The 535,644-nt window shown below is 48.9% G+C and overlaps 156 protein-coding genes across 168 annotated transcripts; 71 read left to right on the forward strand and 85 right to left on the reverse strand.

Annotated features, from left to right (window-relative positions):
* Positions 1-15,795: 15,795 nt before the first annotated feature.
* On the reverse strand, positions 15,796-16,440 carry J3458_022060 (uncharacterized protein; the record flags this gene model as incomplete). Its single annotated transcript, XM_066122903.1, has 1 exon — positions 15,796-16,440. One exon carries the CDS (start codon positions 16,438-16,440, stop codon positions 15,796-15,798), a length of 645 nt encoding a protein of 214 aa, XP_065972124.1.
* A 101-nt stretch (positions 16,441-16,541) lies between these two features.
* J3458_022061 (uncharacterized protein) lies at positions 16,542-17,758 on the reverse strand (the record flags this gene model as incomplete). The annotated part of the gene is made up of 1 exon (XM_007811438.2): positions 16,542-17,758. The coding sequence occupies one exon, from the start codon at positions 17,756-17,758 to the stop codon at positions 16,628-16,630; it is 1,131 nt and encodes a 376-aa protein (XP_007809629.2). The 3' UTR covers positions 16,542-16,627.
* Positions 17,759-18,443: 685 nt separating this feature from the next.
* J3458_022062 (uncharacterized protein) lies at positions 18,444-19,599 on the forward strand (the record flags this gene model as incomplete). The annotated part of the gene is made up of 2 exons (XM_066122904.1): positions 18,444-19,395; positions 19,442-19,599. The coding sequence occupies 2 exons, from the start codon at positions 18,444-18,446 to the stop codon at positions 19,597-19,599; spliced, it is 1,110 nt and encodes a 369-aa protein (XP_065972125.1).
* Positions 19,600-20,461: 862 nt separating this feature from the next.
* J3458_022063 (uncharacterized protein) lies at positions 20,462-21,130 on the reverse strand (the record flags this gene model as incomplete). The annotated part of the gene is made up of 1 exon (XM_007817643.2): positions 20,462-21,130. The coding sequence occupies one exon, from the start codon at positions 21,128-21,130 to the stop codon at positions 20,462-20,464; it is 669 nt and encodes a 222-aa protein (XP_007815834.2).
* Positions 21,131-23,887: 2,757 nt separating this feature from the next.
* J3458_022064 (uncharacterized protein) lies at positions 23,888-25,252 on the forward strand (the record flags this gene model as incomplete). The annotated part of the gene is made up of 1 exon (XM_007811436.2): positions 23,888-25,252. One exon carries the CDS (start codon positions 23,888-23,890, stop codon positions 25,250-25,252), a length of 1,365 nt encoding a protein of 454 aa, XP_007809627.2.
* Positions 25,253-27,684: 2,432 nt separating this feature from the next.
* Positions 27,685-35,957, reverse strand: J3458_022065 (Type I Iterative PKS; the record flags this gene model as incomplete). Its single annotated transcript, XM_066122905.1, has 11 exons — positions 27,685-28,476; positions 28,538-28,711; positions 28,765-33,725; positions 33,785-33,891; positions 33,964-34,333; positions 34,391-34,454; positions 34,522-34,651; positions 34,722-34,817; positions 34,882-34,907; positions 34,970-35,240; positions 35,302-35,957. The coding sequence occupies 11 exons, from the start codon at positions 35,955-35,957 to the stop codon at positions 27,844-27,846; spliced, it is 7,488 nt and encodes a 2,495-aa protein (XP_065972126.1). The 3' UTR covers positions 27,685-27,843.
* Positions 35,958-37,886: 1,929 nt separating this feature from the next.
* On the forward strand, positions 37,887-43,286 carry J3458_022066 (Nonribosomal peptide synthetase; the record flags this gene model as incomplete). The annotated part of the gene is made up of 1 exon (XM_007817647.2): positions 37,887-43,286. The coding sequence occupies one exon, from the start codon at positions 37,887-37,889 to the stop codon at positions 42,735-42,737; it is 4,851 nt and encodes a 1,616-aa protein (XP_007815838.2). The 3' UTR covers positions 42,738-43,286.
* Positions 43,287-45,098: 1,812 nt separating this feature from the next.
* J3458_022067 (uncharacterized protein) lies at positions 45,099-46,526 on the forward strand (the record flags this gene model as incomplete). Its single annotated transcript, XM_007817648.2, has 2 exons — positions 45,099-45,215; positions 45,294-46,526. The coding sequence occupies 2 exons, from the start codon at positions 45,099-45,101 to the stop codon at positions 46,524-46,526; spliced, it is 1,350 nt and encodes a 449-aa protein (XP_007815839.2).
* Positions 46,527-48,895: 2,369 nt separating this feature from the next.
* Positions 48,896-50,383, forward strand: J3458_022068 (uncharacterized protein). The gene is made up of 6 exons (XM_066122906.1): positions 48,896-48,937; positions 49,027-49,148; positions 49,203-49,351; positions 49,404-49,460; positions 49,515-49,658; positions 49,717-50,383. The coding sequence occupies exons 1-6, from the start codon at positions 48,925-48,927 to the stop codon at positions 50,144-50,146; spliced, it is 915 nt and encodes a 304-aa protein (XP_065972127.1). The 5' UTR covers positions 48,896-48,924; the 3' UTR covers positions 50,147-50,383.
* A 9,152-nt stretch (positions 50,384-59,535) lies between these two features.
* J3458_022069 (uncharacterized protein) lies at positions 59,536-60,530 on the forward strand (the record flags this gene model as incomplete). Its single annotated transcript, XM_066122907.1, has 2 exons — positions 59,536-59,802; positions 59,853-60,530. 2 exons carry the CDS (start codon positions 59,536-59,538, stop codon positions 60,528-60,530), a joined length of 945 nt encoding a protein of 314 aa, XP_065972128.1.
* A 1,399-nt stretch (positions 60,531-61,929) lies between these two features.
* J3458_022070 (uncharacterized protein) lies at positions 61,930-62,499 on the reverse strand (the record flags this gene model as incomplete). The annotated part of the gene is made up of 1 exon (XM_066122908.1): positions 61,930-62,499. One exon carries the CDS (start codon positions 62,497-62,499, stop codon positions 61,930-61,932), a length of 570 nt encoding a protein of 189 aa, XP_065972129.1.
* A 56-nt stretch (positions 62,500-62,555) lies between these two features.
* Positions 62,556-64,994, reverse strand: J3458_022071 (uncharacterized protein; the record flags this gene model as incomplete). The annotated part of the gene is made up of 1 exon (XM_007811122.2): positions 62,556-64,994. The coding sequence occupies one exon, from the start codon at positions 64,992-64,994 to the stop codon at positions 62,556-62,558; it is 2,439 nt and encodes an 812-aa protein (XP_007809313.2).
* Positions 64,995-66,385: 1,391 nt separating this feature from the next.
* J3458_022072 (uncharacterized protein) lies at positions 66,386-69,651 on the forward strand. Its single transcript, XM_066122909.1, has 2 exons — positions 66,386-67,324; positions 67,392-69,651. The coding sequence occupies exon 1, from the start codon at positions 66,422-66,424 to the stop codon at positions 66,794-66,796; it is 375 nt and encodes a 124-aa protein (XP_065972130.1). The 5' UTR covers positions 66,386-66,421; the 3' UTR covers positions 66,797-67,324; positions 67,392-69,651.
* On the reverse strand, positions 66,920-69,573 carry J3458_022586 (uncharacterized protein). Its single transcript, XM_066123083.1, has one exon. It carries the CDS (start codon positions 69,290-69,292, stop codon positions 67,322-67,324), a length of 1,971 nt encoding a protein of 656 aa, XP_065972131.1. The 5' UTR covers positions 69,293-69,573; the 3' UTR covers positions 66,920-67,321.
* Positions 69,652-79,216: 9,565 nt separating the features above from the next.
* Positions 79,217-80,787, forward strand: J3458_022073 (uncharacterized protein). 2 transcript variants are annotated; one of them, XM_066122910.1, is made up of 3 exons: positions 79,217-79,592; positions 79,680-80,647; positions 80,722-80,787. In XM_066122910.1, exons 1-3 carry the CDS (start codon positions 79,460-79,462, stop codon positions 80,725-80,727), a joined length of 1,107 nt encoding a protein of 368 aa, XP_065972132.1. In that variant the 5' UTR covers positions 79,217-79,459; the 3' UTR covers positions 80,728-80,787. The 2 variants fall into 2 exon arrangements, with proteins under 2 accessions (XP_065972132.1, XP_007809309.2); XM_007811118.2 differs by having other exon boundaries at positions 79,680-80,787.
* A 110-nt stretch (positions 80,788-80,897) lies between these two features.
* J3458_022074 (uncharacterized protein) lies at positions 80,898-82,433 on the reverse strand (the record flags this gene model as incomplete). The annotated part of the gene is made up of 1 exon (XM_007811117.1): positions 80,898-82,433. One exon carries the CDS (start codon positions 82,431-82,433, stop codon positions 80,898-80,900), a length of 1,536 nt encoding a protein of 511 aa, XP_007809308.1.
* Positions 82,434-83,529: 1,096 nt separating this feature from the next.
* J3458_022075 (uncharacterized protein) lies at positions 83,530-85,949 on the forward strand (the record flags this gene model as incomplete). Its single annotated transcript, XM_066122911.1, has 3 exons — positions 83,530-84,115; positions 84,172-85,277; positions 85,350-85,949. 3 exons carry the CDS (start codon positions 83,530-83,532, stop codon positions 85,524-85,526), a joined length of 1,869 nt encoding a protein of 622 aa, XP_065972133.1. The 3' UTR covers positions 85,527-85,949.
* Positions 85,950-87,782: 1,833 nt separating this feature from the next.
* J3458_022076 (uncharacterized protein) lies at positions 87,783-88,442 on the forward strand. Its single transcript, XM_066122912.1, has 2 exons — positions 87,783-87,931; positions 87,984-88,442. Exon 2 carries the CDS (start codon positions 87,992-87,994, stop codon positions 88,298-88,300), a length of 309 nt encoding a protein of 102 aa, XP_065972134.1. The 5' UTR covers positions 87,783-87,931; positions 87,984-87,991; the 3' UTR covers positions 88,301-88,442.
* A 468-nt stretch (positions 88,443-88,910) lies between these two features.
* Positions 88,911-89,753, forward strand: J3458_022077 (uncharacterized protein; the record flags this gene model as incomplete). Its single annotated transcript, XM_066122913.1, has 1 exon — positions 88,911-89,753. One exon carries the CDS (start codon positions 88,911-88,913, stop codon positions 89,751-89,753), a length of 843 nt encoding a protein of 280 aa, XP_065972135.1.
* A 70-nt stretch (positions 89,754-89,823) lies between these two features.
* On the forward strand, positions 89,824-90,888 carry J3458_022078 (uncharacterized protein; the record flags this gene model as incomplete). Its single annotated transcript, XM_066122914.1, is given in 4 exon segments — positions 89,824-89,829; positions 89,890-90,424; positions 90,438-90,652; positions 90,766-90,888. The coding sequence occupies 4 exon segments, from the start codon at positions 89,824-89,826 to the stop codon at positions 90,886-90,888; spliced, it is 879 nt and encodes a 292-aa protein (XP_065972136.1).
* A 168-nt stretch (positions 90,889-91,056) lies between these two features.
* On the reverse strand, positions 91,057-92,040 carry J3458_022079 (uncharacterized protein; the record flags this gene model as incomplete). The annotated part of the gene is made up of 2 exons (XM_066122915.1): positions 91,057-91,490; positions 91,545-92,040. 2 exons carry the CDS (start codon positions 92,038-92,040, stop codon positions 91,057-91,059), a joined length of 930 nt encoding a protein of 309 aa, XP_065972137.1.
* A 2,941-nt stretch (positions 92,041-94,981) lies between these two features.
* ARP1_9 (centractin- actin- protein of the dynactin complex) lies at positions 94,982-95,274 on the forward strand (the record flags this gene model as incomplete). The annotated part of the gene is made up of 2 exons (XM_066122916.1): positions 94,982-95,015; positions 95,105-95,274. 2 exons carry the CDS (start codon positions 94,982-94,984, stop codon positions 95,272-95,274), a joined length of 204 nt encoding a protein of 67 aa, XP_065972138.1.
* A 1,379-nt stretch (positions 95,275-96,653) lies between these two features.
* Positions 96,654-97,326, forward strand: J3458_022081 (uncharacterized protein; the record flags this gene model as incomplete). Its single annotated transcript, XM_066122917.1, has 2 exons — positions 96,654-96,818; positions 96,886-97,326. The coding sequence occupies 2 exons, from the start codon at positions 96,654-96,656 to the stop codon at positions 97,324-97,326; spliced, it is 606 nt and encodes a 201-aa protein (XP_065972139.1).
* A 12-nt stretch (positions 97,327-97,338) lies between these two features.
* Positions 97,339-97,665, forward strand: J3458_022082 (uncharacterized protein; the record flags this gene model as incomplete). Its single annotated transcript, XM_066122918.1, has 1 exon — positions 97,339-97,665. One exon carries the CDS (start codon positions 97,339-97,341, stop codon positions 97,663-97,665), a length of 327 nt encoding a protein of 108 aa, XP_065972140.1.
* A 1,489-nt stretch (positions 97,666-99,154) lies between these two features.
* Positions 99,155-99,933, forward strand: J3458_022083 (uncharacterized protein; the record flags this gene model as incomplete). The annotated part of the gene is made up of 2 exons (XM_066122919.1): positions 99,155-99,509; positions 99,644-99,933. The coding sequence occupies 2 exons, from the start codon at positions 99,155-99,157 to the stop codon at positions 99,931-99,933; spliced, it is 645 nt and encodes a 214-aa protein (XP_065972141.1).
* A 22-nt stretch (positions 99,934-99,955) lies between these two features.
* J3458_022084 (uncharacterized protein) lies at positions 99,956-100,615 on the forward strand (the record flags this gene model as incomplete). The annotated part of the gene is made up of 1 exon (XM_066122920.1): positions 99,956-100,615. One exon carries the CDS (start codon positions 99,956-99,958, stop codon positions 100,613-100,615), a length of 660 nt encoding a protein of 219 aa, XP_065972142.1.
* A 1,512-nt stretch (positions 100,616-102,127) lies between these two features.
* Positions 102,128-104,206, forward strand: CPY1_8 (carboxypeptidase C). The gene is made up of 3 exons (XM_066122921.1): positions 102,128-102,227; positions 102,299-102,776; positions 102,833-104,206. Exons 2-3 carry the CDS (start codon positions 102,461-102,463, stop codon positions 104,020-104,022), a joined length of 1,506 nt encoding a protein of 501 aa, XP_065972143.1. The 5' UTR covers positions 102,128-102,227; positions 102,299-102,460; the 3' UTR covers positions 104,023-104,206.
* Positions 104,207-105,606: 1,400 nt separating this feature from the next.
* Positions 105,607-106,725, reverse strand: J3458_022086 (uncharacterized protein). The gene has a single exon (XM_007811114.2). It carries the CDS (start codon positions 106,688-106,690, stop codon positions 105,734-105,736), a length of 957 nt encoding a protein of 318 aa, XP_007809305.2. The 5' UTR covers positions 106,691-106,725; the 3' UTR covers positions 105,607-105,733.
* A 1,844-nt stretch (positions 106,726-108,569) lies between these two features.
* On the reverse strand, positions 108,570-108,806 carry J3458_022087 (uncharacterized protein; the record flags this gene model as incomplete). Its single annotated transcript, XM_066122922.1, has 1 exon — positions 108,570-108,806. One exon carries the CDS (start codon positions 108,804-108,806, stop codon positions 108,570-108,572), a length of 237 nt encoding a protein of 78 aa, XP_065972144.1.
* A 940-nt stretch (positions 108,807-109,746) lies between these two features.
* Positions 109,747-111,165, reverse strand: J3458_022088 (uncharacterized protein; the record flags this gene model as incomplete). The annotated part of the gene is made up of 1 exon (XM_066122923.1): positions 109,747-111,165. The coding sequence occupies one exon, from the start codon at positions 111,163-111,165 to the stop codon at positions 109,747-109,749; it is 1,419 nt and encodes a 472-aa protein (XP_065972145.1).
* Positions 111,166-112,154: 989 nt separating this feature from the next.
* Positions 112,155-113,210, reverse strand: J3458_022089 (uncharacterized protein). Its single transcript, XM_007811112.2, has one exon. The coding sequence runs from the start codon at positions 113,160-113,162 to the stop codon at positions 112,284-112,286; it is 879 nt and encodes a 292-aa protein (XP_007809303.2). The 5' UTR covers positions 113,163-113,210; the 3' UTR covers positions 112,155-112,283.
* A 6,716-nt stretch (positions 113,211-119,926) lies between these two features.
* Positions 119,927-120,544, forward strand: J3458_022090 (uncharacterized protein; the record flags this gene model as incomplete). The annotated part of the gene is made up of 2 exons (XM_007811110.2): positions 119,927-120,068; positions 120,144-120,544. 2 exons carry the CDS (start codon positions 119,927-119,929, stop codon positions 120,542-120,544), a joined length of 543 nt encoding a protein of 180 aa, XP_007809301.2.
* A 1,433-nt stretch (positions 120,545-121,977) lies between these two features.
* J3458_022091 (uncharacterized protein) lies at positions 121,978-123,534 on the forward strand (the record flags this gene model as incomplete). Its single annotated transcript, XM_066122924.1, has 1 exon — positions 121,978-123,534. The coding sequence occupies one exon, from the start codon at positions 121,978-121,980 to the stop codon at positions 122,830-122,832; it is 855 nt and encodes a 284-aa protein (XP_065972146.1). The 3' UTR covers positions 122,833-123,534.
* Positions 122,764-124,234, reverse strand: J3458_022092 (uncharacterized protein; the record flags this gene model as incomplete). Its single annotated transcript, XM_066122925.1, has 2 exons — positions 122,764-123,629; positions 123,732-124,234. The coding sequence occupies 2 exons, from the start codon at positions 124,232-124,234 to the stop codon at positions 123,074-123,076; spliced, it is 1,059 nt and encodes a 352-aa protein (XP_065972147.1). The 3' UTR covers positions 122,764-123,073.
* Positions 124,235-126,159: 1,925 nt separating this feature from the next.
* On the reverse strand, positions 126,160-126,550 carry J3458_022093 (uncharacterized protein; the record flags this gene model as incomplete). Its single annotated transcript, XM_007811108.2, has 3 exons — positions 126,160-126,207; positions 126,260-126,406; positions 126,470-126,550. The coding sequence occupies 3 exons, from the start codon at positions 126,548-126,550 to the stop codon at positions 126,160-126,162; spliced, it is 276 nt and encodes a 91-aa protein (XP_007809299.1).
* Positions 126,551-129,038: 2,488 nt separating this feature from the next.
* Positions 129,039-130,310, reverse strand: J3458_022094 (uncharacterized protein; the record flags this gene model as incomplete). The annotated part of the gene is made up of 1 exon (XM_007811107.2): positions 129,039-130,310. One exon carries the CDS (start codon positions 130,308-130,310, stop codon positions 129,039-129,041), a length of 1,272 nt encoding a protein of 423 aa, XP_007809298.2.
* A 1,031-nt stretch (positions 130,311-131,341) lies between these two features.
* Positions 131,342-132,848, forward strand: J3458_022095 (uncharacterized protein; the record flags this gene model as incomplete). The annotated part of the gene is made up of 2 exons (XM_066122926.1): positions 131,342-132,043; positions 132,129-132,848. The coding sequence occupies 2 exons, from the start codon at positions 131,342-131,344 to the stop codon at positions 132,846-132,848; spliced, it is 1,422 nt and encodes a 473-aa protein (XP_065972148.1).
* A 3,073-nt stretch (positions 132,849-135,921) lies between these two features.
* J3458_022096 (uncharacterized protein) lies at positions 135,922-138,415 on the forward strand. The gene is made up of 3 exons (XM_007811106.2): positions 135,922-136,698; positions 136,751-137,305; positions 137,372-138,415. The coding sequence occupies exons 1-3, from the start codon at positions 136,330-136,332 to the stop codon at positions 137,519-137,521; spliced, it is 1,074 nt and encodes a 357-aa protein (XP_007809297.2). The 5' UTR covers positions 135,922-136,329; the 3' UTR covers positions 137,522-138,415.
* Positions 138,416-138,796: 381 nt separating this feature from the next.
* J3458_022097 (uncharacterized protein) lies at positions 138,797-141,226 on the forward strand (the record flags this gene model as incomplete). Its single annotated transcript, XM_066122927.1, has 8 exons — positions 138,797-138,995; positions 139,053-139,168; positions 139,226-139,549; positions 139,604-139,891; positions 139,952-140,082; positions 140,138-140,488; positions 140,546-140,843; positions 140,903-141,226. 8 exons carry the CDS (start codon positions 138,797-138,799, stop codon positions 141,074-141,076), a joined length of 1,881 nt encoding a protein of 626 aa, XP_065972149.1. The 3' UTR covers positions 141,077-141,226.
* A 6,834-nt stretch (positions 141,227-148,060) lies between these two features.
* On the forward strand, positions 148,061-148,546 carry J3458_022098 (uncharacterized protein; the record flags this gene model as incomplete). The annotated part of the gene is made up of 1 exon (XM_007811104.2): positions 148,061-148,546. One exon carries the CDS (start codon positions 148,061-148,063, stop codon positions 148,544-148,546), a length of 486 nt encoding a protein of 161 aa, XP_007809295.2.
* Positions 148,547-148,664: 118 nt separating this feature from the next.
* On the reverse strand, positions 148,665-152,756 carry J3458_022099 (uncharacterized protein). Of its 2 annotated transcripts, XM_066122928.1 has the most exons (3): positions 151,803-152,756; positions 151,311-151,555; positions 148,665-151,252 (listed from the first exon to the last, which is right to left on the reverse strand). In XM_066122928.1, the coding sequence occupies exons 1-3, from the start codon at positions 152,033-152,035 to the stop codon at positions 149,055-149,057; spliced, it is 2,676 nt and encodes an 891-aa protein (XP_065972150.1). In that variant the 5' UTR covers positions 152,036-152,756; the 3' UTR covers positions 148,665-149,054. The 2 variants fall into 2 exon arrangements, with proteins under 2 accessions (XP_065972150.1, XP_065972151.1); XM_066122929.1 differs by having other exon boundaries at positions 151,311-152,682.
* A 3,155-nt stretch (positions 152,757-155,911) lies between these two features.
* Positions 155,912-158,350, reverse strand: J3458_022101 (uncharacterized protein; the record flags this gene model as incomplete). Its single annotated transcript, XM_007811102.2, has 2 exons — positions 155,912-158,019; positions 158,080-158,350. The coding sequence occupies 2 exons, from the start codon at positions 158,348-158,350 to the stop codon at positions 156,530-156,532; spliced, it is 1,761 nt and encodes a 586-aa protein (XP_007809293.2). The 3' UTR covers positions 155,912-156,529.
* A 246-nt stretch (positions 158,351-158,596) lies between these two features.
* Positions 158,597-162,062, reverse strand: J3458_022102 (uncharacterized protein). 2 transcript variants are annotated; one of them, XM_066122931.1, is made up of 3 exons: positions 161,304-162,062; positions 160,254-161,242; positions 158,597-160,135 (listed from the first exon to the last, which is right to left on the reverse strand). In XM_066122931.1, exons 1-3 carry the CDS (start codon positions 161,505-161,507, stop codon positions 159,703-159,705), a joined length of 1,626 nt encoding a protein of 541 aa, XP_065972153.1. In that variant the 5' UTR covers positions 161,508-162,062; the 3' UTR covers positions 158,597-159,702. The 2 variants fall into 2 exon arrangements, with proteins under 2 accessions (XP_065972153.1, XP_065972152.1); XM_066122930.1 differs by having other exon boundaries at positions 160,254-162,062.
* A 2,534-nt stretch (positions 162,063-164,596) lies between these two features.
* On the forward strand, positions 164,597-165,122 carry J3458_022103 (uncharacterized protein; the record flags this gene model as incomplete). The annotated part of the gene is made up of 2 exons (XM_066122932.1): positions 164,597-164,637; positions 164,717-165,122. 2 exons carry the CDS (start codon positions 164,597-164,599, stop codon positions 165,120-165,122), a joined length of 447 nt encoding a protein of 148 aa, XP_065972154.1.
* Positions 165,123-165,288: 166 nt separating this feature from the next.
* On the forward strand, positions 165,289-167,097 carry J3458_022104 (uncharacterized protein; the record flags this gene model as incomplete). The annotated part of the gene is made up of 7 exons (XM_066122933.1): positions 165,289-165,314; positions 165,395-165,529; positions 165,585-165,706; positions 165,785-166,177; positions 166,262-166,456; positions 166,518-166,622; positions 166,694-167,097. 7 exons carry the CDS (start codon positions 165,289-165,291, stop codon positions 167,095-167,097), a joined length of 1,380 nt encoding a protein of 459 aa, XP_065972155.1.
* A 599-nt stretch (positions 167,098-167,696) lies between these two features.
* On the reverse strand, positions 167,697-168,191 carry J3458_022105 (uncharacterized protein; the record flags this gene model as incomplete). Its single annotated transcript, XM_066122934.1, has 1 exon — positions 167,697-168,191. One exon carries the CDS (start codon positions 168,189-168,191, stop codon positions 167,697-167,699), a length of 495 nt encoding a protein of 164 aa, XP_065972156.1.
* A 355-nt stretch (positions 168,192-168,546) lies between these two features.
* Positions 168,547-170,289, forward strand: J3458_022106 (uncharacterized protein; the record flags this gene model as incomplete). Its single annotated transcript, XM_066122935.1, has 1 exon — positions 168,547-170,289. The coding sequence occupies one exon, from the start codon at positions 168,547-168,549 to the stop codon at positions 170,287-170,289; it is 1,743 nt and encodes a 580-aa protein (XP_065972157.1).
* Positions 169,807-171,916, reverse strand: J3458_022107 (uncharacterized protein). The gene is made up of 2 exons (XM_007811098.2): positions 170,591-171,916; positions 169,807-170,514 (listed from the first exon to the last, which is right to left on the reverse strand). The coding sequence occupies exons 1-2, from the start codon at positions 171,836-171,838 to the stop codon at positions 170,458-170,460; spliced, it is 1,305 nt and encodes a 434-aa protein (XP_007809289.2). The 5' UTR covers positions 171,839-171,916; the 3' UTR covers positions 169,807-170,457.
* Positions 171,917-173,109: 1,193 nt separating this feature from the next.
* J3458_022108 (uncharacterized protein) lies at positions 173,110-173,451 on the reverse strand (the record flags this gene model as incomplete). Its single annotated transcript, XM_066122936.1, has 1 exon — positions 173,110-173,451. One exon carries the CDS (start codon positions 173,449-173,451, stop codon positions 173,110-173,112), a length of 342 nt encoding a protein of 113 aa, XP_065972158.1.
* Positions 173,452-174,240: 789 nt separating this feature from the next.
* CSR1_8 (phosphatidylinositol transfer protein csr1) lies at positions 174,241-175,774 on the reverse strand (the record flags this gene model as incomplete). The annotated part of the gene is made up of 2 exons (XM_007811097.2): positions 174,241-174,773; positions 174,889-175,774. 2 exons carry the CDS (start codon positions 175,772-175,774, stop codon positions 174,241-174,243), a joined length of 1,419 nt encoding a protein of 472 aa, XP_007809288.2.
* Positions 175,775-177,555: 1,781 nt separating this feature from the next.
* Positions 177,556-178,740, reverse strand: J3458_022110 (uncharacterized protein; the record flags this gene model as incomplete). Its single annotated transcript, XM_007811096.2, has 1 exon — positions 177,556-178,740. The coding sequence occupies one exon, from the start codon at positions 178,738-178,740 to the stop codon at positions 177,556-177,558; it is 1,185 nt and encodes a 394-aa protein (XP_007809287.2).
* Positions 178,741-179,527: 787 nt separating this feature from the next.
* Positions 179,528-180,619, reverse strand: J3458_022111 (uncharacterized protein; the record flags this gene model as incomplete). The annotated part of the gene is made up of 1 exon (XM_007811095.2): positions 179,528-180,619. One exon carries the CDS (start codon positions 180,617-180,619, stop codon positions 179,528-179,530), a length of 1,092 nt encoding a protein of 363 aa, XP_007809286.1.
* Positions 180,620-181,782: 1,163 nt separating this feature from the next.
* Positions 181,783-182,235, reverse strand: J3458_022112 (uncharacterized protein; the record flags this gene model as incomplete). Its single annotated transcript, XM_066122937.1, has 2 exons — positions 181,783-181,979; positions 182,031-182,235. 2 exons carry the CDS (start codon positions 182,233-182,235, stop codon positions 181,783-181,785), a joined length of 402 nt encoding a protein of 133 aa, XP_065972159.1.
* A 1,068-nt stretch (positions 182,236-183,303) lies between these two features.
* Positions 183,304-184,551, forward strand: J3458_022113 (uncharacterized protein; the record flags this gene model as incomplete). Its single annotated transcript, XM_007811094.2, has 1 exon — positions 183,304-184,551. One exon carries the CDS (start codon positions 183,304-183,306, stop codon positions 184,549-184,551), a length of 1,248 nt encoding a protein of 415 aa, XP_007809285.1.
* Positions 184,552-185,956: 1,405 nt separating this feature from the next.
* J3458_022114 (uncharacterized protein) lies at positions 185,957-187,285 on the forward strand (the record flags this gene model as incomplete). Its single annotated transcript, XM_007811093.2, has 4 exons — positions 185,957-186,192; positions 186,255-186,400; positions 186,503-187,086; positions 187,148-187,285. 4 exons carry the CDS (start codon positions 185,957-185,959, stop codon positions 187,283-187,285), a joined length of 1,104 nt encoding a protein of 367 aa, XP_007809284.2.
* Positions 187,091-189,460, reverse strand: MT1_2 (Sphingolipid C9-methyltransferase 1). The gene is made up of 4 exons (XM_007811092.2): positions 189,259-189,460; positions 188,060-189,183; positions 187,881-187,989; positions 187,091-187,821 (listed from the first exon to the last, which is right to left on the reverse strand). The coding sequence occupies exons 1-4, from the start codon at positions 189,361-189,363 to the stop codon at positions 187,636-187,638; spliced, it is 1,524 nt and encodes a 507-aa protein (XP_007809283.1). The 5' UTR covers positions 189,364-189,460; the 3' UTR covers positions 187,091-187,635.
* Positions 189,461-189,760: 300 nt separating this feature from the next.
* J3458_022116 (uncharacterized protein) lies at positions 189,761-192,287 on the reverse strand (the record flags this gene model as incomplete). The annotated part of the gene is made up of 2 exons (XM_007811091.2): positions 189,761-191,927; positions 192,003-192,287. 2 exons carry the CDS (start codon positions 192,285-192,287, stop codon positions 190,731-190,733), a joined length of 1,482 nt encoding a protein of 493 aa, XP_007809282.1. The 3' UTR covers positions 189,761-190,730.
* Positions 192,288-193,568: 1,281 nt separating this feature from the next.
* J3458_022117 (uncharacterized protein) lies at positions 193,569-198,382 on the forward strand (the record flags this gene model as incomplete). Its single annotated transcript, XM_007811090.2, has 3 exons — positions 193,569-193,779; positions 193,851-194,204; positions 194,274-198,382. The coding sequence occupies 3 exons, from the start codon at positions 193,569-193,571 to the stop codon at positions 198,380-198,382; spliced, it is 4,674 nt and encodes a 1,557-aa protein (XP_007809281.2).
* Positions 198,383-199,317: 935 nt separating this feature from the next.
* J3458_022118 (uncharacterized protein) lies at positions 199,318-201,531 on the reverse strand (the record flags this gene model as incomplete). The annotated part of the gene is made up of 2 exons (XM_007811089.2): positions 199,318-201,358; positions 201,473-201,531. The coding sequence occupies 2 exons, from the start codon at positions 201,529-201,531 to the stop codon at positions 199,318-199,320; spliced, it is 2,100 nt and encodes a 699-aa protein (XP_007809280.2).
* Positions 201,532-202,011: 480 nt separating this feature from the next.
* Positions 202,012-204,217, reverse strand: J3458_022119 (uncharacterized protein; the record flags this gene model as incomplete). The annotated part of the gene is made up of 4 exons (XM_007811088.2): positions 202,012-202,664; positions 202,726-202,962; positions 203,018-203,058; positions 203,118-204,217. The coding sequence occupies 4 exons, from the start codon at positions 204,215-204,217 to the stop codon at positions 202,012-202,014; spliced, it is 2,031 nt and encodes a 676-aa protein (XP_007809279.2).
* Positions 204,218-204,409: 192 nt separating this feature from the next.
* On the reverse strand, positions 204,410-204,742 carry J3458_022120 (uncharacterized protein; the record flags this gene model as incomplete). Its single annotated transcript, XM_066122938.1, has 1 exon — positions 204,410-204,742. The coding sequence occupies one exon, from the start codon at positions 204,740-204,742 to the stop codon at positions 204,410-204,412; it is 333 nt and encodes a 110-aa protein (XP_065972160.1).
* A 710-nt stretch (positions 204,743-205,452) lies between these two features.
* Positions 205,453-205,884, reverse strand: J3458_022121 (uncharacterized protein; the record flags this gene model as incomplete). The annotated part of the gene is made up of 1 exon (XM_066122939.1): positions 205,453-205,884. The coding sequence occupies one exon, from the start codon at positions 205,882-205,884 to the stop codon at positions 205,453-205,455; it is 432 nt and encodes a 143-aa protein (XP_065972161.1).
* Positions 205,885-206,483: 599 nt separating this feature from the next.
* J3458_022122 (uncharacterized protein) lies at positions 206,484-207,122 on the reverse strand (the record flags this gene model as incomplete). Its single annotated transcript, XM_066122940.1, has 1 exon — positions 206,484-207,122. One exon carries the CDS (start codon positions 207,120-207,122, stop codon positions 206,484-206,486), a length of 639 nt encoding a protein of 212 aa, XP_065972162.1.
* Positions 207,123-207,356: 234 nt separating this feature from the next.
* On the reverse strand, positions 207,357-207,911 carry J3458_022123 (uncharacterized protein; the record flags this gene model as incomplete). Its single annotated transcript, XM_066122941.1, has 1 exon — positions 207,357-207,911. The coding sequence occupies one exon, from the start codon at positions 207,909-207,911 to the stop codon at positions 207,357-207,359; it is 555 nt and encodes a 184-aa protein (XP_065972163.1).
* A 699-nt stretch (positions 207,912-208,610) lies between these two features.
* On the forward strand, positions 208,611-208,955 carry J3458_022124 (uncharacterized protein; the record flags this gene model as incomplete). Its single annotated transcript, XM_066122942.1, has 1 exon — positions 208,611-208,955. The coding sequence occupies one exon, from the start codon at positions 208,611-208,613 to the stop codon at positions 208,953-208,955; it is 345 nt and encodes a 114-aa protein (XP_065972164.1).
* Positions 208,956-208,975: 20 nt separating this feature from the next.
* J3458_022125 (uncharacterized protein) lies at positions 208,976-209,371 on the forward strand (the record flags this gene model as incomplete). Its single annotated transcript, XM_007811087.2, has 1 exon — positions 208,976-209,371. The coding sequence occupies one exon, from the start codon at positions 208,976-208,978 to the stop codon at positions 209,369-209,371; it is 396 nt and encodes a 131-aa protein (XP_007809278.2).
* Positions 209,372-210,209: 838 nt separating this feature from the next.
* Positions 210,210-212,334, forward strand: J3458_022126 (uncharacterized protein; the record flags this gene model as incomplete). The annotated part of the gene is made up of 1 exon (XM_007811086.2): positions 210,210-212,334. One exon carries the CDS (start codon positions 210,210-210,212, stop codon positions 212,148-212,150), a length of 1,941 nt encoding a protein of 646 aa, XP_007809277.2. The 3' UTR covers positions 212,151-212,334.
* Positions 212,335-212,560: 226 nt separating this feature from the next.
* Positions 212,561-214,334, reverse strand: J3458_022127 (uncharacterized protein). Its single transcript, XM_066122943.1, has one exon. It carries the CDS (start codon positions 214,106-214,108, stop codon positions 213,134-213,136), a length of 975 nt encoding a protein of 324 aa, XP_065972165.1. The 5' UTR covers positions 214,109-214,334; the 3' UTR covers positions 212,561-213,133.
* An 837-nt stretch (positions 214,335-215,171) lies between these two features.
* On the forward strand, positions 215,172-215,440 carry J3458_022128 (uncharacterized protein; the record flags this gene model as incomplete). The annotated part of the gene is made up of 2 exons (XM_066122944.1): positions 215,172-215,189; positions 215,243-215,440. 2 exons carry the CDS (start codon positions 215,172-215,174, stop codon positions 215,438-215,440), a joined length of 216 nt encoding a protein of 71 aa, XP_065972166.1.
* Positions 215,441-218,107: 2,667 nt separating this feature from the next.
* J3458_022129 (uncharacterized protein) lies at positions 218,108-218,941 on the reverse strand (the record flags this gene model as incomplete). Its single annotated transcript, XM_066122945.1, has 1 exon — positions 218,108-218,941. The coding sequence occupies one exon, from the start codon at positions 218,939-218,941 to the stop codon at positions 218,108-218,110; it is 834 nt and encodes a 277-aa protein (XP_065972167.1).
* Positions 218,942-219,174: 233 nt separating this feature from the next.
* J3458_022130 (uncharacterized protein) lies at positions 219,175-219,546 on the reverse strand (the record flags this gene model as incomplete). Its single annotated transcript, XM_066122946.1, has 1 exon — positions 219,175-219,546. The coding sequence occupies one exon, from the start codon at positions 219,544-219,546 to the stop codon at positions 219,175-219,177; it is 372 nt and encodes a 123-aa protein (XP_065972168.1).
* Positions 219,547-220,163: 617 nt separating this feature from the next.
* Positions 220,164-221,054, forward strand: J3458_022131 (uncharacterized protein; the record flags this gene model as incomplete). The annotated part of the gene is made up of 1 exon (XM_007811085.2): positions 220,164-221,054. The coding sequence occupies one exon, from the start codon at positions 220,164-220,166 to the stop codon at positions 221,052-221,054; it is 891 nt and encodes a 296-aa protein (XP_007809276.2).
* Positions 221,055-221,719: 665 nt separating this feature from the next.
* On the reverse strand, positions 221,720-223,255 carry J3458_022132 (uncharacterized protein; the record flags this gene model as incomplete). Its single annotated transcript, XM_066122947.1, has 1 exon — positions 221,720-223,255. The coding sequence occupies one exon, from the start codon at positions 223,253-223,255 to the stop codon at positions 221,720-221,722; it is 1,536 nt and encodes a 511-aa protein (XP_065972169.1).
* Positions 223,256-223,850: 595 nt separating this feature from the next.
* On the forward strand, positions 223,851-224,111 carry J3458_022133 (uncharacterized protein; the record flags this gene model as incomplete). The annotated part of the gene is made up of 1 exon (XM_066122948.1): positions 223,851-224,111. One exon carries the CDS (start codon positions 223,851-223,853, stop codon positions 224,109-224,111), a length of 261 nt encoding a protein of 86 aa, XP_065972170.1.
* A 1,343-nt stretch (positions 224,112-225,454) lies between these two features.
* On the forward strand, positions 225,455-226,615 carry J3458_022134 (uncharacterized protein; the record flags this gene model as incomplete). Its single annotated transcript, XM_007811084.2, has 1 exon — positions 225,455-226,615. One exon carries the CDS (start codon positions 225,455-225,457, stop codon positions 226,613-226,615), a length of 1,161 nt encoding a protein of 386 aa, XP_007809275.2.
* A 502-nt stretch (positions 226,616-227,117) lies between these two features.
* Positions 227,118-229,375, forward strand: J3458_022135 (uncharacterized protein). The gene has a single exon (XM_066122949.1). It carries the CDS (start codon positions 227,260-227,262, stop codon positions 229,252-229,254), a length of 1,995 nt encoding a protein of 664 aa, XP_065972171.1. The 5' UTR covers positions 227,118-227,259; the 3' UTR covers positions 229,255-229,375.
* Positions 229,376-229,800: 425 nt separating this feature from the next.
* Positions 229,801-231,543, reverse strand: J3458_022136 (uncharacterized protein; the record flags this gene model as incomplete). Its single annotated transcript, XM_007811083.2, has 1 exon — positions 229,801-231,543. The coding sequence occupies one exon, from the start codon at positions 231,541-231,543 to the stop codon at positions 229,801-229,803; it is 1,743 nt and encodes a 580-aa protein (XP_007809274.2).
* A 773-nt stretch (positions 231,544-232,316) lies between these two features.
* On the reverse strand, positions 232,317-234,035 carry J3458_022137 (uncharacterized protein). The gene is made up of 4 exons (XM_066122950.1): positions 233,851-234,035; positions 233,427-233,783; positions 233,239-233,364; positions 232,317-233,181 (listed from the first exon to the last, which is right to left on the reverse strand). Exons 2-4 carry the CDS (start codon positions 233,607-233,609, stop codon positions 232,756-232,758), a joined length of 735 nt encoding a protein of 244 aa, XP_065972172.1. The 5' UTR covers positions 233,610-233,783; positions 233,851-234,035; the 3' UTR covers positions 232,317-232,755.
* A 267-nt stretch (positions 234,036-234,302) lies between these two features.
* On the forward strand, positions 234,303-239,693 carry SEY1_2 (Dynamin-like GTPase that mediates homotypic ER fusion). 3 transcript variants are annotated; one of them, XM_007811081.2, is made up of 4 exons: positions 234,303-234,580; positions 234,648-235,091; positions 235,153-236,888; positions 236,953-239,693. In XM_007811081.2, exons 1-4 carry the CDS (start codon positions 234,489-234,491, stop codon positions 237,246-237,248), a joined length of 2,568 nt encoding a protein of 855 aa, XP_007809272.2. In that variant the 5' UTR covers positions 234,303-234,488; the 3' UTR covers positions 237,249-239,693. The 3 variants fall into 3 exon arrangements, with proteins under 3 accessions (XP_007809272.2, XP_065972174.1, XP_065972173.1); XM_066122952.1 differs by having other exon boundaries at positions 234,303-235,091; XM_066122951.1 differs by having other exon boundaries at positions 235,153-239,308.
* On the reverse strand, positions 237,518-238,532 carry J3458_022139 (uncharacterized protein; the record flags this gene model as incomplete). Its single annotated transcript, XM_066122953.1, has 2 exons — positions 237,518-238,081; positions 238,170-238,532. 2 exons carry the CDS (start codon positions 238,530-238,532, stop codon positions 237,518-237,520), a joined length of 927 nt encoding a protein of 308 aa, XP_065972175.1.
* Positions 238,942-239,349, reverse strand: J3458_022140 (uncharacterized protein; the record flags this gene model as incomplete). The annotated part of the gene is made up of 1 exon (XM_066122954.1): positions 238,942-239,349. One exon carries the CDS (start codon positions 239,347-239,349, stop codon positions 238,942-238,944), a length of 408 nt encoding a protein of 135 aa, XP_065972176.1.
* Positions 239,694-239,884: 191 nt separating the features above from the next.
* On the reverse strand, positions 239,885-242,264 carry J3458_022141 (uncharacterized protein; the record flags this gene model as incomplete). Its single annotated transcript, XM_066122955.1, has 1 exon — positions 239,885-242,264. One exon carries the CDS (start codon positions 242,262-242,264, stop codon positions 240,945-240,947), a length of 1,320 nt encoding a protein of 439 aa, XP_065972177.1. The 3' UTR covers positions 239,885-240,944.
* A 61-nt stretch (positions 242,265-242,325) lies between these two features.
* Positions 242,326-242,618, reverse strand: J3458_022142 (uncharacterized protein; the record flags this gene model as incomplete). Its single annotated transcript, XM_007811079.2, has 2 exons — positions 242,326-242,520; positions 242,583-242,618. The coding sequence occupies 2 exons, from the start codon at positions 242,616-242,618 to the stop codon at positions 242,326-242,328; spliced, it is 231 nt and encodes a 76-aa protein (XP_007809270.2).
* Positions 242,619-245,643: 3,025 nt separating this feature from the next.
* On the forward strand, positions 245,644-248,057 carry J3458_022143 (uncharacterized protein; the record flags this gene model as incomplete). Its single annotated transcript, XM_066122956.1, has 3 exons — positions 245,644-247,595; positions 247,656-247,887; positions 247,946-248,057. Exons 1-3 carry the CDS (start codon positions 246,860-246,862, stop codon positions 248,055-248,057), a joined length of 1,080 nt encoding a protein of 359 aa, XP_065972178.1. The 5' UTR covers positions 245,644-246,859.
* A 192-nt stretch (positions 248,058-248,249) lies between these two features.
* J3458_022144 (uncharacterized protein) lies at positions 248,250-250,871 on the reverse strand (the record flags this gene model as incomplete). Its single annotated transcript, XM_066122957.1, has 4 exons — positions 250,527-250,871; positions 250,276-250,429; positions 249,485-250,208; positions 248,250-249,407 (listed from the first exon to the last, which is right to left on the reverse strand). The coding sequence occupies exons 1-4, from the start codon at positions 250,807-250,809 to the stop codon at positions 248,250-248,252; spliced, it is 2,319 nt and encodes a 772-aa protein (XP_065972179.1). The 5' UTR covers positions 250,810-250,871.
* Positions 250,872-252,260: 1,389 nt separating this feature from the next.
* Positions 252,261-254,667, reverse strand: SSA2 (Hsp70 chaperone). The gene is made up of 2 exons (XM_007811076.2): positions 253,744-254,667; positions 252,261-253,671 (listed from the first exon to the last, which is right to left on the reverse strand). Exons 1-2 carry the CDS (start codon positions 254,198-254,200, stop codon positions 252,470-252,472), a joined length of 1,659 nt encoding a protein of 552 aa, XP_007809267.2. The 5' UTR covers positions 254,201-254,667; the 3' UTR covers positions 252,261-252,469.
* Positions 254,668-256,308: 1,641 nt separating this feature from the next.
* J3458_022146 (uncharacterized protein) lies at positions 256,309-256,685 on the reverse strand (the record flags this gene model as incomplete). Its single annotated transcript, XM_066122958.1, has 2 exons — positions 256,309-256,440; positions 256,509-256,685. The coding sequence occupies 2 exons, from the start codon at positions 256,683-256,685 to the stop codon at positions 256,309-256,311; spliced, it is 309 nt and encodes a 102-aa protein (XP_065972180.1).
* A 1,662-nt stretch (positions 256,686-258,347) lies between these two features.
* On the forward strand, positions 258,348-259,953 carry J3458_022147 (uncharacterized protein). Its single transcript, XM_007811075.2, has one exon. The coding sequence runs from the start codon at positions 258,714-258,716 to the stop codon at positions 259,401-259,403; it is 690 nt and encodes a 229-aa protein (XP_007809266.1). The 5' UTR covers positions 258,348-258,713; the 3' UTR covers positions 259,404-259,953.
* Positions 259,954-260,281: 328 nt separating this feature from the next.
* YME2 (mitochondrial escape protein 2) lies at positions 260,282-263,032 on the forward strand (the record flags this gene model as incomplete). Its single annotated transcript, XM_007811074.1, has 3 exons — positions 260,282-260,582; positions 260,640-260,894; positions 260,952-263,032. The coding sequence occupies 3 exons, from the start codon at positions 260,282-260,284 to the stop codon at positions 263,030-263,032; spliced, it is 2,637 nt and encodes an 878-aa protein (XP_007809265.1).
* Positions 263,033-263,414: 382 nt separating this feature from the next.
* On the reverse strand, positions 263,415-265,511 carry MIF2_3 (mitotic fidelity of chromosome transmission- protein; the record flags this gene model as incomplete). Its single annotated transcript, XM_007811073.1, has 4 exons — positions 263,415-263,506; positions 263,577-265,160; positions 265,221-265,372; positions 265,444-265,511. The coding sequence occupies 4 exons, from the start codon at positions 265,509-265,511 to the stop codon at positions 263,415-263,417; spliced, it is 1,896 nt and encodes a 631-aa protein (XP_007809264.1).
* A 3,395-nt stretch (positions 265,512-268,906) lies between these two features.
* On the forward strand, positions 268,907-273,690 carry J3458_022150 (uncharacterized protein; the record flags this gene model as incomplete). Its single annotated transcript, XM_007811072.2, has 3 exons — positions 268,907-269,133; positions 269,187-269,756; positions 269,854-273,690. The coding sequence occupies 3 exons, from the start codon at positions 268,907-268,909 to the stop codon at positions 270,695-270,697; spliced, it is 1,641 nt and encodes a 546-aa protein (XP_007809263.1). The 3' UTR covers positions 270,698-273,690.
* Positions 270,499-273,720, reverse strand: J3458_022151 (uncharacterized protein). Its single transcript, XM_066122959.1, has 2 exons — positions 270,999-273,720; positions 270,499-270,941 (listed from the first exon to the last, which is right to left on the reverse strand). The coding sequence occupies exon 1, from the start codon at positions 272,550-272,552 to the stop codon at positions 271,617-271,619; it is 936 nt and encodes a 311-aa protein (XP_065972181.1). The 5' UTR covers positions 272,553-273,720; the 3' UTR covers positions 270,499-270,941; positions 270,999-271,616.
* Positions 273,721-273,953: 233 nt separating this feature from the next.
* On the reverse strand, positions 273,954-277,938 carry J3458_022152 (uncharacterized protein). Its single transcript, XM_066122960.1, has 3 exons — positions 275,487-277,938; positions 275,147-275,388; positions 273,954-275,078 (listed from the first exon to the last, which is right to left on the reverse strand). The coding sequence occupies exons 1-3, from the start codon at positions 276,943-276,945 to the stop codon at positions 274,140-274,142; spliced, it is 2,640 nt and encodes an 879-aa protein (XP_065972182.1). The 5' UTR covers positions 276,946-277,938; the 3' UTR covers positions 273,954-274,139.
* A 2,416-nt stretch (positions 277,939-280,354) lies between these two features.
* On the reverse strand, positions 280,355-282,688 carry J3458_022153 (uncharacterized protein; the record flags this gene model as incomplete). Its single annotated transcript, XM_066122961.1, has 4 exons — positions 280,355-281,640; positions 281,711-282,294; positions 282,358-282,453; positions 282,648-282,688. 4 exons carry the CDS (start codon positions 282,686-282,688, stop codon positions 280,355-280,357), a joined length of 2,007 nt encoding a protein of 668 aa, XP_065972183.1.
* Positions 282,689-282,700: 12 nt separating this feature from the next.
* Positions 282,701-283,000, reverse strand: J3458_022154 (uncharacterized protein; the record flags this gene model as incomplete). The annotated part of the gene is made up of 1 exon (XM_066122962.1): positions 282,701-283,000. The coding sequence occupies one exon, from the start codon at positions 282,998-283,000 to the stop codon at positions 282,701-282,703; it is 300 nt and encodes a 99-aa protein (XP_065972184.1).
* A 2,803-nt stretch (positions 283,001-285,803) lies between these two features.
* On the reverse strand, positions 285,804-288,858 carry J3458_022155 (uncharacterized protein). Of its 2 annotated transcripts, XM_007811069.2 has the most exons (2): positions 288,046-288,858; positions 285,804-287,991 (listed from the first exon to the last, which is right to left on the reverse strand). In XM_007811069.2, exons 1-2 carry the CDS (start codon positions 288,427-288,429, stop codon positions 286,240-286,242), a joined length of 2,136 nt encoding a protein of 711 aa, XP_007809260.2. In that variant the 5' UTR covers positions 288,430-288,858; the 3' UTR covers positions 285,804-286,239. The 2 variants fall into 2 exon arrangements, with proteins under 2 accessions (XP_007809260.2, XP_065972185.1); XM_066122963.1 differs by having other exon boundaries at positions 285,804-288,858.
* A 940-nt stretch (positions 288,859-289,798) lies between these two features.
* J3458_022157 (uncharacterized protein) lies at positions 289,799-293,601 on the reverse strand. The gene is made up of 2 exons (XM_007811067.2): positions 292,817-293,601; positions 289,799-292,706 (listed from the first exon to the last, which is right to left on the reverse strand). Exons 1-2 carry the CDS (start codon positions 293,222-293,224, stop codon positions 291,483-291,485), a joined length of 1,632 nt encoding a protein of 543 aa, XP_007809258.2. The 5' UTR covers positions 293,225-293,601; the 3' UTR covers positions 289,799-291,482.
* J3458_022156 (uncharacterized protein) lies at positions 289,821-290,939 on the forward strand (the record flags this gene model as incomplete). Its single annotated transcript, XM_007811068.2, has 1 exon — positions 289,821-290,939. The coding sequence occupies exon 1, from the start codon at positions 290,082-290,084 to the stop codon at positions 290,937-290,939; it is 858 nt and encodes a 285-aa protein (XP_007809259.1). The 5' UTR covers positions 289,821-290,081.
* Positions 293,602-294,268: 667 nt separating the features above from the next.
* On the reverse strand, positions 294,269-295,420 carry J3458_022158 (uncharacterized protein; the record flags this gene model as incomplete). The annotated part of the gene is made up of 1 exon (XM_007811066.2): positions 294,269-295,420. One exon carries the CDS (start codon positions 295,418-295,420, stop codon positions 294,269-294,271), a length of 1,152 nt encoding a protein of 383 aa, XP_007809257.2.
* Positions 295,421-295,719: 299 nt separating this feature from the next.
* Positions 295,720-296,638, forward strand: J3458_022159 (uncharacterized protein; the record flags this gene model as incomplete). The annotated part of the gene is made up of 2 exons (XM_007811065.1): positions 295,720-296,074; positions 296,130-296,638. 2 exons carry the CDS (start codon positions 295,720-295,722, stop codon positions 296,636-296,638), a joined length of 864 nt encoding a protein of 287 aa, XP_007809256.1.
* A 154-nt stretch (positions 296,639-296,792) lies between these two features.
* Positions 296,793-300,504, reverse strand: J3458_022160 (uncharacterized protein). 2 transcript variants are annotated; one of them, XM_007811064.2, is made up of 4 exons: positions 299,611-300,504; positions 299,218-299,552; positions 297,208-299,156; positions 296,793-297,147 (listed from the first exon to the last, which is right to left on the reverse strand). In XM_007811064.2, the coding sequence occupies exons 1-4, from the start codon at positions 300,105-300,107 to the stop codon at positions 296,983-296,985; spliced, it is 2,946 nt and encodes a 981-aa protein (XP_007809255.1). In that variant the 5' UTR covers positions 300,108-300,504; the 3' UTR covers positions 296,793-296,982. The 2 variants fall into 2 exon arrangements, with proteins under 2 accessions (XP_007809255.1, XP_065972186.1); XM_066122964.1 differs by having other exon boundaries at positions 299,218-300,486.
* A 307-nt stretch (positions 300,505-300,811) lies between these two features.
* On the forward strand, positions 300,812-302,150 carry J3458_022161 (uncharacterized protein). The gene is made up of 2 exons (XM_007811063.2): positions 300,812-301,170; positions 301,267-302,150. Exons 1-2 carry the CDS (start codon positions 300,889-300,891, stop codon positions 302,089-302,091), a joined length of 1,107 nt encoding a protein of 368 aa, XP_007809254.2. The 5' UTR covers positions 300,812-300,888; the 3' UTR covers positions 302,092-302,150.
* On the reverse strand, positions 302,151-303,155 carry J3458_022162 (uncharacterized protein). Its single transcript, XM_066122965.1, has 2 exons — positions 302,548-303,155; positions 302,151-302,479 (listed from the first exon to the last, which is right to left on the reverse strand). Exons 1-2 carry the CDS (start codon positions 303,048-303,050, stop codon positions 302,275-302,277), a joined length of 708 nt encoding a protein of 235 aa, XP_065972187.1. The 5' UTR covers positions 303,051-303,155; the 3' UTR covers positions 302,151-302,274.
* Positions 303,156-313,215: 10,060 nt separating this feature from the next.
* J3458_022163 (uncharacterized protein) lies at positions 313,216-313,533 on the reverse strand (the record flags this gene model as incomplete). The annotated part of the gene is made up of 1 exon (XM_066122966.1): positions 313,216-313,533. The coding sequence occupies one exon, from the start codon at positions 313,531-313,533 to the stop codon at positions 313,216-313,218; it is 318 nt and encodes a 105-aa protein (XP_065972188.1).
* A 1,314-nt stretch (positions 313,534-314,847) lies between these two features.
* Positions 314,848-315,737, reverse strand: J3458_022164 (uncharacterized protein; the record flags this gene model as incomplete). Its single annotated transcript, XM_007811061.2, has 2 exons — positions 314,848-314,872; positions 314,929-315,737. 2 exons carry the CDS (start codon positions 315,735-315,737, stop codon positions 314,848-314,850), a joined length of 834 nt encoding a protein of 277 aa, XP_007809252.2.
* Positions 315,738-316,566: 829 nt separating this feature from the next.
* Positions 316,567-318,551, reverse strand: J3458_022165 (uncharacterized protein; the record flags this gene model as incomplete). Its single annotated transcript, XM_007811060.2, has 2 exons — positions 316,567-317,237; positions 317,303-318,551. 2 exons carry the CDS (start codon positions 318,549-318,551, stop codon positions 316,567-316,569), a joined length of 1,920 nt encoding a protein of 639 aa, XP_007809251.2.
* A 465-nt stretch (positions 318,552-319,016) lies between these two features.
* On the forward strand, positions 319,017-322,671 carry YSH1_3 (endoribonuclease ysh1). Of its 2 annotated transcripts, XM_007811059.2 has the most exons (4): positions 319,017-319,357; positions 319,425-319,522; positions 319,829-320,960; positions 321,050-322,671. In XM_007811059.2, the coding sequence occupies exons 1-4, from the start codon at positions 319,199-319,201 to the stop codon at positions 322,148-322,150; spliced, it is 2,490 nt and encodes an 829-aa protein (XP_007809250.2). In that variant the 5' UTR covers positions 319,017-319,198; the 3' UTR covers positions 322,151-322,671. The 2 variants fall into 2 exon arrangements, with proteins under 2 accessions (XP_007809250.2, XP_065972189.1); XM_066122967.1 differs by having other exon boundaries at positions 319,425-320,960.
* Positions 322,641-325,412, reverse strand: VPH1_2 (H(+)-transporting V0 sector ATPase subunit a). The gene is made up of 3 exons (XM_066122968.1): positions 325,234-325,412; positions 325,054-325,132; positions 322,641-324,995 (listed from the first exon to the last, which is right to left on the reverse strand). The coding sequence occupies exons 1-3, from the start codon at positions 325,360-325,362 to the stop codon at positions 322,918-322,920; spliced, it is 2,286 nt and encodes a 761-aa protein (XP_065972190.1). The 5' UTR covers positions 325,363-325,412; the 3' UTR covers positions 322,641-322,917.
* Positions 325,413-325,605: 193 nt separating this feature from the next.
* On the reverse strand, positions 325,606-328,380 carry J3458_022168 (uncharacterized protein). The gene has a single exon (XM_007811057.2). The coding sequence runs from the start codon at positions 328,002-328,004 to the stop codon at positions 326,172-326,174; it is 1,833 nt and encodes a 610-aa protein (XP_007809248.2). The 5' UTR covers positions 328,005-328,380; the 3' UTR covers positions 325,606-326,171.
* A 676-nt stretch (positions 328,381-329,056) lies between these two features.
* J3458_022169 (uncharacterized protein) lies at positions 329,057-332,564 on the reverse strand. Its single transcript, XM_066122969.1, has 3 exons — positions 332,085-332,564; positions 331,577-332,007; positions 329,057-331,522 (listed from the first exon to the last, which is right to left on the reverse strand). The coding sequence occupies exons 1-2, from the start codon at positions 332,352-332,354 to the stop codon at positions 331,720-331,722; spliced, it is 558 nt and encodes a 185-aa protein (XP_065972191.1). The 5' UTR covers positions 332,355-332,564; the 3' UTR covers positions 329,057-331,522; positions 331,577-331,719.
* J3458_022170 (uncharacterized protein) lies at positions 332,560-335,859 on the forward strand. Its single transcript, XM_066122970.1, has 2 exons — positions 332,560-335,251; positions 335,329-335,859. Exon 1 carries the CDS (start codon positions 333,171-333,173, stop codon positions 334,845-334,847), a length of 1,677 nt encoding a protein of 558 aa, XP_065972192.1. The 5' UTR covers positions 332,560-333,170; the 3' UTR covers positions 334,848-335,251; positions 335,329-335,859.
* RER2_2 (cis-prenyltransferase) lies at positions 335,598-337,478 on the reverse strand. The gene is made up of 2 exons (XM_066122971.1): positions 336,994-337,478; positions 335,598-336,891 (listed from the first exon to the last, which is right to left on the reverse strand). Exons 1-2 carry the CDS (start codon positions 337,210-337,212, stop codon positions 335,947-335,949), a joined length of 1,164 nt encoding a protein of 387 aa, XP_065972193.1. The 5' UTR covers positions 337,213-337,478; the 3' UTR covers positions 335,598-335,946.
* Positions 337,479-337,730: 252 nt separating this feature from the next.
* Positions 337,731-338,621, reverse strand: J3458_022172 (uncharacterized protein). Its single transcript, XM_066122972.1, has one exon. The coding sequence runs from the start codon at positions 338,309-338,311 to the stop codon at positions 337,868-337,870; it is 444 nt and encodes a 147-aa protein (XP_065972194.1). The 5' UTR covers positions 338,312-338,621; the 3' UTR covers positions 337,731-337,867.
* Positions 338,622-339,976: 1,355 nt separating this feature from the next.
* On the forward strand, positions 339,977-343,942 carry J3458_022173 (uncharacterized protein). The gene is made up of 10 exons (XM_066122973.1): positions 339,977-340,418; positions 340,478-340,516; positions 340,586-340,703; positions 340,761-340,857; positions 340,959-340,961; positions 341,010-341,281; positions 341,358-341,638; positions 341,705-342,164; positions 342,224-343,468; positions 343,542-343,942. Exons 1-10 carry the CDS (start codon positions 340,295-340,297, stop codon positions 343,903-343,905), a joined length of 3,003 nt encoding a protein of 1,000 aa, XP_065972195.1. The 5' UTR covers positions 339,977-340,294; the 3' UTR covers positions 343,906-343,942.
* On the reverse strand, positions 343,943-345,403 carry ATP5_2 (ATP synthase F0 subcomplex subunit OSCP atp5). The gene is made up of 3 exons (XM_007811053.2): positions 345,148-345,403; positions 344,673-344,984; positions 343,943-344,601 (listed from the first exon to the last, which is right to left on the reverse strand). The coding sequence occupies exons 1-3, from the start codon at positions 345,307-345,309 to the stop codon at positions 344,395-344,397; spliced, it is 681 nt and encodes a 226-aa protein (XP_007809244.1). The 5' UTR covers positions 345,310-345,403; the 3' UTR covers positions 343,943-344,394.
* A 160-nt stretch (positions 345,404-345,563) lies between these two features.
* On the reverse strand, positions 345,564-347,107 carry DBR1_5 (lariat debranching enzyme). Of its 3 annotated transcripts, none has more exons than XM_066122974.1 (5): positions 347,028-347,107; positions 346,468-346,914; positions 346,317-346,410; positions 346,131-346,264; positions 345,564-346,073 (listed from the first exon to the last, which is right to left on the reverse strand). In XM_066122974.1, the coding sequence occupies exons 2-5, from the start codon at positions 346,793-346,795 to the stop codon at positions 345,832-345,834; spliced, it is 798 nt and encodes a 265-aa protein (XP_065972196.1). In that variant the 5' UTR covers positions 346,796-346,914; positions 347,028-347,107; the 3' UTR covers positions 345,564-345,831. The 3 variants fall into 3 exon arrangements, with proteins under 3 accessions (XP_065972196.1, XP_065972197.1, XP_007809243.2); XM_066122975.1 differs by having other exon boundaries at positions 346,468-346,631; positions 346,838-347,107; XM_007811052.2 differs by having other exon boundaries at positions 346,468-347,107.
* Positions 347,108-347,566: 459 nt separating this feature from the next.
* On the reverse strand, positions 347,567-350,301 carry DBR1_6 (lariat debranching enzyme). Of its 2 annotated transcripts, XM_007811051.2 has the most exons (3): positions 349,315-350,301; positions 349,163-349,264; positions 347,567-349,107 (listed from the first exon to the last, which is right to left on the reverse strand). In XM_007811051.2, the coding sequence occupies exons 1-3, from the start codon at positions 349,447-349,449 to the stop codon at positions 347,638-347,640; spliced, it is 1,707 nt and encodes a 568-aa protein (XP_007809242.2). In that variant the 5' UTR covers positions 349,450-350,301; the 3' UTR covers positions 347,567-347,637. The 2 variants fall into 2 exon arrangements, with proteins under 2 accessions (XP_007809242.2, XP_065972198.1); XM_066122976.1 differs by having other exon boundaries at positions 347,567-349,500.
* DBR1_8 (lariat debranching enzyme) lies at positions 349,583-350,959 on the reverse strand (the record flags this gene model as incomplete). Its single annotated transcript, XM_066122977.1, has 4 exons — positions 349,583-349,810; positions 349,871-350,442; positions 350,490-350,731; positions 350,775-350,959. 3 exons carry the CDS (start codon positions 350,957-350,959, stop codon positions 350,027-350,029), a joined length of 843 nt encoding a protein of 280 aa, XP_065972199.1. The 3' UTR covers positions 349,583-349,810; positions 349,871-350,026.
* A 312-nt stretch (positions 350,960-351,271) lies between these two features.
* Positions 351,272-351,641, forward strand: J3458_022179 (uncharacterized protein; the record flags this gene model as incomplete). Its single annotated transcript, XM_066122978.1, has 2 exons — positions 351,272-351,381; positions 351,437-351,641. The coding sequence occupies 2 exons, from the start codon at positions 351,272-351,274 to the stop codon at positions 351,639-351,641; spliced, it is 315 nt and encodes a 104-aa protein (XP_065972200.1).
* A 612-nt stretch (positions 351,642-352,253) lies between these two features.
* J3458_022180 (uncharacterized protein) lies at positions 352,254-354,350 on the forward strand. The gene is made up of 4 exons (XM_066122979.1): positions 352,254-352,839; positions 352,899-353,750; positions 353,815-353,931; positions 354,000-354,350. The coding sequence occupies exons 1-4, from the start codon at positions 352,696-352,698 to the stop codon at positions 354,027-354,029; spliced, it is 1,143 nt and encodes a 380-aa protein (XP_065972201.1). The 5' UTR covers positions 352,254-352,695; the 3' UTR covers positions 354,030-354,350.
* Positions 354,351-356,697: 2,347 nt separating this feature from the next.
* Positions 356,698-357,054, forward strand: J3458_022181 (uncharacterized protein; the record flags this gene model as incomplete). Its single annotated transcript, XM_066122980.1, has 1 exon — positions 356,698-357,054. One exon carries the CDS (start codon positions 356,698-356,700, stop codon positions 357,052-357,054), a length of 357 nt encoding a protein of 118 aa, XP_065972202.1.
* A 2,322-nt stretch (positions 357,055-359,376) lies between these two features.
* On the forward strand, positions 359,377-360,013 carry J3458_022182 (uncharacterized protein). The gene has a single exon (XM_066122981.1). The coding sequence runs from the start codon at positions 359,455-359,457 to the stop codon at positions 359,992-359,994; it is 540 nt and encodes a 179-aa protein (XP_065972203.1). The 5' UTR covers positions 359,377-359,454; the 3' UTR covers positions 359,995-360,013.
* Positions 360,014-361,482: 1,469 nt separating this feature from the next.
* Positions 361,483-362,124, forward strand: J3458_022183 (uncharacterized protein; the record flags this gene model as incomplete). Its single annotated transcript, XM_066122982.1, has 1 exon — positions 361,483-362,124. One exon carries the CDS (start codon positions 361,483-361,485, stop codon positions 362,122-362,124), a length of 642 nt encoding a protein of 213 aa, XP_065972204.1.
* A 1,042-nt stretch (positions 362,125-363,166) lies between these two features.
* Positions 363,167-363,502, forward strand: J3458_022184 (uncharacterized protein; the record flags this gene model as incomplete). The annotated part of the gene is made up of 1 exon (XM_066122983.1): positions 363,167-363,502. One exon carries the CDS (start codon positions 363,167-363,169, stop codon positions 363,500-363,502), a length of 336 nt encoding a protein of 111 aa, XP_065972205.1.
* Positions 363,503-364,326: 824 nt separating this feature from the next.
* Positions 364,327-365,571, forward strand: J3458_022185 (uncharacterized protein). The gene has a single exon (XM_066122984.1). The coding sequence runs from the start codon at positions 364,554-364,556 to the stop codon at positions 365,109-365,111; it is 558 nt and encodes a 185-aa protein (XP_065972206.1). The 5' UTR covers positions 364,327-364,553; the 3' UTR covers positions 365,112-365,571.
* Positions 365,572-365,800: 229 nt separating this feature from the next.
* Positions 365,801-366,226, reverse strand: J3458_022186 (uncharacterized protein; the record flags this gene model as incomplete). The annotated part of the gene is made up of 1 exon (XM_066122985.1): positions 365,801-366,226. One exon carries the CDS (start codon positions 366,224-366,226, stop codon positions 365,801-365,803), a length of 426 nt encoding a protein of 141 aa, XP_065972207.1.
* A 56-nt stretch (positions 366,227-366,282) lies between these two features.
* On the reverse strand, positions 366,283-367,844 carry J3458_022187 (uncharacterized protein; the record flags this gene model as incomplete). Its single annotated transcript, XM_066122986.1, has 2 exons — positions 367,532-367,844; positions 366,283-367,464 (listed from the first exon to the last, which is right to left on the reverse strand). Exon 2 carries the CDS (start codon positions 366,619-366,621, stop codon positions 366,283-366,285), a length of 339 nt encoding a protein of 112 aa, XP_065972208.1. The 5' UTR covers positions 366,622-367,464; positions 367,532-367,844.
* A 1,469-nt stretch (positions 367,845-369,313) lies between these two features.
* Positions 369,314-369,643, reverse strand: J3458_022188 (uncharacterized protein; the record flags this gene model as incomplete). Its single annotated transcript, XM_066122987.1, has 2 exons — positions 369,314-369,531; positions 369,613-369,643. 2 exons carry the CDS (start codon positions 369,641-369,643, stop codon positions 369,314-369,316), a joined length of 249 nt encoding a protein of 82 aa, XP_065972209.1.
* Positions 369,644-370,330: 687 nt separating this feature from the next.
* J3458_022189 (uncharacterized protein) lies at positions 370,331-371,221 on the reverse strand (the record flags this gene model as incomplete). Its single annotated transcript, XM_066122988.1, has 2 exons — positions 370,331-370,967; positions 371,025-371,221. The coding sequence occupies 2 exons, from the start codon at positions 371,219-371,221 to the stop codon at positions 370,331-370,333; spliced, it is 834 nt and encodes a 277-aa protein (XP_065972210.1).
* Positions 371,222-372,729: 1,508 nt separating this feature from the next.
* J3458_022190 (uncharacterized protein) lies at positions 372,730-374,988 on the forward strand (the record flags this gene model as incomplete). The annotated part of the gene is made up of 2 exons (XM_066122989.1): positions 372,730-374,300; positions 374,367-374,988. The coding sequence occupies 2 exons, from the start codon at positions 372,730-372,732 to the stop codon at positions 374,986-374,988; spliced, it is 2,193 nt and encodes a 730-aa protein (XP_065972211.1).
* A 793-nt stretch (positions 374,989-375,781) lies between these two features.
* J3458_022191 (uncharacterized protein) lies at positions 375,782-376,776 on the reverse strand (the record flags this gene model as incomplete). Its single annotated transcript, XM_066122990.1, has 3 exons — positions 375,782-376,073; positions 376,150-376,364; positions 376,522-376,776. The coding sequence occupies 3 exons, from the start codon at positions 376,774-376,776 to the stop codon at positions 375,782-375,784; spliced, it is 762 nt and encodes a 253-aa protein (XP_065972212.1).
* A 1,387-nt stretch (positions 376,777-378,163) lies between these two features.
* J3458_022192 (uncharacterized protein) lies at positions 378,164-378,895 on the forward strand (the record flags this gene model as incomplete). The annotated part of the gene is made up of 1 exon (XM_066122991.1): positions 378,164-378,895. One exon carries the CDS (start codon positions 378,164-378,166, stop codon positions 378,893-378,895), a length of 732 nt encoding a protein of 243 aa, XP_065972213.1.
* A 2,411-nt stretch (positions 378,896-381,306) lies between these two features.
* J3458_022193 (uncharacterized protein) lies at positions 381,307-382,051 on the reverse strand (the record flags this gene model as incomplete). Its single annotated transcript, XM_066122992.1, has 2 exons — positions 381,307-381,894; positions 382,010-382,051. 2 exons carry the CDS (start codon positions 382,049-382,051, stop codon positions 381,307-381,309), a joined length of 630 nt encoding a protein of 209 aa, XP_065972214.1.
* Positions 382,052-384,059: 2,008 nt separating this feature from the next.
* Positions 384,060-387,004, reverse strand: J3458_022194 (uncharacterized protein; the record flags this gene model as incomplete). Its single annotated transcript, XM_066122993.1, has 5 exons — positions 384,060-384,311; positions 384,371-384,703; positions 384,795-385,737; positions 385,789-386,598; positions 386,688-387,004. The coding sequence occupies 5 exons, from the start codon at positions 387,002-387,004 to the stop codon at positions 384,060-384,062; spliced, it is 2,655 nt and encodes an 884-aa protein (XP_065972215.1).
* Positions 387,005-387,686: 682 nt separating this feature from the next.
* On the forward strand, positions 387,687-388,811 carry J3458_022195 (uncharacterized protein; the record flags this gene model as incomplete). The annotated part of the gene is made up of 2 exons (XM_007811045.2): positions 387,687-388,080; positions 388,137-388,811. The coding sequence occupies exons 1-2, from the start codon at positions 387,913-387,915 to the stop codon at positions 388,809-388,811; spliced, it is 843 nt and encodes a 280-aa protein (XP_007809236.2). The 5' UTR covers positions 387,687-387,912.
* A 964-nt stretch (positions 388,812-389,775) lies between these two features.
* fur4_7 (uracil permease) lies at positions 389,776-391,712 on the forward strand (the record flags this gene model as incomplete). The annotated part of the gene is made up of 3 exons (XM_007811044.2): positions 389,776-389,859; positions 389,965-390,274; positions 390,340-391,712. 3 exons carry the CDS (start codon positions 389,776-389,778, stop codon positions 391,596-391,598), a joined length of 1,653 nt encoding a protein of 550 aa, XP_007809235.2. The 3' UTR covers positions 391,599-391,712.
* Positions 391,713-392,611: 899 nt separating this feature from the next.
* Positions 392,612-392,827, forward strand: J3458_022197 (uncharacterized protein; the record flags this gene model as incomplete). The annotated part of the gene is made up of 1 exon (XM_066122994.1): positions 392,612-392,827. One exon carries the CDS (start codon positions 392,612-392,614, stop codon positions 392,825-392,827), a length of 216 nt encoding a protein of 71 aa, XP_065972216.1.
* Positions 392,828-396,735: 3,908 nt separating this feature from the next.
* J3458_022198 (uncharacterized protein) lies at positions 396,736-399,163 on the reverse strand. 2 transcript variants are annotated; one of them, XM_007811043.2, is made up of 3 exons: positions 398,989-399,163; positions 398,567-398,931; positions 396,736-398,502 (listed from the first exon to the last, which is right to left on the reverse strand). In XM_007811043.2, the coding sequence occupies exons 1-3, from the start codon at positions 399,101-399,103 to the stop codon at positions 397,111-397,113; spliced, it is 1,872 nt and encodes a 623-aa protein (XP_007809234.2). In that variant the 5' UTR covers positions 399,104-399,163; the 3' UTR covers positions 396,736-397,110. The 2 variants fall into 2 exon arrangements, with proteins under 2 accessions (XP_007809234.2, XP_065972217.1); XM_066122995.1 differs by having other exon boundaries at positions 396,803-398,502; positions 398,567-399,149.
* Positions 399,164-407,718: 8,555 nt separating this feature from the next.
* Positions 407,719-409,961, forward strand: J3458_022199 (uncharacterized protein). The gene has a single exon (XM_007811042.2). The coding sequence runs from the start codon at positions 407,814-407,816 to the stop codon at positions 409,731-409,733; it is 1,920 nt and encodes a 639-aa protein (XP_007809233.2). The 5' UTR covers positions 407,719-407,813; the 3' UTR covers positions 409,734-409,961.
* A 3,723-nt stretch (positions 409,962-413,684) lies between these two features.
* On the forward strand, positions 413,685-415,171 carry J3458_022200 (uncharacterized protein; the record flags this gene model as incomplete). The annotated part of the gene is made up of 3 exons (XM_066122996.1): positions 413,685-413,941; positions 413,995-414,261; positions 414,322-415,171. 3 exons carry the CDS (start codon positions 413,685-413,687, stop codon positions 415,169-415,171), a joined length of 1,374 nt encoding a protein of 457 aa, XP_065972218.1.
* Positions 415,172-417,343: 2,172 nt separating this feature from the next.
* On the forward strand, positions 417,344-417,742 carry J3458_022201 (uncharacterized protein; the record flags this gene model as incomplete). The annotated part of the gene is made up of 1 exon (XM_007811040.2): positions 417,344-417,742. The coding sequence occupies one exon, from the start codon at positions 417,344-417,346 to the stop codon at positions 417,740-417,742; it is 399 nt and encodes a 132-aa protein (XP_007809231.2).
* A 469-nt stretch (positions 417,743-418,211) lies between these two features.
* On the forward strand, positions 418,212-418,810 carry J3458_022202 (uncharacterized protein; the record flags this gene model as incomplete). The annotated part of the gene is made up of 3 exons (XM_066122997.1): positions 418,212-418,223; positions 418,283-418,290; positions 418,351-418,810. 3 exons carry the CDS (start codon positions 418,212-418,214, stop codon positions 418,808-418,810), a joined length of 480 nt encoding a protein of 159 aa, XP_065972219.1.
* A 9,344-nt stretch (positions 418,811-428,154) lies between these two features.
* On the reverse strand, positions 428,155-428,676 carry J3458_022203 (uncharacterized protein; the record flags this gene model as incomplete). Its single annotated transcript, XM_007811039.2, has 1 exon — positions 428,155-428,676. One exon carries the CDS (start codon positions 428,674-428,676, stop codon positions 428,155-428,157), a length of 522 nt encoding a protein of 173 aa, XP_007809230.2.
* A 2,829-nt stretch (positions 428,677-431,505) lies between these two features.
* Positions 431,506-432,132, reverse strand: J3458_022204 (uncharacterized protein; the record flags this gene model as incomplete). The annotated part of the gene is made up of 2 exons (XM_007811038.2): positions 431,506-431,968; positions 432,059-432,132. 2 exons carry the CDS (start codon positions 432,130-432,132, stop codon positions 431,506-431,508), a joined length of 537 nt encoding a protein of 178 aa, XP_007809229.2.
* A 1,241-nt stretch (positions 432,133-433,373) lies between these two features.
* On the forward strand, positions 433,374-434,018 carry J3458_022205 (uncharacterized protein; the record flags this gene model as incomplete). The annotated part of the gene is made up of 1 exon (XM_066122998.1): positions 433,374-434,018. One exon carries the CDS (start codon positions 433,374-433,376, stop codon positions 434,016-434,018), a length of 645 nt encoding a protein of 214 aa, XP_065972220.1.
* A 66-nt stretch (positions 434,019-434,084) lies between these two features.
* J3458_022206 (uncharacterized protein) lies at positions 434,085-434,688 on the forward strand (the record flags this gene model as incomplete). The annotated part of the gene is made up of 2 exons (XM_066122999.1): positions 434,085-434,102; positions 434,164-434,688. The coding sequence occupies 2 exons, from the start codon at positions 434,085-434,087 to the stop codon at positions 434,686-434,688; spliced, it is 543 nt and encodes a 180-aa protein (XP_065972221.1).
* Positions 434,689-434,741: 53 nt separating this feature from the next.
* J3458_022207 (uncharacterized protein) lies at positions 434,742-436,211 on the reverse strand. The gene is made up of 2 exons (XM_007811036.2): positions 435,286-436,211; positions 434,742-435,220 (listed from the first exon to the last, which is right to left on the reverse strand). Exons 1-2 carry the CDS (start codon positions 436,190-436,192, stop codon positions 435,042-435,044), a joined length of 1,086 nt encoding a protein of 361 aa, XP_007809227.2. The 5' UTR covers positions 436,193-436,211; the 3' UTR covers positions 434,742-435,041.
* Positions 436,212-439,788: 3,577 nt separating this feature from the next.
* Positions 439,789-441,159, reverse strand: RSB1_2 (phospholipid-translocating ATPase rsb1). Its single transcript, XM_007811035.2, has 3 exons — positions 440,737-441,159; positions 440,292-440,674; positions 439,789-440,240 (listed from the first exon to the last, which is right to left on the reverse strand). Exons 1-3 carry the CDS (start codon positions 441,051-441,053, stop codon positions 440,038-440,040), a joined length of 903 nt encoding a protein of 300 aa, XP_007809226.2. The 5' UTR covers positions 441,054-441,159; the 3' UTR covers positions 439,789-440,037.
* A 936-nt stretch (positions 441,160-442,095) lies between these two features.
* J3458_022209 (uncharacterized protein) lies at positions 442,096-444,096 on the reverse strand (the record flags this gene model as incomplete). The annotated part of the gene is made up of 4 exons (XM_007811034.2): positions 442,096-442,366; positions 442,448-443,768; positions 443,824-443,974; positions 444,028-444,096. 4 exons carry the CDS (start codon positions 444,094-444,096, stop codon positions 442,330-442,332), a joined length of 1,578 nt encoding a protein of 525 aa, XP_007809225.2. The 3' UTR covers positions 442,096-442,329.
* Positions 444,097-444,841: 745 nt separating this feature from the next.
* On the forward strand, positions 444,842-449,925 carry J3458_022210 (putative PKS/NRPS-like protein biosynthetic cluster; the record flags this gene model as incomplete). The annotated part of the gene is made up of 1 exon (XM_007811033.2): positions 444,842-449,925. One exon carries the CDS (start codon positions 444,842-444,844, stop codon positions 449,636-449,638), a length of 4,797 nt encoding a protein of 1,598 aa, XP_007809224.2. The 3' UTR covers positions 449,639-449,925.
* A 901-nt stretch (positions 449,926-450,826) lies between these two features.
* J3458_022211 (uncharacterized protein) lies at positions 450,827-451,159 on the reverse strand (the record flags this gene model as incomplete). The annotated part of the gene is made up of 1 exon (XM_066123000.1): positions 450,827-451,159. The coding sequence occupies one exon, from the start codon at positions 451,157-451,159 to the stop codon at positions 450,827-450,829; it is 333 nt and encodes a 110-aa protein (XP_065972222.1).
* Positions 451,160-451,633: 474 nt separating this feature from the next.
* On the reverse strand, positions 451,634-453,053 carry J3458_022212 (uncharacterized protein; the record flags this gene model as incomplete). The annotated part of the gene is made up of 3 exons (XM_066123001.1): positions 452,863-453,053; positions 452,294-452,811; positions 451,634-452,233 (listed from the first exon to the last, which is right to left on the reverse strand). Exons 1-3 carry the CDS (start codon positions 452,969-452,971, stop codon positions 451,634-451,636), a joined length of 1,227 nt encoding a protein of 408 aa, XP_065972223.1. The 5' UTR covers positions 452,972-453,053.
* Positions 453,054-455,386: 2,333 nt separating this feature from the next.
* Positions 455,387-458,563, forward strand: J3458_022213 (uncharacterized protein; the record flags this gene model as incomplete). The annotated part of the gene is made up of 6 exons (XM_066123002.1): positions 455,387-456,003; positions 456,060-456,296; positions 456,371-457,135; positions 457,191-457,647; positions 457,712-458,153; positions 458,274-458,563. The coding sequence occupies 6 exons, from the start codon at positions 455,387-455,389 to the stop codon at positions 458,561-458,563; spliced, it is 2,808 nt and encodes a 935-aa protein (XP_065972224.1).
* Positions 458,564-458,864: 301 nt separating this feature from the next.
* On the reverse strand, positions 458,865-475,750 carry J3458_022214 (Nonribosomal peptide synthetase; the record flags this gene model as incomplete). Its single annotated transcript, XM_007811030.2, has 5 exons — positions 458,865-459,322; positions 459,377-467,831; positions 467,939-469,068; positions 469,133-475,180; positions 475,250-475,750. The coding sequence occupies 5 exons, from the start codon at positions 475,748-475,750 to the stop codon at positions 459,149-459,151; spliced, it is 16,308 nt and encodes a 5,435-aa protein (XP_007809221.2). The 3' UTR covers positions 458,865-459,148.
* Positions 475,751-477,060: 1,310 nt separating this feature from the next.
* J3458_022215 (uncharacterized protein) lies at positions 477,061-478,314 on the forward strand (the record flags this gene model as incomplete). The annotated part of the gene is made up of 3 exons (XM_066123003.1): positions 477,061-477,366; positions 477,412-478,148; positions 478,266-478,314. 3 exons carry the CDS (start codon positions 477,061-477,063, stop codon positions 478,312-478,314), a joined length of 1,092 nt encoding a protein of 363 aa, XP_065972225.1.
* Positions 478,315-499,527: 21,213 nt separating this feature from the next.
* Positions 499,528-500,648, forward strand: J3458_022216 (uncharacterized protein). Its single transcript, XM_066123004.1, has 6 exons — positions 499,528-499,720; positions 499,793-499,891; positions 499,956-499,976; positions 500,049-500,090; positions 500,153-500,197; positions 500,263-500,648. The coding sequence occupies exons 1-6, from the start codon at positions 499,610-499,612 to the stop codon at positions 500,425-500,427; spliced, it is 483 nt and encodes a 160-aa protein (XP_065972226.1). The 5' UTR covers positions 499,528-499,609; the 3' UTR covers positions 500,428-500,648.
* The last annotated feature ends 34,996 nt before the right edge of the window (positions 500,649-535,644 follow it).

Genomic DNA, 535,644 nt, shown 5'->3' on the forward strand with positions numbered 1-535,644 from the left:
CGGCCATGGTCTCCACATAGATGAGTGTTTGTCCTTAGACTGGGTGTAGTACATGTGGCCCGCGCACCATCCACTGATGAAGCACTGCACATGGCTGGCGTAAAAGTCTTTAATAAAGCTCATGCAGCTGTTGATGCCTGAATAAGAAGAGCCAATAATTAGTTCGACGACCTGAGACCCTGAGCTGGTTTGTATGTATCCTTGAAGAACATTGAGTGCTTCTCTCGCGCTGCTTGTGTCCTGACTAGGCGGAAAAGCTGACTCTTCTGAAGCAATGCCCAAGGTCGGCTTTTCCAGCTCAGATAAATGGCAGGCGTCCGATTTGAGCCTGTTGCCGCAGTTCATCTCCTTGTATGTCTTTAATCTGCCGTAGAGCTCTGTTCCGAGTAAATTTTGCGCTACAGCTGGATCAAGGGATTCTGCCCGTGAGTTGAGACACTCGAGATCCGCACTTGAGATGGAGGCCGTTCCAAGTGGGAGAAGCGACCTTGCCACTTCAGCTGCATCAAGCTGCCACGAGACCCCGCAAATTTCCAACACATTAACCATGTCTAAAACTGATTCCTTGTATCCGGGAACGAAGAAAGTCCATACGGAGTCTTCACTTGTTAACGACGGGAGAAAGAACCCCAAAGCGCGCGGACCAGTGATAACACAGCCCGAATCAAACATGGCGGACAATAATGTCAATGGGTACCGGAACGTTCGCGACAAATACCCAACGGGATCAGCTCGCGACTCGTAGCACTGTTTAAGTATCGAGCTGTAGGTAAAGGCTTTTCTCAAGACACAGGCATCTCCTATGTCGAGATTTTTCATGACGTTTTGAAGGGCTGTGGATTTTTCTGCGAAAGACATCTTCAGGGAAGGTGGAAAAGAATTTGGCAGTGTTCTAGATGTGTGGGGTTGGTACAGAAGATGGTCGAGGCGCTGAAAAAAAATAGCCTTCTCACTTGAGCCTTAGCACCTTTAAATAGTTACATGCTCTGATATGTCTAATAAAAAGAGCAGGTTTAGCATTCGACTTGATCTCACGTTTGTACGTGTTTCGCAGCTGAATGCCTTGATGCCTCTCTTGTTCAACAGTCTGGTACTAAATCTAGTTCTGGTCATAATAGGCTGGGCCATCTCCGTTTGGCACTAAGCGCTAGCTGAGGGCGCCAGGGCACCACTATCTTTAGTCACAGCGGCTGTCTTCAACCGACCACATTTCTTATTCCTCATAATTTGGCAAACAGCCTTGAGTAGTTAGTTTTTTGAGCGCTTAGCACGCCTGCAGGCTTCCGGCATTGGAAGATTGCTAATATTTCGGTCTCGCAATGGCTGTGAGAAACCCCTGCTTAGATTAGTAAAATTGCAATTTCGTAATAAGATAGAAATTCTCTCTAAGAATTAGGAATTGCATGGAGAGGCAATTTGATCTCGTCCTGGCGGTGAGCGTGGGCGCAACTTGACACCGATTGACCGTTATGGGTGGAACAGCGGACATGTATGGTAATCCTAGGTGTAATGGGCGCTACTCTTTCGGGGGCTTATCCCCTAAGTTTTCACATGGGCTTTAAACAATTAGGGAAGTTGCTGGTATGATCCAGGAGGTGGTGCCGGTAGCCTCGCTTGCAAGGTTGCCACCACTCAAATGGTGCTGGTAGCTTGCTTCAGAATGCTACTGGTATCAGCGAGTTATCGGTAACATTCATCGGTCGGCTGGCAGTAGCAGTGGTTTGCTAACTAAAAGTTACTAATAACACGGCTCTTGAAAGCCATCGGGTGCTGGTAAACGATACGCAATGAGGACCTGGTACTAGAAGATGTGGCCAGCGTTACTGTCAGCACCGATTTTCTCAAACGCGTTGGTGACTGGCAGCTGGCTTCACCAATGAGCCGCGAGTCGGCGGCCGGTTACAAGGATATTGGGGTTTGCGCAGATGCAGGCAAATTGATATGTCATTATTTTTTCTATAACACTAGCTGAGAATGGTCTTATGTGTATCTAGTAAATAGACTAGCTAGACGACAAGATGCCCTGCAGTAGCCATACGGCGACCGAGACCTAGGCTTAGGGTGTGATCTTCTGTGAGTCCGCCCCCGCCTTCCCCGGCGACTCTTGGTTCGAAAGTCGTTACTTTGGCGTGAAGACCGACGGTTGCGAGATGATTTAATCCGACCTAGTCCATTTTATGGCTTTAGTAAATGTAATATTAACAAGAGACTTACTGGTTACCTTACAGTTTAGTAACGGCATAAGCGCACGCAAAGACAACTAAAAGCTTAACGAGAGTTATAATTACAATGTATCCTGGGTGGCATCTAGGTTGCCATTGTACAATGGGGCATTATGCCTCTTTATAGAGTAACTCTAGTTAATTAAAGAGAGCTTGCGATAATCTAGGCAATTTTTCCACATTACGTTAGGACTAGTGTTAGTAACTGGCAGATTTAAGCGCTTTCAGCCCACCTTAGTTTTTCTCGGCTAGCATTACCACTATATTATGCGTGTACCCTAATCCTAGCTGCATAAAAAGCACCGCGTCCCTTTACTTTTATTTCAAGCGAAGCACCTTAAAATTAACTTTCACCCTTTACGATGCCCCTTACGTTACCCACTCTTCGCCAGCTCCTTACTTAGCTCGGGTATAGTAACCTCGGTTAACCTCAGATAACGATCTTCGTCTATAATATACTGGTTTTTTTAAATGCTATTAACCCTATAAATTGCACTTATTATCCATCTTACAATTCTACGCTTAAGGTTTATCACGGGCTTGCATGGTATTTTTTAGACCTACTCGAACGCGGCGATATTTATTAGCTAGGAACTAAAGACACTAGCCTTATCTATACTACCGATCTCTAAAAGTAAGCTCTTTATTGTATCCTATTAATTATAACTTTAGTTAACATATTAAGTAGAACCTAGGCACTTATTAGGTATCTTTTTTTTCGCTTTGCTAAGGAAATTCGGCGCTAGAGGCGGACGCCTTCTTACTAAAGTCGCGATATTAGAGACGGCTTTAGTCTTAAAAGACTCTTAATAAACTATAATGCTAATATTATAATCTAATAAAATATTATTACTAACTATATAATAAATACCTACTATATTAGCAGTTTCTAGTTTAAATATAGCCTAGAAGAAGACTTTAATAGGTATATAAGCTATAAAACGTGGGAGCCTCTATACAAGTTTAAAGTCACGTTACTCTTAGAGCTTATAAGCGAATTACCTGGAGCGGGTAACGCATTTAGTGTAAGAATTTCATTTACTAGACCTGGTTTTTATATTAGGGGAGTTACTTTTAATAAGAGTAACTTTAAGAGACTAAAGGTTAAGCTAAATAACTAAGTCTACTAACTCTTAATCAACCGTAAAATAGTTTAAGATAACTTTAATATACATGTTTAAATAATAATTCTTAGAGAGGTTTAACCTATAAGTTACTAGATCTTCTCGAAATAAATAAAGAATGCTAAATACTAAGCTATATAGATAATATTTAGGCTGCCCTTCGCTTAGTAGTTAATATCACTATTTTGTGATTATAATAGCCCGTGTAGCCTACTAGCTAGGGTAAATCGCACAGGTTAGGCGGAAGGTGGGACGTGCATCTAGCTATAGAGGAAAGACGTGGGGCAGCCAACTCCACATCCTAAAGCACCTGAAGCATAAGCGGTAGGGTTAGCGTCTGCTATTGTAAGGCTTACTAGCGTAGGCCTTATTGTTAGTTATTAGGGCCCACATAGTGCGGATCGTACCGTCGGTAACCAACTAAAAGCGATAGTCACACCTACGCTAGCCGTCGTCTTCATTTAGTTAACAGGCTTTCTTCACAAAACTAGGCTATATCACATGTACACATCTCTTAAAAGCCCTAGTTTTTATTACTTAAGTGCTATATACATCCCGTGCCCTAGTATTAAACTATCGCAGAATCTATAATTTACTTTCGTAATGTCTCTAATAAGAAGGCGAAGTTCTCTTTATAAACCCCCCCGTCTTACCTCCACCACCCGAATTAGCGCCTCTTATTTAGTAATTACGGATAGTCTTCCGCTTTCCGTTTCTAACCCTAACTCCCATTGTAGCAGTGCATACCATTTAGAAGCATCAGCGATAGTCGGCCGTTCTAGCTAACTAGTGGAGGCAGCAGTAATGGGGAAGAGGTTAACAGGTCTTACTGCGGCTCTTACGTGCTCACAGCTACGGTAGCGAACTTATTAAGCGGGCTAGCTACCGGGATAAGGGAGTGCTCTAGTTGTGGATAAGGGTTAAGGTACAGGGTAATTTCGTAGCACTTATTCCCCTAGAGGTACAAGTCCGTGTGAATAGATAAGAACGGGCTTAGGCATGTTAACGACACGGTATAAGGGAAGAAAGTTAAAGAGACTCTAGGAATATTACTACTGTTAATAATCTGTGGCTTTACATCGTCTGTTCGCCCGGGTGATAGTGTTGGGAACCACAGACTAATTCCGCTATCTTTATCAGTCAGTGATTCCAGCGTCGCGATGCTACGGTGCAGTTAATCTTTGCACTCCAGAACCACATAGACTCCAGGCCGTCCACGGTTATTGGCGTCGACAACTTTGCAGGTAATTGGTGCCATATTGTCGTTTATGGTAGTTTCCGTTTATGATTCTTTGCACTGATATATATATATCTCGACTCAACGAACTTCGGCGGCTAACGATCTTCAAGATCTACGGAGTATCTTTACTTTAAATCTGTCATTTTAGCCTTCATCAAGTGCGGGACGAAATTTAGGACCTAATCTGATCGTCCCACTCTCGTCCGCCTTCTCGATCTACCAGCTTGCAAGGCCCCGGGCCGTCTCCACTCTTTTTTCGGCTTACCGCCGTGATGTCGGCCGGTTCTCTTGCGCTAATGTTACATCCTTCACTCGAGATTTTGGGGGTGTGGGCGGCGGGTTGGGGATATGGGCAGTGCTGGTTTCTCGGGCGTGCACGTCCAGTCGCATTCGGCACCTGGGCGCTTGCGCGTGTCCGGGATCAATAGGATAAGGACAACGTCGTGTATTTTTTTTAAACTGGAGAAATAATCATCCCTAGACTATCTAAAATTGCTGCGGAGACCGACCCCCTGCGCCTCTCATCTCGCTTTGCACGGCGTCTTCCGCTGCAGTTGCGTCCCAGGTGGCCTCCACCATAGTCTCTCGATAACCCTAGAACGCAGAGCAAATAGTATTTAATAACGTGGGCTAGCCCATTATCCTGCTTTTTTATGTATTGCCTATATGCAGAAAGTTGTTATTGTAGCGTGATATTCTAGCTGTCTGCCTCATAAAGAGATCTATACAGGCCGGCGTTTTATTTCTAAAGCTAAGATACTTATCGTCTTAGTATATTAGTAGTATCTTAGCTCTTAGCAGATTAGCTAGGTAAGACTAGACAACGATTAGTAATGGGGTAGTGTATGCCTCTTTCGCTTAAGTCAGCTTACTTAAGTAGGGGTAGGAGCTTTTTAAACGTGTAGTTAGTTATAGTAAATTAGCGGCGATTCGTTTACACTTAAATAGCTACGTATATAGGCAAGATAAACATTAAAGTAGTATAATAGCTTAAATTAATTTCTCACATAAAAAACTAAAATTATACACGAATTACCTTCTAACGTTTATATAGCCTCTATTACTTACCCTACTTAACCCCCACCCGTGTATTCGTTAGTTGCGTATTAGCTCTATTTCTTAAGATCTTTCTTAAGATTTACGCTAAGAATATATGGTACTAATCCCCTAGTAAAGTCTTAAAGACTTTACTTTAAGTTCTTAACTACCTTAATTATACCTTTAATAACTATTAGGCGACTAAGCATATTAGAAATATAATTACCTATTTAATCTATAGTTCTATTTCTAATAATTATAGTTTACTTTAAGTTAGCTATACGTTCGTTTATCCTAATTAACATTCTAAGTAATAACTAGGTTAGTATACGAGTTCGTTATTCTTAATATTATTAGAAAGAACCTACTATCTTAAATTATTATTAGTGGTAAGTGCGGCATGTAATGTAGATTAATCGTAGAATAGTAAGGTACTCCTACTAAATACCCTATTAACTTAAAGTAAACTACTATTAAATTCAGATTATTATGCCTTTAAATTTAGTATAGTTTACCTAGAAACGGTTAGCTCGTAAAGCATTATTACTAATAAGTTTATAGGGAGAGTAGACGAGTTATAATCCAATTATAGAATAGTAGAATTAAATAAGCTATTACGCTATGGATTTTTAGGCGTTAATAGCCCTTATATACTCGCTAATATATTAAAGGTAAAGTAAAATATAATACTATTATATAAGAGAAGTTAGATAAATAGAAGTTAACTAACGTTTACGCTATCTCTAAGTAAGGCTATAATTAAATAAACATATATTACATAAATTTCCTTGTAAGCGCCTATTAAAGTTAGGCAATTCTAGAGATTACACTAGAATACAATTAAATATAAACGAACTTAAAAATAAGTACGTCTCTTAGGTTATAAAATAGCCCGATTAACTGCTCTTACTTTCAAGCTAATAGTATTACTAGAAATAATTAATAGCAAAGAAATGTATTATAATAATATCTTTTCGATTCTAGTATACCTACTATAGCCGGCTATTATAATTTATAGCATGTGCTTAACCTCCCTAATTATCTCCCTTAAGGCTAGGTAATTAGTCCTATTTACCGTATAAGTTTCTTAGTAGGACTAGGCATTACTAATACTTGCTAACCACTTTACATAGTATTAACGCTCTCTAGTCTACGAGATATTACGCTACTATAAATTTCGGCGATTTCTCTTTCCTCCCTCTACGCTTTAACTTTTCTACTATATAATATAACGGTTAAATAATTGCTACTTTTACCACCTCTATAGAGATTCTTAATAGTAAAGCAGATATTCTTTAGTAAATATAATAGCACGAACGTTTATAGAGACTAGGTTAACTAACTATAGTAGGTAATACACCGAATTCTCTTCGTATTACTATTAGGCTAACATAACTAACGGCACATTTAACCTATTTATGTAGCTTAATAGGGAAGTACGAGTTAGATGTATTACTAAGCTACTTAAAACGAGTAATATTATAATTACTAAAGTAATGCTAACTCGTATAGCAACTAATACTATAGTATTCGTTTTCACCTTTATAATAACACTTTTTATTAAGTTATAAACACTAATTATAACATTAATTTCGGCCTAATTACAGTTTACCTTCGGGGTATTAACGCTACCCTTTACAATAACGGATAAGGATCTAACGCGAATAGATATAATAGCCGCTTAGGCTCCGAGTGTTAACTTCGTTTAAGCGGAGATACCTTCTTCTAGCATATTCGGAAAAAACGTTATAATTACACCCCCCTTAGCTTTAACAACTAATAAAGTGTTTAATAATGCCGCGATTAGAGTTACTACTCCCGTTACTAGTTCTATAATAGTTACATTATTAACCACTACACTATTACGAACTGTAACGGTTAGTTGCGTAATAGGGAAGGGATAACTGGAGTGATTAGACTGGAACTTATGTATATAATATTTCTCTGCGACCTATTGCTAAGCTAGTCTAGTTGTTTAGATACACTTATAGTAATTAACTTTATTTATATTACACTTTAATACTTCCGTTATAAGCTCTTAATTATATCTAACCCGCGTCTCCCTCCACTTTAGCCGACAGAAACAAAGCAGAATATTCTAAGGGGATTAAGCGATCCTTAATAAGGCCCTTTAACTTCCCTTAAGCTTAGCCTTAAGCAAGCGAATAAACGCTTAATAAATACATGTTAAGCTATTTATATACTATAAAACTAGGATATAAAAGAAGCTACTATACGAATATATCGTGTTAAGTTAAGCCTACACGCGTCTTAGAAAGAAGTGATAAGGCGTAACGCCTAATAGGAAGAGAATATACTTAACCTTTAGGCTAAAGTGTATATACTAAAGGAAAAAGTTCACATATTACGGGACGAATACTAGACTTAGCGATATAAGTATTATAATCTTAGCTAGAACCTAGGTGTAAAGTTACATTACACTTAAAAGCTTATCTATTAAATAATAGAAGATATTTAGTTACTAAAAGAAAATCAAGTGCGTATTTATATGTCTTCTTTCTTATATTACATTAACTAATTACATATAAAGAGTCTAGTAGAAATTAAAGTTCTAAATAACTTAAAGGGGTTTAACTTTACCTTTAACCTAGTAACCTTAAAAGCAATAGACACTTAAAGCCTTAAGGCGTTAAATAGTTTCTCTAGAAAGTAATTACCTTAAGGTTTGTCTATAGTAGATCCCTTCTTCGTAAAGTCTTCTAGCCCTAGAATAACCGGTAAAGGATATATACTAGCTTAGGGTAAGTTAAATGTAAATTATACGCGTGTTATTTTATATATTATACTATCTCCCGTTATAAAGGCGAAGTAAAGTTACTAGAGTATTACTAGATTTTATTACTTCTCTTACTACGCACGTATAAATAAACGTTTACTTTATAATTAATATGTAAATCGTATACCTTTTTTAGGAAATTTCACCTCTACTTAAAGAAACGGCTAGATCTATTCTTTTATACGCGTTATATATTACTAATATTTATAGGTTAATAATCCTTTAAGTTATTATATATTATATAATCGCTATATATTTACGTAAGTTTATTACCTATAAATAGTAAGAATCTTACGAAACATTTAAAGAAGGTAAGTAGAATATCACTTTATTTAATGTAAAAAACCTACTAGTTGTAAGTTATATTAGTTTACTTAGTGCCCTATTACATGCTTAGGCTTTATCCTAACCGTTATAGCCTCTTTATCTACTACTAGTTTTAACTTTAATACTCTATTATTAGTAGTGCATATTCTATAGAGGCTTTAGCGCTTAAAAATAGGTCTACCAGCATAGCTCTTACCGCGCGGTTAGCTTGTAAGGGAGTTTATAGTAACCCGACTCCCACACATCTATCACGCTATAGCTCGCGAATTTAATCTAAGTTTAGTAATAGGATTTCTAGTATTATTCTTATTTAAAGTTATAAACTAATGCGATTACCGTAGAAGAGAACTCGCATATTACAGCGTAAAAATCACTAATTCACAGATCACGCCTTAATTGAATATAATAGTAGAGCTTATCTTCGTAACTACTCTTATTGCATTTATTGTGAGACGACCGCTACGATAGTAGGTACTATTACTAGTATAGTATTAAAGAGGTCTAGCTTATAAGCTAATAAATCTTCTTAAAATAAAGCAAGGTTACTAAATACTAAGCTACATTTACTTTTATAGACTTTATAGTAAATCCCTAGTAAAGATTAGCCTTAATAAGAATATAATAGTCTTCTTTTAAGGACTAAGCTACTAATTTAATAGTTATAAGGGTTTATTTGCCTTATTTAATAAGGTAAAACACTTAGGTTAAGCGTAAAAAGGGGAATAAAAATCTATATTAAGAGTGGTAAATAATTAATACCCGCCTTATTATATTATATAACGTTAATTTTTAAGCCTAGTTTAGGGTTTACTACTTATTATTAAAGCCTATAATATACGAATTATACTATTAGTAACTAACTAAAAGTAATAATTACCTAACTTATTTATATGTTAGTAAAATGCTTTTTTATTAAGAATTAGTTGTATTACATGTATATATCTCTTTAAAAGCTAGTTTTTACTGTTTAACTACTAGATACACCTAGCTCTTTAGCTATAATAGCGGGAATTTATAGACTTAGTAGTTTTCCTTCCCTACGTCTCCTCTTTAAAGTAAAAATACTAGCTTATAAAAGCCCCACACGCTCTCCTACTACCCCTACTTTCCACCATTTCTAGCTATAGTTACCTAAGCTAATAGCGCCTTTAATTCGGTTCTTATAGCTCTCCTTTTACCTTTCGTTTTTAACCTCTTTTCTCGTTAAGGTAGTTTATATCATATAAAAGTATTAGCGATTACCTATTTAAGCTAACTAGTAGGGGTAGTATTAGCGGGGATAAGATTAGTAATTCTTACTATAATAGCACTTGCGTAAGCGGGCTAGCTATTAGGAAAGGGTAGTGCTTAAGTCGCGGATTAGGGTTAAGATATAGGATAATTTCGTAGTATTCTTCCCTATTAAGGTATAAGTTTATTTAAACTAATAAGAACGGGGATAGGTATATTAATAGTAGCGCGTAAAGAAAGAAAGTTAAAGAGACCCTAGAAATAACGCGACTATTAATAATTTATAGCTCCACTTTATTTATTTAACCTTATAATAGTATTAGAAACTATAAATTAACTCTATTATCTTTATTAGTTATTAATTTTAGTATTATAATAACGTAATACTATTAATCTTTACACTCTAAGACCACGTAAACTTCGGGTTATTCGCGGTTAGTAGTATTAATAACTTTACAAGTAATTAGTACTATTCTATCTTATCGTATCTACTCGCTATTATTATTTATAATTCCATGTAACGCGTATTTATTATAGCTTATATACTACAGTAACTATTACACTTATAAGGCTATCTTATTTTTAGTTTCGCGACTTATTCTTATTCAAGTACTATAACGAAAGTTAGAACCTAGCCGGTACTATCCCTGCTACCACCCTTTAATTATCGGCAACTTCCCTCTACTAGCCTTTAAAGTCTAGAGCGTCTCCACTTCTCCACTTTATTATAGCTTACCGCCGTATTATTATGCCTCTTTCCTACTATTATTGCCTATTTCACCGGACTATACTATAGGTAGTACCTAGTTTAGGGGTAAGGTGTATAGGTAATACCTTAATTAAGCGTGTAAACTAAAAAAATTCAATGCGTTACATTTAATACCTAGCGCTTATACGTGTTAGGGATTAATAGAAAGAAACGACGTTATATTATTTTTAAGTAAAAGTAATTATTCTAAGACCATTTATAATTAGGGAGAGAATAGCCTTTTTACGCCTTTTATCTTACACTACGTAATCTTCTCGCTTATAGTTGCCTATTTAGTAACCTCTATTATTATCTTTTAATAGCTTTAAAACGCGAAGTAAATTACCTTAATAACCTTTACTAGCCTATTATCCTGCTTTTTAATGTATTACTTATAGGTGGTAATTTGTTTTCGTAGTATAATATTCTCCTTATTACTCGCACGTAAAGATTAATAAAGCGTCTTATTTTATTCCTAAAGCTAACGCAGTTATCGTCTTATTTTATTAATAGTAGCTTAGTACTTAAAAGACTATCTTGGTAAGACTAAAGGCCGAGTAATAGGGGAGTAATCTTTGCCTTTACCGCTTAAATTAGCTTACTTAAATAAGAGCGGGAGTTCTTTCGCTATGTAATTAACTATAAGGGTTAGGAATATTTCGTTTACACTTAGAAGTTATAGTACGCATTAAGATAAAGTGGATTAAAGTACTAAGGTTTTATATCCTAAGCAAAATTTATTAAAAGCTAGTTAAGGTAATTACGTGGATTATCTTTAAACGTTCATGCAGCCTTCTATTACACTATCCGCCGTCTACTACCGCCCGGGAGGCCTAATTGATAATGCATAGCATTATAGGGATGCGCATTAACCGTGCCTCTTAAGATCTTCCTCTAGATTTACGCGAAGAATATACGGTATTAGTCCCCTTATAAAGTCTCTAAGGTTCTACTTAAGGTCCTTTATAACCTTAAGTATACCTTTAATTACTATAAGGCAACTAAGTATATTATAAACGTTCTTAGCTAACTAATCTACTATTTAATTTCTAGTAGCTATAGCCTACTCTAATATAGTAATGCGATCGTTTATTCCAATTAATATTCTAAGTAATAGGTTAAAATATAAGTCTAGCGTTCTTAATCTTAAGGTATAACTTACTATCTTAAATTATTATTAGTTATAAGTCTAAGGTAAAACGAGAATTAGTCGTAGAATAATAAGGCACCGCTATTAATAGGCCTATTAATAAGAAAGCTACTATTAAACCTAATCTAAGGTACCCCCAAATTAAGTGTAGGTTACCTATAAAGGGCGGGCTTATAAAGTGTGGTTACTAGCGAGTTTATTAGGAGAGTAAACGACTTATAATCTAACTATAGCACTATAAGTTCGGATAAACTACTAGTACACTACTCTTTTTTAGCCTTTAGTGGCTCTTATATGCTCGCGGACAAGTTAAAGGTGAAGTACGACATTATATTTAATAAGAAGAGGTTAGACAAGCAAGAAATCGTTGGTCTATGTTTCCGCTAAGCATAGACGCAATTAAATATAAGTATCTCGCTTAAATATTACTAATAAGCGCCCATTAAATTTAACACTAAAAATCGCACTAGGACGCAATTAAATATAAACGCGCTTAAAGTAGGTAACCACGAATTATAGGTATAAAATAGTCTTAATTTATAATTCCCTATTAGCTAATAGTATTACTAGGAAAGTAATTAAGACTTTAAGAAATAAAATGCATCTTAATAAGCTCTTCTTAATTCTAATATACCTACTATAGCTAGCTGCTACTATTCACAGCGTGTACCTTACCTCCCCGGTCGTCTCCCTTAAGGCTAGACAATCGGTCTTATCGGCTTAGTCAGTTGCATCCCAAGGACTATAACGCGGACACTTGCTAACCCGCCTACACAGCATTAACGCTCCTTAATTCACAAGATATTAAGCCACTATAAGTTTTAGCGATTCCTCTTTCCTCTCTCTGCGCTTTAACTTCTCCACTACACCATGTAAAGGCCAATTGATCGTAAAATTTACCACCCCTACGGAGGTCCCTAATAGGGAAGCAGATATCCTTTAGTGAGCATAATAACCATTCCATTGCAAACAGGTCGACTAATTGTGGTAGGCAATGCGCCGGACTGGCTCCATACTGCTATTAGGCGAATATAACGAATAGCACATCTGATCCTACCATGCAGCTTGATAGGGAGGCATAAGTTGGATGCATTAACGAGGTACTCAGAACAACCAGTATCCTTGTTGTTAAAACCATGTCCACTCGTATAATAACCGAAACTGCAGTGTTAGTCTTTACCTGGACAACAACTAGTTTCCCTAGATCACAGGAGACATTACCCACAGTCACACTCCCGTCCCAGTCATGGGTCACTTCTGGGGTAGCAACACCATCATCTACAGTGATAAACAAGGATCTAACGGGGACGGACACAACAGCCGCCCGGGCTCCGACTGCTGACTCCGTTCGAGTGGAGATCCCCCGGTCCGATATAATCGGAAGAACCGTTAGAACTACGTCCCCCTTGCCTGTGACAACAGACACAGTCTTTGACAGTGGCGCTTCCAAGGTCACCACCCCTCTTGTCAGCTCTGCGGTGACTACATTTTTGACGACGACACTATTGCGGACCGTAACGGTTAGTTGCGCAGCAGGGAGCGCAACAGGGAAGGCATAAATGGATCTTAGCTTGTGCATATTAGACTCTGGTCGGACGTGTTGTTGAGCTAGTTTAGGTACTGAAATACATACTTTATCGGTTTCCTCTCCGCCTGGTTTGCTTTTACGCATACTTGCAAATTTCTTTTGAAAGTATTTGATAATGCCTGACAGCCGTCTCCTTCCACTGCGACCTGCCTAAACAAAGCAGGATGTGATTATAGGCTCAAGTGATCCTCGGCAAAGCCCGTCGTCTTCTCTCAAGCTAGTCCTAGAGCAAGCAAACGCAGGATCGTCCAATACGTGCCGGGCCATTCATGCTCTATAAAACCAGGATGTGAAAGAAGTTACCTCGAGAATGTATCTGGTTAAGGCAAGCCTAAGTGCGTCTCAGGATGAAATGGTAAGGTGCGATGAGCAGCACGAAGAGGACATACACAAACTTCGAACCAAGGTGTATGTTCTGAAGGAGAAGGTTCATGTCCTACAAGAAGACATGCTAAATTCCCGACAAGAGCACTATAATTTCAGCTAGGAATTACGTGCCGAGTTACATCGGACTCGAGAGCTTTTGCATTAAATAATAGGAGATATCTAAGTACTAAAAGATAATAAGGTTCGCATTTATGTATCTTCTTTCTTATGGCACATTAGCTAATTACACGTAAAGAGTCTAGGCTTAGTCGAAGTTGCGAATAGCTTAGAGGGATCCGACTCTGCCACCAGCCCAGCAACACCGGAAGCGATAGATGCCTGGGGCACCAAATAGCCAGATGGCTTCTCCATGCAATATTCCTTCTTGGTGAAGTCATCTGGACCGAGTACAACCGGCAGAGGGTACATATTAGCCCAGAGCAGGTTAGAAATATGTCACACACATATTGCCTCGTACGCTATACCATCTCATCTTGTAAAGGTGGAGTGAAGTCGCTGGAGTATTGCCAGATTTTGTTATCCTTTCTGCTGTATACGCACAGGTAAATATCTACTTCGCAGTCCTTCTGTTAATCGTGTACCTTCTTTAGAAAATTCCGTCTCCGCTTAGAGAAACAGCTGGATTAGTTCTTTTATACCCGTTACAGGTAACTGATTTTAACCGGTCGGTAATCCTTTAATGGATTACACATTATATAATCGCTATATATCCGTGCAAGTTCATTCCCTATAAACGGTGAGAATCTTGCGAAACATTTAAAAGACGTGAGCTAGATAATCACTTTACCTGGTGTGGAAAACCTACTAATTGCAAGTCATGTTGGTTCACTCGTGCCTTGTTGCAGGCTGAGGCCTGATCCCTAACTACTCGTAACCTCTATACTAGTTGCCAATTTTAACTTTAGTACACCTGCTACTGCCAGGGTATATGCCATAGAGGTTCGGGGCTTCTTAAAAATAGGTCACCTAGCATTGCAGTTTGCCGCGCGCTTGGCATGTGAGGAAGTTTTGGTGTCCCGACCACCACACATCTGGCACGCTATAGCTCGCGGATTATGGTCTAAGTTTAGTGACAGAACTCCTGGTATTATTCCTGTCTGAAGTTGTAAACCAATACGATTACCATGGAAAAGAATCCACATATTGCAGCGCCAAAAATCACCCAGCCATAGATCACGCCTTGGCCTATTACGGCGGTGAACCCCATACTCGTGATTGCTCTCGTCGCATTTGTTAGTGAGACGACCGCCACGGTAACAGGTGCTATCACTAGCATGATACAAAACAAGACGCCAACTCTAACCCAAATTGTAGGTTTTCTTGCAAGGAGCAGTGCACAACATATTACCGCTGCTGACACCGCGAGCAACATCTCAATTTCGGACAAGCACTCCAAGTGAATTGTAGATATCTGTTGGATAATGCGATTCGTAGAGTTCGTTGGCATTGCTAGAACTGCTTCGTCGTAGCGAACACACCGGATTGCATTGGTCAAGCTAACACAGGAGCCCCGAATTCCAATGGTTAAGTTTGTTGAGACATGAGCATCTTGTTTGGGTATCTACGGAGCATATCAGTTTTAGCTGACATTGTTCGTAACACGATACACACCTGAAAAACTATGAGGCCGCGGTCAGAAAATGCAGAACTGTGTCGAATAATGGCGGTAATTACTGTATTTGTGATAAAGGCTGCCAATGAGGCGCACACAAATGCATTCCTCTTCATGGTGAGAGAAGAGTTGGCTTAACGCGTTAGCTGGTGTGTCTCGTGGGGCTTGCGTTTTATTATCTGGTGAATTAAGCCTGCGGCAATCGAGTAACTAGCTAACTACATTTAAATTAATTCAGCCCGGAGGGCGTTTATACAATAAAGACAGCACTTGAGCCCTAAGTCGATTCTAGCTAGGGAGATGATAGATCAATGTACCCGCTCTACTCTCAATTAGTCCCCGATAGCAAAAAGCTCAGCCTCCTGTTCTAGGTGAGGAGGAGAGAAGGCCTCATCGTAGTTAATTTCAGGAATTTGCGGGTTATTTTCGGGATGGACATGCTGAGCAGGTTTCGAAAGTGGTTCGGGACCTCGCTGAACTACTGGTGTTGAATTCTGGGAATTCATAGAGGGCGGTAGCGCAGGCGTTGCAACGGGTGCTTCCAAGGGTCCCTTCATCTCCCAGCGCACATCCTGTGACGTGCTAGCTAGATCATCCACTACTGCTCGTCCTAGCTCCTCGGCCGGCTGTATTTGGGTGACCTGCTCTGCCCCAGCATGCTCTCCCACGGCTTGAATCCCCCCGACCTGGCCCTTCTTCCTATTCCTCTTTTCTGGCACTTCTGCTGCTTCATATACTTCATCATGCTTGCGTTTCTTTTCTTTGGCCCGATTTGGATTCTTAGTCGGGGGTGTCAAGTGCGCCAGCGCTTGAGTCGGGATACCCGCTGGATCTACTGGTGGGCCAACGTAGAGATCAGACGCCCGAGTCGCTGGGATGTCTGGGACATTCTGCTGCCTGAATGTGAACTTAGGCCCTTTGCCCCGAACGCGCGGCTTGTCGCGACTTGTTGCAGACCGAGCAAAACCTCGAGGCATTTTGTCCTTTCCTTTCTTTTTGGGGCGCGTTTCATTATTGCCCCTTGGCCATAACTTTAATACTTCACCTAGCCTTGTGTCTTCGTTTATCTCTGCCTCACTCCTCCATGCCTCATTTGGCTCTGTTGTATCCACGTCCATTTCAGCACGAAGAGATGCAGCTGATGCCAGCGATGGAACCTTCGGTTTACCTCCAAAAAAAAGCTTGCAAAATATCGCTTTGCACACGTAGCTCTGGTGGCACCTTGTCATCTAAGGGTTCCGCGAATAGTTGTGGGAAAAAAGACGATTGCAGTAGGATGTGGTACCCCGCGAGGCAAGGTTTTCCACTGCGCCAGTCCCTCCTCCTCTTCGGCTGGGTGTACGATATGTGCCGGTTCTCAATCGGGTGAAGACGCCCTTTCTCAATATTCGCGTTAGAGAAACCTAAATCTTTAAGAGTGACACAGAGACGGCTTAGAACGCTATTATCAAAATTGCCCGCCATCCACACTCTCTTGTCAAAGTCCCTTAGAGGCGCCTCGGGTGACAAGTAAGGGAAGTAGCGCAATGCGGCTAGAAATGCTTGAATGACTGCAGCGTCGGCAGTTGGCTCATTCACCTGGATCATGCGACCGTGGCCGACTTCCATCGAAGCCCCACGACTGTTCCAGTCCTTTTTTAAATTCTCAATAAGACTGGAACACATGGGCTCGATTGTATCAGCCCGGCTCTCTGACGGCCTGTTCTCAATGTGTTTCTCAAGGATTTTAGCTCCAATCGTCAAATATCTCATGTTTTCATGAAAGGTCTGGATGCTAGGTATTGAATCCGGGAGCTCAAGAATGTTGTCTTTAATTCTGTCTCGAGCACTCTTTGATAAAATGCCAGGAAACAGTGTTCCGTCCTCAAAAAGATCGCAGATCTGTGCTCGGTCTTGCGAATTCCACGACGGCGCCCGATATTGAAGAATTGCAACTGTATTTGCATCAAATAGATGCAGCTTGTCTTCATGTCCAGCCATTATTTTCAAAGCGACGTTCTTAATATGCACCCAATAGTTGATGATGAGCGGATTGATGCGGGCGGCCAGATGTTTTGCCCAGTTACCAAGCTGAAGTCCATCCCAATAACCAGGAAAACAAAGCATGCTATCCATAGCTGCTATTATATCCGGATGTTTCAATAGACTACCCAGTATCTTCCTCTTGGACCCCGACAGCTTGTCCATCCAGGCTTGGGCAACAGACACACGATTCTTTTTCCAAGACCCGGCCATGTAATACCGCACGTTCTGGAAGACGGCACCATCGCAAATCTTGCGAGGTTGTACTAGCATATTGATAAGAACGTGACCAAACGCTTCGATGGTAATATTCAATTATGACATACCTGGAATGCAGTACAAGCGTACGTTGCAAATATGATCCCTTCCGAGGACAGCCTTCGCTCTGTCCAGATCCAAGTCCTTGGCAGCGTAGAAAACTTGGTGATCATTGATCAAAGGACTAGATTCCAATTCAAGTGTCGCATACAATTGCTCGGGTGAGTAGCTCAAGCCCCGTAGAATGTCATCTCGGGTCCTTGGAGTAATCCGAACTGAGATGGCATGTCCTGGATCACGAAGATGCTCAATGATGTTGATCGGGAATGACGATGAATGAACATCCAAATCCTCGCTCTTCAGACTCGACAAAGGGACTCGAACTTTTCCTTCTAGATACTTAGACTCCATCTTCTGTGGTTACTGGCAACTTCTTGGCGGCGTTGATGGTTTAGCCAAGCCAGAGTAATTATACAAATGGGTACTACTATTTGTCCTGCTGAATTAAATCTAGTACAGTCCAAGAAATATATAATACAAGTGTATCGTTTAAAGCCCACAACAACCAGTCCCCCGGTTCGGGGCGTCAGTGCCTCATCGGACAAGGCAAATTTAAAAATAATACTTAACGCCCAGGCTCCAGTGGACACCATCTCCCGCACGCCAACACACACAATCTTGCTGTCGCAATCCCCTAATCATGCAGCGCAACGACCTCCTCCATATTCGGTCTAGTGCAGCTGGTCTTCCTGGGCCATATCTGCAAGAAAACATGGCGCCGTACGAAATTCTCGACAAAATAGGCGAAGCAAAACCACGGACCATTCTTCTTATACAGGGGCATACTGAGCAAGGCGATGGTCTCAAGGGCGCCATGAGATTCCCATATAGAAAATTCGCCATAGCCCTTCAGCGTCAAGGGTCTAACTTAGTGGTGATGTGCGACATGCACAAGCAACCAGGCAACGCCATACCTCGCATCATAGCGGGGCCCGTTCCAGGCAACTACTGTTACCACCTGGTGCAACAGCCGCCCGCAACCATGACAGATTTGGCTTACAGAGTTTATTGCGATGTCTTTGCTTTATTCAGCGACATAGTGTTAATCTCTGTAGCGGATTTCGGTGGACTTGAACGGGTCCTGTCGTTTGTATGCTCTTGGGTCCTGCGCCGACAGTTGCAAAAACCCAAGCTTCGGACTCACTTTGTTGTCGCAACTGACAAATACTGCTTAAAGGACATTCAGTTTGAACTTCTAGCTACTATGATGGCAGACCAGTGGACACAATCAGTGGCGAGTGTAAAAAGAACAATAAGTGATTATACAGAGCTCAGCGTTATTAACGAAGCTTCTGCCAGCCCTGGCCTGGTAGTAAAGCTATTTGGTCTCGGGAACCATCGACAAGCTGAAGGGCTTCACTTCACTGGGTCCGATACTAAAATACTCCTTCGCGCCGCTATTGCACATTATACTGCCAAACCCATGGAGACATTCAATTTGGTCGCCGCATCCCGCCCGTCATGGCCAGTCCCTGAAGAACTGGGCCACCACATTGGAGAATTTTTGGCGGCTTGCCCTCCAGAGCCTGTGGACCATTACCCCATCATTGCGTCCGCACTTGTAATGAACGCATTTCACCCAGGATTACACTGTGAGTAATCTGCCACTATAACCGAATCTTTTCTAACGCAAATTAGCGTTTGCTCCGAACCTGACGTTTGAATCTTTATATGTCAAGCATTTGGCCGCATTTGAACAACAGGCAGGTTACAAGGGCTTAACGGACCGGGTCCGCAGCGCGTTTATTGACATCGCCAAATACACGATCGGACCCGCGGTTAAACCTAGGGTATAATATCTCGCCAGACTGTAAGGCTGGAGACCCATTTTAAGCGTGAAACTCCGAGCGACTTGCTCAATCTGTCTTATTAGGGCCGGTGTTTTCATGATAGATTGCAGCCACTTACTATGCGACTATTATGTTGCCACTTATTGCTTACCTGTATAACCTTACCACTACTAGTCCTCACTATGCTTTTTATACCAGCAACCAAATCGTATTACGTTTATGCTAAACCCGCCTACGGCCGAACTCCGTAAATTAGAGCTGGGCTACCTAGCACCACGGCTATATAACACGGCGGAGAGGTTATTTTATTTACTTTTTTACATTAAATTAAGCTATAAACTAAACTTCTATGCCTCTTTAGATAACTGCGTGGTTAAAATTCTTTGCCGGACGCATTCGAGTTCGGCTCTCACGAGAACTCTAGCCTAGCTTCATGTAAACCGAATCCACATTAAGTATAAAGGCTATTAGTCTAGTACGTTAAAAGCAGTGCTTTACACTGCTAAGGCCTTACAGAAATGCTGGGAAGGGCAGCCGTTTTGCAGAACGGTGGTTATTGCTGCACATTCGCTGGATACCATAATCCAAATGCAGTTAGGCCCCATTGAAGGAAGGTTTCATCATGTCAGTAACTCTCCGTATAAGCTGGGTCATCTTCTTCAGCATCAAGAACAAGGCTGGCTCTTCAATAGCCAAGGACATCCGCAGAATTGGGAGCGGAGCTGTAATAGTGCACTTCAACTAGAACTAGACCGACTTATAGAGGTAATAAGATTGACATTGTAAATAGCTTAATTGTACACAACTGAAAAAAGATGATTCTAATGATATAAGACAAAACATGCAAAGTGGCCAAAGGCTGTTGAGATCATTCAAACTTCTTGATGAGTGCTAGGATTTCCTCTCTCTTGATCCTAGACAAAGGAGTTGGTTGGCGAATGTCCTCCTTTGTCTTGTGACTAGACTGCTTGGCCGGTTTTGTGATGCGAATGGGACAAATGGTTTCTGGGGAGGCACAGCGCTGGGCATTTGGGATGCTGTGAACCTCAGCCCATGGATGCAAGGGCTCTTCCATGAACCCCTCCCCCTCCTCACAGTGAGGAGTACGTACAATATTCAGAAGCGCGACACCAGGCTCTGCTTCCTCCATGATGCCGGGTGATGTTTCGCTTCCTATCGAGTCAACACATGATGACGACGATCTCGACGAGCGATTTTCTGTCGAGTCGAGACATGACGAGGATCTCGACGAGCTCATAGCTCTTAGGACCGCGACCCCCTTGCTTGGTTTGGACATATAGGGATCCACCTCATAAGGCCCAAGCAGATCCTGCTCGTTGATCTGTAGGAAGTCCCGAGCTAGACCAGGACGCGATTGATAGCCTCCTATACCACCATCGGGTCTCCTTGCAATGACCACTACATCGACATCGTATTGTCGGAATAAGGCGTTGGCTTTGGAAAACATTCCCCAGCTGCAGTTCAAAGTGCCGATTTCTGGTCTCTTGTTGACCTTTGAGCGCTGTCTCCGGGGCATTTTGGACGCTATGTTGATATGCACAATGAGACTCGTTATGTATTAAGTGAGGGTGGCGAAATCTAAGGTTGTACTTTGGGTGGGCAGCGTCTTCCTTTATCAAGACTTCTGTCCGTCTCCTATCTCTCGATTGAATCCGGACGGCTCAGCATCCGGCGGCAAAGCACCCTTCAATGAGATTGATGGCTCCGACTCCGAAGCGCCGTGCCGGAGATGGTGGGCCAGGCCGGCAGTCGGGACCCCGATGTTTAAGTGGTCATGAGAACCGCCTCCTAGACGGCGAGGCGCCTATTAAATATAGCCATTCTATTATTAGTATGGCAACTTGCAGGCATCAATCTCTATCGGCATTTGTAGCAGTTCCTCTGCACTACACTCGGCCCGTTCTATCCTTAACCACGCCTTGATCTTCTTCTCCCATCAACAATCCAACATTGTGCGGTAACACTTCATTTCCCTTGCAATCATAACAGAAACCATGGACGACTGGAATATATGGTACATGGTAGCACTCTTCAGTTTCATTTGCTTAGCTGTACTCGTGTGGACTTTCAAGAAAACCGTCACAAACCCGAAACTCTTCCTCATTCGCCATTTCCGATACCCACTGGTATTTCCCAAAGGCTGGTTCAGCATCACGCGAGTACAAGCATTAACTGTGGTTCTCTTTATGCTATCAAATTGCGCGATAGTCTTGGCTCCTTCTTTCTTCGCAGATTGGAGAAAGCTTCAACAGCGTGCCGCTCTAGCCGCAGCAGTGAATTTGGCACCACTTTGTGTAGGAGGACGAGCCCCTGTTATTGACGCTCTTAATGTCCCTCGCCGTTGGTATACCCTCATTCACTTCACTTTGGGTGTCATTGCGACATTACAGGGAATATGCCATGCAGCCATAGCCTTGGCACATCATCCAAAGCCGGGGCAGATGACGAATTTTGGATGGGCTGTAGGTGTTCGCAAAATGAGAGCGAAGTGGCATACTGACAACAGCAGGTGTTTGGTTTGATCATCGGATCCTCTTGTATGGCGATACCAATTATAAAGCGATCCTTGGGGAAATGGTTTCAATGGTCCCATAGGGCAACGTCAGTCGGAGCCATGGTTGCCCTGCTCTGGCATATCTTACAGACATCGTCCAATCGTGCTCGGATTCTAGTCTGTTCCTCTTTTGGACTATGGCTCCTTACAACCGCGGTACGAGTTCTGAAGATGCTATACTATAAACATACGGCCGAAGTTACATACGTTTCCAACACTGCGGGCGCTGTCTTCGTCAACGTTAGACTGGACCATCCGATCTTATTAAAACCCGGTTGTTATTTCTACATTTTCTTCCCCATGACTTGGCCACCATTGGTGTGGATAAGATACAATTTTCTTCATAGCTTTACGGCCATTGCACAGTACAATTCACCGGCCGACAAAAGCGGACAAGTGTCTACTGTGAGCTTCCTCCTCTCCCGTCATGGAAATCACGGGACGGCCATCTCAATGCTCCATGAAGGAAGTCTTCTATTTCTAGATGGACCTTACGGCCAAGAGGTAGACTTGGCAACGGATGATATATTAATTTTGGCTGCGAAGGGTATGGGTATTGCAGGTGTACTTCCGATGGTTACAGACCTCGCGCTACGCCGAGACCATGACAACCGCATCAGGGAAAGAATCCAAGGTTTAACAGAAAGACTCGGAAATGAAGGTAATAATGAAGCGCTTTTAAAAGAAATTGCGTACGTAAAGGCAATGCGTCTGTTTCGTGACGCAACCAAAAAAGTCATCTTATTCTGGTCTCTAGAATGCAATTCTCAGATGGAATGGGTTGAGAAACAGCTCAAGTGGCTTCAAGAGATGGACCCCCATAATGTAAGTTTTCATTCCCCAAAATAACATCTTATTGACTAGCATAGAAACTACTCGTGGTTTGGTGTCGTTATCCTGATTTGCGGACTGGTCATGATCCCTTTGACCTCGGATCTCGCTTCTGGATGTGCTTAGACTCAAGTGCAACACCATCATTTGAGAAACTCATCCCAATCAAAATAAAGGAAGAAAGATTGCGCATGGCCGGAAGAATGACTGTTTTTGGTATGCAGGTCACTGAGTCGCGTTTTCTTCATAAGGCTTACATGTACAGCTTGCGGCGATGCGTATTTTACGGCCTTGATGCGAGACGGGACTATCAAGATCCTCAAGGACAAGCCCATCAAGTTTCTTGAATCCGAGTATCAAAGTCGTTCTTTGGTACGAGTGAGCTCAGTGGAAGGACCCCGCCGTGGGAACCCACGGAAAAGGAAGAAGCTGCGAGGGCATACGGAGCGTTTAGAGCTTCAGAATATGGCCAATAATAGACAAACAACGTATTCGCCAGTATCCGAGGGGAGTTTTTACTCTGTAAAGTTGTAATTCATTTTTTAGGTCATCTTAGCTATTCTACGGTTCCTGGGCTAGTTTGATAATTGTACGCTGTCTTTAGTTACTCTTAAATTGTCCCGTTTTACAGTGTATGCTTGGTTTGCCGTCAGCCCAAATGGAGCAGGGAAAACAGCCTCTAGGAAGCTCTGCTGGACGAACCCCCCACGTTAAAGTTAGTGCACGAAAGTACAACCCAGAAACCCCGTAACTACAAGGCGATTAATCTTAATCCGGCGGCAACTCAAAATGGAATATGTCGCGGCTATGCTGATGTATATATTCGTCGACACTTCCGCCTGTCCACCACATCTGGATCCGTAGCATTATACTTCAACCATAACAATCATGTCTCCTCTCAACTCCCCAGAAGGCCAATATTTGTCTCTTGCTGGTTCGTTCCAAAAAAGTCAAAAAACTTTAGCAAATAATTTTAAAACATGGGGTCTAAAGCCCTCCTCCAAAAACCAGGCACCCACAATCCTTGCTGCGACAGAAGCAGCCTATACCAACTCGGTAAAGCAAGTTGAAGACGCTCGCAACAGACAAATACTCATCCTCAATGAGGACTGGGTTAATGAGTGTTGTGAAAAAAAGTCCTGGATAGTACCGGAGAACAAACATATTTGGGAGAACCACTCAGCGAAGGCCCCCAATAATCCTCCCAACCCACTTGAGAATCCTCCACCAAAGCCGCCTAATCCACCTGAGAATCCTCCACCACAGCCGCCTAATCCACCTGAGAACCCTCCAACACAGCCGCCTAATCCGCCTGAGAATCCGCCACCACAGCTGCCTAATCCACCCGAGAACCCTCAACCACAGCCGCCTAATACACCTGAGAATCCGCCACCAAAGCCGCCTAATACACCTGAGAATTCTCCACCACAGCCGCCTAATCCACCTAAGAATCCTCAACCACAGCCGCCTATTCCACCTGAGAACCCTCAACCACAGCCGCCTAATCCACCTAAGAATCCTCAACCACAGCCGCCTATTCCACCTGAGAACCCTCCGAAACATGAATCTGATAATGAGAGCATGGAGGTTGCTCTTTTAAAAAAACAAATTGAAGATTTAAAGAACAGCAAGACAAATGGTAAAGATGGTCCTTCAGATCGATATGATCAATCTGAAGACCAGAAGGAGTGCTTTGACATATTTTACGAATGGTCCAGGCGCTTTGATGACACAGATGATCCCAACACGAACAGATTTGAGGTGGATTGTCACCCAGCCGACATCAACAAACCGCTCAGCGATCGACGTAAAGAATATGAGATGGAGATTATGCTAATAACTCACTTTCGATCTTACGTATTTGTGATTGACCCGGAGGAGACGGTTGAAGGTTACGACTGTCTGAGGCCTGGGTACCTGATTCCAAGATCAGATTGCCCAGCAGCGGCACGGAAATATGAAGACAACGGTGGGGAGATAGTGAGAGCAAAACAAAAAGAAAATCTCCAGGGCAAGCAAATGACCGACTTCGTCTGGTGGAGTGTGGCTACGGATCCGGAGGGCCGTTTTTGCTACTGCTTGGGGGCTTTCAAGGGGGACAAACGGCCCTCGCTCTATTCCCGGTCAACCTTTAAGGCCAAATGGGGCAAGCTTGCTGATGATCAAATCAATGAAATACGGCGGAAGTTCAGTCAGGCGGAGCTGAACAAGCAGGCGAAGGCACGGTCGCAAAAATTGCTGAAGTTGAACTAAGCTGGTAATATATGTCGCTCACTTAGGAAGTTGCAATTATTTTTCTTGGAGGTAAAATGCGTTCATAGCAGACAGACTGATGTTTTAACTAGTTACTTGACCTTCTGTTTTCGCATTCCTGCTTCCAGTGTAACTGTCGGTTTCCTAGAGCCCGCAACATAGCGTCCCATTGAATACCTGTTCTAGCCTAATCACCAACCCTTGGCCGTCCCACCATTAGCACGCCATGGCGCAACAGGAGCGGTCGGAGTAGTAGGAGTTTCTGGTGGCAGCTTTTGAACGGTCAGCCACGTATCGATTGAACGTTTATTGCACGTACCTCTTTTTTAAGTGATATAATGTTAAGTCTCAAGTGGGTGATTAGTCTTGATGTTTTGACCTCAATATCGGACAGTTCGCTCATAAGGAAGTTGATGTCTTCCCGTTTTGCTTGGAGCGCTTTCTCTGTGTCTTCAAGCAGCATTATGCAGCTTGAGACAACCGATACTTTTGTCATGAAGAGGGACAAGGCAGAAGGCGTCAGATTTGACATGAGAAGACATCGTAAACTTATAGACTGGTAAATCCTTGTACATTGGTCGATGTTTTGTAATGTGGAATTGCGTGAATTTATACTCTTTTGCGATCTATTAATAGCCGGAGAGGAAGCACCGCAGATTACGCCCCCGGCCGAGACCGTCAAGCGGGGTGGCTGCCGGGAGGGAACATAGAATGGGCGTACGGTGCTCGGCGTCGTAACGGGCGAGGCCTACCATACAGGCCGAGTCACCAACCAAGGCCCAATTCCGCATCACATCAGCTATTTTTAAAGCCCTTGGAAGCCCGCGATTCCCTAAATCGACATCAGCGCCTAGTGTACGATTCGGTGATGGACCACTTTTTGACCCAGGTATCTTCTCAGTTGTTGCTTCATGTAGATGGTGGAGGTGGCACCGGAAAATCATACCTCATTAATCCGCTCTCCGCGCACCTCCAAGCCGCGGCTGCGGGGAGAGGGACACCCGTTTGGCGTGCCGCGCCAACGGGCGTCGCGGGGAATCAGATATCGGGCACCACCTTGCACTCCCTGCTACACCTCCCAATCAACAAGGACTTCAAGCCCCTGTCACCCACTGACATGGCTCGGCTTCAGAAGAAGCTGAGGGACATCAAGTATCTCATCATCGATGAGAAGAGCAGGCTGGGACTGCGACAGTTATCCTGGATCGATGATCGTCTGCGCGAGGCGTTCCCGAATAGAAACGAGGAGTTCTTTGGTGGTCTCAACATGCTTTTGGTTGGCGACTTCTTTCAACTCCCCCCCGTGTTGCAGAAACCGCTTTACTACGACAAGGAGGTACACGGAGTGGAGATCAAAGGCAGGAACGCATATAGACATTTCGATAAATCGGCCTTCTTGAAGGTTGTGCAGCGGCAACGGGGCGACGAACAGAAGGCGTTTCGCACAGCTATCGGGGAATTACGGTTGCTCCAACTATCGGTCGAGTCCTGGAAGCTCCTTTCCGGTCGGGTACAGGCAAAGCTAGATGATCAAGAGGTCGCCAGGTTCGCCAACGCCTTGCGAGTATACACCACTAAAGATAGAGTGAACGAATATAACCACTACCACCTCGACCGCCTCGACCGGCCAGTCATTCATGTCAAGGCTAGGAATGTTGGCCCTGGCGCGGCTGCTGCTCCTGACGACAAGGCGGGCAACCTTGCGAAGCAGATTCCCATATGCATTGGGGCCCGTCTGATGCTGACGTCCAACCTACCGTTTACGACATCGGCTGGGCACCGGGGGCTGACCCGGTCCAAGACCCTCCCTGTGTTATCATGATGGAGTTTGACAAGTATAACGGACCTGTGTTCCTGGCCACCACTGATGGCAGAAAGATTGTCCTTATTCTTCCAGTAGACAGGGACTTCCTCATCGGAAGCACTCTCTGCACTCGCACCCAGTTCCCCCTGATCGTATGCTACGCCATTACTGTTCACAAGTCGCAGAGCATCACTGAAGATGTCATCGTGACAGATCTCTCCTGCCGGGACTTTCAGACTGGTTTAAGCTACGTAGCTGTCTCTCGCGTGAAAACGCTCCAGGGCCTGATGCTGGATGCGCCCTTTGATCGTAGTCACCTGGTTTACGAGTCTCCACCAGAGGGTATGAAGATGGAGATGAGGGATGAGCGGCATAGGAGACGACAGGTTCTTACACGGAATCCATATAAGAAAGACCACGGCTCTTCATAACTAGATAACTAGTTAAACGTAATGGCTTAATAGTTGCTTCGCCCAAGGACTCCCAGCCTTCGGATGATCCTACCCCTTGCACCTACAGCTCTAACGTGCAAGGGGTGGCGTAGTATTTTAGTTAAAATAGAAGGTCAGAACTAAGGTAAGAGTTAAGGCTTAATTCAAGGTTAAAATATCAGCGAATATAATTTGATTTTCCCATTAATATGCCATTTGCCGTTTAACAACTCTAGAAAGCTAGCTAAAACTGTTGATTACATACAACATGATAACATGGATGGATATACCAAAGTCTGTGCATCGCTGCTCTAACCCGCACCCTCAGCGCTCTTCTGATATCAATACATGACCCATCACTTTTGCTGCGATAATATATCCGTCGCAAGCGCTCGGAGGTTCGGCGCCGTCACAAACTTAGGCAGCGCAATGTCTACGCCAGTCTCCCTGCGAATCCAGTTACGCAGCTCCACAGACACCAGCGAGTCCAGGCTATACTTGACGAGCGGCACGTCTGCCTCGACCTCGTCCCTGTCAATCATGGTGATGGCCGACACCTTGTCCAGGAGCGCCGTCAAAAGAGCCTCGAACGGGTCGCCGTTTCCGGACCGGCTTCCGCTCCCGACGCCGCCGCCGCCGCCTTGGCGGGTGCCGTTGGCCTCCGAGACATGGCGCCGAGCGTGCATCATCTGGACAAAGTCGCGCGGGTTGAAGCACTGCCATGGCATGCTGCGAGTGTCGCTTCCGTTGCCCACGAGGAACGATACTGCCTTGCCGTTGAAGTTGAGCCCAGATGAGGGGCCGACGATGGCGCCCTTGACAAGGATCCGTAGATGAGTTTCGTCGAGACTGGCCCCCAGTGACGTCTCCAGTTGCTCCGTCAAGTTTCTCTCGGCCACGTAGCCCACGTCCAGCACGGCCGGCAGCGAAATTGACACGGCATGGAGCCCGCGAGCCATGCGATATCTCGCAAAGGCATCAAAGAAGGTCTACATTCCACGTTAATTGGTCTTGGCCGTGCCAACAGGGTGAATGAGAGAGGGGGCTTACTGCTGTGCCCGCGTAGATTGCCTGGCCTATGTTGCCCATGTCTCCGAGGAGCGAAGACAAGATGACGAAAAAGTCCAGCTCAGGCAGCAGATGGTGGAGGTTCCACGCACCTTGGGCCCGTGGCTGTGTGATATTGTTCCAGTCCTCATAGTTGGCATTTACAAAGAGCGCGTCCTTGCTCCATTGTCAGTCCCAGACACGGTCAGCAGATGGACATGTATACTTACACGCAGGAAAAGGGCGCCGTGCACCACGCCGCGAACCGGTGGAAGATCTCGGATCGAGTCCAGAGCCCGTTGAAGCTCCGCCCGCGAGCCTACATCGCAGGAAATGGCTCGCATTTGCGCACCGGAGCCCGCGTGCGCATACTGCTGCAGCACCTTCTTGACCTCGGGTCGGGAATCGCCGCTGCGGCCGAGGAGGACGACATGACGCGCGCCGTTCTCAACCATCCACGGTCCCAGTGATAACCCAATTCCGCCTGTACCACCTGTGATGACATATGTCGCATCGGGGCTCAGAAGAGGCGGTGCAGACAGCGGACGAAGAGGGGACAAGCACTCAGCCAAGACGGCGTCTCTACGGCCCATGGTGATGACAATCTTGCCCATGTTTTTGCCCGACTGGAGTCTCCGCAGGCCGCTTGCCAGCTCCGAGACAGGAAGCAACGTCACTGGGCGAATCGGCACAATGACGTTTCGGTTAAGCAGGTCAGTGAGCTCCAGCAGCGTCTGTTTCAGCTCGTCAGGCCGCTGTTTCATGTAAGAGCGAAGATCAACGCTGCTAAACGTGGCATTACGATCGAACGGCCGCATCGCCAAGTGGCTGTTCTGCAGTAAGTCCTTCTTGCCCAGCTCAATAAACCGGCCAAAACCGGCCATCAGGGTCCAGCTCTCCTGCAGAAGATTGCCACTAAGAGAATTAACAATAACATCCACGCCCCGTCCGTTTGTATCGCTCATAATGGCGTCCTTGAACTCGGTGGTACGGCTAGAGTAGATATTCGATTTAGGGATGCCAAAAGTCTCGTGTATAAAATCACGCTTCTCGCCCGTCCCAGCCGTTGCGTAAATGTTAGCGCCGAGGGTCTGCGCCAGCACGATACACGCCTGGCCAACGGCACCTGATGCGGCGTGGATGAGAACGCTTTCTCCTGACTGGAGGCGGGCGATGCTCTTGAGAGCCAGCGAAGCAGTGAGATACGCGATGGGGATGGTCGCGGCATCTGCGGTGCTAATCTTGTCCGGCACTCGACACGCTTGCCACGAGGCCACTCGAACATGACTGGCAAAAGCACCGCCGTATAACCCATAGTATATACGATCTCCAGGCTTGAAATCGCAGACGTCGGCACCCGTTCGCATGACCGTTCCGACGCCTTCAAGCCCAGGTCGGGTCCAGGGCATAGAACCTAGGACGACGAGGAGATCGCGGAAGTTCATGCCAGTAGCCTCAACGCGCACGAGGACCTCGTCGTTGTCCAAGGGCTTCTGTAGAGCGTCTGTTCGGCGAAAGTAGATGGAGCTCGGGCTTCCCGCGGCATCCATGGTCATCTCGAGTGCTTGCTCGCCGCTCCAGAGCGTCTGCATCCTGCGCACTGGGATCCTCGCCTCGGTGCCAAATACTTCCTTGGCTGCCTCGACTTGGCGGAGACGTGGCACATGTAGCAGTTCCCTGTGCCAAACAAAATCCTGGTCCAGGCTGCTTCCTGCCTCACCGTCTGGCAGTCTAGCCGCAAGCTTTGCAATTGCCGAGGCTCCCTGTGTTGTGAGAGGTGTCTCTTCGAGCCACAAAAGGTTCCTCGCCTCCGTCTCCAGTCGCAGCGTGTTGATGATGCCCTTCATCGACAGGGCCTCGGGAGCGTGATTTTCAGGAACGACCCACAGCAAACTCTTTGTCTCTAGCAAGGCTCTTTGCAACGACTCGAATGTTTCCGATGACACATCCTTCAGGATGCTATCCGGGGAGTCGATGACGATGCACATGGAGTCATCGGCGTCGAGCTCCAAAAACGGCTTGATGACGCATTCGCAGCCGAGCTTGGATGCGGTATGGGTGGCAACCATGTTGGCAAATTCTTGCTCTTGATCCTCCATGAAGGGGCCGCAAACGGTGACACGAGGAGATGCCTCTTCATCAGAGACACCGACCCTTGTCGAACACATGACACTCGTTTGGTGGTCGGTCGCCGTGGTATAATCCACGACGCGGCAATCTACTCCGGAGAAGCCCCGTGCAATGAGCAGCCTCTCCCAGGCTTCGTCCGATAGCAGCGGTCCTTCTTCGTGGGACCGATACTCGTCCACGGCATACCACCAGCCAGGGAGTACTGCAAAAGGCAGAGCGGCTGGCGCGTGACGTATCCCCTCCAGAAGCAAGAGCTTGCCGCGTGGTCTCAGCAAGCTTCGGACGTTGTCAATAGTCACCGTCATATCTGCCGTGGCGTGAAGCACATTTGAGGCAATGACTACATCATAGTCTTGAATTTTGAACCCCTGCTGGCGTGGGTCCTGGGTGATGTCGAGCTTCTTGTACGTGACGTGTTGCGACCAGTTGGCCAATTTCCTGCTGGCATTCTCAAAGAATCCAGCTGAAATATCTGTGAATGTGTAGCTGAAACACCCTTGCGATTCGTTTCCCTGCGGCCACAGCTCTTGAAGCACGGGAAGGGTAGTGCTTCCTGTCCCGGCTCCGACTTCCAGGATGCGTACATGGAAATTCTTGTTGGCTATTTGACAGGCGCACCTGGCCAGCGCTCTAGAAGCGCGCGCGTTACTCCCATCATCTTCGTAGCTACGAGCGAGCAGACCGTCTTTGAGCATAATCTCAAGAGGCTGGACCTCGCCGCGCAAGATGGGCACAAGATTCTCGCCAACAGCGCACATCATTTCGCCTTGGGCGCTGAAATTAGCCACCTCGGCCAGAAGAGACGACTTGTCATTATTATCCAGCAAGCCGCTCTCATCTCGCACGAGACCGGTAGCCCAGGTCACAAACTTGGAGAGGTGTGAAGGCAACTGGCATCGTTCGTCCCCAGCTGTCTCGTCTAATGCGCGAGCCATGTACGTCAGAGCAGCTCTGTTGGCCCTTTGTCTCCATGCAAGGTCGTTTTCGTCAACTGGGTCAATTTCAATCAACTTTCCCAGGTCTTGACTGCTTGCAAAGTCCATGCTGGGCAAAAGATCAACATGGTAGCTCACCGGGAGGCTGGCGCTGCCGTCTCCGCCGTCAAACGAGCCGATGGACCTCAGTGTTACACACTCCCACTCGGCGACAGGCATGAGGGAACCACGGCATCGTGCAAATACGGCTATACTGATTCGCAAGGTACCAGTTTTGGTGTCGTGGTCCAACAACTGCGTCACCACGGTGAAGCAAAGACCTTTTTCGGTGGGAATCTGGTTGGAGATTCGAAGTTGGCTGACAAAATTGGGCATTAGGCCGCCACCTCTTGCACTGGCCTTGATAAGAGGCCCGAAGCCTTGTACAAACCCGTCCAGGGTTGGAGGATCCACAGATATGAGAGAGCCGTACGGAGAGAGCCTCGACAAGTCAAGTTCACGAAGCTTATTTTCCGTGACGGTCCAGCCAGGGCCTTCCCATGATCTGACGATGGCTTGGAACGCAGGGCCGTAGAGTGTACCCCCTGACTCGTCTTCATCGTAAGCCCGCCTTGCTCTGGTCTCCTTCAGTCTTTCACTGTCGATTAGCGGCAAGGATGATTTAAAAACATGACTATCTGCAGTCATTTCACGCTCCCCCGTCTCTACTTGGCCATGGCAATGGATTGTCCAGCCGTCTTTCTCGGTCCAAGACGCAATTTCAAACGCCCAGGCTGTTGTAGAGAAGGCTTCGGAACCAGTCATGGATGGCCGAAGTTTAGTGGAGATGTCGATGTCATCTTCTTCTCTAATCTCTAAGCTGCGCTTAACGTGAAATTCTCTTATAAGAATGCTAGACGGCATTGCAGGGCTGATCCTCCTGGCGGCTTCAATGACCATGGACAAGAATCCAGTCATGGGGAAAATGACATGTCCTCCGACGTTGTGGTCTCGCACCCACGGAGCCTGGTCGAGAGTGAAGACCTGTCTGAATAAGTGATCACTGCCGACTCCATGGGGGCTTTTCCAGCCAAGAAGGGCATCATAAGAATGGCCGGGATGCAACTTGTCGTGGACGATCCGCGACTTGTGCAAATAGCGAGTCGATTTATTCCACGAGTATGCTGGGAGGTTGCTAAGGACATGGGCATTGTGCTTGCTCAGTTGGTTGATGGCGCACAATTTGATCGAGGAACCTATCGTGAACAGACGACTCGCAAGGCTAAGGAGGGCTTCATCTGCTCCTGTTCCGCGCACCAAGGAAGGATAATAGGCCAATTTCCCTTTCTCATTGTCGTCTTGCAGAACTTTGAACGTCTGCTTTACTGGGTTCTGGAGGGCAGAGTGCGGGCCAATCTCGATGACAACGGTCAGGGACTTCATATTGCCATCCTTGGCTGTCCGTCCATGCATATTTGTAACCGCGTCGGCGAATCTTACAGGCTGGAGGAGATTCTTCACCCAGTATGATGCATCCGTGGCGTCCAGAGCAGCGCCCGAGACGGATGATATGAATGAGACTCCATGGCTGATGGGGTCCTTGACTGGAAGGTTGTTGCTACTGCAGAAAAACGGTTCTATCGATTTCAGATACCATGTCGACACCGGCGTCATGTGGTTCGAGTGATACGCCACGTCCACCTGGAGACGGCGAGCGAAGATGCCGAGCTCATCCGCAAGTTTGTGTATCGACTCGACAGCCGCTTCGTCTCCTGACAGCGTGACACTCCTTGGGCTATTGATAGCCGCAACTGTCGCATATCCATTGGCGTTTTTCTCAAGGAGCTCCTTTGCCTTGTCAGCCTCGACACCCAAAGCCAACATGGCGCCCTTTTGAGCGCCCGTTTTCGCCAGTTGAGTCGCAGCCTGGCCGCGGAAGTACGCGACGGCAATGGCAGTCTGGAATGACACGAGGTCAGCAGTAAACGCGGCTGCAATTTCACCGCTAGAGTGTCCCGTCACCACTGATGGCATAATTCCCCAGGACTGGAGTAGTGCCACTAGAGCGAGCTGGATGGAGGTGCACGCAGGTTGGCTGATTTCAGCGTCGTTGATGCGTGATTCAGACTGAGGCTTCTCAAGCTCATCTGACGCACATTAGTCATGTCAACTTGGAAAGCAAGAATGGGGAGGGGGTTTGAAATACTCGTCAGAGACCAAGGCGCTCCCATCTCCTTGAGGGTTGCTTCTGCCCGGTCCAAGGTTGCGCCAAAGACCTTGTAATGCTTCAATCCAGAAGCCATCTGAGCATACCTGTGAGTTGTAACCAGTTAGCCACCTCTCCCCCCCACGTTGAAATGGAAAGACATGTCGAAAGAGACTTACTGAGCGCCCTGGCCTGTGAAAACAAAGGCAATGGCATGATCCCTCATCTTGACTGGACTTGCCATCTCCAGCTGGGTCTTCAGATCAGCTATTGAATCCGAAGCCACCGCAATTCGATACGGATAATGTGTCCGGCGTTGCCCTAGTGTATACGCCAGATCATTGACGTAGCCGCTGGACTCTGTCACCGTGGCCAAGTATTTTATGATGGAAGTCAGGTATGACTGAGCGCTCTGTTCTGACTTGGCAGAGAGGGTAAATAATTTCGAATTTGCATGAATTCTGGCACCATGAGCTGTATGACTCGCTGCTGGCGAGGAGAGGTACGAAACGCTCTCCAAAATCAGCGTGGCGTTGCTGCCGCCAAATCCTGTATTACTCCGTTAATAGTAACTTCGTAATCCATGGAATTAGTTGAAATAATTACCGAAATTTGTTACACAGACACGCCTTGGCGCATTTTGCGGCCACGGTATCGTTTTCTGAGCTACCTGTTCGATTATTAGATTGGTATTCGTCTCATTTTCTTTCACAGACCGAGTACTAAGCGTCACATACCCTTAACTTTCCAGCTCCCTCAATATTGACATTAAACTTTTCAAAGTGCGCATTGGGTAAGATGTGGCCGTGCTGGATCATCAAGACGGCCTTGATTATGGCCAGAATCCCGCTCGCGCCTTCCAAATGTCTGCAAAGAGGAGAATCAATATGGAAACTCGGATGATGCACAAGGACGTACTGCAAAAAAAAAAACATACCCAAAATTAGATTTGAGTGATCCAATATATACAGGATCAGTAGGGGTTCTCTCGCTCGCAAACACGGTCGCAAATGCCCCTGCCTCAATGGGATCTCTGTGGCACGACTTAGATGTGTGCTTGTCATGGTTTGTCTAATATTGGCATCAATATTACTTACCCTACCTGAGTGCCCGTACCGTGACCCTAAAGTTTGGGATGATAGATGAGTTAGTTCAGTTGAGTATACGTAATCGATAATGTCGTACCTCAACCACTGGTGTCCCGGCCGGTCGCAAGCCAATCTCAGCGTGGACTTGGCGAAGAAGTCTTTCCTGAGCATCTCGGCTAGGCATTGTGATGCTTTCCGATCGCCCCGAATGGCTGCAAGCTGAATTGCGAATAACTGCATGGATCGGGTCCCCATTCTCAAGCGCATCGACGACGGGTTTTAAAACGAGACAGGCGGCACCTTCGCCTCTGCCAAAGCCCGAGGCCTTGGCATCGTACGAAAAGGACTTTCCCTCGGGAGACAAGGCACTGCAAAAAGCCAATGAGTTTCCCAATCAGACAAGATGGGCAAGACATGATCCAACCATACCCCATCGTGTCAAGCATCACCCAGTGTGCCGGCCCAATAAGCAACGTGGCCGCCGCAACAAAGGCGGCCTTGCATTCACCAGCGCGCAGGCTCTGACACGCGAGGTGAACTGCGTAGGAGCTGCTCGCACACGCAGCATCTAGGGCAATGCTAGGGCCAACAAGATCAAAGAAGTAAGACAAACGGTTCGCAAACATGCAGCCGGCGGTTCCTGTGGCCGCCCATCTCGTCGCCGACGGTAGATCCTCAACTATTTGCTGAGCATACTCGGAGGACCCAATGGCCGAAAAGACTCCTATGTTAGCTCCTGCAAGATCCGCGAGGCAGATTCCCGCGTTTTCCGCCGCCTCGAGCGCACACTCTAGCAGCATCCGGTGCTGGGGGTCAACCGCGCGAGCCTCCTCCGCTCGTAGGTTAAAGAAGGGCGCGTCAAACTCGTAGACATCATCGGGTAGGAAATGAGCTCCTTGGGATGAAAAACAGCCCCTCTTGTCTGTATCTGCATCATAATACGCATCTTGCTGGAAACGGTCAGGCGGAACGCGAGACCAGGCAGACTTGGCCTCAGCTAAGAAGTCCCAGAGCCCTTTGCGCCCTACGCCTGGCGCGCGGTACGAGTATCCTACAATAGCAATTGGAGAGGTGCTGCTGTTCATTGTAGTAAAAGAATTTATTTATCCTTCTCTTGTCTTTTCTTCTCTTCTTTGCAACAACGTGCTTATATATGTAGCAACAGGGCGTCGGAGTGCGTTCGCCACACCTAATATTTGCCCATCGAGCAGGAGAGGACCAAGCGTAGCCGGAGCAATGATGTCATTTGATAACCTAGGGTCCAGGTGTTGCTGGCTGCAAGCGGATAATGACTTTGAGGCCCTCGTCTAGAACTCGGGCGATGCCTTGGGGAAAATTCCCAGAAAGGTACAAATGCCAAGAGGGGATATACCGGGTAGATTAAATAGAGTTAAAGGCAACATCACGGCCCGGTTTTTGTCGAGTGTGTGGTCAGCAACTACTAGTATACAACTAGACGAGAAAGTACTTTTAAGGCGGTTTGGCTTTATACTTGCTAGCCTTTTTCTATATTATAGTTTTTAGGAAATTTAAATAAAGCGCGTAGTATATACATAAAGTCTATATTATTTAACTTGACTTTACAATGCTGCCTAGCCACCTGATAGCTAGCTGGCCTTTTAAACTTTGAATATATACAATTTTATAACATTTACCAATCACGTCAAGTTTGCTTGTTCAATTAATAGAGGTAGTCTTATCTAACATTTATGTGGCGGACAGACAGAAACCCTGACGCAATTTGCTTAGGGTTTTGCTACTCATGCTATGCCTTACTTTTCCCGATTTGACCTTGAGAGAAGCTAAAGGACGTGTATATATTAGTTCTTAAGTTTTCCCCCTAAATGAATAATAGTTGGATCGAAAAGGCGCTAATTGCTCGCGTTTATGTCCAGGTGAATATTATGTTGATGTGAGCTTAGCAGTACGAGTATCGCGGCCATGTAGTTTACCTTGTCCGCGATGTTAGCCTAATGTATAACTAGAGTATTAACGAAAAAACTAGTTTTTTAAAAAGCTTAAATAATTAATAGTAAATTTAATAAATTACCTAAATTATAATAATTAATATTTTAAAAAAGGTACTATTTTAGCTAATTAACTTCAGGAAAAATATAGGTCTTAATAATCTTATATAAGCTAAAAATCGGGTTTTTAAAAAAGCTATAATATAATATAATACAAGATAATACAGATATAATTACTTAAGTTCTAGGCTTTTAGAGTCACGTGAGGACCCGCTTTTACTATAAGCTTCCAAATGATAAACACGGCTATTAAAATACAATAAACTATACCTATAAGTATTTTATTAGATTTAATATTAATTATTTTTTAAAATCTAAAAAATTCAAAGAATACACGTGGAAATACTTTGTATAATAACTAATTATACTAGTACATTTAATATACTATAATATAAATATAAATAATTTATTTTTTTCGTTTTTTATTATTTTTAACTTAATATAACTTAATATTATATTATTAAATATTATACGTGTAATTTTACTTAATTAATAAGTAATATAATTTAAACTTTAATCAATATAATAACCTAGTATAATAGCTATAAAAAGTGTTTAGCCTAAAAACTATTAGCTTTTAAATAATTTTACTTTTTACACTTAGAATTTTAACGTGTAAGGAAGAGGTGGCGTAGTATTTTAATTTCCCAAAGCTTATCAACTATTAGCTATGCGGGCACCTATAATATTACGTATATTTTTTAAGAAAAGTATATAAAAAGGGACTACTATACTAGAGACTTTTATAGGACAAGAGTCAAAGTACATAATAGTATAGAGTAGTTGCATTGCGGGCAAGTACCAACTTTAATTAGTACGCCTCGCGAAATTATAATAAAGTCAAGTAGGGCGAGGCACGATAAATAGCACGTCTCCTCGCCACTGACACGCTTGCTAGTGGTTGACTGTATTGCTTGTAAGCTGCCGTCGTCAAAACATCATCTTGATATTTACATGCTCTCTGTTCAAGATTCAACCACGACAATAATGCCAGACTCGAGGATGCCGCCACCGACTGTGTCGATGGAAGCAATAGACTTGGAAAGCCTTGCCGAGGCCTGTTCGTTGGCCCCCGCTGACATCGAGGATGTGTACGCTTGCACTCCCCTCCAAATCAACTGCATGGCCGAATCGTCGATTCGAACCGGGGCAAGCGTGTATCAATTCGTGCTGTCCATTGCCCCTTCGGTTGACCTTGATCAACTCTGCGATGCCCTCCAACGCGTAGTATGGATGAACTCGGTCCTGCGCACCCGGATTGTCGACTGCCCTCTTGGGCTTGTGCAGGTTGTCACCCGCCAACCGCATTGCACGGTGCGCCTGTCTGGACATGTTTCACGCCATGTCAAAGATGAGAAGGCATGGTTGCCAAATCTGGGCGAGCCGCTGTTTCGCTCTGCCATTGTCAATCGTAGACTGGTCCTGACCATGCATCACGCCATCATGGATGCCACGTCCCATTACCTCCTGCTCGTCGATATGATGCGTGTATATCATGGCCATGAGCCGATTACACGTGCCCCCTTTAAAGACTTTGTATATCATTGCTCAAGTATTGACGAGGCTTCGGCGAGATCGTTTTGGACGTGCCGCTTCAAAGGTGTCCCGGCTGTCTACCCATACGTCGAGTCTAGCTACACCCCCCTCGCATCGCAGCAGCTAATTCGGATGATGGAGATCAGCCGTATTAATGCGGATGTATCCCCGGCTCACATCCCCTCGTTCTTGGAGGCAGCATGGTCCCTAGTACTCGGCGCCTACGCTGGCAGCAAGAACGTTGCGTACGGCCTCGCTGTATCAGGTCGAGCGATGGCTTCAGGCGGCATCGAGACAACCATGGGGCCAACCGTGGCCGTTATTCCGGTGCAAGCCAGGCTCCAGCCGAGCATGACGGTCCGAGACATGCTTAAGGAGAGGGCCACGGCGCTGCGCCAGCTTCAGACACATCCCGCTCTACAGTACGACGCGAGCAAGATTGCTCAAGTGAGCGGAGCAGCGCGAATCGCGTCCGGGTTTCAGGCAATGCTAAACATGTTTCCGCCCATGCCTGAGCTAGAGACCTGTGGCCAAGGAGTCACCTGCGATGAGGCGGTCGACCCGGCCGGGGCATTTTCCATTTGCCTCAGTTGCATGTTTACCAACCAAGGAATCCTCATGAAGGCAAGATTTGACCCGTCCGTTCTTTGCCAAGGCCAACTACGCCGGTTCCTGTATCAATTTGAGCACACTCTTGCAACGTTGATGAGGGCAGAGGCGCAAACCAAAATTGAGTCCCTGTCACTGTTAAGCCCGCATCATTTTTCGGAGATTTCCAGGTGGAACAGCGGGTTGCCAGCAGCAACGAATACATGTCTCCATGATGCCTTTACAGCTCAGGCCACAAGATGGCCTTCAAACACAGCCGTGGAGGCAGTTGACGGGAGGCTAAGCTACTCAGATCTGGCCATTCTTTCAGACCGTCTGGCCGGCGAGCTGTGCCGGAGAGGCGTAACTGTAAACTCTGCAGTTGCGCTCGTCTTTACCAAGTCCATGTGGGCTGTTGTTGCCATGCTCGCCGTCTTGAAGGCGGGCGGAGTATGCGTTCCCATAGATGGGGCCCAACCAGACGCTCGCAAAAAGCTTCTCATATCCAGCGTTAAAGCCGGCGTCATCCTAACGTCGTTATCAGATTTTGCGTGTCCTGCCGGCTTGGTTGCAGACGTTGTCGTTATAAGCCCGGCATTTATGGCAGATTTGGCGGGCCCGAATGATGCGATTGTCGATGTGCAAAAGACATCACCAGAAGACAATGCCTTCATCTTGTTCACCAGCGGAAGTACTGGAGCTCCCAAGGGCGTCATGCTAGACCATCGCTGCTTGGTCTCTGCACTGTTCTCCATGTCTAGGCGGCTTAACTGGCGTCCAGGCCTGCGAATGCTGCAATTTGCCGCGTTCGTGTGGGATATCAGCATTGGAGAGGCGTTTGGCGCGCTTGTTACTGGTGGATGTCTCTGCATGCCCTCGGAAGAGGCTCGACTATCAGGCCTTGCAGGGTTCATACAGTCCCAAAAGGTGCAGTGCGCGTGGCTGACTCCGACTGTTTTGCGTACCATATCTCCAGACGAGGTAGATTGCTTGGAAATGATCATTTCAGGCGGAGAGCCTGTCAGCCCCACGTCATTCAGGACTTGGGGCAAAACGCTTCGTTTCGTCAATGCCTGGGGACCATGCGAGGCGTCCATAGCCAGCGCAGCCGCTGAGCTGACACCTGCGTCTCCCTACCCCCAGACCATCGGCATGCCTCTCAATTGTGCCATCTGGATTATAAATCCTGATAACAAGGACGAGTTGGTTCCCATCGGTGCCGTTGGAGAGCTTCTGGTTGAAGGCCCTGGCGTGGCCCGTGGCTACGCCAACGACGCCATCAGGACCGCGGCCGCCTTCATATCGCCGCCACGCTGGGCTGCACATCGAGCCAGTGCATCGTCGCGATTCTATCGGACGGGAGACCTTGGTAGATACAATCCGGATGGGAGCATTGACTTCCTAGGGCGAAAGGACAGCCAGGTCAAGATACGCGGCCAGAGATTCGAGCTTGGCGAGCTTGAGGGCGTCCTCTCTGGCCATGGCCAAGTGAGACACATCTTCACAGAGCCCAAGATCTACAAAGGTCGAACAGAGCTTGTAGCAGTCGTCTCTCTCTATGATCCACAACTTCCGACAGGAAGCGTTCTCCAAGAACTGTGTCCTCCTCACGATAGGCTCGCTGCTGACCATTTGAGAAATTTGCGCGCCTTTGCGAGTTCCAAGCTGCCTCACTACATGGTACCGACTGTGTGGATGGCAGTCGAGCAAATGCCCCAGACAGCTTCGGCAAAGCTTGCGCGAACAGAAATTAGTGACTGGCTCAAGACAAAGGACCTGTCGTGCGCAAAAGCTGCCTTGTGTCCCATGGCTATCACGCTGACGCCACCAGTCACAACGGTGGAGGAAGAAGTGCAGTCTATATGGGCTTCCATCTTGGAGATTCCCAAAGACACGATTGGGAGAGAAAGCTGCTTTGTTCAACTTGGCGGAGACTCCATGTTGGCCATGCGGGCAGCCAGTCAGTGTCAGAGGAAAGGCATCGCAATTGATACCGCTCTCCTATTGCAGAATCAACCTCTTGCAGTCCTTACACAAGCATTGAACTCGACACCAGTTCGAATTGATGAGGTAGTACCGTCTTCACCTGAGAGGCCTTGCAGTGTTGAGTTTGGTCCTCTGGAGGGCCGTCTGCTCGCCCTTGGCCTCAAGAACCATGATATAAATGAGCATGACATCGAGAGCATATACCCTGCTACAGATGCACAAGCGATGATGCTTGCTGTCGGCTACACGGCGCGTCAAACCTGTTTTACGCTCGAATTGACGCCTGCTCTTGGCGTAGCCAAGCTTCAAGAGGCTTGCAGGGCCGTACTCAAACACCACCCGATCCTGAGGACAGTATTTTTCCAAAAAGGTCCCGTCATCTATCAAGCCGCCCTGAAGAAGCTGCATTCAGATGCTGTTATTGTGAAACCAGATGGTCAAGTCACACCGGCCGCCTGTGAGAGAGGTGCTTTGTTGGCGCATTTCTGCCTGGTTTCCGACGGACAGAACTGCGACATCCTGAGTCTGAAGATACATCATGCTCTGTATGATGCTGTCAATCTGTCACTCATCTTTCAAGATCTCAGTGCGGCGTACCTGGGTGATTCAATGTCCGATGGACCTCACTTCCATTCTTGGGTATCGCACGTTGGAAGCCTGGATGGCACTCGACCGCGACAATTTTGGATAGAAGCATTGCGAGGCTCTTCCATTTCTCAGCTTGCTCCGCCGCGGCTCATGCCTATTCAAAATCATCTTCTTCGAGATTACATGCAGATTCGCACTCCCGTGGACAACTTGCACACATCTTCAGGAACACCTTCTAGTGTATTCAAGGCCATCTGGGCCGTGGTACTCTCGACCGCTCTTGACGTAAACGACGTCGTATTTGGTGAAGTCAGTTCCAACCGCTACTTGATGATGCCGGGAGTCGAAAAAGTGCGCGGTCCTTGTGTCAATTTTCTGCCCGTCAGAGCGCGCCTGGGCGAGGAAATGACTTTGGCAATGCTGATTACACAGATGCATGACCATGAGACGGCCAGCCTTCCGCACCATCACTTGGGCTATCGTTCCATCGTCAGAGACTGTACATCGTGGCCTCGGGCGTCTAGATTGGGCTCCATGGTTGTGTTCCAGAATCACAGGTCTTTGGACGCCTCTGTCAGAGTTGGCCATGCGGACGGCGCGCTCTCGGCAGTGGCTGACGCTGCAGAATCTGCAGATCTGTTGATGGTGGTCACGCCTGGTCTAAAGGACCTGTTGCTTGAGCTTCACTTTGATAAGGAAACAATACCTACGGATCAGATTAATTGGATCTACCGATCAACCACTGCCCTTCTACAGGCCATACCATCTAGTTTGGAGCAAACTCTCGGCCATCTTGGCCACCGAGTTCGAGAAGCAGTAGGCTCCTACGTGATGCCTCCGGCACCCATCACGGACCTACCCACTCAACCTTGCGATAAGCCCTCTCCATCTATGGAAGCAAGAGATATTGTCTGGAATGCGTGGAAGGAGCTTGAACTTCTCACCGTAGATCAAACAGAGTCTTGTTCCATGTTTTCCGGCGACGCAGACATGGTCACAATTCTGCTGCTCGCTGAGCAGTATTGTTCCTACGGGTATAACGTCACCACCGAAGACGTCATCCGCAATCCTAGTCGTGTGACTCAGGCAGCTCTGATTGACATTACTATCAGAAAAAGAGGAGCTTGCCTTACGAAATAGCACTGTGGTCGAAAAGTCCAAGTCAAATAACCGGGCTTTGGTCCATTTTATATTGAGCATGATGCGTCTTGTTGCAGTTCCAAATACAGCGAGTATCAGATACCTTGACTCTGTCCATAGAGCCGCTCGGGTACGAAATTCAACAAGCCCCCGACGAACATGCACCGCAACGTAGCTGAGAGGGCTTCTCACGATATCTCTAGAGGAAATAAGGGCGGTAAGCATCCCGACCGCATTGGATAAATATGGCTTGTTGGGAGGGAGCAAGTCTTTTGCCACCATGTCTCGAAAGCCAAGAGCGCAAAAGACATTGGTGAGCTGTCTGGGGCTATTGGCTCATGTTCATGTCAAATCTCCTGAAGGTGCAGAGGAGATGTCTGCTCGGATATTACTAGCTCTGTTTGCCAAGAAAGTGCTACCACCCACTGCTTACCTCTTCCTATACCAAAAACTAATAATCGACATCACTTAGTTCCAGTACAACTAGCAAAAGAAACTCGTAGCAGCCAAGTCTCTACAAGAGAAGGGGGTTTATTATTTAGTTTTATGCCAAGATTATTAGGCTAAAGACTTTATTTTTAAAGATTTTTTATTTTAAATACTTATAAAAAATAAATACTTTATAGCTTATTTTTTACTCTTAAAAAGTATATTTAATTTATTATAATATATTTTATTTAAAAGGAATTTTAAGAAAATAATTTAATTATATTTTTTATTTTTAAAAAAATTTATATAATTAGCTTTTTTAATTTTTTTAAATACTTTTGTTAAAAAATATAATAAATTAATTATTTTTAATTTTAAATAATATTTAATATAAATGTTATATAATTTTAAATAAAAAGTTTAATATAAAAAATAAAAATAAATAAAAAAATAAAAATAAAAAATAATTTTTATTTTATAAATTTAAATATTATAAACTTTTTAAAATATAAATAAAAATAATTTTATAAAATTAAATTTTAATTTAATAATAAATAAAATTTTATTAAGTTTATTTATTCTATTAATAAAAGTAATTTTATTTAATGGTAATATCCTAGCTAGTTTGTGCTATTAACACACATTTTCCCCTTATATTCGATGTGCGTCGTTGGATTTTCAGGTAACAAGAGGAGGGGGGGTCGGGTTGGCGATACCACTATTATAGAGACTCGACAGCCATTTTGTTTCACCTGGGTCCAACTTGGTGTACATATTGGTCTCAGCGAGTTTCTGATAGGGGCTGGAGCAGACTCAGTCGAGAGGAGCCACGTAACGTCTGCCCAACTACAAGAGTGAGATGTCTGTTCGGTATGTAAAGAGAACTTTATGCAAAGTACCAAGTACAAGGTCCTACCTAGGTAGGGAGTCGTGGTATTGCTAAACCTGGCTGAAAGTTTGAGATATCTTCAACCCGACGGATGTGGTTTACGGAGTACTCATTGCGTATCTACTCGGTACTTGTCAGCAAAACCTCAACCATGGAAACTACGTAGCATTATAGAGAATGTAGCACGTAGTACTCCGTAGATAACTAGGATCCAAGTGTGCGTCGTAAGTTAAAAGTAGCAATACACAAGGTTTCAAATGTCTCAAAACACCAAGCCACGGCAAAGCATGGTCTAGGAGTGGTCCTGGATGCTGCATATACCTCTTATAGTGTTTACACATGTGAAACTCTGAAGTAAATACGCGTACTTGGTACATAGATTACGCGTCTTGCTAAATCTCATGTCTGTCTCATGGTCCCGTGCTTGTTCAATAGTATTAGCCATCCGCTGTGGGTTGTGTTGCATGGCCAACAGCACCTTATACTGTTACACGGAAAAGGCTCAACAGATCGTGAGGCCCAACAAGGGGGCCTCACCGATAAAGGACTTGCTTATTATATAACCAGAATACGTGCCCGGGTAAGGGCCCTAGGCCTGGGTATTCCTTTTATGTATATATAAATAGTTACTAATCCCTTTTTTCCTCTTAGAAAACCAAGGACCTTTGACACTCTTTGATACTATCTTTGAATTTAAGCCCTTACATTCCGAGACTCGTTAGACCCTCGTCATATATACCCGCTAGCAATAGGAATGCATTGATTGACCTATGACGAGGCCGGGCCACTTCCCCCAGGTCAGCCACCTCTCACGCATCCCGTCGTTCTTACATTAGAAGATCCCACAGCCCGCCAATTTTCTCCTGCGAATATTGCGTACCGTGGACAATCCCGTAGCAGACTGTTCAAAGACTAGCTCTTACACGTCCGCTGTCATGTTCAGTCTCTTTGATCCCACACGCGGCCAAGCGCCAACAATACCGACAGACAGGGTAATTCCACTTCGACGGCTTGACAACCTTCCGCACGGTGAGCACACCATCATGTTCACGACGTTGCTCTTCAACGACGTTCTCGATCCTTTCAAGTTGCGAGATGGCCTTGAAACTCTGGCTACCCTCAAGGGCTGGGACAAAATCGGTGCCAGGTTCAGATATGACGTGAGACCCCCTCCAACCCATATCTGCTTTTACGACCAGACTCGGTGGACTTGAGCTGACCCCACGACTCAACGGCAGAAAAAGGGCCGCGTGCATTATCATATCCCAGCCACCTTCACCGAGGATCGTCGAGCGGTTCAGTTTTGCCACATTCAGCATGACATGCTCATAGTCGAACACCCAGTTGCATCTCAGATGCAGAAACTGAGGGCATCTCAGGGACCCGAGATAGTCGCAGATGCCATGGCCTTTAGGTCTTTATGGGTTCACCCAAGTGTTCCTACCAAGTTTTCCGAATACCTGCAAAACGATGTGCCACAGCTCGGACTCGTCGTCGTGTCATTCCGCGACGCGACCCTCGTCGTTTTGAGCTGGTTCCATACCCTGTTCGACACTCCCGGCAAGGCAGAGCTTCTCCGAGCCTGGTCGTCGATTGTCAATGGAAAATTGACTGGAGTCGGCACACCACATGATGCAAGCGAGGATCCTTTGGCCGATCTTGGGCTCCACCCCACGGAACCCTACGTGCTCGAGAAGCTCAGGCTGTCCAGGCTTCAAATGATGCTATACACTATTCGAGCCCTCTATAATGCCGTCTTCAAGAGGTATCGAAACCGCGTCCTGTGCCTCCCGTCGGCTTTCTTGCGCGAGATTCGCCAACAAGCAGAGAGCGAGACCGAGCCCGACGAGCAAAGGCCGTTTCTGAGCGACGACAACCTCATCACGGCGTGGTGGGCTCGACTGCACACGGCGGCCAAGAAGAATCCGCGCGGTACAGTCAACCTCCACAATGCTCTGGGACTCCGCCGAACTCTTGAAAACGACCTCCTGCCCCCGTCCAAGCCGTACTTGTCCAACGCGGTGGCCATGTTCACCGTCCTGCTGTCTGCGCAGGAAGTCATCAGCCGCCCCTTGAGCTACACGGCTTCGCGACTGCGTCAGCGCATCACGGAATCTCGCACTCGTCCACAGGTCGAGGCATTCTCTGCGCTGGTGAGGGAGAAGCAAGGCACCCTGACGATGCCCATGTTTGGCGATGCCACAATGACGGTCCTCGTGGGCTCCAGCTGGACCAACGCGAAGCTATTCGACGTCGACTTTACTGGAGCTGTGGTCGAAAATGCCTCTACGGGATCTACTAGGCCGGGATTTCCGTCTTATGTCCAGTGCACCTTTAATGACCCCGTTCCTTTCGAAGTCATGGTTACGGTTGGCAAGGACCACGAGGGGAATTACTGGTTAAATGCAAACACGGATGACGCTCACTGGGAAAGAATTGTGAGGACCCTGGAAACTAATCGCAAAGTGTAATTCATCTCTTATGCCGTTGCATATATATTTTAATACATGACACAATGGCTTCCTTTAGGAATCGGATGAGATAAACGGAACCGTCCGCGATAGAGCGTGATGCATGCACAGGTCCATGGAACCAAGACTGCCATCAACGAGGAAGCCCACGCGCAAACCGTTTTGCCATGGTGTGTTTAACGAGAAATAACCGCATATAGCTAGAATCTGTCGAGGAGGTCTCTGCCTGTGTTGATGTTTGTATTGACCCAATCACCGCATTGTAAGCCAGCCACCGTGAAGAGATTTCGACTCTGTAGCTCACACTTGCTCTTTTTACTTTCCTGAACGCAGCCCAATAAGAACAGTCACAGTTATCTAAAAGCGCACGCTTAAAATGTCTCATAGTGGTGGGTGACAGGATTGTGGCAGGGGTGGAAGTTGCTGAACGTGTCTGTAGTGAATTGGATTGGATGGAAGGTTGAAACATTGACACAATATACATGCCACCCACCTCAATCCGAGAAATAGTATTCTACGAATAGTCATGTATTGCCTCTGGCGTTCTGTTAAAGAAATAACGGGCTTGGCTATGTGGCTGGCGTGGCACTGATGGCCGAGCCCAGATCCTAATTGTGATGTCAGAAGTCAATTTGACTTTTTGTCTCAGACGAATGCGTTCTCGGTGTGCCGGAGGAGGAATCGGACTCGGGGAGGGGCCGAGAGCCCGTGGAGTCCGAGGAATGTCTGCATGTGGTCTTGGTTGCGATGTAATGCCTTGGACGAAACGTCTTCTCGCGACATCTGCACATGTCGGCTGTAAAGGTTCATGCCGCAACCGGCAGGTACCTTCTCGCCGTGACATCGTTGTCGTTCCCCGGAGCTCCAACGCCACCAGACTTTATCCATGGTCCTACCCCGGAGTTACCTTGTAATCCGTGGGGGCGACAATATACGTATTTGCGAATGCAGAGGCCCTCCCGGAAAGGGCTGGTGTCACGTTATAAGACTCATTATTAATTAAGTTTTTGTTTTATACAGGTCTTCAAGACCCAGCGCGCTCAGATAGTGTACAGGCCGGGGTGGCGCGAACGCGATGGTTTGGTTCGCGTCGTCCAAGCGTTTACACCCTGTCAGTATCCTCAGTCCAGCGGTCGAGAATTAGACAAAGTCCTAGTGACAAGCTGGCACCATTTAGCAGGTATCTTTGCACATATACGGAGCAGGTGACTTGCAGTCACTCGATCCTCCACTTGCGGCCCAAAGACACCTGTGCTGGCCTGGGCTCCTCGCTCCTCTAACTTCAATGCTCGAGTCTGGCACCCCAACAAACCTGTAGCACCAACGAATGCTTCTCCTTTTGTAGGTGACATACATGTCAAAGGACCTAAGAATAATTTAGCAACCGCCGTGCTTGATCTAAAGCAATATCTCAAATAGCACCTCTATATGCAGAAGCTTGATTAGCTTGTTCCCCCGATACCGTCGGTCGCTTCACTGCACGTTGGAGCCATGCAAACAAGGTCGTAGGGACAGGCGCGGCCCAGCCACTCTAGCATCTCGAATACGTCCTCGACTAGATACTTCCAGTCTTTGCCTCATACTCCAGCGTTGTGTTTCGGCGTGCAGTGGACATTGCAGATACTATGCATCTGGCGGCGACGGAATGGAGACCCTGGACTTTGCCGAGTTCGCGTTCAGGCAGCAATGCGTTGTCGTCTGACTTCGACAGCAAGATGCCCCTGGAGTTGGCATGGCTGACCGGATGACCCTTCACTAACTGCTTGAGACTACGTCATATACGAGATCCAGTTCTGCCTGAGAAGGTATGGTCCGCTCTGACTCGTCGCCCTAGCAGTCGATGAGCCGATACCCTAGAGCGGTGCAGATCACTTGGCGATGCAAAGGGAAACTCAATTCGGCAGACGATGTATATACTTTGGATGCACTCATGGTCTAAACGACACAGAGAGATAGGAGAATGCGAGCATTTATGAGGTATAATTGACACCGAAATAGTATTTAATAGAGTTATGACTGTCAATAACCAAGCTCAAATGATCAAATACGCCCACCCCGCCAGGTCTCCAATGCCTAACATGAGGGCCATTCAAATATTCGGCCAGCTGTCGTCAAGCTGTTTGTCAATAGACCATGCGAGCTAACCAGCATGTATGACAAATAATAATACTATTCAAGGAGGCCTGGCCGACTATGACTGCTATTGATACATGCAACATTCTCCTCAGAAGCCGCATCCCAGAATTAGTGTTGCTGCTTCACGGCCCTGAGGCTCTGGCGGCTTATGAAAAAGTCCGAGCATTACCCGAACCGAGATTTCTTCCTCCTGCATTGTCTGAAACGAGGATCGTACATGAGACATCGGCTACATCAAAACGCACACGCGGTTCCACTCGTTATGAATCCAGAGGGTAAACACTGCAGGAAACCCTGTTCGCTTTGCAGCTGAAGTGCTTAATAGTCCGGCGGTGAATGTACTGAACTGACATTGGCCATCTAGATCACGCCCATGGACAATATGCCGGGCGTTTGCAGCATGTGCAACGTCTATTTGGTGATCGATGGTATGGAAGAAGTGACGACAAGCTGAAGAGAAGCAAGTATATATTTCCAATTGACCAGGTAAGCTCAATTGCCATGTGGACACCGGACTGCTGCTAAACATGCTCGGTGCAGGAAGAGCTGCAGCGCTTGGATATATTTCACAAACTCTTCCTCACAGCTCGGGGCAATGCCCTGTTCTCGTCGCCACTGGATACCACAACAGACTTACGGATCCTTGATCTCGGGACAGGAACGGGGATCTGGTCAATTGACATGGCCGAGTACGTCCACTGGGTGTTGCACAAAGAATGTTGCCTGACGCGTTCAATCTAGGGCACTGCCACGAGCGTCTGTACTCGGGGTAGACATGAATATGATTCAACCCGAAAGGTGAGCAAGACGAGCTGCGGACCGCCTGGGGGTAACCCTCATTAATATGACTAGGATCCCGGCAAACATGGAGCCCCCCATGGAGTTTGACATAGAGAGCGATTGGAAGCCTATGGAACGTAACTGGGATTTGATACATGTCCGAACGCTCTTTGGGGCTGTTCGTTGTTGGGAAGACATGTACAGGAAGATACATCGGTTCGAAAGTCACAGTCCAACATGTTCCTCTATCGGCGCGTTACTAATTTACTGGCAGACACTTAAAACCGAATGTCGGATATTTAGAGCAGGTAGAAATAGATTGGGAACCACGATTCAAGGGCGGCAATATTCCGTACAAATGCGCCCTTGTCGACTGGACTGACAAGTTGCTGCGCGCCATGGATCGGCACGGTCGTTCGATGAGAGTGGAACCAGAGCGAACGAGAAGACAACTCAGAACTGCTGGATTTTCAGATATCCACGATTGCTCAATCAGGGTCGGCTTCACTCCTTGGTCGGAAGACCGTCACGAGAGAGACGTAGCATTATGGTTTGGGGCTGGTTTTAGTCGCGCCATTAAAGCCCTGTCCTACGGCCCTATGAGCTTGTATCTTACCATGGCTATCAAGGACATCGACCTGCTTTGCGAAGCCGTTCTCGACGACTTACGCACTGCACGATACAAAGCCTATTGCAGAATGTGAGTGGCGAGATGGGGGTTTAGATTTCATCACACGTTAATGTACAACGAGATATATCTGGACAGCAAGGCACTCTTAATCACGAACCGTCTGGAGGCGGATCATACCAGCTTCTTCGTTGGCGCGGACCGCCTCATTCCTCCCCCCCTCAAAACTCCCGTACATGGCCAACCTCCCATGCTGAACTGTTAGGAAGATAAGGAAACATGGTACATTAATAAACGCCCTTCGGGCTGAATTATACCAGTTACTAGTATGGTCCGGTATCTAGTGTTCATAATGGGTGCTAAGCTGTCGCCAGTCATCACCTGCTCTCGGCAATCTCCACCTTATTATTAATCCCCCTCTCTGAGTTGATCTTATTCCAAAAACCTCAGTTGGCCTCTCATGAGCAAATAGCATCATACCCCGCACGATTCCATCCCTGAATAGTATATCCATTGAACACCTCTCGCGGATATGTTGCTTGTTTCTTCGGTCCACTCCATCAATTCCTCTAATGCACTCTTCTCCTATAGTGTGAATACTGTCATCAGAATAATAGAGAATATTCGTCTATAGCTTCCCATTGCTCTGGCGGAAAAACACACTTGGATCTCTGACTTCGGTTACCTCACCCCACGGGTCACGACCAAGTTGGACTTTGATGCAAGTTCCCGCTAACCTAATCTCTTTTCTTTGCTTGTCATACAATTCAGGGCTCTGGAAGGATTCAAACAAACCAGGCTTCTGGTATCTAGTATCGCATGACCAGTCAAGTACCAGAAGTAGTAGAAATGCGTCAGCGTTCGGATGACGAGACAACTTTTCAAGATCAGGACTAATAAGAGCAAGATCTTCGTTCGGAAGTCGCTCGGCTATTCGGTCTGGCCACGACTTTGGCTTAAATATCTTGCTCCAGATCCAAGCAGAGAAAATTTCGGCCTTAAAGAATTTCTCTTCGGGATTATCGAGCTTTTCGATCATCCGTTGTTTCTGCAATGGAGTTAGAAAGTGCGTAACATTACTAAATAGCTCCTGGGGAAGTCTATCAAGTGGCCCCAAAGCGGCTTCAGTGTGATCGGAGACTATCCATTTGTGGCGACGCTACAATAGTTTAGATAAACAATGGTGTCAGCTGGGAGAAACTATCAGCAGAAGTATCGTATTTATGGTGAGTTAGACAATGATCCAATTCCGGCGCTTGAAGCTTGGATCCTCAATCCACGATCCAAGACCAAATCGCATAGTTTTCTTGGTTCTGGCCTCTTTGGTTTGCAGTTTCACAGTGGGGTGTGCGGCTCTGAATTAGAATTAATTGTTATCCAATAGCGGCGTCGCGCAGCGCAATTAATTTCCAATTCGGGATTTTGATTACTGGACTCCACCATTGAGACCTGCGATCGGGGCACCTAGCATCTGGAATTGAGCACCTCCTCTAGGTTTCGTGTAGCGTGTTTACTAAACGACGCTTACAAGCCGTAGGTAAGCATCAATATTAAATATATACATACATATATATGCAGGTTTAATTTAGCGGATTTCAACCTAGCCTAGGTGTTTAGTCAAATTCGAGTGCTATTTAGTTCAACGAATGACTCGGGAACCCCTGTCTTGGATCGCTCCAGATTCATCGGTGGCCTCTGCCGATAAGGGAGACACCCTCGTGAGGCGGTTTGCCATATGGAGGGATCTATTGCGGATGAGGAGCGACGGGAATTCTATTGTCAAATGACTTTTAATGAACACTTTCAACAACTCACCCTTCTTGACCTGCACACCTCGTCTCCAAACATTGCTATATCCTACATGCATTGGGCTTCTTGGAAGATCCATATTCGCTTCAATAACCGTAATAAGCCACACGAAACACATTGGGAAGAGGTAGAGGAGGGGGAGAAGAAGAAGAAGTAGATATACTTAACGTGGCAAGATCACAGCTAGGAAGAGTACAGATGGACAATCTTTCGGAGAGACTGCGGAGCTCCTCTGGATAACGAAGCATACTTGGGGAATGAGCCGCCGGAATTTTACACTTCTAGATCAGAAGACCAATGAGATTCTCGCCGAATTTATTAGCTATAAAGATTTGCACATGGGTGGCGTGTTGAGGATAAAGACACGTGAGAATGGATTTGATCTCTGTGGCCCCAAAATCCTTATGCCATTCTTGGTCGTATATGAAACGCTGAGGGGGGGATCCCATCGCACTATGTAGAGATCTTCAAAGGGCAACACGATGCATCATTTCTGTTACGGAACACTTGAATTCCGCTACGGCTTAAGGTATCCAAACGGGATTCACTTTATGCAATCACGTAAGGGTAGTTAGTATGCGCTAATAGTATTTGGAAATCTTGATCGGTTCCAACCAAGTAGTCGTGAGTCTAATCTTATATTGTAAATGAGATTAAATACCTTTGAGTTCCTTAATATTGTTGTTACCTAGATTGCTTTTGATGAATACGGGCAAACTCGGGAGTCCCGTGGCTCAAAAGGCTGTCTTCTTAAAATGTACTTTCAAGGTTCTTGATACCAATTTATCTCACATACATGAATTAGCCATTACGTTCAAAATACGTACGGGCCCGCTAAGGACGAGGCCGGTTTTATCTCGGGTTTTAAGACTTCGTTGCTGAAGTCGGTCATCTGGAAACCTCAGTCTAAAACCGTGTATTTATACACGGAAATAACTGTTCAAACGTGTCCTAAACAGTGAACTACATTAATCTGGTGAAAGCATCACTGAAATCTATCTCACCACGCAGTCAAGCCACTAATTTAAGTGAATGCCAATTTCCCGCAAAATCCACAGTAGATAACACCTCAAAATGCCTAAGAGAGGACCTCGTTCGGCCTCTTCGCACCACATGTTCGACACACGCCAGCATGAAGCAAGATCTGCCTCACAGCAAGTGCTGCCCACTGACACACGGCCTCGTAACACCGTCGCTTCTTTAAATCGTCTGTCGTCGTAGAAGCAATCTCCAATTTCCCCAAACAGATAGTAGGCATCATCTGTCTTTTGCTCATCATTTTGATACAGAAGCCGCGTCACATGTGGTAGGTACTGTCCTCAACTCATGGTTAGCATGGTTGGTAGAAGGGAAGATCCTTGCAAGATGACATATCGCATCCTTCACCACCTGCTCCATCCGGCCCTGCCTCTTGACCCATTCTCGCGTGGCAATGTGTACAAGACTGTGCATGTCAAACGTGCTACTATCTCCCCGACGAAGCAGAAACGAGTAGCTGCAAAGCATGCCAACCGCCCACTCCATCTGCTCAGGTTCCATATTGAGCAATATCGATCGTGGAATTGCTTTCGGCTCAATGCATGATATAAATGACAACAGACTGACCGCGGACTACCATTCTCGACTAACATCAGAGTACGAACTTGCGTGCGCATACCTCAATGACCGACGGATTAAGGATTCAATGGAGATGTTCGAGCGGGTGGTGGCAGTTCGAAAGGAGACGTTGGATGAGAAGGACCATTATCGACTAGCATCAGAGCAGCAACTTGCGTGCGCATACCTTAATGACGGACGCATTGTGGCTCTGGAGAGTGAGATACTTGCTCATGATGACCCAAGAAGACTGTTATCCGTTGACTGGCTTACAGAAGCATATGGGAAATGTAGTTTTTAGACGAGACTACATACAAAGCATGGTCTAAACGTTCAGACTTTTCACACTTTATCTTTGGCGTGTTATGAGCTATGCTACCTACTCATGATAAAAACAGAAGTAGCGAACTCGCCCCTGTGGTTAGCATGACCGGAAGAAATGCGCCTACGCCACAACAAGCTTTTTTAGAAGGCGTTTACAAATTCTCTTGCGCAATAAACCATGTCACAGCTATGGCCTGCTAAGCTAGACATTGCCGATGCCCAGAAATTGTCATGACTACTGGATGAGATGGTTCGAGACATCTATCCAACTACTGAACGACATCGTCACGATAGCTCACACTCAAAACTAACAACGGCCTCCAAAGCATTGTACTATCTTCTACACGCCCCAAGGTAACTCGAGACAATGTAGTTCATTAATTTGCACATCCCTGTAAACATACAGGCACACATATTTTTAGATCAACCCATTTTACCTGTATTAAGACAAATAAGATCGAGATTAAGAAAGCAAACAAAAATAAAAGTGAATAAAGGGGAGAATTTAATAGAGAAAATTTTAAACATATAGGTAATTGATAGTAATATTCGGAGATGACTCACGTGACGCTAGCTACTTTCGTAGCTTTACGCTATATACTCGCTCCACGTGGTTCTTAGAAGCGCCTAAACTAGTTAGGAAGTTACCCTAATACTTATAAGTTAATTATTAGCTTATTAGTTAGTTTAGTTATAAAAAGCAGCTTATAAAGGAGGTTAATATTAATTATAAGAGAAACTATCTATAAAGGTAAAGTTAAAAATATAAGATAACGCTTAATAAGCTATTTATTAATGTTATTTACTTAATCTTATAGCTAAAGTAAGATAATTAAACCTACGTATCTCCTTATTCCACGTAACTTTATTATACTTATTAATAATAAGCTTCTTAGCTTCTTTTAGTGCTTAAGTTCCCTAAAGGTTCTTAAGAGTACCTTAAGTTAGCTTTTAATAGATCTTAAATTAAATGCGTTCTTTAACACTTAATTAAATCGCTTTTAAGCGTAAGTACTTAAAAACCTATCTTCTATTAATTAAGGCGCGCTTCTTTTTAATATAATGTTTATTAAAGCTAATAGTTCTTCTTATATTCTTCTTTCTCTTTTAATTACCCCTTTAGATTCTCCTAATAGTCTCTTTACTATTTACTACACGTATTATAGTACCTTTTAAGTTAGTTTTTAGGCTAATAGTTCTTAATATTATATCTCGTAAATTTAAGTTAATACCTTTAAGACTACTTTTAAGGATAAATTAAAGATATTCTTAAGAGTTTTACGAGTTAATACTTAGAATAAAATTATAATACCTTATATTAATAGGTAATAACTTAACTAAGAGTATAAAAGACTTCTTTATAAAGATAAAGAATTATAATAATAAACGGTAATAAGTAAGGGATAACTAAAAATACTTCTTCTTTAAAGTAATTTAATTTATTCTTATTATTATAAAGTTAGCGTTTACTTAAAGATAATAAACTTAAAGAAGAATAATAAGAGAGTTAAGTAAGAACGTTTAAGCTCCCTTTATAAACGAAAGGGTAAGAGCGCTTTATTAATAAGAGTAAAGGGAAGGCTAGTTAAGTAAAGGTAAGCTAAGAATAATAAGTTATAAGTAAGATTAAATAAAGATTTAAGTTCTTACTAAGCTTTAAGGGTAAGTATAGTCCCTTTTATACTTATTACTTATCTTTAATTACAGGTTTAATTACTTTTAAAACGGCTAGGCTAATTACTCTCTTTTATTAACCTAAAACTCTTTATTCACGTAAGAATTAAATAATAAGATTTCCTAATTTAAGTTACTACTAGTATATACGTAAGGTTATAATAAGGCTATTTTCGCCCGTTTATATAGAAGGGGAGCTAATAGTATAGTATTACTTACCTTTCTCTTATAATTTACTTATTATCTTCTTATAAGCTCTTTTCTATATTACACCTTAATAGGGTTTATATTTATTAGAGCGATTTTAGCATTTAAATATAAGATCTTATAGACCTTTATAGCTTTAAGAACTCTATTACCTTTATAAACGTTTACTATATAGGTAATCTAGCCTCCTATACCCTTAATTTTAACCTTTTTACCCTCTTATAAGTATACTAGATATAAGATTAGCTTATTAAACAGCTTACTATAAGTGTTTAGGTAATAAGAGAACCCTCTTTATTTATATTATTAGTCGTATAAAAAATAAAGAATATCTAGTAAAGACTTTAAGTTTAGGGTGTAAACTACACTATAAACTCTTTAAATATAGCTACTTTAAGTATAAGAATTCGCTTTAATTACTATATCTTTAAGGTTTATTCGCTTATACTTAGGGTATAAGAACTAGGCTTTAAAGATATATATATATAAATAGTAAATATATCTTATAAGCGTTAACGTGTTAAAGAAGGTTTTATAGCTAAAGAGATATTATATAGGTTCCTTTAATTTCTTTTTAAAAGAATAAATATCTCTAATCTTACTTTACTTACTTACTCCGCTTATATAAGCAATAAGACGATTAGCTAGGCTAGAAGTAATATTAGTTTAAAATAAAAGACTAGCTAGTTTAATAGTATAAGCACTATTATTTTTAAACCTCTTTCTTTTTAAATTTTACACCTTTTATTTAAGATATACTATTAATTAGTTTATTACTTATAACTTATTTACTTCCTTAAAGTACTTGTAGCACTTTTCTTAAACTTATAGCTTCTTTAAGTAATTTAAAATATATTTAATTTACGATAAGACTTTCTTTATTTCTTAATTAAATAACCCTTTTTAAGCTATAATATATCTTAGCTCCTTATAAAGCTCTATTATATCTTTTCTTAATTTAAATTAATTAAGTTCTTTTTTAAATAAACGTATAAGCGCGTTTAGTTTCTAATTATAAAAGCTATTAGAAATAGCTTTCTAAAGCGCTATATTATATCTTACCTTATTATTAAATATAATATTCGCTAGGTTTACACGTATTTTAACTTACTAATAACTCCGCTTAAAGACCTTTATAAAATAAGATACTATAAAGTTTTAAAGTGCTAATTAAAGATATTCTATAGATAAATAGTTAAAGGTAAGAAAGCGTTCTAATATAAAGGTAACTTACTATCTAATCTACCTATTACGCTAACATAAATTAAGTAAAGATAAAGGCTAGATTAGGATTCTAATACTATTTTTACTTTATTTTAAAGATTAAGAAATCTACGATAATTTATTAATATAATATACTTATTATTACCTATAAACTCCTCTTTCTAGCGTAACTCTATGAAGTTAACGCTCTCCTTAAGTGTTTTAGGGTTAAGTACTTTATTATAGGTTATAAAGCTAGCCTTAAAGGTATTATCTCTTATTACTTAAACTATAAATATAATAGTTAAGTATAAGCTTAACGTTAAAACTATAAAGAGTACGTAGCTTAAGCTATATAGTATAAATACTATACGTTAACTTATCTTTTCTCTTACAAGTAATAGATTAAATTATAAGAGCTATATACCTTAAACGCTATTATCGCTTAATTTTAAGCTATTAAAGCTTATTATAATTAACCTTAAACTAGTATATAATCCGCGTAATAGATAGGTTAACCGAATCTTTAACTTACGCGAGTATTACGTAATTATACTTCTTTAATTTTAACGCGCTTAATTACTAACCTTCTAGGCCTATTTTAATAACGTATATAATAAAAGAGAGTCTATTATTAAGTAAACACCTAATATTATTCGCTTTCTTTTATATAATAAAAAGAATAATTAAAATATCGTTTATAATCGCGTTATCTTTTTAAAAGATTTATTCTAAGTTTAATTTTACTTTTACGCTAAACTTAAAAATCTATTATAGTTATTTAATAATTAAAGAAGTCTAGTATTAATAATAAGAAAGGGGCTAAGAACTTACACGAGCTATCTTATAAGTAGAGCTATAGGTTAATAAAGTTCTCCTAAAAGCATACTTTAATAACTAAATTCTAGCCTTCTCGTAATCTTTAAGCCTTTTTAGTTTTATAATTTAATTATTCGTATAATTAACTAGTAAATATTATACGTCTTCTATTATTAACGCGTAATTAATAGTATATACTTTCTTATATTTCTTAAGGCTAAGATAAGAACGTTACGTAATAGACTACTTCTAGTATTATCTAAGAAATCCTTAAAAGAAGGCTTAAACTTCTAGTTTACTTAAGTAAAGGTTAAACTATATATTAACTAAATTAACTTTAATATAAGCGGTAAATTTATAGGAAATAAAATTAGTAATAGCTCTTTTCCTTAAAAATAAAGAGAAGCGGGTAATACCTCACTCTTTTTACTTCTATTAGATTCTCTTATAATGCTACCTTATTTTTAGGTTAAGGTAGTAAGCCTTACTAAGTGGCTTCTCCTAATACTTTTATACCGTAACCTTAATAGTATCTTTATTAAATTAACGCATACTTAGGCGGGTAAAGCGAAGGAAAGACTTTAAATCTTAAGGCATAATAATAAAGTAAGCGAAGAGAGCTTTAGCGGTAGTACACGCGAATGAGAAAAGGGGGGTAAAGGACTAAATGTTATAGACGCTAAACCACCCGAGGATAAAGGAAAGGGGGAGAGGGGCATTTTATCTAGTTAGCCTATCACTTAAATTTAATTAGGCTAATAGGGCCCTATAGTACACGTAAGCATTCTTAAGTGGGATAATTGTAGGCTAACTAACACGATACATTAACGCTAGAGCGAACTAATATACCCTATAACTAAACTAATATAAAAAAAGACTTATTAATAAAACTAAGGGGAGAAAAGGGGGTAATAGTATTTAGCGTCTCCCTTAAGCCTAGCGAGGATTTTATATAAAGGCTAGGGTTAAAAATAAGTAACATAAGGGTGTGTATTACTACGCGGCGTGCGATCTCGTCTATTACCTAGCGCTTTAATATTAAAGCGAAAAGCTAGGTTAAAGAGCTAAAACGATAGCAAAATAAGGAAATAAAGAGAACGGGAAAAGCGGGTTTAAGCGAGCGTTTCAGGTAAAGGTTAGGCAAGTTCACATTTTAAACGCGGTATCCCGTCTAATCTCGTACAATAAACTAGCGAGCGCCAGATTAGTAGTTGGGTTAGTAACGACCAGCAAACACCAGGTGTTATATGTTTTTTTTGGCCTTTTAAATAGAAGTTAGCCAGCTAAGTAACCGCAGTGTACACCACCTTGTTATTGGTCAGGCCACCGCTTAGTGACCCACCCATATCTTCTTCGGCTCGCATCCCTTTGAATGTGATAAGGTGCCAGCCAGGTATCGGTCCCCAGTTTTCTGCGATACCTGGCGGGTACCTTTTTGGCAATAAGGTCAGCCACTCAGCTGCGATATGTGCGATGTAGCTCTTTGTAACTCACAGGATTACTGGTACTTCTATCATCATATTATTTCTAAGTGGGGCTAGCGTAAATGGAGGGCCTCCGAAAGACTGGCAAGAGTAGAAATAGTCGATTCTAAGGGTGATAGGCGACCGTGATTCTTGTAAGATAGGTGCAAAAAGTGGTTATTTGGGTGATCCGGTTATATAGGTGTCCAGGTGGTGCGAGTTCTACGAGTTCCAAATAAAGTGGAGCGAGGTACGAGTAAATGCGTCACGATGACGTTACACTTGGGTTTCCGCAATATATATTAATCTGTGAAAAAGCAGTATGATTTATAAAGGATCTTACGTGGCTTATCTAAAAGTTATCACTACCATGGTTTTGTTTGATCCTAGCCCTCTCATTACCCTCACCATCGACATTATCACGTTACACGGGCTCTTGGCAGAGAGGGTATGGGTATTTAAGCGGTTTTGGGCTCTCATCCATCTGTATGGAGTAGTATCTGGATTTACTGTGGGGTTATGCGGAAGCTCGAATGTCTGGAGTGTGGAAGCCAAGGTCATTGGGGACCTCGATGAGAAACAAGCACTGGACTTCAGAAAGTCACTGCAGGGCGAATGTTCCATGATAGCGGTAGCGGTCGGTTTCATCAACTAATAGCGAGGTTGATTCGTACTAACGGAAAATAGGGAGCACTTGTGGCTCAGATCGCGATTACGTCACTGTCTTTGACTGATCTCAGCCAAACTCACTGGGTTGCTCGGGCGCTATTCGTATTCAGCCTGATATCATCCCTAAGCTCCGTTAGCTGCGCGGCTACTCAACACATGGTGATGGCACCTCTTGTAACGGGGGACGATATTCGGGCATGGATCCGGGGAGGTTCTACTACCAGTTTCCCTCTCACGTTGCGCTCGTATAGCTCACGAGTCAAAGTGATTCGGCCTTGCAAACCCGAGGAGCTCGATCTAGAATCTCTCGATCGCCAGAGCCAGGTATCTTTTGACTTCTCGTTAATGAGGCAATGTTTTACACCAGGTGTTATACCTGTCATCGCGATGTCAGGCCCCGTATTTCTACTTGCCATGTCTGTTTTGTCAGCGGTTATCGCTTTTGGGGTCTACTTTGGCTTTATCTGGACTAGAAATCTCGATGTGAATGCTGGTTTGCATGATAGCAGGAACGTTTTCATTGTGTATATTGTTACCCTTGGATTGTGCACTTTGGTCTCCCTTTCGCAACCAATCCAGGACGAAGAGCGGGGGTCAGAGTATGAGACTGTTAAGAAATACGCACAGCAGTTTATGGAGAACCACAGAGATATGAATTGGCGGCGGCCAGGATTGCCAGATGGAGACCGAGTATAAGAATGGAACACCCTGCACTGTCGGTGGAACTCCCTAGAGTTCGCTGAAGTTGAAGAGGAGAGGAAAGGAAATAACTTGTCAAGAAAACCAAATTCGTTGCGCAAGAATTTGCCCATCTCATCTCAGTATAATTCTAGTTTATGGACCAAATGGTCGCATAAGCTTCCAGTATAACTAGTTTGGCATCAACCCTTCTGCGACACCTTTATGCGGGCTGCATCTAGCAGCCTCGGCGATGTGGGCGTAGTCAGTTATCTGCTCAGGATCACGTCGCGAATGAACTCTCAAGTACAGAGGCCAGATTTGGGGCCATTCTGCGTTGTGGGTGTTCGTTCGCCGGTGGGAGCTCAAGGTGGTGCAAGTTGTACTATTTTGGACTCGGGCGGCGGGCGACCGGGAGACGGGAGCAAGCGAGAAGGGTCTGGGGTGATGTGCAGCCTAGCTGCATCTGGCCTAAATAGGATTCACGCGGGCCTTGGCGTTAGGGTTCGAGATAGTTTCTCCGTGTAAAACATGGAAGCTGTTGTGAAGAGCTAGAAAAGGTAGTATTTTTAAGAAGTAGATCGAAGAGTGTATTTAAGCTTATTCTTCTAAAAATCTAAGTGCTTTGAATTGGTCCAAGGAAAAATACTCTTTGGCAATTGGTTAACATAAAAACGCCACTAGCAGCAGCAGCCACAGCTAGCAACAGCGGCCGCCAGACAGTAAAGGCGGCCCCCGGAGGGTGTAATAAAGGCCAACATGTTTTGACTTAAGTAGTCTGGTCATTCTCGCCCGCTTTGCCTACCCCTAGGACAACTCGCTCGTTGGCATTAGTGTCTTGTATAATTATAAAAGAGGATAAATCGTACAATCGTCACGGGGCAATTAGAACAAGTGTATTTAGACGTGTCATGCAAGACGCTAGCATGACACCGCGTATAAACACTGCACACTGACGACATTATCACAGCCAAACTCAGGTACAACAACCAATAATGTATTAATCCACAGCATGCTACCAATGCAGATAGTTCATCAGGCATCATAATCCGTCATCTCGGTCATCAGAAGGGAAAAAAAAAGGCCACAGCGCCGCGACTCACATCGCTCGAATCCTCCCATGCATGGCCACCAGATCCTTTTTGTCTATTGCCCAGAATAAGAAACAACAACCCGTCTTAACCCGCCCCCATTCTTCTTTTCGCAATGAGGATAAAACAACAGCCAGGCAAAACAAGTGCCCCTTTTGGTACACAGGCTTCCGTCCACCACCAAGCAGATACGATGCTGTCCGCCCAACTTCAAAATTGGCCCAACTCGACGCCCTTGTTCCTGTCCTGTAATCCCGGGGGTACTGTGCTCCAAACAGCCGACATGCCTGAAATGATAACAATCGCCATGGTGGATGTTGTATTGTCTACATGGGTAGCTCGTCGAACTGAGAGACGAGTTCCCGAATCGTCCAGCGCCACATGTCCTGATCTCGAGGCCCGCGGCCAACCCACTTCTCGCACTTCTTTCGCCATCGTTCTTCCTCTTCACGCTGTCTCCTGACAAACTCGGGGCCGACATCAAACTCTTCGCCCACGAGCCAGTCGTCCTTGACGTCGCTGACGCGGCCGCCCTCTCCGCGGTCTTCTTCTGCGGCATTATCGTCCAGGTCGGGAATGTCCTTGAACACATCTTCCTCGTCGTCGAGTGCATCAAAGCCATCCAGAGTATCGCCCGCGTCGGACTTGGTCTTGTCCTGTTGCCCCATCCTGAGCCAGCACATGTTTTCTGGATCAAAGACCATGCCGCCAACAACTTGGACGCCCTTGGTCGCACTGAAATTGGCAATCAGCGCAGGTCGAGGAGTAGTTGCCTCCCTTTCACGCGTGACGTGCGTGGACGCAGTTGTGGTTGACGGGGTGGCCACTGTGGCATCGAACGCACTCAGCGCATTCTCATTGCCTTCCCAGCGGAACGTCTCGGCGTTGTAAAACATGCCGTTCACGACCTTGGACTCCTTGCCGGCGTTGAGGTTGGCAATGAGATGTGGCTTCAGCTGCTGCGGCCGCTTGGTCTTTTTTTGGAGCGAATGGTTGACTGGGGTAGATGGGGCTGCTGGCTCACGTTGGTCGTCCTCGACGCGAGCGCACCACCACCACCGCCCTCTCGCTGAGCGGTTATGGCAGACAGAGGACCGTGGCTTGGCGCACGGTGAGCCAGAGACGTCTCTCGGGCAATGCGACTTGCGGCCGTGTCGCGCGCGAATCGGGGAGTTGCCGCGGATCTTGACGGGAAAAACGGACTCGGCGGCGCCGGCGTCGCGGTCCTGTCGGGCAGAATATTCTGGTACAGCCGATTTCGAATGGTGGTCTTGGTGCCGCTGGCCACAGGCTGCTTCATGAATCGCGTCTCCGTCTCTCGCGACGTTGGCAAGTCATCAAAGCCGTCGAGCTCATGACCATCGCCAAAGTGCTTCTTGTTCTTTGGCTTGCTCAGGCGCTCCCAGGTATCGGCGGCAACCTTGTATCGGTGCGGACTGGGCGATCGGCCCCCCGACCGGGAGAAGGCCCTGGAGATGGGTCGCAGATCGATTGCATTCTCCGAGTCGTGGCGTCGGAACTGGCGCAACGTCTTTGAAGCGACGTGGTGCGACTGAGACTGCGACGCACCGGCCGGCAAGAAGGGTTGAGGTTTCCGCGTCAACGACGCAGGACTTTCGGTGACGAGGCCCGGGCGCTGCCGCTCCACGGGTGTCTTGGGCCTCAACCCAGTTTGAGGTCGTCCCGCCTCGGCCCTTGACGGCGGTCTGTCTGTTGCTGATCTCTGAGACACGGGTCTTGGTGCGGTGGTTGTCGAACTCCGAACCGCCGGGAGAGATCGCTTCTGCTTCAGCAGCTGAGAACTGGTGGTCGGTGCGTCACCTCTGAGAGACGAGAATGATGATCTTGAGCCAACTTCTCGCCCTCGCGGTGCGGAAAGGGGAAAATGTCGTCCGGGAGAGGTTGTCGTCGGGGTGGGAAGACTGACAACCGACGACTGGTGTGAGTGTCCAAGACGAGACTGGGAACGGCGACCACTGCGCGAGGGAGCCGCTGAACCGCCAGATTCATAAACTGGCTCCAGTGACGTCGAATGGGCCCGTTCATGGCTCAAGCGAGGGATTCTGGTCTGTGTTGTTGGCTTGTTCGTAAACGTCAGCGACACGGCAGTCTTGGGCCGCGCAGGGGACGCAGGCTGCGTCTCCTTGACCTTGACGTTGCGATGCAGGGTCAGTTTTCCGGGGCCAAACACGTTTCCGTCTCCAATGTCGAGATCGTCAAAGAAATCCTCGCGGTCAGCCTCGGCCTGGGTAGGCGGCGGCTTCTTGGGGGCTGGTGGAAGCGGCGACGGCAACTCTTCCGGGATACGCTCTGGCGAGAAGCTCTTCTTGCGCTGTTGGAGACGCTCCTTGAAATTAAACGGCCCAGCGGGCAGGACAAGACCTTCAAACGTCTCGTCCTCGCTCTCGGCAGTGATGGAGCTCGAGATGCTGGGGCTGAGTGCAGAGGCCGAAGAGCTCCTGTTTGAACGGCCATCTCGCCTAGTACCGCCGTATCGAGTGCCGAGACTGCCCTCGCCCCAGTCCAGGTCGTCGACGTTGGACGACGGCGTCTTTGGAATATCTCTCCTAGTAGACAGTTTCAACTTTCCGTCAGAGGGCAACTCCAAGTCCTTTTCAAAGTCGTCGTCGGGTTCCTTGGCTGTTTCTGATTTTTGCGGCGTGGGAGGTGTAATGAAGGGAACGGGCTGCGGAGCAATTCTGCCCTTGGAGACTTTGATGGTAGCAATGCCGTCCCCCAAAAAGTCGTCATCTTCTTCCGTGTCCTTGAACCTGTCCAAATTGAGAGCGGATGAGAGCGCGCTCGTGTTTGACTGTGCCGAGAGCCTGCGCTGTGGCTCGGGAAATGATGGCAGCTTCATGGTTCGGATGGGACTGGCCTGCACCGAGCCCGCGCTCACCTGGCGCAGCGTTTCGGGAAACTCGACGTCAGTCTTTGGTCTTATGCTGAAGCTCTGCGAGGCTTCCGGGAGCTCGAGGTCGTTTTCCCAGTCGTCCTGGATAATCTTGCGGATTTTGCGACCCCCAAGTCGCTTAATGGTGCCGCCCATGAGGGCAGACGAAGGGACGTTTTTGGGCAGAGGAATGCCAGCATGCTCTGCGGCAGCAATGGCGTCCATGGTGGAGGATTCGTCATCGGCAGGCAGATGCAATTGCTTTTCCTCGCCGTGCCAGGACTCTATCTCAGACCGGAAAGAGACATGAGAAGACGTAGAATCCCGCCGCCTGGACGGAGGCCGTGACAAGGCGCGGGAGTTGGTGGGACCAGCCGCGGTCGTCAAGGAGGTGCGAAATGACAGCTCATCACCCTCAAGCACCAGGTCATCATCGTCATCCCAGTTCTCAATCTCATCCCCCACGGGCTGCCGCGGTTTTAATCGTAATGTCTCCATGCCCGGCAGCGATGCGGGCTGGGGACGTGCTGTTGTTTTGAAGATTTGTGCTTGTTGCCGGACAGCACCCAGCCAGCAGCAGCTCAGCTGTTGGTGTTTCGGTGCGTGTTTCGTGATGTGCGACGTCGCCCACAGCTTGGGTGTCAATTAGGCGAACTCATAGTCGTCCACAGCACTAGGTTGGTCGCGTTGTGGCAGTCTCGTCGATTGCAAGCAATCGGTGCGAGAAGCACAGACGGAGGATTGACGCCTCGCAGGGTTTGTCGGTGTGTGTTTGGCCCCCTTTTCCCGAGTCGTCGCAATGGTCGCAGCTGGCAGTTGTCGTGCAAAGTGGTGCGGAGGGAGGGTGGAGAAGGTTGAACGGTCGCAGGTCACGCTTTGTCGTCGGATGGTCGAAGCTACGAAGGTGGCGAACGGGCACCAGTTGGGATGATCCGGAGTCGTCAATGGGCGCTGGTCGGGGCAGCAGCTGTCGACAAGAGCTGAGCAAAAGAGTTTTTGGTGTTGAGGGTTTTGTGTGGCGTGTGCGGGCAGAGATGAGAAGCGATGGCAGGATTGGCGATGCGTCAGCCAATATGACGGAGCAGAGGGGGATGAAGGGAGAGGAATGGGAGGGCCAAGCAAGAAAAGGCTGGGGCGGAGAAGGAGCGACTTGGTGCGTGTAGGCATGTGGTCAGTGGGCACAGCGAGCACCACGGTGCTGAGAGCGCAAAGTGCGCAGCGGTGGCTGGAAACAAGAGCCGATTGAGGCGAGGAGTAATTGGTGCCAGCACCGTCTGCAGAGTCTGCAGCGCCAAGTCGGTCCATGTGCCCCTTGACCTGGAGGGCCAGGCACCAGGCGGGAATTAACCAGCCCTGGCGTCCTGCTGGAGGTTGGGAACAGCGGCAGCCGTCGAAGCGGACCCTTTGCACTTGTCCGAATATGGATTAGCGCCGTCGCTGCCTCGGCGCATCCAACCCCGTTGACTCCTGTTTTGAAGTGCTGGCGCAGAAAAAAAAAAAACCTGAGACACGATCAATAGGAACAATTGCAATTAGGGGTCTAATATTGGACTTTATATTCTATCCGCGACCCGGACAGGAGAAATCAAGTTGTGCTTTGTGACCGGTAGAGAAATTGCTGGGACTATAATGTATCCAATCCGTCGAGTATTTGTTTCGTGTGCGACCAATATTCAGGGTTTTCTCATGTCCAATCTGCTTCTCATAGCCCGGGGAAAGATGCCTCGTATGGGTGATGGCTAACGGACCCTGATCCGCCTAGCTCGGCTCAAACTTGACATGCAAGATACCAGATGCAGGGCCCAGGATCGTGAAGGAGTGCAAGACGGTCATATTGGTTCTCTCCAGAGTCGGCCGGGGTTCCCCAGATTACAAACATCCAAGTTTTGGTGGTGCATGCGTACAATGCAATCTAACAATCCCAGATGGTGCGCCGCAAGATATTCCTCAACGGGCGACGTGATTTACGCCACGTCATGTGTCAAGCTCGGCGCGCTCGCACTTCACATCAAGAGGCACTAGTACTACGAACACTTGTTGAGCAATGTGCCCAGAGGCCAACCGTGCCAAGGAAACATCTGATATTCCGTGTGCCTCTAATCCAAAAGAGCCACGTCCCCAGACAGCCGCGCTTCTTGCATGAAGCCGTCGAGCATGATGCCGCCGAATCATGTTTGCCGTGCCACCCGTCTTTCAATGCACACCGTGGCCCTCGTCCACATCATTCATGCAGTTTGCATGTTTGCGCGGTCCCTCCCGAAGACAAAAGACTCGCCAAGCGTCAAGGCGGCGTTGCGTGATTCAGCAAACACTGGACGCTGATTGGATCTTGGTGTCGCGCGAGTCCCAAACGCGTCAGGTTCGTGACTTGGGGGATGCAAACCAGACACAAACAAATGGTAGACCAAGGTCGCAAGAGACATATTGATTCTTTTGAACAAGCATTGGAGGAATTGGGTCTCTACGCTCATGGTTTCGCGACTATGCGTGGCTGTCGGGCCACATGGACGGTCAAAATGCACATGGCTGGTGGTCGCAGCCTTTGGGACCGATTTTCGCCATTCCAGATTGACAAATAAGGCTGGCATCCCATGTCCCGGAAGGGTCCACTGTCCTTGGAATGAGTATATCAATATATTGACCGGTTAATCTAGATCGAATTCACAGCTTTGGATGTTGGCCACGCCACCGGTAGCGGGCTGAGCCTATTCGCAACCGAGACTAGCTGCGTCGAGCTCTCCTTCTTGTTCTTTGCCTCTTTCACCCTTGGATACCCGCAGTAGTCGTCTAGCTGGTTGTCGATACACTCGGCTCGAACCCTTACACTAGTAAGTGATGCTAAACCGTGGCGACTCCCTTACATCCCAGTCCTCCTTATTGTCCGGATTGCCAAAGATTCTCAAGGCTCGCACGACCAGCTTGTAGGAGCCCTCGGGAGCATAATTGCCCGAGTCGAGCTTGCCGTTCCATCTGAACTGGACGAGCCGAAGCAAGTCGGGATTAGTTCCCTCCAAGTTGTTTGGGAGCCACCGGACTGGAAAGCCTTGAAGCTGGCCAAGTGATTCCGCGGCGGGAGTGTTATCAGGACCCAAAGGCACAGCTTCAGCACGCAAGAGAGGGACCCCCAGTGTCGCACTGATGTTGAACATGAGATTGGATGCCTCGACAGAGCCCTGCGGTGGCAGCTTAACGTTGGGGCTCTCGCTTATGGGGATATTTTGATAGAAGAGCGACATGCCATTCGGTGGCAAGACCTGGTGCTGCCGAATCGAGCCGGAAACCCCCTGGTAGGGAAGGGAAAGGGAACTGCCATCGGACCCGTTCACCGCAATCCAACCGGACCATATGGGTAGCCGGCCCGTTTCAAGGCCATCAGGGGCCGACGCCGAGACGTGAACGGTGGCGGAAGATCCCGGGGCTACGGTAACGGTTGTTTCTCTCAGTGTCAAAGCAGCCGGAGCCTCGACTCTGTCAATATTTTTGGGAGCAGAAACCATACCATCCTGCGTGAAAGCATACACTGTAATGGCAGGAACGTGAGAAAGACTATAAGTCACGCCTACCTGACCCACGTTCTTGAGAGTGAAGCTGAGTGAGGGAACTCGATGTTCTGTATCGTTGAAATTAAGGCTTGCAGGCGCAACAAGTGTCATGGCATTGGCAGCGTCATAGGCACGCACTAAGCCGCCACCTTGCTGGGCAACTGGAGCGAGATAGGAGAGAAAGTTTTTTCCGTCGTGGTAAAGCTGCGGGTGCGAGTGTGACACGAGAAGGTTTTGGATATCGACTGGGCCAAGGGAGCCGGCAGTCTTGGAGCGACGGGCCTCAATAATTAGAGCGACAATCCCAGCTATTAGAGGGGCTGAAGAAGAAGTTCCTCGTCTGATTCCATAGCCACTTGCATTCCCAACCCTCCAAGACGTCGTTACCACCTGTTCACCAATGGCGGCCAAAGAAGGCTTAAGACCTAGATTCCAAGACGGACCCCAGGAACTGAGAGCTGACACAGCTCCCGCGTTGCGATTCGGCTGCTCACGATAGAGCAACGGCACGTTCCCCTGACTTGGGAAGGCCGTGACGACGACCTTGCGGCCAGCCTTGATAGCCTCGAGCATTGATGTTGCGACGTCAGAGTCTAGGAATCCCACGGCGACAACCCCGTCCGCTAGGGTTGGCAAGTCTACCCCCCTAGCCTTTTGGTCTTTCAGGTATATTATAAAGCTCTTGGCCCCCTTTTCACGAGCCGCTTTAATTCTAACCTGGAAATTGCACTCCCCTTCATCTCTGGTAACACGCATAAGGACGAGCTTATCGCTTAAATCCGGTGTGTTGTCCTGGAATGGTCCACAGGCGTGCACATCTTCGCTAGCAGCAGCACTAGATCCGGCCACGCTCGGGGCGTAGACCTCCATAGGGCTGCCAGTAAAGTCTCCGTACGGCCTTGTCGGATAGAAGGGGAAGGCAACTTCGGGCTCGTTATCAATAGTATACTTGGACGCGTTAAGGAGGCTGGGAACCACGCTGTTTTGCATCATTCCGACGCTAATAACACCAGGACTAACAGCAGGGTCCAGGTTTGAAAATAAACCGCCCTCACCATCGTTGCCTGCCCCTTGCACGAATACGACACCTTGGTCCACAGCTCGCATTGCCGTCTTTGATAGGAGACTGTCTGGCCAACCGCCTGGATTCCCTACTGATGACGAGATGATGTCCACACCTTCTTTGAGGGCGAGATGGATTGCCTCAACAAGAATGTCGCTAGGAAGCACCTCGTTGCAGGCTACGCGATACATGCCTAACTGAACGCCAGGCGCGGCCCCGGTAAAGCCCAGTGGGTTAGGTTTTGCAGCGATGATGCCGGCGACCTGAGTTCCGTGACCATTACAATCTTTTGGCGTTGGTTCGTTCTTGAGCAGGTCGGCGCCAAAGGAGACGAGACATCCAGGACCAAAACAACCCCCTAGTGCTGGGTGTTCGTAGTCAATCTACAAATACTATATTAGTTGATTAAGAATCCCAAATAACAGAGAGCCACTTACACCCGAGTCAAGCAAGGCAATCTTGACTCCCTTGCCCGTTATTCCCTTGTCGCGAAGTTTGTCAACCTGCGTCATGACATGAGGCGCGTATGTGTCTGCTGCTGCATTTTTTCCAGGCAGAGCCTGCCGCTCTACTAGGCTTTGGCCCTTCTCACCGGCAAACGACTGCTGCGTGGCGTGCGTGGGGGATGATCCATCAAAGGGAAGCAGCTCGATCGGGTATACTTTGGCAACATTGGGCATCGCTGCCACCTTGTCAATCATGCTTTCATCGGACAAGTCGATCGAGACGGCCTTGTACGGCTCGTCTGCTCCTTTTGCCCGTACAGGCGCATCTGCTCTCTTTGCCTTGTTCGGCACGTAGTCTATCTGACGACGAATGCGAGCATTGGCTTCTGCCTTTACTTGTTCTCCAAAGGCAATCACATTCTGTGTTTGTTCATTAGTCATTTGGCTGGAAAGCTGCCATGGGAAAAGAACGTACAGTGCTCGCATCAAGTTCAATAAAGTATGCTCCAGGCACTACTTTGCCCGAGGGAGCATTGGCAGCGACGGAGGGCGCTGCTGCCAGTGCCGCGACAGCAAGTAATGACAATGGCCGCATGGTACGAAGTGTTTTTGTCGGAGAACTTGAACATTCATCCGGCAGCGGCAGAAGTCACTGTTTACAGCTTGTTGCACTGCTTGTATGCAAAACAAAGCTCTTGGGCTGTGAGTTGTCTACACACACACACACACATATATATATAAATACATACATCAAATTTCGTATACTGGCTACTTTGGTCTCCCGGGGCTTCCGAAGCCCCTCGCTCTAAATGTCAAGAAATGCAACCGGGATAGACATATGGATACGGTAACCCGTGCCATACAATATAACCCCTGAATGTCTAGCCTAGTGTGACATTACCTGGTAGGATTATCTAGTCACGTACTAATAGCTGCTTTTGAAATATCTTTATTGCATAAATAACCTTGAATAAAAAAAGAATAAAAATATAAATATTATAAATATTAAATATATTAACTTTTTATAATATAATATTTTCATGTTATTTAAGTTTTTTTGTATTCTTATCAAGTAAATTTAATATTAGTAAAATAGTATTATACTTTTTTTACGTGTAAATTACACTAAATTATATGTACTTTTAAGCCTACTTAACAACGTGTTATTAGGCTCTTAGCCCCTGTTAGCTCCACGAGAGGCTCCTGCTAGCTAAACTTGCAGGGGTTCAATGTTAGACTGTAACCAAACTTGACTCTTTACAAAACAAGCCCCACAACTACAATGTCCTGCGGATAATGAACAACGCAAATGGCATTATTTGGACAGCTGAATCATCAGGTTAGGAGCAGAGTGCACATGTGAATTGACACATCACGCCTTGGCACTATAGCGAAATACCGCGAACTATACTATGCTCGCCTGCCTCCATCAAGAAAAGCAATCAGGCTGCCATCGGTTATAACAAGCACTTGAGGTTACAAGGCAAAGTCCGGATAGCTCGGCGCCAAGCCAAATCGGGCTAGTCTACTCTGTACGGCTCGTATATTAACTGCCGTAAGTCTGGTGGGGGTCCTGCATACCTAGGTAGGTTAATACTGAGTCAAAAAGGTGCCTGGCCCTTGTTTTCTCGTGACAACCCGACTGGGATTTGCAGGGGCCTAAGCCGGGTATAAAAATCGGCAAAATTAAACCAGACGACTTCACTCCGTTCAGCTTTCAATAACAGATGTACACATCGGCAATTGGCTCGCCCGAGGCCATCTCTGCTGCTACTTGTCCTGTTGTATCTGATAATAGCCGCGTGGTGTGAAGCTATTTATGTTGGAGCAGAGCCCGGCGATTTCGCATGCTATTCTTGTACGGGCCGAGCACGATATGGCTCGACTTGCACTCTCGCCTTCGACCCCGGCCCTGGGCCCCGTCTAGGACCCATCCATAAGCGAGATTAACCACGTGTCAAGCTCAGGAGCTCAAGAGCTTCTCGACCCCTTCTTTTTTCTTTTTCACCTTTTCTTTCTTCTTTGGCGTTTAGATACTCGTAGTAGTCGCCTAGCTAGTTGTCAATATACAGTTCAGACCCTGAATGCTGATCCAGGTGTGATATAATGAGAGGGGCTAAAGCTGATCAAAAATAACCCCCATTAACTTCCTTGTCAAGTCACTCATGGCTAAACTTACAGATTGTTTTGTACTCAGCTGGGACCGTTACATTGCGTACCAAGAATGCCTATGCCAAGTTCAATCTCGTTTGATTTGACGTACTCTCACACTTAGGTGGGCCACAGGTATGAGTTTGCATAAACTACTTGATATTATTAGCATGCCTGTTTCGTTTCGGGTTGACTTATCTAGCATCCCACAACCCTGCATATATTGTAGTCAATGTGGAATTCACGGAGGCGTCGGCAAGTTGCTTGCATCTGACTCGTTCCTTGCCTACACATTCTATCACCAAGTTCGTCTAAAGTAGTCCACAAGTGAGTGGGCCACTTTCTCCTCCAACACCTCCTCGCCCGTCCCATGCCCTGTGTACCAAGACTGGGGGGTGTTGCGCCTCGCCGTATCAGCGGGCACGGCATGCTCAAGGGGAGGCCTAGGAGCCAAGTTGGCAGTGACTATAACGGACTTAAACCAGATGCTTTCTAGCTCCCTTACCAGCAGTTGCCGTACAACATGCAACGAATATTTGCAATACGGACCCTCGATTTGTTCCGCTTTAGCCCGCTTTGTCATCCATTTTCCATCTATAGCCGCCTAATGTCCATCTCCGGCGGTCCCAAGTCGAGCCCGGTCCGATCTAGGGTAGCCTTCGTTTTTCAAACCCGTAATATCGAGCGACCATGTCTACATTGCAAGACAAGTATACGCAAGATGAGAAGCTCGGATTGAATGCAATGAAACAAAATCATCTTTTATAAGATCTTTGCGCAGCAGATGAACCGGCCCTGGACCGGCTCCTACTCCAAACTTGAATGAACCCGGGGCTACCGGCGTCCATGCCACCGAGACCCACTTGCCTGTTTAGGAAGCAATCGAACGCTCTCCTCCGGTGGCTTGCAGATACGGGGCCTAGAATGCGTTGCCTTGCAGACCATTGACATGCTGCACAACATGGAAGTGTTTGAACGCGCCGGACCGACTCCAGAGATGAACACGCAAGCACACGCGATGTCATGATGGATTTTGTAGACTGAGCATGTATATAAGGTATGGACATGGCACTCGAGTACATCTGCTCACCATTTCATTCCCTAACAACTTGGGAGTCAACACCATCACCATGTATATTGCCAACATCGTCCTTCTTCTATCGGCCACTGCCGCGGCGGCCAATTGCCCGTCCTTTCCCCCCTCGGTCGTGGAATACTCTTCTAGTTTCAAGCAGCCCACGCCACCGGCGGTCAGGCCAGAGTTCCAGACACACTTTGTACAGCACAAATGGTAGTCTCCCGCCTCGAATTCCATGCAAAAGAAGCCGTGGCTAGCTCTAACCCTTTCTGCCCCAGGAACCAGAACCTCTCCCACATCCAGACGGGCTACATGTACAATTCGCCCGCCAAGAACCTCGTCCGCGTCGACGAAACCTTTGAAGACGGCCTCGCCACATCCATTTTCAACTTTGCCAACGTCACCGAGGACGGTCTTGTCGACAACACGCTCACCTCGGTGTTTACAGATTTCACCCACCCTCAAGTGTGGAGGGGCTACGTAAACACCAACTATCCCCTCATCAGTGCCGATTTTCTCGCCAAGGCCGGCGCTGTGTTTTCGGGGTTGGTTGAGCGGGATTTTGTTCCGGGGAGAGTTGCTTCGGTATGTTTCCGCTGCCACTCATACCTCTGGCTGTTTGCTTTTGTGCCGTGACTGATGGATTTCTGCTCATAGTGGAGCATTTTGTACCAGGGCGCTATTCCGGTGACGGTTTACGTGGATGGGTGTCATGTTGTGCAGGGCTATGATTACTTTGCTCCCAACGAGAGAACTAGGGTGACTACCTCGTTTTTCAACACGCGCGTCGGGAAGGTGGACATTTGAGGGCTGCGAGGGGATTTGCTGGAGTGGGAGTTTACAGCGTGCCTGGGTGTACGGTTTTGGTGGTGTTGTCGCGGAACAGACTTGATATGGAAGATTGTATGTGGTGGTTTTATTTGGAATTTTGCTAATAAATCAGACAAGGAGAAATCATGGTGCCGAGGAGAACAATGCACCCCTGGGTCAAGCGCGTCTAGGGAAAAAGGCGGGAAACCAGACTTTCGGCTGTATTATTACATTGATAGCTCCACTCGCATGTCGTTTAGAATCAAATGCTTTGGTAATGCGAGCAAGAAAATCAGTAGAACCGAGTTTCTTAGCAACCAGCCACCGCACTCTACCGAATACGCTGCGCAAAAGAGCGTTGGTTGTTGGGTGGTTTGTCGAGGTGCAATTGAGCGCACGTGACTTTTTTCCTCTCACAGCGGTTCTGCGCCGACTTCTTTTCTCACCCTTGACAAGATCTCTGTCCACGACGACACTCAAGTTTCCAAATCTAGCCGTCTCCCGAAGACTATCCCGATTTCTCTCCACGCGCCGAGTGTCGTCATGCAGTATTCAGCTCAATATTGTTCAATCGCGGCGACAAAATTCGGTCCTCAAGGCTGCTTCGAGGACTCGCAAAACTCTGTTGTTTACGGGTTGCATGAGTTTGTTATCCTGGATCGGGTTTTTGAATATCGAAATGCCCTCGAAGCCTTCTGAAGACAACGTGCATAGGCGGTTGACGTGAGAAGACGACCAGGAGCGATATGCCTTCCGCGCAGGATACGTACCTCGCGCGATCCTTCAACCAAAGAGTCAAGCCAGGCCTCAGGCGAGATGACCCCTTCCTGATCACCCTAGAGTAAGAGGAGACTGATGGGAACGTCCACGACCATCTCCGCCGGAAAAGATCCCTGAATGGGCAGCCAACGTCTCACCGCTAAAGGACACTTTCGTGCTCCCAACTCATGATGGAGTCACAATGGAGACAGAGGTGCCCAGAGCAGACCCGGACTTGTTGCCCAAGGATATTTTGCCGTCGACACCTCATATCCCTTTTGCATGAGTCGAAGCAGCACATGCCTCTCTCGGGCGGACAAGACAAATCCTTAGTATTGCAAGCAGCAACCAAAACCTGCGATTTCAGACTACCATCCGTGTCTCTTCTCAGTATGGGATATACAAATCACCGGGTCCAGTCCTCTTGCCCCAGGCCGCTCCTTTACTCCTGTATTCAGGCGAAGGCCTCGCTTCCGTACCGTTTCCGGTAGACTTGGTTCACCCAGGTGGACAACATCTGCCGCACTCTTTTTTGTCGTTCCTGGGGCCAACGTCTACGTCCCAGTTCATATTATTTGCATGGTATGCTGGCTGACAGAAGTCATAGGCTACAGATCAATAAGATCGTGGACTGAGGCAGTTGCTGTCTCAGAGCCGAGACTTGTTTTTCTCGACATCAAGCCTGGCTTGGCTTCAAATGAAGCCGGCGGGAGTATGCTGATAACGGAGCTTCCAAGCTCGAGATTGCACTCCGAACTCTGACTGGTATTAACGAGGACAACACTACACGCGCTTGCCTTGCAGCTCTCACTCAGCACCCCTGCAGGCCACTGAATGCCCAAAGAATATTCAAATCTACCTTGACCCTGTCTGCCACGACGTATCCTTTCCAGTATATTGTGTCGAGCTGCGCCACGACCTTTAACCTTGCGTCTGTCTCAGTGAGCAGGGAACCGACTACTCGCAATGGGAACAGCAACATGACGCCGGGCACATTGGACGACTGCAGCAACCGGTCAATCAGAGTGGCAATGCTTCTCGTGTGGTCAGAAATTGCCGAGCGGCTTAGCAGGGGAGTCGCCTTGCCCGCCCAGCAGGAGTAGTACGTGTAATTCCGCGACAAGAACAACATGAGTGTGTGGTAGTAAATCAGTGCTAATCGGCACTCATGCGCTGTACTCGTGGCATTCAAAGTCGATCCGTGCTGCAAGTACCACTTGTTGAGCAGGTCTTGGACATGGATGCCTTGCAGGCCCAGCCCCTGGATGCTTGGATGAGCACAACACTCCGGCTCTGGAATCTGCTGGATTCGTTCAAAGAAGCTGCAAAAGTCAACTGGAGCTGCATCTAATCTGTCCATGGTCTCTACATACCTCTGACTGAAGGATGCGGTGTACAGCATGAGAGTAATCATGTCATCCATCGGGCGTCCGGCAATTTGGCCAGCATGCAAGAGCAGTGTCTTTCTGACCACGGCCCACCTGTGCTCGGATAGAAAAGTTTCCACTCCGTACATGATTGCCCTGTTGGCCTCTAGGATCTGGAACGCGTCGAAGAGCATTTGTTTTAGAGGAGAGGGGCCACGGCCCATATTCGCCAGCTGCAGCATTCTTCCTGTGCCGTAGAGCATGTGTCTCGCCCATCGGTCACCGCTTGGTTCTGCCATGAGCTATATAACCAAGTTAGCCGACTTTGGTCGGTGCAATAGAGTCAGAATGTACCTCAAACAGCCCCAGGAGAAAGGTCGTCCAGAGCACATCGTCTCGCTGCGGCGCATTACTCGAACCGAGCTCATCTTGCAGGCTGGCCAAGGCGCGCTGGTACCTTGTGAATGCAACGATGCGCGGCGATGGATAGTCACGACTTGCGCCGACCTGCGCTCGTCGATGAGCATCCAGGGCACCTATTGCAATTGCCACATGTGAAAGGTGGCTATTTCCACTCATCACGGGGAGCAGCGCCGTTGCCACCAGTGGAAAACGAGCCGTGAATTGACAATTACGAATGACGGCGACAAAATGGCCCAGATATATGCTCTCTCTGTCATTGTTTACAGTGGCGGGGAGTGCCAGTTTTGGTGTTGTGCGCCTGGTTGCCTCGTAGGCAACAAACTGGAAAGAAGCCCGCGGTGTTGTGGGCGTTTGTGGCTCACATGTCTTGCCCGTTCGAGTACAATGATCACACGGGGAACCGCCCTGGCACTTGTCGCCGGCATCTGTCAGTGGCGGTGGAAGCTGGAGGTGATTGAGGGAAGACATCATTTCGGCAGCGCCGGCAACTCACCTTGATCCTTCGCTTGGCGCATGGCTGGCATCTCGTGAGCGCCTTTCTCTTGTCCAAGTGCCCGACGGCTTGTTTTGACGGCGCCATCGTGGTACCGGAGCTCAAGTGTATACATGCTCAGAAAGCTGCCGAGAAGCGTGGAATTTTTGGCACGCCGTTGTTTCGTGGTTGCCAAGAGATGGGACTTGTACGCGGCCATCCAGGGCTGAGCAACAAGCCATGCCGAATCAGGCAGTAATGAAGCGTGGTTTCACAGAGCTGGCCAATCAATCCATGGGTGTCTCCGGAGTGCGGCTGACGGTCCGGAGAAGCGGCTTGGCCAGACAGGAAATCCGGAGAGCCACTGGTAATTTCCCTGCATGCGGCCCTCGGTAGGGCAGTTTTGCTTACACCTTTGGCAAGGGCTCACGGTGGCATCGGACCTAGTAACCATGCTGCTGGAGAAGAGAGTATGCCTAACAGGATCACACAGGCCGCATCATCCGCCTCGCCGTTTGAGCGGCGCAAGGGTATCGCCAAGAGCGGCAAATCCATCAAGTTCAAGGTCAACGTTGACAAGGGCAGGCAGGGGAAGAGTGGCTGCGGCGACTGCGTGGTTTTTCGCCGAGACAATCAAGATTATTGACTAGGTTATCAATGTCCGGTTCAGCAATATGCCCTCCCATTGCTGGTGCGGGGATTGCAGAGACGCCCGCCGACGATCCCGGCTTTGCTCTGAACTTCAATGACCCTGGTGCGGGCGCCGGGGACTGCTCGCATGAGATGGCCATTCGGGATATGTCTCTCTTCTTCTCGCGAAGCACGCCTACATCTGGGCCTGGTCGGTCATGGCTTCAGCTGATGTCGTGATGGCACTCTGTCTCGGGTTGTGAAAGGGGCTGCTTGGACTATTACGCTGCGGCTGAAGCTCTGATTACAGAAATGGCAGTGAATTTCTTTGAGAGAAGGCGGGCTGCCGGCAGAGACCAACTTGGTTTTTGTAGGCGACGGAGAAGATGTCGTACCTCTCGGTATTTTCCATTCTTTTCAGGTGTGTTCTCCTTTCTATCCAATATGTGCTTTCTAATTATTGAAACAAGGAAACAACACTGGACCCGATCTGGTGATATCTGTCGCGCAACAAAATTGTCTGTCGGGCCGCGGTCATAATAGACTATCACAAGGGTGGTTTAGGTCGGCATTGGGATCAAACCCACCAAGACAGTGTCTTATCTTTTTTTTTGAATTTCGGCAGCCCAATTAGTCAGAGACGGGTATGTATCGAACCGAGTGCAGCCTCACTGCTGTCCTGAGCTTGTACGGAGTACTGCACCGGAATATAAAAGGGTACCAGCGAGTTATTGCTTTGAAATTACGGAGTAGAGCATGCTCTTTTTGTCACATGTACGGTTACATCGGCATGATTGTGACGGAGCTGTCACTTAGAGACTGCCAGTGGGATTCACAAGTGACCTCTGTCTCAAGTACGAGACGAGTCTTTTTTCAATACCGACATTTAGACGGTGCTGGGACACAGCGTCAAAATGGCCATTGACGGCCAATGTGTCTAGGCGTGGCCCGCGTGGTGGTCTCACTTGGTCACAGCTGGCCTGACGCAAGGTCGCTAACATGCTCTTGTTTAAGCAGGGTTGCCAGTTGGCAATTCGTCAAATATGGCTATGCAGAAGCTGTGGTTGGATGGCATGCCACATTTGTATAGGCTTGAATAGTCCACGCCCTAGACGTGGAATGTGCCCTGGTGCCAGATACATTCGTTCGACACTGCATACATGTAGAGACAGGGACAGAGTTGTGCTGCAAGTCAAGCAGCGGCATGTAAAGCTCAAAGGCAATTCCCGGGTCAATTGCAAATCCTAGTCGACTACATCAGAGACAACTGTATCTGAAGCCATCACATGTCGACAGACCCCCAGAACGGGCATACATGCTTCACAATCACGGACACAATACCCGAAGAGCAGACAAACGAGAGGTGCTTTCTCGGGCATGACCAGTTGGGCCAATGGTTCCGGATACAACATCGCAAGTGACGGGTTTGCTGCGGATTACGAGAGGAGCATCACATCTCATCATACAGCACGCCGTATATCCCACTTCTGTTACTTGACCGTGTGACACGTTTATTCCGGCATTTACCAGCTCTGCAAGAAACAGTGCCGATGGGCTCACAAGAATAAGCCGGCGTCGCAATATCGATTGCGCCATGCATGCTGTTATAACGCCAACTGACGATGATTCGCCATGGCCCGGGGACGGCAACACAAGGCACCGTTGTGGCTTTTTCTGGGCCGCAAAGAAACTGCCTGCGAGTTGCCGTATTTGGCAACTCGTGCGCCGGACGTGCATTCATGGTCGAATAAAGTTTATTCGGACTGCTGCAGGTTCACATAGTGCCGAACCCTGCGTGTAGTACGGGAAAGGGGCGAATGTTTCGCAACGAATAGACTTTTGGTGCGAGGAGGGTAGCATCCAACAACTCTACAAGTGCTTGCATGGGGCCGTGTCTTGAAATTTCAACAGATGATGGGGTGGTGTCGATGCATGCAATGATGGCAAGATGGTTCGTTGGTGATCTAGACCCCAGCCATGTCATCTCGCAGTCATTGGTTCGTGAACGATGCACCGACAAACGTCTTTTAAAATTCAACGTGATGAAGGCGGGGTAGAGAATCAATGGGTTGGAGTCAATGCTTGCCGTGGGTTTATTCGCAAGTCCGTCGCTGCGTCGTCGTTTTCAACCGTCTATAAATACGGCCGCGAGCCCGTCCTGACTCTTTCTTTCCTCATGGGCATCCACCACAGAAATTGACTCGCTGATCAGCCATATCAACATGTTGAAGCATTCGCTCCTGCACTGTCTGTCCCTACTTGCCATTACACAAGTGTGTAATGCCCGGGCTGTCGAGAAAGAAATCCGTGCGCCAGCGGCCCCGTCTTGGAGAGTTTTAGGCGGTCTATTTTCAGGTATGCAGTTCTGAACTTTTCCCCCGGCGGTTCTGTTGTTGCCTCGGATCTGTAAGGAGAGCTACAATTCAAGCTGACGTTGTGCAGGCCACCCCGGCGTTGTGTCTTGGTCGGCCAACCGGACGGATGTCTTTGTCAGGGGAACCAACAATGCCGTGTACCACAAGTGGCAAAACGAAGAGTCTGGCTCGCCCTGGAACCCGAGCCAGACAAGCTACGAGAACCTCGGCGGTGTCATCTACGGCGACGTTACCGCCGTCTCCTGGGGCCCCAATCGTCTTGACCTCTTTGTCCTGGGTACCGACGACGCCGTATACCACAAGTGGTGGGACGGCAGCTCCTGGGGCGGATGGGAGTCCCTTGGCGGCACTGCCATTGGCGAGATCAGCGCAGTTTCCTGGGGTCCCAACAGACTGGACCTATTCGTCCGCGGCACGAACAACGCAGTCCACCACAAGGGCTGGAACGGCGGCTCCTGGAGCTCGTGGGTGAGCCTTGGCGGCGTCATCGTGGGCAACCCGCAAGCAGTGTCCTGGGGGCCTAACCGTATTGATGTGTTCGTCCAAGGCACGGATAATGGCGTCTACCAGAACTCCTGGACCGGGTCGTCCTGGTCAGGCTGGTATAACCAAGGCGGCGTAATTGTCGACGACGTCACGCCCGTATCCACCGCGTCAAACAGACTTGACCTCTTTGCTCGAGGCACGGATAACGCCCTCTACCAGAAGTCATGGAACGGCGGCGCGTGGACCGCGTGGATTGATCTCGGGGGGAGGATTGTGTCTCGGCCATCCGCAGCGGCCTGGGGTGGCAAGTACATCACGGTAGCGGCCCAAGGTACCGACAACGCAGTGTACCTCAAGGAGTTCAACGGCCACTCGTGGGCTGACTGGCGATCTATTGGTGGTGTGGTGACGGATGCGCCCGTGATCAACCCGAGAGGTGGTTTTGGGGCCGCAGTCTTTGCAAGAGGGACAAACGCTGCCTTGTTACGCGTACGAGTAGGAGTGAGAATGTATGCCCTGGTTTCGTTGCTGCTGTTGATTTTGCATAATGTAAGTGGTGCCATGTCATACCTAGGCAGTCAACAATAAACGTAGGGTACACATGTTGTCTAATAAGTTTATAGTCCTAATTCTTTATCTAGTCTTGCGCTCAGAATCCAAGCAATAAATATATACAGTTCGCCGGTGACCACCCAGACAAGATACGGATATAAAAATATCTTTTCCCAGCTCGTTTCGCGTTCCATGGTTTTTACCACCCCCCCCCCCCCCCCCCCTCCGATGCTGTTTATTGCATCAATCACAACCTCATGTCGCGTGGTCCTCTGCCCCGACGCCTATCAAACCGTCTCGAGATGGCATGCAAGCAATCATGCTCGCTGTATGCCTGATCCTGCCGCCAAATGTCGCCCCTGAACGGCCGGTCAACGCCGGCGTCTTCCTGAGAGCGCAGCACGTCGGAAACGGTGCCTGCAAAAGTGCGGCACTCGTCTGCGTCCTGCTCGTGGTCCCAATGGAGCTCGAACCTCGCCAAAGCCCTGCCCAGGGGCATGGCGCAGTCGCGCTGTCGCCGCAGGCTCTCGCCTCCCCCGAGGACAAGGAAGACGTACATCCTCTCACGCATCGGCGAGTGCTTGACGGCCTCGAGCCGCGCGTACACCTCGGGCAGCATGGCCTCGCAGTCCGTCCTGACCCAGTGCGACGACGTCTCCAGGAACGAGCTGCCCATCTCCCGCTGCACCATGCCCCTGTTCCAGAAGAGATGCGGGCTGTCGTGCAGCCTGGTGGACGAGAGCTCCGAGAGCATGCCGGGGTCGGCAGACAACATGCTCGATGCCGGGAGCAGGCGGAGGTCCAGCAGTTTCCTTTCGTTCCACAGAGCCGCGTCGTCAACCAGCGACGCAGCCTCGGCGCCGAGGTGCTGATGCAGGTGCTTGATGGTTTCGGCCACCGTCAGGAGACTAAAGATGTTGAAGGAGCACACGGGCTCCTCCTGATGCGGCTCAAAGAAGAAGCGAAAGGACACGGTCACGTCTTCTGGGAGCGACACGGCCCTTGAGAAGACGCGGCTGGCCACGCACTGCTGCAGCTGCGCCTTGGTAAGCGGCGTGAGGCGCCATGTTGCGCGGGCTGGCTCGTCCATGACGCGGAGCCGGATCTCGGAGACGACTCCCACGCCGGCAGCGGCGCCGCCGCGCATCGCGTACAGAAGCTCGGGGTGGCTGCTCTCGTCCACGTCCAGGACGGTCCCGTCCCAGAGGACGACGCGCCCGCCGACGACGGACTGGCAGCCGATCCCGTAGCGGCGCGTCAGGAGGAGGTCCCAGCCTGCCGTGGTGAAGTGGCCGCCGGCCCCGACGCCGTAGCAGTCGCCGTGCGGGACAGCCTTGCCGTGCCTGGCCAGAATGTCAATGGTTTGGCCCAAGACACATCCCGGTCCCAGCGTGAGGACGTCGCCGTCGACGCGGCTGTCCGTCATGTGTACCAGGTTCAGCATGATGCCGGCGCAGGTCGCTCCGTTGAAGTAGCCGTGGCCTCCGCTCTTGACCGAGACGGGCATCTTGTTGTAGAGATCCAGGTCTTTCATGGCTTTCAAAGCCTGTACAATGCCCCATTCGCCTCTTGGGGACACGACAACAGCGGGAATGGTGGCCGCGCGGTCATGCATCTGGGCGTCGGGTGGCAAGCCATTGCCCTGCGTCTCATCGACTTGTATGCCACGAAGCCGAAGCCGTTGGGCAAACTCGACGATTTCGCTTGGATATACCCATGGAATGGTTGCGTTGTTGGCATCGAAGAGCGACGCAGGGATAAACACCTCCGAGACGGCGGGCATGATGAGTGTGAGCACAGCTCGTTTGTCAAAGGGTTCAGAATCTGTTTGGATCCCTTTAAAAAAGAGCAGACGGCTTCATTAAAATAATAAGAGGTTGCCAATCCATCCTGGTGTTGGTTCTCGGACATGATGCCAACGTCTGCATAAGAAACTTGTAGCCGGGGCATTGTCAAATCGGCAATGATTTGTCTGGCACAATGTCAGAACGGATGTGTATTGATCATCATCTTCACACAGAAGCGGACACTTTGACGTAAGAGAGGAAGAAAACCAAAGAAAATAAAAGCAAACCCGCCGAGGCAATGCTGCGGACACGGAACGGCAACTCCCTCGTCACATTGGAGATGGGCCACATGCCTCCTCCCTGCATATCCGTCGAAGATGAAGTCCATGTGACCACCATGAACAAGGTCGTATCCAGGTACGCCGCGTCCTCTCTACGGCTGATTTGCCACTATACGCCATCTCGAGTGCCGTTTGCCGTTGCATCCAAATCTTGTAACCGTATACCGAGGGACACAAGATGTATAGTCATTGAGAACAAACGTAGTAGGAGAAAACAAAACCAAGTTTAGCATTGGTCAGGACGGTGACCTCGTCCAAGTTTGTCACGCCCGGACAAGAGTCTCCGAAACCCTGGTGTTGCTCGATAGGCGTCGACGGGGTTGAATTATGCTTCACCAAACCACTCCGTTCCGATTATAGCTCTCAAGTCTAGCTCCGCTTGAGCCAGAAATTCACGGCACACTGTCACATCGCCTCGCGGAGAACAAGCATATCTACTACTCCACTCCGACCGCTGCCTTGACCTCAATCCCCGGAGGATCTTGTGTCACAATATCAGTCGATGATTACACGCTTGCGGAGGAGTTTGAGACGGGATCCACGGAGCTTACTACGCGTTGCCGAGTATCGATATGCGACGGTTACACAGCGTTTACGGGACCGCATTCGGGTTTCTATACTCCGCACGTCTCGACGTCTACACAACAATGTCCAACAACTTTGAGTTCCCTGAGCTGCAGGTTAAAACTAGCAACCGTCCGCAATTCTTGGACTTGGCTTCTCGTTTCTCACTTATTCTCGCCAACAGACAATGTCTCTTTCGATGCCGGCAACCGCCGAGGGATTTGCCACATATCCCCCACGGGCTGCGCTGCCGCCTCTTTGCCTTGACGCATCAACCGCCCGTAAAAGTATCAAGGCTGGCGAGGTCGTGAAGAAATGGATCGCCGCTCTTGCCGAGGCCATCGAAAAGAAAAGTGTCGCAGCCTTTGAGAGCCTGTTTGTCCAGGAATCGTGGTGGCGCGACCTTGTGGCCCTGACCTGGAACATGACATCCAAGTACGGTCCCTCGGCCATCAGCGCGCATGTCCTGGGGTCAACTTCCGAGCTGGGCCAGATGACGGTCTTGCAAACGGCTTTGCTGGGCCCGAAGCTGGAGCAGCTGGGGCCTGCAACCTTTATCCAGGCGGGCTTCACCTTTACGACCAAGTTTGGCTCGGGACGCGGGATCGTTCGCCTGGCCAACACGGGACCCGGCGAGTGGAAGGCCTGGACCGTTTCCACGGAGCTGGAACGGCTAAAAGAGATGCGAGACGCAAAGCAAGACGGGATTGCTAATGCGAATGGATCGACAAAGTCAGAGTCAGACGAGCTGCAGGTCCTGATTGTCGGCGCCGGTGAGCTTCATCCCCCTCTCCCACTTTATATGCTACTGAAGAGGGACCGTCCTCAGGCCAATGCGGTTTGTGTTTTGCCGCCCAGCTGGAACACATGGGACTCCGTTACTTGCTGGTAGAAAAGAATCCCAGGGTCGGCGACTCGTGGCGCAACCGTTATGACATTCTCAAGACTCACACGCCCTCGTCCATGGACAACCTCCCATTCCTGCGGTACCCTACCAACTGGCCCAGAAACATGACCAAGGACCAATATGGCGAATGGATGGAGTGCTACAGCAGAATCATGAATCTCAAGACGCGCACGAGCACGGCGGTCAAGAGCGTTGTACGCGAGGACGGAGGGCCCAGCTATATCATCGAGCTGGAGACGAACGGAATCTCATACACCATCAAGGCCAGGCATGTCGTTCTCTCTACAGGTCTCAACAGCGACCAGCCCGTCCAACTGGACATCCCGGGCCAAGATGCCTTCCGGGGCCAGATGTACCACTCGTCTCAGCACAAATCGGCATCAGGCGTGTCCAACCTCGCGAGCAAGAACGTCACCATTGTCGGGGCCGGAACCAGCGCGCACGACATAGCCTACGACTTTGTCACCCACGGTGCCAAGAGCGTGTCCATGATCCAGCGCAGCCCCAGCTTATTTATCACGCCAGAGTCGGCCGACAAGATGCTCCTCGGCCTCTGGGCAGCCCCCAATCTGAGCGTCGAGGACGCCGATCTCATCGAGACGTCCATGCCCAATGCGCTCACGCTCACCCTGGCCTCTGGCACGACGTCCATGTGCGCACAGCTGGACAAGGAGCTCATCGACGGCATGGAACAGGCCGGCATGGCCATCAGGAAGGGCCAAGACGGCATCAGCCTGCTGGATCTCCTGATCCTCAAGTCTGGCCACTTTTACATTGACCAAGGCGCGGCCCGGCTGATTGTGGCCGGGAGGATAAAGGTCCACAGGTCCAAGGAAGGACTCGGCGCATTCTACGACCACGGCATTGAGCTGGCCGACGGCAGGAATCTTGACTCGGACGTGATTGTCCTGACGACCGGCTGGGAGCGCAACGGCAACGTTGTCGAACGGCTCCTCGGGAGGGACCTGGCCAGCAAGGCCAATGCCCAGGAATGGGGACATCTTGATGAAGAGTCCGAGCGCAAAGGGGTAAGTGTCGTCTGTCCCTGCTGGCCCGTCTTGCATTGTGCAAAGTCACCACTAACACTTGCTGTTTGATAGTGGTGGCGGCCCAGCGGCGTCCCTGGTATTTGGTGCATGTCCGGGGCCATTAGCTGGGCTAGGCAGTACTCAAAGGTGCTTGCGTTGCAGATTGCCGCCGTCGAAAGGGGATACAATGACGAGTATTATGTAGTGGACACGGCTGGGCAACGGTGGGCGGAGAGCCTCGGGACGTGAACGCATCTCCCAGCAGACTTTGCCGTCTGATGACAATAGAGTGTAGAGTGGAGATGCCATGATGGGCTTCAACCATCGCTGCGTCGCATGCTGGACGATGCGGCTGCGTGCTTGACACGGAGATGACGGTGTCATGCAATACGATGGAAAGGGATCAACTGGTCCATCGCAGCTGAAGGTGCGCGTCCTCTCGGGTCCGAGTAACTAGCCGTACCCAGGCGAATCTGGTTGGATATGGGTGTAATATCTTGTTATTAATGATTCAAGCGGATATAAGTCAGTCTTGCCCACTTGAAAAGCAGAGTGAAAGAGCCGATGTTGAAAATAGACACTAGCAAAACTCCAAATCCCCAGCCGCTTGACTGCGACACTGTTGACTACACAAAGAACTAGAACTCATGTACATATATTAGACTGGACTTAAGATTAAAGCTTTAGAATGCGCCTTACTGTCCTATTTCTCTGCTAAGCTAGCCTTGAGCTGGCATGACTCTACTGCCAACACTAACTGGTCACTGTATTGCCTTTGTGCCCTGAACGGAAGGCATTCACGCAAAGAGGAGGATCACGCGCTTGAAAAAAGAACTACTTTTTGAATTTTTCAGGTAGATAAAAGTGGTTTGCTAGATAATTCAGCGTTTCTGTGGCATTATGCTAACAGTTTCGAGTGTAAATCACAAGACTATGCCTGGGTGGGTCTTGGCTTAAAATGCAACCTGGTGTTTCATTTTTTTTCTCTCTTTCAGTTTCATATATTCTGAATCACTCTCCAATTACGAGGGTCGTCGACTACGCCCTGCGAAGGCGGCCAGACCGATGCCTTGCCGCTCTGAAAAAAAAGAACAACAAAGGCCGGGATCAAGATGCCCGCCAGCACGAAGAGCAGTTTGCGACAGAGTGACCACATTATCGAACAAGGCATGCGAAGCGTCACATTGCCGCGCCCGTACCAAGGCTCGCGCGAGAGTTGATTAAGCGGCTCCGTGATGTGGTTCGCCATGGAGGGTCTATGCAGTGGCGAAAGAATAGGAGCACGGATAGGACCAATGTTGGAACAAAAGGTTCAAGCACGCCAAGTCATGACGGTGCTGGTCCATTCCGCAGTTGATGAGATCACCATGGCACATCGGCCCCTAGTCGACAGATTCCCCGTCGAGTGACCCGGCCGGCCTTGGCTTCGGCATTACTGTGTAGGCCCGACATCTACTCACGGACTGTCACATTTCAGTTGGTCGTCGAGGAGCTTAGATCGTACAACGGCACCAAGGCATGGCCTCTGTGGGGGGGGAACGCAGACCTTACAACGAGGCCTCGGCCTTTTCTTGCGCCGTTGAAGCCCTTTATTTTGTTCAAAATATCACAATTGTAATAGCTCGTTCCAACCGGCCAACCTCGAGTCAAGCCCACAGCAGCGCCACCACTCGTCGGCTGTGTTGCTTCAACACGATACATGGATTAGGCATGTTTCTTGGCTTGGCCTCGCAAGTATTGTACGACTGAGACTTTCCCCATCAAGTCCGACTTGTTGGAAGAATGCAAAAGCGGACGTGCTCCCGGCACCGCTTCGAGTGGGTGCATGAAAGGGCATCAAAATCGTTTGGTAGTACAGATTATGACTACAGTTGCCAAGGTGCGCAAGTGTTGGCGTCGCACATTGTGATCGGTCGTCAGGCTTGCTGCTTTATCAAATTGGTGGGTGGTCAAGCCGCGGAAGACACTTGTTGCGCTGCCAAAGTGTTGCGTGGTATCAGGAACTTTGGTCTTTTAAACCATGCGGCGACGCGTACCTATTTTGCAATGCAGTGCCAAAGACTCATAAGAATCCTGGTTGAAAAGCCACGTTAATTCTCGGTACACTTTCACATAGCCGGGTGAAGCAGGGCAGTGTTGGTTGACTACGCCCAACGGTCTACTAATTATTGCTTGCATGCAGCGACCCATGGGCCGACGGTCTTTGTGCTCGGGCCGCCATCTGACAGCATCACATACCATCTTTATATACGAGGGCTGGTGGCTTCCTGGAAAAACCATGCAAGAGCCCTGGCCACTCTGAGCCCCAACCAGAAATGTCGAGCATTCTCCAATGAGCACTTCCCGACGACACAACTGAAACCTGCATGCATGAGGCATGATGTGTATTGTCTTGATGCTATTCGCACTGGAAAGCATTACGTCTACGGGTGCAAAAGCAAGGACGGGCCGTATTTGTGAATGGTCAACTACACAGACACACAGACACAGAGTCGACTGGTGACAATTAGATGCCGAGACTCTCCGTGGACGTTCGAAACATAACTAGGGAAGCTGCCTCTTGAGATTCTAAACGCAAACTCGCTCACTCAACAGCCAGTTTTCCCAATATTCGAATGACCATCAATTACCTCGTCTATCGAGAAAGACACACTGTAAGAATCTTTGATAACCTTTCAAGTCCTTTTGTATTAACCAACAAGGTAGTTATCGCAATGCAGACCTCAATTATAGCCATCGCACTAGTGTCCCTCAAGGGCACCATGGCTGGGTATGCCGAAGTCTGTCTGGACAAGGCCCAGGGCTGCATTGACTATCGAGTAACAAAGGATTGTTGCGCGGCAGTAGGCGGCCAGCAACACTTTGAAGAGAGCTCTCACATCTGCATATCCAATAATCTTTGTGGTGGCAACGGCGTCAATATTGGGGCCATGGTGGACTGTTGCGAGGGCCGGGGTGCTGGTAGCAGAGAACTTGGCTACGACGGACTTTGCAGCGTAAACGAACTTCCACCAAGGTGTTGAGCACGAAAGAAGGTGCCCACGACCTGGGCTGCTGCCTTTGAAGATGGACACTGCTCCGCGCTGGGGAATGGTGACTCGGTAGCTGATTCCGGGATGGAAATAGGCTTCAAAAACCCCACATCATTTTCAGGAAATTTGTGCCATGCGGTAATTAGAGTTTGGGGCCTTCATTCCTTTTCTATAGCTTCCCGCGAAGATTGTGATGCTAAGCGAGTCAATTTACCATTATACCACGCGAATCCCAACATTCGACTTGATCACTTCTTGGCGTGGCTTTCTAGTAATTGAACCTTGATTATATGGTTAATTTAGTGCCAGGTTGAGACCTGCATTTCTATTGAGGCTTGAGTTGTGCTGTGGTGTTGCGACTTGCACGACCAACATGGGCGTGCTGCATTTGGGCCAGCAAAGTATCAACGGTTCAAATCGCACGGCATGTCGATAACGAGCAATGCGCATCGGGCCGCCAAGACTCACTCAATTGATAGTGTGAAGAAGCAGCTGGCTGGATGCCGAGTCCAAGGCAGGCGTTTCAATGTTCAGCTAGCCGCCGGAAGCAGGCGGCTATCAGCAGTCAATCGGCCGGGACTGCGCCCGATTGGATACAATCATGCTCTCGATAAATCGCTCGGCGGCTCTGGCGCTCTGCGGCAGGCGATACGTCCGCTCATTTGCCCAGTCTTGTCACATCAACATTTTGTCGAAATCTGTTTACAAAACGGCCCCCGACATCACGCACCTGCTTGAGATCTACGTGACTGATGAAAGACTTCTTGACAGTGAGCACAACAAGCCATCCGCCGTGGTCGACGAGCCTCTCAGCTTCACTACCGATGAGTTTGACCCAGCATCCGAGGGCGATTCTGGGCCGCGAGAAGCCACTCCGCAAGCTTACCGAGCTGTCAAGCAACCTCATTTGCGTATCGATATGCAATACTTGGCCAAGAATCACAGCTGCGGCGTCGTATTTGGCACTGGCGTGGATTGCGACGTTTCTCTGGACAGGGACGATAAAACAGGCATAGAGGATCGGCATTTTGCCGTACAGATGAAGCAAGAACCAGAATCATTCGAGATCAAGGTCCTATCCAAACGCCGTACTCTGATACAGCTCGATTCGGATGGCTATGTGGGTGTTAGGCGTCGGCGAGCATTCCAGGGCCAAAGCCTCGACGGAAAAGAAAAGAGCGCAGGGATTCAAATTCACTCTCTGGGCATTAATTTGGTCGCCGTCAACCATTCACACCACTACGGGGACTTCATCAAGGCGTGGTCAAAACACTACGACGACTTCTCCAACCAAGTTGCCCCTCTCAGAGGCCTTGCACTGAGCGCCGGGCCCTCCTCGACCCAACGGTCCTTGGAATACCATCCCCTTGATGGTTACTCTGGTGCCGGCAGCGGCAGATGCCGGCTTTATCGCGTCTTGAACAAGTCTACACATTTTACTTAAGTGGCCAAAGAATACCAGAGCATCGAGGATATAAAGAAGGAGGTTGTCGTCCTCCTTCGCAAATGCCATCATGCAAGTACCTTGCCGGGCGCTCTTGGCTAATGAAACGACTTTGAATCTAATTTTGATCTGACAGCACCATATCGTTAAGCTGTATTCCTTGAACGAGTATGCCACTCTCCCAGAGATTTCTCTGGAGTATATACAAGAGCCTAGTCTCCGTCAGAATCACGTAAACCATATCCTCAGCGTGCTAGAGTACAAAAAATTTGCGAAGCAGGCCCTAGATGCTCTGTGCTACCTGCATGGAAGACGCACTGCGTGTCGAGGTCTTCGACTAGACACTGTTATTGTGCAGAGGCGAAACCCCATACACATCAAAGTCGCCGTTGACACTACGTCTGACGCAGAGTTTTTGCGTACGTACGACAAGAATTATTTGGCGCCCGAGGTTATGGAACGCGGCATTTGCGGCCGTGAATCTGATATTTGGGCCCTTGGTGTCATGGGCATGGAGCTCTTCTCTGGAATCGAAATCGGCCATCACGGCCTCCACAATGTTCAGCTTCAGTTCTCAATCGGGGAAAAGCGCTGGCACATTTGCCAGTACATTGAGAACATGACTTTGCCCGATCCCCGCTTGCGATGGCCAGCACGGCAGCTACTCCGGAGTGGGGTTTGCAGAACAAGAAAATGACGCAAACGATAGCTTGCCAGCCTTGGAAAATGGAAACCTAATTCGTTCGTCCTTCTCCTCGCCTCACGAGGCACCCAAGGTCGGGAATAGCGTCACATCGCCCCAGGACAATAGCATGCCCGACACGGCTCCGGGTACACCATCATTCAACACAGAAATAACACCTACCGCAATAGCAGCCATTGCTGCTACTGACTCCATGGTATGTATTGTTGAAGTAGCGTCGGGAAAAGATGGGATTAGTCAAGCATACCATCGTCGGCTCACACAGACCGTTGCCAACTTCAACAGCAGCAATCTTCTCATAGATTGCAGTCTAGTCCAGAGGAGCAAATTGTTCCCGTTCAACCATCACATCAATCCATGGGCCCTACCGACCGCCCATCGGATCGGGAACTCCGTGCTCGGCGCAGGGCCGCGCGGAAGGCCCTGGGTTGAACTTGTCCGTCTTCCACTGCATCACCGAAGCTTTAAAAACTATGGTCCTCGCGGTAAGGGAAGCAAGCATAGCGTACTTTTATGTAGATCTTGCATCGTTGGCCAATGCACTGGCTGTTACCAGCAGACAGAGTCTGTGGATGCTCCATGGCGCAATTGACAGAATCCTTAGTAAGGCATCATATCCATCTCAGGGTCCTTCTGCTGCAGCCTCCTGCTTCTTCGGAAAGTCACGGGCTGGATGGGCTCGGCACAGTTTTTATTCAAGTATTTATGATTTCGCCTCGGCAAGCGTTGTGATGGAGCTTTTCCCGGAGCCTGGCTCCCCCCCAACATTCCAAGTTGATTGGTTGATACACATCGTGGAGCTCGGCCTCGTCTTTTCGTGCGCGATCTTGTGCGGCCGGGCGCAATTGGTGCTACTGCTAGACTTGTGTTTTGTGATGTCGATTCCGGGCCGGGCGGTGGCCGTGCCTTTTTCTTTGTTTCCTGTCTGGTACGGGTGTTGCGGCGGCGTTTGGTGTATTTCGTGTATGGCGCACCCGGGGAGTCGGCGTCAACTTGGGTGCGATCTCGCTTTGGAGTATTTATTGTTACTGGCACTAGTACTCGAGTTAGGCAATTGGAGATCCGGTTGCGCATGCTGTGAGATTTACACTCTGAAAACCAACGCTCCATTTTGTTATCATAAGAGTCGATGTAGTCATCAAGCTCGTCTTGCTTGGCCTGTTCTTCCCAGTTGATGAAGAAGGCAGATGGTGGCCCATACCTGGCGCGATTGTGGGCTTCGTTCACCGGTAGATATTTGGAATACAAGTCATCATGTAATGTCTCCCAAAAAATTGGATCGTCGGGATCATGTTGCTCATGGCCCCTATAAATGATTTCTTCTCGTCCATTGCTACAGTCAATAGCCACGTCGGCGCATTCAATCAGCTTCTCCCCATCGCGGCCCATGCGCCGCAAGGCACGCAACATGGCAAGAATCCACGATTTTGTCCACTTGATCTCCTCGGCGGGCGGGCGGGCGACGGGGGAGGGCTGCGAAAGAGGCGGCATGTTATGCTTTCGAAGATTGTCTTCTGTTAGGCTCATGGTGTCGATGTTGTGGATCTCGGTACGTTGACTAGTAAGTTCATCCGCCTGAGTCATAAACTAGATGGTACCTTGGTCGCCAACATTATCCAACCGTAGATTCACATCTGAAACTCGAGTTTTGCCCGAGAGAATACTTTTCTTTTTAGCTGTTGATACTGTCGTCGTGAAATCGCGTGACAGGCTGCTACGGCGGTCGCGTCTAACGATGTAGGTGCCGCTGATTTGATACCTTGTCGTCCACTGACATTGAGTGTTTTCCGAGTTTAGCTGCCTGCTGGACGGGACAGAGGCATCTGCCATGGACCAGACTGATGATAACAGATGCCTTGACGATCAAAGTTTGGGCCCCGTGAGGAAATGTGATCCAAGATTGAAGTGGAGATTAGCGCTGACTAAGTCAACATCGGACCAACCAGACATTTGACATGGTGCAACAAGGTGCAGAGGCTACAACCAATGTTTCTCGATAACAGCCATCTTGGTTGGACAATACAAAGACTCTATATCAACGGACAACAAACCGAGGCCAGAATCGAATTTGAAGAGCAGAGAACAGAGAAAATGGCTCAGACAATGGCTGACGATGGCCATTTCAGCGGACAACCATATTGAGCGCACCAAGAAGAAATTCTATTTAGCCATGCTGAGCTTGTTACTCCTCGCCAGGACATCATGCCTGAGTACCATTCGAATCCTCAAATCACACCCATTGGGGTTCACTTGGTAGTGTCCGAGACCCTTGAAGCAGAGGAATGACCTTTGGACTCCATCACTGTCAGAGCGGTTATCGAGTTTGACAACCAAGTCATGGAACGAAAAGATCCAGCAATAGCGCCCATGACGCACACCCCCGATATCCAGCTTACAAGTGTGAAGCCCTTGGCTCTCTTCTCTCCCATGGCCCCAACAATCGCACTGGAGCCGACCACGCATCTCCTTAAAAATCATCGTGCCTAGCATCAGTACCACACAGACACAACTCCAGACACAACTCCAAGCATCAGCGTTGAAGAAGCCAAGCGTAACCAGAAAAGTCCCCCAACTGCATACCACCACTTCTGTCCGGAGGAGCAATTTTGCTGTACTGTCCTACCAACCCCGGGAGTTAATCCCCGCCCTAAACCACAACCACGGCCATGCCAACCTTGATCATTGGTTTACGTATAGCAACTGGCAAGGGCGTAGCACAAGCGATCCATCCAAAAGTCTGGGCCCCTATTGTATCCGTAGATTGATTGGAGATGTTCAAGATGACATTGACAAGGCACGATAGGGGCGAAATTGTTCAGTCGTAAACTATCGTATGAAGGAGCAGGAATCAACCAAACATGAGAAGAGAGACAATCCCGCGGCGAACTTGTAATAAAACAGACGTTACTCTCAGACCTGGTCGCCAAGCAATGCGCCTTTGTGCGGCGCCATGATCCTTTCGCCCCGGGGCCAACACGCAAGCACCATCCGTCAGAGCGTCTAAACATGACCACCCAAGTTCTGCGTCTCGTTCAAGTGCAGCAAACAAACTTGATTGGGGACACGCCGGGCATTTCCGCATTTCCTGCGTGACTCTTGTCAGCATTTGACTTTGACTCTCCAGTAGACCTTTAACATAACCCCAAGATCGCCGGCAGTGCCATCACAACGCTCTCGACCGTTTTGTTTCAGTTTATCCAGACGTTTTGCGCAGAAATCCCGCCAGGGTAGTGGCAGCGCACCCGTCGCCATGGTACTTGATTGATAAATAAATTCATCGATACGCCTCACGCAGTGAATGCTGTTGACCAAGACTGGGGAGAAGCCGTCGGGCAGCAGTACGGTGCGTCATTGTCTGGGCCTCGCACAATGATTGACATGCAGTCGGTGAGAAGACTTGCCGGCGGAGCATTGTCTAGCAAGGCGCGGTTTCGTGTTGACCTGGGGATTAATAGAGGACAAGTAGCTGCAAGCCAGAAACCGTTGCTGAGGGATTCGAAATTGGAGATGAGGTGAACAAAGCTGACGATGTCAGAGATGTTTGGCTAATAGTATTCGCTGAGAACAAGCTGGGGCTGCTTGTTGGTATTGTTGTAGCTTCGTTTCTCTGCGAATTGGTAGTGGATTTGACATGGATCCGATTGTCTTTCAATTTGGCGTCGTGAGTGCCAATTCATTAAGCCGGTTCGTCAAGCAACATCATGCGTATCGGGAGCCCTCACAGCTTGAATATTTTCCAACAAGAGAAACCCGAAGCCGACTGAAAAGATCAAGTAGAAGCCAGCCTGTGAATGCCAGGTTGTCTTTCAACATGAACGAGTCGGTCGTGTTTGGTGAATTAGCCGCGTTCGGCGCGGGATACATAATGGGAATTCAAAGGTTTGGTAGCGCAGTATGACGTAACGGACAAGTCCGCGTGCTTGATTTGAAATCTGCCATTGATACTAATTACTAATTTATTTGTGAATTTGTCATTTATCACAGTATTTCCCGTCTAGTGGCAGTTGACCTATCGATTCTTTCAATTTTAGTTTGGGATAACTGTAGGTTTTACACTAGTTGGCTGACTATTCAAGACGTCTTGAACCCCTTTTGTGTCTGTCATTATATTTAGTTGCTGTTTATTATCCCAAGGAATCAAGTCACCGCATTGTGTCCAACAGCACATTATGCCGAAGTATGATACCAACCAAGGTTGCCCCCGAAGGTGAATTTATTCGCCCCCATGTAAGTGTGGAGTACCTTTTGACTTTTGCTCTCCCTTAGACGCATTAGATCTTTCTGCCATTACATTCGATTGGGCAGATAGCTATGGTACAAAGGTATGCTCTCTTGCCAATAGTCAATTTAGTTTTCATGTTGTAATTTTCAAGAAGGTGCTAATCGAACAGAACTGGGATCAACTGAGACAAATTATAGCACCAATAATCGATGTATGTGGCAATTTGCATGATCATGTTACTAAAGAGCTAACAACGTGGGCCAGGTTGACTACCCGTTCCTTTCTGCCCCGAAAAATGAGTCAATGGCCGCGGACGACTTTATTGCATTTGCAAGCGGTGAGAATATGCTTGGTAGTTCCCTAATTGTGCCCAGCACCTTATTGGGGCCTCCAAGTGCAACTGGATATCCGAAACGGTGGTTCAAGGGGCGCACCAGATCCGCGCTGCGCATCAAAGATATACAGACAGCACCAAGGCTACAGTTGAAGCCAAGGGTCATGGTCATGCTGTGATTTATATCAAGTACAAAAAGGTCGACGGCGAGTGGAAGCTTTGCGGAATCAAGCCAACCATTTACTGGACTGGAACAATCTAGACATGAGAGTTGAGGTTGGGTACAACTGTATGACGAAACGTTGGCATTTGCCACAATAGAGATGATTCCGTCCAAGCACCCTTTTTAATGTGTACGGTGCCCAAGCGCCTAATAGACCCAAGGACCAAGATGACCTTTCTCGGCGAGCCCGAGGTTGATGAACCAGGGCCCTCGTTCACCCGGCAAGAAAATGCTGCGTTGAGCTGCCTAGGATATTGTCGGCCGCTGCTGCCATAGCCTTGAGGTTTCGTATTCAATTGCTCACCGATGAACTTTGTTCCACCCTGTCTGATGTTGACCAGGGTCCTCACTGTCTACTCCTCTAGCAATATTTGGTTCACTTTGATGTAGCGTAGCTGTATGTGACCGAAACTATTACATCTCGCCTTATCCCGTTAACTAATTCCATGGAAGAGTGTCCATTTCCGGCGTGTACATTGCCCGTCTGACAGCTACACATATCTGAGCCCGTTGTTGCCTCCTCAATACTAGCGACATGTCTAAAATGGCCTTGCCGATCCATCGCGGAGCTATCTGGGCCGCCTCGCCTCCAAGGGAATAACGTGCTGTGTCCGGAGTCGTCAGCAACAGCTACAGAAGCACAAATCCCTCAGCTAATCTGGCGTGCTGACGTTGCGCGGATCGGAATCGCGGAGTAATTTTCAATGCTCGACCAAGATATATAGGCACTGGATAACACGGATGCGTGAAGCCTCCCATTCGAAAATTGACTTGCCGTGTGCTTAGTTGATCCAATACAATCATCACTGGCTGCGGGACACACGAAATGAAGCCATTGATTGGGATATTTGGTCTGTGAACGGAGAAGAATCATCATTTTAAGGGTGGTGATTTTTGATAAAGAGACAAGATAGAACTCTGGACGTATTGAGTATTGTTGATGACGATTGCTTTCTTTTACGACGACGTAACCTTGTCTAGTGGAGTCGTTGAATTGAAAGTCTTCAACTCTTCATCTGTTCAAACTAGGCCAACTTTTCCTTTTCATTCGCCCTGTGAAACTTGGATAAATCAAAAGACTAGCATTTTCAGCATGAAAGTCATAGTCTGAAGCGAGTACGAATGAAAATGTCAACGTCGTAGTGTTCCGTTGGGACCTACGTCACGTGAGCCACAACTCAACCTTTCTTTGCCTAGCTGAATTGATCCGTTCAACGTTGCTACTCAACGTCACATCGTATCCATGGCTCTCTGCTCTGCCACGATACCTCACATGCTCCATGAGCTGCCAATCATTTACGGATGGGCCTGATTCGAATGCGCAAAGACCTTTCCACTTACATGATGACTTCCCCCAACGTCGCCTGTTTTGTTGGCTTCGGATCCGGACCGCCCCCCTCTTCTGCCTGGACGACACCATGGGCATCTGCCACATCCCGACACGTAACGCTTGCCTGTGTGGCATCTCTGCTGTCGTTCATGCTACGCAAGTCCTCTTCGTTGACCATGCCCGTCTCTATGGCCCAGCTCGACTTGCCCCCATATTCATCAATAAGCTGCTTGGCCAAGGACAACCGCCTGTCGTAAGGTTGGGGCTGGCCGACGACTTCCAACGTCACGCAGCCATTGCCCGGAAGTAATCGCCTTCAGGTCATCGACAGCGCCTCTGATTCTGACCCAGCGGTCCTGGCTAAGGAGGACGATGAGTTCACCCTCGACCCCTGGCTCCTCGGCTCCTTTCCAGCCCTGTCTGGCGCGACGTCTGAGGATCCCAAAGTTGAGCAGGCGCCCCAAGACCAGAATGCCAGTGACAAGGACCCCCCACCAATCTTGCCAAAGGCCCATGGGTACAATGGTCGTTATGGTGAGCACAATGCAAAGCGCGTGCGCAGCAGCCGACACTGGAGTGGCGATGTGGATGGGAAAGAGAATGGACAGCCACGTCTCTGGCTTCTCTGCCGAGACTTTGATGACAGTCAAGTGGCCAGTCGGGCCCACGCGCTGGAGAAAGTAGACTGTTTCCGGATTCTCGACTCGAAACACATTGTCGCTGACCAGGTTTGCAGTGGCGGGATACTCTCCCTTGTTTAATTCCTGCGCCCAATGTTCTCGGTGCAGCCCAGGCAGACAACAAGAGTGTCGAGTATCGACGAGGCCCCTGTTGGCAGGGTTCGCTCCGAGACGGTTGTGAGCTCGGCAAGGGCAACAATGCCGGCCAGCTCAAGCGAAAATTCAGGAATCGAAGCCGAAACTATCGTGCTAGACCCGTTGGATCCGTTTCTCTACGTCGAAATGAATTCGTTAGCTGGCTGCAAGTGTGTTTTACCGGTGCTTCCGAGGTATGTACTCGATGAAATCTTACACGAAAGCACGGCAAATACATTTCATGTCTGCAAATCTACCCTGGACGTGAGGGTTGTGATCGAGTGACGTGAAAAAAGAGGCCCACGTGGCAAGGGACGGCAATGGAAAGAAAGGTCTACTGAAATGAAGCACCACAGCATAAGCAAGCCCGTGAGCACCAACTTGGAGCCAAAAGATGGCGTTGGCGGTTTGTGACGGATGCGGCATCCGATCTGTTGATCATGACTTGAGAGCGACCAGTTTCTTTCTGAGCCTTGGCCGGTCGGTGATGATGTGATTCGAGACCGGCCATCACGACCAGCCAGCCACCCGAGCCCGTTTTGGAACGAGCTTATCGTTGTTCAATTTCAGCAACGGGGATTATGAGCAGCACTCTCGTCTCAATCACTGATACAGCGGATGAATGTCTCTGCTGTCAAATGGTTTGCTACCAGCGTGGCTTGGCCTACCGCAGGCGCAAGGTGACTCGGCGCTACTCCCGTACGTGATGACTTGCTTACAACAGGGATCGGTGCGGCACGGCACGTAAGTCAAGGGCCACTTTAACTGCCGAAATCCTCAGCCTCGCCGTTGTCCATCAGGGTGACTTGGGGGCCGTCACAAATATGCAACAAGCCAGGAGCCAATCATGAACGAAACGACACTAGAAAGCCAAGTGATGCCACAAATGGGTGTCAAGACGACCTGCTGCTGAGAACATGTTGTTGCTGCCCCTCGTCCCTCGCCAGCAAAACATGTCAAGTGCGTTTCCGTATTCCAACGACTCTCCTTAGATTATGTCTTGGATGTACGGAGTAGTCCGTTTGCCATCTGCTACATCAAACCATCAAGACTGCCCGATGGAAAACATGCCCGCTTTTATCAAGGCACCTTGGGATGCGCCAAGAATTCCAACCGCATCCGAAATTCCGAATCTATCCGCTACGCTGGTTCTGGGGTGCAGTAGTCCCGCCAACATGCGTCGGCTACCGGATAGGCTGTCAGTCAGGACGTAAACAGGAAATAATTAGCGGACCCTAGGTGTGGCTTGCGCAGCTGAGATTGACAATGTCTTGATGGGACTTGTGGTATTCGGTGCCACCACTACTGCTTCTCTCGGTGATGTACTCTGCGACATTATTGGCGGATCAGCCATGGGCAATGAGACAAACGTAAGCCAAAGGGTAGGAAATACACGGATCGTCTGACGTGTCCTGGTGGAAATGTGATGTTGAAGTTGATCAATCAGGTCTCCACGGCCTACCCGGGCAACCACTCCGTACAAGAGCAGAAACCCGATAGAAGACACAAGCATTAGAGCGAGGACCAAGTTTCCAACTGAATTGACAGGAAGCAACCAGACAGCTGGATTGACAACGGCCCTTGAACGCTGCGCCGATCTGCTTCACCTACTCGACCTGTGTGCTAAAACCCCCTATCTATACCTGAGGCCTTTCTGTTCTGCATCTGGACTACCTTTAACCCTCTCCAAGTCTTATGGTAGTTGACAACAAAGATTGTGGTTTTATTACACCTGTTGCCAGCCACCCGGGTTAGACACTTTGGATACGCCCGCATGGTCGTAAATGACGGACTTGATTCAAGCTTGGCCGATTTGAGAGGATTTGCAACAGACTTTGCCATTTCCTCGCCAAATCCCGCCAGGAGAGTCAAGCCCAGCTTCCGCAGGATGTCAAGTCTTTTACAGAAGGATGTAGGCCTACCCACGCTGCCTTTAAAGGCAAGTGTGAGGCTCGATCCTCTAGCGTTCAGAGAGCCCGGCCACAAAACATCTGAAAAACGGGAGAGCTGCCTTTTAGTTAAAGTCCAGAAACAGGAAGACAAGCTGCTTGAGCTCAAGCAAGAGCAAAAGGATCTAAGAAAGCAGATTACGGGGGAGCTTGAGGCCCTGAACCGCGAGCCAATCCACGGTCAGAGTCAGCGAAAAAGACGACATGTCCTGCTTGAAAAGCTACGGGTGCAACTTGACGAGACGAAGCGGGAGTTGTGGTTGCCAATTGGCCTCGAAGACGAAGGGACCCAGGAAGAGGACATCAACCCACAGCCGACAGGTTGGACAAGGACAACTGGGGATCTACTAGCAAGTTTGCCACGCAGGTTCCGATTCGGAACAATCTCTTTCGCGCGTTGCTTCGACTCCGGAGAACGGACACCCCAATTGCCTTGTGGGTCGATGTCATGTGTATCAACCAGGGGGACATGAATGAGAAGACGGACCAGCTCCGCAGAATGGTCGACATATACCGCAGCGCTGAGAACGTATGCATCTGGCTGGGCGAGGCCGACAGCGCAGGCAACAGCGACCTTGCCATGGAGTTCATCCAAGTCTCTTGACATCATCTGCCGTCACTGGACAATGCCCGTCAAGAACAAAACCGACAAGCAGGAAAATATACAACTGCCGTCTTGGATTCCCCTATTATCGGATTCCGAGTTTGGTGAGCCGGAGCAAGTATACGGCGGCCGCAAGAATGGGGACAACCTGGTTGGACCGTTTGGTCAACCGCGATACAAAGCCTCTGGCGGCAAGGAATCAGTTGTCAAATTCAAATTTGGTAAAAATAACTTGGACCTGCCCAATGGCGTCGGTCCGGAGACAAATGCATCTCTGACAGATTCTGTTCTAACATCGTCTCTTGTGGTAAAGGGGTTCGTGTTGGCTCGGGTTGAGGGGACATCGCGGAGGACGGCAGGTCTCATTCTTCGAGAGTTTCTGCGGATGGGTAGCTGGAGGGGGATCGAAAACCACACCGAAAGCGTCCCCGATGCCCTCTGGCGGACGCTGATAATGGACAGAGACTCGGACGGCCAGATCCCACCTACATGGTATCAAAGAGCTTGTCTGCGATGCCTGGAGATGGCCGACTCTTTTAACGACGGACCTGAACATTGGACAGCTTCTCGAGGGCAATTCCGACATGCTGCGCGTCTATCCGACTCGAGTGCGGAACACCACTTGGAACCGCAAGTTTTTTACGGCGGACATGAAGCCATCGGAAGCAGAAGACGCGTGTGACAATGGCCTTTTTGGCCTCTGTCCAGTGAAGACCGAGAAGGATGATTTGATCTGCATCCTGTATGGTTGCAGTGTACCAATCATTTTGAGATTGTCGGCGGATGAAGAGTGGTACAAGGTAATTGGCGAAGCCTATGTGCACGGGAAAATGGACGGCGAGGCGATGGCAGACTTTAAAAAGGAGAAGACGAGTTTGGGAGAGGAAGAAGAGGACTTTGACCTGCGATGAGAGCAGAAGCGCAACATACTCGAGCGAAACACGCAGTTCACCTCTTCTCCCGCTTGTCTGGGAGGGATTGAAAAAATCAAAGGGTATGTGCGGACGGAGAGAACAAAATCCCCATGAGAAACCTCTCAACTCTTGTTATATTATATTCTTTACAATTCACGGTCTTCCTCCTTGTGGCTTGGGCGGTAGGTCGCTGTCCGCGGGCTAGAGAGCAAACCAAAGCTTTCCTATAAACTCTAAAGACCTTTTATTCAACATGATGTCTCACGCCATTGCAAACCCTGGTGGTTATTACGGAACTAAGCAAGGACATTGGCAACAGACCATACTATTCAAGGATAGATGCCAACCAGACAAGCCGTCCAGGACTTGACGATGCTAGCAAACAACGGTCGAGCCGACTTGACCCTTGCTATACGACAATCTTGTGCTCGGAGTAGAGTGCTCTGCCCCTGGAATGCCATCCCGTCGGCTGACGTCAGGTAAAGTTTCAGCCGATGTTTGAATAAAGAATCACACCTAAAGTTTGGTTTATAGACAAGGTGTACTCCGTACTCCGTACTTGTCAATCAATACGCCCTAAACCCTGTTTAATTACCCATCCGTGATCAACAGGGTTGGAGTGTGCTACTGATAACGCTATCCCATCGGTAGCAGGCCTCCACTTTTGGCAGACCTGTTCAGCAGACAACAGTTGCGGGTAGACCTGGGTCTGTCTCCAAAAGTTCAAACTACCCCCTAGGTGCCTGGAATCTTTCATCAGCCCTTGCAAAGTCGTTGCAATCGGCTGCAGGCGAAACTAATAAATGGGCCAATTAGCGGCGGGAGCCGATGAAACTTGGCCGTTGGCATTAACTCGAATAGATGGAAAGATATCGAGCCCGGTCCCTGACAGAATCTCAACTCCATGTAGTCTCCGTGTGCGTGCCGGGAAACATAATTGGCTGCCCGAAGCGACAACTGCAAGTCTACAACAACTCGACAAATGGCAACGCCACTAGTACTAATCTATAGCCCCGGCCGGACGCGACCCAAGAGTGGCGGAATACGGATGCATAAAATTACCTACATGGGAAGCTTCTTTTCTCGCCCCTCCGGGTTCCGCAGTGGCACGCTACTACCCATGTGCCATGCTCCAGATTTATATCCAGTGTGGCGGGATCGCCGAGAAAAAGCGGAGAGGGGAGACGCTCTGCCCCCTTTGAACTGCCGATTCGGGCCACTTACTCGTCGTGATAATCTCTCGCTCAGACCTGCTTAATGCAAGCCACAAAAGGGTAGCATGGGGGGCCCAGTCCATGGTTGTCGACAGCATAAACTTGGGCATGGAGGAATGGCGCCACCACAACAGGCCATTGTCCTTGAATGTGATGGGACAGCCGGGTGAGTACTTTTGTACCTTGCTATCCGAACTTGGTTTCGTCGCCTGAATCCTGACTCTGTTGAGTAACTAGAAGTTGCCTCTGGTAACAATAGGGCAACATCGTCAAGTGTACGCGCGGTCGGGGGGCAAGGAGGCTGAAAGGTTGGGGGTATATAAGTGGCCAGGCAACATCACGAAGCGATTTACACCACCGCACTGAGCCGCGCAGCATCCACCGCCGCCTCGACTCACCATGCGGGTTTCCATTTCAGCCCTCTTTCTGGTTGCGGCCTCCACCGCCGTCGCTGACCTGACCAAGGTCAAAAGGGCGTCCGCCTACCAAGAAGCAATCAACCCGCTGCCGGATAGCTTCTGGGACCACATTGTCAAGGGCGCCGAGGTCCAGGATGCCAGCGCGAAACCAGGCGCTCACAAGAGACTGGACGGCGAGTTGGCCAACTACCAACTGAGAATCCGACAGGCCGACCCTGCGGAGCTGGGTGTCGACAAAGTCAAGCAACTCAGTGGCTATCTCGACGACGATCAGCAGGACAAGCACCTGTTTTACTGTAAGATGGCAGCGCTTGGCCGAGCTACCAACCAGCAACTAACGCTCCTTTGTCAGGGTTTTTCGAGTCCAGAAACGATCCCGCCAAGGACCCTGTTGTTCTCTGGCTCAACGGCGGCCCAGGATGCTCCTCATTTGTCGGCCTCTTTGACGAGCTCGGTCCTGCCACCATCCCCAGGGCTGATCTGGTTCCGGTGAACAATCCCTACTCCTGGAACTCCAACGCCTCCGTCATCTTCATCGACCAGCCAGTCAACGTAGGCTTCTCATACGGCTCCAACATCACCAAAAGCTCCCAGGCCGCAGCCAAGGACATCTACGCCATGCTCACGCTGTTCTTCCATCAATTCCCCAACTACGCCGAGCGCGACTTCTTTGTCACGGGCGAATCCTACGCGGGGCACTATATTCCCGCCATCGGCGCCGAGCTCCTCTCCCACAACAACAGCAACATCAACCTCAAGGGCCTGGCCATCGGCAACGGCCTTACCGATCCATACATCCAGTACCTGTACTACCGGCCGACCGCCTGTGGCCAAGGCGGTTATCCCGCCGTCTTGTCTCCGAGCGACTGCCAGGCCATGATGGACGCCGAGCCCGAGTGTCAGCGGCTGATTGGCACGTGCTACGACAATCCGGGCGCAAAGGTCTGCTGGCAAGCGACAACCTACTGCAACAGGAACGTCATGGGCATCTACCGGAGAAACCCCAAAAACAACGTCTACGACATCACGTCTCCCGTCGGCACCGGAAAGACGAGCTACGCCTCGCAGTTTCTCAGCTTGAACAGGACCAAGCAGGCGCTGGGAGTCGAGGCCAGCCGCGCATATTCAAAGTGCAACTTTGACGTCTATGACGACTTTGTTTGGAACGGCGACTGGATGAAGCCTGCCCACCGGGTTATCCCCGGTATCCTGGAGAAGATTCCGGTTCTCATCTACGCGGGCGATATTGACTACATCTGCAACTGGCTGGGCAACCAGGCATGGACGCTCGCGCTGGAATGGCCCGGAAAGAGCGCGCTCAACGCCGCCAAGCCCCAGGAGTTGCGTGCCAAGTCGGGCAAGAATTACGGAAACGTACGAGCTGCACAGGGCCTGTCGTTGATGCAGATCTACAAGGCTGGCCACATGGTTCCCGAGTACGAGGGCGAGGGCTCGCTCGATTTCCTGAATAGGTTTATGGGAGGAGAGTGGTCAAGTAGGGCGCCTGGGACACATTTGTCCCCCAATAACAGTTGTAGTTGAGCTTTTGGGCGACAGAAACCATTACGTGCAAGACGGACGTCCAGAGGCAACGACGGTTGGTTTAGGGAGCAGAGAGAGTGACTAAACAAACTAGATTCCCAATGTGGCACGTTTTCCTTAGTCTCGCATATTCCCAAAGGGGCAACATGGTTCTCACGTGTAACATGTTGCTTCACCTATCCACGCATTGTCAATAAACGATTTGCGGCTCTGTTCAACCTATAACAAGCTCTCACCATTTTTGTGCTCCAGGCGTTTGATTCACTATTTGCTAGAACGGAAGAGACTGTTTGCGTATGCCGAAATCACGCGACTCGCCACGTAGATTATACCCGTCAAGCTGGTCTGCAAGTTGTCTCAACTCGGCCACATTTGTCACTGCAAGTCTCAACGGCTGCGTATGAGAACCACCCGCGGGTACTCCAAACCATAATGCCGCAACTTGGCCGGCCTGGCGACAGACACGTCACAGACAAGCCGCCTTTGCCGCTGGCGGTACTCAAAACGCCCAGCCTGAAGCATGAATAGGATTGGCAGAGGAAGACCATGCTGGCTGGACATGGCCCCCAGGGAGCGGGAATCTCGGACACTCCCGCGTGTGGGGATGCAGAGATAGTCGAGCATGCTGTTATACAATGCAACCATGCACCGTCGTCCGAGTCTGAATGGCCAGCGGCTTCGGGCACGGAGGATTAGGCGCGGTCGAGGCCTTGGTCAAGCCCACGGCATGCTTCAACATGTCGTCCGTGGCTGCAGACTGCCTGCGGCGACTAAAGAGACTCTGGGGTCAACGTCTTCTGTGGGCTGGTCAAATCAACTTGAGCCGCATTCATGACAGCATTGGTTGTCCCTACGGGCGATGCGTCTGGTTGCCTCACTCTGGCGGCGGTTTGACGAATCGGCAGCGAGTTGGTTTCGTGTTTGGTGTCACTCTGGCGGCGTGCCACGTCATTTCTGCCTGTTGAGCAGTTATTTCGAGGGGCCGTCAAGGGAACTGAGCCGCAGCTGTGTAAAGTCCTGGAGTTGTCACTAACCAATAATACTGGGACATGCAATACAGTCCTTGAGTTATCACTAACCAATAACACTGGGACATGCAATACAAACTGTACATGTTTACCCGGTCGAACCAAGAGTATCTATTTACATTGTCTGACTGCATTCCCTCCTGCGCACAGCGACCCAATGAAGCTACTCGCTCCTGCAAAGGAAAAGGTCATGGGGTCAGATGTTGGGAACGTGTAGATGCAAAAGCCCGTTGGCAAGGTGGACTGTAAGTTGCATAAATCCCCGAATGGCTGAATCGGGTGTACGGAGGAATACCGAGTTTAGACCAGGCCAAGGTATACACAGAACTTGTGTCTCAGCTAACTGGTATTCATTTTGATACTCACAAGTGCTCCGGTGTTTGCCATCAAGTTGGAAACGAATAGAGAAAGAACATGCACATCATCATGCCTACCGCTGTAGAGTCGCCTAGATTCTGGTCCGTGGTAATGTCCAAGCTTTGAAAACGCCGTCTCATGCTTGAATCCGTCACGGAATGAAGATGCTCTCATTGCGAAGCAAATATACTCTTGTATTCTCTCGACAGTCTCAACAGGCGCAATAAAATTGACTCATGATCAAGGACAGTAGCATTCAAAAAGAGGGAAAAAAAAAAAACACAACCACCCGCACCATCCTTCCAAGCCACTCAAACTTGTGCCACTCAGACTTTCTTTCCGGACAGTATCTGGCGAAATGTCTCAAAGTTGCCGTGGTTGTCCGGATCAAAGACGGCAAACCACACCTCGCGCCACCGGTTGCCACCAAACTCCTGCTCCCGCAGGACTTCAAGCCAACAATGGGCCACATCGTGCGGAGGGTTCCCAAACACGCCGCAGCCAAAGGCGCCGAGAACGAGCAAGTCGTGACTGTGGGTGGCGGCCATGCGCAGCGCCAACCTCATCTTCTCCTTGGTGAGGCGGCGGTCCCTGTCACGGGCGTAGACACGCTGCGCCTTGGCATTGCCCAGCTGAACGGTTCGCACCGCGGGCTGCCGGATGGCCGAGATGGTGACGGCGCTGACAACGGGCAGGTCGGCGACGGGCGTGTGAGGGACCAGTAGCTGGTGCCCCGACGCCACGTCGTTGCGCAGGACAAGCACGTTTGGGCTGTATATTCCTTCGTCGACGGCCAGGGGATAGTGATTCGGGTTGAGGCTGTACGCCAGCGAGCTGCGATAGCAAAGGGCCTCCTCCTGGGCCATGGCGCCGTTCAGCCAGCCCCCGCCGGGCGTGCGCGCGTTGGCAAAGTTGACAATGACCGGGCGGCTGCTGCCGTGAGCCTGCGACAATGTCCATAGCTTGGTGGCCGCGTTGAGAGTGTCCTCGTTGACGACTTGGATGGTCGCCGGCTGGGGGAAAGCGACGCCTTGGTTCGGCCCGAGGCGTCGCAGAGAGTTGAACGAGTACTTTGTCGACAGGCCGATATCGACAGACGGCAGCTGGCTCAGAATCTTGCCCACGGCGTCCACCGTCTCCCTGGCCGCTTGTCGTAGCGTGTCCCTCTGCTCCATGGCCTTGGTCGAACTGGAAGCCATGCGGCTCTGCGCTCGAGGGAATCTGTTGCGCCGTCTGTGAGACGGAGGAGAAGTGGCTGTTACCCGGCTTCCAGAGGATCCCATGCTTCAAACATGTGCGGTTTATCAAGGGAGCTGCGAGGACTGTGACGAGTCGTGGATTTGAAGCTGGAGGCGGGAAGACGGACAGAAAGGGGCGGCTCTGCTCTTGACGCCCAAACAGACTGCCTTGGGCTCCAACAACTGCACCGCCGAGTTGACGTCGTGTTCTGGATTCCGTTGTCCGGGGTCGATGCGAGGAAACAAGACCACTTATGCCGTGTAATCGAGCACCACCGCCAGCCCAACGTAGTACACGCAGACGTGGCTCACGCTGCACCTCTTTTGCCGTTTGGCAAGGTCGACGGCTGACGATTGGGCACAGTCCATGGATGCGAGAGACGGTCCCGGCCACGGCATGATGAGGATGGCGAACAGCTCTGGCTACCTCTGCGTATTTGAAATTGGACCGGGCACTTCTTCCCGGACGGACAATATTCCCCTTCAAACACGACCAAAGTCAAGGACTTGATTTCTGAAAAAGAACGACTATTCCTTTTTTTGCTTTTCTCGCTTTTTTCTTCTCGGCAACGCATAGTCAAGGCAGCTTCAGGGCCTCAGGGCAAGCCGAATTCACCATGGTGTGTATATTGATTGGTGTCCCCTTGTACCCTTTCTCACTCTGTTCCGTGTACAGTCTCTTGATCGCCTAGACGAGAACAGCAAGTTCCACAAGCAACGTGAGTGACCCTTGTAGCCTCGGCGAGCTGAGATTAAACGAGTAACCCTGACACTACCAGTCACGCACCTATTCTACAGTAAATGGCTTCACCCGGGAACGAGTGCCAAGATTCAGAGTATCTACATCAAGTGCGTCCGGACCAGACTCTGACCAAGCTCGAGCTCCCGCGCTAAGCCGTGTGCCCCAGGAAAAACTCCAAAAACCCCAAATACCAGATTCGCTTTCATGGGACTCAGCGAGCCTGCTACGAGGGCAGCAGCGGCGACAAGTGGAAGCCCTGCAGCAACAGCAAGTGCTACATTTGCAGCATCCTCCGCAATGGCTTCTCCATCTGCGAGTCTGGTCAGTGACGCGCTGTTTGAGACCGCCACCAGCGTTGGACGTTTCTAATCTTGACCGCAGACCCGGCTGGCATGTTTGGTCCGGCAATCTATTCCACCATTGTCTCTTCCAGTGCGCATACCATGCATACCCCTTGGAAAGAGCGCAGGTCTAACGGCACCTTAGAAGCCAACATCTATGCAAGAAACTACAACATCATTTCACGCAAACACGCCATTATTGTTTGCGGCGTTTACCTTTCGAATTGCGCGCTGGTCAGCCACCCGGGAAACTACAACGTCAAGTTTGATAGTGTATACTCAAGCCAGGCCCTGCTAAATTACCACCGTCCAGAGTGCATCCGCTAATCACGTAAATAGGTCGAAGCGGCGACTAGAAGTCAGGGAGGCTTTGTCAACTACCCAGAAACCATTGTCTACAAGCAGGGAAATATAGTGCCTTTGGGGGTAATTATATATACCCGAAAAGGGTGGGTACCGTGAAATCCGACGGGTGACGCGGACGGCAGCCGCTCGCTTGAAACAAAGTGATGTATTGGCTCGGTGGCAAGGCGCGGCAAAACGTTGAGCTGGCTGTCGTGTAGTTCTTGTACGCGAAGCCTCTTGTGCCACGAGCAGCCATGGATCGCGGAATGTGGGCTTGGTCCTGAGAATCTATCCACCGAGGGAATGAAGGCTTTCTCTAGTTGTACATGGAAAGACGCCCGGCAAGCCGCGGCTAGTAGGTTTGCGAGGTAGCTTCTAATTTGAACCTTTTTACTCCGGCTTGAACCCTGCAACTCGATCTGGACCTGCTAGATGGGCCCGGCTAGACGACGGCTTGTTTGACGGCGCACACATCATGCCGTCAGCCGCTGCAGTGTCAGGAGCCGGTTGGGCAAGCCACGTACATTGGGATACGAATCGATGAGCAGCGTAAAGACAATGCGCCGAATATGGTCCCGACAACGGGCCCCAGATGCATCAGCCCGAGCTCGCGGGGGCCAAAGTTGTACGGCGGCTCGACAAAGATGATGGACTTGATGGACCCCGAAATGGTAATGACGCAGATGTCGAGGCCGTACACCGCGGCCGCAAGGACAACCGGGGGTATGGCCATGGTGAAGAGGGGCTGCTCGCCGGCTCCGATGGAGGAGCATTGTGTTTACACCGTCGAATCCAGGCGCCCATAAGTGAGAGTGGTGCGTCATCGCCATCGAACAACAGAGCCAGGACGCACGCTGAAGCTTCACATGCAGCATTGATGTGATTTCCCTCCGGGGGCCCTGCCGGGGGCCGCCTGCGGCGAGCTGTGGCCTGCGGCCAGCTTTTGGTATTTGATGAGATTCGAGATATTGCGCGTGAATGGCGTCGGCCGCTTTTTCGTTAACCAGTACCGAAGAGTATTTCGTCTCGAACTCATCACATCACTAGGGACGGCCCTGTTATCATATTAAATTATGAATTATTTAAAAAAAATCAAAAAAAGGGGCTAGATAGGGGGCATCTAGTAACACTGTATTTTAGGCGTACCTAGGCTAGGGAACCGTAACTAACCTCGCAATGTGTATATTATATTAGGCAATGTGGAAGTTGCAGCCAGTTTTAGTTGCCAACGTGATGCCTTACTCTACGTCGAGCACTGATTTAATTTGATTTGCCTATGATCAAGATTGGTCTTAGCGCTCATTGTAACACGCTGTACATCTACTGGAATCTAAATAGTGGCTACAGCAGAACCAAGCCAGTTGCAGCGTGGGTTGGTATGTAACGAGAGCGTCCCCCAGAATCTGACTAGTAAAGGTGAAAACGCATTAGCCACTGGCCAATAAGAAAGTAATTTACGCTATTCGCCTGTATAAACCTCGCGCATAGTGCTGTGATGCCGAAGCCGGCCGCAGGCCAGAGCTCGCCGCAGGCGGCCCCCGGCAGGGGAAAAAAAAGAGGCCTAAATTTCGTAAAAATTAAATTCAACAGCTTGAAGCCCGGCCCTCCGCTTTCCCTAGCCCCAAGTCAATAATCTGTTGGCATAGGGTCCGTAGAAACTACATGTCCACCCCTCAGCTGAGACAAAACAGGCTCGGTCCTCTCCCATACGATAGCCACCTTCCCGCGTCTATCATTGTGATTTGCGAGTGGTTGTCAGTCACAATTTTAAGACAGCTGACCGGCCAGAGGGTGTTGTTGTCGAGCCGAAAGGCCCCAGGCAGACCCGAGGCCCCCAACACCGCGTCGCCCTCGTGGAGCGACGCACCATACGGAACAGCGAAGTAGATGGACGGGGGGACTTGTATTGCGTTGTGGGTAAGATCCGTGTACACCGCAAGACTCTGGATCTGCAGTCGGAGGCCGTCTACCACAACGGCAGCCGGGAGGCCGGGGACCTGCATCCCGTATCCCTCGTAGATGGCGGCAACCCGGTCGGGAATCGAGCCGCAGCTCGCGCCACCGACAAGGTCGACACCAATGTGGGCCAACTCTCGCGGCGGTTGCCCCGTAGTCGAGCGGATCACGTCGACGGGAACCCGCCCGCAGTCGTTGGTGGCGGAGACGACGGAATGCTTGTCTGGCCGGGAGACGATGCCGGGCCCCTCGGACCACGGCCCCGGAATGCCGACCTGCGGATACTTGTGGACGGCAAGGTTTTCGGCGTCGAGCAAGGTCAGTGTCGTCTCCCCGGGGCCGTTGTCGTGGGCGACGATGAAGGCGTCGAGGGCGTCGGAGAACTGCCAGTCGGCAGAGAAAGCGTTGGCGACGGAAAAGCTGCGCGAGTTGGCGTCCGTCTTGGGCTGCCAGCCAGAGGCGGTAAAGACGTCGACGTTTTGCTGAAACGTCGCATCAGGCGACCGCCAGGCGAACTGTCCGGCGCCGTTGCCCAGCGCCCCGGCGCCGGTGGTGTCGGTGAAGATGAGATGGAACCGGCCCCCGCGGTAGACGACGCTCGGCTGGCCGGCTCCGTAAGCGTTGCCGGTGTTCTGCTGGTTCGCGGGCGTGATGATGGGCTGGCCGCCGTTGAGCCTCGCCCAAGTGATGCCGTCGGGGCTGGAGGCGACGCCAATCGTGGTGGGCTCGCCGTCGCGTCTTTCGGCGCCGTAGTACATGTAGTACGCTCCGCCGGCGCGGACGACGGACGGGTCGCAGGTGTGCTCGCTGTCGAAGCTTCCGCTGCCGGTGCCCCCAAACACGACCTGGTGCGAGGCCGCGCTGCCGCGGGCGTGGAAGGGGCCGTCGGGGCTGGACGACTCTGCATAGAGGATGCTGTCGCCGGCAACCGGCTGTCCGGGCACCTGGCCGCACCACCACATCTTGTACACGCCGTCGAGCATGATGCTGGGCGCGTAGTCGTACGCCGAGCCCCCGCCGACCACGGACCCGGAGCTTGACCGGTACGAGTCGGTGGAGAGGGAGGCGGCCCGGCGGGCGGTCCGCGGCGGCGGCGAGGCCAGTCCGAGCCCGACCAACAGCAAAGTAAGAAGCATTGCGAGCGACGAGGATGATGCGGAAAGCGAGTGCCGACCGTTTTTTTTAAAAGCAGGGAGAAGAGTACGCACAACTCGGGACGAGGCGACGCGTGCGTGCACGACGAGTCTCGGCAGTGATCACGGAGCTTGTCCAAGAGTAAAGGCACAATTTACAATGCGGATGCATGCTTTTAAGGGCATCCATCTCGCCAGCTACACGTGCTTTAGTATTGGCCGCCACTGAATGCAGATGACCGCAGCAGTCTACCGGTGAGACAGATGATGCAACACTGGTGGTGAGGCAGCACTCGGTCAGACGGTTGATTCGACCCTCACACGCCGGGCTGAAGCGCCGCACACCGAAATTTGTCTGGGAGTGAACTGTCTGGGCAATGCTGACTGCAGATGATGCAAGTGACGATGCAACGCCCCCGCCTGTGACAATGCGGCTTACGCTCGTATTTCGGCTCCATCTATGCCACTTGGATGTACTCTACGACTGTTGCAGCTGTGATATCCGACCCTTGAATACATACGGGGGCGTCAACCAGTATAGTTGCCATTAGCTTGGGTTGATATTCTTGGTTTTAGCAGAAAGGCCCTCTTTCAATTTCCATTCCAACTGGATAAGCATAAGGTGTCAACTTTTGTAGTTGTTAATTTCACTTTGCTGTCTTCCATCGCAACATGAAACGATTCGGAAGCCGAGAGGGAGAACCTGGGAAATGACTCGTTGCATGATTATCTCAGACGGCCAAGAAAGCCATAGCTGAGCAAGGCTATGGCAAACACGGAGATTATTCACAGTCGTAATACAAGAGGCCAGCTTTGATTTTAAAACCGCAATGATTAAACTCAAGGGGAATATTCGCAGCATGTACGCCGCAAGCCGCGGATCGCAGGATTCTGTATTATTTTAACAAGTCAGCTTCTACATCACAATATATAACAATGCTGAGAGGCAACTATCACCATAAAATCTCACTTGATACTAATCTGGTACTTGTGGCATATTTCGGTCTGACTCGCAGCCGCAATTCTCCTCATTGTGTTTTATATATATAAGATAGAATACATGTAATGGGTACTTGGCTTAGAAGTGACAGAAAAGCCAGCAACGTCCTATCAAAGGGCCGTTACTGAAAGTGAATATACTGAAATTCATCCGCCGACCGTTTGCCTCTTCCGTACCTCCTGTCGCCCCCAGCTCCGTTGTAGTCCTCAATCTCGACTTCGTTGCCATCGACATCGACATCGTGTACCCAGGCGACGTGTCCGTATGGGCCTGCGGTAGTCTGGGCAATGGCTCCAGGTGCGGGAGTGTTGTCAACGACAAGACCCGCGTTGCGTGCGACATTCGCCCACTGGTTTGCGTTGCCCCAGCCCTGTCTCGCGTAGCCGTTGAAATCGGCATGAAGCCGGTTGACAACACGCCACGCGGCAAAGCTAGTACACTGGCATGTTGTCTGCTGATTCTCGTCAATCTGATCACACTGGCCCTTGTAAGGGTAGTCGTCGACTTCAGGGCCGGGGACTTGACCTCCCGCATCGCTTGTAGGTTGAGGCTTGGGTGGGTTGTCGCCCGGTTGGGGAATGCCGGGTTGAGTGCCGGGCTTAGTGCCGGGTTGAATGCCTGGTTGGAAGCCAGGTTGAGTGCCAGGTTGAAAGCCGGGTTGAGTGCCGGGTTGAATGCCTGGTTGGAAGCCGGGTTGAGTGCCGGGTTGAAAGCCAGGTTGAAAGCCAGGTTGAAAGCCGGGTTGAGTGCCGGGCTCGCCACCGGGCTCGGTATCGGGCTCGGTATCGGGCTTGGCGCTCGGCTTAGGGACACCCGGGCCAACAGGACTCGGACGGTCGGGTTTGCCGCAGGAGCCGGGGCCTCTTTGCGGTGCCTTGACCTCCGGGTACGGCGAGGGAAGTCGGTTGTCCCCAATGGCCAGGACACCGGGCTCCAGAGGCAAGGCGATGGCGGAGCCTCGCAACAGAATAAGAGCAGCAACGGAAGCGGTGAACTTCATGATAACCAACTGAAAATGAGTGACAAGAAGTAGAAATGATTGAAATGGGCGTGGATAACGATGAGGATCGAGGAGCTCGTCGTTTAGAGACGTGGCCGCGGTATTTTATAACCATGTCGCCAATCCGCAAAACCTATCCCGCTCGTCTGATGGGCGCATCCTGCCCAGATTGGCATAGTTTGAAACCTTTTTCAATAGCATCAACAAAGCGCGGCAAAGGCCAACCATAAGTCGCCGCATTCTGGGAGATTGTTGGTTACCAGTATTTGGTCCATGCGAGACTATCAGCAGATGGATATACGTCGAGTTTCAGCTGAAATAGCAGAAACCTGGTGTTCCTTGCTATTCAAAACTTCCATCAAGGTTGAACCGCCGCAATCAGCAGGACCAAAGCAGGCGGCTCATACCTGCCCTTGGCTTCTGAGGTGACAAAGTCTGGGGATAAATCCCTGTCATTGTTCACTCGGAAAGAGTCCGTCAGCCATTGGCACAGGGAGGGAGGGATCTAATCACGGGGTTGACAACTGTTCACGGTTCGGTGGAGCAACGAATGACCCTTGATGCAACCGCATAAATGATGTGAAACACTTCGTATGGGCCAGCAAGCAACACCAAGCAGGGAACAAAGGCTTACAAGCATATCGCACTTGAACGCCACTGTAATTCTCTTGCAAAACATTTTGACTTGGAGAGAATACGAGTCCACGAGATTACAGCGTGCGACAACAATTCGCGATAATAATTCAAGACAATTATGGCAGTGCTGCGTGCATAATGAACGTACAAGTTTCATATAAAAGCACTTGAGAGTCTACAGTGAACAGGGATAATGAAATTCACCCATCTCTCGGGCTGCGCCCGGAGTCTCTGCCGGGTGCGCGTGTAGGGATGCACGCGCCTGGCAATAACAAATCTACGGCGATGATACTATTAGTTTCACACAAACTTGGTCCAGCCGCCCACGACATTGTCCGTCAATTTCATCAGTCGCCCTGGCAAGCTAGATATATGCCGGTCGGAGACGCATGAGGGGCTGCGACGGGAATAATGGCGGCGAATGGGAAACGAATGCGTGTGTTGGCTGGTCGTAATCGTCGTTCATCTCCACCAAATGATCGCCTCTGGGATTAAGAGGATCCAATCTCAAACACTGCCACTTGTCGTAAAATTGAAAAACGACATGAAACTCGCCGAACCAAAGAACCTCTGCCTTGGTCATTGTGTCGATCGCCGATGGGACAAGGGTTATACATGGCGGCGGCAAGCGACTGGGCAGAACGTGGTCTCTGGTTGTTTCGACTAGGAGCAACCGACAAGGAATTGCACTAGCGTACCAAGCACAATAGCTTGTTCAACTCTGTGAACCCGATTGGACCATCCATACCGCACAAGTGCCGGCCTAGATGGCGTGCCCTCCGGGATCGCGGCCATGCTGCAGATTCCAGATGCTACCAAGATATAATGGCATAATCAATCACAAGTGTCTAGTAATAGCTACAAGCTAGCAGACTTGAATATGATCAAGTCTAGGCTCTGGACAAGTTCCTCTTACTGTTGGGCAACGGTCATTTCCCCACTACTACAAGTGCAATGGTATCATGGAGATTCAGGCATAAAATGTGATTCCAATACTTTCCCGCATGTATTCGTTTCCACCTGGTTCCCCGTCCTCGTACGGACATGCTTAAGCTTGAGCAAAACCCAGAGCATTTCGTAGATGGCCCACGCTGTGTGATCCGGGACCACCCTGGCGGCCGGATCCCCAACGTACCTGGCCCTCCACATGCGAGGTTTCATGAAACGTGTGGCTTTGGCATCGTCGCCAGCGGTGTGTAAGGAGGCTGCAAAGTCGTTGGATTAAGAATATGCATTCGCAAATGGTATCAGCACGTCTCGCTCGCCCTCCCGCGCTGGTATGTGTCTAAAGACTCCGACGGCAGAAGCTGCTGAAGCAGCAAGAGGCGTCAACTTGCTGATGCAATTTACGACTGGGTGGATTTATCGCTAGGAACGTGGCAGTGGTCCACGGCCGAGCTAATAGACATTACTTAAGCACCAACGGCTCTAGCAAGAGGTGTAATACTTTAAAGACCACTTCTCGGCTGTAATAGTGCACAGCATCTTTATTCCTGCAAGTGAGAAAAGAGTATTCCGACCGAAACCATCACATTCACTCCTCCCAATCGAGACGTTGTCTGTTGCCGCAAATTGCAACCTTTCCGTTGCCGTTACCCCTTGACGAGGCAGCCTTGGCTCTGGCCTTTTCGGCCACCCAAAATGCATTCTGTCCCCAGTGTATCGGCGCGGCCTCCATGGCGGCGACGATTTGGCCGGCGCTCGGCGGGGCAAATCCGCTCCATGCCGCTTCTCGCCGCTCGTGGCCGGCGCTCGTGGCCGGAACCCCGCCGCCAATGATAACCTACGGTCGACGGATCATGCTATTAGTAACGACGCGATGTGTTTCTTCCAGCGAGAGATGAGGATTGGCTGTTGCGAGAGCACAGAGCGCTTAGAGCCCGCTAATATTAAATTATAAAAAAAAGAGAGAAAGACAAAAAGGGCTAAGTGAAGGGCATCTAGTTACACTGTATTTCGGCCGTACCTAGGCCATGGAACCGTAACTAACCACGCAAGAGAGCCTACTGATATCTTGTTAATTTGCTCCAAATCCGCCAACCTCATATTGTAATTCTCGCTGGGGTCTGTTTGGAGTGCATCAAACGCCTGGTCCCGTTGCGGAGCACGCTTAGAACTAAAGCTTTGCGCTGCGGCGAAAGATGCGACTGAAACTATGAGTTGTGGCGCCAAGTAAGCTCTATATTCCACACGGGCTTTATTAAACTAATACAATAACAGCGAGTGTTTGCTGGAGTTGACATTGGAACAAATGCAACGGATGCGAAAGTCTGCCATCGAGGTGCGCGGCCTCTAACTTGGGTCGTGGGAGTGGCGTCTCGTGTTATTTTGATACTGACGCCAACACCCATACCCGGGGCGTTGGAATGGGCTTATGGGAAAACTGCACCCAATTTCAATATTGGTGCTAGTGCAGTTGTGGTTGATTTGTTAAGAAGGGAGTAGATATTACGCCTCCAGGGGGTGCTGCTTTTAAATACGCCATCACAGAAGGAAATGCTCAACATGCAGTCTGATAGTATTTGATAGCAAAAATCTGCTATTAAACCGTTGCAAATTCATTATAAAAAGCCCTGTATCTGTCCTCTAAATTTCATGTCCCTCTCCTATGAGACTACCAATCATCCAAACGTGTATGTACGGTGTAATTTCGACAGTGGACTGGATTTATATTATATCGCTCTTCTGCCGGTGAAATGCCCCCAAAATCAAAATTTTGACCACTTCTCTGGTCGCAGAGCCTGGTTTGCGTTCGACTGGCTGTAGTAGTTTAGCGGAGGGCCCTGGGGCGCGCACTGCTGGTGGTTGGGCTGACCGTGGCCTTGGTGCTCTTGCGGAGGAGGCGGGCCGTAGCTGAGCTGGTCTTGTCCGTATTGCCCCCTTGAGTGTTTCTTGTCTTGTCGCTTCTTACTAAACTCCTTGGCTACTGCGACAGCAGCGCTAGACACGATGAGCGTCTTGATAAGACCCATTATGTGAATGCAAGGGGAAAAGAGAGGTGCAGACTAGATATTGTGGTTTATGGTATTTTTTACAGCCGTCCTGGCAGCATAATCACGTTCAAATAAGGATGAGGGTGCCTTTTACACAAGTGTGCCGCCAACCGCATCACCTACCGCATCGGAATGCTAACGATGCTGAGGCTGCGTGTAAGTCCGCCTACGACCAATCAGCTTACAAGGGCGTTGCGGAGGCGGGCGGAGCTGCCGCGAAGTGGATCCTGAACGAGACCGAGAGCGGTTGGAAGCACCGGAGGCGGTGGCTCAGCCCGAAAGTTGCGTGTCTGAGCAGCGCCGAAAGAGCGAACAAGCAAATGCCAAAAGGTGTGTGACGAAACCACTGAAAATCGAGGTAGTAACCCGGATCTCGGCACTTTGTGCGTAGCATAGAGAGCGGGTTGATGAGTTTGGTCACGTTTAGTGTGACAAGGGCTCAAGGAGGGCTTGGAGCTAATAGCTCAATTCATCTAATAACAGTCTTTGGTATCAAAGGTCCTTGGTTTTCCTTAAGGCCTTGAGGGACCAAAGGTGTCTATAAATACAAGAAGTCGGTGAGGGACTTTGCCCTAGGTCTCGTGACCGTAGCCCTTGTGTAACCAGCCATTTCCGTGTAACATTTAGTCTATACGCCAGAACAACGAGTGCCCTCTGCGTTGGGCACGCAGGTAGCAGGTCTTGGCTCGAGTTTGGCATATCGTGGCATATTTCAAAGCGGTGGAAAGTATAAGGGGATATAAAGATTATGCAAACTTTTAAAAAAAAATCGCCCAATTCAGGCGCAAACTTGCATTTAGGGAATGTGTTTGGGCAGTGCTGTGTTCGGGACACGGCAGGAAATGCAAGAGATGCTCTGTGAAATTGTTGCGGGGATGCAAGGGTAAAATATAATATTTGCTAGGAGATTGTATTTTGTAGAATCTGTCACAATGAAAGACCTGTTATCGCCTTGGCCCGACGACTATGGTATTGTCACACTATATTATGCGAGGGCTACGATCACGAGACCTTACGGCATGAGGCTCACTGACTTCTTGTATAAATAAAGCTCTTTACGACGTCTAGGCCTTGAGAAGCCCAAGGTTATGATACCAAAAACTGTTTAACGAATTGAACCACATTGTTTCAAGCCCTCCACTGAGCCCTTGCCACAGGTATCCATGGTTTGCAAATCATGATTTGTAGCAGAAGCCGTGTAGTAGAGACTCAAGGTGTCGAGGTCCCATGACATGTCTCGGTCAGATGGCTGCTCTTTTTATAAGGAAAAGAGAAAACAAGGAGGAATATCAAGGCGGTTAGCCCATTGCAGCGTGGCAGACACCCAGCTCCGTGCGGCCACTATCTCTCACTAATATCTTACGTGGCTTGCTACGGGCTGCGAAGCGGAAGCACTGCCCCTCTTCTCTTTGTTTTGTGTCTGCCTTGTGCCCACCTCTCTGCTACTTCCATTGTCCAACAGCCATCATGTATCCGGAGGCGCACGAGTCTTACCACATGACGGCACAGTTTAGATGCCGCAGATCCTCGACACCGTAGCCGCTGTATTAGGTGTCCAATACAGACCTCACTCATACAACATATTGGAACAACATGCCCCGCGCGCTGAAGATGGTAGCCTAAAGATAATTCTTAATATGCCATCACGGGGCCGTTGCGGGTGGGCCTCCAGAGGGATCTGCATCGTCGCAACTCACTGAAAATCACACCCCGTTTCAAGCCAAAAGATCAATTTCGTTTTTCAAGAGGCAGCGGCACGTGAAAGGGGTCCTGCGGGATTACTCTGCCCGAGTGGCGGTAAACTTTTAACAGAAGCCTCCTGTGTGCCACGTGCCACGCCTCAAACGCCATAAATGCTGACCGTGGCGGCCTTGGATATGCCATGTTTGTAGTGGATTTGGTTATCACGTAAGCGTGCTAAGGAATATGCCGTGACTATACATAATTTGGCTCCAGTTACAATTGTTTACCTGGTCTCACTCATAGATATACTTTACACAATACTTTTGTTTCGTTTGCGACGCCATTATTGCATTCTCGGTAGCAGAATAATCCCAATGTGATCAGCCGATTGACGTAGTCGGCAGCAGTCATTTGAAATATATCAACTGGGCATATCCGAAGCGGCAAACCCCGTCGCGCGGTTACTAGGCTCGACCGTGGATGGCTGAAGTGTCTTAAAATACTCGACAACCAAAATCAAGGCGCCAGACTTTCACATCAGCATGGCACCTCAAGTGAGGTTAGCTCTGTGTAACTATGGCCTCACTTTTCAAGTTAGTTGCCAGGCTGGACTATCCCCTTTGTGTCTGTACGTTTGAACCACTTGAGCCCCAGACCGAACGTGAGAGATGTGACACATATATCGCAAGCAAAAGTCTTGTTATTTTGGACCAAAACATGTCGGTTTCACCCGAGACTGTGAAGGCGAGCATTCCCCCCGGGCTGTGCATACTAAGCCCAATCACTTGACTGAGCAACACCAGACGTCGCATAATGTCGGCCTTTCAAACATGTATTATTGCCGCGGTTGTTGCTGGTGTCGGGGCAAACCTGGTTCCAACTTCCCATGGCACCGTCCAGCAGCAGCAAGCGACGCCATTCAGAGGAGGCCCTGTTGCGACCACAGCAGCTACCGCGTATTCTGGGCTCCTTCACCGTCGGGCTGATGACACTTGCGGATACATTGACGGGACAGAGGGTGCGTGCCTCTCAGATTACATCTTTCTCTCCTCATGGCAGGCAGAAGCTGACTTGGCTTAGCGGCCTGGTGCAACAACCCTTATGAATGCTTTTACAACGATACCGCCTCAGCAGCTGGTTGCTGTACGGCCTCGACTTCTTGCAGCATCCCAACAACGTGCCTTCCATCCATCTCGCCCTCCCCAAGTGACACCGGCCTTACGAAACATTGGTAAGGGAGTTCCTATTGCCCGCTAACGAACAAGTTGATGTCATCTGGCCTGGCATGGCGAATGGGGCAGGATGCTAATCCTCCGAGACGATAGTTCCTACTCAGCCAGTCCATCATGCCTCTCGCTCATCTACAGCAACGGTCCCTGTTTGGGGTGCACATGGTTTATATGCGACTCGAACGGGGGGAGAATGGCAATCCTCACCACTCGCACCAAGGGCATGTCCACGACAGCGCCGCCAACTACACCACCGCCAACAGACCCGACGCCAAATCCATCACCAACCAACCCAACACCGGTACCACCCCCGTCGCCGCCGGCTCCTACCGGGGCAATTGTCGGAGGGGTCGTAGGAGGAGTCGGTAAGTTGGACGACGAACCACCCCTGCCGCGCTGTCGTGGGAAAAGCTGACGTTGGCTCCCTACCTCTATTCCAGCCGCCTTGGCTTTGATGGGTAATTTATTCTTCTTTCTCAAACGCCGCCGGAAGCCTAAGGAATCGGGCTCCGAGCAAGACCTAGCCCCGGAGACACAAGCTGGTTGCAATGACACGTCTCAGGATTTCGAGCCCAGCAGAGCTACATCCGCCACGGCGAATCCCACCACCATCCCGAACTCACCTTCGCCGCCGTCTCAATATCGACAAAGCTTTGCCGGAGCCAGTTGGTCGGCGTCGCCGGCGCCGGTGTACCCTTCCAGCTATGCAGATCAACCGGTTTTGCCTCGGCAGCACTTTCAAGGCCCGCAAAACTGGTACCCGGCTCCGCCTCAGGAGATGGCAAACACGCAGCCGGAGAGGCCTGCGCAGGAGATGCCAGAGATGCCAGGGAGCTCTTAAACGAAGGGAGTAGGAACTCTTTGTGATTTTTACCGTCGTAGGGGCCAAAATTGTATAAAGGATGTGCGAGATGGCGAGTAAATAGCATATGAATGTATCCCGGAATTGATACAACTTTTACCGCATCAAGATTGCCGAAACTACGTGGCGCTACAGATGGTGTGTCACGAAAGAACGCGCTCCAGCTGTACAGTAGTTCAAACTTGACCCCTTGTATTCCGTAAACATGGCAAAGGGGCTCGCCGGCGCGGTTGTGCCTGTCACTATCCAAGACCTATGCTTCATGATTTTAGGTGTACCACGATATCTGATGGAGTCATACGCGGTATATGGGAAGCTGGAGCGAATCCCTCGGGCTGTGCCAAAATTAGCAGGATTCACCCTGGCGGGAGCAAAATATTGAAAGTGCCTTGGTCGACGTCTCGACCCTAGTACTAGCCAGGCACTGGGCGCCTCCAATGAGAGTCGTGGCGTTGCCCAAGTCTGGACGCCCCCGGCAGTGGCACGTACTATTATTGTAAACAGGTTTCTAGTCGAGGCCAAATATAGATTTAGCCAAGAAGGGCCGAGACGCAATGTGGCTCAAGAACTGCCGGCACCATCAGAGCTGTGGTGGTTGGTGGACCAATGTGTGAATGACCTGACGTAGATACCCGCAGCGGTGGCTTGCTTTCCACCTCTCGGTGGCGATGAAGCATGTGGCCCCTAAAGCGCCTTTATATCCTGCTTGAGTAATCTATTCAATGCGGTGTTTAAAAATAGCATGAAACATGGGGTATATTAATACCCGATACTGGTTAAAATTTTCGGAGAAAAGTGCTGCCTAGGATCAAAAAGGAATCTTTCTCTGCTAAGCTTAATTATCCTGATAGACTCAATGGTATGTTCATAAGGAAACATCGGTGGCAGTTGGCGGTTAGTGTGGCTGAGAACACCATGGGCTGTCCGGGGGGGCATACTTAAAAGCCAAGTAATCGGGATGTTCGACAAAAGCTGGACCCGGCCATCTTCCGGGGCCTCTCAAGCGAGGCTACAAAGGGAAACCAGTCAACGCCACCATGGCGGAAATGGTCAAGTTGCCGGATATTCAGCAGGTGTGGACGGTGAAGGTGATGACGCCGCAGCCGGAGCCGGAACAGGCGAGGCCCCGGGAAAATAACCTCGCAACCCTCTACAGAGCTACGTACCACCGCAAGTTGACTTGGTGCATAAGTCGGGCTATACCGGCGGGGTTTTCACGATTGGCGTGATTAACATGGCGGTAAGTAGCTAGCTGATGCTAGAAGTGAGGATACGTGTGAGGTGGAAGACCAACAAAGGGGCGGCAATTCAACTACACACACCGGCGCGCGGTGGCTGCTTTGGCAGGGGTTGCGGAGCCGAGTCTGGTGAGAACCTCTTGGAAGATGAGAAGGACGATGACAAGGGCTGCGATGCTCATGGCGGTCCGCGTTATCCTTTTGCGTGAGACGTCAGTGGCCAACGTACAACGCTCGTTTAATCAAAGGGTATTCAACGCCGTAGACCGCGGCGCTGCACACGTCGTAGTTTGGCGGCTAGAGGGCGGTCATGTTGGAATTGGCATCCTCCGCGCCATCCGATTTACCGGCCCCGTCGCCGAGGCTCCACCCAAAGTTAGCCGGGGTCCGGGCCCTCGGCGCCGGCCAGAGCGGACCTTTGCCTCCAGACGCCTCGTCGAGACCCCGTTGACGGAGCTGGCTGACGACACGGCGTCGGGTCCGACATTCGACGCCGCTTGGCGGCCCTATGCTTGGCGGCATTCCTGCCCTGATCATGGAAGCATGCGGCCGCATGAGCCCGGCTCTTCCGGAACGGATGCTCCCGGCCACAGCCGTGCCCGTCACCGGCCAAGACCCCTAAACACCACGTCCACCTTTCTTGATTCCGTAGCTGGACAAGGCGGCGGCGCTGTCAGGGCCTGGAATGCTCTCCGCGTCTCTACCATTGTCGAGCCCGCCGGCCTGGCCTTTGACGACACCGAGCACCGTCACGCCTCGCCGCTCCGCCTCGCCGACAACAACACCGGCGCGGCCGAGGTCATCTACAAGCTCGCCAACCTACCCGCCGTTGCTTGCGTACAATCGCACCCAACTCCATCTGCCACAGCGACAAGTCACAGTACTTTTCTACGCACTTATCCACCAAACCGACACACGTACTCCAAAATCTCGTCGAGAAACCGTGAATCAATGCCAGGGCGACAGCCAATAATTGAAGCTAGAACTATGACTACATTAATTATCCTCGTATCTCGTACCCCTGAGTAACATGACAAGGAATTTTTTTCAATACAGTAAATATCAAGACGGTATGTGGGCAGTCTTGCGTCAAGTCGTCATCCCCGAGCTCGATAGTAACACCTCGAGATAACACTACTCAATTTTCAAATCACCGCAACTCAGGTTGCCCGCTAAACGTCCGTGGCTGCTTTCCCGGGATCATGATTCCGTAATACACCTGGCTGCAGCAGCCGGCTGAGTCAAGCCTCCAGCCATGCCAGCACCCAGGCTAGATGTTCTCGCCCGTGCCGAGCTCTATGGGCCTTATAATGCTTTCAAGCTCCTGAGACAAGTACCGATGGTCTCCTGGTAATTCGTATGACACGTCGCTTTGGTCCGTGGGACTATTCGACTGCAAGACGACGCTCTTTCCCTCCAATTCCGGTATACCGCAGTGGCTGCCGTCAAGACAGGTTGATGGCGTTCTTTCGTTTGATCTCGCCTTCTTCCGTCTCCAGTATACCAGTATATATATTGCCAGGCCAAACACTATTAGCCCCAGGGGAATGGACACGGCGATGGCGGCCTCTATCCCCGGAGAAAGGGTCGTGTTTCCGGGCTCGTCGTCATTTGCACCCTCTTCAGTAGCCGGCACGGGTGTGGATTGAACAACAAGCACCCGCGGTCCCCACGCAACTGCTCGAGTGTCCGACGTCGCCGTCCTTGTCTCTAAAGCTGTCGACCGAAAACAGACACCTCGTGCGCCGTGTACCGCTGATATTCGCCCACCGGGTTTTACTGTCGAGACGCAGCCGTGAGGTTTCGACACATCGCAGGCATATCCACTGTAGAAAGACTCCAGATTTTCTGGTAAGCAAAGTCACTGGGCGATTGAAACAACGCCTCCATCACTCCAGAGAGTCGGGAGCGTTCCCTTGAGTCCTTACCTGGGGCAACAGCCGATTGCCGTCTCTCCGGCTTTCAGCATGCGCTGGATTTTCCTTTCGGCCAGGTTCAAACCTGAAGTAGCATTGGCGGCGCCATACAAAGCTGTGCCTGCTGGCCGGGAGATTGTGCAGCTTGGTCCATAGCCGTGCGGGCAAACCGACCCCGGCGAGTACACGGGATAAGGCGTCACCATGTCCGAGAGCTCGAATTCGCAGGTAAATGCCGAAGCAAAAGACTCGGGGAAGCAGGTGGGTTTCGCCATGGGACCGAAGACGAGGCCGTCTACCCCGTTGACATTGCAGGTGAAGCCGTAGTTGTAGTAGTAGGTCCTTGGATTGTCCAAAGTAAAGTACCGGTTTGTAAGAGACGTGCAATCATCTGGCGGCGTAAAGGTTGTCGTGAGAGCGCCGAGATTCGTCGTTTGTAGAGTCGATCGAGCAGCAAGAACCGGCTCGCTGGTTATAGTCGCGTCGGCCGCCGTGTTTGTGGCCGCGCTGTCCATTTTGACAGTCTCGGCAGGGTTCTGCAAAAGTTGTGGCCGTCGCCTACTTGAATTGAGGATGGGGGAGACGAATTGGCATTACCGTGTTGGAGACGGCGCTTCCAAGAACTCGGTTATCCGGCGTGTGATTCCCACTTTGACCCCTTTTACATGCAGCAACGTTTCACAGGTTCCACAACTTTGGCTGTGTGAATAATGACATGTTTTATGAATACTGTCTTTAAGCTGGGATCCATCTCCTGTAAAAGAACACCTCACACCAACCCGCACGCGAATGATTCAAAACTGAGAATGGAGAGCTGTGATTGCACATTACCACTGGTCCTTCCCATTGACTGGAGCCCACAATGCTGCGCATAAATTGCTAGCATGGGTTCTTGTTGCTTTATCCTTGCCTTGTCATTTCTTTTTGCAGCCTCACCGAATATATTATTAACTAGTGAACCACTCGGTCGGGCCGAGCCTTGTTTTGTTAGGCCCTAATTGGCTCGGACATGTCTTTGCAGCTTTCCGAGAGACAATCAGCTCCATGTGCCACCCAACTTTGTGCTTCAAACTCCATACGTGCATATTGGTCACTGAGGCTGAGGGGTGGGATTGCGAACCCTGGCTATTAGTGGGACATTTTCAGACAACATGAGGAAAAGACGCAAATCGGATACGGAGAATAACCGGAAAAAATGCAGCTTACTCATGTGCTAGATACTCAGATCCATGCGGTCGTCTTCCGGTCAGCTTTAGTCTCTGGTCTGAACTGAGTGGTTGGATGCGATGCTGCGTTGGGTGGGACTAATTGCTCATGTTCTCGAGGTGAAGCGTGGGTGGGCATAATTACAAGATGCATATGCACATGTCCATGTTGCAACACTCCAATTCTTGCCTCCAATGTTTATTATGGCCCGACACACGGAGTACATTCGGTGTTAAAACGGTACGCCGGCCCGGCAATCGGGAATTGTGGGTCGGTCCCGGGACTCCCTTGGGACTAACCTTGCACGTCGCTCTTCTCCAATGGCTGGATGTCATGAATAATCTGATATCGGAAGTTTAAAGGCTAGGTCAGGTCAATGGGAAACATTGTAAACCAAGATGAATAAAACCCTGATGCCAACGAGCGAGTTATCCTAGGGGTAGGCAAAGCGGGCGGGAATGACCCCTCCGGGGGCCCTTCGGGGACCCTGCCGGGGGCCGCCTGCGGCGAGCTCTGGCCTGCGGCCGCTGTTGCTAGTAGCACGGCGTTTTCATGTTGACCAATTGCTAAAGAGTATCTTTCCTTGGACCAATTAATGCTTAGGGACGCTCCCATTATATAGTAGATTAAAGAGGCAAAGCGGGAAGCTACAGCTAAGCTGAGCTTGCTTGCCCACGTCCCTTAAACTCTACTCGGCAGTCAATTTATCCCGCTTTGCCTAATAATGGGAATGTGAAGGAATCGTGTGATTTTTCAGTTGGATGAATGCCTCACTCTATGACCGTTGTGTAAAATAATTTCAGTTGGAGTAGCGATACAAACCATTCTACTAGCTCTTACGCTGGCATACTTCCAGCTCTCCGTACACCTTTTGCCATGATTACCGCAGACAATGAACCATACTATCCGTCCAGTGCGACCAGGATGACGACTCTACGTTTCCCAATGCTGTGTAATGTGTAATTGTTGTGGTATGTGCTGGAGGACCGCTCCCGATGCCGCGTACTTTTCATCTACCAAGTTTTGCATCGCAGCGTACCTTGCAACCCTGGCACATACTCAGCCGGCGGTGAAGTATTTAGGGTCTGGCAACATCTGACTTCTAGAATCTCGCAATGCTGCTCATGGGCAGCTCGGGCCATTGCCTTGCATCTCAATGCTGTCGCAAAACAAGCCAGAAGTCAAAATTCAATATATTAGTAGTCTTAAGCTCTCTAGCCTATGCTGCTACACTTTACTGGCGGCGGCTGCACCTGATGCCGGTGCCATCCTTTACTCCGAACTGTGGTATACAGGTTAGACATTTGTCAAGAACAGCTGCGGAAAAGACGTACAGGCACGATTGCCTCGCAGCAGGAATCAACCTGGCCACTGAAGCCGCAGTCGAGGAGTTCATCCCAGTGGCAATTGATGCCAACTCGTCCGCTGGGGAAAATTGAAGGAACAATGGCGTCGCAGCACACAGACCGACAATTCGCGCTCTAGATATGTCAGGTAGTATCAGCTCAGGGTTTCTCCCATCATATATACCACTATTGGCCTACCTCTTCCCTCGGCGGCAACGTAGCGGCGGACCCAAGAACACCCAAGGCAATGGAGGGGATGGTGAAGAGACGGAAGAGCATTTTGGCTAGTGATTGGAAGGGATATAAAAAGTCGGAGTATTTCTTATCAGACGGATTTTATGCGTGTGTCGTGTTTTAAGCTTGACTGGCCTGGGAGAGGAAGAAGTTATGGTATCGAATGATGCGGAACTGGGTATTTATACCGTTAGTCGTCAGGATACATCCGTCAGGTCAATGGTCTTCAACTGTGATACGTGACTTGGACACGTAAGACGGGACACCTTTATGATGATATCCTTACTAAATGCTTTGGCAATCTCGCTGCAATACTACCTGACAATTATAGCCACTCATATTTAGAAGCCTTAAACTCTCTTCCCCCCCCCCCCCCCCCCCCCCTTTTTTTTTTTCCACAAACCATATGCAGTACGCCTGCATGTCTCCGGCTCCTGCGCCTCTATTAGCCTGTTAAAAGCACCCTGTCAGTACAATTCTGTGTCCAGTATGCATGTTAATGTCAATATCCAAGTCTCAACTGACAGCACATCTGACCCATGTGACATGACAGTCATTAATGTTGATGCAATGGAACGCAGAATTGGTCTAGATCTGAGGTTTATAAAGACTAATAGACGGTTGGTTTCTGTGCTTCCGCTTAATAGACACGACAGGCACGCCCAAATACCCAACTTTGCGTTTGTTCTCGGAGCCTGCGTCGATCTTTGCTTCGTCGACTCAAGCTATCAAACAATGACTTTTACTTGGACGCGAAATTTATTTTTACTTTTAAGGGCAGCTAAACAATCGTCACTCCGACCTCGTTTAGCTGTACCACTACTCCCCCATCCCCCCTCTTGCTTGCATATTGTCGGGCTCTCGGGTTTGTTGCTGGCTTTGGGCTTTGCCGGTTGTAGCTGACTCGTAAACTGGGGAAACACGACCTTTCGCCTTGTCACGTATGGCATACTTGTTCCCTGTTTTTGAAATGCCCAAATTTCTGCTTACAGCCGCGAAATAGACTGTATCATGGGGAAATCGCGTACGTTGTCCAATGGTGAGTAGCAACCGGCTTGTAAAGGGCCATGTCTCGAGTCATGCCAACTCTAACCATGTATTGAGACCTAGCCTGAAGTTTATTGCTCCATTATTCAACGCCTTCGTAGACAATTCTCGGGTACAATGAACATATATATCGATTCTACAGCGCGGGGTTGATACAAGTCGAGCCGAGGAGCTAGAACTCTACAGTTCTCACAGACACCGACAATGAATCCTGACAAGACATGGTCGCGTGAGCATTGTGCAGGTCGGCAAGAGACTCGGCGTGCAATGCCGGCTTACATTTACGCTGACTAGCTCGCACGGCATGTCCATCTATTGCAACCACTACAACAGCCAGGCATCCAATTGGACTTGGGGCGTCAGCGGATGTTGACGCACGTACGGGCGGATGGAGCGTTGCGTGTGGGTTGGAATTGATGTATCGCTTTACCATGGCGGAAGAGTCAGCAACTGCATTCAATCATGCGACCAGTTTTCTGACATGCATCTTACATCCGTTGCCGCAGTGTAGCACTAATGTCGTTCCGCCGTTGATTCACAGCCGTGTCTTCAACCACCGCATTGGCCAGTAGAGCAACTAACAAATTGGTACTGCCCGGCCGAGGCTTGTTAGATGACAAAGATGAAAGAGGCAGAAAACACACAACATACCGCGCTCCGCCCACCATGCCAACATTGACGCTAGCAGTCCGCTTACTGACCTTTTTATTATCAGACAGATCAAGTCAGAGTTTCAACAATGACCAAGACATGACTGACATGGTAATTGGATAAATCTGCTAGTACGCTTGATAGCCCAACCACTGACAACCACCATGGAGGGACAAGAAGAGTGCCGCTGATGGTCGCGCTATAGGCGACAACAGCTTGGAAACATGACAGATCAAGATGTTGACTGACAGAGTACCTAGATTGCAAAAGGTGGCAATATAGCCCGCCAGAAGGGATAGACAGACGCAAAGACTGTCTGGCGGGCTGAGCTGAGAACCCGTACAGCTTGTGGAAACCAGTCCGTTATAAGGTTTATAGAGCAACCTTTCCTTTATATACTAAACAGCTTAATTTATAACCGCACAAGGCTAAATCTAGTAGTCAATTACGTCTGCTCTGCAAGGAGGGTCATATAAAACGCAGCCTGTCCGCCAAAGAACTTGCCCACCACGCTAGAATACGAGCTAGCTGAAAGAAAAGTATTCATGACATTGTAAAACAAAAAATTGAGCAATTTTCCTTGTGAAAAAATCTCCTCATCTCCTTTGTCAACTGATCCTGCTTGTGGAGGTACAGTTGATCGCCACCACAGAGCCAGCAAAGCTAGTGATTCAGTCATGTCCAACGACTTCAACCGGCTACATGATTTGCCCATGAATTAGCCAAAGTACATCTCATCTGAAACCAGGTAGTAGCTGGCGAATTCTACAAGTCCAATTAAAGTCGTTTAGTATTTTGCACTGAATATACGTATTCATGCACATGCCAGCGGCATTTAGCCACCACTCGAGCCAAAGGTCGGTAGGTACTGGGTCCAGTCTGACTGTGTATACACCGAATCTGGCATCAGTCGAAGAGATGATACCGAAATGCCCAGCAATAGGACGCGTGAAGAGCAGTACAAAAAGGCTGTCAGGAATATAAGTCCCCGGTTGAATCCTTTAGGAAGGAGTGACTCCTTTGGCCATTTTCCCACTCGAGCCGCGTTGACTAGTCTCTTGGACGGGTTGTCCTTGTCTTTTATCACAAGAGCAAGATTCTTGAACTGCTCAATGAATGCTTCATCTTTTTTAGGACCAAAGTCTGTTTCGTCGGCCTCTGTTTCGACCAGAAATCTTTCCAAATCGTCTAGGAAATGAAAGGGGCGCGCATACAACTCGAGATATAGAATTTCCAAGTAGGTTTTTTGTCGGTTGTCCGCGAGAGCATCCTCCAGCTTTTCTATTGCTTCCATGACCTGCGTCTTATCATTCGTTTTCCAGAAGTATTCCTGCAGCAGCCTCAAACGATTACAAATGAATGACTGTGAATCACCTGATGATCTTGTAAACTGAGCGAGAGGATTCCCGAGTAAGCCAACGAATGGACTCGTGGCAGTAACCACTGTGGATATCCGCCAAAGGAGTCTTTCCACTTCGGTAGGGAACTCAGAGTTCCAGGCGATAGCATGTATAGCTCCAAAAAGGCCTGAGGCGACCGCCAGAAAGTACACGGCTGGGTGAAAATCGCCGTCGTGAATGGGAATGTTGTCGTTGGGAATCCTGTGCGGTACGTCAAGATTTCGGCCAGACGGGCCGCGCTGCTTATCCAGCACAATTGCCCAAAGACTATCATATGTTGCCTCGAATTCCAAGGGGTCCGGAACTACTGCTACCTGATTAAAAGGCGGTGTCGACAAGGAGATCTGCCGCGCTGCTGCCAGATCATTAGGTATTGGCGAGCCCATCCTTCCGATATAAAAAGGCCTCTCAACCTTCTGGGGCTTATAGAGGTATGTCAAGTATATCAGCACGCCGCAAATGGCAAATGCCAGAGTGACGACTTCCAGCTGTGAATATTGCAGTTTTTTAATGTGTCGAGTAATGATGGAGAGGACCAGTTGCAGGATCTGCAAGGAAGCAAAGGTTTTCGCTAGCCAGTCTTGCTTGCTTTTTTCCTCGATATCCTCGGGCACACATCGGGGAGTTTTAAAAATTGGATTTTTCGCCATCTGTAGAGCGGTGATTGGAAAGGTTTCCGGTTGTCCAAGGTATATGAAGCCGCCCATGTTGCCAAAGTAGCAGTGGACAAGCGTCCATTTATTGCCTTTTTTGTTGGTATATCCTTCGTCTCGAGCACCCTGATGCTCTAGATCCTGGGTTCGACTGTTCCCATGTAGACAGTGACGGCTACAGGGCCATGACCTTGGTAAGATCCAAAACCACCGATACCACCAGGGCCACTCCACGGGCTTTTTGTTCTCGCTCATCAGTCGAAGGGCTTTGCATGCCATGTGAAATTCGAACACGGCGTGCATCATGACCAGCTCAGGGAATAGTACTGTTATAACCATCCACTTGACTTTTCGCCACAGCCTTTTCCACGTGCCATCTCTTTGCCCCGGGATATTAAGATGTTGAATGCTCCATGTGCAGGCAGTAATGGTCGATACACAGGTGCTGACGATTTTCCAAGTGCCCCGGTAACTAGCCCCTGGTTGCCATCCAACAGCTTCATCACCTGGTATTGGATGCATACTCTGTCTAGTGCTGTTCTGTGCCGCAACTAGGAGAGACAGGCAAGCCGCCAGGCATAGTGATGCTCTGGACATGGCGTCTAAAATTTGATTCGCAAATGACACCTCAGAAGTGTTTTCTAAAGACAAAGAGCATCTACGGTGCGTGGAGTGCTACGTGTTTCTGAAGAGACTTTTGTTGTTCGATACGGACAACGAGGCTGCGCAACAAATGCATCCCCCTCACTGTGCTACATTACATTCGCCTCTGCTTGGTTGGTTGTTGCCGTACATCTGAGACAAATATTCTCTGCTGGGCACCAATGCTGCAGCAGAATGTTGCATAAGTTTGAGACATATTGGGCATTCTATGAAACCATAGTCATTGTAGGTTAGGCACAAAGATTTGAGGACTGGGAGTTGATGGCTTTAGTTCCCACATATCTGACAGCATGCCGGAAATCTCTTTTTTTCTTTTTTTCTTTTTGTCCTTTTAACCAAAGCGCGATAAATACGCAAACTGTACCAAGACGGCCGAGTTAGCACAAGGCTACGCCCCCCCCTCCCCAATCGCACCAGCAAAGATGACAATCCTGAAGTGGCTAGGACAGACGAACAGCAATCCTACAGAGAAGTCTGAGCTTATTCAAGATGCGATGAACGGAGACCTAGACAGAATCGAACTCCTTTTATCCACACGTTCGGCGCCCAAACGTCGACCAAGCCTGATGAGCCTTTCAGGCGAAGAAGCCCTGCTAGATGTCAATGCCGAGGATGGAATGGGGAGAACTGCGCTACATTGGGCGGCAAACCGAGGGCACCTAGACTGTGTGGAAAAACTCTTGCAGGTGACGGACAAGATTATCCAGGACAATGATGGACGGACTGCTTTGCATGAAGCAGCCTTCAAGGGTCACAACGCCATTGTCAATAAGATTCTCGAATCTGAGAGGATGTGCCACATTATTGACGTAGTAGACCACCGCAAACGAACAGCCCTGCACTGGGCCTTGGAGAACGGGCAAGAAGAAGTGTTCAAATCACTACTCCAACATGGTGCTGATGCATTAAAGGAAGACGGATGCAAAGAAACCGCCTTTCTGAGGGCGGCCCGTACCGGCAACTACAAGGCGGCGCAAATCTTTTGGAAACATGCCTTCACCATCAATACTCGTCTTTTTGACGCATTCGCGATGGCAGGTTTGAACAACCACACTGAACTGGCCCGGCTCATTTACCAGAAGCAGACAGAAGTCCTGGAGGACGACGTACAGAGAGTTTTGGGGGTGATCAAAAATACACCTAATGGACTTGATAGATTTTTAATCTCGTTGGGGATTTTCTAAATGGCATCATACCGATATCGTCCAGGAGCTCCTCAACGCAGGCGCTAATATTGAAGCCACAAACAATGCTGGTGATACCGCGCTCTTGCTAGCAGCCGGGAGAGAACATAAGGATGTCTTCCATAGGCTCCTTAGCGCAGGTGCCAAAATTAAAGCCAGAAATAAAGCTGGTGATACCGCGCTCTTGCTAGCAGCCGGGATGGACAACACCGATATCCTCCAAAGACTCCTTAACGCAGGAGCTAACATTGAAGCCAGAAATAAAGCTGGTGATACCGCGCTCTTGCTAGCAGCTAAAAGAGACAACACCAATATCCTCCAAAGGCTCCTTAACGCAGGAGCTAACATTGAAGCTACAACTAATTACGGTGATACCGCGCTCTTACTAGCAGCCGAGAGGGTAAATGGCAATATCGATATCCTCCAAAGGCTCCTTGACGCAGGAGCTAACATTGAAGCCAGAAATAAAGCTGGTGATACCGCGCTCTTACTAGCAGCTAAAAGAGACAACACCGATATCCTCCAAAGGCTCCTTGACGCAGGAGCTAACATTGAAGCCACAAATAATGCTGGTGATACCGCGACCTTGATAGCAGCTAGGAAGCGTAATGCCGCCATCTTACAGCTGCTACAGAAGGAATTTCAAATTCAACCAAGAGACGTTGAAGCTGAACTGGAAGCAGCCCCGGAAACCCAATTTGACACACCAGGGGAACGACCGAGAGAGCAGGAGAATGATGATTGATGACTGCAGCGTCGGATTATCTGGGAATTAATTGTGCAAGTCACTACATTCAGAGCTGCGTGTGACAGGGTTACGCTAAGCCCTGGGTTCGCACCGATAGTTTTTGAAGATGTTACGGCAGTTTGCACAGCGGAAAAGGGAGCATTTGATGATGTTCATGGCTCAATTAAATTTTGAGAAGCCTGCAAATTTGATCAGACCCTTTAATCCCTTACTCGGGGCCCCTGAAACCCCGTGTCAGGGCTCCTTTTGACCCGAGCCCTAGGAAAAATAATCGCGACCAAAAGGCTCAAGAAAAGCCCTGGGCCTGTGATTCCAACGGTTTGAGTAGCGCCGACCGACCTTGTCATCTGTAGCAAGGGGTAGGCCGCCAAAATCAAGACGTCCGTCCTCATGTCGCCGACTGCTTGGATGGCGCCGGGATAGACACGTCATGACATCAAGTTACAGTTGCGTCAAGGATCTTGTTGATGGTGCAAACGAACCGCAGCAAGCATTGTGTTACACGGCCAAAGCTCCTCAACAACGCCCAACAAGGGGCATCGCCGATGGGACCTACGGGCTTGTCGCTCGAGCCCGTCAAAGAAGAGCCGGAAGGGTTTAAATGACAACTCGGTAAAGAAACCGCCGGCAACCAGCCCAGTCTCATCTAATATTTCCCGTAGACTCCGACTTGCTTCGTCACGGATATTTTCGAAGCATCCTCAGCCAACCCTCCCCGGGTGCCAACTTTCGTACAGCTCTACAGCTTCATGACGTGTATATATTGTTCCTTTTCATCGGTATTAGAGATGATGCACCACCAATTATTCAGTCATTTCAGAAAACATAACCTTGCCGTTGCTACATGATCATCTACCATGGTATAAGACGCCTTTTTGCCGTAATTATTCGCATCAAAAGTATCCGTCCACACCCAGCCCCTACGACCGCGGCGTGTTGGTACCCAGCTCGTACGATTCCGTCTGCGGTGGTCCCCAATGCCCGTTACCAGCGTGAATTCCATGATGGGGCGGTGCATTCGTCGGCGAGCTGTAGCTTGGAGGGGTGGCCGACTGCGGGCTGACCTGGTACGCAGATGCTGGAGCCAATAACTCTTGCAGATTCTGTCCGCACATGGCGTCGCCCTGTACCTCGGATTTCGGCCAGTGCTGTGGAGGCAGTTCTGATGGAAGAGACGTGATTGTGGCACGGCGTGGATAATTCGGCAACACCGCCGTGATTCGGACACTTGGATGGGTCGAATCCTCCCGCGTGGCCATCTGTGCTGTCGCCCGGAAGCTGTTCTCCTCGCTGTTTGCGTTGGTTGCGGCGTTTAAAGAACCATATCAGCCCAGCAACGAGCACAATGACAACGACCGCGCCCAGGACCGAGGCTGCAATCACGGCCACCTTGTTCACCTTGTTCACCTTGTTCACCTTGTTCACCTTATTCACCTTATTCACCTTATTCACCTTATTCACCTTATTCACCTTATTCACCTTATTCACCTTGTTCACCTTGTTCCCGTTATTGCCAGGGCCGCCTGTGTCTCCATTGTTTCCTCCTCCTCCTCCTCCGCCGCCGCCGCCAAGGCCACCCAGCTCCAAGAAACCATGGCCAGCTCTCGTCGAATCGCCGCAGTATGAAGGATCAAGAATTCATGACTGGAAAACCCGCCCTCGCTTACGCTCAACCCGGAGCCTCAGTCTGCCCGCCAAAGAGCCAAGCACAAGCCACGGCCCGGTTTGACAACTTGTGAACCGGTTGAGTTGACCCTTTCATCGCATGCATCGTGCCTGGCAGCTACCCCAAACCGCCGCCATCCGGTTCAGCTGCCCCGTTCTGGCGGCCGCTTCGCGACGCCATTCGATGCCCTGGCCATGGCCAAGCTTTCATGAGCATACTAGAAGCGCCCAAAGACTATCGAGGACCCCTACTTGCCCCTGGCAGCTGAACACATGACGGTCCACGCCAAGCCTCGTGAGGATTGGCTGTTTTGGCGAGAGGGCCTTGAAATTGGCGTCTTGTCCATGTATCCGCAAGCCGTCGAGTGCGGAAACGGATCCTTCCACCTTGTCGCGGTGGTTTGAGCATACTTGTAAGCTACCAGACACAATACATGTCGCCGGGTAAAAGCGTCGTCTGGTTACAAGGTAAATCTGGCGACGGGCTTAGTGCCATTATAACAGAGAAGACAGAACCTACAATTGTTCCGGAGGGTATTTCTGCATCTGCTCATAATACAGCTGGCGACACGGTTGATCAAGTTGGTCCAGACCTATCCAACAATTCGGCATCCGCATATACCAAGGGATACATGGGTATAATTCCTTTCATCTCGGCACCGATCTCGGCACCGGTTGACGAATGCACTCCCGCGTGTACAGTTGCAGCGCTCGGCAACATGAGCCGATTGACAAGTGCACGATATACAACGGATCAATATCCATTTGAAGCAGAGAGTTGGGTCTCATCTACCTGCTCCTTGTAGTTGGCGCCCCGGCAGCGTTTCTCTACACGGGTTCCTCCGCAGCGCTACTACCGGCCGCATTTCCGATATGGTAAATACAAATGTATTTCATCGTCTTTTACATCTAAAAGCTAGTTTTACCTTGGTACATGTTAAAAATACAATTCACAGTCTATTGCATCTTGCAGCAAGTTTTGGCTCATTACGTTGACGACAAAGTCTCTTAGAATAATACGATTCCGTCTTGATACTATTTGATCTTCGAGAATAATAGAAATTAGTGGTAAAAATACTTGGACAAATGACATTTGCCGAAAAACCACTGCTCGGCCCACGCAGCATGCAACAGGGCACCCTCCGCAGCCAACGTTGCAATTGGGTTCTAAAAACAAGCACGCAATTAGAGGCGCCTTTTCCGGCCGACGAATAAAAGTATATCCCTGTCCGCGTTACTCGATACCCGAAATCATTATGTACAAAACCCCAGCGCAAGACGCTTGTCCCGTGGTTACACGGCAGCTGAGATCACAAGACCTCGTGCATTAAGCCCTCTCCCACTTGTTGTATAAATAGGCTCCTTGGTCCATTTGTGCCTGGATAAGACTCAGGACCTTTACTACCAAAGACTGTGATACATGAACTTGGCCGTTGCTCCAAAACCTAGTCACACCGCTGTGTGCGACCCAAAGTCCAACTTTGAAAGCAAAGCTCCAACCTCAGTCGGACGGTAGCCCGCTTTCCAAGAGGGGCAGGAGTATTCTGACCGAAACGGACATGATCAACGGGCTAATCTTTGCGGCATAGAAACTTCAGGGTGTGTGAACCTTGGTGGACGCCAGCGCAAGCCACGAGGTTGCTTCCGGAGGTGGACCGCCCGTCCATGTTTGCTTTTGTCCACCGTCGATCCCAAGGAGAATAACAAGAGATTACTCCGTAGAAAGGCCAAGAGTCCTGGGCTCACAGATAGTCACCGCTGTTCCGACGCAACAATCAACTCCTCCCCTCACGCCAGACGTCCCAACGCAACAATGGCCGACAACAACACGTCTCGCCTCAAAATAGCTCTGGTTGCCGAGCAAAGATCAACATATCTCAAACTTGGCTATACGAATGAGGAGTGTGCCGCGCTGACGCATGACGGTGAGGTCAAGGCCGTTGCAGCCGGGCTCGAAAGCCTGGGACATGATGTCACCATCGTCCCGGGGGTCTCGTCACTCGTCGAGCACCTAGCGGCCGGGAAACACAAGAACTGGGAACTGGCCTTTAACATGGCGCAAGGGTTCCATGGACCCGCGAGAGAGTCGCACGTACCGGCACTGCTGGAGGCCTACCTGATCCCATACACGTTTTCCGACGCCGCAACCATGGCATTGTGTCAGAACAAGGCAAACACAAAGGTCAGTGCTCAAAACATGTGTACTGCTCGGTTTGCATACTAAGAGAGCCAAGATAATCCTGAATCATCACGGAGTCCCCAGCGCCCCCTTCATGGTCATCCCAAGCGAGCACCTGAGCATCCATGCTACGCTGCCGCCAGAATATCCGCTCTTCGTCAAGCCCGCCACAGAGGGCTCGTCCAAGGGAATCGACAGATTCAACAAGGTGAACAACTATGCGGAGCTCGAGCTGGCAGTCCAGAAACTAAAGGCCAAGTTCCCCGGGCAGGACATATTGGTGGAGTCGTTTCTGTCGGGCAGAGAATTCACGGTAAGCATTCTGGGAACCGGGTCTCACAGCAGAGTCGTGGGCATTAGGGAACATATCTGGCAGACGTTCCCCGAGAACGGATACCATGCGACGGAGGAATTTGCAAGCTGGAAGAGCAAGCTTAGCGAAGGGTGTCTGCTGCGCTACAACGATGCCCACGACATGGATGATCCCCAAGTAAAGGCCGCCTGCCAAGTTGCCTTGGACACTTGGACTGCGTTGGGCTGCCGCGATGCCGGGCGCGTCGACATTCGCTTCAACTCTGACGATGCCGACGCCATTCCGAATGTACTAGAGGTGAGTTGTCGCCGCACATCCCGTTCCTGAAGCCGCCGGCAGCGAATTGACACCTTGGTCGCCCAGGTGAACCCGATTGCCGGCCTCCTTCCGGGCCATTCGCCGCTTCCAGCCAGCGCCGAGGAGAACGGGCTCTCGTTCGAAGCCCTGTTGACAGCAATCATCAAGAGTGCTCTCCGACGCAATCTCCCCGACAGTCCCATTTGGGGTCGTTGACGGCGACAACACCCGGGGCCGTGATTGATGCCGTTTGCGAGCGAGGGTCGCGCTCACCGAATGCATTGCGGCAGCTGGTGTCATTGGATAGAAGACTGCATGTGTTTCACAGGCCCCAGTGGTGGCAATAGGCTCTCAAGAACAGAGTTGCAGGTAATTCCACTTGTTGGTCGCGCCGAATCACTTTGACGAGCCTGCCCAAGGTTCAGGCAAGGTTCTTGTTATTGGAGCATGTCAGCCTTTACGGAGAGAACCTCCGTTATTCTCTCTTTTAGCTAGCAACTCAAGAGTCTCTTCTTTTCTTTGTCTCGGCGCTATCCCAAAACAGTCGTGCTGTGCGGCGCGCCGGAAGCGGGAGGCCGACATGAACGGTCGAGGCACTTCAAGGACAGCAAAGTGAGACATTCATTACTGTAAACAGGGACTTTACATGATGCCCTCGCAGCAGAGCCCGACACCCGTCTTGATTAAGCTCTTGCCTTTGAGCATGCCATTGGCGTTCCCTCATCATTTGCGTTTATGTGGTAACGAAAGGCCGGTTCATAGCTGTGCAACAACCGACTTTTGAAAGCTTACTCCTCACCCTCTCATTATGAACTGGTAGATGGTGGCGTTTCCTTTGGCGACACGTGGCGGGCGTCTCGGCCTCGTTCTGCATGCCGAGGGCGTCCAACACATCAAGTGCTTACATCTCGAGTACAGTACTGAAAATTACTTTTGGTTGCTGGAAGCTAAAATATTACGCAAAGCTTATAGCATCTACAAGATGTTTAGAAAAATTATAGTCTTTTATTGAAATTAAATTTTATTAAAATACCGTTGGTATTCTTAACAGTGTTAACTATTACCTGATATTAGACGCTTTAAGCAGTACCAACTTATTATGAATTCCACATCTACTTTTTGTCACAACTATTATCCACCTAGAGGACTTGGCAATTTATTTCTATTCACCACATCTCAATGTAATCCTGAACCCTGCGTGATTTGATGCCTGACGACAGTTATTGCTGCTAACAAGACCACAAGTCCTCTGCCGCCACTACAGTCATAATATTACGGCAAGTGTTGGCTTTTGGTAAAGTTTGCTGTAGATGAATGCCTCTTAAACTTTGTAAAAATTGGTGGGTAGGGATGCGTGGAACAGACATGATCTCAAGTATAAAGAACACTGGGTAGTCTCCAGCTCGAGAGCGCAACTCGCCCGCCTAGCAGGATCTCACCATCCCTCTTGATTCTGCTATCCAATTCTCCCCGACAGCCCTTCTGCCCAACATGTCTTATGAGTACTACCCCATCACCGGCATCCCGATTCCATCGGGGGAAGTAACCCCCGCAAGGCGGGAGATTTCCAGCTGGTGGACGTCCATAGTTCCCGAGGATCAAATCCAAGTGTCCCTTTTCATTCGAGCTCTGCGGGAAATGCAGGACAAGAACCCATTGCAGGAGCTGCTATCCTATTATCAGATTGCCGGTGGGTACATCATGTGTCTCTGTGCGATCAAGGGATGCTGACATTTTACATCGGCAGGGATCCACGGATACCCCAGGGTTCCGTGGGATCATGCCGGCCAGGCCGGGTTCTACTGCACACACGGTGTCATTACCTTTCCCACTTGGCATCGCCCGTACATGTTGTTGTATGAGGTACAGTGCAACTCTGTATTTACGCGATAAGGTCCGTCTGCTCACAGCGTGCAACAGCAAGTGCTTTACAACATCATGGTCAAGGAGCTCATCCCCAGCATCACCGATGCGTCCGTCAAGGCAGACTGGGAGAAGGCGGCCCAGCACTGGCGCCTACCCTTCTGGGACTGGGCTATCCCTCAGTCAGACACTGGCAAATTTGGAGTTCCGGGAATCGTGGCGCTCGAGCAGCTCGATGTCCTGAAGCTGGGGGGCAAGGACAAGGAACGCGTCAAGAACCCCCTTTACAAGTTTACAAATAAGATCAACGGGGAAGAGGTCTCAATGAACGATGCAAGAATGAAGCCATATCAACTGAATTACGAGGCGTACACTGGCATTGTGAGTACATGACACAAACCCTTGACTCAAGACCAGACGCTGAGTATCCTCCAGTACAACAAAAGTATTGGCACCAGCCGGTATGGAGACCCCAGTCGCACCGATTGGATACAGGGGTTTGTGGACAATTCCAAAGTCGAGGAGGCTCTCAAGAATCCCAAGGCTGAGCACTGGGAGGAAGGCGTGTCGATTGCGCAAAACGTCTATCGGATCCTCACCGATGTGTACTTTAAGTCTTACGAGACATTCGCATCCACGTATCTCAGTGCCCAGTTGGAGGAGAGAGAACGGCTCAAGGCTACCGAGTACCTCTCACTGGAGATGATACACAACAACATACATGTACGTCCTCCCCCGCGGTGGTAGACGAGGCCAACCAGACTAACTCTACCTTCTCGCCAGGTCTGGACCGGCGGCTGGGTCGAGCAGGGCAAGGCCTCTACTACAAAGGTCACTGGCCCCCCCATTACAGCGGGCCACATGGCAGATGTCCCGGTGGCATCATTCGATCCCATTTTCTGGTTGCACCATTGGTAGGCCTGTTTGTCGGTTGGTTAATTCTCTGTGAATCTGCTGACAATGGCTCAGCAACGTCGACCGACTCCTCGCCATCTGGCAGTACCTGAACCCCGACAAGTGGTTTGGCTCGAAAGCCGTGCCTACGCCGGACCCTAACCCACAGCCTACGGATGACCTCGCCCCTTTCCATATCAACAAGGAGGGCAAATTTTACAACTCAAACGACGCCAGATACTGCGAGAAACTCGGATATACTTACCAGGACTTGGTGAGGACAACTACCGACCAGTTAAAGATTGACTTGCAGAATAAATACGGAAAACACACAAAGAAGCTCCAGCCCGTCTTCCAGGGAATTCCAGTCCCCGGGATTGGCGAAGAGACGTTTCCAGATTACATCATCAACGTCGAATATGACCGGTACGTCCAGAGTAACCGAAACCAGTCAGTCCATCTGTAATTGACCCAAGATCACAGGTTTGCATTGGGCGGCGAACCATATTCTGTCGAGTTTCATCTAGAGACAACCAATGACCAGAACCAAGCAGAGTGTTGCACCCTCGGCTCTTTCCACAACTTTACGTCTCCCGTGGTACCTGACTGCGAGAACTGTCAAAAGCAACAGGACAAGGGTGCCAAGTCAAAGGCCCAGGTGCCCATCACGCTTCCTCTGAACGGGCTAGTCATAAACCCAGGCTTTCGTGATGTGACGAGCCTGCAACCGGATCACGTCAATGCGCTGCTAGAGCAGCAGCTTAGGATTTCCGTGTCCAAGGTAACATCAGCGGCTCTCCATTCATGGTTCTGGACTTTTTCTCACTAACGATATTGTAGCTTACTGGTGAACAAATCCTCCCAAAGGATCTGCCGGGATTTCATGTGACTATCCAGGTTGGCAGGGCTAAGCTGCCTCATGTTTCGCTTGACGTCTTCCAGCCTGATTCATACACTACCCTTCGGAGAGTCTCTTTGGTAGAAAGCCTTGTTTCCAGGCTAGGGCTAGGCTGATTGTGCTTTCTTGATTTTTGTTTTTGAATTTGTTGTCTAGTTGTATGGTTAGGTGCTTGGAATGGATTGAATGGAACAGAGGATTGGTCCAAGATTGAAACTGTCTGGCTACGGAATTGAGGCGTTTTTGTACGAATATGAGATTGACACCTTTCAACAAAAAAGTTAAGATCTTAGTTGACCAGACTACACTCGCTCGCCTCGTGCATATCTTGCGCGCCACCGGTATACACGGCATTGGGAGTAATTAGTGATTCATAACGTCAGACTCACGGCTAAAAATGTGTGCCTAGTAGTGTAGCACTAGAGCCGGACTATGAACTTATCGCTATCCGAGAACGTTGTTCTCAGAGATTTTAGCTAGGTTTTCATTAAATCGTATTGCCTTGGGAAACTAGTCAATGAAGCCAGGTAAATGAGAGGTCGAGGCAGTTTAAGCAGCAGCGGCATTCCGAACATGTTACAAGCCCATAGCAAAATTCTCTGGCATCTCATTCATAAGAATATGTAGGCTGCTCTATAGTGCTTGTAGCTGTAGTTGCGACCGCGAATTCATGCAACAGGGTTGATTTATAGGAGCGGAATTGTACTAAACCTGTCTCAATCCGTCAACTGGTTACACAAATCGATCGCAACGGTGAACAAGACTGCCAACCCCAATGCAATTCGTCCATCTTTTCATCACGGCACCCATGCATCTTTTTCTTTGGAAGCGGAATTAAAAAAGCGCGCAGCCTCCGAAATGGCAGCTTCTCCGGCCATCACTCACCAACAAACAAGAGAAAGAATATTTCAGCCGAAGGCTGCTGACTCTACATTAATCCATAAGTTTTCCGAATAATGAGGGTTTGGTGCAGGCTTGACAAATAAGTTTCTATTGGTCCAAATTTTGTATGGGAAATCGCGAAAGAAGGCTGGATTGGTTGGTGGCTCTAGAAAAGTGGGTAAAGGACAGCCACCGTCTGTCGGTGCTTCTTTGTTTACTTCTCTGTTTACAATCGTTTACAATCGTTTACAATCGTTTACAATCGCTAAATTTGCCCAGCGATCTGTTCGTTTGCTTGGCCAGCAGCCTTTCTTCCATTATTGAAACAGATGTACCGCATGGTTGGGTATGGATTATGATTCTAGGGGTAATATTAGTCCTAGATCTGAATTGGCAGTCCATTGCCCGTCTTGCGACCGAACAAAATCACCAAGTAATTTCGTTAGCAGGAGGAAATCTGCCAATCCAACTACAACCTGTCTGGAATGCCGGGACCACCGCAATTCCGAGGTAACTGACACCATTGATATACTATATATGCCTCCCTAACCTGATCAAGCGTGCCAGGTCCAAAGGTGCCGTCCTTGCATTGAGAAAGCTGGCTGTCCGTCCTACCTCAGCTGAGAGATCTGCCCCGAAAAGAACCGACAGAGACGCTGGCCTATCGCCTCCTAACCAGAGATCTGGAACCCAACCTACATCGCCAGAGAAGCTACGGCAACAACATACAGCTAGGAGTTTGTTCGGAGAGCCAGGCAGCCAGCCGCAGATAGTGCTGGGGACGCCGATCCCACCAACCCAAGCGAGCTCGCGGCTCTTCCGGGCTCTAGCTCCCTCACCGCCTGTGCCGCCCTCGACCGATCCTGTCGCCTCACATTCTGATCCATCTACTGTCCGAAGCAGCACGACTGGTGTGGACTACTCTTACCTGGCTGTTAGGTTCCACAAGGGCGGGAAGGACTCGCAAGATGATGCCTCCAAGGCCGGCGCCAGGGCCAAGCAGGCCACTATTCGGCGCGACCATCGTTCACGACGCCGTGCAGGGGAGGCTGTGTCACTAACTCCCACAATCTCTCAACTCGGCGTCTTTGAAGGTTCTGATGGTCCTGGAGAAGGTATCCTTGTGCTGTGGTCCCGGCAGTTTGTTCAAGCTAACCACGGAACGTAGCTGGGAGTCAAGATCGACTACAGGCAAATGAGCTCCCAGATGGGGATGGAATGACCAAGGAAGCGGATGACAGGGGACAGTTCTCTGAATCTGATGTTGACGTCGAGGACTATTTCAACTTGCTGCTTTCACCTGCTCGACCACGGAAGTACCTCGAACACCTAGGGGTAGAGTCTGATTCCGATCTAGGGGACGAAGACGGGAACGATAATAGCAATGCCTTGGACGAAAGCCCTCTTCGCTATTGCTCGCGGCAGCCTTCCAGAAAGTCAGGGCCTCGTCGCCGTGCTCGCCGTGGTCCTGCCCCTGGTACAGGAGGGCGGCCAAAAAAATCTCAAAGGCAAACTCGATCGTCGGGGCCGCCACGACGGTACCGGAGTCCAGTGATGATTCCACCTGAAGAATCGGCCGTATTTCACGCACAAGATCCGGTGTGGAATGGGGACCTGGACGCTTGCGCCTTGACCTGTCGTGATAAAGCAATCCTCCGTGAGTTCTGGACAAAGCTGGACAATGACCAAATGCAATTTTGTGGTCGATGTCAAGAGCGTTGGTTCCAGATGAAGATCGATTCTGATGGCATTTGTGCGCGTTGCTGTCGAAAGGATGATAAACGCGGCCCTGAAGAGCCGTACTTCTTCTCTGTGGACAACCAGTTGGATTTTGGCTCCGTACCGACTCAATTGCCTCAGCTTACACCTACTGAAGAGTCTTTAATAGGCCGTGTTCACGTCCACGTGAATATTATGCTTGTGCGGGGCCAGCAGTACAAATATCGGGGACATGTTGTTCACTTTCTCCGCGAGGTTGGCTTGGTGTACAACCAACTCCCGCTTTTGCCGCGGGAGTTGAACACTGTATTACTCCGTCCTTCCAATACGTCGTCCCATGCAAACCTTAGCCGGCAATTCACCCGCCAGTTCCGTGTACGCCGCCAGCCAGTTGCCATATGGCTTAACTACCTCCGGCGCCATCATCCTGGCTATCGATGCATCGTCATCGACGAAGAGCGGCTGAGTCAATTGCCTCAAGATGGCAATGTCCTGGACGACATCCCCCAGAGCCAGGTGGAGGCTGCCGAAGTTGGACCCGAGGAAGATGAGGAGGCAGAACCGGACCTGGAGGACGAGGCTGCGGTGCCGGACCTTTTGGCCAAGGACACGGAGCTCGATGCTCTGCGGTCTATTCTTGCCGGAGAACCAGAAGCTGAACCAAGGCTTTCCACAAGCTTCCAGGAGCAGGTGCAGCACGAGCTGCAGCTTCCGAATATACGGCGCACACCCATTAATGAGTTCAATCGCTCTCATGCCCTACTCTCCTTAGCTTTTCCCTGCCTCTTTCCTGACGGGAGAGCCGACTTTGTTGAGCCTCGGCTACGGTCAATCGACTACAAGGACTACATCGAGCACGCGATGCGCTGGCATGACGGGCGTTTTGCACGCCACCCGACCTTCCGCTTCGTCGCCTTCAATACTCTGATGCGGTCACAGGCCCGTGCACGGTCCAAATTCTTCGTGAAGCAACACGATGGTAGTCATGAACCGCTCACACGGGAGCAGCTTGTTCAGGCACTGGAGCACAGCGAGGACCCTGAGGCGCAGGTGCTAATCAACTCAATCACAAGACATGCGGTACCTATTCGCGGCACGCGCCCCTTCTGGAACAGGAAGAGGCAGGACCTCGAGGCCTATGCCTACAACCTTGGATGTCCTGGTGCATTCATCACATTCAGCCCGGCAGATTTACACTGGCGGAGTCTCTACCAGCACATGCCCCGATATGATGAATGGCTGGCTGCGTCCGAGTCCGAGAGGATGGGTCTCTCGCGCCAACTTTTGCGTCAGAATCCTCACATTGCTGCTTTCCATTTCTACCGCCGATACTGTTTCTTTCGAGATATCGTGTTAAGCAAGAAGTTCAACATTACGGATTACTGGGATCGGTATGAATGGCAAGGGCGTGGCAGTCCGCACAACCATGGCCTGTACTGGATGGAGAATTGCCCAAGAGTCGACATGGTGGATGAAGCCGCTCGTGATGTTTTTGCACGCACGTGGGGATTCCACATCACTGCCATTAATCCTGAGCCGACTAGGACTATGCCCCAGGGTGAGGGTAACCCCCTGAGCGTAGATCCACTGAGTACAGAACTGACATTCCTGCGTCTCTCACAAATCGTCAACCGCTGCCAGCGCCACAGATGCAATACCACATACTGCTTACGCGTAAGGAAGAGAACCGTTGATCTGGCGAGGGATATGGAAGGCGCTGCTGCAGATATCGAGGCGGCCAATGCGGCCAATCCAGAGCGGGAGTGTCGTTTTGACTTTCCTCGTGCCTTGCGGGAGCTGGCCGCAGTGATCAGGAAGGAAGGCAAGTCGTACTATGTCTTCGAGGCGGCGCGGAATGACAACCTCATGAATCACTTCAATCCCGCCATTATACTAGGCTGGCTAGCCAATATCGACATATCTCCTTGCACCAGCCTACAGGCGGTTATTACGTACGCTGCCAAGTATTGCAGCAAATCTGAGAAGAAGACTGAGCCTTACTGTAAGCTTGCAGACCAGGTTTTGCCGCACACGGCACACCTTCAGCCGCTATTATCCTTCTCCTCTCGCCTGATGAATAAGCTGATTGCCGAGAGAGATTACTCGGCGCAGGAGATTTCCCATCTTCTCCTTAACATTCCTCTGCAGGAAGGCACGCGGATGGTGGTCTCTGTCGACTGCCGTCCTTTGGAGCAACATGCACGTTCGTATCGCGTGGATGAAGATGTCAACGAGACCGTCGGCAGCTACAGGAGGTATCTCGAGAGAAATGACCAGCACGAGGATGCAACTTACCTCGAGTACCTGCAATCGTATAATCTCAAGACGTGGAGGAGACTCGCTGCCAACGCGAAGAAGAGAGTCCTGTCTTACTTTCCTCGATACAGGTCCGTGGAGGCATCTCCCCAGTTTGGTGACTTCTGCCGTGTTAAATTGATGATGGCTCATCCGCATCGCTCTCCAGAGGAGTTGCTCACCGTGGGCGGGCAGCGGTTCGATTCCTTCGCGGCTGCGTACAGGTTTTGCAGAGAGCAGCACCGTGACACCCATGCGGACGATCATTATGGGGAGCCAGATACAAATGAATTGAGGGCTGAGGACGACGAATTTGAGCTTGAGGTCCATGAAGAGCCCATTGTGGATGAAGACTGGCATGAACTCGCCCGCATGCTTCCCGACCGCCCGCTGGAGGAAGAGGATATCGACATGCTCGGCCGCCGAGACATCGACATCAATTATGATTGGACCCCTCACGTTGGACGGTATACTGATGACGGTATTCTCAAGGGCGACTACTGGAAGCAACGCAAGGCGGCAAACCGCCTTGACCTTGATGTGGATCATCAGCCCTTGGAAGCTCGAGATTCCCTAAACCGGGATCAGCGCTTAGTATACGATACCGTGATGGACCACTTCCTGAATCAGGAACCCTCTCAGTTGCTGCTCCATGTGGATGGTGGAGGTGGTACCGGGAAGTCATACCTCATTAATTTGCTCTCCGCGCACCTCCAAGCCGCTGCTGCCGGGAGAGGGACACCTGTTTGGCGTGCCGCGCCCACTGGCGTCGCGGGAAATCAGATATCGGGCACTACTTTGCACTCCCTGTTACACCTTCCAATCAACAAGGACTTCAAGCCCCTCTCGCCCACTGACATGGCCCAGCTCCAGAAGAAGCTGAAGGACATCAACTACCTGATCATCGATGAGAAGAGCATGCTGGGACTGCGACAGCTTTCTTGGATCGATGACCGCCTGCGCGAGGCGTTCCCGAGTAGGAATGAGGAGTTCTTTGGTAGTCTTAACATCCTTCTGGTTGGCGACTTCTTCCAGCTTCCACCCGTGCTACAGAAGCCGCTCTATTACGATAAAGAGGTGCAGGGAGTGGAGATCAAAGGCAGGAACGCATATAGACGCTTCGATAAATCAGTCTTCTTGAAGGTTGTCCAACGGCAACGGGGCGACGATCAGAAGGCGTTTCGCACAGCTCTCGAGGAATTGCGGCTCCTCCAACTGTCAGTCGAGTCCTGGAAACTCCTTTCCGGTCGAGTACAGGCGAAGCTAGATGATCTGGAGGTCGCCAGGTTCGCCAACGCCTTGCGAGTATACGCCACGAAAGATAGGGTGAACGAATATAACCACTACCACCTCGACCGCCTCGGCCGGCCAGTCATTCAGGTCAAGGCTAAGAATGTCGGCCTTGGCGCGGCTGCGGCGCCTGATGACAAGGCGGGCAACCTTGCGAAGCAGATCCCTATATGCATTGGCGCCCGTCTGATGCTGACATCTAACCTTTGGCAGCCAGTTGGTCTCTGCAACGGCGCTCGCGGTACCGTTTACGATATCGGCTGGGCACCGGGGGCTGACCCAGTCCAAGACCCTCCCTGTGTTATCATGATGGAGTTTGACAAGTACAGTGGACCTGTGTTCCTGACCACCGCTGATGGCAGAAAGATTGTCCCGATTCTCCCAGTAGACAGGGACTTCCTCATCGGAAGCACTCTCTGCACTCGCACGCAGTTTCCCCTGATCGTATGCTACGCCATTACGGTTCACAAGTCGCAGAGCATCACTGAAGATGTCATCGTGACAGATCTCTCCTGTCGGGACTTTCAGACTGGTTTAAGCTACGTAGCTGTCTCTCGCGTAAAAACGCTCCAGGGCTTGATGCTGGATGCGCCCTTTGATCGTGGTCACCTGTTTTACGAGTCTCCACCAGAGGGTATGAAGATGAAGATGAGGGATGAGCGGCATAGAAGACGACAGGTCCTTACACGGAATCCATATAGGTCAGACCACGGCTCTGCATAACTAGATAGCTAGCTAAATGTAATGGCTTAATAGTTGCTTGGCCCAAGGACTCCCAGCCTTCGGATGATCGTACCCCTTGCACCCACAGCTCTAACGTGCAAGGGGTGGCGTAGTATTTTACAAATTCACAGGTTCCTGTCTTGCCCTCGCGAGGAGAACGCCCACTGCAAGCATCTGCGGTTGCCGCCAAGATGAAGCGGTCCACGGTCCAAGGCGACTGCACGGGACAGAAGCTCTCGGTGACCGAGACGGCGCTCCAAAACGGCGCTCAGCTCACGTCCGCCGCCGGCCACGCCGCCTCCTCCGGCTCCGCCCACAAGATGGAGGAATACTTCAAGGCCTCGCACGACCAGACGCGCCAGACGCGCCAGACCGTCGCCGGCGTCTTCAGCCGCGTCGAGCAGGAATGCGGCTCGACCACCTCGGGCGTCGCCAACTACTGCTGCACAGACGTCGGCAACGACTGCAGCGTTAATGTCCTGGCCTACACCGTCCCGAGCCGGAGCTACATGGTCTGCTGCGACTTGTACTTCAGCGACCTCTCGCCCGTCACGACGTCGTGCCACGCCCAGGACCAGGCCACGACGAACCGTCACATCCAGGGACCCTCCCGACCCGTTTCAACCACCCATGCATGCTGGTTTCAACGCCAATCTACCCAGCCAAATCAACATTGAACCCTTGTCCATCTTGATCCGCATAGCCGTCCCCGTCGGACAGGACTATTGTTGGTACGTATCACCAGAGCATTGCACCGATTCCAGACAAGGCAAGTTCAAACACCGCAGTAGCTGTATTTTTATCAATATCCAAATGTGTCCCATTATTTTCTATTTACAATGTCATGACACGTCCATGCCACATCCTTTCAACTTTATACCTTGCCTCTCAAACACCACTATCAAAGGCATCCCGCTGCTGAACGATACAAATCCCAAGGAGACCTTGAAAAGGGTGCACCCAGTAAGAAAAATGCTCTTGGTTCCGGCTGCGGCTTGATAAACCCTGGCCCGCCCGCCGTTATGCTAAATATACAAGACCTGTCTGTCTATGACTGGCTGAAGAGGGACGATTCCCAACAAAAACAAAACAAAAAAGTGGTCCATCCCAGTTGCTGCTTCATTGCTCTAACCAAAGGCCCCATCGATTTAAATCCAAAAGAAAAGGTACAAACCAGCAAATGGTCTATGATGAAGGGTTGTATTTCCAAAGTCGTTTTCGCTCCGCAGCCCACCACAGACCAACTTTGTCTGCTTCAATCAGCCAATCAGCAGCGCCATCACCATATTTCCCTCTGACCGTTGATGCTAGGCTGTTGATGGACCACTCCAAAACACGATTCCGCTCCATCGGGTCCCGGCCGAGGTCCGAGAACACATATTCTGTCTTCTTATCCAAGGGAAGGACCAGCCTCCAAGGTGTGTCTGAAGACGTGATTGTGAGCATTCTACCGCCGGGGTTGACGAGACCGTAATTCCAGGCCCGCCGCCCCTTGCGCGTCGTCTCAAAGGGGCGGATCAAGGATTGGCCTTCGTAATCTTGCACCAAGTCTGCGGCGGCGGCTGCGTCCCTTTTGTTCAGAGAGCCAGTGTTGACAAGGAGGTCGAGGATGGTGGGCAAGATGCTGAGGGACGTGGCGTTGACTCGGTGCTCGACTCGGGGTAGTTTGGGGTGTCTAAAGGTGATTGGTACGCGGAAATTGCTAATGTGGCTGTTCTCGTACGTGCCCGTCTTGCCAAAGTCCTCCTTGAAAGCCTGGCCGTGATCTCCCACGAAAATAACAAGGGTCTCGTCAGAGATGCCCTGATCGTCAAAGATCTGCATGAGCTGGCCAATCCACGCGTCGTTGAAACGGATCGTGTTTAGGTAGCTGTTGAGGTCTTTGTGCGTCTGCATCAGACCGTGCGCGGAACCCATGTACTCGCTCGAGTTGAACCACTTGGGCACCGCCCAGGGATGGTGCGTGGTGCTGGTAAAGTGCGACAAGAACATGCGCTGGTTATTTGCGGTCGCATTGGTGATGTAGTCGGTCACGTACGTTTTGAGCGCCGTTTCCGGGAATCCGAAATAATTGATCTCTTCCAGCTCGGGGTTGCTCTCGCTGTCCTGCTTGATGCGGTTCTTGTTGACAATGTGCTTGAAGCCAATCTTGGAGTCGAACTTGTCCTGCCGATCGTAACCGTCGGTGACGGCCTGGAAGAAGGCCGGGTACCACTGCTGCTCATGGTAGTTGTCCGAAGTAGTCGTGTTTTTCTTGAGCCGGTTGAAGAGCTCGAGTATTTCGGGGAGGCACGGCTGGTAGCATTCCGTCTCTGCCTCCTCAAACATGTCGACGGGTATGGGCCAAGCTCCGCAGTGGACGGCGGCCAAACTCTTGGTCGACACACTGCTGGTGGTGAGGCCGCCAACGACGTGAAGGCCGCCAAAGCCGTCCTCTGTCTTGTCGTTCCACTCCGAATATTTGCGACCAAACGCAGTGCCGTTTTTGCTCCTCCAGTTGCCGGACCTGCCAGTGATGCGTTCAGTGTTGGGGGAGATGTGTGACAGCAGCTCGTTGATGTCGTCGTGATCGAGCTCGTCGTGCGACTTCATGATGAGGTCGTGGAAGCCGGAGCCCTGCTGCAGGGGAAACAGTTCCTCCCGCATGCTCTCCATCAAAATAACGGCAATGTGCTTAATCTTGACTGAACCGCCCTGCAGCATGCCCTCCAACGGCTTCAAAACGGGGTTCTCCAGGTTGCTAATCTTCATGGGATCGTTGGCGGGATTGTAATACGGGTCCAATACGAGCGGATCGGGACACTTGCTGTCGCGGTGGCCCGTCGCATTCTTGAGAAGCTCATTGACGTCGCCGGTTCTGGCCTCGACGCTCCAGCGACCGAAACCCTGGGGTAGCTCGGACGGCAGCCAGTCGGGTTTTCTATCTCGGTACTGTTGTATGATTTCATTCGCCGCGCCTGGCGCCCACCCCCTAAAGTTGCCTCGAGGAGACTCCCAATTTGAGCGATCAATAAGATCGGGCAGTGGCCACGAGCTCGATGTACACTCGATCGACTTGGGAGCGAAAACGGCCAGGAGCGGCAGAGGCAGGGTGGTAAACATGCGGCCGTACGGTCGTTCGGGGTCGAAGAGGATCAAAATGGCCAGAAATCCCGACAAGGCCATAATTCCATAGCTCCAGGGAATGAAGCCTGGGCAGTGCATAGCACGCGTGGTCGCGGAACCCGTTTTGCCAAGACGTCGGCGTGTGGTGTCGGGCGGGCCATCGCAGCTGGATTCAGAATCCGAGTCGAATTCGTATTCTTGCGTGGGTAGGAGAGAGGACTCGTTGTCTGCCTTTGCGAGCTTGCAGAGTCCAACTTTGGATGCAGTCCATCGAATGACTGGCGACTCACAGGTTAGTCATTCCGTTGCTTGGCGTCGTTTGGGGCCAGAACAAACCTGATTGTGCGTAAATCTCGACTGCAGCCAGGGCCGAGCTCACAAATTTGCACAGTCGGAACTTGACAAGCCACGAGACTACAAGGATGATGCAGGTGAATGCGAGCGGCGTCTTGCCCTCGCTCAGCAGGACCTTTCGGCCTTCCTCGCTAAAGGCAAACGTCGTCGCATCTCCCCAATCAATCTCGCCGCCGGTTTGGTAAAAGAAGCCCAGCTGAGACGAGGCGGCGCCAAGAGTAACGAGGCTGCAGACGATGCGCAAAGGCGGGCAACCGTTAGCATACCGCAACGCGGAAGCAGGCGCAAAGCTATGCAAACAAACAAAGAAACAGAGGACACTTGAGGAAAGAGGAAGAAACGATAACAATGACAAACGCTGGTGTCGCCCCGCCACCAAGACTGCTGAAGCTTAAAATTGATGGCGGCATTTTCCCAGAGCGGAAGAGGGGGGGGCCAAAAAGGGACGGGGGGGGAGCTCGCGTGCCAACTTACCAGATCAAGCAGGCCAGGCAAAAACCAAGCAAGGCAAACAGCCCATTTCTTCGACGCAGCAGGATCCAAATCAAAGTAATCAATACAATGTCGGGGACGATGAATGTCGGCAGGCAAAAGACGAAGACGCCGGTCGGGAATACATGTGCGTTGAGAGAGAGGCTCAGAAGCTTGGTGGTGCTGACAGACACAAAGAAGATGGCGAACAAGAAGCAAACCAGGGGAGGATACATTACGGGCGTCCGACGGTCAGCATCGAGACAGACGGGCCACAGTCGGCGATCAAACCTGGGGATTTGGCTCGGACGTGGAGGAGACGGCCTCGAACTGCGGCTGCGCTTGGCGGATTAGTCTGGCGGTTGGAAGAAATTGCGCCGGCCAGCTGGGTGTCGTAGGTTGTGCGTTGCTCGTCGGTTGTGCGTCGGTTGTGCGTCGGTTGTGCGTCGGGTTTGTATGATGCTGACGGTGACGGCAACTGTAATGGCCAAAGCCGAGAAGGTCGCAAAGCAGGCGAAGCAGAGGCAGAAAGAAGCAGCAGCAAAAGGGAATATAAAAAGAAGCACAAGAACCAAACGAGAGCCGTCTGTGAGCAGGTGGGTTCGATCAAGGACCAGGACCAGGACCAGGACCAGCAACGAATGCACGCATGTAATCGGTCTCTAGGGCTGTGGAATCCAGAGATTGACGGAAGCAAAGGGCGAGTTGGAATGGTGAGATGGGCAGGGCGATGATGGGTTGATGGGTTGATGCATGGATCAGCTCGACGGGTGGACGCAGCGGAGAACCGGGGGCAAGCACATCCAGACCAGACCGGGCCGCAGTGGCTTGAATGCTAGCCTGGTGCTGGGCGCAAGGCCAGACTCCAGATATGATGCAAGTGAAGTGAAATATCAAAAGCTGGCGTCGAGGACAAAAGGAGTCTGGTGCTTGACCGGTGCCACCTTTAAGTCGTAAAGGTTAAAATCCTCGTCAAAAGAGGCTCGCTTCCGAGGGGGGTGGCGAGGCGCGGGACTAGCCTGCTTCTGGACATGCAGCACACGAGTTGTTTGGCCTCAATCTCTCGTTTTCACTCTTTTTTTTTTCTTGTTTTTCCCTTGGCTGCGCTACGACTGCTATTATTATTCAAGGCCAGACAGGGCAGGGCAAGACGACAAAGGCGCAAAGACTCTCGCAGGGGTCGACATCAACCAAGGTGCAATGCCTGGGACCCCATCCTCCTTTCTACGTAGCTCCCTGTTATCACTGCCCCAGCGAGGACGCACACCCAGAAGCGAGACGCAGGCACTTGCAAAGAGGCGAAATGATAACCAGATGCCCCAGCGCCTCTTTTTGTGTCGACCACACATACAGACGTCACCAGTGCATGTTCCTGATGCCAGTCTAGGTATTCAGGTACCCGTTCATGCGCAAATTCATTCTGCCGTACAGGCCAGACTGTCAACAAGAGCATTTCCAATGCCATCAAGGGAGGGTCTGCAACCCCCGCTTGCCTCGCCGCTGTCTGTGCTCTCCTTTATTTGATAATTCATGGCGGTTTGTTCTCGAGACATTATGTGCATTCAGCCCTCTGGGGTCCACATACTTCCATCTCCACATCTCCACATTTTCCATCCTCGAGATTCCCTCATCCACTGATTGATGGCCGCCATCCCGCCGCCCTTCCATCCTGCAACATTGAGTGTTGGGTGGCGTCTCCTTTGCGTCTTTCGAGACATCTGCAGCCTGCGACGACGGCTTGCGTACATCGTGTAGTCAAATGTACTCCGTACAGTAAGTGCCAACGCCCCCCACGCTTTGAGCCACCCACACAGCCCCTTTGAGATTGACGGTACGAGCCAACCAGCCTCAGTCAAAGCCCAAGTCAACAAAGCATCGCTGTATTCTGGAAAACGAGCCATCAGCAGGTCTCGTCTCGCTGTCGGAAACCGCTCGCAGCGGCCAGTGCTCTGCGGCGGCTGTCTTGAAACAGCAGCATCACCGCTTGCCGCCCATCATGCTCGCATCAGGCCTCAGCTCACACCCTCCTACGGCCATCCATTGCTGATCCGTCAGAAGAAACCTGCACCGAGTGTGTTGGGCACGTTTTGGACCAGCCGAAGCCCTCCCCCAGGCCAGGAATCCGTACATTAGCCTGCTGCAATGCACGTCCTGCTCGACCCCTGCTGGGTGCGGGACAATTTATTCCAGACTGTTGTTTTATTCCAGACTGTTGTCGAAGCTTGGCTTTGCAGTTGACAGCCCACGGCCCGGCTTGGCTCTTCGCGTTCGCCTTTTCCCGAGGCCGCAAAATAATTGCTCACAGTCGTCAGAGAGAGCGGGCTATTCCTGGCTCTCGTCTTCACAGCAGACAATCATCAGCTCCCAATAAGGACGGGGCAGAGGCACGGTGCGGCTAGTCCTCGTAGGTATGCTCGGAAGTCAACCGAAGACGAGCGTGTTGGCGTGGGGCCGCATAATTCCTGGCGCAACACTAGACGACTCAGTTAGTATCATGCCGAGCACACTACCAAGAGTCCAAGAAAGGGGCATCCGGCCAATGCCCAACTAGGAAGCCCATCGCCGTGCCCGCCCGCGGTTCATCGTCTGTTGTTTCGGAGTTTTTTTGGCACGCGGCGGGAAGTGAGATCTGCGGATCCAGCCCTGTATCAAGCCTAGCCTCGTCCTCCCAAAGCGGAAACTGGTCACGACACCACAATGGGCTCGTCCACTCTCGACTCATCGAGTCCTTGCGGCGGGTTGTCCTAATTCCTCGGTTTAATCAATGAGCTTTGACGCATAGCGACCAAAATTGAACAGTGGGCCAAAGGCACAAGATGTTTGACCAATATGGCAGGCAAACCCAGGGCCTTGGCCCCGAGCCAGAACGTGTCCAACTCAAAGGCGAATTCCAAGCGTGTCGTCGTATCCATCGACTTATTGGTCATTTTAAGCAGAACAGCATGAAGGCGTATGATGGGCCTCTGAGAGACATTTACTTGGACAGCAGCATTTTTGCAGTTGGGCAGGGATGCCCTTCCTTGGACAACTAGTGGCACGATAAATCGCCCGAGAAGCGATATGATATCAATATTCCAGAACTCTATCGGCAGGCCAATTCCAGTGCTCCACTGGTTTATCGCAGGGACTTTTCCGTCGAGAAGGCCGCCTCAGCCAATAATGGCCATTCTCACGCACTTTTCGCAGTGTCAGATCCAGCAGGCAGGTTTTTGAATTCAACTTTATTTGACACTGCGGTCCTTGTATGTATCTATCTGCATTACATGTGTTGCGTTTAGGAATCTAACATTTCGTGAGGCACGTGTCAATACCAAATCTTTATGGATTCCGGGTTGTCCCAATCAAGCATCGAGTAGTAGTCGACATCATATGCTACAGAGGAAACATTTACTACAAGGCTTGTAACATCCGGGCAGATGATGCACATGGCCAGCAGCGGCCAGCAGGCCACGGTTGGATCCCTAACAAGACTTCTCCGCCGTATAGTGCATTGGGGGGAAGGAGCCTTTGAAATTCTAGAATGCCGCTCTACTCGTCTACCATGTCTTGGTTATCTGGTTTCAGGTCGCCCTGTCGTGCTACCCTGGAGGTCAGCAGCCAACAAACGACTCGCAACCCCGTTAAATAATCATCATTGCTAGCCAGCCAGAAAGCTCTCTTTTGCCAAGTATGCCGACTTGATCGTCAGGCAATCGACTTGTCCAAGTCGTTTCTCTAGTCGCCTGACGCTGCTCCAAAGCACAGCTACATCCCATCGAATCTACAAGTGAAACCGAGAAGCATCAATTCTCGGGCTCAGTCTCGATGCGCTCCCCCTCGGGATGGTCAGTCACTCTAGCAATTTCACTGCATGTATACAAATGACTCCAGCCTTGGTAAGCAGCGTCCCGTACCTTTTCATTGCGTCCTTGTCACAGCATCCGACGGCCATGTTGGTGAATTGGCTCGCCTCGCGCCGGAAGAACAGGCAACTGCCACAATTGGTGCAAAAACCACGGTGATTACCGCCTGGTAGGTTCGGAGCGTGGAATCTGCGTCAGACCCGACGTCACGTTTCTTGAGCTGGTGAAACCGAAATAGCAGCGAGCCAATGACTTGCGACACCACGTGCACTGACAGGTCCCCAACCCAAGGCATGTGGTGACGGGCGGATTGCCTTTGTTTTCCAGAAACAGCGAGACCTGCGTTGACCAACACAGTCGTTCCAGTCGTGGTTCTCGGGAAACTTGATTCTATATCGCACCGATCCGCACAGGCAGCCCCCGGAGATGGCCGTCGGTCTTTCTGTATTCGTCATTTTGCCTATGGTCGCTTTCGAGTTTGACGACTAGCTTTCTTAATCATTTTTCTTTTGTTTGCCCAAGTCTCTTGGGTGTAGTGGCGGTGCGACGTTTCGGTTTTGCAACACGGAATACATACCCAGTACACGCTTTCCCCGCCCGCAATATGGAGGCGTGAGCTTAATCCCGTGCCACTACAGAGCATTCACGCAAAGACGAGGGCACTGCTCTTTTCCTCAGCCGCACGACCATGGGTGGTGAATGTAGCAGCGTGAAGCGTTATGCTCCCCCGCCGTGGAATTTCACGTTGATGGGGGTGCGCAACAATTGCCCAGACTGGAAGAAGACGACTGGCACCCAAGTACACGGGACTATAAAGTTTCAACTCTACTATTCAGGTGTGTATGTACCTCTGCACGGTTCATCTCTCGAGTACCGTTCCAATGAGCTCTAAACCTCTTGCGTTTTCAAAGTTGCGCCAATACCCGTCTTCGTCCGCGACAACCCTTTCGTCACATTTTTCATCAAGGCTTTTATCCTCTCGGAGCCCTTCTCGGCAGCCACCATGACGCCAAACTGGGGGTTCACAGTCAGCGGCGCGAGAATGGAAGCGTCCACGACATGGATGTTCTGGGTGCCAATGACCTTGGTGTCGACATCCACACACTTGCCAATACGGCAGGAACTCGACCAGTGCTGAACAGCCCCGACTGCATAAGGATTAGAAGAATCCGCAATGTACCTCGCGATCTCGTGCAGAGTTGAATTCTGAGCCAGGTTGAGAGGGGTGAGCCCATCTGTGGCCGGTCCGGTCGGGGTTGATGGCGGGAGGTGCTGAAACAGCGAGTGAATAAACCTGGCGACGGTATCAATATCGCGAGGGTGGCCGTAGTACACCCCGGCGCTCGGTCGAGCGGTAAAGTGTCCATTGTCGGAGAGCTCGACGTGCCCTGAGGAAAGGAGCCCGGATGTCCCGTATACATTCAGGGTGATGGTGTTGTTTCCCGTAAAGTCTCGATAACCCGCAGAGCTGACTGTGCCCTGGACCCCGGATCGCGTCCCGTTGTGGTCTACATGGGCCCAGAAAACAGAGGTTTGGGACGCAAAGCTGTAGGGCCCGCTCCGTGACTCGAGATACAAGTCTCGATCCGCGGGAATCGGGTCGTCGTACTTGTAGACGTACGACTCGACCTTTGGGCCGGAGAGCACAATGAAGGTGTTGGGGTTGTCAAAGAGGCCCTTTCCGACTTCGGGCTGGACAATCCACGAGGACGCATTGTAAGGAGTGACGGATTTTGCGGCCAGTTTTTCGAGAGCATCTCGCGGCCCGATGCCGGAAAACATGAGAATCCTGGGTGACAGCATCGCACCAGCACTCAGCACCACCCGACCCGTCTTGGTGAGCTTGATGACCTTTTCCTCGCCACTGTCGAGTTCAACCACGACCGAGGACGCAACACCCTCGACGTGGTTGATATACGTGACTTGGACGCCGGTCTGCAAATGAAAGTGTTTTCGGCCCAGTGCGGTCTGCAAATAGGTTCGGGTAGGTCCGCCTCGCTGCCCATCAATGTAGTTGTAGACGGGCCGGCCGAAAACGCGGTCCTTTTTGTCAACCTGCTTGAGGAACGAGACGTCTTCGTAGCCGGCGCCTTCGACAATCCACTTCCTTGCGGCCTCGTAGCCGCTTTGGAGGTAATACCGACCATCCCGCGAATAGCTTGTCAGAGCTGGCTGGCGCTTCAAGAGGTTCGCAGTCGCATTGGCCACGTCGGCGCTGTGCCAACCCTTGGGATGGAAGTCGTCCCAGTCCGACGCCGGAGGCTGGAAATACAAGCCGGCGTTGATGGCACTGTTGCCGCCAATGGCACATGCCTGAAAAGCATTTACCTGGCCAGACTTGCACAATAAACTCGACTCCTTGGTGAATATTGACGAGTCTGTCGCGTGTTAGGGCGAGAAACACAGAGGCGCCTTTTTGCCCCACGGTTTGCACTTACACAGTCCCGGGACGTCGACTCTGCTCAGGGTGGTGTTGTCCAGCCAGCCGGGCCGCTCTCTGCCGCCTGTAATTCCATACGAATTGCCTCCCTGTTGCAAAAGAAGAGTCTTGTAACCCGCCTCGCTGAGTCTGTCTGCAACAATGATGCCCGCGGTGCCGGCCCCGACAACAATCACGTCCCAAGACTGAAGAGTCCAGTTGGCGACTGCCGCGGCAGGCCCGAGGGCTAGGAATAACGCCCCCAACCAGAGAGACGCCAGCAAAGTCATTTTTATTTTATTTATTATTATTTTTGCCCGAGGATAATCTGGCTGCGATTGACTGTTGGCTTCAAGATGAGACCCCTTGGCTGGATGCCTCTCCAACCGTCACGACGGCGACTACACAAGTCTTTTATCTTGTTTTGAGTGAATGACATTCTTCGGTTTGCTCGCTGTTGGACCCTTTACGGAGTAAAGAGAACGGAGTCCTCGTATCGTCATTGCGATGAAGTGGATCATGGTTTGCCGGCAGCGGCCAACAAAAGGAGAAGTTTGGAGATACGATCCCGACACGAGCTGGATTGCGGAAACGGTTCAAGCCCCATGACGTCATTTGCAGCACTGGGTAGGGATTTTGGATTGGCAAGGGTCCAAGCTGATCTGACAATTGCCGAGTCCCTGTTGTTACTGGCCGACCGTCGAATTGTCAACATGTCACTATGAAGTGACGGTTCGACCGTACTTTTTTTTTCACGGGTGCAATCTGTGAGGACCGACGCCGGTTCGCAACCTTTGACTCAGCCAGGCGTCTGTCGACTCGGCACTTATAAACCCGGCATCTGCCGGCTTGACACTCGTCAGCTCAACATCTGCCTGTTCGTCATCTATTTACCCAATGCCTGTCGACACAGCATCTGTAGACTCGGCGTCTGCCAAGTTGGCATCTGTCAGCTTAGCACCTGTCGACTCGTTATCCCTCAGCTGAATGCGTGTCGACTCGACGTGTGCTGGCTTGTACCTATCAGCTGAACATCTATCGACTCAGCGTGTGTTAACCTGGCATCTGTAATTCGGCACCTGTCAGCTCAACATTTGTCGACTCAGTGTCTGCCAACCAAGCATCTGTCAGCTTAGCATCCGTCGACTCGTCATCCATCAACTCTGCGTGTCAACTCAGCACCGATTACCTCAGCTGTCGTGGAACCCTAGATATGATTCCACACACGCGATTAAGAAAGCTCAGCAGCATGGCTCACTGCCCATTCATGGATTCAAACACTACACATTGTCCTGATACAGCAAACAGTTGCACTGCTTCAAGCTACAGTCCATCCGGGCGGGAGAATACATCGCTCAGTTCCCGCAGGCCATTCCCTGGCCCAGGTTTATTAGACGACGAAGACATCTAAAAAACAATACCCAGCTAGAATCATGCTGGCAAAATGACATGTATCCACGCATCAGAAAGCCAAGAACGGCTGACAAGCCTGTACCATGAATGGCAGCCAGATCATGCATTATAACATGGACCTGTACTGACGGCAATCCTCGGCATGCTTGACCCCTGATTTGGCCTTTACGCAAACTGACATGATGGTACGTGGCGACATCTCAGCGCCCCCAAATCACATCATCGCATACTACCCTAGCCTCTCAAACGTGATTGTGCCTTCATTTATGTCCTGCCCCGGCAGCGAAATGGTGATTTCCAACGCGGCCACCCGCCCGCCGACATCAAACTTGAAGTGTCCGCCGCCATAGTCGGGGCTGTCCTCGACGTCTGGATCCCACAAATGAGCGATCCAATAGTCGCCAGAAACATTCTCGAAGCGGACTTGGCCCAAGGACGCTCTGTCGGGGCGACGGCCTACCAAAATCGTCCGTGTACCAGAGCTCTTGTCCGAGTCGGTATCTTCGGTGAGATACATCACGCCGTAGCCTGACTCGTAGTACTTGCCTATTAGTTGGCTTTGGGGTGCGGTGGGCGGCAGCGGTGTCGCCGGTCTCTCTGGATAGAGGACATCTCTTGGGTGCGTGAGAATATACTCCCTCCGCCGCCTGTCTGCTCTTATCCTAGGCGAGCCACCCAGTCAGCATACGCGTTTTAAAATCTTTATTTGACTTCTTTTTTCAATTTCGATATGGGTGCAGAATGATTCGTCGCCGCACACGGTGGTAATGCTCAACTTACTTGTCAGCAGCTCCGTATCGGTCCTCTGGGAGAATGTCAAGCCTATCCTCGAGCAATCGAAGCGAAAGAATGTTGTTCAGGGAACGCGAAGCAGCACCGGAGTTGGCAAAGACGACGATTCCGTACTTCAAGTCGGGCAGCCACATGACTTGTGCACCGCCGGACGCCGTGGTTCCCCCATGCTTGTAAGCTACAGAGCCGTGCAAGGTCGTCCTCTCCCAGGCCAGGCCGTACAAGGTGACGTCTGGTCCAAAGTTTTGCTCCGGAGTGCCAATCATGCGAGGTCGCCTGATATCACGGTGGACGGCGCTCGGGAATGGATCCGCCTCACGCAGCAGGCACTTGAGCCACTCGGCATAGTCAGTGACGGATGACACAACGGCACCGGTCCCGGAGAACAGGTCCAGGGGCTCGTGTGACACGGGAACAAACTCTTGTTTCCTAGGATGCCAGTAGTATCCCGTGGACAGGCGCTCGGGGGTCTTGCGGCCCTTGCCGGCCCCGAACGATGTGCTGTTCATCCCCAGCGGCGCCCAGATGTATTCCCGCAACACACGCTCCAGCCCGTTGCCCGTCAGAACCTCAATGACATGCGAGAGGACTCCAAACATGTAATTGGAATACTGCAGCTTGACCCGTGGCTCCTCGCTGGGGCGAAGGTGTCGGAGATTTCTTGTTAGATCCCGCATGGTAGCTGGCCGACCGTTGACACTATCGGGGATTGACCAGTCATGCCTGGGGATGCCTGTGCGATGGCAGACGGCATCTTCGAGGGTAATGTGAGCAGTGGCCCACGCACCAAAGAGCACAAAGTCGTCGCGGATAATGGACGAAACGGGCGTTGCCCAGCCCTGGGCCAGCTCCGAGTAGTTCTTGCTGGCGACGAGAAGGGACAGTGCGGCAGCAGTGAAGGCTTTGGTTGTCGAGCCCGTAGACCAGAGCGTATCCGAAGTAGCCTTTATGTCTGGCAATGTCGCAAAGCCGAATCCCTGTGTGTAAACATTCAACATCAGTTTCAACTAGATTCCCGGCTGGTGGCGTGGCGCGAACCTCGGAAAAGACTCTGTCGCCGTCGACTACGGCAATCGAAACGCCCGGCACCCGCCATTCTTCCATGGCATCTGTCGTAAAGTTGGCAAAGTCGGGCGTGGATGGTGTTTTTCGCACGGCGTGGCCGGCACCAGTGGTTCCCAATGGGTATTGCCCCGACGCGGCCAAAGCGACGATTGACTGCGCGATAAATACGAGTTTCATTTCGAGTTTGCGTCTTGACAGCTTTCCGGTGTCTACTGACTGGCCTCGTTTGCGAGAGCAATCTGCCGAGTGCGATGCCGCGTTCGAGTACACAAGTGTGGCAAACGTACCCGACAAGGGCCAACGGCGAGCCAAGTGTACACAATCAACCTGGCGAAGGAATTGCGGGATTGGTGCCGTGACTGCGTCGTGTTATTTTGTGTTGTGAGGCAAGGAGTTCAAGATCTATGCCACAACTCGACACAAGCACAACACCGAGTCGAATGGTTGGGCGTGTCTCTAATTAATAGAGTATGCGCACGCGAGGTGGTTAAAGTTCATTAGCTCTCTGCCTTTGAGCGTCCCATACAGATTGTCCTCGCTCTATTCAATCTTGGGCGCAATATTTGCCAGGTCTTCACGCCAATACGTTGTAAATCCATGCGCGTGGCCTTTTAGTTTCGACCACTGTGAGATCCTCATCGGCATGACGTTGATTTGCCACTCAAAAGTTGAATCACAACTCATCGCACCGTCGCTGAGCGCCTTGGGCATCTCCGCGCCGGTCCAAGCGGGCTATGAAGAAATCGCATGCAGCTTCATTCTACAGAAAGAGTCCACGCATAGGACAGAAAGATTCAGTGCCCTCACCGCCATCTCAGCTATCCGCAGCAGGTCTCTGGGACGGGGTTTGCGGCTTTTGGCCTCGTCAATCATTGCTTCTGGTGTGACCATGTGCAATACTCGGTATGCGAGCACTGCTGCCAGGAATAGCCCAAAACAACTCTTCTAACCAAAAAGCAAAACCAACAGCCGCACGGCGACGGTGGAGTGAGTGAAACCTCGTCCTGCATGTGTCTCATGCGCCGCTGACAGAACCTGCATGGCAACCGACGTTCAAGTTCAAGACAACCAATAAGCCCGCTACCATGTCCAACTCGGTATCGCGTCGCCAGCTTGCCGGTAGAAGCCCATCTCTGGCCAAGCTAGTAGTAATAGCTTGTATAAAGGGAGCGTTCATAGTGCACCTGGCTGAACACTAGCACCAGACCCGTGGCCGCAAAATTCCATTCAACTGCCGCTTCGTGCTTTGACATGTTTGATGCGACAAGCCGCGCCGGAGCTGATGATGACCTCCTGACCCGTCCTTCCATCACCTGGCGTAGAACGTCTGGCCCGTCTCCTTGAGCCACGTCTGAACCTTGTCGCCACCAACCTCGATGCCGCACGTACAAGTTCTGGCCTGTGAGGCGGCCTCGGACGCACAAACTGGTTTCTTCTTGTATAAAGGGTGAAAAGGAGAGACCCCACGAGTGGAGATTATTCATGTTATTTCTTTGTCCAAGCTCTCCCATACTCTGCGAGTCATCTATATCACAGTGCTTCGTGCGTTTGCCGTTCCTTCACCAAGCGCACACGCCATGGTTCCGTAATGGTACAACAATTCAAAAGACTTCCTTAAGTATCCAAGCCCTTCAATGTTGTGAGAAACGAGATTGGTTCCACCAGGATGAGCAGGCGTCGCCGCCACCACCGCCGCTCCCAGAACGCCCTTTGCCAGTGCCGCAGCTCCGACTGGGAAGCATTTTGCGCCGCGGCGCACTGTCCGAGATGGTTGATTTTGCTTTTGGGGTCCAGTTTGAAGCCGACGGGGAGAGCAGCACAATATGAAGGGCTGGGCCTCAATAGAAACGAGTGCACAGCAAGGATGCGACGGCAAGCCCAATGTGTTGGTGCCCTGGAAGCAACGCCACGCAAAGGCGCAAAGGGATGGCACACCTCCCTTTTTGCGCCCTCAGCGCCTCCCCGATTAATGCTTGCTTTTTGTTTTCCATCATGTAAGTGCAACTTGTGCTCCGTCATTCATGGTTAGTATTATCTCCACGGACCGTGGAAGCTGGCAACTACATCATCACTACTCGAAAGAGTGTCATCACAGTGGCCTCATTCTCTGCCCACGCTGCTCCGTTGTCGGGCTTGATTCATGTAATTACAACTACTTGCAGCTTACTCCAACACACGATAAAATATACGCTGCATCTCAGCCGGGCTGTCTGGGGGTTGCTTCACCTTCCTACGGCAGCGCATTGTGCTAGGCAGCAGCTTTCGAGCCTGGCAATAGCCTGACACGGCTATTATTCCGCAGTCAATCAACGATCGAGTCCCTCTCTTCCCCACTCGAGGCTTGCTTACTGACGCTAGTGCCGACAATGCCGTCCGTCAAGAGACTTGGCAAGGTTTGTGGAGTATGGAGAAGACAAGTGCCCGGGGATTTCAACCTCATCTCTTGGCATCTCTCTTGCTCTGGTTGCTCTCGACTGTCAAAGTATAACTGCTTTTGTTGTACCGTAACCGTCAAGAGAATGGCGTCGTTGGCTGCCGAGCCATCCCATGCTCAGCTCTTCCTTGCTTTTGCCCCCTCTCCAATACCAAACTCGGAAAAGCCACAACAACTGGTCGAAATGCTGCTGCCTAATGTTCTTGTATGCATGTTGGTGCGAGTTTCCTTTGTTTTACAACGTCTGGGGTGACACAAGAGGCACCAGTTCAATGTCAGCCGCCGACGCGACACACTAACAGCTCCAGGCGTTTTTGTATTTTAGAAAGAAGCTCATTAAGCAAAACTTGGTTGCCACAATCTACGAGTTGCGACCAGTTGGGTATCAAGCCTTGAATCTTACCCGTGCTGGTCATGTGGCCAGATGCTTGCCATGGCACCACTTGCGGCCCTTGCTGCAGGCTGACGGACTAGCAAAACCCGTGGGGGTGTGGCCTGTGATGCCGTTTTATAGGTCCAAGTGCCGTTGTATCACAGGAGGGCTTGGCTAAATCTGGATGGTAACTGGTGTAACAATAAGTTGGGTTGTTGCTGGAAAATCTCGCGCCCTCCGCACCCCCCAATGCAGCCACCTGCGTGATGTGGCGTTGCGTTTAATAAAGAGCTGTCAAGTAAGTAAGACGCGGAAATATAACATTGAGTCCAGTTGCTTTACTTTCCCCTCGGATCGCTTGGGTTTTTTCTTCCTCCATGACGACTGAATTAAACAACATTGCCAACCCGACGCTCTCCTCAACTCACCAAGTTGGTAGCACAAGACGAGCAGTTGACCATGGCTTCTGATGTTCCGGAAAAGGCCGTAGTGGCCGATGAGTAAGTCGTGACCACGCTGTCCGCTTGCTGTCAATGATTTTTTTTTCTTCTTTATTGTTGTTGTTAACACATAGACCAGGAGTGTCAATCACGCTGTTAGCAAGGAGGTCTCGCACCAAAGACGAGTGAGCCTGGTTGAGAATATAGAGGGCGAAATCGAGAATCCCCTGAGGGATATTCCTCGGGATGAGCTGCTTGAAAAGGTCAACCGGTTTCACAAAGACAAAGGGCTCCCGGAAGACATCCTTCCGCTTCTGAAAAAGGGCGCGCTCGTTGCGCAGAACCCTGCCGACTTTGAGGCCATTGAAGACCTGGACGAGTCTGACAAGGCTGCCCTTCGCGAGGAAACAACTCACAGATGGAAGCAGCCCTGGCCTTTGTACTATACCATCATCCTCAACTCGATTGCGGCCGCCATCCAGGGATGGGATCAGGTAAACCTTGACAAGTCGGCGCAGCTGTGCCGCCCAACCGTGCTTACATGACGACACCGAGACTAATGCGCCTGACTGGCAGACTGGTTCCAATGGAGCGAATTTGAGCTTTCCGCAGGCCTTGGGAATCCCCGATAGTGCGGGTTCCTCGTGCGGTCCGGTGGCCAACGAAGGAGAATGTGCCAAGAATAGCTGGATCGTTGGCTTCACAAACGCCATGCCGTACATAACGATTTGTCTCTTGTGAGTGTAGACATTGCCTCCCAAATGGGCCACGTCGTGGGAAACGAACATGAACCTAATGTGTCGGCGAAACATGATAGTGCCGGCTGGATTTCTGACCCTTTGAACGATTTGCTCGGCCGCCGTGGCGTTATTTTCATCGCCGCAGTCTTTTCCTTGCTTGCGCCCTTTGGCATGGGACTGTCGCAAACCTGGGGACAGCTCGCAGCCTGCAGGTACGCTCTCGTAGTCTCGGACACGGCTTGTTCCCCTCTAACTCTGCATTTACAGAATGCTGCTCGGCATTGGCATGGGTCTGAAAGAGGTTACCGTGCCCGTGTTTTCCGCCGAAAACTCACCCGCCATCATCCGCGGCGGTCTCGTCATGTCGTGGCAGATGTGGACAGCCTTTGGTAAGTTTTCAGTCCCTTTCTCTCTTTTTTTTTCTACTCGCGACAGAAACACGATACTTACAGCCCCTCCCCTGTCAGGAATCTTCTTGGGTACTTGCGCCAACCTGGCGGTTGGCAAAACTGGCGATATTGCCTGGCGCCTGCAGTTTGCGTCGGCCTTTATCCCCGCCGTCCCCCTTGTCATTGGAGTCTTCTTCTGCCCCGAGAGTCCCCGGTGGTGTCTCAAGAAGAAGCGATATGATCAGGCGTGGAAATCGCTCCTCCGCCTTCGAAACACGCCCATGCAAGCGGCCAGAGACTTGTTCTACATCAACTGCCTGCTGGAGCAGGAAGTCGAACTCGTCAAGGAGTCTGGTCTCAAGGTTACAAGCAACGTCTTTACTCGATTCGTCGAGCTCTTCACCATCCCCCGGGTTCGCCGAGCTACGTGGGCGTCTGGCATCGTCATGATTGCGCAGCAAATGTGCGGAAGTACGTGGCCAGGAACCGCCGGCCCCCCTGATCTATCCCTTGATATAAATCGGCAAAAACACTAACCCGGGCGTTTCGCTACAGTAAACATCATTGCCTTTTACAGCAGCACCATTTTCAAGCAAAGCGGTATTGATGACTACACTGCTCTCTGGGCGAGCTTCGGCTTCGGCTTGATCAATTTCCTCTTTGCTTGGCCGGCCGTGTGGACAATCGACACGTTTGGTCGCCGCGCGCTGTTGCTCTTTACGTTTCCCAACATGTTTTGGACACTTCTCGGTATGTATTCGCCACGGGCGCACACTCTGAGCCCCTCATGCTGACATGAATGCTTCCGTAGTCGCCGGTCTCTGTTACCTGATTGACAAGGGCGTCGAAAACAGCACTGCGCGAATCGCCTCGGTTGCCACCTTTGTCTATCTTTTTGCCGCGTTTTATTCTCCCGGTAGGTTTGCCACTAGAGAGCCCTCGAGCCCAACGATTTCAAAACGGCTAACGAGATCCTCTGCGAGTTAGGCGAGGGTCCTGTGCCCTTCATGTACTCGGCAGAGGTGTTTCCCCTGTCGCATCGCGAGGTCGGCATGTCCTGGGCCGTCGCGACAAACAACTTTTGGGCTGCGGTGCTCTCGCTCACCTTCCCACGCATGCTCAGTGCCATGACTCCCACCGGCGCGTTTGGGTTCTACGCGGGCTTGAACCTCGTGGCTCTCGTGCTCATCTTCTTGTTCGTCCCGGAGACGAAACAAAAGACTCTGGAGGAGCTCGATTACGTCTTTGCCGTGCCTGATCGCACGCATGCCAAGTATCAGCTCAGGACTGTGCTTCCTTGGTGGTTTAGGAGATGGTTCCTCTGGCGCCGAAACGAGACATGCCCGCCCCTGTACCACGAGGCCAAGCAGCAGAATACTGAAAAGGCCTAATTTTGGCAAGGTTACTCGCTCTAGAGGACGCATGTAGCCCGTGTTGGGGGTGATGTTGTGCCGGGGTGAAGAGAGAGAGAGAGAGCCGGGCCGCAAGAGTGGGAATGCGCTTGTACCAGACTTTTTTCTTCATCCGCCGAGTTGCCGACCGTGGCGGGCTTTTAGGATATCCCAGTGGCTTTGGGTCTTTATGATCTTTGTCGATTCTGCCTGTAGCCACTCGCTCCAAGTCGCTGGTGTAGTTGAAACCTGTGAATTGAAATGTATTTGCTCATTCCATACCATGTTGACGAGATTTGCATCAACGAGCGGAGCTGGCCATTAATCCAGCACGCAATAAACAACCCTGAGGCATCTTACAATTCGTGCTCAAAGTAACAGCATACAGGGGGAATCAGAGACGTTTACCATTGACAGGGTGCAATGTCGCTGCACTTTGCAAAAGTTCTGCGTTTCGCCGTGTACGCGAGGTTGTGTGCAGATGAGGAGTCGCAGGTGAGAATCCGACTGCCCACAGCGACTAGTCTATGCAATAAAATGCGGGCCAGGGGGACCAGACTATAATACGGACGGACCAGTTCTTGCAAGGAGTGGTTGCTTTACGGCCTCCCTCGTTGGGAATAGTCTACGGAGCACTGCGACAGACGCACCACATACCAGTTGACCACATGGGAGACGGAATACCCCACAAAGATGCCGAAAGCTCGGAATCTCTTGGTCGGAGAGGGACGGCCATGTACGGCAGTAACTCGCTGGGCGCCGACAACAGCTTCAAGAAGTGCCAAGACTTGGCCAACTGAAAGATACATCTTGGTTCCCCACATGATCAACACCTGCTCATCTGCGGGCACCCCCGGGCGGAAAGGCAATTTTCCATCGAAAACAGGTGCCGTGTTTCTTTCATTTCTTTCACCCGGAGACGACCGACTGTGGTCACCGGTCCTGTTCTTCGGCGCTACCGTCCAGATGTCCCTTCGAGGGCAGCTACAGTTGAGCGTCGACCCCGGGCCAAGTGTTTGAGCAAACCGGAGTTGGTCTCGGCACCTGCCGGATGTGGATGATGCAATGGAGCACAACCTCTTGCAACAGTACATGTCTTGCAGAAAGAGAGACGAGTCGGCAGAACAACCTATTCAATTGCTGTTGGGCTTCCCACAAGTGCCACCGCTAGTGCAACGGCAAGTCCCGTCACTCAATCAACACGCGCATGCTGTCATTGATGATTCCGCTCAGCAAATGATAAGGGCAAACGCCCGGCCGCCAAAAGAAGAAGGTGACGTTGGAAGTCAATGCGGCCGAGCATCGCCATGGCGAAATCGCAAGTGTATTTAAGAGTGCTCGCGAACATGGTTATTTTTTACCCCAAGCTGTATGGTCGTCTTTAAAAAAAAAAAAAAAAAAAAAAGACACCGGGCTCTTTAATAATAACATCAACTGCCGCTTTGCAAAATGTCTTGGCGACTGGTAGTCCTGGCCGGGCTGTTGAGCGGTACAAGTGCCGCCGCCAACCTCGTCCAACACGAGCATGTCCCCCAGCTGCCCGGAGGATGGGCCCGGATGGACGCTTCACCGGACCCGGACCAACCCTTCAGACTGTCGATTGCCTTGAGACAGCCAGAGATTCGCCAACTGGCCTCAAAGTTTGCCCCCGGCTCCCGCCATCTCTCCCTGGACGAGGTCCGTACGCTGCGGGCGCCCGACCAGAGAGATGCCGCCGCCGTCCTCGACTGGCTCCATGAAAACGGCATTCACGACGCCGTGGCCAAGGACGACTGGATCCACGTCGCCGCGACCATCAGGAGCGCCGAGAGCCTGCTCGGCACCCGGCTCCAGCGCTACTCGTTCGACGGCAACGGCAAGGTGTCCGTCGTCAGAGCCCGGCAGTACTCGGTGCCCTCACACCTGTCGAGCGCCATCAGCTTCATCGACCCCGTCTCCAACTTCATGACGCCGCTGCGGGAGCCCATGACGCCCAGGCCCGTCCGGGCGGCGCGCGACCGACGCGCCGGGGCTGCCTGCTCGGGCACCGTGACGCCCAAGTGTCTCGGCCGGCTGTACAACATCCACTACAAGGCCCCCGGCAACTCGTCCAAGGTCCGCCTCGGAGTGAGCGGCTACCTGGAGGAGCACTCCAACCACGCGGACGTGCGTGACTTTCTCGAGGCCGAGGCCCCCGAGCTCGCCGGCTACGACTTCGGGGTGGAGCTGGTCAACGGCGGCAGCGACCCCCAGAACCGCTCGACGGCCGGCGGCGAGGCCCAGCTCGACCTCGAGTACGCCATGGGCCTCGGGTTCCCGTCCCAGGTGACGTACTATGCGACGGGCGGCCGGGGCGACAAGATTGGCGACGACGGCAGGCCCGTGACGGGGGACCGGTCCGACAACGAGCCGTACCTCGAGTTCCTCCAGGCCCTGCTCGACAAGCCGGACGGCCAGGTGCCGCACGTGCTGTCCGTGTCGTACGGCGACGACGAGCTGTCCGTCCCCCGGCCGTACGCGGAGCGCGTCTGCAGCATGCTCGGCCTGCTGACCGGGCGCGGCACCTCCGTCATCCACTCGTCCGGGGACGGCGGCTCGGCCGGCGGGCGCGTGGGCAACTGCCGCACCAAGGACGGCACAAACACCAAGGTCACCATGTCGACCTTTCCGGCGTCGTGTCCGTGGGTCACGGCCGTCGGCGCCACCAGCAACCACGCCGAGCCCCCCCCGGGCGCCGCCTTCAGCTCCGGAGGCTTCTCCCAGTACTTTGAACGGCCCGCGTGGCAGGCGGCCGCCGTGGACGGCTATGTCGAGGCCATCGACGGCCACCTGGACGGGTACTACAACGCCAGCATGAGGGCCGTCCCGGACATCTCGGCCGTGGGGACCAACTTTTTGGTCATTGTTGGCGGCCGCCGCAGTCTCCTCGAGGGCACCAGCGCGAGTGCGCCCGTCTTTGCAGCCATGATTTCCCTTGTCAACGACGCCCGCCTGCGAAAGGGGAAGCCGTCTCTGGGGTGGCTGAACGAGATCCTGTACTCTGACAAGGTGGCGCCTCTGCTGCAGGACATCACCGCTGGCCAGAGCTACTCGTGCACCTGGGACGGCGTCAGCCCCGGTGGATGGCCGGCCAAGCAAGGGTGGGACGCAATCACCGGCCTCGGCGTGCCCAAAGACTTTGCCAAGCTGCTCAAGGTTCTGGAGGAGGTGTGATGCCTACGGAGAGGAGATGCAGTGTAATTCGTAACAAGGGAAGAAGAAAAACTCGATAATGCCAGTTGTCTGATTTGCCACCATGCAAAAAATATTCTTTTGCATATATGTATATCTATATAAATGTACGCGCTCCATGTGATTTGTATGAACAACCCCCCCGTTTCTTCAACTTGATCGGCAGGCAAATGGGCTGTGAGCCGAGCCGTCATTCGTCTCTTTGATCTGCAGGAGGGGGGGGGGGGAAGTTAGCTCACCGAACAAGGGCGCAATAAAAGACGAGCGGGTTTCCCAGACTTACAATATCAACAATGGTGGAATAGGTGCCGGCGACAAGCGTCACGGCGCCAACGATGAATGCCACGATGCTGCCGAGGCTGATGAGCAGGTTCCGCCCGGAGTACCACTTTCCCCTGCAGAGCAGCTTGAACCACATGATGGCGGGGATCCAGAAGGAGAAGCCCGAGACAAAAAGCGCCGACGCCAGGGAGAGCAGGTCGGAAAAGATGGGAATGGCCTCGGCAATGACCCAGGCGGCGAGGGTGAAGACGACGACGAGGCCGATCCACGACGCCCACCCGCCCGGGGTCTTGATGTAGCGCAGGACCGAGTTCTTGAACATGCGGCCGTGGATGTAGCGAAGGGCGACGGTGGAGTTGATGGAGCCCGAGATGAAGATGACGGGCAGGGCGACGCCAAAGGCAATCTTGGAGATGAGCGGCCCGGCCGACAGGAGGGCGGGCGACTGGACAGAGGGGCCGATGAAGGCGTAGCACAGGGCGCCGGTGAGGGTGTAGATGGCAATCTGGATCAGGCCCGAGGCCCAGACGGACTTCATGTAGTCGGTGGGCGTGTGCATCTCGTCCATGAAGGAGAACTGGCCGATGGCGAAGCTAAAGGCAAAGATGACGTTGCTCACGGCCACAAAGGCCTGCGAAAAGGTCACGCCCTCCTTGGGCCAGGCCGACCAGGCGACGCCGCCGAGGCCGCCGGGGCCGTCGCGGGCCTGGATGCCCGTGGCGATGATGGTGATGCCGACGGCGGCGACAATGGACCCAAAGTCAATGTAGCCCAGGATGGCCACCTCGGTGAAGGAGGGCGGGATGGCCAGGATGAGCAGGATGACGGCCGACACGGCCGAGAAGGCAATGGAGCAGGTGCGGCCGTCGTCGAGATCGCCGAGGGCGATGCTGCCCGTGAGGGCGTGCGACCCAACCACCATGACCAGCTCGAGCACCAGGGCCGCGCCAAAGACCTCGTAGCCGAGCCGGCCCAGCAGCAGCCTGCCGGCGTCGGCGTAGCTGGCCGTCTCGGGGTACCTGAGCTTGACCTGGCCGACGAGCCAGCTCGTGAAGATGGCGAGGAAGCCGAGCGTGATGGTCAGGAAGACGCCGGCAAACATGCCCAGCGTGTGGTACGCGGCCGGCAGGCTGAGGGCGCCCAGGGCCACGGCCTCGACAATGGTGACGACGGCGAGCCGCTTCCACCCCAGCCGGTGGAAATGGGCGTTGCCCGCGGCCGCGATTTGCTTCAGCCGGTCCTGGTCCATTTCCTCGCTCGTCTCGCCAAAGATGTCGGCGTCGCCCAGGCCCAGCGCCTGGCTTGGGGACGACGCCGGTGGCGTCACAGGCAGACGGCTTCCTCCCGGAGTCGGTGCTGGCCTTGACGGCGGCGGGCGCAGGGGTGCTGGTGATTTGTTCAGCCATCGTGGCAAGGCTGTCGGGACAAAAAAAGAGGCTTCGAGATGGCGATGCTCAACCCAGCGGCAAAGAGCAGGGCAAGGCGACTTTGGGAACCGGGCTGGGTTGGGAGAGACCCCGACACATCTTTAAAGAGCCGGGCGCGACGACGAAGCAAATGTCCGTTTGCCATTTGCCCGAGGGTCCCCCGTTATCTAAAGGGCGTGAAGAATTTTCTGAGAGGGCCGTGGAGAGCCGAGTCATGGAGACTCCATGTTGGCAAAGATAGCGGATGGGCAGGGGGGTGTGGCGCGTATTCGGGGCCACATTTTGGGCTGTTTCTGTGCAAAAAGAGGAAGAGAAAGGGGAAAAAAGAAAAGGACAATGCGGGCTAGTGTAGGCGAGTTGTTTGCAAACTCGAGACACATTGGTGTTGTTGATGTTTTCTTTTGTTTATTCCTTCCGCTCGTCTCTCCAACCCTTTGTTTGCGGACGCAACGTGACTCTTGTTCCGTCTTTGTCCCCCATGGAGAAAACCCCAGCTGGAGACAATCTCGACGAGTCTGCTCGTGGTCCCATGTAGTTCCACATCATCTGTAGCAACGGATCCGCACTCCGATAGTAGCTTATTTTGAGAATTAGTCATGGGAACAAGGCTGCTGAGGATTGGTCCGTTGACGAAGGGATTCCCCTGGACGCGGCGGGCAGAGAGCATGAGGCATAATTAAACGAGGGCGGGTTTGGATGGAACCGGCTTGATGCGCAGAGATGTCGTCGTCGTGGTTATACGAAGGCGGACAAGACGAGGGCCAAGTTTGCCATTCCACGTGAGCAGCACCCGAGACCAGCTACGCCTAATTGAGATGGATGTCTCACCAATTCTCTGCATGCGCTCGGCTCCCCCTGCCAAGCGTCAGAGTTGAGCGAAAGAGGAAACGAGACAATGGGCCGTGCCGACTTGTCAACACGGCACTGTGCCAGCTTTTTGGCGGACAAAACCTGCAGGAAAAGGGCACCAGCCGTTGTGCGTTGATCCGTTACAACACGCCCGGCATCTGCAGCAACCTCGTCCAGCAGGCCCATTGCGCCAGGCAAATGTAGTCGCAACATCACACCACCGGCGAATGCACAGCCCATTCTCTTAGTCTACGCGCTGCTGCGGCTTGACCCCCGACGCTGGCACGCCCATCCCTGCGAACGGCGGCCGCCCAGTGTCGAGCGGTTTCATACCACCGGTCCTCGAGCGGGAATGCCTCGTCGTGTCGTTCGGTAGACGGGGACAGCCATCAACACGGCCAGGAGCACTCACGCCGGGCGTGCTGGATGCAAAGTTGACATGGCGCGACATGATGGCGTCGGGTCCGTTGTGAGCGACACACCAGGGGATTGTCCAGGTCACCCGTGTCGAGTCCTTGATGCGATTTCCGACACGGCCACGCGAAATGGCATGCACAGAAAGTCCATGTGCGACCAGCAGCGCCATGCACGCACGACGACATGATGGCTTCGGTCATGGCCACGTTGCGATGCGGGACGCGCTGGGGCACGACGAACCCGACAGCCGCGTCGGCGACACAATCCACTGCGGAAGATGCTGAGACCGTCGTAGGGGCCTGTACTAAGCCCAAGATACGGGGCTGGTGGAGCTGTTGCCGATGGATGATTCATTTCCTGCCTCAAAGATTGCCCGGCGAAAGGATATCGGCGTCGTGGCCGAAACGGGAGAAACAGGCATCCATGGTGGCGCCGCAGAAGTTGTAGCCAAGCTCATGAGATGGTTGATAAAAGCTTGAGCTAGTCTGTCTTTTTCTTCCTGATGTGACGTATATAAATGAAAATGACGAGGTGGTGCCGTTTCCCGACCCAAAATTATAGCGACAAGACATCACCAACATGTCAGCCGGCAGGTTCCAGTTTTGTCTCGGCACGAATTGCCAAGACATGCATGTCGCGGCGGTCGTGTCTAAACTACGAGCTGAATCTCTTCTCCGGAGCGACACAAGGGAAGCGATGCATTTATACGTGAAAAGGGGTATAATATATGATGTAATATATAACTGTTGCTCTGAGCTAACCAAATGCCTTGACACGCACACACATGCCAAAAAAAAAAAAACGTCGAATAAATCTTGACCGTTGAAAAAAGTCGTTGTACGTGAACATTCAGTCGTTGTACGTATTCCAAGAGAAACCTCTTCTTCCTCCTCTAGTCATGAATGCCGTCCTCTACCATGAGTCAAAATTGTTCGTTGCACAACATCCGGACCCCCGTCTAGGCCGTAACCTGCGCAGCGGCCTTGAGGGGGGCGTTTTCAATCTGCTCAATGGTGGTGCCGCCGGGGACGGCGCTGTCAATGGCCTTCTCGGGGGCCTCGGGGTACCAGACCGTCTTTTGGCCCGGGCGGATGTTGCCCTGGCGGTCGTACAGGGACCGGCAGCGCACGTGCTTGTCGAGCTTCCAGAAGTTGTCGCGCAGCTGCGCGGCGATGCCCTCCCGCTTGGCCCTGAGCTCGGCGGCCTGGGCGCCGGTCGGGTTCTCGATCCACTGCTTGGTCGCCGCCTCGAACTGGTGGGCGAGGTCCTCCCTGGCCCTTTGCAGCGCGTCCCGCGCGGCCGTGTCCTTCATGGCGTCGTTCTCGCCCGGCACGGGCTCCTCGTAGACGTATTCCCAGTCCTCGTCGCCGCCCAGCTCCTTGATGATCTGCGACGGGTGGATGAACTCTTCCAGGTCCTTGCGGCCGTAGGTGAAGTGGACCTTGGCGGCGACGACGGGGTCGAGCCAGGCAGAGATGACTTTCCAGATGCCTTTTTGCGCCGGCATTGTTAGCTGAATCTTGTTTACAAGTGGTACACCACGGGGGTTACATTATTGGGGGGGGGGGGCAATGGCGGGTTGAATCTCTATCTTCTGACCACGTACCCTTGAAAACCCATGGGGCATTGTGAATGAGAATCGCGCCGAGGGACTCGGGATAGTTGGCCTCGAAACACTTGATGATGAACTTGACGGGGACATAGTCCATGTTGGCCAGGGTGAAGCTGGACAGGTCAAAGATGAGAGTGGCCGTCTCGACCGGGGGGGTCAGGGCCAGGCGGGCCGTCTCGATGAGATAGGTCGTGTACCGCTCCAGGCTCTCGACCGACTGGTCCGAGGCCCTGTGCAGGCGCGCGCGGACGTAGCTGATGGGCCGGTTCTGCCTGTCGGTGCCGTGGATGAAGCTCTTGCCGGTGCGGATCTGCTTCATGAAGTCGCGGGCCAGGGCCTTGGTCTTGACCTCGCCCGTCTCCTCGTCGTTGGCGAGCACCTCCTCGCCGTTGGCCATAATGTCCGAGTCGACCTTGGCCTCGTTGTGCCTCCAGTTCATGGCGGAGAACATCATGACCAAGGCCCGGTTGACGTCCCACTTGCGGGCGCGCAGGAACCGCAGCACCAGGGCGTCCGGGTGCTCGAGCTTGACGGACCCGAGGACCATGGCGCGTAGAGACTCGGGCGACTGCGTGGCGACGACCTGCTGGAACTGCTTGACCAGGCCAAACTTGTCCTCCTCGTCGCAGGCGATGAGCTTGAGCGCCTCCTCGGGGATCGCAGGCGCGGCCGGGGCCTCGGCGGCCTTCCAGCCCCCAAACAGGCCAAAGCGAGACTTCTTGGGCGACTGAATCGACGGAGCCGGGGTCGCCACCTTTTTCTGGCTGTGTTCCTGGAGTATGTCGTAGAGCTTGAAGACGGTCTGCCAGAGCTCGCGGAGCTTGGCCTCCTGCTCGGCAGTCAGGTTGCCAACATGGCCGTCGGGAATGGGGGACGCCATTTGTGTGTGATGTAGAATGAGGAAATGCGATGAAAAAATATGTATATGGAGCGTAGCTCAAGTTGGACAAAATCTAACACGGCCGCGATGTTAGCATACCGTGGCGTAAAAAGAGGCGCTGGGGTGCATAGTGTGCCACCACACACAAGAGGGACGCTAATTCTCCTTCAAGGAGCGAGAGTTGAACAAGAGACAATGTTTTGCTAGGAGGGACGAGGCTTGTCCAAAAGGTGTAGAAGGTGAGGAGAGATTTGAGTCATGTCGGGAGGGCATTTCGCTTTTTTTTTTTTGGTTTCCTTTTTTCCAAAACAAAAGAAGCGAGCAATAGACCTTACCTAGTAAAATGAGAATTGAAAGAAAAGAAAAGATTGCCCGCGTCTTTCGGAGTCTGCCAAGAGAACGTAAACTATTGCACCCGTGGTCCACAAGTTCATAAACACGGGTTTGGAAACTTTGACGGCTGGTCCAGGCACGCCGGGCGATTTATACCAAATGGCACCACGGCCAGGCATGTGCATATGAAAAAAGACGGCAAGGAGGCTACCGAGGCTGAAGAAAACGTGATTGACGAGACAACACGGGTGTGGGCGGCGCCAGTGCGTTTGTGCGAGAAGCCTTGTGCGCCGAACAAGACGACTCCCAAAATATGGCACGCCAGGGCAAGGCCAAAGATACGGGAAAGCTTGCGATTGGACGCGGGAGAGCCCTCAGATGCGCGTCATTGGATCCGAGTGTTGGGGAAGCGGTCATGGATGGAGAATTTCGACGGAGGCGGGGAGGGGACCAAACGTGCGGGGGAGACTCGGGGTGCGCAATTCTCCGGGCTTTCATTTGCTCGAAGACGATTGTGACTTTGCGTTCTAGTCGGGTCCGTCTAGTCTAGTCAGCTCTAGCTGATTTACGGAGTAGTCTGTGCAGTATGCGCTTGGTGCGGGGGGAAAGAATCAATTGATCATCATGGAGTGAAGACTAAGGACGCAAAAAAGAACACACGCAACCCACAACCCCATACATGTACATTGCGAACCCGCACCCATCTCGGCTCCATTCTGCTCCATTATGCGCGACACTTGCGCCAGGAACGGACACGGCTCGCATCAAATCGTTTTACGCTTCACATGTCGGTGGTCCCTTTTTCCGAGTACATCTGGAGCCCTCACTCCGTCTTTCGCGCCCCACAGCCAATCGTGCCAAAATATTCCATGTCAAAGAGCACGTCAATCTGTCATGGTTTACTTTGCAGCTGTTGCTTGCTGTCCATTGCCATGACCACACATGTCCCATTTCGGCTCATTTTGGCGCAGCTCTTGAAGCTCACCGCCCTTCAGCCGAGTTTCGTTTCAGGACGAAACCAGCCCGTTGCGGCTTTTGATAGCGATGAGCAAGCCGTGGGTTGTACGCAGAGTCAATACATGATGTGACACATCCGGCGCTTCCTACGGGTCTGACTTGGTCTGCCTCGGCTGCCTCCCTCCCCACGATATCACTAGTCTAGCACGCGGCGATTGCATAAAGCGTCCAAATGTCCTGATAACGGCTGTATTCTACAGTGTACAGACCAGTATATACTACATGTCCGGCCAAGGCCAAAACCCGATGCTGCCGCCCATCTTTGTTGCAAGTCTGAAAGCCCCGGGGATGCACCCAACTGCCGTCACACATCAGTGGCTGTATAATCCGCGCCATCTTGCCAAGCCGCAGTCTAGCTCACTGTAAACGACGTACAAAAGAGTCTGGTGGGGGGGAGAAAAGAAAAGGTCAAGAATACCATGCGTGGCCGTCTAATGGCATCCCACTCCAAAGTCCCGGCACACCTCCCTCCCCTGGGCCTTTATATCCTCCACAACCCACAGCCGCGAGTTGGAAAAGACAAACACCTTGCCCGGGGCAAAGGCAAAATTGTTGCTCATCTCGCCGACAAAAATCTTGCCCAGCAGGACGCCGCGCGGGTTCCAAATGTGCAGCCCGTCGCCGCACGCCGCCCACACGTTGCCGCGCGTGTCGCAGTGCACGCCGTCCGGGAAGCCCGTGTCTGCGTACGCAAAGGTTCGCCGGTTGGCAAGGCGTCTCCCGTCGACAAGGTCGTAGGCGTAGATGGTGGACGGCTGCGTGGGCTCGCGCTTGAACTGCTGGCTGCCCGTGTCGGAGATGTACAGCGTCCGCAGGTCCGGCGAGAACTCGAGGCCGTTGGGCTGCACGAAGCCGTCCGCCACGACCTGCACGACGCCCGTGCCGGGCTCGAAGCGGTACACCTGCTTGGGCTGGCTGGGCTCGGGGCGAAAGTGCTGGAAGTAGCCGTAGTCGGCGTCGGTGAACCACAGGTCGCCCGTCCGCGGGTGCTGCCGCACGTCGTTGAGGGACGAAAAGTTGCGCCCGAGGAAGCTGGTCAGCAGCGGCCTGGACTCGTTTGTGTTGGGGTCGACGGCCAGCAGCTGCGAGTAGTGCTCAAAGTCGCCCTCGTCGCAGTAGACGTGCATGGGGGGCATCGTCGTCGTCGTCTCGTCGTGGCGCGAGCCGGGAGGGTGGTAGGTGGTGCCGCCGTTGGCCATGGCCAGATTGGGGAATTTGGTGCTGTAGAACGGGTAGTCGTCCGAGTCGAGGCTGACGACGGTGATGTTGATGCTGTCCTCGAGGCTCTTGTAGTTGGAGGCAATGTACAGCGAGTTGTCTCGGCGGTTGTAGACGCCGGCCTCGTGAAAGGCTTCCCAGGGCAGATCCCACACTTTTCGAGCCTTGGCATCGTGTCCAATGACGCTGTAAAAGTCGGCGTGATAGGCGCGCAGTGAGATGGCTGGCGTGGACGAGTCGACTGGCAGCAGGGAGGCAAAGTAGCCGGCATCGGTGGCCGCAGCCAAGAGGCTGATGTTCAAGATGGACATGCTGTAGCTCCCCGAGAGTGACTGGGTGACGAGTCCAAACGAAAAGGGAATCAATGCCGTGGCCTCGTGGTCCGCAAATACTGGCATGACGCCGGATTTGGGCCATCACGGCCGGCGGCGTCTTTTTTATCAATGAATTGACATTCGACACGCAGCATCAGCGCGCCCGCCCTCTCCCCTCGGCTTTGCTTCCGTCTCTGTGGTCAACGTTGGATCTGGTTTCAATGCTTCCTTCCCAACCCCGCTGATGTGCAGATTTGTTCGCCGGCCCACCCCCAGTCAAGCATGAACATGTCAATCGTCTTCCAAGGGCTTAGTGGGAGGAGTTTGACTGCACGTGTCCACGCCGACATTACCCTTTTCGATGCCTCGTACGTTTGCTCCAGCAGTTTCCACGGTAGCGAATCGGCGCCAAACCCGTCTCGTAGGGCTGCTCCGTGTCGAGTGCCCTTTTGACCATGGCAGGGGGGGGATGACGGGTGACTGGCCACGGAAAACCTACAGAGCAGAAACCATCAAGATGACCCCGCAAACGCGACGTCGTTGGCCGGGATAGAAGGAGAGTGAATGCTCGGTCAGACAGTAGCGAACCAATGGCTGGCTAATGAGTCAGGCCGGAGTGGCTGCAGGTCTTGGAACCAACCTCGTGGTGCAACTAGCAGCATCCATGTCTACATTGGCACAACAGAGAGAGATTCGCTCCTTTTTTTGGCATCTTTGTGCTTCTCTCTTTTTTTTTTTTCTCTTGTCCCAGTAACAACAATGCAAGCGCCGTATCCTGGATCGTTTATTTCATCCGCAGATAGTATCGGAAATAAGTCGTGGTGATGGTTTTCGTATATTGCATCTATAGACAGAGACCAAATACATGGCTTCATGCCCGCGCCAGCCGTGCTTCCGACGACAGCGACGACGTGCCGTCGGCGTCGTGCATCTCGTCGGCTGCGCAACCTCCCACCGAGCTGTTTGCTGCCGTCGACGGCCGGGTCGGCGGCGCCGACCTCCCGCTGCGACTCACCGTCACGGCCGTCGTCTTGACAATCTCCGGGGGGCCGTTCTCGCAGGGCCGCTCGGCCGTGACTTGCATGCTGTACTCGGTGCCGGCCGGCGCCCGCGACGCATTCCTCAGATAGCGCTCCAGGGCAACGTCGGCCGACGCATCATAGTTGACCGAGGACACGTCGTGGCCGGCGCGCAGGTGCTGGGAGAACTCGACCAGGCGGTTGAGCACGCTGAACTCGCACTTGAGCTTGACGCTGTACACCAGCGCCTTGCAGGCCGTCTGCAGGTTGTAGTGCTCCGTGAACTCGAGGCAGAGGATGCTGATGTCGAGGAGAACAACAAATACGTTGACGAGTATCAAGTGGCCCATGACGCGGCGCATCGACGACGAGGCGATTCCGCGCTGCATCTTGAGGAGCCGCGTCGTTTCGACAATGTACAGGCCCGAAATGACAACCTCCTGGACAAAGAAGACGGTCAACTGGAGCTTTTCAAAGACGGAGTACGGCTGTCCAAACGGGCCCGGGTGGCTGGAGTTTGTCCCGTACACCAGGACAATGACCGGGACGCTCAGGCAGACGGCGTCGACAATGATCATGGCCAGGACGAAGCGCAAACGCCTCGGGTGGTGCATGACAATATGCAGCCGCGAGTAGAGCACCAGCGACTGGCCGTTGATCATGGCACACCAGCCGATGAGGATGAGGGTCGCGTGCAGGTAGCCATGCTGGTCGGGGTGCACGTGGCGCAGGAGGTAGCCGACGGCGTTGAAGGCGATGCCCCAGGTCGAGCAGGTGAAGCTCCAAAAGTAGAGCCCCCGGAACCGCTTGAAGGTGGTGGCTATCAGAAAGTTGAGCTCGACGACGTTGTAGAGGGCGATGCTGATGAAGACGATGATGAGAAGCCAGTCGGAGCTGTACGACTTGTCCGCGGCCGGCAGCCCTCGGCCGGTGTCGACGCTCATTGCGGCTGCAGAAGAGTCAATGGTGCCAATGGAAGCCTCATGCCAGTCGAATCCCGAGTAGTTTTGCTGCTCTCCATCAATCTCGGGTCATGAGGGTCATGACGAGGAAAACTTGTGGTGGTGGTGGTTGTTGTTGTTTTTGTGGTTTGACCGACGTTGTCCATCAACCAATCTTTGGGAGTTGACAGAAAAACAAGCAGGGCCGCCAGAGGATTGATTCTGTTTTTGCTTCCAGAACTCGAAGCCCCCGGCGCCCCAACCCAACTGGAATGATGCTTTGATTCATGAGCTTGCTTCTCGTGCGGTTTTCCGGGCTATCTTGGGGGCGAATATGACCAGTGCTAGGCCGGTTTCGTGCCTCGACGTTGCAGCGTGGCTGGCCCTTCAAAACCTTGGCCTGCCTAAATGCAGCCGAGATGACAGCTACCGGGGCCCGATTCGCAGATCTGCATTTGGCGGTTGCCATGGTCAAGCCACGTTGGAGCCGGGCGCCGCTGGCGATGGTGAAGGCGTTTTGGGCAGTGTGCGATTGGCGTGCCCGTCTGAGCCACGATACAAGTACGCGAAACAAATCGCTTCCCGTCCCATCCATGGGAGGAGTAGCTTGGCGGACAAGAGGTTTCTTCTAGTTTCTCTTGCGGGTAAATTGCACATCGTGGCCGTGCCGTCTTGACAATAGGGCCGCACGCACGCTACTGCATGGCATGAGTAGCCACATCTGCAGTGCAGCCGCCCCTGTCTTTCGACAGAGTCTGCTTGGATCTCGTGAAATTGAAGACGGCGGCGTACCATGTCTCATGGCAAGCTGTTGCATCTCCGCAAGGCCGGGCTGCTGTAAAAAGGGCTACATTGCAACATGACGTGGAAGAAGTGAAATTCGAGGCTGCCCACGTGTGGATCCTGATCTGTCTTGGTATGGAACTAGTCTCGTACTCGGTACAAACTTCAAAGTAGCCTCTTGGTAAATATCTTGACTAGGCTGCCCAGGTTGCATGATACAGAGTCTCTTTCGTTTGCCTCGTCAAGCAACGATATTTACCGGGGCTCGCATGTCATTCGTCTTGGCGACGCACGGCATAACCGCTGTCGCCACTGGCCACGGCACAACTTTGCGGCAGCCAAGTGCGCCCATGTTACTATTATTGTACTCGACACCACAACGTCTAATTATTTGCCAGTGATATCAAGGCATGGGGACATTTTGCAGGCCGGAGAGACGGTTTCCCCTTTTCAAGCCAGCTGAGCGCATTGCGGCCGGTTTCGAGAGAACGCACAACGCCAAACACCACCTCAAGGGCCAAGCCTTTGGAAGAGGCTGTCACTTTATGAACACATTGCGGCCTTAACGTCAGGTACCGGGCTGTGATAACTCGGTCAGCTGTAGTTGGTAGCGAGAAACCAGACTTTTTACCTGTTGACGCGTTTTGCCGCCCGCGATGCTGCAGCTCTTTGCCCGACGTTGGGTGCGACAGAGAGTCCAGAAGCCAGAAAACCCATCCGGGGTTTGCAAATCCCACGCCAACTTGTGGACCTTTTTCGGATGGGGTGAAGCAAACTTGTTCCCGGTAATTTAACTTGACAGGGCCTTTTTGCACCTCCGCATCGGCGGCTTTCATCCGAACGTGGCCTACTACTACTATTAGCCGGGGACAAAGCTTGGCTAGCAAGAGTCTGGTACGGAATAATGCTTGGTACACAATTGACCGGTGCTAAGCGAGCACCGAAAGTTCCATGCGAGTCTACCCAAGCATTCTGAGGGCCGTGGCATTGACGTAAAAATAAAGTCTTGGCTCCAAAGACGCTTCTGATGAATATCAACATTACAGAGCCCAGATGTCCGGAGTGCTCGGTAGCTTTTGACAGTGGCACGGACCCCCCATCACTTCGTATATTGCGATTGATTGTTTTCCCAACATCAAGAATGCCAAGAGCGCCAAAGAGAAAATCCCCTCCATGGCGTTAAAGTTTTGGTCATGAAACGAGTGACGAAAACGGCTGCAGCAGATATAATCCCCCACGGACGGCAAGCGGCACCGGCAACAGCACCGATGGGGCACTACTGGCCTATCAATCTCAAGCCGGGTAAATTCGAGAGCATCTCAAAGCCCTCGATGGATGCGCTTGTGGAACGGCGACTTGCCACGTTGCGGACCGCTCCATGGTCTTGCGTGGGCCAGCGGCCAAGCCGGGTCAAAAGCAAAAAAAAAAAGAAAGGAGTTGGGGAAAAGCACCCGAGGCGGCAAGTTATTCGCCTTGAGGATCGACTGATTCTTCTCATGACGTAATTTCGGTCCTGCAAATCACCTGTTGCCGCCGGAAATCACGGGACACAGACTCGTACGATGCCGAGTGGGTACAAATGGCGACGCTGAAGGCCACGCGAGAATTGGCAGTCATGTCAAAATTAAAATGCCGGGGTAGTGTAAGCATTGTGGTTTTTTTTTTTTCTTTTTTTCCTTCTTTTTCATGGGATACCAAAAAGGATAAATATCAATGATAGCAATCCAATAATTGAAGACTGCTATTATTCACCGCTCACCCTCTCCATTTCGAGCTCCGTCCAAGTGTCAAGGGTCGTGATAACCCAAGTCTGTGATATCTCGCCAGGGATTTGTCTCTTTCTTCCAGCTCCTTTCCTTTTTTTCCCCCCCTCCAACGTCGCCCATCGGTCCGCTCTGTCGACCATGGCGCTAACCTACTCACAATGCCAAAAGATTCGCGCAACGGTGCCGGCGCTCAACGCTCGCGGAGAAGAAATCATTGCATCCTTCTACCAAAGCCTGTTGCGCGGCCACCCCGAGCTCCGGAGCTACTTCAACACTGCCAACCAGCTCAACAAGCTCCAGCCAAAGGCAATGAGCTCGCTAATCATCCAGTTTGCCAACAACGTGAGCCACATATACGAGCTGATACCCAAAATGGAGCGCATCTGCCAGAAACACTGCTCCGTGGGCGTCCAGCCCCATCACTACAAAATCATGGGCGCCTACCTCCTGGAGGCCTTCACCGGCATCCTGGACCCGTCCATGACGCCAGACGCCAAAATGGCCTGGAACAACGCATACTGGATGCTGGCAAACATGTTCATCGCCAGGGAGAAGCAGCTGTACAAGACGTTTGGGTCGTGGACCGACTGGCGGCCCTTTGACATTGTCGACCGCGTCCGCGACAACGAAAACGTCGTCTCCTTCTACCTCAAGCCCCGGAACAAGAAGCCGCTGCCGGCCTTTATGCCGGGCCAGTACGTCTCCATCCGCGTCGCCACCTCTGGCAAGGAGCACAAGCAGATCCGGCAGTACGCGCTGAGCGAGGCGCCAAACCCGGACCACTACCGCATCACGGTGCAGAGGAACAGGGGCACGGCGGACTGCCGGCGAAACAAGCACGCCTGTCCGTATGCAACCCCGCCTGGGGCCGTGTCGAATCATCTCATTGACAGGGCCATGATTGGCGACACCCTCGAGCTGTCCCACCCGGCCGGGCACATCTTCCTCGACACCAAGAACCTGTCAAACGCGCCCCTGGTCCTCTTCTCCACGGGCATCGGCGCCACGCCCATGCTGTCGATACTCGACTTCACAGCCAAGGAGCAGCCCGGCAGGCCCGTCTCGTGGATCAACGCGTCCCAGGGGGCCATGCCGTTCCAGTCGCGCATCGACTCGCTGGCCCTGCGGAACAAGAACCTGAGACACACGACCCTCAGCCTCCCCCCCGACGGGCACGAAACGTCGACGGACTGCGAGAAACAAGACGACGTTCGGCTCGACTTGGTTCCTCTAGAACCGGACGATTTGTTCCTGAACAACGAGTGCACAGAGTATTTTGTCTGCGGGGCCGAGAATATCACGCTGCAGTTTGTAGAGTTTTTAGAAATGCGCGGCATAGACAAGGCGCGCATTCATTGCGAGCTCCAAACAGTAGCAAAGTATTGAATGAAAAAAGATTGCCAAAAATGCCGTCCCTGGTCCATCACGGTGTGGACAGGGGTGTCCTGCCTACCGGAGGCGCCTTTGCCACGTTTAAAGATGTGAAGACGTCGAATCTGTCTATACTTGAGCCAACTGACGGAAACACCAGGCGTTTCTTTTCTTTTGTTTTTCTGTCACACGGCGCTCTTTTGGACACGGTCAGCGAATCCCCCGCAGGGCACGATAAAGTATAAGCTTACTCCGTGTATCGGCACCAAGCCTCGTGCCCCGAAAGGGTAGCCCCGGGGCCATGGGCGCAGGTCTCGTGGTACAACAATCGCGGCAATACAAAGTATAGTCGGGGGTGTAGAATTATGCGTATGAGATTCCGGTAAAGTACTTTTTACCATAAAGAGCATCTGGGGCGAGTTTCCCTGGTTCGAAACCAAAAGCGTCAATGTTTACCCGGGAGCATACATTGGCGTTGCGTGAGTTCGTGTTGGAATAGGCGAGTGGTCACGTGGGGATAACGATACGGGCAGTCTAGCACCTGAGTGAGGTAGTTGCCCAACCTGCAGGTTGGACCACATCAATACAACTACATTGAACATGCCAACACATTCAACACGTCGAGCTATACCCATGCCTTGGTATTAATGCCTAGGCAGACCATGCGGTCTTTTGTCGAATGCCATTGCCAATCTGACTTGTCCAGCGGGCCAGCCCAAATCAACCGAGTAGGAACAAACGGGTTGAGCCGCAAGTCGGTACGCTTCAAGCCCGAGACGGCCGACCAACTCTTGGCTTCCACAGACAGCAACTGTGAAGCCAACGATTCTGGGACAGCTGTTACCCCCGGAATTCCTGGCATTGGCCATGCGGCATTCGACAGTTGCCGGCATGATAGTCAAGAGCCGGCATGATAGTCAAGATGTTGATCCAAGACATGGGACCATGGAGGAAAGGTGCGGCAACCGCATCCAAATGTCTCTCGTACTCTTTGGCTTTTGGCTGCCATCCAACCTTAACTACCCTGAAATTGACCAATCAGAGAGAAAAACGATTCATCCGGTCCGTTTGGCGTGATGCCCGGACTGCCGTACTCCTGCGGGGACCCCCGACGGAGCCGCGGAACCACCCATGATGCCGAGGTACGGAGACTACGCCCTTTTTTGGCCCCTCGTCAAATGTCAACTGGTCTCTTGCTGATTGGAACAAACCATGGCGTGCGAGGCCCTTGCGGCGGACACAATATCCCATTGGCCCCGTCCAGACTTGCGAAACAAATTTGAATGGTGTCAACGGATCCGTAGTCTAGAAGGGCCACGTAATCTGGGAGGCCCGGCTAGACTAGCTGGCCGAAAACCTTCACTACGCGTTGCAAAATCATCACCTCACCAGCATTGAAAGCAAGAGTGCAAATTCAAGCATGCCGTCCAGCACGCCGTCCAACACGCCGTCCAACACGCCGTCCAACACGGCAAAGCTGTCCACCTTGGGCATGCTCGATCTGCTTCCCGGTCTTGTCTCGGTTGTTGCAGCCGGCCTGCTCGCCATGTTTACCGGTCTGTTCCGGGGCCAAAAAGACGCGCCCAGCCTGCATCTTCACATTGCGTACGCCGTTTTGCGCAAGGCCACGGCCAGACTCACGCCTCTTCAACTGCAGTAGGCCCGCCCATCCCCCTCTACGTACCCGCACAATGGTCAATGGTCTCACTCGCTCCAAGATTCATCTCGCCCTTGACCGACGTCGTGTACGAGCAGTATGCTCGCTCCGCCAACATTAAGCCCGAGACTGTAGCCCTGGGAGCCGGCGCCCGCGGCCACTGGGTTGGGAATAAAGACGCGGCAAACGTCCTGATTTGGTACCACGGTACATTCATTCCCCTGTTTTCCTTTCTTTTCCCCGTCGTTTCTCTTATGGGCGGCCGTCATTACCCAAACGAACCAAATGGCTGACATTGACGCAACAAAGGCGGCGGCTTCTGTCTGCCCGCAAACCTGGGATACTTCAAGTTCCTGCAGAGCCTGGTGACGTCGTCGCAAAGGTCGGGCCAGGACCTGGCCGTCTTCGTGCTGACGTACTCGCTGGCCCCGGGCGCGACGTACCCCACGCAGCTCACGCAGGGCGTCGAGGCGCTGCGCTACATCCTCGACGAGACGGGGCGGAAGCCGTCGCAGGTGCTCGTCGGCGGTGATTCTGCAGGCGGGAACCTGCTCATGGGCGTGCTGTCTCACCTCGCCCACGGGCACCCGGCCATCCGCAGGCTCGAGATGGACGAGCCGCTCGCGGGCGCGGTTGGCATTGCGCCCTGGACCCTGATCGGCGAGTCCCACGCCGACCGGGAGATTTACCACGGCGGCGACCTGATCACGCCCGCCGTCGACAAGCCCTGGTCCTACACGTTCCTGGGCGGCGCCGACAAGGACTACTTTACGAGCGCGTCGGCTGCGCCCCAGAGCTGGCTCGCGGCTTTCCCCGTCAGGCGGGTGCTGATACTGGCCGGCGGCAATGAAGTCTTGCTGCCTGCGATTGAGGACCTGGCAGAGAAGCTCAAGGTATGTTGATTTTGCTCGTCAAAGAAAAAAAAATAGTTCCCTAGGCTAACATCGGTACTAGGCCGCCCTGCCCAACGTGGAACTGTTTATAGGACACCGCGAAGCCCATGTTGCTCCCGTGTACAACATTTATGTCGGGGACAATACAGAAACACTGCAGGGCAAAAAGATCAAGGCGTGGTTGAGGGAAATGTTATAGCTTAGATTGCCAGTGCGCCAGTCGTGATGCGCCGTTGTTGCGCGCCCATTTGCGCCATCTCAGTCTATATAATGAAATGAATCTTCCATCATGAATGTAGCCCGCCCCGTGAGACTAGTACACTTTTAAATTTTGAAAGCATCCAGATAGCTCTATATTTTCATTTTCCTCATCTCGTTCATCTCACGCGAGACCCATGGCCTTGCCCCCGACGATTCTTTTTCTTTAGCTCTTTTTATAAAAAAAAAGAAGACGTATAAAAAAAGTGAGAGAAAAGAACTAGACCAAGCTTGTTGCACGGCATCTGGTCAACTGAGCCATGCCAAGGGCGTTAATCTGACTTTCAAATCTTACTTGGGGAGAGACGCCTTGCCAGCTGCACGGCTCGCCGCCAAAGCTCCAGACAGGCCGAATTGTGATCCGACACCGTTGATGCGGTGGACCGAGTTGAGGTTCTTCACAACAAGAATCTGGAAGCACGTGGCACTTCCCTGGCGGGAGGCAATGACGGACCAAGCGAGGAAAAGCTCCCAGATCTGCACTCCTGTCAGTCGCTCCATCTAGAGACTAAAATTTTGGCAAGGGGTCAACATACTCTGTACCAGCGTTGGCCGTACTTGGCCCTGATGGCATCGCCGTTTCCTACCCAGTTGCGGTACCAACGCCAGAGAGTGGCGGAATAGTGCACGCCGACGGTATCCACGCTGCAATTTTTTTTTTCGGTGAGTTTTTGTTTGCCTCTCAAGTTTGCCGACAAGATGGGGCGTCACGAACCTCTTAACCTCGAAGCCGGCACTCTCAAGCGACCGGACGTAGTTCCACAGGGGTGTCGAGGCATCGGCGCCGCGGAAGATGTACTTGTTGAGGAACAAGCCCCAGATAAAGTCCTCGTACTGCCAAGCCTGTCGGAGGCCAGAGAGCTGGACGTACATGGCGCCGTCATCCTCGAGCATGTCATAGCACTGGCGGAAAAAGGTGGTGAGCTTTCGAACTCCGACGTGCTCACCCATTTCGAGCTGCGAGATCTTGTTGTACTTTTGCTTGGGGGCGTCCCGGTAGTCCATGCACAGAATTCGGCTCTGCTCCTCGGGGACGCCCGCGTTTCTCAGCACGTCGTTGCCCCAGGCGGCGCCGTTCTCGGCAATGGTGATGCCGGTAACCTTTGCTCCGTAGTTTACACTGGCAAACTTGGCCAGAGTGCCCCAGCCCGATCCAATGTCCAAAAGGGTCTCGCCCTCCTTAAGCTCGAGCTTCTCGCACACAATGGCCATTTTGTTGTCCTGGAGCTCCTCCAGCGTTTCCTCACGGGTCGTGTCCGAGATGATGCCGCTGGTGTAAATCATGCGGGGGCCGAGGAACCAGGCGTAGTGGTCATTTCCGGAATCGTAGTTGGGGCGGATCTGCTCCATGTCCTGGTCCTTGGTGTGAAAGAGCACGTCGGGCCCAAAGGTGAGCAAGATGTACTTGAAGAGATCCCAGGTGAAGCTAAACTTGGACCAGTCGTGGCGGTACTCCAGCACGTCCAAGACGTCGCCTTTGAAGTCAGCCTTGCCGTCAATGTACATTTCCGAAAAGGTCTGGATGGGCACTTTGTTGGCTCCGCTCCACTTGGCCTGGTCTGCGGCGTCCTTGAAGGTCACGTACGACTCAACGGGGCGGCCGGGCAGCTTGACACGCTCATTGATGCGCGGGCTAAAGTTGGACGTGTAGGTCCAGTAGGCAATGAGAATGGGGAAAAGCGCGAGAATGCCAAAGAAGACGGTCGTCTTGAAGCCGCCGCCCACCAGGCGGCTCAGGAAGTAGGGCACGCCCACCAGGAGGACTCCCAGGACAATGTTGGAGAAGCTCTCACTCCCCGCGCCCTCGGCCGGCAGAGGAGCATTGTGAATGGTAGGAGACTTCAATTGCAGTTAGCACAGGGGCAATTGAGGTGGTTTCGTGGGCAGGGACGGGGAGTCTGGAAGGAAATTTACGTGAGTGATGGGCACGCCACAATCAACCGCCTCAAAGGCAGACGGCGCCGCCTTGGGCGTCTTGATGTAGGTGATGTCACCCTCGAGGTCCGGCTTGTTCTTCATGACTGCAGAGCGCGTGGGATGAAGAGATGTAAAGACAAGAAAAGGACCACGAGCAGTCCGAGGTTGACGTCAAGGTTGATGAGCCCTGGTACCGACGTTGATGAAAGGGGGTTGGAGCAGGCCCCAGCAAAAATGCCCCCTTGACTTCACAATTGACAGGGCTGGCACCGGGCAACGCACAACAAATTGATGAGCCCCACTTGCCCATCACCAAGCGAGGCAGCTTTCAGCCTCGCGATTGATGGCCGCGTCTGTGGAGACGGACGGACGGACGGAGCGGGGCGGTGCCATGCCGGACGCTCACGTGACATGGGCCACAGCTCCCGCCCCGCGGCGTGCGAGGAATCCAGTCGCACATCCCACCACATCTCCTACCCTAAATACCTTGCAAGACAATCCTGACCTTGCCCAGATGTCGCTCGTGGGTAGCTACACGTGCCTCCTGATTCCTGTCATGGCCATCGTTTTTGCCGCCACTCGATTTGGCGACTTGTGCAGGGATTCGTGGCACTGGAAACGAAATGCCAACGACATGTCGACCAATGCGTAGAGAAGGCGGAAAAGGCTGGGCTTGGACCATCAACGGCTACATTCGGATCAAATTTCTCCAATCTCTCTTTCGTTTAGCCCTCTGGGGCTTGCCTGTAGTGGACAGGCTTTGGCATCAATCCACCACGATTCACGAGGTTCACGATACATTTGCAAGTGAGTTGCTCAAGCCACTTTGTTTATCAACTATTTGCTAAAAGTATTCGGCCCTGGACTTGTCAGATACTTGAAGACGGCCTCATATCAGCAAGCTAGCAGCAACATATGCCGACGTACGGTAGCCAAGTTTGTGGCCATGCACTCCTCAAAATGCTACCACTTGTCTCTTTTCCCCCGGCATCGCTTGTCTCTGCCGAGAAGCAAATGCAAATCAACAATGACAGTGATTGGCAGAAACCCATGCTATCCAAGTCGATGTAACTCTGGGCAACTGAGCTGTGTGGCGAAAAAGAAGGGAAAAAAAAAAAAAACGCCACAACAACCAACGCAGCAACCATGTGAACATTGCCGACGGCTACAAACCAGGCAGCTGTCTTTTGCAAACTTCTACTGTCCGCCCGACTGCAGGGGCAACGTGGCCCGGCAAGTTCAAGTGCACAGATGTATTGCCGCAGCTCAGCAACCAAAATCCTTTGCGCGCCCTGGGAGGGTTCAGGGGATATAGCCAGAGTTGATTCACGAGAACAACAAATTCTATCATTTTGGCTCGTCTACAAAGCCTCTATGTGGTAACTAGCAAAAAGAGAAGAAGCACTCGGCATACCGTTGAATTAATTACATGAGCCTCCAGGACTCGGATGACATGCCCAGCAGTCGCTCTACAGAGCTAGAGCGAGCCACGCGGCGCCTCCCAGGACGCACCCAGCAAGGCCGAAACCGAACCTGTCTGCTGCAGCCGTCACGACTGGAGGCGAAGTCGGTCTGGTACAGTCGACTCCGGTGCCATTCCCAATAGGGCACGGAATTCCCTGCGAAGGGGTCGTTGTGACACCTGGGCTGGGGGGACTTCCACTGCAGTCGCCGTCACCGCCAGTACAACCCGGAGGAGGGACACCTGGGGTAGAGGGCTCGGGCCGAGGCTCGGTCTGGGTGCAATCGCCGCCGCTCCCCGGAGTGCATGGTGTAGGAGGCACTCCGGTGTTTGTTGGAAAGGGCGGGTTGGGGAAGCAGGAGCACACTGAGCTGACGCCTATGCTGACGGAAGTGGCAGACTCGGGCGGACAGGCGGTCGAGACACACTGTCCGACAAGCTTGGACAATTGTTCCTGCGAGCCGGGTTTGCAGAAGCACCCAAATTCCTGGTCATTGCATCCAACCTGGGAGCCAGCCGAGGAGAAGCAGCCGGTGGCGCACGGGGGAATGGCAGTGGTGACGTCGATGCATTCTGTGACGGTTGGTGTGGGTGGCGGCAGCGTGACCGGGGGAGGGCTGTTATTGGGTGTTGTCTTGGTGGTAAAGCTGCTCTCTGGGCCTTTTGGAGGCGTTGTTCCCGGGGCAGGGGTGGTCTCGTTGGGAGCTGTACTTTCCGGAGGAGGAGACGTTTCCTTGGGAGGCGTTGTTCCCGGGGTAGTAGTAGGGGTGGTCTCCTTGGGTGGTGTTGGGGGAGACGTTTCCTCAGGCGGTGTTGTTCCCGGAGGAGGGCTCGTCTCTGTCTCGGGAGTTGTAGCTGGGGGAGAAGTTTCCTTGGGAGGCGTAGTTCCCGGGGTAGGGGTGGTTTCTGTAGGCGGTGCCGGGGGAGAAGTTTCTTTGGGAGGCGTCGTCCCCGGGGTAGGGGTGGTCTCCTTGGGTGGTGTCGGGGGAGGTGATGTTTCCTTGGGCGGTGTTGTTTCCGGAGGAGGGCTCGTCTTTGTCTCTGGAGGAGTCGTCTTTGTCTCTGGTGGCGTAGTCTCTGTCTCTGGGGGAGTAGTCTTTGTCTCTGGGGGAGGTGTACTTGGTGATGACGTCTCTGGAGGAGAAGTTTGGGATTCGGGCGGCGGCACAGAAGTTGATGGTGGTGGCTGAGTCTCTGTGGTTTTCTGTTTTTACGGATGCGTCACACACTTTAGCTCCCGGTCTTGAGTTGATATCTGCGCCATGGAAAAGGGACTCACCTTGCACTTGTCCTTGAGGAAAAACTCCAGCTTCTTCTTCAAGTGGCTCTCAAGCGTCAACCCACCAACAAATCCGGCAATGCTCTCGGCCTTGTCCACCAACTTGCACAAGAACGCAATCTTTTGAGCTTTTAGCCCTCCGAGCCCGCCGGAAGAAATATCCCCGAGGATCTCATCAAGGCCCAACGTTCTCTCCTGGAGAATGCCGCCATGGAGTGGCTCAAAGTTTCCTTGGACGGCGGCCGAGGCCAGTCCAAGGACCAGGGTCAGAGCCAATGGCCGCATTTGGGTGACGCAGGAGGATGTTGAGGTCGTATTCTGCGCGAATTATACAATAGAGTTGGACTCGAGGGCTCGAAGGTTGTCGACAACCACACAAGCCTTGTGTTGTCTGTTTTTTTCTTCTTCTTCTTCTCAACTCTATTTTTTTTGGCCGACCTGACACACGATCAATTTATAAATACACGAACCAGACATATTCGACAGCAAATTCTCATCTACGGACATGTATCAAACACCTGCGATTCATGACACCGTATGGTTCGTTTCCGTTGTTCGTCTTGACGGGTTTGTATGTACTGGATGAAACTGGCATTCGCAGCGAACAGAGTTGCACGCTGGGCATGGTGAGACTTTTTCTCTGGACTAGGGATCCGGACGATGGAAATCTGGCCATGGCAACTCCATCAAGGAGCTCAAGGCACGGTCGGATCCGCCGAGCACAAGCTGAGGATAAAACAGTGGTAGGACTGACGAGCAGACTGATGATGACTGTGCCAAGTGCGCTAAGAGATCTGTGTCAGGTTCGTGGATCCGTTCCTTGGCTAGCCAGGAACAGGCGTTCGCACTAGCTGGTGGTTTTTCTGTTCTTTACCAAGCTTGGACGTCTCAGCGCCCGGGACATCGGATATTTCTGCAGCCTGGCCCACAGGCGAACCTTAATCGGCACAGGAACGGGCGAGGAACGGGCGTCCGAGAGCCAGTTTGGTGGCGCCCGGTGAGGCTATATTTGCAGCTCGGGACCGGGATCTGGCATCGACACCAGATCGTGGGTGCCAGGTCACGAGCGCTGGCCCAATCCTTTGCATCCTTCCAATCTTACCTACTGTTTCAGGCCCGGCCCTGCGTTGTTCGGGTTGAATCGATCGCGCGCCCTGTTTCCTTGGATTTAGACTTTGCTGCAAGCATCGGCACCCAGGCCGAGCCGCTCCAACTTCCAATTTAGCAATAAACATGGTAAACACCGAGCCAATCACACCCACCGCATCGTCGGTATCCTGGCCCAGCGCTGCGAGCTCACCGCAGCTGGCGTCGATGGACTGAGCTGAGACTGTGCAGCTCGAGTCTGTGCGATGATTTCATGGCCATTGTTTTTACTAGAAGAAGGAATAGCATGGAAATGAGTCCCTTTGCTGTGCTTTCGCGGCGCGTATATATATTCCCTTCTGGTTGCGTTCTGGCTGTCGGAAACTCATCTGTATAATTCCACGTTTGCCAACAGGGCACATTCCTCTCGCTTCATTCCCCCCGAACCTTGATACATTCGTTCTTCTTAGATAGCTCGCCATGGTGCGGTCTCTGATCGTGGCCGCGCTAGCCACAGGCTTCGCCAATGTGGCTCTGGCACACAACGTCGAGGTGCCCCCTTGCGGGCGCGAATGCAAGACGTTTGAATACGCTGGCTGTGTCAAAGATGGCAACCCCTCGGCTCTCATCATGCGTTCGACCCAGGACCAAGGCCAGATGACGGTTGACAAGTGCGCTGCCGTCTGTAAGGGTGTGTTTGGCCTCTGTGCTTCCCCGACGGTTCGTGTTACAGGGACGAAACGCTTACATGTTTTGCACTAGGAAACGGTTTCCGATACGCCGGCCTCAAGTACTACGGCATATGCTTCTGCGGCAACACCCTCGGCGGCTCGTCCGCAGACGAGGGCTCATGCTCGTATCCCTGCAGCGGAAACAACGCCCAGAAGTGCGGAGGAGACTCGACGCTGTCCGTCTGGGAGGACAAGACTTACCCCAAGAAGCCCGAGGAGGTCTCTGATGACGATTACAAGGCCATCGGCTGCTACACTGACGACACAAACAAGGGAAGGACGCTGTCCTGGCCCGTCAACGTCGACTCGGCTTCTCTCACACCCTCGTCGTGCATCGCCGCCTGCAAGGCCAACGGATTCGCCTATGCCGGTACCGAGTTTGGAGGTAGGGCTTCCATCGTTTGAAACAAGCTTAAAAAAATTCTGATCTTGCGTGCTAACATTTTCACATCAGGTGAATGCTGGTGCGGCTCTTTCCTGAACCCGGCCACCCAGGGCGTCGATGCCTCGCAGTGCAATATTCCTTGCCACGGAGACGGCTCCGTGTCTTGCGGCGGCCGCGGTCGTCTGACCGTGTACGAGGCCAAGTCTCTCATTTCTACGGACCCTTGTATCCCCGGGCCACCCCAGGTTTCTTCTTCGGTCGCACCCCCTGCCTCTACTGCCGGCCCCGGCACGTCTGCAGCATCCGCCCCAGGCTCGTCCAGCGCTGCCGGATCAAGCGTGCCCGCTTCCAGCAATCCCGTCGTCCCTACTCTTCCCTTTACGAGCGTGCCGGCCGAGTGTTCTGCCCCGGCTACTGTCACTGTCACCGTGACGCCCTCTGCAACTGGCCCTGTGCCTACCGGACCTGCTTCTTCAGGTCCCGAGTCTAGCGGTCCTGAATCTACCGGCCCTGTGCCCACTGGCCCTGCCTCTACTGGCCCTGAGTCTACTAGCCCTGAGTCTACCGGCCCTGCTTCAACCGGCCCAGCTTCAACTGGTCCTGCTTCAACCGGCCCAGCTTCAACTGGTCCTGCCTCTACTGGCCCTGAGTCTACTGGCCCTGCTTCAACCGGTCCTGAATCTACCGGCCCTGTGCCCACTGGCCCTGCCTCTACTGGCCCTGAGTCTACTAGCCCTGAGTCTACCGGCCCTGCTTCAACCGGCCCAGCTTCAACTGGTCCTGCTTCAACCGGCCCAGCTTCAACTGGTCCTGCCTCTACTGGCCCTGAGTCTACTGGCCCTGCTTCAACCGGTCCTGAATCTACCGGCCCTGTGCCCACTGGCCCTGCCTCTACTGGCCCTGAGTCTACTAGCCCAGCTTCTACCGGCCCAGCCTCTACTGGCCCCGAGTCTACCGGCCCTGTGCCTACTGGCCCAGCTTCGACCGGCCCAGCCTCTACTGGCCCCGAGTCTACCGGCCCTGTGCCTACTGGCCCCGAGTCTACCGGCCCTGTGCCTACTGGCCCCGAGTCTACCGGCCCTGTGCCTACTGGCCCCGAGTCTACCGGCCCTGTGCCTACTGGCCCCGAGTCTACCGGCCCTGTGCCTACTGGCCCCGAGACTACCGGTCCTGTCCCCAGCGGACCCGAGACTACCGGTCCTGTCCCCAGCGGACCCGAGACCAGCGGTCCTGTCCCCAGCGGACCCGAGACTACCGGTCCTGTCCCCAGCGGCCCCGAGACCACCGGTCCTGTCCCTACTACGCCTGCTACTTGCACAACTGTGCTAACCGGTAGCGACTGCGGACCTGCTCCTACTACCATGCCTGGCCAGTCTACTGGTGTTGGATCTTCGGGCCCGGCTCCTACAGGCCCAGCTCTTACCAGCACGGTTATTACATGCACCAAAACACTGACTGGTAGCCAGTGCCCACCTGCTCCTACAACCACACCTAACCAGTCTACTGGACCCGAGACTACCGGCCCTATCCCTACGACAACGCCCGAGACTACTGGTCCTGAGACTACTGGCCCTGAGACCACTGGCCCTGAGACCACTGGCCCTGTTCCTACCACGACGCCCGAGACCACCGGCCCCGAGACTACTGGTCCTGAGACTACTGGTCCTGAGACTACTGGCCCCGAGACTACTGGCCCTGTTCCTACCACGACGCCCGAGACCACCGGCCCCGAGACCACTGGTCCCGAAACTACCGGCCCAGCTCCTACTACAACACCAGGACAGTCTACCGGACCTCAGACTACTGGCCCAGTTCCTACTACCACGCCTACAATTTGCACAACCGTCGTAACTGGTAGCGACTGTGGACCTGTTCCTACAATTCCTGGCCAGTCTACCGGACCCAATCCCACGGGCCCGGTCGCCACCATTATTACATGCACAAAGACTTTGACTGGTAGCCAGTGTCCTCCTACACCTACTACCACACCTGGCCAGCCTACTGGACCCGAGACTTCTGTCCCTGTGCCCACAACCACGCCTGGTCAGCCTACCGGACCCGAGACCTCTGTCCCTGTTCCTACTACCACGCCCGGACAGCCTACCGGACCCGAGACCACTGTCCCTGTTCCCACTACCACGCCTGGACAGCCTACCGGACCCGAGACCACTATCCCGGTCCCTACTACCACGCCTGTGACTACATGTACGACCGTGTTGACTGGTAGCCAGTGCACACCTGCTCCTACTGTGCCCGGCGAGTCTACCGGACCCAATCCCACGGGACCTGCCACGATCATCACATGTACGAGCACCTTGACTGGTAGCCAGTGTCCTCCTACACCTACCACCACGCCTGGACAGTCTACCACACCCGAGACTACCGGCCCAGTTCCGACCACCTCGCCCGTCACCACATGCACGACTGTATTGACTGGCAGCCAGTGCACACCTACTCCTACCATGCCTGGCGAGTCTACCGGACCTAACCCAACAGGACCAGTCACATGTACAAGCACGTTGACTGGCAGCCAGTGTCCTCCTGGTCCTACCACCACTCCTGTTTCCACCGTCCCCGAGTCCTCGACTCCAGTCACGACTGTGCCCGAGTCTTCGACTCCTGCTACGACGGTGCCAGGGACTACCGGCCCTGTTCCTACCACGTGTACAAGCGTATTCACTGGTAGCAAGTGCACACCCGCCCCCACAACGCCTGGTCAGTCCACCGGACCTGTTCCCACGGGCCCGGCCACGTGCACTAGCACATTCACTGGTAGCCAGTGTACTCCGGCCCCTACCACCACCCCTGCCACCTCGGTTCCCGGGTCGTCGACTCCCGTCACCACGGTCCCCGAGTCTTCAACTCCCGCCACTACAGTTCCCGAGTCTTCAACACCCGTCACCACGGTGCCCGAGACGACCGGCCCTGTCCCCACCACGTGTACAAGCGTATTTACCGGTAGCCAGTGTACTCCCGTTCCTACCACACCTGGGCAGCCAACCGGACCTAATCCCACCGGACCTCTTCCGACGGGACCGGTCACATGCACGAGCACCTTTACCGGTAGCCAGTGCACTCCTACTCCCACCACTCCTGTTTCCACGGTTCCAGAGTCTTCGACTCCTGTTACCACGGTGCCCGGCTCTTCCACTCCTGTCACGACCCCCGTCACAACTGTCCCGGAGTCCTCGACCCCTGTTACCACGGTCCCCGAGTCCTCAACTCCCGTCACGACTGTGCCCGAGTCTTCCACTCCCGTCACCACGGTTCCGGAAACCACTATTCCCGCTACTACGGTTCCAGAGAGCACCACTCCCGTCTCCACGGTCCCGGTAACCACCCCAACCACGCCTGTTCCGATTACATCGACGCCAACCACGCCGACTACGGGCTTCAGCACCACGACGCTCTGCACAACCACCGCCACCACGACCCCGGACTGCGAGTACCAGATTGGAGACTGGTGCGCTCCCCCGGTGCCGGACTGGCACGACAAGCTTGGCTGCATCAAGTCGGCCGCCGTGTGCAAGCTGCAGTGGGCTTCGTGCTTCAAGAGCGCCGGTCTCACCGGCGCCGTCGGCTGCTTCAAGTACGTCGAGTTCTGCAAGTCCATCGAGCTCTCCTGTCTCAAGTGCGTCCTCGGCAAGTGCGACAAGAGCGACTGCAAGCCACCGTCCGCGTCCGTCACCACCATTGTCACTCCCTGCGTGCCCACGGCGACCAACCCGCCGACGCCGCCGCCCACCGTCTGCCCTCCCTCGCCCACCAACGTCTGCAAGGACGCCGGCTCCATCTGCGGCATCCCGCTGCCCATTGTCAGCTGCAACGACAACAAGGACCAGTTTGCCGCCTCGCCCTTTAAGCTGTACAGTGACGCGGACAGCTCCAAGTGCCCAACCTTCTCGCACCCACAGGTCACCAACGCCTGTGCCCAGGCCTGCAAGGAACAGTACGACCAGTGCACCAAGTCCAGCCTCTGGAGCTGCCTCGGGCACAAGCGCTCCGAGTCTGCTTTTGAGGACGGCTTTGTTGCCCCGACCGTCAACGAGGGGCCCCACCGTCGCACGCTCGGCCTTCTTACCCAGCTCAAGTGTAAGAAGCAGTACTCTGCCTGCGTGGCCGCCAACAAGAACGTCGACACATCCAGCCAGTGCAAGTCCTGGGAAGGATGCTCGTAAGGAGGGGGTGTTTGCATGGCTTGCTGATAAGACGTCATAATATATTTTTCACATGGTTTATAAACGAGACCCCGAGTGGGTTGAAAAGATGTATAATTGTTTCTTTTATTTTATTTCTTTCTAATTGTATGTAAATGTTAGTATAGACAATTTCATATGTTGTGTTTTCAATCCAAGTTGCCCACAAAAACGTGACCTCTTACGCCTTGATGATTGACACTCCCCTTTTGTCTACTCTGGGGGCAAGAGACTTGAACTTGTTTTCTTTTTTTTCGTGGCCAGGAAACAAGCCGTCTGTTACCTGAGTTGTCTTGGTCTCTTCAAAATGGGCGAAAAATTTTTCTCATGTCAAGTTGCGTCATTATGTCCGTCTTGCCAACCCCAGCTCTTACTTGTGCCAGAACTGGACTTGGTTGCAGGTAATGCTCAGATCCCCCGTACCACTGTTGGTCGCGTACGCGCTTGTCGTAGAAGCTGCCGCCTGGCGCGTCACCGTCACGAAACCTTTCCTTGCCATTGACATGGACGCTGAAGCGGTTGTTGTCGGCATCATGGACCGTGTTACCTTGGCGTCGCCGTCCGCAATGGTCTTGCCCCCCCCTGACGCTGTATAGTCGACCGCCTTGCTCGACGCCCATGATGAAGTACGGGCCGCTGTCGCCGTCAAAGGTCTGCTTGATGGAAATGCGCGTCCTAGACATAGAGTTGACTTTAAACTCGCCTCCAAACTGGCAACGCAAGAGTAGTCGTCCTTGTATCTGCGCTCGGCGCGAAGGTGACCATTAGAGCACCCGGGTCCGCTGGTATCGCCATTGGGAGACTTGGGGATGGAAAAGGTGTTGCCGCTTACTTTACCACCCGCGCAGTGCTGCTCAGAGTAGCCGGGGTCACAAACACCCCGTATGCTACCGACGTCAAGACATTGTCAGGAATCCCTAGATCTGTGTCGGACCAATGATTGTAAATAGTGAAGAGACGTCCTCGTCAAAGTCCAGCCAAAACAGCTGCGGGTTACCAACGAGTGAACTGTCAAGAGCCGCCGGCACCGGCCCAAACGGGTCCAAACCCGGAATTAGCGGTGGCGGCGACTGAGAAACAACGGAACCCCCGTATACAGACGCCGAACCCCCCGTTGCGTGTGATGACTGGTTCTCGGGCAGTCCGTTGAGGGGCACGTTGCTCGGGGATGCGTGCATGTTGGGAAAACCCGCAACGTACGAGCCTGCTGCTTGGGCAGCGGCATCATCTGGCGGCTCGTGTCCATGTTTGGGTCGGCCCGGGTCTGTTTGTTCGGCGGGATGGTCAATCTGTCCAAACAGCTTCCCAATGGCCTCGCGCTCAACGTCCATGTTGGCCGCGTGTCGCTTTTCGATGTGAAGCTGACACACTTCCATGAGAAACATGACTATTGTGGCGTTTCGTGAGGCGACCGGGTCGTCGGCAAACCTTGACAGGATCGAATGCGCGAGTTCAAGATGCTTTGCCAGCGGGAAGACAAGGTACAAGTCGCCAAAATGGGCAAACCCGACGGTCAGGGCAGAGTGGAATGCGGCGTCGATGAGCAGCGGCAGCCGGGCAGGGACGCTTGCGGTACACCGCACCAGGGGCTCGAGAAGCTCGATGGTCTTGACGGCCGAGTTGACGCAGGCATACACGAGTGTTTTGGACAGGTCTGGCAGCGCACACGGCCCGAGGTCGTCGGTCTGCGCGGCGGTCTGGTTGACGTGGGCCACGACTCGCTCCATCAGAAACGGCCTCGTGAGCAGCATGATGGTCCAGTAGTACATTTGCTTGATGTGGAGGGTGCCAATGTCCGGTGCTGCCGTCGTCGGTTGCGCCGTCGCCCTGGCCTTGGTGTGGTTGTCTGCCCATTCTCTCTGGTGTTGTCCAATCTCGTCGACCACTTCCGCCGTGATGGAGCGCTGCTGATAAACCTGGGTCAGGACGTTTTCGAGAATCGCGCACAAGTCGTTCCACTCCGAGTATTCGTCTTGGAGCCGCGTGTTTCGTGTCTCGGTAGTCGCCACCGGCCGGCCGAGCGAGGCGCTCAGAAACAAATCTAGGATGCGGACAGTCGTCCACAGCTTCTCCCGCAACAGTGACTCCCTTTTGGTGAACCGCAGGGCGACGGCCTTTCTGTGTATTCCGAGGGCGTACAGCGACCCAATGGCGAATCTCAGATGCATCGACGCCGTGTTTCGACGCGACGCTGACAATAGGTAGACGGTGATGAGCACGTACGCCTGTGCTGTCATGACGCTGGCATCGTCCGTCAGGTGGCGAGTGGCAAGATACCGGCCGCGGCGGAAGAAGCCTTCGGCGTGATGGCCAAGCGGCCGCGAGGACTGCGCGCCAATGGCCACGACCAGATATGGCACGATTCGCTCTTGCGCCAGCAGTGCGGACTTGTGATCCAGCGCTGCGGCCAGCCGCGCTCGCAACTCGACCATGTCGACAAAGTCTACCAACCCAGACGTTGCTGTCTCAAACATGTCCACCAGGGAGCCCGCCTCTTCTGCAGACACGGCCGGGGCCGGCTCACATTCCGCGGCGTCCATCCAGCTGCCGCTGTCCTCTGCCGAGGCCTCGACAAACCCAGCACGCAGCGGATCGACCACGAATTTCGACTCCCCGTGGCACGTTCTGGCGACCTGCCGTATGACACGGAGCAGGGAGAGATTTGCCGAGTCGCCCAGGAATATGAACCTGCCCCTCTTGTCCCTGACGAGTCTGGATTGGTGCAAGCTGGCCACCGACGACTGCTGCTCCCAGGCTGTGTTGGCAGACTGGGGAGTACACACGACTCCTTCGGCATCCAGCGTCGTCACGGCCGACTGCTTTGCCGCGTTTTGATGCCGCGCCCGGCGCCGGCGGACTCCGTGGTCCGTGTCAAAACGACATTTGTCTTGAACGGCGCGCTCATTACACCGACTGCACGGTTGGCGGCCATCACATCGCTCCTTGCGCTTCTTGCATCTAGAAGGATCTTGTCAGGGGCAATTTTTTCGTCTTGTTTTGTTTTGAATTGGAACGGGCGCTCAGACTTGACAGGCTTCACTGAGTCTCAAACAGCAAAGGAAGAGGTCTTACGTGTCACATGCCCTGGAGCATCTCTGTTGTAGCCGGTCTTCGCGTCCTTGAGGCTTCATTTTCTGATGTCTTGGACACGAAGCCGAGGAGGATTTTGTGGGGCCAGCCGTCAGCGTCTCGCGGTTTTCTCTTGTGTAAAAGTCGGAACTTTTGTGACTTTGGAATATACTCGGCCCTGAGCTGGATTGACATGACCCAGCAGGCGTTGTCCCTGGACGGATCACGGAGGATGAAATGCGGGGGAAATGCGGGGCGCTCCGTCCTTCCGATGATTAACATCCGATGCATCGGCTTCCCCGCCCGCCTGAGCAAACTTTCGATGACAAGGCGAGCGGAGTAAAACGGCGCGTTGGCAAGCAACCAGAGCACATGTGGTCAGGTGTCATTGACTAACATGATGAAAGCCGGCCGCAGGCCACAGCTCGCCGCAGGCGGCCCCCGGCAGGGTCACCGAAGGGATAATCCACAGCACCAAGGCTTCAACACTGAACAGCAGCTCTCTCCGCCTTGCCTACCCCTGGGTCAACATTTGGTTGGCATCAGGTCTGCACCGTCATAAAATTGGCGAAAAAGTCATTCACCGCCGCGGGGTTATCCAGTGGCCCAACGTAGGATACATGTTGGTCCGGCCGGACAATAATGACGCAGCCGTCCGGAGCGATGCCAAACGCCTGGTACATCTCTCCATGTCCCTCGTGATACGAAACGTCATCTACAAAGATCTTGTCATAGCTCCAGCCCTCGGTTTCGTCGTACGGCCGCAAGACTCGGGGAAAGTCGAAAATGGTGACGCTGGTTCGCGGCGCCCGGTGTATCGTGAGGACCTCAAAGACGCTGTCGTGCCGCGCCCCGATGGGCGTGTGCCTCTGGAGGAATGATTTCTTGTCGTCAAATGCAGCAGCGACCTGCGTGAGCCTCTGCCGCTGCTCATCCTTTGTGACGTCGCCGGGGAAAACAAGAACGCGCCAGCGCCCATTGCTGGGCAAAAGCTCGTGCAGGTGCCACGGCCGGGCGTCGGACTGGTTCAGCACCTTTACACTGGGGATTCGCTTGCCGACAATGACATTTGCAGCAGCAGACGGGTCAGAGACTACTCTCCGTGCAACAGGGGGGGCCGTGCCGTTTCGGCCGTCTTGCCCGCCGTTTCCACCACTGTCCTTGGCAACCATGACGCTGTTGCCGTAGTTGACCGCTGTGGTCTGTTAGCCGGGCCACGATTGTAAGGTTTGTGCCTTTGGAAGGGTCAAACGCACCTATGCCGCTCGCAAACATGTGGCCCTGTTCAAAGGCGTCTTTAAACTCTTCCATGCTGATGCCCTCTTTGTCCATGACGTCCTTTGCCGGTCGTCCCGAAAAGAGTCTGGAAAACTTGCGGTCGAATGCGATGAGGTCCTGCGCAACCCGGCGCCGTTCAGACTCGTATGTTTTGAGGATGCGTCTGCTTGACTGGCCCTTGACGACACTGGCCATTTTCCATCCGAGATTGAAAGCTGCGCGCAGATGGCGTCAGCGGAATTTCCCGTAAACAAACGCAATGCCACTTACAATCTTGCATGCTGACGTTCATGCCCTGACCTGCCTTGGGGCTGCGGCGACGTATCAGCTTTGCATACGAGGAGACTGCGTGGCAGATTCTTGTTTATACCTGTGTGTATGTACTGCGTCTCCAGCCAGGAATACGCGGTCGTGGACGGAAAAGGAGGTGGCGACTCGTTGTCCAATTTGATACGCAGTCCACCAGTCCAACTTTTGATAGGAGATTGTGTACGGGGCCATGATGCGCTGCGCCGCCTCCAGAATCACCCGCGGGCTAATCTTGGAGCGGTCTGCCTTGGTCGGCTCGTCGCCGACCCTCTCCGTCGTCGTGAGCTGAATGTAGAGCCTGACCAGCTTGTTCTCGCGGGGAATGACCATGATGCTCCCCGAGTTGGCCGAGTGGATGGCACAGCGCATGCGTATATCCGGGAAGTCGGTAATGGGCACCATGTCCAACACGCCCCAAATGTAGTCGGTCGAGTCGCCCTCCAGCCCGAGACCAATCTGGCGCCGCATCCACGAGTGTGCGCCATCCGCGCCCAGCACATACTTGGCGTGGACGACCTCTTCCGTGTTGGCCTTGCCGTTGAGCCTTGCCGCGGCGCCCAAGAGGTCCTCGGTGTCGTCTTTGGCCAGGTTACTGCGGAAAAGACCGTCCTGGACCGCTGCGCCGCCGTTTGCAGAGCTCGCGGCCTGTTTCGGCGTCGCCTCCTCTTCTGAAAGATGGCGCAACTTGACCGTGACGGGGTACGCATCGTCGTCTTCAACCCGGGACTCGTCGATATCAAGGCTGCTTGGCATCACGCCCCTCTCGACCCTGATGTCGCTACACTCTTCAATGGCGTCGAGGAAAAACCTCTCGATCCGGCCTTGATGCAGCACTACTTGCTGGAACCGGCTGATTCCGGGAATCGTGTCCGGGATGCGGCCGCTCCGGCGAATCTGGCCGTCTGGGTCGGGATTCCACAGGCATATTTCCAACAGGTGGTTGGACTCGCGCCACGCGCGGTGTGCAAACCCCAGGGAGTCGAAAATCTCCAATGTGCGGCACTGCAGACCGTCTGCCTGGCCGTTGAAGATTTTTGTGCCGCGCTTGTCCACGATGCGTGCGTCGACACCACTTTTGGCGAGCCACGTCGCCATCATCAGCCCTGCCGGGCCGGCTCCGATGACGAGGACGTCTACCTTTGACTCTGGGAGTGAAGACATGTTGGCGCAAGGTGGAGCATTGGGTGAGAGTATAATCAAGGCCAGGCTCGGTTAATCACCATGCCTTTATAGCCGCCGAGTCCCGACGAGCGTCCCTTTGATTGAGCACCATGACGGACGGGGCATTGGAAGGATGCAGGCCATGTTCGTTTTGTGCGTCGCCAAGACGCATGTGCAAATCTGTTGGTCGCTTCAGTCTGCAGCCGCCTCGGAAGATGGACCAACATCTTGGCATCGGCCCTCAGCCCCCATCTTCCGAAACTGCACCCCGACTATTTCTCGTTCCGCCCCCGTGGCACTGCTCGTCTGTCCAAGAATATCGAGCAGGGCGTCGTCGACCCCAACCTCAAGGTCCACGGAATCAAGAATCTCCGTTTCATTAATGCATCTGTTATTCCCGTGATTCTCAACTGCCGAATTTAAAACCCGGTCTACATGGTTGCTGAGAAGGGCGGCGATGCCATCAAGCGCGACCACCGAGACCTTTGCCAGTAGTGGTGGGCGGGAACCGAATTTGTTTTCCATGATCTAGACCTGAATTGACTTGTTTCCGTCACAGTTGTGTGCGTGTATGATGTGATGCGTTACTGCATAATCTGTAAAGACAGTTCCTCTACCCGTTCACTGGGCACACCACGAGCTCCTTGGGCGGCTTTTGCACTCGTATATGTCACTGCCACAGGCATGAACATGTTAATCCCAGTATCGGGGTCAACAGTATGGTCCAATGCCTTGATTAGGTTTGCCAAGTCTTGAGTCGTGACAAAGTAAGGTTCCTCATTTAAAAGTAACCAACGCCTCGTCTGGCACTTTGACGACTCGCTCCAAAGATCGCAACACATGAGAAATAACTGGAACCATGACATTTCCTGCTGCCTCCATGCGCTCGCGAACTTCTTTGTGAACGTCTGAAATTAAGCAAGGGCATCTTTGCAGGCATAGGTCCCGAAATAAAATAAAAAACTCATCGGCCAGGTTCTTTAGGTCCCAGACTCTCTGGTCATTTGTGCGCAAACGGCATACTGAACTGCCGTGGCTAGTAGAACAGCCCGGGACGAAGCTTTGCTAGCCGACCATGCGGGATGACAGACGAGCTGCATGAAATACAAGAGGAAAGGGGCAGACCAAGTGTGGTTCGTCTCTTCATCTTCCTCTCCCATATCACCTCGAGGACTAAGCTCAAACGTGAGCTTTATATTAACGCCAACGATATCCCAAGGCGTGCATTTGCCATATTACAGACAAATCTTCCAGAGATTAAGATACCTACCTATGTCGTGGACGTTGACCCAGTACTGTTTTTCGGTCTCCCATTTGGCGAGGACGCTGTCCTCGTCTTCTTCAGACCAGCCATGGCTTCCAATTAAAGTTTTTGGCATTGCTGGATGAATGCTATTCTTTATCCTTCGATTTAATGCTTCAACTTCTTGCTTGTGGATTTTCGCAGCCGGCTCAATCACCTCGGACTGGTATTTATTGACCATGTCTTGGAGTGCTTCTCGCAGTCCAATATGCATTCTCCTGCTATTTACCGCAATAGCTTCGTCTTCATCATTGTCTGCGTCGATCTCCTCTTGTGTACGTCTCGTCCGTCCCGTCGTTGTGAGTTGATTGGCAATGCGAGCAGCTCTGGCCCTCGCCGATCTCGTCGCTCGTTGTTCGGCCATGCTTCTGCTTCCCTGGTTAGATTCTGCCCTTGGAATTAACTAGAGGAATAGGGAATAATCGAAAAAATACGTAGTCAAGATTTCGGGTCAAAGGTGGTTGTATTTGTGAAATTTGTTTGCGCGAAATTTCAATGTTGTTTGTGTTGCACATGTGGTGATTGTTGGTTGGCTCAGGGCTGGTTGTGAACTTGTGGCCATGAACATTGAAAACACCGCTGGACCACAGCAACAATCACAGAGAGTTTGGGTCCCTGGTGGGAGTTCTGCAGTGGGTCGCACAGCTATTGACTTTTCGCAGATGTACCAGCCGTTGACGCATTGACCACGTGTGCAAACAATGAATCAAATAGAATGGCAGCCGAGCTGCAATGTCTGGTCAATTCATATTGGGACAAACCAGAGACCGGACGGATCAATTGATGTGAGTAGCACTAAACTTCTTCATTGGGTACCAGCAGTTCCGCAACATAATTACCGAAAGGTCTTCATGGCAATCAACAAGTAATTAATAGCAAAGTCATTTTTACTTATTCATATTTCTGTCCATATAGAAGAATCAATCCGCGCTCGGTTCCATTGCACCGCCTACTCTGGAGTTCTCAATCAACGTCCATTTCATCAGACGTTCCCGCGATAAAATCCCTTCCAGATGGCCGAAGCGAGCGACCCAAAGACTCCTGCGACATGGATTTCAACAGAGTTTGGCACATCTGCAATCGAACTCGCAAATTGAAATTGGCATTGATGCGCTTCTCGGACAGCTTTTGCTTCTGCTCCAGTAATTGGCATGCATCCTCCCATGTCCATGATTCGTTAGCAGCGAAGCTATCAAGCTGTTCGTCAAGCTTACTGGTCTCCGCATTTAGCCTAGAAAACGCGTAGCCAAGTCCGTGTACATCATTAACGAATCTAGCCCCCTCGTCGAGCTGTGACTTCACAGAAGCGACATGTTGTTGAAAAAACGACTTGTTGACGAAGACATCTCTCCTGGCTATTCGCAGACTAAGCGGATTGGCAAGGGACGTGGCCTTGCCCCCGGCCTCAGTGGCATTAAAGCCATTCTGCGCAACCAAGGATTCTGCAACAAGTCGCTCTGCGTGTGGAAGTTGGTGTCCTTCCCAAATGCGAATAATTGGACGAACAACAAGTTTAGAAGGCAGTCTCATTGCCTTCAGTGTGTCAAGTGTAAGGCACAGCAACTTGTTGACCTTTGAAAGAGCAGGCGTCTCATAGTCCATCGTTCGAACCTCTAATTTATCCGAACATCCAACATACAGAGGACTTTGTATCTGAATAGTAGTGCCCGCTGGATTGACGGATAAAATGACCCTGACCCTTTCTCGGAGTCTCTCAGCGAACATGACAACGCGTCGAAGCTCATCTTGGTTAGCAATGCTTTGACTTGGTTTCAATGAATGGTTGAAAGGTGTAATAGCATCATCAACGGCACGAAGATACATAAAATCTCCTTGTTAAGACGTTATTCGCTGACTTGTCGGAACCTGAAGTGCTTGGTATCCAGAGGCGTATTTGTCGCCACCTCTAGCGAGATCCTGAATCTCCCATGCAGTTAGAAATCTGCCTCCACGGCCGTCTACTGCGACCCCAACGGCGTAGACTCCTGGCCTATGAGCATGATACCAGTCTATTGGCACTGTACGAGAGGCTTCCCAAGCAATAGTTCCCGAAAGTACAGATCGGAAGGCTCGCGGAGACGTGGACATTGCCAACTGAAAGACAACGTACTGTCCGGTGTGCTCTCTTTCAAAAGCTTCAATTGTCCGAATAATACCAATTTTAGCGTCTCTAAGGCGACTCATGGTTGCGGGAGACGACAAATCATCCAGCAGCTTGTGGAACATCATTTTTGCATCGTACATGCGGGATTGACGATTGTACGCCTCAAGGACATCTGTGGACGTTGACGTAAAAGCCGCTTCGGCCGAGCCAATAGGTATACTTGACATTTTTTTCGTGTTTGTAGACTCTTTCTTCGCCTGTTGGAGGAAGAAGTTTGCGGTTTCCATGGGACTATGGGGTCTGACGTTTTGTGGAATTCAAACCATACGCGAACCGAGTTTTTCACTTGCACTCACCTCGCAGCTGGCAGGATTTTACAAACCGGCAGTCAAGCCGAATCTAGCATTGAAGTGACCATTGTTCACTTTTTCAGTGAGTCAATGGTCTGTACCCGCGCTGCTAGCTACTTGACCCTAGGTCAAATTAAAATCCACCAGACTTCAATGTTTTAATTCTTGCTCCAGTTTATATCCCGCAAAACAAGACTACCTGCAGCAACTTCAGCAACAACAACGACGATAACACCGCCAAAAAAACAGCAGCAGCAACAGCAAAGCAGAAACATTTCGTTGAACGAGAAACAAGTTTTGAAGCAGGCCAAGGAACAGCCTGAGGAGTTCATAGCCTGGACCCCAGACGACATCATCAACCAGCCGCTCAAGGAGGCAGTGATGGCAGCAGTGCTCAGAGCCCGCCCCAGCGCCACCGTTGAGGGCGTGATGGATCTCCTCAACGATATGAGAGTGAACATGTACAAAGAGAAGATTCAGGAGTTGACCCCTCGCGTTCCCGTTCTTGGCAAACCATTTATTTAATTCAAAATACTGGACATGCTTTGCAAAAAGCTCAAAGTTAAACTTTGGGAGCTTAGTGAGGGACACTGTCCAGTCACGACGACTGGGCCAGCCGACATTGTGTACAGCACAATGTATCTGAAGGCATGGGATACGGAAGAGGCCGAATTACTCGCTCTAATGAAGCAGATGAGGCTGGAGGCTATGGCTAGGAAGGCGAGGGAGTCTTCACGCGCTGTCGCCAAACTGAGTAGCCTTGGCGGCTTGGCCAAGTCTCGATGGGCTCCCGAGAGCGAGGCTTCTGCTGGGCCAGCGCCCAAAGATGATGCTGGAGTCGATTGCATGGCTTTAGGAGAGTCTTCCAAGGGCACCGCTGCCGCAGAGCCTGTCCTAAAAGACGGCAGAGTCGTCCCATTGCTCCAGTCGCATGTCCTAAGGGCAAAGGGAAGAAAAGCGTCGCGCCCGAAGAGGAAATGAGGTCGGCTTGGACAAGCATCATGGGCAGCGAGATAGTGCCGGGATGGCCTGCGTGGCCCGAATCTCAGCATGATGAGTGTGGGACTTTTGGCATTCCCTTTCCCCCAGAAAGAGACTGGGAGGCTTGCTACGAGCGTCCAAGTCAGAATCTCTGGCTTTACATGTCTCCGGCAGTGCAAGTCGTCTGCCAAGTCAGCGGTGAAGGGCTTCGCAAGTTGGTTGTGCGTCTTCGCGACCAACAAGCTGCGACTCCCTATAACCAGTTGGAACTGTTTCGTTCCTGGTCCGGTATCGCCGCCTGGGCTCATCAGCTCGCAAGGGGGGGTCAAGATATCCCCATTACTGAGTTCATGGATATTTACTTCAGGGTCAGTGCCAGGGACGTGTTCACCAAGGTCGATTCTGGTGAGGCTTGATTGGGTATGGTTTGCATGACGGGTCATCAAGGGATGCTGGCATTGTGGATGGTGTTTTCTGTGGTCTCTTTTTTTCCATCTTTCTTTTAATTCTTTGGTGGTTGAAATGAATAAAACGATTGCGCTTATTTTCTCTCAATTCATACTGCTATCTGAAAAGTTAAACTGCTTAAAATGCCTGGGGAACTTTACCAAAGTGAACCGTCCTCATCCGCCATCCCATCCGCCTTATTTCAATAAATGGTCAAGTATGCCTGCCCCCTTGAGATGATTTTTTTTTTTTTGTTCCGTTTCTGCCGTAAACGCGTTAATTCTTTGGAGCTGGATTTTAGTTACTGGACAAGTCACATCAGAAATTTGTCAGGCCGTATGGAAAACAATCTCACATTCCATCACATGGCAAACCGCTCAGCTCAGCCAATTCTTGGAGAGATGAAACTTGCAACTTATATCGTCAGCTGGCTATGACCTTTTGTTTTCGGCAGTGGTTGGCGTGACTTAGAGCGCTACCCGCAATCCTGTCCCAAACGTCACCCTCGAGCTCATGTCGCCTTGTGCTCACCTTGTGCTCACAGTGAAGGGGAGTCTTTTGACACTTGACAACCAGTGAACCGCCGCCAGCCACCAACAGGCAGGGATTCTCATTTTCAAGCCTGGTGTTCTCAGCCCGTGCCCGAAGTCTTATTTTGTTCTTCTTCATCACCCGGCGCTAAAGAGAAACTCAGCAACCACCGCCAGCAGTCTCGACATTAACACATTAACACATCGCAAACCGTGAGCAATTTGGACAAATATCATCGCCTCAAAATTGCTACTCAAGTCAAAACAATACTCCAAAATGACTCTCATTGAAGAAATTGGAAAGCTGCGCGGGGACGCCAGCACCATGATCGGTATATGCGAGGGCGCGTCTAGTGAAGCCGTCGAGGAGGGCTTCAAACTTGAAGTTTTACGACGGGCGAGGAATTTGTCGCAGCAGGTAGAAATCATGGTTAAAGAAACGGCTATCCTAGAGACTCAGCTGCAAGCCTCTAGGATGGCGCAGGCCGAGATGCGCAGGGAACTTGACAAGCTCCAGGAGACGTTCAACAGTCGTCTTCATGACCAAGTCAACAAAGAGACCGAAAAGCTCAAGTCGAATATCAGTGAGCGGATGGAGAAGCAGCCTGACAGCCGCTTCATTGCACTCGCGACAGAGGTTCGCCGGGCAGATGCGGAGATACCCCCTTGCCAGATGGAGCGTGAGACGCGCCTCGATGAAAAGGAACAACGCCTCTGCGAAATGGAGAAGCGGTTAACAGAGCGACAGGAGTCATTGGATTTCCGTGAAACCTCGCTACGGGAAACTCGCAACGAGGTCAATAGTCGAATGCGTGAACTGGCAGCTGATCGTGACCACTCATTTGAGCATGTGCGGGAGTTGCTGGACGACCGATTCCTCACCATACAAGCCGGACTGGCAGATCTCAATATTATCCGGAAACTGCAAGACGATTTCAAAGAGCAGCAGGCGGCCCTGCGAGACTTGGCCTCGAAGAGTGATATTGACTCTGTTGTATCGCGACTCTCGGTATTGCCGAACCTGGTTGAAGCGATGGCAAGTCTATTGTCGGTAGAGCAAGTTCACGCCATTGTGAGCAATGGCGTCTCTAATTTGGTGACAAGATCAGACTTGGAATCCCTTGGATTGTTGGATAATGCCAGCGATCGTGTGCCGAGACGCGACATCACCAACCTGACTGCACAGGTATTACAGGCCAACACTGACCACGAGGCAACTCTTGCACAATTGCGTCAGGGAATCTCTAACCAAGTCTTCCTGAGACTTGACTTGCGTAATCTCGTCTCCAAGATCGATTCCATCGCCTCCGACCTTCCAAACCGGTCTGTTGTCGCGGAACTGGCGAGCACCGTGCTGCGAAACAACGATGCTCGAGACTCTGAGCATCAGGCGCAGACAGCAGACTTGGCAGAAATATCTGCCAAGGTTGATGTTCTCAACAACAAGTTGGCGGACACAAACCTTGCAAAAAAAGCCGACGTTGTCGAACTGGCTAACAAAGTCGATGCGCTGAATACCATAATTACAAAGGCAGACTTTCCCAAAAATTCCGACATTACGACACTGGCCAACAGAGTCTTGAACATTGACCTTGATCGGGAAACGGCGTCTCAAAAGGTGTCCCAGGCGGTCTCTCTCATGTCGGAGAATCTTGCCAAACACCTTGAGGCGCTGACAAATTGGAGAGGAGCAACAACCCCAGACAGCTTGCAAACGACACTCGGGGAGCTTGTTGAGATTGTCGGGTCGATCAAGCAGCAGATTGACGGCACCTCGGAGGTAGTTGGCCAGATTTCCAGTGATCTGGGCAAGCTCGGCGGCCCAACGCCACCTTTGACGACGGAGGCAGGCAAACCAAAATGGCTGTACAAGTACCAGAGTCTGCGATTCTGGGACAGTGCAATCGACGAGGCGTTGTCTGATCTAACCATTCTCAATGTGGTTGGGGCCGAAAACATGGAGCCAAAGGAGGTGAGTCGATTGCTGCTAGATACTCTGCAGCCCGCGAACATCGAGAGCGCGATACATTTGGTCTGTGAAGGACCAGCTGAGACTTGGTTCTGTTTTCGGGGGTTCCGGTTTGACGAGCAAATCGAGGTTGAGAATGACTTTTGTCCCTTTCACGAGGACTGCATTTTCGTCAAGCGCATCCACTTCAACGATGAAGACGGGAGGCCCAGCATCGGATTGAAGTTCCGCAAGCCAAATGCATGTTAAGTTGTGTTGTGGTTTACTGGGATTCGACGGCGGTGAATGGGACATTGGAGGTTTTAATATTTGCAATGCAATATCTCAATTACGTCCAGATGTCTGCCGTACAAGCTCCGGCAAAGAATAAAAGACACAAATCAGTATAATCAAATTGCAATTATTAACTTGATTTTTTTTTTTTTCCCTTCCGATAAGACGCATTCTGTTGTCGCACGGTGAAATGTGCCATGACACAACCTTCAGAGATCTTGTCAATTCGTGTCACACGGATTAGGTCAAGCAAGGATTAGAAGCCCTTCGTTACACAAGAAGATCACGAGAACTATGGGGCACACTAGGCACGGGCCGTTCCTTTCATGTATATAAGATGGTCTCCCCTCGCCTTCTGGTTTGGAGGAACCAAGGACCTTTGACATCCTACAAGATTATCATTGAATTGAGCCCTTTTGCTTCAAGCCCTCTATTGAGCCTTTGTCACAATTCGCGCAATCCAAGGGCGATGAAATGAATAATGATGATTTTCACGCCAAGATTTCAGTAAAAATTCACAAACAAAAGCTTGGTAAAAGAGGATTAGCTCAATCAACACCCGTTTAATGACGTCTGGTACCTTTCATCAGTCTCAAATCTTGGTAGCACAGAAATTTTTTCTTACACGAGACGTATGCACACAGGAATTGAGCAACATGAAGAATGCATCGAATCACGGCGAACTTTATTATTTCTCTCTCTTAAACCAGACCTAAACACAAGAGCCGTCCCCATTCCGCAAAGTCATTAAAATTTGTCAGAAAAAAAACAAGAAAACAAAAAAACAAAGCCAACCTTCCCTGCTACTCCGAAATCCAGCTATGCACATTCATCTAAACGCAGCCATTGTTCCAATCTCGACCAGTGACGACTCGAGAGATGGTGCTGTCGTTATCCTCCACCAAGTCTTCTTGAATGATGCGAACGTAGTCTATTGCATAGCCAATACGACCTTTGCGCTACTGCTGTGATGGAATCCATGGTCTGCCACCGGTAGTGCCGACGACATAGCTCGGAAGAGCGCGAAGCATACTTTGATTCTCGTTGACGGTGCTTTGGTCGGCCGTCAGAGGATCCCTTGGCAGCTCTGGGGACTGACTGGTATAGTCAAAAGTTTGCCAGGGATATGTTTGAGATTTCATCAAGCGTAGACTGTAGAATGGCGTCCACGGGAAGCTTTGTGGCAAGGCCACATGGCCGTTGTCACGGGCCTCTGCGAACATCTCCATCCAGTTGGAAAAGGCGGCCAGAGTAGGACGGCGAGCGCGATGCCCGATTGCCCACAATAGCCTCTTCTCCAGGCGTTTCGGCCAGTCCATTTTGCAACCTTGAGCCGATTCATGATCAGCCCCGTTGCAGATAGGACAGCCGTGAACAAAGCCATCTACGGCCGGGTGAACACAGTCTCGGACTGTGTGCCCAGGCATGAGACAATTGCCGCAAGGGACTGCTTTTCGGCCCTTCTCTTGGGGCGCCCGAGACGACTGCTGTTCCCTCCGCAGCACGAACTCTTCGATGTCTCTACGGAGCGCAGGGTCCTGCTGAATTCTGGTCGCGATGTCGCGAGCGGAAGGCGATGTCTCTTGAAGACCAGATTTCTGGATGCCGCCACGGTTGGTCAGGCGCGAACGATGTCTCTGAGCGTCCTGCTGGACTTGTCCCTGAATTGCTTGCTGGACCACTGACGGGGGAGCGCGGGGTGTGATCGGAAGTCCAAACAACCGCCTTGGAGCCGGGTACATCGGCGGAAGCAGCCCAGTACTGAGCATTCGCGAATCACTCTTGGCCTCAAACAGCCATGTCTCATTTGGCCCATATTCAGAACGCAAAGCCATAGCCATATCCCTCAGTTTAGACTCGAGGTTTTCAGTCGTAGCCACACATGTTATGACCCCTTTATGGTCTGTGTTGACCATCTGCTGGTCTGAAGACATGATGACGATGGTGGTGGTAGTTCTTTACTCGAATTGAAATCAGATTCTTTGTGTGAGTCTTGGTGCGTTTCGTGTCAAAGACGGTATCTATCAACGAGGATTTGATTGATGTCTCATGTGTTTCACTCTCTCGGAACCCAATTCAGGTGCAACCATGAGGCCATAAAGAATTTCTGTACTAAAGGGGGGTCCTTTATCAAGCAGCAAGCAGTACAGAATGCTGTGTTGTATGGTGCCGTGTTGTGTTGAAATACTTGCCAGTAAATTCGTCGATCGCTCGGGGCGCTCAATACCCCACCACGCCCTAATTTTGGTCTAGCGGCCCCGATTCCAGACCCCACAGTACATTTTCAGTTTAAATGCATGGCAGTACGGAGTAAATGCCCTTAATTAAATGATAAGGTGCTTGTAATTTTTTACATGATTTTTTTAAGCCGCTGTACACTTACAGGCCGGATTTTTCTTTGTGGTATTAAAGAAGAAAAAACGCTGCTACCCGCTGAAAAATTCGTACGGCTGCAACTCTATTAAAAAATCCGTTAATTTTTAATAGAGCTTTTTAGTGTTGAGTAAAGCTGCCATGCATTTATACTAAGAATGTACTATAGGGTCTGGCAGCGGGGTTAACCGCAGAAAAATTGGGGCGTGAGCGCCCCGAGTAAAATGGATGAGCGCCCCGAGCAATTGACGTAAAGTCGGTGAATGCCACCAGTTCGAAAAGGGGAGAAGCTATTGGGAAACTACCCATGTACCGAGCCCGCTCCCTGTTCTTAGCGAGCGGGCTGCTAGCTGTCAAGACAAGAAAGAAAGTGGACAAGCGGCAATGAGCAAACGGTAAACGGCAACAGGCAAACGGCAACAGGCAAACGGCAACAGGCAAACGGCAACAGGCAAACGGCAACAGGCAAACGGCAACAGGCAAACGGCAACAGGCAAACGGCAACAGGCAAACGGTAAACACAAGGCGCACTCAACTACCCAAACACACTCCCAGACACAAGTGACCCAGTAACAATAACAACACTTCATCTTTACCAAAACCACACCGGAAACAGCCAGGAGAATGGATGAGATGCCCAAGGTAATTAATATTACAGTGTTGTTATTCAAAGAACCAACTGACCTGCAATGTAGCTCGCCCTCACCGACTGGGCCAAACTGCCTGATGCGGTGGCATTTGGTCACTGCGAATCGACCGACCTTGCGCCGTACGATCAAGCACGGTACCTGTTTTCCGAAATGGAAGTGGCACGACAAGACAGTGTCAACGTCTTGGTTGTTTTCGAAAGTCAAACCCTGTCCGCCGAGTTGGCCAGGTTTCCCGATCCCTGAGCGATTGAGCCCGTAGTTCTCGATTACGGCACATTTCTTCGTTATTTATAAACCCCTAGAGATTACGATTAGTGGGAAGAAAATCATGTTACTATTATAGTATAGATAAACTACCACTACTCTATAGAGTTTACCTCAAGTCTTCTCGAGTTATTTAGTTAAGCTGGAAACCTAACGTCTAGGGCCTAACTTTAAGTGTTAATATTATCCGCCTTTAAGAGCCGGATTACTCTGTTAAGAAGCTCTTCACGTACTTTTACCCTAACCTTGGTATTTCTTTAGCTTTCTCTCCCCGTCTATTCCAGCTCCGTCGTGCAAAACTAGTATTATAAACCTGTGAGACTACCAACTTTATTAGAACTACTACGCAACTTATTAAGACCGAAGCCTCCAAGCAAAGAGCGTTAATATTACTGTGTTACCTGGAGGAGGTGGATCTCGTCTTTTCGTTGTTGCGGATCTGGGGGGTGCCAAAACTATTCGTGGACAGCATGCTAGAGCTAGAGTCAGCTAGACATAATGGAGCAGGACGACTAAAAGTTCCGCCTATCGTCTTCGTTTTAATCGGGCTGAGCCGAGTCTCTAGAGAGATATCTCGTTTAGGCGCGATTACTATTAGCGCCCGCTAAGCTGCTAAGCTTTAAGAACGCGGCCGTATTATTAATAAACCCGAGTAAATTTTCTAATAGAAGGTAGAACAGGCAATCTCCTACATTTAGCAAACTTCCACCCTAACCGAGCGAGTTACAATTCCGAGGCCTAACTCTTATTACGAATTTTCAGGGCTTTCGGGCTCTACAGATTTTCCGTCACCTTCTCGGAGACTTTGCCTGTCTACAGTACCATCTACAGACGTTACTTGTAAGCAACTGCATTCGCATTTGCGAAGATGCGAATTAGCTATTTATAATATAGCTAGGCCGTAAATTTAACTTGCTATTATTACTATTACCCGAGTTCAAGTACCAGTTTCTTTAACCTCTCTTTCTTATAACTAGTCTATTAAATTAAAACCTTACTACCGCCACTAAAAAAGCTATAATTTGAATTGCTACTCCGGTTTACGAAGAGATACATGTTATCACTTAATAAGGTATCTTTTAGCGAGATCCCCTGGTAATAGTCACGCTAGAAACCTTTTTAACTGGAGTTTCCAGGCGGTTCTCCATGCCCTAGACTCTCTTTGTACAAGGTGGAATCTGGGTGCCGCTTGCCGCGTGGCCGATTACAATGAAAAGGTTCAAGCAAAACTCTGACACTGCCAGAGCCGCGGACCACATCAGAGATGTCGTTGGTGGGGTGGGAATTGTAATCGATACCATGGCCGCAGAAAGAGTTGCGGACATGGTTAACGAGCTCGAGATCTTTGCAGGTTTGTTCGCGCTAGACAGAGAATACTAATCTTTAGCCTTAGGAGAAACCAACTATGCAATTATTTAAGATGCTATGGTACGGGCATGGATACACTATACGATTTTGATTATAAATTACCGTGATAATGGTGTGTTAACGATTTGCGACGTAGCTTTAAGACGCTTTCCAGAAATATAGCCTTTAGGTTAGGACTTTTTCCCCTTTAAGGAAATGATGGGAACCCGCGGTACTATAAATAATCTCATTTTAGTTGCAATATTAGTCCTCAAGCGTAAACTAAACCCAGTGCTGGGTCTACATTTTGAAGCATACGCAGTCCTGCCGATAGAGTGGTCTTTTAAGCCTTTTAGTCGCGATATTGTCTTTTCTGAGAGCTTAATCAAGAATTCAGTGGCTCGGGCTAGGAAAAAAAGGGTTGAATTTGCAAGGGGTTCGCCATGACGGACAGCGAGGCCGGCAAGGTGTTTGCTCTCAGCTTTGACGGAGCAAAAATCTGCATGGTGAGCACCATCGTGTTGGAGGTGCTGGCGGCAAGGCCGCCATCAGGGGGACTGGCTGAACCGGCCACGGCTGTCTGGGCGAGGCCAAGCTCCTAAACTGGGTGGTGGTGGAATCAAAATGTCTTCACAGCGTGGATAGTGTACGGTGCCAGAGTGTATAGCAGTATATTCTTCACGCGTCATGTTTACCAGCCGTGGTTTTATCCCTCGTAAAACTTGTTCTCGTTATCTCGACACTTTGACGTAGCGATGCGGGTCTACCAATTTTGCATTTTGTAGAACCACGGAAATTTACTTTCAAGATATAACTTGGGCTTGATACTTGATGGCAGATGAATAGCTGTATTCAATGCCTGTGGATGTCTTTAACACAAGGGCATCAAAGCTAATGTCCTCCCAGTCAGCGCAGTCTGCTCCGATCCATTAAAGACGCATTTCACGTGCATTAATGCAGAGAGACATGTTGACCGGTTCGACAATAGCAACCCCACACGGACTTTCACCCAAGGTTGCACGGTAAGCAAGTGCTTTTCACCCGGGTTCTACAAAGTGTAATAGTAACAAATCTAATCCGGACCGACGTGAGCCGATTAGCTACAAGATGTCACGTCACTACATGAATGCACAACAACTGTCAGAGAGTGAAGACAACAACAAACAGTCAATTCCAACTAACCCTAGTGAAATTTACCTACATAACAGGCTCTCGCTCAACTGGTAGCGGCAAACTCGGCTCAATCAACATCCGCTTCATTATCCCCGGGAAACGATGAAGGGTCAGAAGTCTGCGGAATCACAGTTGCCACTGACGATGACGAGAGCGGAGGAGGCGAGTCCCTTGGCCAGCAACAGGAGTAGCGGGAGCAGATCTGCCCTGTGTAGCCGATGAAGGCAATTGAGAGTCCGCAGAATGACGGCGTGGTTCCGCGGCCGCCAGCATGGCACGTTGAAGGCCTATGATGGCCTGCAAGCGGACCTTCCAGTCCACGAGGGTGTCCGTCTGCTGACGAAGGGTTTGCAGTTTATTCTGCAGCAGCGTGACCCCTGCATTCCATCCAAGCGGCTTGAGTGCCATGAAGCTGCGAAGCTGTTGTCTAATCTCGACAATCTGTTTCTCCAGATTGGACAGGTACTGGCTCAGCCTCTTGACCTCTTGGATGAACTTTAGCCTTTTTTCGAGCTCAGCGTCCACCCCATCGAGATGATGTTGCAAGAACGGCTTGATGGCAAAGACTTGGCATTTGGCGGCCTGGAACTCGGCCAGGCTAGCCTGGCAAGTAGCCCGTCCTCCGGCTTCTGTCGCGTTGAAGCCGTTTTGCGCCACTAATGACTCGGCAAGCGTGGCAACAAGCCGCTCGGCATAGGGAAGTTGATGTCGCTCCCAGATGCGAATGACAGGCCGAGCATAGAGGCCAGATGGAAGATTCATTATCTTCAGAATATTGAGGGCAAGAACCAGCAACTTGTTTATGTTAACGAGGTTAGACGGCCCAATGTAATCTTGAGTCCTCTTTTCCATCTTGTCCGAGCATCCAACGTAGAGCGGGCTCTGCACTTGGATCACCTGGCCTGTTGAGTCAACAGACAAGATAGCCTTAGCCCGTTCCCGAAGCCTCTCTGCAAACATGAGTACGTGCTGCTGCTCGCTGCTGTTGACGATGCTTTAACCTCCGTTGGCTGAACCAGCAAAGTTGGAAATTACATTGTCAACGCTACGCAGATATCTGGCATCTCGACATTAAGTCGAGTTTCTCTGGGCACGGGGTGTTTGCAAGGCATCGTAGCCAGCGGAATACTGCTCAATGCCTTCTGCTAGACGGCGAATTTCTTGCGCAGACAGGAACTTGCCTCCACGCCCGTTTACTGAACGCCGACGGCGTAGACCCCTGGCCCAGCCGCAGAATACCAGTCGTGACTGATCGTCTGGGCCGCTTGCCAAGCGACTGTGACCGAGAGAACAGACCGAAAGGCGAGCGGAGACATGGACATTGCGAGCTGAAAGACGAGGTAGTCTGTCTCGTAGCCCTTTTCGAATGCCTCAATGGTTCGAGTAATATCTATTCCGACTCTTGTCAGGCGATCACGCACCGCAGGAGATTGCAGATCGTCCAGGAGCTTTGCAAACTCCCATCTCGCATCATACATGTTGTTTCGGCGGTTATACGCGTTGAGAACGTCCGTTGCTGGCGTCACATACGCGGCATTAGCCGAACCGACTGATACATTCGACATGGCGTCTGATTTATGTCTTGAAGCTTGCTTTTACGCTGCTGGAAGATCTTTCAAACGTTGTCGATGTGTGACGGGTAAAGGAAGAAAATTTTCAAAGTATGCCTCTGTTGGGAGATGTTAACGTAGTTGGTCAGCTCTTGACAGCTGCCAACCAAGTGACAGTCTGTAAGCCATTCTAAAATTACCACCAGACCTATCATGTCTGGTTAGGCTAGTATGAAGTCAGCTGCCAGGTGCCAAAGTACAGCCAGAACAGCGTGCCGCTTCCAACCTTAACACCTTTCCAATTTCTCACACAATCTAGACGTTTGGTAGCCAGGATCCTAGAACAAAACAAGGATTTGAAGTTCACTCATTGTTCACTCGTCGTTCACTTTTTGTTTACCGCCCACCTGCTGTTTGCTTACTGTTTGCTCACTTGACCTTTTACTATTACAGCTAGCAACCCCCAGCCCCCCCCTCCTTTTACTGCGTGAAAGGTCTCAAATTCTATAAAGTCCTGCAGTCGATGGTTGATACGGTCTCTCTAACACCATCATCATCACCACTACCACCAATACAAGCACAAGCACCACCACCACAACAGCAACAAAAACAACAACATCATCATCGTCATCATGTCTTCGAACCCGCAGGAGACCAACGCAGCCGAAAACAATGGTGACGAGCAGTCCGCCGGTGCCCGACAAATCCGCCAGCATGGCGACCAATTTATGGCCGTAACCACGACCGAGGACCTCGCGGGTACAATGAGGGAACTTTTTTCGCGTTCTGGGGTTGGGCCGGATGTTCCATTGACCTTTCATCTCACCAATATTACGCGGTTGCGCGCTCTTTCAGTCACGCCGCCGCCCTTCCCCAGGAAGTTTTCTGAATTCGAGGCCGAGGTTCGGTTAGACCAAGAGGAAGCCGAGAAAGAGATCCCCTGTGGCAATTGCCTCACGCCTGGTCACAAAGTCCGAGACTGTGTCCACCCCGCTGACGATGGCTTTGTCCATGGCTGTCCTGTTTGCAATAAAGCTGACCACGAGTCGGCCGATGGCTGCAATATCCCATGGCCGCAACGCCCAAAGAAGCTGTCTTGGGCAATCGAGCGCCGTGCTCATCGCCCTACCTTGGCCACTTTTGCCAACTGGGTTGACATGTTCATTGAGGCCAAAGAGGCGGGCGACACGGCCTTGCCGCAAAACTTCCCGTGGACGCCAAGTTTCTGCAAGAGCCTGATGGAACACCAGACTCAGCCCTGGACAATGTTCGACTACGCCAAAAATGACCTGTCAGACTTGCCAAAGGATCCCGAAACGGCCGATCAGGATACTGTCATGGAGAATCTGGCCTGGCTTCGTGATATTCCGAGCTGTGTTGATCGCATTCCCGGCGGCAACCCATGGGTCCCATTGAAGCGGGAACCGGACGAAGAAATGTTTGAGCCCGAGAGCCATGGAATGGAATACCTTAGCATCGTCGAAGACGACGTGGTGGAGGATGACGACGGCTACATGCCTTGAGATGAACGTGTGCAGATGCATTTCAGAGTAGCATGGAAGGTACGGGGGAAAATGGGTTTCGTCGCGTTGTTGTTTAATCGTCTTTTCTCGTTTTCGTTAAATTTTTGATCTTTGTACAGGTTTGCTTTTCAGTTGGGACTGGTTTAGGGGATACGAATAATACAGTTATCTCTGTGCCGTTGCGTTCCGCTTTGAATCTTGATCCATCCCCACCTGCATGTGTCTAGAGTGAAAGAATACTCTTTGATAGTTCTAGAATGCGATAAAAAGTTGCGCAAATGAATGACTTCATGACAGTGATGGATGTAATTGTAAGTCTGCGGATCGAGGGCGTCACACCTGCAACGCCAGCTACAGTAAAATATCATTCCACGCTTGAGGGACCAGTGATAGAGTGAATTGCTTATGTCAACGGGCAAGAATAGAGGGTATGTACAACTAAGAGGCATATAAGGTTCAATTATCTAGGGCACAAGTGGAAATTGGCATTTCCCTTCTACTTGGTCCAGTGGAATCGTGATAGCGTCCATATTAGAAGTACACATAAAATCAACTAATCATACTGAACTGTACACTTGGTCCGGTGTGACTATGTTGCCAAAACCGCAAACACATCCGGTATCCTCCTCCGCCCCTCGCTTCTCCCGCATCTCACGAGCCATACCCTAACGAAGTTTACTCATGTGAATCGTGTATGCTTGTCCTCGCCGACCCACTCGAAACTGTTTATAAATACTCGAGATTTTATGAGGAGCCATTGGCTGTTCTGTCGTTGCACCGAGTCCGTAATCTTCTTCGATGCTGTCGAGACTCATTGCGTCGTCGTCAACGGGCTCAGGAGTATGGTCGTCATTGGGACCAAAGCCATCACCAAGATCAGCACCAAAGTCCAATTCTGGGGATGGTGACTGGATTGGCATGGGACGTGATTCACTTCCTAGTTCTGCTGTGGGACTGTCGCTCATTCCCGACGTTGTTTGGACATGGGACAAGCGCCGCCGTTTCGTGGGCCTTATAGGCACAGGCGAGCTCTCATGTGCGAACGGATCGTCATCGTTGCCGTCATCTGGGCCACGAATACTCTGCGTCTGTCGTGCGGCTTTGACCTTGCGCCTCATTTCTTCGATCAAGGCCAGTTTGTGATACTCGTGCAGCTGTTCCATGTTCGGGGGTTGGCGGCCACCACGAGCAGATTTTGCACTCTCGTACACAAACCTCACAGGCAAGAACATTCTGATTTTGGTACTTGGATCAACCATCCGATCCAATGCCTTGATGAGATTAGTCAAATCCTGAGTCGTGACAAAGTATGGCTCTTCATCTGGAGGCACAAAGCTCTCAGTCGGCGTCAGGATCACATTTTCCAACGATTGGAACACGCGGGAGATGGGGGAAATTGTTTTGATTCCCTCCTCTTTCATACGAGCGAGTACTTGTGCGTGGATGCCTGCAATAGAGCAGGGGCAATTTTCTCGACACAGGGTGTGGAATGCCGAGAAGAACTCGCCCCCAAGGTGGCTGAGCCGCCAGACCCTTTGATCATTTGTGCGCAGAATAACGGCGTACTGAATTGCCGTGGCCAGCAAAGCCGACCGCGATGAATCTTCAACTGCCGTCCACGCGGTATGAGGGATGAGCCAGGTGAGACGGTCGATGAAAGGAGCGGACCAGGTGTGGTTCTCGTCTTCCTCTCCCGACCCGGCTCGGCCACTTAGCTCAAAAGAAAGCTTGGTGTTGAAGCCCACAATATCCCACGGGGTGCATTTGGCAAATTGTAGGCATATCTTCCACAGGTTGAGATACCTGTCTGGATCGTAAATATTGATCCAGTGGGCTTTTTCGGCTTCCCATTGGGCGAGAATGTTCTTCTCGTCCTGCCGGGACCAGTCACCTTGACCAACAAGAGCCTTGGGCACTGCAGGATGAATTGATTTCTTCATCTGCCTGTTCAGGGCCGTGAGTTCATCCTTGTTGGCTGTCGAGACCGGATTAATCACATCTGACTGGTAATTGTCAGCCAAGCTCTGGAACTCCTTTCGCAGCCCATCGTGCATCTTTCGAGGGTCAAACTCGATGTCCTTATGCCGGGATGGGTCGTTGCTCGTCTCGTCTCGTATGCGTCTGTATCCGTGCGTCGTTCTCGTAGTGAGATTGGCCATGGCCGTGGCCTTGGCCGATCTCGAGGGTCGTTGTTCGGGCATTGCTTTTCTTAGTACGAGTTAGCAAGCTGCCTAAGATTCACGGAACAATCAAAACAAAAGCAACGTACGTTACGAATATTACCCTTGGATCTCACTGGACCTTTGAATTTCAATTTTGAAAGATGAGGGTAAAAGTTGTGTGAACTTTTGTGTCATGTGTGACTGGGAGTCTGTGCGTAGTGCGTACCAGACGTCAACTGCTATGTCAATACTTTGGCAGCTGTAAATTCACCGTTTGCATTCACTGCATCAGCTGCCAACGGCATCTGGTGCAACAAGTCAACACGAAGAAAAGTAAAGAGGCGCACCGGATTAGAAAAGTCTGGTCCGTTGCTCCCTTCTAACCCTTACTCATCATGGCTCTGGTGACTTTTCAATTTTGACATTGCCGTAGCCCGGAGCGAAGATATTTTCGAAATACACAATCATTCTCTAGAACGAATTGAATAACAGCCTAAAGGTCTCGGCATTGACATACAAAGCTGGCGGTATTATAAAATCATGCGTTTATTCCACTGTCCCACTTGCAGAGCCGTAGGTAGGTCAAAGCCCCCGACATCGACACGACGCCGACACCGACACCAGCATCAACACCATGACGTTAAACGAGAAGGACGTTTTGAAACAGGCCAAGGAAAATCCTGAGGAGCTTTCCATTTGGCAACCAGAAGACATTATAAACATGCCGCTCACAATGATTGTGCTGGCAGAGGTGCTCGCACCCTTCCCTTTGTGGTCCACTGAAACGGTGTGGTGTCTCTTCCACAACATGAGATCGGAGCTTTACAAGGAGAATATTCAGGCGTCGACTCCGCGGGTCCCCATTCTTGAAAAACCATTATTCAGTTCAAAATGATGAGCATGTTTTGCAAGAAGATCGGAATGGACTTTTGGGAGCTGGATGAGAGACACTGTCTAGCCTAGACGACTGGACCAGCCGATATTGCGCACACTACAATGTACCTGAAGGCATGGGATGCCGGGCCGGTGCCCAAAGTTGATCCCACAGCTCCGTTCGCGTGCTCTGGGACGAGGGGACGATGAAGTCGAGTCGGAAGTGGCAATGAGGTCGGCATAGACGACCATTATGGGCAACGAAGATTTGCTACACTGGCCTACCTGGTCCGGATTCCCACACAATGAGTGTAGGACCTTCGACATTTCGTTTTCCCCACAGAGAGACTGGAAGGCTTGCTTCGAGCTTCCAAGTCAGAATCTCTGTGTCGCCAGCTGTCCAAGTTGTCTGCGAAGTCCACGATGGGGGGAGGTATTCTATCGTTTAGTGCTTGAGATAAATACATGATTGCTTTGTTGCCTGGTTTGAAGGAATTTTGCTTCCATCTACAGTATCTGAAGAGTTTTACCAAGGTAAAGCGCCGCCAACCACCCCCTTTCCGTCTTGCTTCCACCAACCGCATGTATTTTCAACTTCAGTATGTTGCGTTTCAGTAGAACACTACACCTCTCTATGTTTAGCTTGCCGGTAGAGTCAGCATTACAGTGCACAGCTTCGAAGTCCATTTCCATAGTGACCTCGAGCTCGAAATTGTCAAAGGTTATTTTTGGGTGCGTTGCAGGGTTAAGTCCGCAACCAACGATATTGTCCATGGTGCCTGATCTGGAAACATCAACCAGACTCTGTTGTGTTCATTACTAGTGTTTGGAAGTTCGGAGTAAGCTATTAAATCATCTTTCTTGCGTTGTCAATTCCATCCTAATATGTGACGGGATCCTTGTCCATGGCATTCAGTTATGTGTGAGCAATATTATACGTATGATCTGGTGTGTGCGTGTACTAATTGTTCATTTAATGCGCTTAGATAAGCGTGCCTAAAATTATCGCTAAACGCAGCTAATATCTGCCAAAATCAAGGGTTGAAATCCAGGGACACTGTCTCCAATGCAAAGTCCTCAAATAAAAGCAATCGAAGCTGTAGAGGCAAATGTGATCAATATATTGCACCTGCACAAGTCAAGAGGACAGAAGAGGACCTCGTCGAAACTATTAGAGACGCACGTGGACTGAGCAAGCGACGGCCAAGCGACAAACAAAACATTTAACCGCCGACGCGTGAGGACTTTTTCACCTCACACACCACGCTTCTACCAGCAAGAGTCAGAGCACAGCCTCGAAAATTCACCAAGGTAAGACATTAAGACCAGAATGCTTGACTTACTCGCTGAATTCTCTTATTAGCCATGGCAAACCGACCGATGAACCCCTTTGCGCAGCATTTACGCCAAAGGGCCCTGCTAACTCCATGTTACGACGTTCGCCGAGTGCATGGAAACTTGCCTCAAGAGCAAAAGACAGACCTGCTTGTCAGATTTTGGCCAACTGGTGACCATGACCGTGGTCCCGCCACATCGGGCATCAACTGCCTAATCGTGCTACTTAAACGAATCTACGGCGCCGTGCTTGATCCATTGTGGAACGAGGACGACGAGTCTGTGAAGCAAATGGAAGCTGATAACCCGTTCATGGCCCATGCCTGGTTGGTCCTCGGACCGAAGACGAAAGACGTTGGCGCTGCCTTGGATAAACTCACCGTCCAAATATGGGGGAAGGAACTCGGGGACATTGCAGTAGAAGACCTCCAATTCAAGAACCTCGCAAGCCACGCCCGAATGCAGACGACCCTTTGGTCCATGAAGCAATTCACTCCCATGCTGGGGCACCTCTGGTCGCAGCAGAACACTCACCAATGGCGTCGACTCCAGGCTGAATCGACACCCCCTGAGGTAAAGAATTACTTTGAAAAGTGGAATTCGACACCGAACCCTGACTCTATTCGCCTTGATGCATTCCCAGGAATGAGCTTGGACGTTGAGGTGAACAAACTGTTTGGGGAATTCTCCGTTGGTGACTCCACCCTCTTGGTCCGTCCAGACGCGCCGGTTTTCCTTTACGTAACATTCACAGTAAAGGGCGTCGGAGAAGAAAATTTGAATTTTGATGCTTTTCGCCGTTTCACCCTTGAAGTTGGCAAGTTTGTCGACGTGAATGGAACCATGCGTTGGCAGCGAACAGGACGCATGCCCTACACCCTCATTGCCCTCGTCAAGCACAGGAACAGTGCTGATGACTGCGATACAATCCGGGTCTACGATGAGTTGGGCAACATGAACATTCCAAACGCAAAGATGCCCGCGTACGCGACACCCAGCTGGAGAATGGCAGATATGCAAAACGGGGACACCTTTTTTGCATTGTACGTCTACTCTCGCATGCCGCCAAAGTCTGATCCTCCATTTCCAGAGGTCTTCAAGAGGGCGGACCTAAGAACTTATAACGAGGAATTTGACAAGTTCTCTGCCTTTCTCAACAAGGGGCAAAATGTGAAGCGAGAACGAGACTAGAAGCAGCAGTGACGGCTACATTCGTGTGATCTGGAAGGAATGGATTATTTGTCGACGGAAGAGGGCGACAGAGCTCTGTGATCATTTTTGATTTGCACCAGACGCATTGTTGACTTTAGTAGTCAGTCAGCAAACCTTAATATAGAGCCTACTCTAATGCCATCAAAACACAATTTTCTCACTCTGACTTTGGCGCCGGTTGTTGTGAGTTTCAACGGGATCCCCGTTTTGAAACGAATAAACCAAGACATTTGACACGGGCTGGCGTCCATTCACTGGCTGTCCAGGGGTCAAACCATTCACTGCTTATAGTGAGCTCAACGTGAAATGAAGTTGAACAGGTCACGCCAACCAACCCACTTTAGCCGAGAGCAAACAAAAAATCTTGGAAAATACATAACAAACTCGCACCCTTTCATTTTTGACACCTTCACAACATTTTCATTGACATCGCCATCATCGATAAGTTTAGGATGTCCAAGGTGTGTCGTTATTCTTGACTCTAGAATACCAATTTCACTAACTAGCAGCAGCTTACCATTGCCGACTGGGTCAAACAACCCAATAGCGTGGTCTTTGGCCACTGCAAACCGACAAACCTTGCACCATACGACCAAGTCCAGCTCGTGTTTGAGGAGATCGGCATGCCTCGACAGGGTAATGTTACCATTTACGTCGTGGCGGATGACGCCGAGAGTCGAGTCATATCAGCCGAGTTGACCCATCGCCCGGCTCTCGTCCCCAGAGCTACCATGCCCGATATTTGCGACTATGCTTCCCTTTTGCGACAGCTACGAAACCCCCGTGCCTACAAGTTATGGGAGCAAGCCAGTGTCACCATAGTGGCGCAAATCGACCAGCATTATTCCGCATCATTCGCCTTGAGCATCCTCGAGTTGGTCAAGTGGGCAGCCAACCCGACATCCAATACCCGTCTTCGTCTCTTGACACTGTCTTCCTTTGAAGAGCCAGAAGAGTCCATCCAGAGGGCTTTGGAATACTTTTGCCCAAATCTCACTATTTCGCTGGTGGAACCCCCTGCCCAGATCCGAACTGCCCGCGCCGCCTCGACACGATTGTCCTGGACAGATCCAGAGTCTGTCGACGAGGCCGTGAAGCTGGTCAAGGAGCATGCCTACAGACGAAAGACATCAATTGTTTTCTGCCACCCCGATGAGGCCCGTGACATTGTCGCAGACTTGGCTGGAAGGGGAGTAAAAGTCAATCAACTGTTCAACGGTGACCGTTTCGTGGGCGATTCATTGCGCCTGAGAATTAAGCCCGTTAATCCGGACGTGCCGCCGACGGTATTCTTTTGCACAGAGACTAGTCAAATTCCCATGGAAATTCACAATCTTGGTGCAATTGTCATTAGCCGTCGTCGGGAGGCGCATTTGTGGGAATATGGACGGATTGTTCGCGAACCCGAGCAGACATCGCAATGGGAAGTGGACAGAGCTGTTTCTTACTTGTGGCAAACATCAACACCCACGATGGGAATTACAGTCTTGGCGCCAGAGACATCAAGGCTTCGTAAATTGCCCCGTCGTCGAGTCGACAACGACCAAGCCATCGCGTTTCTGGTGGACCTCTTTGCCAACTTTGACGGAATGAATGTGGACGACATGCTTTCGTGTTTTCTGACAGACTACGCCATCTTCCAGTCGAACATGTCACAGTTGGAAGCCATGAAGTGTGCCCGCGTGTGTGACGACGATGTTCGACTATTCTCGCTGGAGCCAGGGGCCGGACAGGAGCTATTGTTGGACTTGTTGCCGCTATTTCAGTACCAATTTCTTCCTGCTTGGTTCCTCGCAACTGGCATCACACTTCCGGGGGTCAGCTTGTCCGCTAAAAGGGCCATGACCCGACTTGCCGTCATTGTGCATGAAGGGGTCGACTTCATTGACCGCAAAAGTGCACTCTGGCAAGAAAGGTCCGACGCAGACAAGGTCCAGCACTTGCGAACCTTGGCTTCCAAGATTGTGACGCGTGTCCAGATGCCCCATGAGCTGATTGCGCAGGGAGGTCTCTGGTTGGCACTCGCGGCATGGCACTGTGCGTCCATGCATGGGTTCAGAAAAGGCGTCAATGCCAGTCACAGAAACCATCTCTGCGCAGATGTAGCTACTGGTGGCATAGTTTCTATCCAGACCCGGCTTGCAAAGCGAATTGGCGACTTGGTTCATAAGCTGGAAGGTTTCGTGGGCATTGGGCCCCAGGACAGGGGAAACAGACTGTTAGTTTTGGACGAAAACGACTGCAAACAAATTCAAACTGTCATGGTACAAACATGGATGCATCGCACCGTTGGCATTACCAAGGGGCTTGACGCCAATGGCATAGAATGCTTTCGGGCCACCGACATGGTGTCAATGGACACAACGCTGCATTTGTCCGGATCGCACCTGATGCCCATTCGCGCTATGATGGGATCCCATGGCACGGGCGACGAGGTTATGCTTCTGGCGGCACTTTCTCTCTCGCGTCCTTTGCGCCCAAGGGCCGGGATACAGTTTGGAGCTGGTGTAGTTCTTCCCGCTGAATGTATCCGGGAATGGCAAAACAAAGGAAAAGACCGGGATTTCCTTGTAGATATACGATGCCATCACCCATTGTGCGACAAGTCCGAGGTGTAATTCTGGTTTTGGCAGATGGTGGAACAGTGTTAGGGCCCACACAGTCACGTGGGAGGCACCATATTGCTGTTGCTACGCTGGCACTTTCTAACTAGCCCTTTTCCTTACACACATGATTAAGCTCTTCACTTCTTTTAGCTCTCTTGCAATACAACTTGTCAGCTGCATCACGAGCTATTGTGACCTCGCTGTAGCTCTCTTCCGCGGTCCCTCACAAACAGTCCGGGTTCTCTATTGTGGTCACACACATAAGAGGGAGTCGGACGAACACAAGTGTGTGAAGCTCGTTGATAGATCACAATATACAAGATTTTGCCTTTATTTTAATTTTGATGCTTATTTTTCCATCACATTGGGTCAGTCAGGTGGAACGTAGCCTAATCTCAAAATCTTTGTTACGCTTAGCAGAAACTTGGACCTGACACGGTTCATGGCCACCAGCATGGAAGTGTCGATGCCGGAAAACAAGTTCCATTATAGCACACAGCCAAACATGGTGAATTACCAAACATCATTCTTTCCTACCACCGTCCACCGCCCACCACACTACTGATAAAGGTCTCGGTGGTCGCGCTTGATAGCATCGGCGCCCTTCTCAGCAACCATGTAAACTGAGTTTTGAATTCGGCAGTCGGGAATCACGGGAATGACAGACGCGTCAATGACACGGAGATTCTTGATTCCGTGGACCTTAAGATTAGGGTCAACAACCCCCTGCTCGATATTCTTGGACAGACGAGCAGTGCCACAGGGGTGGAACGAGGTCTGGCAGCGGTCGAGGACGGTTCTCTTCATGGCCTCGTCGTCGTGCAGCGGCATCTCCCAGGGGTACTCGTCCTCGACAATGTCCTTGAAGCCGTCGCCATTTTTCAAAACGTCGTACGCGTACCGGATGCCCTCGCGGACGGCAATAATGTCCAGATCGTCGTTAAAGTAGTTGAGGTTGATATTGGCCTGCTGCAGAGGATCGGCGCTGTTGAGGGTGATCTCGCCGCCCTCAGAGACGGGCCGCACCAGGTCGACCATGACGGTCATGTAGCTCCCCTTGTTGGGATGAGGAAAGTGCCACTGGAAGGCGCTGCTAAACAGGGGGATAAAGTCGAGCTCAAAGTGAGGCTGGCCGTATGGACAAAAGGGATCCTGGCCGTTGTTGGCCGCCTTTGCTTTGCGGTACTCGGGAGACTTCTCCAGGTACTCGTCAATGCGGGGGAAGCCAATCATCTCGAGGAATGGCGATCCCATGGCGCCGGCGTGGCCCTTTGCGTAAGCGGACAGGACTTTGTCACGCAGAGGGCCCTTTCGCAGGACGTGGTTGTCCATGGAGTAGCTGTCCTTGAGCCGGAGGCAAAAGGGGACGCCGGGGTGGTCGAGCAAATGCTGGCCGACGTGGCGCGAGTCAACAAGCAAAGGGATACCGTGCCTGGCCAGCTCCGGCGCAGGTCCAATGCCGCTCAGCATGAGGAGCTTTGGGGATTCAAAGACGCCCTCGGAGACGATGACTTCGCGGGTGGCGGAGAAGCTCAGCTCTTGGCCGGAGGCAGCAATGACGGTTACGCCCCTGGCGGTGCGATCAGCGTCATCGATGATGAGCTTCTTGGTGTGGACCTCTGGGAGGATGGTAATGTTGGGCTTGCCGGCGACGGCGAGGAAACTTCCAGACCGGCGGCCCTTGTAGATGGTGTTGACGCTGTGGACCAAGCCGCGCATCTCGCCGTCAAAGATGTTTTCCGTGAGCGGCTCGCCCGTGGACTGCCAGGCCCTTGCCAAGAGGTCGCGAAAGGGCTTCATTTCCGGCATCAAGTCAGCGTGGGCAATGGAAATGGGACCGCCCGAGCCAATCTTGTGAAGCTCCTTGGAGTACAGGCCGGCATCATCATGATACGTGACGCTCTTGCGAAGGTAGGGCACCAGGGGGTCCCAGGTCCACTCCTTTCCTCCGTACTCCTCCCACATGTCGAATGTTCCTTTGGATCCTGGCACCCATGAGAAGTAGTTGAGGGACGAGCTGCCACCGAGGGCCTTGCCACGGGTGTTGGGCTTCTCGATACGTTCGTAGTCGTCGCGCTTGACCATGGTCGTCTTGTAGGCCCAGTCGTACTGGCTGCCTCGAATTTCCATGGCCAACCCGGGGGTTCGGATATCTTCATTGTCAATGGAGTTGCCAATGCCAGCTTCAACAACCAGAATCCTTGCGTTGGGGTTTTCGGCCAGACGAGTGGCAACAATGTTGCCAGCCGTGCCGCCACCGACGACAATAAAGTCGAAGCGGGCACCGTCTTTGACAGCCATGATGACGGGTTCGGGATTTATGAGACGGATGAGAGGGAATAAATTTAAAAAGTGATGTCTCGAGTTGGTGGCTCGACCATCATGCAGGTTCGGGCTCGTGCAGGGATTTATATATTCGCATCTCCCCTATCGGTTGACTGGAACATGTCGTACTGTCGACTAATTGGGAAGTAGTAAACTGCCGTGCCGGGCAGGATCAAAACCAAGCCCAGACGGCTGAAATATCAAAGCCCTATGCATGACAGTATCCCGTTGTGTGGAGTCGGCACTGGAGAAAGAGCGCAATATTGGCGAGCCTCCGACTCAACCTTTCCATAAAGGAAACACCAACTGACCATTCAGAGGGTCCCGGCTGTTACATGAAATGGGTCCGAGTTAGGTAAACCTCTCACGATGCCGCGGAATGTGTGCTTTCGGCTAGCTTGATGCAGGACTGGCTTGGCGTACAAATAATGCGACGACGGCCGGCAGGATTAGGTTTTAAAGACGTTGGTTGCAGTGAATTTGACAATCCAGATGCCAGACGGTCCGACGGTATCCTTGGAGATGCTATCCTGATGGTCAAAGTGATAACTTGAATATAAAACTATCGCATATTAGTTTATAATAGTATTACCTTTACGTTAAAGTATTAAATTTACGACTAATTAGATGGAAAAAATACCTCGTATTATAATATTTAAAGAATTAAGTATAGTCAAGTAATTTAGTTAGCTGCCAGGCTTAAGGTGCAGCTGAAATATAAAACGATCAATTGATAATATAGAGCTAGCTGTATTTCGATCCCCTGACTTGCCACGCGGACACGGCTCTCAGCTGATTGACTGAGTGATTTTTTAGAACTACTGTACATGTTGGAAAGTCATTTCGGTTAGTCAATGCTCACTGCATTCATTTCGCCGTAATACATTCTGAACTGACTTGAACGCCACAGAAACGGCGCTGCTAATGCCCGCCCGGCCAAAGTCGGCAAGCATTCACGGGTTTAAACAGCCACCAAGAACTGCTTTAACTGGAGTGTTGGCATCAGCTTTCTCCTTCGCAAGGACCTGCGTCGGCCATTCGTCCTCTAAATGTTCCCAGCTGTGGGTGGGCAACTACGAAGGGTTAAAGCAACAGTCGCAAAGTGCCAAGCTGCAAGACAGATTAACGGGGTGGGGATACTCGAATAAAGTCTCATTTTTTTACAGTTTTATTTCAGGGTAAAGGCCTTTAGCAAACGTGTTCTGGCGGCGCAACATTCCTATCCTTCTGACCGAGATCAGTCTTCAACACCCTTCCAAACAATTCCAGCAAAATCTCAAAGCAAATCTTGGTAACGGCCGGGTCATATCTCCCTTTGCTCAACTCGTCCCGTATAAAAGCATGCTGGGCCCAGGCGAATTCGTGAAAGCTGAAAACGCAGCCCGCATCACGGAGTTTGCTGCGAATCAGGTCGCGACCTTGGTCGGGGACGTGGGTGTCTTTGATACCAAAGATCATTGCTACTTCTCCCCCCAGCCTGGAAAGGTGGTCTATTGTGTGGTTGGAGTTTGCGGGGGCAGAGGGGGATGAGTTTGCAGCAGTGTAGGGGCCGAGGGTGCGGCTGTGGATGTCTGTGGCAAAGTAGGATACGCAGGCGGTGATGCGGGGGTCAAGCTGGGAGGTGTTAGACAAGACAAAACTCCAAACAGTAAAGGTTTGTGGTAAACGTACGGCAGCTCGGACGGCGAGGTGGCCGCCTAGACACATGCCGGTTGAGCCGATGAGGCCGGTGCATGTTGGGAGTGAGAGGAGGTAGTCGACTGTTGCGTGGGAGTCGGCATCGTAGGACTCGAGAGTCTGAGCCATCAGTTGGACGGCGCAGGTCTGTAGGGTTAAAAAGAGAGTATCACAAAGCTTACCTTTTCAATCTTGAATTTGTTGCCTCGGTCCGTGTCTTCCACGTCGTACTTGAGAGGTTCCGGTCCAACAAAGTCATGGTAAGAGGATGGTGCCGCGACAATGTATCCTTGCCCGGCTATCTGGCGAGCAAACCGAGCGACTGGTCCAGTCCACTGCCATGCACGGGTCAGATTCTGGAGCATCTGAATGGGCCGGGGACTCGAGTACCTTGGTAAATTTCGCTGAAGAGGCAGACACCCGGGAACCGACTGAGCACGGTGAGCTGCTGGGCGTTGACTTGATGAGGCCTACAGATATAGTAGAGAGATCTTACGCCCTTGGGTAGCCTGCAATGACCGGGTGAAATACAAAAATGCCTGGTATAGTTGGTGAGCGAATGTCTGGCGGAGGGACCGGAAGCTTTTTGGTGAGGGGGGCACGAACGCATGGTGCTGTCCTTGCCATTGGCAGACGTGGGCACGTCGACGTGGGATTCTTGAATCAGCATGCTGAGTTGACCTTGATGTGTATACTCTGTTTAGAAGAGACTTGTTGCGAATACATTCAGCTTCAAGTTGAGTGAGTCGAGCTCAAGGCCCCGCCGACGATGGCTCGCTTGACGGTGCGTGAGTGAGCGGCGCGTACTGTACGCCGAACTGACAGAGTGCAGGCCAGGTGTCTTGGTCCGGAGGCGGAAAAATAAGGCGGTCCGGTGTCCGGGGGCGACAGGGGATGAATGGACCCGAGGGCTAGAGCTCCAGCCTCCCAGCCATCCCGGCATGTTTCACTGACTGGCTGCTGGAAACGGCATGGCGTGAGTGCCGAGTGCGACTGACCACAGACACCAGACCAAAAGGGCCAGGCGCTCGACGGGTCGCACGTGCGAAATCATCCATCTCCAGCTTCTCAGCTTCCCAGCTTCTCTTCCCCAGACTTTATGCATCCCTCGGCCCATTCGAAACTCCAATCTGCCTCCTGCTCCGCGCGTCATCATTTCTCCTCTTCTCGGCCCTCCCCTTTCGCCTCTTTTGCTTTGAGCTCATGGTTGCTTCTCGGCCCCTGGAGCTTTGCGTATTGACACGATGAACGGCCACTTTTCTGCCGTGGGCGACAAGCCCGCCGGCGGAAGCTACGAGCACGGCGTCCAAGTGATTGACGAGGACAAGGAATTCAAGTACGCACGTCTGGCCATTGGCTGAAATGCCCGCAGCACGGTCCGTGGCCGCCGCTAACGAGCGCAGTGAGAACCTCGACGACTACCTGCAGGTGACAAACGTCGCCGACTCGGGCTTCAACTACCACCTGATTTCCGTCTTTGGCTCCCAGTCCACCGGCAAGTCGACCCTCTTGAACAGTCTCTTTGGCACCGACTTCTCCGTCATGTCCGAGACGGAGCGTCGGCAGACGACAAAGGGCATCTGGATGTCCAAGAACAAGCGCGGGGCGAGCGGCGGCGCAAAGATGGCCGACAACATTCTCGTCATGGACGTCGAGGGGACCGACGGTCGCGAGCGCGGCGAGGACCAGGACTTTGAGAGAAAGAGCGCGCTCTTCGCCCTGGCCACCAGCGAGGTCCTGATTGTCAACATCTGGGAGCATCAGGTGGGGTTGTACCAGGGGGCAAACATGGGCCTGCTCAAGACCGTCTTCGAGGTCAACCTGCAGCTATTTCTCAAGGATAAGCAGTATGCCTTTTGCGTCCGCACCATGGCAGCGAGTAATTGCCCGCTAAGTCGTACTTGACAGGTCAACACCGCGATCGCTGCTCTTCTTCGTCATCCGAGACCACCTCGGCACGACTCCGCTGGCCAACCTCCGCACCACATTGATACAGGACCTGACCAAGATTTGGTCCACCATCTCCAAGCCCCCGGGCCTCGAGGGCTCCCGAATCGAAGACTACTTTGACTTTGGATTCGCCGCGCTGCCCCACAAGATTCTGCAGGCCGACAAGTTTGCCGGCGAGGTCGACAAGCTTGGTTCGCGATTTGCGGCCGGCCACAGGGGCAACAAGGGCGGCGACCACGAGCTCGAGGGCGGGGTTTTCCTTGCCGAGTACCACCGCAGGATCCCTGCCGACGGCTTTTCAGTCTACGCCGAGGGCGTCTGGGACCAGATTGTGAACAACAAGGACCTCGACCTGCCCACCCAGCAGGAGCTGCTGGCGCAGTTTCGATGCGACGAAATCTCGCGCCAAGTCTTGGTGGCGTTTGACCTCGTCGTGGCCCCCCTCGAAGAGCAGCAAGGCGAGGCGACCAGGCTCGGAAAGACGCTGGTCCTCCCAGACCTCGGCGGCGTCGGCAGTGATGCCCGGGAAGCGCTACTGCGCGCCTTTGAGACGCAGGCCAGCCGGTACCACAAGGGGGTGTATGCGCGCAAGAGACAGGAGCTGGAGGCCAAGGTCGACGCGAGACTCAGGGCGCTGTACGTGGGCCAGCTGGCGGCCGCGCACAAGGCCGGCGTCGGTGCGTTCAGCGATGCCGTCTCCAGCAAGGTCAAGGCCGGGCAAAAGGCGGGGGGCGGCTACGAGTTTGCCGAGATTGTCGCCGGCGAGAAGAGGAAGACGCTGGGCATCTTCAAGACTGAGGCGCAGGGGCTCGCCATCGAGGGCCTCCCGTGGACCGACTTCAAGCCGCAGTGTCAGCTGTTTGAAGCCGAGCTCGACGAGGTCAGCGGAAGGCTGCGCAAGGAAGAGATGCGGCGGCTCGCGACCAGGGTCGAGCGCTGGGTCAAGTCCCGCCTCGGAGAGGCCGTCGGACTCGAGTTCAACAAGCTCGGCTCGGGGCGAGGAGGCACGGGCGCTCCCGAGACCGGGGACAAGCCCGGCGAGAAGGATCTCTGGGACCGCGTCTGGAGCGTCTTTACCGGCATCGTCAGGGAGGCCGAGGGCCGCTTCGCCGACCGTGCCAGGAGCTTTGACGCCAGCGACGACGAAGCCGAGGTTGGCATGTGGCGGCTGCGTCGCAAGAGCTGGGTGGGGCTCCGCGACAAGATTGAGGAGGAGGTCATGGAGGGCAACATCCTGCTCAAGCTGCGGGAGAACTTTGAGGACAAGTTCCGGTACGACGAGGCGGGCGTCCCTCGGATATGGCGGCCGACCGACGACATCGAGGGCATCTACACCAAGGCGCGCGAGTCGACCCTCGCGCTCATCCCCCTCCTGTCCAGGTTCCGTCTCTCGACGACATATGCGCCCCCGGACCTGGTGAGCTTTATCGGAGGCCAGCCCTCCGGCGTGGAGGCGGGCGACGAGGAGGATCTGAGCCCCATTGGCGGCGTTGACGAGGACGAGGGCAAGAGCCTCGAGGAGGAGATGACGGTGCTGAGCGAGGGCAAACGGCAGGACCTGGTTGTCCGGTTCAAGAAGACGGCAGACGGGGTCTACGTGGAAGCCAAGCGCGGTGCGATTGGAGGCGTGGCTCAGATCCCGTGGCCCTTTTACGCGCTGCTGCTGGCGTTGGGGTGGAACGAAATCTTTATGGGTAAGCAACGTCCAATTCTGCTCTCGGACAGTAACCACGTCCAATGCTGACGCCAGTCTTGAAGTTTTGCGAAACCCCTTCCTGTTCATCTTCCTCGTCATGCTCGCGGGCGGCACGTACGTCGCGTACACGCTCAACCTCCTGGGGCCGATGATGCAAATGAGCAACGCGGCCGTCAACCAAGGCGTCGAAATTGCCAAGCAGCAGCTGCGTGACTTCATCGCCAACTCGGAGACGGCGCGGTCGGCTCTAAACGTCCCCTCTGCACCTGCGTACAGCGAGCGCGAGAGCATCGGCATGGATACCCTTGACGGACAGGGCAGAAAGGCATCGCCGTCAGAGGAGGTTGATGATATTTGAGCTTTTTTTCCCAAGGGTCCAAGGGTTTTCAAAACGAGGAGGGATTGATTGTGTTGGGCTTCTTTCGACGGGGGGGAGTGGAGTAGTTTTCATGGGTAGGATATGCGAGGTAATGTCTGCGACAGAGGTTGCAGTTTCTTTTTTTTTAAAAAAAGCTTCAACAGGCATCTATCCACAGGAACCAAGGTGCAACGGGTATCATGCGTCATGTCAATTATGTGTGCCGTTGCTTGCCTCAATAAAGAAAAAAAGACGCAGTTCCCAACCCTTTAAAACGCCTCGAGCCCAACAGGCGAGCCATACCAGCCCCCCAACTCGTCCGTCTCCTCGCCACGGCCGGCTACAAAGAAATCCGTCACCCTCATAGAATCGCCGCCCTCTTCCTCCACGGGCCAGTCCACCTTGACGCCGCCGCCCTTGGTCTCGAGCATGTCCTTTGCCGTCCCCCAGCTGAACCTGCACTCGGGACCCCAGCCAAACACGGGGTGCATATTCCTCCTGAGCCAGCCGACGCACCGCGCGTCCGAGGGGTACCCGGAGCCCCATTCCATGCCCGCCGCCGCGCCTTCCCCGTCCCCATCCCCGTCCCGCCGCGCCCCGTACAGCGCCTCGAGGGCCGCGTCCCTCGTCACCTTGGCGCACACCGAGGCCGCGCTCACGCAGGGGTACAGGCTGTCGGCCTTTTTGGCGACGGTGATCTTGGTCGTGGGGAACACGCGCTGCAGCCTGGCCTGGTGCGCGGCCGGCTGGCCGACGGTGTCGACGTAGACCTCGCGGATGTTGAGGCCGCGCTCGAGGGCGCCCCTGATGAGCGCGACGGTGGCGTCGACGGCCTGCGCGTTGAGGTTGTACACGCCCGCGGGGCGGAGCATGCCGGCCGAGATGTCGCGCGCGGAGAGGGCGGCGGTGGCCCAGCCGCACTGGGCGTGGACGGTCGGTGCCCTCGGTGCAGAGGGCGCGCATGAGCGACGAGCGCGCGGCGGCCGTGAGCGCCTTGGAGTCGTCAAAGTGGTGCGTGTCCCGGAGGAGGGGGCCCGACTGCGGCAGCGGCAGGTAGAATATGCCGTAGACCATGGGGCCGAGGACGGGCCCGCGGCCGGCCTCGTCGACGCCCAGGCAGAGCGGTGGGAGGGACGACGGGTCCGACGCGCACGCGGGCGTGAGGAGGGCGGGGGGGACGGGCGAGAAGTGCGTGAATGATGAGCCGGCGAGGAGGGCTTCGCGGTGGACCGAGGGCGGGAGGAAGGTGCCTGGTGACGGTGGTGTTTCGTCGCCTTCGTCCATGGTTGCAGCTAGCGTGGGGGGGTTTGGCGGTTGTATTGAGTTGCTTTCGTTTGAGGCGGGACTGAGAAGCGGTGGTTTGGCGTCGAGGAGGTTTTGCCCGTCAAGGTGCGCTGAGGATGGAGATGGGTCAACTGGTGTTTTACGCGTCGGAGCTGCGGGAGACGCGTTTTGCTCGAGGCTGACGATTTGGTGCATGTACGTATTTGGAAGCGGGGACGGGAGCTCCACTGACGTGCCCCGAGCTGCGAACGGTGACAAGGGGGACGGGTTAGACGTCGGGTACTCCGTAATGCATCACGATTCAGAGTCTCTCATCTTTTGTAACTTTGTTTTTGGCGTTTCAGACGCCCCGGCATGCTGTTATATCAATCGAGGCGATCCCGACACCCAACATACGCAAAACTCCCCCCTACGCCTGTGTATGTGCCACTCTCATGACCTCGACCAAAAAGCGCTCTTGAAGCCCCTCGACAAAAATAACATCGCTTACCTGCCGACTCAGCGTATCCAAAGTATCAAATGTAATCACAATATCCATGTAATCACGCGCACTAATGTCCCCGATGTTACTTCCGGGCGGCGGGGGGGCCGCGAGTGGCGTCACGCGCAGCACGTAGCGCCGTCTCGTGATGTCGTCGTAGATGTAGGCCGTGGTGGTGAGTCCCCGGTGCTGCTCTCCCGCCAGTTGACGGGCAAAAAAGTTGATCATGTCGGCAAACTGTTCTGGCTTCGCGCCCGAGACCACCATCTGCCCTGCTTGTACGCCGGACCTTTGGAGCTTCTCGACAGGTGAGAGGCCATCATTCGTGGTCTCCATGCTGATGGAGATGTGATTGGGTCCAAGATGTTGCGGTGGAGGAAATTCACGTCCTTCAGATGGGGCTGGTAGTGCTGCAGGCTTTTAGGCTTCGTCTATAAATCGGCGAGTGTGTATTATTAGCTCGGCGCAATGAGCGTTGGAGGATCGTCGAGCTGAGTTTATCGACAATGTCTACTGGCACCTTCTCAAGGGAGTGAGTAGATACTTGTAGACGCATGCCAGGGGCAGCCCGGGTCCAGGGCGAGCCGCGCTCTCAGCTGCGTTCAATAACCCCCTTTAAACAAAGAGTTTGACTGACGCAGTCTACCGGTAGGTCATGAGTGTGGTGTGGCAAAAGTCCCGCTTAACAAGCGTAAGTTGCCCGAGTCCCACACCGAACGGCATGGGAAACTGGAATGGCTAGTTGGACGTGGTTTGCGATCCGAAAGTAAACGCCACAGGCTTCGTTAGCCCGTTCCCGGAACTCAGCTATGCCACCACTATGAGTACGTGTAGATGCCTTTCCTGTGAATGGCAGCGGGAGCCAAGTGTTCCTTATTGGCGCCCGCAATCACTGGTGGTCCTGGTGAGCTTTCTCTTTCATCATCATGACACCATCTTTGGTGCACTCTGGTACCAAACGGACAAACACTCCATCACTCATTCCTTGGGTTCTTTCGGTTCTAGCGGCCGGTACCAGAGACTATACGCGGGCTGCCAGCGCGGCGCACAACCCGCAATAACACTGGTTGTTAACAGGAAAAGTATTTTGATACAGGTACACCTTAGTTGGACCATCACAAAGATCCACCGGCAGAGGTTCAAATATTGTGACTTTGGTGCTCTTCCACACCCTTGACGCCAAGAATGGCCCAGAGTTGCAAGATTTCAGCAGCTCGACCCGACAGAAATGGGGCCCGTCGGCGTGAATTACAATTTTGTGTCGTGGCTTCAACTGACACACCGTAGCCATGGAGCCATGATGCAGGCTAGGATCGAGATAATTAGCAGCCACGTGCAGCCGCACATGAGAAAGAGTTGTTCCCAGATTGTGGCAAGGGACGAAAATAAAAGACACAAGAAACTCGAGTCTTGCAGTGATGTTAAAGTCTGTCGTAGATGAATGTTGCCCCGTTTATACACCATTTCAACGTCTTTTGCATCATGGCCCCTTTGGCCACTACCATCCTCACCTCGACCGTATCACTGCGCGTGTGTGCGTTGGCTTTGAGTCAAGTTTGAGAGCCAACTATTTACAAGAAAACAACGGTAAATGAGAGCGGGTATACACGCTGCTTCACCAGACACATCTCTGCGAAGCATGGTGTTCTAAACATGTGCTCTGTTGTGAATGCAATCGGTGGGTGGTTACTGCCCGCAAACGACTCTGCCACAGACGTGATAATTATACCCTTTGGTGATAATTAACATGAAAACGCCGCCACCAGCAGCAACGGCCACAGCTAACAACAGTGGCCACAGTAGCGGCCGCAGGCCGGAGCTCGCCGCAGGCGGCCCCCGGAGGGGTCATTCTCGCCCGCTTTGCCTACCCCTAGGACAACTCGCTCCTTGGTATCAGGTCTTGTAAACCTTTATAATCCCCTCGACTTCATCTAGTGAGCAACGGGCAATTTACCCCGAGCCGTGGCCGCGCCGTAGATAATGTCGGCCGCCGACGCAAATGCCTCCAGGGTAGGTTCATACACGGCAATAAAGTTCCTCACCTCGGCCTGGTCGTCGATGAAATCATACGGATTACACGTGGCCACGGAGATGAGCGTCTTGCCCGCCCGTCTCTTGGCAATCTCCAGTCCGAGGCCGTGCTGGTACCGCGATTCCCTCGCATTTCTCGTCGCCAGAATGACCACGCCCGCGTCCTCGACCTGCCTCCACTGCTCTGGCGTCAAGGAAGAGTCTGCGAAGCGAACGTCGGCAATGGCAGGGTTGTACCGGCGGAGGCTGTCGACAAGGGCGGCGGAAACCCAGGGCACGCGGGTTTTGTGCACCTCCTCTCCGCTGGACGCGGCGGCGCTGGTGGCAACGTTGACGGCCGGCGAGACAAACACGGTGCTGGCGGTTCTGGAGACGGGCAAGAGGCCTGCCTCTGAGCGGACAACCGTGGTGGCGCGGGCGTAAATGTCGCGAGCGAGGGCCTCGTTCTCCTTGCTCAGGCTGGCCAGGTCGGACGGCGGCCGGACCTCCAGTGCCGTGTCCCAGCTCGTGAACTTATGCTTCAGGTCGCGCAGCCGCTTGAGCGACGCGTCGAGCCGTGCCTGGGACAGCTCTCCGGCATGGAGGGCCTCGCAGACGCGGTCGATGGAAGCAGCTTGCGCGTCGTACGAGTGGCAAATCATGACATTGTCGACTCCCGCCTGGAGCGCCATGAGCGCGCCCTCTACCGTCCCGCATCCGGCTCGGACGGCGTCCATTTCCAGACAGTCGGTCATGATGACGCCCTCGAACCCGACGTCGTCGCGCAGGATTTTGATGGTCTCGGGGGACAGGGTGGCGGGCAGATGCGAGCCGCCCAGCTTGGGCAGAGCAATGTGCGCAGTCATGACCATCTCGATGCCCTCTGCTGCCGCGCGGCGAAAGGGAACCAGCTCGAGCCGCTCCAGCTCCTCTCTGGTCTTGTTGACGACGGGCAGGCCGTAGTGCGAATCCACAGCCGTGTCGCCGTGGCCCGGGAAGTGCTTGATGCAGGGCGCGACTCTGGTCTCCCGCAGGCCCTTGGCACACTCGACGGCAAACCGGGCAACTCTGTCGGGGTCGTCGCCGGGACTCCGTACTCCAATGACGGGATTCAGCGGCTCGCTGTTGACGTCGCCGACCGGGGCGTAGTTCATGTTGATGCCAAAATGTCGCAGCGTGTTGCCCGTGGCTTTGGCGACGCGGTACGCGCTCTCGAACGAGGCGGCTGCTCCCAGGGTCATGGCCCCGGGCAGCTGTGCCGCGACTGGAGGTGAAATGCGAGTCACGAGGCCGTTTTCCTGGTCAATTCCCGACAAGGAGAGGCTGGGCGTGGCCGGCGTCGCTGGCCAATTTTTGAAGGCCCAGGCAGAGAGCTTGTAGCTGGGCGGCGTCTTGGATGTTGCGCTTGAAGAGGACAATGGCACCCACGCCATAGTCTTGGATGAGCGACTTGATTTCTTTGTTGATTTCGGTCCCGTAGAAGCCAACTGCGAAGAGCTATGGGACTGTTAGTACCCATGCTCATGATCGGGGGAAGTTCATGTTGATGGACGTCGAACCTGGCCCACTGCCCTGCGTTGCTCTGCCGGGGGCATTGTTCCTGTTTCGTCGTTTCTTGAGCAAATGTTCTTTTCGAGATTTACCCAGTATCCACAGTTGGACAACTTGCACGAATAGCACCATCAAAATGACAGCTAACCGTGCAGCATGTTGAAGGATTGGTTTTGTATCCAGCCAGACGTAGCCAAGATTGAGGGCTGCTTCCAAGTCGAGTGGGGGTCAAGCGTCAATGTCAAGACGACATGGAGTGCCTTCAACAGCGGCCGTTTTAGTGCTCTGGGGTGCTACGGCAATGTAACGTGGCCCCACTGACCCCCATGCATGCCGGACCGTGGGGAAGATGAGGGTCCATCTCCACCGAGAGTCACTTGAACCACAGACGTGCATGTAATGCGTGTTGAATTTCTACGACTTTGCATCACAGTGGGCAGGCCAGGAAACCTGATCAATCAGTGTTCAAATACGATAGACCTGGTACTGTTACAGAAACCCGCTCTCAGTCGGCCGAGCTTAAACTCCATCGGAGAACTCCATACAACGACTCGAGCTTTCGCATTGCCCCCTCTATCCCTCTCAAAACCACGCGAACCGAAGCCTACACTTTTCGAGTCGAGGATAGTTGTTGATCCACGAGGGGCGTAATCAGCTGCTCTTGATCTGAGAATACGGCTGCGAGTCACAGTACCTGGACTTTGTAGCCTACGGTGCCACGCATATCAGCATTGATTCAGACATTAGTGGTAGACGCATGGTGGCCACTCACACACTAGAGTTGTAACGCGCATTAGCATTCATCCTAGATATTAGTTATTTGGACCCATGAAGCACAACTACTTACTCCCTAGTTTCCAATATATGTTAGCACGAGAAACATGGATAGCAAGCCGCGATCAAGTGGAGAGATGACTTACGCCCTGGTTTCGAAGCATGTGAGTAATAGGCCTAGATAGTAAGTCGTGTAATGTATCAGGCAACTACTTACTGCCTATCCCTGTTGTATTAGCAATGAATCTAGCTAGAGTCATAGTCTATGATTAGTGGGCACTTGCTTTCTATAGTTGCCGTGGATCTTAGCATTATATCTAAATGTCAAATCATGTATCGCCTGAATATATGCTTACAAACTAGTATTGTAGAGCGTGTTAGTCTCAACCCCGATACGTAAGCTGCAGCTGCTGCGGAGAGCACTTACTGTCTATAGTTGCCATTCACAATAGCATTAGTACTTGGCATTAGAGTATGCAGCTCGTTTCGAAAAAACTTACGGTCTAGAGTTGCATTTTTATTAGCATTGCACCAGCATGTTGATATTAATGGACAGCTCTACAAAGCAACAGGTACATACCATCTACCGTTGCCAATTATTAGCATTGGGTTCAAATGTCGAGCGTCAGTACAGTCAGAGACGATGATTGTTTGTCCGATTCCATGTACTGGGCCCGGGGTAGAGGGCACGACTTGATGGGGGTGCTGTCTCCCAAAACCGCAGATTACTTACTCCCTACAGTCGCCTTGCGTATTAGTACCAAATATTGGTATTAGACCATGTAGGAGGAAAGTACTCACAACCTAAAGTTGCCGCATGCATTAGCACCAGATATATAAACTGTTTTGCAATACATTATGGGATACTTACGCCCTGTTGTGAACGTGTCTATTAGTACCGAATCTAGATGTCAAATTGCTAGACAGTAGTTACTTACTCCCTGATATTCATATTAGTCAGAGTAGATGGAAGTGTTGTGTGGTATCGACAAAGCAGCACTTACTCCCTAGTATCCAAGCGTATTAGCACCAGGCCTGGACATGCGTTTACCCAGAGGACTACCACTTACCGACTATAATTGTTGAAAGAGTTGGTATTAGAATAGAATTGCGTACTGATTACGGGATAGACTACTCACCGACTGAGTTTTGCAAATGTTAGTGCTCGGTATAGACAAAGTTGTATAGTGGCTATTAGCCTATTACTTACCCCCTGTTGTTAATTGCGTTAGCATTCGACTCGAATATCAAGTCTTGCTTATCAAACAACGACTTACCGCCTAAATTATGTTAATAAGTTGTTACCAAGTTGCGGTGTATGCAGACTACTCACTCCCTATATAGCCACCAGCTTAGCCTGGAACCGCATATCAATTTGTACAGCCCGTCTCAGACGAGAGCCACTTACCGTCTATAGACACCCTGTTAGCATTGGCTGCATTACCACATTCTATGTCGGATACCGGGCTAGGGACTTGCCGCCTTAAGTACGTCAGCACCAGAGTTGTAAAGCCACGCGGTTTATGCGCCGATAAACTACTCACTATCTGAAATACGTGCTTGTTAGACCTTGATCCCAATGTTTCGTCATGTAACCTCGTATAGAGCAATTTACCTGCTGTAGTTGCCAAGCATGTCAGTAACGAATCAAAGTAATAGACAGGATTCTCGTGGAAACTACTCACACTCTGCAGCCGCCAAATATTTCAGTACACGGTATTGGTATCAAATTCGAGACTCATGTCATAGTAGTACTTACGCATCCCCATTGGCAGCAGCCAAGGGGGGGGCAATACGCGTATGAAGACGGACATCCTGCTTTTCCCGCTTCTTCCAGTGCAGAGGCTTCGGTATGGCATCGCTTGGATACATGGTTTATCGCGCTGGGGTCTACCGCGGGGCTTGCCAATGCCAGGCTGATAAGGAAAGTCGACAGGGTAATGGTTGCCTTCATTTTGCTAGATGTTGGAGTGCTTGCGGATAAAGATGTTGAACAAAGTGTGTGAGCTGGGTGCAAAGTCGAGGAGGGCACGCCAGAGGTATAAATAATCGGCGAGTCTGGCCGGTCCCTGATATTCGCATCCCTTTGAGCGCCAAGGTGCCACTTGCGTACCGAGCGAGGATGTGAAGCAATGGAAAATCTTGAATCCAAGGTACATTTTCTTATCAAGAGTTGATATAATACAAGTATCAACAGTTTTTGAGTTTACATGAAGCTACATCACATATGTTATGGCCTTGCAGGACCCGCCCAAAAAGGTACCTGATCATCTGTAGGGATATCCAATAAGCAGCCAGATTTAAAAGGTACTTTTATTTACTAGTAAATGAAGTGGTGATAAAAGTCCTCCCAAATACTACAATCCCAACGCGATCAACGGGTCACTCCAGGCTGCCAGCTGTCAGCCGGGGCGTTGCGGGGCTCGCAACCCCACAATCAAAGGGATGGGAATCGCAAAAAAATGGGGCCATGACAAAAATGGCACCTTGGCGCATCGTGAAGAAGCCGTGCAATCCCTTCAAATCTTGGCCATCGGTCTCCGCTGCACTACCGTCGGTGATTGTGCCGTAGGAGTTGGATTGTGCGGCAGGTAAGTTTCGCCGAACAATAATGCCGCCATGGCTAGGAACCCGTCGCAATGATGCAGTAATGGCCCCATGCGTTTGAAGCGCAATAGCGACGGGGGGATCCTTCAGATATACAATCCGGGGGCGGTTATCCATCAATGGAATCTGAAGGGGGATCACACCACTGTAAAGTGACGGCTAACAAGGCATTAGAATACTACTATAGAGCCGGCTAATTTTGCCGGAAATTGGCAGCTCTTGCAAAGTAGGACTGGCGTTGCAGAGCGTTGAGAGTTTGAGAAACTCGGCCATGTCTTGTCACACGGTTACACGAGGGCTACCATTACGAGACCCAGGGTGTAAGGCTCTTGCCAGCTTGTGATATAAACAAAGCTCTTTGGTTTATCAAGTCTTTGACAAACTAAAAACCTTGAATATCAGACTGTTATTGGGCGCACCCAGCCTGGCAGTACATTGTCAAGGTCTTGGTATAAAAGAGCTTGTAGTAACAACGCAATTCATCTAATGATAGCCTTTTGTATCAAAGGTCCATGGTTTCTCCAAGCACACGACCAAATATTCTGTTAATACAAGAAGTGGGTGAGAGCCTTGCGCCTTGGGTCTCGTGCAACATCCGTGACGATTCCTTCATGCATCAAGAACAGAGACATGAATTCCTCTCAAAGTACTCCGTACATTCGCAGGCTCCTCCAACCCAAGATGAGCTTCCTCACGTACAATTTGCATAGCTACAGCGGCAGACAAGAAATCTAACCAGAGCAGGGTATCGCCGACAGAATACAGCAGTGTACCAGTATGTGAGCCAACACAAGTACGTCACTCGGCACCAGCCTAGACGGCAACACTCCCCCTCACGATATTCCCCCGCACTCGTCGCTCACTCACCATCCAAAAACACTCGAGTCCGTGACAAAAGCCCGCCATGGACTACCAAACCTACCAGCTCGGCGACTTCAAGCTCGTCAGCGGCGAGACCCTCCCCAACGCCTTCATCGCGTACAAGACCATCGGCGACCCCTCCCGCCCGGCCATCATCTACCCGTCCTGGTTCAGCGGCGCCATATCCGACAACGAATGGCTCGTCGGCGAGGACAAGACGCTCAGCCCCCGCAGGTACTTCATCATCATCCCCGCCATGTTCGGCAACGGCCAGTCCAGCAGCCCGTCCAACACGCCGCGCCGCCCCTTCCCCGCCGTCACCATCCGCGACAACGTCGCCGCCCAGCACCGCCTCGTCACGCAGCACCTCGGCGTCCGGCACGCGCGCTGCGTCCTGGGCTGGAGCATGGGCGCCTGCCAGGCGTACCAGTGGGTGACGCAGTTCCCGGGCTTTGCCGACTGCGCCGTGCCCTTTTGCGGCGCCGCGCGCACCTCGGTCCACAACCAGGTCTTCCTGGAGGGCGCCAAGAGCGCGCTGCTCGCGGCCAAGGGCGCGTCGTCGGCGGGCCCGGCGCAGGGCGAGGCCACGCCGGCCGGCGAGCAGCGCGCGTGGACCGAGCCCGAGAGGGCCGCCGGGCTCAAGGCCTTTGGCCGCGTCTACGCCGGCTGGGGGTTCAGCCAGGCCTTTTACCGGCAGAGGGTGTACGAGACGGCGCTGCGGTACAGGTCGCTCGAGGACTTTATGCAGGGCTTCTGGGAGAAGTGGGCTCTTTCAAAAGGTGCGTGCGGCTCTGCGCGGACCGGCTGTTCTGTCCCTCGCTGACGGCGTACATGTGTAGACCCCGAGAACCTGCTGCTCATGCTGGCGGCGTGGCAGGCGGCCGACTGCTCCGACCAGGAGCCGTACAACAAGGACTTTGAGCTGGCCATGCGGAGCATCAAGGCCAGGATGCTCGTCCTGCCGGGCCGGGAGGACTTGTACTTTACCCCCGAGGACTCGGAGTACGAGGTGCAGTGCATGTCGGAGGGGGTCGGCAAGTGCATTCCGTTTCCGTCCATCTGGGGACACTGGTGAGTCAATGGGAGAAGAAAGAGTCTGGTGCGGTAGCTGAATACTGACGACTGCCAGGGCGGGCGGGCCGGGACTGAACCCGGAGGATCTAGAGTGGCTCGACAACAAGCTGAGGGTGTTTTTGGAAGATGAAACGACCTCGATGAGCCAGGTGAGCGTGACCAAGTGAAAAGTCTGTGTATTCAGGACGGCTCTTTGTCTAGCGCAGCTATGATGTTACAAAACAGTCCAACTACCAAAATGGCAATGCAAAATTCAGAACCCCCTTATTCTTTTTGTCCCCCGAGACCGGCGTCTTTGTTAGTTTACAGCCATTAAAAGTTGAAAACATACCTTTACATGTTCCACATGCTCTGTTAGTCTAATCCACCTTTGTCTCACTGCTCTGGCTCTTCTTCCATTGTCGCGCGAGATTAATCAGCCTCAGCCCTGCTGCGGCACTGCTCCCCTCGTCGACCTGCCTGGTCCAAAAGCTGCCAGAGCTGGCGACGAGCACCGACTTTCGGCGTTCTCTCTCAGCAGGGCTGAGGTTGACGCCTGCTCGTTTGTTTGCCTCAATCTCTTCGAGATAGTGCAGGCGGCGAGCATATCTCTCGTGGCGCTCCTTGCGAATCTGCTCGGACCCGTAGCGCTCAAAGATCCATCGCGTCAACGCTCGCAGCATGAGCAGCAGGTGCTCGCTGACGAATATCGTGATGGGCAGCGTCGTCCAGCCCCCCGCGCCAATGGTGTCGGTTCCGAAAAGATGAACAATGGCCGCGGTGGATATGCTTCCCAGCAGGGTCAACGTTTCCAGCGCCGTCACCCAGGGACCGATTCCGTCGGCCCGCGTCGGGGCAGGTCGTCGGTGTTCGATGCAGATCTTGGCAAAGTCGGACCGAAGCTCGATCCAGTTGTTTATGAGGAACCCCATGGATATCAGCGGCCAGACGGGCGAGAACAAGGCCAGGTAGCCAAACTGAAGGACAAGCTCCGCAATGTCGTCTTGCACATTGTACTGGGAGCGTGTCGCTTGGTTCCGGACGCGCTTCAGATAATCGGCTTCGCCGGCATCGTCAGAGACCAGCGTCAGGAGCATGGTGTCCTTGGTGTAGGCTCGACGGTACTCGCGATACCAGTCGCTAAACTTGTACTTGATGAGGGGCAGGATATTCTCCTCGAAGAAATCAGACAGTTGTCCCGTCACGGTCAAGGCAATGACTTCGTTGCGGAGCCGGTCCGTGTCGGAGGCAAAGGGACGAAACACCAGCTTGGCGGCGAATTTTGGGAAAAAGTTTACAATGAGTTGCTTCACACGAGGGATTATGACGTCGCCAAATGGGACGTAGACGAATGCCGTGAGCAGAATGGGGAGGTAGTTCGTAATGATGCTGAGGACGAAGAGCTTCTGCGTCAACGACATTTCGTGTTCATCTGCAGTCCTGTGGTTTTCGTACTCGGTCAATGCAGTCGCAATGCCCTCGAGCGACGATGATATTCGCGGAATGGCCACTGCCAGCAATATCGTAGGGACGTACTCCTGTGCGTCAAGTCGCGTCAGTCAAGCGTGCCTCCCACACGTGCGATACTACCTTGTCCGGACAGTGTCATGCCTACCAAGTAAAACTGATGAGGGCCCTCGTAAGTCTCGCATATCAAAACTTCTACTACAAAGACGGAACAGATCATGAGTCCAAGGGCAATGGCGGCCAGAATGATAAAGGGAATCTGAAGCAGCTGACGGGCAATCTGCTTCCACTTGGGAAAGTAATGCTTGGTCCGACCGTTCTCATCCACAATAATCTTGTCATACTTGAACGCCGGCCGGTTAATCTTGACCTTGTTGACGCCTCGTACCATCCAGCGCATGCTGAGGTCAATCTCCTGGATTTTCCAGTACTCGAGGAAGACGGTGCACCAAACGCCAGTCAAGATGGCATACGCGAGAGAGTACTTGGGGAGAAACAGCCATGTGAAAACACCAGTGATGGCGGGAAACGTCAGAAAGGTGAGGTAGGTCTGGATAAATGCAAAGTAAAAGGCAATCTTGGACCCGTGTAAATTTCGAATCTTGTCAAAGTCCTCGGCCGTCAACACGATGGTCCTACTCAGGTGGCGGAGTATAGACTGGTTCGCGGGCTCGTTGTGCAGTGGGAAGATGGCCTTGACGTTTTCCCACTCGCCGACTTGTGGCGTGATGCCGGCACCGCCCAAATCTTTGGGCCAGAGAATGAGATGGTGCAGGGCGAGGACATCTTCAGCTTCGAACCAGGCCTTTACGACCGTGTGTTTGTCGCCGCCGGGGTGGGACTGGGTAATGGCATACAGCCAGTCCTTGACTCTTTTTTCGTCAGCAGTCGGTTCGTTTCGCCGGTTGACAGCGCAGGAAAAGCGAGGCGGCTAGCTACCGTTGTTTGTAGACTGTATTGCCCAACAGTTGAGATGGTGCCTTGACAAAAACAAGAATGGTCTGTTCGTAACCCGGGCGCACTTCTGTGTGCAGCCCGGCGGCTTCCAGGTTATCGAGCAGGCAATTGAATTCCTTGGCGGCTGCATCGTAATCTATCAGACTCGGTGTGTCAACATGATATTCTTTCTCCCCCCCCCCCCTACCAGCGCTTCCAGCTGATGGCAAGACGGGCGGCCGGGTCAGTCACACCTATTCCCCCAAAGTCATACAACACGACGTATTTATCGCTGTACGTCTCCCCTTTTGTGGGTGTTGTCGGTCGAGATTCCTTCTTGTATCCATGGAAAGTCGCAGACGGCACGCCGATATCACTGGGACTCGGTGGTGCCTGGTGAAGGCCGCTGCTTGAAGTCTGGGTCGGGAGATGGACCTTTGGGGCGACGCGCAGCATGGTGCTGGCTACCAGAGCAGGCAATGAAGAGCTGGAACAAGAAAATGACGAGAACGGATACAACACGTCATTTATTTCCATTACTCCGTAACCCACAAGCTTTCCCGCTGCGCCACACCACGCCACCTCACAATAACGCGGTGGACAACGCGGTCAACACCGAGACATGCCACCGAGACCTTCAAATGTTGTGTGATGTGACGTGGAGTACGGAGTACTCCGTATCTTAAGCTATCAGCCCCTGGGGGCAACTAAGTATAGACAGTGTCACGTGACACCCTGGCAAACGAAACAACTGCATTCTCATTGTTCAACCGGAGCAAATTCGTCTCTAGACCTCATGATATCCGACTATTCAAGCAAGTGCTGCTGTAATCCCGCCGGGCAGCGGCGCCCCTGTCCCAGGTGCAAGAAGCGCTCCAAATACCTCTGGCAATCAGGCTTGTGATGCATGGAAAACTTCCTGCATCCCACGCCCAAATTCGAGTTCATCCAGGCCGCAACAAATCAAAGTCTTGACTCAATAGCAGCCAAATATCGGGACGACGGAACAAAAGCTGAGGCCATCTCTGAAGATACTGGTGCGAATATAACTCTCACCTGTGCCTGCTAATGGAAAAGAAAACTCACTCCGTGTCCAGGAGAATTACTTTTGTCGATGGCACCAACGGTATTGGCAACTTAACTGGGAGGGCCACAGACGACAACTTACGAACACATCTCCAGAAAAAGAAGCCATGCGGGCCACCCACGCCATGTTAAAGACTCCCAAGACAAAGAAGCGTACCAAGCAATAATAGTGGCTCAAAGGGCAGCATATTCATTGGTCCGACTCCATATTACCATAGTACGTCAAAGTACTTGCACAAGCACAGGTCTAGGTCACTCTTATCTGACAGTTGCGCAAGTAGAACAAGCAAGCGCTCTTACGGTAACAACGACAAGGGCACAGACAGAGAATTTGGGCTACTAGAGCCCCCGTCCCCAAGATCCCATACCCTCTACGGCGCATCTACAGTTTGTGGAATTTAGGCTGGCTGCCGCTGCTAAATTTAATGGTTTTTTGGCCTGGTTGATGAAAGCTGCTAGCTAGATGACCCTCGGATAACGTGGGCGTTTCCAGCCTGTACCCACGTGGCACCCACGCCTGTGTAGAAGGATATTTGATCATTGATATCTTGAAAAACGCCTGCGACGTCTAAAAGTGCTTGCGAACGTGCCAAGCGTGCTCTGTCGGTAAGAGGCGGGGACCAAACAGCACCCCACACCCAAAACTGCATACCTGCAGTCATGCAACCGAAAAGTGGGGACATGACATTTTATCGTGACACCAGGCCGCAATCCAGCGCTTGCAGTGCGAGACAAAAATTATCAAATTCAGTCGGACTAGAGATTAGGTACCAGGGTACGGGGTGTTGCGCTCTGCACTACTCCGTACAACTATTAGGTATCTACGCCAGTGTAGCCAGACTGCAGCACCATGTGCTTGCTGTCAAATCCTTCTTCACCTTGATTACAGTCACGTACCCGCAATTGTAAACTCAGCTAGGTCTATGCCATTTTATTCATTCAACTCATTAAAGTACAGTCCAGGTAAATCCACCCAGTTTTTGTATCCCTTGCTCATAACCGCGAATGCAAAGCAAAAAATTAAGCAAACTCTAAAAATCATCTCAAGACACGCCGTAAATCCCTCCACATTCTTGGGCCAGTCTGATGAAAGCCATGGGTATCAGGGGATTTAGTCGACCTCCTCGACGGTCGGGCCGTCATCGCCACCAGCACCACCATGGCCACCGGCGCCAGGGAAGCCGCCAGGACCACCGGGCATACCACCGGGCATACCACCAGCCTGACCACCAGCTCCGTAAAACTTCATCATGATGGGGTTGGCAATGGCCTCAATCTCCTTCTGCTTGGCCTCGTACTCCTCGGCGCTGGCCTGCTCGTTCTGGTCGAGCCAGGAGCTAATGTCGGCAGCGGCGGCGAGCTTCTCCTTGTCGCTGGCATCAAGTTTCTCGTCGACGCCGGGCTCCTGGAGGGTGGTGCGCAGGTTGGAAGCGTAGTGGTCAAGCGCATTTCGGGCGCCGACACGGCGAGCCTCGGCCTCATCGGCCTCCTTGTACTTCTCGGCATCGGCCAGCATGCGCTCAATCTCTTCCTTGGACAGACGGCCCTTGTCGTTGGTGATGACAATCTTGTTGGACTTGCCGGTGCCCTTCTCGACAGCCGAGACGTTCATGATACCATTGGCGTCAAGATCAAAGGTGACCTCAATCTGGGGAACGCCACGAGGAGCGGGCGGGATGCCGGTGAGCTCGAATTTGCCGAGCAGGTTGTTGTCCTTGGTGCGCTGACGCTCACCCTCAAAGACCTGGATGAGCACACCGGGCTGATTGTCGGAAAAGGTAGAGAAGACCTCGGACTTCTTGGTGGGAATAGTGGTGTTGCGGGGAATGAGCTTGGTCATCATGCCACCAGCGGTCTCGATACCGAGAGAGAGAGGGGCAACATCAAGCAGCAGAATGCTGCTGGTGGTCTGAGAGTTGTAGCCAGACAGGATAGCAGCCTGGACGGCGGCACCATAGGCAACAGCCTCATCGGGGTTGATGGACTTGCTGGGCTGCTTGCCATTGAAGTACTCGGTGATGAGCTTCTGAATGCGGGGGATACGAGTAGAGCCGCCAACGAGGACAATCTCGTCAACCTGGTTCTTGTCGATCTTGGCATCGGAGATGACGCGGTCGAGGGGCTGCATAGTAGAACGGAAGAGATCCTGGCAAAGCTCTTCGAAACGAGCTCGGGTGATGGAGGTGTAAAAGTCAATGTTCTCCATCAGAGAGTCGATTTCAATGGAGGTCTGGGATGCAGAAGACAAGGCACGCTTGGCACGCTCGCAAGCACTTCGAAGACGTCGAAGGGCACGGGAGTTGGTTGTGAGATCTATTGTCAAGTTAGCTTGGTGTTTTTCTTCAAGGATGTCAAGGTCGAATAATGTTCAAAAAGCGCTCTTACCTTTCTTGTGCTTGCGTTTAAACTCGTTGACAAAGTGGTTCACCAGTCTATTGTCAAAGTCCTCACCACCCAAGTGGGTGTCACCAGCGGTGGACTTGACTTCAAAGACACCTCCAGCGACGGCGAGGAGGGAAACATCAAAGGTACCACCACCGAGATCAAAGATGAGAATGTTGCGCTCGGGAATATCATCCTTGTCCTTGTCTTCGGGACGAATCTTGTCGAAGCCATAGGCGATAGCAGCGGCAGTGGGCTCGTTGATGATTCGCAGGACGTTCAGGCCGGCAATAAGGCCAGCATCCTTGGTAGCTTGACGCTGGGAGTCGTTGAAGTAGGCAGGGACGGTGATGACGGCATTGGTGACTGTCTCGCCAATGAAAGCCTCTGCAGTCTCGCGCATCTTCATGAGAATCATGGATGAGATTTCCTCAGGTGTAAAGGTCTTGACCTCGCCCATGTAGGTGACCTCGATAGCGGGCTTACCACCCTTATCGATGACCTTGAAGGGGAAGTGCTTTATGTCGGCCTGGACATCGGCGTCGGAAAACTTGCGGCCAATCAATCGCTTGGCGTCAAAGACTGTGTTCTCAGGGTTCTTGGTGACCTGGTTCTTGGCGGCATCACCGATCAGACGCTCGGTGTCGTTGAAGGCGACGTATGAAGGGGTCGTTCGGTTACCCTGGTCGTTGGCAATGATTTCACATTTCTCCTGGTCAAAGACACCAACGCACTGAGTACGTGGTGCCCAAATCGATACCAACAGCAGTGACCTTGCCGCTCATTTTGGCAGTTGTGATTTGAGTGTAGCGGGGGGGGGGGGGGGGGAAGAGTCGGGTATCTTGGTGTGTGAATTCAAATCAATGAGTCTGATTGGATTTGAAAAAGACAATGGAGTGAAGAGAGTATGTAGAGAGGATGCAGGAGATGAAGAATGAAATGAAAATAAAGACGAAAGAGAGCTGCGAGCAAAATGTGAGAGGTAGATAAATAAACCAAAGTGGGATGCTTCGATGAGCTTCCACTCTGTTCCAAGGCTTGCGCCGGAGCCCACTCGAACCTGGCAGGGGGTGCTAGAATGCTGCAGCACCTTCACGGGCAGTGGTGCACTTTGTGCCCAATCATGTCGGGCCACAGTGGGGGGAGGGGTAGCTGTTGGTTGCGTCTAGCGCTTTCTAGCCTGCTCCAGGGCTGGAAACAGAGAAAAAAATATCTTGAACTTGACAAAGGGCGGGGCTGGCAGAGATGGGTGTACAAGGTACTCGATCTGTCACTGTGTAAATAGAAGGAGAACGGGTTGCGTTTACATGCGCCGCTGCCCCGCATCGAGTTCATGGAATTTTCGGGAGGGAGCTTTGGATGACATCAAGTGGCGGTCAATTTTTGGAGTCGACAAAGAATCTCAAACGCTCTACTTTTGCGAGCACAGCCGAGTTGAAAGAGCGTAATACATACGTCAATCGGTCGCAAGTGTACTGCCTTGTTGGTCGCAGGCCCGGGCTACATCATGTGAAGCTCGATCGCGAAACACTACGGAGACACTGAACGAGAGAAATGCCTCCAAAACTTAACATGGCCTGATCATGACCGTGTTGATGCAGTCGACCGCAGACTCCGCCAGCTTCACTATTGTCTACGTAGTACGCTTAGGTAGCATGCGGTAGGAGCCAATAAATACTGTACCAAGCAGATGCTTGACGTACTGCGGCATCTCATGTATCCTTGATGATAGGCAAATATACCCAGGCAGTATGCTAATGTTTCTTGGAATCCTCAGAAAACTGCGACGGAGCTGGCGGATGGTGCGACACGGCCCAAAGTCGATCCATCCAAACCTACCTATTCTATACCTTCACTGCCCAACGTCGATGAACCAACAAAGTTCACGATCTTGAGCTCAAAACCTGACGAGGCAACGGGTGGAACCAGTGGGGCGCATTGACAGCCTCCATTTTTGCAAACGACGAATTCCATCAGCTACAGTCCGTCGCAGAATATCTTTGCCCGCCAAGTGCTCCGTACGCACCAATATATAACAGTACATCCATGTCTTAATAGAGCGCGATAGCCGGGTACCTCATCTGGTCAAGGTCTTTTCGCCTCCCACTGTAAGCCATCACGCAGCCAGTCAATGCCGTCTGGTCTCTTTCAATGGGCCATTTACGGCAGCTTCAATCTAGAAAGCTGCTTTACGCCGCCGGCGTCTGTTACGTCCCAGAATTGGTCAACTGGGTCGTGTGGAAGCTAATTAATCTCTGCCAGCATGCTGGATTGGCCCCTTTATGAGCTTCTTAGCTATGGTAGTTGGTTTCAACAAGCATCTTACCCTCCACGCAAAAACATATCAAGTTTATTTTGTTATCAACTATTTTAGTTATATTTAACCAACTACACCATCGCCTTTCAGGTCGTCCCTTTGGGTCGTCTCTACCGTGCGAGCTCTCCAGCCGAATGGCCACTTCCTCAGCTTGGGCGGTCTTCCCTCTGATCACATTCCACAGGTATGGTTCTGTAAAAACTATATTTGTATTGGCTTCGTCGTCGTCAACAGCTGACTGGTTTCCAGCTTTACATCCCCGAGGAACAAGAAGCAGATAGGACTACACCCGTTTGTTCGATTGCCATGACAATTGGGAATGGAGTCATACTCACCACAATCATCAAGGGAACAATGGCAACGTATGCCCACACAACCCCCATCTACAAGCCATGTTCAGCGCCGGCCCATTATTTTCTTGACATGGCAAAGAGCAGGCAAGCTTTCTTACCTTGGCATCGTGGACGCTGCTCATCTCCAAGGTCGCCCGGTTCTTGGATCTTGAAAAGTCGCCATGCTTATCATCGAGGCCCAAAGTATTGTTGAAGACGGTCGACATTATCGTCAGACCAATGGTTCCTCCAAATGGGGCAGCGATAGCCATCAGCCCGATGAGCGCCGATTCCATGAAGAGGCGCAACCATGAATCGCAGTCCGATGCCAACGCCCGTCAATGCCATCATTCCGAATATGCTAGGGACATGTTTATTGTGCATGGTCCGTGCTAGCATGCCAATGCCGACAGCTTCGAGGGTCCCGAAGAAGAGAGGTGGCAATGTCATTCCAGGCCACTTGTTGCCAACAAAGGAGCACATGTAAACGCCGAGTCCCATTCTAGGGACAAATTACAACAGCCGCAATCTAGCCTTGTGCTTGGTTCTTCCAAATCCTTTCCCTGGTCAGCATTGGATGCCGTAACCCTAAATCATGCTTCAATAATTGCGACATCATGTGGCCTACCCTACGCCGCCCAACCACGGCTAGGATCGTAGTGTGCTATGGAAGAATTGAGTTTGTAATTATACCACTATTGATTTCCAAGAGGTTTGACTTTTTCGTGGCCTATTATGCCTTGTGGCCGTCATCTCCGTACCTACGTGGTGATAAGGCCAAGTTGCCGAATACTTTGCGGGCTTAGAAATACTTGGGTTATCAACACCTAACCCTATTTCGCCAAGGACACATGATGCTGCTTCTTACGGGAACCGTGTGTTGATGTGCCATGCAATGATTCTGTGCAACTACTTGTTAACTTTATTCGTGCTCGGACTCGCGCGGCAAACCGTCCAACGCGACGTATGTGGTGCTAACACACCTCGGCCAATATAAATTGGACGGCAAAAAGTATTTGACCAAATACCTGGCTATCGCGCTCTATACTGTAGTCCTCCGGCAAATTAGTGTATCCTTCTCAATGAGCAAATGTATGGTGTCACAGACTATAAGGGACTTGGGTAATATATGGTGTCGAACTCTGGCTGGATGCGTTGTGGTTTGGATTGAGCCTCGATGGAGCCACCACATCAGACAAGCAAAAGGGTCGACATATTTTTGCATCAACTTCAGGGACATGAGGGCGTGTTTTCTCCGTGTTCCGCGTCTTTTGTCCTCAAGGGCCGTAAAAGAAAAGTATCCCGTCCAGCGGACTAAATAATATGGCTGCGTCAAACAAAAACCCTCCGACTTGTACAGCGCGATGGCTGGCTGCAACTTGGGCAGTGTATCCAGAAACAATTCGTCGTAGCCAATTTGCGCGGCGGCCTTGATGGCTTCCTGGATCAGCTTCGGCGACTTGGCGCCCTCGCGCTTTCGGATATACACATAGACGCTTCAGTTCGCAGCAGCGGAGACCTCCTTGCCATGAATGTACACAGTCGTCGTCAAGGTTGAGCGCCCGAAACGCAATGCATCCCAGAACATCGCCTGAAGGTCCATCCACGGCGAGGATGAGCCCCCCGGTCGGAGGGGCATATCTGCCGGGGAGATTGGCAAATTCTTCCGAGTAGTAAGTTATTGTAATGAGATGTCTTGGTCGAGCCAGTCCGTGTACTCTTGGAAGCAGGCTTTGATGGCGGGGAGATCTGTGGAGTTTGCCGGACGGATGATGATGACTGGTGTGGGCGATTTGGGTGCCGTCATTTTGTATGTGCTACTGTGTGTAGTTTGAGGAGTCTTGCGTAGCACAAAGTTGTTGCATCTCGGATGGTCATTTTGTTGTCATTGAGACGACCCCCAGACACCTGCCAGCGTCAGAGAGCTGCGTTTATTCAATCGAATGTGAGTCTTGGGTGCTGAACGTCGGACGCCTCTTCAACCTCCGGCCCCGGCGATTCAGTTAACCCGCACTTTGGACTGTCCGTCGCAAAGCAACATTCGAACACCACAGGGATGTAACCACCATGGTGAATATTATTGGACAGTCGCGTGCATATTAGCAGTCGATGCTGCAGGCGTTTTGCGAACAAGGATTCCCCTCACTCGGACTACGACGCCGCAACCGTTGCGATTCAAATTTGCCATTGATAAGACAGACCAACGTCACCAACGCCTTGGTCGACAATCCATCGATACAATCCACATCTACTAGGTTCTCGAGCCGACACCAAACACCATATTCTTCTTTCACCGACGACCCCCAACAACCAAATCAAACACAATGGGCTGGCTCTGGTCATCATCTTCAAAACCTCCCACTGAGGAGAAGGCCGCCCCAGCACCACCAACAGAGCAATCGGCCGCGCCAAACGAACCCGTCGACCCAGAGATCCAAAAGTTCTTTGACCTCTTTAAACACGACCCCGAGCAGCCATCAACCAACCAACGGTCCACTCCCTTATCAGAAAACGAATCCTCTTCATCTATAACATCCTGGCTGGCCCTTAAAGCATCGGCCAAGTCTACCGACAAACAAGTCCCCGATGCCCCCATCGGCGACGCCCTCTCCGAGTCCCTCCTCCCCACGGACATGAGCTGCCGACAAGCCTTTGACCTCGCATGGAGCTGCAACGGCCTCGGCGGCCAATTCAACTCGGTCTACCGCTACGGGAATATGCGCTCCTGCAGCGAACACTGGGACGACTTCTGGTTCTGCATGCGCACGAAATCTTATACGGGGGACTTGAAGGCCAACATGGTCAGAACGCACTACCGCAACAAGGCGTACAGGAGGTACGGCGACGGGAAGCCGAGCAGTGAGGACGTGTGGGAGAGGAGGACGGAGAAGATGCCGCCGGGGTCTGCGTTTAATGTGCCGGTGGATGCGCCCACGGTTGGTGATGACGAATGGAGGCGGATGGAGGAAGAGAGAAGGAAAGGTGTACGAAGAGATATGGGATACGAATCATGAGTGCTGTCAAGGCGTAAGATTGGGCATTCCTTGGTGTATTATTTTCTCTGCTCATTTCAAAGTCTGACCATAATGAGGTAGACGTGGCCACAATATCTTTGTGCCTGATGGTAGCTTCAGCGTGAAAAGACTCGTCTTTTTCCGCCCTGTAGGAGAATCATTGATGTTGCGTAGGCCGCGCTGGGCGAAAACATGCCATACTCGGGGTGGCTGTCAGCCCAACGGCGAGAATATTTCAGTTACAAGTGTCGCCTTCTTCGTCGGACCACACCATGCATTTCCAACCTTGATGCGTCCGAGAGCGAGGCTGCTTTGTCGCTTTGTCTACGCGTTCTGAACGGCATCTTTCTCGCCTCGCGATGCAGTCAATACAGCCAATGGTAAATGATATGAACATATTTCAAACTGGATCAGTAGATGGATGGATGACGGGCCCAACAATGAGCACAGCAGCAAGACCAGTAGCAGATTAGATAGGCGATCCCTCGGAAACGTATGATTGCGAAATGCTAGTACATTCTTGTCAATGCCCAGATACATCTTGCAAGGGACTTGTTGAATGCGACATCCTGCAGAAATTTCACCTAGATGATGATAGTAACTCACCAACAGTCACGTGCTACATCTTATCTTCAATCGTGCCGTCTGCAGCGGACCTGATGACCTCATTGGCGGTGGAGCTTGGCTAGCTAGCTTCCAGTCAGCTCCTGACGGAGCCAAAGCGTCATCCGCGAACCCTAAACTTTGTAAATATATACTCGGTACTTTCTCCGTCAACGGTTACCATGCATATGGTTGGAGAGTGCGATTAACCCGGTCAACATCTCCGAGTGCGACACTCACAGGGACAGCACCCCGCTGTGCGTGAATCCGGTGCAATGATTCCCAGACGGAGCCTGGCCACGGTGACCAGGTATCCTGGCATCGTGCGATCAACGGTTTCACTCAGACAACCTCTCCTTGGCACCGCTGCTTGGCGCAAAGGCGGTCATGTTTTTCTTCGCAGACCTGCAGACCGAGCTTGGGAGAGCACGGCTGTTCCTCCCACGCCTCCTGCGACCCCATTTCCGTCCTCACCCGCGTCTGAGCCCGCTTCACCTTCATCGTCATCTGCAAACAAGGAACAAGAGACGGGCCATTTCGATGTAAAGCCCAATGAGTCGCTGTTCTTCTTTGAGAGTAAGCATATTGTGTAACCGCCCAATTGCGTATATAGGCTAATTTTGCTTGGACCAGACATCTTCCCTAGGAAGCTGAGCTCTCTTTTGAGATATCCCACAGAGACTGATGGTGACATGACGGCGTTGCTGCGCCGCTTCTACAGCGCGTCTGGCAGCGGTGGCGCCAGCCTGGACCCAATTGCTTTCGTAAAGAGGGCCATTCCCGAGGACATGCCTATCAAGGTGACTGAGATTCTGCCACGCTTAAAAGACGGAGGGGCATTTGTAAAGGTCCAATATGACGCGAGCATCAGTCCATCAGAAATCGAGTGTAAGATTCCTTCATGATGCGCCATCTGAAACTCTTGCTCATCATGTCAAATTTCAGCAACGCTTTTGGAAAAGCTCGAGCAGCATCCGCTGAAGCCATGGTTTAGCCCCTTTCGGGGAATCAAGGCCCGTCTCGTCAAGGGCACCCCATGGCTCGAAGATCTATATCGATTTCCTTCAAGTCTTCTCAAGGTCGAGTTTGTGCCGCCGGAGCCTGGCGCAACGGCCGAAGAGCTGTCCGAGGAGAGCCTGTACAGCATGTTTCGTCGCTACGGCAAGATTGCCGACATCCTTCCCCAGCCTTTTGATTCCAAGGTCGTGCCGAAATACGCCCACATTGGCTTCCCCAGATTGAGCGACGCCATCATGGCCCGAAACTGCATGCATGGATTCGTCGTCACCGAGTCCATGGGCGGCGGCAAGTCTGGAACTCTCCTCCGACTGTCGTACGTCAAGAGGGTCAAGGCGCACAGCATATGGAACTGGCTGACAAGTCACCCGCGCATCGTTATCCCCATTCTCGCCGCCCTGTTGGCTGGCGCTTCGGTCATGATTTTCGACCCCATTCGCACCTTTTTCATCAAGCTCCACGTGTCCCATTCGTTCAGGTTCACCGAATCGCGACTGTACAAGTGGTTCAAGTCTCAGACGGACAGTCTCTCCTTCAGAAGCAGCAGGCACATGGACGGCCTCAATACGGTATGGAACCACCGACGCGACCTCATTGACCGGCTCCAAAAGTGGCTCGATGGCAGCTCAGACACCTTCATCGTCATTACGGGCCCCAGAGGGTCGGGCAAGATCGAAATGGTCATGGACCAGGCCTTGGCCGGGCGCAAGAATGTCCTCCTCGTGGACTGCAAGCCCATTGTGGATGCCAGTGGCGAGGCCGGCACCATCAAGCGACTGGCGGGTGCGGTTGGGTATCGGCCCGTGTTTTCGTGGGCAAACAGCATGAGCAGCTTGATCGACTTGGCCGTGCAGAGCACCACCGGCGTCAAGGCAGGCTTCTCGGAAACCTTGGACACCCAAGTGAGCAAAATCCTGCACACCACGACGGGCGCGCTCAAGCAGATTGGGCTGTCGTCCCGGTCCAAACGCGACAAGGACGCGCAGTTATCCGAAGACGCATACCTGGAAGCCCACCCCGAGAACAGACCAGTCATTGTCATTGACAACTTTCTGCACAAGAATGAGGAGATGACAATTGTGTATGACAAAATTGCCGACTGGGCAGCCTCCCTTGTTCAGAACAACATTGCCCACGTCGTCTTCCTCACCTCGGACTCTTCCTACTCCAAGCCGCTCTCCAGAGCAATGCCCGACCGCGTCTTCCGCACGCTGTCGCTGGGGGACCTGGAGCACAGGGTGGCCAAGAACTTTGTCACCAGCAGGCTTGCCCAAGACAACCCCGAGGGTGCAGGAGCATCTGCCGGGGATGGAGACAAGACGGCCAAACGCATGGACCTCACAGGCCTGGACGAGTGCATTGAGACCCTCGGCGGACGTCTGACGGACCTGGAGTTCCTGTCAAGGCGCATCAAGGCGGGCCAGACGCCGCGCCAAGCCGTCGACGAAATCGTCAGCGAGACGGCCACCGACATTGTCAAGATCTTCCTCATGGGCAAGACGACCGAGTCGGACAAGAAGTGGTCCGCCGAACAGGCATGGCACCTCATCAAGTCGCTCGCCGACGCCCCGTCCCTGCGCTACCACCAGGTCCTCCTCTCGCCAGCCTTTGCCTCGTCGACGTCGAGCAGCGCCGCCGACGGCGAGGCCGCGCTCGAGGCGCTCGCCGGCGCGGAGCTCATCGCCCTCACGTCGCACCAGGGCCGCCCCAAGCTCATCAGCGCCGGCAAGCCCCTCCACCAGGCTGCCTTTTCCGTCCTCGTCAGAGACCGCGTCCTCGAGGCCAAGATGGACATGGCCATCGTGAAGGAAATGGCCAAAGTGGAAGCCAAGACCATTGACGCCGTGGAGACGGAGCTCTCCCTGCTGGGACAGCTGCCGCGACAAACGCTCGAGACGGCCGGCCGGGTGACGTACCTGCTGGAGAAGCTCGACGCCAGTCAGCGCAAGATTGACGAGTTGGAGAAGCACATGGTTGGGCTGAAGAAGGTGCTGGTGGAGGAGTACTAGTGTACCACAAGATCCCCTTTTGTTTTTGGCAGCGCCAGATACCTCTTGTTATTGCAATGTACGTTTACACAAGTCTGCTCATTCTATATCCCACTGCTGCCATCTCTTGCGACGGCTCTCAATGTAAAAATATCCCAATCCAGAACCGCACGTATCTCGTATCCAAACCAGTGGATAGCCGTAACGATAAACCTTGCACGGCAAATCACAGCCTGGTAAATTGAAGCAGGCAGCAAGTTGTATTCATCAATGCGTATGAGTCCCAGTTCCAACGCCAATCCATGGTATTTGACCCCCGCAACGCCAACATGCCAGAAACACAGCCACGATATATACATGTTGGTCATGTTTTTGTGTGTTTTTCATGATTTCCCCCAAGTAACTACTCCTCCAGCGGGGGAGCCACTTCGCACGCCTGAGCGAAAAAGATGCGAGCGGGAACCTCGTAATCATTCATTATGCTGTAATAATTGCCTGTGGAGTGGTTAGAACCTGCCCTGACGAAAAACAGACGGTACAAGCGGTACTGGTACTCATAACTCACCCCGTGGTACGAACCACGTTCCGCCGGCGGATATGCGAAACTGCTCCTTGTTAATGGTCACGAGCACTTTTCCGTAGTGCACGAAAAACACCATGTGCATCTTGCGCGAGTTCTTGGGCCGCTTCTCTGCGCCCGGGGGCAGGTCTACCACGCCGGCGCCCATAAAGGGCAGTGTGAGCGTCTTGGCGAAGCGAAACGTGGCCAGGGGTATGTCCTGCGTTTCAATGGCATCTGCCGAGATGGCGAGTCGATCTTCTGCGATTTGGACTTCGTCCGCGTCGGCTGGTGGGTTGAACTCGTGCTCGGGTTCCCAGAGCACAATGTCGCCCGAGATTGTGCCGTCATTCATCTCCCACTCTTCGAGCTCCTCGTCTTCCTGCACGGCCTCTCCAACCGCGACTGACTTGGCCTTGGTTCGTGTTTTGCTTCTGGGTGCGCGCCTGGACGGCGGGGCGTCTTCGGGTATGCGTATGACTTGTTTGGTGGACGGCAAGAGAAAATCGCCAGTTTCGACGCCATCTGCGTCCTGTGCCTGCTCTTCTTCACCGCGGACTACTCGCTCGCCTCGCCAATACTCCAGGGGTCGAAACGACCGTCTTCCTGATCGCGTCTGGGTGTCGGAGGCTTCATTTCGGACGGACACCAACCCTCTGGACCTTGGCATGGGCGGGGCGCGTTGTATTTCCATAATGGTCTCGTCGCCTTCGTCGTCTTGCTCTGCCGGTTTGGTCCGTCGCTCGGTTTTCCTAGGCCGCCCTCTTCCGCGCTTAACTGGTTTGACCTCTGTCTTGGGTACAGGGGGTTTGGGTTTCGGAATTAATGGTGCAGTAGTCTCTCTTGATGCTGCAGCTTTCGGCCTTGATAGGGGTGGCGGTGGTGGTGGCGGCGGCGGCATACTCGTGCGTTGCCGCTTTTCCCGTCTTTCCTCCTCTTCCCCTTCCCTCTTGTCCTTCTCAGACTCACCTCCCTCTGCAACTGTTTCCAGCGATGGCCGTTTTCTCGTTCCGAAAATCGACGGTATAGGCTGAGGTTGAGGCGGAGGCTTTCGTTGGGGTTGTTGTATTGGCGACGGGTTCGCCGGTGATGGCTTGGCAGATGGCAGCCGTGGCTCCTCTTCTGGAAAGTCGTCGTTGCCTACTGCGGGCGGCAAATCGTCCGGCCCTTGGTCGAATCCTGCTGCCGTAAAGTTGTCGCTGTGCATAGCATTCACCAGTTGCATGGATTGCTCCACCATGTCTGACATTGTCGGGTCGTTTTGGTGTCCCAGTATAGGGTCTGTAGGTGGATTCGTTTCATCGTCTTCCGACTGCAGGAGAGACGGCCTCGACGGTTTTTTCGAGCCGTTTCCCAAGTCCTTCCCAGTCGACGGTCGTGGCTTGCTGGAGTGGGCGGCAAAATCGATTTTTCGCGTAACCGTGTTGTCGTCTAATAAGGTGCTGCGCGAGGGCGACGAAGGGAACTCCAAATGGGGATTCCTCTTGGCGGGAGAGTTCAGCTTGGTCTTGATGGGAGACCTGCTTTTTGGAATGGGATATGTGATGCTGTGTCGGTTTTTGAGCAGCGTCTGAGGCCCTGGACCACTGCCTAGGCAAATGTCAGCGACTGCAACTCAGTCTCGTCAGTCGTGTCTACGGGTATACTTACTAGACGCAATACTCATGTCTGCGCCTTCAGAATCGCCAGACGCATCGTCGGCCGAGGCAGGTTTCGCTTCGTGGGGCGAAAAGATGGAATCGATGGGCTGCATGCCGTGTTCGTCGCGTTCGCCTCGATCTTGCAGCGTAATGCCGGTTTTCCTTTGAAGAGGGCGTTAGTTGAAGGAAACGCAAGAGCAAATTCCAGAGCGCTTCGTCAGGATGCAACATACCGACCCTGCTTTCCGAGCTGGTGAAAAGCGTGCGGCTCAGGCCGCGGACGTTTGACGCTCCGCGCCATGGCAGCGAGAGAGAGGCGTGGAAGCCAGCGCGGTTGTGCGATTGTCTTTTGCGCGCGCAAGTGGACGTGGGCAACTGGGTGAATGAAACCATCAGCTTTGCAACGCCCAAGTCAAGACGGCACGGGTGGCGATGGTGACCACGTTGGGGGGGTCGAGTCGTAGATTTGACGACGCGGTCAGCGTGTTTGTCCGATGCAGCATGACGGAGTGCCAATTGACCCTCCAAGTGGGTGTGGGGTCGACATTGACCCGGCCCAATCCTGGGCTAAGCATCTGACATGGATCTGATCTGATCTGATCTTGTGCATCATCCTTTACAAGACAATAACCTGCACCTTCCACTGACCGCGCTCGGGCCTGTTGGATGACTTGCAATTCTCTAACGTCACCCACCGTGATGCCATAATGGCTGAATAGCGCGCCGGAGTCGTTTTCCATGTCAAAAAAACACTTGTGAGTATTTTCAGACTCTAGTACACTTTTGAGAGATGTCCCTGTTGTTAATGTTGCATGTGAATGCTTCTTCTCCCAACTTGAAAATGTCAATGATTATGTCCTTTCGGTTGGTGCCACATGGACTGAAAAGAGAGAAACAGCCGAAACGTCTCAGTTTGATGCCCTCCAAGTCAACGAACAAAGATGGACCATAACCTCCCAGGTCGCATCACCGGTGGGGTTGCCATTTTGAGTCTTTACCTTTGGCCAGGGCATCTGTGACAATGGCTTGTAGGGACTTGACAAAGGGCTTAGGACAACGTGGCTCAATCCATCTCATAGTTTGACTTTCAAAAGTCCTTGGTTTCTGCGACTCTTGCACAACAATCTATCAGAAGCCTCGAGGCAGAAGTCGTCCCGTTCATCGCGCGTGACATGCAAGGCATCAAACGAGGGGTTAAAAGGGCGTGCGAAGAGGCACTCTTCGTTTCTTTGAGGACGCGTCTCGATGCCCTGCCGACGACGATGTTGTCTAACCAAATATCCTCGTGCTGTGAATTGTTGCAACCCACCTGCTCCCGAAGCCAGGTTAGAGCAATGTCGCAGGCCTCGCGGTTGACAAAAGCGAAGACAGAGCCTTCCAGTGATCAAGCTGCTTCGCCGCCACAGCCAGCCTCACATATTTCCCGTCCCCAAGGCCTCATGCAACGTATCCAGAAGTGTGCTATTCGCTCCCGAAATCATGGCCTGCACATCGTGTGTCGACAATGGAGAGGGAAATGACCGAGCCGCTCACGTGGGCACAGCTCATAAAGCCTAGAGCCATGGGGATTTCCTCGCCGGGCACCCGGGACTGGGACACAGAGAAACCCGCCCGAGAGAAGACACCGGTGCCATGGCATATCGGGGGGGGGTCTGGTCCTGCTTACGTGCCCGTACCCCAGACCAATCCAATCATTGCGACGCATCGACATGATGGTCATGACGCCCAGGTACATCTTTGCGCCTCCGAAGGCAGTGGTGATGGGGGCCGTCGGATTTAGCGAGAATGACATCTGTAGTAAGCGCTCTTTACTTGTTGGTATCGTGTGCCACAGTTCGGGTTCATATGGGCCATTATGACGGGACGTCTATTCCGACATAGAAGCCGTCTTCTATCGGACGACATGTCGGCGACTTGAATCCAGTGGGCTTCGCTGTGGTAATGACTCTAGAAAGTTTTGCAGACCCTTTGCCTCCAGCATTTGTCCTCCTAGCTACCCCGCCTGTAGGAAGCTGCGAGTTCCATGATTTTTTCTTTTGAGGCCTTGATGCCATGCTAACCCAAGAGCCGTGCGTGTTGGAGATGACTAAAACTATTTATATAGCTATTTCAGTTGATTTTATACTAGTTATCTCTATTTTAGCTTAAAGCATACTATGGATACAAAGTAACACTTTGCCCGTGGTCCATCCGAAACCAACAGTGTGCCTAATTATTCCGCCTTTCATCTTTTGAACCTCTGGCCTTTACGATGGCCATTCACGGTGAATGCTATTTATGTGCTCTCCACTCGTTTGAGTCCCTGTTCAATAACTGCATCCAGCTTTGCCTTGGCGAGTCTGTGGTACTGGCGCGTTGGACTCGCCGACTGCGGATATATCCCAAAGATGTGAGCCTCAAGCCCGACTAACATGAAGGGCGGCCAACACATACCAGCTGCTTAGACCTCCTGCGATACTATTCCGTAGTGGTTCAGTAAATACGGCCTTTCTTCTTCGAGTGCTGCGTAGGCGCGGTCCCGGCGATTGAGCAGATGGAGGGATATTTTCTGCAGGCGCCGCATCAGTTGTAGACTCGATAGCACGGGTCTGCGCTCCATTGGCCGCAGCTTCTGTCGATTTTTCGTTTGCCGCGCTGCCATGGCCGTTTGCGGTGTTTTGGTTGTCGGCAGCGTGCGAGCCAGCATTGTCTCTATTTTCGGCCGTGGGCCGTGCGTGTTTCCTCTTCTATTTTGGCAATTTGAAGATGTGCCTTGAAGACTGGGACGCTGCCGTCTCACTGACAACCTTGTTGCGAACCGCTATAATTGCCTGTCGAATATGCACCAACCCGTTCTAAATCAGCGCAGCTGTTTTCGCCCTCGCGATGCATGCTGCGACGTAAATAGAAGCAAGGCCCCTCTGGCACCGGGATACAACAAGTCCTACAAGAAGGCGTGACGACCTCGCAAAGGTGAAGCAAAGGCTCACCGCCGTGTCTCTGCTTTACGGCCCGGTGATGAGAAGCCGCAACTCTGCTGGGGTCTTGTCAACCGGGCCAAATCTGCGTCGATAAGCCTTCAAGTCGCTTCTTGTCATAATTCTCAAAATACCAGCCACCACGGCCTTGCTGCTCATACTAACCCGTTGGTCAGCAGGATCCATGCCCAACCGACACCGGCTTCGTTGTGCTGCAGCCAAACATGCACCTCGTCGGCCATAGCGCGTGTACGGGCTGTACGCTCTATTCTTAACCCATAAGACTACATGTGTAGTTCTAGAAACTCTTTTCAACAGCTCTGCCGATTCCGACGTAAAGTCCTTTGCCGCCTACTATTTGGCATTTTCGGCTACTGCGTGTATATTCGGATGCGTTCACGTGCAGATTCGGGCCACGCATCTCCGTCTGGTCATCTCTGGGCAGACAACGGACGACTCCGAGATTCGCATATGCCAACTCCAGAGCCAAGTGGTGATCAGTGCTCCTGTCTCTGTTCTTGGCTGGGCACGACGACAGCGCTAGTAGTCGCCGCGAGCAGCCAACATGCATGTGCTAATTTCAGCGGTAGACACATCACCAAGTTGCAAGATGAATTCGACAATAGAGGCCAGAAAGCTGGCGAACTCGGCGCTTAGTTTAAATCCAGAGCATCCCCCACCAAGGTGAACGAATCGCCAGCTCACCAGGTCTTCCGTCTTGTTCTCAGCGCTACACGAAATGCAGTGGCCGCCGATTCTTCTCCTGACATGGCTCTCTACCCTCCCCGCAGAAGCCAGCTCCTCTGAGCTCAGTGTCCGAAACCTGCCAGGGCACACTTCAGAAGAGACGATTCTAGAGATCCGCCGCCGTCTCGACCTCGTCGCGAGAAATTCCAAATCCAACGTCTTGTTCGACAACTCGACGTCCCTGGACAGCGCGTTGATCGACAAGACGCTCTTCGAGCAGTCAGTTGTTTCGCAACACCGCCTCGGCAAGGTCCCAACTAACCAACCCGCAGCCAAAACGACAGCAAAACAGGGGCGGCCGCACTCTCCGCGGGCGTGCAAATATCCTGCGCCAAGTGCTATCTCAAAGGCACCGCCAGGGCCAAGCTCACCGTCAACGGGACCTTCAACAGCACGCGGGTATACAACGAGGCCAAGACCGAAGCAAAGGCCGCGTTTCGCCAAATCACCCAATATGTGCACAACGTCACCGACGCGCTGGTGGGCGACATCACCGACATTCCCTACAAACTGGACCACTTGCCGCCTCCGCAGATCAACCTCAACGTGGACCTCGAGTTCCCCGGGTACGAGCTAGAAGTCGAGTTTGACCACGCAGAGCTATACGTGGCACTTGGCACCGTCATCTCGTCGGGCCTCACGTACACCCTGCCGCTCTACTCGTCCAAGGAGCTGGGCATCGAGCTAGGGCCCGGGTTTCTCCTCGGGGCCGTCTTCTCCTTGGACCTGGTTCTCAGCGCGGAAAGCGACGTCAAGATCAACAGCGGCTTCCACATCAAGCTCGACAAAAAGGCACTCATGAAAATCGCCCTCTTTGCCAAGGAATCCTCCAATCTCCAAATGTGAGTTTTCTTTGCCCCTTTCCTTGACATTTTTTTTTTACCACCCCGGCTCAAACAAAGCCGGCTCAAACAAAGGGACTGACAAGAACCCGCCCAGCCACGGAGGCAAGTTTGAGTTTCTGCCCGTCACGGTCGAGGGCGGCAGCACGGTCCTGAGGGCGCTTCTCCGTCTGCAGCTGCGCGCGGGCTTCTCGCTGCCGCTCATGGACAGCACCGTCGAGCAGCTCCGCGCCGCGGCCGGCCTCGAGGCCCGGGTGTACGCCAACGTCGCCGACCTGGTGACCAACGTGACGGCCGGCAGCAGGGAGTCGTGCGCGCTCGAGGTGGTCCAAGGCTACAAGCTTGCCGTGGGCGCGGCGGCGGGCGCGAGCGTCGCGCTGCTTGGCAACACGTACGGGCCGACACCGGCGACAGAGATCCCCGTGTACTACACCACTCTGGCCGCCGCGTGCGTCACCAGTGTGGAACTCGAGACGGCGTCGGCGAGTGCCGTGCCGGGGCTCGCACGGCGCAGCGACCCGCGGTACTACACCACCACGACGGTGACGGGGGTCACGTACCAGGCCGGCGCCTGCATGTCCAGGAGCATCGTCAACTGCCCGGCCTCGCTGCAGACGGTGTCCCGCAACGTGGTGACCAAGACGCTCACTGCCACGGTCCCCTCGGGCTCCAAGGCCGACTGGTCGGCCCCTGCGGTGACGGCGTTTGCGGCCGAGGCCTTTGGGGACGGCTCCCTGCCGCTCAAGGGCGTGTCTGGCAGGCCCTCGTCCTACGTGCCGACGACGTCGTCAACGGCCTCATCGGCCGCGTCGTCAACCGCTCCACTTGCCTTGTCGGATGACGAGCAGGGAGGGTGGACGGGAGATGCAGGCAAGGTTATTGGGGTATCTGTCGGCGTTGGCGCGTCCGTCTTGGTCGCCCTTGTCGGGGTATCCATGTGAGTTTCATCTGGCGATTTTGAAAGCCCGTTTTGCTCGGAACTCTGACCATTTCCTGCCTAGTTTTGCCGTTGTTCGTCGACGTCGCCGCCGCACATGTACGCCTGCTTCGGAGACTTTGGAGCAAAGTACGAAACAAGGCGTCACGTTGACTTGCAGGGACGTCACCTAGAGGTGGACTTGGAACTTGTAAAGCAGTACCTGCCAAAGTCGATATATATCTTGTATGATATCTTGTATGCCTAATCTTTATCTCGATTAGTATTCCAACTTGAACGACCAATCTCTCTATCCAAGTACTTACAAGTTGACATCTTAAAGCAGCGTGATTCACACGCAGCACTGGCACGTTCCATGTCAGGGCAAGCTCAGTATTTCAAGCAGCCCTTCCAAAAACTAGATCCTGCACACGTAATATTTACAAACACTTACTATCTCCCCAAAAACGTAGCAAACCATCCTTGATATCTAAGCTAGCCCCGATAAATCGTCCCAAGTAGCAACCATATCTTATCCGTCAGCTCCCAATTCCCACCTACAAGACTCTGATGCCAAATGTTGAACTAGTTGAACTAGTGGTAGGCAAAGCGGAGAAAGGCATTGGTCTGTGATTTATCCCTTCGGGGACCCTGCCGGGGGCCGCCTGCGGCGAGCTCTGGCCTGCGGCCGGCGGCAGTAACATCAACATGATCTACTTTGCCTGGTTACGCTCACGGCAGCCGCAGCCACATCCTCCGCAGCTCCTCAAACATGGGCGTCCCCAGCCCCGTAACCGGATCCCACCCGCGCACGGCAGAGAACCCCGAGCCACAATTCGGATTCGACCCGCGCGTCACATCCGTCAAAGCAGCAGGGTTCTTGTACAGCACAGGATTAATAAACCCGACCGCGGTCTTGCCCACGCGCGCTCTCTCCTGGTTAATCAGGGTGATGACGGCGCTCCACAGCAGTGCGGCGAGACTAGTTCCGAACAGTGGCCGTCAGAACCATTCGTAAAGGCGCGGAAATTGGCCCCGTTGGCTGCGACGTCGGGGATCCCGCGACCGGCGCGATTATACAGGCCGCCGTCGGCGCCGATATTAGATGCGTTGTCGTCGGCGACGTAGAAACGGTGGCCTGGGTCATGGCGCGCCAGGTACGACTGCACGGCGGACCGCTGGTACTCCGGGGCGGGGAAGTAGTTGGAGAAGCCGCCTCCGCTGGCGAACAACTCGGTGCCGGGGAGGGGCGTCTGGAGCGCGACCTCGGCGTCGTGGACGATGGAGCTGGGGCTGAGCTGCGTGGCCCCGACGGCGGTGAGGTACGGGCACGACACGGGTTGCCGGGGTTGTAGATGGTGTTGGTTTGGCCGGAGCCGTTGAGGCAGGCGTTTGCGCCGGGGCCGATGCCCACGCCGTAGTCTCCTGATGAGACGAGGACTGTGGTGCCCTGCAGCCCGAGCTTGAGGAACTCGTTGCACTGGCGCTGCATGTACTTTTTTGGCACGTCGAGCTCGCTCTCGCCGTAGGAGATGGAGATGACCGGGGCTGTCGCCGGTCGTATTGAAATCCGTCTTGTGGCAGTAGGACCCGTCCAGGGCGTCGAGAAACGTGTCTGGGAACCCCGAGAGGTTGCTCTTGCTGGAGTAGTAAATGTCGTCCACTTGATACAGGAGCATCGACTGCGGCAAGATGAAGGACTGCACAATGTCAATGTCAATGTCGGATTCGCCTCCGTTTTGCGGTGACCGGAGTGGCACCGGAGCCTGAGCACCGTCTACAGAGTGTGGAGCGGGATGAGTTCCGTTGGGGATATATGGTGTGTTACTTGTGCAAGTAAGAATCGATGTCGTCTTGTGAGTACGTGTCCCCAGTCTCATACACGGCCGGCTCGTATCCCGGGACAGGGGTGCTGGCGAACGGGATCTGATATAGGGCACGATAGCACGCTGCCGTAAAGTTTCGTGCGCAGTCCTGCAGGTCCGGGGGCAACTTTGGGGGTGGAGGGACCTTGCAGGGCGGCTTCTGGGGAGACACCTTCTTTGGCTTCCAGCTCTTCCTGTTCTGCGCAGAGATTCGCTTCCCAAGCGATCTGGCCTTGGCTGAACGTTTCACCATGACGGGCGACAACTTCACGCCGGGGACAATGTAGTCAATGTGCTGGGAAGGTGCTTCGGGACGCACTCGTCGCAGCCAATCTTGACTGCCCCGTCGCGTCCATGCTCATGGTATCGGGTTTAGAAACAGCTCCTCGGCCTTGGACACGGGGACGTCCAACGCCAGCCAGCCCTTGTTGGTGTAGTGGCGAATTTGCGTCCTATTGATGCCCATGTCGACAAGTCAAGAGTGAACGGCAGTCAAGGTCTCGTCTGATGGGGCAAACAAGGCATGAACCTCGTCTTGGGCAAGGTGCTTGCCAAAGTACTCCGAGTCCGGGTCAGACACACTAATGAGCTTGCCATGGGCCTCGTGGAGATTGGACTGCGTCAAGCCAATCCGCAGCGGTATGACTGCATTCGGATGGATGCGATTTCCACGTTTCCATAGGTGGTTTTGGCGACTATTGAGAGCTATCCCATGTCGACTCAAGCTCTGTGATACAAGGACCAAGACGGAAGGCTGAATTGCTTCAATTGGCCTGCGGGAAGCTGTGTAACGACTTTGTTCGCCATCATATATATATGTGTGTGTGTGTGTGTGTACGACGCTCCCGGCTCGGCTGTCCACACAGATGAACCCCGTAGATGACATCCATAAACTCCATAGATAAGCCCCATCATCCATCGTCACGTCTTCTCCATGCCGAACATCCGGACATCTACCGGGGCAAGCAAGCATCAACGGGCATGTAACTGTAGCTCCAGCCGCGATTTCTGTCGACCTGCCGCTTCGGTACAAGGCCCCAACCGCGATCGGCACGGCATCCGCGGCAGCTCGGCAACGCTTGCCGACAGCTGCGTCGCTATTGAATTTGCAATGAACATGATCGTGATGGATCGTGATGGATCGTGATGGATCGTGATGGATCGTGATGGATCGTGAAGTGAGCCTTGAGAAAATGGTCAAGGGTGATGAAGCTGGAGTTGGGAGAATGCGGGGTTGCAGAGGTGATGGACGCCACCAGGCACACCCGCCAATAGACAACCAATGAAAAACAAGCTTGTGCCAGCCACTTGACACCAGTTGACTTTCAACAACCCAAACACCACTGCCATATGCCAGCACGACGCACCGCGCATCGCCACTCGAATCGACATCCAAGATGCAATGCAACGCATTCATTCACACCACATCAGGAACAGTTCATTATAAAAATCATAATCAAATTATATGACCATCAGCCGACACGGATTCTATCCGCGCAAAACATACCCTATGCCCAAGTCTACTCAATGCCATTACCATCGAACCCGACCCACCAAATTCATCATTTCATGCCAATTTTTTTTTGTAACCTCGACTACCCATCAACGATGACCGGGTGACGGACCCCGCGACGCTTTATGCGACAAACCCCCCACGCTGTGAGGCGCAGATGGGTGTAGTCCCTCCTCCTCTTCTGGGACAGGAGGCTCATGGCTACGGCTGACGCTGTAGAAGCGTTGCGGCATGCCCGTCTGCGCTTCTTCGTCAAACGGCCCTGCCCGAGGGCTGTGCGCCGAATATCCTCCATGCGTCTCCGTTGGGCTCAGAGTCTGGAGACCGTCGCCGGCTTTTCGCCGTCCGCGCTGGCTTTCCTTCTTCAGGAGCTCGTGGCGGAGCGACTCCATGTCCCTCGACCGTCGGCGGTCTTCAGACGGCGATTGCTGCGACCGGTCGTCACGGAACTCACCCCAATTCCCAGAGGTTTCCACGGCCAATGACCGCGCGTTGAGTTCCGCCGCGGCGTGTTCTTCGGCGGCACGGTGTTCGGCTTCTGTCTGGCCAGTTTGGAGGGGGACCATGCGGCCAGCGTCCTTCTCCTTGGCGGCGGCATCGCGGCTCTTGGACGCCCACTCATCCGTCACGGCGACCGAATAAGTCGGGTTGGTAGGCCCGCCCAGAACCTCAGCACCGCCTCCCGGTCCGTAGATGGGGACCTTCTTGAGAGCGAGAGCCAAGGCGCACATGAACTTGGAGCGACGGGTGGCGCGGACAACACCATTGTGCCAGTTTGACTTGTGCTGGATGGAAATTTCCAGTGTGAGCTTGTCGAGGTTGCCCACTCCGCCCACGCCAATGGTGAAATCGGGCTTAAAGTCACGGGAGTTGTCGGGGTGTCTGACAAACTTTTCCATTTCGGCACGGAGCAGTTCAATGTCTTCAAAGGACGTGTCATACGACACGTCAACTTGGAAGGATTCCGTCATGGCCTTGCTGCGCGAAACATTGTCGATCCAAAGATTATTCAGCACAATATTTGGTACCTTTTTGGCCCTCCGTTAGTTACGCCAACACTGGAAAAAAAAAAGAGAATAATTCTGCGGCGGCCTACCTGCGTAGACTGGTTTTGGGCAGTCTTGGTGAAGACGGTGTACAACAGAGAGATTCTCTCAACCAGCATCTGCGTGCCACCAACTTCGACGCGATCGCCCACGTCGTAGGGATGCTTGACAAAAAGAAAAATGCATGAACCCAGGAACTCCTGAGTGGTCACAGCAAAGACAAAGGACAATGAAAGGAGCGCAGTTCCAGCCGTGGCAAGATTGGTAACAACGCTGCTCTGGAAAAAGACGACTTTCAAAACTGTTAGCAAAAAGAAACTCGACTCTCTCCAGATTGAAGAAAAAAAAAGGAAAAGAGAAAAAGAAAAAGAAAAAGAGCAAGTGACTTACGAAAAATTAAAATGGTAATCAACAGAACAACAAACATCAGGACCTTATCAAAGACTCTGAGGGCCTGCCCAATATCCTTCATACCTTCGCCAATGGCCTTGCGCTCTGTACCCATTTCAACCGTCTTGCGGACCATCTCATCAAGGCTGATATCGCCGTTCAAGTCTGAATCTATCATATTAAAGGCCTCTTCAGCCTCTTGCTTGTACGCAGGGCCCAGAACCTCCTCGAAATCTTCCAGGTAAAGGGCATCCTTGCCCTCGAGGACAAAGGACATCCAGATGCGTCTGCCCAGGGCTTCGGACGGGAGCTTCTTCTCAAGAGCTTCAAGAACAATGGAGTGGGCCGAGTTGGGGTTGAACACTTGCTTTCCGGTAATCTCCTTGGCAACATGGCCAACCACAGAAGTGACCTTGTCTCCGAACCGGCCAACGTCGCCGATGATCCTCATAGGTGTAGCAGCGCCGTTGCCGCCCATGATTTTGCCCTTCTTTCCGCGCAGCATCATCTCGATGCTGTCATTGATGATGTAGTCTTCCTCGGCAAATTCTTCGCAGTACATGGGGAACAGGGTTCTCGAGGCGTCGTAGAGGAGCCCGAGGAGGTGGATTTCACGCTTGGAGGCCTTGATTCGGTTGGCAAAGGAACGCTGGTGGTAGGAAACACCAATGAGCTGGACAAGGGCCTTTTCGGCCAGAAGCACGGCCAACGACACAAACAAGGCACCAAGCACTCGCTCCATGTTCTTAACCCAGACGACGTTCTTGGCCAAGGCATCGTTGAAGAGTCCCTTGAAGGAGAGCCAGGCCGCCAGAGCCCAGAAGAAGAGCGACAGAGGAATACTCAGGTTCTTCAAAACAGTGGCGTACTTTCGGACACCCATACTGACGATGCCGCAGAAAAACATAAAGACCTTGGGAAGCACCCAAGCGGCAATCTTGGCCAACCAGAGGGCGCACCAGGTAATTAGAATCCAAAGAAACAGGTAAAAGAGGGTAGGGCCATCTCTTCCGCCGATAAAGGTGCCGTCTCCAAAATTCGTAAAGCGAAAGATCAAAACTGGCACAGCCAAGATGATGCCCACGGGGACAATGAAGACCATGTAGCGAGTGACGACGGAGAAACCGACAATCTTGGCGTAGAGCCTGCCCAGGGCATTCACGCTAACTTCTTCAGAGCCGGCGGTGCCTCTGCGGCTCAGCTTGTCGTCGCCCTGTTTTCGTCGACGTCCCGCATGGCGGTGATGCACTTCGGATTCGGTCTTCTCAAAGGTATTCTCCGGGGAGGAGTCGTACGACGTCGTGTTTCCGGTATTGGCCTTGCGGGCTCCGGTACTAGAGGCGTAGCTTCTGACCGTGGTCAGCGGGATGCCGTTGTCGGTCATTTCGGTTCGCGATCTATTTCCCAGCGGGAGAAAGCCCGAGTTTCGCGACGCGAGAGATGTGTGCCTAGAGGGCATCGCAAGAAAAAGGAGAAGCCAAGCAAGCTAAACAACAGCGCTCCGCCTCCTTTTCCAAGGAGTGTCCGTTGGGGCAGTCACCTCAGGGGCGGACCGTCCAATGTATCGTTTCAAAGAGCAGAGGTGAAACGGCTGTACTAGGTGAATGGCAGCGGAAGGGGGTGGTTCGTTGTAAATGGATGTTGATGCAAGATGGGTTTCTATGTGTATAGATGTAAGCAGAACTCAGGAATCTGTAGTCGCAACTGTCGTCATACGCGTTGGTCGGTGAAAAAAAAAGTGAGTGATGGCACAACAGCGAATTGTGATGGATATTTCTTCAGTCCTAGGCCATGCAGTCGTATTACTGAAGCCCTGCTTCTAGTTGAGTTGAGGACGTACTGGCCAAAGCACAGAGGTAAACACCTTCACGCCTGGTGGTGTAATAACTGCGAGCTGAGTGACCAGTTTGGGTGCGTTATCATGCGTCACCCGACGAGATGATGCTCGACCAAGGACGGAATCTACGAAACCACAATGACGCCACAAGTAAGAGCAATGAGGAACAAGGAAAAGACAGCAAGTAGGAAACGGATAGGATGAAAGAGACGGGCAAGGTAATAAATGATAGCAAAAGACCACAAAAAAGAGGGTGGAGCGCAAGAAATGCAGATGCTAGGGGGAGGCAAGGCCAGGAAACACAGGACGAAGACGTGGATGCAGATGTGGATGTGCGTGTGCGCATGTGTATGTGGGTTAGAAACGAGACAGTCGTTTAAAGCCAAAGTATGCACGTACTGGGTACTAGGTTCCGGCGTAGTTTGTACGGAGTACTTGGGCACATGGATATGCGGGTACACGGGGGAAACGGGCACATGTATTTTGTATTTCTTGGCTGGTACAGAGTACCTAGGCACCTACCCAAGGACCTCAAATACCGTACAAACTCCAACCAGACTCTTTTCTCTTCTCGGCCACTGCATGCAATGATGGTCCAACTACAGAACGGCACCAGCTCGTGCTACCTACGCAACAGCACATCACTGCCAACATGGTGCTGGACATGGCACCGCCCCATTGCTTCTTAGCAAGCCAGTGTCCTTCTCGCCATCACGGTGGGCCTCGATACGTCAAGGATAATGTCAAGGATTGCCGCCACGAATCCAAGACGTGCGAGCCGCTGCGCAGTCCGCTGTCTGCTGTCTGCTGTGTCACTCAGGCGTCATCGTTCACCGACTGGAGACAGACAGACTGTGGTGCTCTTTCCAATCGACCAAAGTCCGTCCATGGCCAGCTCGACAGATGAAATGGGTCGGCCCCTTACGATGGCGAGGAGGATGGAGCAGGCCAGAGCCGTCCAAGCGCCACAGAAGGGGACGCTGAGAGCACTCTGAGCTCAAAGTACTACCGCGTACGGGGCACATGGCACATTGTGCTTCGCCAGCAACAACCCAGACAAGGTGGGGATTATCAAGGGGGCAGGGCTTTCATCCAAGACGGGTGCCATGAATTCCATTCTTTGGCGGTGCTGATTGGCCTCTGCTCTGATATTCAAGGCATGCTGCAGGGTGGAGGGGACAAGTTGCGAATCTGCAATGCATGAAACGCAGTGGTCAACTGGATGCACGGGAATGGTAAAATGGCACGCAAGTGGCTGGCTATATCCCCATCATTCAACGTTGGCCGTTGGCCGTTGGCCATCCCATGTCGTCCAAACTCTAATCAAGGTTCCGTCTCGCTGTCAACACCGTATACCGCTCTGATAAATGAGGAAGATGTGGAAAAGAAAATCAACATCGCCGGTTCTTCCTACGCAAGGTCCGCCAGCAGCACAAGTTAGCTGCTACGAGCACCCCCGTCCAGCGATACGAACAAGACAAGCCAAAGTTCTTTGCCGACCAAGAATTTCAACGGCCCAGTCCCGCTACCAGCTCCCAGCTTTTGCACCCGACTGCGGCAAAGTGCCCGTTCCTGAATCCCCTGACTCAGGCACGCGGCAACTTTTAAACCTAGAGCTCGACGCATGACATTAAACCATGTCTTTATATCAACCGCAATATCAACCACCCTCAACCATTGCACAAAAAAAATAGCAAAATCAAACCAAACCAAACTCCCAGAATAGCATCACTCCCCTGGCAGAAATCACGCCCGTCCCACCATTCCGCCGGCCAACAACACGCAACATTTGAACTTTGATCTGTTCTTGCATCCATTCATTCTGCCCCTGAGCCATGTTCCACCCGCCCCGTTTTTCTGTCGCGCCACACACTGGCATTTCCGCGCTCCCCAAGCCCAGGGGCCCAGGTATTACCGCGCGACTCGGCGCTTCCCATCTTCCTCCCACCAGCCGAGTATTTTCTTTGCCCATTCCCAGCGGCATGGGATATGCCCAGCAAACAGGCCGTAAAGGGTTCCTCAAAGCGTCTTCACCACAATGCCATCAAGCAGCCCTCAAGAGCTGAAAAGTCGGCTGAGAAAACGACGAAATCACCCCATCGGGCATTGCGCTCGATCTCGGCTACCAGCACCCCACTGGCCACTCTATCGATCGCAGACTTTCCCTCCACATGCACAAACCACCATGGACACCCAGGACGTCGTCACCTACCGGGAATCCTAAGAAGACGAAGAGAAAGAAAAAGAAAGGAAAAGAAAATCCACACACTCGCGTCTATTGGATTCGTCAACGCCACGGTCCATAATAAATTGGGCTTTTTGCCCGAATTTTCGCAGCCCGTCTGTCGCAACTGTTTCAAGTTTCGCTACTCCGTAACTAGTTTTCGTATCAAATCGTCAATCCGAGTGCTGACGGCCCACCTACACTGCCCAGTGTGCAATGTGGCAAATGCGACGTCGCTTAGTCACCGCATTACTTGCGTCAACCCGGCCACGATAATCATCGCCGCCTTGCCGGATGAATCAATCGATACCCGAGACATGAGGGGTTGGCAATCGTGATCCATCAAAGAGAGTAGCCCAAGGGTTTCCCAGCCGAGTCATATCCGTCTTCTCAGGAATTTCTAGCCGGCCAAGCACACAACACCCAAACCAGGTGGCAAGTAGGGAAAAAAAAAAAGAACTATATCAAAGTTGGCTAATCGCTCATCCAATGTCCAGCAAGTCAAGCCCAGGGTAAATATATCGAATGGGTATCGTTCCAAGCGCCTGACATTGTTCCAGAATCCCCATACTCCAAAAATCGTACAGTTTCAACCCATGTCCAATCAATCATCAACCAAGATCCTAACCCAGCAAATCAACATTGACGCCAATAGATGAAAAGCATAGGGGGACAAAAGGGAAAATGCATCATAGACGTTAACCCATCTCAAAACATCACTGTAACTCACTGCTGGCTCGAAATGGTACAAGAACCCGGCATGTCCACCGTGTGGCGAATCAATACCGTGCATAGATAGCCTCGTGCTCAGCTACTGTTGCTTCGACGTATCGAGTTTGTCGTCGCACTCATGTTCGTCGTGTATCCTGCTATATCCTTCATCTCAACTCTTGCTTTATCGGTTTCAAATGCAGTGTCACTGCCGTCATATTCTTCTTCTTGGTCCTCTTCCTCCTGGTGTTCTGCAACATCCAGCGTGTACAGCGGTTTAAGCGTCTCATTCTTTCGAAGCAGAACCCAGCGCTTGATCCAAAAAGGGAGCGTCTTGGTCGTTTGATAGCGCATAAAGACCTTTGAAGGCACGGCGAAAATGTAATCCAGCTCCTCCAATGTTCGTTGTTTAGTTTCGGGGACAAACAGAAATATCAACACCAAGGCCGCAATGTTGAGAAACGCGTAGAATCCAAACGTCCCTATGACGCCCATTCGGTCGAGCATCAGAGGGAATGATATGGAGAGAACCGCTGCCCAAAAGAGGTTGGTCGCCACCGCCCATGCCATGCCGACCTCGCGATGAGACAGAGGAAACACTTCGGCCGAGTAGGTGAAAGGAACAGGGCCTTCACCAGGCGAGTAGAATGCCGCGAACAAATACACAAAGAGGGCCACCAGACCCATGTGTAAGCCGCCCTCTCCCGGAATCAAGTTGCACAATCCAGCAGCGAGCAACGTCCAGGCCATTTGCGGAAAGGTAAACAACAAGAGAGATCGACGTCCAAACGTATCGATGGTCCAAATAGCCGGAAAGGCAAACAGGAAATTAATCAAGCCAAATCCCCAAGTGGCCAACAATGCATGGAACTGATCTGCCCCCGCAGACCTGAAAACGTCGGCCGAATAAAAGGCAATAATGTTGATGCCGCACATTTGCTGTGCAATCATGACAACAAAGGACGCCAAAGTAGCTCGACGGATCCGCGGAATCCGGAAGAGGTCGATGAATCGGTTCAAGTAATCTCCATGCCCGATGAAGTCCTGCTCGACTTGAAGCTGGACGTGGATGTAATACAAGTCTCGCGCTGCTTGGATAGGCGTATTTCGCAACCGCATGAGCGATCTCATGGCGTCTCTGTAACGATCTTTCTTGATATACCAACGAGGAGACTCGGGGCAAAAGTAAACTAGAATGGCGAGTGGAACGGCGGGGATAAAGGCAGAGCCTAGTTGAAGTCGCCATGCATCCGCCGTTACTCCTCTGACCGCCAGGTTGGCACACGTTCCCAAGAATATCCCAAAGGCCGTCCACAACTGCCAACTCATGACCAAAGCGCCTCGAATAGGAGCAGGTGAGTTTTCGGCGGCGTAAATAGGCACTAAAAACGCACCCCGTTAGCGATTTCTTTGTACTGGTATTGTTACTTCCACTAACTTGCGTCGACTCACCCGTCGAAGCCTTCGTCCCCATGCCCACGCCCAGAAGCAGCCGACAGCCAAACAGCTGCTGCCAGGTGTTGCAAAAGGCACTTGCAAGAACTGGCCAAAGGCAAAAGTTTGCGGCTACAAAAATAGTACCTCGACGACCAATGTGAGAGTTGATGGGATCAGAGAGCCAGGACCCGGCCAGAGCGGTCCCAATGTAGGGAGCAGCATTGACGAGCCCAACAATCAGCTTGTCATGGACGCTAGGGCTCTCGATGCCGAAAACGTGTGGAAAGATGAGATTTGCACCGTTGGAGCCAGTCTGATCCCATCCCTGGACCGCGGCCCCGATTGAGCAGGTAATAATGGTGAGATAGAGGACTTTCGGAACTCGCCACTTGTGAAGGACCTCGGCGCGGAGAGACTCAATCTCTTCCTGGCTGAGTGCTTGTGATCCAGTAATGTCTTCGTACCCAGTGGGATCTTGGGCAACAAGCGCGCCCCGCCGAATCAGGTCGCGATAGTCACCAAGGTCCTTTTCGCGACAGAATTCGTCGACATTGCCGAGGAGAACTCGCCGAGGAATCCCTATCAAAGGATTCTTGATTCTATGGAGGCATGGTCAGATAATATTCCGATGAGTGATTTCGGGGAATAGGCAGCCGTCGTACTTTGCTTCAATGTTGGAATTAAGGTTGATGTGAGGCACAGACCCGGACCGTGAATGGAGTCCGGCTTCGGTCGAGGAGGCTGCATTGATTGAAATGCTAGAGGTGAATTAGCAAAAACAGAGTCAGAATATCATTGTCTGTCAATTTCGGGCATAGATGGAATGTGAGGACAATGTATTATCTGAGACCACGAAGCCGGTGTGGCACATGAGAGTCTAAGACCTTGCTGCCGTCGCACACTTCAGACCCGAAATTGGCCTTTGACATTCAACAGCGAATTTGCAACTTGCCTTGAAGCTTCCTCGACCCTGCTAAGGTGCTGCTGCTCCATCATGCACAACAACTACAGCAGCAGCAGCAGCAGCAGCAGCACGCCGGCCGCTGTCGCAAAGCGCTGGGAACAAAATCTGGGGAAGTTGGTCCAATAATGAATGGTTGCGGCGATGGTGGAGAACCGGGGGGGTTGAGGGTTTGACGGGCTCAACGTGGCAGTCTGGAGTGGTGGTCTCTTTAGGTTTGCTGCGTAGCATGTGTAGATTGGGACCGAGTCGTCGTCGTCAGTGGCAGATGGCCGTCCATGCGCAACGTCTGGGAGCGCACGAATTCCGCAATGCAAAACTGGCTCGGTCGCTTCAAAGTCCATGAGAGAAGAAAAAAGGACGAGGTTTGTAAGAATGGAGTCTGGTCAGCAGCGACTCGGTTCAAGAGCGAAGAACAGAATCGGAGGCTTGGCCCAGCCCACACCCGTCCGACTGCAGTCCACTCAGCTGTAGTCCAGAGCTGGGGATCTCGGCTGGGGGCCGGGAAAAACAAGGAAATGGTGCACTCGAATCGTTTCCGTTTATGCTTCTGTTTCGCTAACAGCAGCCCAGCCGTGTTGTACTCATCCGCAATCAATACTGAGTACTCCGTACGGAGTACTTGAGTAGGAGTCTCGGTTCCACCAGCGGGGACGGGCGTCGAGAGAAACTCTAGAGGCCTTCCTTTCAGCAGCCCAAACAGCCAAGGCCAGGGATGGTGGAGATTAACGGCGCCGTAAGAATTTGTCGATGCTGGTGCTGGACCCGTGGCACAGGACGAGACTGGTGGACAGGCGCCACACAACAGCGAAGAGATGGCACTAGGCTCCAGATGTCCTCGGCCAGGCCGGGGCGGTTGAGTGAAATGCAAGGCCTTTATAACAGCGCCAGAGGGTTAACGGCAAGAGGTAGGTGGTGGGCAAAGTATCGCAGGTCGGGCTTGGGGGTGCAAAAATGCCAACATTTGGAATCAGAGTCTGGGAAGTGATGAGTTTCTATAGACTGTACGGAGTACTCCGCAGGCACTCCGTATTGTGGTCACTGTTGGTAGAGAGAAGCCACCGACGGGTGGTTCCTTCCCATTCATGAGCAAGTGAGCAATGCATCAATGGCATCTGGGGACGAAAAGGACCGACAACACGGCCACGGTCCAGGTTGCCCGCACCTACGCAGTAAACGGCCAAGCACTCGAGTACCGAAACGTGACGAACCAGAAATCGCCGACTGTGCAATTGGCATGTCTGGAGCTTTGGGGCGTACGGCGTGCCGCATCGTGACTAGCTTCAGCCGTTGGTGGGCGCCCCGGTGGCTGTTTTCGAACGTTCAAACACTCATCCCCTCTCTCTCTCATCACAAGGACATTTTCGTGGCAAATCATGGCCGTGATGCTCCATGATGCGCAATTCGGCACAGCAGCCGAAAGGACAGGCGGCCAGCCCATCCTCGCATTACAATATATGCACAAGAAGACGGAGCCTTCTCAAACAATGGCACCCGAGACATGCAGCGCCAGCAACTTTGGCCCAAAAAAATATTGGTCATGGACCTGACAGGCGCGTTTCACTTCGAGACAAGAAGCGATCAGCAAGGCTGCTTTGTCCGATCTTGCCCATCAACCTATTGTGTCTCCAATGACAATAGCCTCCCAGAGGGTCGACGGTCGTTTTGGTGGTGTGCTAGTCCCTGCTTGGAGTGGTCCAGAGAGACATTTGGCTTCTACTAGCTGGAAACCTGGGGTCCATCGGGATGGGTTCGTCCGACTACCTACGACTGCCCTTCTCGATTCACCTCCGGCGCCCTCAAATCAAACCTCAACCACCGACCGACCTTGATGCCCTTTTTGGGATAAGAGGCAGCAAAGCCGGCGGGAGGGCGATGCGGCCGGCGTATGGCAGGCAAGCCGTTTGGTCCGTGCTCAAGAAAAAACTACCGCCACCAAAACACCGCGTCCGGTTGCGGTCGCATCACCAGCAAAAGCAATTGCGGGGTGGTGGTGGTTGTGGTTGTGGTGGCAACGATGGCATCTCCCATCCCCAGAAACGCATCGTGATGGTTTCCTTTTGAATGAGCCACACCAAAAAGTATGTACACCACATCTGCAGCCAGGCGGGGCAGCCCCAGCCAGGTCTAACCAGAAAAGCTTACTGCCTACTCCATCCATACTCCGCGCCCAATCCCGACATTCGAGCTAATGTCCGTCTCATCCCAGATAACCATCGTTTAAGGTCCTCCCGCAACTTTTTGAAAAAGCCAAGACGTAGCAGCCAGAATCAGACGCCGTGGTCCTCTGGCCGCTAGCAGGCTGGCTGCCATGTGGATGGGAGGCCCAATGCATCCCCGGTGTGCTCGTGCATGATTACGGAAATACCCAGTCGAAACTCATCGTGCGCTGCCGTTCCCGATAGTCGTTCGCATACTACGGAGTAGTCCCAGACCGACGCCTATGTGTCATCGTGTCTCAGTTCCTATACTCGCACGTACGGAGTAACTAATCCGTCGACTAAAACAGCCCGCTATAGTAGATGCCAGGAGAAAGAAAGGAAAAAAATAAAAAGCAAACCGACAATCGCACCCACCGCCTCACCTCCAAAGTGGCACACAGAAAGCCCCCCTTCGTTCCCAGACTCGGGTCAGCACAACAAACATGTTCCGAAGGATTCGCAGCAAAGAAAGTGAGCCCGGCCCTGAGCCGCAAAAACGCAACCGCCATATCAGAAAAACCGCAGTGACTCACGTCAGCCATCGGCATCACTTCCGTCATGTCGTGGCCTGCCGTGGCTGCAGCCGCTTCCCATGATTGCTTTATTTCTTCGGTGTGCATGTAATATGCGTTGCGTGCCATCCAACTTCATTGTCTGACAAAAAACCACAAATTCATGCAAGATGCTAATAATACGCCCAAGCTGATGCGCAAGGCGTCATGTAGCCAGTCCACGCAGGGCGACTTGCATGGCGAGCAAGCAGAGAAACGGGGGGCCTGAATTTTGACGTCTCAGTGTTTCCCGCCCGCCGAGACGTGCTTTTTCTCCAAGGTGCCCAATATTCTACTTTCTCAGGGGCAGCAGCTCCAACATGACATGGCTCGGCGGCCGGAAGTGAGCGTTTTTTTTTTTTTTTTTTTTTTTTTTTTTTTTTTTTTTTTTTCCCATGCCAAGCACTCGGACAACATGTTGGGATCAAGGCCGTTTGCAGGTACGACGATTGAATTTAGGTGTATACAACGACAAGTAAAACGCCTCGCTGGTATCCCCGGCCATTGTGTCTAATGTACAAATTCCCATTTATCCACGCCCTCCCATTGTTTGCCTCCATCTACACCGACTTCCCACCTACACTGCGCCCCGGTTGCCAGACTGAGACGAGTAGGACTCCGTAAATAGGGCTGTTTTGGCATCGATGCCAAGCAGCAGGTCGAACATGACATGAGGGCATGACATGAGGGCGGCACCGGATACGCCAAATACTTGGAAGCACCACAAAGAAGGAAAGAAAAGGAAAAAGAGAATAGAGAGAGAGAAGAGAAAGAGAAAAAAAAAAAGAAAAAGTAGTAGCGGTCCGGTCCGCGCCTCCCGAAGCCCATCCATCACATAAAGTCCCGGCCCAGAGCCTTGGTCACCTTGTCCCTCAAATCAGCCAAGTTCCGATCCCTGCTCTCCAGCTCGGCCGTCAACGCCTCGTACTTCTTCTGCCAGTACTCCTTTGTAAACTTGCCCTCCTGCTGCTGGTCCTGGTCCTGGTCCTGGTCCCGGTCCTCATCCGGGGTCGGCGGCCGCTTCGTCTTGGCCCACATGCTTGCCGGGACCACCTGCTCGAATGTAAAGCCGCCCTTGACATGGCCGAAGCGATACTCCCATTCGCACTTGTACCTGAATTGGCCGTCGCTTTCGCTCAGACGCGTGCATTTCGGCCTTGTGGTGACGAGCGTGGTGGAGCCCGCGAGGGCGGCCAGGTTGATGAGGAAGGCTTGCGGCGACGTGGCGGTTTTGTACATTGTTTGGAGCATGGCGTGGACCATGGCGGCGGATTCCTCCAGGGAGACGGTCTTTGCTGGGTTTCCGTCGACGTCTCGCCAGTCGGCTTCGGTCATGGAGCGCGTAAAGTATGCGGTTAGGACGTCGACGTTTGTGCGGTCGTCCATCCTGTCAAAGTAGTAGTCGGGCATGTCTGAGTCCTTGTCCCCAAAGTCGCTTGAGCTGGCCGGGCCGTGGCTTTGGTCCGGTTGTTCGTAGGCATCGGCTGCTTCCCTCGCGAATTTGCGCCAGCCATCTTGGTACTTGCTGTCGTCGCCGGCAACTTTGCCGTCGGGTTCGGAGCCGTTGACCTGAACTTGACGAGGTCGGGGAGGTGATGCTGCTGCCGGTGCCGGTGCCGGTGCCGGTGCCGGTGCCTGTGCCTGTGCCTGTGCCGATGCTGGCGCTGGCGCTGGAGGCGTAGCAAGACGCACAGAACCACCGGCCCGATCCGGAACCTGTAATGAGATGCTAGGTCGAGATGGTCTTGATCCTCCTTCGTATGGTGCATGTTGGTCATGCTGTTGTCCAGTGGGTGTAGCTCCACTATGATTTTCAGGAAACTGGTGATGATACTGCTGTTGCTGTTGCTGTTGCTGTTGCTGCGGCTGACGCTGAGGCTGTTCTGAATGCATCGCCGGGACTGGTCGATGATAGTACGAATGTTCAGGTTGAGTCTCATTGGTTGGCGTCCAGCCGTGTGCGTGATATTGGCCTGCTCCCTCAACAGGCGTTCGGTTGATGGGAGGCCGACCCCTCGGCCGAGTCCCCGGATCTTTGCCAGCCGTTTTCCACGCCGAAGATACATTTTTGGCGCCTCTGCGAAGATTGGACGCCTTTCCTTTGGTTGGAGCGGCTGCCGATCGAGGCTCAAGCGCATCATCCCAAAACGAGCCCCTAGTCGTGGGCGTGACTGCAGATTGCGGCCACCGGCCTACAGGCGTTTGTAATGACTCGTTTTGCCCCCATGAAGCTGGGTTGTGCGCTCTCTGGGCGTCTAATGACGTGCTTCCATGGGCATCCGGATGAGCCGACCAAGGCCCGGACTGTCCCTGACGGTAGTCTTCTGCCGCAGAAGCCGGCGACAGTCGCTGTCTCTGGGCCGGTGAGGCCAAAGCATCGTCTGCCTCGGGTCTCTTACGCCCCCTCTTGGGCCGTATATGAGGCAGCAAAGCCCTCAAGGCCATATCATCCTCAAGGGCAACGCCATCACGAACGCCACTCGCGATGGGGTTAGGGTCCGTGGGAATCCTCATCCAGTAGTCATTGGGTATGTCCATGAGATACTCAAAGAAGGCCTTGACATGCATCGAGTTCATCCATTTCTAACGCCAGGGTCAGCCTCCCAGGGAACAAGCGCGCATGAACAGCACACACACCTTTAACCGAACGCCGTACTGGGCAACTTTCTGTGCGCTCTCATCCTTGGTAGGGTCCGGCGGCTCAACTCCGAGGGTTGTGGTCAACTCGGTCCACGTCTTGATCTCCTTGTTGTAAAACTTCCTCACGAGTTCGTATATGGTGAATGTGTCAAAGGACTTGCCACCGCTGCGTGGAGGCGTCCGAAAGGCATCTCTCAGACTCTCCGTGTCGCAGTCTAGCTGTAGAGCAGGATTGCAGTAAAAGATGAAACGTACGTAAGCTTCCTCTATAGTAGCAGGGTTCACGTCTCTGTCTGGCAGGGTGGGCCGAACGACGAACCCATGTGGCGATGGCACAGCCTCTCCAACTTGCTTGACTCCATTGCTGTGTTGTTGCTCCATCCCTTGGGCCTGGCCTTAAGGGGCCGGCAATGACACCCGGCGGTCACCAAGGTCCTAGCATGAAAAGCTCCGTCCCTTGGGGGGGGTGGATTGCTCGAATGGTTGTTTTTTTTTTTTTAGCCCGTACTGACGCAGGTACTCGGCACTGGGATTCGGCACTGGGATTCGGCACTGGGACTCTGGATGTGGGTGTTCAACCCGTCTTACCGTCGCGAACCTGGTCGCTGCAGAGTGGAGACGACGACGTGAAGGACAACGGACGACGACAACGCAGACGCTATTCCCGGGCGGCGCATCATTCGTGCTCCCCGGCAAAGAGGACAAAATGCGAGTCGGAGAGAAGACCAGGAATCGCGCAATTGGTTCCTTGTGCGGCGGGCCTTCCCGGTTGGAGTTTGTGCAATCGTTTGATCCTAGATAAAATGGCCGCCTTTGCCTCGCATGTGGAAGAACAGAGGTTGTAATTAGGTCAATGTGGCTGGCAGAAATTGGGCTAAATAGGGGGGTTGGCGGGGCAGGCACTGGGCGGCTTGGTGCGTCCGCGGTACAAGAGGACAGTGCAGGGCCTGCAATCGACACGAGCTGACGACCCCGCTCCAACACCTGGCTTCCCCCCTCTCCCGGATATATGCGGATATGATGCGGAGCAGACATCTGGCAGAAAGAGTGGGCTGCTGTTTCGTTTTCAATCGCCTGGGCTTGGACCGGGCGGCATGACCTACCACGTGATGCGAGTTTACCGGATATATGCGTTTGACACGGCGAGGTGCGGTGCGAACAAGGTTTTGCACAACGTTTGCTGTAGTACCAGCTTTCCAGTGGTAGTTGCAGTTTGGTATAGGTTGATATAGTACGGAGTATGGGTATATAGATTCTAGCCTCCAAGCACAGGCATCTTCTGTTAAGACTCCCCTATTGCTTGCCGGCGCGGCCGATTAGCCAATCATTGCATTCACGCATCCTCGCCACGGGAGTGCTGGGCCCGATGCCAAAGCAAGCCCTTTGACTGTGTTGGGTGCCGCCTTTGTATCTACTCCAGAACCAGACTACCCCTGTCGAGTATTTTTACCTGTATTTGGGAATGTGCCAGGGATGATAAATAGTACTTTAATCGTCACAATAAGTACGTGAGTATACATGTACTTGCTCAACACTTAATTCTCATTGGACATTATCCCCGCAAGGGACTTCGCTGGCACCTTGACATTGCGAGTCCCGAGCACGCCATCCCACTCAAATGGTCCAAGCGTGTGCCGCGGCCGCCCAAACAGGCAATTTAGTAATCACATCTTACAAATGGTCCAGCCGCCATGACGTGCCCACGATTCTGTGCGCCCTGCAGGCGGGTAGAGCCGTCTGGTTTTTTGCCCCGACGATTGATTCACTGCTTGATTTGAAATCTAATGCCGGGCTATGGCCGAGATTTCCCAACCCGGCGAGAACATGTACATGTATGAAAGCGGCTCGTGATGGACCTCACCACCACGGCGTCAACCACCAGACGCAGCCGCCAGCATACGCCAACAACCCGTCATTCAGTGCGCATCTTGCATCATTGCCCCCATCACATAACCCGTACACCATAGATTGAAAATAAAAACACTCCAAATTCGCTGCAAGCCGTCCTGTCCTGTCCAAAGTCAGCCCCAACCATGGCCATCCCCTCCTCGGACCCAGTGCCCCGCGGCGACGTCACGGCCGCGCTCAACTTCTACGCACCGCCGGCCGACAAGGCCGCGCGCCCATTCAACTACGTCGACGACCCGCCGGCCGGGCAGCCCCAGCGCAACTACGGCGACGACACGCAGGACACGCCCATCCACGACGTGCGCGGCCGCGAGTCCGCCTTCACCCTCGACCGCGACGCCTTCCAAGTCATCTCGGACGTGGCGCCGTCGTCGGAAGCCTCGTTTGCCGACGACGCCTCCATCCGCGCCAACTACTACCCCGAGGTGGAGCGGCTGCTGCTCGAGGCCATCCCCGGCTCCCGCAGCGTCCACCTCTTCGACCACACCATCCGGCGCGCCGACCCGGGGGCGCCGCGGACGCCCGTGACGCGCGTGCACATCGACCAGACGGCGGCGTCGGTGGAAAAGCGCGTGCGGCGGTACTTCCCCGGCGAGGCCGGCGCGCTGCTCGCCGGCCGGTACCGCATCGTCAACGTGTGGCGGCCGCTCAACGCCGGGCCCGTCGAGTCGTTCCCGCTCGCGTTTGCCAGCACCGCGACCCTCGACGACGCCGACGTCGTGCCCATCGAGCACCGCTACCCGGACGGCTACACCGGCGAGACCGCCGCCGTCAGGTACAACCCGCGCCAGGCGTGGTACTACCTCAGCGGCATGACGGGCAGCGAGAGGCTGCTGCTCGAGTGCTTCGACAGCGAGTCGCTGAAGCCGGGGAGCCGCATCGGCGGCCGCGTGCCGCACACGGCCTTTGTCGATCCGAGGACGCGCCCGGGTGCCGAGGGCAGGGAGAGCATCGAGGTGAGGGCCTTGGTGTTTGGGCCGTGACGTGGGCAGGTTTCTTTTGCTTTTATTATTTTGGTCCTTGGCATCTTCTCGAGCTGGGAGTTTTTTTTTTTTTTTTTTTTTTTTTTTTTTTTTTTTTTTGGGAGCAATTTTTCAGCATCAAGTCGTTACATGTATTTTTTGGTGTGTGGCCCAACATGGATCAATTTCAACGCCCAGGTAAACATCTATATGCCTGCCAGCCAAGTAACATCAATGGCAATGCGCGGCCCAACCAGAATCGTGAATCAAGTCAATCTAGGAAACCATGACATAAAAGAACAGAACAGAACAAGGGGGCAGGTAGAAGTAACAAGTAGACCCTTGTTGTCCAAAGCCAGAATAATCAATGTAACCCTCCCCTTCTGCCGGCACAAAGCAAGTGCTTCATGGCAAACCAAACCAGCGCATGTATATCTTTCTAACTGACCTCCCATGACAACCCAAAACGAACAACAACAACAAAAGTAGCAAGGACAGAGACGCCGTCGCTGGATGGCAAAAATACAAATCCGCTCCATGCTGATCGGTCCAAAAGCAACGCACTTAGCCGCGGCGACCTCTGCCTCGCCCGCTGCCTGTTGTTCCCTGTCGGCTCATGGCCACGCCGCCGAGGCTGCTCTGTCTGCTCATGGGGACGGCCGACGCAGAGCATCCCGCTACAGACTGGTTGGAGCCGCCGTGGCCGGGGCTCGGTTGGTCTCGCAGGCCGCTGGTGGGGATGCCAAGAGAGTCGCGAAAGTTTTCGGGGTCTTCCCGCGCGGCGCTGGTGATGGCTACGAAACGGCCCTGCTGGTACGGGATGGAGACGGCTTCGAGGATTTTGCGCAGCCCAGTCGGGGCGTCGAGGTGTGCGCCGGGCTTGTGAGCGTGGTCGTACTGTTTGAGGAAGCCCATGACAGACAGGTCCGACACGATGTCGTCCTGTGAAAGCGGCACGGGGAAGTTCTGGTCGGCAGATCTGGGGTACGGTTTTAGGTATTGCTGGGGCACGTGAGGGGGCATCTTGGGGGGTTCTTGGGCATGCATCAGGTCCAAGTTGGCCGGGACTTCAAAGTTGGCAATGCCCTCGACGCCGAGAATCTTGTCGTCCAAGAAGTTTGTGTTTGTGCCGCCTCTGGTGCTGCGGGTGGCGTGCGACACCTGGCGCTCCATCATGGGCGCCGACGGAACAGAGTCGGCGTCGTTGTCGTCTCCGTTGCCCGAGTCACTGTCGTCGGGGGACGAGGCGTTGCCGTTGACACGGTTGCGCAGGATGTATTGATGCGCAGCCAAAGCAGCGCTGTTGTAATGCAGGGACAATTCTTTATCGGTGAAGAGCTTGTCGATGCTATAAATAGGGCCGTTTTGCTTCGCGACAGCACGTGCCTTTTCCGACTGCCACAGGGGAGTCGTGCTGTTGGGATCCAGGCCGCGACGCATGGGGCCGGGCGATCCGTCGTCCTCTCCGAGGTTTCGCTTTCGCTTCTTATCCGAAAACATTTGAAGGTCGTCGGCATCTTTGCGAAGTCTGGTGGCGCGCTTGCCGTGAGTTCCGCCGGGGCTACCAGGGTTTGTGAGAGAAAAGTGATTCGGGTTCAGGAGCAAGGCATTGGAATCGTTAATCTCCAGTACTTCCTTTTCCCTATTCAGTCGGTTCTTCTTTTGTGTCAGGGTGTTGATGAGTCGGTCGCGCAAAGTGGTGGTCAAGGCCATGTGCTCGCGGCGGGCCGTCTCGACCTTGTAGGCGTGGGTATTCTTGTACTCTTGTACTTTTCGTTCATATTCATTCTAAATAAACAAGGTCAATGTCAGTTGCATTCACAGACGAACTTTTCTTCGTGTCGTCTAATTTTCTCAAGGTGGGGAGGGAGGGGGTTCTCTTGTCTCGTCTAGCTCACCTTTGACTGTGTCAGTTGAAAATCACGAATCTCAATCAAATCCTCAATTTCGTCAATAAAGTTGGGAAACTTGATTCCAGCCATGTCCATGAGACTACGGGCAGACTCGGCATGAACCGGAGGTCCCTGGGTCTGTCTGTGTTCTCTTTGCAGCTCCGCGGCAACCTCCAAAGCGTTTGGGTCGTATGGATCGAATCGCTGCACGAGGCCAATCTCGTACTGGATCTTCTGCAGCTGGTCGCGGTACGTCATGTCCTGTTCGCGCTGAAACTTGTCCGTCATGCTGGAAAGGCGCTCCATGAGAGCCTGTCTCTTTCTGTCGCGCTTCGATTGTGACGCTGGAGGCGGAGAGCGTCGCTCGGCTTTGCCGCCAAGGGCGGAGGGGACGGTGTTGTCACTTGCGGCCATCTTCAGAGCTGGCAAGGTGGCCGCCGGTCCGAAACAGAGTCCAGTTGCCAGTGATGCAGGATGGAGAAAAGGGGCACACCAAGAGGAAATGTAGAGCAGTGTGGTGCGATTGCGGTGTTGCAAAGACTCTGCCCGTCTGCGCTCAGAGCACAACTTCTTCTGGGTGTGAGTCTCTATTCCACAACGAGCGGCCAAACGAGAAAGCAAAATCAACAGTGCTGCAAAATGCGCCTGCAACGATTGAAAGAGAGAGAGATAGAATGCGGATGGCAAGCAGCACAGAAGCACCACCTGTCAGTGAGGTCGGAGCGAGAACGACGACGACTTGACGACAAAGATGAGTGGCCGAGTGTAGCAGCGTAGCATTCAGGTCAGCCGAACAATCGTCAGTCAAGTCTGGTCTCGCCTTCGTTCTGCCCCGTCAAGGCGGCCTGGCTAGGTCGAACCCAAAGTCGTGTTAGTCGCGGACCCGCTCACCGCCTGCCGACTGCGCTTAAGGTTTAGGAGCGGGAGCTATGTGATTGGCTGGCAAGGGCTTGAACCACTCCAAAGGGACATGGGGTGTTCCAATGTACAGTGCGAGACAATATCGATGGGCGACGCATGCACTGTAGGTTCACTCGAGCCGCCGCGAGGTCGATTCACCCGCGTGTTTCATGTCTTGATGGAGAAAGGTTTGCTCGAGTAGTACTCACGAGCCTGGCAGTTTCATCAGAGGACTGCTCTTCTTGAAAAGCGCCCGTGCGTTTCTGCCTTGCAAATTTGCATGTAGCCGCAATTGGCAATTCACCAAGACGCAGCCAACGTCGATCAAGTAGTTTCCATGGACAGATGTCATATACGTCTCCATATCACAAGTCTAGAGGGATATTTCCTCTCTCTACACCAGTTACTAGAAGGTTTCCACATCATCAACTTACCTCCGTCCCAGCAACACACACATCCAACGGCGACACCGTTATTCACGTGCATGGTAGAGTCATGGCTCCAGATACATATACCATATATACCAGCCCACAAGTCCATTCAGTCACAGCCCATCATCTACAGCCCGCTCCTCAATTTCTGCAACTGACTAATAAGTCCAAACCCGCCGGGAACCTTGGCCTCCTCGCCAGCACCCTCCTGGCCACCGGGCTTCTTCCCCTGAGAGCCCGTGGCGCGGCCCTCCCTCCTCGCCGCCTGATCCATCTCCCTCACCAAGTCCCTGTGCCTATCCTCGACCATCTTGGCCAGGCTCTCGATAAACTTGTTGCGGCCCTTTTCCTCCGCCGTGCCCTTCCACACGACACTCAGCTCCTTGAGCTCTTCGATCCTGGCGGCGGCCTTTTCAATGCCCTGGATGGGATCGTCGCTCTGCTGTAGAGAGCCCGCAATCTCGTCGCGCAGCTTCTGCAGCACTTGCTGGCCCTTTTCTTCGGAGCTCTGCTGCTCGGAGCCGGGTTCCGGCGCGGAGACGGACAGGAACCCCGAGCTGACGGACACTTCTGACGGCGGGAACGTAAAGTCCATGGCGTCGCCAAAGGTCTGGATGACGGACTCGAGGCGCGAGCGGACCAGCGTGAGTGTTTGCAGCTGCTTGATGTATTCTGGGTCAGGTGAGTCGTCGGCACTGGTGGCAGCAGCGGCATCAGCGGCATCAGCTGGCGGCGATGCCTCAACGCCGTCGTCCCTGTCCTCGACTTCATCCTTGGGGGCCTCCCTCCTGGTTTCGTGATTCGGCTTCTGCAGACCCCCCGGAATGAAAACCTCAATGTCCTCCTTGAGCGTCTCGTGCAACATTTCCGACAAGCCCAGCGTCTCGCCCCTCAGCAACTCCACCTCGTACGCCAGCCGGCTGCCGCTCCTCAAAATGTCGTCCGTCAGCTGTGTCAGCGTGTTAGACAGCCGTGTAGTCTGCGCATTCAGCTGCGACAGCAAGGTCTGTGCCTGGGCGGAGAGCTCTGCGAGCGGCACAGCACTGGCCGGCTGGGACGACACCTGCCTGCTGGCGAGAGGCGGCAAAGTAGCATTCAGGTAGGCGGCGGGATCAAATGAGGCATCTAAGAAATCGTGGAGAAGCTCGTCCGCGGTATGTGCCGACTTGGGCCGCGTGACTGGCTTGGACTGCTGCTCCTGCGCATGCCCGCCATTTCTGATGGTGAGTGTGGCCGCATTGCTGCTTGTCCGTCTGCGGGCATGTTTCTGCTCCGCCATTACGGCTGTGGTGGGTTCTCGGCCAACAGATGCTGGTGCTCCTTGTTCGACAAAACAAAAATTCATACACTCATTGGTCTGCTTTTGCCGGGCATGTAGTTATCTGAAGGGCGTTGATGCGCACCAAGACGTGACGAGTTGTGGTTCTACATGGCGAAAGTGGACCAGCCGATGATGACCCGACTCACTCCAACGCCAGCCAAACTCATCACATAACTCGACGTCGTTTCTGAACCCTCGCTTCACCTGGCCTTGCCGCAGAATCATCCAGGCCAGATGAATAGAAAAAAACTGGGGAAATGAGCGAAGCCGAGGAAATGCGCGTCGACCCCATGAGAGCCCAAGCTCTCATCTCGCAGCTGTCGTCGGTCAAGGAGCGCATCGGTGCCCTCGCAAATGGTCGTGATGCAAGTAGACGTGGACCTCCGCAGCACACATCGTCTACTGCCAACGGCACAACACCGTCAGCTAACACACCACAGGTCAGGCTCGTCGCCGTGTCCAAGCTCAAACCCGTCAATGACATCCTCGCCCTCCACCAGGCACCCGCCTCCCACCGTCACTTTGGCGAAAACTACACCCAGGAGCTCACTCAAAAGGCACAGCTCCTCCCCAAGACCGTACAGTGGCACTTCATCGGCGGCTTACAATCAGGTACTCACCTCTTTCTCACTTGGCCGGTCCACAGCGGCCCGTTGACACCTCCCAGGCCACTGCAAGACACTCGCCAAGATCCCCAACCTGTTCTGCGTCTCATCCGTAGACACCCTCAAGAAGGCAAACCTCCTCAACACCGCGCGCGGCGCCCTCCTCGCCTCGGATCCGTCGCTCCCAAAGCTTTCTGTCCACGTGCAAGTCAATACGTCCGGGGAGGAAGCCAAGTCTGGCTGCGCCCCGGGCAAAGAAACCGTGGCGCTGTGTCGCGAAATCATTGGCAATTGCCCGAACCTGCATCTCCTGGGGCTCATGACCATTGGCGCCATCGCGCGGAGCAAAGCTACGACTGCGGAGAATGAAAACGAGGACTTCATCGCGCTCAAGGAGCAGAGGGATTTGGTGGCCAGGGAGCTGGCGCTGGACCATGGGAGGTTGGAGCTGAGCATGGGCATGAGCGAGGACTTTGAGGGGGCCGTCGTTTTGGGGAGCGGCGAGGTGAGGGTTGGCAGTACGATTTTCGGCACGAGGCCCGCAAAGGCTGATGCAAGAATTAAGGAGTAGCTGTACCATTGGTGCTGTACAGGGAGAACATGTTTCAGCACCTTGATTTGTATCAGTGAGGGCCGCGGCAGCCAACTGGAATCATGGACGTCAAAGTGAAAAAAAAAAAAAAAAAAAAAAAAAAAAAAAAGACAAATTTCATTGAAATCGAAATCCTGGTATTGGTCCACATAAAACGAAATACTTTCTGCGTCCGGACTATGCTTTTCACAACCTTCCCATGCACATTCCAAAAGTCAAGCTTTCTCCACAACTCCAAACTGCTTCCCGTTCCAAAGCCACTCTGCACTTGCCAAAACCGCAAGCACATGTTTTGGACAGAATATGATAAACTTGGCACCCGTCTACGTGACCATGGTGTTTCCAAACGCTTCTGAAATTTCCTGACGCGTCGGCGGTTCACGGTACTCGGGGACAGTCGAGACCCCCTGAGCCAGTCTCTCCTGCATGAGTTTCAACATGACTGCCGGTACCGAGTCGTCCGTGGCGCGGATTGTAAGTCGGATCGTCTGCAAATGTTTGTCAGTCAGAGCAATCAGTATGCGGGTTGGCCAGCAAGGGCTCCCTACCTGGCTAGAATAGTTGGGCTCCAGACGCAAGAGACAGCCAAATTTTCCTCCCTCCGAGGTGTGCAACACGCTAGCGCCAACAATGTTCTTTGGGTTGGGATCAACCATGTCCAGCACACGCCATCGGAAGCCCTCGACGGTGTCGACAACAAACTTCTCCGTGATTTCTCTCGTGTTGCTCTTGCCGCCTGTGAGCCCGAAAATCGACTGTGCCTCGCGAGATCCCGCCCCAATCTGCTTCCAGCGCTTGAAGAAGTCTTCGGCGGAAAGATCCGCAGGGTCCATGAACTTGTGAGCGGCGAGGGGCAGCTTCAATGTCACCGCTTGCAAAGCGCCCGCAAGATAACTGATTCGCACCGTCGGGCTCTTCTCGAAGACCTTCTTGGACTCAAACAGGGTGACTTGTTTCGTTTGTCCTCCGGGGGCAATGGTACTGTCGGGAAGCTCTCTGACATCCCAAGCCAAGTTGCTCTTCTCGCTCTCGTCAAGATCCAAAGTAGTTGTGAAGGAAGTCATGGGCGACGGCGACTTGTTGGAAAAGTACGCAATAATGCAAGCAATCTGTCCGCGGTATTCGGACCGGACACCGATTTGAAGCTGGCCATCTTCGTACAAGATACCATCCGACCGGAGCATGAGTCTGTCGAAGCCCTTTTCCCAGCCCGGGGACAAGTGAGCAGCGCTCGCCAGGTTGGGAGCCTTGAGCATCTTGGGCTCCGACGGCGATGGGGCGTTCATATCCAGGCCCGCAAGATCGTTGGCACCGTTGGCACTCCCATTGGCTCTTCCACCGTTGATTGCAGCAGCGGAGCTAAAGGTCCTTTTAAGGCCTCCCGGCTTCGCCATACCGAGCTCGGTGCCATCAGAATTGGCATCCTTGCCTCCAACGACCCACGTACGGCGGTCACTGGTGTTTGCGTGCTTCTGGTGGAGTCGGGAAAGAAGTGCAGACTCCCGTTCGGGAAAAGGCGGCATCTCATCACAAACTGTTCTCAGCAGATCGTCGGTGGGCATGTTCGCCAGAGTGAGATATTCGCACGCTCTTTGCTGCATCTCCGAGTCCAACGTGTGACTGTACACCTCGAATGTGTGGAGCAACTGCGGTTTGATTTCAGGGAACAGGTTGACGAATTTGATGAAGCATGACAAGATCATGGCCCGAGTGCTAGGAGAACAACCAGACAGCTTCCCCTGGAGAGCCATGAACTGCTCAATCGGGCTGCAGCGAGGTTGATCGGCGACCAAGTGGCCGAATTCGCCTAGGATATACGCTCCAATCTTGACCAATGTCTCGTGGCAGTGGTCTGATTTAACGTACTGCAAAGCGGTTTGTGCCGCATAAACCTGAAGCTCTTCATTGTTGGTGACAATCTGAATTACTCGTTGCCACACCTCGTCACTAACATGATCACCAGCCATGGCGATCAGGCGCAACGAGATATCGACGTACCACTGGACATCGGTGGCATACTTCTCCGTGAGAATGGCAATCTTAAGAACCATTTCCTCTCGAATGGCAAAGTCTGCGTTCTGAAGAAAGTGCAGCAATTCGCCAACAATGATCCTGGCGTTGGTGGCGTCGCACATGCTGTAAAGCAGATCCAACCCCTTTCTGCGAACACTGATGTCTCTGTCTTTGAGGGATCCGAGGATAATGTCTTGGTGCTGCTTGATGGGTATGAGGGTTTCTGTTCGGGCGGCCAGATGTGTCATGGCCTCCAGACCGAGATACCGCACATTTGTCTCCCTGCTCTGAATGAATCGGCCCAGTCGAGAAGAAATCTGCTTCATGAGCGCATGCTCGGTATCAAGGTGGATAATCAGATTGATGGCTTCAAACAAGACTGCATTCTGGGCGTTGTTCTGCTGAACATTCTTGTTGGCTTCCATTGCTAGGTTCAGGATTCGCTGCAAAGACTCTCGAATCATGTCTCGGACATGAGTGTCCTCTGCGTTGTTGCACATATCAGCACGTAGACCATGCACAGTGGACACGAGAGCAGAACATACCAGAGGGTGGAAAGTACTGGAGAAGTCTCAAAAGCTTGATCTGTAGCCAAGGACATGGAACTTTGTAGTAGAGGTAGTCTATGGTGTATTCGCCATCAATAATGATGCGCTTGAGTCGCGCGGCTGCCTTTGCATAAGCACCCTTGTATCCGTCGAGATTGTCTTGCGCAAGAGCCATGACGAGCGACGTGACAGACAGGGCGACTCCCAGATCGACATCATCCATGAGATGAATGATGCGCTCGGCCCACTGGGGAGAGACGATGTCGGGATACTTGCGGTAGAGCCGCAGCAAAGTCAGAGCGGCCTTCTTCTTGACAAACGACTTTGAAGTTCTGCAGCCATGTTAGCATGTGAAGGTGCTGATGGGCCAGCCAGCTGATGAAGGCTCACGGTGAGATTAGCAGTCGGTGAACCTCGGAGCTAAGCGCCTCGCCCATCTCCCGGCCTCCGACATTGGCAATGGCGTGCAGAGCCAAGCAGTTGAAAAGCTCGTTGTGATCCAACAAATCCTTCCGAATGCTATTGACGACAAGATGTAGCAGCTCGTGCTTCTCGTGGAGGAAGAGCGTCATGGCAAGGTAGCCAATCTGCTTCTCTGAAAACTTTTGTGCCGAGATGAGATTGACTGCCTCGAGGTGGCCAAAGTCAACGTTCCAGCCCAGAATGTAAATGTACAGCAGCTTGCAGACATATTTCTTCTTGTGGTAGCCGCTGAGGTTGCCATCCTTGAACTTTTGTCGAATGTTGGCCAGCTCCTTGTTGATTCGCTTCTCTTCTAGCTCACGAGCTCGGGCGTTTCTCAAGTCGGCGATGAACTGCACCAAACCTCGCATGTTGGCATTGCTGCTGCTTGAGCGGCCGAGAAAGCCGCTTCCTGGAGCCGACATGGTTGGACTTGTCGGGCAGCCCCTGACTCACGTCTCCTTTGCCTAGGATGCCGCGGCGAGGAAGTTTTGTCGGCGCGGTAATTTCGGCGAGAATAGGGATTATATGTCAATTAGGTGCAGGTCCGATGGCATAGCCAAATGCCTGGCGCCAACGGCAACGGATGGTTCGGCGTCGCTCGTTCGTTTGCCGCTCAGCGATTGACGATGGGCGGGATACGCGGCAAGGGGTCGAGGTTCAAAGCTTGCCTCTCCCAAATGCTGCCTTCCAGAGCTGCGCCGTCGGCCAACCTATACTTGAGTTCTGGATATCTCCGCCACAGGCATACGGCAGACTGAAGCTCCCACGTGTGCGGACGGATGGCGAGTTGCTGAGCTCGGGAGCTCTGACAATCTTGAAGAGGGAGGGGTCTACTCGGTGCTCCGTACCCTCCGTCGTCAGGTTGATGTCTGGTCGGGTAACTGACCAGTCTCGTTCTTCAGCAGACCAGGGTCCTTGGAGTGCGGAGGCCCCTTGGGCGGCCAACAGGGGACAGTGCTGCCCATTGGCGCCTGTCATCGCCACCAGATGACACTCAAGCGTCCTGGAAATTGATTACGGGGGCAACGCATCGTTAAATGCCAACCAGTTTGAAGCCGACGTGCCCAAAGCGCCACCCAGCCCGCACTTCATTGGTCAGCATGGACGGTAACCTCCAACCTTCAAAATATCGAGTGTCAACATTAAAGCGAATGACATCCATGGCTTGAATAGCATCACATCCCGCCCGCCGTCTCCCACCGCATGCATTGCCTGCGGACCCCTCCGAATGTAATGTCAGCATGCACGCGACCACGCCCGCTGGGCAACGTCCTGCATAGACTGTCGCCCTTGTCCGGCCTTTCTCCCCAAGCCACCAGCCGACGAACATACGCCGTCCATTCCACGGGCGCCCCGCGATTCCAAGTCTTTAACCGACGGACGAAAAGGCTTCAAAAGGAGCGCGCAGCTTCCAGGCCCCAGGAAAGCCGGCAAGCAGACTACCTGAAGGATGAGGTGGCCGTCCGGGTCTCTGAGCGACTACTTGTACGATTTACCGCGGCCTGCCTTCAACACGCTTTCGCGCTCAAACTCGCACAATTGCTAACAGGCGGCCCGTCCTCCCTTTTCGTCTTCAAATAGGACATCAACCGACACTTTCCCAAAGTCCTAGACCTGGGCGCCAACTCATGTAACCTAGCCAGAGCGCTCGTCCGCGAGAACCCCGACCCCGACCCATCCACGCCCACATCACCGCCTCTATCGAGGCGCATATCCGAATTGATCGCCGCCGACTCCTCCGAAACTCTCCTGTACCGCGACTCAGACCACGACTTCAACAGGAAGCTCAACATTACTCGGCAAGTCCTTGAAGACGAAGAGAGCATCCCCTTCGGACCAGATTCCTTCGACCTGGTCATGAGCTCGCTCAGCTTGCACTGGATCAACGACCTCCCCGGCGTCTTGTCCCAGATCAACAGCATCTTGAAACCGGACTCCCCCTTCATCGGCGCCATGCTCGGCGGGGATACGCTCTTTGAGCTCCGCACATCGCTACAGCTGGCCGATCTGGAGCGGAGGGGCGGCCTGTCTCCCCACATATCACCACTGGCGGACGTGCGGGACGTCGGCGGTTTGCTGCAAAAGGCTGGTTTCAAAATGCTGACAGTCGATGTGGACGACATCATTGTGGACTACCCGGATACCTTTGCGCTGATGCGAGACCTCCAGGCCATGGGGGAGAACAACGCCATCCTGGGCAGGGAAATGGGCCCCATCCGGAGAGACGTTCTCCTGGCGAATGAAGCCATCTATAGAGAGCTGCACGGAAACCCAGACGGTTCCGTACCGGCCACGTTTAGAATCATTTACATGATAGGTTGGAAGGAGGGTGAAAACCAGCCCCAGCCGCTGGCCAGGGGCAGTGGTGAAGTCAACTTGAAGGATATCCTGGAGAAGAAGCAGTAAAACACGTCATGTACCATAGCCCAAAGGCATGTACCGATACCACGCCAGCCAAGACGCCAAATCCTGTGCTTTGCTCGTGTTGTAGGAGGGAGTAGTCTCTATTATTCCGTTTTGTACCAGTGTCATCAGAGTCGTTGTCGCCTTTTTTCCAGCCTTCTACAAACATGCCGGCCCCAACATTTTTCACACCCTCCTCCAATCCGTCATGGTTCGGCCGATGCATCCCAGCCCCGCAACCTCAACAAGCTTCTCGTGCCAGCTAAGCAAAACGCTCATCGCCGCGGCCGCAGGCTCGTTCGAAACACCGGGGCGAGAGCCAAAGCCGCCGGTGGATTGGGGGGTAACTCTCGACGCTGATTTGGGCTGGCCCATGGCCATTCCCTTGTAACTACCGGGCCCGTCAGTCACGTCTCATTCCCGATATATATGATCTAGGAGCGTGGCAGGATTCCATACATGTATTTCATAAGAACGTCGAGGCACTCGCTGCCGCCTGGTGATTCGTAGATGCCCTTGAGCAGAGGGCTCATGTCACTCGCCTTGATCGACTGCAGAACCTCAATGATGGTCTGAAGATGTGCATCCTTCATTCCGCACCCCCCACACGTTAGCGAATGCCCCTTCTCGAAAAGAAAAGAAGAGGTAAAAAAACAAAACGACAGCCTCCCACGCTGGCGGACGGAACAGGGTCCTCCCCGACGCACCTTTGCCCCCTCGGTGCCGTTGTAGACAGGCGTCTCCAAGCAACCCCTCAGTGCGCCCTCGGCGTCGCCACCCCTCAGCAACTGTCTGACCTGACCGGATAGTTGGCGGACTTCGGCCTCGCTGATCTCCGGCTGCGGCGGGTGTAATGTCGAGGTGTCAAAGTTGACGCTCGAGTCCTCATTGTATGCGTCGATGTTGATGGTTCGCCATGCGTCGCTGAGCGTGGCGCTCGTGTGCTGCTGGATGATGGACATGGTTTGTTTGGCGTAATTTTTGGGGCGGCAGGGTGAAGACGAGGCGGGCCAAAAAGCCTGACGTTGGCGATGTATGCTTCAACGTTTGTAGATGGAGCAGCTTTGGGGCTGCGACGAGGCCAAGCCGCAGGAAGCTGCGTCACGGATGGCGGGGCTAGATGGGGCGCCGGGACAGAGGTTCGGCTGGTTAACAGTATACCTTTTGCTACGTTTGGGATTGGTGCTGATGGATGTACTTTGCTAACAGAACCGCGAGCTCTTGCATTGCGCGAAAGTCGGCCACTTCATGGTGTACCAGACTTTTTTTGGTCTTCTTTGTATTGCCCGGGAGAGCAATTGTGGCTTGCAGTGTCAGTTCTGGTCTAGCAAATATGGCCGTGTTTGAAAGGGCAGGCGTTTTCATGTTTATCTCGAATCAGCCATTACGAGGCTTTTTAACCGGAACACTAATAAGAGTCCAACGTCGACCAGTGTCAGCCCCAATACAGCAAGGAACAGAAGCGTAAAACTATCTAGGTACCTACTATTGCAATATAATCTTTTCTCCTCCTACATGGCAGCACTGGCTGTATAACTACCTAGGTACCTAGTAGTCTGACAAGTACTCGCACCCAAGCTACCCTGTACCCTGAAATGCGTCAATACACTCCAACGATGATGCAAACATGGTAACTATTGCTGGCCACTTCGCAACAAAGTGCATTGAACACGATGAGCCGTGACGAAAAAATTCTTGATTGCGCACATTGGGGGCGGAATATCCCACTCAACACGAGTGTTATGACAGCTCAGCTGTTCAAGTTGCAGCATTTGTACCTTGCTTATTATAGTCGCAACTTTAGCCAAATGCAGACACACGACCAACCAAGACCTTGAGCATCACCAGCCTTTAGCTGTCCGTGGTAAGGGAAGGGACCTGACAACGTGTAAAATTTCGCTGCCAAATACCCCGTACTACTTCCATACTTCATTCCCACGACGCAACGTGGTTTCAACTTGATTCGATGTGGAAAGTGTCAGTGATTTCCAGAAGGCCTTGCGCCTGGAGACGACATCCACTTCATCTAAAGTTGATCGATGCCGTATCCTTCCACTGGGGGGTGTTCCAGAAGACCACTGGCCCAATTCGTGCCCCTGAACGGCCAAGCAGCGGAAGTCCCAAGGTCCACTGCCAAAGACCCTTTCGCTAGGACTTGTTGATTGAATTTTTTTTTTAAAATTAATAACAATGGGCAGACCGAAGCGGAAGCCTTCCCCGGTACCCTGCCAGACTGCCTGGTTGCCTGCCAGGTCAAGGAATTGACACTACTGATCCTTGTTAGGAATGGGACTAAGACGTCGGCCGTCTGGCAACCCCAGACAGCGCAGAATGATGATTGACGACACTCTGTACTATGTGGCAAATTTTTGGTCTTGGCCAGTTTCGTCCAGCCAAGTCTGTCTGTGGCGTGAGTCTTGATACACATGGTTACTGGAGAGAGCGTGCCTGGGATGTGGCCGAGCGTTGCCGCGTCAAGGCGTTGACACGACGAGAATCAAGAGGTGTCTGCTATGCGCATGGACGCGCAACTTGACTCTTGACTGACACATTTTCGCAACGATGCTACTCCGTACTAAGCAGCGCAACGGCGTGGCCTCCCACTGTACGCTCCACGGCTTCGCGGGAAACGTCGTGGCTCGGAATGATTCTAGAAGGCAGCTCGGAACAAGGCTGGCGCTGCCCTTATGCGCCTTGCCTGCAACAGCACCCTGTCCACGGATCAGCTAGCCCTGCATCTCTGTACCGAATGCTTGGTGGATGATCCAGTATTAATGTGCGCCTCGCCATTATTATGGCAGTCAAGGAAAGGGCCGTAATACATGTGAATCAGTCTGAATCGACGGTTGAGGACAGCATTCTGGCACTAGTAAAGGTCTGAATACGACATCGAGGACCTATCCCGCCCCTTTACTCCGTACCCCTAAAGCTTTTTTCTACTCGGATGCGGGTTGCGGGACCGCGACCTTGGAGGCAGCGCATTATTGAAGCAGAGTCAGCTGTAGTCATTCATCGATATGCCGTATGCATCTCTGTACGATGCAAGCATGTAGTAAGAATGAGATGCGTAGATTGCTGCTAAACGAGCCAACTGAGACTGCCACTTGCAATCGGCCCACAGGTGCTGGACTTTGCAAGATCGTGAATACCGGGACAACAGGGGGCTGCTTCCGCCGTTGAGGCGACTGGGTATGTGTTCCACAACCATCGGCCAAAGAAGAACCAAGGATCACGAATCAGTCGTGTCCTGCCCTGCCAACCTGCTTCGACCAGCTCCATTTCTGGGGCTGTTGTGATCCTAGCTTGCCGTGATACCGGCTGGGGCTTGCAAACGGTCTATGGGGCTGCGTTGAAGAACATCTGGGTTGCCACAACTTGTGCAAGTCTGCAAAATCGTGTGAGGCGGCGGAGCGCAAAGCATTGGATTGCATGGCAAGGTGGTAGTAATAACCATCCTAGTAAACAAGGGACATGAATTAGCCTTCAACCAGACTGAATTTGCTAGCTGATGTTTGGACAAGTACTCCGTACTGCTTAGAAAGAGGCCGTTTCCCTCTGACAAGGTAGGGTGGACCCTCAAAAAGAAAGAGAGAGAGAGAGAGAGAGAACACGGCCACAAGCCGAGGCCTTATTCAAGGTCAGACAAAACTTCACAGATGTATAGGGTCCTAGGATGCATATTATCTGCGAAAATCAATGTGACAACATACGCCGGCTCGGGGCCACCGACAAACAACTCTGAATTGATGTGATGGCCGTGGGAGTGGAAATGTTTGTCTCCCCTGAAACTGTGCAAACATATAATCTTTTCTTGATGCATCTGGTCCTCGCACAATGCAGAGAAGCTTGCTATAAGTGGGCGAGCCGATGCAGACGTTTTGCCCAATCTGACACCCCAGTCAGTTGGCAGGCATTATGACGTGAGGTTTTTGTAAAAAGCCATAATGACTGACTGGGAACTTAGCCGAATGCCAAATTGCCATTGTTTCATGCTGGGTATTGACTGGGCATAGCCCGCCAAAACAAGCTAATGCAGGAACAGCGGAACAACATCCAATTTAGCCTCCGGGCAGGATAATGGTGGTGAGATGGCCCTGTGACGGCGTGCCATCGGCACGTGTATTTTAGCATACGGGATGGGCTGGGGTGCATATGATGGCGATTCCAAATTGTGTACGGCGCACGAGGCACAGTAGATTGCATGCCCATCAAGAATGAAGGGATTCGCGAGATGCTATGCAGTTGCATGAATGTCGCCGGAGTACTCTGTACATCCCACTGGAACTGCCTCGTTAAAGAATTTTCGCAGAGCTGTCTTCTTTTTGGCCTGGTCGCATAAGCCAACGTCCTCGGAGACATTTGCTTGGCCGAAGCGTGAATCGGTGGTTCGCCAAGGTTGGCATCCTAAATTGCTGGACAGGGGTCGTGTCCACAAGGGCCAAGCATGTAACTACTCCGTGGTACTCCAGGCAATACGGATCACCAAAGTGCGGGTACCCGGCCAACTCACAGGCAATACTGGACTCGCATGCTGTACTCCGTACAACGTTGTAATTATGTGTGCAGGCTGATTCCGTGGCCCACGAGGCTGCCTGGCCTTGAAATTTTTAGTTGCTGTTTCCTTGACCCTCACATTCTGGAAGACTTCCTAGTTCGACCAGCACTAGGATCCGTTGTGACCCCAATTTTGGCCATGGCACCGAGTCGGATCAGCCGAATAGACGTAATCCGGAGGGCGGGACCAAGTCGTGACAGGTGAGCCTGGGCGTGAAAGCCCCGAGATCAGTGATATACCTGAAGTAAAGGGGCCAGAGACGCTTTCTGTCACTGTTTGATCAGCGTTTGATCCCAAATAGCCGTGGCATTTGAAGTGTCCAAAATAGTGAGGGTGGAGGGTGCATACGCATGTCGAGATCAACAGCCCCGATATCATGATGTTGAATTGGCAATCTCAGAAACAAGCTGGCCGGGCGCTACGGGGAGCCTCATGCTGCCTCGTAAAAGTTTATATATAAATCTTGCATAAAGACCCAGAGGAAGCGTCCAGAGCATAAAGGTGGACCTTGTCAAGTCATGGCGAAGTTGGCAGCGGCAATTGCTGTAGGACTGGGTGTGGAACTTCCATCTATGCACTTGCTGGGAGTGATGACCCGACGTAATTGGATGCTGTAGGCAAAGTCGTACGTACTATCATGATGTATGCTGAAGCTATGAGGCTGGTGCTGACCATGCTCAGCCTGAGCCAGGCTATAGTGAGAAAACCTGCCTGAGGCTCAAAGTGCTGAATCGCAACACTTGAGGTAGGTGCGACCAAGCAGACCTTCTCGGCTGGTGAAGCCAATCTAACATTGGAATATCACGAATGGCTTCGCATCCTGGAACTCACATCTTGAAAATCGAAATGCCATGACAAGGCTGGCCGGCCTTGTAGGCTGCAAAGGCCAAGCATGGGGCTCCGTGCATCTTGGTTCCGCTTCATCTCATATCAGATTGATGCTAAAGGTTGATGGGGCCAATGTCATTTTGTTCCCTCATTCCTGGAGCCATCTTTGTGGATGTTTGCTTGAGGAATTCTTGGCTTTGGAAATGCTCCGTCTTCATGCACCGGATCAAAGAGACGAAAACTGTGAGCTTCCCTCGCCGCTAAACAGCATGCACAAAGATTCCTTCATCTGCCTTGCTTTAATGGGCACAGTATCTGATTCAGAATGGATAGCATACACGGGGGGACTGGGCCCCAACATTGAAACTCGGACCAAGATGCGACGAAAATACATATCTGGCCTGTGTCAACCTGCTCCGTGCTTTACTCGTGGCCACCGCGCAACCGCCGACGCAAAGCTCGACTGTTTGGCGAGCTGCCATTTGGGCCGATTCAACTTCTGCGCCAAGGAAGATGGGGATCAGTGTGCTGAAGTACAGCTACATGGTTCATAACAAATGTTTACCCGCCTCGTGAGAAAATTTTTTCCTTCAAAGGAAAAAAAGGAGAGGACCACATTATAAACATAAACCCATGTTTATATGAGGTGAGTGAGGCAGGTGTTATGGATCATGTTGATGACAAGGCCATGATAAAATGTCCAAGGGGACACTAGTCTATGGCATTGCTATTTTTACCGAATCTACCTACGAAGGCAGGCGAAATCAGACGCAAGGTGTATTGTCTTGTTGCTGTGCTGCCTGCTCTTGGTACTCGGGCACTGACCCGGTTAGCAGGACAAAGCATAAGAAAAAGGACAATGGGGGGCCGTCATGCAGCCAACAAGACTGTAGCCATCCCTCAAGCCAATGCAGGGATTCGGCCCGCTTATTGTTGGCGCTGCATATATTTGGGTCAATAATCCGAGCTGTCGGGACGACTGACAGGGATGCGTGCCATGTGTCTGTTTGCTTCCAACGCTTCTTGGCTGTCTTTGTGCGAATTGAATGCCCACTTTGGCGAGCTCTGGCCATGATAGCCCCCAAGCGTGAGAACCGTAGTTTGCTGGCGAATCCTGTAGGTTTTCGCAGACAGCATGTACATCTTGCTAACAGTTGCTCAGGATTCAGCAGTGTCCGATTTGGTAAGGGCCGATTCATGGTGTTTTGGGGATGACTCTAGACTGCTCTGGCATCAACCTGCAGACATCTACCGACGCAACACCACTATCAAGATCGAAACACAAAGCACATGACCTTGCCTTGGAACTGGACCATGGAATGCCGCAGGTTCTCGCAGAGACGCAGTTTTCAACTAATTGATCAAATGTTGATGCTCCGGCCGCGAGTCGATGCAATTTGCCGGGCCACCCCAAAAGTAGTAGCCGGGAAACTTGGACGGCACAGCGGGATGTACCGCGTACGTGAGCGGTAGCTGATTTGACACCATCACGGGCCTGCAGCCGCCAGTCAAACCGACTACTAGCCGCTTAGGTTGGCAACGTCCAAGCGCAGTGAAGGGCTTCCCATATCAAACTTTGGTTCTGTGCAGCAAATGATTCGAGCCAAAGCCTGTGCAAGTGAGGCGAGTGCACGCACCTGCAATCACGGCAAGGACAGTATTTCTCCGTTTGCGGCACGGCAGCCAGTGGACCGATACGGAAGTACTACGTTTCTTTTTCCAGTTTCCCAGCTAGTCGGGTCAGCCACTGAGGCAAACGGATTTCCGCCACAACCCGACCTTGAAGCCAAGCGCCCAGGCTGGCGCATTGCCATTGAGAGAAGGACCAGACGCACTCCGTAACGCGACCTCTTACGCTCGACCCCTGCTCGAGGACCGGTTCAAGGCTCCGGGGGAGGTGGATCCCTGTCAGGAACCCGAAGAAAAAGGTCTGGCACTCCAGTCCGTACAAGCAATGGCGAGGCTAGCAGCCCCTGTTTGGGGGTCCCAGAGGCTAGCTGAGGACACGCCCCGTCCAAACGGAGCCAAGCCCAAGCCCAAGGGATGGAAGGGCGTCGTGGCAGGCTGTTGCATCCCAGTTTGTGGTCAAGACCTTGGATGCCTCTGCCCGGACAGCAGACACGGGCAAGCTGAGCCCTGGACCTATCGGTGGATCTCGTTAATGGTGAATGGTAGCCGCCTTGTGCTTTTATCTAGGTGCCAGGTACGGAGTGCTCCGTACACAAGACGACGTATGTCTGTACGTGTTGTACTCGAACGTGGTGACCCAACACAGTCCGACGACGTTTCTGGCAGGATCATCAATGCCGCCACCGTGACAGGAGTCAGCACGGGGCGCTGTGTTTTCGACTGAGCACTCCGGAGATGCCTACGTACATAGTCCATAGGTACCGGCACGTTGGCGGACGGCTGCCCATTACTTGGGTAGGTACGCTTAGGGGATTGACGACAGAGCGTGCCTTGGGACTTCTGACAGTCAGTTCAGCGAATACCAACTACATGGACCAGCACTCCTCCGTTGGGCGACCGCGACATGGATGCAAGAGTGGCTAGCAGCTGTGTAATACATAGGCCCTCCTTTTGCGCCGTCATTCATTCCCCAAGATCCCGGGCCGAAATTTCCCAGGTCCCTGGGCAATTGGCAAAATTTTACTCATTCTTTCTTTTTGGCCAGGACGTTGCTCTTGGTGGTGCAAGGTATGGGGCATTGCCTTGCCGCAACGGTTTCCACACCCTTTCATGAGCACGGACAAGAAGCAAAGCGTTGGGTCGCAAGTCGCAAGTCGCAAGTCGCAAGTCAAAAGTCTCGAGTCCCAGGTCTCAAACCGCAAAGGAGTGTTGTCAGTGTCTGGCTCTCAAGCGCTGTCGAGCATCTCATACACCAGGCACGTAACCACACGCCCCCCTTCCGCTTCCCTTGCCTCTGTGCCCTGCCTAACTGACTCTTTGGCTTTCCCCAGTCCAAGTTCAAGGTGACGACTCGACAGTCATTACTCCGTATTACTAGCCTGTCCCCTTTGTACTAGGTACGAATGGCCTTTGACCAGTCAGTAATTGTACAAAAGCGCCTTGCTCCCTCTTCATCCCTTTCCGATTCCTCTAATCAACTCTCCCTTTGACTTCCTCCCCATCACCGGCCAATTTGGCTTCGTTTGTTTGATTTGCCTTGAGCTTGGTTTTTGGCATTGCCTTGTTTACCCGCCTGCGATACTTGGATCTGTGTCTGCCCTGCTATAATCGACCTCCTTTTGCCCAAGCCCGAGCTTCAGCTCTCTTGTTATTTTTGAGAACTTGACCCACTGGCTTTGTTCTCACTTAGACAATTTGAGGCGCCACAATCTGCCATCCGCCCTCCGCCATCCGTCCCAGAGCTCCAAGATTGCTTGGAGCCAATTGTTCGCGACCAGCACTAGGTACCCGTCCGTGCCTGACTGACGTCTCGATCGCGCGACTCCTTCGCCAACCAACATAATCGCCCCTGGCCCCCTTTTACAAAGTGCAGGAGCAAGAGCAGGAGCAGAAGCAAACCCAGATATAATCAGCAACTGAGCAACACCGAGGCCCATCACCAAAGCCATCTGTTGGGGTTTATACCCACGTCTGGATTCGTCGAACAGACTGCAGCTACACTATAGTTGCATCATCTGCAGGGTCCTTTCTGCCCTCGCACCGCGTTGCACTTGGACACGCGATTCCCAACCCGAGCAACACTTTGTGCTCGTCCAGTCTTTCCGTCTTTGCAACAGCGATTCGCCCTGTGTAGCCTCGTTCCAACGCGCCGGTGCCGATCCATCTCGCCTCGTTCCATCCACACCAGCATTTTATCAGCTACTGTGCCCAGATAGTCCAATACTAGCGGCAACACTTGCTGTCTGGCCGGCCATTCGGCATCACACTCTCTCAGGCTTTCTCTCCTTTCACATCGCCTCCGAATATCTCGACCAATAATCTATTGTGCTCCTGTTGATTGGACACGCCGACTTTTGGTTGCACCAATTACGCTTCCTCATTATTGTGAGTCATTGTCGCTTGTTTTCGAACTGGCATTTGTCAACACGTTCGCTTGTTTGAGTCGCTTGCTTTTGAGAGTCGACCGATGTCTTACTCCCCTTGAGCCCTCCCTGTTCATAATTCCAATTCCATGTACCCGTCAGCGACTAAGTGGACGAGCCACTTAGTCGCTGACGGGTATATAGAGCCGAAGCTCGAGTCTCTTGCACATCCCGCACTAGCATACACATTTGAAAACAGTGTCTAACCAATATAGTACAGTGTATACTACGACCTGTACCATCCATCACAAACAGCACAATGGCACGACAAGCATCCATCGTTTGCAACATGGGCCGCGGTGCCTATGATACGACTGGTGTGCCTAAGCCACCACCAAGACCCCAACCTCGATAAATCCTGGTATCCGGCTGTTGATGAATATTCAATTCAACGGTTTGATACAAGCATCTGGCCCACTGACTCTGGGTTGTGGACTCGTTTTTCACGATATGGTCATGTTTATTCTTCACCTCCGAGGCTTCTAATTCGTCTAGCCTTTGGTACCATACTTGCGCACATCTACTTTAATCTTGGGGATTTTCTTTTTTTGTCAGTCGACTTGTACACAACACGGCTCGGAGCCACATCTTGCTTATCAGCAGCGAGAACACCAAAAGCTTTGCACGGAACCTTGTTTTATTTTGCGGCAACATGTTTAGCACATGCATGGGGAAAAATCACTTTTCGAGTTTTTGATTCCGAGATACGGCTCGGTACACGGCGTTCAAAACTATAGACTGGGATACTACTGGGATTTGATTTTGCCTCTGTTTTTCAATCCCCCCCCCCCCCCCCCCCCGTTTTTGCTTTTGGCGAGAGCGAGTATCTTTTCTCGTCATATCTCCAGTTTGCCAGGTTTTGAGACAACCACCGCGTCTTCCAGGGGGTATCCACTCCATTGGAATGAAGATCTGAACATGTCTTGACATGTCTTGGATGGCGACCTTTTTTGATGGTACAGCGAGAGATATGGCGGGACAAGAACCACCACCCTCGGCTAGGTGCTACGGGACGAGGTCAAAGGCTCATATTGGGCCACTAGCAGGTTGGGAACACGGTTTGGGGACAATCATCGTTATAGACTTTGGGGACTCTGCTCTGCTTTCCTTTTTTTTTTTTTTTCCTTGGGGATTCTCCTTCTGCCGGCTGTGTACAGATTCATTTTTCTGCGTGTTTCGGCCTTTCTTTTCTTAATTTGTTTCAATCCTCCTTCCTATTTTATCTTCTGGTTTGCGACACCTCACGGCGATAGCAAATCGGGTCGAACAAAGCGTCCACAAATGGGCCGCTCACATGTCGTTACCATGTACCATTACCTTGTACAAGACCACCAGCACACACCAACGGCGAGTCTGAAGAGGGCCATCTATGAACGGCTCTCGGCAGGACTGGGGACATACGGATGGATGATACCCCCCCTTTTTTCTTTTCTTTTTTTCTTCACACAACACCTGTATAGTACTTTTTGCGACAAGAGACAGCTTGTATCATTTAGAAATGTACAGCACAACGGGACGCGGACTAGATGAGAGCTGTTTTCGCCCACCGTGCCCTTTCTGGTCTATTAGAATAGAAGAAATTGACGAAGCTCGCGCTTCTGGGTTCTGAAACATGTATTTCATTGTACCTACTTGATTGAGTAAAGCATGGCGCATATGCTGGGAGGTCTCGCCCAAACGACTGGGACAGGTTCAGCCAGGACCGTTGTCGAATGCAGGTCTCAACCACCAAGGGTCCAGAGAGATGGCGGGTAAGACTGGTCCGATCGCACGCCCACAGCAAAACAAAAAAGAAAGCAGATAAACACCCCCCATGCCTCTCTGTCTGTCTTCATGTCTGCTCCCCCCTTTTTTTCGGCCGAGACATTCAGCGGTACCAAGTTGTTGGGAAACCCAGTGGCTGGCTGGGGCCGTCTGAACCGTTTGCGAGAAAAGAGACAACAAGTGAGGCCGGGTCTTGGGATCTCTCTCTTTTTTTTTTCTCCCCTTGCCCTTTTCCCCGCGTTTCATTTCGCCTCATTCCAAGGAATGTCCATGTATGTCACTTGTGGGGGATTTTTTTGTTTTTGCCACGCAAAGCAAAAAAAAAAAAAAAAAAAAAAAAAGGCGAAAACCAACAGTAGGCGTGTGTGATGAATTACAGACGGGACGGGGCGTGTGTCCAAGGAACGAACGGCTTTTTGGCGATTTGCAACAACCCCGTCCGGGGAAAAAGGACGTACAGTGAGCCCAAAAGAAACGATCGGGTGGACGGTGCTTGCAGATTTGGGGAAAGCGGCGTGAAAAGCAAAAAAAGCAGTGTCTGATGCGTGGCGCATTGCAGGAGGGTGTGGTCACGGGCCGGTTGGAGCCTCTCGCTGCGGGAGGGCGATGAGACACCCCCCTCTTTCGCTCTCCTTGAAAAGCAAGTAGGAGAAAAAGCTGCACGGTATATTTTTGCACGGGGGAACAATGGGAGAGGATGGGCTTCTTTGGGTGCGACCCGGTTGGCTGGTTGGGAAGCCAGAGAGTCGGGTCTGCGGTTTCTGTTTGGGATTGATGGAGAGGAGGGCAAGGGAGGTGTGGGTGCTTTTTTTTTCTTCTTTTCTTTTTGGTTTTTCGTCTTCTTTGCTCAGAGGCAAGTTGTCGGGGCCAGCTGAGGTGCTGTCGTGTCTACGAGACGGCATGGAAAGTGACAAGTGACTGGGGACGAGGTGTTTTTGGTGGTTTGCTTCCGGGCATGGAGGCGATTCATGCGAGGACCGGAGCAGCCGTGTTAGTCGACAGGTCAGAATTGTTGGTGTTTCGTTTGGATAGCGGGGTTGCTGTGCTCACGAGTAGAGAGCCAGAACTGTTTTTCCTGGGCTACGGAGTAGACGGATGTCAAGTTGAACTATTGCATGTCGGCAGGGTGGTTGTGGTTGCGTGTCCCATGGTCGTCCCCATGCCCTGCCTGGCTGGATACATATTTTGGACAAGCGGCCCAACAACGGTTGGTCGTGTCCCTGATACGCAGCAACGACGGAATAACTAAGGCTCTTCGTCTGGTGGCATCTGTGCGTGGTGGGCGAGGATGGTGTTGGGCGGTGCGGGCTTAGCGGACCGCCGTAGCCGTCATTACCGCGTGTTGGTCGCGTTGCCCGAGTTTTACTAGCATCGTGACATTTTATTCACTTACTGTGCGGTTGGGTCGACGTCCTGTATGCCCCATACATGACTGCTCGGGCAGAACCAGCATTCACGAGAAAAGGTTGGCAGCGCGGCAACAGACGCTAGGGATCGTCATCACAGCCAGAGAAAAGGCAAGAAGCATGTCTTCATCATCCGTAGCTATACCCAAAAGACTCACAGCTCCGGATATACATCATCCCTGCCAGCCAACGATTTAGCAACTCTTCAACACGCGTCATGATGGTCAAGACTCACCTCCTCTTCAGCGGCATCTCCCGCCGAACCGTCTCCCAAAGCGCCAGATCCAAATCCACAAAGCCAATCTCCTCGACGGCGCCGTCCTCGGCCTCGCCCTCGTCGTTCCGGGTCCCTCCCAGTCTTAGCCTGACCTCCCCCCACGGGTCAACGACCAAACTGCGTCCGTAGCTGGCCCTCTTGTCGTTGTGTCTCCCAACCTGGGCCGCGGCCACAACCCAACTCTGCGCCTCGATGGCCCTGCCGCGCAGCAGCGCCTCCCAGTGTGCCCGTCCCGTGCGCAGCGTAAAGGCGCTGGGATACGTGAGGACCTGCGCCGGCCGCCGGGACCACGGGCTCCCGGGCCCCGGCTGCGCCAGGGCGAGGGCCGGCTCGGCGAATCGCACATCAAAGCAGATGAGGCTGCCGATGCGGCCCACGGGCGAGTCAAACGGGGCCGTGAGGCTGGATCCTGGCTGCACCGAGTCGCTTTCCCTGAGGTTGGCGTAGTCAAAGACGTGGAGCTTGTCGTACGACGCCGCGTCGACCACGTCCCCCGCGGGCGAGATGTAGAGGGCGCGGTTGAGCAGCTTGGACGTGGGCCGCCCCGGGAGCGGTTCGTGGACGCCGACGTGGACGGCCACCGAGTGCGACTTGGCGGCGGCGCAGAGGCCCTGGACAAACGGAGACGTGGACTGCGGTTGCGCGAGGGCGAGGGACTCTTGTGCATTGTGCGCCAGGTAGTCTGATGCCTCGGGGAGGAAGAGGACCTGGCGAGGTGGTGAGTGACTGCGTGGTTGTTGTACGCCAACACCCAAGAGGCGACACATCCGTCGTCATTGTCTTTTCTCCTCGAGACAATCCGCCCTGCCCATGTCTCACCCAAGAAGCGCAGCATCTGTACGGAGCGCAGCATCGACACTGGCTTATCAATCTTGGCACGACCGTCTCACTCCCACCCTGCCGTCTTTGTCCGTCCCTTGGACGTACGTACCTTTGCTCCGCCGACGGCTGCTTTGGAAACCAGTCTCACACACTGGTCGAGATTGGCTTTCACCGACGCCGTGGAACAGATCTGCCCGACTGCCTGGGATCTGGTTAGACAGAGACAGCACAAGGGGGTGTGTAGCATCAACAAACTGCAATCGCCATGGTGAACTTGGGCTTTGCGTCGTGGTCGCTGCGCAAGCCGAGGTGACCTGTGGTTGATGGGTTGGTTGAGGTGAGGTCTGGTCCAAATCCGACATGCAGATCCACCATCCCACCTGATTGAGTGTCACAGCCCCAGATGCTGCCGCTTACAAAGACCATCCCCATCACTTCACCCGTGGCGCCGCAACTTCATTAATACTACGCATCTATTGCGATGCTACCGATTCTTTACCCGCAAACTAGATAACAAGATGCCGGGAAGCCCCCCAACCCAAATCAACCTTTCCTACGCCTTTTTGCATGTAAAAAACGCCGGGCTGACGAGAAAATCAACAAGACACCATAAGAGGAGGGAAAAAAAAAAAAAAAAAAAAAAAAGAGTCAAAAGTCAAAAATCGAGACAATCATACACGGCGCTGGGTATCTGTCAAAAAGCCCGGATGACCATCACAGAAAACCTCTTGCAGCCCTTTGATTCTAGCCATCCTTCCGTTCCCGTTTACTCCATCACTTCGGATTGGAGGCATCCAAGTGGATATACGCTTGTTGCAGGGCCTTGGACTCGCGTCCGTCCCTCTCCAACACCACCACCCAGTCTCGTAGTTGGATATTCTTTCCCTTTTCTTTGTCCTCTCGCCATGTGCCCAATCGGTTTCGTCCCTCTGTTGTCATGGCCAGGTTTGCCGGTGATGCCGCTCCAGGTGTGCCGTTGATTCCCTTGCCACCCCCGGCTGCTGCTTTTGTCGGCGTGCTCGTGCCGCTTCCTCCACGACCTACGTTCATCCAGTCGTATGTCTTGGCTCCCTTCTTCTTGCCAAACAGACTGCTCTTGCCGCCCAGCCCTGCAAACATGCTGCTGGTCAAGTTTTGGTTTGCGTGACTGTTTGCCTCTGCTGCTTTGAGTGCTTGGTTCTTCTTCATCTCCTTCTTCGTCATTGGCTTGTCTGACTCGGGCGCCACCGATCCTGGTGTTCCGGGTGCCATACTACCAGACCGTGATGGAGTAGCGGCGTCTCCCGGCCCGTCCTTGCGTTTTTGCCGTCGGCGTAAACGGGCTTCTTCCCACTCGCGTTCTTGTCTTGCCAGCTCTCTCATCGTCAACGTCATAAACGACGATATCTTGGCCAATTTCTTTGACGACTTGGCGCCATCTCCCAACCCAGCTTCGTCGGCGGAGCCTGTCATAAATCAGTCGCGAGCACAATACAAAGAAAACAAACAAAGGGACTACACGAAATCTCACGTTTTAGGGGTGCAGTGTCGGACGAAACTGCAACAACACCATCCTCGCCCTCTTCTGTCGCTGATCCAACCTCTGCTGCCGCACCTAGAGGTTCTGCATTCATAGGCGCCGCCGCGGCAGCCCATTCCTCGGGAATTTCTCCATGTGACGTCTTCTGCCTATTTGCGGCAACGACGCCCGCGTCTTCAACCATCTCGCGTAGCCGTTGCTTTGTGGCAATAGACATCAATGCCAGCTGATCCACGAGATACGAGTCGTGAGGGATGTAAGATCCAGTAGTATGTATCATTGTCGAATCGGGACCGGGTTCGACCTTGACTGTGACTGTGGGGGCCGGGAACTGTTCAGGCAGGCGCATCTTACCCATTGTTTGTGCGTTGTTCTTCATGTCTAGATTGAGACTGATGTGGTTGTCTTTTGCAATCTTTTCCGCCCTGCGATGAAGAATGGCAACCAAGAGGAAAGGGTCGTTAATCTCTTGCGTTCGCTGAACGGCCAGCCGCATGGATGCGTCGGCCCAAGCTTGCTCAGCCGCCTTTGCAGCGAGCTGCATCTGGTCTTGCTCCGACGTAGTTTCGGGCGGTTGGTTTGCCGGACCAGCCCCGTAGAATGAAGATTTACCTCCGGCCGGATGTTGAGCAAACCCGGTCCTGGCTTCCGAATTTGCATCCATAGCATTAGAGTACAGCTCAGACATGTACTGCTCCTCTGCCCTCAAATCGATACCAGTACCCGCCAGCGAATCCGTGACATCATACTCGTAGTCCTTGGTCGGTCTCTCGGCCGGTCGTTGGGGAGGCCCCATGACATTGGGCAGTGGCGCCGGCGATGCCATTGCTTGCGGCATCGGCGCCATCGCCGCGTTTGTGTACTGGGGAATCGGTATCGGCGGAGGTGGAGGCTGTGGTGTATTCAAGGGAGGCGTGCTGGCGCCCGCACGCGCATCAGGAAGGTTCAAGCCCGGTGCAGTGTGGCCGTTTGTATACGGAGTGTTGTACCCAGAAGACATGGGTGTTGATTGCGGAAATGTCGGCGACGCAGCATTCAGAGGCGGACTTCCTGCAGCGCCCGGACTGGCAGCATAAGGCGTAACGGCGTACGGAGAGCCTGGCTGCGAAGCTGGGCCACCATCGGTTCTGACTCTCTTGTTCGGTGGCAACGCGAAACCCGGCTGTGAGCCGGCTGGTGAAGGACTGTGTTGCGGGGGTGAAAAGGCCCGCGGCGGGACCTGCGACTGAGGTTGAGCCATGGTGAGTAATCAGCCGCCGAGCCTTGAGGCACGGCGACAGAGGCAGGCGGCGAAGACACGGCCCTGCAAGGCGAGGGTGTTGATGCTCTCAGCAGGCACGGAAGCCTGCCACAACAGACGTGGATCCTCCCATCCGACGCGCAGAACCCGCCAGGCGCTCCAGAGCGGTGTATCAATCGTTTCTCGGTGAAAATAACAATTCTTGAGAGCTGGCGCGATGTTGCGCGCGGAGGCGAGATCGGCAGGGTCGTGGGAGCGAGTTTATCGGTTGCGGTGCTGGCCAGAGTCGAGAGAAGGCAGCTTCAACGAGAGATCGGGGGCTGCGTAAATTTAAAGTCACGTGATGCCGCCTCCTGCGTTTCCGCGTCCCACGCCTTCTCGGCTCCAGAGGCTGCGAGCGCGTTTGTCATGGCCGATGTTTTTCCGGACCCATCAACCTTCAACACCACCAAGCTCATAGCCTCTGCCTTGCGCTTCCGTCATATTGACATTGTTGGTGTCATGAAAGACGCTGCGTGCGTAGCAGCTCCGTCGAATTATGCGGATGTGATATTCGTACTTGTGCGCTAGTAATTGTTTAGGAAGAGACCCGCCGTCGCCCATGTGAAAACGACCGCAGACTCAACCCTCGCCCGCCCGTCGCTACCATGGCTTCAAAACGAAAAGCGTCGGCAATGAATGCGGCTGCGGCTGCGGCCGAAGAGCCCGTTGACCCTTCCGACGAACTCATGTTTCTCTGTCTAGGTGGCGGCAACGAAGTCGGTCGATCATGCCATATTATTCAGTACAAGGGCAAAACCGTCATGGTAAATAGCTTTCTGTCGCATTGCCGCATCACGAGCCTCTCGGAGCTGACCTCTTTTTCTCCTACAGCTCGATGCCGGGCAACACCCTGCGTACGATGGCCTCGCCGCTCTCCCATTCTACGACGATTTTGATCTTAGCACCGTAGATGTACTTCTCATTAGCCAGTAAGTTCTCACACCCTTGACACCCGCCAATGCGGTTTTGGCCATGACCAGACACAAGCTTGGTATTCAAATGCAATGGGCGGACATGTTGCATTCTATTTTTTTTTCTTTTTCTTTCAATCAAGAAAAATTGTACCTGTCATGATACCATACGCCTGTGTACCGTATAAAATGAATACATTATGCCATTCTACCCTCTGCCTCTGTTTGCTCCCTGCTCGTGATCATCCCCATCGTTTGCCAAGCTCGAAGCACCGCCGGCACTCAATAGAACTTGTTCACAAGCTAATGACACGCTCGCAACAGTTTCCACGTCGACCATGCTGCCTCATTACCTTATGTCCTCGCCAAGACTAATTTCCGCGGCCGTGTCTTCATGACGCATCCGACCAAAGCTATCTACAAATGGCTTATCCAAGACAGCGTCCGAGTCGGCAACACGTCTTCGAATTCCACAACGCAGCCGGTATACACGGAGCAAGATCACTTGAATACATTTTCTCAAATAGAAGCCATTGACTACCACACCACTCACACCATCTCCTCCATCCGAATCACTCCATACCCTGCCGGCCATGTGTTGGGGGCGGCCATGTTCCTCATCGAGATTGCTGGGCTCAACATCTTCTTTACCGGAGACTACTCCCGCGAGCAAGATCGGCACTTGGTCTCTGCTGAAGTACCCAAGGACGTCAAAATTGACGTGCTCATTACAGAATCGACGTACGGCATCGCCTCCCACGTTCCCCGGCTTGAGCGCGAGCAAGCCCTGATGAAGTCCATCACCGGCATTCTCAACAGAGGCGGTCGCGCATTACTACCCGTCTTTGCCCTTGGGAGAGCACAAGAACTCCTCCTCATCTTGGACGAATACTGGGGAAAGCACCCCGAGTTCCAAAAATACCCCATCTACTATGCGAGTAATCTCGCCAGGAAATGCATGGTTGTCTATCAAACATATGTCGGCGCCATGAACGATAACATCAAGCGCCTTTTCCGAGAGCGCATGGCCGAAGCCGAAGCCAGCGGAGATGGTGCTGGCCAAGGAGGACCGTGGGATTTCAAGTACATCCGGTCGCTCAAGAACCTGGACCGCTTTGACGACGTCGGCGGCTGCGTTATGCTCGCCAGTCCGGGTATGCTTCAGAGCGGTGTTAGCAGAGAGCTGTTTGAAAGGTGGGCGCCCAACGAGAAAAATGGCGTCATCATCACAGGTTACAGCGTCGAGGGCACAATGGCCCGGCAAATCATGCAGGAACCGGACCAAATCCCAGCAGTCATGTCTCGTAACCTCGCCGCAGGACGAAGAGCGCCGGGCGGAGAGTCGGAGAGGGTTCTCATCCCCCGACGATGCAGCGTTGCAGAATACTCGTTTGCTGCACACGTTGATGGTGTCGAGAACCGAGAGTTCATCGAGGAAGTGGCTGCACCAGTCGTCGTATGTTTTCCCCTCCCATCTTGTCCCGTCCCGCTGCATACAGGCACAGCTCTCCCCAATACTAACGAGAGAAAAAAACAAACTCATAGATCCTCGTCCATGGCGAACAACACAACATGATGCGTCTCAAATCCAAACTTCTCTCCCTCAACGCCTCCAAAACCACCAAGGTAAAAGTCTACTCGCCTCGCAACTGCGAAGAACTGCGCATCCCCTTCAAGGGCGATAAGATGGCCAAGGTCGTCGGCAAACTCGCTTCGATCCCGCCCCCCCAAGACGTCAACGTCGACAGCGCCTCCGCGCCCCTCGTAACAGGAGTCCTTGTCCAAAACGACTTCAAACTCTCCCTCATGGCGCCCGAGGACCTCCGTGAATACGCGGGCCTCAACACAACCACCATTACCTGCAAACAGCGCCTCACCCTTAGCGCCGCCGGCATCGACCTCATCAAGTGGGCGCTAGAGGGCACGTTCGGCACCGTCGAAGAACTGCCCGAAATGCGACGCGCCCAGACGGCCAACGGCAACGGCGTTAAGAACGGCACGACCCCAGGAGCAGTCCAAGACGAAGACGAGGAGGAGTACAAGCCCGAAGAACCGGCGGATGAAGAAGTCGCCGCCCTGGTGGCGGCATACCTCGTCATGGGCTGCGTGACAGTCCGGTACCGCAACAACGGCGAGGTCGAGCTCGAATGGGAGGGCAACATGCTCAACGACGGCATCGCCGACTCCGTCATGGCCGTCCTGTTTAGCGTCGAATCCTCCCCCGCCGCCGTCAAGCGCTCGTCAAAACAGCACGCCCACGAACTCGTCGCCAACGGGACAAACCCTCACGCCCACCCCTCGGCGGAAGATCGCCTCGAGCGGCTATTCTGGTTCCTCGAGGCCCAGTTCGGCGCGGACAACGTATCGCCCGTCGAATCACCCCGCCTCCCCGAATCGGAATCCCAGGATGAGTCCATGGACGTAGACGGCGCGAGCACAGACGTGGAAGAGCGTAAAAAGAAGGAACTCGAGCGCTTGCACAAGATTGGCATTCCCGTGCCCGGCGTGTCGATCAAGGTGGACAAGATGCTGGCGACAGTGTGGCTGGAAGATCTGGAGGTGGAGTGTACGAATAAGGTGTTTGCAGACAGAGTGAGAGCCGTGGTGGAACGGGGCGTGGAAGTCTCGGCGCCGCTCTGGGGATAAATCTTTTTTTTTCTTCTTACAAGGCGCCATGGGAATATGTATAAGACCAAATGGTAGGTCGAGTAGAAATATCCAAGTGACAAAGTGCCTTTTCCCCCCCCCTCTCTCTGCAGTGAATCGACACCGCGGCAATAGTCCATGGTTGGATAATGACGCCGGGACCTGAGCAAGGACTGACAAGGTGGAGGTTGCGGCCTGATGATACCGGAATTGCGTATTATCATGACCATGATCATTGGAAACTTCAATAATAATCTAGGGTGTATTTCTTGTTATACAGGGCTACCTAGGTCTACAAAGTAAAAAAGGAAAGAAAAAAAAAAAAAGCGAGGAGCAAGAATGCTACCCTCATCCCAAGAACTCTTTCAGTTCCTCCGTCTCTTCCAACAGCGTATTGAATGAAAACGGCGCAAACGGCCATCCTGCAAACTCGGCAAACTTGGAGAAGGACTCGACCCATGCCAATCGGAGAGAGTGCAACATGGCACTGGTGCCTTCCATGCAGACCAAAATAGCAATGGCTACCGATTTTGTTAGTGGCGCGTCCTAATGTACAGGATCTAGAAGAAGGCTTACTGAGGAAGAACCAGAGGTAGAAACCGGCAACAATCATAACCACACCAAGGACGCCAGGAGTCTTGAGGGTGGGACCGAGTGTCATGTCCCAGAGCACAATGCTGAGCTGCTGGTGAGCGAGTGACAGGGCCCATAGACGGAGGTATGAGGCGGTGTGAGAAACACAGTTTAAGCAAAATTCTACACACCAGTCAGTCAGTTTTAAAAAAGTATACTGTGTATACACCAGAGCCCAACATACCAATAGTGTGGATAACTTGATGAATCATGACTTCACCAAATTCAAACTCCTCGTGCTCTTCGTTAATGTTCTGCGAGATCATAGCAACGCCTTCGCCATCGTCGTCAAAGCTATTGCCGTGGCCGTTGACCAGACCTTCGTTCTCATCATCGCCATCCAATGCACTAACACGGGACGTCTCGCCAATACCGCGATAGCCCTTGGCGCCAGCCCTGTTGTGCTCCCAACGGAGGTAGAATGGCTTGAGGAAGAGAAGAATAGGGACCTGAGCGAAGGCAAGGAGGAGGAGAATGACCTGAACAGTGGCTTGACCTTTGTAGAGTGGAACGTCCAATTTTCCGGGCTGGAGGAACATGTAGATAAGCATGTTCAAGAGGCCGGGCGGCTGCCCTCCAATGGTCGGGTCGGCGTTCTTCCAATCGACGGTCCACTTGTAAATGATGCACACAACCAGATAACCAAAGATGGACTGGAAGAAAATCATGCCGGGGATAAAATTGCCCCAGATGTCGATGGGCCTTTTGAAATGTTTGGCATTGATGTAGGAGAAACAGAGCGAGTAAGTCATGTGAGCCCAGCCAAGAATAATACTCATCTTCATTTTGTAACTGTTGCTGAATAGAAGAGTGTTCTCTGACCCATGCCAAGCCCAGTCGAGACCAAAGGGATATCGGTAGCCGTGGCCGTTTAGCTTCGCTTCAATAGTCTGGCCAGGTTGCCAGCCATCGGGTTTCTCGAACTCCCAAGCGCTGGGGAAGAGGGTCATGGACTTGGAAAAGACGTCGTTGTAGATCAGACCGGTGAAGATTGAGAACACGGCCATGACCAACGCAATGTATCGGCCGTAAAAGACCATGGCAAAGAGCTCAAACGTCACCTTTTCAAGCGACTTTTCCCAGTAAATCATGGCGAGAGCAGCTGACAACATGATCATGGCGTGGCCAAAATCACCAAACATGACGGCAAAGAGAAAAGGAAATGTAACAAAGACCGGCATGGCCGGGTTGACTTCCTGATAAGTGGCAGTACCATAGGCGTTGACAATGGTCTGGAATCCCTCGGTAAACTTGTTGGTCTTCAGATAGGTTGGAGGTGTCTTGTTTGTCCGAATCTCATTGATGATGGAGGGAACCGAGAGGCCAGCTCTGTTGGTGACATCCTGAAGAGTCGATCGAATCAAGGGCATGTCATTGGTGGGACACCAAGCTTCAGCAATCAAGGTTCGGCGGGCACGGTCGTAGGAAAACAGGTTCAGAGTACTGTAGACCGCCTTCTCCTTCGCAATGAGAACCATCCACGCAGAAAGAGACTGAGAGATCTGGTTCAACTCGGCTTCCAGCGTGGCCTGGGTGTTTCGGAGGACGTTCTGGACATCCTGCAATCGGTTGTTAACTTCGTGGATTTGGTCGCGTCGAAGATCGCTGTTCTCGTCGACGCTGTAGACCTCAGCGCCCATAGATTCGGAGATCTTTCGAATCTTGGCCAGAATCTCCTTGCCATGGGCGAAGATGACAAAGACATTCTTGTTGATAGATTCGTTGTTGGTAGGGTCGATGAGTGGCTCAGGGATCTCGGACTGGTTCATGTACAAGTTACCACGAAGTGTTCGCCACAGAATACGCTCAAAGGCCGCAACACGCTCTCTAGTAATGACGCCAGCCACGAATCCAATGTTCATGCCGGAAAACGATCGCTCAACCTCGGGGGCACTGTGGTGCTGCTCAATGTCCTGGAGAAGCGGAGCATCGTCGTTGTCCATTGAAGCGCGGATCTCCTCGACGTTGCCGTGGGCGCGGTCAAAGAAGCTCCCAGCCTCTCGCAAAACCCACCTCCATTCGGTGAGGTCGCCTTCTCGCCTTTTCAGAGTCTCGTAGCTGTCGTTCAAAGCAAAAATTCGTTGTTCAAGCTTCTGGCTTCGCTCTGCGAGTTCGTCAATTTCAGACGTGGACGGAGGGGCGAGTCTATCCGTGTCCAAATCAAGCTTGCGGAGAGAAATCCCGGCTTTCTCCATCTGGGCATGAAAATATCCTATGTCTCGTTAGAAACTTGCGTCCGACTGATGGGTTTTAGTCTCACGATGACGTACGCAGCTGTCGCTCCACATTGTCAAGGCGTCGGATCTCTTGCGTAAAGGTTCGCTGGAAGGCGCTCACATCCTCGTTGAGCTATGTGATTTGAAGAAACGTTAGGTAATGCTCTGAGCTTTGACAGATGCTCCATCGGTGATGGCGTCGGATGGAGAGAGAGAGTGTGTGTGAAGCCTTACATCTCGGAACTGGCACAATCCAAGCTCACCAAGGGCAGTGACGACCTCCCGACCGATTTCGTTGGAGACGTACAGCTGCACCATACTCATATCCGCCGAGCGGAACGGCGTGTCCTGTTTGGGAGCCATGGCGATGACCTCAAGCACCAAAGACTCGTCGCAGGTTGTTTTGAAGCCTGTGGTCTTGTCTATTTAGGTGATGTCCGTTATGGCACGGGAAGCTGGCCTCCGCGGGTCAGTCGTTGTTCCGATTGCAGTCACGTGCAGCCGGTGGCGCCGGGACGGCACTGCAACGCAGGTACCGAGTTCCAGAGGGGAAATTGAGTTATGAATCAAATCACAGTGCGATGAGGCGAACTTAAAAAAAAAGGCGGCAAATTAACGTGAATGCTTTAAGTTAAACTCTAACTGTTACTTGAGTTAAGTGCGGTGGTTATGCAGGCGTGAACCATGGCTGACGGAGGCAAACTTTTGTCATTCTCCTGAACTGTGACGAACGCCAGGGCAAGATACACGCACTCCTACTTGTCACTGCCCAAGTTTCCCCCGTCTTCTTTTCTTTTCACTTTTCTTTGTTGCCCCCTTTTTTCCTTTCTTTTCAAAGCATTAATGCGAAATATCTGTTAATCGGATATATTATTTCCCTAGCATGTTTTACTAAGCTCGAAAAACTGTTATTCCTAGAAAACACAAGAAAGCTTGTTTTCATATGCACTTTTCCTTCATGCTCGCCGGAATTAGTAGAAACAAATTGGTATCGAGTCCCAGTACGCGTTTTGTTCATCGATGGGTATGCCGTTTTCCATGCCTTTAAACAATCCCTAAAGCGCCAAACGTACAAAATTCCAAGTTGAGATGCGATATGCCTCTTGCGATGCTGATGATGGTAAAGAAGAAAAATCAAAATCGTAGTTGTCGGACCGTTGCAAACGAAGCCATTAAACCCGTCGCCCAAACATAAATGAACCATACATTCCACCAACTTCTGCTATTGCGACGGGGACCTTCCTCATACCCCAGCTTTCCGCACCCATCTTCCACCATCGCCCACCGTTGTCTCTCGTAGAGCCGTCCGCATTCATGCGCACCAGCCAGTAGCGGCTACCAAACTCCTTGGCAACCCAGCCAACTCGCTGAAGGTTCTTGTTGGCCTTGGCAGCACGTTCGTAGGCCCGCTCCGCGATCTCAATAACGTGGAGCGGAGCAGAGGCAGGCGCGAGCAGGGTGCTCGCACTGCCAATAATCGTCTCAACATCGCAAATATCGAGGAATTTCAGATTATGCTGGAGCCATTCCTGACCATGGCAGAACAACTTGTGAATGTCACTCATGTCCAAACCACGACCGACGGCAAGCTCCTCCAGCGTTTGGGCAAGGCGGGTGAGTTCAGGGATGTGTGAGGCGTGCATTCTACTGCCACGCAAGCTAAGAGACTTGAGCGTCTTGGGCAATCGTGGAAGAAGACCATCGATGTCTTCCTTGCCAAGCAGCAGGTGATTAGTCGGGTCGGTAGCCAAGCTCAAGAAGACAAGAGAGTCTTTGGTGGAAGGATGAGACGTAACGAATTTGACCACACAATCAGCAGACAGCTCCTTGCACTTGGCAAGGTTTAGGTGCGTCAGTTCCGCAGTTGCAGGAATCCTCTCGAGAGCCTCGTCGGTAATGCGTGTGCCGGCTACATCCAAATGGGTCAGTTTGCTGAGTCGAGGCAGAATGGTTTCGAAGACTGTCGATGGGAGACCGAGGCACTTGTGAAAGGAAAGCCTAGTGATAGAGAGCTCATCAGGCCAAGAGTCTTCAAGAATTGCATTGAAGGAGTTTTTGAACACTGTGGATGAGCAGCCACAAAAGTCCAACGCCCGCAAGTTAGGCATGTCGAAGAACAGTTTTCGAAGGACGGGCGGTCCGAGATCAGTGTCGATGTACTCCTGGGCTAAAAACTCTTGCAGGTAAGGAGTGAGCCCAAGACACTGAGCGAGGGTATCTGTGGTGAGATTCTGCGTCTTGGCACGTTCGCTGGCGGTGGAAAATAGCATGGAAGGATTGAAGTGACTAAAGTCAAGCCGTCGAACAATGGTGGCCAGAGAAGGGTACTCGGAAATGGTGTTGAGAAATTTGCGAAAGATCCGCGAGTGAGGAATAGTGACGTGGCGATACAGTGTGGTGAGTGTGGTGGCATGAATAGATCGAGATGTGAGAAGCAATGCCATTAAATCCGTATTGCGCGTGGTCAGTCCATTGGGAGGAATTTCGACCACTAGCAAGTCAATGATGGAGGCCAGAACCTCGCTGGGAAGCCTTTCCAGGGGAGCATCACCGATGGCATAGCTACCGGTGTGATGCTTCTTGACTGGGGCGGGGGATGCAGGTGGCGACTCCCAGCTCATGCCCAGCTTGCGCAAATCGTCGAAGCTCCGGCTCGCCTTCTTGCCCTTAATGGGGATTTCCCTCCACCCTTTAAAGCTGTCTGGCGGGTACCAAAAGCCATGAAGCTTGCTATGCGGTTGAGTCAAGGGCGCCTGGAAAGAAGGCTGGGGAAGCTCAGAGATGGGAGACTCGTCGAAAACATCCTCGGGCGCCTCAATGTAGGACGAGACTTTGGATCGAGTAAAGGTCTGGGCAAGCCCATCGTCGTTTTCCCGAACAGAGGAGAAGGAAGATCGCGAAGCAGTGTCTGATGGAGAGAGAGCCCGAGCCATGCTGGATTTGACCAGTATGGACGTATCGAAGTCAAGCACACGGCGGTGCCCGGCTCCGTTGGGTACGGCCATATATTAGACTGGGAGAGCTCTGAGGGGGGGTTAGGCGGTTGTAGCGGCAAGTGGCCCCTTCTGCGGGATGATTTGCTAGAAATTATCGTCACACAGAAAGCGCAGCGTGTCGTGATCTGCAGTTGCGACTGTCGTACGGCTCGAGTCAGAGCAGGCAAAGAAACAAAATAACAAGGGCGTAAAGAGGAGCCTCTCCGCGGCTTGTGTCGGCTGACTCGCGAACTACGTCACGAGAGATTGGGTATTGAGGAGGACAGTCGACACGAGAATATTCTGTACGCTGCCGTGTCAAGTGGTCGAGACCGAAGGGAGGATCATGGAATGAGATGCCAGACGAGATGGAAATAAAATTCGGTGGCTTCCAGGTGGGTTTGAGTCAAAGGTGTTTGGGTTATAAGTCAGGAAGAGAGAGACCTTGTCTGTTAGCCTGCTCTTGGCCTGGCTCCATCTTGGCTCATCTGTCACACACCCACCAAGAAGAAGCAAGGCGCCGAGAGCTCGACGCACACGCCACAGCCCTTGTCAAGCTCCAGAACTGGAGATGTCCTCGCAGCCGATGCAGGACTCGCCTTGCCCCAAACTCTGGCATCATGGACGCTGATTCGCCCAAGACCCATGCGCAGCAGAGGTGCGCCCCGGGGGACATACGGAGCTCTGGGAGCGCATTGCGCCACTTGGGAAGCCGGTGGAACCTCCAAAGGCATTGCAGGGTCGACCTGTTGCTGGCGTGCCGTTAGCCTCAAAATTGGAGGGATTGAGTAATGAAAATAGACGACTGGGGCGCCAAAGGGTCTCTGACGGATCATGTGAGCTCTGCGAGGGCAGACGCCCGCCCGCCCAACTGAAGTCCGTAGCCATTGCCACGCACGCTTGGTGGTCTCGCAGGCCCCTGCCTGTTGTTGCTGGCCGAGCACGAGCTTGCTTGACGTTGCATGAAGCGTCCCAAGTTGCGACCTGCTCCCCTGCTCTTGCCTCAGCTCTGGGGCTATACGGCTTCCACCGTTCCTTCCGCCTTCTTTTTGGCCATGCCATTCGGCACTCGGCATTTCCATCTCTTCGCACCGTTTGCTCCTGCCGCGCCTGACCGGCAAAACTATAAAACCGGGCATTGGCAGGAAATATCACGGCGGGCTTCAGACCCTCGCCAGTCTGTTGCAACCACGAATGTGTTTGTTGCCTCGCTCCGCAATCCAAGCCGTGGATGAGCCAATGCCACACACCACCCGCGTCCGCCATTTCGTGCTGTCGACAACTCCCCGCCGGCTTCTCCCCAAGCCAGCCCTCATTTAGTCGGCGGCTCGGGGTTTAGATGTGGTAATGAAAACTGCCAGTGGCCATGGGTCGTGGACTTGTGCCATCTCCTCACTTGCACACAGTCGCGCACAGTCGCGCGCACATTCAGGACGGGGAAGACGGACGGCTTGCGTCTCCCTCTGGCTGCTCGCTTCCAGGTGTGTCGTAGTAATTGATCCCCGTTGCTTGTTCTCTCATTTTACCAAGGATGACCCAGCATTGTGGCGGCCGTAACCGCCCGTCTATTTTGGCCGAATGATTTGTTGCAGCCAACAGTGGCCTCGTGACCTATGTACTCGTCTTCTCTGGTCCGGGCGGCTGGTACGGAGTACGAGGAAAGAGAGACATTCGTCTGGCTTGTGCTGTGCAGTGCGATCACTCTGTTGGCATCTCGCCATGCGGCTGTTAACCTAGGCCCCGAATGGCCTGATGCCGCTGGTTTGTTTCTTCGAGGAGCAAATTGTTCTCTAGTTGCGCCGTACTCCAAACCAAATTGGAGAGCTCGTTGCTGAGAGCACCGGCCGCGAGTCCCACGCTGTCTGCTTCCCTTGTCCTACACTGGATCTAACGGCAACGCCGTGGAACCATATGTTGTGTCACCAATAGGGATGATTACACCTGACCAAGCAGCCGAGCTGCTTCGCACTGGTTGCGACGTACGGAGTGGTAGGGATATGGAGGCTCTTCGCCTGTAAGTCGAATGATGTCACAATTAGGCATGCAATCGTCGCTTGGTCTTCTCTCATACGACCATACCCTACGTTTCACTCGCTTGCTGTTTCATGATAACGGGCTTCCTGACAACTCAGGATATGTATGCACAGAGTAGCCTCGTCCTGCTTCTACTTGAACTGGGTCCACTGCACACCGCTTAAAGAGCCTTGGCTCAGGCTTCCGGGGGTGGCTTCTCCTCGTACCGTCCACAAACTGATGATCCTGGTGTCCTGGTCGTTATTTTATTGCTAGGCAGTTTAATAGCCGCCGGCGCCTCCGCCGAAGCAGGATCTCTAAACCCGAAGCCAGCCGCCTGGGTCTTAGCGGATTGTGGGGTAGAGACGAGGGAACAGTCAGTAAATCGCGGTGAGAACTTGCGTGGCGTTCAATGCGCCTGGAGTCGAGTTAACTGGCAACTTGTTCGAAGTGACTGGTACCCAGTCACAAATGATGGTGGACAGAACGCCTGCGCTGATACTGAGATTTAGACAGGGAAGCATCACAATACGCAAAGCTGATCATGCCAACCTGGGACCGGATCTTGTATTTGCAGAGTGACAATAGATGCACGTTTCTACACCCCCGCCCCTGGTTCACATGGATGCGCACCTCAATACGGGGAACCTCAAGTTCTGGGTCGGTACGGAGTACTGCGGACATCTGGAAGAAGAAGACAAGCTCCGTAACAAGTACGTTATTCATTGTACAGTCTCTATTTGGCCGAACGGACCCCTCCTGGCCGCAGAGTTTGCCTGCAGACTGCCATGTAGTACGGAGTAGTAGTAGTAACGCGCTTCGTTCAACGCGGGGCCGGACCGGGAAATCCTGTTGCCACGAAACGGAAGAGGACTCGGAGAAGAGACGACACGAAATGGTAGCCGTATGTTTCAGACATGCAACCCTGGGGGCCCGCCGTGATGCTTGATATTTTGCTTTGGCTTCCAAAAGTCTCACTCGACAGCGGCCTTCGTCTCAACTTGGTCAGTGCCCTGCTTGCCTGCCGCCCGAGTATTCAGGCCGAACTCGGATAAATTGATGGCGTCAGTGTCCAATGGGAATCTGCCAGGTAACCATTCTGTCGAGCAGTGGTGTAGGAAGTGAATAAACATGTGTAATTGTTTCCCCTGCAGAGAGCATATACAGGGGTGACGTCCCTGTAGTGCTACCACACACGCACAAGCAGCCCAGGCCGAGGAGGACGAACTGAGGGAGACTTCATCCAACTTCGACGCATAAATCTGCCAGTGGACGTGTCAATCCATGCCAGGGATACTGACTCATATGTCCTCCAGAATCGAACCGGAGTCGATCAAACAATACTGACTATTCATGAGTCATGACAACGGACGAACCTCTGCAATAATCTGGGCCGGTGGTAAGGAACTCGCAGCATTTACGCCAACAAGGCCGCAATACTTTCCGTCTCCGGTGTGGGGTACATGCAGCAAGTGCTAAGCGCATGAAGACATTTTCGAAATTTCCGAGATGGGAGTTCCAGTGGCGCCATAATACTGTGCAGATATTAAGCGCTTTCAGTTTGCAGACTTGCGCGAGAATGAACTTACGGACAAAGAAGAGCATGAGCATAGTTGAAAACCCAATTTCGTGACACAAAGAAGCCGTCATCAATTAAACAAACTGTTCACCTTTGGCAGCATCCAGCGACTATCCATCATCATTAAATATAAAAATATAGGGTCTACTAAACTCAGGCCCCGTGCTGCACTTTACCTCGGCGACGCTTATACCTCCGACGTATTCGTTGCGTACGTAGCACCTGGAGCCAGAACTTGTCGGGAAGAAGGCGAGAATCCAGGATTCGGTCTCGGTCTTTGATACTCTGTAGGTTTGCCCAAGGTTCTCCAGATGTGCCCTTTGAACCTTTGGCAGTAGCTCTCGAGTGCAAAGCGATTAGGCTAGCGAGCGTCATTTCGATGTCTCCTTGCTCGTTTCTCGAGATGCCCGTAGGTGTAGCCGCTACGAAAACGGGTCTGGGCTGGTGCTCCCAAGTTAGGTCGCTTTGGACGGCCATTCAAAATTCACCGTCAAGCTCCAACGGGAATTATCACTCACAAGAGCCTCCTGATTCCCCAGAAGTTGGGGTGCCATGGGGTTGGCGGTCATGCCAGGGAAAAGTGCCGGCAGGCGGCTTCCGATTTGAGCACACGCTCCAATCCTCCCTCGAGTTGACGATTTCGAAACGACGGCACTCGGTACACGTAGCTTGCGCGTGGTCACGTGAGAGGTCGAGAGGGCAAAGACACAAGCCATCGAGGCCTCTTCTTGCTGGGCGACGCAACCGTCACTTTTAGTTATTATCCGGCGCCAAAAACCATGAAGCATCTCTTGGCCAATGTCCGCAGAGCTCTAGTAGCATCCAACTCGCATATGGTGTGGTGCTTCGAAGATGATAGGCAAGATCAAGCGTTGACTACGGAAGAAATGCAGGAAGAAGGCCTTGAAACTAACCATACGCAGGTAGATGTTTAGCACCGGGAGGCAAATAAAAGCCATGCGAGATGGATTTCCATATAATTAATACGTCTTGGTCTGGTTATGAAAACGTAGTTCGACAGAAGAGAGAGATCGATTAATGCATCCGATGGATGAGTTCCGGGGTGCCTGGTTCACGTCCGGCGCCGGAGCCTCTATTTTCCCAGAAACATTTAGGGTCAGCCAGCCTATCGGGATGCGGCGGGGGCGCCCTGAAGGCGCCTGAGCGGTAGGGACCGTAGGGAACCTTCAGTTCACCTCGAACCACAAACCACGCTGTGTAGGTTTGAGCTGCCTTTTGCGTCAACTGGTCCGTCTGCGCTCATCTGCGTCCCGCTACTTTACTCGACCAAAACTTCCGCCCTCTTCACATTCCCCTCCACGCCCATGTTCCAACCTTGTGTGCAGCTGTATGTCTTTTGCTCGCACAATCTTTGGCGTGGCCCCAGAATGGTCTAGGATTGCGCATCTCTACTCTATTTTCTCGTCATCATTTTTCACCCGCGCGCTCCCCACCAGCGTAACCTCGCTGCGTCGTCACTTGACCTCCCGATCGCGACCGCCGCCGCAGCCCGAACCCAGCGAATTACCTGCCCATACCCATATGCCAATATACTCTAATGCCCCTACTACAGCTGTAGCATACATTTGACGCATACATACAAGATGAAGTCGGCGAAACCGGTGGCGGCAGACACGCCATCGCATCGAAGATCACAGCCCGCTCGGCAGGCACGAACCAATCCTCAGCGAAACTCCGCCAACGCTGGTCGATCCGGAGACGGTCGAGGCCCTGTCAATGGCCGTCCTTTGGGCAACCAGCCTATTGAGATATTCCCTGCGATTACCCATTTTGCCGACACAATCTCTGCGCTTCCCAAAGAGCTTGTACGACACTTCACTCTGCTCAAGGAAGTCGACGCCAAGATTTTTGCTCCCGAAGAACAGCTCTTCCAGCTGGTCGCCGCCATCTCCAACTCATCCTTGCCTGAAGCCAGAGCCAACAATGACGCTTCAGGCACGGCGCAGCCAGCATCGGCCCCCATGAGCACGCAGAATAGCTCCAGCGGGATGGCTTTGAATCCCGCTCGAGCGTCCTCAGCTCCGTCGCTCGACGAGACCAGTGCCGCGCCCACCAGCGTCTTCGACCCCTCCAACATTCCACGCCGACAGCTCTTTCGACAGACTGCATTCAAGATTCAAGAGATGCTAGTTTCGTTGGAAGAAAAGAACCATGTGCTCTCCACCGCGAATGAGGCCTTGCAACGACAACTTGCGCGAGCCGAAGATGTGTGGCCCTATTTGGAAAACGAATTCAGTGACGAAGCGAAATGGGGCAGCACTACACACTGGGCATATCCCGAGAATCGAACTGGCAGCAAAGTGTCCCACACCGAGAGGGCTCGTCGGGATGGTGCTGCTGCAATCTCGGCCGCCGCCCAGGCACTTGCTGAAGAGGCGGCCGCTAGGAGCGACGCCCGAAAGCAGGCTGTGCAAGCCAAGAAGGGTCTGAAGAGCCAGCAACAAGACTCTGACGCGGACGACCTAGAGGCCCGCCAAAAGGAGCCGGCCAAGAAGACCACGGCCAAATCTCGAAAAACTGTCACTGCTGATACAAACAGCACGGGATTGGGTATTCCAGCCCCGTCTACCAATGGCAACCCCCCCCAAAAGAGAAGAAAGGTGGAAAAGACGGTCAATGGAGCCAACACCGGTACTGGAGGCGCCATGAGTACTGTGTTTGGTACAAATGCTCCAAAACCCAAGACAGGCAGTCCCAGAGGGACTCCCGCGCCAGACGGGCCCAAGAAACGAAAAGCCTTGCCGACAGGAAGTGGACAAGCGAAGAAGAAGTATGTATCCAACGGTCGTCTACCACCTTTTCCCCCCCGGGCGCACGTTTTATATCGGCCGGCCTTGGCGTCTGTTTTCACTAACATGCATGCTAGGAACGGCATGTCACCCTCGGTCACGTCCTCTCCCGTCATGGGAACTTTCCCCGACCCAAAAGCACCTACTCGAACATCGCCGCCTCCCACCACCAGCGCGCCTCGTCCAGCGTCATCCCGTGCCCGACAGAACTCAATACAGTCCAATGCGGAAAGCGGAAAAGCTCGGCCTGCCCCTCTCGGCTCCCAACAAACCCAGTGGCAACGGCCAAGGTACTCCCGAAATGGCTTCAGTCGCGACATTCCCTCGAGCTGTGCAAGAAGCAAAGCCGGCCAAGGAGGAAAGTGCACCCATCAAGACGGAACCCGCCAAGAAGGAAAACGAGCGACCCGAGACCTCCCACAACCCCACACCTGCCACTGCGAAGAAGGATGCAAAAGCAGACGAAGCTGATGGGAAAAGCGAATCCGCCACTCCGCAGACGACTCCCGCCACAGCGGCCACAAAGACGGGCAGGGCAAGCAAACCGTCAACGCCAGGGCTGGCCACCTTCCAAGAAGCAGCTCGTTCACGCCCCTCACGAAGCACAGAAACGGGCTCCAAAAAGAGCCACAAGAAGAGCGGATCCGTGGCACAGGTAGCCCTCATACAACAGACGGCTGCGGCTGCGGATACGGATGCCAGCAGCAGCATGCAAGGAGATGACGAAGACGGCGACATTGACGCCGACGAACCGACGTATTGTTACTGCAATAGCGTAAGCTATGGCGAGATGGTGGCCTGCGATGCAGACGACTGCAAGCGCGAGTGGTTCCACCTGGCTTGTGTAGGGCTCAAGGTTGCGCCGGGCTCAAGGAGTAAGTGCTGTCTTTTACCTGTGCTGTCGCAAACTTTGTTTCTGCAGTCTTTTGTTTTCTAACGTGTGGCCCGGCAGCGAAATGGTACTGCGAGGACTGCAAGGAACGCTTGAAAATGGGGACCAAAAAGTCGGGGGGACGCTAGCATCTTGAGAGTCTTGATTGGTTGGTTGGTTGGACGCGGTGCCGTTGTAGCGAGTCTTTGTATACCATTTGATTTGTAACTTTCCCGGGCGTCTGGTGTAAATCTGGAGAATTGCGTGGGGGGGCGGGCGGCGTTGGAATCATGTTGAAGCACTGGATAGGGTGTCTAGGTCGGTAGTCAACTATTTCATCATGTGGCGGACCTGGTCTTCCTGGAATATGGATCACACGGCGAATTTTGCACGGCGCATGTATGCTGGGTAGGTATTGAGGGTCAATGCCCGAGACTGAAGGGTGGTTTTGCATTCATCGTGTACGAAGTATGCCATGCATTTTTTTCAATCACGGTGGTTGCAAGCCCCAAGCTGGTGCTAATACGCCGTCAACCACATGAAACATGGTATAGATGGAACTAAATTTAAGCAAATAATCTATATTGAAGAAGAAAAAAAAATAGCAATACGCCATGGTGCCTCCCTCCGTGAAAAAGAAAAGAAAAAAAAAGTCCCTACGTAAAAGCACGGGGTATAAATACACTGCTCCACACTCGTCTATTCTACCAGGCGGCGGCTCTTGGCCTTGACCAGGGTGCTCGTCTCGTCCCTCTCCTTTTGCTTCTGGCGCCACTGCCACTCCAGCATGACCCAGATGAAGTGCTGGAGGTCAAAGTCTGGCCACAGGCAGTCGATGAAGACGATTTGCGTGTCCTGGTGGCACTGCCAGAGCATAAAGTCGCTGAGGCGCTCGACGCCGCTGGTCCGCACGAAGAGTTCCAGCGGCGGGTCGGCGGCCGTGTACATGTGGTCGTTGAGTGTGTCGGTGGTGATGGATTCCGGGTTGGGGAGGTGGTTGGTCGAGGAGGAGCGGGTGCGGAGGCTCGGCGAGGGCGAGTCCGGGGGCAGGGTGGTGGATGACGAGTCGCCGGCGTCTTCGTCGTTGTCCATGTTCGTTTCTTCGGGCACCACGTCGTCGTCGTCGTCGGCGTCGAGGATGGTGGGGAGGGGTTCCTTGCCGTCGAGCTGGCTGGACAGGATCTTTTGGCGGATGCGCGAGGGCGAGAAGGGCGTGTTTTTGGGCGGCGGCGGGTTGAGGAAGTCCTGGACGGTGTTGCGGATGGCCGTGGTGATTTCGGCCCGGGACGTGTATGGGAAGCAGATGTTGAGGACGGTCCTGCACGTGGTGGTTAGACCTTGTAATTTATTGGGGAGGCGGCGACAACATCTACAGACGACATACTTGTTGTTGTGCTTGGTCCTAGCAACGGCTTTGTCAACAACCTTTAGGACGTCTTCCCGGACCATCTCACGCTGACCGAGGACGCGCACGCAGGCGCCGTAGCGGTCTAGGATGTCGCCGTAGGTGGTGAGCTGCTCCAGCTTGACCTTGGCCAGCTGCATGAGCCCTTCGACCTCGTGCTTCGGCCGATTGTAGTTCTCGACGCTGAACGCATAGACGGTGATGACCTTGACGCCGCACTTGTAGCAAATTTCCATAATCTAGAATGCGCAAACCACCAACCATGACCCTTGTTAGCCGTAGCTCGCTCGCTCGGGGAGGAGGGAGAGAGAGAGAGGGAGAGACGGTGAAGCTAAACATACCCTGGCAAGAGCCTCGAATCCGCGATGATGCCCCTCGACCGTTTCCATCCTGTGACTCCTGGCATACCGCCTGTTTCCATCCATTTCAAAGGCCACATGTTGCGGCACGGGACCCTGGCGTAAGGCCCCTATCAGAAGTTCGCGGAGGCGATTTAGTGCCCATTCTCCGGGGGGCGACTCGAGAATCAGGCGGCGCAGGAGGGAAACGGCGTCCGACATGTCTAGATGCCGAGGCAAACGGGGACGGAAGCTCGAACGGATTTACGCTAGGGAAAAAGTATGGGCGGAGGCAGTAGAAAAAGGAATTGAGAGTCGTATACTCCGTAGCGACGGGAAGGCGATGGGGGAGGCGACAGGAGGAATTTTAGATTAGGAGGAAAAAAAAAGGATATAAAGACCTAGAAACAGCAGCGCAACATGATCGCTCGAGGAAAGAAAATTGACAAAGCTTGAGATTTATGGTCGTGGGTGGTGAGAGGACGAATGCTGTGGCGGAGTTTGGGGCCATCCAAGGATCCGATTGTGAAGATTGAATGAAGACCGGCTGCACATGTGGCAGGGTGTGGCTGAGGGGTCAATGAGTTGTGCCTGACAGGCCAGGAACAGTCAAAGTGGGGAACTGCAGACTAGTTGGGGTGGAGTGTGATTCGTGGCTTTGCGCGTGAAGCTGACAGGGGAGAAGGATCCATCATGACGATTGACTTGTTCACAGGCATGGATATCATGAGTGTACAGTTGGCGTCTGCATATCATCAGTGATGGAAGTGCTCAGCATGTCAGCGCTGGCAGCGCTGGCAGCGTTTCGGCGTATTGCCGTCTTGCTTCCGCACCATGACTTTTCTTTTGGTGAGTAGGGAAATATTTGGCAAAAAAATCAGCAAATAATCTCCTCCTCTATCTTGCCATGCTCCAAGAAGTCGTTCTGTCGGCCTGCATACAGTCTAGCTAGCCAAGTAGTCAGAGATTCTACTTCTCTGGCAGGGTCCTCCTCAGAAAATTTATCGTACACCATCTCAAAATCAACAGCCATCACCTTATCGCCAACAAGGTGGAAGTTCTCAAGCCCGATATCATCCGGCAATACGCCAAATCGAGCGAGATCGGTTAATGCATCACGCATCATTCGACGAAACTCTTGCACGTCCCAAATGGCCCCCGCAGGATCACCGATACAAGCACCGCCGATATCTGACAGAAGAATGGCTCTGGTCCCATTATACTTAGACTCGCCATAGTACCTGGGGATCCGAACCCCTTGAAGGCTCTTGATTTTTTCATACGTTGACTTTTCCGTTTCGAACTCCTCATCCCAACCCATTTTACATGCTTTTAGGGCAAGGCAGGGTGGTAGACTCCATTCGGGAAAGAACCTCTCGACCCAAGCGCGTAATGGCGATGGGAGGAGACCGACAACTTTGCCGGTAATTGGGTCTGTGCTGGATGGGATGACCTGAAGAAGAAGAAGATTGCGGAGCTCTTTTTCAATTTCTGTAGCATATGCGCGGATGAATCGCGTTCGAAACCAGAACCCCTATCGAAGCTATGAGTTATTGCTCATCAACTAGGGTACCGAGTATATTAGCGTACTATAGTCTCTGTGGGAGGTACTTTGGGCGTGGAAACCAGCCGAAATCGCGCCTTCGGAAAGCGGCTCTTGAGCCTGGTGAGGCACCGCACAGTTCGAGGATGAATAATGACAAGGTGGTGTTGGCTCCAATCGCGGCTGTTCAAACACGGTCGGCTCACGCAATTTGAAAGAAGTCGTGAGTAAGGGTTGCGCGGCCCTTTGAGTAATCTGGCACGGCCCCCAATGAAATTGCAATTCAATCGGTTGGAATCGTTTGCTGGGGATTGCTGCCGGCGAAAGGTGGAAGCTTACTGCTGGTAATGCCAAGATAGCCCAAGCCAGGCAGGAGTTCAATCGCTGATGATAATTCTTATATCAATTGATAGCATTAGTTGAGCCATGGCTGGTGCACATCTGGTGTGCCAAGTGCTGGGCTCCAGCGGGTGTGGCTCCTACAGCAAGGTAAGCCGGGACCTAAAACTGATGCGCACATGCGGGACGACTGGACAGCCCCCCTACCTGAGGCACTCTCCCCGGGTGCCGCCACAGTCGTCCTCATCGCCCGCATCCTTCTTCCATCACGTCTCCATCACGAGTGCGCAAGCCAAGAACCATTACGCAAGACGACGCTTGCTGCGGCATCGAAATCGTAGCGACTGCGGTCCGTGGTGGCCTGGATTGCCCTGGAGTGTAGTCTTGCTTCGAACACTCTGCATTCAAGCATAGGCCATGAGGCAAAGTGTTACTCTCTAGCGCCCGACAGTTGAGCAGTTCGTTATCAACTACCCGAGACAAGACGCTAGCAACCTCATCGAAGCCGCCATCTGCCATCTTGAGTTGAGCTCAACGACGTGGTTTACCTGGGACGACTCGACGACATCACTGTACATGCTGCTGCGTCGCTGTTCCCTGCCTGGCAGAACGCAGCTCCGTTGCTGCCAGGGGGGGAGGCTGCCGTCTCATTGGAAGACAGTGCACAATGGCCCATTACAATGCGGCGCTTGCCCCTGTCTTTGATCGAAGAGCTGGCTGTATTGTGCTCCGTAATGCAATTGTACAGCCCGATGGCTGCGGAAACTGTAGACGTCAGACCTCATCCGTGTGGGGAAGCGAGTGTAAATCTTGTAGACCATGAACATCGGGAGCTCTTCACGATACAACTCCCTAGGTAGTGTCCCGGCTTAACTATCGGCATGAACAACAGGTCATGGACGCTCGAGGTAATACACAGTAAAAAACGGCCCCAACGCCTTTAAGCCACTGGCAAGGAATAGCCCGATAAGAACGAGCTCTCCTAAACCTCCATCAATCATGACTGTTCACCAGCCACGGTGCCCCGCCATCAAGAATCTGCCCCACGTCCGTTCGTCTGTCCTCCAACGAGGAAAGCAATAATTGAATTCTCCTCTATACTACGCCGAGACGACCTGGATCCAACCCAAACTTGATAGAACCTAGCTTTGTAAAGCAAGTGAGCGGGAGCTTACCAAGTGGCGTCCGACACCAGCACACCATAACCAAGCCTTCATCGTGCCGACCGAGAGCTTTTTTTTTCCACCACGAGCTCTCAAACTACCTTCTTGCTCTCCGTCTTGGTGCCACTACTCACTGCTTCTTTTTAATCCAACGCCAGCTCTACGCTCTACTTCCATTTGCTGTTGACTCCCTCCATTGCTCCATTCTCCATCCAACTGAGGTGACGTGATCGACCTCGTGCTCCCAGACCCTGGTACCATGGTTGTCTTTGACGGCCACGAGTATCTTACCGAGGAGGAGAGACGCCTCAAGCAGGATCGCGAGCGAACCAAATACTGGAAGAAATGGGGTCCCTATGTTGCCGAGCGGCAATGGGCTACAGGTGCGCACCTGTTGCCTGCCAGAGTGTTGTGTTGCCGTGGTGTACTGACCAGCTTCTAGTGCGGGAGGACTACAGCGCAGATGGTGATGCCTGGAGCCGTAAGCCCTTCTCATGGCCCAATCGCCCGATTCTCCCGTCGTAGGCCAAAATCCTGACCGTAAACCTAGATTTCACTCATGAACACGCTCGATCCCGTGCCTTCAGATGGGGTGAAGACGGCATTGCTGGTGTCTCCGACACGCACGGTCTCCAGAATATCGCCTTTAGCTTCTGGAACGAAGAGGAGTGCGTCACTGCTTGGCGGTAGACCGGAATCCGTGCTCAAGCTAACTGTTTATGCAGCGATTTTCTCAAAGAGCGACTATTCGGCCTATCCAACCCCCAGGGAAATCATGGCGAGAGCATCAAGGAAGCGCATTTTCACGTAGACAATACTCCTGTGAGTTGCTCTCTTTCTTCTTCTTTTTTTTTTTTTTTTTTTTTTTTTTTTTTTTGGACAAGACTTGACAACCGTGGCACAGATGCTAACACCCATTTCAGACAGTAAGAACATCTCAGATACCTTCAGCATAACCCAAACTAACCAATCAGCACTCGTACATGAAATTCCTCTACAAGTATCCGCAGAAAAAGTTTCCATACCAAGACTTGATACAGGAAAATGGTCGGAGAGGCAAGGAAGACAAGGAATATCAAATCGTCGACACTGGTGTCTTTGACGAAAATAGATATTGGGACATCTTCATCGAGACCGCTAAAGAATCCGACGATCCTGACGAGTTGCTATTTCGAGTCACCGCTTGGAACCGGGGCCCTGACCCAGCACCTCTCCACATTATACCCCAAGTGTGGTTTCGCAATACGTGGAGCTGGGGCCACGAATCTGAAGACAAGAGACCGTCCATTGCTGCAGAATCTGAGCTGTCCGCCAAATCAAAGCACTATAGCCGCGGAGAACCGATATGTGCACTACTCGCCCTCACCGGGAGTCGGATCAAGTGGCGAGGACGTGATTCCTCTGTGGATGTTTACGGAAAACGACACAAACTATGAGCTGTTATACAAGCAAAAGAACAAGCAGCCCTATGTGAAGGACGCGTTCCATAGATATGTTGTCGGTGGGGAAAAGGCAGCCATCAACCCTAGTAAAACTGGCACCAAGTCAGCTGCTTGGTTCAACTTCAACGAGGATGGTGGCGTGAACCCTGGTGAATGCGCAGGTATGGCAAACAACAGTTACCCCTTTGTCAGGTCTGTAATTGGTAGGCTGACCCCAACCCTCGCAGTTGTCCGCTTCCGTTTTAGCAAGAAGAACATGACATATCTGGATGAAGAAGAATTTGATGACGTTATTGAGAAACGACGTGAAGAGGCGGATGACTTTTATTACCGAATCAGTCCCCTCCCCATGACTGACGACCTACGCAACATTCAACGACAGGCCTTTTCAGGAATGATGTGGACAAAGCAGCATTACCACTTCATCTGGGACCAGTGGGCCAAGGGCGACCCATCGACGCCGCCGCCGCCTCCGGATCGAATGGGTGTTCGGAATTCCCAATGGAAACATATGCATTGTGATGATATCCTGTCAATGCCCGACTCTTGGGAGTATCCCTTCTTCGCCGCTTGGGACAGCGCATTCCATTGTATACCCTTGGCCATGATTGATCCCGATTTTGCCAAAAAGCAGCTGGATTTATTCACTCGAGAGTGGTATTGCCATCCAAATGGGCAGCTGCCAGCGTAAGATAACCTACGATGTGCTTGGCTCAACGCAATCGATAACTAACTCATCTTTGCAGATATGAGTGGAATTTTGGGGATGTGAACCCCCCCGTTCACGCTTGGGCGACGTTTAGAACATTTAAAATCGAGAGAAAGATGTACGGACGTCAAGACCTCGACTTTTTGGAAAGAGTCTTTCAGAAACTGCTGCTCAATTTTACCTGGTGGGTGAACCGCAAAGATGCCGATGGCAAAAACATTTTTGAAGGTGGCTTCCTCGGCCTCGACAATATTGGTCTGTTCAATCGGTCGGAACCTTTGCCCACAGGTGGCGTATTGGAACAGGCAGACAGCACGGGATGGATGGCGTTTTACTGCTTGTCTATGCTCAACATTGCGCTTGAACTAGCCAAGCACCGACGCATCTACGAGGACATTGCCTCAAAGTTCTTTGAGCATTTCATCTTCATCAGCGATGCCATGACTTTCAGGACGGGGCACAAAGACGAAAAGTCTCTCTGGAACGAGCAAGATGGTTTCTACTACGACGCCATCTCCTGGGGTGGCCCATGGATCCAGCAGCTGCCAGTCCGATCTCTTGTCGGTCTCATTCCCCTGTACGCAACTGCTACCTTGGAACCAGAGCTTCTGAACAAGCTCCCGTCGTTCCGCAAGCGGGTAGAATGGTTCGTACAACACCGAGAAGATTTGGCCGAGAGAAACATGGCAAGTATACGAAAGAGAGGCAAAGGAAACAGGCTACTCCTCTCCATTGTAAGCAAAGACAGGCTGGAGAAGATTCTCAAGCGCATGCTCGACGAGAATGAGTTCTTCAGTGACCGAGGGATTCGATCTCTGTCCAAATACCACAAGGAAAACCCCTTCTCCATGGAGGTGAATGGCCAACAATTCAAGGTTGGCTACGTTCCCGGCGATTCAGACACGGGTTTATTTGGCGGCAACAGTAACTGGCGAGGGCCAATCTGGCTTTGTGTAAACTTCCTGCTGGTCGAATCCCTCCAGCGGTTCTTTCTCTTTTACGGGCCAGAGTTCCGGGTTGAATGCCCAACCGGGAGCGGCGAGTACATGCACCTGGGCAAAGTGGCAGAGGAGATCCAGCACCGTCTCCAGCATCTCTTTGCTCGCACCGACGACGGAAGACGCAGCATCAATGCCGGAGACGACCGTCTCGATTTCGACGAGCACTGGAAGGATTACCTCTGGTTCTATGAGTTCTTTGACGGCGACAGCGGCCGCGGGCTAGGTGCCACGCATCAATGCGGCTGGACTGGTCTTATTGCCAGAATGATCCACGACACTGGGTAAGAGTCCTCTCACTCCTCTTCTCCCCTGTACTACACCGTATGACGTTTGAGCACGAGCTAATAAACGCAGTACAAACTGCCGCCTTCCCCAAACCCCGCGCACGCCGTCTGCCGCAATGGCCCATTACTTTGACGACATGTTCCAGCGCAGCCTTGACCTCGGCACGCCCCGGTCCCCTAGCATGCGACGAATCCGCCGCTCCTCGACGGCTCGGTCCATCGGGGCCCGGAGCGACTTTGACGCCTCTGCTAACGGGGTCGAAGATGACGCACATTCGACTAGTGACTCGGTATTTCACGATGACCCTGAGAGGGTTAGGGAGAGAGAGGAGGCGGATTCGCATTTGCATCGGTATATTTCAGATCAGTTGGAGAGATACAAGGACGAGAGCTTAAACGGGGGCCACGCAGACGAGTACGAGACCGAGGCTTAGATGTGATGAAATACGATGCAATAGTAATATGAATCATTGCATTGTGAACGTTGGGGAGACTGTGGCTACACGTTGTGAATGTCATGTTTTCGCTCGAACCGTACGACGTAATGGCCAAGTGAGACATGGACGTCATGTCTATACAAATACACTGATTGGAACAAAAGTACCAGACTGGCAGATTTTTTCGCTGCAACTTTTCGCTGTGGCAAATAACGCAGAGTTTGGGGGTACGGCACGGGTGCCCGCGTTACGAAAACCATCAGTCAACATCATCAAGACGGGGACAAGATTGTGTAAATGCTTCTATTCACTCCACCTCACTTCAGCGTCATCTCAAGCCCACCAACACGACAGGCTTCCCTTTCCCCTTCATACATCAAGTGTACACGAGATTGCTCCGTCGCTCCCCCCAGGCAAGGAGTATGCAGACGTAGGACAGGGGACAAAAAAAGAAAAAAGAGTTTGTAATATGCCGGTGTATTAAATTTACAGAGTATCGGTAAGGAGCTTGTTCATCTTGGCGATGCGCGAAGAAACGCTCAGGTCGATGGTGCGGTCGCCGACCTCGACGACAAGCCCGCCAATGATGTCCGAGTTGACTTGGTTGGTGACCTTGAGCTTCTTGCCCTGGCCGACATACTGGGACTTGGAGACGGCGGTCTCGAGGCGGGATAGCGTCTTGCTGTCGAGGGGCTGTGCGTCACAGTTGCCAGCGTTAGCCAAATGGCACACGGGGTGGGCTTTGGTTTGGCGGGAATACATACCTGGGCGCTGGTGACCTTGAGCTCGACCTCGCCGCGGGCAGCGCTCATGATGGCGCCAAACTTCTCGCAGACGCCCTTCAGGAGACCCAGGCGGTTGTTCTCGGCGAGCGTGTTGAGGAAGTTCTTGACGGTCTCGCCGCCGGCGCCGGCCTGCTTGGCCAGCTCGGCGACAATGGCCGACTTGTCCCCGGCGGTGAGGGTGGGAGCGGCCAGGATCTGCGACAGCTTGGCGTCCTTGTCGACAATGGCGTTCAGGTTGCTGAGGGCCTTGGCGGTGGGATCGAGGCTAGAGGTTTTGGCGGCGGCAGTGTACTAATCGACGCAAGGTGGGTTAGTTGGACTGTTGGACTTGGTGGTGGTGGTTTTGATTGTCGGGCGCACAGGGGGGGGGGGGGGGGGCTCAATTGGTGACGACGGGAGTCCGACAGTGACCAATTGGCCATGCTCAGCCGAAAATTGGCAGCACGTCGCGTACCAGGGCAGAGGCATAGGTGCCATCGAGGCCGAACACAGCAATCGGGGGCTGGCTATCGGCAGCGGCAGCAGCAGCAAAAGACCGCACGGGAGCTGCGCGCAGGGTCACGGCTCGCTGGGGAGCAGCGGCGCGGGCGGCACGGAAGACTTGTCGGGAAAGCATGGCGAGGTTCCGGACGGGAGATGGTAGGTTGAGAGGAGGGGGAAGGGCGATTCGACGGTGTTGATGTCGGCGTTCGTGGAGCTGCCGGTTTTCGTGATGAGGTTGTTCGGTGTCGGCAATTTTGGATGTTGGTGCCTTACGGGGTGAGGCATCCGCAACAGGCTATGGTCCCACTTTTCTCGAACTGAGCCGGCTGTTCCCGTGCTGTGCTGAAGCATCAGTCAACACTACTATGCACGTGAATTTATTCTCGACGTTTAGGACATACTCGTATTCATGTTTACGTTATTAATTCGTGCTCTCAATGTCTATGCCTTCATGCAATATCTCGTGCTCGTTGTAGCTGGGGGTGCATGGGAGCTCATGCTCGGAGGCCCAACGTCTGTATCCTTTTCCATCCTTGGCCCCTCCAAAAACAAAAAAAAAAGAAGAAATCAGACGACAAAACAATACCAGCATTCCCAAACGCCAGATGACCCATGATTCGTACAAGAAGAGCTCATTCATCACTTAATTCAATGCTTAGTCGCTCTTGAGCATGCTGTCAACAAGATCACCCAGAGGGCCCCAGTAGTCTCTACCGCTTGCCAGGCTGTGCTCATCAATGAAGAGCACATATTGCTTGAAGCTAGTGTTCAAGTGCGGCTCCAGGCCGAGCTCTCGAATTACAGGGTAGTGGTGGCAGTAGATGTGGGCGTATACTCGGTACATGCGCTTGAAAATTTGGCGGACAAGAGCCGGGAATGACTTGGGGAAGGGAACGCCTGTGTCTCGTCGTCAGCACTTTGCCAGCTTGACACATGTGAAGCTGCAAAACTCACCAATTTTGCTTGGAAGAACAGATTCGTTGTCAATGTTGGATTGTACCCATGTCATTAGTTGCTCGATATACGCTGGGGCAGGCATCTTGGTCGGTCTCTTGTAGTTTTCGTTGTCTTGCCAGAGATATTCAAATCTGAAACGTCAGCACCTCGCCTAATCCCAACGCAACATTCGGGGGTCCGTACTCGTCTGTTGCCTTCATCTCGGGGCAGGACTGAGGCGAGCAAAACTCGGTAATGGCTCCGTAGAGCAAGTTGATCTGGTTGTAGAAATCCACCACTGTCATGGTCAGCACGAAAACAGTTATACAGTCTTGTCAGAACCAGGATAACCCACTGTTTACCGCCAGCCACTCGTTCTCGTCCTCGCCTTCGGGCAGCTTGACAACTTTTCGCAAGCTACCACCCCCCAATGTGACTTCAGCGTACTGTCGCAGCTGGTAGCTGGTGGCGCCGCCCTTTCCCACGCGAGGACGGAACTGATTCTTAGTCCGCTGGTTACTATTCGTTGCCATGGCGTCAGCAATCACAGGTTCGGTTGTGGGCATCGTGGGGGTGTCGGCATCATCCTCGTGGACGGAGATGATGGTGTTGTCCAGCGAGAGCATAGTGGCGATGGAATTGGGGCTCAGGTAACGGAAAACGGCGCTCGCCATTGCGGTCATATTGCATGATGGTGCTTCTTTTTGTATGGAAGAAGGACTAACACGGTGGTCAGAAACTGGGCCATGGTGGCGGTGCTCAGCGTCGTCGAGGATGGAGAGAGAATGCTGCGAGCCTGGCACTGGCATTCCAGTCGTTAGCGGGGCAATGAAGCGCTTGAGAAGACAGACACAGTGGCAGATTGGCCATTGCCCTCTTTTTCGGGGCCTCCAAGGGCTTGTTCAAAGTTCTCACCTGTCTGCTTCAGGAACAAGTGTAGTCTATTCCCTCAAGGCGCTCAACGCAGATGTGGTAACAATGGTTGAAGCGTAAAGATGGTGTTGGGATACGCAAGGGCAGTGATGTCGTAGTGTTTACACGCTTCCTGATTGGGCCTGGTTGCCAGGGACTGCACGCAACCGCCAACGATGGGGGCAGTGGGTTGACCGGCCGTCTGCCCCACCCGCCCACCAGGCCCACCATCACCTCCTACTCTGTTTCAGATTTCGTGATCTGTCAAGTACAGGGTAGTCTCGAAGCAGATGTCTCGAATCCAAGCTCTGAACTCAAAACAGAAGGAATCGAAATCTGATGCGGCCATCTTTTCAAGCCGTCGCCAACGGGCACCATGAAAAAGCTTAATCAATAAAACAAAGAGGGAGGGGGCATAATCACTTTGCGAGGGCTTCCCGTAGCGTATGGCGGGAGGCGGCTGGTTGCGGTTGACGACAAGACAAGTTTCTTGGTATGGGGGCGCTGTGGCAATGTGTCGCTTGTTGACATGGAGCTGGTGTGTTGAATTGGTATTACATTTTGGCTTGGCCTCTATAGTTGCATGCGCATAATGATACATTTTTCTCATGATTTACCACCTGGCCCGGTGACCATTGCCACGATTTCCGCCTCGACCTCTGCCGCCACCTCTCCCCCCGCCTCGCCCTCCTCTGCCGCCAAACCCTCCGCGACGGCCTTGGTATTCTGATGGAGGCGGCCCTTGATCTCGCCTCGCTTTTCTCTCTTCTGCACTGGCACTCCAGAGATTCTTGAGCCCGAGGAGGTCGCAGAATGCCGTCGTCTGCGGGTTTGTATACTCCTCAGGCTGCTCGTCTACAATCTCCGGAGAACCGGGGACATGCGGGGGAGCGGTGAGTACAAAGTTTCCAGGGACCTCAAGCTTGCCCTTGCTCACCACGTTTTCTTCGACCCAGGCACGCTCGGCTTCAATGAGAGGCAGATAGTGCTCTTCGCCTAGGTCGGGAGGTGGCTGAGCCGTCTTGTCACCAATGCTGAGAGTGTTGTGGAAGACACGTGTGATGGCGAGCCATTCGGGGTCGTATTGCAGTTGGTAACGAGGACCCGACGATTTGGGGGGATACGCTGCTAGATCGGCCGGGTTGAAAGGTGCAATGTCACACAGTTGGAGGAAATGGCGTCCTGGGAGGCACTTGTCCAAAGCTAAGAAACGGACCTCTTTGTTCTTGATGCCCGGAGGGACCGGCTGGCCAGGTGTGCGCTTATCCTTGGGCGGTGGTTTTGCGAATGACGCAGGTAGCTGTGCGCGCAGTTGGGCAGAAACTTGGTTTGTTGCTTTGGACCCGGAAGACTCTGTGACCATGGCCGGCTTTTCGCTGCTGTTTTCGTCATCCTCCATATCCAAGTCAATCTCATCGGGATTTGCTCCTCCCTCGGGCACTGCGGCCTCGTCTCCGTTCACATTTGCGGACGGTGCCACTGGAACGGCGTCTTGATACTTTTTGAGGGCGGGGAATTTTATATGCATGTGCGCCGAGAACCAGTAGGGAGGCCGCAGGCGATCCATGACATATTCGGCGGCAATGCTTCCCAGTTGGCCATTCTGCGACTCTCTTCGGAAGTCGGGCTTCTTGCGAAACAGCCATGCGGCGTCGCCATGGTTTTCGATGTGGCGCGGCCAGTCGTGGCTGATACCAATGTCGACCTGAGTCTGCAGCAAAAGCAGTTTTCGGACATCGAGTTCCCTCACATGATAGAATGACTTGACATCATCGCCGCTAAAGGGAAGTCGCTCATGATGGGGTTTTCTGTAGTCGAAGCCCTTCCAAATGCCGGACATGGCTGCAATGCGCAGCGGGCCAAAGCGAAGAACGTTTGCGGCGCCCATGTAGTAGATATTGGGGGCTACCCATCCTCCGTAGAAGAGTTCCCAGAGGTGGGAGCTTGCTTCGTGGTTGCCGCCGACAAAGATGGTGAGATAGGGCGCAGTACGTCTGCCGGCGTAGTAGTCGGGAAAATCGCCAAGATGGCGGTACTTGACGGGGCAGGACATGATGCTGAGGTCTGCAGCATTGCGTACGGACTACAAGTATTGAGTGAAAAGTCTACTGAGAGGCAAGAAACTGCATTGCACGTACTTGGAAATCGCCGCCAATGATGAGCAGGTCTACGCCACGCCAACCGCGAACTTTGCATGATTTAGCAACGGCTGCGTAGATGGCATTGAGTGTGCCATGTCCCTGGGCTGCGTTAGCGAGAAAGCGTGTGGGCATCGGCAGAAGACACTTACGCATCCTTCAACAGCTACCCGGACGCCGTTGACCGACATGGCGCTAGAAGACAATTTTGGCCTGCGAGATGGACGCAGGTTGATTGTTGGAGTTGAGGGCGGTTTGTCAAAGTTGAGAGGTCGTCGTGGCTCCATAATTGTTGCAGTCCTGACTGGAGGCTCAGCGCCCGATTTGGTAGAAGCCTCTTGCGCCTTGCCTTGCACGTTCCGCGCTAATCAAAATACGATGCATTTCAAGAGAGTGGCAATAACCGAGTTTCTCAAAAATCCGTCACATCGCATGTAAAGTCATTGCTACATCAAATAGGCGTTTGACCGACTTTCACACAACAGTTCTTGAAGCAGCCCCTTTCCTTCCATGAAACAAGTCAGGATTTCAGTGCCAGGCATTAAATCGAGCCACTTTCGGCTTTCACCGAGAGTGCCCGTGCCCCTGTGCACAGTTCGTCGGATACACCCCTTGAAGATATCCAACCGACTCTTCAGCTACAGCAAACTCAATTTCCCGTAAATCAGTAACAAGAAAAAAAAATAGCAACCGAAAGATCCTAAATACCTGATTAACGTCTGTGATAGCGACTGACCCGCAGAATGGCCGTTGCTGCTCGTCGAGGGGCCGCAAGTGTCTGCGTCCATATCAAGCCCTCGATGAGCGTTAACAACGCCCCTCGTCATGGACGAGACTGCAGACAAAAGTAAGAAATTGCACAACTCAGCTTGGCGCATCATGTATACCCAGATCCCTGGTTGCGCGGAGATGAACCTTTGCGTAGCCCCAGAGGTTCTTGTTCACGGTGATGGCGACAAACGGCGACCCCGCGGCAGGCTTGTAGCTGTCGACGCCGTAGGTGCTGCTGATGCTGGGCAGGCCGGCCATCTGGATCCCCGAGCAGGTATATATCAGGACGACAATGACGGGCCAGGGCCACTTGTTCTGGTATCCGACGGCAGTGACGATCTGCCCCAACGCCATGATGAGCACGTACGGGATCAGCGCGGTGAGCGGCATCTCGGGCTCGCGGATCCCGTTGTTGCGCGCCGTTGCCCGCGCCGAAACCCAGTCGCTGAAGGGGCCGGCCGCCGCGAGGCCAATCAGCCTGCCGGCCACCATGGCAAAATTGGTAAGCCCTAGTTGAGTTAGGATCGAGGAGAGCTGTTTGTTGGTCTTGACGTACCGACCGACTGCGAGCCTAGATTGTAGGGAGGCGCCGCAAAGACCTGCGACTGCGTGAGGTTCAGGATGAGCACGCAGCTGAGGCTCCAGCTAAAGATGAAGGAAACGAACAGCACAATGGGAAAGGTGAAGAGCTTCAGGGGCATGTACACGCTCAGAATGAGGGATCGGAGCGACCACGAATGCAGCTGCAGGAGCTTCCATTGCTGTCGGCTGGGGCCGCCTTTGCCGAGCCAGGGAATCCTGCGCGGTGTTGCCGTCTGGCTGGCCGTGTGGTTTGTTGCACATTTCTTGATGTTGAGGCTCAGAGACTTTGGTGGGCGCACCGGGGCCGGTTTCGGACGGGCTGTCGGTGTTTTTTGCGCGGAAGAACATGGTCTCTGGGAAGCCGAAGATGATGACGACGAGGGAGGGGGCGGTGATGGCGGCGTTGAGCCACCAGAAGGAGGGCCAGCCTTTATAGTCGACCATGGCACCTGCGATGACGGGCGCAACCTACTACTTGCCAGTTTTTTTTGGTGTAAAACTTTCTTGTTCATAGTCGAGTTTCACCATCAAGGCGCCCGTATATGTGGCCCAGTACAACGTGTTCCATTTCCCGCGGTCGTGGAGGAAGAAGATGTCGGCGATGATGGTGGGCTAGATGGTCTCGCCTGGGCCGGCGCTGAAGCCGCTAAGGCTGGTGGTTTTAAGTTTTCTTTTGCTTCAGTGGGAAAATGGGAACGCGGCTCACATGGCTGCGCCCATGAACTCGTTGTAGCTGGACGCCTTGGTCCGCCAGATATGAGACGCAAGGCACACAATCTGGAACCAGATGAGGACCGGACGCCTCCCAAAGGACGTGGATATCGCAATCCTGATGTTTCGAGGTTAGGCTTTGGTAAGAGAGAGTGGTATGTTTAACCGTGGCCTGACCAGAAAAAGTTGCTAAAGCAAAAACCAGAATAGTGACGCCGGTGAACTGGATGACATTGGCCAGAGACCGGTTGTAGTCCTCCATCAAGTATCCGAACATGGGAGCCAGGCCAAGGGCGCGAGGCCCTGGGTAAAGGTCATGGTCGACACAGCAATCACACTGGAAGCCTCCCATGGCCGGGACCAGTTGAGCGGATCGTGGGGGCTCTGGCTGGGCTGTGGAACGAGGACGCGGTGACTGCTGTCGTTGCTCTTGACAAAGTGGTGGCTTCCAATGTCGGCCATGATCTCGGTCCCCGGGATGATATCAATGCGGAGATCGTCGCGCAGCGTGCCCGGCAACTCCTACCAAGGTTTTATTTTTAGCAACGCGTCCCCCGAGATCGCCCCGGATCCCAAGTTGGACGAACATCTGGCTGCATGGCAGTTCCCATGATGATGACCGACAACGATGCAGTGAATAGGGCAGTAGTCGTTCGTGGGGGGTGGAGAGAGGCAAGGACTCAAGGAGCCGTGTGTGTTCGAAGGAGCCAACGTGTCCTTCATCCCGCCGTCCTTTATAATAGCAACTTGATAATAGGACGACAACCGGCAGTTGGCGATGGGACAAAGGGTGTCCATCAAGATCCAAGTGGGATGCCGAGACGTTGCACGCGGCCCTTCATTCGCATCGCCAATGAGATGAGGAGTCGCATCGGGCACGTCGCACTGGAAGGGTTACACACCATCCGAGCCATCACGGAGTCACAGACCTGCTCGGAATCCTGTCAGCCGTTTCCGACTCCGTCCCGGGAGAACGAGCAATTCGTGATTGGGCCGGGACAACCAACGAAAGACGCCATGTCTATCGCGAAGTGCGAGTTGTGTGTCACGGCGCAACAATGACCATTGACTGGGTCGTCTCCCATCCTGGTTCGGGGTAAGCTTACCCCAGGTTTTGCCGGGGTCTGGACGATGCAGCAGCTCCCAGGGATCGTGCTTCACCAACGACCGAAAAAGTTCAAAACTCTTTGCAAACCCCACTTGAGGAGAATCCCACCGGATGCCGCACACGACTGTCGACAGTCCGCGTCACAGAATGCTACAAAGTCGGCGGAATCCTTTCCGAGCCTGTTATGGCAACGGCCAGCATTTGAAATCCATCTCTTGCATCTTACCTTGCTCCACTGCGAAATATCTTGATCGTTCTTGAGTGTGCCTCACTGCCTCATCTATCGCCTTCGTCTCTGGACTTGCGACTACACAATAACATCTTTTTTCCCAACGATATCCCTGCTCCATCGTCTTCCGCCATGGCTGCCCCTACAAATATTCGCACCGAGGGGCTGGTTGTTGATAAACCAGGGGCCGACTTTGTCATGCGGCCCGTCATTCTCGACGAGGTCCGCTCCGACGAGGTCCTTGTGGAAATGAAGTACTCGGGCATCTGTCATACGGTGGGCATATACATGCTTATTTCCCCCTTTTTATAAGGGCCTCATCTGATGACAGTTAGGATGTTCTGTTTCAGAATGCCAAGATTCCCGGCCCCAAGTATCCCGCCATCTTTGGCCACGAGGGAGCCGGCATCATCAGAGCGCTCGGCAGCAACGTCAAGGACAAGACCCTGCAGATCGGAGACCACGTCCTTTTGTCCTTTAATGTCTGCGGCGAGTGCAAGCAGTGTCTCGCAGACAACCCGTCCTGCTGCCACATCCACTCCCCGATCAACGCGGGCTCGGTCCGCGTGTCGGACGGCTCCACGCCGGCCAGGCTCGACGACGGGACGCCCGTGAGCAGCCAGTGTTTCGGCCAGTCCTCCTTCGCGCGCATGTCCGTCGTCGCCGAGAGGTGCGTCGTAAAGTGCCCTTATCCCGAGTCGCTCTCCTACTACGCGCCCCTGGGCTGCGGGTTCCAGACCGGCGCCGGCACCTTGCTCAACGTCCTAAAGCCAGACAAGACCCAGTCCGTCGTCATCTTTGGCGTGGGAAGCGTTGGAATTGCCGCCTTAATGGCCGCCGCCTACCTCCAGGTTCGGCAACTCATCGCCGTGGACGTGGTCGATGAGAAGCTCGCGTTTGCCAAGGAATTCGGCGCCACAGATGTCGTTAACCCGACGAAACACGCAGACGAGGGCGTGGAAGCCGCCATCAAGCGAATCACAGATGGCGGCGCCGACTATGCCATTGATTGCACCGGCCGCATCCCTGTCATTGAATCGTTGTTCGGATGTCTGGCTCCAAGGGGGACTGCAACAACGGTTGGGGTGCCGCCTCCAGATAGCGTTGTTAGAATTGAGCCCCAGACCTTTTTGATGGAGAATAAGAGTTACATTGGAGTTCTGGAAGGGGGTTCCCACCCCCAAAAGGTTGGTCTCTGGCACCACAAGTCGTTGTGTGGGTTTCACATTCTAACCGGTCCTGTGGATGTAGTTTATCCCGCAGCTGATGGAGCTTCATCAAAAAGGGCATTTCCCCGTCGAGAAATTGTGCAAGGTCTACTCTGTTAAATATTTTGAAACGGCAATGAGTGATCTCCGCAAAGGCAAGGTGAGTCGATTGTGAGAATATAGAGGAACCCCCTGGCCGTCGTCGGATCGCTAACTGGACTCGGCTAGGTGGTCAAGCCCGTGATACATTGGGACTAGAGGCGCCTCAGTTGGTTTCTGGGGAAGCGAGAAGAGGAGTCGGAGGACTGTTCAAATTAGCCGGAGCATAAAGACAGCGTGGTTAGCAGCGGAGTAAGGTAGGCGTCGCGGGGTGTCGAAACCGGTGAAATTGGAGTTGTTCAATGAATCAGATGAAATGCTCGATTCGTAGATCGATGAGCAAAGTTCTGTAAAATTGGGTAGTTGATGTGTAATGCTTGATGCATTCCCTCGTGTCTGCCATGTTCAAATACAGCATCATGCATGGTAGTCGACCAATTACAGGCCCAACGGTGAAGAAAGCCTAAATAATGATACGACCAATTCTGCGAAAAATACTAGTTGTAGTAGTTGAGGGGGTGAATATCCCCCCCGCGCCTGTACCTGTAGGGAAAGCACGTATAAAAATTAGGCCAAGATAGTTCCAGTCCGGAGAAGGAAATTATTGTGTATTATTAAGCATCACTTCTATAGTTATAGTATTTCCTACCTAGAAGAAGGATGAGTAACCTGACCCACCGGGAATATTTAAACACCGGGTTTCAGTCCACCGGTTACTGATAATCGTGATTGCAGGCGGCTATTTGTCAATGTTGATCAACTACATAGATTGATTGAATCTTAAAATACCCTTGCTAGTAGAGTAATCTAAAGCATCACACTACTTCAACTATTGTTAAACTCCGATATTGTAACTTTTATCTTGGCGCGAGTTATCGTTTCTTGTCTAGACCCAGGGGCTAAAATCAGAGACTTTGTACAACGAATGACTGCTGCACAGATATTGCCAAAATGACTAGAGCAATTGAAGCCGCTAACACCACGGCATTGGGACAAGTCTAAAGTTTTGCGTCATGCGAAATCGTCCATGTTCGGAGACGATGGATTACACCTACACTAGCCAGCACCCCATTGCAGTCTCACCTGGATATATTGGAAACTGAACGCCCCAAACCGGTCTTTTACCGACGCGGCCTCACAGGCAGAGGTGTGGCCAGCGGGGCATACTATACCTGGAGAGTAAAGTCTCCAACCGAAAAAGGGCTGTTGAGCGTCTGGAAGGTCGTCCCTCTTGGGCGGCCAGCAGCTTGCATCGTCATTTTGTCCACTTCCGCTGGTAGCTATTCTGGGCCTTGATACGCTTCGGTAATACGTCGCCGGTCATGAATAAGCCACAGCTGGGTGGTCACGTCCACACTGTTGTGAAAAGTCCGAGTGAAGTGCCCATTTGTGACATTTTCGTGCTAGCACTAGCTCGCCATGTATGTGAATGGAGATTCCTACAGGAGAGTGCGACGGGGGATGGGAGCTTTAATTCCTGTGGTTTACGGATGCAAGGGAGTCTACCGATATGCACAAGGCTCTACGGTCATTGTACAAGCTGGATAACAGCGTCGGAAGAAGCAGACGAGCATGGCCCAGTGGCTCATAACTGCTCCGCCTATATCGGGCTTCTCAATAAATATAACCACAACCAATTTAAAGCTCGCTTATGATGTCAAGCACGGAGCAACAAGCAAGATGGAGGACGGGGTGCTCGTCGTCGCCATCGCACTTGGACTTAACATGCAGACATCCAGTGACCAAGGTTGGTGCATCTCCAGCCATATTTTCCCTCCCTTTACCGTTTAAACACATCTTGTTTTCAGAGACTGGATTTAAACTTTAGTCGCCCTCGGCCGTTCGTCGGATATAGTATCATACTCGCCTGGCGGTAAGCTGCAGTCTTCATAAGGAATGTCCGCTAGACTATAGTGAGATTCTGCTTCGGTGCAGCTAACCACGACGCAAGATTATCTCTTCGCAAGTAAGGAAAAAAAAGCCTGAGAGCAGCCTGATGAGGAATCGATATGGGATCGCAATCGTTGTCTATCATCAGAACGGTGAAGCGTATCCAGGAATTTCTAAATAACCTGCAGTCTGAAGCGATGCTCAGATTTGTGTGATAAGACAGGGATTTTCTTAGTTGGCTCACCCCTTATATGTACATGATGAGGTGCTCCGCAATTCCGGTCGTGCTAGCTGGCACCAGTTGACTCGGAGGTGTCTCTGAACCGGCATCACCATAACGAGGTTGACTTGACGTGTACAGTCCTGGCCCGCTCAAACCCGGGTGTTGGGATAACCAAGAGAGTCTTTGGATCTTTTTAGAAAACCAGTGCGAGTGTCCTCCACCGTCGTACGTGTTATGGAGTAGAGACACGAACTATCAATCTCCCGTGCTGGGAGCCCTAGTCGACGCCTGCTACAGCATGAGAATGAGCTGGTTTTGCCCCATAGCCTGAGCGTCGTCTCGTGCAGCCCGTGCTTCAAGCGACAAGAGCACGTCAGGCTGAAACGGGTGGTTGTGACGATGCACGTGACCGACGGCGCCAAGTCTAACTTCGGCACGGCCCGATCTGGATCCGCAGTGTGGCTGCTTTCACCTCCAGTCCTTCACCTTCACCTTGCTCCCGACATCGGCAATTTCGGGCACCTCTCGTTGTCCCCATGGGTTCAGCCAGCTTGGCTTCAGATCCTTGCTGTTACTGGGGTCTAGTATGAGCGCACCCAGAGCAGTCAATGTCAATAGACTGAGCAATATGACGCCCGTCTCCATAACATTTCTCCTTCCCGCGCGATGCGTAGCGTGCTATGAGACGCTCTCGCTGCCAGACAGACCAACGACATGGTTGGAATGTTCCCAAATCGATGGGAGCTTGCCGGTGCTGGCTTCGAGGCCGACGATGAGATAGTGCTCCGACGACATCCTCGCGAGGAGGAAAGTGACCCGGAATTCGGGCGTGATGCTCTGCAAGAGCTAGTTCTGCTTTATCACTCATATCACGCCATTCAGCCGTTGATCCCGCTCACTTCGTCTTCGCACTTGAAACTCGGTTCCGCAAAAGCAAACGTCACCCTGCTATCGGGGGATTTGGTCATAAGGCTGAGCTCCAGGACGACCAGCGTCATTTGGTCGTGTTGTTTCCTGCTGACTTCATCCCGTTTGTTTCTTCCCACCCACCAACCCACGCGAGGCGTTTGACCGTAAGGGAAAAGTCGGCACTTTTGCTTTACGTAGCTTACCTGGCCGCTTTCATCGCCTTTGAGCTTGCTATTGATAGCTCCGCCTTGGAAACTTTGCTGCTGTCGGTGCAATAACAGGTCCTAACGACCTAAAACCAAGTTCTCTGGCCAGGTTTCGCAAATTTCGTCTTCGTCGTACGGACTTGTGCCATTCTGATTATTCGGCGAACCTGGGAAACCCCTTTCGATAGGGGTCATGGTGAGTGACCTGTTCCGGGTGGTGTGGTTGGTCGGGGGATACGAAAGCTAAGCAGGCAGTTGAATGCTACCTAAAGTGAGCTCCTTCGACCTTGAAACGGAATGAAAAGCTACTGAAAACAAGCGGACGAAAAGAAGAAGGAGGGGTGACGCAGGCGTCGGAAGTGGGCAGGCCGCGCTCCTCATCCACGGTGGCGAGGCTTACATAGACGACTAAGTTTCCGAGACGGACAAACGACAGTCTCGTGCCCAATAGGCCTAAGATCTCTCTATTATACCGGAACATCAAGCACTCCTCGCGTAAGCACTCGATACATTGGCAGTGGTACACGGCTTGGACAGACACGATGTCGTTGCCTGCGGTGTGACGTGAGGGCATAGACTTCGTGGCGTTACCTACTGTTCAGTCTCTGTCACGATGCAGCGTGCCCCTTGTCAGCAACAGCTTCTCAGTTAAAATCTGTTGTCTTTGTCCTCTTTGCCATCCTTGTCTTTGGCTCCTGCATTCCCACCCAAGAGATCCATATATATATATATATAGCTGGGTCAAGTCAAGGCCAGCGAAAACTTTATTGATGTCTCTTTTGCCTGCGCTGGTCTCAATAAGTAGACGAGGCTCAAAAGAATTACATCCATCAACAATATCTTTCCGCGAACGAAAATGGAGAGGAAGCAGCAGCCCGTCGCATCAAATTCGGCGACCGGCGTATCCTTTGTTACCCCAAATCCGTCACCGCCCACGCCCGCCAAACTCACTTTCTCCGCCGTGGATAAGACGCCTCGGGAAGTCTCTACATTTTCGCGGTCTTTCGAAGAATATTCTTTGGAGATATGGGACGCTGCGTACGATAGATTAAAGGAAGAAGAACCCGCGCTGCTTCAATCATAGGAAGTGCTACTTTCCGACTACTTAGCAACCGACTATCAACGGAGTTCAACCCATGCGCGGCCCTTTATGGCTAATCTGTGTTGCAATAACATTCACCAGACAAATCGTTTGATAAGACAATCACAGATGAAGTTTTGTATCGATGCCTTGCAGTCCAAATGTAACAAGAACAATGGCAATTTTAAAGCGGAAGTCGGTGTCAATCCCTATGTTAGAAGGATTTCTTCTCTCGAAAACATCATACGGGTCTCAGCCCACCAATCCCCCCACGCCTCTCTGGCCTGGGTAGCCTCTTTGATGTCTATACGGGTATGTCCCCAGTCCGCTTCTGTCGTTTCCGTCGATAGGACATACATTGCTCACCACGGTACAGAGCCTGCTCTATCCTACTCTGCAGCCCCTTGCCGCCAAATCTGGGATTGTTTCCACTCTATCAAAGATGGAATGGTATCTCATGCTGTCCGACCTCGTCTTGCAGCATGGTGACTTGGACAGAGAAAACCCACTGAAGAGTCAAAGCGGCAGCACTCATCGGCTTGTACAAGGCCATTCTTCATTGTGAGATATATGTGGCATGCCGGCTCAAGCAGCAGATAAGAAAAGTCGCGTCAACCTCCCGATCTAGGTCAGCTCGAGGAATACCTTCAAGAGATCAGAGCTCGAGAAGGGCAGATTGACACTATCTTAAACGAACCACAGTTTAGATCCTTTTTCAGTGCTGGAATCATCCAATTATTTAAGCCAGGGTCACTAGTAGATTCGGATTCATCAGCCATGAAGCAGACGACCTACCTTGAAAAACTCCTGGCAAAGCTACACGTTGGTAAGATGATGCACGCCCAGAAGAAAATGGCAGAGCAATCGATGAGGGGTTTGCAGCCCTGGAATCTGTAAATCCGGGACGGCCTCTATCAATGGGCATGTGAAACTCAGGAATACAAGACATTTGTGGACTGGAGTACCAAAAGCAGTGGCCGCGTACTTTGGATAAACGGCGGTCCCGGTGCTGGCAAAAGTACGCTTCTCCATTCCGCTGTCCAGGGGTTGTTAGACCAAGGTGAGAATGTCGGCGCAGCAGAGTCAAACTGTCCCCAGAACGTGGCCTACGTGTTCTGCGAGGATGACGAACCGAATCAGTATGACCCTTGTCCATCGTCAAGTGTCTCATTCATCAGGTGCTACACAATCATCCCGAGAAATTAAGCCGACACCTCGGAACAGTGTTCGCCACCACGGCGCGAGTACTTTGCCGACTCACAGGATTTCTACGCCATGTCCCTGGTCCTCTACAACCTGATACAGGATCCTGAACTTCCCCGGACATACTTTGTAATCGACGCAATTGAACGGCTCTCCGGGGATATAGATGTCAACCTCACAGCTCCACCCAGTTACACGGACACGGGCAAACCGGGCTCTATGGAAGTCACGCCGAATGAGCAGGCACTCAGAGATATCCTGGTTCTGATTTCTACAACAATTCAGCTTTCGGACAAGGTTCGGTGGATGCTGTCTCTCGATACCGAGAGCTGTGACGCAACGTTGGCCGCTGTGGACAAAAGCATGCAGCTCCATCTAACTATCAACTCGGCTACACCGCATGTTCGCAAAATTGCCCTCGAACACGCGGCTTCCAAGGTCGCCGCGACTGCTGACTCCGTAAGCTATAGCGGCACGCTCCGTGAAGCCGTCGTGCAGAGACTTCAAGAGGTACCATCTGGCAACTTCTTATGGTTGGATATGGCCTTGGATGTTGTCAAGTCGTCCACGCACCACGCCGCACAGGAACGCCCCGGAATCGGATATTCTTGACACGTTGACCAAAGACACGCCAGATGTGGAATCTATGTATCGGCGGGGCTTTGAAGCTATCGGCCACCTCGGAGACGAAGCCAAAAGTTACTGCGACGATATTCTCTCGACCGCAGCCATAGCGTGGCGGCCGCTTCGCATCAGTGAGCTTGTTGACATTATCAAGCTTGCGGCAGAAGTCAACCCGTCAATCATTGTTGACACGATGCTGCAGCCGTTCTTGAAAATACAGGAGGGCTGTCTCCGTTTCCGGCATCTCTCGGGCAGAGACTTTGTTCTTCGGAGGCTGATGGAAGAAGGGCGGTTGTTGGCGGGGCGTTCGAAAATGGCACAACGATGCCTCGAAGCTCTGCTTATGAAGCTCGACCGGACGCATCCGACTTCTTTCAAGCCTGGGGATAAGCCATCCAGGAGCCCTGTGAATTATGAGACAATCTCCTGGATTCGGCACAAGCCATCAATGTCTGGGACGTTTCCACCGGTCGATTGTTGAAGTGCTTGAAAAGAGTCGAGGAGAACGAGGCGGGAGAAGACTATGCGCCTGATTCTTCACAACAAAGCGAGTCCTCTACCATGTTTGATGTCTGGGATATCACCATCACCCCCTCCGGAGACAAGCTTGCCGCTGCCATAAGCAACGCCGTGCATGTCTGGGACCTCTGCAGGTTTCAAAAGATGGCAGTGTGGTCAGACACGAATCACGTGGGCAACGATATAAGGCGTGTCAGGTTCTCTGCCGATGGTGAATCTTTAGCTTCCTGTGCAGCTTCAGAGATAACCATCTGGAGTGTGCAGACTGGCTGTCCGCTTCGCAAACCATCGCACCGCGCGCATATGGCGGACGGAGACAGGACACTACAACTACCTCTATTTGCGTACGAGAGACCAAAAGATGCGCTTGCCTTTCAACCGACTCGAGATTTCTCGCATCATGCGGGAATGGCCCGACAGTGCGTATTTGGAACCCCAAGTCTGGCGAGATGCTAGCAGAGTTAGCGTGCGGTAAAGCACATGCAGTCATCAACAGCGTCTCGTTTTCGCCCGATGGCTCTCGAGTGGCTACGGCATGCTATGACGGAACTATAAATGTCTGGAAATCGGCGTCGCCTGGGAACTGGGAAAGCGGGGAGAGACAGACTCAGCCGGAACGAGTTCTGGGCGATCCCGGGCGCGTCCCTGTGTCGGTCTCTTTTGCTCCTCATGATAACCGACTGGCGTATGGGGACTACGATGCAGTAAAGGGCGGATTATATGGATGTCTACGAATCTGGGATGTGGCCGCGGACAATGAAACGACGAGCGCGGCCCTGCTGACCAAGTCCGTGGCCGCCGGGACTGAGAATCAGCACCCTGTGACGCTTGTGGCCATATCCATGGACGGAAAAAAAGATTGCGTCTGCTTCACGTGCCGGCATATGCCTTTGGGACGGAGAGACGGGCGTCCGGCAGTGTACCTTGTCGTCAAAGCATTGTCGCCGCGTGGACGCTATGATGTTCTCGCCCGACAGCAGGCATTTGATTTCCGCCTCTACAGACTCTACGACCATTGTCTGGGAAGTCAAATCGGCCGAGCAGACGATGGAAGCGAAGCATCATCTTCTTTCTGAGCAGGGGGATAAGGACTGGATCAGGGCCATTGCCGTTTCTCCTAATGGGGAGTGGATAGGGACAGCGTCGCACGGTGACACGGTGTGCCTCTGGAATATTTCCGCTTCGGCACAATCCAGCAACAGGAAGAGTGGTGCGTTAGACAAAGACAGGATCGTGGCTGGAGAGTTGTGCGGTCACAGAGGCTCCTATTTGAGCGTAGCTTTCTCTCCCGACGGCAAACGTTTGGCCTCGACGGGAACCGATTTGCGTGTCCTGATATGGAATGTCGACGGTAACAACGAAGGGGAGAACAGGCCAGTCGTGCACATGTCGAATCCCCACATTCCCACTCTCCCCAAAGGGGTGGTGTTCTCAGCCGATGGCAGCAGAGTGATATCGGTCTTGTCCGGCGGCACCGTAGCTATTTGGAGCCTGGAGCATCAGCAATGCCGCCTGGTAGTGGATGCCACTCATCTTTACCATTGGCCATTTAGGTCGATGCGCATCGACCCAGACCATCCAGACATCTGGTGCTGTTGACCGAATACGGCGCCTGGCCTGTCGATATTAGCCAAGCGGCCCTGGGCAGAGCCGTGGAAGCACAGTTGGCGTCCTGGCCGCCATCCGAGCCTGAATCCCCCATGGTGTTGCGAATGCCGCCAATGCCAATGCGCCCGCCCGCCAGGGCCGCCTTTGGCCTGACAGGCAATTGTATTACCAAGTACAACCGCGACATGATCTTTCTGCCCCCGGAATTTCGGCCCAGCCCAGAATATCCGGCCTTTGGTGTGCACGGTCATACCGTGGTAGTGGGGTGTTACTCGGGCCGGGTTCTGCTCTTCAGGTTCTCAGGGGGCGGGAGTCCAGGGAGTCAGTAAGCTGTTATTGACCTTCAACTGGTGGTTGTGAAACCGCTCGTGGTGTGAGCAACTTGAGCCTGGTACAGGTGGATGCTTTGATCTCTGCTCCTTATACACATCATCGGCCCCAACATTGACATCACCAAACCAGACCTTTTTGATATACCCATCACCAGTTGAGATCTTTCCACAAGCACCTATTAGCTGTGGCCTTGACGACCACCCGCGGACCGGAAACCGCCTCCGTTCCTAGAGGCTTCAAGTTGGCGCTATCGCGGGATGCGAATGGATGGATAGAGCTGTGATGATTGCTATTCAGCAAATCCTACAAGTACTAGAGGAGGCAGAAATACACTTGATGGAGCGAGCAGCACGCGCCGCTCTTCATGAATTTGGACGGCCTCTGACGGACGGGGAGGCCTACTGAGGAAACAGTGACTAACAGTCAAAGCTAGCACTTGGCTTCCTGAGGCAATTAGTCGATGCGAGTCAACTGACCTGTATGCCTGAATGTTCCTTGCTGGCAGCTCAGTCTATCGGCCGAGTGAGCCGGCCCAACAGTTGGAGGCAGCGTTGGAGTCAACTGATCAACTACAATTAACCCCAGTATATTGCGGATCCGTTATGTCGTTGTTGCCCAACATTCGGCCCGGAGACTCGAGGCAAACTTGACATGTCTCGGGCTGGGTCGACATTGGCTTTTAGGCAGCAGGGAACCAGACATGTTTGAACTAGGTTGGGAGGGAGAGACAGAGACGGGCAAGGCTTCCCCTGTCGTTATCGAAGGCAGGGTCTCCGCCAATAGCATCGACTGCATCACTGTGATGAAGCATCTCGATCGAAAATTCAATTCTCCAATCTATATCAACTCGTCTCTCGTAATACTTCCCTCAATGTACGATTACTACGAATATGTTGGTCCTCGCAGTCGCTCTGGCACTTTTATAAAGCTGGATGTGTGCCGGAGTAAGCCGAGACGCCGGGCGACGAGTAGAGGCACGCACGATGCCACAATAGATATACTTTTCGGAATGCGATGGCTGCAGAACATTTCATGACTGGGACTACTATCTAAAGTCGGATTCGGGATGGAGAAGCCCTGGTTCAGATTCGGCACGGTAGAGCTGGAGCAGGTGCGTGTTATGCTTACAGAGTCAACGGCCCGTGGCTCACACTTGTCCTGGGTAGTCCGTCTTGAAATCCGGCGGTGCGGGGGGGGATGATTTCCTGTAGCTGTTTTGCCCTGCAGACAAGATTTGAGGAGGCACAAGGATAGTCGATTGGATTTCTGTTTGGTTGTTGAATTTGCATGTTTAGACTTGAGTTTTCTTTTTCGGATTTAGATTTCCGTACTTAGATTTGCATTCGCTCTCTCAGATGCGGATTTGCTCATTTAAGAATTAATTTGCTGGTTGTCTTGTCGCAATTGTGGACTGGGTTCCTAATCATATCATCACCTTGAGGCTAACAGACTACCGTGTAATATGCTAACCCGTTTGACTTTATAGAATATGATTGATGTTTTTTTAAAAGTCAGAGGCAATAAGAATTCGCACATCCAGAGGCACCTCACGTCGAGGTAGCCATCTTGCTGGGGTACAAAAGGGTTAGGGTTATTGAAACAGGGTATCACCAGGGTAGCCTGGTACGAAAGCGTCTGTGCGCCAGCGGCAAGGCGGGCGGCTATATGGCTGGGCTCTGAGGCTTCATTGTCGACAAGGGTCAACTGGTAGTTCTGGCGCTTACTTGAAGGGAGACATTGGTCCATCAAAGGGCAAGACCCCGTGCCAGCCGTTACCGTTGGGCTTTTACTCGTGGTGCGGGGATTACTTAATCTGGCTGCTCCCCTCCTCCCACTCCTCGTCCGCCCCGACACTGAAATCACCAGGCAGACTGAACCTCTTTGATATACATTGCCGCGCCCAGGAGCTGTATCGCAATACGACCAGTCGACATGTTGCAAGTCGAGGTCGATGACCACTTCGCGCCGCACTGGCCGCAAACCTCACCGCACGCTGTCTTCTCAAAACCAAGTACGACCGCGATTCACGGCACTCGACTGTTGCCATTGCTTGGGCCGCATCGCGCGCCGAGAAACTCTGCACCGTCATGCTGGAACACCTTGGCCAACAAACCGCCGGTTTCAGCATCCAGCTAAACATGGTGGAGCTGCTAAGCTTCCGTAATCAAGCCCATATTCTTTTCGATCTCTTCCTCCAAAAGTGTAGTGAAAACGTCCGGACCGAGACGAACCAAAGCTTTGACAGGCCAGTCTATATGGTTTCCCGGAGAAGCAACGTCCACCATGTGTATAGATGCAACAAGAGGGTCGAGAAGATGGTCGCCGAAGAGTATGAACAGGTTGGGGAGGCTGATAACGGCCCGCGCCCGTATTTTGTCGATTGGTTAAACCCGCCCGTTTACGATGAAGGCCGTAGGGTCGACGACCCTGAAAAGTACCGCCGCCCAAGGTCAAAAGAGGCCATGTCCCCGCCAGAAGACGACAAGGACGGACCCGATGAGACTGGGGGTTCGCAGCACGTGCTGAGCGAAGACGCAGCAGGAGCTGGACCTGCCATCCAGGCTGCCGTTGAAGGCGAAATCGTTGAAGCAGGTCATGCTGATGGGGCAGATTCTCCTACAGACGGACTAGGAAAAGATGGATGAATATGCCATTCTGGTTGGGTCCTCTACACCCATTATTCATGCTTCATACTTGACGGAAGTTGTCTTTTGCAAAAGTATATTCAGCTGCAAGTCTAGAGCCACCAGACCAACCAAGAACAGGGCCGCTTGCTACTGTGAGCCCTGGCTGCGGGTCAAGAGCAGAGAGCACTCGACTGACGTTATTTTTTGTGGCTAACCTGGGAGCTCTCTTCCTCAGTGTTTGCAGTTGTGAAGAGCAGCACTCGGGGGTGGCTATTAGTGCGTCAAGAGCCATCGGCGGTGGGTGATACTCCTGTCACTGCTCCACGGTAAAGCAAAGCCGAATTAGATTCTATGCAAAATCCAGCTGGTTGCTTATTGCCTTGAGAAGAGCACCTGTGCAGAGATGGAGAGGTAGAGATGGAGAGGTAGAGATGGAGAGGTAGAGATGGAGAGGTAGAGATGGAGAGGTAGAGATGGAGAGGTAGAGATGGAGAGGTAGAGATGGAGAGGTAGAGATGGAGAGGTAGAGATGATCAACAGGCCATGTCTTCGCACATCTACCATAAGTTGAGTGTGTATAGTTCTCATCCAATGGAATAAGCCAGCAACTTGGCCCAAACCAAACACACTGCTGTTGCAGCCGTCTTCTTTCCAACAATTCCACCCATTTATTTCCCATTTGAATTTCCCTCTCGAGAAAATCCAGCTCACACCTCATCGTCCAACACGGACACGAAGCCACCACCCCGGGCACTTTCTTCCTCGAGTTGGTCGGCGAGCCAGTCTATTTCAGCCTGCATGGCCTCTTTGCTCGCGCCGACTGTGCATTCGTCAAAGTCCACCAGCGTGACCCTGTCGTCGGCACCGATGATAAAGTTGTACCGGTTGCAATCTCCATGGGATATTCCCAGCCCATGCAGGCGCTCGAGAGCCGCGCGGCAAATCTGCAAGTCGTCGATGCCTGCATGTCGTCCGGCCATCTTCTCCAGCAGAAAGCCCATGATGCGCCCCTGTTCGTGGATGTGCCCGAAGAAGCGAGAGGCTATCCCGGAGCCCTCGAGCAGCGAATATATTCTTGTTTCGCACTCAATGTAGGGGACTTCCCAGTGAGACCGTGCCATCTCGGCATTCATGGTCGTGTTTTGGATGTGAGAATTCGGTTCCAGAGTGGCCCATGCACACTCTTCAGTCATGACGGAGAGACTTTCAACGCGCTGAAGCTGGAGAAAATCAATGGTGTTTGGTGCCAGGGATCCGTGACGCCGTTGAGCTGCGAGGCCGATAAAGATGAGACCAGCTCGCCGCTGGCGGAGTCGCGAGATATATGCGCCGTGGTCCACCTATCATCGTCGTATGGCAGGGGCGGGAGGATATTCACAAAGTTCAAGGGCATGTCGTCTAGGGACTCGGCATCCATGGCTCCGGGGGCAACGACGACATACTTGACGAGTGTGTTTGCCAAGATGCGGAAGTAGCTGTCGGATGTGCCGAGTGTGTCAAAATCCATGGAGAGCATGCGAAACGCCATTGTGGGCTGGTGGTTGTTGGATGCGACGACGGACACGAAGGGACGGAAAAGATGATTGGAACAAATGTTGGTTATTGCGTTGCTTCTTTTCTGAGTGGAATACGAGCAAGATGAAAACAAAAAAGGGAAAAGCTCAGGCAGTACACGGACCCAAGATCCCTATGTAGCTAACGACGTGGTGTTGACCGGTGGTGATGCTGTTGGCTGGCTTGGGATGAACTGATGGCGGGAGTCTGGTCTCCAATGCGTCCCATGCCCTACATGACACGCATCATACGATGTTGATGCACCAATCAGTTCAGTGTTGATTTTCTGTCAGGGACTCGGGCGCCAAATGCTGTCCTCCAAGTGGAACGATAACAAGTCCGCACAACAATGCAGCTGCAAGACGGATGATTCTCACGCACCAGCGGTCTTTAAAGGCGACCGCGCTGGTTTCCAACCCCGCTTTTGTTGTTTTGTTGGTCGCATTCTGGATCCGGGTATTCAACCTGGTTCTTCTGGAATAGAATATGCCATGTTTGCAGACATGGGCGGCCGACCCTGACAGCGGTGTCGCGGATATAAAAGCGCATGCCATCACCACTTACAACAAGGGGCAATGAACAAATATCGCTCGTCTCCTCCGTCTTGGCCATAGTCCAACTACATTCGGCGCCTCGTCTTTTATTTTGGTGCAAATACCCCCGCAAGCATCGTCAAGCACCCAACTCTCACTGCCAACACGTGCCAGGATATGCCAGGTCAAAGACGTCGTTTTGTCAATGTAAGTACTATTCAGACGGCTGATGCAAGTCGTAAATCATGACCTTCGCAACCTCCATAGTGAACGGACATGTGTCACTGGGAACTTATCAGTCATTTCTGCAGTGAGACATACGAAATATGGGAATCGAGAGGCTGAACATACTAGCAATGCAGTTTCGATTTCAGCATGACATGTCCATAGATCATGATATTTGGGGGTCCACAAAATCATAGTCGAATACGTAGTGCTATATGGAGCGTCGTTTAATCGTGTAAATGGGCCATGTAACCACGTCTCCGCGTAAACTCTGGCTCGTCGACGGCTACGGTTGTCCCTTGACTTCTTTCCCAGAGGCCAATGGACTGCGGGCATGTCGGAAAATGGTTCAAGTACCCTTCTCTAGAATAGATCTGGTCACGGCGATTGTACAAGTGTACAGACCCATCACTGAGTTCTTCTTCGACAGCGATTTGACAGCCTTTGCAACAGACACCATGTTCCGCCTCTGCCGTTGCCCGATCGAATAGTGGTAGCGGTATTGAGACCATGAACCTCCCTATACGCATCTCGCCGACACGGGACACAAGGGATGCTGCGCCGTCGCGAGAAAGACCAAGCATACTTAGAGCGTCAGTAGCCTGCTCGCATGACACTACCGAAATTCTCCGTTTCCAAGTTTGTTGCTCCGTTGTGTATGTTCCGGGAAGCGTGCGCAGCACTGGCAGGCGACGTTGCAGCTTGTGACGGGAGACGCCCGCTCTCTTGGTGACGGCTGCGAGCGAGACTACGCGTAGACGACTTGATGATTTGATGCAGTTGAAACAGCAGCGGGTGACAGAGAGGAGAAACAAAAAGCCACCAAATTCATTGCCGCAGACATTCCAGAGAAGCTCCGTAGGAAGGCACTCAAGAAGGCCGATTTTGGCAGCGGCAGTCGACTGAAAAGGCTCAGCGATAGAAGAACGGATAATGTTGTGCTCGCTTGAAGGCGATCGGATGAGAGCGACATTGAAGTCCAAACGATGGTAGGCGGCAACGCGGATCACAGCATCGGCTTGATTACTTTCGAAGAGGGCGCTCATTCAGACTTGAAGCTGTACAGACGCCGTGTAACGAAAGACGTATAGGCATAATGATGTGATGGATGGACCGTCACTGTTGACGTTGGTAGGGTGTGAGATAAAAGTAGCAGAGTCAAGAAGTCAAGTAGCACTGGCCAACACGCTTCCGTTCCGCTGAGTCAGCCAAACAGACTAATTCGGCGCTTGACGTTGGAATATCTCACGGATTGCTCTCTTCAACTCTCGTGCAAAAACAGCTATTTATAATGCAAGGCCGTGATTTAGACCCAAAACCTTTTTATAGAATCACCGCCGGTGATACAGAGACAAAGCAGTCCTCGGACCTGGCAAGCAAACAGGAGTGCAGCAAAGTGGCCATAGAAGGTGGCCTAGCGTTCGGAGGCGTCGAACATTGAGAAATCATCAGTGACCCTGAGGACCCGGAATCTCCCCAAAACGTAAACGCCCGAGACTGCACGGCGCAAAAAGGCCAATTAATTCAATACCATCGGCTAGAGCAAGCTTAGGTAATGGGACAGAGTGCGAGGATTGTATCAACGTGGGCGTGTAACTTCAGTTTAATCTGTGGGAGCGCATTCCTCAGCGGACCCCAAGTAAAGGCACTTTGCAAAGTACCTCGGTTGTGGCTGATATCAGCTTAGCCACACGGCCCCGTAGCAAAGCGGCTCGGCCCGCATAGCATGCCTTACCAATCACGGACAACATGAACGGCTTGGTCAAGAACGAGTCTCATAACGTGACAAGAGGCTGTCAATCTCGGGTCGCAAATTTTTATTGCACTAGAAAAAGCATAGATACAAAGCTAGTTGAGCCAGTGACAAGATAAATTTGATACTAGACTTATTCTGCTGTTTGAACATGATTATTCCTCATCATCCTCCTCGATATCCTGTGTAAGAAGTTGTTCAGTAGATTGGAGAAGGGCCAAAATCTCTCTCCTCAACATTTTGAAGCGGTTTCCGTCCGAGGGCTGGTTTCCAGGCTGTGCGGCAGTATTCTCTTGTCGCCGGTTGAGGTTTTCAGTGGCGGCATTGCTGGGTGCATTGCCACTCGTAGAGACGGCCACGGATAACGCCGCAACTGCCGCTCGTGATGGATTGGGTCAGGAATGGTATCACCTAGCAAGTATTTTAGGGACTGGGGATGTGTCTTTGCACTCACAGGCCAGGATAGTAGCTGTAAAGCGAACCATTTTGGGCGTTGAAGTGACTGTTTTTCGGCTGCGTGGACGGCTGTGAGAGTAAAAAAATAAAATGCGCGCAGGGTTTCGTGTGTGAAGAAAAGGATGTAAGCTTGATAGAGACTTATATACTTTTGGAGCAAGCAGCATCTTAGGTAAACGTAACAGCCACGTATCCTAGTAGCATAAATATCTCAGGTGAAATATAAGCAAGGATATGCTCTAGCCTGGGATTGAACCTGACATCGTGTCTCTAGTGCCAAGACCGATATCATTTCAAAAATGCTTTACCGTATTTATGCTATACATGACGGGAATTCCCGTATTGAGCCGGCCTATTAAGCGAGTGGATCTCGTATTTACCAACGAGTGTATTTGTCAGGAGCTGTATAATAAGCGTTATATTCGACATTGCTTTATAAGCTTATACACACACATCTAGTCTGTCACGGTGATAATAATTGATGTTTTCCTTTTGGTCGTGGCCGACAAAGGGCATCGCGACATCGGCTGCTCGGATGCACAGGACTCGCGGCGGCTCAATTCAAGCATGTAAAGAAGCCTCACACAGGTAGAAATTTTAAGGGCCATTGCAGCCAAGAACACGAGTTAATAATAAAAGCGGCTCATAATCTCCAAGGTGATCTGATACAGGAATAGTTTAACCAGCTCTGTACGACAAGCACACCGCCCCGGAATTTACAGCTTTGGCCTCTTCTTGCAAATACCCCCGTTTTGGTATTGAGCTATTTCGAGCCTTCTTCTGAAAAATCGCTCCGTCTCACCCCTGTCTATCATGAGCCTGAGCGCTGTTCGCGTGTTTAAGGAGTAGTCAAAGGCCTTCCTAGAAAGTTCTCCCACATCGAATGTAGGAAGCATTCCTTTTTCCTGCAATTTCGTAATGGCGCCAAGGGCCCAATCAACACAACTCTCTTGGCAGTTGGGTATAGGCACTTCCTGAAGCGCCTCTGTGATTGCCTTTGTAGATGTTTTTGTCTTTCCCAAATTAACTCTTGCAGAGAGGCTATTGGCCTTCTCAGGCTTTACACCATACTTGTATTGGAAGAGGAAATTCCTTCTTCCTCCTTCCTGCACCTCATTCGACACTGCCGTTGTACCTTGTTGGACGCTTATGCTGTCCGAGGCATCAAACGCATCCGCAAGGGGGCTGTTGCGTGAACGAGTAACAATCGCCCAGTGGAAAGATTTGAAATCTCGATTGGCGATTGCGTCTGGATTGGCTTCAAGGTACTGACCGCGAGAGTAGAACGCAAGGTCTATATACTTCGTTTCAACCTTTGTTATGCGGTCTCCTAGTCGCTTGTTGAGGTGGCCGCTAGGTTACAGGTGGTGAGGAAATGATCAACATAGAATGGCTGCTAGGATAATTTACCTTGCTGGCTCTTCAACAGAGTTGATGCTTTCCTTGAATTGCAATGACAGAGGAGCTGATTCGAGTGTGCTAGACGATAGCTGCCCTATGTACCTAGGGCGCTGCACTGTATCTTGGGCAGTGCTTCCGGGGAGAGCTGCAAGGAGAAGGTAGAAAACAACCGATAGGGCTAAGAGAGCCCATCGCTGGTGCGCCATGGTGGCCCTGATACTGTTCAATCTCGGGATTCAATCGTAAAGGTCAAAGGATGGGTGAACAAGTCGTCTTCGATCAGCTAGGCGCTTGACGTTTAAATGTCAGACGGAAGAAAGTCAATAACTAATTCATCTGTCCAATTTATAATGATTCCCAATCACTATTCATTCACTCCACCTAGTATTCAGTCTGCTGAATATACCAATATTGGGTGTGTGTCTATTCCATGTTGTATATTGTCTGTGGCCTACCCTTGTCTATATGGTTGTATCAAAACACTATGTGGACAAGGGACATCTGGTCCTATGACGTTGAACCTGGCGCAAAGGTGGAGCCCATGAGGCGATTTCCGGCTACACGCCCCGAGTCTTTGTGTGGATTTTTTTTTCCAGAGTTAAGTTGGTCTAATTAGGCAGATATTGGTGTGGATAAGCTATATTAAAGCATGACTTATGGGATATAATATGGCAACACGAGTTCAGGGTCTAGTTTATATCCTTTGTAAAAATCTTGCTCGCGTCTCTTTTAAGTCAATGCACTCATCTGGTATATATTCCTGAGCCATATGCCGAGTGGAATATTCCCCCATGTGCCGAGTGGTATATTCCCGGACTACGATAAGTTGCTTCGCTTATGCTCAAAAAATTGGGGCAATCATATGATTTACGTACTGCCGAGGAAAAGCAAATATCAGATTTGGGATTCGCGGCGAGTTCCGAGCTTGTGATAAAGCAGAATCCAAGCGAGATACAGTCAATTCGGAGACGTCTCTGCTGGAATTGTATATTTGACGTAGTATATGTAAATTACGTTAACCGACTAACACGATGGGATAGGTCTACCATGTCGAATGATGGCATTTCTTCCGTAGGCGGATCTGATACAGAGTTTACGAGTATTGTCACCAAGGTTCAATTTACATGGGCAAAAAAATTTCAAAATTATACGAGCATTTGCCGCAAGAAGCGAAGGAAATGGCACCGTGTTAGACCCTCTGCCTCGGCTAGCTATAATCCTTGTACGCCTGATACAGCGACATGACCTGAGCTTTGTACGGTATTAATTCAGACCTGCATTGTTATCACGCGGCGGAGCTCTCAAGGATGAAAGCAGGGCAAGGATTGCGTTGGCAAAGATACCAAGGAGGTCGGCTTGATGGCTGTAAATCGACCTTGGTCGTGGGCTTATTAGCGTCGCGCGACGAATGTTTGTATGAGATAGTGCGAAATCATCTTGAATACAGCTGACAATTAAGACCGCAGGGCCAGTTACCCAGTTTGTACATGGATATATAAGTGAGCTTCTTCTCGCCTCGTGGATATTGACATTGCTGCTTCTACCTCTTCTGAACCATCTCTCTCATTTCTCTCATTACTCTCATTATCCTCAATCCTCTCACTCAATATTCTACATGTTGCGAGTCGTTCTTAGCTCTCTGGTTCTCTACCTCGCATGGCCAGGTGGGACTCATGGCGCGCCGAATACAAGGCAACCAAGAGGGCCACTGCCCATGCTTTCTGGCGACGGCTCAATCTCAGCCGACTTTCGACTGCCGGACGAGCATGTAGCAATGGTCAAAAGGCAAGAGCTTTTGTTCTGTGATTTCAACTTTGAAGAGGGTGAGCCTTTCGAGGGCCCAGGTAGCGAGGGGCCCATCACCGCGGATGAGGACGCCTTACCGGCCCCGGAGAGAATCAATATGGCCGAACGAGCGGAGATGGTATCTCTGCAGGAGTTTGAGGAGTCAGCGGCGTCAAGTGTAGCCAAGATACCCCTTTCGTGGGAGAAGAAAGGAGTCAATTCGTTTACTCGAGTCCGAGAGAAGCTTGGATACAAGCCGCTCGAGCCTACTTCCCGAGAACTGATATATGGCCCTGGCAGAAAGGGCTTCAGCAGTCTTGGGTTGGCGGGAGGAGCGGCGGCGGCTGCTTTATGGGCTACAGGCATCGTTGAAGCTTTCGTGAGGAACACGACTGCTTTGGACAAGGCCGCTTCCTTCTTGGCCATCCTGCCCTTTGTAGGCTGCGCTGTGAGTACCGCGGCCGCATTGGAGAAGGGCGATGATAGAAATCTTGATCTCACCGTGGTAGATGCCGTCTTATGCGGCGTCGCTGATGCTCTGCTTTTCGGCCCTTTGGCCCCGTTTGGTTTCGCATTACACTTTGTCCGGGCCGTCATCAGCTTCTTTCGTCGTCCTCCGCAACCACCAACCCTTGAGCAGCTCCAAGAAAAGCGTGATGAATCTTGGACCCAGCAACTCGTGCGTATTTACCAGAGTATTTACTCGCACCCTTATATCGATTCAACTCAGGATTTCGCTGTCAAAATGGAGAGCGCCTTTGCAATTGATACTTTAAGCGTCCTTTCTGAATCCGCTAGGACAATTGGCTTATTAAATGCGACCGGCTCGCCAGATCTCTTTACCAATTTGGACCCCGACCTGGACCTAGACGAGCTCCAAGTCAGAACCGAACAGGCCATCAACAAGATCAAACAAGATAGGTGGGATGTGGTTGCTCGTCGCCAGCGCGAATATCTCTTTGATGTTCTGGACCAATTCACTCGTGGTACCGCGTTCCGGTTGACAGACTTGGCCAAGGCGGTAAATGATAAATTTGTCGAGCATATCAATTCGGATGAATTTATCGAGAATTATCCCGATCAAAGTCCAGTGGAGGAATTCTTTGACGCTATTACTACTGAAAGTTTGGGGCCGGTAGACCGCTATTCCAAGGCTCGCGCCCAGATGAAGGCGGTTGGCGAACGTCTTGCAGAATCCCTCCCACCGATGCCGCAGGCGTTGAATGTTGCCTTTATTATCGGGCAGTCCAAGGGAATGACACATGCTCGGCCAGATTCGCTATCTTCATTTTCCTACTTTGAAGTAGAGATGGCCGAGGCGTCAAGTGAAGTTATACCAGGACTTTACCGGTTTTACGTCATGGTTCGGCACACACACCAGGTTGTATTATTTCTTCAAGGCCGTCTCAAAGAACAGGACATGGATAATTCAAACTGGCCTGTTGATGATCTCGATACGCTCAAGAAGTTCCGGCTTCTAATAGCCATGAAGCTAGGCAAGTTATACGAGGACGAAAAATAAAAGTATCTGGATTACAGCTATCGCAACAATAAGTACATCCTCAGCTATACTGCGCCTCCACTAATTGTCAACCCATACATTCCTCCTATCGAGCAGCACCCTGACCATAATTATCTCGTGAGCCTGGCTATTGGGCTGGTTGGCGCTGTCAGTAGCAAAGATTTAAATGACGAAGTAACGGAATATTTGGAGACTCAAACATCCAACATCCGGCTACAGAACTGGCAAGCATTGCAAGAGCGGATCAAGGCCATAAAGGCAAAGTTGGACGAGTTGGCCGAAGAGGAATATAAAGGGGCCCCTTTATCATCAGTTGAATTCCTAAGCAAGCACACGCCCACTTGCGTCGACCACGGGGCAAATGAAGAAGAATGCAAAATCATTGTTGGGGGCTGTTTTTATGCCCATAACACGACAGATGAATTCGCCTTGGAATGCATACAAGAGACATTCCTGCCGTTGGATGAGGCCCGGCAGAAGACCCAAACTCAATACGAGGATCTACGCAACCTGTTCCCCAACTATCGGGAGTTTGGCCTCGCTTTATCGAAATGCGTCAGGTCGAACCCCAAGTCCAGAATCAGGGTTGCCTACGCGTGCGCAGCCAGGGCCGCCCCCAAGCCAGACGATTCGGGTGCAGTTGCCACAACGGAGAGTACCAGCTAAAGAGAGAGGAGGAGGCTGGGTTCACACATGTATTTCTTCCATAAGCCACCTCTTGAGTGATGGGGTGTATCTGCGTAGGTCAGCCATGGGACCATATTTGGAGTATCTGATGGGTTGCCGAGGCGGGGAACTTGATGGCTGAAGACGCGGCCCGAAGGGTGATATTGTGTACTTGCAGTTTAGCTTCCCGGGGGGAGGGAAATCCCAACAACCTAGTTTCCACCTGCGGCGATAACTATAATAGTGGTCATGGTGCTTTCAATCTACAATGAAGGGGATCAAGTTGACCAACTAGAGTCTGGTGTATGTAACGCTCGGATTGTCCAAGAAATTGCCGGCCACGTAGGCGGGAAGGGCTCGGCAGCCGAACCAACCCGCAGCCTGTCTTCTGCGTACAACTGGGTTGCGACAGACCGAAGACTGCGCCATCAACACCGGAGAGGCCTATGCCGCCGGAAGCTCACGCTGGTCGGCGAGATGGGGATGGACTGTTGTGACACTCCTGTGGCTATATTTCGCTCACGGAGTATAAGGGCTTATAGTTTCTTGGCAATTAGAGCGCGTTCTTTTTGTGGTATACTAGTTTTGACAAAGCATAAAGTCATGGATATGGGAGTACGGCTCCGATAACAAAGGGACTTGGATCGTCAACAAGTCTGTGGATTATGCATTTGGAGGAACGCGTTAAAGTCTACCAATATCATTGCAATAAGCACCTAGAAGCGAATCGTTGCATTCTACAACGCAACTACCCTAGGTCGTTCAACCTTGCTAGTTCCAAGATTGTAAACACCTACATATGCTGCCTGATAAAGTCGAGATCCATGTCTACTCTAGCATAAGCTCCATAAGTAGTCCCGCATTTCGGGCCAAACGAAGTAACCCCGATTACGGTTCCATCTGCGCTGTAAGTTGGGCCACCACTATCTCCACGACAAGCATCCTTCCCTCCGTTCTTGTAGCCGGCGCAAAAGGAACTGTCTGGCACAAGACGAAGCGTCTTCCGACACTCGTCGCGATCTACAACCGGAATCACAACTTTTTGCAACTGCGTAGCCGGGGTGCCCTTGGAGTCTAGAGAGCCCCTATATTACAATGTTAGAATCCACATGATACCTTGGGAGTAGACGAAGAGCTTTTATTTTCTTTTGAGGTACGTACCAACCGACTACAGTCACCTCAGACCCCGGCGCAGGATCGGACAGCCCCTGGGGCAATCGGGCATAACGAATAGTCCCCCAGTCATCCTCGGCAACGTCTGTGGACAGCTTCAAAATAGCAACATCGTGCTCGCGGATACCCGTCTTATTATAGTCGGGGTGCATGTGGAAGGACGCTATACCAGCCTTGGTGGCGAGTCCCTGGTCTTGCGGAGACTAAGATGTCTTGATTAGAACTGGACTTGCTCTGGGGGACGGGGAGGAAAGGACCTAGGGCTATCCTCTCAAGCTAAAGTTTTCTGTGTTTATTTGATTTCAAAAGGTTTCGTGACGAATATACAATACGTGTACATATTGAATGGGGAAAACGTACAAGAACTCCTGCTATAATTCGAGATTTCGAAAGGTCTGACGTTTTGTAGTGCTCTATTGATTTAAGGACACAATGAGCAGCTGTAAGAACGGTATTTGCGTTTAGTAGCGTGCCACCGCAACTGGGTGCGAATCCAACGGCTTCGGGAAATTCTCCCCAAAAGGCATCTTCTCCGCCGGTGATGGGCGCTGCAACTGCAGTTTGAAAGGCCATAATTGTGGCCGCAGCTGTGAGCGTCACTTTGAAGGACAACATTGTATGGACTGTAAGAATGCAATAGTATTGCGAGCCATTTCTCAACAGGGTGAAGAGATGGGTTGTTATGGCTTTGTATGTTTTTCCATCATGGCAGGAATGTTTAAATGTATAGTGCAGCTTCCAAGATGATTAATGCACGACTTGACGCCGTGATGAGGTACACGTCCATATAAAACCCTAAGATCATCATGACTCGTAATGATATTTGCATTCCTCGGACCTTGGAGGGGAGTCTCTATTTTGAGCCTCTCATCTCTTGTGCGGCACCCGTGTCATTATGCGCCATTATGCACAGCTCATTGAGCGTCTGGTGCCCTGCGGCTACATTGGTTCTGGAATTTCAATGTTGATCACCATCAAGCGACTTCCTATGATATGCGCCAAGCCAGCAGAGGAGCGTCAACTGGTAGGTAATTACCAGGCTGCTACTACAACTTGGTACGTCGCCGAATGCTATCCATCGATTTCTGGATGAGTTTAGCAAAACTGATAGTGCAGCAGCTCAAAGTCATGTCGCACTTTCTACATCTCAGCGGCTTTCTACCCAGAATGCAGCCATTGCTGAAACATGTCAGGTTAATGCATGCATGGATTTCTATATGCTGCCGCTATTATTTACTTCAAACGTCCAAGGACCCATGTACTGCTGCGGGATCAGGCTGCTGGGTCTCTTCCAAGAAATTGTCTCCAGGACGTAAACTTTACTAGCACATGACTCAGACAATAAGACTCTAGTCATATATGAGGGACCGGTCAGTCTGCTATGCAGCAACAATGCTTTGATTCCACTGGCGATAATAACAAGGGTACCCTGCTAATATACCACACTTTATATACCATGTACATACAGACGGCGCATGGCATTGTGGTGACGGATCGAGTCATGTAGACAGGGATAAATAAACTCTGGACTCGTCATCATCCAAGCTTTATGAGCAGTTAGGAAACATACTCCAGCAGCATAATGACTCCAGAACCGATTTCGTCTCTGGGACTCCTAAACTCCTAATTTAACTGCTTTAAAATTAAAGGATTTGAATATCTAATTAACCCCGCATACCGTGATCCCACGTAACATGTTGTTCTTCTTGTTACGCTAGTCTTTTGCGTATTTTACCAACGACAAACCCTAACCCTGGCGGAAATCTTCCAGACCCTTGGTTGGAATTTATTTACCCTATGCTTTGAATAGCAGGTCCACGATTGCATAGGAACAGATTACGGATGGGCCGGCTGCATCGGCCACCCCGCGGTGGGACGAGGATCATGGATGCCAGAAGCATAGTCAAAGCGCACGCGGAAAGTCATCGCAACATTTGTGAGGATACCTCGATGCTTCGTTCTTTGGCTTTATCGCAACCCGCCTTACATCCACCACGTCAACATGGCCGGTCCGGCGTCTCCGGCGCCTACTACCCAAGGCGCCAGCTCGGAAACACCTTCATCCAACACTGATCAGAATTCATCTCCCGGCCCCGGCAAGGTTGGGCTACGGAGCAAGTATGTGCCCAGGGCCTGTCTCGAGTGCCGCCGGCGTCGTGTAAAGGTGGGCTTGGTGTTCATCCCTTCACCCACCTTGCTGTACCAGAATGTGTATGAGGAATTTACCGAGCTGGAACCCAGTGTGACGGCACAAAGCCAACTTGCTCTCGATGCAATACTCGCCAAATACCATGTGTCTACAACACCGACGATGAAGGCCGTGGAATCGCCCAAAAGTCGCATGTGCGCCTCCTGCAAGGTCGGATCGCAGGTCCTGTGGCTGCATTCTATCAATGTCCACGCTTCTACTGCTCAGCTGATGCAGCAGAATCTTGTGCCGGCTACCATAACCTCTTTAACGGTGGCTCAACTGCTGCCCTGGACGGACTCTGTGATACGTTTGAGAACACTCTGGCCCTTGATGAGCCGCAAAGCTTTGACCAGGACGGAGAGGCACGTTATTTCGGCCAGGCCAGTGGTAGACGTGGCTTCAAGCCGCTCCATGGTAGGATCTTGTTTTGACTATCCTAATCACTTTATAGACATCACTAATTCTGCCCCAAGACGTGCCTCGGGACTTGCCCATGGAGTCTTTGCCGCCATCTGCGGACTCTTCGGCCCATATGTTGGGTGAGCAAAGAAGCGTCACTGGAGAGCTTGAAGCACACCTCCTAGAGCAGTATTTTATCTGGGAACAGCCATGGCTACAAGTTATTGTTTCGCGAAAGCAGAGAGAACAATGGGCGATACTTTGCACCTCTGCGTTGAACTGCATACTTGCCAGTGGTTCCCGCTTCTCGGATCGTGTAGAGGTTCGCTCTGATCCAATGACCCCAATACAGCTGGTCGTATCTTCCTTGAGACGGCCAAGATTCTTCTCTATTTCGACCTGAAGCGGCCAGGTATGATTCCACGAGCTCAGAGCATGATACTCTAGTTGACAAGGCCCAAGAAATTCTGGTCGAAGCTGCAAGAAGCATATCGTCTCTGGGGGATCAATATCGCAAAGCCTTGGGTAGCTTTCGGAGAAGCCTGATTACGGCAACGCATGCCAATTTCTCTGCGGCGTTGGCTCTGTTCAACCCTCAAGGTCCAAACCAACCCAGAAATCGATTTGATCCGTTCGATAATGCAAGGATCAAATCCTGCCTTTAGACATTGGAAGAGCTTTCGGTTGCATGGACGCCTGCGCGGAAATATCTTTGCAGCATGTTAAAGATGATGCAGGTTATTCTGCAGGTCAGCAACAAGAGGTCACAACTTCTGATGCTTCGACTGACCACCAAAACGGGGGTCTGTATCCCACTTCTGAAGCAAGCCAAGTGACCAATTTGATGCAGCCCGCCGACGGGGTGTGGGCTGCACAATCAGCAGACGCAATGAGCCTGCCGTTGTGGCTATCAGCGACAATGGGCGACCCAAGTTTGGGAGAGTTTTCAACAGCGACAGAGGGAATACCGCTTCAGGATGGAAGCACTAATACATCGGAACAGAATTGGGATTGGCTTGAAGCGCCATTTCCACGGGACTTGCTACCTAGCTGAAACTGAATTTGCGAAATGGACCCCTACGGCATCCTGCGATTCTTACGACGAATTTTCCTGTGGCGATATTGTCCTGTGGTTTGAAACTCATTTCACATGGGATTCCACATGGTAAGGGTAATCTTGGCTGATTTATAAAATCCGTCAGTTCCGGAGTATAATAGCGCCACAATCGTGCTTGCCGAGACTTCGTCAGATGATGATCGGTCACAGAATCTTAGGTTGCAGGATACGGGACGCTGGCGAACGGCCCGAAGTTCGGGCTGGATTTTATAAGAACGTCGACAATTCTTCAAATTACGCAACAATTTTTTAAGTTACGCAACAATAAACAAATAAGAACATGAACATCACAGAATTACTTAAGATATAGCTCCGGCATTACTGTCGGGCAAGGCTTCCTCTGTTTATTGAGCAAGAAGACTTGATAATTTACCGGGTGTTCTGAATTATAGATGAAGAGAGGCCGTGCGAGCTGAAGACAATCTTCCCCAGATCGATGACCTCTCTGGATGCTGATTCACGTCTATCCTTAGACTCTGCAGCAATCCACGTGCTCTTCATTCGCCATCGGTATCCACAACAGCCAACAGCCTCAAGGAGAAAGCGCGAGCAGATTTCGATTCTTACACATACTTATTGGTTTTCTTACACAGAAACTGGCCCCCACTTGTAGAAAATCGGAAAACAAGCAGGCACAAGAAAAACCATCCATGTTTAAATAAACAGTTCGGGATGCATCGAGTTGACCCGCTTTTGCGGAATCCACGTTCCGGCCAGAGCGGGGGAGGCTCACGTCTGGCCAATGACATGTTATAGATGTTTCCCAGTTTTCGTACGACATGCCGTAAAAGAACCCGTCCCGAGTTTGAGTTTGGCTGTTAGTAAGTATTATAGTACTAATAGTGTTTTTAAACTACGTGTAAGGAAAAAAAAAAAAAAAAAAACAAACAAAAAGCCAACTTACTCTCAAAACCATGGCAGCATTAATCACACCCTTAAGAGGTCGATTTGGCGGCACGCTTTGCAATGCCCTCTCCACGTCCTCCTGCACACTTGCATCGCCTCGAATTACCTGCACATTTGCTCGCCTGGCCGTCATCTCGTCCACAAGCATCTCGTCCACAAGCAGCTTTGTCTGCGCAGAGTCTGTCCCTGATCGCGACAATATGTCAGATTCTGAGCACCTCTCTCCAGCATCCAAGACGGCCGAAACCCCCAAGACAGCCAACGAGCAAGTATGTCGCGTTCTCTTGCAGACGGATTCCTGGCTGAGATGGCGGCACAATGGTTTCTTTTGATGCTTTGTGCTCAATGATGACTTTGGGACTGTCTAAGCCAGAAGAAAATGCAGCAACGCAGTCATTAAGCTGTGCGATATTCTGCGTCCGAACGGAGGCAAAAGCCTCCACGCTTCTTTTGCAACCACATCGTCAACAGTGCTAGCCGAGAAGATAATATCCGATTGTCCAGATTCACAATCTCGCATGGGGTTTGGGATTTAGTACTTGATCTGACTCAAACTAAAGCGTTTCATAGCAAGTTGCACCTCTGAGTCACTTTGGACGGCAACATAGGGCTTTCCTCCCAGGGCTTTCGCGGTGTTAACAGTAGCCTCGCCAGGGAAACCCGTTCCGGGTAGGACCACGACCTTTTCTGCTGGCTGCAAGTTTAAAAGCGTCTCTAAACCGTAGGCCGCCATGCCATAAGCCTTGGGTAGACTGGCCATGCGACTTGCCTGCTCCTCTTCATGTACCTTGTGAATGAGTAGCTGGTTAGTGACTTGGAATGACGCGAATTTGTTGCCACTAAAGCCGAGAACGCGGTCACCTTGCTTGAATTTTGTGACGGCGCTCCCGATTCTCGTAACCACGCCAGCGATCTCGTGGCTGAAATTCGACTTGAATTCTGTGCCTGCGATGATTCGAACGCATTCTTCGTCTAGTCTGCTAGCATGTACTTGAACCTCGACTTGTTCCGGCTTGAGTTCCGGGCCATCTGTATCATTCTCTTGTTCAAAAATCACTTTTACGGCCAGGCCGGAAAGTCGTAAGATAGGATCGAAGAAAAGAATTGAGTATTTGTTGTCCTTTGGCGAACACGTTGTTGCTCTCTATGTCGGGGAACAGCCGGCTAATGTATTGCTTCCCTGCCGAGAAGTAGTATTCTGACTCGAGGCAACTGTCCTTCTTCGCTTGACGCACGGCTAGCTGAGCAGCACAACGAGCCGCGCTCTTCACTGTCATTGTTTCCATGTCAAAGTCGACAAAGGGAGCATTCAGAGACGTCTTCTCTGATCGGAGCGAGCGCAATAACCCCGCGGCCGTGGCGCACTCCGGATTGTGTCCATCTACCAACCCACCTGGCGATACCCAAACAAGATTCGAAGCGTTGTCTAAAAAATACTTCAAGGCTTAGAATCCTTCTCTAGTGAGAGATTCCAAAGACAGACTTGCAAACCCAGTTACAAGGATCCCGCTAGTGATATTGTCTTTAGGCGAGATCAATCCAAGATAATGCTATTGCGCGTTTATCCGATGGCTGCTCAGGAGTTGGGCACCATATCGTCACCTCGTCGGCTTCGACTGGAACGGCTCCGGATTTCGTCGAGTCGGTGCGCCCAGCCCAGATCGCCACAATTATAAGCTGCAAACAAGAATCCAGGCTCAGCAAGTTGGTGTTTGAATACTTTTCATCCAGCTTCACACCATCTGGAATAACATGCCGGTCACAGACGAGACCATTTTCGCGCTTCCGACCTTAGCACCTGAAGTCAATAAGTCTTTCTCACGCGTCGAACGAAGCTCTAGGCTCTCGTAAGTTTCTGCCGCTGGTTGAATATGTTTGGAATGATGGGCTTTGCCGCCTGTTCTCACCAGTCTGGCAAATATGCCTGAATCTGTAAGCTTTTGACCGATGGGCTTAGTGAGGGTGGACGAAAGATATAATACTATTCGCCTTGTTCATGAAATAACACGGCAGTACTTGGTGAGCCATATGTGTTGTATCAAGCCTCGGAACAATCCAAGTCTTGTGGAGACGGGCCATGAAGTTTGTAATGCTACGACCAATAATTTAGCCGTTAAAAATGCACATTAGATAATGGTAAACATCTGTCTTACCTATCTTTTAAGGGAAGACTTTGAGAAGGAACAGATTACTATGAGAAGGAACCAAGTTTCCTTAGGAGGGAAGAAGATTTTTTTTGATTAATTAGAAAAGCTTTTCCAGCGGTACCTGTTCTGTAAGTACGCGGTATTCAACTGGGGCTTCCATGCTCGTGCCGCAGAGGAAGAAGAGTTGGAACCGGGGATTTTCGATAACCGAGCCAAACCGCATGCCTCGGGTCAAGTGATGTTAAAGAAAATGTTGCCACCAAATGTTGTGATATATGACCTTGGGCAAAAAATGGCCAAAGGGTATCAAACGAAAATGTCGTTTACACGTTTGACTAGCATTCATGTCACAGCACTGTTGGGGCTTGCCAAGACTTCCCCAAGGGGGGCTGCTACGACGTGCGATAGTGAGGGTCGTTTGGCTGTGGTTAAGTCTGGTTGCTAGTACAGAAAAATGCTAGCATGGAGGGCAATTATGAACCGAGAGGCGAAAAGACCAGTTGACATTCAAGGGAGCGGAGGAGGCTGCACAGGCGACAAGATTGGGACCATTACGATGACAAAGAGCTAAAAATACGGGTCCCCGTGGAGTATTATTCTACGAAATGGGGGAGCCAGCTAGAAGAGGAAGCTCGGCGCGTTCGATGATAGTGAGGATGATATGATGATTTGTGTTGAGGAGTCGGGAGAGCGAGGGGAATTCCATGATTAGTGGCTGATTTGGAAATCTAGGACTATATATGAAGTCGAGTTCAAACAGAAACTGTACTTTCTAAAAGGTCTGGGCACTGTGTCAGTGTATAGAATTCTATCGTCGTATCGAGAAGGATTGATATGCGCGATGAGTCTGCAAGATCCGAAATCTGGTTGTAGGATTTTCCGCATGTAGACGCTCTCATGCAACTCACGCCAGCGTACACCCACTGCATGATCCCAGCTCTTGGCGTGATAATCATCTTCTCCGAGCAAAGGATGACGGGCTCAGTCTCATTCGACCGACGCCAAGTCTGGCAGCACCCATCACGCCATTGGTAACGTGTTTGGTGCTTGATCACGAATATACATGGACTCTGTCACATAATTGTATAAGACGATGGCTCAAAAAACCAAATACACAGGACGCTGCTGTTGCTCAACCCTAGTCTGTTTCAACAGCTGATGCACTAAAATTCAATACTCGATAGATATGCGGAGCCTCTGCAGCAAGATTGTCAAGCTGCCATATAGTTTCCAGGTCGAAAATATCATCAGAAACAATATCACCCCTTCTGCCCTGAATCTCAGACGTCGCCTGCGATGACCCAAGGGAGCCGAATGGAGGCACTGGCATTTCCCAAATATTGTCTTCGCCCCCAAGACGGAAGGCTCTAGTCTCGTCCGCGGAATCCCACTAAATTGAGTAGAAAAAGTTAGACGCGCACTATCTCTTATATACCAATCGTCACTTACGTCTTTTGTGTTTTCCCGCGGGCTGGAGTAAGAGGATCCTCCCAGAGTCTGCAACATGTGTGCTTCGTCTTCCGGCCCGCGACCTTTGGCGTTGGGAGATGAATCCGATGCCGCAGAAGTCACGCTACGCTCTGTAAACGCGATGTCGCCCTCTTTCCGGTCTGTCTGCTGAGACTGCTGGCCAAGGTCATCGTATAACCGTGTTATTCTAGTGGTTGCTTTTGCGGTGAGTTCCAACGCCTCCATCCACACATTCGCATCAGGGCATGTATCGACCATGTCCGCAAAAATAGACTTTGCTGCTAGAATGGTAAAGTCCACATCATCCGCAGTCTATCCCAGATAGCAGTCAGAACGACTCTAGCTTTGTTTGGCCTTTCTTTTCTGTTTTTTGGTGGAAAGATTAGTGGGAAAAACGACTTACAAGTCGAGCGCGCACTGCAGATGATTGCGCCACTGCGTGTAAATAAGAAATGGCGACGGAAAAGAGATAAAGAGCAGAACTGTACGTGTACTTTATGCAGCCGGCGAGGTGGCGCTGTCGGTACATTCTCAACACCTTTTGTGCGGCTTCAGCCATCTTTACATATCTCCGTTGTGTGAATTTATCTGCCTCGGGGATGGGCGCCGAGGAGACCTGCAAGCTGTACAAGACAGATTTGACTTGTTGTATTAAAGCGGGAATCTTTGCATCGTGCTGATACAAGAGCATGATGGTCTGCCAGTAATAAAACTCAAAAATCGCCTTGGGGAAAACCACGCCTGTGACATGAGACGTTGGTGCCGATGCTTTCCAGTCGAGTGCTCGTTTCTCCATGCTTTCCAACCATAGCCATTGCGACTCTGGGTCAAAGTCTACCTGGACAGGGGACTTTGATGTTGGAATAGGTTTCTCGATTACTTGGTGCCGAGTTGCGACGTTTGAGGCTTGCTCCTGGCAATTTCGGCGAGTTGCATAAATGTCTGACTGAAGTAATCGTAGCTTTATGAAATGATGCGTAAGATATTTGTAACTTTGTTTCTGGCCCTGAAATTCGGTAAGAGTATTACTTTCTCCGTTCGTTATTGGTATGTCGTCTTCCTCCAAGGATGGAAATGGGGTGCATATATCATTGTCGCTGATGCTAAAGGGCCGGCCGACGCTTATGCTCACAAGTCGATCCAGGCTGTAGGTGCACCACCATAACCGTCTTCTTACTTCGCGAAACTCAGTTTGTGTAGTCTCCTCGGGTTCTACATGCTCATCTCTGTTGGCAAGGTCTAGCTGAGAATGCTCCGTGGTATTGGGAGCACGGTCTGGTGTGTCGTCGTTATCACAGTGGAGGCCCAGGTCGATTGCCATGCGCATTGCAATCCCGGTAATGTACCTTGGGCTAGTTAGCGGTTTTCATCTTCTTGAATAGTATATTTCAGCTCACCAAGCGCCTGGCGATACGGGCCGTAGAAGGGAAAAGCTGGCCAGAAGCAGGATAGCCTGTAAGACTTCCAAGCTCTTCTCTCGCATGATGCATTGGTCAAAATAACTGCAAGCTCGTGAATAGTACTCCTCTGGGGAAACATTAGACTCAGACTTATTTGACCCGACACTTGGAGCGCCTATGGCCTTATCCTTGTCTTGCTCGTAAATAAAGCCGTGGCTACATCCGATGGCAAATACCATGTTAAGTAGGTACTGCTCCCGAGGCTTTAAGCCCCGTCCTTCGCCTGAATATGCTTTGTCAAATATTTTGGTGAAGCACGCCCGTTTCAGAATGGGAATCTGAGGATTAGCTCGGTGAAAATAGGCCCTCACCAACTTTAGTGCGAGGGACCTGTCTGGCAGCGACGTGGTCGTACAACGCGTAGCCTCAAAAGCTTGATGACCATCAATGTTATACTTGAGTATCTTTCTGTTCAGAGTCAATGTTTGAGTAGGATAAAGTGCCAAGGCCATAAAGGTGGCGGCAGTCTGAGGGTTGAGCAAAGCAGAGCTCATTGAGTCTCGGCTCATGGTTTTGGGCGAATTGCCTTTATTGTCTGGAGAGGTAAAAGATTTCCTTCCCTTGCTAAGAATGCGGTTTAATTTGTCTTGAAATCCAAGCCGTCCTGGTGACGATGGGTCTGGCTCGTCAATATTCGTATCCCTGTGAGAAGACATGGCCAGATCATCTGCAGGTGGGAAAGCTATCCCATGCGACACAAGCAGTTTCTCCAATTGTTCCACTCGATTCTCAAGATAGAAGATGTAGCTAATGAGTGCATCAGCGATCGATATGAAATAACCCTCGAAGCGGAATTTACTTGAGCGAGACACAACGCGAGGACTGCTGCAACGCACCTCCTGGGTAGCTCCCTTTTCGTCAAGACATCATACCCAACACAGGCTGCACCGACTTTCGCACAGCTCGTGCAGCGTGGAAGTCTATGGTCACATCGGTTCTTACGAGAACGGCATCTGCTACAGGCACTGACGTTGCGAAAATTGGTGCTTTGACCAGCAACCATCGAGCCAAGTCGACCATCGGCCGCGCTCTGGGATGTGTCGTTGCTGTCTCTAGTGTCGTCTTCGTTAAGATAGTCTTCTGGAGAGTCTTTTCGAGGACGTTTTCGTTTGCATGGTGAGCCTGACAAGTCCGCACCGCGTGAAGAAGTCATTGTGTAGCCTTGTAATGCTCTTGTGCAGGGGCGAACAGTTCCGTTTTGTGACAGATTGGTGGAGCCCTTCGCAGTGATTTTCGGTGAGGAGGTACGTTTAATACCTTACCGAGAGCGTAAATCTCAGTCTTTGCTCCCGTAGTCAGAGTTGATGCGAGATGAAAATGCTTCTGACAGACCCAGGGGGTGGACGAGCTGATGAGCAGCCTAAGGCCAAGACATGGATCAACAATCGCGCATCAAGGTACGATAAAGGACCGCAGACGTGGAACTTGGGCTTGAGAGACGTTTATTGCCGATGGGAGGCGTGCAGGAGGAACATTGAACAAGTCCTATTTTCGAAACCGTTTAGAAAGTAGAGGTGGTGCCGCGATTCTCTCCACGTAGCTGTCGTTGTTGACCCCGACAACCACCTCTTCTTGTCAAAGCCCTCGGAATCAAGGAATCATGGCACAGTACTCCGTACTCGGCATATTCCTTGCTGAAAACGAATGTGTCTTTGGAAGCTAACCAGGAGTGTAGGTTCTCCCCACAGAATCCGCGGCCGGTAATCGGAGCCCCCGCAGCGCCAATCACTCGATGTTATCAAGTAACTATTATTTAAATTGCGACGTATCAGTTTCGTTTCTTGTATTATTTCTACAACCCTCCGGATTGGAGTGGTAGGGAATCACAGAAACGACGCTAGCCTTGGCTCTTGTAGCTGGCATTGGATTCGTTTACGCAAGGGGGCAACTAGCCATGGTCCGGTAATTCTGCTTGGTACTTGGCAATCTTGGAAGCCTCTTATTCGAGGTCACCAACGCGAGAATAATACCCTTGTCCCAGTGTTCTATGGGATCGGGCAAGTCTCGGAACCACACTAGTAGTTGTTATATGGCCATGTACATAGTGTCACGAGATGCTGGATGAACACTGATGTAGCCCTTTCATGCACTTCTTCTATAAACACATTATTCGCTCTGGGTTCAATACTGGCAGTTGTCACGATGAAGATCCTACTGCTTAATCCAAACTCCTCGGCTACCATGACAAACAGCATGGAACTGGTAGCCAAGAGTGCTCTGGCCACGACTGTATGTACTCTTAGGTAGAACATTACATTGACAGGCTTTCAACTAATGCCCTACAGACGATCAATGTAGTGTCCTACACCGCCCCAGAGGCTGCACCCATCAGTATCAACAACGACAAGGACATTGCATGCAGTACGGTGGCGGTTATGGACCATATTTTCGCAACTCAAACGAATTTGCAGCAATATGATGCCGTGTTGATTGCATGTTTCAGCGTGCACGACCTGGTGCATAAGCTGGGAGCATTGACGGGGAAGCCCATAATTGGGTTATTTGAAGCGAGCATACTGACTGCTCTTTCTCTCATCTCCAAATCTGAAAAATGGGGGATTGTGACCACTGGAAAATTCTGGGAACAGCATCTCAGGGACGGCGTGAACGACTTCCTGGGCGTTGCGCGCGGTGTTGGCAATGATAATTTTGCTGGTGTGTATTCAACAGGACTTTCAGCCATTGAATTCCACAGCGCATCAGAAGAAGTCATCCAAAGCAAGTTGGCAACAGCGGTGACAAGGCTCTTGGAGTCGGGGGACGTCAAATGTGTTGTGCTCGGCTGTGGTGGCATGACGGGACTAGAACAAACCATGCAATCCGTCGCGGCTAAAGTACTTGGACACGAAAAAGCCACAAGACTCTACATCGTCGATGGAGTTAGAGCCGGCGTAGCGCAGCTCTATTTTGCGGCAACTACTAGAGGCATGTTTAGGAGGGATGATGGTGTGGCAATCTAGTGCTTTCACCATTCCGTTTGTGGCTCTATTCTGTGCCAAGGGACTATAAGCATCTGTTCTCTCGCAATATACTACGGTTAGGGATCTCTCTATGGATGTCTTTTCCTGACACAAGGGCAAGAGGCAGAAGACAGTGACGACCATCTCCGGCGGAGAGTTTGCCCACATCGGGTCTTTCCGGTTACATACCGTGCACGTGCCAAGAAGCAGAGCCGAGGGATGTGGTGGAGCTCAGAAACGGCTTTCCCTTATCTTCTTTCTGTTATCCCAGACTGACTCGATGTGATCGAGTAATGGGATCAAAATCGCGGGGGAAAGTGGGGCAATCGGTTCATTCCCGGCCCCGAAGCCGGCCGGAGCCAAACAGGCTTTTGCTGGCGTCCTCCAATTTACTTTGCCTTTGTTGGCCACCCCCTGCATCATGTCCAAAAGAAGCCGCGGCACCTTGGTTGTTTTCTCAAATCATGCAGTTGTAGCGGCGGCAAACTCTTGTTGGCTTTTCTGCTGGAAGGAATAGGCTGGCTCCGGAGACCGTGGTATTGCTGCCACCTCCTCTTCAAATACCGTGGGCCGCACACCCGCCTCCCTTTTTACGAGCGAGGGCAACATCAGGGGGCAGAGAGGTTGAGGAATTTATGGAGCGCCGAGCTGCTCCTTATTTCGAGACTAGCTTGGTTTGTCGAGTCAGTTCCCGGAAAGCCTAATGCTGATCTCAAAACCCGCTCACGATGACGAGTCAATAAAAGGCTGTCCACTTCCTGGCTCCTCGGGAGGTCAGTAAACACATGCCCCCCTTACCTTGGGCCATTTCTGGCTTCATACGAACCATTTATCCCCCAAGGTCGCGTGCACCCCCATGTTGCTCTACTCTGAATTTATGCCTCCCCGCCAGCGACGTCAGCGCTAGGTGCCAATTCATCGAATCCTCCTAGAAATATACAACACTGTGCTCGATATACCCTCAATGGAGAGACAGTCGCATCTGCGTAGATGGATCAAGAAGTTGGAAGTCCCGTCCGAGCCAGGCGTCACTGCGACCCAGCTCATGGTATGGCCACCCATGTGCCTGATACACCGCCAGAACCTCTTTCTCTAAACCCCCCTCCGCGTCTCTTTTTACTGACGCAGACTCTGTATTGTTCCGTCCATGTAGCTCATTAACCATGATCTCAAACCTGTCGAGAAGGAGCGGCGACAATGGGGCTCGTGGAACTTTGTTGGGTTTTGGATTGCCGACTGCTTCAACATCAATACCTGGATGATTTCATCGTCCATGATTGTTGGTGGTTTGTCGTGGTGGCAAGCCTGGCTGTGCGTCTGGCTCGGCTACTTTTTCTCCGCCTGCTTCGTCGTCCTCATCGGGCGCACCGGAGCCGTCTACCATATTGGCTTTTCCGTTGTGAACCGCGCACCGTTCGGTATCTGGGGCAGCATGTGGCCCGTTTTCAATCGTGCTGCCATGGGTGAGCCATCTCTTGCCCATCACTCCCTTGGCTGCTTGGATGTTGATTCTAATCTGTCTCTGTAGCATGCATATGGTACGGCGTTCAGGCGTACATTGGCGGCACCTGCGTCTATCTGATGATACGCTCTATATGGCTATCCTGGGACAGGACCAAGATGCCAGGGCCTTTCGGCACCGATGCGACCAGCACGCCCGACTATGTCTCGTTTGTCATCTTTTGGCTGTGTTCCCTGCCTGCACTCTGGTTTCCTGTGCATAAAATCAGGCACCTCTTTACCGTGAAAGCCTTTGTGGTACCTCCGGTCGGCATAGCATTTCTCATCTGGGCCGTGGTGCGTGCCGGTGGTGTTGGCCCGATTGTTCGACAACCTGCCACCATTTCTGGTAGTGATCTCGCCTGGGAGTTCATCAAGGGAATCATGTCCTCTATTGGAAACTTTGCTGCCTTGATTATCAATAATAGCGATTTTTCTCGCTTTGCTCGCCAACCTCGGGCCGCTCTATCCCCTCAGCTGCTGGCTATCCCGGTTGGGTTTGCCGTGACTTCCTTCATCGGTATCATTGTCTCCTCTTCATCCATGCTCATCTATCAAGAGGCAGTTTGGAACCCCCTTGATCTTCTAGGCCACTTCATTGAAGGCGGCGGGTCTGCCCAGCGATTTGGCGTCTTCGTTATTGCCCTAGGCTTTGCCCTCGCCCAACTTGGAACTAATATTGCCGCCAACTCCGTTGCTGCAGGCACTGACATGACGGCCCTGTTCCCAAAGTTCATCAATATCCGTCGAGGAAGCTACATTTGCGCGGCAGTGGCGCTCGCCATGTGCCCATATAACCTTCTATCCAGTTCCAGCAGCTTCACCACCTACCTGTCGGCTTATAGCGTGTTTCTTTGTTCAGTTGCTGGCGTCATGGCGGCCGACTACTATCTTGTGCGTCGGGGTTACCTGAACACCCGCGAGCTCTACAGCGCGAGCAAAACTGGCCCATACTATTACAATTACGGCATTCATTGGCGCGCCTATGTAGCGTACATTTGCGGGATTGCCATTAACGTGGTCGGGTTTGCTGGAGCCGTTGGTCGAGAGGTGCCTAAAGGTGCCACGTATATATATAACCTCAACTTCTTTTGTGGATTCGCCGTCTCATCCCTTATGTATTGGGCTCTTTGCAAAGTGTCTCCGATTCCTGAGACCAGCGACACTTGGATGGAAGTTGGCGATGCCCTTGATGACAGGGAAATCGGCTATTCTCAGGCCAAAGAACTAGAGGCTGAGGTTGATGGTGGAGAAAAAGGAACTGATACAAGTCGTGAAACAGTATAAGAGCGGAAGATGAGCAGCAATCACTGGTATGCTTACAATGTCGTGTATAACTTAGCACAAGGCCACATACAAGCCAAAACATCAATCTCAGTCACCACTTGCAATTTCACCTGGGACTGACAAAATAGAGAATTTTAGCAGCGAGGGGACAGCACGAGGTCGCCAGGCGCCGCAATCAGGTGCAAAGGTAGAACGCCCGAAGTCTCCAGTGGATATCCAGCCTAGTTGTTCATTTTAGCATTCTTAAGAAAGCATGACCGTTGAATTTTATTAGCCGGAATCAAAAGCGGAAATTCGCTCCGGCGGAACAACTTGCCCAAACCAACTCCATCCATTTTGTATATAGATATGACTGACTGCAAAGCAGAGAGGACGCGCTTTTAGAGTAAACAATTGTTAAAAGTAAAGCTTAATCTTTGAAGCTTTTGCAAAATGGCAAACGAGATGAATAGCATTACGGTCACTCGGCAGCAATTGGCCAAAATGATGACCATTCCCTCCTCCACCCGACAATAACGGATGAGGACATTCTTGCCGGTCTTCATATTGCCAAAAAATTCAACGTGGCTTCTGCCTGTGTCAAGCCACACTTGATACCCATGGGCCATGACGGAGAAAGAATTGTAGGGCACGGACGTTCTTTTTTTCTCTTTCATTGGATTCCCCCATGGTAATAGCACGACCCAAGTCAAAGTATTTGAAGCCGAGGCCGCAGTCAAAGCCGGCGGCAAGGAAACCGACATGGTCATCAACGTTGGCAAAGCTTTGAGTGGGGATTGGGACTACGTTACCCCAAAGAACAAGCAAATCAACACCGTGGTCACGCAATCTGGCGCAGCATTCAAGGTTATTTTCGAGAATGATTTCCTACAGAATCATCAAATTATAAAAGTATGCAGGGTATGCTCAGATATAGGCGTTGCATTGATCAAAACGTCAACGGGCTATGGGATTGCGGTAGAACCCAACGGCCTGTAGTCGTACAAGGGTGCAACGGTAACTCACTTGAACTCATGAGACAGTTCTGGAGTCCCGAAGCTCAAGTCAAGGCCGCTAGGGGTGTTCGGGCACTTGATGATTTGCTACATGTCATGTCTCTGGGTGTCACCCGAGTTGGCGCCACAGCCACATTTGCCATCATGACGGAGGCCGAGACATGGGGGAATACGGACAAACTCACCACGGTTATGTTCAAGCCGACAGACGAAGGTATTGCGGGAACTTATTAAGGAGTCCTAAGTGTGAAGAGTTTAGAGCAGTACATCAGTATTTCGTTTCTTCTAGTGCGTTATATGTAAATTACGTTGCATTTCGTCATCGTAGTTGCTCGTTGCTGTCTATATTTGAACTGGTCGCCTCGAGCTCTTCAATAGACTTATCATGTTGCTTAGCTTGTATCCGCCAGTATTTCTATTTCCTCAGGCCAGACTAAACTTACGCCTTTCTGATGTACTTTCTCGACCTTCATCAGACTTACTGAAAAGTACGGAACGCGATGCTAACGTCCATCTCACCAAATTTGGGCTAGGATTATGTATGGATAACTTGATTCAATCTGGTTTTGACGAGGGGTCAAGGGGGGCTCGGATCAATAGCTCTCCTCATCCAATAACAGTTTTTGGTGTCAAAGGCCCTTGGTTTTCCAAGTCCTTGAAAGACCGCAGGTCTCTATATCTACCAGAAATTGGTGAGGGCCTCTGCCCTATGTCCCGTGATCATAGCCCCCATGTAACCGTGTGACACTGGTTATAGGGCAGAAGCTTATCATTGATGAGATTCTTGTAACCTTCGGGCCGTTCAAGCTCTAAATACAACTAACCACTTACCATGTACGTGAATACACAAGCCACCGCGAATGCTTTCGTAATACTCCCGGGAGTCTCCATAGATCCCGGTGATATAATTGCCTTCTACAAACGTAACATCAATTGAGAATTTTGCAATGAGTATAACACATGCGTTTTCAAAGCCAAATCTATAGTAAATCCCATAGGCCTACCGAACCTCGAGATATCCGAGTGTATGGAGACGGTGGCTCTGGACATCAAGTTCGATAATGGGAGAGAGAAGCAGAGAGAAAATGGAGGAAAGGTGTTATCCTGGCAGTATATCAAACTTTCGTAGTACAGTAGTACAGTTTCAATCGTTTTAGGTGAGCACTTTACGGGGACATTAAATCTTGCCTCCTTTTTTCAATATGAGCCTTTATTTGTATACTCATCGAGAACCTTTTGGTCTTTGGAAGTTCGGTGGCACCGGTTTTCGGGTATGTGGCGGACCAACGCGGTGAAAGTCCTGTCACGTGCCTCTTTACCCAACAATATCGTGGATAGTGTTGGCAACTTCAAACACTTTCTCCCTTTCCAACATATTTCCTACCTACATCCCTCATCCAAATATTCAACATGGGCTCTCATGTAGGACAAATTCTTGACCCAGAGGCCATTTGCGCCGCGCTCTCTGACCTCCAGCTAGGCGGAAGCGACCCCTTTGTGGCTGGAGAGTTCCAAGGAGGAGAGTCTCGTATCTTCAAGATTAATTTCAAGGACCATCCCAGCCTATCATTACGTGTTCGGCATCCAAATCAAGGGAACCAGGAAATTATCATTTGTCATGTTGAAATGGAAACACGCATTTTTCGGACACTTGAGGCAAAAGGCTTCTCTTGGTCTCCTCGATACCGTGGCGCTAGCCTAACCTTTGACAACCCGATAAGATACCCATTCCTTGTGCTTGATTGGGCCGAAGGCTTCCCTCTGAAATGGGATGACAGCTCCCCATCGAAGCCCATTCGCGACGCCGTATTAAGTCAAATAGCTGACATTCAACTGTCCTTAATAACGTGTACCCTAGAACATCGTATGGACGGATCAATCCTCAAAGGTGATGAATCGGATATGTAGCTAATGTAAAGCGTCCTAGGATCTACAACTGCTACGGACTTCTTCGAGCGACGCATAAAAAATCAGCTCAGGCGTGTAAAGGACGGGAAACTCCCTGGTCTCACAGAAAAGGATTGTCTCGACCAGCTTGCGCTCCTGTCCAAGGTCCTTGGTGTAGATGGAAGTAGTAAACTCTTCGCCATGGACCACGGCGATATGAAGCCAGCTAATATTATAGTCGACGAGGAGAATAATATTAAATGGTAGGAGAATATCCATCACGCTTCTCTAGCCATATTCTCACAGTCCAAGCTAATATAGTAATAGTCTCATTGACTGGGGCTTTGCCACAATGGTTCCCATTATATAAGCTGCCAGGCTGCCTTGTGTTTTGTGGACCGATGACTCGGCTACTCGCGTCCCTAGCCTAGCTATGCTCGAGGATAGGAAATCTTACATCAACTCATTTTCCCTGCAGAGTTCGCAAGCAGCCTTGTTCATGAAGCGTTGGCAAGGCGCGAAAGACGTAGACTTCCGTACACTTTACTTGGAGTCTACATGCAGCAAGGGTATGCTTGCATCAATGGCAACCATAGGTTGGAAGTTACCGTATTGCGACTTAATCGAAGAAGGTCAAAGAAAGGAATAATCGCCGAACACCACAGACTACCAGCTAGTGACTTATCTGGTTTCTTACTGCAGGGCACTGATACCGACTGTGAGGGAAGTGCCCCTGTGTGGACGCAGAGGGAGCAGATATATAGCCTGGAAGGCGGAACAGGGATGTGGTACTAGAAATGGAGGCGAGGTTCCGCATAAAATTGAATGAAACTTTCATATTGCAGCGTAACATGTGCAGATTTGTGAGGATATGTTTAATAGCGCTAACCCCTGACCCAAATCCGGGAAACGCAAAGTTCCCGGCCGTCGTGTTGTCTCCTGTCGAATTGCATTACCAATATCAGTTGGCCCCTGTGTCTTGACCTTTGAAGCAGAATTTCTATAAACCACGTTCGGTATAATGTCCGGTTCCTCTGGATAGTGTATCAAAACAGCAAGAACAAGTCTTGTGATCCTCTTCTCAAAGGCTTCCTATTTCGTTAATTGCAGCAGAGGGGGGTGCATAATTGGCAGCCTTCTTCTCCATCGTAGCAAATGCTTTGAGTCGCCCTATCGTTTGACTTTTTAAGGGACTTGTTATCAATGCAATTATAGCTATTGAGCCTGTATTGCACATGCACAGATGTAAAAAGGAAACAGTTTCGATTATCACAGAAAGAGAGTGCGAGAATAAGGACACATATTAGAAAACACTAGATGTACTACAAAGTTGACAGAAAATATGCTAATAGAAGTGTGTCAACGGATCAAATCTCATGATGCATCTCACAAACTGACTTTACGAAATTTAATCGCTGTAGCAGCCGTTAAATCTTTTCTATTGTTACAAAATTTGTGGAAATGAGCCCTATTGGCCAATACTCATTTATGGCCAGCTAGACCTCCTCTTGGCGTCACAGAGGATGAGTTCATGAACGAAGCCTTCGTCCACGTTCCAGGGGGGCCGCGCGGCCGACATGTTAGATGATATGACATACCGGACCCGGTAAAGGTCCAATACCTTCTCCTTCTCCGCGTCAGTAGAGCCTTCCGTCAGGCTCTTAAAGTAAGGCCTACGGCTCACCTAAGCCAGGTAATCATCCTCATCCAAGTGTTAACCCTTAAAGGATAAGGCCATGCGGTTGACCTGGTTTTACACATTAACCATGTCAATATCCGGTTTATTTTAAGAAGGGGACCTTATGCGCGGTGAAGAGGACGTCCTAATTCTTCTTAGGCATGCCTTTAAGGTCATTGATCACCTTATCCTTGACGGCCTTGCGTGTCTGTATGTTAAAAAGCTAGGACTGGACCTGGACCACCTCTTCGTAGAAGTCAATGGCTTGGGGGTTAACCTCCGGGGAACTAGGGCGGCGCTGCTGCTGCTGAGAGTCAGTGAACACATCATCGGAAGGGCCACCAGTCTACTTAAGTAGCCAGACCCGTTAAGGGAGCTAGCCGGGGGCGGGATCTTCTCGACAGCCTCACGAAGAATGTCAGTGAAGGGTCCCAGTAACCAAGGCACTTATCATACATGATTACGGCCTGGGAGCGGGGCGTGATCCAGGTGCGTTTGGTACTTTCACGGCGGGCAAGGCAGTGATATATCAGCGTGAGAGCCCGACACAAGTCATCCGCCGAAAAGTCACCAACAAGGGGGGTGTCATGGACAACCTTGAGGGTTGTCATGCCTCAAAACTCGGATTTCAACACTTGCACAGCCTTGTTAGTCCCATCTATGCCGTATTTGACCTTCAAGGCATCACACTCGTTCACTAACGGAAATTCTGTGTGCCAAAATCCTTTCCATCACCAATACTCGGGCCACTGCTAGCAGTTTTCTCAAGACAGTATATGACTGTTGAACATGCTAGAAGGAGCCAGTCTTCACCTCACCCTTCCCGGATCTGTCATTAGAATCCATCCAGACTGACAAATTTGAGCATGTACTTTTTTGATGAATTATTTACAAAATCAGTTGCTAGTTTCCAAATGATGTTTTAAGGGTCCCTTTCGTGCTTTCAGCAAAACTAATAATTGACGCTGTAAATAGTCCAATATGCACTTGAGCTGTTTAATGACAACTCTCCCTTGTCACTCGCCACCAAATTCTTACCATCTTTGATCTTGAATCTATATCCATGACTGGGTTTGAAGCGAATATCAAAAACGAATGCTTTGCCCTTGTCACTGCAAAGCGCCAAATCAGCGCATACGTATTTCCCGCTTTCGCTGCTCGACATCTTGAACATGGTCCCGCCAAGCTCTTCAGCATGCACAACCCATCGCTGGTTCTTGGAATCATGTTTGTTGCCCGCTTTACCAGTTATCAACTTGTCGGCACTTGCGAGTGCGTAGTTGCCCATCTCGATGACCAAGTGGCGACCTTCTGTCAGCTTACCGCGGATAGGCTTGAAACCGTGCTCAACCACGCTGGCCATGTCCTTGGTTGTGCCGTCTCCCGAATACGGCACAGGAGGTCGCGGTTCCGGGTACAGACCCATACAATGTGATGCGCCGTCAAATCTCCCCTGGCGGTTCCTGTGAGGCTCGGGGGCTTTCGGCAGCTCGGGAATGCTGTAGTCGGGGTTCTCAAAGTCAAAGGCGCCTAGCAAATCTCCCATGTTTTCTCTGCGCCAGGGGACCATCTCGCGGGACTCAACGAAGCGCCACTTGGCTGCCTGCCACTTCTCGATGAATTGCAGCTGAGAGGTATGGTCGGCATGCTCGACGAGCACGCCGCCTTTTCTCGTCCACGGGGAAATAATGTAGAATGGGACTCGGAATCCTGGCCCGGTGAACGTGTATCCAATGCCGGCTTTGTCATTGTACCATTCGCCTGCTGTTCCGTTGGGCGATCTGTAAGGGTCCACGTGGTCAAACCAGCCGCCAGTCTCGTCAAAGGAGATGATGAGCGCCGTCCGGTTGTATTTTGGGGACTTGATGACGGCTTCGGCAATCTTGTTTTCCAACCAGGCTCCATCGTGTGGCGAGTAAGGAGGGTGCTCCGCCAGCTCTCTATACCCGATGATGATGGACACCTCTGGAAGAGTTCCATTCGCCGCCCGGTCGTAGAACTCCTGCAGCTTCCGTCCCTCCATGCCCTTTGTGTTCAAGCTGGAACCTCTTTTGGCATGTTGGAATTGCTTGAACCATGCAAGGGGGTTGTCGTCAAAGTTGTCATAGTCATCGGTGCCATCTTGGTATATTTGCCAGCTCGTGCCTGCATCTTCATAATACTCTGGTGCCGTCTTCCATTTCAGAGGGTAGCAGTTTATGCCGTTGTCGTCACATCCAGGTGTTTCGTAGTTGTCAATGTAAGGGTTGCCTCCCAAATCTGGACTCAGATTACCACCCGGGACGTTGATAGAGCCACTCATCCACATGACGCGGTTTGGGCTCGTTGACGCAACTACCGATTCCTACGGTAATCGAGCTTCCATTAGATGACTAATCCCAGGCCGGCCTTTTGTTTGTTGCACATACCTGATACATGTCCCCGACTACCCAATTCTCAGCCAGCGCCCATTGCGTGGGCAAATCGTCTCTCTTGTAGTACCCAATGCTGTACGGGGTATTGTTGAGAGCCCAGTGGTCGTTTTTTCCGCCATTCCAAGCTGCATGATTGTGGTACCAGCCATTGCTGCCTGCAATCATGCACTGCGTGGCCTCGGACCAGTTTCCTCCCAGATAATTCAAGTACCATGGCGTAATGTAATCTGTGTTATTGGTGAGCTTTGGCGATGTCTTCTGCTTCCACACAGGAACGCCATCATTCATTTGGAGATTGGCGTCATTGAAACCGCGAACACCTGCCATGGTGCCAAAGTAGTGGTCGAAAGCTCGGTTCTCTTCGAATAGGCTTGGTTAGCCACCCTTCATGTGTCGAAGGCGTTGATCTAATTTACCTTGCATGAACAACACGACGTGCTCAACATCTTGCAAGCTGTCGCTCTTCGCAACACCAAGGAGTCCTGCTACAATGGCTATGGCCTGTGGCCAAAGATTTCCGAGCCTCACCATTTTTGGAAACAGCCACCCCGGGGCCAGTTGGTCAACCGAGTCAAGGGATGGGCGCCTCGGTTACGCAACACCTCACCAGGTGTAAGTAAGTCTGGCACAGCCAGCACTTTATAGGCAGTGCACCCTGGCCGATGGTCCTACGCCGGTCATAACCCATCCTTGACGCGTGACTCTAGGATACTCTCATTGATTGGCGCGGTAACTTTCTTCTCGGTACCGGGGCCGCAACTCTCCGCTTTGTGGAGCGAGACCTGCCAGAGCAGATGGATCGGGAAGCTGAGACCTCGGGGTTGCGGTGGAACGTTGCCTCGCGTCAGCTAGTCAGATAGCATAAGCTAGGGATAATAGATTTTCAGGGGCTGTCTTGACTACGGCTGGGTCGGGTTGAGCAAGCACTGCAGCATTGAATACGACGCCTGCGGAGAGATGGGGATATTGAGGGGCTGTGCACTTGATTGTCGCCATGTGAGTGCAGTCTTGATGCTATCTCTACCGAAATGTAAGAAAACCAAAGCGGTCCATCTCTGCTGCGCTCACAGGTTGTTAACGCCGTGCGCGAATAACGGTTTCCTGAGACCGCCAATCATTGGAACTCTTGGAATGGGCGGGACGGGATCGACAAGCAGGCCAAGCCATGCAAATATGCAGTCCAACACGCGCTACTGCAGCAGACCCAGCCTTCCATTTTCTAGGCGCACAAGTCGAATAGTCTTTTATCCAGGGAGGCAGCAGGCGCACCTATAGAATTATCGTGGCTGACCTGCCAGACGTAGATTCCGTAATATGTCCGGTTTGTCTGCCCTGGAGTCTGGACGGCAATGAGCGTTACGCCACCCCGGGGCAGATGTGGATCGAATTGTACAGTGGAATTGGTCTTTTATTCACTCATTTAGTTGTAGAAGTAAAAAAATCTTTGACAATGACGCAATTTGGATATGTAGCCAGCTTTTTATTTGGATGCCTGGTTGGCCTCGGAACATGGACAACGGTATCGTATAAATTCTGCCCAGTTTCATGTCATTTCAAGGCTCGTGTCTGCTCGTCCAACAATGGCAAGCCAATTACAAAGGAGCTTATTGTTACAAGGTTGCCAAGACTCAGTGAGTCGAAGGGAGAGGGGAATCATGGCCTGTCCTGTTGGTGTTGGGGCTGGGTGAGTCAAGTGTCCCCTAGACAGGCGAACGAATAATCGAATTAGCCTGCATCTATTGGAAAAGACGCCGGCATAGCGGTGTTTTCTAAGCTTCACAAGAGCAAAAATATCCAATGGACAGTTACGCTATGCGCTCACACATGTCCACCTACGCTCGGTGAAAGCTAGTACTCCCCAACTCTGCGGGTTGGTTGCTTCCAGAAACGCAATAGGCTTGATTGACACGGCTAATACTCCGTATCAAAGCACACAACACACAGCTACAGGGGAAGAGATGTTGCCATGCTCAACAGTGTCGAAACCCGTCTTGAATAGAGTTCCGCGAGGTGGCATTGCATCTACCGGGCGGACTTTATTGGTTCCGGTGGCCGTTTTTGAAGTCTAGCATTGCATATGTCTTTCAATGCATGTCAGTAGGGAAGCCCTCACTTCCGCAGTTAACCGACCTGAGACACCTTCGGTAGATTGCCATCGCCTCCGTCGCCAAATTCTCGCCATGTCATCTCGTGTTCTGCATGGACACATCATGAAACAGTCGCCGGGCCAAGTCACGTGTGCCTGCCCAACGATGCCGAAGGCAAAAGTTAAAGGCAAGAAGGCACGCAATTCAACCTTGTGCAAAGCTCCCGTTTTGACGGCTACAAGCACTCACCCGAAGTGATCAGTGCGACATACACACCATTCCGGCGGAGGGTTGAGACGGGACAAAAGCGAGCCTCCGATAAGGCCTGCCGGGACGAGATTGAAATCGCACATGCCGCACAGAGAGTCTGTTCGTCCGGCAGAGACACAGTCGCCGTACTTTCGACGAGACGGATGAGCAAGAGCATCGACTAGACACTCCCCAGCGACGTCTCGAGCGGTTTGTCGCCAAGCAGGAATTCAAGCTCTACCATTAATCTAGTCGAAGAGGTGCCATTTTCCTGCTTAGCGACATGTAGTGTCTTCTAATTCTCCCAAGGCCTTCCACCACCATGATGCTACGGCTCCTCAATGGCCCGCCACTCATGCCTTCTCGGCAAGCCTATGGACACACCCAGAAGTGCTGAGGGGTCTGAAGCAGCTTCAACTGCGAATCGGACTACTCGGCAAATGTCACACGGTAATACGAGGGCTACGATCACGGGACCTAGGACAGAAGGCCCTCACCGACTTCTTGTATTTATAGAGACCTTTGGTCCCTCAAGGACTTGTAAAACCAAGAATCTTTGATACCAAAGACTGTTATTAGATGAATAGAGCTATTGCTCCAAGCCCTCCTTGAGCCCTTGTCACAGCAAATGGGCGAGGCGAATATATGCTCTTTTATTCGCATCTTCTCCAATATCTCAGTGATTGCATTGCTGTCTTTATGGAGGGCTGCTCTCCAGTACTGCTGCATTCGGCAGACGGCCCTTGGAAATTTCAATTCTGGACGCTTGTCGCTACCTGCAGCTCCCACTTGCTGCAGGTGGATGACCACCAACGCTTTCAACGCAAAATTGGGTACGGTATGTGTAGTAGAACGTCTGGGTGCATAATCTCGGCAAAGTTGGATCCCAGATTGCCTGCTCTTGAGGTGGCTGCTTCTGCACGCGTTGTCTAGAATTCCAACTCCAAGGGCGATCAAAGACTGCTGGCAAGGCAGTCGGGGCACCAAGCTTATTGGGGGGTCAAGCCTGGTGGGCTCCGGCAAGTGACCAGCCGTTGAGTAGTAGCTGCCGACAGACAGAGTGTTAGCAACCATTTCATGGGGCCGACTTTATTACTAGGTTGAGTGGCCTCTAACGGGCTAGGAGTAACCGCCAAGTGGCTGGGAGGCTACCAGCTGTTGTCCTTTGATTCAATATTGTTAGTTGACCAGCGGCTCTTGGTGTCACACGGTTGGGCCAAAAACACAGGCGTTGGGCTAACAACGGTTACACAACAACAAAGAAGGCATGACGAGACCCAAGGTCGGACCCCAGGCGAGAGCTGCCTCAGGTCTTTAGGGCTCACCGACTTCTTGTAGCCCCTCAAGGCCATTAGAAAGCCAGGGAACTTTGATACCTCAGAGTTGATTATTACAGTTAAATTGAAGTTGACTTTATGTTCCAAGCCCAGCATCACCGCCCTTGTCACACTTGGCTAGTAGAAGCTGCCTGGTACGCCCCTGGCCACCAGCAACTCCCGCCTACTGCGGTCTACTGCGGCCCAAGTTAGCCATGTGATTATTCACATCTCTACTTGCGCAGCGATTGCACCAGACATGATCCAAAAACAGGCCACCATCTTACACCGGCGGTGAGTGCTCCAGAACTCGAACCCATGGCCCAAGTGACGGCCAACAGGTGTTTCAAGATTTGGCGGCGCGTAGCTACAATCGAATTTTGGCGATGCCTGGGACCGATGCTTGGGGTCTTCACTGGGCCAACAAGGGATATAAAGGGACAGAATGGGCCTGAGTACTCTAACTTGGTAACTATCCCTTTAAGCTTCTTTGACCTTCCCATCGTTGTTTGTTCTTCAAAGTGCTACCCAGGATATATTGTTTTGACTTTTTTTTTCCAGCAGTTTATTCACCCTTCCGTAGTAAGCAGTCCAGTAACGGCAGCACTCTGTCCCCGATAGTGTCTGGTTGCCGTTGAAACTATTCTACGAGCCGCTTCCCCCATGTCTTTTATACTTTAATTACTAAACCGAACCCACATTGCGAAATTTGCAGAGGACTGAGGGAGTACGAGACTACAGTCATAGAAACTGTGAAAGTTTTCTGTACCTACTGTAAGGGCCGCAAACTTTGTGAACAACAACATACTGCGGCTTGTGAACGACGTCGAGCCTATTAGGGCCCTTATGGGACAGCTCCTCCAACGTGTGATACTTGCGGTATACGTAATGGAACAGGAAGACTGATGCAACAAGTGCGGCCTAAGGTGATGAAACCTTGTGATTGTTTTCGTCTATTGATATTTTACTCTCATGAGCTGCTGTTTGCCGGAAAAAATGATGCCGTTCCAGGAAAGGATGCTTATAGGATTTGGTCAGCTAGCAGAGTCATCACAGAATGGTTGAATGGGCTTGTCACCTTGTGTATTTTAGCTTCACTATGTCTTCATGTATGGTTTCAGTTTGCTACTACCGGCTGGATACTCTTATTGCCATGTTAAACGAATGCTGCTGTTGTAAAGACTCGTCGCAGCAGTCAACTCACCCCTTGAGCAGCAGCGGATATGCGCATGGCTCATTGCGTCTTCGACTTGCGGTTTAAACCAACTATCCTTTGCGCAGGTTTTACTTACTGTATCACCAGGAGCATTGATTTCATGTGTAAAAGGGAGGGAAGACGACAGACCTCGCCCCCCCCCCGGACGGAATGACGTATGTTGACTTTAGACCGTGAGAACCTCGTGAATGATGAATAGAAACGTCTCTTCGCCATTGTTTTGCTTTCGTAACTCTAGTAGCTGTGCTACTGCGCAATCTGCAAGCAAGTGAAGTGGTTTGTGGGTGTTGTGTATGACGCGAACAAGTTGTACTTTGAAGGTCTTGTGGATCTATTCAGATTGTCAAATAGTCCATCCAGCTTGGTTTCGGTGCGTCCTGTCATCGGACCCTAGCCTTCTCGCCATGGTGTGCTAGATAAGAAGCCCCCTGTTGCACGCTTATCGCCACGCTTGCAACGCACTTGGCCAAGTCGCACGAAGCTCTTCTGCCTCGAAATTGAATTGTACGACACTCTCGGCTGTTTAAAAGAACTGAGCTTCTGGCACATGCTATATACCCTCCACCAAAGAAGCATAACTTTATTCTAAACTCCTTCATCTGGGTCAAAATGACAGAGGGCCTGAATCTTCGGCCAAAAACGAGTCTCGATATTGTCTTTGAGCCACTTCGCATCCTCCGGATGGGTCACTAAAAGTCTATGTCTTGATCCAAGATAGACATATCGCGGCGAAGTTTTGACTGGATGATATGGCAATAGGCAGGACGCTTTGCTAATGAAGTATTATTTGGTCGCCTTGAAAAGGGGTGGCTTGTTAGTTTCCTTCAATTTTCGGGGGCAGGATTTGATCCATAGCAGTTCTACGCAAACATTAGCAAAGGAGCGACTTCACAATCATTACAGGTTTTCCTAACAAGGAATCAAGAGTCCATTTATACCAAACAACTGGCGGGTGCACCGTGGACTCGTCGCCATGGTCGATAAGGAAGTAGCAATTCCGGTTTTCATAGCCGAAATAATCGCCGTGCGAATGCCAACGGTCCTGGTCCCAGTCAAAGTCACGGTTCCAGTGGTGCTGACAGATGAGGTTTCGCATGTGTCGCAAGGGATATAAGGGGGTATAACACATAAAATACTGTGGCGTGGCCACGCCCGTTTTTTGGTATTTTTTCGTGTGACAGCATGAACTCCACTCTTTCCCTCCCGTTGTTTCCTTGGACAAGACTTGTTGTAGTCTGCACTAATATTCGTATTGGTCGATGAGGAGTCCATCTGTTCTTGTTGTGGCATATTTGTTGGTTTCCTGCTCATCGCTCCTTGTCTCATGCTTTGGCACGTGAAAAGCTGTTGTAAGGAGCGGAGCACGTGACCCAGCGGCCAACGCAGCCGAGATTTGGAGTCCCTGAGATTGAATTGATCATCAATCTCCTCTGAAAAGAAGCTTCCTAATGACTAACAACAGATATGCCGCGTACAGTTGTAAGGACACATTGTTGCGAGTTTCCGTTGCAAAAAAAGGCGCAGCAGCTGACTCTGGCCGCCTTTACTACTTAGTATTGAAGAATCATATTAAAAACTGCCAGGAGCAAACATCCAATTCGCTCGTCTTCCGTGGAGATTGGCATCTTGACTTGGCACGCTTTACTGGCTGCCGAAAACTGACAATTCACGCCAGTTGGTCAGCGGATGTGCTGTCGAAATCACAAGGAAGCGACGCATTTGAACTAGGTGCCTCCAAAAGCGGCAAACCACATATCAAGGCTGTCGTTCACCAGTACGCTGTTGTCGGGCACTTTGGGCGGTATCACTACTCGCCCTTGAGACGGATATTAAATATACCACAGCGTTTGATAATCGGTAAAAAGCTGACAAAAGCCCGAGTAGAAAATATTGTGCGACGATCTGTTGGAGGATATAAATTGACGGTGATTTTCTTGTCTTGGATCGGATAGCCTCCCCCGCGTTTTACTAACTGTCAGTCAACTAGTCGCCCCGTGTTCGCGAGTAGCTCTAGGCCAACATACGATTCTCGCGTCAACGCAGCTTCAATTCGATTTGAGCCAGGTACCACTAAACGAGCAGTCCCCGATGTTGTGTACTGCTAACAATGACACATGAACTCACGTCAACCTCGCAGCCGTTTTTCTGTGTAAGCATACTCGTATATAACTTTTCAATTATCATTGCTTCATTTTGCTGCTAGATTGGTTGTTGGGTCGACTACGAATATTGCATTCAAGTTCCGGCTAGTGGTGCCTCTGCCTTTCACGATTCAAGACAGCTACAGGGTAGGATATTTAGCATCTACTAATAACTACCAAGTAATGAGAGAAGAGAGTGGGATTGTTTCCCAAAACAGGCGTGCAGGGGGGGAGGTTGCGCACAATTCAAACGCGTAACGCATGATGAATACTAATTAAACAAAATTACATGACTCGATAATTCCATACGAAAATGGGGACTTGTTGGGGGGGATGACAGAAACCACATCATTTTCATAACGCCTTGCATGGTCGCGCCCGCTTTTAAAAAACACAACTTGATTGGTATTCGATAATTGTTGAACAACCCGAGCCCGGTCGAAAACAAGCATAGCCTACACGGCATTAAAATCGATTTCCGCTCTTTTTAATACATACATGCATCTATATACTCACGGGGCGTTCGTTATTCCGCTGATACCGTAGGCGGTTCTCGGTCTCTCAAAGAAGCTGCGGCTCTTCCGGCTATGGTTCAGGGATAATTTCCACAATCTCTGGAGACACTGTTGTTCCTCCTCCTAGCTTTGTGGCAAGTCTACCTGTTCGTCATGTTGGTGGTTAAGTCTGCGTGTAATTTGCAGCGATGTCGGACCGCTACCGCCAAAGTATCGCGAGGGTTGCGTCACGACTCACGAATCGTCCAACTAGCTCCGCTTGCGTTGCCATGCGCGGGATGCCCTAGGTTGACTGATCCGTGATAACTTGAAGAGCCTAACTGAGAGACGTCATCCTGGGGCCACGTGCTACCTACAGCAGACTCACTCCCAAGCCCGTTTTCTCCCACCCTGCTGCAAAAGCACAATGTGTCGGAAGCCTCCGTTCATCCGCCCCATGTGGGCTTCCGTATTAGGATGCCGGACAGGGTTACCCTAGCTGGAGATAATGGCATCTACCGGAAATTCCGCCGCCTTCTGGCCACATTTGGACAGATGGGATGAGCGAGAGTGGGTTTGAATCGCAGAGTGAGCAGAATCTTCGCCGGTGGGCGTCTTGGGAGGAGCCCAGTCCATGAAACCATGCGCCTTGCTGGCCATCCTTGCGCCATGCTTACAATAGCTTAATGATAGTAATCCCATGGTGCCGAGCTGGACAGGGGGGGCATGATTATGCGCAAAATAAAGTTGAACGCGTTTTTTGACGTTGGCTCGCATCGCCTCGGAACACGGCGAGTAGTAAGTACGACACCCCACAACCAGGTTTGCAGCGCAAACATCCTCAGCATAGCCGATACAGCACGAGGGCGTAGGCAGTTTGGCAACATGCAAGTTACCAGGTGGTTCTGAAGAGGTTCTCCATCGTCGTACTAGAGCCAGAAGATGCCGTGCTCCAACAATGGCTGATGAGGCTTCCAAAAATATCGGTACATCTATGCACAGTCACCAGTCTGCAGTTATTTCCCATTGCCATAATAGGATCTGTATTGTCCAGGCTGAGCTAAGTGTGGGCTGGCAATTTCTCTCCCATCTTCCACGGTCACCTTGAAATTAGATTGCTGACGCATGACGATCCATTTCAACACATGTACATGAACAGATCCACTCCCATGTATGTTACTTCTAAAGGAGAGTTATGTACATGCAACAAAAATAGCAGAATACAGCCAAGCGCCTATCTGAAAGGGGGATCAAGAACAACACCATCTCACAGCCGGGCGGGAGCCGTCACAAAACAATAAAGGAAGACTCGCGCGTTGCCTCACTCCACCAACTCAAACCCTGGAAGGCGCGGCCTGTGCTGTGTCCTATAGTGCAATAAAGTCTGGTCGATTCTGGGAAAGAGGAAAATGGGACCTAAATGTCAATAGCATCAGGCCACGGCTTGGCGGTTGACAGGGAGCCACGTCCCACTGACTCTTGACCAAGATTTCGATTCATGCAGGTCCCAATAGTGCAAATGGCTGTGGGGATGTCACCAGTGCAATCAGGAATGCAGTTGGGCGTTTGTTTGGTGATGCAGAAATATATATATCGGTAGTGACTCCGACAGACGGTGCCATCTCGCACCACCAGACCAGCTGTTCATGGAACGTCACACTCGCTGACTCTGGACACCAACTGTATTCACTCGCTAATCCGTTCCTGGCTCAAATTCTTTTACGTTTCTTCGACCATCATGCTCCACCTTCCTACGGCTCTCGCCCTCTCGGGCATGCTGGCTCTGGCCTCAGCACAGGGTCCCGTCGCCGAACTCAACTCGGTTTGCTTCCCTAGCGGGCAACTCAAGAACACCATCCCTTACCCGTGCCCCGGAATCGCACGTGCCAAGGATGAATGCAACAAATACCTCCCTGGTCCCAGCGCAAGCCCTGAGCAGCTCAAGGAGCACCGCGACTGCCTGTGCTTTGACAAGTACATTATCCAGTTCGAGAAGGGTTGTAATGCTTGCCAGAAGACACACGCCTACCTTAGCGAGAGGGGCCAAGGCTACTATAACGGAATCTTGGACCGTGTGAATTCCACCTACTGCTATGCAGGAACGCCAACAGCAGCATACGATGCTGCGTGGGCTTCCGCGTCCCAGGCCGCCGGTCCATATCCTACCGGTGGAGCCGACGATGAGCTCATCAACCACGCCGCATCTCTGCCCGCCGATGAGAAGACAAAGGTTGAACTGTACTGGACGGGAATTACCAAGGAACGACGTCCCTCAGCCACCGCCGCCCCAACTTCCGTGTCGACTAGTGCTACAGCAACACCAACGCCCATTGATGAGGATGATGATTCGTGTGAGGAAGAGACTCCCGCTGCCGCTTCCGCAGGTTCTGCCGCTGTTACTACCGTGAGCCCCAGCACCGCCGTATCTGGCAACGCGAACCCTACTCCTGTCCTCAATGTCGACTGGATCTATGCCTCTGCCAAGAAGGAGGCCTCTGGCGCAGTTCAGCCCAGCACTGTCCGTCCTCCCCAGCCAAGCCAGTCTGGCTGGACTCAGAAGAACGAGACTGCCCCGGTCTCGGAGACTGTCATCATCGGCTATGTCATCATCGTCAGGGTTTGCCAGAAGTGCACCTATGTCAAAGCTGGAGACGACTTCAAGATGGCCTGTGCCCTCCCCATGGAAGTCGAGGGCACCAAGAAGCAGGTCCCCGTCGAGAAGGCCAAGGAGCTGCCTGCTGTCCCCGCCGTTCTTCCCAAGGAGCCTGCCTCTGTAGAGCAGAAGCAGCAAATCCCCATTCCGGACATTATGATCCAGCAGGTTTGCGGGTGCAGTTACACATCTGGCCCCAAGACGGATGATTCCAATGGTTCCAACCCTGGCAGCTCCAAGAACCCTGGTTCTGGCAGCAATGGTGCCAACGGCTCTCCTGCTGGCCCTGGCAATGCTGGTGCCAACGGTTCTAACCCGGGAAGCTCCAAGACTCATGGCTCTGTCAATGAGGGTGCCAACGGTGCCAACCCGGGAAGCTCCAAGACTCATGGCTCCGGCAATGAGGGTGCCAATGGTGCCAACGGTGCCAACCCTGGCAGCTCCAAGACTCATGGCTCCGGCAATGAGGGTGCCAATGGTGCCAACGGTGCCAACCCTGGCAGCTCCAAGACTCATGGCTCTGGCAATGAGGGTGCCAACGGTGCCAACGGTGCCAACCCTGGCAGCTCCAAGACTCCTGGATCTGGCACTGAAAGCCCCAAGAACAATGGCCCTAATGGCACCAACGGCTCCCCTGCTGGCCCTGGCAATGCTGGTGCCAACCCGGGAAGCTCCAAGACTCCCGGTTCTGGCAGTGAGGGTGCCAATAGTTCCAACGGTGCCAACGGCTCCAACCCCGGCAGCTCCAAGAACCCCGTTTCCGGCAACACCGGTACTGGCTCTGATGCTGGCAACGCCAAGAATCCTGGCTCCAACGGCCCCAACAATGCCGGCTCTAATGGTGTTGCTGCTCCTTCTGGAAGCAACCCCTCTAAGCCAACTCGAGTTGGGTCTGCTGGTCTGCCTTCAGGAACCAACCAGGTCCCCATTGTCAGCTCAGCATCCGGCAACATGCCGGCATCCATTGCAATGCTCTTCCTGGCTGCTATGGCTATTCTTATTTAATTCAGAACTGCCCTGGTGGGCGAGTATGCCCAAACGGAAGCAGTGTCCATTAATGTAAGGATTTTCTCTTTATAAAGAGGATTGGAGTGGAAATAGGTAATGTTTACTGGCCATGACCGTTGTACCTAAGCTGTCATTGAGGCCTTTCATTTAATAAACCTATTACATATGAATGAGCTTGTCTGTATTAAATAGCGTCGCTTAAATTTATCGCTTTATGCTCTCGAGTATGTCTAGCCTTTCATATTGCTTCCGCAGTGATCAAAATTACATTACCAAACACTGGCTATCACATTAATGCTCATATAGCAGCATGAAGTGTTTGTCCAGCTGATCATGTCGTGATGGTGAACCTGAGCCAAGCTCGTAACTACGCAAACGTCCAGAGCCAGCTTCGCCATTACTGTATCCGCCGGCAGGGATGATAAAATGACTCGTACTGCGCACGGTTCAGGAATCCGAATGGTGTGATGCTTGTCAGTGCAACCAGAGCCTGGACCCAGTTGCCAAATCCTTCGAACAAAAAAAGGACACCCAATAGCTCTAGCAAAGACTAGCCCCAATAAAGGGGCACTCTTCTGTCAATTAGGCTCAGAGCGAACCACTCTGTGATTGATCAAAGTGATGCGCATACGGAGTCGTGTGGAGCAGCATGTCGATATTCGGATTATTGGAACACAAGAATGGAGAGGGTCGGGTACGGGGTCTTATGGCCTCGGTCTAATGCCGAGGAGAATGAGGAATACTTACTACCTTGCCTATATGGATCCAAGATATATGTGTATCTAATCAATAATGATGGGAACAGCTGGCTGATTCCGACTTGTATTTGTATGCCCTGTGCTTAAGACTTGGGCGCATTCAGTAACAAAGGAACTCCCGAGGTATTTGTATTCCAAGAAGGGGGGTTTCCGACCACCTGAGACTCGGAACAATAGTTTCGGAGTTCCCGTTCCATAGCAAAGTAACAGTGGCACAATGATAGCCAAGTTTACCGACTTATGCCACACTCATACACTCTTATATCGGTGCATGCCGCATTCCATTGCAAAAATGTACCTGAAATAACTCTCCACCTTCATACCGCTTCAGGAATGTGATGCGTAAGGAGCAAGTTCCAACGGATAGCTGTATAGAGTCTTCATTTATTTCAAGCCTCGTGGTTCCAGGTAATAGTCGGGATCTATTCCCTTCCCTGCAAATATTCTCGCCAGCCTGGATGGTAGTCTACACTCCCCCACTGGCCCCTTTCCATCTTGTTATACCTTTTGCAAAAAAACATGGCCCAGGATTTGCACTTTCAGAATAACACTGTCTTGCCTTTTTTTCGTCTGGTGTTTGAGTGATTGAGAGCCACAACAATGGAAAGTCTAGATACCACGATTGCAAGCTAGGGATCGAATTGAACAGTGGACTGGTTCTTGATTGAAGCTATCTATCGAGGAGTCTGAGGCCTCTTGTATGGTTAATAATGACCTTGAATAGCCTATATCTTTAGATGCCTCCAAAGGCCTCAAACCTCCGTTGAAGCAGCTTGTGTAGCAGCTAGCTTTACGAATACGGCGTTTTCCGACCCTTTTCCCGATGACACTGGATAGGCATGCTCATGTCCTAGCTATTGTGTTAAGGTAATAGATTTCGTACCTGGCCGAAACCCCTGTACTGTAGAGTTCTGGTTATAGTACACCTCTGTGGATTTGGATCAGAAATATCACAGACCATGTTTAGAGGCAGATGTATTGCGAACCTTCCTTCCAGCTTCAAATGACCACGGATTACCTCACTGATCAAGACGTCTGGCTTCGATTTTTCACCACGTGATCGAATACATCGCTTTTTGGAGCCTGAACCCGCAATGACCTTCACACCATCTCAGGGTTTTCAACTGAAATGTTGTATTCGAGTTTAAACTATAGCCAGACAACATTTTATTAGTAGTTTCACGTAGATAAGCTACCTCTTTTGCGTGACGGTTGGCTATTTCAGCGCGCGACACTGTTAAACAGTCGGAGGGAAGTGTTTCTTTGTGTAACTGCTTCTGGATCCGGCTCTTTGCGGATAGAAAAACTCTTTTTCATTCCAGGTGTGCAACTTCGTTTTATGGCTTGAAGGTCTTCTTGCTGCCCGTTGATGACGCATAGCATGTAGTAGAGTAAGAGTATGTATGCCGCGCCGTAGGCAGATGTCACTGTTGAGTTTCTCGAATGAGCTGGCGCGACCTTTAAGTACAGAGCCTTTCTTCTACACTCAAAACTGTCCGAATCCAACTCTAGATATTTTTTTCTCGGAGCAATCCTTGACATCATCATGCACATGACATTTGCGTAACTGGTCCGATATGTGATGCTAGGGTTTCAGTAGCGGCAAATCTAAAAACGCATATACTTGGTCCCATTAAATGCTGCGACAGATTCCCGAGTTTCTCATCTGTATTCAGATATTTTTCTTACAATCTTCTAGAGCATAGCCATAATGTTATATGCAGAATTGCTATTGTGAACAAGTAAAAAAGTATAGATATGTACGTATTATATCATGTCGTATATTACTAACAACATATTCTCAATCTAGGTCAAATGTACGGCAATTAATGAAGAGATACGCACTCAGAGAATTCATTGGAAATGTATAGCCTTCACGTTGATCGATGGCTGTGTAGCTCGAAGAATCATATGACACATGCCGCGCATGCCATTAGCGCACAGAGATGCTCTGGATTCACCCGGTTTCAATGATTTAAACACGTGTTACAATCTATGTTTTGTTATTACTTGGCTTTCATCAACGATCTTCAAATGGAGTAAAGTAGCTCAGGCGACATCACAATACACCAGTCCTTTCGAGAACAGTTACGTATTCGTGCAAGCATTAAAGGCTTGAGGAGGCATGAGACAATAAGAAGCCAAGGCGAAACCAAGAGGACCAATTAAAAAAGCCAAATCTCCTCAAGCGTTACTTCCGAGGCACAACAAATATTAGCCGTCAACGGTTAAATTCTTCCCCCGCGTCTTCCTCCTGCTAATAGAACTTTAACCAACGGCATCATGAGACCCCACCGTTGACTATCCTTAGCCAGGGGATTAGACAGGGGATGTCGGCAAGGACCTCCAAGCCACTCCTTGATGGAGTTCCTGGCTTTTTTCATGGCTTCAGACTTCTGTTCATACTGAGATTTATTGCTTGGAATTATTTGACGGAAACGTCATGGTATTGGACATGGACGAGTCTATCAAGGTTCATATTCCCACCGTCTTGCGTTAATGTGGTTTCATCGCAGGAGACAAAGCTGCCCCTGGCTCGGACGTCTGTAGCCTTGCAGTGGCTGTATGCATCGAGACTTAGATGGAAAATGTGGCGGTTTGGGGCTGTTATAGCTTTGCAAGAGACAAGCCAATCCTAGTGACGGGGACTGATTGTCCGCTACCAAAATGTAGAACACCCCGGCCGATAAAATAAACTGGCGCGTTTTGTTTGGTCAAAACCTACTGTCCAAGTCCATTTGGGCTTTGTTACTCCTATTTCAAATAATCTACATTAGGCTAGGGCAACCCGGATCTACTCATTCGCCATCCCGGTTGATGCTTGGGCCGTGATCACCAAAGCCATCTCCCACAGGCCGCCATTGCCAACCCAGGCTTGTATTCGACATGACTTTTTGGGACCCCCTTTTTCTTTTAGCCGTTGCTGCAATGTGGCTGTTTATAGACATGGAATAAAAGATATTTACCCCTCTTCACCATGGAGTATCAGGGCGCCGCTCCCAAATTCATCCGCCGGCAATACTGTGACTGCCTTGCCATGTATACATCTCCTAGCCGGTTGAATGCTGCACCATGGCAATCTCAACGTCTTGTCGGTAGCCCTTCTTCATCTTTCAGTTTGACCTGTTGCAACAAAATCTCTACGGTTTGAGCCGTCGACGCTGCCATCGTGTCAAGCAACTCAACAGCCATGGTGAAACTCAGTGAGGACCAACTCAACGCTATTAGCATTATCGAGCGGGCGTGTTCAGTGCCCTCGCTCCTGGGTTGTGTCTTCATCATCGCCACCTTCTGCATGTCAAGCGCCTTCCACAAACCAATCAACCGACTCGTTTTCTACGCTTCTTTCGGCAACATGATGGCCAACGTCGGCACGCTCATGTCCATCTCTTTCCTGAACAATCTAAGCTCATTTGGTTGTCAATTTCAGGCTTTTTTGATCCAACTGTGCGTAACCTCAGCTACATAGGATGGCTGCTTCATGCTGACAACCCCCCGAGCTTCACGCCCGCGGATTCCTTCTGGATATTGGCCATGGCCATCAACGTTTATCTCACCTTTTACTATAAGTTTGACGCGCAGCGCCTGCGCAAGATGGAATTGTGGTACTTGATTGGCTGCTATGGGGTTCCTTTTGTTCCTGCCTTTTCCTATATTTTCGCACGGAACAAGCTTGGACAGCGCATCTACGGAAACACGACGCTATGGTGCTGGGTGTCGACCGAATACGATACTCTCCGTGTTGCCACACTATATGCCCCAGCGTGGTGAGTTGCCCTGGTTCATTGGGTGTGCACTTTGCCAACGCTGACCATGTACTTGCAAAGGATTGCTATTCTCATCACTTTCGCTATTTACATACGAGCCGGTCGCACGATTTACGAGAAACGCAAGCAGCTGCACGATTTTCACTTGTCGGACCCCGACCCCTTGTCTGTAGACGGCGAGGCTCTAGGCACGGTCAAAAGAACGGAAGTCATGATAACCAGCGAGGCTGTTGGGGAGCCTGGAATCGCTCTTGGCCCTATGCGACGACACGATTCTTCTTCCGCAGACAATCCCCAAAATGCCAGTGCCGCATACTCAGTCCATATATCTGCCGACAACTCCATGACCTCTGACGACAAACCTATACTTCCCATGCCGGGCACAACCATTCACCACGCTAGCACCGTACAGATTGCGTCTCGCAGGCTTTCTAAACCCGCTCGACGACATATCCATGAGCTCAATAATGCGGCGTGGTCCTATACCAAGTGCGCTATCCTGTTCTTTACAGCTCTCTTGATGACATGGATTCCAGCCAGCGCTAACCGAGTCTACTCTGCTGTTCATCCGGGAGATGTCTCTGTTCCGCTCCTGTTTATGAGTGCCTTCGTCATACCACTCCAGGGATTCTGGAATGCCGTCATATATGTTGTCATATCGTGGGGTGCGTGCAAGAATTTGTTTCACGACTGGAAGCTCGGCCCGGTTTCCGGGAGTATGGGAGCGAACGATGCAACTGGCCGCAATCATCAGCGTTACGCAACCCAGTTCAAGTCTCCAGCAAGGGCTCACGTAAGATGGGAGTCGGAGAGCGTGACCGAACTTGCAGGGCCACATCAAATTCAGCTGATGGACAGGGGAAATACTAAAATGGCTCTTCAATTAATGTGCTTATTCTGTTCCTTTTGATCTAGGTTGCCCTTTGTGACTGCCGCTTCGCTGACCTCTACCAAATGACACGAGCTCACGCTTTCCGTTCATTAGGGTTAGACATCTTACTAATACTGTATACTCCCTTTCATGCTCTTGAGGCATCTGTTGATCCTGGATAGGTTTGATGATACTTGAAGATGGCAAATATGTCATTTATTAGTTTAATACCAGCGTTGAGAAGATTTATGACGAGGGCGATTCGGATAGGTTTAAAGTGAGACTAGATGACGGTACTATTAATTTTAAACAAATAATAACGTGACCAAAGGCGTATGAGGGTGACCTCGAATATGCGTCGCGTTTCATTTTCCCCGGCTATAATACGTCTGGTCTCGGTTCTTAAAATTTGCTGTTCTATCCTCCATATTCGGCAAGGAGAACAGCGCTTCCCAGATGCAATCTGTATTACTGTAAACTTCCTGAAACAAAGCTCGTCTTTCCTCATTATTTTATGAATAATCAAAGCTGCTATATCTAGTAGTGTACCGCTGTAAGCCTGTACTGTGAATTTTCTAAAGTATATTCGTTGATCAAGATCGAGAAACTCAGGCAGACAAGACGGTTCCACGCAAGATATAGTTTGCTTAACCATCCACTGCTAGAAGTTCATAATGCTCTCTTTGTAGCGACAGGTAAGCCTATTATGGCCTGGATCAGGTCCCTTATAGGGGGCTTGGTGGCGTCAAGGATCATCGGATATTATGTTGTAGTATCTATGGTGTGCGAGTCCCTCGTACCAGGTGAAAAGTTCGGAAGAAAACAAGGACAAGTATTTTACATCTCCACCGCCGTTCCACAGTATGAATTAGGCCTAATAGTATGGCATTGTGGGTTCTTCAAATTGGTGGCATTCGGACCGAGGGACACCGGGGCTTCATAGTTGGCCACACCAAATATTAGCTCATCCGGAGTGCCGGTGTCAACTACCGACTGCGTGAGGCTATGGACAACTGCGATTAGGGTCGTGGTTAGCTCCCATAAAGCCATGACAATAGGTGCCTCTAGTACTCCGTAATTGCAGTCGGGAGAGTTTCTGTCAATAGATGGTGGTTCCTCTTCGCGCTTCCGTCTCAGATCACGCAAGATGCGATGTGGAAGATGTCTGTAGCTTACGCAGGCAGCTGCCTAGTGGACAATGAAAGCCCCAAAAGGTTCGGCTGCGACGGGCAGCACGACGGCGTCTCCAGATTACGTTTTGCTATATCCACATGGAGCGATGATGAACAAAAAGCATGCTGAATCGCGGTACTGATCGTCGCGGGAAGCGTGGGCCAGCCCGTAACTTACAGGAGAGTTGCAATTCCACCACCCTTTGTTGTGGAAAAGTGATGGTCCATAGAGCTTCGACTCGTAACGGATATTGCGATGTATGCTAACCTCTTTTGCGGAGCGACGTAGTACAGGGCGCTTCTTCTCGGCTTACTCGGTACATCGTTACAGGTGGCGTTGGTAGGAAAGACAATGTCAAGGAAGTATTTTGGCGCCCGGAATCGCGGCAACTCTTATCTTTGCTGGGAATATAAAAGCAATATATATCATCGATGGGTAGTGAGTTGGATACCCAAAGGAAGCCTCTTGGAACAATTTTCCTCATTCAGAACTGTTCTTCTTGTATAATGGCCCCTTGCAAGACGATTCTCACATGAGCTTTGGCCTGCACTGCCCAAGTAGGCATTACAGTTGTCTGGCAAAGCGGCAGTTGTTCCAATCCAACGGGCCCAACCGTTGATATCAGCCCAGAGGGAGCCAATACCTGCACAATTCACGACTTCTTCCCAAACAACGATCCCAGGGGCCATATTACCGTCACCACGAGCGGTGGTCTCAATGGTGTTGCCTTTTTCCAGCTCCCGCAGAGCCGGGAAGACCAGCACATCCAGTGTGGTTCTTTACCAGGCATCCCCCACCAGTCGGGATGCCACGACTCTGTTACTCCTGCGCTTGATGTCGTTACTGCCGAGTGCGACCAAACTGGTTGCAATAACTTGGCCGGTATCCCGCCAGCTAAGTTAGTTGCGTCCATCCTATCCACTCCTGCCAAGAAGGCAAGGCGAGGCGCAGAGGGTAGCTTCACGTCTCGACGACGAGACGCCTGCAGCGGTTCTACTACCGTGACTTGCGACGACTGTGTTGGCTTTCTCGCCTAAGATGCTCGGGTTTTGCTCTTCATCAGCTCACCTGGTTGAGGCAACTCCTGCTCCGTTCAGCCATCTCATTCCGTCACAGTTACGAATTCCTTTAGCATATTTTGTTGGCGCTGCGGACGTATTCACCGCCTCCTTGGACGTCTCTCACTCGATTGCTGTGACAAATGGCGATTCCGAAACCTTCACGGTTAGTCTTGGCCAGGCAGGGTTTGTCCAGTACGAGCCACTGGCTCAGTGCGGTACCAAGACTGTACATAACGGCGACGGTTCAGTCTGCGCGCAAGCCAAGGGCACTTTTATTCTTGATAACCAGGGTGCCGGTGGTCAACTGCCGTTTGTTCGATCAAATTTGATCCCGGCTTGCAGCCTGCTACCTGCAAGCCTTCGGAGACGGAAGTAAGTCAAGCAGTAGCAAGCCTCTGGCCGTCAGTCACTACGGCATACAGTTGCAGAATGACCTGTAGTTGAAGTTTGTGATAGAGTAACTAAATGACAGGCTGTTTCTGTCCAATAGAGAAATGTCTCATGTTGTGTAACTTGTAGCTCTGCAGTCTTTGGGCTCGTCTACAGCGTCGAACGTGTGTCTCAGTAACCCGGATGGTCTAGAGGGGCCATTGCAGAAGTGAAGTGGTTGGCAGCGCGGTTTGATGTACCTTACTAGAGAGGAACTGTGTAGCCGGGGCGTGCGATTGTGGAGAAGTGTTCATGCTCGAACTGTATGGTGATCTATATAGAGTACCGGTTTGACCTTCTCGCAATCCAAGTTTTCAGTCACATCGCTTCACAAATTTGCTGCAATTTTGATCTTTAGAACAACATTCAATCATATTGTGTTTGCGACAGAGCTGCATTCACAACAAGAGATCAGAATGTCGGGTCTCGTAAGTAGTCTCTTGTCAAATATTTATTACTTTGCCTTCCCAATACTAACTCTCCCAAGGTGAAACCGTAGGTGTCTTCTCCGTGTAGTCCTATTCATTTTTATTATGCTATTGCTAAACCCTGTAGGGACGTCAAAAACGTCAAGGACTTCACCAAAGTGGATTGGGTCCTATTCTGCCAGCTCTTGGAAAAGCTCGGTGGCTCCGACGGAGTTCTAAAGGCTATCAACGGGGATGATAGGCCAATTAACAATCCAAATGACTTCCCAAGTCTTGTGCCCGCAAACTTGAATGCGACAACTCTCCTCCTTGCAACTCTCGTGAATATAAATACAACGGATGGTCACGTAGGTGCTGGCTGGGGAATTGGATTTGGGGCGGGCATCGAAGTGACGGCAGGCGTGTTGGGTTATACTTCTTGGGATGAATTGATGTCAGCGGACAACACCTTCTCCGTCGTCAGTATTGAGGACGGTGTTGCCGCCTCTTTCTGGATTGGGGACAAACCTGTCGCAGGTTTCCTAGGCACCGGTATTGAATTAGATGTAAGCATCAGTGGTGGTACATTCACTTGGTCTCAAACTTAGTGGGAGACAAACCAGAGAGATTGAAGGTCTCGGGATTGTCTGTTTTATTGAAAAAAGGAAGAAATTGCTGGTGCGTGGAAGAGGCTTGTGGTATCAATTCTGTATCAAGAACAGGAAAACCTGGGCCACTGTGGATTGGGGGGCAGCTCAACTACACACAAGCTGCCCAAAAAAGAGGCAAACAGCGAATTTCCGAACGCTCATTTATGACTACTATAGCAAGCTAGTATGCCAGTGTAGTAGCAAAGAAACATTAACTTGTTATGAGAAGCTTTAAAATTGTAGGCGAATATGAAGCTGCATGTAATGGTTGTACGGGGGATTAGGAGTAGTCGCAAAATATTAGACCGGGTACAGAAGCAGTCATCCGTGAGATATAGTATATATCTTTTCATATTCGCACCTCCCGACGTTTTGAAGATTTGATGTACATCGTCTTCTGTTACCTGACGTGTTCTTCCTTCGCAATATGGCCTTCGCTCTTCAATTGATCCTAACGCGGTGCTTTGGTTGCCTTGCCGACGAGCAAAACTTGAAGCTGTTACAAGGTGCCAAACAGCCATGGAAGCCGTGCTAGATATGGTGTCCATACCCAGGCGCTGAAAGGATAATCGGCCGTAATACGACCCCATGCCAGGATTGCGTCCAGTCGGCGTGTAAGCAACTTGAAGCGGGGTTCACTGAACAGATGGTGGGTGGTCATCGGATGCCTCTCGTACAGTTGGCAGGATTTGGTGGCCTTGGTCGATTGGGATGGCATATATGATATATGACGCATCGGAAGACTTATGCCGTTTCTGGATTGGGGGGTTGGGGATTACGAGATAATATGCTCAAGTATCATTTAGCTGCCGTGAAAAGTCAACAAACTTCCAAGCATCACCTTACCCTACTTCCAGAGATAGATAACGTGCATGGTGAGGCTCTGCTGGTCTGGACGAAGAACAGTGCACTAGATGAAATGTAACAGATCCTTCTAGTAGAGTCCGGCTGCAACACTGGGGAGAACAATATGATTTGAAGTAAATTATGTATTCGCCCAGCCTGAGGGCCTCGGTTGAATTTAGAACTTGAAACATGTAGTAAGTGTGAGTACACCATCCAAAATGCATTTCTGTGTGTATTTCCTCGTCGGCGAGTAGCATCGCGAGAGACAAATACCGCTTTTAACTTACGTCATAATCACCAGATAATATAATAGATAACCACGCACATGCACCCGCCCTCGCGCCCATTGGAGATGCCCCCTTGTCTATCAAAGGCCCAATCTGCATTTTGCCGTTGTAGCTGTATTCTCACCATTCTGGACTGTCGCAGGTATTCAGCTAGCAGTGACTCAGTTGGTAGCATGAAAAAAAGTTACTTGAATACGTAGAATGGGCGTGGGACCAGAAGTTACACCGCCGGGTGAGACGTTAACTTGGAGTCTGATTTATCGCCTTCGTTTGGGCCGCTAGGGGGGGGGGGGGGGGGGGAGGAGATCATGTCATAATCTTGGCAAAAATGCCGGGAGACACTTAATATAGCGCGCTATCCAGGCAGCTTGCGTGAGAGGGGTAGAATGAAGGGCTCATATGAACAATTCGAGGCAAATATATAAGACGCTGGTAGACTTCTATAATGGTTTTTTTTTTAAAAAAAATATAATTATAGAAGCATTACATCTAGTAAAATTATGCGTTGACCGTACCCGGCCCAGAGAACCGCAATAACCACGAAATAAACCATGACGGTAAATTTCTGTGATAGATATAAATATGTAAGGACTCAGTTAAGAAGACAAACCACGTGATAATAGCGCCCTACAAAGGTCAAATGTGATAAGAAAGAAGAAAAAGTATCAAGAAAAAGAACGCGCTCTTTTTACTGAACAATTATACCTCCTTTTATTCCGTTAACACACCCCCTTAGTTTAGATTGAAGTTGTTGTATCACAGCTATCAATGCAAGCTGGATGTTAACTTGGTACTAGTTGGTAGTGATAACACCCCCTGTGGCTCTTGGCTCTAGGGCTTGTAGCGTTATTTTTGTGGTGCCTGTGGCTCTTAGCTCTAGGCGTGGTAGGGTTGTTCTAATGTGGCAGCTGAAAAGCCCTAAAAACTTGCTGCACCTAGTAGGATTTGAACTTGGAGGTAGTTAGATAAGAGGTTAATACGGTGGCACATTAGCTAAGCTTCGTAAAACCCCGCTAAATTAATTTTATAAAATTTCATTTTATAAAGTATAAGGTATATATATACTAGGTAAAAAAATTTCTCGTAAAAAAATCTTCTTTTTACATAAATATTCTTTTTAAATTACTTTTAAAGTAATTTTAAATTAATTCTTTAAAAAGCCTTTAACTTAAATAAATACTTATTATATATAGCTATTATTATATCTTCTATTATCTTATTTAATTAATCCTTAGCTTATAAGATATATAAAATAAGTACTTACTTAATTAATATAAAGCTTTTACTTAAAGAATATAATATAATATTATTTTTAAATTATTCTTGAATTAATTCTTATTATTTATATACTTACTTATATAAGCGTTTAAAGTTATAATTATTTTTAATAAATTATTTTATTACTTTATTTTTAATAAATAACTTTATAATTAAGTAATATTATTTTAAAATTAATTAAAATTTAATTCTTATTTACTTTTATAAAGTTAAAAATTTTTATTTAAGGTATCTCTTTATAATTATTATATAATTAATTATACTTAATATCTTAATAATAAGCTATTTAACTTTAATTAACGTTTATTAAATAAGTAAATTACGTGTAAGTAATTATAAATAGAATTTAAATTAATTTATAATAACTTATTAAATAATAAGCTAATATTATAAACTCTTAATTAATAATTACTTATAATAAATTTCTTAATTAATAAGTAAGATTAATTATTACTTTTAATTTATAATATTAAGTGGTTTCTTTTTTTTATTACGTACTTTTATATTTATCTTAAATAATTTAATAGTAAGTACTTTAAAATTAATTTTAAATTAATTCTATTAGATTTTTTAATTACTCTTAAATTACTAGTACTTCTTTGATTTATTTTATTTATAATACTTAAAATTATAATATAATATAATAATATATTAACTTAAAAGATAATTAATAATATAATCTTTATATTATATATAATTATAATAAGTGTATATTAAAAATACGTTTAAAAATAATTTTAATTTACTTTTATTAGCTTATTTACCTTATTAATTTAATTAAGAATACGTTACTTAAGCTGTCTTTTTATATATTAAAATATAATAATCTTAAGAGAATTATTTAGGTAATATAAGTATTAAATGTAAATAAGTTATAAAAAATAAGAGAATTACTTTAACACTTAATTTTAATTAAATAAGAATTAATTTTAATTTAATATATAATTATATATTAAGCGCACGTAAAGTAAGCTAAGATTAAGTCTATTATTATTATTTTTATTATTATCTTTAATTATTACCTTTTTATATATTATTTCTCTTTTACTCTTCTCTCTCTCTCTCTCTTCTTTTTCTTATATTATAGAATTAGTTTATTTTTCTCTTTAAATTGATTTTAAAATAGTTTTAACACGCGAAAAAAAATATCTTATAAATATAAAGCTATACTATAATACTAGTAATACTTTAATTTAAGAGAGTAATTACTTAATACTCTTATCTTTAAGTTAAAATATAATATTATAAGTTTATACTTAAGAGAAATAATTTTAATTATAATTTAAATTAATTTATAAATACTTTTAAAGTAATAAGCTAATTATATTTCTTAAGAAACTTTTTTATTACTTTTTAATTAATAATATATTATATAATTATATAAGAAAATAATTTAATATAATTATAAATTAATTCTTATTTATTTCTTATAAAATACTTAATATACGTTAAAATTATCTTTAAGAAACTATTATATATAGTTTTATAAAGTAAAATTAAAGAAGTATTACTTTAAAGAGAATAAAGAGAAATTAAATAATAATATAGCTTATAAGATATAACTTAAAATAATTTAAAATTAATTTAAAGATAATTAACATTTATTTTATATAAGCTAATACTTAAATTATATTAATAGTTAAGTATTTAAGTAAACGTTTTATAAATCTACTTAATAAAGCGTAATTTCTCTTAAAGTAATTCTTATTTTTAACCTTACGCCTTTAACTACTATTAGTATTACTATTGTTACTATTATAATTACTTATACTAATACTCTAATTATTACTACTATTATATAAGTAATAATAATAGCTACTCTTAAAATTATAATAGTATAAATTATTTATAAAACGTATAAAAAGTAAATTTAAATTAATTTTAAGAGATAAAATATTATTAATTATCTTTTCTTAAATACTTTAATAGTATAAACTATTTAAAATAAAATTAAAAAATAAAAATAAATTAATTTAAGTAGAATTTTAAATTATTAATTCCCTGAATCTTTATCTTAATAGCTCCTTTACTTATTACTTTATATTATAATAATAGTAATAATAATATATTACTTTCCTTTATTTTAAGCTTTATTTAAGAGTTTAATTATTACTTTATCTCTTTTAATATAAAGAATAATAAAATAATATAAAATTACTTATTAAGTATTTATAAATCAGTTTAAAATTAATTTTAACTTAAAATAAATTAACTTAAAAGAGATTAACTTAAAAGATTTACCTAGTATATTATTAAATAATATACCTTTTATTATAAAGCTATTATACTATAAAAATAGTAGATTTAAGATTACTAAAATATATTATATAATTAGTTTTAAACGCGGGTTTAATTACCTTTATTATATAGCTATTAATTATTATAAGTGTATTTAAATTAAAATTATTTTAAAATTAATTTATATTAATTAATATAAAATATTCTTTTAGTATTTTTAATTACTCTTATAACGTTTAAGAACTCTTTTATATAAGCTTATATATAAATAAGTAAAATAATTACTTTACTTATTTATTTTTTATTTACTTACTTTACTTATTTATTTTTAATTACTTAAATTAATTTATATATACTTTATATTTATAACTTAAATTAATTTTTATTTATTTCTTATATATACTATAAATATAATTATATAACGTATATATACTTTATATTTATAACTTAAATTAATTTCTATTTATTTTCTATATATACTATAAGTATAATTATATAACGTGTATATATTTTATATTTATAACTTAAATTAATTTACATTTATTTTTTATATATACTATAAATATAATTATATAACGTATATATATTTTATATTTATAACTTAAATTAATTTACATTTATTTTTTATATATACTATAAATATAATTATATAACGTGTATATATTTTATATTTATAACCTAAATTAATTTATATTTATTTTTTATATATACTATAAATATAATTATATAACGTGTATATATTTTATATTTATAACTTAAATTAATTTACATTTATTTCTTATATATACTACGAATATAATTATATAACGTGTATATATTTTATATTTATAACTTAAATTAATTTACATTTATTTTATATATATACTATAAATATAATTAAATAACGTAAAGTATTAATTAAAATAAGTATATTACACGTAATATAATTTATAAGTAAAGAGCTTTAATTAAGGGTTAATAATAGCTTATTTTAATATTAATTTATTAGAGAAAATCTCTTACTTCTCTTTTCTCTCTCTCTCTTTTAATATATTATTTTTTACTCTATTAATATAAAATAAGTTAAAATTAATAGTAAAAATATTACTTTAAAGTATTATATTATATATATAAAGAGATTTAAAACTAATATTAAAATGCTTTATATTACCTTTATTATAATATATTTTAGCTAGTTTTAATTTAAATTAATTTAAATTTTAATATATTATTATTTTATTATATCTTTTCTTTATCTTTATTAAAATAAATAAAACCTTAATAATTTATATACTTTATTTTATATACGTAAATAAAACGCGATTAAATAAGTTACTTTAAAGATAATTTTTAAGTTAAAGCTAATAAAATATTATAAGTAACTTATTTTAGTATATAAAAAAACCCTTAATAGTATTTTATTAGATTACTTATTTAACTTATCTCTTTATTATTAATTAATATATTTTAAGGTAGCTTCTTTATTCCTAAAAAAATAAATAAGCTAAGTAAGTATATTAAATTAAATTAATTTAAGTATTATTTATAAGTATATATTAATTATCTTCAAGCTTAATTAAACTTTAACCTTTATAATAATTTAAAATATATAATAAAAATATTTTTAAAACAAATTAAATAAATAAGTTTATTTAATTAAGCTTTTTAATATAATTTTAAAATAATATTTTATTTAAACTTAAAAGAGTATAATTTAAGTAAGCTAAATTATTTTAACTTTTTACTTAAATTAAAAGCTATTATATATAATTTAAAACCTTTTTTAAGAGAATAATATATATAAATAAAATATTTAAGATAATTAACTATTAATTTAAATTTATTTTTATCTTTTAAGTTTAAAAGAAAAGTATAATAAAAATCTGTTTATTCCTTAAAAATTATTATTCTTTAATATATTATTCTTTATTAGATTATCTTTCTTAAATAATATAATATCTTCTTTATTAATTATTTTAATTAAGCGTAATAATTTAAAAGGTTTTAATAAGCTATTATTTATAATCTTCCTATCTATTAAAGCTATATAACTTTATAAGTAAGAGTCTTTTATAAATATAAAGAGCCTAATAGCTTATATTTATAGCTTAAAAAGATAATAACTTACTTAAAAGAAATAAAAGCATTAAATACTCTTAATTTTCTTATCTTAAAAGTCTTAAATTTATAATTAAAGGTTTTAAAAGAGTAAATTACCTTAAAAAGCTAAATTAATATTTAACTTAAAGTTATCTTAAAGAAGTTAATATTATTTATTATTAGTATTTATAAATTAATTTAATATTAATTTACTTATAAATATTTAAGCTTTTTTATATAAAATAAAATTAAGTTATAAAATTAATTTAAAGCTACTTTTAATATAATTTTAAATTTATTCTTATAATAAAAGGTATATTAACACGTATAGTTAAGTATAATTAATAAGCTAATAATTTAAATACTTAAGGTCTTTTAGCTCTTTTATATATTATTTATTTATCTTTTAAGTAAAAATTAATTTAATATTAATTCTATAAAAAGAGTTAAGTATTATATATAAGGCTTAATAATTATTTATATTACTATTAAAGCCTAATAGTATACTTTAATTATAAACCTCTTATATATAATAAAGATTAGCTAAAATTTTTAATTTAACGTGTTAATAATTTTATTATATATAAATCTTATAATTATTTTATAAGGTAATAAAGTTAATAAACTTATCTTAAATAAGTGGTATATATACTACGTAAAGTGTAATTTAATTAATAAAATTACCTTTAATAAATAATATATACTTAGCTAATTTATAAAAGAGAGTAATCTATTAATTAAAGGCGCTTATTTATAATTAATATTATTAGCTTTTTATTCTTATATTTCTTTTATTAGGTTTATATATATAATAAAATAATATTTAATCTTCTTATTTAAATGTAAATTAATTTTTATTTATATTTTAATAGAAAATTAAAGTAAATTTAATAAAGGTTAATATTACTTAAGCTATTACTTATAAGAGAGTCTTAATATTATAATTAAATCTTATAAAAAATAGCTATATTCTTAGGTATTAAATTATAAAAAGATACTACTTTAACGTACTTAATATAATTATAATAAAGTAATTATAATAAAATTAAATAATATAATATAAGTATATATTAATATATATATATATTTAAATATTATATTTCTTAAGTTTATTATATTTGTTTGAGTATTAAAGAAAATTTAATTTAAGTACTTAAAAGTTAATATAATATTATATATTTCTCTCTTAATACTTTTAAATTTCTTTTAAGAAAATAATTTAATAAAAGTTATAAAGTTAATTTTATAAGACTAAAACTTAACCTTTTTATTATATATAATAGTATAAATATTCGTAATTAAATCTATAAATTATTAATATTTATTTTAGGCTATTTTTAAGAAATTAAATTACTTTAAAAAGCGCTTATAACCGTTTTTACTTTAAATAAAAACGCTTTTTTATATTATTTTATTAATAAACTTTATAAATAATATATAAGTTATATAAAAGGTAATTATATATTTATATATTTTAAAGAATTAATTAATTAGAGTATTTATATAAAAAGAAGTAAAATTAAATTTATTAAATAAGCTAATTTATAATATATATATTTTATTATTATATTAATTTTTATTTAGAAAGCTATATCTTTAATATACGTAAGCTTATTATTTATTAATTACGTTTTTAAAGAATTTAATTAATAAAAGAATAAATTAATTTAATTAATATATCTTATATAAATAATTTAAATATATCTTTATATAAAGGCTTTAAGCTTAAAGCTTTAAAAATATATAAAAGTTCTTAAGTTAAAAGCTAATATTATAATATTTAAAGGCTAATTTATCTTTTATTTTATTAAGAAAAAAGCTAATTAACTTATAATAGAGTCTCTTCTTAAGATAAGCTTTAATATAAGAATTCTTAAATATTATTTTATAAGCTTTAAAGTTATTTTAATATAAGTATTATATTAAAATATAAATTATTTATAAAATAATTAAGATTTAAACTATAAATTTATAATAAATAAATCGTAAAAAATAAAATAAATTATATATTAAATGTAAAATATAATATAATAATATTAGTTTTTTTTAAATATTTTATAAGTATTTTTAAAATTAATTATAAATTAATTATAATAAAAATTATACCTTATACTTTATAAAATAAAATTTTATAAAATGAAATTTCGTAAAATTGATTAGCGGGGTTTTGCGAAGCTTAGCTAATATACGACCGTAGGTTAATAGTGCGTGGAATCGCGGACTAGTGCCGCTACGCTAACCGGGCTTATAACTATTAAGAAAAAGAACGCGCTCTTTTTACTAAACAATTATACCTTCTTTTATTCCGTTAACAAAAAGGCTTAACCTTACCGCAATATCTTGTAAACACAACTTGATCTCGTTTTTAAATAATCTATGAAGCATACGTCATTTTCACCCTCTTAGCAGTTGGATCCATCCAACCACATTCACGGAACGTAAGAGTTAATCCGAAAGCAAAAAATATTAACATCAGACAGTCGCTATATATAGCTCAGGCGTATAGCAGTAGGTGCTCCGGGAAGAAACTCAAGAGTCAAGACACACAAGCAATAGGTCTGTAATCTTCATCTCCTACAAGTCTATAGACATCAAAATCTCTCCATCTTCATCCGGTGGCGCAACCTCCTTAAATCCGAGTTTCTGATAAAATTTATATGGCGAATCTTCAGCCTTGACGTGCCTGAGCGGGTTCTCACTGCCTTTTCCCTCTGGCGGCGTTGACATCACTCCCAGCTTCTTTGCCTTGGGATTATGCCGTCTTATATGCGCAATCGCAAATTCCACGCCCCGTCGACCATACCCGAGATTCTGATATCGGCCATCAATCATAAAGCGCCAGATGTAGTACGCCTCGTCGGGGTCCCATATTGCCATCATTAGCATGCCGACAAGCGTCTCGTCAGCGTAGATGGCTCGTACCCATGCGTCTTCGGAGTAGCGGGCTTCGCAGAGAGACCATACGTTAGGGGCGAGTTTGCCTTTCTGGCCGTCTTTGGGGCTGAGGTTTGCTACCGCGCGCCAGTTGTTCTCGGTGACTTCGCGAAAAGTGAGGGTTGAGTCCCTATTGGGGGGACTGCTAGGAGCAGCCTGCATAGTGCTTTGTAGAGGTAGCCTAGACGAGGCAATTAAGGGAACCACTACCAAGAAGAATACTAGATTCCAAGATAATTATATACTGCGAGAAGTGCAGCCATGGCTTCTTCTATATTATCGTTTGCAAGGTGTAAGCCTCACTTCATCGGAAAATGACTCAGCGTTTAGGCTGCTGCATGTAGGTCTGCCTCAAGTCCGTTGTTTGACCCCCCCCCTCCTTTGCGGTAATTGTGCGCGCAGAAAGCATAGCTTCGCGAGTGAACGAGACGCCAAGTTCTCGGATCACATATTTTGATATGGTGGCCGCAGCGAGTCCAAGCCGTACCTCTGTAAGCCTGATACTAGCCGTGGCGGCCATCAGACGAGTATCGCACGCAAACGCGAGCCCTACGCCACCACCAAAAGCCGAACCTTGCACAAGAGCTAAAGTAACTTGCGGCGCGTTGTCAATAGCTTCAAAAAGACGTGTCAAACGGGTGAATTGTGCGTTCGTCAGTGAACCACCTTTGGCAACTGGCGAGCTTCCTCTTCCTAGATCCATACCAGTGCAGAAATATTTGCCCTTGGCGGTTATTGCGATTCGTGTGATGGTTTGATCTGACTTTGTGGCTTAAAAAATCTTGGTGAGAACTGCTGCGAGCCCCCCGACCCGGCAGGCCGGAGACCGGGCCCACTGGTCGTGTCCGTGTCCGTGTCCGTGTCCGTGTCCGTGCCATCTCCGCACCGTGCCCTCCGAATGTTCCCGTCTGGTCAAGATAGCACGAGGGTTATGTGGTGCAGCCAATGATGAGCACAGCCCGCAGTCGCAATGCCCGCCAGTGAAATTCCGAGCACGCCGCCATCATTAAAAAGGGCGTGCAACTGGTATCTGCCGTCAATTGCTCGACAGTGCCTCACATTTCCATCATACTCGGCGCATCATATGGTGCGGGCAATTATGCCATGTGCGGGCGACCTTATAAGCCTCGATTTCCTATTATCTGGCCCATTGGTCGCTACAATGTCATGGGGCCCAACCAGTTGGCCGGCGTTATGCAAACGATTGAGGCGAATAGCGTCAAATCCAAGGGCAAAGAAGTAGACAGTGCGGCCGTGGAAAAGAGAACGCAGTCGCCTAAAGACAGCGTGCAGTGACAGCGTGCAGGAGACAGCGAGAGTTATCGAACCAGCGCGGCTCTGCTCGACGACGGAGTCATTGACCCGCGTGATACTAGAGACGTTCTTGGAATATGCTTGGAAGTGGTCAAGATCCCGGGTGTGGAAGGCGCGAGTGCTCATCGTGTCCTGGCGAGAATGTAATAGAGGTTAAATAGACAAGTTTATGAGTTTACAATTAACGCTACTATACACTCTATGAACGATGTACATGTTGGAAGAAATATGTAATGTTCTAGCAGCTACGGTGATAACTCGTAGGCGTCTACAATACCCTCTGGCTTAGTTGGAATTTCTCCAACAGTGCAAGACAAATCTATACTAACATGTAAGTTTAGTTATTCGCTTAGAAAAGGAAACAGTACCGAACAAATAGTGTTATATCATTCTATAGTTCTAAAAACGGCTCGCAACTCTATTTACTTAATCATACCGAAAGCTTTACCCTCGTTAATAGCATCTCCCTCGCTAACCATGGGCTTAAACACACCCTCCACGGACGCAAAGATGTTGATTTCCATCTTCATGCTCTCCACCACCATTACCTTCTCGCTTGGTTGAACAGTTTGCGCAGCCTCTCTCAACACTGAGAGTATTTTGCATGGCATGGAAGCATTAATACGTCTCATTTTTTCGCTGGAAGTTCCCACCTCCTCTTCTCGGATATTTTTAAAGTAGGAGAGAATGCTGAAACAAGTCGTATTAATCCATGTTCCGCAATTGCCGGACGTGGCACATGACTTTTACTGCCTTTGCTGCTTGGCTACTTTTAAGTGTCGTGTCGATGAAATACGACGCCAATAGAGGCGACGCAGATGCAATTTGGGAGGCACCTTGGGCATACGGAGACGATAAAAGAGAAGATAAATTATCAGGAATAAAAAAGTTGGTATAGGCCGGATTCGAAAACTTTTCGCGCAGCAAGCAACTTTGTAGGAATAATTGATTCGTCCCAACGCCAACGCAGGCTGTGTCCGCAAGAACCTGCATCATCTTGGCCCGGGCTAGTGATCGTGTCAGTTCCCAGACGACGATTTTGGCAATCATGGAGTCGAAGTGTGTGGAAATACGAGAACCTGTATTGATAGCAATCTCAAATCTGACGGAGCTCGTGGCAGAAACTTGGTCATGGTTTCTAGCAGGCCTCCAGAGTCGGACGATGCCGTGCCCAGGGTAAAAGTCGCGTTGCGGACTCTCAGCGCATAGTCGACGCTCGATGGCATGGCCGACAGACTTTAATTGTTGAAGCGGTTCAAGTGTTGCCAAGTCGCCTCCGCTTGCAACAAACAGCTGCAAGGAGACAATATCAAGCCTGGTAACCTCCTCCTGGATGGGGTGTTCGATCTGCAGTCGCCCGCTTACCTCCAAGAAGTAGAAATTGCCAGTGGCAACGTCAAAGAAAAACTCAACAGTGCCTGCATTCTAGTAATTGAGCAGTCTGCCAGTTTTCACTGCCACGTCGCACATCTCTTTGCGCTTCGCATCGTCCAACCATGGCGATGGTGACTCCTCAATGACCTTTTGGTGTCGCATTTGCACGGAACAGTCGCGCTCCCCAAACGATATGACATTTCCATAGCTGTCTCCAATAAATTGAATCTCAATGTGCTTGCCTTCCTCCATGTACTTCTCCCGAATGCAGTCACCAGAGCCGAAATACCTGGCTGCGTCGGATCATGCAGTTTCCAGCTCTGTACGCAGTTGGGGACGTTCTTGTACGATGAGCATTCCTTTGCCATCGCCGCCTGCAGAGGCCTTGAGCATTACTGGATAGCCCATCTCATCCGCTAACCTTGCGAGCTCGACCAACTCCTGACTCTTCCCTGCAAACCCCGGGATGAGAGGAACCGACGGCTCATGTTCACGGAGATATGCCCTTGCAGATCTCTTGTCGCCCAGCGTCTCCATAGCACTTGAACTAGGCCCTACAAAGGTGATGTCTGCATTGCGGACGGCCGTTGCAAAGTCGGCATTCTCACTTGGGTACCCATACCCGGGGTGAATGGCATGGACTCTGTTCTCCACGGCAACACGGACAATCAGACCGATGTTCAAGTAAGGGCTTCCACCAGGTTGGTCTATCGAGCCGAGGCCGACAGATTCATTCGCTAATACGGTGTGCTGTGATGTATCATCTCTGGAGTTTGAAATTCTGTTAGCTACCTTGTGCAAACTGTCGGGCGTTACTCCATATAGTGCCGTGAGAATACGTAAGTTTCATAGCTACCCGGCTTGGTCAGAGTTTGTCTCGGCGGAGAATTTCTGTGTCGCGGGAGCATGTCTTCCATGCATCCTCAACATGGTAATGTCGATACTTGTTGCCAGTTTGAAGGCTCTTTGTGTCATACAAATGTCGGGATTCCTCGCTAAGATGAAGATTCAGCTCAGCCCGAAAAGGGGTACACGGATACAGAGCTTGGACGGGACTCTAGGAGATTTCATGTAGATAATTTCCGCGTTGGACCTAAGTTGGACAAGTAGTATCCGACGACTTTATGCTTCACCGTCTAGTCACTAGCTATCATGTGCGAAAGTGCCACGACGCTGCTTTGCAATGTGGCTGCTCACGAGATGCTACCCGGCGTGCTCTGTAGGTATGGGGGAATTTCTGGCCTTGCAGGGATGAAATCAGTGATCAGCTGAGCGGAAAGCTTTTTCTCTTGCCTGCAACTGTCATCAAGGCTACGGATTGGTGGTAATGAAGCGAGGTTGGATGGCCTTCTGTTCACCTAGCAGCCCGAGCTTCAGCTTTCCTCAACAACAGACCATGCGCATTGGGCGCCTTCTTCCAAATGTCAACGGTTCCTCCACAGCTAGTGGGACTTCTTCGGTGCCCTTTGTGCAATCCAGAGTCGCCCAACTGACCTAGTAGATGGATCGGGGGACCAAGATACGGACGGACTTGGCAACGACCATGGCGCTGAAGAGATTCACGATAGCGACGAGGCGGCAGCGATGAAAGAAAATCTGACGCTGAGTACGCACCGGAAGAATACCCCAATACTGGGAATCAAAGTTTGAGCATTGAGAAAAGAGATGATGCACAAGTAAAGAGGGAAATGGATGAAGACTGTAGAATAGAACCCGGGGTATCCTGGCAAGCTGGATCAACCAGAAGTCAATGGAAACTACCCACACGCCTCTACCTGGGAGTGTGATAAATTGCACATAGCTCCATCTTTCAAACCACTACGAGAATAGTCGTGCTTATGCGTGCCCATCTTCTTCTGTGTGATTTCCCTCGAGGTCTGTCTGTCAAGCTTACCCACGCTACATAGCTCTTCCCACGGATAATTCTGCTGGATAGCACACATATCGAATGCCATGTCTCGCATGCCAAACGAGGCTGTCCTTCAGTCTCTCCGAGGCGAGTTAAAAGGCAACATCTTCCGAAACGTTGATGGTTTCTATGCCAAGTACTTCGACCCGAAGCCCTGGACCGCAGTAATCCGGAACAAATGGGTAGAACCAAAGTCTGCCGACATCCTGAGCAAGTTGTCTGCCAGTGTCCGTGGCGTTGCTGACTTGGACGCGCTGGTGGAATGACTTGCCCAATTTCAGACCCGATTTCCGGCGTCGACCAAGCCAACTTGCGCTTCCACAGCCAGCGGCTCCTCAACCCGGATGGCACGTCTTTAAGCCTAACCCTTGAGACATCCCATGTCCAGTCCGTTGCAGGCAGCACCCGAGTGTTTGGCGAATTCCATGATGACAGCGCCCCCGTCATGGCTGATGACGATGACGACGACATTCTGCGCTTCTGCGAGCGAGCACAGCAGGTGTTCAAGACCCAGTCGGCTCGACGCTTAGTACACGGCTTCCTGGTCCGTGGTACGACGCTGGAGCCCTGGGTTTTTGATCGGTCGGGCGCCTATAGTGGTGAGAGGGTCGACCTGGCACGGAAACCCGAAGCGTCGGTGCGCATGTTGACCAGCTACACCCTGATGAGTGATGAGGAAGCTGGCTTCAACACCTTTATAAAGCGCCTTGCCCTTGGATCGAATAGCTACGTCACATTTCATCAGCGCGACAAGTTCCACCTCCGGCCAGAGTGGGTTGCAACGGCCGACTACATAGTCGGGCCCGGAACGACCTTGCGGCCTCGACATCGACAGTCGGGGAACCAGACACTGTCATCAAGTTTTCCTGGCGAGAGGATGAAGAGCCCACCGAAGTCCGCCTGCTAGAGCTGGCGCGTCATACAGCTCCTAGGTTATCGGGACCTGGTAAACATCGCCGACCTTCGCCAGGAGATGGGCTTTTCCTCAACCGTTTGCCAACCGGACACTATCGTGCGTCGCAACCACCCCTTTGGGGCGTCCAATCCGACAGTTCACGTCCATTCCGGAGCTGTTGGAAGTCTTGCGCGACCTTGTCAAGGCTCTTCAATCTCTCTACCTAAAGGCGAGGATTCTCCATCGCGACGTCGCCATCAAGAATTTGATCATCGCTCCGCAGCACAGCGCGGACAGCCCCAAGGGCATCTTGCTCGATTTCAACTACGCGCTGGATCTCGACAACGTCCGTCCTATTGAGCCAATGGTTGGATCAGATGGGTTCGTGGCCATTGGTATTCTCTGCGGGCAACGGCATACATATCGGCACGCCTTGGAATCCCTGTTTTACGTATTTCTATGGATCGCTATTGCCAACGATCGCGTGCACGACGAGGCGAATGACATACTGCAAGACATGCCGAAGACATGGCGACTCTGGAAATGGTGTAGCATGGACTTTGGTGCAGTCGGGCGGGACAAGGCCGCCAACATGAGCCCTGAGGGCTTTGAAGGAATTCTGGACGAGTTTCCCCCGACTTTGTTCCTCTCCGAGGTCTGGCCAGGGAACTGCACGCGCTGATATTTCCTGTGCGTGATGGGAAGATTTTCACGGGTACTGACACGGACCAGGTGGCTGTTCAGAGACTCTATGATATGATGGGATGGCGGATGCTTTCAAGCAGAATGCCCTGGCATTCCAGGGGTAGGAAGTCTCGACTACTTGCCAGGGCGCCATCGGTTGCAGTTAGATTACTAGGCCGCTGTGATACAAAGAGGTGTGATGGACAAACCAATTTGACATAAGAACGTTTTCAGACGAGCATTGATTTGCCCCAGATCTGTGCCCTTCTCCAGACATTCAGATTCTACGGCCACCTCAGCCTCCACAAGTACATAAAAGCACACATTGAGGGCTTCTGTGGCGGGGTAGTTCTAGTCCGTGAAGGCAACCTCATATCGCCAGCCATTCTTGTCCTCTGCCAGACCTTTCAGCATCGCCGTCAAGGCACTGGCTAGCTCGACCGCCGCGGGGCCAGCATCACCGGTTGGGCAATACTCGAACTTGTCGCTCAAGCTCTCCCTCACAATGGCAGAAATCGGAAGCACTCCCGCTAAAAGCTACGTCAGTGTTCATCATGGCTGAGAAAAAGAGCGTCATGGTGTTTTCACGACGTACCTGCAGTCCCCACTGCAAGAACCTCGTCAAACTGCCCGAGTTCCGTGTATTTGACTGTCCTCCGCTCCACCTTGTAGCCCAATTCCTTGGCGAGGGCCAATACACTGTCGCTGGTTACGCTGTCAATGATTTGTGTGCTATTTGGGACCACGAGAGTGCCCTTGGCGCACCCGTCGTCCCGGCCTTCCACCCCTTTCAAGACACCCACAAACCCGCTTGTGCTGAATTCTTCTATCTCGCTTTGTGTCTCGCTGTCCAGGTGCAGCGTGATGGGGAACCCTTTTTGTTTGGCCTCCTGGCTGTACTTGATGACGGGCGCATAATTGCCACCAATCTTGGCATAGCCGGTGCCGCGCGTGGCCGCCCGATCAAAATTGTCAAGAACGAGGCATGGCACCGGCCGCACGCCGTGGTATGTCGTCGCAGGCTGAGCATATATGGCCAGAGTACACGTTGGGGACGGCTCCAGTGCCAATTGGGGTGCGGAAGCGAAGATGACAGGTCGAAGATAGAGGACGGCAGCAGAATCGCCAGGGCCAACAAACTCGGCGTTGGCACGAACAGCCAGGGAGATGCTGCTGAGGAAGATGTCTTCGGGGACGGCGGGCAAGCACACAGCTGCGCTCGACTGCACCAAACGCCGGTGGTGAAAGGTTGGGCGGAAGATGGTGATGGTATCTTCTGCGCTACGGCTTGCTTTGAGGCCTTCATAGGCCTGCATGCCGTAGTTGAGCGCGGGAGACAGGCCATGCACGCGCAGATAGGGGTCCTTGACAAAGGTTGGCGCCGTCCAAGTATTGTTTTCCGAAGACCAGGTGGTTTCTACGTGGCCGTTGACAATATCAGCAACGGTCAGGCTCAGGCGGGCCCAGTCGATATTGGACAGTGGTGCAGGTGGCGGCGGCATGGTGGATGTCAGATTGCTGTGATGTTGGATGGTTTGCGACAATTCTGACTATTGCTTGATCTATATATCCTAATGAAACGGTCCAATGGCTAGGAGGTAGACGCCACGCAGACCAGCAGCCTTCATTTGTGCCCGGCTTGACCTCATTCTTGCTTTGAGTGGGAACCCCCTGTGCCATATTGTTGCACATCACTTCAATTTCCGTAATCCGGGGGCAGCAAGCAGGTCTGATTTGGCTGCCCGAGCCGACGGACATGTGGTCAAGATTTCTGCAAGATCATGGCAACGCCGACCCCAGACATCATCAAGCTACGGAGTACGCTGGTGGTGTATGGAGCGCAGAGTATGGAGTGCAGAGTACGGAGTAAGGTCAGCTCACCTTGCAAGGACCAAATGCAATGTAAGCACTAGATCTACTCCGTAAGGCGTGTCTGTAAGCGCGAGAAGCGGTTTTTGTCTGTAGATTTGCGGCAGGATCCGACAAGGGGTCCCGGGTATCACTTCGTAAGCGCCCACTCAAGTCAAGCATATGTAACAACAGGGATGGCTGACGTCCCCTGTACAATGCAGCTAGCCCCTGCCATGAATAATTCCCGTAAGATGGCCCTTGATAGCGTGCAAGGCATAGAGCTGTGCCTCGTTCCCAGCCCGCAGCCGTGTTGAACTCGGTCTTTTGATTATTCTAGGTGACTCTGAAGTACAGTAGAAGGCTTAATGCGTCTGGTGACATAAGATAAATAGCAAGACGCCAGGCACCACTAGTGTACAAGTACCAGTACATAGTTCTAGCTTCAAACCCCATATGTACCTCCAAGTCTTTCCACAGGACGCAACAGACGATTTTCGCTGGTAGGTAATGCCCACACGGGTGACGAAAATCCTTCCGAAATCTATTATAAAGTCCCATCACCTCCGTATATTTCTTCCATTTTCAGAGCAGCATAGCCCACTCCAGAGCTCCCAAGTGAATAACGGTCGACATGTGCACATGTGCGCCTGCCCGGGTTCCTTGTAATGATGGTGGTTCAGTAGGTTCCGCACTCTGTTCAACGGATTCAATTCACCACGAAATGAATGACCAGATGCTTCAAAATAATGTGACATCAAACCCTGAGAAAGAAGGACTCTAGACGAGCTCCTGCAAGTTCGGGCGTCGTAGAACTAGCAGTACATCGCCCTGAGGATCGGGTTCGCAAAGAAATTTCTGCATGTTTCAGTTAGGCCTCCAGCCAAAGAGAAAGTAGCAGGACAAGAAGTTTTACGGGATAATGCCTCTATAGCTGAATCTCGCAAATGTTCAAAAGATGAAAACCTCAGCACGCGCGAAAGCCATCGTGTCAAAAGTTCATTGGCCAATCTGCAGCATGTCACCACCGTCGATCCGACGTCTTCGTTGAGTTGCATACATGAATATTTGGACTTGGCACCGTTTGCCCGTGGGCCACAACGGGCTTGCCTTCCACCTCAATCGGTCACGTCGAGTACAATATTCGAAATGTTTGGAACGCACAAGTACCTCCAGGTTCTTTCCAAGCATTGCTACAGAGCTTGAACATGACGATTTTCGCCGGCGGCTGCACGCCCCGACGTCTTCAAGCTCGAGGGTATTCATATGGATGTAGAGGAGCGACGGCGGCAGATGCGACAAGAGACGGAAGAGCGGCGATCCAGGACAAGTCCGTCACCTAATGACTCATTTTTGAGTACTGATCACCGCATGGGAGCATGAAACTGGGGACGACTATGAATTACTCACCTTCGTTGGTGTCTACGCCACCCTGTGCTTTTACTTCACAAATCTTTGTGCTGATCGGGCTGCGATTGTAGACTCAGATTTATGAATGTCACTCGACAGCATATCTGATTCTGCTTTAAAAGTCATAATCAAGTATTTGTCGCTGATGAATTGAAAGATTGGTGCGTTTTCTGAACCTTTAGCTTTTAATTCCCTCGCCTGGCAGCCAGCCTAATGTAAAGGACTAAAGGGCAAAAACATGCAACCGGAATTAGTCTTCATGCACACGTGGCCAAGAATTTCGGCGTGGTAAGCGCACTAACCATGTAAGTTTGGCTCCTGGGTATATGATTTTGCGTTTATTCTTAAGCAAAGGTGATCATGGCCTTCTTTGTCCACTTTGCGCCTCAACCGATCATGCATCTAGATATACATACACGTGCCAAGTAACTGTCGTTGTCGACTATACCGTCATGAAATGGATTCGGCCAAAAATCGGACTCATCGATCTATATGTGGTATGGGAAAATTGGCCTTTATTTTGGGTCTAGAGAGATATCGAAATAACGTGCAAAACGGCCAAGTACCGGTGTCTATGTACTGAAGCCAACCAGCCAGTTATCCATCTTTAACTGCACCAAGCGGCCAAGATGAGTAGATCCATCAGCTCGTACGGTCTGCTCTTCCCAATCCTGCAGTACTCTGTCGATATAGCGGCCCGCCGCAGAAAAATGAAGTATGTGGGCGATAGCGCGATGAATGGCAAGGAGCCGCGGAGATGGTGGCTCTATAGTTCGATTCTCCGTGAGGAAGAGCGGACGTGTAATAGGCAGAAAGCTATGGAACATGGCAGGAAGGAACGTACGGATTCGGTAGGTATTTGACGTGCCGGTAGGCTCCAAGTATATCTGGAAATCGCCAAAATCCTGGTGCAGATAGGGGGTCAATGTCAGGGCATCTCGTGGTCTGTCAATGTCAGGGCCCTCAATTAGATGTGCGACGTCGTTGTCAAACATATTGAGGATCTGTAAAGCTGGTTCTCTAGAAGCCTCCTAGTGAAAATTAGCCTCATGCATCATCATATCAGACTGGGGACCGTACAAGCTTAGAATCCGAATTGGTCTTCGCTAAAGAGTGTGGTAGGATATGGGCAACTTCTAAGAAGTCAAATGATTCTCCCATAAGCGGTTGCCCATCGTCGTCCTGTACCTCACCACCAAGCGCCCGCATACGTTCTACAGCCTTTCTTCGGTCGAAGGTACGTGTAATCACGCATCGATGCTTATCACGTAGCAGGCAGTTACCTCGGAGAGCCGACAATCGGCCTGAGGTTCCCACAAACGACTGGCCTCCGGCTCGAGTGCGCTGGGTCGCGGAGTGGTATGCCGGAGACGGCTGAGGAGTTTTCTTGGTTGAAGCTTTTACTGCTAGGCATCAATATTGGGATTCGGTGATGCGTGGGAGGCGTGGGAAGCGTGGCTTACAGGGAAGGCAGGCCCGAAAGGGCACACTTGTAAGTTAGATATCGGGGATATTCGGCCGAGGCTGGATCTTTTTGCTCCATGACTGAACGGTCGAACCCGAGAGAAATCAGCAGAAGTGGGCATTGATACACATGCAGGATATCCTGGTCTTTCGACTCGATCAAAGTGTCTAGCTGCAACTTCTCTAGGTAGTGCCATGTATTTCCGCAACCCAGTGTGTCATGAATATCTCTTGTTCCGTCGATAGCGCGCATGTGTTCCATGATGATCGTTGCAGCATAATGTCTGGCTGTGTGCACAATGGTTATACCAAAACATTGCGTGTGCTGGACAAGACCATGAAAGACAGCTTAGATGAGGTCTTGCGTAAAAAAAAATGGATGACTGATAAAATCAACTCATTGCATTGCAGTTAAGTACTAATGTAACCTTTGCTTTCTAATTCCGTACAGATTTCTACCATGTATTCGCAATATTTGCATGTTATCAAATAGATTCCCGGCTCCTATCAACTCCAGTTGACCTTTGTTTGTGTTTCCCTCCTGACCAAGCTTGTTTCGCCTGATCAAGTTCTATCATTGAATGCCTCTCCTTTGTGCTTCCCTCGCGTCTTTCACCTAAGATCTTTACTTGAGCGTCCCCCAAGCCCCTTTAAAGCAAAACCCCGGGTGAAATATTGTCATGGCAATTGCAGCAATCATGATCATCGGACCTTCAAAAATCATGAACAGAACCACGTCATTTGCCAGTTTTCCGGCGAAACCTTCCTGCAACTCTGCCAAGCGGTAGACACATCGAATGAATATTGCTATCGTGGCGATTGCGGTCGCTGTACCTGTCAGTTACTGCTTCACACAGCCCGACAAGAGCTTTGACTCACCCCACGGAAACGCCTTGAACATTGTTGACGTTTTCAGTTTTAAATCTTTCTGTTCGTAAACCCCATTTGTGCCTCTTAATCTCCACCAAAAGTCCGCTGAAAGGACGATAAATGTCAAGAGACTGGCCACCTGGAACGACAAACCGGCGATCATGATATTGACGCCCGTCTGTTTCAGACTGGCATCGCCGTCGCTGGCAGCAAATGCACCACCCGTCGCTTGTAGGACTAGACTGATGATGTCACATGTCACAAAGATTATCGTGTAGGTGCGAGGCGCAAAGCGAGCCAGGTATGCTCCGTGGGCTACAATGAGTCGCGAAAGGGATAGATAGATAGCTGCCGATAGGAAGGCAGGACCAATCGTCAGGCAGATGAGGTATCTGTTCCTACGTCAGCATAGCTCCTTGAGTCCTGACGTGGCTCAACAAGCAAAGCAGCATACATTAGAAAGGGATCCATCTTGAAAGGGTCATTGTGCATCTGTACACGTCCTACATATCCTATGACCTCGAGCACCAGGCCAAGCGCCATGGAGATGGAGAACCCCCATGTTCGGTATATGATTCCAAGAACAGACTGGGCAAATAGCACAGCGGCAAAAATGATCAAGTAGGCGAGGTTGCCGCTTTCAGTGGGCTGATACTGGACTTGTGCGTAGGAAAGTGAGCAAGTGTCGATTCTACATTGGGAGTACGGAATGATGGTGCCGTTGAGGCTAGGGACCATGAGCGTGCCCGAGGAGTCGGTAGAAGTAGACATGACAAATAGTAGCGTAGAATCGAAAATTGTTGGAAATGATGCGTGAAAGGTGGAATAGTAGAAAGTTGTCCTGTTTTTTTCCTCAAAACAAGAACATGTTGGACAAGGCGTATCGGTTGGGGACGATGAGCCAGGGAGTAGGTAAGAGAACTTAAAAATGGTCGTAAGCCTGCTGAGGGAGATAAGAGACGTGTGTAAACGTAACTGTACACGTAAATCCTTTCGTAAGCAGCGTAAGCAGCAGGGGATGAGCAACGCAAAAGACGACGAGGGCAGCGTGCTGTCAAGTTGTACGGATGACAGCGCGTTAGTGGGTGTGGGAATGTTGATTCAGCCCAAAGAGGAAAACCTTGATCTTCTTATCCTGAACAAGATTAGGTGCCCGCTTTTTCAACCAACATTTGAATGCTTTAACTGCGGCTGAACAATGAAACCGCCAATACGCATACTAGACAAGTGCGAAGCGGCACATGATGGGGCCCAGCCGACTAGTACCGTCTTGGCTAGCCCCGCCTCAGCTGTCAGCTAAGCCCGCTGAGTGGGGTTCAGTATGCGGCTCGTGCCGTGCGCGCGCTCCACTTTCTCCTTCATTTGGCACTACCCCGTATTGACGTGACGTATTGCACGGGGAGTCACTGGAGTGATTACGTCTTGCTAGACGAGGCCTGTCACAGGTATGGAGTAAGGTGTCTCTGTAGAATTCACTGGGCGTGTAAGGAAAATCCTAGTGTATTCATTATCATCTGTGCTCGATCTGGTTCAGTCTAATTTCTCTCCTTTGTATCCACACACACCCCCGTATGCATTTAAGTAGTATCCGGAAATATGCAAAGATGCCCCTGCTGCAATTCACTGTTTCACCACGACGCTCGACGCTTCTTCTTACCACGGTTTGAGGTGATGGCTATCGGATTCGGGTGCTTAGTGTAGAAGACTCGGCCATGTGAGCAATATTGCTTTTCTTGCAGCGGGTGAGATCCTGGCCTCTTTTCTAGACTAGCTTCGAGGCAGGGTGATGCGTACAGTTAACTACCCTGTAATACTTTTCGATAGCAGATATTGGCCTTGAGCAAGAATAGCTAATAAATGAAAGCGTACTTATTTACACGTCTTATAATATATAGGATATGGTCAAAATTACTAGAGATGAAATACATCGAATTGATTTGCCGTGTACGGAGTACTTGGCTGAAAATAAAACTGCCCGCCTGTATTGACCAGCTGACGTCCGGCTTCATTACCCATGAGCGCCAACTGCGACGTTGGTTACTTGGCCTCACAAGTCGCGAGACTTGAAGCGAAGGAATGGTCCACTGTTACTTGCCCATTAGTGTTGGGCACTCATCACATTTGTATGAAACCTGGTACGAGGCCTGCATTTGGGTTCGACCTACTTCTTTGACCCGGTGATATGATCTGCCAGCGGGAACTCGCCCGGGAGTCCCCAGCCTTTCAGGGAGTCATTCTCGCTCGTTAGAGCGAAGTCAAGCGTGTACATTGCGTAAGCAACTGTCAAGCTGAGCTCCATCATGGCCATTCCTTTGCCGACACAACTTCGAGTGCCAACAGAGAAAGGGCAAAAGGCTGCGCGAGCATCGTCTACGCTTGGTCCCATAGTGCTGCGTTCGCTACGCAGCCAGCGCTCAGGACGGTACTTGAAAGGGTCCGGGAAGTATTTTGCATTGTGATGGATGGCATAAATTGGCACACCAGCCTCCGTGCCTGCAGGCAGCAACTGACCATCCACGGTGGCGTCGCCGGCCAGAATTTCCCGAGACAATGATGACCCTGCTGGCGGAGACATGCGCAGGGCTTCTTCAATGCACGCTCGGAGATAGGTGAGCTTGCCCAAGGTTGGTCCACTGCGAATCTCGTCGGATGAGGCAAAAGCCTGGCGCACTTCCTGCTGCAGGCGGCTGTAGGCACGAGGCGTGCTTGCGAGGTAGAAAAAGGTGGCTGCCAGAGCGGTAGAAGTCGTGTCGGCGCCGGCAACGCACAGAGTGGTACTCTCTGCCAGGATCTCTTTCATGGAGAGTGCATCGCCCGTGATGGGGTCACTGGCTGACTTCAGAGCTGAAACGACGGTGCGCGTCTGCAAGCTGCACTCGGTCCCCAAAACACGACGCACAAGACCACTGACAAAGTGTAGGAACTGGTTTCGTGCTGCGATGGCCTTGGGAAACAGAAATCGATCGATTCGACCGATGTGAATAATGATGGGGCTTTGCAATAAGACACTCATGCGCACGTTGGATTCTTCAATGGCTCTTGGGATGGCGCGATTCTGAGGCGACGCGAGCAAATCATAGCCTATGCCAAAAACGACGTCGCCCATGATATCAAATGTAAGCCAATTGAACCAATCCGACATGTTCATCGACTGTGTCCAGCCTTTCTGCCGTCCTTTCTCGGTAATTTGTGGCTGGACTTGGCTCACAAAATCCGCATCAGTGATCAATGCGAAACACTTTTTGATGTGCGCCAGTAATGTTGGTTCGTGAGAGCGCAGAGCAGCATCCGACAAGCCCTGAGAGACAATACGGCGCCGACGAGCATGCTCCTGTCTGTTCACCATGGTCAAAGTGTTTGCCGCACCGTGACGGAGAACGCGGTAGTTCGGGCTCTTCTGGAAATTCGTGTTGCCGGAGTAAATATCTTTGAGCGCACCAGTGGTGTTGAGATTCAGTCTGTTTGGGGCATATCGAACGCAAGGCCCTGTTCTGATTGTCAGTACGGTGCGTTGTTACTTTTTCCATGTATCAAGGCGGACCGTAGCGTTCATGTTGCCTCCACATGTCAACGTGAATATCGCCCTTCCAGGCATGGTAGGCAGCGTACAGATCGGTGACTCTGGCCAGGAATGGTCCAGGATATTTCGAAAGAGGGTGGAAGTACAAGCGTCGAATGCATAACACTGTCATCTGGTCAGTGTTAGTATTTTTTGTGCCTGTTCAGGTTATCAAGGGTCTCCTACCGAGGCGATGACCACCACAAGGAGTACAGATGCCAACAGGAGCAAGATCTGCATGTTTGTCATGATCATTCTCAAGATCTTTGCACTTTTAGCGTGGTGCGTGTTAGGAACAGTATATGGTTTTGGGTATCAAGCTTGACAGGCTAACAGGGCACGGCAAGTCAGTGAATTTAGACTAAGATTTATCCAACACCCTAAACATAAACCCTCCGGACATTTAGGCTTGTATAAGCCGCAAAATCATTGACCATATGCTTCTATCTGAGCAAAAATATCAAGACCGTCCGAGGAACGAAATAGAAAACTTCTCTTTGGCATGCACGTTGAGAATGTTGGGGCCTGACATATACTTCCCTTTCTGGTAATATTAAAAACCGGACCGTAAGCTCACGCCCTGACCCTTGTTATTTGATAAGCCCGTCACGAGTAAGACTCTGCTCCCACTCCTCACACCTCAACTGGCGTGTAATATCTGTGGGGCATTGGCCTAATAGCTTTCATTATAACGCGACGCCTAGTCATAAGCGTCTGTCAAGTCATCCCTGACAAGGAGATTGACCTAGTGCATCAGCAGTTCCCTGTAGTGTAAGCGCAAGTGAATCGGGTTTCTTTCGAATCAGGCCAAAATTAGCTCAACACCTGCTCAAGAAGCAATAGCAAAAAAGTTCTCCATATTTACAACCCTTGGTTGGTGCGAAAGACGTTGTCCGGGGTATACTTGGTCGATTGAGACATCGCCTGAACAGTGGCAGTATAATTACAAATTTACTGGATCATCGTCTCCCAGTTCTGCAGCTCAAACTCCACTGTTAGAATGTATCCAGCGGTTTCTGCCTCAGAGGCAGCGCTTCAGAAAGACAATGAAGTTGCCTGCACGCTTCTCATTGAGCTTCTGGCTCATCAATTTTGTTATCCCGTTCAATGGATCAAGACTCAAGATCTTATTCTGAGGGACAAGGAGACGAACCGAGTGGTGGAATTCGGACCAGGTAACACATTGGTCAAGATGGCCGAACGGACTATAGCGCAGCAGTATGCGCAACAAGACGCTGCGGCAAACATCTCGCGACAATTATTAAGTTTCCAGCAAAATTATGATCAAATATCCTACGAGCAAAAACCTGTGCACCCATCATCAACCAAAAAGACTGAAGACGCATCTGCGGGATCTGAGCCGAAGCCCATCACTTTGACATCGAGTGATTCGCCTCCAGAAAGTGCACCAGCCATCAGCGTTCAACAGTCATCTAATGTCATGGCAGTCGAGTTGGAAGATGAGCCAGCAAGTGCAATCGATATTACAACAACCATTGTCTGTATGGGCCTAAAAAAGCCACTGGACGGTGTTGATACTACCAAGTCCATTAGGGCACTTTCTGGAGGCCGCTCGACTCTGCAAAACGAGATCCTTGGAGATCTTGGGGCCGAGTTTGGTGTCATACCAGATGGTGCCGAGGATATGTCTATCAACGATTTCTGCTCTTTAGTGCAAGGGACATTTGCTGGAAAGCTGGGAGCCAAGTGTTCCTCGGGAATCGAGAAGATGGTATCACAGAAGTTCAGTGGATCGTTCCAGGGCTCTGGAATACGAAAGTATCTCAAAAAGCAATGGGGGTTTGGTCCTGGCCGTCAGGATAGTGTACTTCTCTGGGCGTTGACGTCACAACCGCAAGCCAGGCTACAGAATGATGACGAGGCCAAGATCTTTATCGACGGCATAGTTCAACAATATATTAAAAAACGCGGACTGGTCTTGCCGGCTGAGTCAAGCGCTGCAGGTCCTTCCGCGGCTCAAACCACCGTCAGCGTTGAGGTCCTGGACTGCTTGGAAGAAAGACAAAAAGAAGTCTTTAAGGAGCAACTCGAACTTTATGCTAGGCTGCTGGGAGTCGACCTTCATGCCCCGGAAGCTGCAAATGCTGCACTTTGCCAACGCATATCGGACCTGGAAGAGCAATTAGACGGGTGGAATATTGAACATGGCGAAGCTTATGCGTCTGGCTTGAAACCCATCTTTACACCACTGAAAGCACGTGTCTACGATTCTTGGTGGAACTGGGCCATGCAAGATCTCATGTTACTGATATCCACGGCCACATCTGGGAGTCTACGTGATATGGAACCAACCATAGATCGACTGAAAAGAAATCTGGTGCAAAAATCTCATTCGAGGCTCGTTTGCGCAATACGGCACTTTTTAAGTACGACGACAAATGTGCACGTCGCAGACACCCTCCGCGACGTCTTATCTAGATGCGAGACTTCCATGAACGAGATGCCGGTGGTTTACTGGCACTACCAGTCGATGGCCCCCGTGACCACCATTGATCAATCCGGCAAGATTGTTTACAGCGAGAGGCCTAGGTCACTGCGCATTGATGATGACAAGCTTCTAAGGATTGGCCACAAAGTTGGCAACAATTGGGAGTACCCTGACAGTCTTTGCAGCACTTTGCATCAAGTGCTGGCCGGAGCAAGAACAACAGGCCTCTCCTTCGCGGGACGAAATATACTTGTTACAGGTGCAGGTGAAGGGTCTATTGGCTGCAGCCTGGTTTCTAAGCTGCTATCCGCTGGTGCGCATGTCATTGTTACCAGCAGCTCCTACTCGCCCAGGGTTACTCGATTCTACCAACGCCTGTTCGCTGAGCACGGCAGTAAGGGCTCAACACTCATACTCGTCCCTTTCAACCAGGCCAGTGTCCGCGATGTCGAAGCTTTGGTAACATACATTTATGACGACGGCGGCCTTGACATGGATCTCGACCATGTCATCCCGTTCGCGGCCATCTCGGAAAATGGCCGAAATTTGGACAACATCGACTCACGCAGTGAGCTTGCTCATCGAGTAATGCTCACAAATACAATTAGACTGCTGGGGAGAGTCAAGCACCATAAAGAAGCCAGGAAAATTGTTACACGCCCAGCTCAGGTGATTCTTCCTTTGTCACCTAACCATGGAAAATTTGGCGGGGATGGACTCTATGCGGAGTCGAAGCTCGGTCTGGAGTCGTTCTTTGATAAATTCCACTCGGAAGACTGGGCCGACTATTTATTAATATGTGGTGCGCTTATCGGCTGGACGCGAGGGACATCTTTGATGTCTGAAAATGACACTGTTTCCGAGGGCATCGAAAAACATGGCATGCGTACGTATTCACAAGATGAGATGGCGCTCCAGATCGTGGCATTGATGGATCCAGCCGTTGTGTCTTTGTGTACTGATGAGCCCTTGCTCGCTGATTTGAGCGGTGGCATGGCCCAAATAGCCGACTTGAAGGGTGTTGTCACTGGGATTCGAGATTGCATCAATCAGCTGGGCGAGGAGAGGCGCATGATGACACATGAAGCGCTTTCCGACGCACACGTAGTGAGTCTGGAAGAGGAAATTGAACCACAAGCGAACATTGAATTCAGTTTCCCTGCCCTCCCCGACTGGAAAACCGAAATCACGCCAATGGCGGACCAGCTGAAGGGCATGGTTGATCTTGATCACGTCGTTGTTGTCGCGGGCTTTGCTGAAATAGGGCCATGGGGCAACTCGCGAACCAGATGGGACATGGAGGTCAACGGCTCTCTATCGCGAGAATCGTGTGTCGAGTTGGCATGGATCATGGGCCTCATCAAGGCGCATTCAGGCATTGTGGACGGAAGGCCATTCTCAGGATGGATCGACAAGAACACCAATAAGCCACTTGCCGACCGGGAAATCAAAGAGAAATATCACGATTTTATACGTGAAAACTGTGGCATCCGTTATGCAGAGAGTAAACCGGATTCACCATCATGGACGGGCATGGAGTCGCTACACGAAATCGAGATTTTGAAAGATCATGAGCCAGTCGAGGTTAGCAACGAAACCGCAGTGCAACTAAAAAACATTCATGGCGACAACTTGAACATCATGTCAAATGAAGGAACGGGGCAGTCAAAGATTGTGCTGAAAAAGGGGGCGAAAATCATGATACCCAAGCTGCAACGTACGCAACATACCGTCGCTGGCCAAGTCCCCACGGGCTGGAATCCCAGCACTTATGGGATCCCTGAAGAAATCATCGCCCAAGTCGATCCGGTAACTCTTTTTGCGCTGGTCGCCTCGGCTGAAGCCTTCCAATCTGCGGGCATCTCAGATCCTTACGAATTCTACGACCACTTGCACGTTGGTGAGGTGGCAAATTGTACGGGATCTGGTTTCGGGGGGAGTGCCAGCATACGGAAAATGTTCAAGGGGCGCTATCAAGATCAGCCAGCAGCAAAGGATATCCTTGCCGAGTCCTTCATCAGCTCCACCAGCGCATGGATAAACATGCTTCTCATGTCGTCTGCCGGGCCCAACAAGACGCCTGTGGGAGCATGTGCTACGGCGTTGGAGTCTCTAGACACTGCCTTTGATCTGATACACTCCGGAAAAGCCAAAATGTGTCTGGTAGGGGGCTTTGATGACATGCTTAAAGAAATTTCCGATGAGTTTGCCAATCTCAAGGCCACGGTCAACGCGGATGATGATGCTGCAAGAGGCCGGGAGCCATCCGAGATGAGTCGGCCGGCCACCTCGACTCGCAACGGCTTTGTCGAGTCGGAAGGCGCGGGAGTCCAAGTTGTTACATCGGCAAGTGTCGCTCTTGAGATGGGCTTGCCGATCCATGCCGTGATTGCATTGACGCGGACAGCAATGGACGGAGCCAGCAGATCAATTCCGGCACCGGGCCAGGGCCTCTTGGGCTCAGCCGCTCAAACGCCAAGTAAATACGACTCCCCGTTGATGAGCATGGCACACCGCAAGCGCTCGCTACGTAAGAGGTTGCAGCAAGCCGCCGAGATGCGCGAGCTGCAGATTTCTGACCTCGGGGAGGAGATTGCCCACCTGAAGCGGCAGGGCTGCTCTTTCAACGAGGCCGAGTATCTCCAGGATCGCATGGCCAGCATCGAGCAAGACGCGAAACGCGACCGAGTAGAGGCACTGAAGCTATACGGTAACCACTTTTGGATTCATGACAGCCGCATTTCACCGATTCGAGGAGCCCTTGCTGTCTGGGGCCTCACAGTTGATGACATTGATGTTGTTTCTTTCCACGGCACCTCGACGAAAGCAAACGAGAAAAATGAATCATCCGTCATCAACGAACAATTCAAGCACCTCGGTCGCAAGCAGGGCAATGTAGTCCCAGTTGTCTGCCAGAAGTCCCTTACCGGGCATCCGAAAGGAGCTGCTGGAGCTTGGATGCTCAATGGCTGTATGCAGCTCATGGCTGATGGAAGAGTTCCGGGCAACCGCAACGCTGACAACATCGATGCGGCACTACGGCAGTACGACTACCTCGTGTTTCCCAACAAAACGATTGAAAAGCCAGAGGTCAAGGCCTTTATTGTTCAATCGTTTGGCTTTGGCCAGAAAGGTGCCATGGCCATTGGCGTCAACCCCAAGTATCTTTATGCAACGTTGGATGAGGATGACTTTGTGGCGTACAAACAAAAACGCCGGTTACGTGAGCGACAAACAAACAGAGTGTCTAGTGAAAGATTTTTCAACAACTCGATATTTCAAGCAAAGGATGGGGCTCCCTACGCTGCTGCGGACCGTTCGAGGGTGCTCTTGAGGGCCGAAGCATAAATGACCCGAGGCAAAATCCGCAAAAAGGTGTAGCAACAAGCGATCTTGTAGGTGGAACCTAAAGCGTGGGACAAAAGTAGTTGGCCAAGAAGGGAGAAAGAAAGAGATGGGGATCGTCACTAGAAAGCGGAGGCAACTGCTTGTTCGAATGTATTTAATGCACTTGGTGATTCTTATTTGACTTGGTTGTTAGTCAGACATTGGTACACGCCTAGGTTTCCTTATGAGATGCGAAATGGAGATGGAGTCAAGTACGCTATAGATGATTCCAAAAGACTAGTGTTACCCCCATGTTGTTGACGTGAGTGGTGTTTTCCGGCGGACACGTTGAGATGTGGAAGACACAAGAAGGTGGATGTGTAATCGTCGCGATCGGTGATTTCTAAGCCGGAAACAAAGAAGCGTGAGAACAAAATTTGCCACCATGCGGTTCGGAAATACAAAGATTTGTTTTCTTTACAAATAGTGTTGCACTATATCTGAACTTGGAGGTCTTGGTGTGTCTTGGTGTCAATACGCATATTTGGCCGCATGGGCCGGCAAAAAGGGATTCCGTAGATGCAGCTAGCAGTAGTGGTTATATTCCGTTGAAAATTCCGATACCATGACCCTGCTGATCCTCTGTGCCTCTACTATGCTCTGAAATGGACTTTGTTCTGCTCCGTGCCTGGCGGCTTCTGTCCGAGGTTAAATGGTCCTCTTTCGCTTTGTATACTTGGACGCTTGCAAGTAATCTATCCGCATCTGCATAGGATTCCACAAGTGTATGGTACAACAGTTAAAAGCAACTTGGTTGCCTGCGGCTTGCTGTCATCAGTCTGAAACCTTCCTACAATGAGCATTCCAATCATGACCAACAGCTATTTTTGGCACGACGAGTGATGCAAAAAGAAATTTTGGAAATCCCACTTGTTTGTGCTGGGAATATCCAGCAGCATTATGTTATGGAGCAGCCAGCACAACGCCTGATGTGCGGCACTAACATTATCGACGAGTACCTCTTGCCATGCAAATATTCACGTTTCATTTAGCATCACCGAGTTCTTATTGCTTATAGACGTTTCGGTTGGGATTTCTCGCACGAGTTATTTTCCTAAAGCTTGCAACAGTGTGGGCTGAAAAAGTTGTGCCATGTGGCGGCTTACGCGTAATGATTGGCCTCACTTGTTCTTTAATTTTTCCCCTTATTTACAAACGATCAAGATGAATCGTTTGGCAAGAAGCTGCCGGTAAGAGTAGATTTCGTCGGCGGCGTGCACCCCTTTGGGGGAGGGTGATGAGGTGCAACGCTTGATTGGCTTCTTTTCCCTGCGGCCCCCAAAAAGTCGAGTAGAAAGGAGCAGACGGGTCTGGTATAAAAAAAGTCATTTGGGTGGCACAAATGAAACAGCTCTTATACATGTACGAGCTCCCTACCATTGGAGAGAAAATGGGCAGGGGTGTTGTAGTAGGAACAAGAATGAAGCGTCTGGTCCTTTGGTAGGCGACTAGGCGCGCTGCAAGGGCAACATCAAAGTGCATCGCCAAAAGAGAGCACTGAGAGTCTATTGGCTACCAAGAGACCGGACTGGCCGCTGCGCCCGCAATTAGCTGTGTGATGAGGTTAATGCACTGCATAAAATATTGGTGATGATGCTGCATGGTGGAAGAACAGGTACAGAGGCGATTGGTTAGGCATGTGTATACCAGTTGACATTTACTTGACGTATTTATGCATGTGCATAGTAACTGGTCACCCCCGCCCAAACAACCGGAGTAGCCGTGCCGCTAGCCGCGCCTTCCGTCCAGCGGGCAAAGTGACTGGACGGCAGAACCCGTCAACTGAGGCCTTGAGGCTATTGGCGCGGAAGGCTATCAGGGCCTCCGCCCTCAGCAATAAGCACTAGTGCCCGTGCGGTGGAGCAGACGTTGCCTGAAAGGGAAAAGGAACCAGTTGACCAGACATTGAAGCATCTTGGAACCACCAGTTGACATTATCTGACCAGGCACTCTTGGTCACTTCGTCTTGGCATCAATATCGACTCCCCTCGCCAGCAGCATCCGCACAACCCCGTCTCGGCCGTTCTCAGCCGCTAGATGCAGTGCTGTCCTCCCGCTGCTGTCCTTTGCGTTTACCTTGACTCCGCTGTTGAGCAGGAGCTGGATAACCTCTTCCCACCCACCCCGTACCGCAGCGTGGAGCGGCGTCGATCCCCGGTGGTCCACTGCCTCCAGAAACGCCCGGTGATCGAGCAGCGCCTGCACCGTCGCGCCATGGCCTTCGCGTGCCGCCAGGTAGAGTGCCGTCTGCCCAGCCCCGTCCCTCGACTCAATGTAGGCCCCGCGCCTCAGCAGGAGCGCGACGACGCCGTGACATCCCCGAAGCGAGGCGATGTGGAGTGCCGTCAGGCCCGCCGAGCTGGTCCCCTCGATGTCTGCGCCCTTGTCGAGCATCATGCCGATGATGGACTCGTGCGCAAAAAAAGCGGCCGTGTGTAGCGCAGTCAGCCCGTCAGCCGGCCTCCAGTCTCGCGATGCGTCTGTTGAGCGGGCGTCTGACGCCGGCAAGGCTAGCGTTTGGTTGTTGGCCAATGCTGGGCTCGCCTGCCGGTTATCCTACAATGCTGGTCAGCAAGCCGTTTGTAGACAGTCGACCAGATAACGTCTAGCTCATACTTCAGACCAAGAGTCTTCGAAAAGTTCTTCGTACTGTCCCAACTCCCCATGCTTGGCGATGGTCACGGATGTGTTGACGAGACCAAACGCTAGTGGACCGTCTTGCATCTGACATGGAGGACTGTAATTTTGTAACTCGTCGTAATGAGAAAATTGGACACTTTCCCCCGATCCGGTGGGGTTGGTGGAATGTGCCGCCGAAGCGTTGTTGGGTATAGGAGCGAAGAAAGGAGCTTGATCTTTGCATCCGGGATCTGTGCCGAGACACATCTGCGACATGTGTTGGCTAGGACTGGTGTAAATTGTCGAGTCTAGATAGTCGCTACAACTGTTGTCGTTGCTGCTGCAGCTCTCAGGATTAGTATTCCTATCGCTGCTGCTGCTGCCGCTGCTGCTACCGTGAGTCGTGGAAGTGCTGGAAGAACTGTTAGACTCGGGACCCGAGACGGAGCAATGACACGACGGAGCATTCTCTGTCTCTTGCCGCTGTTGCTCGAGCAGCTCCTTCCTCTTTCTGCCTACAACCCTATATGAGCATATGCGTGTATCAAGGATACAGAAAAGTGTACTTGTTTCGTCTGAACGTACGATAATTGCGCTGAGCGACACGGTTCTGGATACGCCGTCGTTCGACCGCGTCCCGTAAAACCGACCAGTCATCTGCTTTCTGTGTGACATCCATGGTAGGTCTGTATTGTTCAAGTTTCAGAGGAAAGGGTATAAGAAGAGGACGGCCCCGCGTCCGGTCAGTGGCGCCTCGTTTCCTTCACTGTGTAGCATCGTTTCCAAGACACGAGCGGCAAGACCTGGGGCGTAGCTCTTTAAATGCCACTAATCAAAGATGCCCTCTACATCGGCCAAGACTTGACCCGAAACCTGTCGTGTCTTCGGCGCCTACTGGAAATGGTGTGATTGGGGGCATGTCACCTATCCACGTGGAGGCCACGGTTACCCCTGTCTGGCTAGTTTTTGTCGCCAGAAAACCGCTTTCTGGACCATGGAATCCTCCCAGAAGGTCTTGCAGGCGGATGCAAGAGGATGGAGAATACATGCCCTCATGCCAGGTAGGGAATTTGTCCTGGAAACTCGGCAGCATGAGAACTAGCCAGCGCCGGGCTGAGTCAGGTTTTAGAGCTGCTAAACCAAAATCCTTCCGCCTGATACATGGATCAAACATGGGAATTCGGGCCAGGATGGCGACCCCTTGATGGGTTTTTCTATTGTGGATGGCGAGCCATGTCCTGGGGAGGGTGCCTTGAAGGCTTTCACCACGTTGACGATTCTCCACCACTGTCACTCTCCTTGCCACGATCCGTCGTGCCATCGACACACCAATTCAGCAGTGGGAGACACCATATGGAGCTTGATTGTCAATGGGAAGCTGTTTGACAGAGAGAGGTTGAGCCGTGCCAACACATACGGATCCCTCGTTACTCTGGTAAAGTCATCTCTGGTATTAGCAAGCTGGGCTAAGCGGGGCCGTATCCCCATTGGCCTCGCGATTTTAACACAACGACACCAGACGGGACTGGAAACAGCAGGTAATGTACCGAGTAATCTGTCCTGTTGCGCTGAAATAGCACGAGGTTTGTTCAAGTCACAGGGAACCAGCCAAATGCTCCCCGTGAGGGAGCTTAGAGCCAGACGCCATTCCTATTGGTGGAACATCACTCACAGCCGCCAAGGAACCAAACCAGGTTGATGATGGTACTGGTATCATCAGACTAGAGTGCTTTGGGATATTCGTGCTTGCTGCGCTGGGGCTGCTGGGTGAGTGGTGCCGCCCGAGAGAGCTCAGCTCAGTCTCCCGCCAGGAAGCAGCCGCGATGTTGCTATTTGAATCAGATTACATACTAACTAGTTTTTGCCATGGTGCATTGTGGAACCCGCTCGTTTTCGGCATCCATGTTCGAGAAAGCTCCGAGTGGCGCTCCTTGATGGCCAATAGGTAGGTAGGTACGGAGCAAGAGGCCGTCAATCGCGCCAAAGGGCATAGAGTTAGAGACGGTACCAAGGGAAATAATGGGCCTGGGGGCGATCCAGCTTTAGATGCTGCTGATTCAATTGGGCTAAAAACAGAACAATGGCGCCTTCATCGTCGCAGTGGTTGAGAAGCAGCCTGATATTGGTTATTACTTACCCACACGAGACGGGTCGCCGGCACAGCTGACCCGTGCCACGTTTCGATTGACAAGGGCTAGGATCGGTTGAGTGGGTAAGGATTTCTATTGTTTCCATAACCAACATACGCTACCCCGGGAAGTGTGCCGTTGGGATGAGTAAGATGTATGTATGTCAGATCCCCACCGTTGGTTGACCTCTTCCCTTTTCCCCGTGAGGTGCGTCATGGTCAACTTTGGTATTGCTTTTGCTCTGCTCGTTTAAGCATTACTACATTTTCCGTCCCTCTTGCGGCGCCGTGACGGACGCATCGAATCCCTTCCGCATCTCTTACTGATTGCCTCTGGAGTTGATCTTCCTTTGAGCTGGTTCTGCCCGTCGAATCTTGACTAGCCATGAACTCTCACCGACACCCCGATGACGCGAGCGCGAGACACCCAAGGTCCCTCCCTGACGGTCATGATGAGAACGACGCGGCACCAGGAAGGCCGTCAACACAACACCGCATCGCCCATCCGTTTGCGCATGCGTATGCAGATGAAGTCCATCCTCCCTCGTATGAAGAGGCGCAGGCCTCAACAACAGGATGTGCGGGGGATCAGAAGACAATGTTTCCCTCTGCGCGGACATCGAGCGGCAGTCCTGGCAATTATGCTGCAACTTTGAGCCAAGCAACGTATGAACACCATATTTTAACCATAATACTCAAACAGAATTTAAAAAAAAACCAACAGAAGGCAATTAGACCAACTCCCATTAGACTCCGATTACTCTTACCAGCTTGGCGCGTCTGCAGAGCCTACAGCTGAAGCAACGACAATCGGAGTAGCATCTCGAGCTACACAAATCGAACCAATGTCGCAGTCCTCTGTGACGGAGGGAACACGAGCGTTCGTCATTGGTAAGTGGCCTTTTGAGAGTCTGTACTCAGACGTCGGGCTGACGAGACATTGAGATGATGGACGCGTCGAGATGCACATCGACGAGTCGCGACTCGTATCTAGAATCCTGTCCACGACATTGCAAGCCGAGAACCGGTCCGAGGAACAAAACTCCACAGCCCGACGCTCTTCTTCTGCCAGCCTCGCTCAAGGCAGACTGCCAAGCAACAATGTGGTCCGGCTCAATGTCGTTATGCAGGTCGTGGGATCCCGCGGCGACGTCCAACCTTTTGTAGCTCTCGGAAAAGTGCTCAAGGAGAAATACGGCCATCGGGTCCGCTTGGCAACACACGGCGTCTTTCGCAAGTTTGTCACCGAGAACGGTCTTGAATTTTTCGACATTGGCGGAGATCCAGTGCAGCTCATGGCCTTTATGGTGAAAAATCCAGGCTTGATCCCCGGCATCGATTCAATCACGAGCGGTGACGTGGGGAAAAGACAGAGAGAAATGAAGGAAATCCTGATTGGCGCCTGGAGATCATGTTTCGAGGCTGGTGATGGCACCGGGCCGCCACTGGAAGAAGATGGGTTCCAGACAAGCGAAACCGAGATCCCCTTTATCGCGGATGCTATTATTGCGAACCCGCCCAGTTCCGCCCACATTCACGTTGCCGAGAAGCTGGGGATTCCGTTGCACATCGTGTTCACGTACGTATTCATCACCTCATGATGCCGAGCATCTCGGGCTAATGTCTGATCAAAAGAATGCCGTGGTCTCCAACGCTGTCGTTTCCTCACCCCCTTGCCAACATTGTATCGGTGACTACTGGCGAGCGGAGAGCCAATTTCCTTAGCTACGCGCTCGTCGAAGTCTTGATGTGGCAAGGCCTAGGGGCCGTCATCAATCGCTTCAGAGAAAAGACTTTGTTTCTCGATCCCCTAAGTGATGTGTCTGGACCTGGAGTAGTCAGCCGCCTCCGGATACCACATTCGTATTGCTGGTGAGTTCACTTCCAATGTATACTCGGCGGCGCAGTCATACAGTCCGGTAGCATATTGATTTCCAGCGTGGCAGGTCGCCGGCTTTGATACCCAAGCCCGCGGACTGGGAGAATCACATCACCGTTTCAGGCTTCAGCTTCCTCCCACTTTCGTCGACGTACACTCCGGACGCTGACCTTGAGGCATTTCTCAAGGCGGGCCCTCCGCCTCTGTACATTGGCTTCGGATCAATCGTTCCCGCTGATCCTGACGGTCTGACCAGATTGCTACTTTCTGCCATCAAGCAGACAGGACAGCGTGCCCTCGTTTCCAAAGGCTGGGGCGGGCTCGGCAAAGACGACGTGGACATTCCCGACGTCTTCATGCTCGGCAACGTCCCGCACGAGTGGCTTTTCGAGCGCGTCTCGTGCGTCGTGCACCACGGCGGTGCCGGTACCACGTCCACGGGTATTGCCAAGGGGAAGCCTACCATCGTGGTGCCTTTCTTCGGTGACCAGCTATTCTGGGGCTCAATGATAGCCCGCGCTGGCGCAGGGCCGCCACCAATCCCGTTCAAACAGCTCACAGCGGAAAACCTTGCTTCGGCAATCCTTATGGCCATCAAGCCGGATATGGTGGAGGCTGCCAAAGTCCTGGGCCAGAAACTATCCGGTGAGGATGGGCGAGAAACAGCGGCCGACGACTTCCACAAAGGACTCAGCTTGGACACGATAAAATGCGACTTGTCACCGAGCCGAACAGCGGTGTGGAGAGTGTCCAAGACCAAGATCAAATTGAGCGCCTTTGCCGCCACAGTCCTAGCGAATGCGGGCATTTTAAATATGAACGACCTAAAGCGGTGTGTGAGAAGAGTTTTCGATGTCCATGGACAAGAGGACCGCTAACCATGTCAGGTATCACCCACGCTCGTACCACACCGTAGAAGGATCCGTCGATCCGATTTCGGGTGGATTGGGGGCGATTCTAGGCCCTGTTGGGAGTCTGATGATGGGCATGATTGATATTCCACTTGATGTTGCCAAGGCAGTGGCGGTCAAGTCGACAAGCTCACCCAATGACCAGACCGAAGGCCCTCGTTCGGCACCAAAAGCCAGTCCTGAGAAGCTGAATGTCGGCTCCCAGGTCAGCGCTGATCAAAGTCCCATTCCCGGCCCCATCGAATCAAGACAGCTTTCCTCAATCACCACAGTGGACTCTGCTGATCCCCACGAGTTCAAGCTTCCACGACGGCCTCCTAACTTGGAAGCTGACCCATCCGGGTCGGAGCCTGCGCCCCAATCGCCGGTACGGAGAGAATCTGATAAGAAGGGCAAGAAGAAGAGCATGAAGGAAAAAGTAACAGCTGCAAAGGCACGTATCTCCCTCGTCACTGCCCGCACCCCATTTTGCATCAACTGACAGCTGCAAATACTAGGCATTTGGCTTCGGCTTTTACAAAGAACTCTCGGGCAACGAACACATGGCTCGCTCCAGCTTTCTTCCAGATGTCAAAGGATCCATCAAAGATCATCCCAGCGGCTCGATAGGCTCGGACGCAGCGCTCGGAGCAGGAAAAGGACTTGGACGCATTGCAGCCATCGGCATGCGTATCCCAATGGATTTTGCCATGGGAATCAGCAGTGGGTTTCGTAATGCGCCAAAATTGTACGGAGACACTACGGTGCGGCCAGCCCACAAAGTAGAAGGGTTCAACAGCGGATTACAGGCTGCAACAAAGGAGTTTGGCTACGGAGTATATGATGGCGTGACGGGACTGGTGTCACAGCCTTATAATGGAGCCAAGAAGGAGGGCGTGTCTGGATTCTTCAAAGGCTTTGCAAAGGGTGTGGGCGGTGCCGTGTTGAAGCCTGGGGCTGGTAAGAAATTTGATTTCCCTTCTTGAGTCATCATCACTCTTCCCATCGCCATCTCCTTGACCATTACATCAAAGGCTCGACGTCTTTTTTTTCTTCAACGCGTTGCTAATTCTCGACCAGCACTTTTTGGCATCCCCGGGTATGCATTCAAGGGCATTCACCAAGAGATACAAAACCATTTCGGCTCAGGCTTGGAGAGCTACATCATTTCTGTTCACACAGCCAAGGGCTTGAGGGAGTACGCTAGCGCCACGGAGGACGAGAAGACGGATATTGTGAATAAATGGCATTCGAGTGAGATTGAGCAAAAGATATCCAAGCCTGGAATTATAGACAGATGGCAATCTGTACAGAGGTCACGAAGCCAATGGAAGGAGGACGAGGAACGCGAATCAAGAGCTGAGAATTAGTCGCTTCTGTAAAATGGACGAAGATCTAGCAGTGATGCGTTGCCGACGTAATGGGTCACAAATAAAACAAACGTTGAGCAACCGTGGTCGCTGTGAACATCTCTAGATAGTGTTCAAATCATGTAAGCTATCCGTGTGCCCTTGCATCAATCCTCACCCAGCGTCACAACGCTTTAAGGGATATATTAAAGAATCCAGCATGGACTCTTCAGCCTTGGGGCCATCATGAGGGGATGGTCACATACACTCTAGATCGCATTACCCGCTGTGTCCAAGCGACATGAAAATAAATACGGCAGTGCCGCAGTGCCTATGATGAAGCAAGTTCTGATTGGTTCTTGAGAGATACATTCAAGTTTCAATCCCTGCTCCGGTAGAGTATGCTACACAATTTCTGACATTTTAGACCTTATCCAATACCGGAAATCGCGCATAAATGAAAAGACAGCAGAGGCTTCCAATAATCGCGGTAGCTTCTATGCCAACAATACATTATACACATGAGAAAGAAAACTATTTAGAAATAGCTATTGACACAATATACTCTTTTAATGGGTCGATAGAAACGCAAAGTACGCCATGCGTTCAGATATCCAGATTGACAATCTTCATTGTCGGTTGAGCCATCATTGCGGTCAACGTTTTGGCAAAATCAACTGCCATCTCGCCCGCCTGGCCATCTCGCATCATATCGGTCCAGTATGCGATGGATATTTCGACCGTGACGCCATCGACGTGGACAGCGACGGATATATCATACTGTTTACATTAGCAAGTATGCTTTTTGAACTGCGTACAAGAGTCAAAACATACCTGATTGGGATCTTGTCCTCCCTTGTTTTCAAATCTCAACAAAGACTCTTTTCTGTCCCCAGATTCAGAGTCTTTGCCCGCCCCATTCGAATATTGCATTGACATTATCGTGTTGAAGAGTCCCCGCGCTGCGCGTTGGGTGTGTTCCTTGATAGCTGGAACAAGACCGTATTGGTGGGGCAAACTCTGAAGAAAGTCATTCCTGGTCTGTTGTAATAGATCAAGCACCGTTGTCGTCGAATCTATGACTTGGCGGTACAAGAGCATGTGTATCAGCGCTCCAACAAGGTCCATCACACCATCAATGGGCATGTCTCGGCCGGACGTCAAGTATCCAAAGACAGCGTCGTCGCAGCCTGTATACTTGCGCAAGACTAGACCCCACGTCGACTGAATGAGATTCGCTACAGTCAAACCGTAAGTCTTGCAAAAGCCTTGGATCTGGGCAAAGTCTTCATTGAGATGGACATGCACAGAGCGCTGCTCTCTCTCGCTGCTGAGAGGAGCCTCAGGACGCGGCAAGTGGCATGGCTGAACAGCCTGCAAGTACTGCCGCCAGAAGATGGCATCTTGGCTGGCGGATTGTTGCCGCAGGAAGGCGATGTAATCGGAGTACATCGGACCAGGAGCAAGCTGGCCATTGCTTTCGTAGGCGATGTAAAGGTCGCGCATTAGGAGTCGCATGGACATGCCATCAATAAGAGCGTGACTGATGTCCAAGCTGCACATTACTTTGCTGGCCGTTTTGAAAATAGATAGACGATGGTGTGGCACCGGTTCGAGGAAATCGATCATACTTTGACTGCGCATTTTCTCCGACACATCGTCATCGTCGCATTCTATGATGGCAATTCTGGCCAGATGCTCATGGAGAACGACTTGATCGAAAGAATCCTTCCGAGGGACGCTTGGCACGAAAATGGTGCGAAGAGAAACGTGTCGGTCCACTACTCTTTGCCAAGCCGTCATTAACCGGGAATAGTCTACGGGTCCGGCTTGTGGTCCTGGTATGATGTCGTAGATATTCCGGACTCCGTATATTACAGGTGCCTTTTGTTGAGCCGATAGCATGGACTCCTGCATTGGTGACGTTGGGTACGCGGCTTCTATCTGCCTCGGGCCGATGCCAAGGCTGCTGAGATGGGATTGGAACTGGGAAAGTTTACTATCATCTAGCGAGAGGAGTGGAAAACTACTTCTTGTAAGTTGGAATTCCATGACAGACAACCGGTTCGTGATTGTGTTTAGGCACTCTTTGCTTTCTGACACCCATTGCCGAATCAAGTCTTGATGGTGCATGTGGCGATTGTAAGCAAAGGAAAAGCGCGTTTTGCCTTGGACGACCTCTACTGAAATCTCAAAGAGGGAAAACGGTTCCATATCTGGTCCTTGGTCTTTGTGTACTTCGTTTTCAACAAGGGGCTCTGGTCGGAGTAGCGCATCGTCTCTTTCCAGCTGCTGATAGCGACCCTGGTAATTGAGAATGACCTCCATTTGTGCGTGATTCCCGAACTTCTCTTTTCCTTCTGGCGACAAAAAGCGGGAACAGAAATAAGGATACCCACTGCTCGGGACTTGACGCCTTAAATCCTTGGTATGCGCCAGGATCTTTAGCTGATCTTCATCTTGCATCACCGGAACGTGCAGCGGATTCATGGTTGTGAACCAGCCAACTATTTCCGCTGCATCCAACTCAGGAGCCAAAGATTCTCTGCCGTGACCCTCGCTGAAAATTGTCGGCGTTGGCCGATCGGTAAAGACCCGGTGGAAGGAGTCAATCAAAGCTGAGAGAATGATATCCACGGGCTCCGTTTGGAGGGCTTCATTACTGACACCAAAAAGCTTCTCCGTAGTTTCTTCGTCCAGCAAGAACGTAGTCTCCAGCCGATCTTGAAAGATATTGGCTTGATTCAACATGCCCCAAAAGGCAAAGTCTGCTGGAGGGATTTGAAGCGGCATTACGTCCCGCGGAATGAGCTTTCTCGCGTATTCCGCCTGCGTCTTGGCCCAAGTCTGGAACGATGGTGGTTTCGGTGAAGACAGCCTGCCAGAGTCTAAGAGTTCTTCCAGGTCTCGCAGAATGTTTCTCCACGAGACTAAATCTATGACCAGGTGGTGGGCGCAAAGGAAAAGTAGTTGATATGAGTCCTCAACAGCGTCGTTGTCGCCGATATTGAATAAGGCAGCCGAGAACACTGGGCCTTCTCTTATGTTGATCGCGCGCTGGGAGGCCTCGATCAGTGGCATCATCTGTTCTCTCCGAGTCAGTTGATGCATACCGAAATGGTGTGAATCTGCCACATCCCCAGTAATACGCTGCGTCCATTGATTGTTTTCTCCCACAGAAAACCTTGCCCGTAGCAAGGAGTGTTGTCCAACCAACTTTTCGATAGCCCTAGCCATTTGCAGTGTTCCAATGCGTCTGGAGACACGCAGGAGGAAGCTCTGATGGAAATGATGAGACACTTCGGCTTTCGACTCGATGTCAAAATACATCTGCTGAATCGGCGCAAGACCAAAAGAAGAATCGAGAATTTCTGGATGGGCTAGTGTAGTCTCAGAAGTTGATTTTGCCAGAAGCGCCATCTGGCTGATGGACTTTGAGCGCAGAATGTGCTGTGTCGAGAGCTCAATCTTCTCCGTGCGGCATTTTGCTCTTAATTGCATTGCCGTTATGGAATCTCCTCCGAGACTCAAGAACGACCTGTCGAGTCTGACGGTCTGCAGATTGAGTACTTGACTCAATATCTTTTGAATCTTCTCTTCCATGATGGTTGCAGGGATGTGACTGCCATCCAACTCTCCGGCGTCACTTGAAGTTGAATAAACATCCTCGTCCATCTGCTCAACCCATTTTGTCATCTCTAGTCGGTTGAGCTTGCCCGAAACGGTCATGGACATGTGATCCACCACCAACCAGATTGAAGGAACCATGTATCCTGGCACAACCTCAGCGAGCTTCTTGCGTATGAGAGAAACTTCTAGCTGGGCGGATTCGGTTTGTATGAGTTGCGGCCTGTCTCTAGCAGCTGCTGGCGGAACAGATTCAAGCGATATGATGGCAGTCAGACGCTGCTGACCGGATTTCGACTTGGGAAGCAGAATCATTGCATGTCTGATGTGTCTGTCCGTAGACAAATGATGCTCAATCTCACTGGACTCGATGCGCTGTCCATGGAGCTTGAACTGTGTATCCTTTCTGCCGACGTAGTCAATGGATCCATCAAAGTTGTACTTCACTAAATCTCCCGTCTTGTAGAATCGCCTATCCCCGTGCCCCTTGGCCCAGGCAGGATTTGTGATGAAGCGCGCCCGAGTTGTCTCGTCTAGAGCAACATATCCGCGAGCTAGAATAGGGCCTTCAATCAAAAGCTCTCCAACACAGCCTATTGGGCAGAGGTGATCATGATTGGCAATCTCAGTGATCCACATCAACGCACCAACGCCGTATCCAATGTTTGTTGGTGACGTGTCCGACTTGAGTCCGCAGAGGGCGGTTGACCAAATGCTCGTCTCGGCCGGTCCATAAATATTGATCAGATGGACCCTACTCGCCCACACGGCTACATTTTCTTTCGTCACGGCCTCACCACCCAATGACAGGGTCTTCAGTGTTGGGACATCTGCGGGTTGGAGGAAGCTGGCCACGGTGGGCGTCAAATAAGCCCAATTGATCTTCATTCTGTTGATGAAAGCGGCCAGATCGTTCAACCTCTCTTCCTCTGTCGGCACACATACACAGCCGCCATATATCAGGGTCGTGAAAATTTCCCCGATACTCACGTCGAACGTGTAAGCAGCAAATTGCAAGACTCGGGAGTCGGTCCCCAAACGCATTGCTTTGCCGTGAGCTTGTGCACTGGCGCAAAGCGCACGATGCTCCAAGCAAATTCCCTTGGGAGTTCCAGTAGACCCTGATGTGAATACTACGAAGGCGGGATTCTCTGGCCTGGCACTAGTAAAAGTGCCTGTCGTTGGGTATTGGTTCGTCAGACTATCTGTAGGCAGGACAACGTTGACGTTCCACTCCTGGAAAATATGGCCATGTTGGTGTTGTGTCACAACAATGCTGGCTTTGACATCTTGAGCTATGGCTTGAAGGCGTTCCGGAGGGTGCTCAGGGTTAATGGCAACGCATGCGCCGCCAGCCTTGATGATGGCCAACATGGCGATGATGGTCCATGCAGACTTGTTGTAACAGACGAGTACCATAACCTCCGGCTTCACGCCGACTTGAACAAGGTGATGGGCTAGCTGAGTTGATCTGCTGTCGAGCTCAGCATAAGTAAAGTTGCCGTCCGATGCAAGAATTGCCGGGGCAAGTGGCCGAGCAGATACTTGGGCTTGGACGAGATGGTGCATCGTCTCGTTCTTCTCCAGCGGCGGTTCCTTATTCCATGCAGCAACCTGCTCTGCGTCTTGAGGACTGAAAAAGCTGACACCCCTTAAGGGGAGACAGCGAGACTCCTCCTTATTGAGTTGTCCAACCAAATGCTGGAACAAGTTGAGCATTTTCTGGATCCGATCGTGGCAGATGATCGCAGTGTCAAAACGGACCTCGACGTCGACTTTGTCAGCATCTTGGACGCATTCCACCACCAAGCTGTAGCTATCAAACCCAGCAACATCATAAGATACGGGAATCATCCCTAAAACACCCTCTGTATCTTCACTTGCTGCAGATTGAATGACGAAGAGATGCTTTAGATCAACGTAGTTCTCCAGGCTACGGAGATTCTGAAGGCCAACGTGTGCGAATGGTATCATCTCCGTCATCTTATTCTGAGTGTTTCTGAGATAGCCGACAACAGTTTGCTCCATGTCAAGATTCATGACAATTGGAACGGTCGTAATGGTTGGCCCAATCACGCTCTCGATACCTTGCATGTTCAAATTACGGCCCGAAAGCGCCATGGCAAATGCGACATCATTACTATTAGAATGTCGAGCCACCGCCAATGCCCATGCAGCTTGTAGGATACTGGACATTAAGGTTTCAGACTTGTAACTGCGAGTAATCGCAATGGAGTATGTGAAAGCCTGATTTGGGCGAGGTTTGTGAGTTAGGGAGCGCGCCTCGGGGAAGCTCGTGGGCTTGTCACCGGAGAGTTGTCCTTTCCAGAATGCCATTGATGCGCTTTGATCAATATTCTCAAGGTGCTCAATAAACTTGCTATATGGCACGGGCTTTGGAATCTCATCACCGTGGTAAATGCTTCGCAGCTTGTCAAAGAGCAACTGATTACTCCACGCATCGTAAACTGCATGGTGTGCGGTCCAGATAAATTGACCCTCCACGATGGCGTACCGAGAAAGGGGTTTTCCAAAATTCATGTTTTTGGCCAAGTCATCCTGCAAATATGCTCGCAGTGTTGACGCACTTTGCCACGCCGGGCTCTCGCGAACAACGACCTGCAAGTCCGTGTCTAAGATTCGTGTTCTCAAGATCGGGTGCATGTCTGCCAGTGTCTGCCACGCACTTTTGAAACGATCCAGGTCAAGTGTTTCTGGTAGCTGGAACACTTTTTGAGCAATGTACGCACCGGGATCCCGGATCGTAATACTAAACAGGCCCTTCTGTAGAGATGTGCATGGATAGACGTCCTCGATCGCCTCAATTTCAACGCCACAAAGGCTTGCTGCGATCTGAATGATATCTTCCGAAGAGTGTTGGCCTCGCAGCAGAGAGAAAGGCTCAATATCTGTCGCTGGAGTAAAAACAACCTCCTGAATGGCCTTTGCCATCTCGGATAGTTTTGGGAAGCGAAAAATGTCCGCCACAGATATCGAAAGATGGTTAGCACGAGCTTCAGCAACCAATCTCATTGCAATAATTGAGTCTCCGCCGGACTGGAAAAAGTTGTCATTTGCGCCGATTGTAGAAGCATTAATGCGCAACAGGCTGGCCCAGAAGCTCTGCAACTTTATTTCCATCGGGGTTGACGGTGCTACCTTTTCAACATCACCTAGCATGTAAGGCGCGAGCTGAGCTTTGGATAGTTTTGCAGCCATTTCTCGCATGGCTTTGCGATTCAGTTTACCGGATGAGGTAGTGGGAGCTTGACGGAGCACGACGAACAGCTGTGGCACCATATATGGTGGTAGGGAACCCACGAGTAATTGCTGGAGATGTAGCATGCTCCTTCGCAACTCTTCTGTCATTGGCACGAGATTGTTGTTTGTGCCGTGAACCAAGTGCTGATCTTTTTGAACAAGTTGAAGAAAAGCTGCCAAAGCTCGGTCCTCCTTATGCCCTTCCTTCGAGACGATCTCAACGGCCACATGCTGTGCGTCTGGGAGGCTCTGCCTGATGTGGTCTTCAATCTCGCATGGCTCGATCCTCTGGCCTCGAAGTTTGACTTGGGTGTCCTTTCTTCCAACGTAATCCAATGTTCCGTCAACGTTGTATTTGACTAAATCACCTGTCTTGTACATTCGCCGTGGCTTCCTTTGGCCACCCGTTGCCCATGGTGGATCAAAAATGAAAGCTGCGGATGTGGTTTGGGGATTTTTAACGTATCCTCGCGCCAAAATCGGTCCCTCGACTAGGAGCTCGCCGACACACCCAATTGGGGCCAAACGATTATGGTCGGTGACATCTGTGACCCATGTATGAGCTCCGTAGCCACGGCCAATATTCGCCGGTCGTTTTCCCGGGCTTAAGTGGGAGTTGGAAGTCCAAATGGTGGTTTCAGACGGTCCGTAGCTGTTGATCAAGTGTACTTTGGCTGCCCATCTCTCGACAAGATCCTGCCTGATCGCTTCTCCACCGAGAGCCAGTGATCGAAGAGTCGGAACTTGGGCGGGATCAAGGATATCAGCCATCGCAGGAGTCAGGAAAAGCCAATTAACTTTCCACTTGTTGATTACTCCAGTCAGGTCATTGAGCCTCTCGGCTTCGGATGGTACGCAGACACATCCTCCAAACATTAAAGTTGTGAGAACCTCGCTATTGCTGACATCAAACGTTGAAGCGGCAAAATTCAATGCTCGGGTGTCGCTGTCAAACTGCATGGAAGGCCCTTCGGCGTGTGCCATGGTGACCATGCTGCGGTGTTCTATCACCACGCCTTTGGGCTTCCCCGTAGATCCAGAAGTGAATACGACAAAAGCTGCACTCTCAGGCCGTGCGACAGAGGGTGCAGTGATGCCCGAAGTCGGTAGCGTAGTCACCCACGATGGTTCGACCACGATGATTCTGGGGACTACATTGACAAATAACTCTGCGTATTGGGGGGCTACTAGTATGAGGTCCGCGTCGATGTCGTCAATGATTCCCCGTAGACGACTAAGTGGATGGGCGGAGCTTAATGATACATAGGCACCACCGGCCTTGAGCACGGCAATCATCGTCACGATGGTCCATAGCGATTTGTCGAAGCATATGGGGACCATGACCTCAGGGCCGACGCCGAGATCAACCAAGTGTGCGGCCAAACCGTTGGACAGGCGATCCAGCTCTTGGTAAGAGAGCTCCCCATCCCATGCACAAATAGCAGGCGTATCGACAGGCCGGGAGCGCATCTGTTTTTCGATGACTTCATGGATACACATATTCATAGGATCGTGCTTTTGGCTGTTCCAGACTTCCAACTGCTGTCGGTCTTGTGGACTGACAAGATCGATCCCTTCCATCGTGGTAGAGTGCGATTCGTCATTAAGCTGACGAATGATATGCTGAAACTGCCACAGCATTCTTTTCATCTGTTCAGTCTCAATCACATTTTTATCGTAGCGCGCTTCGATACACACGTTCTCATTTTCGAGACTGCATTGAGCAATCAGCGCATACGTGTTGAAGTCATCTTCCTCTGTTGGTAATATTTCCAGGTCCAGAAAACTGTCAAATTCCCCCAGTGATTGGATAACGAGAAGATGCTTCAGGTCCAGTTCGTAATCTGGCTCAGCCTCGAGACAGAGTCGACGAAGACTTTGTATCCCCACATGCTCGTATGGCATCATCTCCATCGCTTGGCTTTGCATAATTTCCAGATACTTGTAAACGGTGGTATTCCCGCTCGGAAGCTTGATTCTCAGGGGCACTGTCGTGATAGTAGGCCCTGTCATTTTCATGATGCCAGGAACAGGAGCGGTGCGACCAGAGAGGGTCAAAGCAAGTATAATGTCATCAGATCTAGAATACTGAGAGACGACCATGGCCCATGCAGCCTTTATCAGAGTGGCACTAGTGATAGTGGAGTGCTTTTGGCGAGAAAGTGGAAGACGAAGAGTTTGCACTTGATCAGCTCGAGGCTTATATAAGGGGGCCGGCAGGACAGGGAAGCTTGTTGGTGCTTGCTCTCGCAAAAGCTGTGATTTCCAGAATGTATTTGAGGACTCCTTATCCCCTTGGGCAAGGAAATGAATAAATCGGTTGTAGGGTGGTGATTTCGATACCGCATCGCCCATGTATAGTTGTTTGGCTCTTTCAAACAACAGGTTTTGACTCCAGCCACTGTTTTTTCCTTGTGTTAGCCATTTTCCGTCTTGGCAAAAAAAAAGCTGCTCAAGTGCATCTCTGCCAAGAAGCAGGAGTTGCAATTGAACCAAAGACAAACTTACTCGTAGAGTGCATGGTGGACAGTCCAGACGAAGTATGAATCTTGTCCGAGTCCATCAATTATGCAAAGCCGATGGAGGAGCCCACCATACTCGATTGGAAGCCCTCGATCCTTTTCAAGATATGTTTCGAGGGTCAAGCCCTCTTTCCAAGGATTTTCCTCTCGCAAAACAACCTGCACAGAGTTCGTGTTGGTCAGAATGACTCTGGTTCTCAAGATTGGTTCGAGAGAGATCAGCTGCTGCCACGCGTTTCGGAAGCGATTCAAGTCGATGGTGGGTGGAATTTTAAAGACCATTCGTGCGACGTACGCACGAGGTAATCGAGTCGAGATTGCCATAAGCCCCTCTTGTAAAGGGGTGCACGGGTAAACATCTTCAATAAAGTTTTTCTCGACCTTGCATCTCTCCGCACAATGACCTATCATCTCTTCTCGACAAGATGGTTCAAGAAGAGCAAAAGAGTCTAAATCCACTAAATCTCTTGTCGTTGTTTCGGGAATTGCAACCGTCAATGCCATATCACAAAGATTCGGGTACTTGAATATGTCCATTACCGAGATCTGGATATTCGATGCTCGAGCAGCGGCAACTAGCCGCATAGCGGCGACTGAATCTCCTCCAAGTCCAAAGAAGCTGCCTTTGGCACCAATCATCTTCATGTCGATGCATAATACCACGCTCCAGAGCTGTTGCAGCCGTTGTTCGAGGTCTGTCGACGGAGGTTCCTTCATTTTATGTTCTAGAGAGTAGTCTGACCACTGTGTTTCCGAAAATTCGGCAGCAATCTTGCGGAGAGCTGCTCTGTTGGTCTTTCCAGACGGCGTCATTGGCATCTGACTCATAGGTATATACATAGCTGGAATCACATATCTTGGCAGCGATAGAGCTAAAGAGTTTTGAAGTCCTTGCAGGTCTTTCTGGAGCTGTGGCGTTAAAGGAATTGGCGTACTGTCCGAGGAGCCGATGGTGCTACCATCATCTGGGCCATCAATCACAAAGAAAGCGGCAAGGATTTTTCTGGTGGTTGCCTTTGGCACAAGTGCCTCGACAGTCACTTGTCGTAAGCTGGGTTGATGGTCAATGACCTGGGCTTCGATGTCGGTCAGATCAAGTCGCTGGCCATAGAGTTTCTAAATCACATGTTAGTGTTTGATTTCTTATTGACGATTTGTATAAAAGTCCCAATATTCTTACAATTTGTGTATCCCCACGGCCAAGTATATGAAGACTGCCGTCCGAGTTGTATCTGACCAAGTCTCCTGTTTTGTAAAATCTGCGATCCACTCCCGGCTGGGTGCGCGACCAGATTGGATTCCAAATGAATGACTGTTTGGTTTTTTCTGGGTCACCAAGGTAACCGGCCGATAAAATAGCTCCTTCAATGAGCAACTCACCGACACAGCCAAGTGGTGCAAGCTTGTCATGATTGTTGGGCTCAACAACCCAACCAAGACCTCCGACAACTCGTCCTATGTTCGCTAGATCTGTATCATCCGAGATATTGCAACTGTATGAGCTAGTTATACTGCACTCCGCAGGGCCGTATACATTAACGAGCGTGTCAAGATTTCCGGCCCATATGTCCACAACTTCCTTGGTCAACGCCTCGCCACCTAGCTGCAGGATTCGCACGGAGGGAACATCAGCAGGTCGAATGAGTGCCGCAACAGTCGCTGTTAGGTCAATTGATGTGGCTTTGGCATCATGAATCGCTTGGGAGAGATTGTTCATTCTGTCATGGTCCGAGATGTTGCAAATGCAGGCTCCAAACATCAGCGAGCCTAGGATGTCCGATATCGAAACATCAAATGTGTACGCAGCAAATTGCAGCACCCTCTGACCTGGTCCATTTCCCTTCACTATCAAATTGTTCCAAAGAGCGAATGTCGCCAGGGAGTAATGGTAGAGTTGGATTCCCTTTGGATTCCCGGTAGTTCCAGACGAAAAGATGACATATGCGACGTTATCGGGCTGGACTGAAGCACAAGGTATGCCTGCCACAGTAGGAAGTGCATTGATGAATCCCTGGTCAACAGAGATAATAGTGTCGACGAATCCTTCCAGGAGGTGAGCATTTCGAGGTGCAGTCACAGCTACCTTCGCACTACACATGGCGCTGATGGCCTCGAGACGCGTTGACGGCTGCGCTGGATCCATGGGAATGCAGGCACCACCGGCCTTCAAGATGGCCATAATGGAAATGGTCGCCCATGCCGATTTGTGGAAGCAGAATGGGACATAGACTTGAGGTCCAACACCCATGCTAACGAGGTGATGAGCCAGCTTTGTAGACAAGACATCAAGCTCGGCATAGGTGAAATTTCCATCAAAAGAGCAAATCGCCGGTGCTTCGGGTTGCTTCAATGCCTGTTCGTGGAAGAGATGATGGATGCAATGATAATGTGCTGGTGGTAGGTCTGCATTGCATTGCAAAATTTGTGTCATGTGTTCACCCCCTACCAGGTCAATGTCGTCAACTGTACTGTTAATGTTTCGCACAATACAGTCGATAGCCCTGCTAAACATGCAGCCAAGGTTCTTGGCCTGTTCGCTCGAAATGCTAGATGTCCAGTACCCAAGAGTCGTGACAACATTGGCTTCAGACACCATGACATCCAAAGTCACTTCGTATTCTGGTGGATCGTACGCTTCTAGACCGACCACAGAGATTGTGCTTTCATTTTCCTCAGCTCCCTCCTGGGCTTTCTGGAAGGACAGGACGGTATTGAAGAGCGGTTGGCCAGCCAGCCCCAGCTCGTGCTGAATGTCCGCGAGTGGGTAGTGTTGGTGTTCCATGCCGAGAAGGAAGTCTCCTTGAACCTTTTGAAGGATTTCTAAGATGGATACATCATCTTCCAGTCCCAATCGCGATACGAGCATTGTTATGAAAGGACCAACCGCTCTATCGATATCGCGGATTGGGGCTTCCCTTCCAGACAGCAAGTAGCCGAAACAGACATCATTTCGCCCTGTGTGTGCTCGGAGCACAAGGCCCCAGGCTACATGGAAGATATTGGATAAGGTAAGATTATTTCGCTGGCAGAAGTCAAGCAGTACGCTAGCCTCGATGTTAATATTGACCTCCATCTCGAGGAACTGTGGATCCTTTGCAGATCCTTGAATCGAAGGCAAGCACGTCGGTTCGATACCTTTCAAATAATTCATCCAGTATTTGAGACCAGAACCTTTGGGAAGCGATCCCAAATACGCGATGTACTCACGGAATAGTGGCGCAGGTCGGTCAGGAGTCGTCCCGTCATAAGCCAGGATGAAGTCTTGAAGGATAATGGGCATAGAGCCTCCATCAATAACGGCATGATTGAATTCGAACTGACAAAAGACTCGACCCTCGTTTGTTTGGCACACGCTTAGTCGATTTGGTGGCTCAATGTCAGTGAATTCGATGGGAGCCTGGTTTTCAAACATGTTTCCGGGGTCGGCCCCGTCGATTTGGAATCTTGAGACCCTGCCGCGATAATCTTTGAGTACAACTTGATCATACACACCTTCTGTACTTACACTCGGAATAAATATAGTTCTCAGGACAGAGTGTCGCTGAACGACCTTCTCCCACGCACTCGCCAGCCGATCGAGGTCAACTGGATCGGCAGACCTCGACACAATCTCAGCCGTATGCCGATATTTATATACACCGGTAGATTTACTCTGACTGATCAGCAAACCTTGCTGCATGGGAGAGCAAGGGTAGACGTCCTGCACTTCCTCAAATGATATACCGATCTGAGGGAGAAGGTCATTCGAGAGCCTCTCTAGCCCCTTGTATGACATTTTGAGCATTGGGAAGTCACTCAAGGTATGCTGAAATCTTGTCTTTGACAATTGGTCAATGCACTTGGTAAAAGAATCCGGAAGAGACGCGATCCACTCTTTCAATTTTAGCATATTCTTCATATTGTGGTTGTAAACGAAAGAGAATTGCATCTGATTACTGATCATCTCGGCAGTGATCTCAATCAGTGCAAAACGCCGGACGTTTGGACCAATATCGGATGTGTTTGCCGTCATGGTACGAGGTTCTTGGCGGAGCAACGCGTCCGGTTTCTCCAGTTGTTGATACAGGCCGAGATAGTCAAAACAGATCTCTACCTGAGAGTGATCGGCAAAAGCCTCCATGCCCTCCTGGTTCAGGAATCTGGAGGCAAAATAAGGACGCCCGTTGGCTGGAATAGCGTGACGATTGTCCTTGATTTGACGTGTGAATTCCACAATATCGTCTTCAAAGCCAGCGCTGGTGCATAGCGGAAACATTGTCGTGAACCAACCCACAGTCTCAGAAATGTCAATCTCGTCCGTCCAAGACTCTCTTCCGTGGCTCTCTCGGAAGAATGCAGGTGTGGCGCGATCGTTGAAGACGTGAGCAAAAGAATACATCAAAATCGATAGGATCAGGTCAATAGGCTCAGTGCGAAGCGCTGCGTGACACTGGCTTCCCATGAGAGACTTGGTCAAGTCTAGACTTAGTTTGACCGTATCTTCAGAAGTATCCGAAATGAAGTTCTTTTGATATTCCATTCCCCAATATTGCATATCAGGTGGTGCGACACTGAAAGGGAGAACTTTGCTAGGACTTCCATGGTCTCTGGCGTTATCAGCTTGCAGTTGAAGCCATTTCTGGTAAGGCAATGATACATGGTTGGCAATCCCCCCGGTTGTTACCGCGTCTTCAAGGTCTTTCATGACGACACGCCACGATACCAAGTCAATGATGGCATGGTGAGCAACGAGAAACAGAAACTGACCCTTGCTCTCGACGTTAAAGACATGCGCAGCGAAGACTGGTCCGCGGATGAGATCCAAAGATGATTGCGCATCTTCAATAATGGCATCAATATCTTTGACTGCGATGAGATCATGGACCAGGAAATTGTATGTGCCCTGCACCTGTTTTAAAATCACTTGCTGCCAGGTTCCGTGTTCACCCTCGAGAAATCGGGCACGAAGCATGGAATGTTTGGCGACTACCATTTGGAATCCCTTGCGCAGCTCCTCAACTTCTGTTTGCCGAGTGATGTTCAGGAAGAAACTTTGGTTATAGCGTGTGGAAGATCCATTGGAGGCCAAAGGGGTGGTGGCGACGTACATTCGCTGCACGGGGGAGAGGTCAAAGGGCGTATCGAAGCTCTCCTCGTGGTCATGTGCCGAACTTGTAACATTAACCACACGTAGTGCCAGTTCCGAGATGCCCTTCAGAGCAATGATATCTTTGACGGTGATGGCCATCCCTCTTGACCTGCATCGTGAAACGACCTGCATGGCCGAAATGGAGTCTCCACCAAGGCTCAGGAACGATCGGTCGAGTGGGATTCGGCTGAGTGTCAGGTTAAGAACGTCGCTATATACGAGCTGCAGTTGCGTCTCGTTTTCTGTCATTTCTGTTGCCCCTTGACCCTGTGACTGAACTCCGACAACTCTGTCGTATGTTTCATCATCCATCTCGGCGATCCACTTTGACACTTGACTCCTAGCCATCTTGCCTGAGAGCATGAGCGGGATTGCTTCGACTATGATCCAAGTTTCAGGAACCATATAATGAGGCACATGCCGGCCAAGCTGCTCTTTAATGTCTGCAACCTGTTCACTCGCACGTTCTCGGGCTTCTTCTGGGATCAACCGAACATCGGAAGTTTTAGAAGTGTCTGGCAGGAAATCTTTGAGTGAGAGGGCGACAACAAGGCGCTCTTTACAAGGGCCAGTCTTTGGTAATACGACGATGGCGTGCTGCGTAAGTCCATGCACCGATATATGATGCTCGATCTCGCCCAGCTCGATGCGTAGGCCTCGTAGCTTCACTTGGGTGTCTTTACGACCGATGAAGTGAATTGTACCATCAGTGTTGTATCGTGCCAAATCTCCCGTTTTGTATAATCGTCTAGAAGCTCCTTGTTCTGTAATAGGTCCCCAATGCGGCCCTGTAACAAATACCTCTGCCGTTTTTTCAGGAGCATTCAGATATCCTCTGGCAACAATTGGTCCTTCAATTAACAACTCTCCGACGCAGCCAACCGGGACCAACTTGTTGTGATCTTCAGCATTCACAATCCAGCAGAGACCACCAACTGCACGTCCGATGTTGGAAGGACTCGTTGTCGGGGTCAGGTTAGGGTTTCCGGCTGCAGCGACGGAGCATTCGCTGGGACCATAGCCATTTCCCAGTTGTACATGCTCGGCCCAAGTGTCTATATCAGATCTGGATAGTGCCTCGCCACCCAAAATTAGCGTTTTCAAATCAGGAACGTCTCTTGGATCAATGACTTTGACCAAAGATGGAGTCAAGAAGGCCCAGGTTATTTGAAACGTGTTGATGAGCTTGGCTACCCCCTCATTCATCGATGCTGCACTGGGCATGCATATACATGCTCCATGCATCAATGCCGTCATTATCTCCAACAGACTAACGTCGAAACTAAACGATGCCAGCTGAAGAACGCGACTCGACGAATCCATATTTGCCACCTCTGCCTGCGCTACGGCTCCGCTGCAGAAGGATGAATGCTCAACGACGCAAGCCTTGGGGCGGCCGGTGCTTCCCGAAGTAAAAATAATGTAAAGAATGTTATTTGGACGAACCGCGGTGACAGGAGGTTGAGTTTGGAGTGTCAGTGCATCGACGGACTGCGGCCCCAAGGGAACAACCTTGAGCCCCGAGTCTGTCCATTGGCCTGCTTGTGCAACCGAAGTCAAGACCAAAGTTGAAGCGATTTGACTGATGATATCATCGCGGCGGCCTTTTGGATGCGAAGGGTCAATGAAAACAAACGCTCCACCAGCCTTCACCACGCCCAGCAACGCGACAATAGCCCATGCAGACTTCTCAAAGCAGAGGGGGACGATAACCTCGGGGCCGATACCCAAACCTGAAAGGTGATGGGCTAGGCGATTGGAATAATCCTCAAGCTGACGGTATGTCATGCATGCGTCCCAGCCGCAGATGGCGAGGGCATGCGGCTGCTGCTCAACCCGCGACTGTATGATGTGGTGCACGCATCTATCGATTACTCGAGGCTGCGTCTTGTTCCAACCCCAGATTGAAGCGAGGTCGCGGTCACTGATTAGCTCCAGGTCATTGAGCTTTTGATCTGGATGGAGGACGATGAGAGATACAGCTTTGGCGAATGTGGCGCCGATATTGACAGCCTCCTCCTCAGCAAGGGTGGACGTGGAAAAGCTGAGCGTCATCTTCAGCATGTTGTCCGAAGCCTGAACCAGTAAAACAATGTTTCCCTACAGCGACCAAGTTAGAAAAAATACTCTTTACACTTGCTCCGACTCAGCACGGCTTAGGATACTAACAGTGTTCTGACTACTTCGGGGCACAGCTGCAACCACCTTTCCGGGTTGATGGACTTGGAACACAAGTTGACTGTCCGACAGCGATGAGCTATCCCTTGTTTCTGGGCTCTTCTCAGCGTCAAAGGTCTTTGTTTGAAGAAGTTCAATATTTCTCAACAGGTTCAAGACCGAGACTGTTTCATCAAGGAGAAGCTGACAGGATGCCGGGGCCGCATCAACTCTGCCATCCTGTACCAACGACGAGAAGACAACATGGTCCAGACCGAGATATTTTCCAAGCACAAGTCCCCAGGCGGCTTTGAATATGGTATGCAATTGAAAAGCATTTTCATGACAAAACCGCTGCAGAGATTCGACATTGTCGCTCAAGGCGACGCTCACTGACCGCCGCTGGCCTTGCAGAGCGTAAATACCATCCGTATGCGAGACGGCAGTGTGAAGGCTGCCAGTTTCTTGGAGATTTGTGCTCTTCAAGAGCAACGTTTCACCGACGGAGGCCATGAGTACGTTTTTTCTGAGATGTAGCTATTTGTTTTGAGTTGGAGGAATTACCTTGGGAAGTATCGGACAGAGGTTGTGAGAGGATGGCGTTGTTTTGGTATTGACCAACTATGGGGTATCTAGGTTTGAGCTTTGCCAAATCCGCGACGAATAATTTCTATTCTCTTTTAATGCTTTGTTGGTAACGACTTCACCTCATTTGCCTTCGGTGGACGCCCAAAGCTTGAGTCTTCCTTGAGTACTTGAAAGGGGAAGATTGTCGGGAAAACTTGCATAAATTCCAGTGGCAGGTATACTGGCGCGCGCTCAAATCGAATGTCCAAGTGCCCAGAGAAACGGCTGCATTTGTTCCAAACCATCCAATAGCTTCTCATTCAAGTGATTTCATTTCTCCTGGGAGTTTGCCATACTTGCTGACAGGATGACTTATGCGTGACACCCACGTTGAGATTCTCACAAGTGCCTCGCGGTCCAAAAGGCACAGCTGAACGCTTACATTATTTCATCGGTTGCACGTCAAGTTGCTTTTGCCTGTCCCGTCAGCGGATACGTAGAATTGGTCAAAACTACATATGTAATGTAAGTGGTCCGCTCTCAGCCTCACACGACCCTTGTCACGCAAGCAACGTCAGCCATTTCCAGGGGGGCGTATGCATAATTACAACGAGGTGAGATCAACGGTGACGGGTACTCCGTATAGATCCACGGTAAGCACGGCAAGCTAGACATGCTACGATTTACTAATACCACACCCCCTTTGGTCGGACATGTCAGCGTACTTACCAAAGGACCGCGGTAGAGTCGTGCGACATCTGCTGGGATCCAACACGACGGCGGCAGGTGTTGGAGGACATGTATGGAGGAGGAGCTGAGTATGTGAATGCAGCTAGCGGTCCGTGTATGGTTCATTTCATTTCAGACCTACGCGTCAGCCTTCCTCGGCCGCCTACCTCAAGACGTGTGTATGTACGTTTTGTCATTGAGAGGCCCCTGTATGTTCTGCGCAAGCGCACACTTTCCATGATTTGGGGTTTAGAGACGAACATGTGCCCAAGGTATTGATTCCACCAGCCCAAGCAGTTCCTAGAACGTCTATCGCCCTTCAAAGTAAACGCAGTCTGTTCGCCCACCCTAGACCAACGACCAGTTGTGATTCCGCAGGTCCCATGTGCCACCTCCATACGACAAGAGGACCCTGTGTGATTCTTGTCTGTTTTTGCCCGTTTCTTACTGCCTTGTGACTTGTCCGATTTTAACAACAACAACAAAGGCTCATCAGGCACAAGCAAACATTGTCGGCAGCAGCAAGGATGGCCTCGCTCGTCTTTCGTCGACTTCTTGGCCGCTCCGTGTCTGAAAGCTGCAGTATTGCCGTTGAGAATAATTTTGGACCAGTCGTCGAGGGATGTTTGGACAACTTCGACTTCACGCTTCTATTCGAAGAAGCCATCCTCTCAATAACCCCAATGGGCGTGACCATTCTCTTACTGCTTCATCGACTTCTGCATTTGCACAAGCAACCTCAAAAGGTCTATGCTGGAGGTTTATTGCAGAAAGCCAAACTGGTAATTCCCACTCTAAATTGCCTCGCTGCCATGAAAACACCGTCCCTCGCCGTAAGACCTCATCCACAGTCTAGTAGCTAACGCAAATTTGTCAAGGTTGCATTCGCTGTCTTGACAACAGTCCAGATAGCGCTCGTTGCCATTGCAGCTCTTCCCGGCACCCCGACTACGAAAGCGTCCCTGGCATGTGCTGTAGTCAATCTGCTGGGAACGGCCGTCTTGTGGGTTTCATCTCATCTCGAGCATGTGCGCTCGGTCCGGCCGTCTCTAATTCTGAACGCCTATTTCTTCTTTTCGCTTCTTTTTGACATTGTACGGACGCGGACCCTCTGGGCAATCTCGCGAAATGCCGCATTTGCCAGTGGCTTCTGCGTTTCCATTGGCCTGAAGGTCGTTTGTTTGGTCCTCGAGGCCGTGGAGAAGCGAAGTATTCTTCTTCCCGAATATGCCAAGTATCCATCAGAAGCCACAGCCAGTTTTTTCAATCGCAATTTCTTCCTGTGGCTATGCCCAACCTTGATTCGAGGATTCAGCAGAGAGCTGGTCGTTACAGAGTTGGAGGCCAACGACAGGGCCCTTGACCCGAATACCCATCAGAGCAAGCTCCAGGCGCTTTGGCACAAGTGGAAGAGATGGAACAAGAAGATGTCTCACTCACTTCTGGTGACATATGCCGTTCACTTTCGATGGAAGCTCGCAGCCGCCGTCATTCCCCGTCTCTGCCTCATAGGCTTCAAATTTGCGCAACCTTTTTTGGTTCAGTCGGCCGTTGTTCATCTCTCCGACCTGAATGGTGAACATTCAAGAAACTCGGGCTATGGGCTGATCGCCGCGTATGTAATTGTTTACATTGGAATTGCAGTAAGAGAAGCGGTTTTTTTTTGCCTTGTGACGGACACAAACTCCGTTTCCACTGACGATAGTCGACTGACACTTATTTTTCTTTCCAGGTCAGCGGTACGAAAGCACAGCACAAAGCGTTTCGTCTCATCACAATGATCAGAGGAACTTTAATTAGTCAGATTTTCGATCATACTCTCAAACTCAGCATATCGTCTTTAAATGAGTCCCAAGCCGTTACGCTTATGAGTTCTGATATCGAGAGGATCGGCACAGGATTGCGCAACGTGCATGAAATTTGGGCATGTATCATTGAGATAGCACTGGCTATGTGGCTACTCCAAGGTCAACTCGGAATATCGATTATAGCGACTGGACTCGTAACTTTATGTATGTGCTTGCCTCTCTCTAGCCCCGGGTAAAAGTAGCTCTGATCTGACATGGTATAGTCTGTACTGGTGGCGCGGTCTGGGTGGCAAAAGGTGCTGGAGATCGTCAAAGCGTCTGGCTTGAAGCAATTCAAAGGCGAGTACATGCAACGGCAAATATGCTCGGCTCGATGAGAGGCGTGAAGATGTCCGGTCTCACCAATGACTTGTCCGCCAATATTCGAAAATTGCGACTCGAGGAAATTAGTTCTTCATACGAGTTCAGAAGACTGCTTGTGCGCGTCGTGAATCTATGTGAGTAGCTAAGAAATCCGCTGGAGGGTTGGTATGGCATATTGACGATTGCAAAATAGCTTTCATGTCAACCGCTATGACTCCTGTCATTACGTTCCTCGTCTTTAGCATTTTGGCCAAAGTCAACAACTCTCAAACACTGACTCCAGAGATTCTATTTCCCGCCTTGACACTGTTTGAACTCCTCGCTTCTCCTGTTTCCGTACTAATTGAAACCCTTGGAGGTGTCATGTCTGCGGTCGGTTCCTTCCAGCGAATCGGCGAGTATCTCGCGAAGGAAGTACAAGTTGATAGCAGGAACAACGTCACCTATGACAAACATGAGTCCTTTGGACTCGAAATGCCGCCAATTATCCCCAGGTCAATCATCTCGACGGGAAGACGGGAGTTAGAAAACTGCATCGAGGTGGTCAAACTAAGTGTTGGCTTTGGCAACGCTGAGGCGCCGGTTTTGAAGGAGCTTAATTTCGAGATTAAGACTTCACAAATCGCTATGATTATTGGCCCAGTGGGATGCGGCAAGTCAACATTGATTCATGCATTACTTGGTGAAATACCGAAGACTTCCGGTTCAATCCACATAGCATTTCAAGAGGCGGCGTACTGCAGCCAGACAGCCTGGATCACGAATGGGACGGTACGCCAGAATATTCTGGGGGAACTGGAGATGGATGAAGCCTGGTACAACACTGTCATCCATGTGTGCGCTCTAGATACCGATCTGCAACAGTTCCATGGATCTGATCTGTCCATGGTGGGAAGCAAAGGCGTTAGGTTGAGCGGAGGCCAACAGATGCGTCTGGTGAGTTTAACCACTCGCTTCTGGGGATATCTTACTGACTTGTTCAGGCACTGGCAAGGGCACTCTACTCGCGCAAAACAGTCATTTTCCTTGATGACATCTTTAGTGGCCTGGACTCAACTACGGAAGAGAAGATATTTGCACGACTCTTCAGCCACGACGGCCTCTTCCGGAAACAAAGGACAACAGTTATCATGGCAACCAATGCTGGTGAGCTCTTGGATCATCGCAGCAACGTCAAGACCCATCTTCTAAATCAAAGCTGTTTAGTTCACCGCCTGTCCGCCGCAGACCACATCATTGCCCTCAGCAGTGATGGCCGAATGCTCGAGCAGGGCAGCTTCGAACAGTTGCATGCTACTGGTGCATACACGCGCGCGCTGCCACCATCGAAACGCAAGACGGCGTCTGCCGGAGGCCCCATGACGACCCAGATCAATACAGAGTTATCAAGTGCAATAGCTCCAGAAGTGCCAAAAGGCATGCAAAGACGTATTGGCGATGGAACAGTATATAACTACTACATAGCCACTTTCGGCTGGTACAAGTGGTCGATTCTTATGTTCTTCGCCGCGTGCTACGGTCTGTTGACAGTCTTTCCTCGTAAGTGAAAGCGAAAGTGAAAGAGAATAGGCCGTCTCGTTTTTGCTGTATACTGACCAGGATGTTTGCAGAGGTGTGGGTTAACTGGTGGGCAACGGCAAACTTGAAGCAGCCGAGTTCACAGCTTGGATACTATATTGGCATCTACGCCGCCCTCAGCATTCTGTCTGTCCTAGCACTTTTTGCATCTTGCTGGTGGGTTTTCTCATCGCGGAGTAAGACGGGTGGACTAGATAAGCTGACAGAATGCTTTTAAGGCATCTCATCATCAACTTGGTTCCCAAAACAGCCCTGAAAGTACACGACACTCTACTTCGGACAGTTCTCAAGTGCGTGTCCTCAGCCCCCAAAGCCATCATCTTTGCTAACCAGAAAACAAATTCTACAGTGCACCCATGTCATTTTTCGCCAAGACCGACACTGGGGTCACACTCAACAGATTCAGTCAGGACCTGGAGCTCATTGACATGGAACTCCCTCTATCAGTCATCAATACCGTCATAAGTAAGCGCCCGTGTCTTATCCGTATTGCCTTACTATTGCCTACTATTGCCCTACTAACTTTGATCCAACAGTTTTTGCAGTCATCATCGCCCAAAGCGTTTTAATCTCCGTGACTGGCCGCTACGTTGCTGCCGTTCTTCCATTGTGTGTTGGCATAGTCTATGCCGTACAAAAGTATTACCTCCGCACCTCGCGCCAGCTGCGGTTACTCGACATCGAAGCCAAATCGCCTCTGTTTTCACACTTTCTAGAAGCCCTTGCGGGGCTGGCTACCATTCGCGCGTTTGGCTGGCAAAATGGATATCTGGAGGAGAGCAAGCGCATCCTAGAGTTATCACAACGTCCTTACTACATGTTGTTCTGCGTGCAAAGATGGTTGGGCTTGGTTCTCGATCTCATCGTCACCGGCATTGCCGTGGTGCTTGTGTCGATTGGCGTTGAGGCCAAAGGTGTGGTTGACACGGGGCTGATGGGGCTGGCGCTGGTGAACATTGTCAGTTTCAGTACGAATTTGAAGTTCCTGGTGACGAACTGGACATTACTGGAGACATCTATCGGTGCCATTTCGCGCGTCCGCAGCTTTGAGCAGGGCACCGAGTCGGAGAACAATGACGACGGGCGGCAAGGACAACCGCCGAGCGATTGGCCGAGCGTTGGTGCAATTACTTTTGAAGGCGTGACGGCGCGGTTTGAGTAAGCATCTTGAACGACGATTCTACTTTGAGATGCTGACACTATGCGTGGTAGTCAATCACTAGAAAAGAATGTTCTCCGTGACGTGTGCTTGAGAATCGAAGGAGGGCAACGCATCGGCATTTGCGGGCGAAGCGGCAGGTTCGTGATGACCCTATTTTCATCTCTTTCCACTGCACCGAGATGAATGCTGAGCTTGTGTTTTGCAGTGGAAAGTCTTCTCTAGTTTCCACTCTATTCCGCCTCCTGGACCCCCATGCCGGCCGCATCACCATCGACTCCATCGACATTTCCACCCTCGCACGGCATGAAGTGCGATCGCGTCTCATCGCCATCCCCCAAGAACCTTACCTGCTCACAGGCACGATCCGTGTAAACGTGGATCCATTCGGCCGAGCATCAGATGAGGAGACAATCCGAGTCCTCGAGACAGTCGGATTGTGGAAGTTGGTCCAGGAGAAAGGTGGCCTCGACGCGATGATGACTGAAGGGTTATTCTCCCACGGCCAGCGCCAGCTTGTGTGTCTTGCGCGCGCTATGACGAGAGAGAGTTGTGTGCTCGTTATGGATGAGGCGAGTAGCAGGTATGTTTGCCGACTTGTCCTTTCGCGATTTCTGTTATATTGGGTCCTTCTTCTCGACTAGTTCCCTATTGTGTTTGTAAATTATAACTATTCCTCTTCACCTCTGTTCCCAAATGAAACCAAGAGACCAGGAAAAACTTCTTTTGCTAACGGACATTTCGCTGCAACAGTCTTGACGTCAAAACGGATGCTCTTTTTCAGCAAGTTATCCGCTCCGAGTTTGCAAAGCACACGATTATAGCAGTAGCGCACCGCCTCGACACCGTGGTGGACTTTGATTACGTTGCTGTGCTCGATGAGGGAGTGGTGGTAGAGTTCGATGCGCCAGAGGAGTTGCTCAAGCGCCCATCGGCGTTTCGAGAGCTTTACGAAGCACAGAAGGGGGAAATGATGAAAGAGGATGAGGAGGTATCAGATTCGACTACTGCGAATGAGAAATGGGGATGGATGTGGGAATAATACACTCGAGGACTTGATGGCGTTCCGGGCAAGTCGGTCGAGGGCGTCGCGGTACTCTGCGGGGTTCAATTCTAATATCATCTTGTAGTATGTTCCAATTAAGTTTTTTGTTCGTCTTCACTTGCAGAACTTTGGAGTTACGATTTGGGTGGCACATATGCTTCTCCCCTTGGTAGTCTACATGACAACTAATCTTGAGCCCATCGGCTAGGAATTGAAATGTATGCAGTTATGTATGTGCTAAACACTCTGATCTCTTAGTCTAACCTGAAGTCCGTCGGTCTTTCTCCCGTCTCCCGTCTCTCGTCAGAGAGCGGCTCTCAATGCACTCATCTGATTCAGAGACAAAGCAATACGCATGCCCTCCATGTTCTTCCGGCTTAATTCGTCTTCGGAATCCAGACTCAATATCTTTCTGCGTCGTAACATTGTCTCCGGAGCGACTGTTTTCCTACCCTCTTTGAAACAATACTTGGAGACGACTGCGGCGATGACGACAGAGCGAGCAATTTCTTCAAGGGCTTTCTCATCTTGATCACGGCCGTCTCGAGCGGTGGATAGTCGATGACTGCCCCCGGGTACTAGAAAGTAACTGGCTACGTACAGCCACTTCTCATCCCAAGATAAAATTTGCGACTGCAACTCGTATTTTTGAAGCGGGGAAATGGCCTTGAAGAAGGTACAGGCAACGCCTCCCAAGGCGAGCTTCACTTTCGCGCCGCCTAGCTGGAGACAGTCGGGGAAGACTCGAGCCAAAACACGTAGGCGGCTTTCGTCCAAGTCAGAGAAGTAACTGGAGTTTGTTTTGTGTAGGTTCATGTCGATCTCCATGAGGGGGCACCAGGTGGTGAGAACTTCTGGCTTGAATAGAGATTGATGATCATGAAGCTTAGCACGGTTTCTCCACACAAGAACAGAGTATAGAGAACGTATCTGACACAAATGAGCATGTTAGCACTGGGTACACCTATAACCGTCAGGCATGCAAATGAAGACAGTGGCCTTGCAGGATGAACAAGGCGCTCAGAATCGCGCGTGTGAGAAAACTGAGTGATTGGCACCTACATGATACATGCCGGGAAGGCACTTGAGGTTGGGCCCGAATATTGCTGTGGTCACAGTCAGGCCGACAGCCACACCGGCGAGGCAGGTTAATGAAATGAGGCTCATGATGATGTGGAAAACCAGCCAAGTCGGGGAATTGTAACAAGGAAGATGCAGTCTTGATCTTCGAATTCTCACTTGTGCAGAAGACTCAGTTTAAGCTGCCGTGGCGCGGGAGGAGAGCACAGTGTTCTCTGTGCGGGTATCGTTTTACAATGCCGAAGATAGAAGTGTGTTGAATGAGTGCCACGACTCAGTAGACTCTTGACTGAGTCGTGTGCCCGTCTTGCTGCCTCGATTCGGGTGATTCGCCGAAAGCCCGTCTCGATTTATCGGTATGGAAATACGGAAACACAACGATCCTGCTGTCCTTCTGTTGCCAAGTGCCTACCAATTATGATGGATATTGTGGAGGGCGCAGACGAGGCAGCGAGCTATAATTGCTCCGCAGTCTTTGCACTAACACAGCAAGCGGGCAGGGAGGCGGCGTTCCTTGTTTCCGATATTCTCGAAAAGAGGATATTCGAGACGTGGAATGCGGTTATTGCGGCCCGGATTTTTCAACCAACTGCAGCTGACGCTAAGAAACACAGCGTCATCATTTGCTTTGCAGGGTTCGTAAAAGCACCCTAGTATGACGAGCCCACGAATGAGTTGACTAGAGGCACACAGCTGAAGTTCAAATCTGTGCCTTGCTTATGCCACGTGCAAACCTCGTGGTGTCTTACTCCCACGTCGCATTGGTAAGCTAGGCACACCCCTCCCATGTAGGGGTCGAGTAAGCAGCCGGATGGCCTGAATGCTAGCAGAGAGGTCAACTGGTCAACGCTAACAGGCTCCAGTTCACCCGTTTCACGCCCCCCTGACGAGCGGGTGTGGGTGGTTCATGCAGTTGATGACTACCAAGCGTTTCCTCCGATATCTGAATTCTTTCTGTATGCTCACAGCCTAGTACTCGTTTGTTGGCAGCTAATGTATACTAGCCCGGAACCATCGAGTCTATTCTTATCAACGAATGCGTTTGTTCTAATGCAATATCCACATCTCGCTCCTACACGTGGGACATAATGTACCAGACGTGCGGCTAGGTTCTTCTAGTGTGCAGGCCGCATCGTCAGCATGACTGAAGGAGCACCCCGGCCAGCATCGTCCATGGATCGTGAGCCGGTAGATGCTGAGGGTACGGGCGACAAGATTTGGAATATACAAATGAAAGACATTGTGACGCTGTGGTTATTTAACGCAGCATGCGAGTGGGTCCATAATACTTCAAACTGCTGCCGTCGTATTTTTTGTACGAAATAATCTCTGTCCCCCAGACTGGTGTCTTGTTGGAGTCACGAACCAATACTATGCCCAGGCCAGACATCTCCTAGACGAAGTGTGTGTGGCATTGTCTTGTTAGGGAAACCTCTCCATAGTTCTTTTCTGGCATACCTCCCCAAGTCGTTCTTTCGCCGTTTGTACAACTGTGGCATACTTGTCTACAAATGGATGTCTCAGCTGCAACAACAGAACCTGCAACACCTTTCTGGAGTTCCACGGATACGGCAACGGCGTCAGAGAATACGGATTCCTCCCCAAGTTCACTCATCGTTATTGACCCATCAAAGGGCTCAAAATATATCACGATCGAACATGGCGATTTTAACTATGGATGGAATGTTCCCGAATCTCATTATGGCTACTTGTCACGTTCAAAAGAACAATTTCTGGCAACAATAAGCGCTGGTGACGAGGAAGAAACGTCATTGTTGTCAAATGTCGAGTTGGCTTCCAGATTCCTGCTCCATCTGATAGAGCAAGATGAGCTTGACGGGGGTAAAACGTCCTTGAAAGCTCGAGAGGAATGTATCGAAACTCTCTTGTGGAGACTGGAAACAGATTTTCTCCGAGGTGCAGATGTTCACACATTTGCATGTCAGCTGCTAGGGAATGCAAAGCAGCGACAAGTTGTCATTCAAGCATACACGGCCGCAATGGTTTGCACAAAGCGCCAGTATAATCGAGCAGAGCTGGAAACTGCCCTGTTCCCCTCCTCCGCGAGGCAAACCACAAATACATATGCCATTTTCGGCGGTCAAGGCAACACCCTGGATTATTTCGGGGAGCTGCGGACTGTGTTCAAGACATACAGGCCTCTTGTTGAGGGTCTTCTAATTGTGGCTGAGCAGACCTTCCAGGACCTGCTAGCAAACGCTTCCACCGCGCGAGCGGGACAATACTATCGAGGCATGGCAATCACGCAATGGCTTCGTGAGCCAATATCGACGCCGGATCAAGACTATCTCCTCTCGGCTCCTGTCAGCTGCCCATTGATTGGCCTGCTCCAGCTCGTGAACTTTGCCGTCATCTGTCGCTGTCTCAGAAAATTGCCTGGAGATATTCTACACCATCTGTCTGGTTTGACTGGACATAGCCAAGGCGTCGCAGTGGCCGCAGTTCTCGCAACAGTGACGACTTGGGACGGCTTCGATGCCGCTCTTGTCAAAGCTTTGACCATACTGTTTCACGTTGGATCTGCTGCCCAAGAGGCAACTTGCCAACCCACAATACCTTCAAGTATCTCGGCAGAATCTGTAAAGAATGGCATGGGATTTCCCTCCCCTATGCTGAATGTCGTTGGATGTCGCCTTGAGCAGCTAGAAACCTACATCAAAGACCTGAACAGTCGCCTAGAGCCCAATCAACGCGTTTTCATAGGCCTCAAAAATGGTCTATTAAATTTTGTCATCTCGGGGCCCGTGTTGTCTCTGTACAGTCTATGTTCAACGCTGCGCAAGGTCAAGGCTGCCCCTGGCACAGATCAATCCAAGATTAGGTTCTCCGCCCGAAAACCTGACTTTTCGTATCGATTCTTGCCTGTCTCTGCGCCATTTCACACATCACATCTCCATAGGGCACAAGAAGCGGCTCTCCAAGAACTCGACACACTACAGCTCGCCGTGTCTGAGCTGAAACTGCCGGTCTATCACAGCAGCAGTGGAATAGACATTAGGACTCTCAAGACGCAAAACATTGTTCCTGATTTAGTTCGAATGATTCTTTGCGAGCTGAACGACTGGCCGTTGTCGACGGCCTTCACCAATGCCACACACGTTCTCGATTTCGGCCCAGGTGGCCTCTCGGGCGTTGGAATGATCTTGCACCGCAACCAAGAAGGGAAAGGCGTCAGGGTAATCATGGCAGGCCTAGCGGAGGGTAAGTCCACCGAATGCGGTTATCGATCAGAGATATTTGCCAAAAAGGCCACTTTCAGTGAGGATTGGAGCCAAGTCTACTCGCCAAGCCTCATCCAACCAACAACGGCCAAGATGCAAATTAAGAACCGAATGACTCGACTTTTGGGACTCCCGCCTGTAATGGTAGCCGGAATGACACCGACTACCTCATCTTGGGAGTTTGTTAGTGCGGTCATGAACTCGGGATACCACGTCGAACTGGCTGCGGGCGGCTTCCACAACGCTGAGCAATTGACAACCGCAATTGACAGTCTAATCCATTCTATTCCAGCTGGTAGAGGAATATGCGTCAACATTATTTACGCCAGTCCGAAGCAGGTTCGATGGCAGATTCCATTGCTGCAGAGACTACGTTCCGAAGGCTTCCCTATTGACGGACTCACTTTCGGTGCCGGAGTTCCGTCTGTTGAAGTTGCAAGGGAATACATGGCGATGGGATTTCAGTATTTGTCTTTCAAACCGGGCTCCGCATTTGATATTGATCAAGTCATTGCCATTGCCCGGCTAGACGAGAGCTACCCCATACTGATGCAATGGACAGGTGGTCGAGGAGGGGGCCACCATTCCTTCGAAGATTTCCATGATCCCATACTGAAGCTATACGCGCGGGTGAGGCGATGCCCTAATATCATCTTACTAGCTGGGAGCGGGTTTGGCGGAGCTGGAGATACCTATCCATATCTCTCAGGCACTTGGTCCATGTCGTTTGGACGCCCTGCGATGCCATTTGATGGCATACTTCTTGGAAGCCGCATGATGGTTGCTAAGGAGGCCAAGACCAGTCGAGGCTGCAAAGAGGCCATTATCGCGGCTCCTGGAGTGAAGGATGAATCGTCCTGGGAACAGAGCTACAAACAGCCAACAGGAGGCATAGTCACCGTGAAGAGCGAGATGGGCCAACCAATTCACAAAATAGCAACCAGAGGTGTCCTTTTCTGGAAAGAAATGGACGACAAAATCTTCAGCATTTCTGACAGGCCCAAGAGACGCGAAAAACTCCGAGAGATGAGGCCATACATCATTCAGAAGCTTAATAGTGACTTTCAAAAAGTTTGGTTCGGGCGTGACGACAAGGGAAATTCTATAGACCTGGAGGATATGACGTATGCCCAAGTACTTCGACGGCTCGTGCAGCTGCTCTACGTGGCCAAAGAGTCGCGATGGATTGATGTGAGCTACATGAAGTTGGCAGCAGACTTTTCAAGGCGCATGTACAGCCGGCTACTGCGATCTAGTCCTAGTATCGAAACAGATTTCGGTCTTAGAGACCCGCAAAAGGCAGTGCCAAATATCATCTCCCAATGCCCAAAGGCGGAAACACAGGTCATCAGTTACAGCGATGCGCGGTATCTCGTGCTACTGTGTAAACTCCCGGGTCAGAAACCTCCGCCTTTTCTGCTCGACATGGATGACGACTTTGAAGTGTGGTTCAAGAAAGACTCACTGTGGCAGTCGGAGGACTTGGCTGCCGTTGTGGGCGAGGATGCTGGCCGAACTTGCATCTTGCAAGGACCAGTGGCAGCAAGGTACTCAACCCGTATCGATGAACCTGTCAGTGAGATATTGGACTCAATTAACCGCGGCCTGATTTCGAATATCATCAAAGACCGCTACAGCGATGACATGGCTTGCATTCCTCAGTCTCGGGCGAGTTCGACCGTGCCTTGGACTGCTCCATTCACACCTCGCCATTGCTTCATTCAATATGATGGCAAGAAGACTCGCTATCATCTTGCGAAGTCAATCGAAAACGAGCAGTTGCCTGATACTGAAAAATGGCTGCAAATGATTGCCGGATGTTCCGGAACTTGGCTACACACACTCCTCGCTTCCAGTATCGTCTCGCAAGGCTCTAAGATTGTTGCCAATCCAATCCGCAGGGCACTTTCACCAACTAAGGGTATGCTTGTTGAAGTCACAGAAAACGGTAATCCTGAGGAAGCGGCCATAACTGTTTTTGACTTGAAGACGGAAAGTGCATTGTCATCCTTTTCGAGGCCTTCTTTAAAAATTCGGAAAGAGAATGATATCCTTGTGACATTTTATACGCACGAGACCGTCGACCGGGCTATCGTCTCAGTGACATTCAAATTCTCATATCATCCGGAAATGCCACTGCACCCAATACATGAGATTATGGAAGGTCGAAACGATAGACTTCGCACTCTCTACTACCAACTGTGGTTCGGCGCAGATGAGGCTGATCGGTGTCTATCAACGCATGGCAAGCGGCGGCCTTCAATTTCATGTCTTCAACCATGTGCCTCCAGTCTAAGGAATACCGAGCCCGAAACTCCGATATCTTTGCAAGCTGGCTTTCCATCCCAGCTTCATTGCATAGAAAGGAACACATTTTTGGAGCTGAGTGATGCGTCGTTCGGTGAGGCCTACTTGGCAAACTTTATTTTCAACAATTGCAGCTCGACTATTTCTTCTTCTGCGATACAAGCCTTCCTAAACAGTATTGGACATGAAAGGCACATGGCTTCACCATGTGGATTGAGTGAGGACACAGCACCTTTCGATTTTGCCATAGTGATAGCTTGGAAGTGTATGATAAAAGCCATCTTTCCTACCGCCATTCATGGAGATTTTATGAAGTTGGTTCATCTATCAAACGAGTTCAAGATTCTCGTTGACAGCGCACCGTTGAGAAGCCTTGATCGTGTCAGCACCAAGGCCGAGATTCTGGCGATCCGCAATGAACCAGCCGGTCGTGTGGTCGAGGTTGGCGCAATCATCGAAAGGGACTCCATGCCAGTATTGGAGGTGATATCCCAATTTCTTTTCCGAGGCAGCTACACTGATCATGGTGTCTGCTTCGAGAAGAAGGTCGAACCTAAGATGTACATCATTCTAGACACCCCAGCCAAGATTACCGTGTTGAAGAATAAGCAGTGGTTCCAATTAGTCGACTCGGAGACGGATTTGTTAGGCAACACCATCATCTTCGAACTCAAAAGCCTTAGCCGCCCCGGCCAAGACTCCAATTGCCGCAGCGTCCTAACAGTCGGGCAGGTCTACCGTGAGCATGCAGTTACCAAAGCGCGCCAAATTATTGCCAATGTACACCATCAATGCGGCAAGACAATCGGCAACCAAGTCATCGACTATCTTGAGCGCCATGGGTCTTTTGTTGATGTGATAAAACGGAGGGAGAACCCTCAGCCGCTCGGAGATCAGGACTCACTCCGCTTCACCTCCCCAGCAACTAATCACGATTATGCTTGTGCGTCTGGAGACTTTAACCCTATCCATGTCTCGGAGCCGTTTTCCAAGTATGCGAACCTGCCTGGCACAATCACACACGGCATGTATACCAGCGCTGCGGTGCGACAACTAGTCGAGAAGGCGGCTGGTGCCAATAAGAATGTTCGCATGCGGTCGTACAAGTGCACTTTTGTTGATATGGTTCTTCCAAGTACTCAACTAGAAGTGAGAGTCAGCCATGTGGCCACTAAGAACGGTCTGCGAGTACTCTGGTTCCACGCTATTAGTATGATAACGGGGCACAAGGTCCTCGTAGGTGAAGCTGAGGTTGATCAGGAGCCTTCAGCATATATATTCACTGGACAAGGCAGCCAGACCCCAGGAATGGGCATGGATCTATACACCACATCTGAGATCGCCAGAGGAGTCTGGGACTCCGCGGACAAGTTCTTCTTCGAAACCTATGGTAAATCGCAGCCTACCTCCATAGTATTTGACTGACTTAAATGCTAATCATGGCTTAGGTTTTATGATTAGCGATATCGTGAAACGTAACCCAAAGCAGCTAACCATCCACTTTGGCGGCCAGCGCGGCCGGAAGATTCGACAGAACTACATGGACATGACAACCGATTGCAACGGCCAGTCGCGGCCAATATTCAAATCGATAACAGCAACTACGGCGAAGTACACTTTTCAACACAGCGCTGGGCTGCTTTACAGCACTGAATTCGCTCAGCCAGCTCTCACCATCTTGGGAAATACTCAGTATCTCCACCTCAAATCCAATGGTTTTGTCGACCCCAACGCCGTTTTTGCCGGCCATTCGCTTGGAGAGTACACAGCGCTTAGTGCCATTGGTGCCATTATGCCATTCGAGCAGATTCTTTCCGTCGTCTTCTATCGCGGCCTGGTGATGCAGTCCAGCGTCACCCGCGACGCCAACGGATGCTCACACTTCTCGTTGATGGCTATTAACCCGTCGCGCATCAGACAAGATTTGACCACGGAGTCCCTACAGGCCCTGGTTTCTGCCATCGCTGCTGCTACCGGTGACTTGCTAGAATTGGTCAACTTTAATGTAGCAGGGCAGCAGTATGTCGCTGCCGGGACACTCCCAGCCCTCGATTGCCTGACATGTGTGGCGAATTACATGGCTACACACCCAACGGAGCTTGAGCCGCCCTCTCACTTGGCCAAGAGCGCCAAGCTCCAAGCCGTTATAGCCATGTGGGCGGAAGGGGCTTCCAAGAGGCCAGGGCCTACGCAGCTGAAGCGTGGTCTCGCCACTATCCCGCTGGAGGGCATTGACGTGCCTTTCCACAGCTCGTTTCTGAGATCAGAGATTGATGTGTTTCGGAGCGTGCTTCATAGCTATATTAAGCCAGATGCCATCGATGCCCGACGACTTGTGGGCAAGTATGTAAGCAATGTAACAGGGAAACCATTTGACATTTCCTACAGTGCAATACGAGAGGTATATGAGCAGACAGGCAGTGAGATATTGAGGAGTTTATTAACTAAGTTATGAAAAATTCAATATTAAGCATATCAAATATTTATTAATTAGGTTGGTTAAGAAATGAAAAAAAAAAAAAAAAAAAAAAAAAAAAAAAAAAAAAAAACAGCCAGACAATCATGTAAGACATCTTGTAACACTAGATATCAAAGTATTAATAAAAATGGGATAATTAAGAGGAGTGTGATACATATAACAGTAAATATACGTTAATCTCTGTGTATTATATATATTTGTAGCTTACAAGTCCCGAAAGCCCTATTTTTTTCTTCCAAGCCTTACACTTCCCACTACGCAAAGAAAAAGTTACTTACCTTAGTTAAGGCGGTGAGGTATTCGTCGTTCCTTCCTCGAATAGCTACCCAGGTGGTAATGCCATCGTTAGAAAGCACGTGACTACACGCCACCTATGACGGCTTAGAAGTTAGGCCCACGCCGCTGCTATTTGGAGTCTGGTTTCTAGCATTTCATCTTCCTTTAGACTCTACCTAACCCAAGTCTATGCCCTGATTACCTAGGTGCTGAGCGTAGATCTACCTCTTATTCAGGATCTACCCATCTTGACTGACTCTACGTCTTTGCCTCTATTAGCCCCGGTTAGTATTTGCGACGCTGATATAATCGCCAAGCCTAACTGCACTACTATTCCCAAAAAGGGTCAACTTCTCTCAGCGTCCCCAACAGCTCCCAGAAAATGTAATTCTGCAAATACGGTGATGGGCATTCCGGAGGGAGAGATGAGGGAGACAGTTATGTGGCTAGCGCTTCAAGACGGTTTGAAGGTAATGGGTGCTAGCGCGGCAGCTGTCATTTACGAGGTGAACGAAAATATGGTCCTCAAAGCTTGCAAGACATACCAGCGTCCTCCCAGAGTTGCTTCGCGTCGGGATTGGTGGAACTACTCCGATTCAACGCTCTTCAGTCTTCATCTTGGTCGGCAAGAAAAAAAATGTCCTTTGACTACTAGAGAAGCAACCCCATCCGAACATTGCCGGGGTTGTCGATATAGACGAAGATGATGGTATATATCTCCAAAGATACCTCCCCTTATCCCATATTGAACTCCCTACTCAACATGGTCGTATATTGTGGTATCAGGATCTTCTCCGTGGCCTTAATCATCTGCATGGTCTCGGCATCTGTCACTCGGATTTGAGGCATGATAACATTCTCTTTAGTCGAAGTCGCCATCCCTGTGCCCTGCTCTGCGACTCCAGTATGGCAAGAACCTTCGGCGACTTGAATGCGATTGCAGGGGCCGACGAGGGGGTGCCGCGTACGGGGCTGGCTAGGACGGTCTCGGATGCTACGGATAGATTTGCCACGCTCGTCTAACTGCAGAACCAATATTTTTAAGGGATATGCTACGCCATAAGGTCAAACAATGGAGACAGGAACGACTAAAGCAATATGTTAATCTCCACTTTTGATCTAGTAGATAAACTGACATAGACAAGGATATGTGATCAATGCGCTGATGACACGCCATGACGAGCTTGACAAGCTCGCACACCTCGATGGGAAGACAAATGGTGGTAGATTGAGTCATGGCATCGACTTCCCCGGCGGAGTTCAGCCCAGTAAGGTAACCGCATGGGATATTCAACGCCCGTTTGAGTCCCGCCGGCAATTGTGGGAGCTAGCCATAGGCACCTCGGGCCAGGGTTCTGGGTGGTTTTGTCCACACGGCTGCGGCTCGCGTCACACATCACTTTCCTGTGGCAGCAGCGATACACAAGTTGCAAACATGCTGGTAGTCGTCAAGTGCTATTTTATCCCCGGCTTTCTCTGCCACGTTGACAAGGCCGCGGCCCTCATCCTGACTTGGCGTGTGTCGCGCTTTTGGCCAGGCCGGCCCCCAAGTGTGTCAAGACAATGGAAACTATTGCCCCAGCACACTCTCATGTCTTGCTATGCACAATAATTCCTGAGCTATCAGTCCTCCCTAAACCGCGATCAACACGGTTCCTCAGTCATCCCTCGCCCATTAGCATCCTCTCTCCCTTCTCTACGCGACTCGCCGACCAGACACTCACCTTGTCCAGTCCAGCCTCAGGGCTCCCAGGCCGTGTCACGAGGCCAACGTAATGCCCATTATCACACCGCGGGCTTCCTTCCCGCCGGCCAACGGGGATATATACAGCGTTTTACGCCGTCATGGATCAGGTCAATACGGGAGACCTGCACCCGCTGCAAGGAGTGGTGGTTTACGGTTGGACTAAAGGCTGAGGTCTGCCACGCCTGCTTCTTGCGAGATAAGGGTAACAGAACACCCTTCCTCATATTCGCGGAGAAAGAAATAGACGCAGGAGACATTCTGGTCCATCTGCCAGAGCTGACACAAGTAAAAGAGATGACCATCGCTCGGTCTCACGTGCAGATGATGGTCACTGCTACCATGGCCACCAGTACCACTACTCAGGACACTGTGTAAGTTTTATACAGAACACGGTCAAGACAGTTAAAGTGCTGCCTAATTTGCCGTTTAAACTAGATATTGTGGTTTTACGACCCTCGGATCGGGTTGTCGAGAGTGATGGATGATACAGACACCAGGTCCGGTCCGATTTTCGGGTCCGTAAGGGGCGTGTAATCACCTAGCTACGGTTCTTAAAGGACTATCACCCGAATTACCGAATTATTACGGTTTCTATAGACCGTATTAACGCCCTCTTAGTTAATATAAGCATGTCTCCTCATTCTTTATGTCCATCACCAACCCTAATCCAGGGGATGAGATGCCGCATCAACTCCTCTCGGCCGACATACCACCTCCAAAATCACAATCCATGGTCCCAAATCTTGACATCACCACGACCGAGATAGGTTTAATCGTCCAAGGGATCACTGGCTGGAAGCTCCCACCTCTGCCCGCACCGTCGATTCGCATGGCTCCTATGGTTGAGGCGTCGGGGAGGGATCGCATCTTTGCGATGGCCTGACGTTCATCTGGGATGGAGTCCAAGGGAACTCGCATATCGTCGCCCACTATCTGCTAATTCGTTTACGGGCCTTTGCGGCGCTCGTGTTACGCCCGCTCCTAGCACTTGAGGGTTTACCGACGCGTAGGACTGCTTTGAGTAGCAGGCCCGTGGTTGCGGCCACTCCCACGGCCTCTTCTGGATCCCAACCGCGCCTCCCCTCCACCAGGGGACGAACGAGTCCCGCGCTGCGTTTGCCTAGTATTGGGGTTCTGTAATCACGGAATCCCGACCACTTCTATTGCAACTGTATGTATTGTCCCATTATGTGGGATGTAAAGTACGAGTTACACCGGTACACATTGTGGGCGGTACGAGCCCTAATGTACACCCCACCTACCAATCCAGCCGAAGTGACTGGAATTGGTTGTGAAAATCGAACCTTGACAACTTCCGCCTTCCCGCAGCCTTTGTTTACGGCACTAGTTGTCACGAAAGCAATTAATCTCAAGGCGTGGCTGTTCTTGCCGGCCCTAAATCAAGGAACTCTTCACCAGTGTGCTCCCCCTCTTACGATGGGTTGGATATCGAATACTAATACTCAGCCACCGTCGAGCCTACGTGTAGTGTTGCCGTAAAAGGTATTCTAGTAGACGTCGTATACCGAACTACAGGCCTAGGTCCTTGCCTATATGAATGACTGGGCGCCTCTACTCTTGTTTGTATCTAAGATGCTTAATAAGTTGATTGAAGAACGCGACTGGTCGGCGTAAGAGATATTGGGCATCCTCTTACAGATCCCAGTCCAAAATTACTCGCGTATGCTCGTGGGCTCGGACTGTCGCCCGGATAACGTCCAGGGTGCCCCGATTGCCCTTGAGTTAGGAGAGGTAACGGCCTGGCGTTTAGTACTACGAAGGTATTAAGACCGACTTGCGGACACGAAGCATAGAGAAGCGACACTTATTAACCTCTCGCTTTTTAACTGTTTATAGCACTAGAATTTGCTAACGTGTAAGGTTTAGCCCTAAGCTAGCCTAAAAGTAATTAACTACTGCCCCCAGCACTTAAACGATCCGGAATTTCCCAGCTATTCGGACTACTACCGGGTGAGGCTAATGCTTTAACACCCATTTGTAGACTGGGACGACCTGTTAATGGTGGATAGCTGGGTGTATAGGTCCTATATTAATGTTTTTTGGGCTTGTTGCCGCTCGCATTCTCACCCGGAAGACAGCTATACGGATCCGGATCTGGAGTCTGGGGCGTCGGACGTGGAGAGCGATGAGGATTCCGAGGAAGAGGCGGAGAACCACCCCTGAGCGACCTTTGAAGCATTTGCTTGCCGGAGACCGCATGAATATTTCACTCATGTCGACCTGCTCGGTAGTCTAGGCTCCCGAAATATGGACCGTGACTACAACTGGTCCCCCCACGTCGGCCGTTACGACATATCCCCTGACATTTGGGATTAGGCCAAGGCCGAAAGCCGGATTGCACAAGTAGTTGCGATGGATTTATCACCCCTCCCTTTAAATTGAGAACAAAGGATCTTATACGCTGCTATCACTTCCTGATCGTTGACGAGAAGTCAATGGTTGTGATATCAAGATGCTTCACAGCTATCGAAGGAAAGCTGGGAACTCTTATGTACCCGTATTACGAACTAGCTCTCTTCGCACGAGGCTACGGCTTTTAACTCTACTCTACGGCTCTACTTTAAGACTGCGAAAGTAAGAGAGACGTACTTTAATAAGTTAGTAAATACTAATAAGCCCGTGAAGAAGATTCTAGCCAGTCCTAATAGCCGCGGTGCTGTAAAGGCTACTAAGGATGAGGCGAATAACCTGTGCCTAGACGTCTGCCTGTGTATTGGGTCTAGAGCGATGCTGACAACCAATCTAGGGTCAAAGATAGGACTCGTAAACGGTTTAATGGGTGCAGTTTATGACATTGCGTGGGTTAACGGGTAGGATCCCTCTATGTATTCACGTCGCACTAGGCCTTATCACGAATTCTACTAAGAGTGGCGGGCCTCCTACAAGTGGAGATTATAATTTACTTATATATAGTACTATAATAGTAGCTAGGGCATCTTAGACGAGGTCGGGAAGTGGCGTGTCAAGGTACTTGACCGTTCGAAAGTGGCGTCCGGGCCTTACACTAGGCTCCTTTTTGTTAATGAAACAGCCAGGCATGACGTGCACGGTCTAGCCTGCGCCTTTCATCCCATCGGTTGTGTTAAGGCTTCAAGCTCGTGCCGGTAGGGATTTTCATCCAATTAAAAGTCGGATTTTAAAGGGTACTTAATTTAACACTTAATTACATTATAATAAAAGTTCTAATAAGCATGTAAGTTACAAAGAGCTGTATCTCATATATTACTAATACGACTAGCGGTTACTCGAGGTACCAAGCTTCAGTCGTTGATATGGCACCTGGGGTCCAAGTGACCTGCTTGTGGCCCTAACACGGCCGATGGGATAAATAGCGTCTGGCGCCTTGGCTCCGCTATAACGTAACACCTCAAGCTCCCAGGTAATTATCTGGTAGATTTTACGATGCCCCACTTGTATTACTGCCGGGGCTGTGGTCTAGGAGATCAGAGATAGATTATTCAACCGTAATTGGCCGCTATTTGCCGGGCTTAAATTCCCGGCGGTCTGATTCTTGGTGTGAGCTGAGCCGAAGCGCGGGGCTAAACGGGCCGAAGATGACTCAAGTTCTACTTGACTTCTCGCTCGGGTGCACATGTGCATGAAAAGTCCCAGCACACAGATCCTGGCACGCAGACATGGATGAATCTCTATCACTTGGTACCACATTGTGGTGGGAAATTTAGGGTAAAGCGGTATTACGTTTCTAACACGTATATTACGCCTTTACACGTTAATTAGCTGTAGTTGGTAAGAGACGCTATTCTACATGATTGTTAAATCTTGTATTGAAAAAAAAAATAAGCCAGATAAAGGCATCTAGTAACACTAGTTAAGTCTTGTATATTTACTACAACTATACTCCCTTAATTTTTATTCCCTCCCCCGCCCTTTCTCCTTTCACCGAGAAAACTCTAGATCTTTGATGCCTTTAGAGTACTAATGTTATAAGGCAATAGTATTACGACTGCTTATTATCACCCAAGTGGCCGAATAATTGCGCGTTCAAATAGAGGCAACTTTAACCGACCACGTAACCAGCTTTAGCTTAGACTGCAACGGCCCTGCTAGCCTTAGACTTTTTCATTATGATTTACTAGTACAGCGATTCTCTGCAACTAATATTATTCCTTATCATATAATATAGTCACGCTTGTTACAACTCCTATAACAAAAACTTTCCAAGTAAGCTCGGCTATGCTAGCTTTTACTTATAAAATTACTTGTGTTCCCGGTTCTTTTATTAATACTCCTACTAGGCCTTTCGATTTGGAGCAGCTCAAGGTCTCTAGAGAAGTGTGCGCCCATTGAGATCTACCGCTTGCATTGGATTTGGCCCGACATCAAGGGTGACGCTATGAAGACGGGCAATCGAAAAAAATCGGCGAAGCTTTATAACTTTGAAGTAGCATCCCTACATTCCGGGTGATTCAGATTACAGATGCGTAAGTCCGTATCGGGCTCGGTCGATTGTACTGGTCTGTGTTCTTCATCTCTGTCATCATCGCCAGGACCGTTCTGCATATGACGGTCGATTTGAGGCCGCCATCTTCGTCTCATTCTGTACTTGGTGGCTCTTGCGGATTCTTCCAATGTTTGCTGGCCTGTGTTGGCCGCCTGTTTACGTTTTTTCTTGATGTCGTCGAGAGCTTGCGTCTTGTTTTCCACTGCAGTCTTCGATTCGATTCTCGCCACCTAAAGTGCGTCGTGTACGAAGCCGAAGTCTGCGACGTTGTGAATCTTGTTGTCGAGGGATAGCGCGCCCATGGCCATGATGTTAACCAGGTCACGGGGGACAGGTAGGTCTTTCGCGCGTTGGATGCACAGTAGGGCGTTCTTGAGGTGTTTACCGAGTTACGTGGCGTCTGGTGCTCGCATCCGCGGGCCATGCCACTTGACCTCTTTGGGCCACGAGGTCGCCATGATCGTCTGAAACGCACTGGGCGGTGCGTTTGACTAAGGATATTGAATGACTCGTCGGGAGGCGTGTAAGTGCTGTTTGAAGCTGTTGTTTCAAAGAATCCGTTCTCGCTGTTGTGAAGAGGTATTTCGCGATGGTGCCCAGCGTTACCAGGTGGCAAACTGGCGCTGGGGGGTTGCTATATACATCAAGTCGCCAGTCACAAGGCACCCTGGCGACACCAGGCTTGACCTTACTCGTTCCATGTCCCACTTTAATAGCACTAGCAGGAGGAGCTGACCGTCCATTTCCGCTCGTAATGTTCTTGGCGCTTAATGGTATTTTTTTAAAGTCAGCTGATACGGACAGCACGCTATCGTGAGGGGGCTTAATATGGACAGGGCGTAGGGCTGGGACTGGTGTGTGGATGAGGCGGAAACATGGATAAATTAATGCGGAGCTGGTAAAAAGCTTTTATTTGATACTCCGGATACCCCATTTTGATCTTTCTCCCGCCTTGTATCGACACCTTGTGTGGATTAAACACGGAATGTATTACGCCACATATAGTGCCAAGACTAACATATGCGCCTTGACGAACTTGGCCCATGGGAAAGTTAGCCTTCAATGTTCATATCAACGGTTGAAGGTCACTTAAACCCCATGATACGTTTTAACTTCTTTTAAATTCCAAAAAAAACGCTCAAAATTGCACTTGCGCTCCATCCATGACTCAGCCTTGTAAGGGCCCATGCTCGCAGGGGAGCGTTGAAAGGCAACCTGGAACGACTCACGAGTCATAAAAATCAGCGTGGTGCGGATTTTGGAACGAGGACCGGGATCGATACAAGCACGCCAAGCATTAACGGCCAGCTAGTAGGATAATGCCACTTAGGTGACGTGTATTCATCTAATGCATGGATTTGTATTGGGCCCTTGTACCTAATCAACTTTCCTCAGAATTATATATAAGGGTCGTGTCGGAAGTTTGGCAAAAACCTCTTTCAACCAACAACCTACACATCTATTAGAAGCATCATTCTAGACAGACTTTTCCTCTTACCACTCCTCAAAATGAAGTATATCGACTTTGTTCTTGCGACTTTTGCCGGTCTAGCATTAGCAGCGCCGCAAGCTTGCGACAATGGCCCAACCCCCAAGGAACTTATGGGTGATCAGCCAATGGTACCTAGATTCTATTGTTAAAGTACTAATATATAAAGACTTCAAGAGAAAAGCTAACCAGGTACCCCAAAGACGCCACAACGAGTTCAGCAAATATATAAAGACTATGGTACTGAATGCGACCTGCTCGAAGGAAAGACGCTGTACTGCACAGTTCCAGCGAGTCTTCTGGTAAGCCTTCCCTATGCCACGTTATTCTCCAGCTCTGTCGCGCTAATCTAACGATGGGTTACAGCCTGAAACGAAATCGCAAAATGTAAGCTTCCTCGTGATGACCTGCCGACCACTCAGACTATATTCGACTAACTATTCAACTATTTTACCACAGCCTGTTGATCAACTTGGTCCCCTCTGTGAGAAAATGGGCGGCGTAAGTACAAATAGTATTCGGACACGGAGCGCTACAGTTACTAACAAAGCGCACAATTCTAGTGTACGAGCTGCCTCTTTGACAAATCGCAAGACAGGGGTCCCACCGTAAGTCTCCACACATTGAGACACTTGACTTGTTCGACTTCTCCTAATCGGTCAATTAAATTTAGCTTTATCTCACTTGCGAATACAATTCCAAGAAACACATTCCGGTTGACTGTCTGGACCAACTAGATGGCGTGCGTCTCGCGTGCCAGGCTAAGGGCGGGTCATTCGTGGATTGTCACAAGGAAGCGGTCGAATTCGCAAACAATGGCTGCAAGTCTAAAGAGTAGATAAGCGCTGTGATGAGAACAGCCGCATGTAACAGCCTTCCTATACGGCTGGCCGCTGGGGCCGCTCTATCAGATGTTTTGCGACGGACAAACACTAGGAAATTGTCCCGTTATAGGCTCAAAATGGCTATGCTCAGCACTACCTAGCTCATCTTTCATTCATGAACTGTCCCACTATACTCAGAGGGATCTTACAATACATTTCAACTTCCATTATCCAAGATTTCGCGCACCGTCACTCACTATTTTATAATAAACTGCTTGCCGCTCGGTGAGCAATGAGCATGTTTGGACTGTTACTGCCTATTCGTCCCGTAGCTATTGTGACACTTAATCTTAAAGCTACAGATGAACTATTTGACATGCTTAGCACCTGGGTCTTAGCTCGTGAAGTTGCAAATGCAGAAAGATCGATGATTTATAGGGTAGATAAAAAGTTTAGAGGGCGCGTCGACAAAAAATCAATGTCTCTTACTCCGTAAATCGGGTCATATTCCCTTCCACCTAAGTCTTAAAACCTTTTAATTTGAATTATAAAACGTCGACAAAGAGAAGATGCGGGAACTCACTCCTTAGCCGCCCAGAACTCGATAAAGCTTCCAGTGATGGCACATTTCACGGTCTAAGAGCACGAGGCTTTGATAGCTGAAGTTGACCCCGACGAGGCAGGCTAGCGATTGAGGTACGCTGGATTGCAATATCTCTGACTCTCCTCACTTATATAGATTGTATAAATTTGTGTGTGTTGTCATTACAATTGATAGCAACACCTTCTCCCGTTCTATTCCGAGACTTGAAGCGGCAGGGTGTTCATGCAACCCCCCAATACCTGGTACAACACCACGCTGCAATTGCCACAAGTGAGGGAAACCACAGCTACGTGGCGAAGCCATTAGATTAGCCGTCATATACAACCGACAGTGGTACCAATTTCCGTCGATGGCATGTGCCTGGCCGGGTATTAGCGGCAACGAAGGCCACAAATGCTCCTTTAGAAAACAAGCCACGAATATATGCAACAAGATCCAACTACAACTAAGAGACGACCATTCAACTCATAATTGCTGGGGTAATTCCCTTATAGCCCTTGTCTTAAGCGACGTGACGCATCTTAATTCTAAAAAACTTGTTACACAAGGTCCGAATTGCTGTAATTCTTATCAGGGCGACGTATTTGTCTAGACAGCTGCTAGACTAATGCCACGCCGAGTTAAAATACACCACGAGAATGCACTATCAAGTCCGAGCGAACAAGGCTCATGTCAGCATGAACTTCTTCCCTGACTCAGCCTAAGACCAGTTGACATCCAATTTGCTCCTTCTTACGAACGGGTCAGTTGCCATTGGAGACTGTATGGACGTCATCTTCGCTAGCACCGCTTCGCGTAACATAATCTTATTACCAGAGGAACATCTTCCATTTCTGAGGGCTATGTATTAGACGATGGTTACTCAGTTACGGTTTATGAAGTTTTCGCATAATGCAAATCAAGCTAATGGTATCTGGATAGCAAGCCAGGGGAAGAGGCTGCACCCAGCTCTTCGGTATAGCATTACGCAAACTCTTCTCTCAGCAACCTCTCTTCTACGAGGCATTACAATGACGGAGATCATTGCCAAAGAGTGGGATATCACGATTGGGAAGCTACCGGTGGATATCTTAGCATCTCGTCACCGCGGTGATATGTTGCAACTGGACCGCATGATCATAAAGCGGGTGGGATTACTGCTGCATGCCTCTTTCTTGGATGTTAATGACATTGATTCTTAAGGAAAGTCTTCTAGAATACGTTCATTCCGTGGCAAAAAGGGTACAACAGCGCGGAGTAGCAGGGTATTACCCTCGCCTTCTCTTTAACGTTTACGGAACACTCGGAGATGTCTTAGCCGATAACACTAAAATGTCAAGATTCCTAGCACGCTTATGTCAAGCAGCACGGTCTTATGAGCTTCTTATCGAGTCTCCAATCATCGTGGCAACCAAGACAGCGCAATTCCAATCTTGAGCCGATCTCCGCCTACAGCTAAGGCAGCGCAAGCTTACTGTAAAATTGGTCGCAGATGAATGGTGCAACACGTTCAATGATATTCGATACTTTGTGTACGCCAGAGCAGTGGACTATGTGCATGTCAAAACGCCAGACCTCGGTGAAATCAAGAATACCATCAACGCCGTGCTGTGCTGCCGTGAAAATGGCGTGGGTTGCTGTCTAGGTAGTTCGGCAAACGAGACCGATATCTCAGCCCAAGACCATCTCTAACGTCTTCACCAAGTTTGCTGGGCTGCTGCATGGCCACCATGGCAAGCTCCCAAGCAAGCTTGCAGTGCTCCCAGGTGTGATGGTGACGCCTAATCTTGGACCTGTTGCGGGCGCCATCATCGTCTGGAATGGCCCCGTCGATAATCTGGAGTCTAAGGACTCAGTGCTGGATCGGCCGCATTGCAAATTTGGCGCCTCTTATGCCGGGCACCCCCGGTGCAGACACGGCCATCACAACCACAACAGCCTATGACTTTTTCACTTACCTAAACACCCTGCTTCCTGCCACTGTCACTGGCAAGTGTCACACAGCCACTGTGTCAAGTTTCACGCCTCAAGTTATCGCCAATCTGGCTGAATCAGCTGCCACTATTCCAGCCAGATTTACCGGTGCTATTAACGTGCATATCCTTCGCGCTGATAGCCCCTCCCGATCGGATGAGGTTCCTACATCTGTCCTTCCCTACCGGAAGCCACATATCATGCTTGAGCTCTTAGGTTTTGGAAGTGATGGGGAATCGTCTTGTCAACGCCAAAGGCCCCTTTCAATGGAAAAAGGCTGCTATTTATCGGGGACCCCGAAAAGCCCTAAAACGCCTCAAATAGCTGCCTTTTAATTGTACGAAAAGCCTTAAAAGAAGGCTCGCGTTACTATCGTATTAAAGCTAGACCTTTAATAGTTAAACACCGTAAAAACCCTTAAATTAATAACTTTTTAAGTAATCTATTAAATAACCTTAATATTTATAAATAAGAACCTATTTTTTATACTTAAATAGCTTTAATTAAGAATAATTTTACTCTTTAATTTACTTTTATAGCTATTAATATAATAATTATAAGCTTAAGTTTACTATTAAATTTAAGATATTTTAACGTTAAATTATAATATATTTAAGGTCTTTAATAAAAGACTTAATTAACCTAGCTATAAATATTAAAGGTTCTTTATTAGTAATCTTAATAGGTTTAAGAAGCTAGTTTTAATAGATATTTATTATTAAAAAGTATACTATTAATTAAGGTATTTAACATTTAATTAACTCTTAAGAGCCTAATAAGATAATAATTATCCCTTTAAAAAACCCTAGCCTAATAATATTAACCTTAAGAATATAATAATTATAAACCTTAATAAAGCTTAATTAAAGAGGCTTAAATACCTTAAAAATAACTATTAAACTAATATTTAAGCCTATTAAAGGTATTAAAAAGCTTTTTTAATTACCTAGTAATTTATTATAAAAACTATTAATAGTTATTATAATATAATAGCTATTAAAGATAGCGTTTTAAGATAATTAAAGCTACTATAAGCTTAGCTATAACCCATATTATAGGAGTATAAAAGAGAGGTTTTAATAAGATATAAATTAGTATTAAAGGGAGCTAATTATACGAAAATTAAGGCTTAAATTATAGGCTAATAAAAGGTATTAATAGAAGCTTATTAAATTAACCTATTTAATATAAAAGAGCTTTAATTAACCCTAGATCTTATAGCTTTAATAGCTTTAATTAGTCTTATATTTTTAAGCTACTAGAATAATTATATTTTAAATCTCTTAAACCTTAATAAGAAAGGTTAAATAAATAAGGTTTTAAACGGCTTTTAAATTAATAACCTATATAAATAGTATTATTAGTATAAAAAGGCTATAAAAGGTAAGAGCGGTTTTTATTCTTTACCTTCTAAGAAAGCCTATTATTATTAAAGACCCTAAATTTATCGTAAATACCTAGCTAATTTAATTAGTAAAAAAGGTTAAAAGAGTTAAAAATAGCTTTAACTTACCTTTATAGTTAAAAATACTATTATTATTAGTGTTTATACCTTAATAAGCCTTTTAAAGACTTAATATAAAAGCTTAACGCTAAAATTAAAGCTTAAATTTAATAGAAGCTAATTAACTTATTTATTAAGGTAAAAGTTAATTAAGCTTATTAATAAGCTTTTAATTAAATTAATTAAAAGTAATAGAAAAACCTAAAAATTGAAGGTATTATATTTTTAGGCTAACTTTAATAATAATAATAAGGTGTTCTTTAAAATAAAGGCTCTTATTAATAAGGTCTTTTATAAGATAAAGGCCTTTTATAAGTACTAGGGTAATTTAAGCTTTAATAGTACTAAATTAAAGAAGCTTGTAAACGCTTTCTACGAGTATTACAAGCCTAAAAAATTAATAAATAATAAAGCTTATAATGGTTTAAATATTAAAGAGCTTAAAAGGTTAAAAAATAAAGGTAGCTTAAAGGGCTTAAAAACGCTAAAAACGCTAAAAACGCTTAAATTAATAAAAAAGGTTGTACTTAATAAAGGTATAAGTTAAATTACGTGAAGTAAGTAGCCGCGTTATTTATCTAGTTAATCTATAAGAATATTTACTCTTTAAGAGACTCTTTTATCTTAGATTCTAGGTTAAATATATATATTTATAATAACCTTAGTTAATTTATTAATTATTAAGTTCTTTAATAGCTTAAAGAAGCCTTTATAAGCGATATAAAGCTTTAAATTAAAGGCTATAAAAAGGTCTCTTTATAAATATAAATAAAGCTCTTTTAGCTAGAGTAAGTAGCCTTTATTTTAACCTTTTATATAAGTATAACCTTATAAAATAGCTTGTTAGAAAAGAGCTATAATTAAAAACTAGCTATAAGAGCTATATTAAAGGGTAATAAGGTTATCTTTTATATAAGGCGTTACTTTTAGTAGCCTATTATTAAATTTAATGAAATTTACTAAATTAAAAGCTTTTAATTTAATTTAATACTACCTTAATCCTAGAAGATAGCCTCTATTAACATATAGTACTAATAGCTAGGCTACTTAAACGTAAATAGCTTTAAATATCTAGTCTAATAAATTACTAGTGTGTAGTAGTATTTATGCTTATAAGTTAAAGAAAGTTAAATAGTGCATTTAATTATAGCTATATTACTAATATAAGAGAATAAATATACGCTTAAGTTTTTAATTTAATAAGTTTTACCTTTATAATAAGTTTATAAGATCTTTTATTAATATTTTATTAAGTTATTTAATTAACCTTATATAAGCTTATATTATATAATTAAATTATTTAAGTTATTTAATTACTTATTTACACTTATAATAAGCTATAACTTATAATACGTGTAATTAAAATTATAAGTATTTTAAAAGTATATAATTACTCTATTTAAATTAATTTATTACTTATTTAAGAATCTTATTAGCCTTAAAAAGTAAGTTATAAGAATTAAAAATTATTAAAAAACCTAATATTACGTATAAAGTTATTAATACGTATATATTATATAGTAGTATTTATACTTATAAGTTAAAGGAAGTCAAACGGTGTATAATTATAGCTATATAGCCTATATTATTAGTATAAGAGAATAGGTATACGCTTAAGTCTTTAATTTAATAAGTTTTACCTTTATAATTAATTTTATAAGGTCTTTTATTAATATTTTATAAAGTCTTTTAATTAATTTTATATAAGCTTATATTATATAATTAAATTATTTAAGTTATTTAATTACTTATTTATACTTATAATAGGCTATAACTTATAATACGTATAATTAAAATTACTAGTATTTTAAAAGTATTTAATTACTCTATTTAAATTAATTTATTACTTATTTAAGAACCTTATTATTCTTAAGAAATAAGTTATAAGAATTAAAAAGTAATTAGATTATAATACCACGTATAAAGTTATAGGTATATATATATATCGCGTTTAAGCTAATAAAATATATTACGTTTAAGCTAATAAAAATAAGAGTTTTACTTAAGTAATATTTCTATTAAAAAAGAATTATTTAATCTCTTATAACAGGTACTTTTTAGCTATTATATTACGAACGTTACTACACGAGACGCGGGAAGCTAGGCCGCACTAGTAAGGGTAAATATAGCCGCTAATTAATAAGAATATTAGGTTACGTAATAGCTAATTAAATTATATAAATAATTTAATAAGACGGGATTATTAGAATTATTAGGCGATTTAAATAATCTAGAATTATAATAAAAAGATAAATAAGTACTTAAGAAGAAGATATTCTATTATAATTAAGTAATTTAATTCTTTATTAATTAATTTAAGTAATAGTTTTACTATTAAAAGTTATACTCTTAATAGCCTTATTATAATACTACTTAAAAGCTACTTTATAGTATTTAACTTAACTTACTTTCTAAGAAATAAACCTATTATACCTTAAAACCTAAGCTATTATTATATTTTAATTAATTCTATTTAATAAGTTACCTTAAAACTATAAGTAGTAATAACTTTTAAGATATTTACTTTAAGCGAAAAGACTATTAACCTTAAGGAGATAATAAAGTATCTTTATAATAAAATTACTAAAATAAAGAAGTAGAATTAATAGCTTCTTAAACGATAAAATAATCTTTACGAAAAACTTAACTAAAATACTAAACCTAAAATAAAAGTTTTCTATTAAGGACTTAAAGAAGAAGTAAAGAATAACATTTATTAAGAAGATTATTTTAAGCTATTTAATAACTTTATTAAAATAGTTATTAAGGTAAATAATCGTTTATATAAATAACGTTAAGAAAAGAGTAATAAGAATTACTAATTTTATATTAAGTATAATAAAGCTAATAATAATAAACTATAATAAACCTCTATTATATACGAATATTACGCTAGACTTATAGAACTTAACGCTATAAATAAGGAAAAGGGAAAGACTTATTATAATTATAGTAAGATTAAATACTTTACAAATAAATATAAAGTCTTAAAGAAGCTATAAAAGCTAATTCTTAAAGGTAAAAGCTTTATATTATAAACTAAAAAGACTTACTTACGCGAAATCTTAGTATAATAAGTAAAAAGAAAACCCTATATTAATAAGTAATACTAGTTTAAATAAAGATTAAAAATTTAAAACCTAATTAATATTTAATAACTTTTAGGAATATTAAACGCTCTTATTAAAAAGCGAACCTTTACTAGAATAAATTTAAAAGAAGAAAATTATTTAATTAAAAGAGATAAACTTAAAGTTAAATATAAACTTTTTAATTAAACCTTCTATTATAATAATAATTATTATACGTATCTTAATAGTAAGTAAGATAGTAAATAGTTTTTATAAGAATAAAAGAGAAGGGAAATAACCCTTATAATATAACTAAGATTATAATAAACTAATTCTATAATATTAAATAAAAAATTATATTATACTAAGAATAACGTATATACTACCTAAATTATAACCTTATAATATAGGGATAAAAAGAACTATATAATTATAAGTAACTTACTTAACTTAAGTTTAATTAATATAAATAATAAATTAAGTAATTATTAAGAAAGCTTTAATAATACGTTAAAAGATAACCGCTAATAATAGTACTTAAAATAACGCGCTAGAGAATAATATAAAAATAGAATTAATAAATCAAAAAATAATAGCTATTATTATAATTAAAACTAATTTCTTAATAAAGATCTAATAGGTCTTTATATACTATAAATATTAATAGTATAATATACCTTATAATTAATATAATTATAATAGAATAAAAGATTTAAGTAATAATTAATAGTAGAGTATAAGGAAATTTTATTTTACTAAATTTTATTAATAGATTATAATTATATTAAATACCTAAAAATAAGCCTTATTAACTTGTAATTATAAAAGAAATTATAGTAAAGTATAGCTAAGAAGTAATTAATATAAAAGTAATATAACTTCTTATTAATATATAAGGTATAAAATACTAGGTTATATTAAATATTATAGTAATCTTAAAATATAATATTATATTAGGGATACCTTAATTATGAGCGAGTAATTTATAAGTTAATTAAAGAACTAGCTAACTTTAATAGAATTTACTAGAATACGATTATAAAGTTAAGAGTAGCTTATAAAGGGTACCTTATTTAAACTATAATAGGCCTTTAAAAATATATATAATTATTAGAGAGCTAAAAGCTAAGATAATAGAGATTTCTAAGAAATACTTATAGTATAGTTAGACCTTTAAATGTATTGTATTTTTTGTATTTTTTACTATATTATATTATATTGTATTATATTATAATATATTACAATACATTATAAGATTAGAATACCTATAAATGTATTATAAGGCTATAAAATATTTAATATTATAAATAAATGCTTACATAAGCATATTATATATTAAAATAAAGCTAAAAATCACGTGATTTTAAATCTTTAAAAATTTACCTTAAAATGTGGATATTAAGCGACATATTAAGCTTTAAAGTTTATCTTAAAATAAAAAGTAAGTAAAGTGGGGCGAATTTTCAATTGCTTATAACTTTTGAATATGGTAGCTTATAATAGTACAGCGTGGGGCATTTTAAAGAGCTAATTTAGCTCTTTTAAATGATATAAAATTTTCCCTTATAACCTTTATAATTAGCCTTATAATTCTAAGTTAAAAAAACAAGGGTCTTTTTTACTTAGAATATATTTATAGGTATTTTATTAATATAATGTAATGTATTTAAATATAATACACGAAAATACAATACAATATAAAATATAATATATAATATACTTGTATTTACTATATTTATAAGAGCTCTAAGTATAGTAAGCTATTTAACGAAGAGCTAAAAATAAAACTACTAGAGTATTTACACTAGAATTATAAGATTAATCTTTAGCTTAATATTAAATTAACGTTTAATAAAATTTATCCCTAGAACTTAAGTAAAATAAAGCGCTTAAGAAGTATTTAAAGAATATATTATAAAAGGGATATATAAGACTATTAAAGTCCTTAATAGAATACTTAATCTTATAGGTATTAAAGAAAAATAAAAAACTATAATTATATATTAATTATTAACACTTAAATAAGATTATAATTAAGATTTAATACTTATTATTACTTATAATAAAAATTAAAGATAAAGTTAAAAAAGCTAAATAGTTTATTATACTTAACTTAAAAGAAGCTTATAACCTTATATAAATAAAGAAAAGCTATAAGTAAATAATAGTATTTAAAACTAATAAAGAATATTATAAATATTTAGTAATATCTTTTAAGCTTATTAATATATTAATAATCTTTTAAAGAATAATTAATATAATCTTATAAAAATAACTAAAAGTATTTATAATTATATACCTTAATAATATTTTTATTTACTTAAATACCCTTAAAGAATATAAATAATATATATATAAAGTATTATAAACTTTATAAGATAATAAACTCTTAATTAAAGCCTTAAAATACTAGTTCTATTAGAATATTATATACTTTTTAAAGTATATACTTATATATAAAGAAATAAAAATAAGCTTAAATAAGATTAAAACTATTAAAAAATAGCTTATATTAAAGAATTTAAAAGAAGTTAAAGGATTTATAGTATTTATAAACTTTTATTATAAGTTCTTAAGTAAATATAAAGATATTTTATAATCTCTTATAAATCTAATAAAAAAAGAAGTTAACTTTTAATAAAATAAACTAAAAGCTATAATATTTTAAAAGATAAAAGATTTAATTATATTAAAACCTTTATTAAAAGTATTTAATTAAAATAAACCTTATAAGCTTAAAATAAATACCTTAAACTTTATATTAAGCGAATAACTTAAATAATAAGATAATTAAGAAAAACTATACTTAATTATATTCTTCTTAAAGAAACTTTATAAACTTAAACTTAATTATAGAATTTATAATAAAGAACTTATAGTTATTATTAAGTGCTTTAAAGAATAAAAATATTACCTTATAAAAGTAAAGTATTATATTAAGGTTTATATTAATTATAAGAATCTTATATTATTTTTAATTATAAAGAATTTAAATAAATAATAGATTAAATAATATAAAACTCTTATAAATTATAACTTTAAAATTATATATTATAAAGAATTTAAAAATAAAAGAGTAAATACACTTAATTAAAAAGAGAACTTAAAATTAAATAAGTAAGTAAGTAATATACTTTTATTATATATTATTAAAAATAAAAATCTTATATTAAGTATTTAAGAAATTAATATAATATAATAAGTTAAGTTAAATAAAATATAAATATATTAAATTATATTATATATTAAGAATAATAATTATTTAAATAATTAAAAAATGAAAACGCATTTATTTAAGAAAGGTAAAACCTTTTTATATAATAAATAATCGTATATTTTTGTAATACTTTAAGAATAGCTTATTAAGAAAATATATAAATATTTATTATATAAATATTAAAGTATAAGAAAGATAATTAATAGATTATAAAGATTATATAACTTTTTAAAAAGTAAAAAATAATATAAGAAGTTATTAAGAAATATAATATATATAATAAAGTAAAATTAACGTAATATATATTATATAAAGAATTATAATTAATATTATTACTTAAAAGAGTATAATAAACTATTATAATAAACTTTATTACTAAACTATTAAAGTTAAAAGAACTTATAATAAGAGTAGCTTATAATAGTATTTTAATTATTATAAATAAACTTATAAAATACGCTTATTATATTTTATATAAGAAATTAAGTAATATTAAGAACTTAACGTATATATTCTTTAAAATAATTATTATATAATATAAATTACTAATAAAGCTTATATTAAATTATAATAAATTATTTACCTTAAACTTTTAAAAAAGTCTTATAAAAACTATAAAAATTAAATAAAGCTTATTAGTAATATTTTACTTATAATTAAGTAAATAAATAAAAATCTTAAATTAAATACTTAAATAATATTTATAAAGCTATATTAATTATTAATAAAATAATTAAGTAAAATAGCTATTATTAGTATAATAAGCTTATAATAGCTTTAAGATTAATAATATAAAGATATTATTATTTAAAGTAAATTATAAATTCAACCTTATTATTAAGATATATATAATATAGAATATAAACGTATTAATGGTTATAGTATATATAATAATTATAATAAAGATATAAAAACACTTATAATAAGAATAAATATTTTTATAAAACTAAATAAAATACTACGTAAATAAAAAGAGATTACTAGTATTAATCTTAAAGAAAAGATATAAAGTATATCTTATTTATAAAAATATTAAAACTAAGTAATCTAATAATAAACTTAATTAAAAGAAAATTAAATTATTTCTTATTAAATAAAAAATCTTAAATATTAATTATAAACTATTATTATTAAATAAAATAAGAATTTATTTTATATTTTATATATTATTATTAAAGAAAGTATTAAATAAATTTATAATTACTATAAATATTATAATAAAAGATATTAATAAATATAAAGTTAAATAAATACTTAAAGTATAAGAAGATAAAGAATTACTATTATTTTATTAAATAAAAGATATATTTAAACTTTAAAAATACTTAAAAACTAGTTAAAAATCTTATAAACTACTTAATATTACTTAAATAGTTTTATTTTTAAGAAACGTATTTTACTTAATCTTTTAAATATTATTTAATAACTTAATATTGAACTTAATATTTAAGAAATAAATTAAAGTAAAATTTAAATTCTTAAAAGAAGTAAAAAGAACTCTTATAGTTTTTTAAAGCTATTTTACTTTCTTATATTTTATATACTTTAACTCTTTAACGTTATTAATATTACGTGTAATTATATATATTATTTTTTTAAGCTATAATCTCTTTTATTTTTATAAGTAATATACCTTAATACTTACCTTTTTAAGTTCTTTTTTAATAGCTTTTAGTTTAAACTTAGCTTTTTAATATTAAATATTAATATAATATAACTATTATAAGGTAAAAGAATTTATATTATAATAAAACTTATTTAAATAAATACACTAATAATAATAGAATAAGTTTACGTTAAATGCCTTATAATTTTAAAGGCCTTAATCTTAATAAAAGAAATAAGTAAGTATATTAATTAAATTTTTAATTATTAACTTAAGAAAAGCGTTTTACTCGTTTATTTTATAAGAAAGTTTATAGGATTAAATAAAAGATCTTAAAATATAATTAATTAATATAATAATATATAAGAAGAATAAAGAAGAGAAAAATTACCTAAAAAATCCTAATTAACTTACTTTAATAGCCTTAAGAATAAAACTAATAAAGAAGAGATATTATATTATAAACGTTATTATATAAGACGCGGGAAGCTAAGTTATATTAATAAGAGTAAGTATAACTATTAATTAATAAGAATATTAAGTTATATAATAGCTTATTAAATTATATAAATAATCTAATAAAACGAGATTATTAGAATTATTAGGCGATTTAAATAATTTAAAACTATAATAAAAAGATAAATAAGTACTTAAAAAGAAGGTATTTGTAACGGTAGCTTAGGTTCTAAGGCATAGTAGGTCTATTTCTTAGAAAGTAAGTTAGGTTAAATGCTATAAAGTAGCTTTTAAGTAGTATTATAATAAAGCTATTAAGAGTATAACTCTTAATAGTAAAACTATTACTTAAATTAATTAATAGAGAATTAAATTACCTAATTATAACGAAATACCTTCTTCTTAAGTACCCGTTTATTTCTCTATTATAATTCTAGATTAATTAGCTTAACTATTAATCCCTTTAAACTTTAATTAATTAGCTTAAGGTTTAGTTAATTTAATTCTTTTTAATTAATACGTTTAAATATTAACCTCTTTAATCGCCTTTTAGGTTACGTGGCTAGTTACGTGCTTTTACCTTCTTCTTATACCTATAAGTTATACTTACCTTAGCTAGTATAGTTTCGTTCTATCTCTTATATAGTGTTATTTATAATATTATACCTTTTCTTTATTAGTCTTATTCTTAAGGCTATTAGGCTAGTTAAGTGTTATGCGTTTTCCTTCTTTTATTATTATATACTATTATATTAACTAATTATATCTTAAAATAGTAGTTTAAAGCTTTATTTACTTCTTCTCTTTACTAGAATAATCTTCTTTTTACGATAATTAATAATCTATCTTTATTACTTATAAAGGCTTACGCTTACTACGCTTATATAGGATTTCCTTAATATAAAGCCTTTATTTTTAATTTAAGTTATTATATAAAGTATATAGTAAATAAGTAAGGGAATTATAATATTATAAGGGTAACCCCTTAATAGCTTTATAGTATTATAAATTAATATTATAAGCTTAAAAGAGAGCTTAAAGAAGCTAAGAAGCGTGTCTTAACTAAGAATTAAAAGGTCTTACGTTTACGAAAATAAAAGAAATTATAATTTAAGAAAATAATACGTGTAATTACGCGTAGTATTAATAATATTAAAGAGTTAAAGCATATAAAACGTAAAGAAGTAAAATAGCTTTAAAAGACTATAAGGGTTCTTTTTACTTCTTCTAAGAATTTAGATTCTACTTTAATTTATTTCTTAAATACTAAGTTTAATATTAAGTTATTAGGTAATACTTAAGAGATTAATTAGAATGTATTTCTTAGGAATTAAACTATTTAAGTAACGTTAAGTAATTTATAAGATTTTTAATTAATTCTTAGGTGTTTTTAAAGTTTAAATATCCTTTTTATTTAATAAGATAATAATAATTCTTTATATTCCCTTATACTTTAAGTATTTATTTAACTTTATATTCATTAATATCTTTTATTATAATATTTATAGTAATTATAAATTTATTTAATACTTTCTTTAATAGTAATATATAAAATATAGGATAAATTCTTATTTTATTAAGTAATAATAGTTTATAGTTAATATTTAAGATTTTCTATTTAATAAGAAATAATTTAATTTTTTTCTAGTTAAGTTTATTATTAGATCGCTTAGTTTTAATATTTTTACGAATAAAGTATACTTTATATCTCTTCTTTAAAATTAATACTAGTAATCTCTTTTTATTCGTGTAGTATTTTATTTAATTCTATAAAAATATTTATTTCTATTATAAGTGTTTTTATATTTCTATTATAGTTATTATATATATTATAACTACTAGCGCGTTTATATTCTATATTATATATGTTTTAATAATAGGGTTAAATTCGTAATTTACCTTAAATAATAATATCTTTATATTATTAATCTTAGAGCTATTATAAGCCTATTATACTAGTAGTAGCTATTTTACCTAATTATTCTATTAGTAGTTAATATAGCTTTATAAATATTATTTAAGTATTTAGTTTAAGATTTCTATTTACTTGTTTAATTATAAGTGGAATACTATTAATAAGCTTTATTTAATCTTTATAGTTTTTATAAGGTATTTCTAAAAGTTTAAGGTAAATAATTTATTATAATCTAATATAAGCTTTATTAGTAATTTATATTATATAATAACTATTTTAAAGAATATATACGTTAAGTTCTTAGTATTACTTAATTTCTTATATAAAATATAATAGGCGTATTTTATAAGTTTATTTATAATAATTAAGATATTATTATAAGTTACTTTTATTATAGGTTCTTTTAACTTTAATAGTTTAATAATAAAGTCTATTATAATAGTTTACTATACTCTTTTAAGTGGTAATATTAATTATAATTCTTCGTATAATATATGTTACGTTAATTTTACTTTATTACACGTATTATATTTCTTAATAACTTCTTATACTATTTTTCTGCTTTTTAAAAAGTTATACGATTTTCTTAGCCTATTAATTATTTTTCTTATACCCTAATATTCGTGTAATAGGTACTTATATATTTTCTTAATAAGCTATTCTTAAAGTGTACTAGAAATATACTATTATTTATTATATAAGAAGATCTTACCTTTCTTAAATAAATACGTTTTCGTTTCCTAATTATTTAAATAGCTATTATTATTAATATATAATACAATCTAATATATTTATGTTTTATTTAACTTAACTTACTATATTATATTAATTTCTTAGGTGCCTAATATAAGGTTCTTATTTTTAGTAGTGCGTAATAGGGGTGTATTACTTACTTACTTATTCGATTTTAAGTTCTCTCTTTAATTAAGTATATTTACTCTTTTATTTTTAAATTCTTTATAGTATATAATTTTAAAGTTATAATTTATAAGAGTTTTATACTATTTAATCTATCGTTTATTTAAATTCTCTATAATTAAGAATAATATAAGATTCTTATAATTAGTATAAACCTTAATTTAATGCTTTACTTCTATAAGGTAGTATCTCTATTCTTTAAAGCACTTAATAATAGCTATAAGTTCTTTATTATAGATTCTATAATTAAGTTTAGGTTTATAAAGTTTCTTTAAGAAAAATACAATTAAATATAGTCTTCCTTTTATTTTATTATTTAAGCTATTCGCCTAGTATAAAGTTTAAGGCGTTTATTTTAAGCTTATAAGGTCTATCTTAATTAAGTGCTTTTAATATAAGTTTTAACGTAATTAAATCTTTTATCTTTTAAAATACTATAGCTTTTAATTTATTCTATTAAAAGTTAACTTCTTTCTTTATTAGGTTTATAAAAGGTTATAAAATATCTTTATATTCGCTTAAAAACTTATAGTAAAAGTTTATAAATACTATAAATTCTTTAACTTCTTTTAAATTCTTTAATATAAGCTATTTCTCAATAATTTTAATCTTATTTAAGCTTATTTATATTTCTTCGTGTATAAGTATATACCTTAAAAAGTGTATAGTATTCTAGTAAAACTAGTATTTTAAGGCTTTAATTAATAGTTTATTATCCTATAAAGTTTATAATACCTTATATATATATCGTTTATATTTCTTAAGGGTATTTAAATAAATAAGAATATTATTAAGGTATATAATTATAAACACTTCTAGTTATTTTTATAAGATTATATTAATTATTCTTTAAAAGATTACTAATACGTTAATAAGCCTAAAAGGTATTACTAAATATTTATAGTATTCTTTATTAGTTTAAAATACTATTATTTACTTATAGCCTTCTTTTATTTATATAAGGTTATAGGCTTCTTTTAAGTTAAGTGTAGTAAACTATTTAGCTTTTTTAACTTTATCTTTAATTTCCGTTATAAGTAATAATAGGTATTAATTCTTAATTATAATCTTATTTAAGTATTAGTAATTAATATATAATTATAATTTCCTATTCTTCTTTAATACCTATAAGATTAGGTATTCTACTAGGGACTTTAATAGTCTTATATATCTCTTTTATAATATATTCTTTAAATACTTTTTAAGCGCTTTATCTTACTTAAAGTTCTAAGAATAAATCTTATTAAACGTTAATTTAATACTAGGCTAGAGTTTAATCTCATAATTTTAGCGTAAATACTCTAGTAATTCTATTTTTAGCTCTCTACTAAATAGCTTACTATACTTTAAGTATTTCTTAAAAATCTCTATTATCTTAGGTTTTAACTCTTTAATAATTACATATATTTTTAAAGGCCTATTATAATTTAAATAAAATGCCTTTTATAAGCTACTCTTAGCTTTATAATTATATTCTAGTAAATTCTATTAAAGTTAACCGGTTCTTTAATTAACTTATAAATTACTTGCTTATAACTAGGGTATCCCTAATATAATATCGTGTTTTAAAATTACTATAATATTTAATATAACCTAGTATTTTATGCCTTATATATTAACGAGAAGTTACGCTACTTTTATATTAACTACTTTTTAGCTATACTTTACTATAGTTTCTTTTATAGTTATAAGTTAATAGAGCTTATTTTTAGGTGTTTAAGGTAATTATAATCTATTAACGAGATTTAGCGAGATAAAATTTTCTTATATTCCGCTATTAATTATTACCTAAATCTTTTATTCTATTATAATTATATTAATTATAAGGTATATTATATTACTAATATTTATAGTATATAAAGACCTATTAAATCTTCGTTAAGAAATTAGTTTTAATTATAATAATAGCTATTATTTCCTAATTTATTAATTCTATTCTTATATTATTCTTTAACGCGTTATTTAAGTGCTATTATTAATAGTTATCTTTTAACGTATTATTAAAGCTTTCTTAGTAATCGCTTAACCTACTATTTATATTAATTAAACTTAAGTTAAGCGAGTTACTTATAGTTATATAATTCCCTTTATCTTTATATTATAAGGTTATAATTTAAATAATATATACGTTACTCTTAGTATAATATAATTTTTCGTTTAATATCTTAAAATCGGTTTATTATAATTTTAGTTATATTATAAGAGTTATTCTTTTTCCCTTTTATTCTTATAGAAACTATTTACTACCTTACTTACTATTAAGGTACGTATAGTAATTATTATTATAATAAAAGATTTAATTAAGGAGTTTATATTTAACTTTAAGTTTATTTTTCTTAGTTAAATAATTTTCTCTTTCTTAAATTAATTCTAATAAAGGTTCGCTTTTTAATAAGAGCGTTTAATATTCCTAAAAGTTAGTAGGTATTAGTTAGGTTTTAAATTTCTAATCTTTATTTAAACTAGTATTATTTATTAACGTATAATTTTCTTTATTACTTATTATACTAAGATTTCGCGTAGGTAAGTCTTCTTAATTTACGATATAAAGCTTCTTACCTTTAAGGATTAGCTTTTATAGCTTTTTTCAAGCTTTACATTTATTTATAAAGTATTTAATCTTACTATAATTATAATAAGTCTTCCCCTTTTCCTTATTTATAGCATTAAGTTCTATAAGTCTAGCGTAATATTCGTATATAGTAAAGGTTTATTATAGTTTACTATTATTAGCTTTATTATACTTAGTATAAAATTAGTAATTCTTATTACCCTTTTCTTAACGTTATTTATATAAACGATTATTTACCTTAATAACTATTTTAATAAAGTTATTAAATAGCTTAAAATAATCTTCTTAATAAATATTATTCTTTACTTCTTCTTTAAGTTCTTAATAAAAACTTTTATTTTAGGTTTAATATTTTAATTAAGTTTTATTATAATACGTTTAAACTTCTTAATATAATAAGCTATAAATTTAGTTTACTTAAATTAAGTAAGTTATCGTATAGCTTTCTTATACTTATTAGAATTTTTAAATATAATAAGAAATTATTCTTTAAAGGTTTTATAATTAAAGAAGATATAAATAACTTTTATTTTAACTTTAATACTATACTTAAAATATACGCGAAGAGTTAGCTTTTACTATTCTATTACCTTTTTAATTAAAAGGTTACTAATATAAAGAATTTATAACTTAAGCGTTTTATAGATTTTCTTATTAACTTAAAGGTAAGCTTAGGCTTATATAAGAAAGTTTCTTATATTCCCCTTATAACTATTATATAATTCTAGTTTAAAAAATTTTAATATACTATAAGTGTTTATAAGGGTTATAGGTATAGTTTTACGAACTACTATAAGTTTCTTTTCTTACTTATTAATCTTATTATAAAGGTTATTTTATCGTTTAAAAAGCTATTAATTCTACTTCTCTATTTTGGTAATCTTATTATAAAGGTATTTTATTATCTCCCTAAAATTAATAGTTTTTTTACTTAAAGTAAATATCTTAGAAGTTATTATTACTTAAAGTTTTAAGGTAACTTATTAAATAAAATTAATTAAAATATAATAATAGCTTAGGTTTTAAGGTATAATAGGTTTATTTCTTAGAAAGTAAGTTAAGTTAAATACTATAAAGTAGCTTTTAAGTAATATTATAATAAGGCTATTAAGAGTATAACTCTTAATAATAAAACTATTACTTAGATTAATTAATAGAGAATTAAATTATTTAATTATAATAAAATATCTTCTTCTTAAGTACCCGTTTATTTCTTTATTATAGTTCTAGATTAATTAGCTTAACTATTAATCCCTTTAAACCTTAATTAATTAGCTTAAGATTTAATTAGTTTAATTCTTCTTAGTTAATACGTTTAAATATTAACCTCTTTAATCGCCTTTTAAGTTACGTGGCTAATTACGTGCCTTTACCTTCTTCTTATACTTACAAGTTATGCTTGTCTTAGCCGGTGCGGTCCCGTCCCGTCTCTCGTGTAGCGTCGTTTATAATAGTATTTTACTATAATTAAGTAATTTAATTCTCTATTAATTAATTTAAGTAATAGTTTATTATTAAGAGTTATACTTTTAATAGCCTTATTATAATACTACTTAAAAGCTACTTTATAGTATTTAACTTAACTTACTTTCTAAGAAATAAACCTATTATATCTTAGAACCTAAGCTACTATTATATATTATAAGAATAAATTTAATTAAATATAAAAGCCTAATAATATTTACGTTTAAAAGAATATAAAAGAATTATAATTATAATAAAATAAATTAAAACTAAAAAGAAATTATAAGTAAATTATAAAGATAATTTAAATTATTTAATTAAGTAAAAAGAAATTATAATAAAATAAAAATTATTATAATTAAGCTAAAAAGAAAAAGTTATTATAAAGGTTTTTAATTAAAATAAGAATATACTTACTTTAAGTATTAATAAACTTATAATTAAAAAGAAAACTTTTATTAAAATAACTTAAATTAATTAAAAAAGAATTAAAAAGAGAAATAATTAATTAATTAATTAAAAGAATATAATATTTCTTATAATATTTTTAATAAATATAATCTTATAATTAATTATAAGAAATATTATTATAATATTTATTAGCTTAGCTTATAAAATTATTTTTATAATAAAATTATCTTTAAAAGAGATATAAAAGCTTATTTTTAAGTTAAGTAATTTAATATAAATATTTCTTAAATATAATTAATTAAATAATTAAAAAGAATTTAAAAGAAAAGATTTTATTAATTTATTTATTATTAATTAATAAAAAGTTATTAAAAAGAACTTATGTTTTTATTAATAATATTCTCTTTAAAAAATTAACTTAAAGAAAAAGAGCTTATAATTAAAACGTTAAACGTTTTAAAATTAATTAGTTTTATTATAACTTATAATAAAAACTTATTTAAAGTTATAAGCTAATAAAACCTTACTTTATTTATTAATATAAGCTTTAACTTTAAGAGATTTATTAAAATTCTTAAAGAAGCTTTAAGTAAATAAGAAATTTTAATTACGTTTTAAAAAGCCTTTAAAGTTAAACTCTTTAATAAAAAGAATATCTTTAACTTTTTAGAGAAATTTAAGAAAAAGATAATTATTTTAATTATTTTAAAGAAAAAGTAAATAAAAATATTAAAACGTAATATTACTTTTTTTAAAAGAATATATATTAAAACTCTTTTAATTATTAATAATTAAAATAAAGCTAAAAAAAACTTCTCTTATAATATAATATAATTAATTAAAATTAAATAAAAATTATAATAAATAAGTTAAAAAGTTTTAATATTTAATATTTAAAAGAGATTTCTAAGATTTTTTATTAATTATACTTTTATTAAAGCTTATAAAGTAAAGTTAAATCTTTTAAATAAATAAAATTTATCTTTTAATTAAATATCTTATATAAAGCTTTATTAAATTATTTAATTATAAGCTTTATAAATAAAAAAGAGTATTTATAAAGTAAAATTATCTTAAAAAAGTATATTATACTTTAAAGTAAGTTAAATAAGTATATATAAGTTAAGCTTAAACTTATAAATTATAACTTAATTATATTAAAATTAAAGTATTTACTTTAAAATTAAAAGTATATTTTAAAGATTATTTATAAATTAATAAAAGATATTCTTAAAAGTAACTTAAATAGTTATAAGAAATAAAGCTTATATTAAAATAAATTTATATTTAAAGAAATAAATAAAAATTAAAAAGAGAGTAAAGAACTTAACTTTATTATTAGTTTTTCTTTTAATTAAATAAATAAAATTATAAAGTAACTTAAAGAGATAGAAATTACGTTAATTAAGTAAATTAAAGTAAATTAACTTAAAAGAATAACTTAAGTAATATTAAAAAAACTTATCTTAAAAAAGTAATAAGCTTAATTAAAATAATTAAAAACTAATTTAATTTAATTATATTTAATTTAAGAATAAAGAATTAAATAATAATAGTATTAATAATAACTTTAAAATTAATTATATTTATATAAAAGAAAAATAAAAGATTTAATATTATTATTATAATAATATAATATATTTCTTTAAGAAATACTTTTACTTAAAGTATAATTATATACTTAACTTTACTTAATATAATATAAACGCGTATATTCTTATAATTAATATTAAAGTATAAGAATATATTATATTATTATACTTTTATTTTAATTTCTTATTATTAAAAGCTATGTAAAAAGACTTATTATACTTTAAGTTAAATTATTTTTAAATATATATATTTATATATACTTAAATTAAGTAAAATACTTTAAAGATATCTTATTAAAGAAATAAAATATATTATAAAAAGAGATTAAAATACTATAAAAAAAGTTAAAGTAAATTAATATATTTAAGTAAATATTAAAAAAGAGTAATTCTTATAATTTGCTTTTAATTAAACTCTTATTTATTATAATAATTATAATATTTAAAATATATATAATAAAAAGTCTTTAAGCTTATAATTTTAAATTTAAAGTTAATCTTTTAATAAACGTAAACGTATATAAGTAAGTAAAGCTTAAAAATAATTAAAATAATACTAAAAATAAGAATAAAAAGAGTAAAATTATAGCTTAAAATAATAAAGTTAAGCTAAAAATAATTAAACTTATTAAAGATAAAGCTAATAAGTAAGTATAAATAACGTAATTAAAAGAAATTATTTAATTAAAAGAATTATAATATAATTATATAAAGAAATACTCTTTAAAAAGATTAACGTTTTATTAAAAGACTTATATTAATTACTTTTAAGCCTTATAACTTTAATAAGAAATAAAATTAATAATTACGTTAATAATATTAATAATATGAAGTAATATAATAAAAAATTAATAACTCTTTTAAAGAAATCTATTAAATTTATAAATAAAAATACTTTAAAATTAAATTAAGTAATTTTAATATTTAATATAATATTAATTATAAAGAATTATATTAAAAATAATTAAAATATAATAAAAATCTTAAATAAAGAAAATAATATACTTTTAATAAGTATAAACGTAAAACTTTAAGTATTACTTATAAAAAGACTTTAAAGTATACTTAAATTAATTAATTATTAAATTAACTTTTAAGTAAACTTAATTTTATAACTTAAAGAAATTTTTAAGTATACGTAAAAGTTATTATACTTATAAGTATAACTTAATTATAAGAGAATATCTCTTATATATACTTTAATAAATAATAACTTATTAGAAAATATTATTAATATAAAGTTTACTTTTTAAGTAAATTTAAAGATATATATACTTATAAAAAATATATTTATAATCTTATTCTTTCATAAAATTATATATATATATAAGAAAATAAGAATTTACCTTTACCTTAAAAATATATAAAATTTAATTTATTTATATATTATATTAAATATTATTTATATTTTATTAATCTTAAGTATATTATTTATAAGACTTATTAAAATATTATTTAATTATAATAAAGAGAGTAAAGAGTTACTTATTTAATATAAATTTAATATTATACGTATTATATTTTAAGTAATAAAATTAATTATATAAAAAGTATTAAATATAATTAATAAAATATAATTAAAAACTTACTTACTTATATTAAAAATATTAAAATTTTTTAAACTATTTAATTTTAATAATTAAAAAACGTTAAAAAGATAAAAGAATATATAAGTAAAAAACTATTATTTACCTAATATTAAAGTATTAAATAAAGTTAAACATAATTAAATATTATATATATTACGTTAAATATAAGAAATATATAATAAGATATTAGCTTTATTTAATTTAAGTAAGTTAAATATATTAAGATAAGTATTAAATAATAATATAATAGCTAGAATATAAGCTAAAATAAATCTAATAATAGTTTAATATATTAAAGACACGTAAAATTACTTAACTTTTAATAATTAAAATAAATTTAAGATATATAAAAAAGGGTTTATATTAATTAATTTATAAGTAATTAATACTATTATATAAATTATAAATAATAAGATAAACTTATTCTTAAATTTAAGACTTTATAAAAGTAAAGTTAAACTATTAAACGTATTTTATAGTTTTATATATATAAATATATAAGTTAATTATTATAATTATAAACCTAATATTATTAAAATCTTAATTAATAATTTAATTAAAAAGACTAAGAAGATAAAAATTTATAATAAAAGAAATAATATAATAATATTAAAAAAGATATTAAATAAAAGAGAAAAGAGAGCTATTTATATATTTTTAATCTTTAATAAAGAATTTAATACTTATAATAAATTTTATAAGCTATTAAAAGAAAAACTTAAAAAAGAGTTTATTTCTTTTTTTATTAAAAGAGAAAAGAAAATATTAATTTTAATAATTAAGAAAGTATATTAAGAATAAAGTAAGTAAATAAAGCTAATAATAAAGAAGCTTTAAAAGATATAAGTAATTAATCTTTAAGTAAATACTTGTAATAGTGGCTTAGGTTCTAAGGCACAGTAGGTCTATTTCTTAGGAAGTAAGTTAGGTTAAATGCTATAAAGTAGCTTTTTAAGTAGTATTATAATAAGGCCGTTAAGAGTATAACTCTTAATAGTAAGACTATTACTTAAATTAATTAATAGAGATCTAAACTATTTAATTATAGAAATACCTTCTTCTTAAGTACCCGTCTATTTCTCTATTATATTTCTAGATTAATTAGCTTAACTATTAATTCTTTTAACTCCTTAATTAACTAGCTTAACCTTTAATTCTATTAAGTCTTATTTTAAATCGCTAACTTAATACTTTAAGTCTTTAATTGCCTTTTAAGTCACGTGGCTAGTCACGTGCCCTTACCTTCTTCTCGTGCCTATAGGTCGTGCCTATTCTAGCTAATACGGTCCCGTCCCGTCTCTCGTATAGTGTCGTTCGTAATATTATGCCTCTCCTTTATTAGTCTTATCCTTAAGGCTATTAAAACAGGCTAATTAAGGGCTTAGGTAATTTTTCCCTCCTTTATTATTAGGTGCTATTATACCCGCTAATCGTGTTGTTAAGTAAAGGTTAAGGACACGTTCTTAGAAGTTTAAGTAGTGTAAGGCTTTATTATATTTAATTCTTTTTAACCCTAAGACTATAGAGAAGGCTTCTTATTCCTACTATAAGGAAAAGGTTATTACCTCTTATTAACTATCTTCTTTTAATTTCTCCCGTTACGCTTAATACGTAATAGATTATAAGTTCTATTATAACGTGTAAGGTATCTTACTAGCCTAGCTTCGTTAAATAGCCGATTATTATATGCGGTTTAAAAGGGAGCTTAAGTCTATTAAAGAAGAGTGTTGTTTAATAGACGTAAAGATAAAGCGTTTACGAAAATAAAAGAAATTATAGTTTAAGAAAATAATACGTGTAATTACGCGTAGTATTAATAACGTTAAAGAGTTAGAACGTGTGGAACGTAAGAAAGCGAAATAGCTTTAAAAGACTATAAGAGTTCTTCTTACTTCTTCTAAGGATTTAAATTCTACTTTAATTTATTCCTTAAATACTAAGTTTAATATTAAGTTATTAGGTGGTACTTAGGAGATTAATTGGGATACGTTTCTTAGAAATAAAACTATTTAAGTAACGTTAAGTAATTCGTAAGATTTTTAGCTGGTTTCTAAGTGTTTTTAGAGTTTAAATATCCCTTTTATTTAACGAGATAATAGTAATTCTTAATATTCTCTTATACTTTAAGTATTCGTTTAACTTTATATTCGTTAGTATCTTCTATTATAATATTCATAGTAATTATAGATTTATCTAATACTTTCTCTAGTAATAATATATGAAATATAGAATGGATTCTTATTTTATCTAGTAATAATAGTTTATAGTTATTATTTAAGATTTTTCGTTTAATAAGGAATAATCTAATCTTCTTCCAGTTAAGTTTATTACTAGGTCGTTTAATTTTAATATTTTTACGAATAAGGTATACTTTATATCCCTTCTCTAGGATTAGCGCTAGTAATCTCTTTCTATTCGCGTAGTATTTTATTTAGTTCTATAAAAATATCCATTTCTATTACAAGTATTTCTGTATTTCTATTATAGTTACTACATGTATTATAGCTGCTAGCGCGTTTACATTTTGTGTTACATGTATTTCAATAATAAGGTTAAATCTATAATTTACCTTAAATAGTAATATCTTTATATTATTAATCTTAAAGCTATTATAAGCCTATTATACTAGTAGTAGCTATTCTACCTAATTATTCTATTAGTAGTTAATATAGCTTCGTAGATATTATTCAAGTATTTAGTTTAAGATTTTTGTTTGCCTATCTAATTATAAGTGAAATGCTATTAATAAGCTTTATTTAATCTTTATAGTTTCTATAAGGTATTTTTAAAAGTTTAAGGTAAATAATTTATTATAATTTAATATAAGCTTTATTAGTAATCTATATTATATAATAACTATTTTAAAGAATATATACGCTAAGTCCTTAATATTACTTAATTCCTTATATAGAATATAGTAGGCGTATTTTATAAGTTTATTTATAATAACTAGAATACTATTATAAGCTACTCCTATTATAGGTTCTTTTAACTTTAATAGTTTAATAATAAAGTCTATTATAATAGTTTATTATACTCTTTTAAGTAGTAATATTAGTTATAGTTCGCTGTATAGTGCGTGTCGTGCTACCTTTACCTTATTATACGTGTTGTATTTCTTAATAACTTCTTATATTATTTTTCTGCTTTTTAAAAAGTTATATAATCTTCTTAGCCTACTAATCGTTTTCCTTACACTCTAATATTCGTATAATAGGTGCTTATATATTTCCTTAATAAGCTATTCTTAAAGTATACTAAGAATATACTACCGTTTATTATATAAGAAGGTCTTACCTTCCTTAAATAAATGCGTTTTTGTTTCCTAATTATTTAAATAGCTATTATTATTAATATATAATACAATCTAATATATCTATGTTTTATTTAGCTTAACTTACTAGGTTATATTAATTTCTTAGGTGCCTAGTATAAGGTTTTTATTCTTAGTAGCGTGTAATAAGAGTGTATTACTTACTTACTCATTTAATTTTAAGTTCTCTCTTTAATTAAGCGCGTTTACTCTTTCGTTTTTAAATCCTTTATAGTATATAATCTTAAAGTTATAATTTATAAGGGTTTTATACTATTTAATCTATCGTTTATTTAAATCCTTTATAGTTAAGAATAATGTAAGATTCTTATAATTAATATAGACCTTAATTTAATGCTTTACTCCTATAAGGTAATATCTTTACTCTTTAAAGCACTTAATAATAGCTATAAGTTCTTTATTATAAATCCTATAATTAAGTTTAGGTTCGTAGAGTTTCTTTAAGAAGAATATAATTAGGTGTAATCTTCCTTAATTATCTTATTATTCAAGCTATTCGCCTAGTATAAAGTCTAAGGCGTTTATTTTAAGCTTATAAGGTTTATTTTAATTAAGTGCTTTTAATATAGGTTTTAACGTAATTAAATCTTTTATCTTTTAGAATACTATAGCTTCTAGTTCGTTCTATTAAAAGCTAACTTCTTTCTTTATTAGGTTTATAAGAGATTATAAAATATCTTTATATTCGCTTAAGAACTTATAGTAAAAGTTTACGAATACTATAAATCCTTTAACTTCTTTTAGATTCTTTAATATAAGCTATTCCTTAATAGTTTTAATCTTATTTAGGCTTATTCGTATTTCTTCGTGTATAAGCACGTACCTTAAAAAGTGTATAGTGTTCTAGTAGAACTAGTATTTTAAGGCTTTAACTAAGAGTTTATTATTCTATAGAGTTTATAGTACCTTATATACATGTTATTTATATTCCTTAAGGGTATCTAAATAAATAAGAATATTATTAAGGTATATAACTATAAACACTTCTAGTTATTTCTATAAGATCGTATTAATTATTCTTTAAAAGGTTACTAATACGTTAATAAGCCTAAAAGGCATTACTAGATATTTATAGTATTCTCTACTAGTTTAAAATACTATTATTTACTCGTAGCCTTCTTTTCTTCGTATAAGGTTATAGGCTTCTTTTAGGTTAAGTGTAGTAAACTATTTAGCTTTTTTAACCTTATCTTTAATTTTCGTTATAAGTAGTAACGGGTATTAATTCTTAATTATAATCTTATTTAAGTGTTGATAATTAATATATAATTATAGTTTCCCATTCTTCTTTAATATCTATAGAATTAAGTATCCTACTAGGGACTCTAATAGTCTTATATATCCCTTTTATAGCATATCCTTTAGATACTTCTTAAGTGCTTTATCTTACTTAAGGTTCTAAGAATAAATTTTATTAAACGTTAGTTTAATACTAGGCTAGAGTTTAATCTTATAGTCCTAGCGTAAATACTTTAATAGTCTTATTTTTAGCTCTCTATTAAATAGCTTACTATACTTTAAGTATTTCTTAGGAATCTCTATTATCTTAGCTTTTAGCTCTCTAGTAATTACATATATTTCTAAAGGCCTATTATAGTCTAAATAAGGTACCCTTTATAGGCCGCTCTTAGCTTTATAATCGTATCCTAGTAAATCCTATTAAAGTTAATTAATTCTTTAATTAACTCGTGAATTACTCGCTTATAACTAGGGTATTCTTAATATAATATTATGTTTTAAGATTACTATAATATTTAGTGTAACTTAATGTTTCGTGCCTTATATATTAACGAGAAGCTACGTAACTTTTATATTAACTACTTCTTAGCTATACTTTACTATAGTTCCTTTTATAATTATAAGTTAATAAAGCTTATCTTTAAGTATTTAAGGTAATTATAATCTATTAATAAGATTTAGCAAGATAAAATTTCCTTATACTCTACTATTAATTATTACTTAAATCTTTCGTCCTATTATAGTTATATTAATTATAAGATATACTATACTACTAATATTTATAGTATATAAAGACCTATTAGATCTTCGTTAAGAAATTAGTTTTAATTGTAATAATAGCTATTATTTCCCGATTTATTAATCCTACTCTTATATTATTCTTTAGCGCGTTATTCTAGGTGCTATTATTAGTAGTTATCTTTTAACGTATTATTAAAGCTTTCTTAATAATCGCTTAATCTACTATTTATATTAATTAAACTTAAGCTAAGCGAGTTACTCGTAGTTATATAGTTCCCTTTCTTCTTATATTATAAGGTTATAGCTTAGGTAGTATATACGTTATTCTTAGTATAATATAACTTTTCGTTTAATATCTTTAAATTAGTTTATTATAATTTTAGTTATATTATAAGGGTTATTCTCCTTCCCTTTTATTCTTATAGAAACTATTTACTACCTTACTTACTATTAAGATACGTGTAGTAATTATTATTATAATAGAAGGTTTAATTAAGGAGTCTATATTTAATTTTAAGTTTATCTTTCTTAATTAAATAATTCTCTTCTTCTTAAATTTATTCTAGTAAAGGTTCACTTTTTAATAAGGGTATTTAGTATTCCTAAAAGTTATTAGGTACTAGTTAGGTTTTAAATTCTTAATCTTTATTTAAACTAATATTATTTATTAACGTAGGGCTTCCTTTATTACTTATTATACTAAGATTTCGCGTGGGTAAGTCTTCTTAGTTTATAGTATAGAGCTTCTTACCTTTAGGAATTAGCTTCTATAGCTTCTTTAAAGCTTTACATTTATTTATAAAGTGTCTTATCTTACTATAATTATAATAAGTCTTCCCCTTTTCCTTATTCGTAGCGTTAAGTTCTATAAGTCTAGTATAATACCCGTATACTATTAATATTTAGCGTAGCTTACTACTATTAGGTTTATTAAACCTAGCATATAATTTAAATTTCCTATAACTTTTTTCGTAATATTACTCGTATAAACGATTATTTACCTTAATAACTATTTTAATAAAGTTATTAAATAACTTAAAATAATCTTCTTAATAAATATTATTCTTTACTTCTTCTTTAAGTCCTTAATAAAAGACTTCTATTTTAGGTTTAATATTCTAGTTAAGTTTTACTATAATACGTTTAAATTCCCTAGTATAATAAGCTATAAATCTAGTTTACTTAAGTTAAGTAAGTTATTATATAGCTTCCTTATACTTATTAGGATTTTTAAATGTAATAAGAAGTCGTTTCTTAAAGGCTTTATAATTAAAGAAGATATAAATAACTTCCACTCTAGCTTTAACGTTATACTTAAGATATACGCGAAGGGTTAACTCCTACTATTTTATTACTTTCCTAGTTAAGAGGTTACTAATATAAAGAATCTATAACTTAAGTGTTATATAGATTTTTTTATTAACTTATAGGTAAGCTTAGGCTTATATAAGAAAGTTTCTTATATTACCCTTATAATTATTATATAATTTAAGCTTAGGAAATTTTAGTATATTATTATTAATAGAGGATATAAGTGTGAGATTTTAAACTACTATAAGTTCCTCTTCTTATACCTTAAGTTTTTCGTAGAGATTATTCTACCAGTTAAGAAGCTATTAATTCTACTTCTTAAGCTTAATAATCTTATTATAAAGGTACTTTATTACCTTCTTAAGGTTAATAGTCTTTTCGCTTAAAGTAAATATCTTAAAAGTTATTACTACTTAAAGTTTTAAGGTAACTTACTAAATAGAATTAATTAAAATGTAACGGTAGCTTAGATTCTAAGGTATAGTAGGTTTATTTCTTAGAAAGTAAGTTAGGTTAAATGCTATAAAGTAGCTTTTTAAGTAGTATTATAATAAGACCGTTAAGAGTATAACTCTTAATAGTAAGACTATTACTTAGATTAATTAATAGAGATCTAAATTATCTAATTATAGGAATACCTTATTCTTAAGTACCCGTTTATTTCTTTATTATAGTCCTAGATTAATTAGCTTAACTATTAATCCTTTTAACTCCTTAGTTAACTAGCTTAACCTTTAATCCTGTTAAGTCTCGTCCTAAATTGCTAACTTAACACTTTAAGTCTTTAATCGCCTTTTAGGTCACGTAACTAGTCACGTGCCCCTGCCTTCTTCTCGTGCCTACGGGTCGTGCCTGTCCTAGCCGGTGCGGTCCCGTCCCGTCTCTCGTGCAGTGTCGTTCGTAACAATATTATATATAAGAGAAAAGCTAATAAAGTATAATTAAAAGATAATATTCTATTAAATAAGTTAACCTTAAAAGGTAATTATAATTAAAGAATTAAGAAATAAAAATAAGTTAAAGATTAAATTAAGAAAGATAATAAATACTTAAAATATATTATAAGAAGATTCTTTAAATAATTAAAAGAATTTAAAGTAAGCTAAAAGATATTTAATTAAGTGCTTAAAGAGATTAAAAACTTCTTATAATTAAAGAAAGCTTATATTTTTAAGATTATTCTTAAAAATTATAAATTAACTCTTATATAAAACTTATTTTATTATAATAAAGTAAATTTTATTATTATACTCTTTTAAGTTATTAAAATAATTAAATATAAAGTATAAAAAGTAAAATTAATTTTTATATTATTAAAACTTTAAGCTAAATTAATTAAATTATTAATAAAAAAGATAAAGTATAAGTATTTAAAAGAAAGCTATAAGTTATATTAAAACCTTTACTTTTTAATAAGAAAAAAGAATAAAAAAGTATACTTTATTCTCTTAATAATTAATTATAATAAAATTATAATATAAAATACTTATATTTTATTAAAAGTAAATAAATTTAATAAAAGATTTAATATATATAAGATTCTTTTTATTATAAACTTACTTTTAAGTTATAATTAAATAACTTTTATAGAAGTAAGTAAAAATATAATTATAATTTTTACGTTAATAAGTTTATTATAATTATATATATTATTATAAGAAGTTATAAACTTAATAGCTTAATTTCTAAGAATTATAAAAAGAATTTTATATAATCTTATATTAAATATATATATCTCTTTTATAAATAATATAATAATAAAAGAACTTATAATTACTTATAATAATAAAAAGATACTATTAAAAGTAAGAAAATTTATAGTAAAATATTTAATTAATATTAATAAAGTACTTATAAACTTTAAGCTGATAGATTATATTATATTAACGTTAAAATTAAAGTTTTATTATTAAATAATTATTATAATATAATTTATTTATAAGATATATAAATAAAAGCTTATTAAAGTAAAAATACTTAAGATTTTAAAATAAAAGATATATAAAAATTAAAAGAATATAAGGTTTTTTTAAAGCTTAATAAACTATTATAAAGTATAAATTAAAAGATACACTTAAATAATAAGCTTAATTATTAAACTATTGAGAAACAATATAAAATAAAAATAAAATAAAGCTTAATAAATAATAATAAAAACCTTAAAAGATATAATAATAAAAGCCTTTATTCTTATAATACTTAATCTCTTAAAGAATTATAAAAAGATTATATTAATAATTAATATTAATAATATAAAATAAGAATATACTTTATTATAAATTATTTAAAGAAAATATTATTTAATAAAATATAAAAGTAAAACGTAAATAAAAGTTAAAAAAAAGTATAATATTATAAAATAAAAGTATAAAGCTATTATTTATACTTTAAAAAAGCTTAAAATTTATTTATATAATATTTACTTTACTTTAAAGATTAACTTTTAAGTTTTAATTTATTAAATTAATAAAGTAATTAATAATATATTAAGCTTATTAATTATTAAATAAATTAGTTATATTTTATTATTTAATTTTATAATTAAATATATTTTCAAAGTAATTAATAGAATTATAAATAACTTTTAAGAAAAGAGTTTAACTTATTAAATTAAATAAATTAAAAAGTTAAAAAAAATATAAAGAATTTTATTAATTTTTATTTAAACGTATTAATATTTAAGTTAAAGAAGTATAAAGGTTACTTATTAAAATATCTTTAAATTATAAAATATCTCTTAACTTTAAAAAGATTAATTAATTTTAAGAAAAGATATAAAGGTTATATTATATTAAAGAGAAGAAAAGATATTAATATATGTAAAAACCTAAGAACTTATCTTTATTTTAACTTATATAAATTAATATTAAGAATTATAAAGGTTTAATAAGTAATATATAATTTTACTTTAAAAATTATATAATTATTATATAAAATTTATATAAGTATAATTTTAATATAAGTGGTTTTAATTCTTTATAATTAAAAAAAGCTTAAAAGTATTAGATTTTAACTTAAAAATAAAAGCTATTTTATTATTATTTATAATTAATAATATTAATTATTAATAAACTTAATTATTTAATAATTAACTTTAATTATAAGTACTTAAAGTTAAAATAATTAAAAGTATAAAGAGATTAAATAATTTAATATACTATAAGAATAATTATTAGTTAAAAAGGTAATTATTAAATTAATTTATTATATTAATTATAAAAAGAGAAGTAAATAAGCTTTATTACCTTAAGATAAGACTTCTTATTAAAAAGCTTAATATTACTTGAACCTTTTATAAATTATAATTAATAAAAGATATTATAAAGTAAATTAAGTAAATTAAAAGAAGTAAAAGGTATTAATATTAAGAAAAGATAATATAAGTACTTAAAAGAGAAATAAAAGTTAATAAAATAAAATATAAATTAATTAATTATATAAAGTAAAGTTAAAGTATTAATAAAATATAACTTATTTTACTTATATTTTAAATTTAACGTTTTTCTTTATCTTTGTATTAAGTTTCTTAATTACTTTATAAGTAATAGCTTTAATAAGTCTCGTATTATTATAAGAATAAAAGTAATTAATTATAATATATAAAGTATTCTTTAAAGTAATATAAAAAGAGATATTTAAATTAATATATATTTTAATAATTAAAGATAAGTAATTCTTTTTAAGAAAAGGCTTAAATAAGAAATTATAATTAAAATTATAAGGCTTATAATCTAAATATAAATATTATGTATAAAAAGTAATATAAAAGTTATTTTAAACGTAATTATTATAAGACTTATATAAATATATTTTAAAGAATATATAATTATAAAAAGAAGTTATAATATATTCTTTAAATATAATAATAGTTTTCTTAAAGAAGTTAAAGTAATTAAAGTATAAAATATAATTTAATCTCTTATATAATAAAATAAGTAAAGTATAAATGCGCTTAAAATAATTAATTATAGCTAAAAGAAATTAATCGTTTAAATAAGCTATTTTAATAGAAATAAGAATTATATTATAAGGCTAATAATAGAGTATTTTTTAGTATAAAAGATTATTATCTTTTAGCTTATTAAAAATAAACTAGTAAAAATAATTGAAGGGCCTTATCTTACCCTAATAATTAGCTTTATTTAAGGAAGCGCTCTTTAAAGGCTTTATATAAATAATTATCTTAATATATATAAAAGTATTATTTTATTTAAGATTATACTTACTATAAACTTAAAAGTAAAAGGCGTATTTAAGTTAAAGAAAATTAATATATACCTAAAAGAAACCTTAATTAAATAAAGAAAAGTAAAGTACCTAATAAATAATAAGAGAATTAACTTAAAACTTATTATTATAATCTTATTAGATTTTAATAATAATAAAGAATATAAATTTATCTTTAAGAATTATCATTAAGATAATTAAAATAACGTTTAAAAGCTTCTTATAAATATAATAAACTTAATTACTTATAATTAAATAATTAAGAGATAAAAAAGAGAGATATTAAAAGAAAAGAGTTATAAAAGAGAAAAACTAATAAGTAAGTAATATTAAGTAAAAAACTATATAATAATTTATTATAAAGTTTAAATAAAGCACTTAAAGCTATAATACTATATACTATAAGTATAAAAAAGTACTCTTTATACCTCTTAATCATTTAATTTTCTTACCTTTTACATATATTAATATCTTTTCTTCTCTTTAATATAATATAACCTTTATATCTTTTCTTTTTAAAGCTTTATAACCCTTAATATTATTATTATTAAAAGTATTATAAAGCCTTTTTACTTATTATTTTAAGTAATATTAGGTTTAAGCTATTAAAGATTAAATCTTTTAGCTTACTAACCCTTTAAGTTTTACTTATAAGGTATAAGAAACCTTATAAAAAGATATTTAAGTATTAATTAAATTAAGTATTTAAGCCTTTTAAGTATTTTTAGTTAAAAAAGGTACCTTTAAAGAAATTAAACTTATAAAGTATTTAATTATAGTTACTTAAATATAAGTATAAGTTAACGTTATTAAACTAGAAAAGAATTAAGTATACTTATTTTTAAAGATTAGAAACGTAACTATTATTATATATAAAAAAACGTATTTTATATAAACTAATAAGTTTTATATAAAAAGAGAAAAACTACTTATTAAGTAAAACCTTATTAACCTTTTCCTCTTTTAACTACTATTATATTAACCTTAAAAGTAATAGAATTATAAACGTAAAGTTTATAAGAACTTAAAAATCTTTAATAAGTATTATAAAGAATTATTACCTATATTTATAATAGTATTTAAAGAGTTATAAAATAATTACTTAATAGAAATTTATAGATTTATAGCTAAAAGCTATACTAAAAAAGAGCTAAACTATTAATTAAATTAATTTAAACTAATAATAATAAGTTATATTATAAAAAGAGAAATTAAAAAGGTTCTTAATATTATATTACATTTATTTATTATATAAGCTAGATAACTTATTAAGTAAGAACTATATAAATTAATTAATAATAAGATTAAAAGACTTAATAATACTTTAGTAAATATTATATATAGTATTTAATATAATTTATAGAATATTTATATATACTAAAAGAAAATATAATTCTTTATAAGATTCGTATACTTTTTAAGCTATTAAGTATACTTTACATTTAATTATAAGCGTAAGATATTATACGTATTTAACTCTCTTATAAGAGATAAAAACTAATATTTT

The sequence above is a fragment of the Metarhizium acridum genome (genome assembly GCF_019434415.1).
Source record: "Metarhizium acridum strain ARSEF 324 chromosome Unknown scaffold_587, whole genome shotgun sequence".
Classification (NCBI taxonomy): Eukaryota; Fungi; Ascomycota; class Sordariomycetes; order Hypocreales; family Clavicipitaceae; genus Metarhizium; species Metarhizium acridum.

What these genes read in the sequence shown, in the direction of transcription:
- J3458_022586 (XM_066123083.1), bottom strand. Translation starts at nt 69,292, where the DNA reads ATGTATCGCGTAGCCTGCAACGAGGTGCTTCCTAGCGACATTCTTGTT.
- J3458_022127 (XM_066122943.1), bottom strand. Translation starts at nt 214,108, where the DNA reads ATGTCTTCAGACCAGCAGATGGTCAACACAGACCATAAAGGGGTCATA.
- J3458_022099 (XM_066122928.1), bottom strand. Translation starts at nt 152,035, where the DNA reads ATGTATCCTCCCCTGGTTTGCTTCTTGTTCGCCATCTTCTTTGTGTCT. An exon ending in TGCCTGGCCTGCTTGATCTG is followed by an intron (nt 151,556 to 151,802) that starts GTAAGTTGGCAC and finishes CATCGTCTGCAG; the next exon opens with CCTCGTTACTCTTGGCGCCG. An exon ending in CGAGATTTACGCACAATCAG is followed by an intron (nt 151,253 to 151,310) that starts GTTTGTTCTGGC and finishes GTGAGTCGCCAG; the next exon opens with TCATTCGATGGACTGCATCC.
- J3458_022107 (XM_007811098.2), bottom strand. Translation starts at nt 171,838, where the DNA reads ATGGACCAGGACCGGCTGAAGCAAATCGCGGCCGCGGGCAACGCCCAT. An exon ending in ATTCCACCATTGTTGATATT is followed by an intron (nt 170,515 to 170,590) that starts GTAAGTCTGGGA and finishes CCCCTCCTGCAG; the next exon opens with ATCAAAGAGACGAATGACGG.
- J3458_022151 (XM_066122959.1), bottom strand. Translation starts at nt 272,552, where the DNA reads ATGAGACTGGGGACACGTACTCACAAGACGACATCGATTCTTACTTGC.
- J3458_022135 (XM_066122949.1), top strand. Translation starts at nt 227,260, where the DNA reads ATGCCTCGACAGGGTAATGTTACCATTTACGTCGTGGCGGATGACGCC.
- CPY1_8 (XM_066122921.1), top strand. Translation starts at nt 102,461, where the DNA reads ATGCGGGTTTCCATTTCAGCCCTCTTTCTGGTTGCGGCCTCCACCGCC. An exon ending in GGACAAGCACCTGTTTTACT is followed by an intron (nt 102,777 to 102,832) that starts GTAAGATGGCAG and finishes CTCCTTTGTCAG; the next exon opens with GGTTTTTCGAGTCCAGAAAC.
- DBR1_5 (XM_007811052.2), bottom strand. Translation starts at nt 346,921, where the DNA reads ATGCCAGTGCCAGGCTCGCAGCATTCTCTCTCCATCCTCGACGACGCT. An exon ending in GAGATGAAGGCAACAGACGA is followed by an intron (nt 346,265 to 346,316) that starts GTACGGACCCCC and finishes CTGACGTTTCAG; the next exon opens with ATTTGAATATCTCTGGCAAG. An exon ending in TGTTCTTCCAAGCAAAATTG is followed by an intron (nt 346,074 to 346,130) that starts GTGAGTTTTGCA and finishes GACGAGACACAG; the next exon opens with GCGTTCCCTTCCCCAAGTCA.
- J3458_022170 (XM_066122970.1), top strand. Translation starts at nt 333,171, where the DNA reads ATGAAGTCGGCGAAACCGGTGGCGGCAGACACGCCATCGCATCGAAGA.
- J3458_022068 (XM_066122906.1), top strand. An exon ending in TGGTCAATTGACATGGCCGA is followed by an intron (nt 49,352 to 49,403) that starts GTACGTCCACTG and finishes CGTTCAATCTAG; the next exon opens with GGCACTGCCACGAGCGTCTG. An exon ending in AATATGATTCAACCCGAAAG is followed by an intron (nt 49,461 to 49,514) that starts GTGAGCAAGACG and finishes TAATATGACTAG; the next exon opens with GATCCCGGCAAACATGGAGC.
- YSH1_3 (XM_007811059.2), top strand. Translation starts at nt 319,199, where the DNA reads ATGGCTTCAAAACGAAAAGCGTCGGCAATGAATGCGGCTGCGGCTGCG. An exon ending in ACAAGGGCAAAACCGTCATG is followed by an intron (nt 319,358 to 319,424) that starts GTAAATAGCTTT and finishes TTTCTCCTACAG; the next exon opens with CTCGATGCCGGGCAACACCC. An exon ending in AAGTGGCTGCACCAGTCGTC is followed by an intron (nt 320,961 to 321,049) that starts GTATGTTTTCCC and finishes ACAAACTCATAG; the next exon opens with ATCCTCGTCCATGGCGAACA.
- VPH1_2 (XM_066122968.1), bottom strand. Translation starts at nt 325,362, where the DNA reads ATGGCTCCCAAACAGGACACGCCGTTCCGCTCGGCGGATATGAGTATG. An exon ending in GATTGTGCCAGTTCCGAGAT is followed by an intron (nt 325,133 to 325,233) that starts GTAAGGCTTCAC and finishes CAAATCACATAG; the next exon opens with CTCAACGAGGATGTGAGCGC. An exon ending in CAATGTGGAGCGACAGCTGC is followed by an intron (nt 324,996 to 325,053) that starts GTACGTCATCGT and finishes AACGAGACATAG; the next exon opens with GATATTTTCATGCCCAGATG.
- J3458_022172 (XM_066122972.1), bottom strand. Translation starts at nt 338,311, where the DNA reads ATGGGTTGGGATGAGGAGTTCGAAACGGAAAAGTCAACGTATGAAAAA.
- J3458_022147 (XM_007811075.2), top strand. Translation starts at nt 258,714, where the DNA reads ATGGGCTGGCTCTGGTCATCATCTTCAAAACCTCCCACTGAGGAGAAG.
- J3458_022155 (XM_007811069.2), bottom strand. Translation starts at nt 288,429, where the DNA reads ATGGAGCAACAACACAGCAATGGAGTCAAGCAAGTTGGAGAGGCTGTG. An exon ending in AGTACGGCGTTCGGTTAAAG is followed by an intron (nt 287,992 to 288,045) that starts GTGTGTGTGCTG and finishes CCCTGGCGTTAG; the next exon opens with AAATGGATGAACTCGATGCA.
- J3458_022180 (XM_066122979.1), top strand. Translation starts at nt 352,696, where the DNA reads ATGGCTGCCCCTACAAATATTCGCACCGAGGGGCTGGTTGTTGATAAA. An exon ending in GGGGTTCCCACCCCCAAAAG is followed by an intron (nt 353,751 to 353,814) that starts GTTGGTCTCTGG and finishes CTGTGGATGTAG; the next exon opens with TTTATCCCGCAGCTGATGGA. An exon ending in GTGATCTCCGCAAAGGCAAG is followed by an intron (nt 353,932 to 353,999) that starts GTGAGTCGATTG and finishes GGACTCGGCTAG; the next exon opens with GTGGTCAAGCCCGTGATACA.
- J3458_022102 (XM_066122931.1), bottom strand. Translation starts at nt 161,507, where the DNA reads ATGAAACTCGTATTTATCGCGCAGTCAATCGTCGCTTTGGCCGCGTCG. An exon ending in GCGACAGAGTCTTTTCCGAG is followed by an intron (nt 161,243 to 161,303) that starts GTTCGCGCCACG and finishes GTTTACACACAG; the next exon opens with GGATTCGGCTTTGCGACATT. An exon ending in CGATACGGAGCTGCTGACAA is followed by an intron (nt 160,136 to 160,253) that starts GTAAGTTGAGCA and finishes TGGCTCGCCTAG; the next exon opens with GATAAGAGCAGACAGGCGGC.
- J3458_022096 (XM_007811106.2), top strand. Translation starts at nt 136,330, where the DNA reads ATGGCCGACAACAACACGTCTCGCCTCAAAATAGCTCTGGTTGCCGAG. An exon ending in AGAACAAGGCAAACACAAAG is followed by an intron (nt 136,699 to 136,750) that starts GTCAGTGCTCAA and finishes AAGAGAGCCAAG; the next exon opens with ATAATCCTGAATCATCACGG. An exon ending in CCATTCCGAATGTACTAGAG is followed by an intron (nt 137,306 to 137,371) that starts GTGAGTTGTCGC and finishes TTGGTCGCCCAG; the next exon opens with GTGAACCCGATTGCCGGCCT.
- J3458_022182 (XM_066122981.1), top strand. Translation starts at nt 359,455, where the DNA reads ATGTCCCTGGTCCTCTACAACCTGATACAGGATCCTGAACTTCCCCGG.
- J3458_022162 (XM_066122965.1), bottom strand. Translation starts at nt 303,050, where the DNA reads ATGTCCATCATCCAGCAGCACACGAGCGCCACGCTCAGCGACGCATGG. An exon ending in GACGTTCTTATGAAATACAT is followed by an intron (nt 302,480 to 302,547) that starts GTATGGAATCCT and finishes CGGGCCCGGTAG; the next exon opens with TTACAAGGGAATGGCCATGG.
- DBR1_6 (XM_007811051.2), bottom strand. Translation starts at nt 349,449, where the DNA reads ATGGAGCCACGACGACCTCTCAACTTTGACAAACCGCCCTCAACTCCA. An exon ending in GGGTAGCTGTTGAAGGATGC is followed by an intron (nt 349,265 to 349,314) that starts GTAAGTGTCTTC and finishes AACGCAGCCCAG; the next exon opens with GGACATGGCACACTCAATGC. An exon ending in TCATTGGCGGCGATTTCCAA is followed by an intron (nt 349,108 to 349,162) that starts GTACGTGCAATG and finishes CAATACTTGTAG; the next exon opens with TCCGTACGCAATGCTGCAGA.
- J3458_022198 (XM_007811043.2), bottom strand. Translation starts at nt 399,103, where the DNA reads ATGGTGAGGCTCGGAAATCTTTGGCCACAGGCCATAGCCATTGTAGCA. An exon ending in CGTCGTGTTGTTCATGCAAG is followed by an intron (nt 398,932 to 398,988) that starts GTAAATTAGATC and finishes GCCTATTCGAAG; the next exon opens with AGAACCGAGCTTTCGACCAC. An exon ending in TAGTCGGGGACATGTATCAG is followed by an intron (nt 398,503 to 398,566) that starts GTATGTGCAACA and finishes CGATTACCGTAG; the next exon opens with GAATCGGTAGTTGCGTCAAC.
- MT1_2 (XM_007811092.2), bottom strand. Translation starts at nt 189,363, where the DNA reads ATGAAGAACAAGCCGGACCTCGAGGGTGACATCACCTACATCAAGACG. An exon ending in GCCGGCTTCGAGGTTAAGAG is followed by an intron (nt 187,990 to 188,059) that starts GTTCGTGACGCC and finishes AAAAAATTGCAG; the next exon opens with CGTGGATACCGTCGGCGTGC. An exon ending in ACGGCCAACGCTGGTACAGA is followed by an intron (nt 187,822 to 187,880) that starts GTATGTTGACCC and finishes ACAGGAGTGCAG; the next exon opens with ATCTGGGAGCTTTTCCTCGC.
- RSB1_2 (XM_007811035.2), bottom strand. Translation starts at nt 441,053, where the DNA reads ATGTCTACTTCTACCGACTCCTCGGGCACGCTCATGGTCCCTAGCCTC. An exon ending in AAGATGGATCCCTTTCTAAT is followed by an intron (nt 440,675 to 440,736) that starts GTATGCTGCTTT and finishes ACGTAGGAACAG; the next exon opens with ATACCTCATCTGCCTGACGA. An exon ending in GTTCAAGGCGTTTCCGTGGG is followed by an intron (nt 440,241 to 440,291) that starts GTGAGTCAAAGC and finishes TGACAGGTACAG; the next exon opens with CGACCGCAATCGCCACGATA.
- J3458_022160 (XM_007811064.2), bottom strand. Translation starts at nt 300,107, where the DNA reads ATGTCGGCTCCAGGAAGCGGCTTTCTCGGCCGCTCAAGCAGCAGCAAT. An exon ending in CACCGACTGCTAATCTCACC is followed by an intron (nt 299,553 to 299,610) that starts GTGAGCCTTCAT and finishes ACATGGCTGCAG; the next exon opens with AACTTCAAAGTCGTTTGTCA. An exon ending in AGCCCAACTATTCTAGCCAG is followed by an intron (nt 297,148 to 297,207) that starts GTAGGGAGCCCT and finishes AAACATTTGCAG; the next exon opens with ACGATCCGACTTACAATCCG.
- RER2_2 (XM_066122971.1), bottom strand. Translation starts at nt 337,212, where the DNA reads ATGTCGGACGCCGTTTCCCTCCTGCGCCGCCTGATTCTCGAGTCGCCC. An exon ending in GATTCGAGGCTCTTGCCAGG is followed by an intron (nt 336,892 to 336,993) that starts GTATGTTTAGCT and finishes TGCGCATTCTAG; the next exon opens with ATTATGGAAATTTGCTACAA.
- J3458_022169 (XM_066122969.1), bottom strand. Translation starts at nt 332,354, where the DNA reads ATGCTTCATGGTTTTTGGCGCCGGATAATAACTAAAAGTGACGGTTGC. An exon ending in TGGGGAATCAGGAGGCTCTT is followed by an intron (nt 332,008 to 332,084) that starts GTGAGTGATAAT and finishes TGGGAGCACCAG; the next exon opens with CCCAGACCCGTTTTCGTAGC.
- J3458_022086 (XM_007811114.2), bottom strand. Translation starts at nt 106,690, where the DNA reads ATGGGATCCTCTGGAAGCCGGGTAACAGCCACTTCTCCTCCGTCTCAC.
- J3458_022137 (XM_066122950.1), bottom strand. Translation starts at nt 233,609, where the DNA reads ATGCTCCAGAATCTGACCCGTGCATGGCAGTGGACTGGACCAGTCGCT. An exon ending in ACAAATTCAAGATTGAAAAG is followed by an intron (nt 233,365 to 233,426) that starts GTAAGCTTTGTG and finishes CTGATGGCTCAG; the next exon opens with ACTCTCGAGTCCTACGATGC. An exon ending in ACCTCGCCGTCCGAGCTGCC is followed by an intron (nt 233,182 to 233,238) that starts GTACGTTTACCA and finishes AACACCTCCCAG; the next exon opens with CTTGACCCCCGCATCACCGC.
- SSA2 (XM_007811076.2), bottom strand. Translation starts at nt 254,200, where the DNA reads ATGGGCGAGGTCAAGACCTTTACACCTGAGGAAATCTCATCCATGATT. An exon ending in TAAACGCAAGCACAAGAAAG is followed by an intron (nt 253,672 to 253,743) that starts GTAAGAGCGCTT and finishes ACTTGACAATAG; the next exon opens with ATCTCACAACCAACTCCCGT.
- J3458_022216 (XM_066123004.1), top strand. Translation starts at nt 499,610, where the DNA reads ATGAAGTATATCGACTTTGTTCTTGCGACTTTTGCCGGTCTAGCATTA. An exon ending in CTGAAACGAAATCGCAAAAT is followed by an intron (nt 499,977 to 500,048) that starts GTAAGCTTCCTC and finishes ATTTTACCACAG; the next exon opens with CCTGTTGATCAACTTGGTCC. An exon ending in CGCAAGACAGGGGTCCCACC is followed by an intron (nt 500,198 to 500,262) that starts GTAAGTCTCCAC and finishes AATTAAATTTAG; the next exon opens with CTTTATCTCACTTGCGAATA.
- J3458_022168 (XM_007811057.2), bottom strand. Translation starts at nt 328,004, where the DNA reads ATGGCCGTACCCAACGGAGCCGGGCACCGCCGTGTGCTTGACTTCGAT.
- J3458_022076 (XM_066122912.1), top strand. Translation starts at nt 87,992, where the DNA reads ATGCAGACCTCAATTATAGCCATCGCACTAGTGTCCCTCAAGGGCACC.
- J3458_022152 (XM_066122960.1), bottom strand. Translation starts at nt 276,945, where the DNA reads ATGCCCTCTAGGCACACATCTCTCGCGTCGCGAAACTCGGGCTTTCTC. An exon ending in GATTACCATTTTAATTTTTC is followed by an intron (nt 275,389 to 275,486) that starts GTAAGTCACTTG and finishes CAGTTTTGAAAG; the next exon opens with TCGTCTTTTTCCAGAGCAGC. An exon ending in CCCAAAACCAGTCTACGCAG is followed by an intron (nt 275,079 to 275,146) that starts GTAGGCCGCCGC and finishes AGGGCCAAAAAG; the next exon opens with GTACCAAATATTGTGCTGAA.
- J3458_022072 (XM_066122909.1), top strand. Translation starts at nt 66,422, where the DNA reads ATGGTGCGCCGCAAGATATTCCTCAACGGGCGACGTGATTTACGCCAC.
- J3458_022073 (XM_007811118.2), top strand. Translation starts at nt 79,460, where the DNA reads ATGTTGAAGCATTCGCTCCTGCACTGTCTGTCCCTACTTGCCATTACA. An exon ending in TTTAGGCGGTCTATTTTCAG is followed by an intron (nt 79,593 to 79,679) that starts GTATGCAGTTCT and finishes GACGTTGTGCAG; the next exon opens with GCCACCCCGGCGTTGTGTCT.
- J3458_022185 (XM_066122984.1), top strand. Translation starts at nt 364,554, where the DNA reads ATGCTGGAACACCTTGGCCAACAAACCGCCGGTTTCAGCATCCAGCTA.
- SEY1_2 (XM_007811081.2), top strand. Translation starts at nt 234,489, where the DNA reads ATGAACGGCCACTTTTCTGCCGTGGGCGACAAGCCCGCCGGCGGAAGC. An exon ending in GACGAGGACAAGGAATTCAA is followed by an intron (nt 234,581 to 234,647) that starts GTACGCACGTCT and finishes TAACGAGCGCAG; the next exon opens with TGAGAACCTCGACGACTACC. An exon ending in GTGGAACGAAATCTTTATGG is followed by an intron (nt 236,889 to 236,952) that starts GTAAGCAACGTC and finishes CCAGTCTTGAAG; the next exon opens with TTTTGCGAAACCCCTTCCTG.
- J3458_022207 (XM_007811036.2), bottom strand. Translation starts at nt 436,192, where the DNA reads ATGCCGCCGCCACCTGCACCACTGTCCAATATCGACTGGGCCCGCCTG. An exon ending in TCTTGCAGTGGGGACTGCAG is followed by an intron (nt 435,221 to 435,285) that starts GTACGTCGTGAA and finishes CGTAGCTTTTAG; the next exon opens with CGGGAGTGCTTCCGATTTCT.
- J3458_022089 (XM_007811112.2), bottom strand. Translation starts at nt 113,162, where the DNA reads ATGAAGTTCACCGCTTCCGTTGCTGCTCTTATTCTGTTGCGAGGCTCC.
- J3458_022157 (XM_007811067.2), bottom strand. Translation starts at nt 293,224, where the DNA reads ATGGCCGCAAGTGACAACACCGTCCCCTCCGCCCTTGGCGGCAAAGCC. An exon ending in TTCAACTGACACAGTCAAAG is followed by an intron (nt 292,707 to 292,816) that starts GTGAGCTAGACG and finishes TTGTTTATTTAG; the next exon opens with AATGAATATGAACGAAAAGT.
- J3458_022199 (XM_007811042.2), top strand. Translation starts at nt 407,814, where the DNA reads ATGCTCCACCTTCCTACGGCTCTCGCCCTCTCGGGCATGCTGGCTCTG.
- J3458_022161 (XM_007811063.2), top strand. Translation starts at nt 300,889, where the DNA reads ATGCATTGCCTGCGGACCCCTCCGAATGTAATGTCAGCATGCACGCGA. An exon ending in GGGTCTCTGAGCGACTACTT is followed by an intron (nt 301,171 to 301,266) that starts GTACGATTTACC and finishes GTCTTCAAATAG; the next exon opens with GACATCAACCGACACTTTCC.
- J3458_022173 (XM_066122973.1), top strand. Translation starts at nt 340,295, where the DNA reads ATGGTTGTCTTTGACGGCCACGAGTATCTTACCGAGGAGGAGAGACGC. An exon ending in AGCTTCTGGAACGAAGAGGA is followed by an intron (nt 340,704 to 340,760) that starts GTGCGTCACTGC and finishes CTGTTTATGCAG; the next exon opens with CGATTTTCTCAAAGAGCGAC. An exon ending in CAAGTGTGGTTTCGCAATAC is followed by an intron (nt 341,282 to 341,357) that starts GTGGAGCTGGGG and finishes GCCAAATCAAAG; the next exon opens with CACTATAGCCGCGGAGAACC.
- ATP5_2 (XM_007811053.2), bottom strand. Translation starts at nt 345,309, where the DNA reads ATGCTTTCCCGACAAGTCTTCCGTGCCGCCCGCGCCGCTGCTCCCCAG. An exon ending in GCACCTATGCCTCTGCCCTG is followed by an intron (nt 344,985 to 345,147) that starts GTACGCGACGTG and finishes TGCGTCGATTAG; the next exon opens with TACACTGCCGCCGCCAAAAC. An exon ending in TCAAGGTCACCAGCGCCCAG is followed by an intron (nt 344,602 to 344,672) that starts GTATGTATTCCC and finishes TGTGACGCACAG; the next exon opens with CCCCTCGACAGCAAGACGCT.